The sequence below is a fragment of the Homalodisca vitripennis genome, chromosome X (genome assembly GCF_021130785.1).
Source record: "Homalodisca vitripennis isolate AUS2020 chromosome X, UT_GWSS_2.1, whole genome shotgun sequence".
NCBI lineage: Eukaryota > Metazoa > Arthropoda > Insecta > Hemiptera > Cicadellidae > Homalodisca > Homalodisca vitripennis.
Window position 1 is genome coordinate 9,879,428 of NC_060215.1, and position 540,510 is coordinate 10,419,937.

At 34.6% G+C, this 540,510-nt stretch overlaps 8 protein-coding genes across 25 annotated transcripts; 2 read left to right on the top strand and 6 right to left on the bottom strand.

Annotated features, from left to right (window-relative positions):
• Nucleotides 1-4,570: 4,570 nt before the first annotated feature.
• Nucleotides 4,571-129,115, bottom strand: LOC124368665 (neogenin). 4 transcript variants are annotated; one of them, XM_046825934.1, is made up of 27 exons: nt 128,809-129,115; nt 112,184-112,349; nt 93,344-93,471; nt 92,230-92,394; nt 91,063-91,336; nt 88,633-88,775; nt 86,876-87,035; nt 85,491-85,606; nt 83,824-83,989; nt 80,904-81,192; nt 79,361-79,570; nt 77,383-77,547; nt 73,768-73,897; nt 71,894-72,052; nt 68,266-68,471; nt 65,438-65,593; nt 63,690-63,852; nt 61,062-61,256; nt 56,200-56,241; nt 45,497-45,638; nt 42,989-43,200; nt 37,444-37,554; nt 31,124-31,255; nt 30,166-30,265; nt 19,800-19,921; nt 16,458-16,585; nt 4,571-14,218 (listed from the first exon to the last, which is right to left on the bottom strand). In XM_046825934.1, exons 1-27 carry the CDS (start codon nt 128,897-128,899, stop codon nt 14,120-14,122), a joined length of 4,170 nt encoding a protein of 1,389 aa, XP_046681890.1. In that variant the 5' UTR covers nt 128,900-129,115; the 3' UTR covers nt 4,571-14,119. The 4 variants fall into 4 exon arrangements, with proteins under 4 accessions (XP_046681890.1, XP_046681888.1, XP_046681887.1 ...); XM_046825932.1 differs by having other exon boundaries at nt 30,166-30,262; nt 83,824-84,061; XM_046825931.1 differs by having other exon boundaries at nt 83,824-84,061; nt 128,809-129,114.
• Nucleotides 129,116-135,377: 6,262 nt separating this feature from the next.
• On the bottom strand, nt 135,378-144,843 carry LOC124368668. The gene is made up of 3 exons (XM_046825939.1): nt 143,965-144,843; nt 139,028-139,219; nt 135,378-135,810 (listed from the first exon to the last, which is right to left on the bottom strand). The coding sequence occupies exons 1-3, from the start codon at nt 144,007-144,009 to the stop codon at nt 135,646-135,648; spliced, it is 402 nt and encodes a 133-aa protein (XP_046681895.1). The 5' UTR covers nt 144,010-144,843; the 3' UTR covers nt 135,378-135,645.
• A 957-nt stretch (nt 144,844-145,800) lies between these two features.
• LOC124368671 (dihydropyrimidine dehydrogenase [NADP(+)]) lies at nt 145,801-285,191 on the bottom strand. The gene is made up of 19 exons (XM_046825941.1): nt 285,042-285,191; nt 199,488-199,598; nt 194,879-195,049; nt 192,610-192,771; nt 190,239-190,420; nt 188,226-188,352; nt 184,739-184,889; nt 182,559-182,731; nt 181,859-182,069; nt 174,528-174,712; nt 173,055-173,276; nt 171,295-171,459; nt 168,838-168,990; nt 164,646-164,766; nt 162,346-162,608; nt 161,800-161,979; nt 159,814-160,044; nt 149,428-149,585; nt 145,801-148,062 (listed from the first exon to the last, which is right to left on the bottom strand). Exons 1-19 carry the CDS (start codon nt 285,174-285,176, stop codon nt 147,990-147,992), a joined length of 3,174 nt encoding a protein of 1,057 aa, XP_046681897.1. The 5' UTR covers nt 285,177-285,191; the 3' UTR covers nt 145,801-147,989.
• Nucleotides 176,176-179,820, bottom strand: LOC124368666. The gene is made up of 2 exons (XM_046825936.1): nt 179,499-179,820; nt 176,176-179,460 (listed from the first exon to the last, which is right to left on the bottom strand). Exons 1-2 carry the CDS (start codon nt 179,576-179,578, stop codon nt 178,155-178,157), a joined length of 1,386 nt encoding a protein of 461 aa, XP_046681892.1. The 5' UTR covers nt 179,579-179,820; the 3' UTR covers nt 176,176-178,154.
• LOC124368667 (TWiK family of potassium channels protein 12-like) lies at nt 250,755-257,266 on the top strand. 2 transcript variants are annotated; one of them, XM_046825937.1, is made up of 4 exons: nt 250,755-251,226; nt 253,832-254,078; nt 255,350-255,570; nt 257,151-257,266. In XM_046825937.1, the coding sequence occupies exons 1-4, from the start codon at nt 251,050-251,052 to the stop codon at nt 257,226-257,228; spliced, it is 723 nt and encodes a 240-aa protein (XP_046681893.1). In that variant the 5' UTR covers nt 250,755-251,049; the 3' UTR covers nt 257,229-257,266. The 2 variants fall into 2 exon arrangements, with proteins under 2 accessions (XP_046681893.1, XP_046681894.1); XM_046825938.1 differs by lacking the exon at nt 257,151-257,266 and adding an exon at nt 256,859-256,989.
• Nucleotides 285,192-286,081: 890 nt separating the features above from the next.
• On the bottom strand, nt 286,082-300,847 carry LOC124368669. Its single transcript, XM_046825940.1, has 3 exons — nt 300,667-300,847; nt 296,363-296,415; nt 286,082-286,308 (listed from the first exon to the last, which is right to left on the bottom strand). Exons 1-3 carry the CDS (start codon nt 300,820-300,822, stop codon nt 286,170-286,172), a joined length of 348 nt encoding a protein of 115 aa, XP_046681896.1. The 5' UTR covers nt 300,823-300,847; the 3' UTR covers nt 286,082-286,169.
• A 5,148-nt stretch (nt 300,848-305,995) lies between these two features.
• On the bottom strand, nt 305,996-458,806 carry LOC124368672 (inositol 1,4,5-trisphosphate receptor). Of its 11 annotated transcripts, none has more exons than XM_046825948.1 (52): nt 458,605-458,802; nt 436,965-437,101; nt 434,196-434,266; nt 433,519-433,634; nt 432,288-432,374; nt 429,627-429,890; nt 426,869-427,099; nt 426,396-426,537; nt 425,852-426,066; nt 425,468-425,628; nt 424,091-424,195; nt 422,994-423,201; nt 419,656-419,957; nt 418,212-418,314; nt 416,106-416,281; nt 415,212-415,367; nt 412,107-412,257; nt 407,286-407,433; nt 393,988-394,169; nt 392,738-392,901; nt 390,621-390,786; nt 388,403-388,690; nt 384,918-385,169; nt 382,294-382,494; nt 379,751-379,866; nt 374,890-375,025; nt 372,096-372,353; nt 370,700-370,820; nt 367,444-367,586; nt 363,430-363,617; nt 362,344-362,455; nt 360,673-360,732; nt 348,185-348,305; nt 345,375-345,607; nt 344,211-344,346; nt 343,274-343,378; nt 340,745-340,926; nt 338,806-339,006; nt 337,018-337,224; nt 333,293-333,394; nt 332,125-332,271; nt 329,898-330,090; nt 328,414-328,536; nt 327,997-328,169; nt 317,645-317,809; nt 313,070-313,250; nt 312,694-312,810; nt 312,070-312,218; nt 310,464-310,629; nt 309,901-310,061; nt 307,659-307,820; nt 305,996-306,557 (listed from the first exon to the last, which is right to left on the bottom strand). In XM_046825948.1, exons 2-52 carry the CDS (start codon nt 437,051-437,053, stop codon nt 306,483-306,485), a joined length of 8,211 nt encoding a protein of 2,736 aa, XP_046681904.1. In that variant the 5' UTR covers nt 437,054-437,101; nt 458,605-458,802; the 3' UTR covers nt 305,996-306,482. The 11 variants fall into 11 exon arrangements, with proteins under 11 accessions (XP_046681904.1, XP_046681898.1, XP_046681900.1 ...); XM_046825942.1 differs by having other exon boundaries at nt 412,107-412,263; XM_046825944.1 differs by lacking the exon at nt 343,274-343,378 and adding an exon at nt 343,135-343,238 and having other exon boundaries at nt 344,210-344,346; nt 412,107-412,263.
• A 4,384-nt stretch (nt 458,807-463,190) lies between these two features.
• LOC124368673 (sodium/bile acid cotransporter 7-B-like) lies at nt 463,191-490,344 on the top strand. Of its 4 annotated transcripts, none has more exons than XR_006922985.1 (9): nt 463,191-463,209; nt 463,785-463,912; nt 467,235-467,457; nt 472,363-472,513; nt 475,662-475,911; nt 479,459-479,668; nt 479,797-479,828; nt 482,149-482,290; nt 490,224-490,344. XR_006922985.1 is itself a non-coding variant. In XM_046825954.1 (8 exons), exons 2-8 carry the CDS (start codon nt 463,804-463,806, stop codon nt 490,237-490,239), a joined length of 1,011 nt encoding a protein of 336 aa, XP_046681910.1. In that variant the 5' UTR covers nt 463,218-463,676; nt 463,785-463,803; the 3' UTR covers nt 490,240-490,344. The 4 variants fall into 4 exon arrangements, 1 of the variants encoding a protein (XP_046681910.1); XR_006922984.1 differs by lacking the exon at nt 463,191-463,209 and adding an exon at nt 463,218-463,676 and having other exon boundaries at nt 479,459-479,684; nt 479,813-479,828; XR_006922983.1 differs by lacking the exon at nt 463,191-463,209 and adding an exon at nt 463,218-463,676.
• The last annotated feature ends 50,166 nt before the right edge of the window (nt 490,345-540,510 follow it).

Here is a 540,510-nt window from a genome sequence, read left to right on the forward strand (position 1 = left end):
ACCGGGGCAATAAGGTCCTGTCCAACTCTGACACCGAAGTCTGCACTAGGATACACTCCTCTGGGGCAGGAGGTGAAAAATGCAGTAATATTAAGTGCAATAAACCTCTTGAGTAGTAATGTGATACAGCTTACTTCCTTAGAACATGGCAATGATATAGGAATTTCCTGATGTAAAAGGGATAACTAGCGTGTTTGAGTGCAAGAAAAAGATATTCTCTTTTGATAAACCATACAGTGCATAGAAAGTAAAGATAAATGGAATACAAAGAAGGCCTATCCTAATAAGTTTTATACTAATGGCTCATGCCTAGACTCAAGGGTAGGGTTTGGTATATATGAGCCAGGAGGGACAAAAAGATGTACTAGGCTCTTCTCTACTTATAGACTAAGCAAATAGGGTGTATGACTAGTATTTAGAATGCTAACGGAACACGCCCCTCTTTCTCACTATCTGATGAAGGTGGGTTTTAGCCAGACTAATGAATGACTCGGTGGAGAGGCATAAGAATGAACGGAGCATATGGGTAAACTGTCCTGCTATTTAAAAAACTAAGTAAAAGTGCCTAGGAGCTTATTTATTAACCCCAAAGGATATTAGAGAACTGGAGCCCACAAATCTAATTGGTTTTTATAGAACACTCAGATTTGAGAGAAATATAGAGGGAAACAATGCATAAATTGTACCAGTGAATATTAGTATTATACATACAATTAGGGACAAACAACCCATTATATGGGGGAAATTTACTTAAATTCATTCATTCTGAGATGGTTTTGATGTGGTATTAAATCTATTTCTGCTTGTTGAAACAAAAATGCAAACCATAAAAAACTGCCTTTATGCTTGAAAAGAAAAGCATCCCTCGAGATAGTAACTATTACATTTAAGTCTAGAGGGACTGATCAATGATGACTGAGAAAGCTAGCAAATATTATAAACTCAACTAATTATTGTTTTGTAGAAAAAGCTGTAAGATTTCAATAATGAAATTAATTGGAGAATGAGTCACTCATTTTTTCGATGACAAAATAGAATCATTTACCATGGTGGCATCCTTTGTAACTGTTGCCCAAGTTTTATTGTTTGAGTTCTGTAAGTTATATTGAAAATGAAAGGATAGTAGGATTTTGGACGGTTACTATTGTTATATTTTCCAAACAATTTTATAAAATATTACGATGGAAAATGTCCGGAATCCCATTATCCTTTCGAAAAATCCATTGTCAATAACAAACTTTAAACAAAGAATATTTTAAATGGTGTAATAAAAAGTAACTGTATTGGTTTATATGAATACAACATATGTTCACAAACTGTTGCAGAGTAGCAGGCGTGGAGACTTGGATAGGAAGATATTTCAAAAACCGCAAATCACCGTCTCGGCAACCCAACCCTCCTTCATGTGGAAGCAGGAAAACTACATATAACCTTCATACATTGTTTTATTACAATTATAGTTTAAATTTTACCTGACTTATTCAATAAGGTGTTGAACACTATAATTGGATGGTCTGTTGTTTTGTAAATAGTTGTACTTTTAACAGTATTCAATTGTATTTAGTTTGTAAGTGATTAAGAAAGATCATTATTATATAAGGAAAGATTCCAGTAACAACATAGACCAGTAACAAAGTCCATAGCCCTACTTCTATATCCCAGTTCCGGCCAATATCAATTCTCCCAGTTCTGTCCAAAATATTGGAAAAAGTTGTTTCAGAGCAGTTGGTCTTATTTTTGAAATTTGAGGGGCTGTTACCGGAGTCTCAGTCAGGATTTCGGAAAGGTTTTAGTACATGCTCGGCACTCCTCAATCTAGTGGACGACATGCTTTCAGCTAAGGATGGATAGTTTCATGACTGCATTGGACTTCTCACAGGCCTTTGACTCGTTAAACTTTGAGTTGATGCTGGCAAAGCTGGCTTTCTATCGATTTGATGAAACTTCGGTTAGATGGTTCTCATCTTATTTATCTGGGCGAACGCAGAGCACAAAGGTTGACGGGAAATTGTCATCAGCAATTCCTAGATCTGTGAGAGTTCCTCAAGGCAGTTGCCTGGGACCCATTAATGCTCTTCCTCATATATACCGCAGATCTGAAGGATCAGTCGATATACTGCTCGCTAAGTTCTTATGCTGATGATTCTCAGCTCTTGTTGTCTTATCGAACCGGTGAGTTGGCTGAAGCTGCATGTAAAGTCAACAATGACTTGTATCCATGTAGACGGTATGCCTTTGACTTCATGTAATACTATGAAGGTTCTTGGCATCACTCTTGATTGCCAACTAGACTTTTCTTGCCTCCCAGTCACTTCTAAATTAGAAATTATAAGATTAACAATTTTTCCATTAATAACATATGCCCTTCCAACCTTTGCTTTTTGTTTAACACGGGAAAACGTGATGGTTCTCACCTGCTTACAGAATAGGGCATTAAGATTTGTTTACGGTTTGAGGAAGTTTGATCACATAAGCGAGTACCGATTAAGTGCTGGGGTGATGTCGGTGGAGGGTTGCTCCCATCTTCAAACCGTTAAGCTGATTTACAAGGTTCTTCAAACGGGAAGGCCAGAATATCTTAGGAGAAAGCTGGTTTCCAGGCACGAGGTGAGTCAGCGCTGTACTTGACAGGATGGTCTATTACACCTACCAAGGACAAGTTTAGAGACAGAGAAAAAGGCATTTAGACACTTTGGACCAAAAAAATATAATGCTCTGCCCACTGCAATAAAAAACCTCAGCCTCTTAAAATTTAAGAAAAGTGTTACAGGCATATTTAAGTGATAAATGTTACTCATAATTTTATTATTGTGTGATCTATGTATAATGCATTTTGTACAATTTGACAGGAGTTGTCATGAAAAGCAGAGTTTGTACTTTGATGAACGTTTGACCAATAAAGACATTTTTATTTATTTATTATTATAGTTATTGGCATTACCTTTATTTCTTCACTTCTGTTATTGATGTGTTAAGTATTATGTCAAAAACACATTTTAGAAATGTCCCGATTCAGCAGTCTGTGCTGCAATAAATACTGTAACTATAACCGATATACTTTGTACTTTGCCTGGTAAAATAAGACATCTTTACTTTATTTTTCTTTGTGTTTAATTACTGTTATAATGTATGTTTATAAGTTACTTATTGTGATAAACAAATTTAAATAAAATTTGATTTGTAGCAAATTGAGTACAAACTTTATAAAACATTTTCTACGGTTGACAATTTTACAGGAGAAATATGCTCCATCATTATGAGTTGGCTGCCTGGAACATTGTTCCGTAATAATAATATTAAACTTTGAACAATAACTCCCTCATCGTATGGTGTAGAATTGTGCAAGAGTTGCCTTGTTTTAAAGTATGAATTATATATAAAAATATTTTTCTTAAGTTGTGACATTCCTGTTATATCAGTATAGCTCTCGTCTATTCACCCTGAATATTCATGCAGCTTGTGGAATTGATCGTATTACTCCATTTGTTACCAGTGTATTCCTCTTGGGCTTTACTTGTATCCAACTTGGAGTAAATGTTATTTTTTGTATTACTCGGGTACGGAGCAGACATCAAGGAGTTGTACCACAACCAAGGCAGTCTGACAAACAAGCAAATACTGCTAATATCTTGTGTATTTGTTAGGCCTATTGTTTATTCCCTGAAGTTGGTATGAATTGTTTGATCATGAAAAACAGGAAGTAATACTTAAGTAGTTATACTACTTCTTGATAATAAGAATTAGAGTTTTTATTTATTAACATGTTCACATCAGCATTTTTCTGGGCTTTTTTATTTGCTGTTGAATCTTTCAATCGGTTTTTCATCAAACGTCTAAGAAACGAGAATTTTATGTAGGCTTCTCAATTTTGCAATTCTTTCATTATTTTTTATCAATTTTTCTTCATGTATTCCAAGGGTTACTTAAAAAAATTAATTTACCTTAAAAATTAAGCAATCGTGCACTTGACGGGTACACAATAGTCTGAGGTATTTGTTCAAGTCCGGGACAGGACGTATACACTATCGGGCGCACAACACGCTTTACAAAAGCCCGGTGTGTACCAGATTGGGTACACGACGACAGTTGTGAAAGATCGCGTGTACCCGATGGGGCAGTATGCAAAGATGAATAACAACAATGTTAAATCAGTTGTTATTCAGTGTGTGTGTAGCTTGTATTTACAAAACTGTCTTTTTAGTTTATATGTTATATGTTCTCACTGCTGTACTTAGTCCAATCAGCTTTACACATAAAAAAGTTACCATTTTATGATTAAAGCAGAAAAAAGAAACAAAGGTCATATTTACAAAATTTCTCACCAAAATAGCACTTGTTCCGTCAACGTTATCTGATATGTTTAAATTAAAATTCTAAAGGTAAACTTGCTCTATAAAATGAACAATTTCTACTGGAGATGATATGACGTAACAAAGTATTACGATGGTTACGTAACAACTAACAGACCCTACATTAGGGAAATATATATAATATAAACTAAACGTTGGGAACCTCTTATCAAAACAGACCTACACCAAAAATGATTGAAAGGGTTGGAAAAGAAACTCAATTAAAGTTTATAAAAAGTTTATATTTTATATCAATTGATCAGTGGGAAAAAGTGATGAAATAAATAGTTAGTGTTGTAAAAGTGACAAAATCAATAGCAACCCAAAGTTTAAGTAAAAAAATAAACACTCATTATTTGATAAATATAATAATCCGATAAGAGACCGACACAGAACTTACATGTAATTCGCTATTAAATGTTAAACTGAGTTCTTATATGTAAAATATCTGAAAACCAACATAAACTAATTATAAAATACTGTAATACAACAGCGTTGCTGTGGGGACATCAATGATTAGGCACGAAAATCAAAACTAGTCGATTACATATCATAAATATTAAAACTATACAGTTTGTACACTAAGTATTACATACAACATGACAAAAGCGCTGATAGTACAAAAGTTACATTACCGAGTTCAATTTTGATACAAATCATGCCAAATGGTTGAATGCAATTTAAATTCATTGAGAAATAATTAAAATATTATCATGTAGTTTGGAAAAATGTTTAATAATTGTTATTCAAGAAATTTTTTAAAATTTTTGCAAAAATTGGATTGATTTAATCTATTGCCAATAAAGAATATATTGATATGTTATTAAGTAGTTTTAGCAACAATTACATAAACAAGAAAATCATTCTTATATTTCTTTAGTAGTATTACTAAACTTATAAAACAATTATGTTTATCTAGCTACATTACAGGTTTTCTTAGTTTATTCCATGTAACATGAAATGGACCGAGCAGCCACAACCATTGCGATGATTCGAATCAAAATAAAACGACAATATCAGTCACATTTCTTAATCTCTGTTTAAACAATATACAGACAGAAGAGCGACAATCCCCGAGTATTGTCCTCGACTACAATAGTGTTGAGCATAGACTGACTTACTTGTACACTGTAATAAAGCGAAACACCGGTATAAAATGTAATATCAAAACTTTTAGGAATTAAATAAAGAAGTACAAACGTTCAACAGTTATAATAAATATCGATTGATATGATTGAAGTTAATGTTGCATGACGATGCTGAAGTTTCATTACAAAACGAGTGGGTTTCTATTACAAACGACAGAGTTTATAATTTAAAAGGCACCAACATATAAACAGCAATTTAGAAGATAATTGTCAACTTCGTGTTGATGAGCCAACAAAAATAAGTTTTACAAATCTATTTGGTTTCACGTACCTCAAGCTAGAGGCAATACCACATATTTTTTTACAAAGGTTTATGCTAAACTAGATTTTACAATTTATAATTTCGTTTACAAGGTAAAAAGAAAGAGACTATTCACTTTTTAGGACTTTTACTGATCATAATCTGCAATCACGAACTTAACTTGGAAATATTTACAATGTCAGAAAAGAGATCAGTCAATTTTCATACTAATAGAGCCTTTCACAAAGAATAGAACATTTGTAATATATATGAGTCACTTGTAGGGGCTCCTACCGTGTTTTAAAGAGAGATCTGTACTTTTTACTTCAGGACAGTACTGTGTATTTTCTACTGAACATCAACTCCCAACTTTTATTATTGTCACTTGTGTTATTGGTATGATAGGCAAATTAAGTGAGTTTCTACTGAAAATAGGAAGAATGAATATCTTTTAGTAAAATCGTGCACCATGTTTGATTATGGGATAACAAGTTAGTTGAAGGAAGCTTGGATAATCTAAACTTTACTTAAGAGGAATGACTAAAAAATCAAAAATGTTTATGAGATGAAAATTTGTCCTTCACGCCTACTGACATTTATATTTCCAAAAACAGTTAGTTTCTTATAAAATTTATCAAATTATTAAAAAAACGGTAAGAACAATGTACCTTGTTGTAGCTCAATAATACTGAAATGTTCTGCACTGTCTGAAAGACCTTAGGGCTACTATTATAACCTACAATTCTTAACGGATGAACTCTGTTGGCTGAAATTTAACAATTTGTCTACAAAGAGTTGTAATCCTCCAGCTGTTTCTGGTTTGCTCCCGTACTTGACAGCAATTCTTACAAGGTATACAACATACATAAACTTCAATTTTATCACATAATTGAGTTTGTACAAAAGTGTGACTTTTCAATCGCTACCAAGACAGAGTACAGTGCTTTAGTAACAGATGCAAACACGTCAGGCGTTATAGCTGCTATCGTTTTCGCTATCACTATCGCTATTCAGCATGTTGTGGACCACATCCACACTTATTTACACCGAGACTACTTAAAAGATATTTACAGTTTTACTGGAACTAAATATTAAAATCCTTCAAGCACACAACACACACAAATTGTATATTCAATCTGAAAAAGTAATTTACAGATAGAGTAATTAATACAAGATATTTGATGGCACTCTGACATTACAACAAAAAGGAAATATTTTCAAAAACGAGTAAAACATTTGCATTTTAACGTGTCCAAGGCCAGTCTTTACAACATTTAACCTTATCAACATTTTTTTAAAAATAAATCACCAGAACCAATAAGGAGTTACTGACTTAAAATTGTATTACTTTAGCAAAATTTAATAATTTTAAATATTTATTTACTTTTCAATAAAAAAATATCAGTAATATTAGCTGACAGGTAATACATTTTTCTAAGAAAACAATATAACATGACATAAACTAATTACAAATACTTAATGTTTATGGAACGTTTTGAAAATCAAATTACAATCTGGGATTTACTCATGTGGTGATCAAGTATATTACTACTGGCTATGGACTCGTGTCGCAGTCACAGTCACGCCTCTAGCACCCATAGTGATGCCACGTGACCGTGTTTCATGCAATCAAATTATAAATAACATTCTATATCGTTTACATTTATATAATACATATAACATGATGTCTTTTACATGACATAAGCAAAATGTATACATGAAAGAAATATAGTAATAAAAACTAATAAAAGTTAACAAAGATGACTGGATGCCAAATTAAAGTCACTTGTAAGGCATACCTAAGTAATCACTACATTTTGATTGATACAGTCAATAATACAGTTTATTATTGGAGTTTTTATATTTTTAACAGAACAAGTATGGTTTGAAACCAAGTTTCACATAAGTTCTGGAGAACAAGTACGGTAGACCAATGTTATAGGGTACCCATATTTAGATTTAAAAGAATTAACCATATGTTAGTTCTTCTAAATCTAAAATTCCAAATTCCCGAAACCTTGCAAGGCTTTGTGCCCAACCTTATTAAACATGGGAAATGTATCTCATAATTATTGTAAATTATACTAAGTTACTGTTATTATTCTGAATCCAAATGGCTCAATACTAACTTATTCAGTATTACAATGGGTAGCACAAATGGCTGCAATAATTACACTGTTATAAGTTGAAAGACTTGGAAAATTCATCTACTGTAGCACACAGAAGTTATCAGACTAAATATTATAGTAGGCCTATTGGATTTTATCTATAATGTTCAATAAATTTACACTGAATGGTTTAAAATATTGCTTTAAAGTATATACAAAAATTATGTGTAATGAAAAAATAGCTGACTTTTTAAATTTAAAGCTTATTGTGCTTATAACTAGAACCACAAAAACAATACCTTTTGTTTTATTTTCAGGGAATGAATAGAATTTTTTCTCTATGGAAATCTTCTACAATATTAGTTGCCAAATGGTCTTAATATTACCTGAAGAAACTATTTATAGTTTGGTTAGATATACTTCCTTGGCAAAAGCATTTGGAGGGTAAATTTTAAAATTTATAGTTTTAATAAAATAGGCTGAACCATAATTAAATATATTTCTAGTGACAAGATGTCCTTGAGAAACATGTTTTCAATACACATACATTACAACAATTGTGATATATTAGCAAACTTGATGACTCATTGAATAAAAAAAATATTAAATATACAATATCGGAAGTCAAATATTACCATGGAACTTTAAAGAGAACAAAATTCAACAAATCAACTCACATATGATCCAGAGCACAAGGTTAACATGTGTTAAACATTGTAACAGCTATTTTAAAAGTTAATCTCCTGAGTTCGAAGGTGGCAGTGATGTATTAAAAACAGATACACAGTTTGACACAGCTAAAACACACACATACACACACAGTCTACTTTGAATGACTGTGATACAAACAGTAGAAATAGTAGTTGGACTGATTCCATTCTTGATTCGTACCTGATGGGTAAGATCCCAGCTATTTTAATCTGATCATCAATAAAAGGATATTGCCGATAAATTATGTGAAGCTCCATTTCTATACAGAATGATTAAACGCACTCCATCTTAACTTTGATTAGACACAAGATTTCCTTAAAAGTATTTAAAATAGCATCACTTTGATGTTGATTGTTATTGATCTCAAAATTAAAATGACCTTATCCAAAATGAAGGAGTAAGACAACTAAAAAATTAACTCCTTGACGGCTTTTGCAAGGTTAATTCGTCACTGACTTGTGACTAAAAAAAAGCCGCTGACAAATTAATCCATCTTGCAACAATTATCCATTTTAATTGATCTGTGACGTGTGGAGATTCAACTAGAGGGAAAATGGCAAAATAAACTACAGTAAGTATGTAATTCACTGTTTTTCATAATTAAAAAAAGGTCCCATAGTGGAGCTTTGAGGCACTCCTAATTTATGAAAAAAACTCTATTCTAAAAGATAGGATCTGAGCCAGCAAAGAATACCAGGAAAAAATTTGGCCTGGAGGTTTTTAATTTGTTTTGTATCGTAAAGGGCTTTCTATTAAGGTTTTACAAAATAAGTAATTCTTACAAAAAGTGTTGGGTTACTTCCATATTCTTTCGTGGCCATTAAAACAGAAGTGTTTCATGATAGGGTAAAAAAAACTGGCTTCTTGTATAATGGGTTTAGTCTTAACAGTCCTTACTACACCAAAACTGATATTTATGTATTAAGTGTATTTTGGTTGCTGCTCTTCAATTAGCATTGGCACTCAGAGGGTTAATTTGTTAAGTTGTCACTTTATCAGGTCTTCTCTTCCATTTTGGGAAGGTGCAGTTTTTAAACCCATCAAAAACAATATCTAGTGGTGTTATAAATAGCTGATACGTTTATGGTACTTCAAAGTATTTAATATTTGAAAGTTAAGGTGGAGAGGCAGTCTTTTTATCTCACCTTGCATATAAAAATGCCTTTTTATTTTTCCAATAAGTAAATAGTAAGTTGCGAATTTTAATCAAGTCTAATCAGTATCAGTCCTTGATTCGAGTTGTGGACGAGTGTTTTACCTACAGACAGCAATAGCCTGAATGTACAAGTATTCAAGAGAAATAAGATTACAATTTTAAAATGTATTAGTTGTTTCTAAATGTAATTTAATAAAACACACACATGGTTGCACACGGAAATGAAATGACTTAGTAAAAAGTAAGAAGGCGGAGACAATATATGGTAGTGATTTTCCTGTACCATGAAAGCTTACAGAAGCAATACTGATCCATTGTGAGAATATAAGTTGGTTTCAGTAAAACAGCAGTAAAAAATATAGAAATAGAGCTTTGAAGGACAATCACAATACAATCTGTTTTAGTTTCTGTTGGAACTGAATCTTAATTACTATAATACCCAGAACCGTACTATGTAGCACAAGGGATAAATAAAAAATCGAGTTCATCAGTACTAGTAAAATTAAAATATTCCTGATCTATTCCTGAAAGAGGTTCGTATTTGTATTTGTAAGTGGAACACTACCACTTTAATAAAGTATAAGAAAAGTTATCACTATATTTATTTCATACCATGAGAATCTCTAGTTTAAATAAAATCACATTCAAACAAAGAATGGTGCCTACAAATATTCTTTGTATGTCTGAATTGAAAACTTTCTTTGTAACAAAACAAGTTGGAATCAGTCCAGTCAATAGCAACATAATAGGAATGTTACGATGTATTACATCTAGTTGATGTCCAGCTACATTACGTTTTAGTATTTATACACTTAAGACAAAAAAATCACATATAAATAAGTCTTTGTGTTCTGTTATAACATATAGTTCATATTTTTTAATACTCCATTGAATCAGTAATTGGCCAATAACATAATAAATGATACAGAAAGATAATAAACCACAAGAACAAAAACATCCTTTCAACGATTTATATGATCGCTTGATAAATAAAATAATGTGAGAAACAACATAAATACAAATGTATTTTTCAATTTTAAAACTTCAAAGATTAGAGGTTTCCAATAAGGAGCTCAGTTCAGAGAACAGGAGCCCTTAAATCTGATTGGTTTTTGCAAAAGCCTCGGTTTTTGAGGGCACAAATAAAAGTAAGGGAGGCGCAAAGGTCCTTTTAGGACTAAGTGTGGGGACAAAGTGTCCTCTTCCCTCAGAAGGGAAAAAAAAAAAAAAAAAAAAAAGGAGCTCACCATGTAGGTGTGGATATACCCAATACATACTAGCTTCAATACCTCCGTGAAGTTTGTCATTGCTAGATTATCCATATTATGAACTGATTTAATATTTATAGAACATGAAACATTAGTGAAAGCAATTGTTGGAGCATGTCAATATTAAATTTAATAATGAAAACATGTAATTAATATAAATTTATCACAGAGCTTCGCATGTATTGTTGTTTTTCAAAATTGTCAGAGAAGTAGAAAGTATCCCTTTGAAACACAATATTTTCTTTTATGTTTGTGTTTACAGCTTCGATAACAGATTTTTTCCTCATAGGTATTGTTTTACAAAAATCTCATCATTGTGTAAAGCTTCACTCAATAAAACAAAACATGGTCTTCGAGCAAACCGATGCATACTTTGTAAAAGTAATGAAAAATAGGCTTAACTTCCGATCTAAACTGGTACTGTAGAATATGATGCAGGGTAAAGTACGCAAGTTTCAACATAAAAATACTTTGTCACTTTTAATTGCAGATGACTACTCCCAAAAGTTCAATTTCTAAAAGTTTGGTTCTTACTGAGGATATACTTAAAATTATATAGTAAAAATAGCACGGGAAAGCTATAGGGAATGTCATACAGGAATGTGGAAAGCAAATAATAGAGAATTGTTGAAAAATAAAGCCTATAACGCTACTGATGAGTTTGAAAAAGACTTTGTCCAATTTATACTGTGATAATTATCAATAGGCCTATAAAATCTTTTATATGGACAGCTGCATTTCATATTTTGGCTACGTGAATTGCATTGTACTGTGTTTAATGACTCTAATATATTCCGATTCTATGCGAGAGAATATTAAATTTCATTTACAGAATTAAAAATAATGAGATTTCAGTCACCAAGATGTGACTGTATCTATTTCTTTCAAGATGTATTCATTAGTCAGCGGAATATTGAATATGTGGTATTTAAGGGCTGGATTTGAATAAAAGTTGCCCGACACAACATGTTATTGAAGTATTAATACTTTTTGTAAACTTTTACACCATAAAAACTAATTTATGAGAAATAAAAGAACTGAAGAGCATTCGGAGAAGTGCTGCAACATAACTTTCTAGTCCGAAAAATTGGAAAGAATATATGTGTTTATTAAAATAATGAGGTTTCAGTCACCAAGATGTGACTGTATCTATTTCTTTCAAGATGTATTCATTAGTCAGCGGAATATTGAATATGTGGTATTTAAGGGCTGGATTTGAATAAAAGTTGCCCGACACTACATGTTATTGAAGTATTAATACTTTTTGTAAACTTTTACACCATAAAAACTAATTTATGAGAAATAAAAGAACTGAAGAGCATTCGGAGAAGTGCTGCAACATAACTTTCTAGTCCGAAAAATTGGAAAGAATATATGTGTTTATTAAAATAATAATATTCGCATACAGTTCATGCACAACTGTTTACCTCAGTTTAAATTCCAAATCCGTTAAATTATTACATACCATGATTTAGGTAAATTACAATAGATATTGCTGAAATATTTTGGGTAACATATACTGAATTTTTCACAACATTGGTACTAGCTTGCTGCCCTGCTAGTAAAATAATATATATATATATATATATATCCTTTGACTTTAGAACGGCATATATCCTTTGATACATTCACAAAGGATAAATTGATACATTTAAATCTAATTAAGTGAATTGTTTTACAAAACATTACACTAATATTGTAAGTAGTAAACAGTATTTTTAAGAAGTTGTGTTTTAAATTAAAGGTTGTAGATAAATAAATTTTCAATGTCTGTACTATAAGTAGGTAAGAACATATAGATTGAATAAATATATTTTAAAATATCACCAAATACAAAGTATTAAAATAATGTAAAAACAGCAGAGGGCTGTAATTACAAGCAAGTTATTTGTTTCCTCGGTGGACTGACTTATTGTATGTAGTTATCCCTTTGCTAACTTATTTATAATAACCAAAGTTATCAAACTTTTTTTATTTAAACTACCAATTTATTGTACATTTCAGAAATTGTGCTTGCTTTTGTTTGCTTGGTAAATTATATGAATAAAGCGTTCTGTAATTTTGAGATCAATAATAAAAAACATAATACTTGGACTAGTAATAAAATATAATGATACAAAATATAGTTTAATATATTAAAACAATTCAATTTCAAATATATTTAAATACATTTCTTTTAAAATATGAGATTGTAACAAATATTTGTAAAATCATACAGTTTAGATACAATTTCAAGTAAATATCTAAAACGTTCTGTCCACAACATATACCATTGGCTGTAACCACTAGGCAATAATATGAATGCTGTCTACAAAACAGCTGTTTCCACAAAATTTGCTTCTTTGGACACATTGAATACTGATGATATTAAACTCACCAGGCCATTTAGATTATATTTAAAATATAATAATATTAGTGAGTATTCAACTGATTTTTACAAAATGCTTATTAATGTATGCAAAAACTAAATATATACATTGTTTTAGCAATCAAAATCACAATTTTGTTAATTTTCCTATTTTATTGCCCATATTGAAGTTCGTATTTTGTACATAACACAGGTAATTCAGAAAATTTCTGTATTGGATATAATTTGAATATACAAATTCAAGTTGAGCGATAGCAGCGTATAAAAATTTGTCCATTTGTAAATTTTTATTGTTTTCTTATTGTTTGTGCATCTTGAATTAAACTCATAGTATTGCACTACATTATTTTACAAATAATACTAAAATATTCACACACCCCACTACATTACATGAAATAATTTGAGGGATACATTAGCATTAATGTTTTATTTTAAGGGCAAAAGCCACCATTTAAAATTAAAAAATACTATTCGCTTGGATCAGGTTTCAAAATAAAATATTCTGTTTTGAAGGAAACATTTCTATAGGGGAGAGCCGAACTAAACGAAAGTTCAAGTGGATCTTAACTATAGGAACTATGAACAGAAATCAGCCCAGGTTGTCAAACGCACTAAGATATAAAATGTGATTATAAAAAATATCACCTTCCTAAAAATAAATTGCTATTGGTGTAGTTTTGTGAGGCATGTGGTGTAGTGAAATGCATAGACATTGATTACGAGTCTAAGGCAACAACACAATGGTCCATTCACAGTCACACGGCACTGCACTAGCACTCGAACTCTGAGGCGGTGATAGCGTTGAGATCCTTCATGAGTCCTTCGAGGTTGGCCATCTCCTGGTTCAGCTCCTCCGTGCTGTAAGATGGCTGGAACACACAAACTTATTGTTACAAAACTACACTATATTTTACAGTGGAGAAATCATACTATACATGTTACCGGGAGTCTATTCCTAGAATTCAATATTAGACTCAGTATCTACAATTCAGACCCAGGAGGGTTCACTTCCGGCTGGTTTATACCTTCCACTTGAACCTACATCGAGAACAGCAAAATCCGATGTGTTACTTAAATCTGGGTAACTCTATGGAAGCCCAGGATCGGCACATCACTAACTTAAAAAGAAAACTGTCAAAGACATTATATATTACATTACAGTTTCATGCTTCTATCGTTTTCAAAAATATTTGAAAGAATAGTCTATATTGAACTGCTCAACTACCTGGCATCAAATAATTTAGTGGGCAAGGAGCAGCATGGATTCAGGCCAATTAAATCAACTGTAACCGCAGGGGTTTTATTTATTCCAAACATTGTTGATGCAATAGACAGAGGAGATAAAGTAGTAGGCATTTTTCTTGATCTCTCCCATGCCTTTGACAGAGTATCTCACCCCATATTAACTGAAAAGGTAAACGTTATAGAATACAATCAAAAGAATTTACTTGGGTTTTCTCTTATTGAAATAATAAGCAGCAATATGTTTAAATTGAAAATGTAAATGATTCTTAGTATTGTAAACACTTAAGAAGATAAAATTGCAAATATCAAACTGTAAAGCAATAGAGTACCTCAGGGATCCATATCAGTTCCTTTACTATTTTTATGCTATCTAAGAGGTCTGCCAAAGAAAGTTAGTAGAATTCTATGTGTTTATATGCAGATGATACTAACCTAATTATTAAAGGAAAGTTAATGTCATAGAAACCGGCTAATATAGATTTTTTCAAATATAAAATCTTTCTTAAATGACAAAAATGTGCTACAAAACTTTAATTTTGTATATTTTTCAACTAAGCAAAACGAAAAAAAAAAGAACTACTTGGATACAAAAAGTGACCAGAACTCGTTAGCTAGAACAAATCAGACAACATTTTTAGGACTGACAACAATTGCTGGTAATTTAACTTGGACAAATCATGATGAGCATGTAATGAGTGCAATGTAATCCACATTATGGAAAGGTCAAAAATATGTGATTTGGCCACTTTAAAACCATTTATAAAAAGTAAAAAGTAAAGAATGTCTTATTTTACCAGGCGAAGTTAGGGCTAAGAAGCCCTCTCTAACACTTTATCATTCTTTTAATACATTCAAAATTATTATAGGGAGTATGTATATATGGAACCTCTTATAAATATAACTTAGATAAAATTCTTGGTAAACAAAAAAAGGCCATGAGAGTAATGCTTCATTAAAAAAAATATTCACAGTAAAACAATTATTTGCAAAGCTTAAAATCCTTATGGATTATAGTTTATACACCTTGGAAATAATAAAGTACCTATGTCAAAGAACATCACAATATTTCTATTTGACACAAATCACTGCTATAATACTCGGAACCAAGTGGTTTTGAATAGACATAATTTGGAGTTAAAAAAAAAAAAACTAGCTAGATGGGTAGAAAGCTTAGACGAAAGGGTGTGCCAGCCCCTGCCTGCTTTGGCTGGAAAGGCTGGTTCAGAGCTGGCTTTCCTTTCTTCCAAGGAGACGTTACTGAGAATAGTGCTTAAATTCCTTTTTCATAGATCTCAAAAGGATATGACCTCTAACTCTAACCTTACCTATTCTGAATATCCGGTCACCCCGGAAGCAGCGCAAGGTGCTTTTAGGACTAAGTGATATGAGAGGTTTGTCCCAAGAGGAAAATAAATCTACAATCCCGGTACACAGTGTATTTAATGTGGCGCACAACATTACGTAAAGTAAAAAAGTGGACAGACTTCAGATTGCCTAACATAGTCCAAGATAGATATCAGGCAATTCTAGAAGTCAGGACAAGACTACATTTACATATTACTAGGTTTAAAAAAAATACAAACCTCCAGAAGTTACACAAAAATGAGTATTTGTTCCCTCCCTTACCAACCGGTCAATATTTGTATGAAAGAACCTATTGGAACACTAAAAACTTTCCACAGTCAACTCAAGCAAACCCTACTATCTGCTTGCAACATCAACCGCCACTAACCGACCTATCTCGGCTGATACAACCCTAAAAGAAATAAAATCTCCAAACTATCATACAAGGAAATAGAAATTGTGCACAAAATAATTTAAGCTCATGGGGTTTTTAAAGATCGTGTTAAAAATAATACTTACTTGTAGTTTAGGTGAATCATCTAGAGTAGAAGGTCGTGTTTTTGTAGGGGCAGGTGACTGTGCCTGACCCTGCGTTGTATAGTGTCCAGCCTTCTTGTAGGGACTAGAACCTTGGGGCCGCACTGTCACTAAAACAGTAAACAACAAGAGTCAGAGATTTATGGATGAGTACGGGATAGAACCAGGAGTCTGTAACAGGTTCTGCATTGTGTGGTGTCAAGTTTTATCGAATGGACTGAATTGGAGCATCATAAATATTACAACGAGTAAAAAGTGTGAGAAAAGCTAATCTTAGTTATAAAGGTAATTATATTAAAGAATCCAAGAATAAAGTAAAAGTGGTTTGGGAGGTAACAGCAATGGAAACTCGAAAAGAAAAATGCAGAAACAAACTATATAAGATTGTTTTCAATTACCAAATTGTTAGTGATAAAAATGAAATGGCATCAATTTTAAATTCCTACTTCTGTGATATTAGTAATAGGTTAAATGTAGTTTCAGATGTTGATGAAGTCATAAGTTTTATGTTACATGCAACAAAAACAAGGACACATTGAACGGATTTCATTTCACACCTGAAAAAGAGGTGGTTGATATTATTAGATCCTTACAACAAAAAAAACAGCTGGCTGGGATGAGTAGTGGCAATATCGCAGATCTTTTGAAATTTTTAGTCGTAAGCCAGTTCCAAAACAGAAACACATACATACTGTTGATAATTACAGACCAATTTCTATTCAGTCAAGCTTTTCAAAGGTATTCAAGAAGATCACCTTCAAAAGACTCTGTGATTATCTTAAAAGCAACATCTTATTCCCTTTTCAGTTTCGCTTTCGAAGGCTCTGGATGGATCAAACTTTGCTGTTGGTGTTTTCTGTGACCTATTCAAAGCCTTTGATTATGTCGATTTCAAAGTAATGCTGGGTAAACAAACTCTGTGGCATTGGCATAGTTGCCCTGAGCTGGTTACAGTAATTTTTAATGAACTGTCAACAAAGGGTGGCTGTAAATGATGATGTTCAAAGCAGCTATAAAAAAGTCATGTCTGGTGTCCCTCAAGAGTAAATTCTTGGCCCACTCCTGTTTCTTTTCTATTGCAATGATCTCCCGGAACTTGTGTCCAAAGTACAAATTCTCATGTACTATGCTGATATAGTTTCCAAATATGATATAGTTTGATATACAATTCCATAGTTTCCTCAGCAAGTGACATAAATGTGCTTCATCACTCCTTAATTCAAAGTATCCAACAAATCAATTCCTGGTGCAATGCAAATAGCTTAAAACTAAGTCCTAGTAAATCAAATTTTATAAATCTTCATTTAAATCATTGCAAGACTCCTCAGGCTGATTCTTCATATATACAATCTGACGTCAACACTGTTACCTGTACTAAATTTCTTGGCTTGTTAATCGATGATTCTCTCACTTGGCCCCAGTATATTGGTTCCTTACTTCCTAAACTCAGCAAAGCTTTCTTCTCAATTGTAACTCTTTTTAAAGTTGTTGAATTTAATCTTAATCACTAGCATCTAACTCTCTGCCAAGTGTAGTTTGCTTATTCCTTACTATATTATATTATATGGTTTGATTTTCTGGGGCACCTCCATTGAGTCTTCTAGATAAAAAAGTCATCAGAGTTCTGACTGGCACTGGCTTCAAGACCCGTCCAGGAAAATGTTTAAAAATCTAAAAATTTTACCCCTTTCTTCCCTGTTTATATATCAATGTGGTTGTCAGAAGTAATTTCAACATATTTTTAAGTAGGAACCATACAAATTCCCATGTTACTTGAAATTCGTCTTTGATACACTACATAAAACCAACTTTTATGACAAATTTACATATTACACCTGCATCATTCTGGTTAATAATTTCTCAATTTACATAAAGGACACATCTTTTACAAATTTTGAGAGACAGATTCTGGCTTTTCTATCCTGCTACTGCTTTTATAGTGGTCAAGAATTTTTTGCTTTTACTTCAAGAGCAAATCTACAAATCTGTCCTTTAACAAGTGTTGGAATTTTGTTTTACTAGTTTATAAGCACAGTATTTATTTTATATGTAATTTATTTATTCTTTATGTCTTTTTGTACAGTATTTTAATGTATTGCCCTATAAAGTTTAAAAACCTAGCCAGTATATTTTATTATCTAGTTAGTCTCTTTGCTATATACTTCATTTATATTTATATTTTAGCATATATTCATTGACAATGCACCTGTTCTGTAGGAATGTATTTTAATATGCAATAAAGATGACATAACTTATGACTATTAATGGAAAGGTCCTAGGAACTTCAAACTTGGCATTTGGCATTCTCTTAGTTCAGGGAATAACTCCCTGATTTTGGGGTCAAGAAGTCAAATAGAAATCCGTTCGTCTGTGAGATAACTTATTAGTTATGTTCTGTCGGATTGGTACTCTGTATTGATTGTTACCTCTGTGTGATTCATGTAATATTTTGATAAGATTATTGTAATCTTATGTATATTGTAAATGAAACCACGGATGAACAATGTCACCCATCAAATTTAGTCCACACGCACGCACGCACGCACGCACGCACGCACGCACGCACGCACGCACGCACACACACACACACACACACACACAGTTCTCTGTAAAAATTATATTTTGTATGATCAGCATATTTATAAAAAAATATGTAGGAAAATAAAAATTCTATTAATATTTTGAATTGTTATTATTACAATACAAGGCGAAGTACGTATGTTGAACAGCATAGACTGAAGTTTTATGAAAAGAAAACTGGTTTAATTAGCCCAACATTTTTGTTTAATTTTCCTCTTAATATAATAAGTGAGCAAAATTAAGAAAAATTAAAATGATTACGCAAACAATTACCTATAAGGCACATCCTTGTATTCATTTCAAGATTTATTTTGTAAAATAAAATACTATAAAGTATTATTATGCATTTTTTCAATGTATATGATTGAGATATGCATACATGTATTATTGATGTAACTTACTGCAAAGAAGCCCACAGGGCCAATCTCCGTCAGTTATTGCCACAGTTTCTTTTGTTTTATAAATGTTAAGCAATATTGTATATACTCATGTAATGGGAATATATACATTTACCTTGATACTTGTAACCTATACATGTGTGAATAAAAAATCACCATACAAAATCTTGTAATTAAAAGTTTTTAGATTTTGAATGATTTTCAACCGTATTGTTAACCTTACCACAATTGTAGTTTGAAGATCTACTGATCTACCGAGCGTGTCCAAACGCACTCATATTCTACGCAGTCGTATGTTTCACCAAACTTTTATGTGGATATAGTTACATACAACAATATCACTTACCAACATGTTTCTGCTGTGGTGTGGAAGGGGCGGACTGGGGTGGGGGTGCTGGTACACTGAAACTCTTCAGTGGGTGGCCTTGAAGTCGCTTCCCCAAGCTGCCTGTACCCTCCCCTGTCACTCTGTACACATTGTGTAATATAAGTAAATATATCTATTTAATAAACACTGTGATATGTTATATAGTTAAAATATATATTTTTCATGTGTTATGAAATGATATTTCTATTAAATTTATAAGTAACAATAATAGCCAATATTATCTATACGAGGGGAGTACCCAAAAGAAACTGGAATAGCATTGCCGTGGGCGGAGCTTGTGTAGTACACATTTCTGCCACTAGGCATGAATAGTCCAACTCACAGCCAGTTCAGTGCCACCTTTATTGTCAATCTGGCTTGTTCCGTTCATCTGCAGTGATTGTAAAGACAAAGGCTAGCAAAGGCTAGTGCTGTTTTGATCTTGTTTTGTTTTTTATGATGGGAAGTTGAAGTGAATATGTGAAGCTGTGAACAAATTTGTTTTCTACTCGGTAAAAATGCAGCTGAAACTATTTTAATGTTGAAAACAGCATACCAAGATGACGCTAAGGGGGAAAAAAATCAGTGTACAAGTGGTTTGCTCAAATGATGAAATGTTAATTGTTGAAAAAAAAACTTGTTCTGGATGTCCATTAACTACCCGAATCAAAGAAAATATTTAAAAAATTCAACAGCTTGTGCTCACAGACCGTCGACAAACAATTGGTCAACAGTCAGAAATTAGTGGGTTATCTTGGAGCTCGGTTCAGCGAATTTTAACGGAAGATTTGGGAATGAAAAGGGTTGCTGCCAAGTTTGTACCTTGGTTTTTGACTGACAATCAAAAGGAACATCGAGTTGACCATTTTCTCTGTTAGACAGTTTTTGGCTAAAAATGGCATGGTTCCGCTGCCCCACGCACTTTACTCACCTGACCTGGCATTGTGTGACTTTTTATTATCTCCACGCATAAAAAGGCACATGAAAGGATACCGATTTGACAACATCGAAGAGGTCAAGAAAAAAATGAGGGACGAGTTGTTAGTCATTTCTAAAGATGAGTACAAAAAATGTTTCAAACAGTGGAAACATTGGTGGGACAAATGTATAAGTTGTAAAGAAGAGTACTTTGAAGGGTTACAGTATTTTAAGTAAAAAATTAAAAAATATATAGCTTTAACAAAATAATTTTGAGTATTTTTTGGGTACTGTAACAATTTTTTTTTGTGAACCTTAAATTTTATAACAGAGAGTAAGAGTTAGATTTTATTAACTTTGGCAGACAGGCCTGATCAACCTGGAAAATCCATATCAGCTGGCTATTAAACAGCTGCAGCTCCAGCTGGCCAAACAACAATTGACTCCTACTTCCTGTTGGACTTTGTTACTGACTGTTAGGCTTCACGAGGCTTACTCTCTCTCTCTCATGGCGATAGTTTGAAGATTGTTCAGTTGGAAATTGAGTCTCCACGAGGTTATTTATATTGTCTTTACCTACATTGCTCCCTTCCTGGCCCATTACTGGATTGTTGCCAAGGGATTTGTTCGGGAGCGGTTTGTGTGCCTCCACATAGGTCTGCGTACCACTACCTACCCAGTGCCCGTGCTATACCTGCTACTGTGCCTTCCTCCCTGACCGTGAGCCCTTACGGAGGCGTATGGTTGTGATCTACGTAGTTGAATAATTACTTATAAATATCTTTCTTTATTGGATAAATATTGATGTTTAATGTGCTTTGTGTAAATATGTGTCTAGTTTATGTAAGTATTGTTTGATTGATATCTATGGGTAAAATACCAGAAGTACTAGTGGCCGGCCAAGGTAATGTTGTTTAGTGTATAATTACTGGTGTTTAGGGTATATTGTATTGATAAATCTAAGGGTTACCTGTACCCTCAGTCGGTATAAACTTAATGATTACATTGAATGAGTTTAGCTTTCTTACATGTATTTCCTTTTCTTAAATTTACCTTGTATTTAACTCACTCTTACTTTGGTTGGTTATAAGGTCATTAATTTTACAACATCATTCAGTAACGGGTCTTTTCCTTGTTCTGACTCCGTTCTCCTACCACACTACTACTGGAAACAAGGTGGCGCCCTCGGATAGTACCGTTAACAGTTAACTCTACTACGCCGTTAACTTGTGAAAACCACACCTACCCTTCCCACCCCCTAGACTGAGCAAACTGGGACCGCTACATTTGGCGCTGTCAACGTGGGGCCTGGCTTGTGTGGGGACTATATCATATATTTGTGAATTTTTTTTTGTTCTGATGGTGATTGATATGGACATTATGGTTGGTTAACTTGTTGTATATTGCAACACTTTTGTCGGTACTCGTAATTATTAGTGGTTTTGTTTACTGACTGTTACACCTCTATTATCTTTTCTTTAATTGTGTGAGTGTTCGTTTTTCACTTTGGAATTTGGTTTCTGCTGTCACCATGAATGCATATTATTTACGTCGTCATGAAAATGAATATGAGTTGAAACTTAGAGGTTTAGCTACTACAGGAAATGCAAATCAATTGAGATCCAGGCTCTCTCAAGCTTTTCTTGATAATGTTGAGATTAAGGAAGACGTTATCAGTAATCTAAATGCTGAAACCGAACTTGAAGAATGTGAGGAAAAATTCAATGACCTGTCAGAGCTAGTTGAAGATTATGAAGGAAATACAAAAGACAATGAATATCGAAAACTTTCTGCCCGCCTTTGGCATCTTTACTTGCGAGTGGAGCGTATACCTGTGGATCTGGACTGGGATAAAGACACAGCGGAGAAGAAAGACGACTTATTACAGAGATCAAAACACATGCTAGATACCTTCCTTTCCCTCTCATCTAAGGTAACGGAGAAGCTGGACGGTGCTGAAGAAAAGAAGGCGAGTGAAGATACGTCAGTGAATACTGCGAAAGAAGGTGGCACTTCCCAAGGTACCAATACAGAAACTCCACCCTCTCAAGGAAATGTAAATCGGAAGAATATCGCACAAGAAAAGCACCTTCCCCTCTCTTGGACATGCTGGACAAGGAAAATCTACTATGGTTGGAAATAGGAAACTGAAACCTGATGAGTCATGTATAGAGGCAGAAACTGCAAAGCCTATACCAGTCTTCAAATGGGGTTTACAGTTTAGTAATGGTCCTGGCCAGAGCAGTGGTGCATTTTTGCAGCGGGTTGAGGAACTTCGTCATGCTCGCGGAGTTTCTGAAGCTCAACTTTTTAGGTCAGCAGTTGATTTATTTACCGGCAACGCTTTAATTTGGTATCGGTCGACCGTGGGCAGAGTCAATTCCTGGGAGCAATTGTGTACGGAGATGGGAACTTTGATCTTTTCATTGCTTCTATGGAGGGTCTTTATGGTCGTTTGTCAAATCCAATTCCGGAACCCATCAGGCTTCGTCAGATTCTTAAGAATCTAAATCATTATTTGCAGGACAAACTCTGTATGTTTGTGATCTCTTCTATTGATGAACTCCGACAAATGGGACGTAAGGCTGAGCTGGGAAGATTGAGAACTACAAATAGTAGGCCTCCTCCTAGGCCAGGCACCATCTTAGAACCTGATCTAGCTTACTCTCGCACTGATAATCGCAAGAATTCCTCAAATCATCAAGTTCATGCACTTAATAAACCTACGAGTTTTGCCCCAAGGAAGTCCAAATGTTGGAATTGTGGTGAGGAAGGCCACATGTACAGTAATTGTCCTAAAGAGAGGCAACTTTTCTGCTATGGCTGTGGGCATGCTGGTTATCGCAAAACAACCTGTCCTAAGTGTATTAAAAAAAAACGGGGTACGAAGGGAGCCTCCTCGGGCATCTTAGGAGTACCTCCCTTATCTCATTTACCGTCAACCAATAAGTTGTCCAATTGTGATTTGGCTTCATTGCCTAAAGGTATAAATTTTCTGATTGAAACTTCCGCTAATGATCCGCGACCTTATCTACCAATTCGAATTTTTGGATTTAGTTGCAAAGCATTGTTAGATTCTGGAGCTTCAAATACAGTGATCGGAAGAGACCTGATGTGGATTTTTGATAAGTTCCCGGCAAAAATTCGGCCATTGTCCAACCAATTTGTAGAAACTGCTGACCACCAGAAACATAAGATTATTGGAAGAGCCAACATTCCTATTACTCTCGCTCATAAAACAAAACATTTATCTGTCATTGTTGTACCTTCTCTATCTCAAACATTTATTTTGGGGATAGATTTTTGGAATGCTATGCATATTGTTATGGACGCCTATGAGAAGTCCTGGGAATTTTCTGAGAACCCACCAACACGAGGCCAGATATGTGCAATTGGTCTACAAGACTCTACCGTATTGACTACGTCACAAAGGGAAGACTTAAATAATCTTTTGGAGAAGTACTTTTGCAATCAAGGAGAGAAATTAGGAAGAACCCATTTAGTGCAGCATAAAATTGACACTGGAGATGCTTCTCCCATAAAGCAACGCTACTATCCCATGTCTCCCGCTAGATTGCAGCTTGTGTATGCCGAACTTGATAAAATGATTGAACAGGGTGTTGTAGAACCTTCAAGAAGTGCTTGGTCCTCCCCAATCATACTTGTGGACAAACCTGATGGTGGCCAAAGGTTTTGCGTCGATTTCCGGAAAGTCAACTCAGTCACTTGCAGAGATGCTTACCCCTTACCTCATGTCACTTCGATTTTGGATCGCTTAAGGGATGCCCAATACTTGTTTGCGTTGGATATCAAAAGCGCTTACTGGCAGATTCCCCTTGAAGCTTCAAGTAAAGAGAAAACTGCCTTTACAATCCAAGGAAGAGGTCTTTTCCACTTTAATGTTCTCCCATTTGGACTCCACAATGCACCAGCCACCTGGCAACGATTGGTTGATAATATATTAGGGATGGACTTGGAACCTTTTGTCTTTATCTACCTTGATGACGTAATAATAGTCACACAGACCTTTGAGAAACATCTTGAAATTCTGGAAGAAGTCTTCAAGCGGCTAGCAGCAGCTAATCTAACCTTAAATCAAGACAAGTGTCGATTTTGCCAACCTGAACTTCGATATTTGGGCTATATTGTCGATGCTAATGGCCTGAGAGTTGACCCTGAAAAGGTGAAAGCCATTTTGGAAATTCCTACCCCTCGCTCAGTGAAGGAAGTCCGTGCATTCTGCGGTACTGCAAGTTGGTATCGGAGGTTTATCCCAAATTTTGCCTCTCGTCTTTATCCTCTTACTTCAATGCTGAGGAAACATAACAACTTTAAGTGGACCATTGAAGCTCAGGATGCTTTTGAAGATATAAAGGGTAACCTTGTAAAATCTCCAATCCTTTCTTGCCCGGACTTTGGGAAGGAATTTACCATTTCTTGTGACGCTTCGGCTGTTGGTGTTGGAGCGGTACTCTCCCAGATGTCAGAGGAAGGAGAAAATGTGATTGCCTATGCAAGTCGGACGTTGAGCAAAACTGAGCAAAAGTTTTCTGCTACAGAGCGGGAGTGTTTGGCCGTCATTTGGTCAATTGAAAAGTTCCGCCCTTATGTAGAAGGAGTTCACTTTGTTGTTGTAACTGACCATCACAGTTTGTTATGGCTTCATAATTTAAAAGATCCTCAAGGAAGATTGGCACGGTGGGCATTACGTCTTCAACCTTTTAACTTCACTTTGCTGCATCGCAAAGGTAAAGAACACGTCGTTCCGGATCTTTTATCTAGGAACCCATTAGAATCTGTACCTGCAGAATTTATCGTTGATTCCCTCACTAACTGTTTTCCGATTGGGGACAAGTGGTATCTGAAGATGATCGACTCAGTAAAAGAAAAACCTGACCTTTACTCTTCATGGAAAGTTGTCGATAATCAGCTCTGGAAGTGTGTCCCTTCATCTACTTCGGTTGGTGATGAGCAAGAAGATTGGAAGCTAGTTGTACCCAAGGATCAGCGTGGGAAACTCTTCAAACAATTTCATGACGCTCCTACATCTGGACACTTGGGCACGTATAAAACCTACCACAGACTCTTACAGAAGTACTATTGGCCTAAGATGAGGAAGGACACCGCAACATATGTCTCTCGCTGTAGGGTGTGTCAGCAAGCTAAGTCGGCTACCTTAAAGCCAGCAGGACTTATGAGGTCTCAGAGAGTAGTGGACCGACCGTGGCAGACAATAAGTCTGGATCTGATGGGACCTTTTGTAAGATCATCAAGAGGTTACAAGTACCTGATGGTAGTGGTGGATTACTTCAGCAGGTATACCCTTCTGTTTCCATTAAGAGCAGCAACTGCAAGACTTGTTGCTAAACATTTGGAGGAAGATGTATTCTTGGTATATGGGGTTCCTAACATTGTGATTTGCGACAATGGATCTGAATTCATTGGTCAACCATTTCGAGATTTGCTCAAGGAATATAAAGTGAAGACTATCTACACTCCTAGTCATCATCCTCAAGCAAACCCAACGGAGCGGGTGAACCGAACTATAGGGAACATGTTGAGATCTTATGTTGGGGATAATCACCGCAATTGGGATATTAAGTTACCTCAGATTGGGTGTGCCCTATGAACGGCAGTACATGAGACCACTGGTCAATCTCCAGCCTTTCTAGTATTCGGACATGAGATCAACTTATCGGGTGAGGGATCTGGGAATCTTGGTGAAGAAGATTTGCCTCAGCTTTCCGATGCAGGTGATCACCTCCAGAAACTGACGTGCTTGAATGAAGTTTTTAAGGAGATCAAAGAAAGGATGAAGAGGGCACATGAGATTAATGCTAAACGATACAACCTGCGGAGGAGAGAGCAGCAGTTTAAAGAACGTCAACTTGTATGGAAGAGGAACTTCACCCAAGCGGATGCAGTCAACTACAAGTCATCCAAACTCTTTCAAAAATTTGTTGGGCCTTACCGAATTAAGAAGAAAATATCTCCAGTGACCTATCAGCTCCAATCAGAAGATGGGCAATTCATGGGCACCTGGCATACCTCGGACTTAAAACCTTATCTTCAGTAACGGATGAAAATTTGGGAAATTTTCTCATGAGAGAGGGGGTGGTGTAACAATTTTTTTTTTGTGAACCTTAAATTTTATAACAGAGAGTAAGAGTTAGATTTTATTAACTTTGGCAGACAGGCCTGATCAACCTGGAAAATCCATATCAGCTGCAGCTCCAGCTGGCCAAACAACAATTGACTCCTACTTCCTGTTGGACTTTGTTACTGACTGTTAGGCTTCACGAGGCTTACTCTCTCTCTCTCATGGCGATAGTTTGAAGATTGTTCAGTTGGAAATTGAGTCTCCACGAGGTTATTTATATTGTCTTTACCTACATTGCTCCCTTCCTGGCCCATTACTGGATTGTTGCCAAGGGATTTGTTCGGGAGCGGTTTGTGTGCCTCCACATAGGTCTGCGTACCACTACCTACCCAGTGCCCGTGCTATACCTGCTACTGTGCCTTCCTCCCTGACCGTGAGCCCTTACGGAGGCGTATGGTTGTGATCTACGTAGTTGAATAATTACTTATAAATATCTTTCTTTATTGGATAAATATTGATGTTTAATGTGCTTTGTGTAAATATGTGTCTAGTTTATGTAAGTATTGTTTGATTGATATCTATGGGTAAAATACCAGAAGTACTAGTGGCCGGCCAAGGTAATGTTGTTTAGTGTATAATTACTGGTGTTTAGGGTATATTGTATTGATAAATCTAAGGGTTACCTGTACCCTCAGTCGGTATAAACTTAATGATTACATTGAATGAGTTTAGCTTTCTTACATGTATTTCCTTTTCTTAAATTTACCTTGTATTTAACTCACTCTTACTTTGGTTGGTTATAAGGTCATTAATTTTACAACATCATTCAGTAACGGGTCTTTTCCTTGTTCTGACTCCGTTCTCCTACCACACTACTACTGGAAACAAGGTGGCGCCCTCGGATAGTACCGTTAACAGTTAACTCTACTACGCCGTTAACTTGTGAAAACCACACCTACCCTTCCCACCCCCTAGACTGAGCAAACTGGGACCGCTACATTTGGCGCTGTCAACGTGGGGCCTGGCTTGTGTGGGGACTATATCATATATTTGTGAATTTTTTTTTGTTCTGATGGTGATTGATATGGACATTATGGTTGGTTAACTTGTTGTATATTGCAACACTTTTGTCGGTACTCGTAATTATTAGTGGTTTTGTTTACTGACTGTTACACCTCTATTATCTTTTCTTTAATTGTGTGAGTGTTCGTTTTTCACTTTGGAATTTGGTTTCTGCTGTCACCATGAATGCATATTATTTACGTCGTCATGAAAATGAATATGAGTTGAAACTTAGAGGTTTAGCTACTACAGGAAATGCAAATCAATTGAGATCCAGGCTCTCTCAAGCTTTTCTTGATAATGTTGAGATTAAGGAAGACGTTATCAGTAATCTAAATGCTGAAACCGAACTTGAAGAATGTGAGGAAAAATTCAATGACCTGTCAGAGCTAGTTGAAGATTATGAAGGAAATACAAAAGACAATGAATATCGAAAACTTTCTGCCCGCCTTTGGCATCTTTACTTGCGAGTGGAGCGTATACCTGTGGATCTGGACTGGGATAAAGACACAGCGGAGAAGAAAGACGACTTATTACAGAGATCAAAACACATGCTAGATACCTTCCTTTCCCTCTCATCTAAGGTAACGGAGAAGCTGGACGGTGCTGAAGAAAAGAAGGCGAGTGAAGATACGTCAGTGAATACTGCGAAAGAAGGTGGCACTTCCCGCAAGGACCGCCACAGTACCCCCCCCCCCCCCGTAAAGTACTATATGAAAACATTATTCTGAGTTCTGACCATGCTGCAATAGTTGCAATCAGTTAGAAGGTGTTATGCTTAGTAAAGCTATAAAGTATTTTTTTAGGGACATGCCCGGATTATTTAACTAGCCGATAGAAATAAAACAATTTCTAGTGCCTGTATAAATATATATTTTACAATAACATTTTCTTTTATCTCTGTGTTTCAAATGACTGAAATTATGATATCCTTGACAGTAACAAACATAAATATAACATCGATAACAGATTGTCTGTAGTAAGGGTTTTAGAAAATGTATATGTACAATAGAGTGCCAAAATATGGCACATATTTTCTCCTTTACATACTTGACATTGCATTTCCCTGTTTCCACAATACAAAAGATTTCCCCAGGAGGTCAAGGTTGAGACACTGTTCATAGTTAGGTTCCTAGACAATGAATATATCAGACAAATGATGCCAATATAAAGCAAAAATGTTTTTTCTTTACATGCTAGACACTGCATTTCCCTGCTTTGTGGCTAGTTAGTGGGTTATATCTGATAAATTTTGATAAAAAACACAAATAACTTTAAAAAATCTATAGTCTTGACATTAAACAATTAATTTTTGCAGGTAAAAAAGATTTAATGAGGTTGAAAATGTAAAAGTAAAAAATGATGTTAAAAAGCTATCTCTAAATAATTTAATTACAGTCACACTATCATTACGGTCTTAATCTTAGTTTTATTTAAAAAATAAAATTCATTATTTTTATAGTTTCTAAAATAATTTGTAATTATATTTCACTTTTGGCTATTTGTGTTTAGTGTGTTATAAGTAATTAATATTTAACCCTTTAAGGAGTGAGTGTAAACTCCACATAATGAGTAAGGACGTCATATGACGTTTAGCCCCTGTATTTTTGTATTATCGTAAATGCATTGCTATAACTGATTGCCTTTAGGTAGATTACTCTGTAAAGTGGTTCCATCTATCGGCAACATACTTAACTTCCTTGTTTGTGCTCGCATTCACTTGTAATCTGATTTTACCACCAGATCGCGATAGCCACCCTGTAGAAGCCACTGACTCAAGGTTGCGTCGCGCATGCATCGCTTTGCTGTCAGAATATACCGCCACATTATACTAGGCATTCCTTGTATACTGCATACTGTGGCCATATTTATCTTGTGAGAGTGACATATTTGTTGAGCAACCATCTAGTTTGTTACTGTTGTCCAAATGGCATCAATATTGAACGAGTCTGTCGTAGTGAGGAAATAAGACATTTGATTTTGAAAAGTACTGAAATATTGACTTGTAGAACACGTAGTCCTTTTGTATTAAGCTTTAAAATGCAAATAAACATTTTTTAAGAGATTTTAAAGATTTGAATTTTTTACTCCTTTTGGTATTTTTTGGATTTCATCCATTACTCATTGTAGCCTATCAAAAGGAGACGTCATATGACGTCCATACTCCTTAAAGGGTTATGAACGGGAGAGAAAATAAATATCACATAGCAGATAACTCATGAAATTACCTTCTACATATAAGGAATAAATAAGTGTAATACTGACCCATAGGTGGAAGTCTGAGTGGGGGCAGGAACAGGGGCACCCGAACCTGCCACACTTTCATAGCCACCGCCACCACTCTGTATAATAGGACTCTCTGCTGCTGCAAAAGTCACATATCACTGTAAGTATACTTCAAAGGATCTATAACTTAAGAGTACAATCTTAAATTTTGTCCTTGCATTTTATACGTGGTTTGTGTAATAAATTGGGAACTTCGAATGATATTACAATCACAAATAACTGAAATAACTTGCTCCCATTTATAGCTATGCAATGCTACAAACAAATTATTTCTAGACAGTTTTGGAGTATTCCGATACATCGAAAAATAGTCCCTTTTCTCTTGCCCGTCTTGACACATTGTCAGGGGTGGTACACATTTGTATACTCTCCACCACATCATCAGTCCACCACCATAAAGTAGCGTTCCGAATCCAAGTATTTTTAAATATCCAAATGCCAGTATACTGCACTAATTTTCTAGTTTTACTTATCCCAACCTACCAGTGAATAAATTTAACGTAAAGAGGTTTTGGGATTGGGACTGATTTCTCTATATGAGTTCTATTCTTAACAATTATCTATTATCTCACTAAGATCCTTTTTTAAGAGAAATTATAAGAAAGAACTTAAGAAATGTAAGACTTCTTAAGTCATTAATGAAGGATACTTGAGCCTAAAAACCATTCACGATCTCAATCTCTTTAAACATTTAACTGTCCATTTAAAAACAAGCAATACCACTGACACACTCATTAAATTTAATTTAAAATTTCCAATGAATATTGGCCCTTTACTGGTATTTTATGCCAGTAAAAGTCCTTCCAATCTCAGCACGAATTGTGTCTGCTATTGAGATTTTAAGTGTTCAACCAGTGGTGGTTATCCATCAAACAGTTGCTCTCAACTCATGCAATGATTATGAGATTAGTGTTGAAGGATGTGTGAGCATATTAACCGGCAAGTGCAGGATCCAGGGTGACATGGGCTCGTGAGATGGAGTACTGAGTGCGAGGGTACAGAGGTCTGGCATCTGTCACGGTCAAGAGGCCGGCGGCAGGACCAATCGGAGTAGTAGCAGTTGCAGTGGCTGCAACAGTTGTCTTAAGTTACAATTCGATATCAGAATAATGTTTCATCGTGAAGCCTAACTCGGTGGAAAACAATTTATGAAACAAAAACGCTATGATTAGAGGATGTTTTCATCTCATTTAGCCTCAAAGCTTTATATCAGGTACTTCAGACTGGTACCAATTAAGAGTACAACATTCAATGCTCAACTTGAATTTCTCATAACTGCAAGATGCAAAAAATGTTAAGTATGATCTAAAATTTGCTCAATTTTTCCTTTTTCCTTTTAAATTCATTTTGTAACATTTCATCAAGAACTAGTGGAAATCTAAGATTAACTACAAAACCCCACCATTACAAAGACTGGTACCAGGTTTCTATATAATATCTTATTATTTTCACTACTTTATTTTTTTATGTACTTTCAATTCAATGTTATCAATTTTTATATTATAAAATTCAACTGAATACTATCCCAAATTATTTAAACTCATCATTTAGTATTGAATCGATTAGTATGTCTTGAAATTGAATAGTTTTATTTACTATTTAAATTCTATTTTTACTAAAAACTATTCAATTTCAAGACATACTAATCGATTCAATACTTAATTTCACTATTCACAAACCCGTAATTAAAATGTGCTTTATATATTTTACGATTTTGTGTTCCAGATTGTACAATATTTAAGCATTATGTGAGTATAAATTTCTGAAGAATCAAATCATAATTGATAAATAATCTTTTCATAATAGGACATATTATAATTTAATATAACTACTATAATGTACATTAGCATGCGATTAGATTAGATTAGATGTACATTAGATATTTACTGTACTTAATGATTTTTTCCCCATGATACTAGTCCGGTGGTAATCACATATTACTAGGGGCAGTTGACTCTGGTAATATACACTTCGATACCTTGATAGTTAGCGGTACTGATTTATCAACTATTCTTAATACCAATATTGTCAGAGTATTTTATTACAAAATAAAGAATAAAATTAAGAGAAGTGCTAAAAATACACTTGGAGTGTCATTATTTCACAATAGCATGACTAGTGGTGTATTGAAGTTGAATCTTAAATCCACCGAATATATAATTAAGTTTATATGTTGACAACAGCTAATTACGCAAATTACTGACGGTTAAAAATAAGTAACTGTAGCACTTTCTGTATGATGAAACATATTTAGATAACCAATTTACCATAGTGTTAAAAATAACGTTTTGATTACAGTTTGTATTTTCTATCCCTAACACATTCAAACATACATAATTGTACCATTCACTCACACACTCATTATTACTGGATCCAGATGTTATGCGGATTTCCAATGTGGAACACACCTGATGACACAAGGCGTTTTAGACAAGCTGTAGTTAACTGAAATTTTGAATGTTTTAAGCACCCCAGGAAGGCTTCTGATTAGTCTGACACAGAATTGTTGTGGGAGTTTATCAGAAGCTGTTGTTCTGTCATAGTCAATACTACTTGAGCAACAGGGAACAAGTAGTAGAACTTACTTACTTGGAGAAAAACACTGTGACGAAAGTAAAATCCAAGCCAATACCAGTAAGCAGAGGAGTACCTCAAGGCTCCGTGCTTGGACCCGTCTTGTACATTCTCCTAACAAATGACTTCCCAAATTATCTCCAAAACCACTGTGAAATCGTAATGTATGCTGACGACACAGCTTTGATTTTAGCAAATAAGAACAAATCTCAGCTAGATATAGACTCTTTTGTTGCATACAATGTGGCTAAGCAATACTGCCACCTCAATGATTTAGTCTTAAATGACTCAAAGACCCAACAGCTAGTCTTTACACCTAACCCAAACCAATATGACGGGCTCCCAGAAATAACTACAATTAAATCAGGAAAGTACCTTGGTCTAACTGTTGATCAAAACCTCTCATGGGAACCTCACATCAATCAACTCTGCCACAAACTTAATAGTAGCCTGTATGCAGTGAGAAGAATAAAACAAATCAGTAGCCCTCAAGTAGCTTTGACAGCATACCTTTCCCTATTTGAATGTCATCTCAGATATGGACTGATAGCCTGGGGAGGTACGACAATTGGAAATCTTAAAAGGGTGCTCGTTATACAAAAAAGGGCTGTCAGGACTCTAAGTGGATTAGGACCAATGGACTCATGCCGAGCAGCTTTCAGACATCTAGGAATACTGACGATCATAGGACTCTATATCCTAGAGACGATCTTATTTGCCACAAAAATAGGGCACGCAAGAACTGGCGACATCCACCCCTACAACACCAGACATAGAAACAACTTCCTCCTTGACCCTCATCATCTGACTCTGTTCGAGAAAAAACCATCGTATAAAGGAGCCATGTTCTTTAACAATCTACCTGACTACCTAAGAAAGCTTCCAGAGAAGAACTTCAAGGCCTCCTTAAGAAGCTGGCTGCTGGAGCATCCATACTACAGTGTCCAGGAGTACCTTCAGTGGAGGACAAGCGCTTTGTAATTTACATACACTGACTCATACACTGATTGTGACATAAACACTGACCTTTGTTCTATTCTCTAAGAATATGTTCAATAAAGATATATTCTATTCTATTCTATTCTAATAGTTGCTACTACCCTTCTCCCTTACTTGTGAACCCCTCACCAAAATACGATTTGAGAAGCAGTACAGAATTACCTCGAGAATATAAGGGCTGAGTAAAGTCAGCAGCCTGAGCTCCTGAAACCATTTCTATGCAGCTCTTTACAATTTAGACTTGCAATTATTCTAATGTCTTTATTTGAAGTTTAAACACTCTTAACAATTGTTGTTGGAGACAACTTCCCCAGAGGTGAGTTCCGTATGACAAGTGAGGATAATATATTATGACGCCAGTTCTGGTATTTAAAAAATCATTAACAAAGATACAAAATTTAAATATTTTATATACGTACTTCACTTTTGATTAATGAATTTTGTATGCAAAATTTCGCTTACCCAATTGTTGTAAAGAAGACAAATTATTTGTCTCTCACCAAATTTGCTCTGAAGTACAAGCATGTTTTTTGTTTAATTTAAATTTGTTTTTGTCATTACTGTGGTAATTAGTACAGTATGAGGTGCGAGTGGGGTGGAGACACTTGGCCAGTGGCAGTGGGTAGGACAAAGAGAGGAGTGGTGGAACGTAGGCGATAGCAAAATACATCAATTTGATTCCCAGTTGTTTCTATAAAGTGTATGAATTTAATGTATGATGGGATTATAAACAACACATATTCAGTGGGTATCAGAAAAACTCATTTCAAATCTAAATTCTAACTCAGTGCTCGTGGTTTATAACGCGAAATACCACAATGTTGAAGTTGCCAAAGCACCAACATCAACTCCAGAAAACAGGACACCATTAGTTGGCTTAAGGAGAAAAACATTCCCTTTGACCATTCTGTTAAAACTGTAGCTTTACAAAATCATCTGCTCAGAGTTCAGGAGCCAGCGATTGATGAAACTTCGTAAGTGCTGAAGATAAACCAGAATGACAGCACAGATGATTCCTCAGAAAACGTCTTTGATGACAACGGAAAAATGTCAGGGACCACAGAACTAGGCTGAAAGTGAAGGGATCATACTCGTAATTAGTGATGGGTCAAAACTGAATCCCGATTATCGAATCCACTGAATCTTGAACAAAGATTCGGATTTGACATTCGAATCTGCAGAGATCCGCGGTGTAATTAATTATCGGCTCATGGACAGTACACAAATTACCGATTGCTAGAAGATGTTTTTGCTATACTGTGAATGTTAAAAAACCATAATTATATTGTATAATTAAAAACTTACCTTACTTTTGAGAATAATATTTTGCTTGTAGTTAGTATTTTCTATATTTATGATCATGCAGCACCATGAGTCTGCTGCGTTTATTCATGAACAACAGCTGGACAGTGTTACGCATATAAACGATCGCTAAAATGTGTTTTTGCCGTAATTTTATTTTAAACTGTAAATAAATTGTCTAATTAAAAAATTATCTTTCTTTTGGAAATAATATTTTTATGTATTTAGTATTTTCTATATTTGTGTCCGCTTAGCATCGCCGTGAGTCTGCGTTTGTTCTTGGGCGATAGCTGATCAGCATTACACAAATTACCAATTGCAAAATGAGTTTTTATCTTACTTTGAGTTTGAATCGTAAATAGAAAACATAATTTAACAAATTGTTGTGCTTTTGTAAATAATATTTCATTTGCATTAATATTTATTTTTGTGCATCGACACGAGTCTGCTGCATGCATGCATGGATGTCAGCAGCTACACTTTACATTTGTAGTTGTATAAATATTCCCTTTATAAAATGTAGTCCTGTATGTTTATATTTTAATATTATCACGACTAGGGTTGATTTGAAGTTTTTCAAACATGTTAATTTTAAAATCATTTAATAAGTGATACAAATTTATCCCCATACTAAAATCTATCAAAATAAAGTAGAAGGTAGGGAATATGACTAAGATATACCTTAAGATATTCTTAATAAGATATACCCGTTTATCTTTTCAAGAATGACAGAAATGAGATTAGTGGTGATTTTGTTTAAATCATACTTAGGTTAATAAAATAGTCTATTAGGATTCAGAAATCGGGAATCGATTTTTAAGATTCTGAATCAGATTTAAGATTTGAACATTCAAGATTTGCCCATCATTACTGGTAATACTTTCTAAATTGGTTTATTAGTAATTTGAAATTAACAAATATAATTTTAGAGGAATTTAATTATACAGATCACAAGCATGAGGCACATAAAACCAATATGTTGATTTTTATGATAAGTTATGGGAATTGCGAAAGAAAAATAAATATCTGAACTTAAAATCGTTTTAAAAGTTTTAATCTATAATTTTAAATATTTTAACTATCAAATACTTCATAAAAAATAAATAAAAAGATAAGAAAATTATACATTCACTACAAGTAACATGTCTGTTACTCCAGTGTGAGTACTTCAGTAAAGTGTCTCCATTTGGGCTCCAACTAGAGCACCATATATTTATTACAATTTTATATTCTGCTATTTTTTAATTTGGTATTTTGCGACATTGTTTATGTGTTAGTAAATAAAGTATTATTTTGGTGAGGTGTATATTGATTTAATAATTTATAACTAATTACTAATAATTAGTACACTGTGTACAATGTGCAAAGTGCCGGATTGTGGCTTTGGCTTGTAAAAATTGGTTAAATTGTTTACCATATACCTTGTTTGAAAATTATTAACGAAAACAAAAATTACTATGGAATATTGTTACTTTTGGTTGCTGTAAAGTGTTTTTTGTTAATCTGTAAAAACACTACTTGGTGAAAGTGTTTGGTGATACAAAATTTGTTTAGAAAATAATTTTCTACCACCTTAAAAATAAAAAGGAGTTGTAAATATTGGCCATCATGACAAACAAGAAAAATATAAATTAAATTTTTAGCTATAACTTTCATTATTTTCAGAAATAACACATAAAAACAAATAAAGTAAAATGTTTTTTGCTTACTTTTGGTTGGTTATTAGATAATTTTACAATAATACATTCTCACGTATTATTTTGACTATCATACTTTTATTAGGTAAACAAACACTATACAAAATAATGATATTAATAAAAAAATACACATGTTTTGGGTAATTTGTACTAGTTTGGTAAGCTTGTTTAAAAAATCTATTCATATTTGAATTTGACAAAGCTAACTTGTATGAATTTACAATAAAGTAAGTAACTATGTAATTGATTACAATTTATACAAAAAATTGGTTTAATTGGCTGTAAGCAGATTTGTTTATATATCTTCGAGGGCTTTGCTGGTATGGGGTTTTGTACTAAACAGTCTGTAAAAGTATACTATTATAATAAATTTCGACATCAAAATAATAATTTCTAATAAATTTATTATTGCACAGTATTATAAATACCTTGAAAACATAGCTATTATGACATTACTTGTAAAAAAAGCAGATTTATGACAGTTATTGACTAGATTTCAAAAGCACTAAAAATGGTGTGTGGCATGTTGTAGTGGCCTATAGAGGGGTTAAATCACCTGTTATAACTACTAGTCGACTAACTAAAAGAAAACAACTGTAAACAATAATAGAATATGCTTCATTCAAAAACTAAATGATTGTGTAAAAGCGGAAGACAATAATAACGACATGCATTTAGCACTTACGCTCTCGTAGAGGTTGATTTTCTACAGGTAATGCTATTGGTTTGGGTTTAACAGCACGGCGAGCAGATGAGCACTTTTCTTCTGGCAGAAGAAGTGGTTGTGATGCATTCCCTGAAGAAATCATAAATTCAAGCAACAAAATAAGCATGCCATAAAAACATGATAAAGTTCGATGACAATAACGTAACACAATGAACATAATTCAACAGAAAACTGTTACAGTAAAAATATGTATACAAAAAGAATTAAAAAGCAAAAACATACAATTTTAATGTCATACATGTGCAAATCAATATTAAAACGTGTTATAGCAAACAATTTATCCCTGTAAGTGTGAACAACTGCATAAAATAATAACACACTATCCTTATCACAGTTAAAAAAATTCATGCTTTAATTGAGCCCATTGCAAACAATATTCATGATTAAATCGTGTATGGCCTCAAACTTTTTTACTTTTATATTTGTATGATCACAATACACAGAAGATTTAACACCTTGAGTTCCATGTTTTTAATCGTGCTGTAACAACTCGCTGCTGGTTTTATTTTCCACAAACATACAGAATTATTACTAATACTTTGAACTACAGAAGTGCACAATGTGTCTTCGAACTTTTAAAAAGAGCGATAAATTGGTTCCCCCATAATAGTGTGATCATTCAAAACACATTTCATTCATAAATTTTATTCAGACCTGTCATGCTGTGCAAAGCCTAATTTGAAACTGAGTAGATCTAAAAAACATAACGTTTCTTCATTATTATTTTTGCTAGTTTTGTCCATACCAATTGAAACTGTAAACAAAAACAGGCACACAAAACACCAACATGGAAACTAACTAAACACATTGCACAACATGGTGCATTGATTGTACAATATGAACACTTATATGCTTTGTTAATATTTTCATAGTCAGCCATTTGAGTGCAGTTGTAATCAAGCAGCTATCGGAAACAAGGTCATGGCCATTAAGCGAATAAGCAGGTTCATCTATATTAACACGACTGTGACAGTCGAAGAGTTGAATTTCAATGTTTCATAACCATTGAGCAAGGTGACTGCCAAGCGAGGCCGGCATGTTGGCGTTCCTACACCCTAATGGCAGACACTGAGCCTAGTGGCTTGCGTCGAGATTGTTCATGCAGTATTGTCAGATCAAAAGAAGTACTAGTGGAAAATCTGAGAAGAAAGCCTTATGCTTTTATAACATTGTGATGATATCATAACTTTTATTGAGGAAGTAGAAACAAACATATATAATCTCAGAGATAAATTGGAACTTAGAAGTTTTCTTGGATATATGTGTGCATAAGAGTGTACTGGCAATGTACAAGCAGTTTGTCTTGTAAAATTTGAGTCCGTAACATTTTCCACTATACAAAGTTAGGCAAGACCAGATTGAGTTGGTTAAATCAGATTTCAAGGTGACCAAAATAATAACCCCTCACGTAAAAAGTTAATGGGAAATTTTAAGAAAATATTATTCCACACATTTACTTTCATTACACACAATTTTTTGTTTGAAGTTTGCTATTGATGATGGAAGGATTGTGAAGGAAACAGGATTTTCCAGGCATTTGCCGTTGTTCAGTGATACAGTGTTACTGATTGTATTGTATCACTGAACAATGGCAAATTTCCAGAAAAATCCTGTTTCCATTACAAACAATTTTTTACTTCTGCCCATCTTGTCAAAAAGAATTGCAGACAAAAAAGGACCAAAGCAGAAGGGTATCTTTTTCTGGTACCTTGTAAAAAAGGATTATTTAGCAGGAACTTCATTATACAAGTTTTAACATGTTTATCATCTAATTTCTTAGGAAAATTATTCATTAACTTTCTTTAAATAGTGATATGTCCTAATTGAGAGCTGAATATAAGATTATTTATTCCTAAAGAGCTTAGGAAACTATCCTAGGTATATTTTAAACTTGAAATGTGAAAACACCAGTTTTAGTTTTTTCCATATCTAAGACCAGTTTATTAAAAGTCAACTAATTTTCAAAACGGTTTTGATTTTGTTTGCATCTGTAAATACATGGATACTGTCAACTTGGATATTTACACTGGTACTTTTTGCTACCATCGTGACATCTGCAGGTACGTTATATTAATACCATACATCATTAAAGAACATTAACCATTGTTACAAACTGCAAGGGACCTAAAATAGACCCCTGTGGAACACCATAAGTGAGAGGCATGAGATAAGAAAAATTCGTTATAACTTTGTAAATATTGGAGCCTGCTTTCTAAACATTACTGAAAAATATTTAAAGTCAGACTCTCAGGCCTATAACATTCCAGTTTTGAAAATATAAGTTCATGACACACGCACAATCAAAAGTTTTACTGATATCACACAGAAAGTGAGTGCAACAAATTCCTTTTTTTGTTTTAGACCTTCAAGATCTTTTAGACTAAATTTTAAAATACATGAGTGGCTGATAAACCATGTCTTAGCCAAATTGATTACCACAAATAAAATTATATACTTCAAAATGGAGCATTAATTGTTTACTTATAACTATATCTATGATCTTGGACAACACTGGAACTAAAGTGATTAATCTATCTTTTTCCCTTTCCTAACCCTTCCCATGCCATAGACGTATTTATTAGAATGGTAGACTATAATCAAAACGCCAAATACAGTTATATCTGATATTATAGATCATGTCTCTTAGTTCACAAAAGACCTAAGAAATGCCCGGTACACACTCTGTGTTTATCACTGTTGCCAAGGAAGTATTTACAAACTACCTTCACTCAGTGGCAGGGGGAGGTGAGCGCCCTTTGTCTAACTCCGACCACCTGCTCGTCAGTTCTGCGGCTCCTACAGAGTAATGACCAAATATATCTGTGGCATGTATTACTGCTTTCTCGGTTGTCACGAGCGTGCATGTCTATTACGTATCTCGTTATTATTCTTCAACGGGCTGTAGTGTTGTCATTAGTTTGAAATATTTTTGTTTTATAGTAAAATGTAATTAAACCTTTCAGTTTAGTTATATTTTAAAATGAAATTAAAATTTTATTTAAAATAAACAGTTCTTTTTTAAAGTTTGTATCAATAAATATGCTAATTTTAAGTAAAATGCCCTGTTTTATACTTGTTTTGCTTTTATCTTTTATAATTTAGTTATAATAAAGACTAGCTTGAACTAAAAGAAACATTATTTACTGGTCTTGGCGTTATAGGAAAGTTAATGGATTTATTAGTGGTGTGCGAAGGGTTAAATATAGGTTCAGCTTTACAAATGTTTAAACAATCAGGGAAAATTCTTTATTATAAACAAATATTCATCAATAAGATCAGAGGAGTCAAGATAAAATAATTTAATTTTTTAAATACAACGTTGGGTAAAATCATAATCATTAATATTTTTATTTGAAAAATGCTTATCTTCTTTAATTACATCCTTTTTAATGATAGCAACATAAACAATAAATATCTCTACCTCTATCTTTTTTGTTTTCCTAATTCAACAAACACAATTTTTAAATTTAAATCATGGATCACATTATGTCTATTTGGGCTGACACAAACATCACGGAATGTTGGCTTTAGATTACAACTAACATTAATAACAAATCTGTTACATTCATCAGATAAAATACTTTAAGCTTTAAATTTCAGCTAAACTTTTTGTTTTATTACTCTTATTCAACAATTTTCAAAGAATTTTTTATTTCTTTCTCAACATTTTTTATCATTGCAGTAATAAAGTGCTTTTAGCCAGCTCAATCTCCTGAAGTTGCAATTTTGTCTGCTTTACACATTTCATTGTATATTTCAAACTCTGTACCTATTGTATATTTTGACAACTCATAAAACAGGCTAAGCCTGTCTTTATTTACCATAAATTCATTAGTGTACTAATCAAAGTTGGTAAGCACTGTAAGAAATGTATTGATGACGTGTTTACGAACATTCACTGCAGTGCAGAAGCAATATCCACATGTATGTCAGACCATGTAGGAATTTCAATTAAAATATCCTTAAAAATTAATTAAAATTGGACCAAAAACAACTGAAGTGAGGTCTTAGCAATAAATCTATTTCTCAATTTAATAACAACCTCTCTCAAGTAAACAGAAAACAAGTGCATAATTGTACCAACATCAGAGAAAAATAAATAATATTTAGCAACTTTTGGATGTTTTAAACTTTTCTTGCCCAATGAAACATTTTAAAGCTAGAAATTTAAAATCCAATCAGTGGTTCACTTTTACACTTCAGACACAAAAAGGTCAATTAAAACAGTGTGATCAGTGTTTTAAAATTAGTAATGGAAAGAAGAGCTTACGGAAAAAATATAAGATACTTAAGAAGAAGTGTGACAAAACATTATGCTTGCAAAATCAGACATAACAATTACAAAAAATAGGATTTGGTCCAAATTTAAAAACAATATTTGGAATACCATCAACAGCCAAATTAAACATTCCAAACCACATCAGAACATAATGCTTAAAAAACCCTGTCAAAGAAACAAAGTACGCTGTCCAGGAAACCAAACAGTGTTTGAAAAACTACTTAGTCAATGTTGCAGTTTCAATAGTGATAATGACGTTCAAGATTATATGCAACAAACATAACTGGGATTATATGCATTCTTGACTGGGTGATACACCCAGGTCTCACAGAAAATAACTAGACATATATGTACTAAAATATGCCTTTCTCTCAATAGGTGTATTTCTGGTCAATGCAACTGGTCGTGAAGGTAGTGAGAAGGAACATTTTCAATAAGCAGAAAAATGTTATTAAGACAATCATGCTAACTCATTCATTAGCTTTAAAAAACTCTAACTACAAGGGTTGTCCAGAGAGTAATCACAAATAAAAACTGCTGATTGTTGATTTATCGTTGATTGTAGCAATTCTGGTATTATTGGGTTTACAATGTATGTGTTTAGTATAAAATGCTGCTGAAATTTATCATGATCTAAATGATGATGAAAATCTGGTTAGTATAGTATACTGATGACAAAACTTTACAACTGAAATTAAACCAAACCATGGCTGAAAACATGCAGACATGTTAAAGAATCAAACTGATGTCTACCATTTTCTGGGACCACCTGCCAGAATTGATATTTGATCTGTTTTACTGTGTGAATTTGTACACTGAGGTGAAACCATGTGGACGGGGATTCTCTCTGTCTGATCTTGACAAGAGTTTGATGTGCCATCCAGAACTACCGGTTTGTGATCTACGACAATGCAGGGTTGTACACTGAGGAAACAACACAGGAGTTTATTTGCAGTTTTGGGTGGGGGTTTTCCAACACCGTCCATACAATCATAATCTTGGACCCATTGATAATAATTCGACACAACAGTCAACATACGGTTGAAAGGCATGGTGGCAAACTTCTATGATAAGGGAATTAAAAATTTGTTAGCCACTGCAATTGGTGCCTCAATATGTATGGAAATGATCTACAAAAGTACTATTGTGTAAAATGAAATAGCTCTTACTTTCTGGACATTTTATGTGGAGTAGTCAACACAGACATACGAAATCTATAAATACCTATATAAGAAGTTCCATATGTGCGTTTGTCCAGAGAGTTCGTGGGCTGACGGGGTTGATCAATGTCCAGATCTCTTGCAGAAGAAGGTACGTCCAGAGACCCTTGTGAGGACTTTTCCATGTTCTTCAAATCCATCTGGTCATGATGAATCCAGAGGTCTGGAGGTTTTATATTGCTGGCACCCGGTTTGCCTGTGTTCCCTTTGGTGTATCTGTAACAAATACAAAGATCTCTTTGTTTATACATAAGAATTTAAAATGTTAACATGGACAGTTATCGATAAATAATAAAAAAATCAGACAAATTATCAGAGAAATTCCTGGTCTGATTAAAAAATTAATAGAAATAATTTTATATAGGAAAAGAAATTTGGTTGAACATTAATTTATGATATTACAATTGATTTGAAATGTTCAGTTTTTAACACTTAGAGTGCTAATCCCGTAATTTTATGGAACAGCGTAATTTCCGAAGAATGCTAATCCCGTAATTTTACGTAGTTGTCATTTCAATTGGTATTATATTACATTGTCCGTATTTAAACGGGTTTTGCCTACTCTACAATGTTATTTGGGTTTTTAGTAACACAATTCACCGCTAGAAAGCATCAGATGTATTGCATGAGCTTGATGACAAAGCAACTTCGGTCGCTTTGTTTACGTGCCGCTGACGTGACGTTCGTTGCAGCCGGCAGTCGATGTCGCAATCATGGCTTCTCGCAGCTTAAACAACGTTGCGATCAGTGATGTATTAGATGAAGATAGTTTTTTTGGTGTTGATAGTATTTTTGACGATTCTGACATCGATCCTGATTTCATGGAAGAAGATGAGACATATGTTTCAGGTAAGAATAAGTCTATTTATCACATAAACATCAGTCTAAAAGTTTGGTTATGTTATTGTTTTCGTGAATCAAACTATAATTTGTATTATAATAAATTAACTTTATTCAACCAATATTCTATTCATATGAATGAAATGAAAATATATTCATATTTTACATAGTTTATTATTATGTTATAGATGCTGAAAACAGTACTGACGGAGAAAGTGATGCCGACGCATCAATATGTTGGCATAGTTTTTTTGTCAAAACACTAAAAACATAAAAACATGATTTGTATTATTCAAAGGACAGTTTATATTTGTAAATAACCCATTGTAAATAATTGTATATATGCTTAGTTTAGTCTGTTAGATAAAAGAACTATCTCAAAAAATATGTTTTTCAAAAACATTTTTTATGTGTAGTTTTTGAAAAAAAAAAAAAAAAAAAAAAACACTAACAATCTCACGTTACAAGAAATACAAAAGTAAGCTGAATTAAGGCATGTAAGTATTTTTCTTATACCTTAAATACTTTTTTTTAAATAAATTTTTGAAAACCACCAAAAACGCCCAGCATTCTACAGAGTTACATGTTATTTAGGGCCAACACTCAAAGTGTTAAATACATTTTTAATCATTTTCAATCTTGCCTAACAGTTTAACAATTAAAAAGTGTACAACAAAAATCAATAATTACTGACAGAATACAAATTTAAATATGAATTTATTAGGTTAAATAAGACTGCTTGGGTTCATAACCTGCCCTACACCACACTAAACAGTAATGTACATATAAATAACACAAGAAACAGTAGCAAAATTGCTAGACATTTCACCAGGCTCTCTAAAGTACTAAATGCTCATGAGGTTGTAAGTATAAAGCTTTTTAACTGTTTGTCTCAGAGTGCTCAGCATGTTAGTTCTAAAAGATTTAAGAAAATAATGCATGCCTGGTTGATTGCAAATCCATTCTATAGGCTGTGTGAGTTTTATGAATGAAATGTTGCTGATGCAGACTTTGTGGAAATATCCTCTTTTTAGATATATTTGAATGCTTGTACAGTTTGACTTGTTTTGCATGCTATGAAATGCAATATTGTTTTATGTTGTTTATCTTTAGTATAGTTGTTTCATCTGTAGTATGACTGACAAGATCTGATGCATGTTTATGCCCTTGAAATCAATAAAGTTATTCTATTCTATTCATAAAAATAAAGATGAAATTCACAACATTTATGCCTCAAATCAAATGTCATTCTCTGATTGGGAAATTACATAGTGTGATTCTTGTGAATGCCAGTAGCTTCCTCCCAGCATTTTTTTAATACTCCCATGACAACTGGGCATGAATCCTTCCCCTTACACACAGAGTGATCTCAAGAAATATGGTCCTCTCCTTCATTGATGCTTTTAAAGTGTGCTAAGAGCAGATTACAATGAAGGATTAAAACAATTCTCTGACAGTCCATGATAGCCTTCTTTTATCTTTGAGTCCAGCAGACCAATCTCAAACCAGGATGAGTGAACATTTGTGTGAGTAAAACCCTAATAGCTGCCATAGTTCATTATAAATAGGTTGAAAAGCAATAGCTTAACATAAACCCATAGCTCATATATAAATATATATGGTGATAATTTAATCACATTCTTTGGTTATTGAAACATTTTTGGAATCTTACCCTTTCTTGCTGCGATCTTGTGAGACTGAAGCCTTCCGGCAGCACACAATAGCAATACCAATAGCCACACCTGCTATTAGCAGCACACAGCAAGCCAGCAGTATCAGCAGGAGAGTCATGTTACTGAGACCTCCCCGTCCATCTGTAACCGTCCCAAATTACAACACATTTGCATAAAAATACTTTATTTTAAAGAGTAAACACAATTAAAAAAAATATTAACTATAAAATAATTTAAAAATAGATGTTGTCTAGGAAAATATACCTAAATAGAATGTTCAGAATTTTATCAAAGTCAGACAATTCAAATGGTCTCTTATCACGGTTTGACCAGCATTAAAAAAAAAATAGCAAAAATCAAAATTTAATATTATAAACTAATAAAAAGTTTTTTGAGGGATGAAAACTGTGCCTTCTTGTTAAGCAACTAAACAACTATAAATAAAGATAAATGTATATTTTAAAAGATTTTTAAAAATAAGTTATTAGTTTCTTCTTAAGCAAACACTCTAAAACATAAAAACTTAAAGAAATTACCAGCTACATACAGTTAAATTGTAATACTCAAGCAAATACATTACATAATGAAGATAAAAAGATACATTATAATTGAAATACGAAGATGCGATTTAACAAAGCATTTAAGATCACAGTACAAACATGTAACGATGTGTAACAAATGATTGTGATAAATATAATCTAACATTATAGCCATTAAACATTAAAGAAAACTGTTAATTATTATCTTGTTGCCATGCCGTCCAGTACCTGAGGCTCGGTTAACTGGAGATAATAATTAACAGTTTTCTTTAATGTTTAATGGCTATAATGTTAGATTATATTTATAGATAATATTATAATATGTTAGCACCAGGTAAAATTGTTAAAAGTGTGTTACCTAACAAGATAATAATTAACAGTTTTCTTTAATGTTTAATGGCTATAATGTTAGATTATATTTATAGATAATATTATAATATGTTAGCACCAGGTAAAATTGTTAAAAGTGTGTTACATAACAAGATAATAATTAACAGTTTTCTTTAATGTTTAATGGCTATAATGTTAGATTATATTTATAGATAATATTATATAATATGTTAGCACCAGGTAAAATTGTTAAAAGTGTGTTACATAACAAGATAATAATTAACAGTTTTCTTTAATGTTTAATGGCTATAACGTTAGATTATATTTATAGATAATATTATATAATATGTTAGCACCAGGTAAAATTGTTAAAAGTGTGTTACATAACAAGATAATAATTAACAGTTTTCTTTAATGTTTAATGGCTATAATGTTAGATTATATTTATAGATAATATTATAATATGTTAGCACCAGGTAAAATTGTTAAAAGTGTGTTACATAACAAGATAATAATTAACAGTTTTCTTTAATGTTTAATGGCTATAATGTTAGATTATATTTATAGATAATATTATAATATGTTAGCACCAGGTAAAATTGTTAAAATGTGTGTTACATAACAAGATAATAATTAACAGTTTTCTTTAATGTTTAATGGCTATAATGTTAGATTATATTTATAGATAATATTATAATATGTTAGCACCAGGTAAAATTGTTAAAAGTGTGTTACATAACAAGATAATAATTAACAGTTTTCTTTAATGTTTAATGGCTATAACGTTAGATTATATTTATAGATAATATTATATAATATGTTAGCACCAGGTAAAATTGTTAAAAGTGTGTTACATAACAAGATAATAATTAACAGTTTTCTTTAATGTTTAATGGCTATAACGTTAGATTATATTTATAGATAATATTATATAATATGTTAGCACCAGGTAAAATTGTTAAAAGTGTGTTACATAACAAGATAATAATTAACAGTTTTCTTTAATGTTTAATGGCTATAATGTTAGATTATATTTATAGATAATATTATAATATGTTAGCACCAGGTAAAATTGTTAAATGTGTGTTACATAACAAGATAATAATTAACAGTTTTCTTTAATGTTTAATGGCTATAATGTTAGATTATATTTATAGATAATATTATAATATGTTAGCACCAGGTAAAATTGTTAAAAGTGTGTTACATAACAAGATAATAATTAACAGTTTTCTTTAATGTTTAATGGCTATAACGTTAGATTATATTTATAGATAATATTATATAATATGTTAGCACCAGGTAAAATTGTTAAAAGTGTGTTACATAACAAGATAATAATTAACAGTTTTCTTTAATGTTTAATGGAAAATGTTTAATATAATATATATATTATATAATATATATATATATTATATATTATATAATATGTTAGCACCAGGTAAAATTGTTAAAAGTGTGTTACATAACAAGATAATAATTAACTTACTTACTTACTTACTGCCGGGGCGTAACAAATCTCAGTCGATTCTTTGCCTCGTCTATGAGCCTCTTCCATGCCACCCTGTCTTCCGCCAGATCCACAGACCCTCCACACCGGGTCACATCTTCGACCACTTGATCGCACCATCTTATCTTTGGCCTACCCAAAGGGCGCCTTCCTGCCGGTCCGCCTGGTAGACCTCTTTTAACCTTGTGCCCTCCTGTCTCCGATGTACATGTCCTAGCCAGCTAATTCTCTTTGCCTTCACCAAAGCCACAATATCAGGATCTTGGTATACATTGCGTAATTCTCTATTTTTCCTTATTCGCCACACCCCTTCATCACATATTGGTCCAAATATTTTTCGGAGAACTTTATTCTCAAAAACAATAAATAAATAAAATAAATAAATAAATAAGGCCTTTATTCTTGAGCGGATTTCAGTTTACAATCTGTTTTACAAATCGACTCACGTCAAAACTAATCATAACAGTACAATTTGTATTTTAAAACTGTGACACCCAAATATTGCGAGCTGGTAATTTACATAGAAAATTCATCTTAAACAACAATACATCATTAAGGTACCTATACAGTTTTAACTTCCTTTTTGAAAGTTTTAACAGACAAAGTCTTTATAACTGGTGGTAAGGCATTGTACTCCTGGGGTCCAAAGTACGAGAAGGACCTTTTTGTAGCCTCCAACCGCACACGCGGCAGTTGCAGCTTGTCGTCCTGTCGAGTGTGCCGTTCTCTTAGAGTCGCTCGCGCCACTAGTTTCCGTCTCAGGTAAGAGGGTTCACCAGTTACCAAAACCTTATGCACCAATGTCACAGTTTGGAGCCTACAAATATCTTGAACAGAGTGTAAATTTGCTCTTTTGCGATAAGGTGAGATGTGGTCAAATTTTTTTAGATTATAAACAAACCTCAGCGCACTGTTCTGTATCCGTGCAAGGATGACATTTGCCTCTTGAGTTAAGCAGCTACCAAACACTGGAAGGGCGTAATATATTGATGGAAATACCAGAGAATTTACAATATGCAGCTTTGAAAGCATTGGAATTAACGCTCTGTATCTATTCAAAACTCTCAATTTACACATTGCACGTTGAGAAATCAATTCAACATGTTTAAGAAAGTTTAGCTGATTGTCAATTATAACTCCCAGGACTTTAACAAAAACACGATCCTCCAAACAAATACCCTCAACAGAAACAGAGAGAATACTCCTGTTCATGGTCTCTTTAATGGATGGTGAGCAAAAATGCACCACAGAACACTTATCTGCATTCAACTTTAGGCCATGTCCCTCCGACCACTCTTTAACCCTACGCAGATCAGCATTGAAACACTGCACCGCTTCATGGACACCTGGAGGGGGATATGTTAGAAGCATCTGAGAGTCATCCGCATAGGAGTAGAGTGAACACGAGGACAATGCAAGTTCAAGATCAGCAGTATATAAAATGAACATAACAGGCCCTAAACATGATCCTTGAGGAACCCCTGTATCCTTCGACAGCGAGGAAGAGCAGTTTTCTTTTACCTTCGTCACCTGACTCCGTCCGCTGAAATATGAGCCAAACCATTTTATAGCGATTTCATTAAACCTATAGAAATTTAATTTGGCAAGAAACAGTTCATAATTCACTGAGTCGAACGCTTCAGAGAAATCAAGCGTCGCCAAAATACTTCCAAAACCTTTATCTTTCGCTACATGCAGCTCATCCATAATGTTTATCAAGGCGGAGGTAGTGCTGAAAGACTTCCTAAAACCAGACTGATGTACAGGAAGAATATTTTCAGCCTCAATGAAAGCTGTCAACTGATTCACCACTACCTTCTCAAGGATTTTTGACATGGCCGGAAGGATCGATATCGGCCTAAATTGGGAAATCACACTTGGATTCTTTATTTTGGGTATGGGCGTGACAAGACTTTGCTTCCAGCATGATGGAAAACACCCAGAAGCAAGGGACAGGTTAACCAAATGCGTAATAGCTCCCAAGCAATATGGGCTCATGGCTTTCACTAGCCTGATAGATATTCCATCAGTCCCCACAGCCACTGACGTAATGTTATTCATTATGCATTTGATCTCACCCTCAGTAACTGGCACAAAATTGAAACCATGCGCTAGATCCTCACAAACATTGTTTTTTCTGTAGAAATTCAGTTTCTCGAGGCTAATCCCGCTTCCACCACCCATGCCTGCAAAGTACCTGTTGAGGTCATCAGCTGAGAATCTTATATCGTCACTATTACGGTCATTTTCCAGCACTCCACCGGACCGTAAAACATATTTTGTGCGTCAATCAACCGCCCCTCATTTTTCTTTGTTAATGTCCATGTTTCACTTCCATACATTAGGACTGGTTGAATTATTGTTTTATAAATTCTTATTTTGGAGCATTGTGACAACAATCTTGACGTAAAGAGTTTTGTACACGCCCCAAGACACCTATTTGCATTAGCTAATTTGCTTTGTATCTCCATATCCTCCACGTTTTTGCTGTTTATTGTTACACCCAAATATTTAAAAATTTCTACACAGCCAATCGAGTAGTTGTCAATGCTTAAGTTTGTTCTCACATTTCCAGCATGTCTTCCAAAATGAATAATTTTAGTTTTATCTTCATTTAGCTCTAAGCCTACTGTTTGACATTCTTTAATAGAACTTTTTGTTAGTGTGGAGAGGTCATCCAAACTTTCTGACAAGATCACTACATCATCCGCAAATGCCATTACGTTCAGGTCCACTCCTAATTTAACCCCTCTTTGTAGTCTTTTAACTTTTTGTAATGCCTCTTCCACAGCCAGGTTGAAGAGAGTGGGAGAAATCCCATCTCCCTGTCTTACTCCAGTGTTGATAAGGAAGTTTTCCGACATTTCTCCATCTATTCTTATTTTGGCCTTTGAGTCACTTATACACATTTTTGACAGTCTTATCAGTTTTTGCGGGATTCCATGTTTTTCCATCTTCTTGAATAGAGCATTCCTATCTATGCTGTCATAAGCTTTCTTGAAGTCTATAAAAATTCCGTAGAAGCCTTTGTTGAACTCATAATATTTTGAGATTGCCTGTTTAAGTAGGAAAATTTGATCTATTGTAGACCTGCCTTTCATAAATCCTGATTGCTGTTCATCAATTATTGCTTCAGTATAAGGACTTAATCTTGATAGTAATATTTTTGAAAATATCTTGTAGACGGTGTTCAAAAGAGATATTCCTCTATAATTAGAACATAATTGTTTATCCCCCTTTTTGTGCAGAGGAATTACCACTGCTTCTCTCCATACCTCCGGTATAATTTCCTCTTCCCATACTTTTGTAATAAGTTTATGTATTTCTTTTATCAGGAATTTTCCTCCACTTTTAATAATCTCACTTGTAATTCCGTCTTCACCAGGAGCCTTATTGCATTTAAGCTTCGCTACCGCGTCTTCTACTTCTTGCGTAGAGGGTGGCATCACCTCCGGTTGTACATGTTGGTAATTTAATTCATCGTCAACGCTTCTGTTTGTACAGTGGTCACAATTCAGGAGTTCTTCAAAGTAGTCTTTCCACACTTTAACCCCTGATTCTTTGTCCATCACTAACTGTCCATTTTTGTCTTTTATGCCATAGCTTTTTGCTGAGACGCCTTGTTTGAAAAAACGGATTGTTCTGTAAAAATCTCTTGCGTTATTTGCTGTTCTGTCATTCTCAGCCTTGGTAAGTTTTCCGTTTAGGAAGTCTCTTTTCGCTCGTCTAAGTACCACTCTGGTATTTCTGTTAGCTTCACAGTATTCTGTCCTAAGTCGTTCTGTCATTCTTCTGCCTTCTTCATCCACATTGTTCCTGCTTGCTAACCACCTGTGCTTTATTTCTCTTCTCTTGTTTACGGCTGTCCTGCATTCCTCTGTAAGCCAAGGATTCTTCTTCATATTTTCCTTTGTGCCACACACTTCCTTTACTGTTTCAGTGACTATAGTTTGTAAATTTTTCCATTGTTTTCCAATCTTGTCTGACTCAGTCATTCGTGTCTCTATGCTTTCATCTTCCAATATTTGGAATCTATTACTCAATTTAATTTTAAATTCCCTCTGCACTTCTGGTATTGTTATTTTGTCAGACGCTAATTGTTCTTTCCTAGGTGTTCTCTTTTTATTCACATTTATTCTTTGTCTTAAGCTAATTAAGACTAAATAGTGGTCTGTACCAAATTCTGCGCCTCTGACTGTGCGCACATTTGTAATGCTGCTATAATGTCTATTGTCTACTAATACATGATCAATTTGGTTGCTTGTTTTCCCATCTGGAGGAACCCATGTAGCTTTGTGAATTCTTTTCCTTGGGAACATTGTGCTACATAATTTCATATTTGTTGAACTAGCTAAAGTGAGCAGTCTCAACCCGTTTTCATTTGTTGAATCATGTAAACTCTCCTTTCCAGCTACTTCTGTCCAATAGTTTTCTTTGCCCACTTTTGCATTAGCATCACCCATCACCAACTTCACATCATATTGAGGCAGCTTATTTATCTCTTCCTCTAGCCTGCCATAGAATACATCTTTCTCCTCATCTTCAGCCTCCTCTATAGGAGCATATAAGTTTATTAACGAAAGATTCTTGAATTTCCCGCTTAACCTAATATTGCACAGTCTTTCACTAATTGGTGTAAAACCTATTACTGATTCAGTAATATTTTTCTTCACCGCATATCCTACCCCTCCATAATATCTGCCATCGTCCGTACCACTATAATAAATTGCATATTCTTTGGTATTAATTTTCCCAGTCAGTGGCCATCTGGTTTCCTGCAATGCAACTATGTCTAAATTATACCTACTTAATTCTTTGGCTAAAATATCACACCCACCAGGCACCGCTAGTGTTCTGATGTTCCATGTACCCAGTCTCAAATCCTTTGTACGTAGCTTGGTCTTTGCCTTCAGTTCCAGTCCAGTTTCCGAGGCTCCATTTAAACGTTTCGTAACATTTGTTTTTTCCAGAGTGGGTTGTTGGCCCAACGTCCAACCCCCAACCTGGAGGACCAGGAGTTTGTGTAGAGTCTTCTTCTCCTATGACAGTCGCTTTCACCACAGCTTCCTGACCCTGTCCTGGCCCTGGTTCTTTAACGGGGTACCTTCCCCTAGCCTTGCGGGAGCCAACCCTATCGTACAAGGCAGTACGGGCAGTGCTTATTTACTGGCGGCACTTTCTCGCCATGACACAACATTATCATTGGGATTTGTGGTTTTTGAAGAGTGTGACCCCGCCACGAGTCACCCTCGCCACTCCCTCGTAATGTTGCCGCCTCGGTCCGGGACTGCTTATTTGGGTTGCCCCTTATTCGCAGCTGCCCACCATATCTGATGGGACGTCCACCAGTGACCCGTCCAGTACCTGAGGCTCGGTTAACTGGAGATAATAATTAACAGTTTTATTTAATGTTTAATGGCTATAATGTTAGATTATATTTATAGATAATATTATAATATGTTAGCACCAGGTAAAATTGTTAAAAGTGTGTTACATAACAAGATAATAATTAACTTACTTACTTACTTACTGCCGGGGCGTAACAAATCTCAGTCGATTCTTTGCCTCGTCTATGAGCCTCTGGCATGGAAGTGGTCGAAGATGTGACCCGGTGTGGAGGGTCTGTGGATCTGGCGGAAGACAGGGTGGCATGGAAGAGGCTCATAGACGAGGCAAAGAATCGACTGAGATTTGTTACGCCCCGGCAGTAAGTAAGTAAGTAAGTTAATTATTATCTTGTTATGTAACACACTTTTAACAATTTTACCTGGTGCTAACATATTATATAATATTATCTATAAATATAATCTAACGTTATAGCCATTAAACATTAAAGAAAACTGTTAATTATTATCTTGTTATGTAACACACTTTTAACAATTTTACCTGGTGCTAACATATTATATAATATTATCTATAAATATAATCTAACATTATAGCCATTAAACATTAAAGAAAACTGTTAATTATTATCTTGTTATGTAACACACTTTTAACAATTTTACCGTGTGCTAACATATTATAATATTATCTATAAATATAATCTAACATTATAGCCATTAAACATTAAAGAAAACTGTTAATTATTATCTTGTTATGTAACACACTTTTAACAATTTTACCTGGTGCTAACATATTATATAATATTATCTATAAATATAATCTAACATTATAGCCATTAAACATTAAAGAAAACTGTTAATTATTATCTTGATATGTAACACACTTTTAACAATTTTACCTGGTGCTAACATATTATATAATATTATCTATAAATATAATCTAACATTATAGCCATTAAACATTAAAGAAAACTGTTAATTATTATCTTGTTATGTAACACACTTTTAACAATTTTACCGGGTGCTAACATATTATAATATTATCTATAAATATAATCTAACATTATAGCCATTAAACATTAAAGAAAACTGTTAATTATTATCTTGTTATGTAACACACTTTTAACAATTTTACCTGGTGCTAACATATTATAATATTATCTATAAATATAATCTAACGTTATAGCCATTAAACATTAAAGAAAACTGTTAATTATTATCTTGTTATGTAACACACTTTTAACAATTTTACCGGGTGCTAACATATTATAATATTATCTATAAATATAATCTAACGTTATAGCCATTAAACATTAAAGAAAACTGTTAATTATTATCTTGTTATGTAACACACTTTTAACAATTTTACCGGGTGCTAACATATTATAATATTATCTATAAATATAATCTAACGTTATAGCCATTAAACATTAAAGAAAACTGTTAATTATTATCTTGTTATGTAACACACTTTTAACAATTTTACCTGGTGCTAACATATTATAATATTATCTATAAATATAATCTAACATTATAGCCATTAAACATTAAAGAAAACTGTTAATTATTATCTTGTTATGTAACACACTTAACAATTTTACCTGGTGCTAACATATTATAATATTATCTATAAATATACTTATTTATAAAAAGCAACGACATTACAGTAAAAGGTTGTAACTTAAATTCCAAAAAAGACACCAATTATAAATAGTTATTCTTTAAATTGTGCAATATATTGAAATTTTAATAATAAAAAAAAACGTTTGGTTTTATTTCCATTTTCTCATTTTCCAAACAGCCTATCACAGGCTGTTATACACAAGTAAAGCAATTTAAGATAGGAAATTCAAGAAAAACAATTGCAATTCCTTCTTACATTTCCTGATTTTAAGTCTATTTTTAACTAGGTTTTAAACTGTTCATAACTATTTTAAATTATTAATACTGCATATGTATTACAATTATTACTATTATTAACCCATTGCGGATCACTGACGAGCTGGGCTCGTCACGCGGCGGCCGGGCCTAATGGCACGATGACGAGGTCAGGTCGCAAAAGCGGTCTGCTTTTAAATTTCCCTCCAACTAGTTCTTCTAATGTCTGATAGATCGGGCGATCGTCTCCACTTGTCTACTAAGAGTGATTAACAACGGTCTACGTTTAGAGTTTTCAAAAGTTTTATAAATATCCTACAGATCGCAGTTGTATGTCGAAGTTGAAAAATCATTCATATGAGTTTACTCCCTGCTTTTTAGCGCTTCTGATTGGGTGTTTTCCTAAGTTGTTATAATACTTTTGAGGTTAGTGATACAACTAAACGACGCAGACGTACATATTGGCGGGTTTAGTCTAGACAATGGCGCGGATGTTGTAATCGCTTCGACTGAGCCGCTTTATTTAGACTATGATTGAGACATCATCCCTGCCACCCCGGAACCTTACTCGCGTGTTATCGTTCCTACATCACGGATACCCCAGCAGGTCCTTGTTCCATCTGAACGAATACCTTCACAGCTGAATATTTTAGTATACAATAGCGAGCGATACGATGTGGCGCACCATTGCTGTTCGTGCGGCCGCTGACCGTAAATTAATTCGTGCCCGCTGGTGCCCACGCGCCAAAACAATACGATCCGCAATGGGTTAAAGCCAAACAACCACTGCTCCTGTACTTTATTACATATGTTAGTAATAATTCATTTCTATGAAATAAATGTCAATATTGTGTCATATTTTACTCATATATAATCTGCCTCTTCTCAATTAAGGGAATAAAGTTTAAAAAAATAATAGCAATAGAAAATCTCACATGTTTACTTCACTAAATTCTGAAAAAAATTCACACCCGTTTCGGTCTTGACTTCAAAGAAAGCACTCCTGACCTATTTACTGATTATTAAAATATTTCTCAATTATGCGTGTACAGCACTGAAATAAAAATACAATTATCTACAGTATTCAGAGATAAAGAACTCACCTTTAGTTGACTGTCCTGTTTCATAGGGCCGGTAACCAGAGCCTACCAGAAACAATCAAACATCAAGTCACAAGTAGCTGCATGCATAATGCACAAATAAGAGCTCAGCCATCAACATTACCAAACATTGTTCTCTTAATATAAATAATAAATAACTTAACACAAACAAATAAAATGTTCACAAGATGCTAGGACGTTCTACTTTAATGGAAAATAAATATAATACTTAAAGCTGTTTTATTAGCTCTTCAGATTTTTATTTCCATTCAGTTGTTATCGGGTAGACAATGTGTGGGAAACTCATAAACTTAAAGTTAATTTCAACTGTTGAAGTTATTAAATTTGAGAATGATTTTTAAATTAGTAAATATGCTTTAAAAATTCATTATATAATATTACTTTCAATTGCAATCAACTGATTCTCTGTCCACATAGAGAATGTATGCACAAAATGAAACTCATAGCATAATTCTTAAAAACACACTTTTACTCATAAATGGAATTACCAACCGGTAAGATAAACATTAGATGTGTGTATGCCGTGTTATAAAGGACAGGTGGCAGATATAGAATATTATTTTGGAATGGATTGACACACCATAGAGTTTGAAATACCTCCCAAAAAAGGCTACTATCCCTGAAACTGTAATTTTTGTGTTAACTGCAACTGTGTTAATGTGATAGTGACTGATTGAACACAACTGTATAAACAGTACCTGAAATAATAGCTTTAGGTGTATTGTGGCAAACACAAATCCAACACATTTTGATGTGTACATTCGGATTAAAAACGTTCAAATTATTTAATAACCTCTGAATTTTTCTGACACTAAGTCAAACAACAACCTACAATCAAATCACTAAACCAAAATAAAGGGCTGAAAGAAGAACTCATGAAGACGGAGCAGGGGGATAACCGAACCTGGCCATTACATTCTCAGCTTTACTGTGTTTATTGGGCCACTGTACTGTAATAAGCACTTATTTCTGAACTTTGCAATGTACAGTGTTTCTTACAAGTTCAGCCATTAAATTTTACAAATGACTCAGCCAAACTGTAAATCTTTTTAAGAATCTGTATGCTTGAAAACTACAAGGGATACACAGAAGTACAAGCATGAACTACTCATAACTTACAACATATAATTATACACATACAAATGTACGCTAATAAATCGTGCGTTATTATTAATCATAAAAATCTGTTACTTCAATAATATTAAATGGTGAAAAAGGTATTCAATAATCTTTATTATTTAACAGAACATTTCCTTCATCTAAATTCAACAGAGTCTAAAATTATTAATATAGAGTTTAAAATATCATTGTGTTTACCATTATTCATTAATTTACAATTCTAAATGACAGAGAAACATATTAATTTAGATTTAAGTTCGAAGTGGTAAGACTGTACACAAATCTTTGACTGGCCAGAACTTGCTAGAAAGGAAGATAAGATCTCTGTTGTGCAGTCTCTTGTTCGTGTAACTATACATTAACTAGGAGATATGTAAAAACCCTTACTTAAAAAAACATTTAATACATAGTGCACCCACTAATAGAACAAATCCAAATTTTTGATGGCTCTGACTATAAAAGAGCTTATTAAAAAAAGTTATACAACTAAACCGTTTCATTGTAATACACAGTTTCATTCTAATTCAAAAATACACTTCAGACCTTTTTTTACATGCCAGGTTGTTTCCAAAACCATTAATGTTTTACGTATATTCATTATTTGGCCAATTACAAATATTTTTAATGATGTAAAGGGAGATATCAATAGTTAAGAAGTACTTGCTTGAGTTAAATTTTTGTAAAAAATAGTAACATATTTAACCCGGGATCACTCGCGCCCTTCAAAATCACGTCATCACTCGCGCGTTAGATTTTTTTTAACAAATGATATTTGTGGGTTTTTTCAAATAAAACGCAGTATATTTGTTCTAAATCTGATATATATTGAAACAAACTATTTTGAAGCAATTAAATAGGCACTTTACTATTTAAAATTTTTTAAATATAATGCTTATTTAACTAATAAAAATACATATTCTTATACAATTTTAAATTATTCCTATTTTACATTGTTAAAGAATATATGTTCCCTATTCCATGTTGTCTTCCCTTTCCCTGCATTGCTGGCAAGTAAGTGTTGTCCTTGCAGTGTGCTCCTTGCAGATGGCAGACGTACAGACGTGACACTGGTGTTGGGTAAACCGGTTCTTCCGCAAGGGACAAAAGGCACAGCGCCGTTTAGTGTTGTCTTGGTTCTGTCTAGGTGGTGGCGGCGGCGGTGGAAATTGGCCCATTTGCTGGATCTTTTGCCTAAGTCCAATAGAAAGGTTGGTGAGGGAGACTCTCCTTTCAAGGTGTGGCATCGCTAGAGACCTGGCGAGCTGGGTCAGGTAGAAACGTCTTGTTAAGTTCTCCTGTGTATTTGCTTTGTATATAATTTGAGAGTTTATTCCTCCTATATTCAACAAAGCGAAGAATAGTGTCAACGGCCACCTGTTGCTTATTCGAGAGACATTGTACTCACTTTTGAGTCGATCCACAACATCAACGCCTCCTTTAGTGTAATTATAAAAGGTAATTACTTCAGGCTTGCTGCTGGTTTCATCAATTGTATCGTCTTTGTGCATTGTTGAAAGCATAAGCACATTTTTACCCTTTTTTGGCACATATGATGCCAGAAGGCATTTGTTGGGTGGTTTCCCAAATGCAAAAACCGAACTACCTATTGGACGCCCTTCAATGGATGTTAGCTCTGTTGGAAGTTGAGGTTTGTTTTTTCTTATAGTGCCGACTATGGTCAATCTATGATTCATAAACAAGTTGTTGGCTAACGGTACACTGGTAAAGAAATTATCCATAGTGACATTCCGCCCTGTTCTGTCAATGGGCTCTATAAGGCGCATTACAACACTATGAGCATCATTTGGTACAAAAAAACGGTCCATGAGGTTGCTTTGCCAAATAAACCTCTAGCTTTGCTGTGTAAAATGTTCTGGCATCACAAAGTGCGTACACTTTGATGCCATATTTAGCAGGTTTATTTGGTATATAAACCCTAAATTTGCAACTACCCCGAAAAGCCTCCAGCATCTCGTCTACCGTTGCATACTCGCTTATAGTGTATGCATCTGTACATTTTTGAACAAATGTCTCAAAAACTTTACGGATTGGGGCTAAATTGTCCTCTGCTTTTCGAGCAACCCTGGTAGTTTTGTCATCAAATCTTAAGGCTTGAACTATTATTTGGAACCGCCTTTTTGAAATTACGGCTGAAAAAAATTCTGGGGTGGTGCCATCATCTTTCCACAGCTCATCTATATTGATATGATTCCCTTTCTTCACTCCCGCCATGTAGAGAACGCCAAAAAATGCTTTCATCTCAATGATGTCTGTTTGGGAAATATCTCTCACACCACGGCTATATGACTGGCTCATAACTGTAAGATGTTGGTTTGTATAGAGCACTATTTCTTCAATCAAATTATCAGGGAAATAAAATCCCCAGCAATCTACAGCATTATTCAAGCCTTTGGCTACATTTTTCACTCCAGGCAACCTAGTTACAATGTTTTCTCTAGGTGTCTTAGTACTCATTGACACTGGTTTGTGTACATACCAAGTAGTAAATCTATCTTTACCAGTGTAAACACTAGCATTTAAATTTGGATTTCTTAGGGGTAGACCTACTTGTTGAACACGCTGGTCTTCAGGCAGCAACTCTTGGACTAGTTCTTCGCCCGACTGCTCAGAATTAGGGTGCAACTCTTGGGCTAGTTCTTCCCCTGAGTGCTCAGAATCAGTGCTCGGAGGTTGATATTCTGGCTCCAAATCTGTGTCCGATAACACCTCTGGTGGCAGTTCATCGTCCTGTTCACTTATGTCATTCTCTTCTTCCAGCCAAGCCAGAATTCGAAATTCACGTACACCTTCCATAATTTCAAAGTCCACAGAACTAAACTATCAATATAACAATAAGTGAACACTAAAAATCACCATAGTTCGAATACAACAATTGTGCAAACACTCGCGTCGTTAGAAAAAAATTTAACAACGGCAGTTACGCGCCCGCTCGCGTGTTAGATTCACACTGACAGGCGTGCACCCCCCACTTTCACTTCCTATTGTGACCCCCCCACCACCGCTTACCCTCACAGTGGTACCAACTCTTAATCGGAAAAGTCCCACAAAGGCAAAGAAGATTTTATAATGGTTTACATAGATATTTACCAATTTTGTACTTAAAAATGTTAAAACCGTTAGAATTTATCTAACGCGCGAGTGATCCCGGGTTAAAAAAGAAAAATCTGGGTACACAACGATTGACACTTAGGACACAGAGTACTTACAGATCAGAGCATCCACGAGAGTGCATGAAAAATCTGGGTACACAACGATTGACACTTAGGACACAGAGTACTTACAGATCAGAGCATCCACGAGAGTGCATGAAAAATCTGGGTACACAACGATTGACACTTAGGACACAGAGTACTTACAGATCAGAGCATCCACGAGAGTGCATGAAAAATCTGGGTACACAACGATTGACACTTAGGACACAGAGTACTTACAGATCAGAGCATCCACGAGAGTGCATGAAAAATCTGGGTACACAACGATTGACACTTAGGACACAGAGTACTTACAGATCAGAGCATCCACGAGAGTGCATGAAAAATCTGGGTACACAACGATTGACACTTAGGACACAGAGTACTTACAGATCAGAGCATCCACGAGAGTGCATGAAAAATCTGGGTACACAACGATTGACACTTAGGACACAGAGTACTTACAGATCAGAGCATCCACGAGAGTGCATGAAAAAAGAGAGCAAAACTGACCTGAATTGGTCGTCATGGAGACTATACCGGACATGGGTCCGTAGCCTTTGCTGTTGCGAGCTTGTATCTTGAAGTAGTAAGTTGTGCTGGCTGTAAGACCCTTGATACTAGTAGTCATCTTATCCCCGACCACACCCTCTACCACCCAGTCCCTGTCTCTGTTGAACATGTCTGTAGTGTACGAAACCACGTAACCTGTCAACAGTTAAAAGACGCATGAGGTGAATTTCACATTTCTGTTTTGCGCTAATAACACATTACAGTAAACCTATATAACTCAATCTAACTGAGTCGAACACTCAGCATGCAAACATGACCGTCTACTGTCAATATCGAAAATACTCTGTTTAACGTTTACTCTCAAAGACTTAGAGATGTACATGTACAATTTTTTATCAAATCAAATCAAAAATATCTTTATTACGTTATCGTCAAGATAAGTACAGTGTCATACAATATTACTGAGGAGCAAGTACAATTCTGAGTAATTTTTCAAAAGTCTGGTTGAGTTTGCCAGCTCATGAATTCTTCAATGCTGTAGAAGGGTCGATTGAGAAGCCAGGTCTTCAAGTGACGAGCGAATTGTTGTTGATCCACTTTTTTCAGCATCTCTGGCAAACAGTTCCACATTTTGGCGCCGATGTAACTTGGCTTATGTTCAGTGCTGCGGAGTCGGTGCACAGGAAGGCAGTAGTCAGTGGCCCGTCTGGTGTTGTAGTGATGGAATTGCTCACCCCTTTCTGCTTTACTTGAGTTGATTCAATTTAAATAGTTCATAATTGACTTTATTACCGTACAATAACTGTTTAAAATTCACATAGTGGTGATATAAGATTAAAACACGCATAATTCAAACTAGTGATGTGTCAAAGCCGAATCCCGAATCCTTTGACAAAGTCTCAAAAACCGAGAATCGATCTGGAGGATTCAAAAATTGAATCTCCGGAGATCTGTGCGGCATCGGTGATCGGCAGTACACAAATTACCGATCGCCAAAGCGTATTTTTTGTACATTATTTATGAAAAATGTATTCTAATTTATTTTTACTTTAGAAAAACGTGTGTGTTCAACATAAACAATGACAAAGCCTCCATAAATGGTTGCTGGTTGTCTTGTATTGTATGAAACAGTTTTGTTTTGTCACCATTAAAGCAGATCTGGCTAGCAGTGCCAATGAAGTGCAACAAATGTCAGTGGTAAATTCATAATTTGACTATCCAGCAGCCAGAACACTTTGCTTCCATCAAATAGTAGCTTCAAACATTATCTAACTGGAAAACTATGTTTCTATAAAGTATGACATCATTATAATTGGACCACAGAACTGAATACAATACTGGACCGCTCCAACAAACATTTTCAAAAAATATATATTTGTTAGTAAATTTATTCTGTAAAAGGATTTATAATTTTATATTACGAATATTAGTATTATAATTACTTACTGCTTGTAATCATTGATCGTAATTGGAACGCTAATTAATACCTTTCAAGAAAATAACTACTTATTTGTCTGGCTAAAGTTTTTAAGTTAACTCAATCTATAATTGTCTGATTTATATAATAACTCAATCACTATTAGAAATGTGAATAGTTCACTTTAAAAAGCGTATATTATAAAATATGGAGCGATGAAATATATTTTGCTTTTCACTTGTAGTAAGTATTGATTCCATGTATGGTACTGAGAAAAAGCAAAACTACTTATGCTCAAATGGAACACAATAATGTCTGCTCGGAGTATTCGTTATCTTAAATCTTTAATTATTCTTGAATGAAGCCAAATAAATAAAGTATAATACATTTCCAAGCGTATTTTAAGCATTTCTACTGATTTGATTCATTAATGAAATACTTTGAAAATATTGATTTTGGATTCATGCGAAAAGAGCCGTGCTATCAGGAATCCTAGTTAATGCTACGTGTACTCAGTATATAAGTACATTAAAACCTGTCATATCTGACATATCCGCTACCCAATCTGATGACAAAAGATACAACGCTTTGTACCTGTAAACTTTATGAACAAGGACTATCACACGGGGAAGCTCAATCATTTTCTTCCATACGTTGGTCCGCCTGAGGAGCAGGGGGCTTTATTTGCCCTTACGACAATCTAGCCTACTAAAATTTATTTTATACACCAGTTTTGATGGAATTGTGATATCAGATTAAAACTCTGTATTCGGACATGCTGTAGTGATGGGATGGTCACTTTTTACTTTTTCAATAAGTTAAGATTTGAATTTTATGTACTATAAAACTTACTGAATGTTTTATTTTCCTAACATAAATTTATATTTATACCCTTTAGATTGGTTTTATTTTATATTTTAATAACAAACTCTAAAAATATTCAGTGGATTAGTTTATTTTTAAGATTCCAAATAAAATAAACATTTACTACAATATTTAAGATAATAAAAGTTCATGAAAAAAGTTAAGCACAACAATGGTAGCGCATTTGATATAAATAATGGACATAAATTATTTTCTTTATATTTATAAGTAGAATGTGGTAAAAATTGAAAGTTTCATGAATGATTGATTATTTTAAGTAAAGCTTGCAGTAGAACAGCAGATTGCTCCTAGAGTTAAATAAAATAATTGGTGCAATAAATTGTTACCAGTGATCTGGCCGTTAGGTTGTTTAGGAGGCTGCCAGTTGAGGTTAACAATGGTGGGGTTGCCATCAACAGCTACCACAGTGAGGTCTCGTGGGGGAGAAGAAGGAGCATCCTCCATGGTAGTGTTCGAGACCACCATACTCCAGCGGCTCTCTCTCCTGCCCTGTAACACATGTGCCTGTCAGTCTCATCATAGGTAAGACAAGAAAATACAGAGAACGGAGCATCCTCCATGGTAGTGTTCGAGACCACCATACTCCAGCGGCTCTCTCTCCCTGCCCTGTAACACATGTGCCTGTCAGTCTCATCATAGGTAAGACAAGAAAATACAGAGAACGGAGCATCCTCCATGGTAGTGTTCGAGACCACCATACTCCAGCGGCTCTCTCCCCTGCCCTGTAACACATGTGCCTGTCAGTCTCATCATAGGTAAGACAAGAAAATACAGAGAACGGAGCATCCTCCATGGTAGTGTTCGAGACCACCATACTCCAGCGGCTCTCTCCCCTGCCCTGTAACACATGTGCCTGTCAGTCTCATCATAGGTAAGACAAGAAAATACAGAGAACGGAGCATCCTCCATGGTAGTGTTCGAGACCACCATACTCCAGCGGCTCTCTCCCCTGCCCTGTAACACATGTGCCTGTCAGTCTCATCATAGGTAAGACAAGAAAATACAGAGAACGGAGCATCCTCCATGGTAGTGTTCGAGACCACCATACTCCAGCGGCTCTCTCTCCTGCCCTGTAATACATGTGCCTGTCAGTCTCATCATAGGTAAGACAAGAAAATACAGAGAACGGAGCATCCTCCATGGTAGTGTTCGAGACCACCATACTCCAGCGGCTCTCTCTCCTGCCCTGTAACACATGTGCCTGTCAGTCTCATCATAGGTAAGACAAGAAAATACAGAGAACGGAGCATCCTCCATGGTAGTGTTCGAGACCACCATACTCCAGCGGCTCTCTCTCCTGCCCTGTAACACATGTGCCTGTCAGTCTCATCATAGGTAAGACAAGAAAATACAGAGAACGGAGCATCCTCCATGGTAGTGTTCGAGACCACCATACTCCAACGGCTCTCTCTCCTGCCCTGTAATACATGTGCCTGTCAGTCTCATCATAGGTAAGACAAGAAAATACAGAGAACGGAGCATCCTCCATGGTAGTGTTCGAGACCACCATACTCCAGCGGCTCTCTCTCCTGCCCTGTAATACATGTGCCTGTCAGTCTCATCATAGGTAAGACAAGAAAATACAGAGAACGGAGCATCCTCCATGGTAGTGTTCGAGACCACCATACTCCAGCGGCTCTCTCTCCTGCCCTGTAACACATGTGCCTGTCAGTCTCATCATAGGTAAGACAAGAAAATACAGAGAACGGAGCATCCTCCATGGTAGTGTTCGAGACCACCATACTCCAACGGCTCTCTCTCCTGCCCTGTAATACATGTGCCTGTCAGTCTCATCATAGGTAAGACAAGAAAATACAGAGAACGGAGCATCCTCCATGGTAGTGTTCGAGACCACCATACTCCAGCGGCTCTCTCTCTCCTGCCCTGTAACACATGTGCCTGTCAGTCTCACCATAGGTAAGACAAGGCATGAATACATATAAATCTATTAGAATAAATTAATAATATTTCAGTTGTCACAAAATCTACCTACATCTTCTGACTGAGCCGGAAGGACCCAATGTTGTACTTGACTTTGTCTATGCATGTACTAACTTGTTTGATTGTGTCTCACCTTGACCACCTTGACAGTGAATTCATACTGGGTGTTGGGTTTGAGGTCATCTATCATATAGTTGAGGTCAGTGGAGTTGTAGTACTTGTAGCGAGGGTTGCCTGAGTGGTGGCAGGAGGCGTAACGCACTGTGTAGTACCTATTGTCTGTCACCAGCTGAGGGCAAACAGATAGACAACAGTTATTTAACTGCTAAAATAAAGAATGATTTTGTAGCAGAATATTTTGTTCATTATAATTATGATAGAAAGCAGGTTTTCTGAGTTAAAAACTTATAAAGTTATGTTGGAATTATTTATTAAAACAAGATGTAAATTATGTAGTTTATAGGTTAAACAAGTGCAGTTAAATCAGTAGATGATTAGGAATGGAACTGGCTATATCTGTGAATTCAAGGGTAAGCACTGTTGCCATTCAATAATATGAAACATTGTCAAATGTAGGTCGTTTAGGAAACTCCTTGGGTAACTGGTGATCGGTCATATAAAGGTGTCATAACAATGTTACACCTTCATATGACATTTGTGTCACATTGGTAAAGAAGAATATACTCATGGTTTTATGGGATATTTATTACAAAACACAAATATTCATTTATCATTCTAGCACGATTTGCATTTATTATCTCAGACTTGTGTCTTTATACTCCTTTCAAAATTATAAGCTATGAAGTAGTTGATTGTTATACCTTTAATTTAACTCACCTTGTATAAAACTTTTCTTTTATTGCCTTATATTGAATTTTAACCTTATTTAAATGGAACAACAGGACTTACTCTCTATTTATTGCAAGAAAAGAAAATTCAACTCTGCACTAGTTCAATACAATGGAAAAATAATATAAGCTGAAATACTTATAACAAAAGTATAAGTTTGGAAATATGAAAATATTATTGTAGTAATACAAGAGTAAATTAACTAAAAAAAGATTGTTACAATTAGTAAGATTAACTAAGTAAACGGCGCAGTTATACAATGAACTAGTATTTTTATTAAAAGTTTTTTTTATCAAACAGAGAATTCTATTATTTTGCTCTATATTGTGCAATAAAAGTAACAAAATAAAACATACTCAAATTTTATTTTTGATTTCACTTTTTGTTTCAGAGAATTTTGGACTGTTGGTCGTTATGAGCACACATTCATTGCGTGAAAATCGTCACACACTCACTCACTTGTCACTTATTTCTTAATGCTCTCTTTTCCTACTGAACTTTAATTGTAATGTAACTACAAAACTTATACCATTATCAATCATGAGTGTGGCTGACCTGAGATGGTTTCACACCCACATACACGCAGACCTCACACACACAATAGCGGGGGAGTGAGAAGGGCCATATTTATACCCTATTAAACATCTACTGCACTTTCTCAACTAAGCCCAGATTATGTTATTTTTAATTTTATCCTAATGGTCAATACACAGATTGATGGTTACATATAGTGTACAATATACTGAAACTTAAGTATAAAAGAAACAACATTGGTCTACCCAGTGGAACTGATATTATCACGACAGAATCAGGCTGTTCCCAATTATAAGTATAGCGGTGCATGTGTGAAAAACTTTTCGATCTGGTCCTTCAACCGCACTCCCTAGTTGATGATCACACTGATAAATCATGTTTCACTTTATTTCAAAACTACGAAAGTAAATTTGAAGTTAGAATTAATAAAATGGTCAGAATACTGTATAAGAATGGTTTGACAAAGCGTAGGTAAGGAAGATTGCCATTTCTGATTAGCGAAGCTACGTCTTTGGCGCAGGAAAGACCAGCGCTGGAATGCGGGTAGTAGGAGAGCTGTAATGTGGATTTCAATTCTACTAACCGCTCCTCTCTTGTCCAGCAGGGATCACTTCTGGTTGGTTTATACTTTCCAGTTGAACCTACACTGGGCACAGCAAATACTGATGTGTCACTTCAATCTGGGCAACCTCATAGATGTCCAGGAGTGGCACATCACTAACTGCAAATCTCGAGATTATGGAGTGCAAGGGTAATTCAATAGGTCTAGTCTATTGCGGGAGATGACTGTTGGAGTTCGTGAGGTTCATTTCCTAAGAGTCAAAGGTTCTTGCTAGCCAAGACAAAAGGGTGTGCCACTCCCTGCCTGCTTTGACTGAAGAGGCCGGTTCAGAGCTGGCTTACCCTTCTTCCGAGGGGACATGACTTAAGATTAGTGCCCTAAATTCTTCCTCATGGATCTTGACAGGAAATCAAGAAATCAAGAATCTTTATTGTTGTCCCACTTAAAAGTATTAACAATGTCAAAGCTGGTATGAGTTAGGCCACATCAATTGTCACATTTCTTATAACTAATTAAAATTCCTTAAAACCAGTTTAAAATTCAACATTTACAACTAATTAAAATTCCTTAAAACTAGTTTAAAATTCAACATTCAATGTTATTAAAATCACTTAAACCGCTGGAGGTGACCCCTACCCCAGACCTTACCCATCCAGAATATCCTGTCACTCTGGAAGGAGTTCAAAGGTCCTTATAGGACTAAGTGCAATTTCTAAGCTTCTTGTCCTACGAGAACAAAAACCTCACCTCTTACAATATAACTTTTCCTGGACCTCTGCGAATCCCTTTTGATACAGAACGGTATTCTTGGATTACTTTTTGTGTTACAAAGTCGTCTATAGAGATTTTAGAATGCGATGATTTTATTTAAATCAAACTTAGACTAAAAATACCTATTATGATTCAAGGTTTAAAAAACAGGAATCAATAAATCAAAAAAAAATTTGAAATCAGACCACGAGTAAATAGAATGTTGGTGTATCCCTGCCTGGTGTGGATTATTATTACTGTCTCACCTGACTCTGTGAGAGAGTGCTGTCGGTCCAGTAGACGACGACTGTGCTAGACGAGAGAACAATGGCCTTGAGTCCGACCGGAGGGATAAGAGGAGTCATGGGCTCCGGAGGTGCCTCGTCTCTGGTGCGGACAGACTCGTACTTGGCCGGTCCGTCTCCCACATTGTTGCTGGCTCTTAAGCTGATTACATACTCGGAGTTTGGTTCTGGAACATATTTTTGGTTAATTGCACAAAACGTGGAACTGTAAGTAATAACACATTTTTGGTTGGTGCTCACAGCTTAACCCTTTGCATGCCAACGTACCGGTATTACGGCCGTCGGCTACTCAACTGAAAATCGCCAACGGCCATAATATAGGTACGTCACGTTTTTCGCCTGTAATTTTCTTATAGTTCATCTTATTGCCGCGAAATTTTGACTAATCGATAGTCGATTAGTTGCTTTGCAACCACAAAGTAGTTAATTTCTTTATGGGCTGTTTGTTTGGTCGTATTTGAGCTTCGCAGCTGTTGAATTGTTTGGTCGAGATTGAGGTTACGTTCGTGTTGCTATGCGTTGTTTACGTTTGTAATTCTCTCATTACTTTTGTTGTTAGGGCATTTTTACTATGCCCCTTTTATTAGATTCATTGGTACTTTGGGATTATACAGACCACACCCAGACATGAATCGTTATTTGACATTTAGCTTCAACTGATTAATAGATTAGCATAGAACAATATTTCGTCAGTATAAAACAGGAATTGTCTTATCGCAAACCCCTCCCCATCCTCAGACAGAGGTCAAAGTCGAGCGGTGTAGTAGATAACGTGATTGCAGAGTCTCGCCGCCCATTCGCTTTGTTGTACTTTCGTATTTTACCCCTACATTTCTCCAAACACAAAAATTCAACAAAAACGAAACATTACCAAACAAAAACTAAACTCTTTATTGAAAAAAAAAACACACAAAACTTGCTATTATTCTTGATCAAATTCCGCCACCCAAAATGCGAGTGCCTCCGGCCGAAGGTGCTTCCGAAGCTCGCGCTGATGTCAACGAAAGAAAAAACATCCCTCGAGATAGTATCTATCAGTAAATATAATTCTAGAGGGGCTGATCAGAAATATAAATTGAATTGTAATGGAAAGGCAATTATGTACCGTGCAAAAAACTTAAATAATCATGTGATGCCGCGCGGCCTGCCGTAATCGGGATTCTCGAGAAAGATAAGATAGCAGCGACCACAATACCGATCACAATACCTGGGAATGCTTGTTGATTGATGGAATGTTAGTTCTGTTACTCAAATACATCGTTTTATAACGTTCTAAGTTCATTGAAAAAAGTTGAAGCGAATCTGACCTCATTAACAATTGATAATCTTTGTAAGTTTGTAATTTTGTAATTAAAAAGTTGTTTTTTCGTTCTACAATGTTTGTTTATAATATATCTATAAATTTATATTTTTGTGTTCTTCATAGTGGTGTGGTTGGTATAATCCTAAAGTACCGATTTGTATAGTGTCAAATATTGATTTGTGAATATAGTGTAACATTACATACAACGTCCATGCAAATTACAAAAACTGTGCCCGTGTCACATTTAGTGAAAAAAATCATAACTGGACTTCTATATAAGGTAGGCTTTTGAAATGTTGTAATTAGGTTAAGGGTTAGATATAGTTTACTAGGATATAACAGGAAATCAGCATACATTTTTTTAAACCACTTATTTGTGTTAAAAAAAATGTTTTTTTGAAAATTTTAAAATTTTTTTTTCTTAATTTTTAACTTTTTTATAAGTTTAAATTACATTTATGCAACTAAAATTTACCAACAGAACAAGGGAATTTCATAAGCAAAATAATGGTAAAAAAATCATCAATATCTGTTAAAAAATAAGAAAGTTATGATACATTTAGTGAAAGCTTGCAAAACTGCTGAAAATGCCCTTGGCGTTTCTGGGTAGTACTTTTGGAAAATGGGCTGGCATGCAAAGGGTTAATAACAGTTCTGAGAAATAAAATAATACATGCCTATTTCAATTTTATCTAGACTGTAAAAAAATGTTGAGAAATTGTATCAGTCATTTAATTGTCTGGGATGTGTGAACTTCTAGTACCTGTGTGGACTAGTACCAACTCATTATGTACCATTTTGTAGAATTAGTAACATTTTGTTGTTACTATTATTGAGTAAATATGTGACAAGTTTATTTTAATGAAAGATAAAAAATTTGTCAATATTAAATTGTAACAGGCATATTATCACCGACTAAGAATGGGAAGAACTATTGCTAGCCTGTAGTGGATGATGTTGGGCCATCCCATGATGTGGAGCGAGGAAAGGGAGTGTGAGCATCTCGTCTTACAGACTCGAAAATTGATCAGGCTTCCCGGCATAGTAAAAATGACGGTAACAGGTGCATTAAATGTTTAGACTACTGAATCGTTGGCTATACGTACGTTTTACAACTTTCTCCTAAAATAATTTCTTCTAGTGCTGATACAAACACTTTGAAGCCTACGATTGCATACTGTGCAATAAATAAGGTAAATGTTTGCTCAAAAAATTTTCACTGATTTTGAACTCATTTTAATTTCAATTACTAATGAATATACAAATTGGAAATTAGCGAATTGAACAACAATTTGAAAAAGTCTCTATAAATGAAAAAAATATAAAAGAGTTGATTAATAACTTTTTCAAGTCTATTTGATTTACATTTTGTATGAATGAAAAAATTTACGTTACTTTTAAGAACTAAAAAGGATTTTAGATTGAAAATGTCATTGCCACATGTAAAATCAGCTGTGTTTTACATATAAAATCTAGTTAATAAGTAAGAAAGAAAAGCAGGTACTTTTGAACACTTATAGGAAAACATATTTATATGTTTTAAAATTGTTATAATGAGTAGAATCAAATGAATATGAATCTTTGGACTATTGAGCATGAACCAATATAACAAACAGTAATTAATTCAATAATATATCTTAACAAGGTTTAATCAAATATTATTAGATAATAAGTTTCATGAATGGATAGTACATAAACTATTATGGAACAAAACTTTTTTTAGAAGGTTAAGTTTGGCACTAGCCTACCTAAGTACAGTGCCGTGATTACTGGTTGTTGGTTAGTGGTGACTATATATCTCACTAAAATACAACTGAGATATTAAACCAACATTTTTATATAGGAAATTCAAAAGTTATCACAACAAACTTTAAAGTATAACATGAATGCTCCAGTCTCAAAGCTTTAATCTTATTGCTATTAACAATTTTTGCTGGCAAACTATTTGGAAAGAGTTAAAGATTAAAGTAGAAAATTCATCTCAAACTGAAATAATTATTTGTAAAGAACAGTACCAAAATCGACTACAGATTATTCAGTGAACATTGAACTCCCCAGAAGGGTCTACGTAGCCGAGTACCGGTACGGATATGGTCACAATCGACTGTGCCGTCCACTTACATTACGAGGTCACCGGCTCATGAGACAAGCCTCTATGAGGGAGTAGTCACATTGCTCGTTTAAAACAAAATATCATAAATTTAATTTTAAAGGTACCATATTGTTATATTAATGTAAGAGTTAGCCGTTCTGCAAGATAAGGAAACAATATAGTATTTCACTTACCCAATCCCTCAATGACATAGTACCGTTGCTTGCTGTCCAAAATCTTGTAGTACATGTCAGGTATTCCCTTGCCCCATCCTATGTAGTATCCTCGCACCAAAACCTCTGTACTGACAGGCGGTGTCCAGGAAACTGTGATGGAATCCGTGCTAGGCTTTACTGTAACACAAATTCATTTTGTAAGATTTGGCTGTGAAATATTAGGCTTGGCTAATGTGAGAGGATTTTCTTAGTAGGTTCGATCGGCAATACAACACACTCACATGAACTAACACATATTTTATTTTAATTTATATGTTATCTTCGAATTCTGGATGAGGACTGCCCCGCTGTTGCTTGCACCCTGTTTTTAGGAGTTCTCTCGCCATGTACACCCTGACCACGAATCTCCACGTAGTGAATGGTGACTTCGATATTTTTTTGGTATCGGCATGTTTGATGTGAATTCTTGTTTGTTTAGCAGCAGTGTCTGAACGGATGTGTATCGACTTACATCCAATGGATGTTTCTTTCACTTTTTTTGGTTATTCAAGACAATGAGAATGATTATAATATATAATGGGGCCTTTATTAAGATTCGGTGGTCATGGGGATACCAAATGTTCTTAACTAAGGGATTACAGACCTTTGCTCCAATGGGACTAAACATATATAATTTATCATTCATTTTATAAAGGTGTTTGGAACTTTTATGGAAGAAATATGAATGCTATTAATGTTTATGACAAAATTCAAATTGTGTCCTTACAAAATATCCTTACCTACATTCTTTATTCATGAATTTTTACTCATAATTATATATCCCTTACAACTCATATATCAAGTACATATAGGATCTACAAAAGAAAGATCCTAACTCTTAAAAGATTGCTTAACTCTTAAGAGCAGAACTGAAAGAGAACTTAAGAGCAGAAAGGCCAGCAGAACTGGTCACACCAAGGTTGCAGACAGCTATTGTTCGTTTAGCTGTAGTTTGTCCTCACAACTCATATAACCAGTACAGATGGCCACGCTACTTTCATTGACAGCTCGGCCACCATATTTGTTGTTTGCCTCCCCAGATCAAAATTATTTTTTCAATTTCCTCTGCATGATTTGTGTAGTAATTTCAGATGTTCAAAGAAGAAATTAAAAATTTATTTTTAATGTATCTTTTCAAAAATAAACATAATGGGGTGGTTTTTGTTTTTTTTTGGGGGGGGGGGGGGGGGGAATTAGGATACGACTTATAACATTTATTTGGATGATAAAATCTGTTGAAATTTTTAAATTAAAATTTAATAAAAAACTATTATTTTTAAATTTTGTTATGTGTTAATAAAAAACATTGTCATAGATTTGTATGCAATTTTTTCATTGTTCCCTATGTAAGTATCGGAGATACTGAGTATGACTTTTCTTAAATATTAGTGCAAAGTATTGAAAACCTGCACTTCCAAAAAAGTTGTCTCTCATATTTGGAAAATAGCTTTTAGCACCTGTAAAAAATAAAACCAAGATGGATAATCTCTATTTATTTTATTTATTATGTATAAAATGAGACTAAGTACAATGCCATATCTTAACATATAATAACAGAATAATGAATGCTCAAAAAGCCGACGTAGTCAGCCTTCTGCACTTTTCAAAAATACCCACTGGCCAATCACATTGGCTCTTGGCACTCAAAAGATTAAAAGATAACAAATACGACTCTGGAAGTATCTTAATCTCAATCCGTCTCTTCTCTTACCTTAAGAACACATTGTAGTACTGGATGAAGCCTATGTTCATTGTACACTTCCAATAATTAAAATGACAATAATCAAGAAAAATACAGGAATCTGTCTCTGACCTAACTTTGATCGAGTACATGCAGAGAACAAGGAAGTTACCTTTCATAGTGGATGGTACGTCTGGAACTATGCTCTCGTCTAGGTCGTTTTCATACGTCTCTACGTTGTACCAGTCTGTTGGTGGCCCCGTTCCGTTCACATTCACCGCAAACAATCGAACTTGGTACATCTAGCACACAATATAGCAATAAAGAGATGGTTTAGCTTCATAACATTTTATCTATACAAGCAAAATTCGGCAAATTGATATTGGAAATATAATTCAACTGTTTGATATAATGTACATCTGCAAATATTCTCTATAAATTATTGCGCAAGAAGTGTACAACATGTGACTACAAAGTTTGAATTAATAGGGCTGAAAGCCAGGGATTGTTACTAGTTGATAGAAAAATCAGCAGACCTAACCTTGAAAACTGTCTTCTAGGGTCCATTGATTGAAAGAACACTTAAAAGTACACAAAATCAGAAATTTTCGATTGCAGAAATTTTTCGCAACCTGTAGAGAACATTTCTTTTATGCGTCCTTTCAATCAGTGGACCCTAGAAGGTAGTTTTTAAGGTGAGTCTGCTGATTTTTCTATCAACTAGTAAAAAACAAGTGATTATACATTATATGTTATTTGTTTTAACATTATAAATAATGTTAATAATAGTAATAACTAAACTGGCGGCCACTTGAAACTGTGAATGTTAAAAATTGGTGAAAATTTGTAACAGCATTTTGTTCTTTATCATCCTTTATAAACAAACTGACATTAACATGAATTTGTTATTATAGAATGGCACAAGAAGAAAAATCTACACCACAGGTAAAAGACATCAACCCTAACTTTATCAAAATTGATATTACGAGCCTGGGCACACCATTCCTGCATTGTTCTCTCTCATTAATATCATCATAACAACTTCTCAGTTTTCAAAAGCTTTCAGAATTACCAATTCATAAATTTGAATCAATATCAATATTGTCAAATTATAGTCCCATCTCTTTTAACATTGCCTTTTAAAAACACCTTTAAAAGTCTACTAAATACAGGGTCATCGAAAAAGGTGGCCTCAATTTTGATTTTTAATAACTCAGAATGCAATAAAAATAATTTAATTATTTTTACACCAAAAGATAGAAAAAAATCGTAAGTGTTATATACATATTTAGTATGTTTCGATGTGAGCTCCGCCTGAGGCACGACACACATCAAAGCGATACTCCACCACCGTGCAGGTCCTCTTTATCGTGTCGGAAGTCACAGTTGTTATTGCATCAGTGATTTGGTCCTTTAGATGTTGCAGGCACTGGATATTTTGAGCGTAGACAATGTTTTTATGTAACCCCAAAGGAAAAAATTTAAACGAGTTAAGTCAGGGCTCCTTGGCGGCCACGCAAGAGGACCACCTCTACCAATCCACTGATTAGGGAATCTTCTGTTGAGAGCTTCACACACAATAAGACTGTAGTGAGGCGGTGCTCCATCTTGTTGAAAAGTAACTGTTATTCCTTTTTCCCTTTCAACATCATCAATTTGTGGAAAAACATAGTTCTAACATATCCAAGTAGTTAGTTCCACGGACTGTGTCTTCAGCAAAAAAGAATGGGCCAACAACAAGATCCTGCATGAGACCACACCACACGTTTACCTTGGGTGAATCATGGACGTACTCAAACACTTCATTGGGTTGTTGAAAACCCCAGATTCTAAAATTATGTCGGTTAACACTGCCATTAATGTTAATGTGATAAAGGTTGCCTCATCGCTAAAACAAATCCCGTTGTCATAATTTGGATCACTGTCAATGCGATTTAGCATCTCAGCAGCAAAGTCAACACGTTTAGGTTGGTCTGCAGTTTTAATTTGATGCCGTAATTTAATTTTGTCCGCATGTAGTCTCAGACGTTCATAAATCACATTTTGAATTTTAGTTTTTGGTATACCGAGTTCTAAACTGTGTCGAGCTATGGACTTCTTAGGGTTACACAAGCACGACTGCCTCAAACGTTCCTCATTTTCTTCAGATGTTCTAGGCCGGCCAGGCGATTTCTTTTTGTCTACACTTCCTGTGTCTTTGAACTGCCTTTAATAACGAAGAATAGTTTTATTAGTAGGTGGGCTTTATTTATACGTTTGACGAAAACGTCGTTGCATAAGAGTCACTGATTTCAATTCAGCACACCACAAAACACACTGAGCTTTTTGCTGCACACTCGCCATGACTGCGACACCTCTACTGACTGGAATGGTGGCTGTCGATGCGCGACAAGCCTGCACATGTGTAGAGCTCACTTCAAGGTCAGTCCAGTGGCGGAATTAAAACTCAAACAATTTGTCTGCATTATGACATTTGTTTCGCACACATCGCTTAACTATTTCTTTTACAATAAAGAATCAAAATTAAGGCCACCTCTTTCGATGACCCGGTATAAAAAATGTTACCTTGAACAAGAAAAAATGAAATGGCTTCCACCCCTATGCCCTACACCTTACAAAAACTTAATACTGCTATGTAATTGAATTTTTTGTAAGAAGTGGAAATGAAGAGTCAAATGCAGTAAAATTTTCAGATAGTAATTCTATTTACATTGAGTGTACATGGGTAAATATGTAAATATTATAGAACAAAATTAAAGAACGTTCAAGAAACTGAAAAAGATATTTTGTATGGGTGGTTACTGTACACATTATTCCTATATATTATTTCATTACAGTCGGGGCCACCAAATTAGGCAGGTAGGTGGAATTGCGCCATTGCCAGATTGTGCAAACATCGTGAAATAGAATAATCCCTGAATTGTATCCATTTTAGAGCATGATGTTGTTTGCTTTCTCCTGAGATTCTGATGACATCTTACAAGTTACAAAGATGAAAATCGTATTATTGGCTTCAGGAGAGACCACTGATGATAACGGTATATAATTTTTGTATTTATATACAAAAATGTAATTTTGAAATACTATATACCTACAAACCAATTTTAATTCATTAACATGGTGTATTAAACATTTCAGTAAGCGAGGAAGTTTTTTATTTTTTCTCAGTTTATTAACTTTGCTGGGAAATGCGTGCAAACCTAAATTATTGAAATCAAACACGCGATGCGTGCGCCGTGCACATACACACAATTTCTACTCAACTTTTTTAAAATGGCAATACTTTACTTTCTATTATTTTTATCATTACTCAACTATAGTACTATGTATTGTAACCATAGCAAAAATTAAATAAATATTTTAAGTTTAATAAAATTAACCATGCTTAAAACAATCTTTTGCCTTCCTTAGCAAAATTGTTTTAAATATAAACATTGTAAACACGTGTAGTAATAGAAATAATAAAGAAACATTTTTAAGTAATTATTATTAAACAAGTGACATTGTTAGTACATAATGGCAGGGTGGCGTGTGGAAGCTGCAGCGTCGGCGCGACGCTTGGACTAGGCAACAATGTGCACACAGCGTTGCCAATTTGTGCCTGAGAGCGACCGATTTTCGACCTTCCTCCGCTTCACCGGTCCCATACGTGGCAGCAGCGCAAATCCACCCTAACCGCCTTATTTGGTGGCCGTGACTGTAGTGATTATTTTCCATGCCTTATCTGGATGTCAATGTGTTTATTTTCAAAGATTAACTGACAATAGTAGTAGCAAATGAAGTTTACCGATTTCTTTTCCAGGTTTTGGATAAGAAACGCTCGCTGGTTGCCTGCCGTTGTGTGGGTGTCTCCTCTACCTCTGAGATCCTTCTTGCGATAGCGCACTTTGTAGCCTGTGATGACCCCATTCTGGCCATCCTTGGGAGGTGGTTCCCACCTCACATATACCATCTGTGAATATCATATACCAATACAATAAAACACGTACAACAAAACCCTTGGTTTTATAGAAACTACATTTCGAGGGGAAGAGAGATATATTCTCAGTTTTAAGAGGCCACTGGTTAACAAGTAATAATACTTGTGTCAAGAAGAGAGATGGACAGAGAGAACATAACCAATGAGTAAATAGCCATTTACAATGATATTCTTTGGTACTTTCTTAGGAATGCCACAGATCTCAACACCTAGGTGATACGAGAAGAGAGAGAAGGTTCTACCAAACAATGATTAGCAGCCTCTAGCACGATGTTCCTTATTGCTGTACTGGCAACTCGGAGAAGATCTCAAGTACTAGATTACATGACAAGAAACAAAGAAGTAATAATTGTATACAAGAACTTAGTGTAAAATACAGTAATGTTACTTTAATGGAGGTGAGCATGTCCAAATAACAGTTATTTTATTACCAGTTATTTTCACTATATATTTTACTGTACTCTAAATTCTAATGTAAATACATTTTTTAGTATATTAAAATATATATCTATTTAATAAAATAAAAAATATGTTACACCAGGACCAAGACTACACACTTTACTTTGACATTAAGGAGTATATTCAGTTTTAGGAATTCAATGTAATAAATAGATAGCATTGTAATAGTTCAATTAAATTACAAGGAATTAACTCTCTAAGCATTTTCAAATTTAATACATAAACTGTCACACTGGATAAATGTAGAGGTGTAGATCAAGCATTTGACGATTTTAATTTATTACTGAAAAATGTCTTCATTAAATGTTGTAGAATTTAGGAAACAAAAATTGTAAAAGGCCTAATATTACTTAAATTTAAGTAGTTGACACTTCTATTTCTTGTATGTTTAAGACATACTTGGTTTAAATGATATTTTATTTTTTATTTATGTTCCTTTTGATTTGTAGTATTGAATGGACTACATTGACAATTTATTCCATGTTTATGTTAGCTCTGCTAAAATAAATGTAAACACAATGTGAAACTTTTATTGAATAAATGAATATTCTTAGTTACCATTTATTATTAAAGAGAGCAAATTTTCAGGTTTTAACTTGATGGCTATTTAAATACGCTTACTTTTACCAGACCGGAAGGATATTCCTCTTCTTCTTTATTAACACTGTAAAAAGATAACACTCTGTGATGAAGAAGAAGAGGAATATCCTTCCGGTCTGGTAAAAGTAAGCCTGCTCTTCCTATCCTATCTAATTTTGTTTGTTGCCATTTAGTCGTTTGTTAACATTTAGTTATTATTCTTAGTTATAAAGAATTATTCCTACTGTTTATACAGTATAAGAATCAATATAAAATGCATAATCAACACCTAATTTTGCTATCCACCCACCCCTAAAAAAAATGGCTTTACAATTTTTTTAGGGTCGGGCTATATTCATATTTCTTAGTAACTACTAACACAGGAATAGAAATAGAGTTTGGAATAAAGAATCATGATTATAATTTTTGTTATCGGAATCAGAATCTATTTTTTTTTTTTTTTTTTTTTAATAGAATCATCCCTAGTATTGTTTGTATATTGCACTGCTCTTTAGTATGAATGTATATGGTATTACAATGAATATGGTTAAATACAGCTTCAATTGTAAATTATAGGCTAATGACTTAGTCGATCATACAAACTGGGTTTCCTACCCATAACATAGCTATGTTGGGAAGGGATGATTTAAACTGGGTTTATAAACAATAAAACATCCTTGATTCTTGAAGGTCTGAACTACTTACTGACATGAAAATAAGGAATAGAGAGAGAGGATGGTCTACATACCGACGAACTAGCAGCCTCCAGCGTGATGTTCTCTGGTGCTTTGCTGGGCACATCAGAGAATGTACGCACAGTTATCTCTTCTGAGGCCATTCCTGCACCATTCTCGTTGTGAGCCACTACCCAAACGTTGTACTCCTGGAACTTGTTCAGATTCTCTAGTGTATAGCCCAGTTCTGTCGTATTCCTGTGAAACTCTTCGGAGGCCTCTGCCTATTCAAATATAAAAAAGATGTTTTCAATCAAGAGCACAAATCAACAGTAAGATAATTATCAATTTAAATTTAACAACACAAATGTTTAAAGCATTTAATAAAACATTTGATACAATAATCATATAATACAAGGTGTGTTTCTTAAGTACTGTTTTACAATTCCACTGCTACAGCGCTGCGGTCAGTGTTCATGCATGCATACTATATGACTATACCTGTTAGCAAGCCACACATGCCATTATGGCAAAAATCAATTGAATTGTGTTTACATCTGTTCATGCATGCATACTATATGACTATACCTGTTAGCAAGCCACACATGCCATTATGGCAAAAATCAATTGAATTGTGTTTACATCTGTTCATGCATGCATACTATATGACTATACCTGTTAGCAAGCCACACATGCCATTATGGCAAAAATCAATTGAATTGTGTTTACATCTGTTCATGCATGCATACTATATGACTATACCTGTTAGCAAGCCACACATGCCATTATGGCAAAAATCAATTGAATTGTGTTTACATCTGTTCATGCATGCATACTATATGACTATACCTGTTAGCAAGCCACACATGCCATTATGGCAAAAATCAATTGAATTGTGTTTACATCTGTTCATGCATGCATACTATATGACTATACCTGTTAGCAAGCCACACATGCCATTATGGCAAAAATCAATTGAATTGTGTTTACATCTGTTCATGCGTTGTATGTAATATGTAATCCTGCCAACTGTTCATTTTTTTGTGCCAAATGTGAGGAAGCTCTTTAAATTCACTGTCGGATTTTTGAAATGTACAGAGAAACTATTATGAGTGATGGAATGGTATGAAAATGTTAAGAGCTTTTAAAAATGTTCGAAAGAATGTTATGACCAAGAACGGAGTGGTTGACCTACTCCAGATTTGGTGAACAGTGTGAACGAAAATTGGAAAATAAACAGATATTTCATGGTTCCTTTGCTATTCAAGTTTTCAAGAAGTGTTCTGTATGACATTGTTGTTCCTGAAAGTTTAAACTATCGAAAGAAGTGCATGACTATTGAACTACTAGTCTACTGGGCTAACTATTGTTTTGTTGCATGACAGACTCCACAGTTGGTGCAAGCTTTTTTTTTGGCTAACTAATATCTTTCATCAGTTACTGTGTAAACTTGATTAGGAATCCAAAAGAGAAACAAATTAGTACAAAAGTAATACTTGTAGGTATCAAATGTTTTCTTCTTCAGAACATTAAAATTTCTTTCAGATTACTAATTGTGATTTAGAATCAACTAATTCTGAGTCAGGGACTCAGGTGTGATAAAGAAGTGTTGTTTACTTCAAGGTAGTAGAGACTGTAGCCGTGGACCGGTGTGGTGATCGTGTCGGGGGCAGGAGGTTGCCAGTTGACTCTGATGGCGGTGGGGGAGAGGGGGCGGGCCGTTACATGGCGAGGGGGTCCCGGCACATGGACCTCTGCCTTTGTCCGCACGAGCACTGGCATAGACGTTGCCCCCAGGCTGTGGTTCATGTAAGCTCCCACACGCACCACATATGTGCGATCCGGCTGCAGGCCCTGGATATTCACCTCCTCCAGCCGAGAACGTGATGTGTTCACTATCCTCTCCCTGTAAAAATGTTTTATTATTATAATTTATTCTGAATCACTTTTGTAGTATGGGGTATCTTTTGGGGGCTGTCCAGCAAAATAAACTTTGAAAGAGTATTTCACACTATTGAACAGGTAGGTAAGATGCAGTCCTGGCTGGTATGTATGTACATGAGGAACAGTTCAGAACAGTTTATTACGAATGGTTCACACCATCACTATGACATGCAGGGAGGAACCACCACTGTCATTGGTCACCTTACCATCTCTGCATCTCGGTTTACAATACATGCTTCCCATATCTTTGTCAGGAATTTGAATTTGAATTGAATTTGAGGAAAGTAGGTTGTCCGTTTTTTAACAACATTGAAAGAGTTTTTCATAAATAAATGTTTAATTCTTTTATTTATTTCTTGAATACAATTTAAATAGTGTAATCTTATACATTATCTAATATTTAACCCACTCAAAGTTGTTTTAGCTTGTTAAAGATCGAATGAACCTCGGAGAGCCTAAAACCATAGTAGATTAAAAGAATTAAAAACAATTATATCACACACATGTAATATAAAAATGCTGGACTGTGTTGTTACTTTGAATTAAAAACGGACAACAAATTTACCACATTAAACATTATCAACACAACACAGTTATCTCCACCCTACTTTACTCACAGCACTTTCCTCCTTTCCCTTACCCTACACATTTCGAGCCTGACAGCATAGAACAGCAGCATTTGAACGCCTTCCTTCTCAAGCTGGGATCAAATTCATTAACAATCTCCCTGAAACACTAAATTTAAAACACTACCTGGTGTCTTGTGCTTTTTACTAAGTTGGCGAGTTCATGGAGCACACTTGGGATTGATATTCGCGGCGGTGTTGCAATCCTGGGGGTTGACCCCACAAATTATGAATTTTGTTTTTTTTTTGTATGTGTATGAATGTGTGCCTGCGTGCAACTGTATGGAAAGTCAAGTGAATGGATTTAGTTTTTAAGATAAATACCGTAAAAAATTGGTATTATTTATTACTTGTATTAGAAACAATAACAAATAAATGAATAAATATTTCTTACTTTTTGTTGTGCACACATAGTAATTTTTTAATACCAGGTGTCTTAAAATTTTCAACCCTTTTTTATGAATACAGATGGCGCAATATACTTTAAGAGGATGAAATGAAATGAAAAATGACTTTATTAGAGGCGAAGTTACAACTATAAAGTCCTCTCTACCAGGACTATAAAGTCCTCTCTACCACTTAACCACATACAAATTAAACTAACATAGATATGTATACATTTATAACTAAAACTTAGTCTATTTATTTACATTACGTATTAAATGAATCTTAAAATCAAAACAATCATCAATAATTAATGTAACTATATACAAATTTACAATAATATCGCAAGACACACACTTGCATTCATTCAACTTGCATGCAATTGCCCTAAGTACCGCACACCAAAGCCGCCAACCGCTATACCCCCTGAGCCCCCAGCATCAAGGCCCTGACCTCCGCCCCAAAGCGAGCGCGCTTATCAATGGCTCTGATGTTAACAGGTAAAGCATTCCACAATCGGCAGGTAGAAACTAAACGATTTGCTAAAAGTAGTTGTTCGATGAATTGGGATAGATAATAAGGATGTACCCCTCCTTGTACTTTGTTCACTTATTTCAGACATAAATCGAAAGTTGTTTGAAAGATAACTAGGACAATTTGTATTTAAAAGAGCGTGCAACAGAATGAGTGAGTGATAGTCTCGAAGGTCTTGTAATTTTAAGATAGATAATTACAAGATGTTTATACGATCAACTGAGGAGTTATTTTATGTTGGAAAACTTTTGTCTCCTCCCCAAAATGGGGTATTTTGGGGGTAAGTGAACAATTTTAAATAGGAACCCCTAGCAAGGGACACCTCATTTAAGGGTATTATAAAAATAAGAAGAAAGGCACAAACTAGATGTGTCTCTCTAATGTTACTCTATGAAATGTGGTGGCCAATTAAAGTTTGAATTGTTTTATAAAACCCCCACAGTTTAAGTTACATTTAAAGTTATTGTAAGGCAGATAAAACATTCACTCACTATTTATTTTGAGAACTTAAGACACCAAATCATAAAAAAGTGACTACACGGATCAACAAACAGCATTTATTGGGTATTGTTTTATCTGACAGAAGCCCATTAGGAAGTCCTGGGAATACCAATAGCTGGTTTTGCCATGTCATCTCTTATTGTTTACCAGTTAGCATGTGAGACACACTCAGTCCAGTTACTGTGTCAAAGTAGACTATATTTATAACTACTAAGTTTTCTCGTTCACACAAAATACAAAAATTGCTTACACAATTACGTTCTTGACATACAAGAGATGTTAAATTGAAACCTCTGTTGAATGAATGGCCCTCCACAGTATTTGGGTGAAATATTTCAAGAATGTAATCATGTAAGCAATGATTCGATACAGTGCGAATCAGAAAATTAAGATACTTGTCATGGGATCAGCCACACAATCCTAAAACTAAAATTTATTTATACTGTTAAATTCAGTGATGTGATTTTAATTTTTATATTTTATAAGAACAAACATCAATTGTTGGTTTTGGTTCTGGTTCTGAACCAGTGGAACCGACTAAAGCCTACCTGAAGGATCCCTCCTCCCTGTAGAAGACTGAGTAGCTGGAGATGTTGCCCTGGGGCTGGGGTGGAGGTCGCCAGCGCATGGTGACGAAGCGTGCTCCTACGATGGCTGCCTCTACGTCGCGTGGAGCGGTCTCCTGCTGCGGCACTTCCACCTCTCCTTCTAGAGCTGACAGACCAGGGGGGATGGAGGGGCGTTTCATGGGGGGATTTTTCGATAGATTCATTTGCATCTCATATTCTAGTCATTGTTATTATTATTATGTTCAATTTGAATGAAACCCAGTTTAGAAATTTTTATCATTATTTTTTTCATTTATTTAGTTAATTAGGTTAAGTAAAGAACATGCGATGAATGATGTTAATGCATTCATTGGTTTTTATGTATCGAAATTTGAAAAGAATTTTCCAAATAACAATGAAAGTAGAAACATACAAATAACATTAAAATATAGTTTTTAAAGTAAAAATTTGTTTAAATTAAATGTAATACGAGGAATTTATTTGGTAGCATGCATCAAAATATAATAATTTTATGTCATACATTATTAAAATTAAATTTTGGTATTACACATAGGAAAAGGAAATAAGGAAAGGACAATAAAATGAAGGGACAACAAAATAAAAACAAATTAAAAGATGAAAATTAAATCAGATAAAATAATAAAAATGATTTTTTAATTGACTGAACTCTGAATAACAAACAAAATATTAATCTTTGATAGCTATAAAATGTTCAAAATAAAAAATAAAAGGATTTTGCTTGAATGTTTGTTTATCAAATAAAATGAATACAGTTCATAACATAAAGGGACCACTTGAGTCTATAGAGGAAACATCATAAACAAATCTTGACTGAAAAGAAGATTTTCCTCACCTCTTATAAGAATACCCTATCCTATAAAGAACATTCCAAGATACTCAGCATATACAAATATTAAAAATGTATGCATATATCAAATACTGATTTAACAAGAACATATTCATAAAGAATGTTTTTTTTTCGGTGTTAGCACATAAAACAAGCTTTTACTGAATCGACTCCTATCCTCTTCGGAGTTTATTTCATCTATTTGAATTCTTTCACAATTCTGTATTTTGTACTCAAATTGATTTTATATTCTATATGTTTGAAGAAACAACCACAGTTATAGAATGCAATTATCACAACTTCAGTGTAATGTTTTAAGACCAAGCAGCAGTTTATTAGCTATAAAAATATAGGCTTTTATTTTTTATAGTACTGAAAAACAATACAGATTAAATGAGGCAATCTTTTTAGCATCCTGCTTGACACATGTTATTTTTGGCAAGGCATTATTTATGCAACCCAATAAGAATTCCTTTTAATGAAGTGGAAAAATCTAAAAAAAAACTAAATTGGAACTGTGAACCGTTCATGACTAAAGACTGAGAAATTAACCAAAACGTTGCGGACAGCAAGTATGTACAGTAATGCAGTTAGCAATGAACTTACTATTAACAGGTCGACAAGCGCTGCTGGATTTAAATCTATGTAACAAAATCGGTTCATTTTTGGCCAACTTAATTTAAATTTTATTTCAATTTATCAATCTAAATCCAGCAGCTCGAAAAACTCTTAAAAGAAGACGTATTTATTTGATGGACGAAACGATTGTATATTACTATAAACAATGATGGAATGTTACCTGAACTGACAACCGTCAGGTGAGCTGCGGCTTGAATGTTGCCTGCAGGGTTCGAGGCGACACACTGAAATATGCCTGTGTCCTGAGCCATCAGCCCCAGAATCCGCAGATTGTTCCTTTGACAACAGATATAATGTCAACCTTTCTTCACAAACAATTAATGCAAGACTCCTACAGTGAAATCATTGCACAAGCAATATTAGATACTGAGTACTACCGTGCAATTTTATTTAAGCATGTCCTTGTTGAGTTACTGTGTTGCGGATTTGACACTACAGAACAGAGAACCACTGCATTGTTATTTAACAGTTCCATTAAAAAAAAACTGTAACAGGAAATTCTCACCCTTGGTATTGAAAATTTTAGTAATTCAAACAAAACTTGGAACAGCATTATGCCATCTTCATAATGAACAACACAAATAATCCCTTTGACAAAATATGCAAATCACATATATTATATATATATGAACACAAATATATTATTTATTATTTTATATGTACATTGAATTAATATTGTTAGTGGAACACTTCCATTCTGATTAGTTTTCTATTTAATGTTTAAATTTTCTCAAAAACTGCATTTATCTTTTTCTGTAGTTAGAGTTATAGATATATAACCCTAAGATGTAAGGGTAACCAATTTAAAAGTTTTTCAATAATAAAAAATACAGTAAATAGAGAGAAACTACATAGACTGCATGAATTTTATAGAATTATTTATTTCTAATGTTTAATATAAAAGCATTAAAATTACAATAACATGAAATAAACAGTACAATGAGTGCTGAAAGTGTTCCCAGATTTTATACACATTCAGACACATCATTCAGTCATATAAGACATCAATAGTATTCACATTTGTAATATTTTAATTTATTACAGATCCAATGGGATGTGCTGAAAATAATCAATTTAAAAATAACCTTTATACAGACACACCCCAAACTGTGTACTTGCTATCTGACTGTCTGATGTTCTGTGGACCACCCAAGCCTATGTTCCAATGTGTGATACGTTTTGAAGATTACTAGACGTTTTGTTTTGTTTCTCATTTCAAAATGTTAACCATGTGAGTAATACAGACATCATATGACTCTTCGTTTGGCAGATCTGAAAATTGGAATGTGTCCAACCAAAACAAACTATAAAAAGTAAAAAAAATAAAAAGCATTAAAGTAATAAATTGTAGAAGTTTAAGTGTGTGTATGTGCACATGCGCATATGTAATTAAAATTATGAGGAGTGTATGTTTCTTCACTTTTTAACAATAGTAAATTACTTGAAGTTGTCAGTAAACACATACTATAAATGTGAGGATAGATATGCAAAGACGTAATTTTAAACCGGAAGAACGAAACTAATCAAATTAAAATAGACACCTACCCATTAACAACTTGGAGATACTCATTTTGTTTGATATGGTCCCCGTTCTTGAGCCAGCTGACCTTGGCATCTGGTCTGGCGTACACGGAGCATTCCAGCTCTACATCCTCCTTTTCCTTGGCAATTTTGTTCCTTGGACGCTTCAGAAACCTCGGTGCAACTGAAAAACACAATACCCATATGAGACCTAAAACTAGTTGGCAAAACTCCTACAGAGAACTAAACACCTGAACAAATCAGTTCGTGCATTACTGTTATCCAGATGGAACTGAAAAACTGATCTTACTTTTGATGTCTCCACATCGTGTATCATATTATGTGTTGTATTTTTATTTTCAGTGCTCTAATAATTTTTCATTCATTATGATCCTTACAGCTTTATCTTTTAGAACAAAACTTTCTGTAAGTCTAAAAGACCTCACACAATAGTGTGACACTAATCCAATATCATTCGTATAGTCTCAAAAAATTAAAAATAATACAATTCTTAAAACACTAATTTATTAGGCATATTACTGATTGTGGATGATCTTTTGTATAAATCTTTTCCAAGAGAAGTTAGAATCAATATTGATAATCCGGATGGGTGGATTCTGGCACTCGATAATTCCATACTTCACAGTATTGAGCATTCTCGATCCAACATTTTCTATTACAAAATAATTAATAAAATCAACAAAAGTGCTGAAAATATGCTTGCAAAATTGCAATTTCACAATATCAGGACCAGCGATGTGTCACAGACGAATCTTGTATCTACTGAATCTTCAAATACGTATATTCACGGACAACAGCTGATTGGTAGTACGTAAATTACAGATGCTAAAACGTGTAATGTCATACTTTATGGAAAAAGCTTTAGATAGATGAATAATCACTAAAGTTTTTAATAATACTTTGCTCACTGTTTGTATTTTAAATATTTATCATTGCACATCACCGTGAGTCCGCTGCGTCTATTCGCAGACAAGATATCATCAACAGTACGCAAAAATACTGATTGCTAAAACGTGTTTTTGTTTATTTTGTGTATGAAAACAAATAGAATTACAACCTAATTATTTCAAATTTGTAAATAATATTTAGCTAACAGTTCCTATTTCTTTTGTTTATTTATGTTCGCGCACCACCACACATACGCTGTGTCTATGTGCCGACATCTGCCACTTAATAGTAAACAAACAGGCATTCCATAATATTTGTTTATATTGTAATATGTGTAGTTTTATATATTCTCTATACAACAATCAGTATCAAATTCAGAATTCGTTCGATCAAATCAATTACCTAAAATCCTATTAAAGATAGATAAAAAGTTGTGTCAATCTTTATGTAAAACAGTCAGTTTCTTAATTAGAGTACTGGTTAATAGTGAGTATTCATTATTAGCAGTTTTACCAAGGAATATTACATTATCAATTAAAATTAAAATAATAATAATTAACAATTGTTTTGTTCTTTGTGGTCCCTTCAAGAAAAGAATTCATGCATGGTGTACAGAGTTTAATTTAATTAAATAAATATTATTTGGTTAAGAGTTAAGACTATAAAGTTCTCTCTACCATGTAACCTTGAACGTTAACTAATACATTTACACCAAATAACAAAGCACAATTCCATTCTTTAAAATTAAAACAATGAAATAAAAACATAATAAACCTTAGCTTAAAACAATCATTAAAAATTAATTTTAATACACACATACCGGATAAACTTGCTTTCATTAAACTTTTACTGTACTGGTTAGATGTAGTTACCATGGACTTGAAGCGTAGCTGTAGCATCCACTGAGTCTTCTCTATTTTCTGCCCGACACTGGTAGTTGCCCGCATCATCCTCCTCCACATCTCTCATCTGCAGACTGCCAGTACCCAGAAGTATACAGTTGGTATCCAGATCCCTGTAGCACATACTCTCAGTCAACATAAGAAAATAAAGGAGACGGTTTATGCCGAGCAGTTAAGTAGTAGAGAGGGGAACTGATTCAGAGTGCTGGAACATGTAGGAGGGGAATTTGGGGCAGGGAGATCCAATTATGCTGGAAACTGATAAAGATAAGACTTATGACCACATAATTATACCTTGCTTTCACTCAGTTTTGGTCATGAAGATACACATAAAGATAAATACAACTTTTTTCATATTGTGAATAAAAAAGTGGGTGAGATAGAGGGTTTAAGAGACATATCAGTCTAACCACTGCATTAGATTGTATCACTGATCTCATTCATTGCCAACAAAATAACAAAATCTTTTACAAGTAAATATAGGGTATTTGAAATATTTTATAAGGGTATATTTGAATGCCAATATAAAACAAGTGCTCAGAATTTAAAATTACAAAAAAATACCTGCATATTGGCAATAAAAGTTTAAAATTTATTTAGGATATAACAGAATTTTGGATATTCCTTACATTTATAGAACAGAACACTACGTTTTGAGGATTAGAATCTATCTTCTTCTTTAGATGTCACCTAACTTTAAACTAGGAAGCAAACACTACAGCAATATAAAGCAATAGACTTGCCAAAAAAAAGCAATATGACAAAAAAATTTGACAAGAGAACAAGTTGTATGTTAATTTTTGTGACAATTGAAAAAAATAAAATAGATTCCAATGCCAAAAGTTAGTGTTCTATTCTTGTAACATATAACAATGGCCAATGTCCAAGTACTGTGCACAGTCCTGATGAGTTACACATTGTTTGTTCATAAATTATACAGAAGTTAATAAAATTGAATTTACAGAGTACTTGATATTATTATTTTAATAGCTTTATTTATTATCAAACAAATAATTTTAGAACCAAGGTAAAGATACAACATTTATTAAATTGTTCATATGTATTATCTGGCAGTGATTAATGATCATATAATAAAATTTATCATAAAATAAAACACAATTTACTTGCAGTATAATATCTGGAACCTAGGACTTGCAGGTTAAATCCATTCTTAACGCTTGTTTTTAATTAAAAAAGGATAATTTTTGAACATAATTACTTTGGTTATACCAAATTCAGTTATACCAGAATCTAGCATATACAAGAGCTATCTATAATGTAGAATACGATTTGATATAAACAATAAACAAAACACAAGAAAAAAGTTGTATTATATAATTTGAAAGTTGCACTAAAATATTATTTTTTTAAATAGCCACCATACAAATGTAGGCACCATAGTGGTGAACTATTTTTGAAATTCCAGCATTATAAAATTCTACTGCCGCAATTCCTTGTCGTCATCAAAATGCCCCCACTCCATAGACTGTAATTTGGTTTTGCAATTTATGTTTTACCCAAGTGTTTATGAAGTGTTAATTCATGTGTATCCTATAATGATTCAATCGAGCAGCGAATTACCATCTTTTTTGTAAGTGCCCAAAAATGTCAATGAAGCAGCCATACACGGATTGTTATGGGTTTTTGTTTAAGAGTTTTGGTGCCCATCTTGCATAAAATGTATGGTATTCAAACTTCTGCCCAATAATTTTGTGTAACAAACTCCTTGAAATTTGAAGAAAACTAAGTGAGACTTCTGATATTGAAAATCGGCGGTCTTCTTTAATCTTCTCATTGACTTTAGAGACAATTTCATCAGTCACAATGCTTGACCGTCCACTTCATTCGTCTCCATACACATTAGTTCAGGCATTTTCAAACCTAATGCACCACTGACGCACTCCACCTTTAGTGATCACATCGTTCCCATAAACTCTCAGAGTTGACGATAAATCTCAATTGGTTTATTGTGCTTAGCCAACAAAAACACATTACAGACCGCACTTCACAACTTGCAGGATTTTAAATTGCGTCACACATTTTAAACTGCCATTGTAAAACTACAAGGAGCGACAGTAACCTCTCACTAGCATGGCTGTATAGCCACTGAATGGAGAAATGCCCTGACATTAAAATAGCGTACCAGTTATATAACAACCTTTGCCTGGAAGAAAGTACTTATTTCCTTTCAGTATCAACTGGATAATAATGTATTTTGTCCATATTTTACTCATTATTGGGTTTTAATAACAAATTCACTATAGCAAAATATGAAAATGTTAATCACAAAACATAAGGAGAAAGAAATCTTTTTCTTGTTATTTAACATAAATTAATATATGATCCAAAAATTATTTGATAGTTCTCACAGATCGTATGGTAACCGGTGGGAAAACTTACGCTAAATCGATGGGGACACCATCCTTGAGCCAGACAAGCCAAGGGTTTGGTGTCCCGTTGGCCGCACACTCCAATGTGACAGTGCTGCCCTCGGTGGCTACAGTGGAACGGGGCTTGGCGATGAAGGTAGGGGCCATAAGACTTGCGGCGGACTCCAAGTCCTGGTCCACCTGTAGGATGGCCCTGTCACTGAGACGGTGTTGGCCGTGCCCTGACACGTTGCAGCGATAATTGCCCCGGTCCGACACTTGCACTGACTCTATCTCCAGCGAACCTGCACAAACAAGTTCACAGTCACAGGATAGACATAAAAATATTACTGATGCCAAAGTCTCCATCATGGAAAAAAAGGCAACAATTTAATTTTGTTTCCAAAAGTATTGCTTATGATTGGTTTTAAAACAAATATAGTAATTTACCAAATTAACATAGACAAGAAATGTAAAAAAAGCTTGTACTTTACTAATTTTGTCTACAACACTTAGCAACCGATAAGCATGCAGTGTTTCAATCTACAATTAAAATTTGTATTTTTTTGCACTATATCAGTTCATGGTAAAAATGTATAAAAAAAAATTGTAAACAGAAAACATCAAGTACAATCCTAAAGCCTAGTACCAGTTGTTTCCAGCACTCTATAACCTTTTTAGAGAGAATCTTTTAAACTCTAAACCTTTAAATCACTGGGATTTAAATGCAGTTGTTGGAACAGATACCCTACAGTTGTTTTGAGGATTATTCGTTATGCATTTCATTAAACATTCTATATTGTAAAAATATTCATTTTTTTTTTTTTACCAATATATTCCACTATACATGATGATTCACCATTAAGTAGGTCTAGTCATATCGTTAGAATGCAGACTTATTTCCGTATACTAATATTTGTCCCTAACAAATGCCTTAGTATTTCTATAAAATTATAGTATTAGTGTACACTATAGTAGCTACAGTGAAAGTTAAACTCGATTAATAAAACAACTGCACACATTGTTCACTCTGGTATGTGCTGATTAAAGTGAAAAATCAATTTAGTTCCATTATTTTCCAGTCACGACTGGGTAAGAATTATAAATGTGAAGAATTTCAAAACTGCACGAAACAGTGAGAGAGATTCAGCCACAGCCACAGCCCACCAAGCTGACAGAGCACTGAGGGTCTGCGTACCTGAGGGCAAGATGATCATACGTGTTTCATCGAGTACCAATGGTCTGCCATCCTTGATCCACGTCACCAGAGGGGGAGGGTTGCCCTCTACCAGACAACTGAACAGAGCCGTCTGACCAGGAAACAGTCGCAGGTCTTGTGGTTGCCTCTCCAACGGTGGAAGATCTGCAACAATCCGAGACACATCATTCTACACAAGGGCCACGGAGATCTTACTAATCGTATCAGTTGCAAAAGGAAGAATTATTTTCAGGGAGGGGGGACATATGTATGGTGAAAGGAATTTCAGGAGGTGAGATGAGTATAGAATAGGATTTGATGGATGGGATACTCCAATATCCTTCTTCCTGGGTACCACTGATCACAATGTGGGACGATTCAGACTACTGAATCATACTATGTGAGACTTAGTGCAATAAGTTGACGTACAGATATTCAACAGAACTCAGTTACTTAATGGGTGAAAGAATAATGTATTACAATAAAATTTATAACTTCAAGAATGCTATGAATAAGTCAGTGATTACACGAATATCTTGCGATTGACACTGACAAATTTAACAGTTGAGTTATTTTTCTATATTTAAAGATAACATAAATCATCAAACTATTAATATGGAAAATTACTTTTAAGTGTTGCCTGTTGTTTATTAGCTCCAACCTATACACATGAACTGAACATTAGTACATATGGTCTGAGAAGGAACATTTCTTAACATACATTTTTTTATAATATTTGCCCACAAGTACTGTAAAGTTTTCAACATTCTCTGAAGCTAATGATAAATTGGGTGAAATAATTTTTGATAGTACATTATTATTATAGTTTCGAGTTACAAATATCAATCACAAAAACATAATATGTTTAAAAATAAATGTCTGTTGCTTTAACTTCTGTCCTGGGACAAGAGATGCTTTCCCGACACTTAGGCAGCAATGGCATTACAGTTACTTCCCGGACACGACTTGCTTCATAATTCATTGTAAATATCATTAGCTTTAAGAGATTTCCTCTACTTTTATTAATAGTTCAGTCAAGCTCATGAAAAAGCTTCTCATTCCATCTTACATAGTTAATTGATCAGAGTGAATCAGAGTTAGGGTAGTGACTTACGTGCCAATGTTACAGTAGCTGTCCGACTAACAATAGAGCCCACACTGTCCACTGTAGCCACACAGTGGTACTGCTCTTGGTTCTCCACCACTGACAAGATCAGCAGGGAATTGTTACTCAGCTGTCTTCTGCAACAACATTATAATTGGTTACTAACATTTCATCAGCTGCAGGAAAGTTCTCACAGTGGTACTGCTCTTGGTTCTCCAACACTGACAAGATCAGCAGGGAATTGTTACTCAGCTGTCTTCTGCAACAGCATTACAATTGGTTACTAACATTTCATCAGCTGCAGGAAAGTTCTCACAGTGGTACTGCTCTTGGTTCTCCACCACTGACAAGATCAGCAGGGAATTGTTACTCAGCTGTCTTCTGTAACAGCATTATAATTGGTTACTAACATTTCATCAGCTGCAGGAAAGTTCTCACAGTGGTATTGCTCTTGGTTCTCCACCACTGACAAGATCAGCAGGGAATTGTTACTCAGCTGTCTTCTGCAACAGCATTATAATTGGTTACTAACATTTCATCAGCTGCAGGAAAGTTCTCACAGTGGTACTGCTCTCTTGGTTCTACATCACTGACAAACCTAGCAACAACCTATGTCAACATAGGTAAAATAAACTATAGAGAACAACTAAAACAGTAAATAGTAATTTAAATTAAATTCTACAAATACAAAATCACTGATATTAATAAAATAATAATATGACGTACTGTATCATATACTCTTCAGGATTCAATGGAAAATCTTTAACATTGTATAGCTCTTAATACAAAAATAATGGTACAAAAAACCAAACTCTGAAAAAAACTTGCAGCCTTCTAAATTTTGGAACAGTAAAACTAGAAACATTATATAATTCTCTAGTTTCATGTCATTGTAAATGCTGGGACCAAAATAAGAGAAGCCTGTTCTTTCAACTTCCAGCCTTACTTTCGAAAAATGAAGCCCTCCATCTTGGTAGGTGCTTTGTTGAGAGATGTCCTCCCAATACAAGAGTTTCTTACTGAGGTACTGTGGTGCTCTAAATTTGAGAACTTTATAGAACATGCAACACGTCAGTAGCCTGTACACTGTCTCCATTGGGGACAACTTGACAGCATCCCGGAAAGGAGAGATGTGATCAACCTGTCTCAGGTTGAAAATGAACGTAATGGTTGAGTTCTGCAGCATTTGGATTCTGTCAACACCCTCTCTCGAAATGCTGTTCCCATAAGCAGGTAGACAGTAGTATAAGACTGACAGGAATAATACTTGTGTAAGCTGCAATTTAACAGTCTGGCAGTAATGTTCTGAATGTGCACAAACACCTCAATCTGCCAATTCCAAACTGGGTAACATGAAAAAGTGAGCCAATAGTCCACCAAAAACACACCTTCACTAAGAGCTTTTAAACATTTTGCAGAGCAATATTCTAGGACTGTGCATTTCCTTATATTGAGCCTGAGTTCATTTTGGATTGACCACGTTGACACGTGGTATAGGTCAGCATTGATCTGACTGATGGCCATTTCTATCATACCAGGCTCATAAGCAAAATGCAGCTGACAGTCATCTGTATACAAATGGATGGTGCTACTTTGCACACACATCAGGAAGTCGAATGTCCACAAGTTGAACAAAATTGGGCTGAGGCAGCTACCTTGAGGTACACCATGCAATTTGAATAGGGGTTAATACGTCTCAAAGCTTAATTTTATGATATGTTGTATTTCTTGCAGATATGATCTTATCCATGAAATCACATCCTCACCAAAGCCATAATAGTACATCTTGGCCAGAAGCATGGTTGATTGAATCAAAAGCTTGGGAATAATCTATTATTACAAGAGAGCTACCTTTATCTTTAGCTTCATATAAATCACTCAACATGGATTTTTGTGAGAGCAGTAAATGTGCTGTGATTTCTTCTAAATCCAGACTGTAATTTTGGCGAAATGTCTTGATTTTGGACATGAGTCATACACAATTTTTTATAATATCAAGATGGGCCTTAGCTCCTGCTTGGTTTTGAGGATTATAACTTTAAGTAGGGGCAGAACAACTCTTTTCTTACTTTATTTAGGGATTTAAAATACAAGCTTAGATCTTTTTTTCTTCCCTTTTTCACGTTGTAATATCACAAAATACTAGCTTCCGATCACTCATTTAACTCCTATGTAGTATGTTATACTGTGGGCATCTATGACCCCGGTCCTCTTGACCTCAACCGACTTGTCCACTATAATGTGGTCTATCAAAGTGGCTGAGGTTGCTGTCTCTCTCGTGGGTTCATTTACAATTTGCAAAGCATTTGGTTCCTTCAAGAGTTGGCGTAAATATTTTGAATCTTATTCTAAACTTAACAAATCAACGTTCCTGTCCTCCCAACTATACCTGAGATTACTTAAATCGCCAGGTCAACAAATAAGGCATGAAATAGAGCACCTAAGCATAAACCACACCTAGCCCCTTTTAACCTCAGGACAACACATAAGATACCTTCCCAGAGGTATAGAACAACACCTCCTCCAGATTCACTTTCCGTCACACCCACGTAGATCACAACGCAATAAATTGTACCTAGGTAACATGTAGCTGCCAGAGGGAGCATCAGGATGAAGCTAGGTCTCTGTCACTCCAAAGACATTGAAACCGAAATCGCCCGCTATTGAACACAACTCTTGAAAATTTATGTTCAGAGATCTCATATTCAGATTAGCGATATGGTGGACAACCCCATTACCTCCCCCTCCTGGTTAGTTTCCCGATGGGCAAGGTATGACCTTAATTACAGTCACCATGGTCAAAGCAACCGTTATCCCTGCCCCCAGGACCCCGTTCAGAAGTGGGAGCGGATCCTACTGCGCCAACTTCACCCCAGTTAAATCGAGGAGAAGCTAGCTCAGCAGCTGGAGACTGCAGAGCTGCAGAGAGGTTGTCTACAGTTAGCCTCACCAAGCTGTTATTGATTTTTTCCTCCAAATACTCCATTGTTATTGATATTGCATCAACAGTAATCATTTATACATTTTTTAGATGTTCTCGAGCTGACTCATCTTTTATCAGCCTCTCCATATAATTAACTATTAAAGTGATTTAGTTTACGTGTCAGTTACAATGTTGTAATAGGTATGATTATATTTTAATTTGTTTGTTTTGTTTGGAAGTTAAGTGGTAGAGAGGACTTTTAAGTCCTAACTTCGCCTCTGTAAATAAAGTCATTTTTCATTTCATTATCTAAATATATTTCTTGTGACATTTTAATATCTTCCAATATTTTCTTTCTAAGTTAGTCCATAAAGACACAAACTGTATTGAATGTACCAATGTGAATGAATGTATGCATAATATAAAGAATGTAAGGTCTAATATAAATAAATGAATAATGAATAAATGAATTTATTTCCCATATAGAAATTTCACAATACAATCATTTGAACCATTGAGAGAAAAAAAACTGGCCAATTTTACAAGTAGTATTTTACAAGAAAAACTGGCGCAATTTCTTTTATTATATTTTTCCAACAGACAAACGTTAATTTTGTCAAAGCCAGTGGATTTTTTGTTTTTTAGACTATGAACAACAGCTGTTACTTCATCCACGGTGGTAGGAGTTATAAAGAAGGAATTACGTATGACACGGGTAGGGAATGTTTCATTAGAGGGTGCTGAACCTTGTTGGACTGACTGTACTGAGATAAGATGCCTATTGATTACCTGGGCAATAGAGAACGGCTCCGTTATCACTGTCGCGTTATCAAGCTCTATCAAGCTCAATCCGGGTCAACGCATTTATCTTTGTTGCCTCCAGTTAAGCTATTGATTATTTTCCATTGTTGTGAAATGTCTCCTTTACAGTTTTCTAACATATTTGAATAATAATTATTTTTTACAAAATCAATTTCAGATTTTAAGTTTGTGGAGAATTTCTTAAAATAGTTAATAAATTCTGTATCATACGGTCTTCTTTTCGAGATTTTAAAAAGTTTTTTCGTTTTCCAATTTTTTAAAGTAGTTTTGATGTAATCCACGGACTCAGCAACTTGGCTTTCCTCAGTTTACAGTCTAAAGAAACTATCCTGTTACTATTAATTATAATATTATCTAGAACTTTATAAAACCTATCATAACATAAATTGACATCGTTTTCAACGTACACTTCACTCCAATCAATGTTTCTTAATTCAATCTTAACCTTATTATAGTCTATTTTATACTTAAATGCATTAACAACACTATTATCAATAGCCTCTATTGTCTGCTTACTAAATTTAAGTTCCAAAACACAGTGGTCGGTAATACCTAACTCAAATACATCACTATAGAATGTATTTATATATCTATTTCTAACAAAGATATGATCAATACTGTGAATTATCAGTAATTCTAGTAGGTTTATTTATCAAGGAAACAAAGAACAAGGAAACAATATCGCTTACAAAGAACATTTTTTTAAGGCAGGCAATTTGAAGTTTATTTTTATAATTATCTTATGTTTTCTAATTAAATTTGTTTCAGATTTATTTTAAATTACTGAATTTGTGCAAAGATAATGTTTGGTGCATATGTATTTTTGTTTTGATAGTTTTAAATATTGTTTTTCTGTATTGAATTTAAAATTAAAATTGGTGAACTACATCCCTTTATCTATAGAATCAATTACAAATTTCCACAAAGAAAGGAACATAGTCTAAAAGACTTGTTATTCATAGTAATGTTTTACCAAAACATTAGGTTTTAATAAGCTTTACAAAATTGCAAGAAAACTTATATTTCAATATAAACATTTTGAATTTCAAACTTTGACCTACTATGGGGCAATTTTTGTATTGAGGCTTAATTAAACTTCTATCTTTATTTTACTGTATTCAACGGTAACTATTTTTACTGTATTCCTTTTGTGCAATTTTGATTTATAAGCTATTTTAACTCCTACTTACTTCTTTGGTTGTAATCAATTTGAGAGAGCACATATGGTACAAAAAATGTGCCAGACTGTCAGACCCTACCTACTTACGATATAAGGAAAATAACAATGGCATATATAAATCATCTAAAAATCAATACAAAATAAATCTTATGATTACACCAATTAATGAAGATAATGTAATGCCACATCCATTAGTAATGATTATCTGATCTGCATTTTATTTTCTAAGATAATATATTTATTTTTGGAAATAAACAGATTTATTTGGTAAAAATAGAGCAACAGAATAAAAAAAGGACAAGAAGGTGTTTTTTGTGTTCACTTAATAAGCCAATGATCTGAAGTGATTGAAAAGCCAACCTTTTTATGTACAGTTTTATTTTAAAAACTGTATAAAAGCCATTTGACCAGATTTAACACAAATAGTCATTCATTAGTCATATCCTTTTTAGCAATGGTTACATAAATGCTTCTGACACTGAAATAGACAAACGAGAATGCACAGCTGATAGCCTACTGCTTGTTTTCCTAGTCTTATCACTGTCTTATCTAGATCAGTTTGTTGTAAGCCATCATTAAAATGTTTGGTGTGGCAGAACACAATTAAGCCCTTATGATTCATTCCCATATTTCTCACTCAAAATAATAATCCTTAAACCAATTGTTAAAACCCATGTTCTATTCTCCAAATTTGTGCCTGACCATGCTGTAACTCATCTGACATCATGAGGTTAATGTGCACAGACAGCCTAGAGCATTTAGAATATATGTATTGTTCTATTGTCGAAATGTGTCCCTAAACATGCTGCTGTAACTCATCTGACATCATGAGGTTAATGTGCACAGACAGCCTAGAGCATTTAGAATATATGTATTGTTCTATATCGAAATATGTCCCTAAACATGCTGCTGTAACTCATCTGACATCATGAGGTTAATGTGCACAGACAGCCTAGAGCATTTAGAATATATGTATTGTTCTATTGTCGAAATGTGTCCCTAAACATGCTGCTGTAACTCATCTGAAATCATGAGGTTAATGTACACAGACAGCCTAGAGCATTTAGAATATATGTATTGTTCTATTGTCGAAATGTGTCCCTAAACATGCTGCTGTAACTCATCTGACATTATGAGGTTAATGTGCACAGACAGCCTAAAGCATTTAGAATATATGTATTGTTCTATTGTCGAAATTTGAGCCTAAACAAGCTGCTGTAACTCATCTAACATTATGAGGTTAATGTGCACAGACAGCCTAGAGCATTTAGAATATATGTATTGTTCTATTGTCGAAATGTGTCCCTAAACAAGCTGCTGTAACTCATCTGACATCATGAGGTTAATATGCACAGACAGCCTAAAGCATTTAGAATATATGTATTGTTCAATTGTCGAAATGTGTCCCTAAACAAGCTGCTGTAACTCATCTGACATCATGAGGTTAATATGCACAGACAGCCTAAAGCATTTAGAATATATGTATTGTTCTATTGTCGAAATTTGAGCCTAAACAAGCTGCTGTAACTCATCTAACATTATGAGGTTAATGTGCACAGACAGCCTAGAGCATTTAGAATATATGTATTGTTCAATTGTCGAAATGTGTCCCTAAACAAGCTGCTGTAACTCATCTGACATCATGAGGTTAATATGCACAGACAGCCTAAAGCATTTAGAATATATGTATTGTTCTATTGTCAAAATTTGAGCCTAAACAAGCTGCTGTAACTCATCTAACATTATGAGGTTAATGTGCACAGACAGCCTAGAGCATTTAGAATATATGTATTGTTCTATTGTCGAAATTTGAGCCTAAACAAGCTGCTGCAACTCATCTAACATCATGAGGTTAATATGCACAGACAGCCTAAATCATTTAGAATCTATGTATTGTTCTATTGTTCAAATTTGTGCTTGAACATGCTGTAACTCATCTGGCAGCATGACGCCTATGTGCACAGGCACCCTGGAGTATTTAGCACGGCCAGAAATAGAGGGAAATAACATTTAAGTGCTGTCAAGAAGGAAGCTGCACATAAACACAGGAGATGGCAGCAGTGTAAATACAGCCAGTCATAAACAGCAGCTGTTAAGTGTAACATTGTATCCAGATATCAGCTGCTCAGTTGATGCTTGAGATGATACCAAATACTGCCATATTATTAAGTAATCAACAGTTCCTTCCTCTCTGTTGGTGGCAATGCAGAAACTATTCTTTAATAACCCAATAGTGTATATATAAGAAATGTGGGCATTCTGAGGGCTGGCACTCGGTTGCCAAAAGTTTTTATTTACTTAAATATACTTCCTAACTGATTACTTTCATATTTTATTTGTTAATATCATTTGTATTATTGTGAAGAAACGTGTAAAAACTAGTTTGCATGTTTAATACATTCTCAAAATCTTGTAAAATTTTGTCAATTCATTTCCTTGTATAAATTTAGATAGATGTGATTAAATGGAAGCAGTAAAAGTGAATCAACTCACTTATCCGACCTTAACACATTAAGTACTTTTTGCCTCACTCAGAAGTTAAGTTTTTTTTTTTCATTTAGTTTTGATATCAAATCTGGCATAGATGTTGTACAACGGCTGTTATTTTTAAACCATAATAACTTAATGAAGCAAAGATCAATGCAAAATGAAACAACTGTAGTGCTGTTTAACAGCCAGAACTACACGGGTGATGGATCCCAGGCATTACTGCCCTGAGACCTATTGTGCCCCCCCCCATTTTCAAATTGTGGCACAACTTTCCATTGAAAATTGTTTTTCTTTACTTCAGTTATACCTTTTGTTAAGTATGCACTTAATTTAGTGAAAAAAGTTACATTCACTGCAGTGTAGTGACTTGGCTCTAACCAAGAGGTCACTGGTTTGGTCCTGGACAGGTCAATAAAACTTCATTCACAAGCGAGATTCATTTGAGTGACAGTGCATTGGAGGTCATTTACGAGTGTGTTTCCATTCATTTTTGGGTTCATTCAATAAATTATGTCTAGTTTGTTAAGGTAAAAATATCAATTGCCTAATCAAGTTTAAATGCATCAATTTTATTGTATTAGATTTGAGGTTGCAATGTATTAATCTAAAGAAACTTTTCTTAGCGAAGTTAAATGATTTTGCTTCACTACTTGAATAAAAGACAATTTTTTAGCGATACCATGCTCAATTCTCAAAAAAATTAAAGTGATTAAATCTGTCTTCAGTTGTGGTTGACCTTAAACAATTCTTTTTATTAGTGACAGCTTACTAAATGCTCTCTTACAAGGTGCTAAAGTAGAATCCTAAAGGAGATACACTCTTAATACTTTTTTGAATAGTACATTGAGAATATCCATACCTGACTAAATATTACCACTTGAACAAAAGTTCAAGTCTTTGACAACTTTGAAAAGAGAAAGTTCCTCTTGCATCTCAGATCTAAAAAGAATAAGCAGATGCCAGCTCTTGAGCTTGTTTTCCTTTTTATTTTTCACTGAAACTGTGATCTGTAGAAGGTGTAGATCACCTTCTGAGTCTGAATGGTAATCTTTCTCTCCATCTTTGATAGGCGGTAGGATCAACGATAACGTTAACAGTTTTGAGCCATGGGATGTTCGTTCAGCTGTCATTTAGTTCAGTTAACAGGATATCAAGAACAGATATCTTTCTTTTGGCGTGAAAATGTATTCTGAGGATCTACTTTAAGTTGTGTACTACAACCTTTTTCGATTCTTCAAAAAGATGAACTCACACATTTTTCATTACTTAAATATCAAATACCAGCCCTTTAATTTGTTCAGTGACTTGGGGTAAGCAAACTTGGAATTTTGTAGCATCTTGTTTCTTAAATCAATACACTTCACAAGTTTGTTACTAAACAATGAATTCAAAGGAACTGATCAATTTAATCAATCTGTTAATTAATATAAGCTTGAACTTCGGCTGACAATACAGTCTTCAAATTCATTTAATGCTGACAATACAGTACATCGCTGGAGTTCTTTACTACGAAACAGATTGATTCTATTTTAGCTCCATCTTGTTACTGATGTTGAGTGTAGAGATTTTAAAACTGTTTTGGTGTATCTCCCACCTATGTACTCCATTCTGGTATTAAAAGTACCAGTAATGTAAACTGTGTAGATTTATCTCATAATTAAATTAATTTTGATTGCATAACTAATAAGAACTAAGTAGTAGTTTAATCAGATGCAAATAAGTTTTTAAGATCCAATTGACAAATTTATACATGTTCGGTACCATTAATCTTTGAACTTTAAAAATTAACAAAATATAAATAAATAAAATAATACTGTTCAATTTAAAGTGAAGTTGTTTAAGAATAGTTTTTATTTTAAAATTATGAACTTATAATCTATTACATCTTTGTGATACCTTGATATACTGCAGCAAATATCAAAATTTTAATTAATTCAAAACTTGCGTGCAATATTAATTAAACTCAGAGTTAAATTCTACTGAAAAAAAATCTCATAGCCAGTAACATAAGTAGTAATTTAGGTTAATTACTACTTTATTGCACGTCAACTTTGTCGCAACCATAATTCAAGCCATATCTCAAAAGAAACATAATATTGTTATATTTTACTATATTAAAAGTAATTTAATTTAAGTTTTACGTTCAATCTTAACTATTATATAAAGTTACTGTCACAAAAGTGAAATGATTGAACTATTTTCAAATGAAAGTTAAAAAATAGCAATAGGTTCATTGTTTGCGACAAAGGACATTGACAAATAATATTTTGACTCTTCAATTATTTAATTCAAATAAATTATTCAATATCGTTTAGAACTTGTGAAGGAGTTCATTCTCTAGTATAATGTAACAGTATTGGAATACATGTTTTACATGTGAGTGAAAAACAAGTGATTGAAAAAACAATCACGCAATGGTTTGCTTGTAATCACAATAGAAAAAGCTAAACTACAGAGGTGCTGCAGTAACTGCACTCACGCATACAAGACGAATCAGGGATGAAGTTATATGCACAACAAGTACCAAGTAACAGCATTCTTAATTTTTAATATACTAATACAAGCAAAACATAGTGAAAGTATTCAAATTAAAAAAAATGTTTTTAATATTTACTTAATTTTGATTTTTTGTGACCCAGAATAACTTACTCCCCCCCCCCCCCAATTTAAAATCAATTACATTTATTTATAAATTAAACACGAAAGCTATTTTATTAAAACAATTTTAAAGCCGGATTTGAAGACTTAACTTGATTTTTTCAACACATTCCATTCCTTTCCTAGTTATTAGATAGGAATTCCAGGCAACATTAAATCTACATTTTAGGTAGAATTGGAAATACAAATGTTTGACTCTGTTGTTTCTTAATGTTACTACTGAAAGAAATAAAATAGAGATGTTGAGTATAAAGGGAAAATAATAAGAGAAGAAACAGTGGATAGTAAAGGTGGACAGACAGGCGTGCCTCAGTGTGTTAATTAAACCTGAAACTCTAGAAGATGCTAATTGAGCTCTCCGGTATGACCTTGCTCAGCCTGTGTGCCAAGTCAACACGACTTGTGTTGTTTACCTCAACTATAAAATTATATCTCGCCAAATACACTATTCAGTTTCACAATTATGTTCTTGTTTCTTGTTCCAAATTTTTTTTACAATGATGTTTTATAACAAACATTGCAACCAATGTGCAAGCTGTATACAGGGCTTTCTGAGTTACAGTATTGACAACTTATTGCATTATTAAATTGCATTATTCCAAGGAAACATTCTTTACTAACACATCCATAACACGGTTCATTGAAAGAGGAGCCCTTCTTTGTTGAAAAAATATTGTAAGAAAAAAATTACACAGTAGTCTAATAATTTTAAATTTTTTTTCTCAGAGCATTTTTGACATTATCACAGGTATGAATCCAAACCATTTGTTATTGCTTGAATTCACACCTTGTATTGTCACCAAACAAAAAAATTCATTGTCAACAGAGTTATTGATAAAAATGATACAAAAGTGTACTTAATGCGATTTATAGGGAGGAAAAGTAATTTATGTTTCTCGACACAACCAAATAATCTATAACCATGAAAACTTTGGACAATAGAGTACTCGGTACTCGATGAGAAAGATCTTCCTCTACAAAACATCAGATATTTATAATATAAACATATAATATAATCATATAAGGAAATAATATCTGCTATCTATTGTATCCATGAGTGTAAACCACAATATCAGAAGACATTATAACTAATGAATATGAAGCTAAAAAAAAGCATTGTAGAATCAATTACCCGGACAGTAGTATTATTACAGGGCTTGGAGTGTTAGGGTGGTTTGCCTGAATCGGCAGGAACATGTATCCTCCTTTAGAGAGTAAGTCGGGTTGGCCCCAATGGAAGACGTATACAGGGTCTTGACAAACGGCATTACTCACGAAGTCCCATATCTTGGAGAGCCTCAGTATCTTGGACACAAACTGTCGTATCGGGAAGAGATCACTCAAAGGAGCACCCGCCAAGACCGAAAACTTCATTTTCTTCAAGTGCGGCTTGAGGTCGGGAGGAAAAGTTTCACCTACTTTGGCCCAACCTTGTATAATGACCTCCCTGACACCATAAAGTCTTATGCTGTTAGCATGTTTAAAAAGAAAATAAAAAAAAATTATACAACAATAGCAACTAAGATGTTAACAAGGGATTTGCATATTAAGTGGTGATTTTTTTATATTAGTTTTAGGTTTTAGGGCTTTGACATATTTTATTTACATAATTTTCTTTTCTGTATTTGATTTGCCTTAAAATATTTAAGTTATATTGTTTTAACTTTTTGTATTCTTTGTTATAGTAAGTGTGTTATTGTTATTTAGTTTTTAAGAAGTTATTAGGCATGTATCATTTGACACAAGTTATTCTGAAAAACATTTATGTACTGAAAAAAGGCAGTTTTAATTATTTATTCATCCAATCACAAATTTCCATTGCCACAGTTCTGGTTGTTACTGTTCATGAATATATAAGACTCCAGGGGCGAACTTAATGATGAATAGTAGTTGTTGCTAATGCTTAGATATAACTATGTTTAATAAATAAAAAGTGGTAACGACCCCTAGTTGTATCTTTTATCTTCGACAGGCTAGATACTACTTAACTTAAGGATGAAGGAGAGTATCTGACTAGATAAAGTGCATTGTAGTAACCAGGAAGGAGGGTTCTCATGAAAAGGAGTTAGCTGGATAAAGAAGCCAAGGACTGGGGATATGGGAAACGTTATACTGGAAATTGGAAATTATTTAGAAGGTAATTGAACATAACCAATAAATTGTGTGCAATTGTTAAAAATATGTACTACTTAAAGATGATTAAAATGTCCAACATTTGTAATAATCAGTTCTACAGATGGTTGAGTTTTCCAGTAATAATTCTGTTTTCTATAAGCTGAACTAAGACACAGTGAAATTGGAATCATTCAGATAAACAGATGTAAGATAAGATATCATATGAGGTTTAAACCATATAATGTTCTTTTAAAATTTGTTTCTGGGTCAGCTATAGTTTTAACTATAAATATGTTGTACTTTATTAAAACTTCTGATATTTAAACAACTTATGAAGGCTTTTGAAAAGTATTTGATGATGGATTATTTAGAAAGGTAACAGTACTATCACAGATACTTCCCATCTTTATGTGTTATAACAAAGGTGTATTACATTTTGAGGCCTGGAATCAGATCTCTTCATCACATGAAGATAATAGTATACAAAATTACAAAGTACAGTTGATAGACTTAAACAGAATTGGCTCTTTATATTTATTTTTCAGCTCAGAGGAACTATTTTGTCTTCTTTTATTTTTACTTTTATTTCACCTAGAAGAGACTACTGTGGTAGACAAAAAAATTTAAAGATTTGAAAATATATATGTAAAAGACCTCTCACGTTAAGAGAAGCCATTTTTAGAAAATGATCTGAAAATGTACATGTTTGTTTTACATAAATGTGACCATGACCAAATGCGAAACAAGTCAGTTCAAATTAAGGCATGTATGGATACACTTAAACATAACTAAATGATTATTTTTATATCTTTTTACAAAATCCATGTCTGTAGTAAAAAAAAGTAAAATGTTCAACTAAGACAGTTTCAACAGTTTTCATAACATTTTCGTTATTAATTGCCCATTGAATGCTTAGCAAAATTATACAAAATGCATTCCTCTATTACATTTCTGTTCAACTGTTTCAGGAGATACATTTATTTATAAATCTTCCAAGAAACCTTTTTCAATAAGGTTCAGGATAACATCCCTATGCTGAACACTACATTATAGGCAGGACAGAAACAGAAATACAAATACTGATAAATATGTCATACATATATTTTCAATAAGGTTCAGGATAACATCCCTATGCTGAACACTACGTTATAGGCAGGACAGAAACAGAAATACAAATACTGATAAATATGTCATACATATATTTTCAATAAGGTTCAGGATAACATCCCTATGCTGAACACACTACGTTATAGGCAGGACAGAAACAGAAATACAAATACTGATAAATATGTCATACATATATTTTCAATAAGGTTCAGGATAACATCCCTATGCTGAACACTACATTATAGGCAGGACAGAAACAGAAATACAAATACTGATAAATATGTCATACATATATTTTCAATAAGGTTCAGGATAACATCCCTATGCTGAACACTACGTTATAGGCAGAAATACAAATACTGATAAATATGTCATACATATATTTTCAATAAGGTTCAGGATAACATCCCTATGCTGAACACTACATTATAGGCAGGACAGAAACAGAAATACAAATACTGATAAATATGTCATACATATATTTTCAATAAGGTTCAGGATAACATCCCTATGCTGAACACTACATTATAGGCAGGACAGAAACAGAAATACAAATACTGATAAATATGTCATACATATATTTTCAACATCACATTACCTTGCATTCCTTTAAAACAAACATATTTGAAAAAAGAAAACAAGTGTACACATATTGTAGACCTAATTACTAAAAACAATATTGATAAAACTGTAATGGTTCCATGTAAAAATTATGACTTTAAAGGTCCGAATGGCAAAAAAAATCAAAGTTTGATAATCAATATTTATATCAATCAAAGATCGACAATCAAATTAGAAAGCGGGAAAATTAAATAAAGTTAGTCCACTAAAGACTTAATAGCAAGTTATTATGAATAAATACATTAAATCTATTTTTAATAAAATAAAATGGGTCTTATTTGCAACTAAAAACATTGTAAACTTGGATGATTTTGGAAACTTTTAAAAGTAATATTATTCTCATATCTCTGTATCATAGCTCTTGGAGTTTTTATATTTGAAGTCACAATAATATAAAACATTAAAGAAACGCTAATAATATACAAAAAGCAATTAGTGATATATTAAAATTAAACATTTAACATTAAACACTCATCATTATACACAAAAGTAGATTTTGTTTTCCTAGTATTGTATATGGTTGGGGTCCTAAAGTTTACAAGTCAGGAAGGCAAAATAATGTGAGCAATAGTAGTCAACGAGGATTCATTTTGGAGATGCAATTGAATTTTGGTTTGAAAATGTGCTTTTATTTTAAATTTAAGGTTCTTTAACCTGTTAAAGAGTAATTCAATTTACTGATTAAGTAGTGCGGCCGTTCGAGAACGGCCCCGGGTATTTGACGTCTAAGTGAGTGCGGCCGTTCTGGAACGTTTAGGCTGTCTGTTTCCCGCACGAAACCTGGCAAAGCGAGCATCTGCTCTGTGGTTGTTTCCCGCCTAAAAACAGCTAATACATGTTTTTTTCCTTGGCTACAGCTCTTACATTTTTTTCTTGCATAGAAACAGCTGTACAGTAAATGTCTAGTACTAGCATCCGCTGCGTCTCACTGCGCACCACTTCGCCCGGCCAACACAGACACCGGAAGGACAGACATGAAAGCTACAACGCACGTGCTTTGTGTGTGCTAACACCAAAACAAAACCGAAACAGAGAAAAAAACACGACATTTGAATGTAATGTTGGTCTTTGTGTATTCCTATGCTTTGAAACATTTCATACTAAACAAATTTTCTGAAATAGTCAATTTTCAAGTGTAAAGTCAATTTTAAAAGTTTATTTTGCTATATGTTTATTTAACATTACATTGTTGGTGATAAAAATCTTTTAAACAATTTTTTTTTTTACTCCCTGACATCGTTTTTGGGTTAAAATTCTTACTCTCCTGTATTAGGTTGAATAGGATGTTCCAGAATGACCGCACTCCTCAACAAGTTAAGCTAACTTCCCTGAAGATAGAAAAAGTGGACATAACTTTCTTTTAGTCACTCCTCGAGGAATTACAGGCATTTAAGTAGAAAATTTATGCAATTTTGTATTCAGGCCTAAATAAAACAGCTAATTGTGAAATTTTTAGAGTTTAGGGTACAAATACAGCACTTGCCACTTTTTAAGGATGTGTGTATCTATTAACATTCACTATATGTTTCAAACATTTAAATGTTTAAATGATCTAATCAAACCATGCTCCCCAAGTAATAGAATACATAGTTGTTCTATGACACAGTACCCTAAATTACATTTCAACATCAATGTTTTCAAATAATCAGATTACACGTGATAAGTTTTAACATATAAAAATAAAATTTTGTTCCTTATTAAAGTAAACCTTTAACTAAACATTGTCTTATTTTGTGGTTACTAATATCAATACATTGACAAATTTAAAATTGCCAAAACTATTATGTAATTACTGTATTAAACACAGGATATTTTCTAACATTATACATTTAGTTGTCATGTGTTCTGGTAATACTACAAAATCTCATGGAAATCATATCATGGTGCCATTTATCATTTCATTATCATCTATCTGGCAATTATTTCCAAGGTTTCATTCTTTGTTTGTGATTACACGCTATTTATTGCTATTAGTATAGAATGATTTATTCTTGTGAGCTAGAGCAGAATATCTATCATCTTCCAGTGTTTACAGCCAACTACTATCTCGGTGTCGGACTAGTGTATGTAGACAGTGTTCACAGAATATACACGGAGGAAACATGTAGGCCTAATGTCATCACACACAGAGGTAACATATTGCTGTTAACATTGTTAAATTTGTTTGTTACAATAAACATGAACATCTCAAACTTGAGAAATGACAGAGTTAATGCCAGAAAAAACGTTTACTCAACTGCAGAACTAAGTTTTTATTTACAGAAAAGAATAACAGATATCATTTAGTAAAAGTGAAATTCAGACCATTGTCTGAAATTTTGTAAAAAGTAAACATTATTACTAAACAAATTTCCAATCACAACAAATTACAATAGAGGAACATTTTTATCGCTTTAAACAAAGGTACATGACAGTCCATGTATTGTTTTAATTTTTCCCTACATACTATTACAATAAAAAAATTTTTTTAATATCATTACATAGAGAATTAAAAATATAGGAATGTAAAGAAATACCTCTTTTATTATTATTTACTTTTAAAAAAGGTTTTCCACAGTTAGTTATTACATATCCGCAAAATAGAATTATGCTTATTTGTTGATGGCACTAGTATTGTTAAGTAATTGTAATTGATCTAGTTCGAGATTAAATTTTTCTGGAATTTTGAATGAAATACATTCTTTTCTAAACAATCAACATTGTTAATTATTAGTACAAGTAATACCAATTTAATGTATTTTCATCTGATCACATTAAATTAATTTGTCAGCCCATAATATCAGTTAAAGACACATTTTAAAATTCAGTAGTCAATTAAATTTCTGAAATTGACTCTTGATCAAAATTTAACTTGCGATTTGCAAGTTGATTACGTTTTTCTTCTGTTGATTTTGTTCGTTACAAACTTATGATATATTGCTTATGTAGACACAATTAGATTAAGCATTTAGGGGCTACCTCAAAGTTTAATGCATATCGCTAATTACTTTTGAAAAAATGTACACCTATGATTCTGAATCTTTCCTAAAATGATACAGTTAATAAAAAATAACAGCAAGTTTAGAATGGATGTTATGACAGTCTATAGCCACTACAATGGTTTAACTCTTTTGTCGAGACACTCTCACAGAACTTATTTTCAAGCCTCACCCCTATGTCCCAAGTTAAATAATCGAAGGGTGTCATTCTATTTATTGCCAGATTATCAGTACGTTGCATGAGAAGAGTACTTTTCTTAATCAACAGGTACGTTACGTCAGTTCCTGTGATACACACATGCAAGGGAACCGCAACTTGTGACAACAATGAAACGAAGATAAGCATAAAAACATGCACTGTTCCCCAGAAACTAGCAACATTCAGAAACTAGTAACATTCAGAAACTAGTAACATCCAGAAACTAGCAACATCCAGAAACTAGTAACATTCAGAAACTAGTAACATTCAGAAACTAGTAACATTCAGAAACTAGTAACATTCAGAAACTAGTAACATCCAGAAACTAGTAACATTCAGAAACTAGTAACATTCAGAAACTAGTAACATCCAGAAACTAGTAACATTCAGAAACTAGTAACATCAGAAACTAGTAACATCCAGAAACTAGTAACATTCAGAAACTAGTAACATTCAGAAACTAGTAACATTCAGAAACTAGTAACATCCAGAAACTAGCAACATTCAGAAACTAGTAACATTCAGAAACAGCCACATTTGGGTGAAGGAAATCCCAAATACTGTATATACAAGTCCATAAATTTGAAGAAACATTCTCCAACATTTTTGAGCTGATATGGTTTATAATTTTCTGATAAGGCCATATATTCTTCCACTTTAACCAAAAGAGAGGAATCGCTGCAGATGCAGAAGACACTTGAGACAGCTCTGCGTGAACGTTTCCAACAGTGAGGGATAGTGAGGGACTCCATGAGTTGTAGGGCTCAACTATTGTCTATTTAACAAAACTTGAAGCAATTTAACCCTTTAATAACCTTTGCCTAGTTTTTCATTGCTGATTTAAGATTTAAAAAGAGTTACCAACGAGTACATCCGTTGTGCGTTTCTTTTTGATCTGTGATGGCTGGCAATTCGATTAGTGAGAAAATGGCAAAATAATTAACAGTACATAGTTCACTGTTTTCCTGCTACATGGTGCGGGCATACTGACTGGCTTACATCACAATGTGTAGTTTGCTCAAAGCATAACATGCACCAAGCATCACGTCACCAGTGCAATGAATACAATGTAGGTTTGTGCGCAAATCCTTGATAAAATGTTTAACATACCATTAAAACTAGTAAAACCAGCATTCACAAACGAGTGTAAATAAAGTATATAATATGTGAAACAACATACTACATCAATTTTCGCTCATTTAAAAGACGTAAAATTCAATAAAGAAACACTAAAAAAGGCGTTTTATTATAAATTTATAGTTTAAAAATAATTATTTTGTATTTCTGTATAATTAAGATTCACCACTAAATTAAAACATGTAATAAAAAACTATTTTATTCATTTTTAATAGTCCAAGCTGTAAGGCATTAAACACCTTTTGTAATACAATCGCTGCAATGTTGCATTTTGTTTGTTATTAATGCTGACAATTTAACGTTATTTTCAAGTTTATTATTTTATATATTTTATTTTGTGTCAATAATTTATTCAAGATCCTTGAGAAAAAGTGTACGAGCTGTAAACATGGATTTAATTGATTTTCCCATTACTTTGTATGATGAATTGAACGGCCCACTTTGGAGTCTCAAAACATTCTTTTCTCTCTAACGACGTTATAATACATTTATGTCACGTGGTTTCTTCCTCAAGAATGATGCTTGGTGTCTACCATTACACACTGCATAAGTACTCTACTTTTCTGGAGGTTAACATGCAATTAATTTGTATAATTAAGAAATGTAATACTGAACATACCTGTGAGGGTCACCTATGAAAGTGAGATCTTGTCCATCTGCTGTCCGCCATTTGAGTGTTGGAGGCTGAAGAGTGTCTGAGGAATGGGCAGCACAGTCCAAAACAACAGATCTGCCGGCCACCGTTACCACGTCCTGCGGCTCCAGTGTGAATTTGAGTTCTACTCCTACACACAAACACAAGATAGTCACCAGGGTGTTTACCGATACTACAAGTTTCTCACTTTTCCAGGATTTGAAAGGTGAAAACTTTTAAGATTTTCTAGATCACACCAAATTTCATCAACACACATTGGAACAAACAAATAAATATTATTTGTAAAATACTGTTTGTAGTTTTTTAAATAACCACAGTAGCACATATCAAATATTTTTTAATAAACTTAAGTTTTATTAAATATATGTAATAAAAAAAAACTAGACAGTACTAATATATACAAAATTTACTCTAATTTTTACTATAAAATGATAGTTCTTCATGTCTTTGGCTTGGTAGGCTTAAACATCTGGACTTATAGCTGACATATATTGCATATAAATAATGTGCTCAGAAGAGTGAGGTGGTTTTTAATAATCCTTTAACACTCGTTTTGACCTCTATGGAGTCTGAGGTCAAGCGTCAGCCACTAGCTGTGCTCTGCGAGCGTGACCCAAATCGCACATGATCCTATGTTCTAGATTTAAAGCACAATAGATGATCCACTAATTTACAAAAACTACTATAAGGTTCCTCCACAGCACTTCCTCAATGGCACTATTACTTGACCTGCTGCCCATCAGCATCTTTCTGCCAAACAGAGGTACAGAACGGAGTCAAGGTTCAATGGCAAACAGGTAAAAAAACACAGCTGATGTAAAAGTCCTGAAGAGGACACTAGATGCCTTGTGTTGGGTATATCATGCCTACAGAATATCCATTTCATAGCTCTTTCTCAATCCAAATTTTACTCCATAGAAAATTGAATAAAAATTAATAATTGTTATCAGTTCCAAACGAAATAGTGAGTTACCCTGATGATTCCATAATTTAAAAAATAAGGATTTGGTGTTTTCTGTTACAACCTTTCAGGCAGAGCTGTACGTAATTCTCACCTATGTCCAACTAGGAATAGAGAAGCACTATGCAGATAAGCGCATTGTAATTTTCTCAGATAGTCAAATCATGCTAGAAGGAGTTAGCTCCTGCCAGTCTTTTTTTTCTTTGGTAATGAGTTTAGCACAGTTAAAGGTTGCATCACATAACCTGCAACCCAGATAGTCCCAGACCATCAGGAGTCTTTGGAAATGACATGACAGATGCACTGCAAAAAACGCAGGCCACAACTTAACTGGACCAAAACCTGCGTCCGTTACATAATTTTTTGAGTGATGAGAACCAGTCAAATACACTATCCTGGCCAATGCTTTGGGAAAACTCTTCCCAAAGGTCTCGGTGTTCTTCTTTCTAGATCCCTTTCTCCTTTAAGCAGGAAGTGGCTCATGAGAGCAGTTGCACTAATAATCGGTCAAGGCCACCTACTTCCAGAAGCATTTGTAAAAAATATTAGACTGTGAGGCCCTGAGAGTATGGAGGGTAAAACTATGGTCCAATGTTGGCTACAACTAAATTAGTACTGGCAGGATAGTTCTTGAGTGGTTTATAATTCATATTCAAAATAGAGCTTCTTATGGTTAATCTATAACGGATATAAATTTTCTTTAATTAGTACTAACAGATAATCATATTTTTTTTGCAATTCATTAGCATTGAGATACTAAAATCTATGTTTATATAGTGAAGCATTTATGTATTTGACACAAATTCATATTTATAACACAGTTTTAAACTTTAGTCCAATGGTAGAAACAGAGCTTCAGATGCCCAGTTGGAAACTATTTAGCTTGCCCTTTTAACTGAACCTGTCTCTTCAAACTTCTTGCTTAATTGCTTGGTGACTAAGTGGTTGTGCTACAGGAATCTGTTGTTTAATTAATGCAATCAAATCAATTAAACCTCAGTTAAATTTCCACCACTTTTTTAAAACAATTACTTGTTGAGAGGAAGCTTGCGATTCGTGATTTCAAACACTAGTGTACACATAGTTATTGGTAAACACACACGTTCAAATTGATTAGGAAGCAAAATAAAATAAAGTTTTCCATCTTGTTATACATTAAAATTGTAAAATCAATTAGTCTTGTTTGGATGAACAATATAATACTAATTTTCTATAGAGACAAACAATCTTACATTTGTTCTTATCAAATATGATTCTCATCAACAATTTTCTTATTCATGTTAGGAAATTAGAATAATTATGGTTTTTGAGTATAAGGACCTAAAGTATAATATTTTATCAATATTGGAGCATTCTAGTGTACTTGAGTGAGCTGGGTTCACAGAAGCCCTACAATGCACTGACACTGACACCTGTCACTTGTACAACATCACCCTCTCACAGCTGGCACTTTATGCTCCTGAGCTGGAAAAACAGGCACCTCTGTAGGGTGTTCATTAACTACCAGAAGTTTGTTTGCAACTAAACTGTGATGTGAACACATACTGTAGGGCCTATATGGAATACAAGAAAGGAGATCCAACACAATTAACAATAAGTTGTTCATTCTGGTTCCACATTAAATACAAATAATTTAAGGCTTAAAATGTATAGAAAGGTTTACATATAATGCGCCACTCAACTGTTCTTTTAGATCCTTGGTTAGTTGATTATCGCAGTTTCGATTTTTTATTGGTTCATCATCAGATCTTATGACCTGTTTTTTTCCATCAAATGGGTACCATCGAATTTTTAAAAAGTAAAAATTACATAAAAAACACTGAACACGGAAACAGAAATTCAAAAACAGTTACTGTCCAATCCTGTATTGGACTAACCTCCACACGTCTCGCTGTTATCAAAGGCAAGTAGTAGCCTCGTAGTCCACTATTTTTATCCCATTATATTTTGCCCATTTTAACTGTATTTTATATTCTGAGTGTTTATTTATAAATTGCTTATTTCCCCACAGTATTAGGTGATTAGTTTTTGGGTAAGGATCTAGAATACTGTATTCAAATATTGTTTCTATCAAAATTATTATTGTAACTTATGAGGTATTCAGCAAAAGTAGATTTCTGGCAATCAAATTTTATAATATGACAAAATCCAATTATGAAAAAAAAACAGGACCCAAGAATTAAGAGATCTTTATTGTCTTTAAGCACTAATGACAATGCAATGGACGTCACTTTTTCTTATAATGAAATGGCCTACTCATAGCACACTTTCAATATCCCATAAAACAAGTGTAATGATTTAGACTTTTACAAAATTAGGTACGGTAAAGTAATTTTTATACATACATGGTTATGACAATAACACCACAATTTGATCATTAAAGAGAAAAAAAAGTAAAAATGATGTTAGCAGCATCTTGTTAAATATATATATATATAACACATTTAAAACATTATATATATATATATATATATATATATATATATATATATATATAGTATAAATTAAATAAATAGATAACAATACAACAAATAACAAAAATCTGACGATAAACCAACAGAGACTTGAAATTGACGTAATCCACTAATCAACAATAAAAAAGAACAGAAGATTTATATATAAAATTTAAACCAGATCCTTAATTTATTAATATTTTGTTCTGGAGGCTTACCACAAAATGAATAAATTTTATGCCCATCAAGCAAAATTAGCCTATGAATGCAGGGGACTAAACACAAAAGTATATTTTACCAACTAGAACATTAGACTGAATCAAAGATGCTCGGAACATGAGATAATACCGACTTACATAAAACAAGTAACAATAATAAATCCTTCGTTCCAAATACAGCTACTTACTTGGAAGTACTCTGGAGTTTGAACAGGACAATAAACTCAACTTTCTGATATTATTAATAAACAAACTACAGAAAACCTTAAATACAGTGTATAAACAGGAGAGACTATTCACTAAACCTCATACCACCAAACCGCGGCATGATCTACAGTCTACACTGTTAAATTTGTTACCATCGTCCCAATGATACAACTACAAAATTAATATAATTAAACAGCTGTTTTGAATCAGTACAAATCTATGATCGATAAATTAATTAAAATATAAATATTCCAGTCAGTAAGAACATCACTAATAAAGTAAAAAAAAGACTGGGCTTAAGAAAATAGTTAATGACAAAGTTTTAAGGACAGGGGTATAAATTATAAACTCAACTGCTTTAACTATCCAAAATTTTATATCAGTCAAGACAGACAGATCATTCCAAATAAAGGATGAAAGAACATTTACCGAAACCTGAACTTGATTGTATAAACTTGAAAGTTGCTTAAAAATAAGTGTACAATGTTCTAAAAAAGAAGACAATTTTAATGTGTGAATAATTCTTTTCTGCAATAATAAAATTCTGTCTATTTTATGGGCACTTCGCAAAAAAATTATACCATAGTTCATAACACTTTGAAAAATAGCGAAGTACACATTTTTAGACACTTCATGGGAATACAATCCCTCAGGAGCCTAATTACATACATTGATTTGGCTCTATATGATCGTTACAAGTCAATTTTGCGTCTAAGTAAATGCCCAATGGCTTAGTTTTGAGTATATTATTAACAATTTATTTTTTGTGAAAACTACTAAATTTGTATTTTGTTGGGATTTAATAAAAACTGGTTTACATTGTACCAGGCTGTTGCATCTTCTAGAGCTTTGCTTATCATTAACATTAAATTTTCCGTCAATTCATCAAAAAAGGTAACACATAAACATGAAAATATTTACAAGCAAATTAAGTACAAGTTTGCTTGTCATTACTAAGAATAAAATTGGTCCCAGGATCTATCTCTGTGGAACGCCTATCATGACTACAACTTCTGATGAAAAACCCCACTTAACGCACACATTTTGTCGCTAAGTAGAAAGGTAAAGTTTACAAAGAAATGTTGATGCCAATCACACAGTAAAACATTAAAACTTTTTCAAAAGGATGTTGTGGTCAAAACAGCCGAAGGTATTGCTCAAATCGCACATTATATTGTCACAGCACCATCCTCAAAACCCAAGACGATGTCTGACACAAGTTTCCCGACTGCATTATATATATATATATATATCGTATGGGGGACAAAGGCAGCTATCCATAAATAAATAAATTAAAAATTACAATTATTAAAAAGTACGTAAGAACAAAGTTCTTGAGTCATAAATTAAAAATAATATTAAAATCTCCCGTCACAAAGCTAAATCCAAATTACTGAGCCAGTTTAGAGACCCATCCTCTAAACCACTCAGACCAGCCAGACCACCAGAAAACAATCGCAAAGGGCAGTCGTTTACAATGTGCTCAATTGTCTGAGAGTTTGCGCCACAATCACACGTCTGGTCGTCAGTAATACCCCACTTGAATTTCCAGTGATTGCTTCTCCCAACCCCAGTTCGAAAACGATTCAATAAAACCCATTCCTTTCGAGGAATTTCCAAGCCACCCGCTGCTTTCGTAGGATCGGATATCAAGAACTTGTTCCGTCCATCGAATGATTCCCAGGATGACGCCCAGTTAGCATTAGGCGTAAAGTTCTCCTCTATCAACTGGGATGCTGTTCGTAGTGATGGCTTGCGTGATTTGAGCCGGCTATCTTGCTGAGGAAGGTCGCGCGTAATGGGCAATTCGGGATTGGACACGATCTTATTGAACTCTCTCAGAAGAGCCTCTTTGCGTCTAATCTCAGGTGGTGCTATATTGCTCAGCACTGGGAGCCAAGGTGTTGGTGTTGGCGACTGCATTAACTATAGACATCACAGACCTAAATAAAAACTATTGATAAATGAAAATATTATTATTATTGTCAAAAAATTGTCTGCACAGCAAGCAATCTTTAATATTTTCAATTGATTTGAGAACAATGGTGTGAAATTGAATATTACCAAACTTATAACAGAAATAATATGTATAATACAATATAATATTCCCAAACGGAGAAATTTGCAAAATTTAATATAGCACAAGATTTTTGAGAATGAATCTGGATAGTTTTTTTAGTTGGAATTCAAAACTTTTCAGCCATATCAAAACAATGGAGGTAAAACTAAGCAGTGCATTATTCCAATTAAAACTATATCTGAAATAACAGACTTACTAAAACTGTTAGTCTACCAAGGCCACTTTTTGTCCCTAATGACATACAGCATAAGTTTCCAGGGAAGTACAAATAAAATCAGTTCTATATTTATATTACAAAAAAATCAATAATGTTTATGTTTAAATTAAGCTATATAGAACTTCATACAAAGCATATTTTTAAAAAAACTGCAATATTTGAACAGTTCCTTCAATTTTTATTATATATGTTTATAAATTTATTTAAAATATCTTAACTTTTTTGCTAAGGCTAAAACGACTTTTGCAACATGAGAAGAAAAATGCAATATTAGTTCCCAGTTTACAGATTAACTACTTTTGAAAAAAGTCCTTTTAAAAGAGATTGTGTTTATTTAATGACTGCACAGTTATGTGACAACCCAAAGGTTGCGTAAAAGGTTGAGAACAACTGTTTTGCAAATTTCATTAAACAGGTTGAAAATATATTATTGACTAAGTTTTTATATGAAGTGGATGATTTTAAACTTAAATTATTTTAACAGTGATACAATTAGACTACCGTAAATATAAAATGTAAATTTTCATCTGTATGATTATTTACATGTTAATTTGAGACAAGTGGCTTAATGATGTAGTGATTTTTACTAATTTAGTTGCTAGACAATGTAAGCTAAGTTTTGTAGTTATTTTAATATATACAACCTAGTTTTTTTTAATATATTTATCTAACATTGTAACTTTTTATGACAAATAAAATGAATTTAATTGTATTGAATAGTAACATTTTCATTCTAGGTATCTTGCAAACCTATTGTTCAAAATATAAATGTCTGTAAATGTTAAATTGGTAATTGGAAATTATTAGTTTAATTCTTTTTAAGCTTTGAAGAAATAAAAAGGGTCTTTTGAAATTATATTTAAAAGATAATTAACCCTATCATCTTTATTCATTAAAAAAACACTGATATATTTCAATTATGGAACATGTTTTTGTAATTTTTTTAACTTTCACAAAGTTATGAAAGAGATATTTCAATACTCTTATCATAGACTATCCATGTTTGAAAACTGTCCAATTAATTTACGTATTAAAATTAATAATACATTACCAAAAACTTACAAAAATAGCCACTTTGAAAAAAAAATTAAATAACTGTTTTGAGGAAAGCTTATGACAAACATTTGATGTAAATTACATTTTATAGTATTCTATTCCTCATGCTTTAGATATTAACAACTTTTATATTATCTTAGCGACTTTGATCAAATTTATTTAATATTTAAACAAGATTATTTTTAACTTAAATTTACTGCTGCTCTTCTGCACCGATGCAATGTATTTGTGCAAAGAAAGATTCTGATTTTGAACTCTTTAACACAGAAATGTTTGGCTGCATTTGGCCTCTCTCAGACACATTGCTTGGGTAAATGTTACAGTTAATGTCAATTTCACTTGTCCACATTCTGTTCTAATTAATCAATCTAGTAGGTCACATTTTACTTTGATCTCCAAACTAAACTAAATCACTGGTTTATCTGCATGTGGATTGTTTTCTTCTAAAGAAAACAAAAAAAAAATTAGAAGAAAACAATCCACATGCAGATAAACCAGTGATTTAGTTTAGTTTGGAGATCAAAGTAAAATGTGACCTACTAGATTGATTAATTAGAACAGAATGTGGACAAGTGAAATTGACATTAACTGTAACATTTACCCAAGCAATGTGTCTGAGAGAGGCCAAATGCAGCTAAACATTTTTGAATACATATTGCTATTAAATTCAGATAATATACTCAAATAAATAAAAACATAATTCTGTCTTGATATGATGATGATATTTACCCCTTTTTACCCTTGATCTTTTTATGATGATATTTAGCCTTTGGTAATCCAAAGGCTAAATGGCATATGTTTTATATTCAATACAGCTTATTGATATTTGACAGAGTCTAATTTATTTAAATTTATATATGTTCTAAAACAAATAGGTTTATTTTAAACACTTTACCTCAAAGTATTTTATTGACAAATTCCATTGCCACTTTTACAAATCAAATTAATACTGTAGCCTACTGTATTAAAGTTGTATTTACTAATGAATGTTAAGTTATTCTAATAATGGCTTAGACTAAACAGTACAGTACTGATTGTATCTTGATAACCAAGCCAAGTAATAAATGTGGCAGCTTAAATTATGTGACAGCTAAACAATCTTGTGATGACAACCAATCGCCTACTCAGACAATGATTGTAACTCATGAATTTTGGCTATTGGTACAATTACATTGAAAACAAATTGGGATTTTTGTTTTCTTAAATTCGATTTTGTATAATTTATTGGACTGTTACATTTAGGCAAATACAAACAAGGTATGTTGATATAAGCTCAATTCTAATGTTAAATTTACATAATTTTGGCTTTTTTGTTTTGCCTTCATCTGTGAGTAAACATTTAACAGATCTTTCTGGGTTATTACAATCCACAAAATCGTAAAAGATATAAACATATCTTATATGTAAGACTGTTTGTTACTAAAAGATTAATTATTTAATTATATATTTTTATATTGCCTATAAACTCATGCTTGTTTATGTTTGAGTTATTTTATAATGTGTATAACTTAAACTTGTTTATTCACAAGAACAAAAACAAAAATCAGTAATAATTTATAAAACTACAAAATATTATCAATTAGTTGATAATAGTAAATAAAGTCTGAATAATAATATACCTTTTTATCACTTTACAACATGCAACTATTTAATTATTTTATGAAATTGGAGCTTTGTTTGAGCTTTTTTTTGCTTGTTTGTGTTAAAACTGATTAAACATACCATACTTAGAACATTAAAATATTGAATAATTATGTTAAGAATATTCAAAAAAATTAGCAAAGGGAGGCCTATAATAGTAAAGGAATAACTGTTTAACAAGTAATACTGATAAATTCCAATCAAAATACCACAAATATTTTAAATATTAAATTATATTTCAGAAACTGCCTCTCTGGTACACAATTAAAATTACCACTAATGTTTAGTGTTTGATAAGTGTAATTTATCAGGGAAAAAGTTACATGATAGGCCTATATTTTTATTTTGATGTAATGATCAACATGGGTTTATTTAATTCCCTCTTATAAAAACACCAACATTGTCACAATATGCACTCCCATCTATTACATTGAAATAAAAACATTCTTGTAGTTGACTCCATAAAAGGTTTTCTTATATTTGAGGGTGCAATTTTATTGATAGGTATGTTGATAACTATTGATAATCTATTGGTTTATCTATATTTTGAATTTATAGATTTTATGAGACCAATTTTTATGACATAATTAGGCTTAGCCAAGTAAAGTCGTAATACTGTTTTTTGCATATTCAAATCTTTTTGTTTTTTTAAACTTGGATTTTGCCATCTTGGGATGATGGGTCTATAAAGGTTTATCTCACTTGTACCAACCAAACGATACCAGAATTAGTGGAAGTATGTGTTTCTTTTAGTATTAATATTATTTTATTCTTTAAACATTTAACAAACTTGGTCCTTAATTTTTGGTATCTAGATTAATTGATACCAGATTAACTAAATTTCTGGTTTAACTGAACAAATTCTGGGCAAAAAAGAAAATTTCTTTATGTTTCGCTTATATAACCAATAGAGGCCTTATTTAATACAAACTAGTATTTTGCTTGTTTCATAATTATTAGTACTTCAGTGAACCCAAAAATAATTGTATTCTCAAATAAAGCAAATTTCAGTTATTTTTCATTATTGGTCACTTAAATTGTTTGTACTAGTTTTGTATACAAGCCTATTGTTTGTTGTATTCGCTTGGTATACTTTTGTAATTTTCTGTTTTATTAAGTTCTAATAATCTTTGCAATTCATTAAGCATGTTATATACACAATTTGTTTTTAGCAATTGATGGGTACAACTGATGATTACATAATAATTTTCACTTATTTATCTTATACTATATACAATATTTGCCTTTTTTGTATTTTATTACAAATAAAATCTTCTTCTTATTCATTATTTTTACTTGTTCAAAAATAATATATTGGCGTTTTTAGAATTAAAATGTGCATTCTTTGCTGGCCAACTAATATTTAGTTTTGGACCATGAAGGATTGCATAGGATAGTCAATAATCACATAATATAAGTTACTGAACATTTTCATGGAAATGATGACTTTTGCGGACGCCCTAATATACAGAATACTATTATGAGTAATCAGGATCACTCAGTAGAGAACACACAGTGAAAATTTTAACATTTAATAAAGTTAGAACGTTACTGTACAGTAGCTTAACATGTTGATTGTGCTTAGTGTACTGTCATAAGTAGTCTACGTCACTCAGTATACAACCACAGTGAGTGTTACTGTAATGTAATAGGAACATTAGGCATACATTAATTTGTAAAACATTAAATTATGTTGGAATGTAAATTATGTGTTTATGTTGATGATAAACTGCATTTCAAGTACAACAATAATTGGACTAACAGTATAGAAGCCCAGGAATAGTTAAATTTTTGGGATGAGATCTCATCCTTTGCTGAATACCAACAAGGAACGATAAGCCAATATGAACTAAAGAATGTTATGCTGTATTGGCTTGTTTTCTACCAACTACTCTCTAGTCAGTAGGTAGCGTAACTTAGCTAACGTTAACAACTGATAATTGGAAACCAAATTTCATGGCTTGGGTCATTCCATGCGAAATCAACCAATTCTACACTATGATTTGAACCTTGACCTCTCAGATTTGTATGATTTTTTTGTTTATGTGTTCTACCCACACGAAATAGTTAAAATCCAAAATTTCAAATTTTTTGGGCTTTTCGTTTTTGAGTTACAGGCATTTAAAAAGCCAAAAAAATACAGTTTTCAGTCAATTTACGATTATTTAAAAATGACCTAGTTCCAAAACTATAGCACCTAGAGAGCTAAAATTTGTAGCATTCTCTTCCTCTTGAAATTTCATTCAATTAGATGTATCACATGACTATGTTACATACATTTACAAATTTTCAAAAATATTCAAAAAACATTTTTTGAAATTCCTAAAATACGTTCCCTTGGATTTGATCAGGAAAAATATATGTATTGCTCATTATCATTGACTACATACATGCAAAGTTTCAGGATGGGGTGTAAATGGGTTCATATTTAAAACAATTTTTTACTACTGGAATACCTGCCGGTTATGTGTGCGTGAGCTGCTTCTGGGCTACACATACTATTCTCGGGACATATGAAACTGATATGAACCTAAATTATTTAAAAAGCATACCTTTTTAAGACTCTGTTTAGTTGAACTTTTTTAAAGTTATTTTGATAACTGCTATAATCATTCCTTTAAAAAAATATTTTTAAAGGGTTTTAAAACAAAAATAATAAAAAAATATATATAATGAAAATGTGTATATGCCTAACACCACTTACCTATTGTTTGTTTGTCTTCTTTTGCTCAAACATGAACCAATTTATTCTGTGACTGAAATACCTAGGTTATATCTTTTGCAGTTTTTTCTTTATTTAAAAATAACAATATAATAGTTATGTAGGCCACACATTCATGTTATTACTAACTCCTGTATTTTTTAGAATTTTAAATATTTATGTAATGAAAGTATTTACATAGTACACGGTTACACTCTTTATTACTGATATGGAACACTACTTTACATTAATTCTTCTTAATCTTGTGAGATAAATTTCCATAGCTTTAGAAGAGCTCTTCATTTCTTCAGGTGTCAAAGAATATGTTCTTCCGGATGCTGTCGTTGGGTCCACTGTTTGCAAGAGCGTATTTCCTGGCACATCAAATATATCTCTTGGCTGTGGATAAAAAAAAGAATGTGCTGGACCTTTTGGGTGCAAAAAATTAATTTTGTAAATGTCATTAGTTTTCTTTTCAATGCACCCAAGCCACCAAGAGTCATCATATGCCACAGTCACAAATCCGCCATGAATTTTTTCCAAATCAGTTGGGGTTATTAGCTTTACGGTTGTCACACATTCAAGGGATCCATCAAAGCTAAAATAGTAAGGCTTGACATTAATTTGATTTTCTGTATGGGGTTGAAACGAATGAAACTTTTGTGTGCCTGTGATTGCTTTTACTTCACTATATCGAGGCAGCAACAATTCTTCGGTCTCTTGGTAGTCCTCTATCGTGGAGTACTGAAATTCAATGCTTCTTATATTTGTCACAGCAAAATCATATAGTTGTTTAGGTGTGAGGATTTGTTGGTCATACGGTCTTTGTAAGCTGGCTTTAGCAGCTAGCCGCTTAACAGTTCCGCCAAGGCCGTCGCATGCACTCTTGCCATGGGATGTTGCGAAGAATTGCCACTCTGCCTCCACATTGAAATCTGCATTGTGTAAACACAAGTTGTAGAAGTTTTTCTTGTTCTTGTACTGTGCAGCGCTGCCGTCAGAAAAGTATGTGATCTTCTTGAGCGTAAAAGGCAATCTTTCTTTTAAGATTTCTAAGAGTTTTTTCTGAAAGACGTAGAAGGCTACTGTATTATGTTCTAAGCATTCTGAGATAAAAACATACTGTAAGTGTTTCAATTTTCCCTCCCATTTGTAATAAATGATAAAAGGGTGCAAGGTTGCTTGGGATGTGGTCCAATGGAAGGATTGTATTTCATCTTGTACAACAAACGAATAATTTTCAGCAAAATCACAATTTACTACCACGTGACCTTCAGTCAAATTTACCTTTATTTCACTGTAGTATTCTTTCTGTTGGTTGGCTATAAATGAATGAGTTTTGAGTTTCATAAGTTTTTCCAAAAAATCATCAATAAAATCATCCGTACTTTTGACTACAGTTTCCATCAAACACCTATCCACAGTTACCTACCTTTTAAAGGTGACTTCATCAATCATTTCATCATTAAATGTGGTAGTCAATAGTTCTTTTAATTTAATAATACCAGGGCAGTATTTACACACATCCATGTAACAATGCTGAGAAGGTGGATTGCACATAATCTTGGCCAGGCAGGAATGATACAATTTTAGAGTAGTTTCATCATCAAATTTCAAATCTTCCATTTTTGCTCCATTCATCATCAGCTTAATGTTTTGGTGCAAGGTACATACACATACAGTGTGTGTCCCACTTTTCCCAGCCAAAATGCAGTTTTTGGGCTTTAAGTCACAAAATTTTGAGAAACCAATTTTGTTTTCTGGGAATTTTTCCTTGAACAACTGGTATATTTCATGCAAATTGGCCAAAACCAATCTTTTTTGTATCTGGAGTTTTCCTTCTTTATTTCTGATTGTTACATAATCTTTTTTCCCTGGCATCAATCTGCTAACTTCATCAGAATTATAAAAATCTTTTACAGATTCAGCGGTAACTTCACTAAGAGTTCTTCCAGGTTTTGGGTTAGGGGTTGAAAGAATCCCCTTTTCTTGTACCAACTTTTTAGCTGTTCTAGCCATGTAGTTTGTAACTTCAAATTCTTCTTCAATTTTTTGACAACTCCAGCTTTTAGGTAAAATAGACAAAATTGTTATTTTTCACTTCTTTTATTTGTACTGGCAAATTTTTCTTTAAGCTGTTGCAACATCTCTATTTCTGACTCTTCAATAAGCTCAACAACTTCCTGTTGGCTTGACTCTGGCAATAAGTTCTTTTCTAAGCTAACTTTAATTTTATCCAATTTCTTTTTTGTGTAGCTAGGTACATTAAACTTTTTCTTCTTAAGGGGTGACTCGCCGATTAGTTCCTTTATTTAAATGATCTAAAGAGGATTGTGGATCAGTAAAAGATTCATCCAAATTTGAAGTTCCAGTAGTTTGCAAAACCTCTTCATCTGTCTTGTAAGATTCATAAATCTTTTTCCGACATGTATCACAAATTTTCATGCCACTAATAATTCCTAAATCTAAAGAACACATCCAATCTGTTACATTTCGTAGTGATTTTGCACACATTTTCTTATGTTTATCAGTTTTAAAAGGGTTACAACATTTTGTAGAAATAACTGCCCAGTTCTTTTGAGATGCCATTTTAGTTATAAAAAGTTCTTTTTTTTAAATGCAAGTTAATATTAATATATTTTTTTAACTAGAGAATTTTTAGTTTAAAAAATGTTTTGCTAAATGTGTTTATTTTGCTGTGTATGTATAATTATTTATAAATATTTGTAGAGGTAAGTACCTGCTTCACATTATTATTTGCAATTTTATTGGCACCAATAAAAAAACACACACCCAAATCACTTGTAACTATATACACTAAGATAAGTTTTAAAACAGTATTAATGTACACTTTTATAACTAAGACTGAACAAATAATAATATAAGATTAAAAATGTGCTGAGATGTTTACACAACCAAGACATTCAGGCAACTGCCTTGTCTGGTGCACTGAAAAGCAAGTTGTAACATGGAAAACTACTGACTGACTGGGCACAGCAAATCAAGTTGTGACATGAAAACCACTGACTGGGCACTGCAAAGCAAGTTGTCATTTCAGGTTGCCACATGTTTCTCTATGAATGCATTCTTGGCATGTGGCTGGTTTTATACACAAATTCATAATAATATATATTATTATAAACTATATATATATATATATATATATTTAAATATATATAAAATTACATGTACAAGCCTATATATTTTTCATTTTTGTACTTGCTATTTATTATATTTTACAATGTTGTTAAAAAGTTTGTTAAAGGAATTATTTTCAGAACCAAGTTCAACTAAACAGAGTCTTAAAAAGGTATGCTTTTTAAATAATTTAGGTTCATATCAGTTTCATATGTCCCGAGAATAGTATGTGTAGCCCAGAAGCAGCTCACGCACACATAACCGGCAGGTATTCCAGTAGGAAAAAATTGTTTTAAATATGAACCCATTTACACCCCATCCTGAAACTTTGCATGTATGTAGTCAATGATAATGGGCAATACATATATTTTTCCTGATCAAATCCAAGGGAACGTATTTTAGGAATTTCAAAAAATGTTTTTTGAAAATTTGTAAATGTATGTAACATAGTCATGTGATACATCTAATTGAAGGGAATTTCAAGAGGAAGAGAATGCTACAAATTTTAGCTCTTTAGGTGCTATAGTTTTGGAACTAGGTCATTTTTAAATAATCGTAAATTGACTGAAAACTGTATTTTTTTGGCTTTTTAAATGCCTGTAACTCAAAAACGAAAAGCCCAAAAAATTTGAAATTTTGGATTTTAACTATTTCTTGTGGGTAGAACACATAAACAAAAAATCATACAAATCTGAGAGGTCAAGGTTCAGACCATTGGTTGATTTGATATGGAATGACCCGCTTATCATTGTTGCCTTGATCTTTGATTCAACAAATTATATGATTTATTTATATTTTAAAAATTTATTGTTTTTGCTTGTTATAGTTCTAATTAATTATTTTAGTAGTTCATATAAAATTAGTTACTATTCTTATTCATTGGTCAATATAGAATAATTTAATTTAAATGTCACATTTCATATTGATAATAGTTGGACATTTTTTTAATGATTTATTTGTCTTTTGTACCTACAAACAATATTAGCTGCTTGTAAGCTAACCTTTTTAAATACCTTCCAACAAAGACCTTGAGATGTTAAGTCTCTTACTTGCTTCAATTTATTAATTTAAGTAAATGATTTCATGTACTTTAATCTCCTACACCAACTTTGCCAATACTACTTTCAACAGAATATTATACTATGAATACTATCACTTGTCAAGAATATATTCAGATTCCATTTTGCATAATTAGGCTTTTGTTTGAATCTTTAAAAAAACTTAAATAATAAACTAATATTGGCAGATATGCATATGCTCTGTTAAGAGTCTAAGCTTATTTTTGTGTTTGGTACAGTCATAAAAACAAAACAAAATATCTTAGGCTATAAATACTCTTATGTTCAGAAATTGCTGTGATTCATCACGCGTTTAATTCACACAAACTTTGTACCTTTTTTCTCTGTATTGCTCTAATATAGCCCACACTACTAGGCCTATTATTCGTAAAGTAGAACAACTATTTATATTATCCAATTTATTGTAGGCTACTACAAGTTATGCTATGTCATAAGCATTTCTATCTATAAAGCTATTGCTTGATATAAAAACTGTGCGACTGAAAATGCATGTAACTTAGTAATATAGCGGATTTAGATATAAACAAATTCCAATATAAACTAAGGGCATCTTACTAACATAGCCTGTTTTGTTATTAGGACTAAATCTTGTAAATTAAAGTAAAATTGAATCCTAATAATTTACAATTAATATTAATGTATATGCTAATTTATGGTTAGTTGACAAAGCGAATTAAACATGTTACTTGACATATTATATAGTTAGAACTAGGCTTTAGGTTCATACTAGGTACTAGATAAGGTATACTCTGATTGAAAGTTAGGTTAGCATAAAGTTAAACCACTAATAACTCAAAGACAATCCAATTATACGATAATCAAATGTTGAGTTTCTTACCTGCATCTCCAAAGGCTCTCACTATTGAAGCACGAAATGTCAAAGATACAAATAAACATATCCTCAAAATAAGCGAGGATAAAATTTCCATTATGAATGCTATAAAATCATTTTCTTTAGTTTTTCAAGTGAAGTCACTAAACGTTTAAACCAAATTTACTTTGAATAAGAGATTAAAATGAAAGTTTTAATTCATCATAACAAATATTTACGGCTACGACAACAAACACAGCCTCTTCTGACAGTCGCCATCTTTCACTATTATTTTTACACTGACTGAGTTGCCGACTCTGACTTGTCTCTTGTCTTAAATGCCCATTTATTTGCCTTTGCTCACCGCTGTTGCTGCTCTAGCGCTAGTGCACTAGGACGAGCCTTCGCTGCAATACTGTCCTCGTTCAATTTAGTATGATGATGTATACTAATATTTTTTGTGTTTCCTTGTTCTTAAAGGAATTTACCTGTTAGAAAACCTATTATGTTACTGGATTAAGTATATTAACAATAGAATAATTTATTCAATGCACTTTAGTTACTGTATTTTTGTTGTTATTTAGCATACCTATATTAATTAATGATCTCTGTGATCCCTGTTCAGTTAACCAATATATTGTATTACAATCTTCTAAATGTATTCTACTTTCAATGATTTCATCGAATGTTTCTACTGTTGTCTCACTGTAGGTAATTATTTTCTAGCATAAGTTGCTGCTCACTATGTTTACTGTAATTGTTTAGTTTTTATAGTCTATGTAACTTTTCTTCCTGTCTTGTGATTGTACACTGTTATTTATCTATCCTTTTGCATGTACAAACGGTTATCTTTAAAATGGAGTTTTCCGTAAATAAATGTTAAACATTCCAACAAAACTGGTAGCGTAAATTGGAGAACAAAATTGTTCTCTAGATTTCAGTGATTACATATGGAAATTTTCTTTTTTAAGCCTCATATTTTTAGCTATGTATGCTTCGAAGCCCACTGCATATAGTATATTACCATGTTGCGGCACATCCTAAGATTTCAATCTGTGCCATCTCAGCAAGACAACCGAGACTACATTCATCAGTCTATTAAGGAGGATTATACTGGGATCGTTTTCTTAGCATCGCAACAATAAAAATCGTACTCTTTAAAACTTATAGAACTTTTTGACAACAAATTCCGTACTCATTTAAAATTCAAATCATACATTCCTTTGGATGTTCAGTACGGTATTAAAACATCTCTTATAATCTTATTTGATGAAATTTACCTACTGGAGACTCAAGAACTACTGACAATGAAAGACAAATAAACCCGGAAGGTTTATTGTTGCCCCAGTCTATAAAAGGTGTGGAGCGATCAGTTGATGAGTATTTTGAGCTATCACCTGACCGTAGGGTGGTACCTGAAGAGTTACCGAGCCTTTACCTACTCCTAAACCTATCGGGTCAATTCCAACCTCCACTACCCATCGTGGTAAAAAGATGATGCCTGGTGAAGTGGAATCTAAGTGTGGATCGTGTAATGATTAGTGTATCCACGGAGTGAAGTCTTGCGTTCCTCTGGAAAGTGCGAAAAATTATCACATAAGCTGTGTAAATGTATGCTACTTTGACTAAAATTACAAGGCCTAAAGTCTCTCCAGGTCAGGAATTCACCGAATGTGTAGAAGGGCCGCAACGATAGCCACTGCTTCAGGTGAGGTTTCAGCCTAGGAGGGGGTAACATTTTGAGCTCGACTGAAAGGATGTTGAAGTATCTCGAACCGGCGTAGGATGGTTTCTTCTCGAAAAGTGTTCTTCTGTGGGATGGAAGGTTGAAGTTTTTGGCGAATCAGGTGTTGTGGTCGTGTATCTGGGCGTTTCGAGTGAGCCCCCTTGAGAAAGAAGAGATGATCACCTTGAGAATGTAAGCAGCCACCACTGTCATTATTCCCCATTCAACAAAAGCCCCTCTACAACTATCGCTCGCCCCCAGATCTGTCATTATTCTCACAGCTCTTTCCCTTGCGCCTAAGTGACCGGAGCTTTAAGTCACAAGCTTTCTTCAGGCCATTAGCTTTTGCCTTGTCTTCCAAGCTACCATTTACTAGGAACAAGTTGTTAGCTTGTATACATTTCTCCTTTAACGCGTTCGTTTCTTCATCGTACGGTATCATTCTTTTTTTACTTCTTCTTTTTCTTGTTTTTTTTTCAGGACATGCACGGTCAAGAGCGATAGTGACAGATTATAGCAAATTTTTAGGCCTGATCAATGTCGACGGTTTCCAACACGTTATCCCAGGATTCTAGAGATAAGTGCAATTTCAAGTCACTGAGGCTGAACGGCGTTAGGTTGAGATGGCGTCAAATTGAGACAGTTGGTTTGTCCAGAGTATTCGGAAGATTTAAACGACATAACTGTCCACTGTGATCGGAGATGCCCGTGTGAAAGGCATGCACTGAAATCTGACTTTCGTTTAAGGTGGTGCACACTGCGTCGATAGAGGTGGCAGAATGCGATGTAATTCTGGTGAGGGGCAAGGGAACTCTTTTGATACTGTGCGAGGTGATTAGTTCATTAAGAAAACTTTTGCTGATTGATGGAACTAGGTTATCAATGTTCAGATCTCCGATAATAATGGTAGAAGTCTTGGCTTTGGGGATACACTTTAGAAATTCAGCAATTAGTTCCATAACTAATTTCATATTATCCAAACAGTTTGAGGAAGGACGATATATTCCAAGTATGTACAAATGTTTACTGTTACTGAGACTTATCTTTACAGCCGCCATCTCACATACAAGGGGGATGCTATGAGTTTCAATTTCTAACTTCACTGTTTCGTTTGTGAATTTGTTGTTTTAAAGATAGCTACTCCACCCTTAATATGTTGTTCTCTAATATATACTATATCAAAGTGTAGTTAACGGGTCTCGTGTTTTGTATAGTGTCAGGTGTGTTGCCATGTTCTGTTAAGATCGCCAAGTCCGGTTCAAGTAAGTCAAGAAGGTGATTTATCCTTTCCAATTTGTTATTCATCCTATCTATATTCTGATGGAAAATGGTTATTATGTTGTTTTGGCCGGACGTTGATGTTGACCCTTCCAGTTGTGCTCTGCCGGTGGACTGCATTCTAAAAAACGATACTTAGATGATTCAGGTTTTGAGCAGCCAGGGGTTGAGGTTACAGTGATATTATTAGCCATGCCAGGCAAAGTGAGATCAAAGTTTCCCTGTGCTGAAGAGTGGTCAATCTCATAGATGCCAGCTGAGTGATCTCTTCTCATCGTTGTGGAGAGGTCAGAGTAGAATTGAATGTGCTTGTTATAAAATTCCTCCACAGTCTCGTTGGGGTGACGAATTCTTGAATTAGCTGGCGGGTTTCTAGCTTGGTTGGTTGTATCTGTAGAAATGGTCGTTACCGGGCCTGTGATACCGCTTCCACTGAGATATAGCTTCTGATTGATTTCTTGAGGAGAAGGTTTATTGAACGTTTTTAATTGGGATTCCAGAGTCACCGATCTACACTTGATTGAGGTTAATTCGACTTCAAGACTGTTCGCTGTAATTGGAGGTGTGTCGATGGATTTACCACTTACTCGGTGATCGTGAAAGTTTAGACTCAAGGATAAAAATTTTTTGTTCATATGATTCAATGATACGGAGTTGTACGTTGTCGTGTTCGTTGAAAATATCTTGATGTTTGAGTCTTAATGATTTCTCTTTATCCAGTTGCCTAAAAGAGGCGTCGAGTTTAGAAAGTATCTCTTCTTGATTGTTGACTAGTGTGTTGTACTTTATGATAAGATCTTCTAGTTTGGCTTCTTTAGATTTTAGTGCGAATTACAGCTTGTTATTTTCTTTTTTTAGTTCTTCATTTTCTGCCAGTAACTTAAAGCCGATCTCCGCAGACATGTGAAGGAGCTCTTCATTTGCGACGTCTCTGCCACCACTGTCATTATTCCTCATGCTGTAGTTCTTCCAGAGATTTCTCCTCTGAATTAATACACTCTAGGAGATCGTTAGTCATATTTTAGTTGTGGCCCTGAGTTTGTTCCATCAAATTGCAGATGGGGCAAAGCCAGGGTTCACTGGGGCACTTCGAAATATCATTATAGTGCTCATGTGACATTCCCATGCACTGTCTGTGGTACCAGGATGAGCATTTGCCATCGCAGAAAACAGCATCATCATCGTTATTTACCGAGTTGACGCAAAGAGGGCATTGCAATGTTTCATTAGGGAGTGTGTCATAGGTTCATTATGATTCATTTAAAATTGCTGCACATTTATTATTGGGACATGAACACTTGGATAGTAATAGGTGATTTAAGGGTGTATCAGTTGGTGAGTACTATCCTCCTAGAACAAATGGTACCTAACAGTATTGATGCTGTGATATGAGTATTCCTGGGTGGGTTTAAAAAAATCTGTAAACCTATCTGTAAAACACTGGCATAGTGAGGACATATCAGGTATTGGATTTTTAATTTTAACGCTTTTATATTTGAATATTCAACTACTACATGGTAAATGAATATAGCTGTTTATCGTTGCCCCTAAATAGCTGTTTAATGTATTAGAGGCTAGATTAGTTTAATTTTGTATTTCTCGGATGATGATATAGATTTGTATGTGCCTTGATTAAAAATGTATGACTTGAGTTATTTTAAAAAACAATGTAATGTTGAAAATCGCTTCAAACAAAGACGTTATTATTATTATTATTATAAATTTGGTATTCTCGATCTGCGACTTTGCAAAATCAATGTATCACTATTACAGGACGCCCATGTAAGTGCTTGTAATTTGGTTAATTATAAACTTACGTCATGGTACAATAGACAGTATCTCTTGCACGGAAGAACCTTGAGTTTTGCTCATATTAAACTGGAGTGTTCAAAAATTTATATTTCGTATTTTTGTAAGGAATACACTTTGAAGCTTAACTATACCTAATTCTAACTTGGTTCTCGTGGCTATTTCTCGGAAGGGGAATGTAATCTTTTTCCCAAAGCCTTGAAAGCTTGTTGGCATTCTTGACTAAGACATTGCCTGGACATAGACTGGCGTGCGATGATGATGTTAATTCCAAATTCAGTATCACCAATAGTAACAATTTAGTCTAGAAGTTGGAGAACCTACTGAGGGAATTAATTTGTTCTGCCACAACAGGGTAACTACTCGACTTAGTGCTTGTTTGGACAACGTTTTTTTAATGTGACTAATAATAACTTTCTTTCTATACGGAATTTTCTCCTTCTCAGATTCAATGTTATAGTACAGATTATGATTTGATACATTAGAACGTTTTGTGCCTGGTATATCAAGTAAATAAAAAAGGGTTTTTTATTTTTTTTAAATATATGGACTTTCAGGAATTGCATTGCTCTTGTTGACTGGAACACTGTTTTGGTGTTGGTACTGAAGTTGTATTAAACAGCTGTTTGATCAATTACTTTTCTATGTTTAATGTTTTTCTCAAACAATGTAAATAAAATTATGTAAATAAGACGTAAGGCCAAATATAGATTAAAAATACTTGGTATGATGATAATCATTAAAATATGAAATCCTTGGTAATGTAGGCTTATGATAATTCAAAATTATCTGGTAGAATTATGGACAAAAATTGCTGTTTGAATTTAAAGCATGCATACAGACGTGCAATCAGAGAAGCTAAACTTACCTTTAATGTAAAATGTATTGAAAATTTCTCTAACAAAGTTAAGGTTGCTTAATTAAACAGCTTGGTTACACTACTACAGGAAAAGTGGATCTAATTGTTCAATCTTTCCACAAAATCTTAACGATTTTATTAGTACTGTGATTGATATCCAAGCTCAAATTTCAAGATTAAATGTTATTCTTGATTATTGTACGGACATTACGTTGGCAAATGTATATATGTATGTAGCTTTGTGTTAATATCAAATGTTCTAACTATGATCGAGAGTATGAAAAACTCTGAGTAAATATTTTATGGGTTCTCCCAAATCCTAGTGTAGAAAGTCAAAGAGGTTATTGCTGCACCGCTCAGTATCTGTGCTAACCTATGGCTGGAACAGTTGATGTTCCAGCGTTTCTTGAAGAGCTCCAACGTTATTCCCGTTTTTATTATTAAAAATAGCTCAATTATAGATCCGGCGAATTTCCGTTAAATTTCTTTTTATCCCAGTTCTTGGATGGAGGCAATTAATTCTTTATGTTATAATCTTTCCCTTGCTACATGTTTTCTTACTTGAGCATGAATTCTCTATCTAAAGTTTCTATTTTTACTTTTTTTAATTCTATTTTTAATATTATTAGGATTTTCATTTGGATTTTATTTATAAATGTTCTTCTGTTTGTTTTGCAATTAAAACATTTTGCATACATTCTATATAATTCATTTTGAGTTTGAACAATTTTAGAACTTATGTTTTAGTTTTGTTTTTTAGATCTGTAATACTGTATATTCATATATAAATTAACATAAAAATAAACAGTATTTTCTGCTAAGAATTTAGTTGATATCCTAGAGTTCTCACTAAAACACACTCACAAATACGAGCTAAAACTCTTTCAACTTTCATTTCCCACTGGTATAAGCACAAGACATATGTAGGGCATTTTATTATTTTATTGACATTTAAAGTAGTCTTACATGTGGTGTCACCTTTATTTTAATTAACATTCCATGTTGTTAAGTGATTTAATCAACATTAATAGTCTATACATGCTTATAAACGATAAGCTGTTCATCTTATTCTATAAATACACATGTTTTAAAGTAACGAGCTGTTTGGGAAAGTGTTTTCCAGAAAGAAATACTCCCAAATCCATCATTTACAATAAAAACAGTTAACCTGTTTTAAAAATAGCAGTAAAAGTCAGTAGCAGCTGTAGGAGGACTCCATGATGAGTGGAAGGGAAGAAGAAGACATCTTGGTTTCAGGAGCCTCACAACCCATCCATGGCAGCCAGGACACCCAAGAAAACTCGCACATTCCGGGGTCGCTAAATAGGTACCTAGCTTGACCTGACTGATTTAGCTCCTATAAACACATTTACTCCAATTAAAATAATTTTAGACACAATATTACAAATAATCACCAGTGTACATCTGTGATGTCAGGGGTAGATTTAAAGGTCTGTCGCGCATGGGCTATTGTGGCATCGCCGCCTCCTCCCACAACAGATTAACTTAAAGTCAAATCTAACTAATTCTTCGCTATAATCGCGAGTTTCGTGTCTATTTATCTGTGGCGCGACATATACTGTACTATAATGTATAGCAGCAGCAAGAGGCTATTTATATTCCAGCAACTATACGATGGTAGAGCCTGCACATTCGGCACACACACACACACACACACACACACACACACACACACACACACACACACACACACACACACACACACACACACACACACACACACACAAATTTTCTTCCCCACAGTTTGCCGTCCGTAAAATCTGCTGCTCTATGCTAAATACTCTTTAAGCCCATGCCTAGATTTAATTCCGAGTTGTGTTTCTGTGAATATATTGTTTTGTTACATTCAAAACCATTTTAACTCTAAATATTAATATTTGTAAATTCGAGAGCACACAGTAATCCTGAGCTATCAGTCTGAGTTCCTGAAGCAAACTTTGATTGTGCAGGATTTATCTTTGTACTACACAATTCTTTCTTCGTTATTGACACGTATTGCGTAGAGTAACTACATAACTACATGTGTAATGTTTTATTAAGTGCATTTCTTTATATTTTACTAAGGTTAACCTTGATATCTAGGGAGTCCGAAAGGTTCCCTACCACAGGTGTAACTGTACAAAACTACGAAAGTAGAGTTCGCTCCATTTTACACTCCGATCAGTGCAACGTCTGAAATCATGCACACTGTCACAAACGAATCCTGGAATGTGGAGTCCTCATCTGTCTGAAGAGATAGCAAAAGTTGACTAAAAGACGTTCAAAACGCATTTTGATATTAGACACACATATAGCACAACTTTGAGCGTTGGACATGTTTTGGGATACTGTCCAAAACATTGTGGTGCACTTAATTGTGCAACTTATGAGTCAATAAATAACTCTTGTGCAAAGCTACCACAAAATGTCATGGTTACATGAAGAAACATTCGTTTGATTAAGATATGGAAACTTACAGGAGCAGCGGTAGTGTGTTTATTCAGTGAGGCAAAAGCGATACATGGAATAAGTGATTTAATAAAAAAAGCTGAATGGTCACCGATCGTTGTAAGGAAAGTTTTAAGAATTAATTACGGATAGCAAGTTTCTTTAATGAACTCTATTAAACAAATTCCTATCTCTTATAAGCATACACTATGAAAAACATCTTTAAAATATGTTTAAGTAGGATTGTGGTTAAGGTATCAACGTATAATTTTAAAATTTTGTAAGGCTGTAATTTTAAAACCTTAAGTGCCTATGTCAAAATTTGCAAGAACAAAATCCACCAATTCGTAATGAAATTCAAAAAGGTTCCAGTCCATCTCCAATCAGTCCCAACACCATAAATCGTACGCATGATTAAGTTATGTCTGAAAGGGTTAATACATTGTGAATAATAGAGTTTAGAAACACCTACCTTCCTCTTCTAGTGCAGCGTCTGCAAATCTGACACTGTCATAGAGCTGCACCAGAATCGGAAGGTGAATAGAGTTAAGCTCAATAATTCACATTGTATGAAACCTTCCATTATAGCTTTGTCGAAAACTCGGTTACTCTGCCCTGCTTGACTGCAGGGTAAACCAGAAAGAGCTCTTTTGTAGACCAGGCATCTCTCATTATGAAACGATACCACACTGAAACAAAAAAAAAAACAACTTAAAACTCATCGTCTGAGCTTGGCTCTCCGATGATTCCTCTAATCTATGCACTCAAACAGTAGCCGAAGTGCTCTTGTGTCACTGAGAATACATTTTTAACATCTTTGTCATCGACTAAGTGAGTTGGGTATTTAACTTTTGGTTGTCCCCTTATCTAAGTACCCTAGGGATGCTGGTGCTTTCAAGGATACTGAAATCATGGCAAGTATTAAGTAATATTGCCGAGGCTTTCTACTTTTTCGATATTACTGGACTTTTCAGATATACCTGAAAAAAGGAACTGATACACAGTCCTACAATATAAAAGCTGTACAAAATTGAACACTTCCCACCCATCGCCTGATCCTCTTTGAAAAAAACAACCAATGCTGCAGCAAAATGTCTCATTATCATAGCACAAGAGGTCAAAAACACTACAAGACAGCAGCAACTCAGAATAAAACTGGTCTCCTGCCTTCATCTCCAACCTTTGTACTCCATAGAGGATTTTTAGGATTGGACGAATCTACATCTCTTTAACCACACTGAACTGTCTCTTTTTGTTTATTTTTCGTTATTTGTATTTCAAATTAATGACACTATTCTAGTATTAAAGATTATGAATAAAGTATATAGTCTATTAACAAATTGATGTAGACTCCACATTCCAGGGGTCAGTCTATGACTGTCAGATTGCAGACATTGCACTAGAAGCGGATGATGAATGGAGCTAAACTCAAAGATTCGTCTTCTGGATTGTCCCCTAGTAGTAATCAGGGATTTCCATAATCATTGCACTTAGTTGATAGGGGTCACTGGGAAACCCCGGAGAATTCCGGAGTTACCTTTCAAAAGTGTCACATGAGCAGTTTTCATGGAAATTTCATTGCCATGGGAGGGTGCCATTTCACGGCATTATTACAGTCATCAAATAAATCACTTTTCCATTTAAATCACGAAATAATAACGAGAATAACATATAAGTTTTATAAAATATAGTTTCTTTACTATACGAGTAATTTACGGAACAAGGTGTGTCTATACTTTTTTTAATGTGGAACTTATGTATTTACGAGTAAAATGTTTAAAAAGTTACTTGATTTTTTCATTGTGATGGTTCAAGTGGCTTATAACAACAGTTCAAATAAAACGAGTCAAATAAATCGGTTAAAAACATCCAAAAGATGTCCTAAAATTCTACACGTCTACACGATTGAATTGGACTGCTAATTTAATCCTTGTGCTTGTACAAGTACAATGTTGTATGGATAAAAATTAATGGGGATTGCAAAGGTGGGTAAAGACCAAATGTGCTTTAGTAAAATATCTAATGTTGTCAGTTCACTGTCGGTGCGTTGATGTTTACTAATATCTAAATATTATAGAACAGAATGTTTCTGGTCACTAAACAGGGTTAATGATCAGATAACTTACCTTTGCCGAATATTCTAGAGCAGACCTGGTGACTGCAGCTTGCACTTCCTTTGTCTCCAGCAGCTCAGCCATTCGAACTTTTTCCAGTTTTGAATCTCCGTCCTGGGTTGAGGATACCACTTCAAATAACAGGGAGGTAGGGTAACCTTCTATATTCTTTTGTGCTAGGGCCATCCCTATGTCTTGTGCACTCTAGACAAACATGAACTCATTGTAAGAAAGAACACAGATGTGAAATACTACCGTCAATCATAATAGCCATGAAAAATTGAGCACATTTTCAAATAAGTTCATAACTGTCCTGTCGTTCACTGTTTATGATATGAAATCATTTATGTTTGAAGGAGAAAGTACTGAAAAATTGATTGTTCTGGTAAACTATACAAATTTTCCACGTTTTTAATTTAGAGTTTTAAAATACGAGACACTTGTAAACCTCGTAAATGCCTTATACACTTTTGTATGTTTTTCCCCGAAAGATCGCAATCTAAGTTCAACCAGTCATAATTTCATGCACATACTGTAAATTTCCATAAATGTCTTCAATAGTTTTTGTTTGAATGTAATTATAAGAAGTCCTCAAATTCTGTTCCTAATTCATATAGTTCCTCGTATAATAATCAAAAGGAATTGTGTTTCAATTTGTTTAGAAATGATATCTTAGCAATCTGTGACCCCATTTTTTTATTATAAAAAATAATTCCAAATGAAAACTGACTGCATCACCTTAACTTTTAATTTTTGTTACAATGTGCAGAGTATCGTGCACAAGTTTCCTACGTCACGTAATTTAATTGTATTATTTCATTATTCAATGCTACATTTCTACTTCTATCACATATCAAAATTATCAATTGTTATCTTAAATTCTCGATCTTCTACCTTAATGACGGAAATGTCTCATCGACTAAACTCATTCGTGATCTGCCATATACAATTTTCTACTAAGTAATATCACTCGAGAAAAAGACACAAATAAATATTTGTTCTTATAGTACAACAGTTTACCCTTAGAATCTCCTACATTTTATACATTTCTTCATTACTGTAGACACAGGTTTACAGTGCATGGAAAGCTTTATTTTCACAATAAACTGTCTTTCAATTTCACTCTTTCACACTATTGGCTACGTTATGTCGTAATATATTCTTTCACTTGCTTGCACTTGTCATCAGACCCAGGCTATCGTAGCTTTCCCAGCGACGTTCCGTCTACTCGCACATCGATAAACCCTATTCAGCAGTAATAGACGCATTTATTCCACTTGAAACCGGTTAAGGTCATATATTCGTATGCCGTCATAGCCTATTGATCATGTTGATGCCAAATTGTCGAAATACAGCTACATAAGGTGCTAATATATGTTACTAGACTGTAATTATCCCTGCCCCAAGTCTCATATTGGTGGATATCCCTACCTTACACCAAAGCGCAATTCAATGTACAGTACAGTATTACCTGAAGAGTACAGAACATTCCAATCTTCTTTACGGAATTAATTCTCGACTCACTAAAATTCACATTTGAAATTATTCTGACAGATTCCTAAAACTTCTAAAAACATTTTAAAGGGATCAAAATTTAAAGATAACGTACGGTAAACACTAGTAAAAATGTGAATTTTCTATTCCAACTATGATATAAACTATTACCACTTAAAATAAATTTGAAACTTATAATAAACTAACGTGTAATTAAACGAGGAAAACAGTGGTATGGTTGGATCTTTTCTAGGCCTATTGGATGAGCCATAAACGTTACTCAAGTTCGTGGGTAAATGATTTCTGTACTGACAATAGGGCCAGTCCTTTACCTAAAAAAACATGAACAGGTTATTGAACTAGTAAATTCAGAATGGAAAATTGATTCAATATGCTGACAATAACACCCTCTCTATCAGATCAAAATCAAACACAATTTTGAAGTGAAGTCATGAGTTTAATTTATGTACTGGGAATTGCTCTATAATCAGTTTGAAAACGAAAAGTTAAAAATTAAATATCATAAATTTTTGCTTACGCAGCAACAAGAGCAAGAACTTCAACCCGCGGTGATGGTGAACGACGTTCTTCTGGAAGAAGCAAATCTACTAAGTTCGTGGGAATGTACCTTGATCAAGGGCTGACATAGCAAAATTATATTATAAGTATTTGCTTTAAGGTTGCCTCGGGCATTTATCTCCTGCCAGAGACCAATAATACTCGCATAACTAATTGATCTCTGATCCTGCGCAACTTTGTAAACTTTTGTTCTATGGATGTATTAAGAATGGTCATCCCCCCAAGCGATATTACCAAATGATAGACTGAATGTAGACATAGTATGCCAGCTTTATCTCACTTGCATTAAGAACATCGCTCAGCTATCTGAAAGCAAGAATCAATCGACGTAAATTTTTAACTAAGTAATCTATATGATATGACCATGTCATCTTATGATCAAAAATAACTCCAAGATATTTGTAAGCTATTGTTTTATCTATGCTTTCACATGTACATGAATCATTCAGATAATTTCCACAGCTATGAATTGGCAAATTTTTCAAATGGTAGTAACAAATAGGGCGAAGAGATATTGGCAAAAATTTTGTTTTTAAAATATTAAGCGTTAATACGTTTTGATCAAACCATTTCTTTAACGTCATGAGATCACTCTGAGCTTTCCTTTGCACTTCTAACCAGTTATTACCGTTTACAAAAATTGAAGTGTCATCTGCAAATAAAAAAAGTTTACTGTTTAAATTTATTTTCTAAATGTTATTGATATAAATTAAGAATAAAACTGGTCCAAGAGTACTTCCTTGAACAATTCCACTGTTGGTTTTGTAAGATTTGTTAAATGTTTTTAAGCATAATTCTTGTAGCTTTTTTCTTTTGCATTGATTGTTATCCATGATATATTTTGTAGTGCCAATATATTATATGGTAGTGAATATAGGCAAAATTAATTTATCTCAATATGTGCAATCCACAATAGTCATTTTTTAATTCCGTTGATTCTATAACTGATCTTTGTTAACATCCTGTTTATAAGGAATAGATCCCAACTTTAATTTTTATCTATTCTGAGACACAGAAAACATGTATCCTTATTGCTTTCAATTACTTGGATTTTTTAATATTTTATATAGGCTTATTTTATATATTTCTAGGTTTTCATATATCTTTGTAATTAGTTTCTTAATGTTTTAATGTTAAGATAAATGAGTAATCATGTATAAGTATGATACATTTGATTATATAAATAATTTTATTGCTTTATCTTTACCTCACACAATTTGACATACATGACAGGTTATAAAATAGAGTGGAAAGAACATGTTAAATTTTATACAAAAATATTATTACAGTACCGGTACCACTTATTCAGCTATCATGGTACACTATCCAGCACAACCCTCACCCCAACCATGTGGGGTCAATTTGAAATTTACCAATTGTAGAATACTTATTCTAAAAATAATGAATTGCTTTGCTGGCTACATAAACAACAGACATTTCCCTCAGTTGTTAAACTGTTTTCAATTTCTTTATAGTTGATTTCAATCAAGTATAAATTGTGATAATTACAAAATGTATGTAGTAAAAATACTACATTTTTGACCCATTAAGTAACGATATTTACCAAAAACAACGCTACTTCTTGTTAAATATCATCAATAAATTAAGGTTTATAATATTTGATTTATAATAAAATCCGATACATTGAAATGAATAGTATAAAATGTCAACTAATAAGTAACAAATGACCTTGACTATAGCTACTTTGTCATATCTGACTGGTACTGTGGCTGAAATAGAATAAAACCACTTTGACTTAGCTATCTTATGACAGTTGAGAGTGAGAATTTGAAATGTGTAAATCTGTACCAGACATCTTGTGCCTTGATTCCTCTTTAGCTGAGAAGTCGGGATGTATTCTGTATTGAGATGCACCCCCTTGCAACTTATGTTAAATTTACGATAACATCACTGTGGCTACTCTAATCTACTTGATGTTTACATGGGTAGAATAACTATACCCTACAGAGTACTATCCTGCCTACTCTACCCAAATAAACCCGTCTTTTGGTTGTCTCTATTGTATTAAAAATTATGGTTTCGGTTTTGATGGTTAAAAATGATAAAAGCTAAATTCTGTTGAGTAAAACAGGACAACAATAATTACTCACTGCTTTACTAGTCTGTATAGTGTGGCAGTTAGGGTCTAAGTAAGCTTATTTCCTAAAAAAATATTTTAAAATTGAAACTCATAAGGTTTTATGTACATATTTTAGATACATTTACATGCCAAAATTAATTACAACCCGAAAATTTACTAATTCCTACTATGATTAGAATTTGGTTGCATCCGAAGTTAAAGTTCAATCTTTTGCAACTTTATAATTGAATCTTAAAAATTATACAGCTTATATAATTGTTTAGCATCTAATCAACTATAAATATGAACATTTCATGTAATATATGTTTTTCATTATGTAGATGGCCCCGAAATAAATATCTTTTGAAACTAAAGAACAATGACTTTTTATTATACTATATCTAGGAGAGAAATTAATAATAAACAGTCTTAACCACCCATAACAGTCAAGTGTGCCTACAATTCTCTAAACATGTCTTATTCAAGTTTCTATAAATTTCAATACACAGGTTGTGTGCCCATTATTTAAATTTATTTTTGATAAAATATATACATTTCAACTCACGGAAGTAACAACTGTTAATTTGTGTAACTAAAAGACTACAATCCATGATTTAATTTGTTCACTATTTAAATTATAAGAGTGGAAATTCTTAAATTCTTATTAATTATTGCAAATATATATATAATTTTAGTGAACATTTTCTGCAACCCTGTAGAGATGTATTGCAGTTTAGATTTAAAGAGGCTAGTAGGGAAATACAAGTATGGCGTACGATTAACCTATATTACTCACCACAAAGTAAACAGTCCAGAATAAGGCAAGTGCTTGACAAAACATGTTGTCTATTTGTCTGTGAGCTGTCAGGGCAGCTACCAATAAATAGAGCAACCTTGTTCTTAGATAGATATATCACTACGGGACTTCCTTCATGTGATAAGTAATTCATGAGCTATGATATGTTCTAGATAACCTTATTAACACCTGGTGTCTTGCCGGTATGTCATTTGAAAGTTATTATAGCGCACCAGACTCAACACCTTCAGTAAACTTGGAGAGGATTTATAATACTACTACAGCACTAAGTCGTGCAGTCACATTGTTAAATCCTCACAATATTTACTGGTCAACACTTTACAAAGAACTTTGAACTACGTGTTCTTTTAATTATTGGAGGCTTTAAACTGAATCGATTGCAATTGCTTTTTAATTTAAGAATTCCTTAAAATATTCGATTCAGCTATACCAATGGCATATTTCAAGTTTTGTCGCCCTGAGCCCTTATAGCCCTCCATAAAATACGCCACTGAGCTATACTAAATACCACTAAGGCCACCACACTTTATAGGCTAAGTTTGTAAATACTAGTAGTGAACAGCACAGTATAGGTAAAGTGAACATTATCAGCACAAAATCAGATTTTCAGCACTACAAGAGTGACAAGTACTGTTGAAATCTTGCTGTTCCACTTTTGTGGAGCAGTGTACCATGAAAGATATTTTAGCTTAGGCATGGCCTGGAGACCGATAATGAGGGCATCAGATCCTTTAATGATGAATACCCCATAAATAAAAATGCCTTTATTAACTGTTTTCAGAATAACTTGTATTAAATAGTATATGCCTAACACATTTTTAACAATTAAATAACAATAGCACACATAACAACACAGAAACTACAACAAAGATTACAAAAACAGTTAAAACTCTAACATTTAAAAATTTTTAAGGCAAGTAAAATATAGAAAATGATATAAAAATTATGTAAGTAAAATATATAAAACCTACAAAGTAATTAAACAATCCCTAATTAATATACAATTCCCTTAGTGAAATCTTAGTTGCTGATGTATAATTTTTTCATTTTTGTTTAGAATGTGGTAACAGCATAAGTCTTTATGGTGTCAGGGAGGTCATTATACAAGGTTGGGCCAAAGTGGGTGAAACTTTTCCTCCCGACCTCAAGCCACACTTTAGGAAGTTTTCGGTCTTGGCGGGTGCTCCTTTGAGTGATCTCTTCCCGATACGACAGTTTGTGTCCAAGATACCAAAGTTCTCCAAGACATAGGACTTTGTGAGTCATGCAGTTTGTCAGAACCTTGCATATGTCTTCCATTGGGGCCAAACCGACTTTCTAAAGGGGCTGTATGTTCCTGCCGATTCTGGCACAAAATTAACCTAACAGCAGAGTTTTGCAATTTTTGAATTCTAAAAGCATTACACACATAAAGTGTTATTCTTAACGCCATTAGTCATTGACCACAGGCTCACACTGAGTAAGTCAGAGTTGATTTGACCAATAGCCTCGCCCAACCTGTTTGGGTCGTATGACTCATATGACAAGTGCAATTGATAATCATCCGTGAATAAATGAGGAGGATCCATGTATTGCAGTAGAAGACAGTATTTAGTCACCTTTGTTTACAATCATCTTTTACACAATATTAACAGGTTGAGTTCCTTGAGTGAATTTTATTTGTTGTCAGTGTCATGGGTGTCACTGGTGATAAACCATTGTTTATCTAAATAAAACCTTTTTAATCACTTGGAACTGAATAAATTTGTTGTACTCAAGTGGGTTCCACCTATTACACTTATGAACTGTACACACTAGGTTTAAATTAAGAATGAATTCGATAAACTTTAGCTTTATTGAAGAACATCAAATAATTATTAACACACTACATTTCAAGTTTTGTTAAATATTTTACATAATTTGCATCATGTTGCACATGTTCAGTCGAAACATTATATATGTTCATCCCATTTACAGTTGTGTACCGGAAAAAATCAATGTTTTCAAAATGTCACAAATGGGTATCATGGCAGTTTGGGGGATAAGCATTGTAACAATGGTTTTGGTTTTCATGTTGTGTTTATTCAAGAGGTTTTCAATATTATATGAACATAACAATTACTAATTTATATTATTATAATATATACTGCTCAAAACTTCTCAAAAATAAATTTATAAAAATATAACTCTATGGTTTTTATGCCAATCAGGAACACAGGGAACATGATTGATTGATTGATTTAGTAAACTCTTTATTATGACAAGTGAAGTTAGGACCATTAGGTCCTTTCTTACACTTAACATGTGTCAATAAATACAAATACAGAACTATTTGTAACTAAAATACGATTGATAATAAACAGCATAAGGTAATAGTTACTTATTAAAAGTAATACATAAAGCCTCTAGGCATCAAGTCACGAAGTAAAAGCAAGCACATAAAGAGAAATTAACAAAATTAAAATAAGACAAAAAATTAAACCTATTAGAACTGCTTTAACAAAAGAATATATAGACATCAATTGCGCGCGCATGCGCGCGCACGTGTGTGTGTGTGTGTGTGTCTTTGTGTATGTGTGATTATTAAAACTAAAAGTAACAATTTCTTTGTAAATATAATAAGATTATATATGCTTACTTGCCTAAAAGTACCAACAATTCTATTTCTAATACATATAAAAATAACACAATATAAAAACAGTTATATACAAAAATTTTAAAAGTAATTTAAAAGAAATTGAAAAATCTTTAGAATTAGAGAATAAAAGACCTTATATTCGATCTTGTTCAGAATATTTGGGTAGCCACCGGTATCTCCTTTAGTGCTGGATATGTAGGGACTGATTGCAGAGGAGCCTGATTGCTTTCACCTATCCATTCAGCAACATCTTTTTCATTTTTTATAATGACCGAATCTGCAGAAGGAGGAACTTCATTGACTCACATTTTGTAGGTAGTGACAAAATTCTGCCACCTGAGTTTCCATACCAAATATCATTGCAGCTGCTATCCAGGAGAAGTTCATCATCTGTACCAATTCATGAGGGTATATATTAGACAACTTGTTAAATGTTACAAAAAAAGATTTTATGTTCTCAGCCTGCAATTTGGTTTGTTCCTAAGGTGGATTAATAATTACAGATAGATCACAAAGTAACTGAATCATGCAGAGTGCTGCGTCCAACTAGAGTAAGGAACCAACAACAACAAACAAGATATTTTTTCCTTAAAATACCATCAACTGTTATGAATGAGCTAAATTAACTTTTGTTGACTTGGCACTCAACTTGTATACCGTTGCTTCCTGACTTCGTGTATAACAGCACTTCGGTATGATTTGGTTACTTCATCTAATTGAAGATCTTCTCTTGGGTTCTTTAACCCAATCTGAGGAAAAAAATCACATTTCATTTGGATCTTAATATACATTATTTCTGTTTTTAATAGCATTTAACGATGTGGAATTTTTCCAACAACCGCAATACCTACCCGAATTCTTCATTTCCAAAAATAAACATATTGGATTAGTTGCTTATTTATTGGACAAACCTCTTACATTATTTACAAACCAGTGAAGTATTGTGTATATATAATGCATTGGTTACTGACATGTTAGAAAAACTAATATACAATATACAAATAATATAATATAAAGACAAGCATCGTACATAAATGACGTTTTGTGTAATGTGCCAGTTATAGGGCTGTGATGTTGAATTCAACTAATGTACTTATTTGTTAGTATCTTATAGTCAGTTTATTATAGCAACTTGTATGATGTTGGCTGGTCTACAAGGATGTTTTTCACTATTTTTCTAGCGTAAAAAATTTTTATATAAGTTTTAGTTCTATATTTTGTGAAGAAAGTCAAGGTTATCAATGAACAGAAAAAGCCAAAACCTCAACTACGGGAGCAGCTGGGTAGTTATTCTACCATTTAAGCTACATACGGATTAAATACACACGGACAAGAGCAACATTATTTTTGGTTGCTCCCTAAAATATATGTAACTTATGGAGCTGTCCTACTGGACTGCCACATGTTGGGATGCTGGAACTCCCCGCTTGATGATATGAGGAATCTGTTTGCGGACCATACTGGAACAAAGAAGCTTTCATTAATTTAGATACATATTTCCTTAAGCTACAAAATAACAACTTTTTATTTCTCAAAGAGTATGAGAAAATATTGTAGTCTGTGTGTGTAACTAAAATCGAAGTGTTCCAGTTCACACAGTGTCACAACATCGCTCACACAATTACACTCTTGAAATATTTTGGCCTCACTGTGGAGAGCCCTTCAACCGATGAATGTAAAACTGTAACTGCTAGAAATAAGCATTTGTCTGTACTGATGAGTTAAGAGGGGTGAAGCTTTATTATGATTGGCTGGAGCTCAACCGACCAACAACAGACCGTGATTGGTACGGCTTCTTCATCACAATCTGTCAGCTAGCAGTGATTGTACACTGAGATTGGACAATGATTATAGATATGATTGTCCTATACAAATTTTAATGAAACATGCATCCAATATTGTAAATTTAAAGCTAAATATTCTGATAGTAGACTTATTAAATGGAAGATTTAAAAGTCTTTTATTACATATTATGTTACTAAAAGCTACAGCTTTTCTTATAAACTTTATATTTCGGAATATTTTTTTATTTGCTACATGTATGAAAATGACAGACTCCCAATAATATTCAGTTAATGCTGGGAAAGCAAAATTTAAAAAGTGTTTTCTGATAAGTAAACAACATTTTAATGGACCAAATAAATCTCAGTTTAAATTGGATTTTGGTAATCATTTTTTATCTGAATTTCAATCTACATTTATGAAACCATAATAAAAAATGATGGAACTCAATATATTGTAGACAAAAACGTTTTAAATTAATCAATAATTTTGTTCCATTTTTATTTTCAAGAGGTAAAAAGTAAGAAAAACAATAAAGGACTTTAAAAAATAAAAATTCATTATTTAAAAGGATCAATTTGATGTTGAAAAAGTGATGTAATTTTAAATGGATTTATATTGACTTCAGTTTAAAAAAATTTGAAGCAGCTGGCAAGCTTTTCTCATTTTGGTCTAAGACTTTTTAAGCACTAATTTTCCTATTTATAAAAGAGTTAAAGATGATGAGATGCAGACTTGAAGATAAAGACCAGAAATGTTACTCTTGTTGATAATAAAATTAGAATTGAAAATTCACCAAACAACAGGTAAATTCAATTTATTAGTGATATTACTAAAGCTAAAAACATGTTGTTTAATTTCCTGAATTTGCAATGTATTTAGAAGAAAGGAGTGAATGTTTCAGCTGATTCTGTTGATAGTGAAGCACTCCACAGGCTTCAAACATCACATAGTCCAATGGGTTAAACTACATAGATGAACATCTAAGTGTTAGAGAAGTGTATTTTGTAGAGACAGCTTTAGTTAGAAAGCACACAAAGTACCTGATGCAGTCGATGATTGGACAAACAGAGACACACAGGTTACAACCAGTGCAGTCATCTGTCACGTGTGGGATGTGTGTCTCGGGGTCGAGTTGGATGGCTTGGTACCCAGAGTCGTTACACGTCATGTAACACTTGCCGCAGTTGATGCACATGTCCTTAACAAGGATACAATAATAACGCATACCATTCAGTGGATGATGAAAAATAAAACTAACAAAGTACAAAGGTCATCCGTAAAGTAAGGTCCAATTTTTTATAAATCTAGTTTTATTTGATTCCTGACATCTTTCTTTATTTTTAAACCTAATTTCTATTTTTGTTCAAACATTTGTCATAACAATCTATAAGCTTTTGAATGCCGATGACATACAAGTCTGCCACCTATGAGGTTAACCACTCTTTAACTGCTTCTTTCTTAGCAAAGCGGAGAGGCAGATGCACACATCAAACGGTATGCATCTCAATAGAACTGGTAAGAGATGGTTGGCGGAGAGAATATGTGAGGCAGCGGGGATAAGCAGCTGTCAACCCGAGCACACGTCAGGGACCAGACCGACACCGGCGGGAAACGACCAACCACCTACAGGGGACCTTCAGCCTTCGACACCACAACCAACACTGACAAACTCCTGAGTTTATTCCATCTAAATATACAGTCCATTAGAAATAAGTTGTTTTCTTTAGAATTAGCATTAGATAAATTAAATTGTAACATAATAACTATCAATGAGCACTGGTTGAATCAAGATGAAAGTTCACTGTATATTCCATCAGGGTATGTTTTAGCAGATATTTACTGTAGAAAACCTCCTCTTACTAGGGGTGGGTGTTGCATATTTGTCAAAGTGGGTATAAATTACAACGTAATTGATGTAAGTAGTTTCTGTCTTGAAGGAGTATTTGAGGTATCAGCAATTATTTTGAATGACATAAATAGCATTGTTATTACCATTTACCGTACACCTATTTCAGATGTATGTATGTTTATTTATTTATTAGAACTATTGATTAAGTTTGTAATTAAGAAGTACAATGGAGCATTGATTATAATATCAGGTGATTTTAATATTGACATAAAAAAGAACACACTTAAAACTGTATCCTTCCTAAACATGCTTAGATCTTACAACTTATATTGCTTAAATACTGAGAGTACAAGAAACAATGCATGCCTGGACAATGTCATAACTAATGACTTGAAAGAAAAAACTAACTGTAAAGTATTTGAACCTTGTTTGTCTGACCATGCAGGACTTTTTGTAACATTTAACAATACAAATTTAACGAGGGATAAAGAGAATAAATATTGTAGTGTAAGAAATCTGAAACCAGGAGCAATTTCTAACTTGAAAGCTCAACTAATACACGTAGATTGGTTGCCATTAAGAATGTATAGTGATGTAGATGAGGCTTTCAGTTCATTTATTGGTGTATTGTCAGGTATCTATAATAACTGCTGTAAGGTTAAGAAAACTAAAGTTAACTCTTTAAGAAACAAACCGAAAGTTAATTGGTTTACACCTGAACTGAAGAAAATGAGAGAATTTTTGCTAGTTTTGTACGATAGGTTAAAACATGGTGTAAATAATGAGGATAAAATTCAACTTAAGAATAAATATGCTTTGGCAAAAAAAAGATACAAGTGTAAAATTACTCAGGCAAAGATAGCTGCAAATAGTCATTACATTCAAAATGCAAATAACAAGTGTAAAGCTGCATGGAATGTAATAAAAGCAGAAAGTCAAAGTATAAAATTAAGTAAAGAACCAGAAGTGGATTCCAAACAATTGAATGAATATTTTGTTAATGCTGCTTCCCAGCTAAATCAAAGTAATGCCATCAGTCAAAACAATAATAGTAGCAAAGCTTTAGAATACCTGTCTAGTCATTCTAATTTAGATTTAAAGTTTAAGTGGCATCACATTACAGAATTTGATATTTTGAAATGTGTATCACAGTTAAGTTCATCTCAAAGTGAGGACATATATGGTTTTTCAAACAAGGTTGTAAAAGAAATTATTTATGTTATATTGGAGCCACTATTATATCTGTACAACATGATGCTTCAGCAAAACGTATTTCCAAATGTTATGAAAGTAATTAAAGTGATACCTATTTATAAGAAAGGAGATAAACTGAATCCAGCCAATTATCGCCCAATATCTTTGGTACCTATTTTTAGTAAGATTTTTGAACATTGTATAAAAGAGCAGCTGTATGGATATATATCACAGAATGGTCTTATCTGTGATGAGCAGTTTGGGTTTATACGTGGCCGTAATACTATCAAGGCTGTAGAATCAGTAGTCAGTAAAGTCTTAAATAGTTTTGAATGTAAAACCATATGTTCTGCTACACTAATAGATCTATCAAAAGCATTTGACTGCATTCCACATGACTTGCTGTTGAAAAAACTAAATCAATATGGTGTTAAGGATGGGGAACTGAGACTTTTTTCATCATACCTCACTGGTAGAAGGCAGACGGTGGTACAGGCTAATGACCAATCTGATTTCTGTAATGTAAAAATTGGTGTACCACAAGGATCAGTATTGGGACCTTTCTTGTTCATTATAGCGGTGAATGACCAGAATCAGAATCAGAATCAGAATCATTTTTATTGCCATTTTTCTTTACAGAATTGACAAAGTCAGTCATAAAAACAATACATATTACAATAATGTACAGTTAAAAAACAAAAAACAACACAGTAAAATATACTGGCCTACAAAAGTATGGACATTTCATATGATGGGATAAACGCTAAGCATTAATAGCTACCTCTGAATTCAGAAACTCGTTTACAGAGTAGAAGGCCTGAGTGATGAGCCATTTGGAAATTTTTGATTTAAAAGTTTGTAAATCTAACACCCTCAACATTTCGGGAAGCTTGTTAAAGAGCTTGATTTGCAAATATTTATGACTCTTGCTGTATTTGGTTAATCTCATTGTAGGCAAAACTAAGTCATTAGCATGTCGTGTGTGATAATTATGTATATTGTTAAAACTTGTAAAATCTTCTACGTTTTCTCGTACATGAATTAAATTTTGAAAAATAAAAATGCATGGAAGAGTCATTATATTATTGTTAATAAAATATGATTTACAGCTATCCCTATAACCTAGACAAAACATAATTCTTATAGCTCTTTTCTGCCACAGGAAAACTCTTTCTGCACCTACACTATTACCCCATAAAATGTTAGCATACAACAAATGAGAATGAAAAAAACTAAAGTAAGCAATTTTAAGTAACTTATTACTAACACAGCTCTTTAGTTTACGTAGTAAAAAACAAACTCTTGACAACTTTGAAATTACATTATTTGTATGCTCATGCCAGATAAGCTTAGAATCTAAAGTTATCCCTAAGAGCTTCACCGGTTTCAATATAGAGTCTTGCATTTCAATACTTCTTAGAGAGAATAGTATGTTTTCAGTTTTATTATCATTCATTTTTAAGAGATTAGAGTCAAACCACATAGAAGCTGTATTGATTACTCTATTAGTGTTACTAAGAACATCATGTACACAGTTGCCCTTTACTATTATAGATGTATCATCCGCGTACAATACGGTATTACAGTTCAAATTGATTGGTAAGTCATTGACATACAAAATAAATAAGAGGGGGCCAAGGACAGAGCCCTGAGGGACCCCAGCAAGGACCTCTTTTACAGACGAATCTTGACCACCAACACTGACCATATGTAGTCTACCACACAAATAAGTTCTGAAGAACTGTAAGGTATCATTACATATTCCATAATACTGCAATTTATTTAATAAAATATCATGAGAGATACTGTCGAAAGCCTTGCTGAGGTCCAACAGGGTCAATCCCAAGTACTCATGATCCTCAAAACTTGTCAATATCTGAGACACAACATTGTCTAATGCCTTAACTGTTGAGTAGCCCGGCCTAAACCCAAATTGGCTATTTGATAAGATTTGATTTACATCTAGGAAATCCATGAGCTGATTTTTAACACAAGTCTCTAATATTTTAGAAAAAACCGAAACAATCGTTATTGTTCTATAATTATCTACACAGGATCTATCGCCCTTTTTAAACAAGGGGATACTTTTTGAAAGTTTTAAACAATTTGGAAAACGTGAGGAAGACAAACTAAGATTAATTACATAAGTCAAGGGCTTGATTATAAGAGGAGCAATGAATTTCACTATTTTATTGGATAAGCCATATATATCCTCACACTTAGATGGCTTTAAAGATTTAACTATGGCACATATTTGTTTCTCGTCTATTTCTTTAAAAATAAAACTGACCTGTGAACTTTTAGCATTAGCAAGGTAAACACTGTGTCTTAAACTATTATTATTGTTGGTCTGATACTTACTAAGTATTTCCTTACCAATATTAATGTAGTGGTCGTTAAATTTATCTGGAGCTATCTGTGGCAGATTATCATCAGTACTAAAATGATTTCCTGCTTCCAATTTTATAACCTTCCAGGCAGCTAAGCACTTATTATTGGCTTCATTGATAAATGTATCATTACACCTTATTTTGGCTTCTTTAATTCTTTCTCTGTACATTTTCTTTTGCAAGTTATAGCAGTTCCTTAAAGCTACATTGTCCCTATAAGCTGGTATTTTCAACATATCCCCCAAGGTATTAACAATATTTCTCATGTTATGGAGAGACTCATCAAACCATTTGGAGTTACCAGTTTTCTTTTTATTTTGTAAATTAACAGACTTTTGAATCATTGGACAAAAGTAATTGTATAAACACATAAGATTATTTATAAAGTATTCAAAAGCAGCATTAGTGTCTGTAATTTCAAACAGACTATACCAATCAAACTGAGATAATTGTTCAGCAAATGAGTTTACATTATTTTCCTTTACTCTTCGAAAGGAGATCTGTTTCACCATAGGGGTTACAGATGGGACACAGAAATTAAACAGAATCATCTCATGGTCCGAAATCTGGTAATTCCACAGACAGCACCTAAAACAGTTTTTATCTAGATTTGTAACAATATTATCAATAATATTATTATACCTAGTTGGAGTGTCATTGACATGATATAAATTAAAAGATTTAAGTAAGTTAATGAGCATAACTGTATTAACATCATTAACTTTTGAAAAATCTATATTAAAATCTGCTCCCAGAACAATCTTACTCTTGGGTTTCCTATTACAAATAAAATGTAGTAAATATTCAAGATAAGTAAAAAATATGTTACTATTACTATCTGGTGTTCTATACAAGGAGATAAATATTACATTAAAAGTATTTACATATATACAAGCAACTTCCAGAAGTCTGGGGCAGGTTAGATGTGAGACGTCAATTATTTCAAATTTAATATAATCTTTAATTAAAATAGAGGCCCCTCCATAGGGCTCGCTTCTACAATACGCTGAAGCTAATTGGAAACCACTGGGCACATATAACTTTACTTCATCCTCAAGGAGCCAATGTTCATTAATTAGAACAACATCACAAGTGGCTTCATCCAAGACCACTGCTAATTCGTTTACTTTATTTCTTATGGATTGAACATTAAGATGTAGCACATTCACCCACATATCCTTACCAGACCTCTGGAAACCAAGATCTAAATCACCTCTACAAAATTTAACACTATTTGAATAGAGGCTCGTCTCTATGGTGGTGCAGCCAGATCTGATAGTGGACAGTTTTCCAAAGAGGCCCGCTCTTCCATTACCCCATCTATGAGAAGCTCAGAAGTCGAAGTGAAGGCTGTAGCACACGTATCACCATCAGCGTTGGAGTTAGTCATATCCTGTGGTGCTCTCTCACCAGTGTTGTTAGAACATGCTTCCTGTGATGAAGGCAACTGTGAAACAGTCCCCCGGATGCCGACTGTACCATAGATCTTAGACACTTCTATCTCCTTGGTCTCCTCCAGTGCCTCACAAATTAGTTTAGCAAGCCAGTACTTGCCTCTTGCATTTAAGTGCATGCCGTGGCGAGTATGTAAATATCTATCTGCTCCACTAGCCCTAACCAGAGAAACATTAGGAAACTCTTGACTAATAGTTTCTAGGTTTTTATTGAATTTTCTAATCTCTTTATTAACACATGACCAATTTTTTAAGTCATGCCTAGTGGGCAAATCTACTAAAACTATTCTAAAACCGCTGTATTTGTCCAATGTTTCACTAATTGCATCGATTGCCCTTTGAGCTTCATTGCGGAAAACGTCATTAGATCCACATGCAATGGCAAGCACATCATTAGGACCCAGTTCTTCACCATCAATGTTACCAAAATTCAAAATCTGCTCAGCCAAACCACCAGGCCTAACAAAACCAACAGCATCCAACGATTTAGAGTGTTTATTTAGGTGAAATGTTAAATCACGGCCATGGCTGTCAGCACATAATAGCAGTTTTTGTTTTGTTTGGCTACTTCTTCTTGTATTAATGTGGCATCTTTCCCCTTTTTGAGCAGACGAGTCTTTTCTATGGGTTTTTCTCCAGGTGTGAGTCTGTGAACCTACGTTTGAAGTATTGACAGTGTTAGGTATGATGATACAATCACTTACATCAGACTTGTCACCTTCGTAATCACTTTGGAGCACTTCAAAGGAATTTTTTGAAGTGAAATCTGGACTTGACAATGCCTGAATTGCTTTAAATGCTCGCTGTTGCCTCCAACCAGAGATTGTGTAAACTTCCTGCCATTCAGTATCAACAGAAGGTGGTTTTTGATTGTTATTATAGGTAAGAGGGGGAAAGCAATTAAAGCAGGCAAATTTTTTCGGACTTGAAGGATTCTGCTGTTTTTGTTGACTTGAACTTTTTTCTTGTAGGGTTTTAATTATACTCTCTAGGGTGCGTATTGTGTCAAGCATTTTTGTTGTTTCTTCCTTATAGATCACACAACGTCTACAATTCCCAGACTGAAAACAGCCCTCCTTTAAATTGCCCCTGGCCTCCTCTTCAGCATATATAATAAAGTTTTCATTTGCTTCTTTTTCGCTTTTTAGTTTCTGCTCCAAAGATTTTATTTCATTTAATAGTTGCTTTTCTCTCTCATGAAACAGATTTTTCATTGATTCAATGTTCTCTTCATAATCTTTTAACTTGTCTTCAAGTTCTAGTACATAAATAGAAGTTTTATTTTTTTCTTGATGGAGTTCTTGTTTTAATTCTTCATTCTCCTGTAAAATTGACTTATTTATCTCTTCGGCTAGTGAGGAACCATTTAACTGTTCAAAGTTTTCTTGGCTATTTTCAGAAGATAGTATATTTCTGCCTTCAGTAGAGTTCAAATTACATCTTGAACATGTCCACTGTCCCAACAAGTCTTCCTTTTCCATAATCTTTATATCAGGTAGAGTTAGCTCAGCACATTTAAAATGGACCCATTTATGGCAAGATCCTGTACATAAAATTCCAGCTGACCTTACATTGTTCTCGCATATTCCACAAGGATATTTGGCCATAGTATTATTTGTAACAATTTCCACAACTGATTACCAATTTTACAATGACTTAATTCATAAATAATAAACAGGTAACCAATTAATTAAGTACACAAATTACAAATAATCAGCCTTTAGAACATGCAATGTGTGTCTAGTTTTAATCAGTATATTAATTTCCAATGAAAGTCAATATGTGCCTGAAAAGTTCAAATGTAAACAAAACAATGTAAACAAAGCAGACACTGTCAGAGCAGAAGACACAGAGAGTAGAGATAAAGTCAGGTGGCCAACAGCTGACTTGACCTTGACCTGTTACTACAGGTTTGATGTGGCAATTGGTTTTTCAGGTTAACTTCTGCTTGATTGAGAATGACTGTCTGTTACTGTACTACAGGAGTCAAATGCAGTGTACAACCTCCTGTCAATATTAACATTCAGTTGATAAATTTTCTGTAAGTCTCTAACAAATCTTTATAAATAACAGACCCAGTTCATGTGTTGAGTGCTCCAATAACTTTTGAAGCCGTGAGTTCACTCAAACCTATCAAAATCACAGGTACACTTCCACTAAAAATAACATGTGCTTTCACCTCCTATAATAGTAAATGGCATATATATTAATTTAAATCTTAAAGTGGTTTATTAAATTTCAAACTGTATATCCCAGTTTGGTCTTTATATTTGAAGCAAACATTTTAATACACTGTATAATGTCAATTCACTGACTGTAAATATAAAATTATAAATAAAATTATAAATAAATGACTTTGCAAATAGCATGCCTTGCAATTCAGTTCTATATGCAGATGATGCAACACTACTGAGCAGGAACAAACAGCTAGACCTTCTTATGTTGGATCAGAGCAGAGCATTAGAAAGAGCATAAGAATGGTTCAAAGTCAACTCTCTTGTAGTAAATAATGACAAAACTGAACACATATGTTTCTCCTTAGATTTTAATGTAAGCAATAATTTTAAACCTGTTAAGCAGTTAGGTATATATTTAGATAGTAGGCTAAGCTGGGACTTTCATATTCAAACTATTTGTAAAAAATTAGCTAGAGTAATTTATTTATTACGTAAATTAAAAAGCTGTGTAAGTTCAGAGATGCTGTTGACAGCTTACTATGCATTCTTTCATCCTCATCTACTGTATGGAGTGGTGTTATGGGGTAATAGTAGTGCAGCCAAGCAAGTGTTTTTATGGCAAAAAAAGGCACTAAGAGTAGTTAAGGGTATACCAGAAAGAGAGTCTTGCTACCCAGTTTTTAAAGAATTACATATAATGACTCTGCCTTGTCTATTTATTTATGATTGTTTGTTAAGAGTTAAGGCAAACCTAAGTAAATATCAGCTAAGACAGGATGTACATAGTTACCCAACTCGATATAATGGAAAGTTAGATGTTTTAAGTGTTAGATTAGAGAAAACAAAGAAAAGTCATATATTTATTGAAATAGAATTGTTTAATAAACTACCAAGAATAGCTTGGTCAGTCAGCATGGTGAAATTTAAAAATGTACTGAGGACCTGGTTTAAAGAGAAAGCTTTTTATTCTATAGAACAATATTTGGCAAGTGATACTAGTGATATGAGATTTTAAATTAGGATAATACATTCATTACTGTTGATTTGTTGTAGTTTATTTTAAATTGTTGACTAATTTTACCAATTTTATCTCGATTATTTTAATTCACTAGTTATAGGCTTTTTGTTAGTGTTTTGTTATTCACTGTTAATCTTGTTAATATTTTCTGTTAATTCTTGTTGTTAGTTTCTTGTTACTCTATTTAAATTTGTTAATTAATTATTAAAAATTAAGAAATTGAAAGAAGCTTAAGGAAACTGAAATAAGAAGTTCTTAGTTTAAATATTTTTTAAGCCATTCATATTACTGACGATGTTTATTGCATGTAAATCATGTTTAACAACAAATAAAGATCTTGAATCTTTCAACTCTTCATCAGTGTTGAAGCGCTTATCGCTAAGATACTCCTTTAGGTAGTGAAACAAGTAAAAGTGGCTTGCCGCCAATTCTGGGCTGTACGGTGGGTGGTCAATCTGTTTCCAACTAAATGATCTGATGAGATGGGGTCTGATGTTTTCATGCAACAAGAACTCCAGATGTTGCTAGGCCACGTCGCTTATTCTGTATTGTACTTCGAAGTTTAGTCAGAGTATCGCAATGAGCGGCTGCAATTATTGTTCTTCCTCATTCCATAAAATCGACTAACAGTATTCCATCTCTATCCCAAAACACAGTCCTCCATAAACTCTTGTGTTAAGATTGTGTTTTTGGCCTTGGCTTTAACTTGCGAGGTCTGTAACACCATTCCATTGACTGGCTTTTCGTTTCTGGGATTATGTGAGAAACCCATGTCTCGTCACCTGTGTCAGTGATCTCTAAAAGTGTATTACCTTCACTATGATATCGAACCAAAAACTCAAGAGCACAACCCATTATTTCTTTTTCAGTGATGTGAATATATCTCCCAACCACTAATACACTTCAGCTTGGGAACCCAACATGATCACAATTTCCGAAATTTCAAATGTTCAGAGACAATGTCGTTTTACTTACGGCAGGAAATTCCAATTCTAATGATGAAATGCTAAATTACTGATCTTCACAAATCTTTTCATTAAAAACATTAACCAAATCTTCCATGACTATTGATAGCCGGCCAGATTGCAGTTCATCATAGACATTTTCCTGTCCATCTTTGAAAGCTCTCACCCACTTTCGCACTGTTGTCATTATATTGAAAAAGTTAAATAGTTAACCGCAGATAGTATATTTAAATTGTTTATTTAATTTTAACTATACAATGCTTAATTATTAACACTCTTATAGAATCAAGCTTAGGCATTACCAGCCTAACCACATCTCACACTGAGCTCTCCAGAAGCTGCACATTGATATTCTGAGCCCTTTAAAGTGTATACTCACATCATTGATAACAGCTACAACCTGTTGTTCTTTATCAAGTCCTTTGTAGTCCCCGATTCTGGGCAGTGCTGACCCGACCACATCTCGCACTGAGGGCACCGGTCGCTCTGGTAGGTTCCAGTGGTCAGGACTCTGCCTCTCAGGTTCTTGTCCACTCAGGGGATCCTGTAGCTTGGCTGCCAGCAACAGCTCCTCTCTCTTCTTCTTAAACTTTCCAAAATGAGGTAACACCTGGATAAATACCACTATTATTATTATTATTATTGTCCATCAACTGTTTCTAGCCACCCTAGGTTTAATGTACTAGTTGTTTTAGTAAAACATGTTATTCATATATTTTGTTCTTTTATGATAAATGTAAACAAGGAGTGTTTGTGTCAAGTTGCTTGAGCATTTTTGCAGGAACTTTTCAGATGTTACAAGAAGCTTTCAGAGATGAATATCTGAGTTGACTCGCTTTCATAAGTGGTATAAGGGATAAAAAAAGAACTTACATCACCAGAAAATGATTTTCGTTTAGGCACCAAACAAACATTATACAACAACAAACATATTATCAGAGTGAATGTTCTCCTAGAATGAAATTACCAATTGTTTGTGAAATGGCAGAGAAGGTAAACTGCGGATGTGTAGAGTCGCAGCAAAGTTCTCACTCTCAAGACTGTTCATAGAGGATAAAAAAGTATCACTGAGTTAAGTTAGGCACAAACGTCTGGGCATAGCAAATTATGTTATAAGACTGAAACTGTCACAACTGGGTATGAGACTGGGTATATGGGTATGGAAACAAGATCCAGTCATTACAATAGGCTTTTCAAGGTATTTGTCTACCATGGATTTCTTCCACAAGTAAGATAATTAACTAATCATTTTGTTATCTTAAAATACGGAGATGTTTGCATTAGGCTGTGGATCTGAGCTATGGCAACATGGGGAGTGTGAGCTGCACACGAAACTATTCTACATTTGCTCATTCACAACTATTGCACAAAAGCGTCATAACTGTCTTTCCCAGACCTTAGACTGGAACCTGATCTTTGTGGATGTCCAAATCTAGAGTCCCTTTAAAAATAGATTTTACTTCATTAATGAAAAAATAGGCATTGTAGGAACTGAACAGCATTGCAGGTTCTCCCCAGTATGGGAAACGGAGAGGGGAATTTAGCTTTCCAAGGGAAGTGTTTTAATCATTTTCTAGATTTTCTAAAGTATACTAAATTTTATTGTTGTAATTAGGATAACACTACTTATATATTTTTAAATAAAATTAGAACCTAAACTGTTGGAACATGAATTTTACTGTTGTTATATATCATGATTTAACGTTTATTGAACAAAAATTTACATTATTTGAATTTGAGTTCTGTCTAAACTATTGAAATAAAATTGTTCAAGTTATTAAGATTTAAGGACAAATATGAGCATAAATAATATATACATATATTCTGTAATTAAACACAAACAAACTTACATATACATGAATACTACACTAATTTGCAGTGATATATAGATATTGGATGAAGAAAGTTTACATAGACGTCTACATGCACAAAGCTGTGCTGTGCTGCATACTGTGATATGGTACTATCACCTCCTCTGCTTGTAAATGTAACATGTTTAGTAGTTTAGATTCATCTAGTACTATCATACCATTTACCACATAGTTACAAAAATGAAGGTGTGGAATTACTAGTGGTTAAATCAGAACCATATTAATATGCTGCTGTAAACTCGTTGAAACTATTTACTAGAGTGACTAGGTGTAAATAATATCTGTTATAGATATCAATAGCTTTGTCTCAGTTAAGATGGAGCTTGCAGGCAATTCGAGATTTTAAAATTATAAAAGTAAAATAGGTGACTGTGGTTGGCTTTGAAATCATGTAAAAAGTTCGTGCCACCATGGTTTTGATATTACATCTGAGTTATATTGACAGTTGGATAACGAGAATTGAAGATGAGAGTCAAAACTTAAATTTGTCCTACCTTTCCATTTTCATCTCGGATAGTTGCCAAAGGCTTCCCTTTCTGGTGGGTCGGTGTAGGAGGAGACTGGCCGGACCACCCTCTCAAACTGTCTATGCTCTTTAAGTACAGCAAAGTTTTCAATCCGACTTCGTAGTCTTCGATCAGTGTGAAGTCTTGATTTTGCACTGCACTTCCTATCTGTTAAGTAGTTTATAGGTTACCAAATATAGTAATACAACATTTGTCTAACTGTGTGGTCTTGCAGACTGTCTACAGTTGTGTTCTACTAGTGAGTGAGTAAGAAAATTATACAAAGATTTACTTCGCATAGCTAAATTATTTACATCTATCTATATAGATATCTGAACATATAATAATGTCACCACGATTTTGTCACTATCAGTTTTGGTCTGCTGGATTCTAGTGCTCTTTTGATAAAAGATTAGTATAATGTAGACACACTTGTAACAAGATACATTCTATAATCTGTTGGTTAAATAATGGAATTTTGTTAAAAGTAAGTTAAAATGTACTATTAAAACAAGTGTCTAGTTACTATCATACTTGCAGAACTGTAGCCCCACATTCGAGAAACTGCAGTGCCGTATCTGCCGAGTCTATGCCACCGATACCCATGATAGGGAATCCAGGGAGTGCCCGGGCGATGGCGGAAACTGCTTTCAGCGCAATGGGCCTCACTGCGTTCCCAGAGACTCCTCCGTAGGTGGTGAGCTTCTCCTGCCCTATTGCAGGGTACGGGACTCCCTCACAGTCCACACTCATGAGACCTTGCACCGTGTTGATGGCGGAGACACCACTAGCTCTCCCTGGACAAGGCATCAATCAGTTTTGGGAGGTCGTGAGTGTAAGGGTTTCAGTTAGCTATACTTTACACTTCAGGTCATAAAAATAATTAGATAAATTAACATAAACTCGAACCAAAATTATGAAAGAGTAACAAATATTTGGTCGAAAGGTTGAATTAGAGCGATTGCAATAACAAGTCCTATATAGTATCTGTAAAGAGTAAAAGGCAATAAATCACTTATCATTAGTATGGCCAATTTATCTTCTTGTTCCTACATTAAAGTCAGATTTGGGCAAGTAGTAGTGCAAAGATATTGTGAATAAAGCTGAACATGCAACCAATTAATCAACTTATCTCAAATCGAATATGATTTGGGTAGAGGTGAACTTATTGTCTTCTGGGTATTAATTCAGCTGTATGCACAAAAATGTGCCTGTAATTTGACAATAACACTGCCCAGCATGCATTTACCACTAATAAAATATTCGTTTATTTTTGGCAAATTGTATTATATTACTGATTTTTAAATTTAAATAATTCTATATTCGATACATCTATCTATTTTCTAATATCTGTCTGAAGATTTTGTGAAGAGTTGATCAAAACATATCCGCTGTAAAACCTAATTCTGGACCCTGATGTCAACTTCAGGAGAATTTTAAATAATTCATGCAAGTCATTGGAGATCAACAACTGACAATTAGAAATATTAATAAATTATTAGGAATACTGTAAAGCTTGATTTAAAAATGATTTTTTAAGGTTTGGTATGAGAAGATAATTCTAAAATATATTTCCTAAAATACAGGGGTGCTGAAAAGTCCTAAAATGTTCTAATATCTTCTGTACTTGTAAACCTACGAACATAAAACTTTGTACAGTCACATAGGGCATAAAATTAAAATTTTTGATGCAATCAGTAGCTCTTCACTATCTAAGGGAGATAGCCCGTATGGAGTCAGTGGAAAATCTTAAATTTAAGTATAGGTTGATGTGCATACCATTTTAAAGTTCTTAATTAGTAGAACATCATGCCGCAAATTAGACGTCAAAAGGTAAATCCTAAACAGCCTCTTCTACACTATGGTGTCTCAGCTGTAGCAAAACTTGTGGTTTGGTTTGGTTAACTTAATCATTCAAATAGCCCTCAAAAAGTAATCAAGAGGGGATAAATCCAGAGATCATGCCAGCCAACCTACCGCGCCTCTTCTGTCGATCCATTTACCTGGGAAAACTTGGTTTAAAAGCTGTCTTACGTCTCAACCAAATGACGTAATAAAAAGATTCCAATGACTCCTTACGAGCCATTCCCCTGAGGTGGTGAAGAGCTACCGGTTGCATCAAAAAATTCAATTTGATTCGCTATGTGACTGTACAAAGTTTTATGTTTGTAAGTTTACGAGTACAGAAGATATTAGACCGTTTTGAGACTTTTCAGCACCCCTGTATATACCTCATATTTTCCACTATGACAAAGAACAAAAAAAAAAAAAAAAAACAACAAGAACACAACTAAAGAAGAACACCAGTTTTCAATTAAACAAACCAACGTATGATGTATGTTTTTGTTTACATGTATTCATGGAATATTGAGCAGGATTCTCACCAGATGATCTGCATTGAAACAACTTGGAAGATGAATAAAATTAAACAACTGAAAACCCAAACCATTACATGTATGAAACAGGCCAGTCTAAACGAATTAAAAAAAAAAAAAACATAAGCAACATTATTTTTAGATTTATTATGTACTGACTCAATGTTCTCAAGAGACAACTGGATCTACCCAAACTGCTGAACTGGAAACACTTTGTGCATACACTTAAAAGAAATATGTTTTATATAAGCTCCACCCAATGCAACGTTACTCTTGACACTTTAGTGTACTCCGTCATACGAATATATGTCCTTAATGTCAACTCTTGAGTCATACCCTCCGTGCCCTGAGGTTAGATTGCCCTAATTAACTTTAATTTTAGATAATGTTTTCAATAAAGATGAATTAATAGTAATATTCTATTCTAATACTAAATGTTTTATAACCTTTTGAATTTACCTTCTTTAGCTGCTTTAGCTAAGGCCACAATATCTGTTATATTTGGAGTTAGCTTAACAAAAAATGGTATTTTAACAGCTGCTCGTACCCACAAGGAAATGTTCTTTACCAGCACTGGGTCCTGTAAAAATCGTACATTTAAAAATATAGTCTGTATTAATAAAACATATGATATTAACATTTAAAATCTATAGGTATAATCATTAAAATTAATAGGTTATATCTAGAAACTAACAGTTCCATAGTCAAAAATTATTTTGAAGAATAAAATGGACTGACTAAGAGCCAGGAATAAATTTATTGTTTAAATTCAGTGTAACTATATTTAGAAATAAATCTTCTTAAAAAGTTGTAAATCTGATTAACTACCACTGTGTGATTATTAATAGTTTTATTTAGTCTATAAAATCTATGTATACATTTTCTCCATTTCTAGTGTTATACTTACGTCTGGCATTATACGCCTTTAGAGGTTTAGAATGTTTAAGAATGTAGAGTATAACATAAAATATATAAGTTAAATATGGTTTAAATTTTCTTGGCAATAAAAATGGTTTATAATGTGCTACAATTCTAATGATTTTCTTTTGTAGAATAAAAATTTCTACTATCCTGCTACAGCTTCCTCATACAATTAGGCAATATCTGAGTAGCAAGAAAGCAAAATAGGCCGTTCTGAGATAATCAGTGTGCACACAACAAGTGGGACGTTTTAAGAGATAAACACTCCATAACTAAATATTATGTGCTGTGTCTTATTTTCATTCAATAAAAATCCATTCGGATGAAACCACAATGATCCTTCTTAAATGGACACAATTGAAATTTTTTTTTATTTATTCAGGTCATTACTACTATTTAAAATTGTTGTGTCGTCTGCAAATAATATTGCTTTGGATTTGAGTGAGAAAGGTAAGTCACTGATAGCTACTAGAAACAAAATTGGTCTGAGAACAGAGCCTTGAGGAATGCTATACTCAACCAAGAGCTCTCCTGACCATTCTCCCTCGACAAATACTTTCCCTGTTCTGGCGACCAGTGGCGTAGAGAAGGGGGGGGTCCAGGGGGTCCGGACCCCCCCCCCCGAAATTTTAAGACATTAAAAAATGAAGCATGGAGCAGGAGAAAAAAGGAGAGCTATCATTAATCTTGTCTACAAACATTAAATTGATTGATTTAATTGATGAAAGTGACCGTTGTTAAAAATATAATTGTCCTTTCGTTTAAATCATAAAGTATCAAACGATACTTTTGGGCTCGGCTTTTCGGATAGTGTAGTATAATCACGGTATTTCTATAGGGCGCGGTCGCGGGACGTGGCAAAGTAACCTGAACCGTAAAATGGCGAACAGTTTAAATTAGCGACCACTTCGTTCAAATTCGTCTTGGGGACATAAAATGACTGCTTAGAATTAAGTTACGATGTTGATTTAAGGTGTCATTAAACTGTAGACGTGTATATAATTATCGAAAAAAAAAAATCACTTTTGGTCGGAAAATACACTTGAAAAACTACTGATTAGAAGTTCGGCTGCTTTGGATTTCACTGATAGAGGTATTTATGAATGAGTTATAATGACGATTTTTTGTATCATTACACTGTAGACGAGTACATAATTATCGGAAAAAAATTCACTTTCGGTCGGAAATAAAATACACATGAAAAACTCTAATGATTAGAACTTCAACTAATTTGGACTTCAGTGATTGAGGTAAACGTGGTGTTTTCGGTTGAGTTAGGACGACGATTTTTGTTATCATTAAACTGTACACTGTACCTATATAATTATTGAGAAAAAATCACTTCCGGTCGGTAAATACCGAAGAAAAGCTCTCCACAGATTCAAGTTTTGATGATTTTGGATTTCACTGGTTGAGGTAAAAGTGGTACTTAGAATTATGTTAGGACATTGATTTTAGGTATTAATTCAACGCCGACTAATACATATATAATTATCGAGAAACAAAACAATAAAATCACTTCCGGACGGAAAATAACAAGGAAAAGCTCTCTACAGATTCAAGTTTTGACGATTTTGGATTTCACTGGTTGAGTCGTTGAGATAAAACTGGCACTTAGAATTATGTTAGAACATTGATTTTGGGTATAAATTGAACTCCGACTAATAACTACATAATTATCGAAGAAAATTTGAAAAAATCACTTCCGGTCGGACAATACACACCGGAAAAACTCTACTGATAAGAAGTTCCGACTACTTTGGATTTCACTGACAGAGGCATTATTTCATTTTCCTTAGTATATTCCGATCGGAAGTGATTATTTTTGATTTTCTTTCTTGATAATTATATATTTATTAGTCGGCGTTGAATTAATACCTACAATCAATGTCCTAACATAATTCTAAGTACTACTTTTACCTCAACCACTCAACCAGTGAAATCCTAAATCGTCAAAACTTGAATCTGAAGAGAGCTTTTCTTCGGTATTTACCGACCGGAAGTGATTTTTTTCTTATATATATAGTTAGTCGAGTACAGTTTAATGATAACAAAAAGTCGTCGCCATAACTCAATCAAAAATACCGCGTTTACCTCAATAACTGAAGTCCGAAGTAGTTAAAGTTCTAATCATTAGGGTTTTTAATGTGTATTTTATTTCCGACCGAAAGTGATTTTTTTCCGATAATTATGTACTCGTCTACAGTGTAATGATACAAAAAAATCGTCATTATAACTCATTCATAAATAACTCTATCAGTGAAATCCAAAGCAGCCGAATTTCTAATCAGTAGAGTTTGTCCGGTGCATTTTCCGACCGTTAGTTTGATCTGTACCCGAGCAACGCTAGAAAATTGCCCACCTTTTCTAAAGGGTTTTCGGCCGTCAGTGGCCCAATGTCCCCGAAGGGGTATTTTATTTTCTCCACAGAATATAGTTGTGTCAATTATACACTTGAGTGAAGCTCTATTTTGTTCTTCTTTCTTATCCAGTGAATGCAACATAACATTGGTGCCTTCTACTCGGCCAGAATCGAACTTCGTAAAGTTTTTGTAGCTATAAAAGAAAATTTGTGGTACTAGAGTTGCTGTGAGAGTTGAATTTGCCTATTACATCTTTCCACTTTCTATAAGGCATAGTTACTAAAGCTCCATATTTTTACCTTTTACCAGTGAACTCATTGGCAAATAACACACAAAACGTCCTCCGAATCCCCGGTTTCGGACCCCCCCCCCGAACGAAATTTCTGGCTACGCTACTGCTGGCGACTTTACCCAGCAGCCACCCAGAGTAATCCAAATGAAAATTTGTTCTCACTGTCTCTCCCTACTGTCTATTAATTTACAAGTTATAATTATATGCAATATAGTTGTAAAAAGTTATAAGGAGAAAAAATTACACAAAGTAAAATGTAGGCTACAGCGTTTTTACCCCTAGTGTGCAATATACATTAGTATTGTTAATACTATAGGCACCTGATTCAATTTTGAAATATTCAAACTTTAATACACTTGTCAACAAAAAGACGTCACCAGATGAAGGTTTGCTGTACAACCAACAGGCTGATCAATAATGCCACCAAACCATAAGGTACTAAATGTGATTCCTTATTGGAGGTGTATAAAGTTCAACAAAATTTGCAGTTGTGATAAATAATCTAATCATGACTAGGTTCCACAAACACCAAAAACAGGTCAGCGCAAGTGTTCTTCATCATGATTTGTTTCATAATTAAAAAAAAAATAGAAACCTAAATCACATTACTATTAACACCAGTTGTCTGCTAGAACATTTTAATATTTTTAACCCACACATTGTGGGATTTTTAATTTCATAGCACATTGTAACGCTCCAAAACGAATACAATGTGTATATTAGATTGCTGTGGGGTTATATTGAAAATATTTATTGAAGTAGGATAATGTTTACTTCACCGACAGCAGCAGTAATGTAAGTGACGACTCTGTGAGATGCATCAAAACTCTCTTCACTTTCTGGACGACCTATACTCATATTACCTGTTATTCCTCATTGCTAGTATCATGGTATAATAATTTAAAACTCCAATGCAATGTAACTTGCTTTATAAGCTTTGCACAAGGTTACTTGCCAAGTTGAGAATACCAAGATCAGATCTGTGCATACAACGTGCCACACACAATGTGTTGCTTCTTCCTGGGTCCTTCTGATAATTATAGAATGTTAACTACAGATGAGGTAGGTTACTGACCTGGCCACAGGCTAGGCCCATGCCCGACTCCCCCATGCCGTGAGGACAGGAGAGGTTCAACTCCAAGGCATCAGCTCCTGACAACTCTGCCATCTGTGCCAACTCTGTCCAGTCCCCAGCATTGTATGAACACATGATGCTTGCCATCACAATCTGGAAAGTGACAGTGTTTCTGTCATACAGATGGCAAGCTACTCTAATACACATACAATCATCAAATTATTTTTGAAAGGTTCAGTAATATTAGGAGATGTTTTGGCATCAAGTTTAACTAATATTTTGTTTTAAGAATAGGTATATTTTTCCACATTATTTAAATTAAAAAGTATTAGAATATTTCAGCCATAATATAACAAACAAGGAATATTTCTTAGGAATATTTATGTTCTAGTTTTAAAGACTACTTGACTTTTTATCATTATTGCAGGAAATAATAATTTATAATCTCTTTAAAATTGTACAAAATTGAGAGAAAAACATACCTAATCAAAGCGATAACGCAAATGAAAATTTAGTATCAATAGCTAACAAAAAACCTTTTTTATTCCACTACTAAAATATATACCAACGATGACAAGGTAACTAATATCAGGAGATGTTTAACATGTATCATCACAGAGAGCTGATGATGATTTCTATTTTTCTGTTTTAAATTAAAATGTTAAAGAAAGAGGAAAAATTTAAATCTTGACAACCTTAATGATTGATGAAAAAAATTAAAGGATTGTCTTGTAGAAATTATATTGTAAGTTTATTAACTGCTGCAGTAAATAACTATGGCTTTTATACCCGGAACAAAATATTTTTTAGTAAAAATAAAAACTAGAATCCAAAACACTATAATAACAGGCTCTTTGTTCTGAAAAATTACAACGACGGTTATATTATTGCATATAAAAATACTCATTTAATACCACTATGACTATTACCATTTGTATCTGTACATTCAATGGGCATATTAATTTTAATTGAGCTCCTACTCACTGAAGTACAGCCATACCCAGAATGTTACTTCCTGTGTTTACTTGTTTGAAGATCTCCGTTTGAGCAATTTTAATTCTTAATTGATGACATGATGACTGATGACTTTTAACACAAAACTTTTACTCACATTTCACATTACAACAAATAGACTATATTAATTGCAGTGAAATTGCAAAGTAAAAGTCAAAATATCTGTTTTTAATCGTGTTCTATCATAGGCAACCTACACACATGTGCACCTAGGCATCCTTGCATGTTCGGCTGAATGGGTTTAGGGAAAGGTTTATTCTTTAATTTGTGTATTATGTTCCATGTTGTCTTTGAGAATTGTTCTGATGGAACAACAAAGTTAGGTTGTGTAGGGATGACTTTATATGGATTGAACCGTTACACATAAAGCATTAAAACTTTACACATTAATTCTATACATGAATATCTTCTTTTTCAAGCAAATAATTTATTTTTTATCATACCAGGGGACGGGCCTCAAGGAGTCAGAAGAAGTGTTAATCGAGAGAATAAGTCAAGTAGTACATCAAATTAAAGGACTCTGTTAGGAGGAAACAATGTCACAAATCTGACCTCTAACGTTGCCTGAGGTACTAATTATTTCTGTAATATTAATTTTTGTACTAATCTTGGCAATTTATCAATCCCACCAAGGTTTTATTACTGAACATACACATGATACAAATAGTCACCTTGACAATAACGTCATTTGCTTTTTTATTTCGTTTGTGATTACCCATATAGCGGTTTTTAAACATGTCATTTTTCAAAACTTTAATAGATTATAGCTCTTAAACGAGTAACATTAAAAGAATATTTCCAAGGATAAAAACGATTTAAAATACTTGTTTATTTCTAAAACTATATAAAAATATATGGTGTTCTATAAGAACTTCTAAAGTTGGTCACCATATTGAATAATGGTGGTCATATTTTGAGATTTAAAAATCATATTTTTAATTTTAAAGGTGAAGTCCTACATTTAAACTCTTGTCAATTTAGATTTCGTTATAACAATGGTGCACAGATAAAATGGATACCCTGTATTACTATACAATCCATAAAATGGTATTTTTAAAAGATTCAACAGTGTAAATAATATTTTAACATTTTTCTTTATATTTTTGTGAACTTTGCAAAGAATTTTATCAAAATAGCATGCCTTTATACAAAAATTCTTTCAAACGTATGAAAAGTTTAAATTAAATCCAAAATGGAGGACTGTTTGTTTTTTTTTTAGGTCAGAGGGATACCTCTAATAAATTACCAAAGGGGATTTGCTTTCCATATATTTTTCCTTTTCTAAACCTAATTTCTGCTCTTGTTTATTAATTAATTATTATTGCAAAGTAAAAAATACAATAGTAATACTACAGCTCTAAAACTACAACAATGTTAAAAAAAAATAGTTTGGGGATGGAATCTATAATATACTGTATTAATTACATAACAAGAAAGACTTACCCTGTCAGGAAAATCCTTCTTGAGTTCTGTAATACTCTGGCACCAGTAACTCGCTGTTTTCTCTGAGATGAGCTCAATGTTGAGAAAAGAGCCCTGTTCCGGGCCATAATTATGCCGTGATGTCACCCCTCTGATTATTCTCGGAGACACATTTGACACTAGATCCTGTAAATAAAATAAACAAGAAAGGATTATTGTGTTGATTCTTTTTACACTGTTGGAACAGTCTAAGAAAATAACATTGTATGTGTCTGTCATCATATTTAAGATGCTTGGCATTCTTTTTCACAAAGCATAATGCAACACAAGCATGATGCAACACAGGAACTAGTATATGAACCCATATAGTGTGGTGGTCATCATACTTCCTCCCAAGTTCCAAGTCTGTCCCAGAAGCACGCAGCTTCCGATTCTTTCTTCTAAAATTTGCTTTCAGTGTGATCACAACTGGTAAACAGGTAACTAACTACCAGTGCAACCTATCAAGACCAGAAATCGACAAGGAGCACTGCTAGGAACATCGGTTGAAGCTGTTGTAGGGAGAGAAGTCATTAGAGATGTGGAAGAGATCGGATCACCGACAGGCTTCTTTTCTGTTACTATTATTTTCAGCTATTTTCCTCCAATCTATTACTATATCTGTGACACAAAAATCTTACTCCTCATACTAAATCTTAATTCTAGTCTGTTTCTCATCTTACTCTTTCCTTTTCATCTTTTCAAGCCAAGATTTTAACTGTACGCTGAGAGATACACGGTTAAGTCAGAAGTAAAAAATTATAAATTCTTCAATGGTAGGCTAACTCCCATCTCTTTAATGCTTGACTACCCCAAAGTTCCGGATCCTAACACAAGCTATCTCATTATCTGTATGCTAACTAGAAGATCAAGACTTGTAAAATACAAGGGCCCTACTAAGCTGTTCAAGAGGTCCATCACCTTAGCAGTTTACCAAATAAATTTGCATGATACTTATGCATCTGAAAACCTGATATACCAGCTTTATGCTGATTCTACCCTTCTCAGTACATACAACAACCATAACCATTACATACAACCATAATGCATCCACATGAATGGTCACCAATAAGATGTAAAAACCAATTACAAAGATAAACCTGTCACTTAACACTCAACCAAGAACAACATCTATTAAAACTAATAAAAGTCTCAACTGCTCAGAGAATAATCAAAACTGGAATGATGGGAGCTAGGGTGTTGTTGGATAACCAAATCCAAAAAGAAGGGGAATAACCTTCAAATTTTGTAAGGTAACCCTATTTTTTCCTAACATATCAAAACTCATGTTATAGTTATAATATTCAACAAACTATTTTGACAAAACGGAAGACAATACTCGATATTCTCCAGTGTCAGACACACCATGAGATATTCTGGTTTTCCTAATGCTACACTTAATGTGTTGATAAAGTTGTCTCATTTGTATCGTAAAATTCTAAACGAATAAGTATCTATTCTGTATACTTTTTACTTTATGATAACATTTTTTGTGATTTAAGTAATATTACGGACTTATGAATATTGAACTATGTGCCAAAATTGTGCAATAAAGAATCAGGACAGAATGAATGTTTTATTTCATTTTTATCTTTAGCAAATTTTAAAAATAACAGACACTTTTAGTAGTTCTTCAACAGGTAACATATAATCAGAAGTAACAATACAAATTTGCAGTAAATCAAGAATAAATAATCCATTATGCGTCACCAGCTAGTTTTAAATTTCTAGGTATTGCTCACTTTATCTAGTGAAAAAGTTTTGGTAACCGCAAAAGCCCAACCCTGGTGGAACGCTCTGCGGATCATGGCACTGGTGGTGGTAGGTGGGGCGGAAGCGAGGCCAAAGGGGCTGATAAACTTCATTCCACACATTTCCACACTCAGATCCACCTCATCTATCGGAGTGTTGAATCTTGGTAGGCTGGGTGGACCCAGGGGCCCTCTACTGCATATGTAACTTTTCTGCCAACATGGAAGGTCGGTTAGTATTTTAAACACTTGTACTGTATTAGAGGCAAACATAGCTTTAAATTTCAGTAAGGTCACATCGTTTGATGGTTAATGAAACCCTCAAATGATGACAGTTCAAGCAGCTGTTCCATGTTTCTTTAAAAATCAACTTTTAGATCTTTCTGTATTAAAATTCTTATTACGTTTGGAAAAATTAACAAATTAAAATAATAAGTTTATTAGTACAACAGATCGTGGGTATAGAGTTATCCTATTTACTTATAATAGAGGGGAGTATGGAACTAAAGGCACTACAATCAATTTGTAGAACATTTTTTGCTTACAATGGTATAATATTACCTTAATCATATTTACTACATTTACTTGATAATTGATATAAATATCTTTCTACAATTCTTTTGGCAGAGTAAAAACCTTGTAACCCGTGTCAATTACACAATCACACTGCAAGATTGTGGTCCTCACTAAATGTTTCCTTTCTGAAAGTCCTTTTTCAAGTTATCTTTATGAGATGTTTGAATAATTGGGCTGAAGGAAACACAAGTGACCTTGTGATCAACAACCTTTCAAAATAACAGTAGTGGAACTCAGGTTTCTTGACAGGTTCCTAAAAATTCATTTCAGTAAAAGGGTTTTGTTGAGACTTGCTAGTAAATAATACTGATGTAGAAAGAGAGAGTACAACAGAGACATGCAAAATGCCACAGAGAATTTTCTACTAGCTTTGGGACTTGAACTCTCTGGAGGGAAGCTGTAGCTAGCTATACTAAGCTATAACAATGTATAGCGTACTACTTAGGCTCAACTACAAGCCTCTGGATGATTCTAACACTAAAAAACTAACCTGCTTCTCTCTCAAGTAAATCTTTATAGATTGAAATGAAATGAAATATGCCTTTATTTAAGAGGCGGAGTTAGGGCTATTTACATGATTAGGGCTGTTTGGTAGATTGAACATGGTATGAAATACTGTCTGAAATCACATTCATTTTCTGCTGTGGTATTAGTATCGTTGTGTGGTTACAATAGTAAAAATAATTATTTTTGGGATTATAACTTTGTTTAGGATACTTTTTGGTTTCTACTCCCACAATCAAATGAACAAATAAAGAATAGAAATTTAAAAAAGGCAATACTCCCTAAAGGGTTCATTGGCATAAATCTTTAAAAGAACAAAGTATAAACACGTATACATAATCATGAAATGAACACACTACAACACATTTTAAAGTACTACTTTACCTGAATGTAAGAGTGCATATGCCAGGCAGCAGTCTTGCCATCATTAACAGCCTCTACTGTGGTTTCAGACAACCCAGCCAGATCTCCACCCACAAACACATCTGGCTCACTGGATCCCAGAGTCGCCATGTCCACCACTGGTAAGTTGTTCATATTCAGCTTCAGGGGCTGTAGTGCTTCTACAACTGTAACCATACCAATCACTGTCTCACTGCCTCTACAGTGATATCAGACAATCCAGCCAGATCTCCACCCACAAACACATCTGGCTCACTGGATCCCAGAGTCGCCATGTCCACCACTGGTAAGTTGTTCATATTTAGCTTCAGGGGCTGTAGTGCTTCTACAACTGTAACCATACCAATCACTGTCTCACTGCCTCTACAGTGATATCAGACAATCCAGCCAGATCTCCACCCACAAACACATCTGGCTCACTGGATCCCAGAGTCGCCATGTCCAACACTGATAAGTTGTTCATATTCAGCTTCAGGGGCTGTAGTGCTTCTACAACTGTTAGACATTAGACATTAGACATACTTTATTTGCACAAGACGTTTACAATATGTACATACACATAGAAAAACAGGTGCATCGTCAAACCTTATAAAAAATTAATAAGGTCAATTAGTATCAATTTACAATTACAGAGAAAATAAAATACTTATCCTAAAAACCAAGATACAAATCACTTTCAAAATATTCTTGTAATGAATAAAATGCTGTGTTCAATAGTTCATTTTTAAATTTTTCTTTGAACTCTTTTTGGTTCATTTCCTTATATGCCGCAGGTAAACCATTGTACAGCTTCAACCCCGCATATATAGGACTTTTTTGAAAAAGAGCTAAGCGATGGGATGGATATCTTAAAACGAGGCCATTTCTTGTATTATAATTATGCTGAAACCTGAGATGGTCTGGCAAAGCATTTCTTTCAAAGTGAATATAAGTTAAAATTTCATGGATGTACAATCCTATTACTGTTAAAATTTTTAAATTCACAAAATGAGTTCTACATGAACTACGTGGGTTGGAGTTTGTAACTATGCGAATTATTCTTTTTTGGATATTTAAAACATACTTGATATTTGAGGATTGGCCCCACAGAACTATACCGTATCTCAGGATTGACTCTACGTATGCATGATAAATAATTTTTATGGTATCAAGGGGGACACAGTCTCTCATATGCAAAAATACAAAAGATATTGACCTAATCTTTTTTACAACGTTTTCTAAATGTACTTTCCAACTAAGGATTTCGTCAAAAAATACTCCCAGAAATTTATGAGAAGGTACTAAATTTGGAACATTTAAAGTTTTCCTTAATGAGAATTTTATAATTTGGGTTTTATCAATGTTTAGTTTTTAAACCATTAGCACTAAACCAAGAATCCATAGCATTAGATACATCTGAAATTGAATCAGGGAGCTCAGTATTTAATCTGTTTTTAACTAATGCTGTTGTATCGTCGGCAAACAAGATTAAGTCTCTATCTATGGCTTTTGGTAGGTCATTAACATAAATTAAAAATAAAAGGGGACCCAAAATGGAACCTTGAGGGACACCTGTAGATATATCCTTCGAATTAGAAAAAAATTTTGAATTGTTATCCAATATAACAGTTCTTTGTTTTCGATTTGTGAGATAGGATTTCAACAGAGCTTAAAGCAATTTTCTTTTATACCGTAATCGTTTAATTTGAGTAACAATACTCCATGGTCCACGCAGTCAAAGGCCTTAGACAGGTCACATAAAACACCCGCTGTAGCCTGCGACCTGTCAAGTGCCACCATCACCTCATTTGTAAATTCTGTGAGAGCTGACCTTGTCCCAACATTTTTGCGAAAACCAAACTGTTTACTGTAAAATAAGTGATTATTTTCAAAATAATTTACAAGTCTTAAGTTAATTACTTTTTCAAATATTTTTGACAGATTACTTAAAACTGATATGGGGCGATAATTGCTTAAATCCTTTTTTGAGCCTTTCTTAAAAACTGGTGATATTTGTGAATATTTCAATTTTTCTGGGAAAACTCCTTCTCTCAGACATTGGTTGATAATTAATGTGAGGGGCCTTGATATTATATGAACAGTGGCTTTTATCAACTTGATAGGTATTTCATCCCATCCTAATGAGGTTTTATTTTTCATTGATAAGATTATTTTAGTAATTTCACCAATATTGCAAGGGTTTAAGCTAGACAATGAAACCCCAGCCTCACAACAAGTGAGCTTCATTGACATATGAACTCCATTAACGGTGGCTCTCTTTACATTGGTATTTAAAACTATATTTGAAAAATAATCATTAAAACTCTCAGCTACAACTTGAGGACTAGAAATGTCCTCTCCATCCTTGGACCCATTCAATACAATACCAGTTTTAGTTTTAATAACATTGTGGCCAAGTTCTGTATTTACAATTTTCCAGGCAGCTTTAGATTTATTTTCAGATTGAACTATGTAGGCGCTATTTGCCATTATTTTTGCTGCCTTTACTACTTTTTTGAATGTTTTTTTGTAAGACTTGACATAATTTAAAAACTCTGGATTTCTGTTTATTTTTGCTTCCCAATGAAGTTCCCTTTTCTTCTTACTAGATATTTCAATACCCAGAGTAACCCAATTCAAGACTACCGGTTTAGTCTTGGTGGTCCTCTTAAAAGTTTTATGAGGGAAGATATTATTCAATGTCATTATGAAGTTACTTAAAAAATTGTTGTAATTTTTATTAACATCAAGAGCTGGGTCAAAATCTGAGATACCACTTCTTTCCAAGCAGTGAACAAAACCATTAACATTAATATCTGAATATATTCTCTTTTTGATCACAACATTATTTTTGTTCGGATTTTGGATTTTTTTTGACCAGGTATATTTAAAAAGATAGCATTATGGTCAGACAACCCTAAATCCATATTGATTTTAATCTTTGCATTGTATTTTTTATTTGTTATAATGTTGTCCAAGCAGGATGATGAAGACTGGGTTATTCTAGTTGGTTCCTCAAATTGTAGAGAAAACCCGTAACACTCTATTAATTCTTTAAACTTGCTTGAAAATATACTATTTTCTAAAATATTTACATTAAAATCGCCTGTGACAAAAATTGATTTATTACTCATTCGCTGTTGCAAAAAGAAGAGAAGCTTTTCAAACTTTGCAAAAAATAATTTCTTTTCCTCATAATTAGGAATTGTATATACATATATGACAATAGAGTTTAAATCAATGAGTCCACAGCAGAACACTCAAATATTAAATCCTGATTCAAACCTAAGGAGATATTCTTCAAAACTTTATATTTACAACTAGCTTCTACCAATAAACATGAACCTCCTCTCAATGAATTTTTCCTAACATAAAAATCAGCTATTCTAAAATTATTTATGTTCTCTAATAACACAATGGAATAATTGTTAAGCCAGTGCTCGTTTATAGATATTACTTTAATTTTTGAATTTAGCTGAGATAAAAATAAACATAATTCAGAAATCTTATGGGGGTTAAAACCTTGAATGTTATAGTGCATTATCAAACTGGAGTGAATATTGAAAGAAGCTAGTTTTGGGTTATTTAAAGAATTACAGTTTGCAGATACATTATTTTTGTCACCTAAAGTCAGTTTAAATTAACATTTTCCACTAGTCCTGTACTATCAGTTATACTACTATTTATATTACTCTTGTTTATGGTACATTTTTGTGGAACTTGGTCAGACTCAACACCAGACACATTACTCTGCTTTTGCACATCACTCACTAGCGTAGACCTCACTACTTGGCTGTACTCTTGAGAGCCTGGCACCACCCTCGGGCTCACTGAACTCTGTGTGGTGTCTGCGTTGTCTCCAAGTTGAGTGGGTCTAAGTCTGATTGGGCTGACAGAGGGCGAGTTCACTGTAGTAGTTGTTTGGGATGCTGCTTTACTTCTCGAGTCATTCATTACTTGTCGCAGTTTCTCCATAAACTCGGTATGAGTGAGACCATGCCACAGCTTCCTTCTCGCAGATGGTTGGTCATAGGATGTTACACAGACTGTAGCACCTGTGGTTTGCTGAAGGCGGGTTATGTTTTCACATAAATTTTCCAGTCTTATCAGGTCACGTACACATCCCATAGGCGAACAATAGAGGGTTTTTAGCTGCTTTTTCTTGAAGTCCTTGATCAATTGTTCAAAAGCCTCATTATAACTTTGTTGGGTCGGTTTACCATTGTAATTTTCTTTAGTGACCAAACTGAACTCCGCTCCGCTCTTAAGTGTCTGACATGTTAATTTTGTATCCACAAAGTCAGAGGTTTGAGGCCTTCCGAAACTTTCTCTAAAAACTACAGCAACCCCAGCACTCATGTTTCTTTCATGGTCTAAATCGTTAGAGATAGCGTGCGCAAAGGCTATTGTAGGATCGTTTTGGTGTTGTCTTATTATTTTTTTCATGTCTGCCTCAATTATGTTGATAGAGTAGGGTTTTATGGTTGAAGATTGAGAAGGAAGTTCTATTTCAGTGCTTAGGTGTTTTTTTCCTTTGTGATATTTGAAGGTTTGTTCCAGGGAATCAATTATCATATAAGATAGTTTTTTTTTTCCTCGATAATTTAGGTGTAGGCCATGTCGAGTGAAATGATCTCTTCCAAGTTCGTCCAAGTCAATGATGTGCACATTATCCATTCTTACAGCAATTTCCTTGATATAATTATTTGCTATGTTTATATCGTGATGTGTTGGATCAATCGGGTTTGTATCATAGCGGTTAGGAATTGTTGTTACATGTACAGTTCTTTCTTTGGTTAAGCTCTGCAAATTCCTCTCTAAGTTAGAGTAGATTTCTTCAGTTGATTTTTTAAGAATGTTATTCGTCCCTGCAATAATGACCATGGGTCGATGAAGAGCTCCTTCAGCTTGTCTGTACACTTGGCAGACTGTAGCCCCGGGCATAACCAGACCACTCACTCTAATCCTACCCCCACTACAGGCACCGATTGTTTCAGGAAGACCCCTTCCATGGCTGTCTGCGTAAAATTCAACATCCATTGTTTTTCGACCATCTTTACTCTTCTTGCCTGTTGATATTGGTTTATTGATTGATGTTTTTTTTTTCTTTTTCCTGCTTTAAATAGTATTTTTCATTACCAAATTGTGCTACATCTCTTTCTTTTGAGTCGCATTCTGTGATGTTTAAAGTTTCAAACCTGCCACTTAAAGGAATAACAGTGAGATCTTGAGCCTTGTTGTTTAGTTTTTTTTTAATTTCCTTTCCTCTTTTTCACCTCATTCCATTTTCTTAGGTTGGTAGCATTTTTATCCATGTTATATCTACAATTTTTATTTATGTTTATGTTGTAATCAGCCGTACAGCTTACAGGAGTATGATCAATGGAGCCCTCCAGTGCTGAATATCCCAGAAGATCCTGTGTAGGGGTAGGAGTGGGCATCTGGTACATAACCATACCAAACTGTAACCATACCAATCACTGTCTCACTACCTCTACAGTGATATCAGACAACCCAGCCAGATCTCCACCCACAAACACATCTGGCTCACTGGATCCCAGAGTCGCCATGTCCACCACTGGTAAGTTGTTCATATTCAGCTTCAGGGGCTGTAGTGCTTCTACAACTGTAACCATACCAATCACTGTCTCACTACCTCTACAGTGATATCAGACAATCCAGCCAGATCTCCACCCACAAACACATCTGGCTCACTGGATCCCAGAGTCGCCATGTCCACCACTGGTAAGTTGTTCATATTCAGCTTCAGGGGCTGTAGTGCTTCTACAACTGTAACCATACCAATCACTGTTTTACTACCTCAATATTTTAAGAAGTTCATCTGGAATGAACCTATAATTAAAAAGGCCCAATCCCGTTTCCTATTTTGCCGCCATCTTGTTTCTACAATGACGATGTCCATTTACTATTGGCCTCAGATCATTATTTCTGAATGGTTGGTCTTTTATTGCAGACCTATCATGACCTGTCTTTAGTTTGGTTTTAGTAGTTAGTGTTTCGGTTTATTTTGTGTATTTTTTTAGCTAGTGTGCATAGAGTTATATTCATGGTAGTTGTGATTACTGACTTCTTTGTGTCACAATGCTCTGGTATGATTAGCTTATTTAACCTAGAATATAGCTATGTGTTAAGTTAGTTATGTATCTGAGGATGAGGTCATATTGCAGATCTTGAATCATAGTGTAGCTGATTTCTTGTATCACTGAACGATTCCAAATGTCCAGAAAAATCGTTTCCCTCACAATCCTTCTATCATAAAAAAACCAACTTTAAAGAAAGAGTTGACAGAAACTAGCTTCCTCTCATACATTCCTCGCCAGACTTCTCATGTCTCTCCCCTCCATGTTTATATGAGTAACGTGTGCATGTACCGGGATTGTTTGTATAGTGTACACAGAATAGTGTGTATTTTTATTACAATTTCTCTCGTGTCCTATGTTTTGTACGTAATATACTCATTATTATAAGTGACTTAAGTTATTGCAAGTTACTTACTGCCATATATTTATCCTCAGTTTTTGATTTAGTGAAACATTGCTTCGCTCTCCATTGTTTTCTAAGGAAGTTGCAATTATTTGAATACAATTTTCAGGAATGTTCACCAAAGTGCTATGAAAATTATGTGTCCAAAAATTGTCAAATTAAAATTAATCATCTTATTCTAAATAAAAAAATATTTAAACCATCTTTAAGTAAAACAAAATAAATTGAGAACTTCAGTATGCTACAAATTGTTAGTTGTGAATTTTGCACCGAAAGTGTGTGCACCAAAAGCACTGCACACACTCCACTCACATCTCTTGTTGAGGTCTCACTTTTTCAAAATTCACAGCTTACAATCATTTTATTTTTCCAAACTTTAAATATATCCCCACCATAAAATCTTCTTTACATTTTCTGAAAATTTCATTTAGAAATATACTACCAATGAATTTTCTACCTAAAAGTGTGTGATTCAAACTGTCACAACGACAAAGCTAACATGTCGAGGACCAAACATTTTGAAAGCTGGTTGTTAGTGTTACTTTAAAACAATTTAAGAGATTTTTCTAAAAAAAGATCAAATTACTGACCCCCTTTGAGATAAGTATTTTTGTACTTATGTGTGTACTCGCATAATGTTATCTAAAGTTGTGACAGAGTGTTAATCTCACCAAATAATACTATAAGTAGTACTGTGTTCTTGTATCACTACACGATTTCAAATGTCCTAAAAAATTGTGCTTCTTTTTCCTGGTTTAATTGCGTTGATATCTCATCCTATGTTTTAATTTATATTGTCAACAATATAAGGAATAGCAATTTATGCTCACCATCATTATTGTAGAGTCCAGATCCAAACGCAGATATCACAAAGTCAGCTTTGATCCTCATGGTCTGCTCAGGGTCCGTTATCCACTGTCCACTGTCAGTTTGTTCTGTCCTGTAGAACTCCATGGCAGTGATCTTACCGTTCTCCACGATAACTCTCTTGGGGGACAGGAAAGGCAGAAACTCACACTTTTCTTCTCGAGCTAGTTCTATCTGAAAGAATGTATTTTATTTTATTTTGTATTACAGTTGAATGATACCCAAGCTCTACGGTGTATGCTCAAAATTCTTTTAATGCGACTAAGTCGTAAAAAATTGTAAGAATTATAATCTATTCAAAATGTTCTGTTTTCTAAAAGCATTTAAACAAAATATGTTATGTACCTTCACAAGGGTAACATATTTCAACATCATTTGGTTTTATAATAAACCCATACAAAATGAGTGTTTTAAAGCACAAAATGTTGCTCTGCTCAGAAAATGAAGACATTTCTATCCACTTATCATCTATAAGTTTAATTACTCTGATGAATATCAATGTAAATATTTGAAACAACACTTCACTCCACAACACTATTGTATAAGCACCAGGTTAATGTAAATGGAAGGAGAAATGAAGGAAATATTTAGGATTAAATTGAATACTTTTCCTACTTTGAGTCTTATCATACTAAAATGAGCTATCACTACGTGTACATGTACCTCCTCTGGGACAGCTCTTATGTTTGTGAAACCCCTGCGGAATACCACAAAGACTCGGGTTGCACCACATCTAAGGGCGGAGGTAGCACAGTCGAACGCTGTGTCCCCAGCACCCAAAACAATAACTCTGCCATACAGCGATGGTAGCTGACAAGTGCACTGACCACACAAACCTGTACAATTAGAGAGTCTGCATCAGTGATAGGCGCAGGACTCATAAATACGAGGAGTAACGTGTTTTAAATCTAATATGTGTTTGTTTAAACTGTACTAGAAATTTGGCCACGGTATTACCGCTCGTTTTCGTTACTTTCTTTCGTTAACTAAGGTGTAAGGCACTCCTTCGTTGTTAATTTGAGATAAGAGCTTATGGTTGCTGTTTGTAATAATAAACACTTATGGTGTATTTACAGTCTAGGATACTAAGCAAAAGTTCTGTTAAATGTCTGAAATTAGAACATAGACTCAATAAGAGTCAGTGTGACACTAGTAGAGCAGAAGTTCAAGAATTGAATCTAAAGGTGGTACAATTACATTTCAACTGGAATAGATTTTTTTTTATTTTTAAAGAAAATTGTGTCCATTTGGCCTTTTGAAGACGGAAAAAAATAGAAAAATCATCATTCCATGAGGAGTGGTATGAATTTTTAGCAGAATTTTGGGACATCTTATTACCATCAGGCCCAAAGAAAAATATTTGAGTATAAGGATATAATACTTGTACAGTATGTACATGAAATATGACTTGATGAAGTGATATTTTTATCTACACAAAAATTAAATTTATTGTGAAAAACATTATTAAAAACTTGTAATTCTTTTCAATTATACTCAATTGAAAAATATGATTTTCTAATGAATAAAAAGCATGTCACTCTCTGTATAGTAATAAATTTTAATCAAAGGATAGCAATGTTTTGAATTTTTGCATATTCTTCTTGATGTTATTTTTAGAGTTTTGAAAAAGTAGACTGAAGTTTTCAGTGAAAGTAAGCATGTATGTTTTGTTTGTAACTATATTTTTTGAAATGATAACAAGATTTCAGACATTTTCCATCATTACATGTTACAAAAGGTTTAACACAATGTTTCGAGGATTCGACTTGTGCTTGGGAGTTGCATTCTGTGCAGTGACAACGCCTGGACTGGACTCCAAGCAGCTTTTGGGTATGCTTGTACCCTTTTATTTCCATTCTTTTCTCCTTTCTGTTCTTTATTTTTGTATGTATTAATATCTCCCCAACCTGACGAAGAGGATAGATTCTAATCCTCGAAAGGTTTTGTTATACCTTTTGTAACATACAATGATGGCAAATGTCCAAAATTCTGTTATCCTTTCAAACCTTCCATCGTCAATAACAAACTTTAAACGAAGTATATTGTTTTACTAAAATCTGCCAGTATTCCTAACCATTTTTTATTACTGGTTTCTATTACTGCAACTGACACTACTACCAGTATTATCATTCTGCATTCTGGGCAAGTGAAACACAGAAAAGAGTAATCTTTTCACATGGCAGATTCTGTTCTCTGATGGGGTATTTTTTCATTTATAAAATTGTACTTGGATTAATGTTATTTTATATTTTGTGTGTGTGTATATTATCCTACAAACAAACCAAAATTATTTCTTAATCACTAAAAACATAATGAAAATTTTGATTTCTGATTTTAATAAAATAGGTTTAAAAGCAGGATATTTTGTCACATGCAAAAGTTTGGCATTGTTTGTTTAGACAATTGGACCCTATAATCGCTAAATTCTAAGTGATTTCAATTATATGAAACATTTAATTTTTATAGGCTAATTTTAAGTGTGCTATCTTGAACAATTTGATAGAGTAAAACTTTAAGATATATTTATCGTTGATCAATCTGTTAGCCATGCAAAAAGGGGGAGGAGGAGAAATAAAATTTAAAATTATTCAAAATGTAACTTAAGCTCACATATAAGATTACTCAGTGAATTCTCGTTTTTCTCCTCCCTCAACTTCCTCCCACTGACAGAATAAAAGAGTGTCAGTTTATGTTCTATTTGATAGAGTTTCACTTTATATTTAATGTGTTAAACCATTTATAAATTATTGAACTATTCCAGAACATTTGTAATGTAGGATAAAACTACCAATATTATGTTATCTAACTAGGAGTTAAATGCTAGAAGAGTTAATTTTATTTACCTCTTTTACTCCCATTTGCAACTTCTGGTAAAAATGTTTTTGAAGTATAAAAACCCATTTCACTGGTAAGTCCATCAGTAAGACTGTCATGTTTGGCTTCAGGTAGTCCAATGCCTATAAAAATAGCTTTGTAGCCACTTTTACGAAGGTTCTAAAACACAAGAATAAACCATCATAAATAGTTATTAATTCATTCCATACTGATTAAGAACAATAAACACTAGATTTATATGACAATTACCTTTCATCAGATTGAATTTAGGGTTTATATACTTAATGCTTTGAGGACAAGGTATAACAATAGTTATCTAAAATATTCCTGCATTATTTAGTACACTGGATGAAAATAAGTGAAGACGAAAAAAGTGACCCACATAAAACAATTATGATCTCAAATGAACTTTTCACTAAATTAGCACAACAAATATTTACCACTAAAAAAATAATAGCAGACTTATTCAGCTCTCCAACATGACTACAGAGGAGATACAGGATATGATTAAGGGCTAAAGCCTTAGTAGGACTTGATGCATCATCAAAGTTACTTAAGCTCTGCAGCGATGCTCTCTCACCTTCCATTGTCAAGTCATGAGTTATGAGTCTTATAAGTTATAAGTGTTTCTACTAACATTTTTTACTAACATTCTAATTTGTATTGTCCATTGAACCTTTGTTGCATAAATGCACACTTTATCAAACTTTTAAACAAATTATGCAGTCATTGACAGACAGCCAACATGGGTTCGTTACTGGAAAATCAACCACAACTGCACTGATAGACCTTGCTGAGTATATAATTGAGAACATAGAAAATGGCAACACTATCACCAGCCTGTATCTTGACCTAAGCAAGGCTTTTGACTGCCTGGGACATAATCTTATTCTAGCTAAACTACAAAATTTAGGAATCCAACGAACAGCACTAAAATGGTTTGCAAGTTATTTAAAAGGATGAAGCCAAATGGTAGAACTAAAACACACAACAAGAGGATTTACAAGTACTGTCAGATCTGAATTGGTACCGACTAACAGAGGAGTTCCCCAGGGCTCTGTCCTAGGGCCAATTCTGTTTGTGCTGTTTATCAATGATTTTCCAGAACATCTAGAGGAATACAGTAAGATGGTCATGTATGCGGATGACACTGTGCTGCTTACTGCAAACAGAAATGTAGATCAACTAGAAGTGAACACTTTTATTGCCTTCAATGTGACACAAGACTATTGTGTGAAAAATGACTTAGTTCTCAATGAAAGTAAGACCAAGCAAATGTCATTTGGGAATAAAAAGTCTACAGTATCTGAAATGCCCAACCTGACAGCAGCTGACAAAATCATACATCTAGGTGTCATACTTGATGAAAATTTATCCTGGAATAATCAAGTGGACAACCTTTGCCTAAAACTCGGGTCAGCTCTCTATGCCATAAAACGAATCAAGGCAACTAGTACCACTGAGGCAACAAGGACTGCATACTATGCATTGTTTGAAAGCCATTTACGCTATGGTATTACTGTCTGGGGTGGATCCACTATGGGCAATCTCAACCGCGTCCTGGGTATGCAGAAAAGGGCAATCAGAGTAATAGCAGGCTTAAGTCCAAGACAAAGCTGTAGAGATGTTTTCAAGAACCTGAACATCCTGACGGTCACTTCAATCTACATCCTAGATACTGTCCTTTACTGTGTGACCAAAGACCCCCCTAAACAAAGTGACGTGCATGAATACAACACCAGATATGCAGGAAACTATGTGCTGCCAGGTCATAGAACAGCCATGTATGAAAGGAAACCATTGTATGCAGGAGTGAAGATGCTAAACAAGATACCAGACCACTTGAAAGCTGGAGGCCCTGTGCTTATGAAGAGGAAGCTACAGAGATGGCTGCTAGACAAGGATTTCTACACCCTAAATGAATTCTTTACTTGGGGAGACCCCACATAACACTGAAGAAGCTTTTTCATTTCACTTTGTACCTATTATACTAATTTGACTTAAATTTGACGCTGTAACATTTTTTGAAGAAATTGTAATAAAGGATATTGTCTATTGTCTATTGTCACGGAATGGCATCATAGGGTGGAGTCAGTATTATCTTCAGATTCGGCATCAGTGCTTAAAAAACAATGCCTTCACCAGGTGCATATGTCAGGTGCCAGTTAAAGGCAAATGGTCAATTTTTTACTATTTATATAAACTACATGAAAGATTATTTAAATGAATTTAAATGAATACGCTAAATTAAAGCTGAGGGAAAGAATAGTTGTTTAATGAAGAATTGCATGATATGAACTAGCAAGGCTATCCAGAAAGCAACCTTCATTTTCCTTAAAATGGCAAGCATTAAGGGAAGCTACACAGTCACTCTATTGATATACAGATCGATACACTGAGTACTTTGATTCTTCAAGATTCAGTGGTGGGAATTTCACGCTATTTGTCATTTGTTTACAACAGCAGATCAAAGTACAATACATTTTAAAAATCCCAATAAAAGTGAAGTCTATTCACAATTTTATTAGTGAAGAAAACTCCAAATCTGATGACACTCATCGGGAATGTGTGCTGCATAAATATTAATATGCTGAATTAAATATTATGAGTAGCAGTTATGTATCAGTGGTGTCTTTTCTTTAAGAATGTGTTAGAAATGTCCGTGGTGATTATGATAAACGTGGCCACCCACATATGATAAACAATTAACTGTTCCAGAAGATCAACATGAAGGTCTGTGAAAACTGGTATTTTTCAACATCTGTGGTCTCAGAAAGTTTTCCACAGATTTTTAAACTGTGTGACACTAGGTTATATAGTCTTTTAAGCTAGGCTTCCGTGAACTTTGTGCTTTTTGGATGGCCAAAATTCTTACTGAAAACTACAAAACACAATTGAACGCTTCTTTTGAATTTGTTTTTTACTTGTGACTTGGAAAGATTGCCAGTAAGATAGCAGAGCACAATTGTGACGAGTGATAAGAGCAGCAGCTTTGAGCTCTTCTTACGTCAATCGTGAATCATCATACAGCTTCACAAAATTAACTGTCAAACTCTATCATCATTGTCTAAACTAAAACAGTTCTGGAAAAGGCATAGGTCAATAGATCCCACTCTTATAATCAAGAACCGCAGTCTTTTGATGATCAGTTTAATACTTTCAGTGTGACGTGAATCATGTACCAACTTCAGGACCATCAGAATAGTAAAAGTTGCGTCCACTGCAGTCGATATGTTAAATGAGGTGTAACTATGTTCAAAAAGCAACAAGTGGTTTTGTCTACTTTTGCATACTTTTTTTACTTCAACTAGGAAATACAATATTCTGTCATCAGTGACTAAGATTTCAGGTGGCAGATTTTTTACTGAGACAATTTTTAAATTAGTTAAGAGAAATCTGCTGATCAAATTTTAAAATCTGTCTGGTGAAAATTTTTAAATATAAAAAAGAGGTTGCGATCTGGACAGACCTCGTATAAATGAATCCCTGTATTACCATAATAGTCAGGTCATTTTTTGATAGAGATCTCTGTGTATGAATTTTGACCCCTAAATTCTTGAGGAGTTCCACCTCGAAGTTGACGACACTCAGGGGTAATCGGTATTGTGGGATCTCTGACGAACTGAAACAAAATAATACAGTTATATAAGAAATTAATTTTATAATAAGAGTATAATCTATTTGAATTTCATAAACTACTTACAGTGCAGCGTTACTGCTAGTTTCTACTCACATAACATAGCTATGGTGGGAGGGTATGATTCAATGTGAATATTGAGTTTAGCTCCGTCTTGACTCCTGGAATCTGGAGTTCACATCCGCCTGAGGAGATCCAAAAAAAATCAGTGACGAAGAAGCTCAAACTGAACTCTTTGCATCATTTCTACATCGGAGACACATAGACTACAAAATCAACTCTAACCTAGATAAGGTGTTCTCATCGTCTCATCGTCTCATCAGGTGCACAATTGTGATCATCTCCATTGTGCTATGGGATCGTACCTAAAACATCATAGGACAGGGTAAACCAGACAATGTGTCTCTGATGTCATCGACTATTTGGATCTCAGACGAACATGATTCCAGATTCCAGTCATGTCTGTGACAGTGTCACATTTCAGACACTACACTAAGTGGAAGGTGAAGTGGAACTGAACTCAGTATTCACAGTTATTCTTTATTGAATGAGAGTAACTATTTTTTTAAGTCAACACTTCAAAGACAAGTGGACACATAGGGCAGCATACATATGAAACTTTGCCCCAATCACGTGTTCCAAATCCTCATCTGATATACAAGGATTTGTAAATTTCTTGTGTTTGTGTATACAAATTGTACAGAATGGTGGTAGATAAACATCACGTTCAACAATTACCATAATTTAACACCTCACAAAGCCTATAACACAAAAGGATTTTATTGTAGAAATGCCATTTTTATAGTGAAACATGCTGATGCTATCTACTAACAGTGACGTACAACCCTAAAAGAATATTGTTCGATTGTTGAGAAAAGGAGTGTAGTGTTTTGGAAGCACAATGCACATGTAATATCAGTCTTGAAAAGTAAGGATGATTCCATTATTAGTAGATCCGGGAACCAGGAGTTTTAAGCAAAGGTAGACAGACGTCTATAAGCTCTGTTTGCGTGTTGTTCCATGTCCAAATATAAATTATTAAATCTTGTGAATTGCATAAATGTATGTAAAAAGTGATAAATAACAAGTTAATTAAGATAGTTAAGTGAATTTGTAATAGTGTGGATATTAAATTATTAGGTTTTTGAAGTCAAACAACTTCACCATTTTTTAAATGATACCATTTTGTGTTGGTATCGAAGTTATAAGTACTCCCAGAAAAAGTACTAATGATAACTTGACATTAAATGGAAACAAAAACTACAGCATCCAGGAGTCTTTTAAAATTAAAAGGAACTTTTAATAAATGAGTATATTGAACATTTAAAATTTACTTACTTAAAATTCTCTTTTGTTCTAAAAACAGTGTTTTATTTTTAAATGGAATATTTAATTAATTAATTATTAATAAAATTAATATATATTATAATAAATTATTAATGAAATATCTTCCTGTCACATTAACTCATAAAGTGAGGTGGCAAGAAACATAAAACTTTATCATTTTACATTAGTGAAAAACACATGCAAAAATCACTTAAAATAATATTAATCGGAGTGTAAAAGTTCAAGTGTGGTATTAAATGTTTGAACAATTCACAGCTTTATATAAAACTGTGTTTAAACTAGTCCATTATCAAATTTAGTATTAGAGCCATAATAAATCACATCAACTTGGGGCAAATAACTTTCTAAAACAATTTTTTTTTTAAGTTTAGTATTGTATCTTCAGCGTATTGTGTAAGATACATTACATTAACTACATTTTATAAGGCTATGCAGGTTATATAGGATAGTGTTATTCTACATGTACATAGTCTATAATATGTTGCTTGAACCAGCAATTCGATAAGACAATGTCATTAACTTACCTGAGACCACCGACGTAGCTAAGTTTTTCAAATATGTCAATATTGTTATAGCCCATTCGTGCAAGGAATGTTGCACAAGAGATAGAAGCTGGTCCACAGCCAATCAATGCAATCTTAGACTCTGAAAACTTAACTTGGACACCAGAGGCACGTTTCTGTGGGATTCTCATTTGTTTGAAAACCTAGATAAACAACAAACAAATCAACGTTACATTTTATATAAAAATACAAATGGTAGTATTTGAGTGATTAAAATGCTTATTTTACTGCTATAAAAATTGTTATATGCTCTGACTATGTGCGTCTTATTTTATGGATGGTTAAGGGTATTTTTATTTTGAAGAATTAAAAATCCATGTTTAACTGACAAATTTAATTGTAATAAATATTAAACAATTAGATTTCCTAATATTTTCTGTTGTGATAAAATGTTAGTATTTAAGAAACTGAAAGCTCTTTGTTGGTAGATTGGAGGCCAGGTAGAAGGAGGGTGTGATGAGACAAACACGGACATGACTTTTTTCCACTTCAACAAATGTGTTCTTGAAATAAAAAAATTATTGAAGCTCCCACTCATCAACAACCAAGCTCTAAAACTCACCAATCCTCCTATTGGCTAATGAAATCCAACCATTAGAACTTTAGAAAAAAGTCCAAAAAAGCCATAGAGCCACTAGGCATGCAACACTTAAAAATGACTCACTACTTGAAGAATTATTTTTATTGCAAAATATCTCATTTTATTCAACCAGCTGGCCTATTACCAATCACCATCACTTACTTAGTAATTCAAGCGTTCTGTCAAATCTTAACTCAGTGTTTGTGGTAAGTGAACATAATTTATTTGCACCAGCATAGTTTTGAAGATGGCTTTGCTGAAAATGTTACAGTCTTGAGTATGACCTTGGCGAAATTTTCGTCCAAACTGTGTAAGCTTCACGTTGCTTCTTCAGATATTGGAAAGGCATTTGGCAGCAAGAGACTTTGCCATTGCTAATGTTTTACGGGTGCTAAATAGCTTTTGAGAATAAGTGTGGACTTAAGAGTTCAAGTCAGATTTGTAGATAGGTTGGTGCATTTGCTTGTATCTTGACTCAGCTTTTCTGAAGCTTCAGGAACCCTGAAAATTTATCTTTACATTCACTCCACCTTCCTCATCTTTATCACAGTTTTGCAATTTTGTAAAATATTGTCATGAAACTCAGGGGATTTTGCATCACTCTGTTCGTACTTCATACTGTGATTGCCCAAAGTTGTGTTTATAGTTAGTGATGTCGTAAATATTCCAATGTGAGAAAGAGAACAAGATGTTTATGATACAATAAAAAATTATTTGTTTTTAAGCAGTGTTTCTATAATTTCCTCATTGCCCAGAGCTTTGATATCGGATTTGGTTGAATTATGAGCCTGCTTTAATTTATTAAAATAAAGCATAGACATTTCTATTAATTTCATTGTATTACTTTTACATATTATCATGCATTTTTAAGTTTCAATTTTAATCAGTATTACAAAGGCTAACCCAAAATCTCTGAAAATCCAATTATTTTTATATGAGAAGTGTTTTGATTAACCTTTTGAAGACCAATGGACAATATGATGGCCAACCACGTTTCATCAAAAAAGCCCGCTGGAAGATATATCATCCATTGTGTGTATTTTTGTTAAAAACAAGCAGATTTGTACACACATTTATTTCATGGCATTGGAAACATGGTATTCGTTGTCTTATAATTGTTATCCAATAAATTATAATTTGGCATGTTTACCATTCTTTAAGAGTACTTTTTTTTTTAAATATGTCTTCCCATGATCAAATTTTTTTTGTTTTCACCCTACAAAGAAGCAAATTTAAGCAATTAAACAGGAATAATTTTGTTGTATATTCAATCCCTAATGAGGAAATAAAATCCAGCTATTGTAAAAAATTCTAAAAAACAGTTTTGTTAGAAACATTAGTAAGAAAATTATAAAGGTATACCTTTTATAACTCATGAATTATTTTGTAGGTTTTCGGAAATTCCTCATTTTGGACACAATCTTTTTTTGTTTCCACCCAATGCAACTTGATAACAAAGGATTCTAGTGACATTAAAAACACATTTGTCACGATTCTCTAAGGGCTCTAAGGGATGAAATCTTGCTTTCACCTCAGGAAAAAGAAGCTCACATCTTGGCTGTTCAAGATTTTATTAAGATTTCTAAAAATGATGACTTTTTGTTCCTCCACATTTCAGTTTCAGCTGAAAGGATGCAGATTTCAAGATGCAGCAGGTATGTACACTAGATACTCTTTGAATACGTCCTGTATACTTGTATATATTAGACTTTTATAACAAAGAAATAACAAAGAATATAACTCTGTACTGACCTCAGTAGCAAACTGCTGAAGACCTCCAATGTTAATGGGGCCCTCCTCTGAGGCTTGGAGGTTACAACCACCAACACAAAGGTCACTGGTAGGACACACCATGCCGCACGTCAGGCCCAGAGGGTTGTCCGAGAATATGGCCTTGGCCGCTCCATAGTAGTTCTGTAACAACATAAAATTGCCACTAAAACTGCTGACCCACATGTCGTTAATACCCCTGATTAATGAGAGAAATGTCAAACTGAAGAGACCAGTGCTACAAGCCAGTTTACCTCAGAGCATTATAACTTGGTGGGTATTATTTTAGTTTGACTATGTACCATTGTGCGATATTAGGGGAAATAATCAATAGTGATATAAACAAGTGAAACACAACAAGTTCATAATACTGGAACCATAAAATGTAAATAGGCTTTGAACAAAATAACAATTCATGTAACAAATATGGTACAGTTAAATAAATAAATAAATTTACAGGGTGTCACAAACTTCTGTGAGCGTTAATATTCATAATTTCAAGCAAAAAAATGTCCTATAAATATAGATTGAGAAATGTGGTGTTTTGCCGTTTGCCGCCATTTTGTATTTTTTATAAACAAATTAATAGACATCAGCTGTTTTATATGAGATAAGTTTTACAAGATACCAACTATAACAATTCCAACAGTACTTATTTTATTTCAACAAAATCTGTCAATGCATAAGCAAGCATGAACACTTTAAAGATACGCTTGCACAAGCCAGGAGCAACAAGCAACTGATAACTCTCTACTGTGGAATGTTTGGCACTCAAACAACAGACAAACAGAACAACAAGACAACACAAGTAATAACATTGGATCAATTAAATATAATATATTTATATACAGAATGTTCAAAAAAGGTGTCATAAACTTCTGTGCCTAATAGTACTCATAATATTAAAAAATCCTGTAAACATAGGTTGAGAAATATTTCGTTTAAACCGCTAGCCACCGTTTCGTATTTTTTTATTTAAAAATTATGATCTCTAGAACTAGTAAAGTTACAGACATCAAACTTTGCACATAGGTACATAGTGATACATAATGTTATTTACTTTAATGTTGACAAAATGGTGCCTGTTAAATTTTTAAAGTTAAATAACAAAAAGAAAAAGCCAGTATTGTTATACAAAAGTAACAAGATACCAACTATTTTACAATTTTTATTAAAATTCCAATGGTACTTTTTCACTGAAATCCGTCAAAGTGAGCATGAAGTATGCTTGCACAAGCTGGGAGCAAGAAACAAGACAAAACAGCAAATGTTTTTTAATTGACAAAATGTTTGTAGCCCCGGCTGTGGTTTTTAGAACACTGTGATTGGTCAGTAAGTGCAGACCTACTATTCTTAGTCCAGTTAGGAAATAGTGCATGTTTTAGAGTTAGTTAGCATCGAGTTGACACACAGCATGTGTGTGATTTATGACTTAGGTGTGTCCCAACACTCTAGTATGATTTGTTACTTTGACCTAGATTATGTGTCAGGTTAGAGGAAGAGATCAGATTGCAGATCTCGAAACGTAGTGTTGCTGATTGTTTGTATCACTAAACGATGGCAAATGTTAGAAAAATCTTGTTTCCTTCAGACTCCTTCCATTGTCAAAAACAAACTTCAAACAAAGAATAGACAACATTTTTTACAATATATATCAAATTGTTTATTGAATTTCAGTAAAAATACGTATTAAAGAAAACATCAGGCACCAAATTTATAAGTATAAAGGCTAGGTATTACAAATAAGTAATCATAAAGTGGATTCACTTTATGGACTGATCGCAATAGAACAGCCCGCATCAAAATAGTCCAATGGTGGCTATTGCATTTTAATCCCCCTTTACACCCCATGCCCAATACTGTTGCCAGTTTTACATATATAAACATTACTGATCCGGCTGATGCTCAGCTGGCTGCCATAGAATTGGCCAATATGTCATGATGGTAGCTAGTAATCATTCACCAGTAACTCTGACACGACACAGCTATATTTTTTAATGTAACGTGACTTCTCCTGAGGTGAATGTTAGTGTAACCCTGACTTTGTAGGTGTGCACTGCTAGCTCGATTAAAGGCAAATCTCTGTGCTACGACCAACTGCTGTATCTGCTCCCAATTCTGTTTGTAGTCACTATTTCGATTTTATAAACGAGATTAGATAGTCAGTGAAAACCAAATGATCGGTTCACTGGTTCTTAATATTATTGAATCTTTTTGAGAACGAGTGTTAGGCTTCAACTCGCTTGCCTACCTTGTTAGATATGCTGGTGATGAAGGCCTTGACATCGAGCTGAGTAGGGCAGGACTTCTGGCACGGAGCATCGGCACACTTCAAACACCTTGCTGCTTCCCTTAGGGCTGCTCTTTCACTCAAAGTTGTGTGCTTCACATCATCAAAATTGTTTTTTAACAAACAAGGTGACTGAAAATATAAAGAAATGTTCAACATAGATGTTATGTTAACACAAAGAACTCAACAATTTTAGTCACTAGCACTTTGATGGCTAATCTCCTCCAGTAGCTTCCGTTGGTAGTTGGGTAGTGGGTACCCTAATTAAGCCTCAAGAAAGCTCTGATGATAATTTTCAAGAATCTTGTCAACACCCGATCTTCCCATTCTACAAGATTTTCCCCATAGGTAAGCCAGTTGAGGTTTTGTAAGCCACTCCTAAAACCGTCTTCCCAGCTCTATGTAGTCTCTATTACTTTAATAACTTTACATAATATTTAACAAAGAAATTATTAACAACATATGCATGTTGGTGTTGGAAGGCTCCTGACAAGGTCAGCAATCACTTTAATACTGATTCTGGAAATTTCAACCACCAGAAATTGAAATGGGAACCAGTAAAGAGTCAAGCCTGTGATTGTAAAGCAGCATTTCAAACAGTGAGTGACACAGTTGATGAATGTGTTCCGTGAATATTCTCACATTTTAATCGGAGGTGGGAACCCATTGACATTACATAACGTGAATCTAGTTTTTGTGAAATTTACAGAGGAATTTCTTCAAAAGAAATGTTATTTTCAGTTGTGCTAGTTTTAATCAGTTATAATATCAGTTGAAACAAGGCGGTAACGACAGGGTTACAAATACCAGAGGATAATGTTTCTACCTCTACGTATTGTTTTAGCTTGTCACTTCAAACCACCAGTTGGACTCGTAAATAGCAGTTAAATTAGCGTCATCCATCAAGGTACACAGGTTGAAAACTTGATGTAAGGACATTTTCAGTCAAGACTCACAATTGGCAATCAATTTCTTTCTTAGAGAAAATCCCTCCATCAGCAAAATTAAGTTTTAGTTAAGAAGCCAGACAAACTGATCAGGCTATTTTATTAAATTGTTGTGTTGATTTTATACAGGATGAATAAAAAGTCAGGACCCCCTTCTATTTTTTTTATAAAGTGTATATATGGTGATATATTTGGGTAGTGGAGTTATGTGGAAAGAAAGTTTCATTTTATAATTTTGAAAATTGTTTTCTCTCCCCAAAATGTGGAATTTTGGGGGTAACTCAACACTTTCAAATTTTAACCCCATAATATGACCCCTTATTTTGAAGAACATAAACAAACTTAAATGAAGGTAATGAAGTCTTTACACTAACATTTACAAAACGCCATTAGAAAACGTTGAAGGTTTAAAAATCCAGATTGTTGAGGCTGCAACCAAATACCACTTCAGAATTTTCAAAATGCGAGAGAGGTACTCATCCTACACTTTTCTCACTGCCAAATAGTAGGAGGGCTTCAGTTTTAACATTTGATTTGACTTGGCAACATGGTGAGTTATTAAAAATATTGTTCTGGTAACTCTGGCTATTATTGGATGAGAAAGAGATAGCAATCTCTGGTTTTCACAATTCTTTAAGTTTGTTTATGTTCTTCAAAATGAGAGGTCACTTAAAATTTGAGAGGGGTTTATATTTGTAATTTTTGAGTTGCCCCCAAACTCCCGCATTTTGGGGGACACAAAACATTTTCAAAATAAAATGAAACCTCCTTTCCACATTGCACCATTACCTAAAGGAAATCTCCTTATATAAACTTTAGAAAAAAATATAGGAGGAGGGGTGGGGTCCTGACTTTTTATTCACTCTGTATATTATAATGTAAATAAATAAATACAAATAAAGTAGTAAAAAAAAGGACGAAATAAAAACTAATATATAATATAAACTTATTTTAACTTATACCACTATGAATACATTGATAAGAAGACATTAGTAATAGAGGGAAGGTTTATACTATTTAATTGGTATCACTTATTACTTATTTTCTAATAGATTATTAGGCTGGTAATTTAAATCCTGTACATTTCCGCACAGCGACAGAACACACGTGATGTTATTAATAACCCACACCACACTTCAGGATGTATGGGTACTGTAGGCGAGTCACAAAACGATCCCTAGTCTCTTTGTACACCAGCAAATTCAAGGCGTCAATTACCTCTCTTGAAACTATAATCGTGTGCAATAATGTTGCAGACGTTGAAGGAAACAGGATTTTTCCGGACATTTGCCATCGTTCAGTGAAACAAGAAAACAGTAACACTACGTTTCGAGATCTGCAATCTGATCTCTTCTTCAGGTAAAGAACTAACCTAATACATAATTACAAACTAAGTTAAAATAAACAAATCTTACTAAAGCGTTGTGGCACGCCTAAGTCAGGAATCACAACCTACATGTTGTTGTCAACTTCACTAACACTCTTCGGCCCATCATTAGTTCTCGTGATTCACCTTGCAGGGAATTGTCTAAAGTCCTCTTGGACATCTTAACGCCATTGGTAGGAAAAACTGACTCTTTCATCAAAAATTCCAGGGATTTTCGTAGAGAAGTCAAAATCCCTAAAGTTGACTGAAAACTGACAAACTGGTAAGTTTTGATGTCGAAAGTCTATTTACAAATGTACCAGTTCCAGAAACTCTCGGAATTATTAAATCACGTCTCAAAGAAGACCAAACATTAAAGGATAGAACTAAACTTCCCGTGCCAGTAATTATGGAACTGTTAGAACTATGCACTCAATGCAATTATTTTGAGTTAGAGGGTAAAATTTACCGTCAAGATGAGGGGATGGCAATGGGTTCTCCACTGTCTCCTATTTTCGCCAATATCTTTATGGAGGAATTCGAGCGAAAAGCTTTGGCTTCAGCTCAGTTCAAAACCCGAAGATTTGGTGGAGGTATGTGGATGATACCTTTGTTATTTTTTTCTCATGGAGACATTGAATTAAATAATTTTTTGAATCACATTAATAGTATTTCTCCTTCCATCCGCCTCACAATGGAAGTGGAAGTCAAAACAAGCTTCCCTTTTTGGATGTGTGGTTGTATTAAAGAGATAGGGATGTCCTTAAGACAACTGTTTTTCGAAAGATAACACACACAGGAAAATATTTAAATTATCAATCCAACCATCAAAAATCTGTCAAAGAAGGAGTAGCCTACTCGTTGTTTGATAGAGCAAAGAGCTTGTGCTCAGATAAAGATGGACTAAAAGAAGAATTTAAGAAATTGAATCGGATCTCAGAAGCAATGGATACCCTCAATTAGTAAATTAATAAGTGCAAACGAAACCAGAAGAATCATTCCTGAGTCAGAAAAAAACAGATTTGTGATAAATTTGCGTTTATGTCAATCCCTTATGTGCCGGGATTATCGGAGAAAATTAGAAGAGTAGGTGTAGAAAGTACAACATTAGAACCGCGTTTAAACACACAACACTCTTAGACAAAGTCTCGTAAAAACAAAACCAAAAAATGGCACACAGGATTCCAAAAACTGTGTTTACAGTATAAAATGTAGCTGCAATAGGGAATACATAGGCGAGACAAAAAAGACCACTAAACGTAAGGATAAAAGAACACAAAGAAAACACGAGAAAGGGTTTCACAGAAAAGTCAAAAATTGCACCACCATTGTATGGTCCGAAGACCATCATATGAATTGGGATGAAGCCCACATAATACATCGGGAACCACATTTCTTCAAAAGGAAATTAATTGAGGCAACATACATTAAATTGGCAGACCAACCAATCAGTCCAACCATCAGTCGAGATTAGGCCGCTTTGGTTGCCAATTCTAAAAAAATGAACTAAAGAGAAAACCAAAAGTATCAAACGGATCGGATATTTGTAATAAACCAATGCGGAGTCACAATATGGTTTAAGAAGTTCATCTCGCATGAACCAATAATAACGAAAGGGCCCATTCCTGTTCCCCTTCCCTTGTATTTCCGCCATCTTGTTTTAGCCAGCCGTCACGATTGCCATTGGCTAGTCCCTCTGGTCAGTCGTAGGTGGTCAGTAGACGAGTTGTGACCTGTTTCCGTAGTTTACTTTTAATGATTAGTGTTTTGTATAGTTTTTGTATTAAGTGCATGTCTTTAGTGTTAGTGAAGTTGACAACAACATGTAGGTTGTGATTCCTGACTTAGGCGTGCCACAACGCTTTAGTAAGATTTGTTTATTTTAACTTAGTTTGTAATTATGTATTAGGTTAGTTCTTTACACTGAAGAAGAGATCAGATTGCAGATCTCGAAACGTAGTGTTTACTGTTTTCTTGTTTCACTGAACGATGGCAAATGTCCGGAAAAATCCTGTTTCCTTCACAATCCTTCCATCGTCAAAAATAACCTTTAAACAAGGAGTTGCAGACGTGATTACTGACATAAGTGCCTGCAAAATAAAAGATACCACTACAATACACAGCTACACCGTGTAGTGGGCCAGGGGTCATCTCGTGATTCGCATACAGTAGGTCAAACATCCATTTAATTTTACAAATGTGCTGTTTATTGATTATATTAATAGTTAATTAGTAAACGATATTTTGAAAGTCTTACGCTGTTGTTTTTGTCCATGTTGCGTTTCCATTTCTGCTTGTTTTGCTTCGTAATTGAGGTAGGCAGGAGAGTTGCTTGTTTGACAACTCTCGGGTTCAATGCTAGTAAGTTCTGTAAAATAAAAATAAAATGTAATTTTCGTTAACTCAGAGGAAAAGAAAGAAATATAACTAGGTGCATGGTATTAAATAAGTTTATATATACTAAGAAAACTCTACGCCGTTTCTAGTAAAAGTTATGGGCAAATAACACAAAACAATAATAATCTGTAGGGATAATGCCAATGTCTTGCGCAACACAATATATGCATGATATTTTTTAGTAAGACTTTGAGGTGCCCAGCTTATCCCTTTACGTAGTACTAATGTTAATGGTGTGCGTAGTTTTGGTTCATTGGTTCTTGCATGGTTTGGTTTTGGTGTCTCTTTCTAGGTGGCATTACAATGTAATGGGTTATTTACCCATAATTTTTGGTAGGATCGTTGTAGCAATGTTTTATTCATACCATTGTGTTCCTATTAAATAGACCTTTAAAATCACATGTCACAAGATAGGGGTTGAAGTTTAAAAATTTAAAGTCTCCAACCTTGTTTTTAAAAAAGGGGAAATATTTTATCATTCAAAAAAATCCAAAAACGTATTTTAATAATTATGGTGAAGGTTATACATCGATATCTCAATCCGTTTGGAATATATCCAGACGTATCAATATTAATTTACACCCTGAAATGTAAGGGGTTATTTGCCCATAACTTTTGCCTGGAACGTCGTAGAGATGTTTTACGACTGTCATTGTGTTTCTATTAAATAGACCATTAAAATGATATGTTACAAGACAGGTGTTGCAATTTGAAAATTTAAAGTTACCCCCCCCCCCCCGAAGGTCTACTTTCCTTTGTAAAAGGGGAAACATTTCAGTATCATTCAAACAATCCAAAAAAGTATTTTTATAAGTATAATGAAGGTTATACATCGATATCTCAATCCGTTTGGAATATATCCAAATTATAATAGATTATACTAACTTGTGATGTAGGTAATTTAAATAAACTAAAGAACGTCAGAAGTTTTTACCGAAATTAACCACCATAATGACGGCGTTTTTGCCAGGCGTGAGGTGATGTGGCAACAGCGCCGACTCACTGCGTTACTGGGGTCAATAGGGTGGACCCCAACACTGGTCTTCTCTACTGCACTCGAGTATAGTTAACTGTCACGTGCGGCTGACTGGCAGCTTGAATAATTATGCATTACTGATAATTCGTTTGTAGGTTGTAATAATGCACTATACAGGGTGATTCACGAAGATATGCATAAACTGTGAGAGCTCATTGTACAAGTAAAAATAATGAAATAGTTTATATAAACACGGGTCGGAAATGCGAGTTACGGTTAGCGAAAGTTTTCGCCCGGATTTCGACTCACCATGTAAAACGAGGACGCAATACAACACGTCTCAGAACTGTAAGTTAAGTAGTTTATGAGAAAACCAGCGTCAAATGCAAAAAATGGAGTAAAAAGCGCAATATTCACCTTTGTTACGTATTTCACCAAGAAACAGGTCAAAATTTGTACAACATTTTTATTCTGAACAAAACTCTGTAAATAAAGTACAACAGAAAGCGAATAGATGTTTGGTTTAATCAGAAGACTAGTCAGGTGTTGTAAAACAGTGGTTTTGTTTATTACCTAGATTAATACAAAGAAGTTCAATACATAAATCCAAATAATCAACTTTTTACATCCAACCAATCAATTTGTACCTAAAAGCGATTACACCTAAGAGGAAAATAATTGCTCAGTAGCCAAAACATTCATGACAGCAGAAGAGCGAATAGATGTTTGGTTTAATCAGAAGACTAGTCAGGTGTTGTAAAACAGTGGTTTTGTTTATTACCTAGATTAATACAAAGAAGTTCAATACATAAATCCAAATAATCAACTTTTTACATCCAACCAATCAATTTGTACCTAAAAGCGATTACACCTAAGAGGAAAATAATTGCTCAGTAGCCAAAACATTCATGACAGCAGAAGAGCGAATAGATGTTTGGTTTAATCAGAAGACTAGTCAGGTGTTGTAAAACAGTGGTTTTGTTTATTACCTAGATTAATACAAAGAAGTTCAATACATAAATCCAAATAATCAACTTTTTACATCCAACCAATCAATTTGTACCTAAAAGCGATTACACCTAAGAGGAAAATAATTGCTCAGTAGCCAAAACATTCATGACAGCAGAAGAGCGAATAGATGTTTGGTTTAATCAGAAGACTAGTCAGGTGTTGTAAAACAGTGGTTTTGTTTATTACCTAGATTAATACAAAGAAGTTCAATACATAAATCCAAATAATCAACTTTTTACATCCAACCAATCAATTTGTACCTAAAAGCGATTACACCTAAGAGGAAAATAATTGCTCAGTAGCCAAAACATTCATGACAGCAGAAGAGCGAATAGATGTTTGGTTTAATCAGAAGACTAGTCAGGTGTTGTAAAACAGTGGTTTTGTTTATTACCTAGATTAATACAAAGAAGTTCAATACATAAATCCAAATAATCAACTTTTTACATCCAACCAATCAATTTGTACCTAAAAGCGATTACACCTAAGAGGAAAATAATTGCTCAGTAGCCAAAACATTCATGACAGCAGAAGAGCGAAATCGCAATATCTTTTACGACTCCTGTCTCTGCTGTGCAGTGTGCAGTATGATATCACAACGGTTAACGATCACCATGAACGAATCAGACAGATAGAAAACACAGCACTTCTTGGATCATCTGTTGCGGCATCTGAATCACGAATAGCAGAGAGTCTGAGACAAGTACGTGAGCCTATTTAGACATGTGTTTTATACGTTTACACTTTATAATGTTTTCTTACTTTACTTTTATGGAGTTCCAACTTTAGCACATGTTCGACTCGTATAGTGTTAGTATTGAATTTATACATCTTTGTTTGACAGTAACTTATCTTTTCATCTTCGAAGGATGCGACGTTTGGTGACTTTAAGCGACTTGTAAAACAGGTAGTAAGCTTCTTTGTTTGAATTTTATTTTTGACGATAGAAGATCGTGAAGGAAACAGGATTTTCCGGACATTTCCCATCGTTCAGTGATACAATACAATCAGTAACGCTACGTTTCGAGGTCTACAATCCGATCTTTTCTTCAGGTAAATGCCTAAACTAATGTTTGACTACATACGTTTTAACCTAGAATTTAGTCATGGATTAGTTTAGGTATTTACCTGAATAAGAGATCAGATTGCAGATCTCGAAACGTAGTGTTACTGACTGATATAGCTTATCAAGTAAACAATTTCTAGAGTTGTTTTGTTAAGAAACAAACAACTACAAGATACAAGATAACTTAAAAGAAATAAAATACAAACAAGAACAACTAACAAGAACGATTTAACTTACAAGAGTACAATCTAGCTTTAAATCACCAGTGAAATCATCAATCTTTTTTATCATAAGCTAGGAAATAAACTGAAATAGAATACAGGCTCATGCAATGGATAACGAAACGTATTTTTGAATGATTATCAAATAATTTATTATTTTATGAGAAATTTACAAAAAATTGATATTTTAAAATAGCTTAAAGCGTTAGGTGCTATTTTTTTAATAAGGAGTTTAACTCAATTTAATAATATAGAAAAAAAGATAAAAAATAAATTTTTGGTTTTTCAATAACAGTTGTTTCGGTTTTTGTTGTTGTTTATATGTTTATGTCATTTAACACAACACATATACCGGGCACCTAATAGGCAAATCTAATAGAAGGGCATTTGAAATGAAAGGTGTCACCGCCTGATGTGCATGGCCTACACAATATGGCTGCCACCTTGTCTCACTGTCGAGCGGCTTGTGTACGTGTGTTTGGTACTTTGCTCCATTGTGTACGTGTGTTTGGTACGCTCCATTGTATACGTGTGTTTGGTACTTTGCTCCATTGTGTACGTGTGTTTGGTACGCTACATTGTATACGTGTGTTTGGTACTTTGCTCCATTGTGTACGTGTGTTTGGTACGCTCCATTGTATACGTGTGTTTGGTACTCTGCTCCAATGAGTATGTGTGTTTGGTACTTTGCTCCATTTTGTACGTGTGTTTGGTACTCTGCTCCAATGTGTATGTCTGTTTGGTACTTTGCTCCATTTTGTACGTGTTTTGGTACTCTGCTCTATTTTGTACGTATGTTTGGTGCTCTGCTCCCATTACTGCTTCTATCTGCGCTACAACAACTGCAGTGTACGATAAAATTTGGTGTACTTAAATCTCAACCGTGCCACCAATAACACCCAAAATCGTGTACACAGTATACACTAATAACAATACAAAAACAATCAGTAATCATCACAAATCATTCTCGCTTTAATAACTTTTCTTACAGAAAAATGAAAAATTCGACAGTCTACCAACTTATCAAGGCGGACGCTTTTAAGATCGCAAGGGTACCGCAGTTTCATTATACAAGGTAAAATAAATCTAACTCCCGTCCTATATCACTATTACATGGTGTGTTTAGTGAAATTAAAAAAAACCGTATGTAAGGATCAACTTTTGTAGCAGACTGGGTTGGTTCAAACAGGTGTAATACACTAATAATACATTATTTTTACATTTAGGCACATGGGGGCGGGGGCGGGGGCGGGGGAGTTATAAGTGAGAATGATTTTTAAAGTGGCATACAATGGCATTTATACATAAAATACTATAATCGGGTATTTTAGCTTAGGGTGGTGTATATAAAGCCCTGTAGGCTCGTTAAAAATGAAACAAAAAGCTACATTGAAGGCTGCTCTATGATAATGTTTCCACTAATCGTCGGAGGCAGTGTTTGATGAAATGAAAGTTTTAACATTAGGCAACTTACATTAGATAGGCTACCAAACTAACATTTTACGTACAATTATCACAGCACACGTTTTTCCAGCTAAGAAATTGCACCTAGTCCTAAAAGAACCTTTGCACTGCTTCCGGAATGACAATATATTCTAGATGGGTAAGGTTGGGAGTAGGGGTCATGTCCTGTCGAGATCCATTAGAAAGAATTTAGAGTATTAATCTCAGTTATGTCCCCTCGGAAGAAGGTGAAGCCAGTTCTGAGCCTGCCTCTCCAGTCAGAGCAGGCAGGGGTTGCACAATCTTATGTCTACGCCTTGATTATGAACCCTTCTGAGATCCCTCACCTCCAACTCCAACAGTCATCCCCCGCAGTAGACTAGACCTATAGAACTACCCTTGTCCCTTGCACCCCAGAATCTTAACATTTGCGGTTAATAAATATCGATACAATATTTTCAAGACTTACTAACGATTAGTAACGAATGTATTAGTAACGATGAATCTTCTAAACTGCTCAATGATTACATAGACGTACTGGCCTACCCACTAACTAAGATAAAAATGTGGCATTTTTCTTCATGTTTGTAACTAGCTATTATTAAACCTATTTTTAAGAAGGAGAGTAGACACTGTTGGAATAATTATAGGCCTATTTAAATCTTTCTACATTTTCTAAAGTGTTTGAAGGAGTCGTGGCTGAGAGAATGATGTATTTTTTGTTGTTGTTTATAATCAGTTTGGTTCCTAAGAGCACAATGAATGCAAATCTTTCAGTTGTATATAAAATAGTCCATGATATCTACAGAAAAGATCACAACGTGGGGCTGTTCGTTGATTTGAGCAAGGCCTTTGATCTAGTTGATCATTCGCTTCTTCTGCACAAACTCCAAAATATGAGCATCAGAGGTCAGGATCACGAGTTAGTGGTTTTCATCGTACGTTCTTGGGTGCGCTCAAAGAGTTGATGTGGGTTTTGTCAATCACTCAGGTTGTTTGCGGAGGCAGTATTCCGATTAACTGCAGGTTGGTGTAGGTGTCCCTCAGGTTCAGTCTTGGGGCCAATACTGTTCTTAACTTTTGTCAATGATATAAACAACTGTATCGATAAGGCTGACCTTTGTATATCTGTTGACGATACCTCGCTCTTTGTAAATACCCCTAATATGTCAGACCTTGAAGTAAACATGTTTACTAAATCAAATGCTCTTTTTCAGTGGTTATCTGAGAACAGATTAGTTGTAAACACGAAAAACACAACTTTTACTATTTAAAGTAAATATAGCTTATGTGACGATCTACAATTTATGTTTGGTAAACCACTGGTTAAGTTGCTCCAAATCAGTAAGTTTTCTTGGGCTGAAACTTGATTCTCAATTTAAGTTTACCAGTCGTACTGGAAAGGAAACAGCTAAACTTAATTCTAGTTTTTTGCGCTGCGTAAGCTTGCTCAGTATTCTAACTCTGTTGTTCTTTTGGCTCTTTATTACATCCCTATTTGGTGTATGCTGTTTCTATTTGAGGCCATAGTAGTACCCAGACAAATTAAATCTTCCGTTTACAGAAGAAACCTCTTCAAACTGTTTTCGGACCGAATAGAAAACAGTCGTGTAAAGAAATATTCCGTGAACCTAAGATACTCACATTTCCCAGCATTTGTATTAATGAGTTTTTTTTTAAAGAATTGGGACCTTTCTCATTGTAACAAAGTTTCTTCTGTCTCCCCACTTCGCTTACGTCATAACATTGAAATTCCACCCCTCAAAACAGCATTCTTTAAAACAACATACCTTTTACAGCTGGATAACCAGACAAAAGGAGTTATGCTTAACTCTCTTCCTAACTGCTTCTTTATGTATTTATATGTATATAATATAGAGTATTTTTATTTAATGTCTAAATATCGACTCGTCGCCACGTAAAGGTTTGGTAATTCTTATGTAAGGATTATACTAGTATTATTTCAGACTTAGTTTGCAAGAACGTAGCCAGAATTGTTTTTGGGGGAGGGTTCCTAAAAAATTTCTTGACCCGTGTCAATGTTGAGAACGATCTTTCAGCAGTAAATGCCAGTAATACTGAATTATTTAAATAATAATAATAATCGTTTACTAAAAAGTAAATTAAACAATTGAAAATTTGGGGAGGGAGTCCGGACCCCTTGGACTCCCCGCTGGATACGTCCTTGTTCATTTGCATAGCTCATTTTAAGTAACTAATCTTGGGTATTAAATAACAATACATTATTTATGTAAATTTATTGATTCATACGTTTGAAAAATAATATGAAATCGCATATTTGTTTAAGTAAACCGATTTTACTTGAACTTATTTGTCACGTTTTGTAGATAGTCATGCAAACAACTACACTTCTACAACGATTTGAATCCTATAGACGTTAAATAGTATTGATGTCATCATCATAGACGAATAGTGAAATCATGTGAAATTTAAGAAATATATTTCAATTCTGAGTATGTTAAATAGCAGTTTATTTGTAGTGCCGGTGGAGTTGGTTTCACTTACAATTGTAATACATACCGATAACCTGTTATATCGGTCTCATATGTTCGTGACTTCTCCGTTAAATCTCCAATTATACAATCAGGAACGTGACTTTCTTGGCCGCGACAGCATTGAAACGATCGCTGCGGCTACGGGAACGCCTCGTATCATTGCTCATAATTACATCGACGCTGGGCTACGGGCACGAACTCAAAAGGAGCACTACATTCCTAAATAGCATACAGCTCATGTCGATGGCGCAACTCATGGGAGTGATGTACAAAATTGGTTTTTGCCAGAATAAGTTTCAGACCATGCTGAAACAAACTAAATTATTTGTGGTCACACTCGATTCATAATTCTTAGAGACATATTCCCGCAAAATCAGGAGAAATATTTTATTGAGACCTTTGAAATTTCTCCCTTAAACAAGTAAAAAATTCCTTAATATGAAATGTTTTTTGAAAAATATAAAGTACTGTTAGAAGATTATCTACATTCGAAATTCGAAGTTATCTGAAATGTATTATACCTTCTAGCGTAGATATACAGGATGTATCAGGCCACGTGGACCACCATTAACTGTATCGGTCAAACAGAGCGAAACAGAGCCTTTGTTCCCAATGTAATACCATATATTCGACATAAAAGAACCCAAAAGATTAATTTCAACTCTGGTACAAGCCCAGAAACATTTGGGGTGTTTAATTGTAAAAAAGGTCGTGATTCATTGTTTATTGTTATAAATTTCATAGAGTCACTAATTTTGAATATTATAAACTAAAGATACTGTATTCTTTCTTACAGTAATTAAATATTTTCCTATTTTACAACTTGTTAAAAATAAAAAAATATAAAAGCTTTAATTCAACATAGTTAAATAGAAACCCGTACCGTGTTTCACGTTGTGATAGGCTAAAATGCTGATAAATAATTAGTTAAAATAAAAAATTCCAAGTCTAAACCGGGATTCGAACCCAGTTCCCAGCTATGGTAACCAGTCATATACTTGTGACAGCACAATGTAATGCAAATAGAAACTCCGAAGTCGGTTAAATGTTTGAGGTTCCAGGGTGATAAACGTATAAGGTAACCAGTCATTTAGTTATGACAGCACAATGTATTGCAAATAGAGACTCCGAAGTCGGTTAAATGTTTGAGGTTCCAGGGTGATAAACGTATAAGGTAACCAGTCATTTAGTTATGACAGCACAATGTATTGCAATTACAGACTCAGAAGTCGGTTAAATGTTTGAGGTTCCAGGGTGATAAACGTATAAGGTAACCAGTCATTTAGTTGTGACAGCACAATGTAATGCAAATAGAGACTCCGAAGTCGGTTAAATGTTTGAGGTTCCAGGGTGATAAACGTATAAGGTAACCAGTCATTTACTTGTGACAGCACAATGTAATGCAAATAGAGACTCCGAAGTCGGTTAAATGTTTGAGGTTCCAGGGTGATAAACGTATAAGGTAACCAGTCATTTAGTTGTGACAGCACAATGTAATGCAAATAGAGACTCCGAAGTCGGTTAAATGTTTGAGGTTCCAGGGTGATAAACGTATAAGGTAACCAGTCATTTACTTGTGACAGCACAATGTATTGCAATTAGAGACTCCGAAGTCGGTTAAATGTTTGAGGTTCCAGGGTGATAAACGTATAAGGTAACCAGTCATTTAGTTGTGACAGCACAATGTATTGCAATTAGAGACTCCGAAGTTGGTTAGTTGTTGAGGTTGCAAGGTGATAAACATATATGGTAACCAGTCATTTACTTGTGACAGCACAATGTATTGCAAATAGAGACTCCGAAGTCGGTTAAATGTTTGAGGTTCCAGGGTGATAAACGTATAAGGTAACCAGTCATTTAGTTGTGACAGCACAATGTATTGCAATTAGAGACTCCGAAGTCGGTTAAATGTTTGAGGTTCCAGGGTGATAAACGTATAAGGTAACCAGTCATTTAGTTGTGACAGCACAATGTATTGCAATTAGAGACTCCGAAGTTGGTTAGTTGTTGAGGTTGCAAGGTGATAAACATATAAGGTAACCAGTCATTTACTTGTGACAGCACAATGTATTGCAAATAGAGACTCCCGATGTCGGTTAAATGTTTGAGGTTCCAGGGTGATAAACGTATAAGGTAACCAGTCATTTAGTTGTGACAGCACAATGTAATGCAAATAGAGACTCCGAAGTCGGTTAAATGTTTGAGGTTCCAGGGTGATAAACGTATAAGGTAACCAGTCATTTAGTTGTGACAGCACAATGTATTGCAATTAGAGACTCCGAAGTTGGTTAGTTGTTGAGGTTGCAAGGTGATAAACGTATAAGGTAACCAGTCATTTAGTTATGACAGCACAATGTATTGCAATTACAGACTCCGAAGTCGGTTAAATGTTTGAGGTTCCAGGGTGATAAACGTATAAGGTAACCAGTCATTTAGTTATGACAGCACAATGTATTGCAATTAGAGACTCCGAAGTTGGTTAGTTGTTGAGGTTGCAAGGTGATAAACATATATGGTAACCAGTCATTTACTTGTGACAGCACAATGTAATGCAAATAGAGACTCCGAAGTTGGTTAGTTGTTGAGGTTGCAAGGTGATAAACGTATAAGGTAACCAGTCATTTAGTTATGACAGCACAATGTATTGCAATTACAGACTCCGAAGTCGGTTAAATGTTTGAGGTTCCAGGGTGATAAACGTATAAGGTAACCAGTCATTTACTTGTGACAGCACAATGTATTGCAAATAGAGACTCCGAAGTTGGTTAGTTAGTTGTTGAGGTTGCAAGGTGATAAACATATATGGTAACCAGTCATTTAGTTGTGACAGCACAATGTATTGCAATTAGAGACTCCGAAGTTGGTTAGTTGTTGAGGTTGCAAGGTGATAAACGTATAAGGTAACCAGTCATTTAGTTATGACAGCACAATGTATTGCAATTACAGACTCCGAAGTCGGTTAAATGTTTGAGGTTCCAGGGTGATAAAACGTATAAGGTAACCAGTCATTTACTTGTGACAGCACAATGTATTGCAAATAGAGACTCCGAAGTTGGTTAGTTGTTGAGGTTGCAAGGTGATAAACATATATGGTAACCAGTCATTTAGTTGTGACAGCACAATGTATTGCAAATAGAGACTCCGAAGTTGGTTAGTTGTTGAGGTTGCAAGGTGATAAACATATAAGGTAACCAGTCATTTACTTGTGACAGCACAATGTAATGCAAATAGAGACTCCGAAGTCGGTTAAATGTTTGAGGTTCCAGGGTGATAAACGTATAAGGTAACCAGTCATTTAGTTATGACAGCACAATGTATTGCAATTACAGACTCAGAAGTCGGTTAAATGTTTGAGGTTCCAGGGTGATAAACGTATAAGGTAACCAGTCATTTAGTTATGACAGCACAATGTATTGCAATTACAGACTCAGAAGTCGGTTAAATGTTTGAGGTTCCAGGGTGATAAACGTATAAGGTAACCAGTCATTTAGTTATGACAGCACAATGTATTGCAATTACAGACTCAGAAGTCGGTTAAATGTTTGAGGTTCCAGGGTGATAAACGTATAAGGTAACCAGTCATTTAGTTATGACAGCACAATGTATTGCAATTACAGACTCCGAAGTCGGTTAAATGTTTGAGGTTCCAGGGTGATAAACGTATAAGGTAACCAGTCATTTACTTGTGACAGCACAATGTATTGCAAATAGAGACTCCGAAGTTGGTTAGTTGTTGAGGTTGCAAGGTGATAAACATATATGGTAACCAGTCATTTACTTGTGACAGCACAATGTAATGCAAATAGAGACTCCGAAGTTGGTTAGTTGTTGAGGTTGCAAGGTGATAAACATATATGGTAACCAGTCATTTAGTTGTGACAGCACAATGTATTGCAAATAGAGACTCCGAAGTTGGTTAGTTGTTGAGGTTGCAAGGTGATAAACATATAAGGTAACCAGTCATTTACTTGTGACAGCACAATGTAATGCAAATAGAGACTCCGAAGTCGGTTAAATGTTTGAGGTTCCAGGGTGATAAACGTATAAGGTAACCAGTCATTTAGTTATGACAGCACAATGTATTGCAATTACAGACTCAGAAGTCGGTTAAATGTTTGAGGTTCCAGGGTGATAAACGTATAAGGTAACCAGTCATTTAGTTATGACAGCACAATGTATTGCAATTACAGACTCAGAAGTCGGTTAAATGTTTGAGGTTCCAGGGTGATAAACGTATAAGGTAACCAGTCATTTAGTTATGACAGCACAATGTATTGCAATTACAGACTCAGAAGTCGGTTAAATGTTTGAGGTTCCAGGGTGATAAACGTATAAGGTAACCAGTCATTTAGTTATGACAGCACAATGTATTGCAATTACAGACTCAGAAGTCGGTTAAATGTTTGAGGTTCCAGGGTGATAAACGTATAAGGTAACCAGTCATTTAGTTATGACAGCACAATGTATTGCAATTACAGACTCCGAAGTCGGTTAAATGTTTGAGGTTCCAGGGTGATAAACGTATAAGGTAACCAGTCATTTAGTTGTGACAGCACAATGTATTGCAATTAGAGACTCCGAAGTTGGTTAGTTGTTGAGGTTGCAAGGTGATAAACATATATGGTAACCAGTCATTTACTTGTGACAGCACAATGTATTGCAAATAGAGACTCCGATGTCGGTTAAATGTTTGAGGTTCCAGGGTGATAAACGTATAAGGTAACCAGTCATTTAGTTATGACAGCACAATGTATTGCAATTACAGACTCAGAAGTCGGTTAAATGTTTGAGGTTCCAGGGTGATAAACGTATAAGGTAACCAGTCATTTAGTTATGACAGCACAATGTATTGCAATTACAGACTCCGAAGTCGGTTAAATGTTTGAGGTTGCAAGGTGATAAACGTATAAGGTAACCAGTCATTTAGTTATGACAGCACAATGTATTGCAATTACAGACTCCGAAGTCGGTTAAATGTTTGAGGTTGCAAGGTGATAAACGTATAAGGTAACCAGTCATTTAGTTGTGACAGCACAATGTATTGCAATTAGAGACTCCGAAGTTGGTTAGTTGTTGAGGTTGCAAGGTGATAAACATATATGGTAACCAGTCATTTACTTGTGACAGCACAATGTAATGCAAATAGAGACTCCGAAGTTGGTTAGTTGTTGAGGTTGCAAGGTGATAAACATATATGGTAACCAGTCATTTACTTGTGACAGCACAATGTATTGCAAATAGAGACTCCGAAGTTGGTTAGTTGTTGAGGTTGCAAGGTGATAAACATATAAGGTAACCAGTCATTTACTTGTGACAGCACAATGTATTGCAATTAGAGACTCCGAAGTCGGTTAAATGTTTGAGGTTCCAGGGTGATAAACGTATAAGGTAACCAGTCATTTAGTTGTGACAGCACAATGTATTGCAATTACAGACTCCGAAGTCGGTTAAATGTTTGAGGTTCCAGGGTGATAAACGTATATGGTAACCAGTCATTTACTTGTGACAGCACAATGTATTGCAAATAGAGACTCCGATGTCGGTTAAATGTTTGAGGTCCCGGGGTGATAACAAGATACGGTAACCAGTCATTTATTTGTGGCAGCACAATTTATATCGATTAGAGACTCCAAACTCCGTTAGAACTTTTTGGTCCCAGAATGATAACAAGATACGGTAACCAGTCATTTATTTGTGGCAGCACAATTTATATCGATTAGAGACTCCAAACTCCGTTAGAACTTTTTGGTCCCAGAATGATAACAAGATACGGTAACCAGTCATTTACTTGTGGCAGCACAATTTATATCTATTAGAGACTCCAAACTCTGGTCATTCCCGCCAGGACCTCCTTGTTCTCAAATGAAGTATGGTAAGTTCTTGGGTTGGACATCTGAGAAATGTTTGGGGTGTGGTACATTGTGGTAGCCAAATGGTACATTACGAGGAGTAGAATAGAAACGTCATCACAGACTTCGATCACACGGTGACGAATTTCCTCGCAGTCTACAGCTACAAACTCAACATAAGCCGTCTTAAATAATATATTAAGTCAAATATAAACAATATAATATCAAAAATCCCAAGTGGTCAAAGTTAACACACGTTTATGTCACTGTAGACAGGTGTTTATCATAATCACACAATGCGAGGTTATTTACACAGAATACTGCTCGTTTATACACAAGAATATCAGATATAAACAAGAATTACATAATTAAAAAATATCTGGTTTGTGCCGCACATACCACGTTGTCAGTTTCTTAACTTATCAATGCTGCCACACGATGTTAATTCGTACATGTGGCAGTGCCGATTAGTGTTAAGAACACTGCTCGTTTATACACAAGAATATCAGATATAAACAAGAATTACATAATTAAAAAAGTATCTGGTTTGTGCCGCACATACCACGTTGTCAGTTTCTTAACTTATCAATGCTGCCACACGATGTTACTTCGTACATGTGGCAGTGCCGATTAGTGTTAAGAACACTGCTCGTTTATACACAAGAATATCAGATATAAACAAGAATTACATAATTAAAAAAGTATCTGGTTTGTGCCGCACATACCACGTTGTCAGTTTCTTAACTTATCGATGCTGCCACACGATGTTACTTCGTACATGTGGCAGTGCCGATTAGTGTTAAGATGTAAATTGATGAAAATATTAAATCACTATAAAAGTTTAGAATTTTCGCTAATAGAAAACTGTGGAATTTTTAAGTGACAAAATTAATTTTTCAGAGTTGAGAAATTTGAAAACCAAACAAATGGTATCTGCTGAACAGTATTTTTATATCGCGTTAGCTAAAACAATAAACACATTTTTTTATAGGCGTCACAGAATGCGGTATTATAGAAGTAAAAGCTATTTTTAAAACAGTATGTATTTTCTAATTAAAATGCTTTGTTGTTTAATATGTGCTTCGTTATTAAAACAAAAAAGTAAGAGATGTAAGTCCGGCGATAAAGATGGTAATTTATTAAAAGAAAAAGATATGGTTGAAAGAAAATATTGCTTTATTTTTATGATATGTTTAAATTAAAAAAAAATGGATACATGTTTTTAAATATCGGTTATATCGAAATGAATTTTTACAAACTATAAAAAGGATTTGAATTTGCCGTTTGGTGATTAAATGAATGGAATCCAAAGTACTACTTGTAATAGTATTTAACAACAAAAAATGTATTTCAAAATTGATTTTAAATTACACTCAAAAATGCGATAGTAGAGTCGTATAGAACGTAAACAGCCTAATTGGTTTCTTTTAGAGACAAAGCTGAGCTGCGTAACTAAGAGTTTTATTGTCAGCTCAAGGTCCAAACAATACTTGTTGTATGTCAGGTGCAGGAGAGAATGCTTGGTGAAGAGCAGCCAGCACATACTGGGCCAGACTGAAGGGCACAGGTCAACTGATAACACGACTACAACTCAAACGTCTGGCCAGTATCACTCATGCAGTAATTCCTGTCCAGTATAAAATGCAACGAAATATTCTCACAAATTCTAGAATTTTGTCATGGTAGCAAGCAAAATCGACATCACTGTAAATCATGTACTGCGCAAAGGCCAATCTCATATCGTTATGGCATTTTTACGTTTAAAATCATCAATTTGGTTCTATTTCATTTCCTCTATCTTAATTCCTTCATACTTTGCATATCTAATATCTAACAGTAAATCAATCTGAACAATACTCTTTGGTAAAACTGCTCAAATTTCAATGTACTTTACATCTAACATTTTAATGTATCATACGTCTATCTAATACCTCACAGTAACATGATCTGTACAATATCATATTCTCTCTGGGAAAGTACTACGACTGTCATTCTACTTTTCATCTCCGATTTCAGTTTATCTGTATATCTACTATTAAATACTAACATGATCTGAACAATATCATATACTCTCTGGGAAAGTACTACGACTGTCATTCTACTTTTCATCTCCGATTTCAGTTTATCTGTATATCTACTATTAAATACTAACATGATCTGAACAATATCATATTCTCTCTGGGAAAGTACTACGACTGTCATTCTACTTTTCATCTCCGATTTCAGTTTATCTGTATATCTACTATTAAATACTAACATGATCTGAACAATATCATATACTCTCGGGGAAAGTACTACGACTGTCATTCTACTTTTCATCTCCGATTTCAGTTTATCTGTATATCTACTATTAAATACTAACATGATCTGAACAATATCATATTCTCTCTGGGAAAGTACTACGACTGTCATTCTACTTTTCATCTCCGATTTCAGTTTATCTGTATATCTACTATTAAATACTAACATGATCTGAACAATATCATATACTCTCGGGGAAAGTACTACGACTGTCATTCTACTTTTCATCTCCGATTTCAGTTTATCTGTATATCTACTATTAAATACTAACATGATCTGAACAATATCATATTCTCTCTGGGAAAGTACTACGACTGTAATTCTACTTTTCATCTCCGATTTCAGTTTATCTGTATATCTACTATTAAATACTAACATGATCTGAACAATATCATATCCTCTCTGGGAAAGTACTACGACTGTCATTCTACTTTTCATCTCCGATTTCAGTTTATCTGTATATCTACTATTAAATACTAACATGATCTGAACAATATCATATACTCTCGGGGAAAGTACTACGACTGTCATTCTACTTTTCATCTCCGATTTCAGTTTATCTGTATATCTACTATTAAATACTAACATGATCTGAACAATATCATATCCTCTCTGGGAAAGTACTACGACTTTCATTCTACTTTTCATCTCCGATTTCAGTTTATCTTTATATCTACTATTAAATAGTAACACGATCTGAAGAATATAATATACTCTCGAGGAAAATCCCACTCAGTGGGGAACCGTGAAAGTGAAGAAAAATGTTAAAATTTTGTATTTACTCAGTACATTAGAGTCTGACTCATATATAAAACTTTCATTCACTCAAATTCTCATTCATTCCGATTTTTTCACACTCTGTCACCCAATTTTGTCACACTCTGTTTCATTCCAAATGTCTGTCAGCCAGTCATGCGATCTCCTAAACGTGTATCATAAACTCGTATATGGTGTAAACTGTTTTTGAAATCAGTGCTGTTTTCAGACGAGGTTTAAATGCATTGGGCATTGCAGTATTTTCAATGGAATTTTGTAGTGTGTTGGCAAACTGAATTCCTGCCTGAGAAGGAAACGTCCAAAAGATACCGTTCTGTGTCTTCCATTTCGGCAGTTATCCCTGCCGAAGAATGTATGTCACTAGCTCTTATGGGATTGCTCTTTGATTCGAAAATAAGAGACTTCTCTAAAATACAGAAGAAGGAGAATGTGTATTATTGTTTTTAAGAATAAATATTTTGGAGAATAAAGATCAAGGTGTATTCCAAGGAATTTTGTCGAATAGACTTCTCAACTTGGCCGTTGGTCCAAAATGGCCGTTGGACTAGACTGAATGTGTCTGGCGCAGAAATAACTTTATTTAATTGGACTTTTTTTGGAGATTGAGCTCATTGAAACGCTGGATTGTTTTGTTGAGCTCAATAAATGTCACCATTTCTGTTCTATTAGAGTTGTGTCATCTTCATATTGAACTATTTGCCCGTGACATAGCGATGAGCCAACGTTTTGGCGTACTATAAGAAGAGTTGGCGGACAAAGAATAGAGCACTGAGGGACACCATGCCCCAACCCTCTCTCCCCCGACTGCACGTTTGAAATTTGGACAAACTGTTTTCTATCACTAAGATATGACTTGAGCCACGCAAGTGGCACTACTCGTAGCTCATGACTCCACAGTATGTTACTCAAAGTACTACGATAAACACAGTCGAATGCTTTTGATAAGTCAAGAAATACACTAAGTGCATCTCTTTTACATTCCATATTGTGTCTACTAACCGCACGACTGCATCAATAATTGTCAACTTCCACTTCGGGATCGAACTGGCTTGATGATAGTAGATTATTGTTTTCAAAAAAATTAACAATTTGATTGAGAAAAACATTTTTGAAAACTCTGCTAAATATGGGCAGAATTGAAATCGGTCGATAACTTTGAAAGAGTTTGGGGACGCCTTTTTAAAAACAAGTGGGTTACTTTAGCTGTTTTAGTGAGCAAGGAATGGCTGCAGATCGAAGAGATACATTTATCTAATATATAAGTGGTATTAAAAAATGCTTTGAGCATTCTTTAAAAAGCCACGTTTAAACGTTATTGAAGCCGTTCGTTTTGTTTGTTGGAGGACTCCTCATTACTCCAGAAATTTCCTCCTCTGTGGTCGGGGCCTGAGCCATGGATGCTGCTGAGTTCCGTATTGACAGGAAGTGGATGACGGTAACTAAGACTGAGCACCAGAAGCTACCGTGCTTCTGGTAACCTCGGTCAGACAGCACCAACCGAGGAAAAAATGTGTTTAACTTTTCAGCGACCCCTGTGGCATTATTTGTTCTTAATCACTATACGTAGAACAATTTTTTGTCAGGAAGTAAATTTGTGTTTTTGATTTTGACTATGGCCCAAACAGTTATCGATACGTTTTTTGTCGTGAGTAGTGATTTGATGATATCATAAGCTTTGACAACTCTGATCACCTTTCAATAAATTTGTTTGTAATTTTGAAAATAGTGTCTGAATTATTATTGAAACGTGTCTGAATTTAATAGTGTTGAGACGTATTAATTTCGGAAGAAATATTAACCCACCTCTCTCAAAACCAAGGTACCTTTGGTAAGCCATTTGCATTTTTATATTCCAGCATTTGGTTGTATTTTGATGATAGGACAGCACACGTTGAAGTGGAAATTGAAATGTCTTTCAAAACTTTTGAACTGTAATTCAACGGGATCTATAAAATTCTGAAATTTAGAAACTTATGTCTCTTTCGAATACAGAGAGCTTAGAAGTGCAATACTTGCGTTCCTCACGTTTCTAATTATTTGTTACCTTTTTTATTGGATTCAGTGTTGGCTCATGATCATCGATGATGTTGGTCATGGTTGGTCACTGACGTTAGATTTGGAATTACGTTGTCACGCTGAAGTCTCGGAGAAAACCCCCCCAAAATTTAATTGTACTTTACACCTGCCATCTCAATTTATCAGACGTAAATTTACTACCTGACAGTAACATAAAATCATAAGCTCTCTAGGAAAATCTCACTAATTTCATTCCACTTTACACCTCCCCAGTGGCGGATTAAGGGTCCATTGGGGGGGGGGGAGCTGTTGGGCATACCGGGGAAAGGGGCAATGGGTGTTCCCAAACAAAATTAGAAATGCACACACTAATGTGGAGGATGTAAGGGCTTAAAACTATGGTTGGAAAATTTATTAGTTATTTTTTTATATTTACATGTATATACTACACGCGCGCGCGCGCACGCACGCACGCACACACACACACACACACACACACACACACACACACACACACACACATATTTATTAATATATATATATATATATATATATATATTATATATATATTAATAAATGAAACACTTTCCTTAATTGACTACTTTTCCGAAATATCTTGTAGACGTTATCTAAGAGCAATAAACAAATTATAGAAAGAAAGCTTTCCAATAGTGTGGTAACAAAAGAAGAAGACATAATGGCAACACAACATGAAGTAACCTGGCTGCCTTATCAGTGGAAAGGTTTTCAGTGGAGGAAACCCGTCTCATAAATCAACAGAACCAGTGCTACTTTTCATACGCCTTGTAGGTGAAGACATCTTCAAATGTCTTATCAAGAAGATGTGGGAGTATAACATTTTATGAAGGAATTCGATTGTCACGGATGGCATATGTAGATGCAACCGTACTTTACAAAGCATAAGATTAGGCCTCTTGTGTCAAGTACATAAGCACAAACTTTTGTAAAATCTGATAGAGACTTGTATAGAGTAAGAAAGGTGCAGTAAAAATCTATCTATTCTAGTAGCCAATTAGATATTGAAAATCAACGAATGTTTGCGAAAGTAATAGTAGCAATAATAGTGTTAGTAGTACTGGATGAGACTACTTATTAAATGTCTTTATAAAACATTATTATGTAGGCCAAGGCTTACTAGCTTTTCCAAACACATACGACAGCCTAGCACTACTGGTACACATGAAAGGCGATAAATCCTTGAAACTAAACCATCAGTGAGATTTTTACAAGAATTTTACTGTTGATTGAATGTTACAGACGGGTTTCAAGTATATTGGTGTCACGAATTTAATTGTGTGCTGTGTGAATCGGGAAACGTGTATGTCAGTTATAAACAGGGCGTTCGTTGTAAACTGTCCACACTTTCTCTTCGATAAGTTTCTGAGAAAGACTTATTTTGTATGGTGTTGGACGATAATCGATGCTATAGGTAAATGTAGCTGTGCTCGTAAACGTATGTTTTAAAGTGTTTTCAAAATTCTTTTGTATAATTTATCTTATTTGTATTACAAGACGATTTTTAATAGTTTACAGTAACCAATGGTGTGGATCAGATCAACGTTCTTTTGTTTTGTACTTCTCGTTATCTAACCATCACAATCAATCACGTAAACAATTTCACATATCTACTAATTATTTTATATACTACGCTCACTGAATGTGTTAAAATGGTTTGAAATTTATAACAATTACTAAACTTTTGAATATTTTCACGTATGTGAATAGCGTATAAAACGCTTTGACAAGTAAGTTTTGTTATTTAGAACCTTATCTTATTTCACGATATTGAAGTGCTATGGTAAGATATAAAGTAAACAAATCCCTAACGATAAATAAACATAACAAAAAGCTCCTAAGTAAATAAGCATCTATTTCACGTATAACTACCTGTACAGTGTATTTGACACTAACCTCTATGTCGGAACATTCCTTGCTGAGAGATGTAGTGGTTGCAACGTTCATGTCTAGATGAGAGTTGATCTCAAACTGGCTGCCAAGACTCGGACGCATTCAGCGCTGATAACACATAACGGGGCCAAGGTCAATGCAGCGCCACCTCTTACTTCGTAAAACAAGCGCTCATAACAGCTGTATGCACTGTCCACCGTTACTGCGCAGTTTATTTCACGTTAGAGACTCTTCAGGAGAGACTAGATACTGTTTACGTAACCGAGTACTCGGCCTGCCTGTGGGGCGCGCGTCTAGAGATTTAAGCATTCCATTCATGCGTCGCGTCGCGCGGAGGGTCATGGGTCTCGATGACCTATTTAGCCTTACCTAACAGCGGTTTGCTGTCAGGTCACGTGATGTCCGTCTTGGCGCAGTGCACTGGGAGGAAGTGCGTATTAGATGAGTTGAAACAATTATTGTACTCAATTCTTCTTAAAAAAATAATATAATAAAAGATGCTATTAGGTTAATTTGATGAACTCTAACATGTTTTAACCAACAAACAAATAGTCACACTTAGTTTATTTCAGCAACAGAAGTACTTAACATACCAACACTACCACAACCTCTACAACACAAGAACAACGCCATTTTTTACAACACAATCTAATTACAGAGCTCGCAAGGGTGTATGAGACTGTTGATTACTGCTCAACACATGTCATAACTCTTGCTTTTCATCAGTATTATTTGACATCCAGAACATGCTTCTCAAAGATTTTACATGAGATGGGATCGTTACATGAATGTTGACGTACCACAGCGATACTACTGCTATTTTACGCTACACGGACGTATCTCAGCTCAATGTTATTCCACCGCACGTGGCAATATTAATATTTGTGTTCAATTATTGGGTCGTATCCATTGTTTTATCGAGGTACTGACGCAAAGACCTCGTCCCGTTGATATAGACTCGGCGTTATTTTGCGTAGTGTGGGGTTTAGTTGTAGCCCCAGATACGAGTACATTGTTTAAACCAGGAGCAAGTAGTCTACGCCATGTGGACTCTTAAACACAAACAAGACACTCTTATTCTACATTCGCGCTTGCAGACTTGAAAATTGTAGCCAATTTAACATGCACAAATCAAATCGTTTAATTTTTGTTAACAATAAAAATTGCATAACAAACATCAATTTTCATATCTAAAAATTGTTTTTATTCATCCCACATCAAAGCCACAATCAAAACTTTCAACATTCAAACATTCACTCCCCATTCATTCCATACCAATTACTTCCAATTTCGGCGCTGGAGTCAGTTTCCTCATCGCGTGGTCTCCCAGTTACATGCCAGAAACTCATCAACACTGTAGAAAGCGTTTGACGCCAGGCAGAGTTTGATACGAGTTTTTAACACCTTGGGCGTTGAAGCATTTTAATTGGGCTTGGCAACCTGTTTATAAAATGAACACCTGCCTGCGAAAGTAAATATTCATAAACCACTGTTCTGTACATTCCCGAACGATAGTTATCTCTGCCTCTTGTCTCATATTCGTGTATGTCTGGCCCTTTGCTTAAGGCACATTTAGACAAACAATATAAGGTTGTTTCTAAGATATAGAGACACGTCAAAGCGAACAGTTGCACATTTTTAAACGCTGTCCTGCACGACTCTCAAAAGTTCAAATTAGCGATAATGAGAATTGCTTTTTTTTGTAATTTGAAAACTCTCATAAAATGGTTGTTTACTCAGACTCCCCACAAAAAGATTCCATACGAAAGGTGAGGATAAATTAAGCCGTAGTACGCCGTAATCAGTATCTGACTCGGACAATATTTTGCCACAGATCTTAAGACATAAACTCCTGAGGATAATTTGGCACAAACATGATCAATGTTATGTCTCCACGTCAACCCTCGATCAAGGTGTATTCCAAGGAACTTCTCCAATGTATATAGACTTCATCCAATAACGTTTCTGCAACCATAACAGCAGGACCTCCTTCAATGTGTGTAGAGCGCATTGAAAAATTTAAGAAATTTCATTTTGATGAGTTTATTTGAAAATTGAGGCTATTGAATTGCTGGACACAATTGTTAAGGTCAACAAATGATAGTGTAACTTAGGTGAAGAGGTATTCTCATTCTCATAGATTCGACAATGTTTTAATTATGTATCTTTGTCAACACGTTTACTGCTCTAGAACTATTCTGTTTTACAAAGATTGTTTCTGATTTCTGCTACATTTAAAATAATGTGAATGTTCACCATCCTTTCAGTGCAGCGCTTGGAATCTGACGCTGTCACAGACTTCTGAAATCTGGAGTCATGTTCGTCTGAAGAGATAAAAAAATGGCCACGAAAAAGCTCAAAATGAACTCTTTGCATAGTTTCAACATCACAGTCATATAGACTACAAAATATAGGTTAATCTAGGTGAAGAGGTATTCTTAATCTCATAGATTCATTCTCGGTGGCCACCACATTTGTTTATGCGGAGCTTATTAGGCGGTGACAAATTTTGATTCATATGCCCTTATTAGAGTTATGTGTTTGATAACTGATAACTCTTCGGACCATGTCCATTTACACACTGAAATAAATACTTTAAATTCTTACTTACACTATAATAATATTAACATATAGTAAATATAGTATGCTCTAAATAATAAATAGTTCAGTAATATAAAATAAATTTGAAATACTAATCAATTAAAATATATATATATATATTAATATTAAACTACAAATATATTGATGCACGATGCCATGTTCCAGCGTATCCTAGTGTGATACGTTCCCTAAGAGTGTCGAGTCAACTGGCGTAAATAACGTCTCGACATGGCTTTGCATGCAATACTATATGCCTTTACTGAAACCACTAACAATGCTAATTAATGCATCTTTCCAATAAGGTATATTTCCCACGGCACTAAAAAGAGCTGTATTAACTCCATTGTTTATGAAACACAATCAATTGAGAGCAAATAACTATCGAGCCATCTCACTCCTACCAGTGCTAAGTAAGGTATTTGAAAAACCTTTCTTGAGTAGGATGCTAAACCTCTCTGAGAAAACGATTTATTATAAGTAAATCTGGTTTTAGGCAAGATAAATTCACAATCGATGCAATCACACACTTAGTTGAGACAAGAAACCAGTAGCACCCAGTATTTTCCTTGACATGACCAAGGCTTTCGATTGTACGGATCACAGTATTTTCCTTGACATGACCAAGGCTTTCGATTGTGCGGATCACAGTATTTTCCTTGACATGACCAAGGCTTTCGATTGTGCGGATCACAGTATTTTCCTTGACATGACCAAGGCTTTCGATTGTGCGGATCACAGTATTTTCCTTGACATGACCAAGGCTTTCGATTGTGCGGATCACAGTATTTTCCTTGACATGACCAAGGCTTTCGATTGTGCGGATCACAGTATTTTCCTTGACATGACCAAGGCTTTCGATTGTGCGGATCACAGTATTTTCCTTGACATGACCAAGGCTTTCGATTGTGCGGATCACAGTATTTTCCTTGACATGACCAAGGCTTTCGATTGTGCGGATCACAGTATTTTCCTTGACATGACCAAGGCTTTCGATTGTGCGGATCACAGTATTTTCCTTGACATGACCAAGGCTTTCGATTGTGCGGATCACAGTATTTTCCTTGACATGACCAAGGCTTTCGATTGTGCGGATCACAGTATTTTCCTTGACATGACCAAGGCTTTCGATTGTGCGGATCACAGTATTTTCCTTGACATGACCAAGGCTTTCGATTGTGCGGATCACAGTATTTTCCTCAACAAATTGCACAATTACGGCATTAGAGGGTTGCCGCTTTTTCACTTCATCATACCTCTCTGATAAAAAACTCTCAATGCAAAAGTCACTGCCACTTACAACCAGTCTTAGATATGGAGTCCCTCAGTGATCCATCCTCGTATTGGTTTTGTTCCTGTGTAAACAATTTGAATTCACAGATCCATAAAGGACACATGGCCCGGTATGCAAATGACACGAGTCTCTCTTTCACATGTAAATGAAAATCTCGAGTTGAAATTCAGGCATATGAACAGTTAAAAGTTTGCACTGAATACTTTGAAACATAAATTTAAAACTTAATCATCAGAAGACAAATTACATGGTTTTTGGCGGAAGCTCTGCACCATTTCAGTACAGACCTGCTGTGATAATGGACGAATGAAAATAATCCAGGTTGAGTGTACAACATGAAGTGAGTCAGCCCCACGTTGACTGCTGTAATTTGCTGAAAGCCCTTTACCTTGACTGCGTCAATTTGCTGTGAGCCCCAGGTTGCGGTGCCAATTTTGCTGTGTGTCGGTTCTTTAGTGTTGTTGACTCACCATGTAGTTGTACACCTTTTTGTCACCAGTGGCACGTTGTTGTACCATGTTGCTCATCATGGTATTGGTCGCCATCTTGCCCAATGCTAGCTGCATTCCCTTGGTACTGCTTAAAACTTGTTAAATTTGAATGTCTGTGGTGTTATCACCAACAACAAGTCTGTGTGTATCTCAGGTTTTAAAATATGTTAAGTAGTGATTAAAAAATTTAATATCACTCCATCACACTTTTTATAAAGGGGATATTCAAAGAAAAGTCAAACCAAGTGACCATGAGATTAATTTATTCCATGTCACTCTCTCAATACATATTATAATTTCACTCACCTTGCAATGCTTTGATAATTTAAAAGTCTAAAATAATATCCCATCCTTCATTAAAATTTCAATACACTATACAACAGATCACTACTATCCCAGGAGAATCAACACAACCTCCTTGCTTCAAGTCTGGCGAGAGAAGACCGAATCTCCGTAAAAAACTACGGATACCGACTCAAAACAATACTCATCCTCTCTCTCGTTCAAATCAGCGTCTTCACGAATAAATATAATTTGATTCTTTTCTTATAATTGTCGAAATTTATCACGTTTACTATAATTAATCAATTTAAGTCTTTCTATTTTCTTTTTATTATTTTTTCAAAGCTTTTTATTTAAATTTTTAGCAACATGTGCTTTATGACGTCATCAATATACAAGTCATTCATCCCACAATTGGCTTTTCTGCGTAATTCTATTTAGTGCTTTTGTAAAACACGAATTTTGGTTATGTTTACTTCATTTTAATTAATCAAATCTTTTCCCGTATAAAGTTCAATAAATTTCTTCTTTATTAGTTAAATAAATTTCAATTCCGACAACATGTGATTCACTGACGTCACAGTCTACCGATTCATTGACGTCACAGTCTGCCAATTCCCCGCGAATATTCAAATGTCGTAATTTGACCTGTTACAAACACTCCTGGCTATACACCTCGATAGAGGTGAAATCATGTGGATAGTGTCTGTGCAAGGCTATCAACTTATAGCTATCCCTTTAGAGGTATTGCCGAACACTGTGCAGATTAAATAATAAAGACAGCATATCACAGATTTATCAAAATCTGTCATACGGTATAATATTGGTGTGTGGTTTTTCAAATAGCGACTTCCAGCACAGAAGATAGATCAATAATTTTCTTCTCGAGCCGGCGTAAGGTTTCTAAATGGGCTCCCTGGAGAAATAAAATATAAAATTGATGTAAATAGGTTCAAAAATGCCTTGCAACACTTTTAAGTCTCATTCATTTTATACAGTTGATGAATTCATGGATCATCTAGTATTAATCAGATTGTGCGATAGTATAAAGGCGTTGACATCTAAATTTATCCTTTATGTAACTGTTACTGTCCGACAACTGTTTTATTGTTGACAAACAACGCTAAAACATGCTAATTTTTAATAATTAAAACGTTAGCATTAAAATACGAATGTAATTTTATTACCTTTATATAAAATAACGCATGCTATGCAATATTTACACTGTTTCTTGCAATAAAGGCACGCTGTACTGTACTTATTATATAAACAATAGCAATCATAAACCGTATATATTTATTTTCTTATTATAGAGGTATTCATGGTAATTACCCTTCATGATTTACCGTAAGTGACTACAGACCCGTGACAAAGTTGACATATCTTTCTTGGACGAGTTTGCAGAACGTTTTCTACAGAAAAAGATTTTTGGAGATATTTAAAAACATTCAACCCTGTTTTACAATCGCCACTTACAATAAGTTTTCATGCAAGTCTTGACGCCATAACTATCACAAAAATAAAAACTATACAAATATTTTAATCTATGAAATTATTGGTCATAAAGACAATAACTTGAACAATCATTATAGTTATAAACGTATAAAATCAGTGCCATGGTATTTCGCAATGTATGTTAAGTACTCGGAAAGAAGCGGCGAATACATTATATTAATTGTATTTCATTTTTATGGTTCATTATTTTAACTTTCAGTGCGAATTAATTTACATGATATATTGCCCTTACTAGAATCTAGCCACGAGGTTTCGTCGCTGTTTGGGCTTAAGTTATAAAATCTAGTTAACGCCTTCACACGGGATGACGCAACCTGCATGTTGAGTCTGTGCTGAGCAGGTCTGAGATTTTCACGATACATTGTATCGCAGGTGTCTCCCATAAGACCAATACTACACGGTAAACGTGGAATCGACTATAGCAAATATATATTAAGTTAAAAAACAGTATTATAAGTAAATCAGTTCTAAAAATCAAACACTTTAAATTTCTTTTGCGAGGTAATAAAAATAGATTGCACCATACAACCAACAACACCGACAAGCGCCTGTAAAAGCTTTTCCACCTCTAGTTACAGGTTGTCAGCTCCTCAGAAAACATTTCTCACATTTAATATTTTAACATAATTATAATTCCAAAATTGTCTGTCAATAAAAGAAAAATGACAACCATAACGATATTGAGGAATTCGTCTTGTTTATTTCCCATCACTTGCTTGTACAAGCCTTAGTTACTGATTTATTGTAACTGTTACAGTAGATTACATTTCATTATTGTAATATGAAAAGTGTTTATATTGAAACATTTATAATGGGTACCTATAAACTAGCATAATGCAAGCTACAGTTTACAATGCTGTGGACAGCATTCATTAACAACTTTAGAGTAAATGAATTAACATCAATTTAGGCGGTAGGAACATAAAATAAAATGTTTATCCTTTTTGTTGTGTGTCGCAATAATCGGTTCTGAAACAATGGTCTTCTCTCAAAGAGCGGAAGATTTTTTATGATTCTTGTACATATTTGTTTCAATTCTAGCAGTGCTAGAACCAGTGTTGAATACCTCCTAAGCGCCTTCAAAGTAAACACGCTACAAAAATATTGTTTTTGCCGCTTAAAATAAAAGGCAGTTCCCATGAAACATGTCTGTCAGTAAGCAGAGGCGGGTTTAATAAATAGCTATAGATAAAGGCACAACACCTTTCAATTATCTATGATGTCTAAGATAAAAAATATATCTTGCTTACTGCTTACTGCAGAGACGGGTTTATAAATAGCTATAGATAAAGGCACAACACCTTTCAATTATCTATGATGTCTAAGATAAAAAATATATCTTGCTTACTGCTTAGTGCAGAGACGGGTTTATAAATAGCTACAGATAAAGGGTCAACGCCTGTATATTATCTCTGATGTGTAAGATGTATTATTTAATAATTCTTTTTAGACAAATACAAAAAAAAAAATCAAATCAAATCAAATTTATTTCAAACTTTTTACAAACAAGCATGGTACAGTAATACGAATGAAACTAGTCCCACATGGGCCACAGAGGCTTGTGCGTGGTGACGAGTCTGTCACTAGATGCTGTGCACAGCGTTATGATAGTTATCATGTTAGTTAGTGTATTATGATAGTATCATTAATAATAATAATAACAAAGTATTTTATACATTTTTAAAAAACAATTTATATATCAAATCTAAAATAATCTGTGTAATTTGATCTGTGTAATATTAGGATAGTAATAAATTCAGTGTTACAGTAATACATTTTTGGGAACTGTTATGAAGTTATTGTCCTTTTTGTAAAGTTGCGAATTTATGATGTATAGTGTCTGCTTGTAGTTTTTGTATTACCTGCTTACTCCTTTATAGTCTTTGTAAACCCGTATATTTTTGACTGTAAGTCATGTATCTTGCAGTGTATGGCCTAGACTGGTGATTCGGTATTTTCTGGCTTTGTTTGTTGCGGGTCGAATAAATGATTGAATGGAATTTGTCATGGTTAAAAGTTGAATTATTCTATTTATGTTTCACTATTTATGTTTTTAGAGTTTGTACTTTAACACCCTTTTATATAATACTAACTGCATTTTTACAATGCAATGTTTTTATTATGTGAAGTATGTATATTTTATCTTCATTACGCTTGAAATGGTGGTTGTTTAATTTTTGTCTTGAGCATTACAAATCACTTTTGTACTTGGATTCGGTGACTCAGGTTGTTTGTAAGAAATAACTTAGTAATCCTAACTTCGATTGGTGAAATAAATAGTGAATTCGCTCATTCTAATCCGCGGCTCTGCAATAAAGGTTATCCGCCGTAAAAGTGACAAATGGCCTGGGCCAAATCTGTCCGGTCAGATTGGTAGTCATTTGTCTTTGGAGGAGATTTCCTTCGAGGATCCTTATATTTTATAAATCCTATTGAATTGAACAGAGACTTAGGAATACAAGATAGGTTCTCTTACCAGAAAGGCGTTTTTGCACCTTTTTGCAATGAGCATAACAGCGACTCCTACGCCTAGCAGCCATTCTTATTGCCCCATTTCTCCACAAAGTAAAAGGGCTTGACCTCTACTGCCTGATATCCGGCAGTCCACTTGAAGGTTTCCGAATACGAAGAATTTTAAAAACTGTTTTTCTTCTATTCTTGGTCAGTTTATACAAACTACGTACCTAATGTTGATGTGAGCTGATGCGAGAACATGTTCAACCAAGTGAGGTCCTCGACAACGTGCTTTGTTCCCGCTTTCTAGTCTGGGATGCGGCGTCTTTCAGAACTCCCGTACCAACTAGGTGTTTGATTATGGTGACTTCCATCTAATACAGCAGGTCCTGTCCTTACTCATCGCGCAGACCCTCCCATTCGTGTCTGAGAATGTCTGTACCCCCGAGCTACATTATTGCCTGGATCTTCTTAAGCAGGTCCACGTATATTCCGCCATTGGCTGGCCTAATGAGGACTCGCCTCAGGATATTTCGTTGGAGTATCTTTGGCGTGTTGACTGCAAGAAATTTAGGTTCGTCAGTGTTCAGACCTCAGAAGGTTTAAGTCAGATGTTGAAGGCATTTTAAATTTCTCCTGTGTAAAATTTGTGTAAATAAAAAAAATAATAATTATTGGATTTAAAATTTATTTTTCTAAATGGGAGTAAGACTATTTTAAATAGATTGGGAACTAAACAGTCCATAAAATAATTGTTTTTAATGAAAGGAAAAATTTTAAATTCACAAAATATTGTCTTAAAAGAACTATATAAATTTCGTCGAAATCTTAATTCCACTCAATATTCCACTTTATTGATCTTTTTTGTTTCCAGCTAATTGAAGGTAATAATGAAATTGGACGACAATTGTTTCACATGTAGATCTCTTATTGGGCTTTGCTGTTAGAACTATAAGGTGATTATTTCACGATTACGGAACTAAATTATTCTTCCACAAAGAATACAATGAACTTTTTCATTGATATCTGTGATAGGCGTTTTATAAAGGACTTACTTAACTTTTCCTATTGCACGGTTTTATAGAGAAGTAGTGGTTGTTAGTTCTTCGGGAGAAAATCGTTTAGAAGCGGAAGATGTTCAAGACAACATAAACTACTATAACACATAGAGAAGAACAATATATAGTGAAGAGTCGTCCACGCTGGAAACTTGTATGTTTTTCATTTGGTTCCACATTTCACTAATAAAAGTACACTAAATATTTAATTTTATCACAATAAGAATCCAGATTAAAAGTATTATATTGTTCAACAGCTAAAACTCTCACTTAAGGTGATTTTCCAAAGTTTGATTATTCATAAATTTGAGAAACGGGTCAGGAGAAAATATTTTTTAGGATAGAATTTGAAAATAGATCCGTCAGCATAATCAATAATATATTAGCAAAAACAAGTGGATCCTGAATGTGATAATGGAACAGCAGAATTGCTGAGAAAGCAACGCCTAGTTTTAACACTAACTTAGTTTAAACATTATAATTTCACTTATTAGAAGTGTATAAGTAGTAAACTTACTATACTCTCTAAACTTACCTGAATCGGTATATGTCATACACTACACATATCACTCTAAAGCTGATAACTCCGGAGAACAAAGTGACAATAGGTTGCGGTTCCCTAACTTGATGATCCGCCGAAAACACACAAACTAGAACTAGAATGTAGCACACAAAGTTTGTGTATCGTTAAATTCGTTATCCCAACCTTCACGATAAGCATTAACATCACCTAATATTTACACAGATTGTCCTCGGTAAGATATCCAGACTGTACAGCCATGCCGAGGAGGTGCGTATACAGAAAGTCCTTTTATTTGTTTGCTCTAAATAGATGCAATAACTATTTTTTGATTATCAGTTATTCATAAAGATCACAATCATAAAATTCCCATTACTAATCCATGGGGGATTAATTTAGGATTAGAAATTACTACACAACACTATATGCAGGGCCGTACTAAGCTTTGGCGGGCCCCGGTAAAATTGTCCAAAACAACCGGTCTGAATACGGGCCTGACCATATGAAGTATATGAATTACACGTAGTTGATGGGCATCTTGAGAGTCATGGCCAGTGCAACTCGTAATTCGCTCACCGCTATGTTTGCACTTACGATTTTTCAGTTTTATACTTATGCTAGACACCGCGTTTACAGTTTATTTATGTTTCATAAAATTCAACTATTTTGCAATGTACTAACATTGCATAATGAATTCTCTTTCTGATTTTGTGAGTAAAAATAGTCCATTGTAAAATTTTCAATTTCAATTCAATTCAAAAACCTTATTTATTTCCAAATAAATAAAGTACAATTACATAATAGATTAATTTCTAATATAATATTTTTTTAATATGATTAAAACATAAACATTTCTTAAAATATAGGAAAAAAGGACCCACATAGGCAAGCCTATGCGTGGGTACGACTTGTTGAAAAAAATAGGTCGACTTACATTGCTGATAAGTTTTAATCATGTATATGACTCAGATATATAACATACAAAAACACACATATACATAAATACATAAACCTTCTTCCCTGTACAGTAGTACTGAAAATACAGTAAAGTAACGGGCCTAGGTTGGTACAACAGACAAGGGCTTTAGGTAAAAAATAATTCTATCTGTAATTGGACGCAATAACGTTCTCTGTTGTCCCCCCCTTCCGTAAGCCAATTAACCAGTAGCTTCTTACACATTCCAATATTTGTATTATAAAAATCAGTTAAATGGTCTCGGAAATTTTATAATCAAAATTTGCATTATATCACGAGAATTAGTTAATGTAAAGCTTTGTGTTAATCTCTCTGATAGAATATTTACTGAAACCGAAATCCTAGTTCCGTACCTATGGTTAGCTCGTCTAAAAATTGTATTATTGTTTTTATACATAACATAAACAAAAATATAACTGTATTAGATTGTTGTCACTGCCGTTCCCAGGCACCTGGTACTAAGTTGGTTTTTGTTATATAACTTTGGTGCGAAAATTATACTGCTACTGAAGTAAATGAGTTATGTTACTCGGCTCGCCAGTGCCAGGCATTATTTACTTTGTTATATAACTTTGGTGCGAAAATTATACTGCTACTGAAGTAAATGAGTTATGTTATTCGGCTCGCCAGTGCCAGGCATTATTTACTTTGTTATATAACTTTGGTGCGAAAATTATACTGCTACTGAAGTAAATGAGTTATGTTATTCGGCTCGCCAGTGCCAGGCATTATTTACTTTGTTATATAACTTTGGTGCGAAAATTATACTGCTACTGAAGTAAATGAGTTATGTTACTCGGCTCGCCAGTGCCAGGCATTATTTACTTTGTTATATAACTTTGGTGCGAAAATTATACTGCTACTGAAGTAAATGAGTTATGTTACTCGGCTCGCCAGTGCCAGGCATTATTTACTTTGTTATATAACTTTGGTGCGAAAATTATACTGCTACTGAAGTAAATGAGTTATGTTATTCGGCTCGCCAGTGCCAGGCATTATTTACTTTGTTATATTTCTAATGTGTTGTTTCTCTTTAGTTTATTTCCTACTCACCACCACTTGACTGGTGTATAGCTCACTGTAAAATAGTGCTGTGGTTTGTAAGAGTTCTATGTTTAAAAACAATTGTCAGAACACTTCACAATTCATAATTTTGAGTACAATTTTCAAATATTTTCCGGGGGTGGGGTCGATCCCCCTTTTTGTAGGAATAACTCCCTCCCCCCAAACTCCCCGGTATGTCAGGCACCTCCAAATCACGAACCTTGTGCACGCCTATGATTGTTGTGAATTAGTTGAGTGGACGAAACGTATGTATATACCTGAACACGAGCAGAAACGGCTCTGGAACATTACTGGTAAAGAGACTGCTTGGCCAATCTTCCATCTTTCTCGTTTGATACTCTTCTCAAACGATTTGCATATTTACGTACACTTTTATATTCAGCGATGAACTTATATGTTGTGGTTTTTATAGCGACAGAAACTTCTGGAGTTTCTCTAAAAATGCTGGAAGTGATATGAAACATATAGCCTACCAATTATATTATGTTTTAGCGAGTCTGCCATGTCTTTTACAGGAAAGTAGTTGGGCTACATGTTTCAAAGTTACTGTTACTAGTATATAGTTTAAAATTTCTAATGTACCATCCATCCATAACTGTAACTTATAATACAGTTACAGTCAAGTTTAGACATTCATAACACAGCATTGGCAAGAACCATTTCGATCCCACCAAATACGATCCAAAACATAGTACTAAATGATTGTAATGACATTGCCATGTGCCTTGCGATGAAGTGTAAATCTACGTATCGACTGGAACACATTTTGTGTCCGACATTAAAAAACCGCAAGATATCCAGTGTCGAGTCTTCAAATCATTCCTGTAGTCTAGCAACTTCCTGTGGTAGCAGTGAAAGTTGGGCTGCGGATCGTGTGTTTGTAAATGTACGTGAGCTTATATCTATAAGATGTTCAACTTTTAGACACAATTACGAGTCATTCAAAAATGAGTGGATCATGCCTAAAATATGAAAGATAAACCTACTAAAGCAATCATAAAGTAAATCTCGACAGTATTTTACTGTTTAAAATTCCGTAAATACGGTACAATATCCAGAATGTAAATAAAACAAACACTACATTTCCTTTCTATGAAAACTTTGAAAAAGACAATAAGTATTATCGCAAATCTTGAAAAATAATGCAAATTCTTCAAATTTTTATTGAAACTCGCACAATTTAAAGAATGTGGTAGTGATCACGCCAGACAGTATTATTGCAGATTGTTTGGTTGAACGCAATGAACAAACCGATGCTACATTTATCCACACTGAAACGTAGCAGACTGTATTTTTCCAATAGACTACTTCTACATTGGCAAAAAAAAAAAAAAACAAAACAAAAAACAAAAAAAAAACGAACGTGTTTGGTTCATTGATACGGATAAAACTTCGTTTAAATTTGTTTGCCTGTAGGCCGTCATCACGTCTAAAGAGCCAAGTTGTGGACTGAAACCGATGACTTGCATGTTGACTCCGAGTTAAGAGGTCGATGACGTATACGGATATTCACTACATCACCGAACCCTCTTGAGGGTAACCCAGGATTCCGACTCACAGTCGACCTCAAGGCTGTTAACAACACCGTGTAAGGTCTGTAATGAAGTCACGGAAAATCAAGTCAGGTGTGTAAATCTCCTTTTGGGCCCAAACAACCGGGTGAGGCAACATTTATGACGGTCCGGCGGAAAGAGGTGGGCTAAAAACAGAAGCTGGCGCGCATGGAGGGGATCTGTGACTGGTCCACGCTCCACGCAGACTACGCCAGCCAGACACACCAGTGACAATGGAGGAGGAGGCCAGACCACACCGGTGCACCACCATCGTGTACTACGCGTGGAAGATCTTCACCTGTCTGTTCACTCACGTGATGCTGGTCACTGCGGTGGTGGCCTACTGTATCCTGGGAGCCTACACGTTCGAGAGGTTGGAGAGGAACAATGAGATCAAGGTACTCGCCCGAGCCTCCCCAACATGTTGCACAACCACCGAATAAATACATATTTCGAGGTTAAATAATCCAATAAAAAATATTGCTTTTCCGTTAAATGTTAAGATTTTGGCCAAATCTTTCATTACCTCAAACACAACTAAATTCCATTACCGAATTATCCCTAATCTACTGCTATGTACTACTGAGAACGTAACATATCTGTTGAGCATTTTCTCAGTTTTTCTTATTATATAGTTTTTCTTATCACTTAGCGCAATCTTAACCACCTCAATGGGTATTGCGTTAACACGATTTCGGACATTTGGCATTGTAAAAATAATATAACATTACATTTTGAGGATTGAGATTATCCTTCAGGTGTCAAAAAAATCTTAAGACAAATTGATCAAGTACAATAAATGAAAAATAAAGAAAGTGTAGTGATGAACTTGCCAAAGTATAGCCTACCTAGTAATAGAATAAGTGTCTGTGTGCAGTATGCGCCATTGTGTTCTCTTCTTACAGTTGACGTGCCGCAATACCACAGGAAGTGCCGATATTGATTGTCATCAGTCTCTCGCCACCTCTCATTTATGTGAGATGTGTGTATTAAGGGTTTCAAGTAATACACTGTTCATTATTTTTTGTTTACACCAATTCGTATCTTTTTTAATTTCAGCAATAAACCTCCGTAATTTTGACTAATGCAGCCTTCCAATTAGTTTTCCTCAACAATAGCGGAAGATAACTGTTAGAAAATTAATTTTTCTCAGTTATCCTTGGGTCTATGATAAACTATGGTACACCATTGAATATGCCTTGATATTGCCTATATATTTTGTATTCTGACATTTCTTATTAAACTGTGATTCACCTTGAAATTTTTAAAACACCGCCATTTTGAAACGGTTACCTGCAGAACTTTAACAACAAAAACATCAACAATAATTTATTGTGCATGATTGTGTAACTCAGTAAGATAAGGGTTTCCGTGTTTATACGAGTATTCTCTTTATCTACATTACTCTTAAATAGTAGATCTGGATTACTGATTGTTGACGGTTTAAGATTAAGATCCCAATTGTTTGGGAAAGTTTGTTTTCGAGAAGTGCTGTGATGGTTGAAGTTTTTTAATGCATTTACGTATAATGGGGGTTTTCTAACAATAATTTATTAAACTTTATGGTAGATTGAGGCAGGTTGTTTTGTGATATCCTGGATATTCGCAGGCATGTTATCTTGTGTATAGTTTTTCCTCAGTAATATGTTTTTATGATATCCTGGATGTTTGCGAGCATGTTATCTTGTGTATAGTTTTTCCTCAGTAATATTTTTTATGATATCCTGGATGTTTGCGAGCATGTTATCTTGTGTATAGTTTTTCCTCAGTAATATCTTTTTATGATATCCTGGATGTTTGCGAGCATGTTATCTTGTGTATAGTTTTTCCTCAGTAATATCTTTTTATGATATCCTGGATGTTTGCGAGCATGTTATCTTGTGTATAGTTTTTCCTCAGTAATATTTTTTTATGATATCCTGGATGTTTGCGAGCATGTTATCTTGTGTATAGTTTTTCCTCAGTAATATTTTTTTATGATATCCTGGATGTTTGCGAGCATGTTATCTTGTGTATAGTTTTTCCTCAGTAATATGTTTTTATGATATCCTGGATGTTTGCGAGCATGTTATCTTGCGTATAGTTTTTCCTCAGTAATATGTTTTTATGATATCCTGGATGTTTGCGAGCATGTTATCTTGTGTATAGTTTTTCCTCAGTAATATGTTTTTATGATATCCTGGATGTTTGCGAGCATGTTATCTTGTGTATAGTTTTTCCTCAGTAATATGTTTTTATGATATCCTGGATGTTTGCGAGCATGTTATCTTGTGTATAGTTTTTCCTCAGTAATATTTTTTTATGATATCCTGGATGTTTGCGAGCATGTTATCTTGTGTATAGTTTTTCCTCAGTAATATCTTTTTATGATATCCTGGATGTTTGCGAGCATGTTATCTTGTGTATAGTTTTTCCTCAGTAATATCTTTTTATGATATCCTGGATGTTTGCGAGCATGTTATCTTGTGTATAGTTTTTCCTCAGTAATATTTTTTTTATGATATCCTGGATGTTTGCGAGCATGTTATCTTGTGTATAGTTTTTCCTCAGTAATATTTTTTTATGATATCCTGGATGTTTGCGAGCATGTTATCTTGTGTATAGTTTTTCCTCAGTAATATGTTTTTATGATATCCTGGATGTTTGCGAGCATGTTATCTTGCGTATAGTTTTTCCTCAGTAATATGTTTTTATGATATCCTGGATGTTTGCGAGCATGTTATCTTGTGTATAGTTTTTCCTCAGTAATATGTTTTTATGATATCCTGGATGTTTGCGAGCATGTTATCTTGTGTATAGTTTTTCCTCAGTAATATGTTTTTATGATATCCTGGATGTTTGCGAGCATGTTATCTTGTGTATAGTTTTTCCTCAGTAATATTACACATCGTAATGGATAATTTGAAGTTTCAGTTTACAAAGCTTCTTAGGGTACTATTTTAGAGGTACTAAAGATATTCTCATTGATTGGTTTTGGACAATTTCTAATTTATGTAAAAATGCTTCATGGAATGACCAAATAAAAACTGCAATGATCAAGTTTTACATGTTATATACCAGTAATTCAACGTGAGCTCCTCTTCTACTACTGGTCAACAGTTTATGAAGTTTCATGTCTTTTTGAAATTAATCGCATACAATCTTTTTGACAAATAATGGATTGATATAATTTTGTTCTGCAAATTATATTTTGCTGTCATACTAACATCATATGTATGTTATGTCATACTTTCTATGTTATAATTTATACCAAGCAAATAGCCATGACTAGCTAATTATATTTCTTTATTGTTCCATTGGGCCTCGAAATCCGACAACAATGTTACATTTCATTTCCTTAAAGTAATTTCAAGTAGTAATTAAATTTAGATTAAATTCAATATCCTTGTGTTATAAAATTGTATTGTATTACAACATGGTTTTAAGTTATATATAGTATACAATGTGAGTTAAAAGTGTGGATACACTCTGTTTAGTTTTTTATGGAGGGCTGGAACTCGGGACACCTTTCTAGGAAATAAAAGTGAACTTTTTAGTCACTGTTAGAACTCTTCACATTTCCCCAAAATTGGATTTGGGGGAGGGGGGTGGAGCTCAAAATGCTTAAATGTTAAGACCCATAAAGGTCTTGATAAAAGAAGAACAGTGGAAACTATAGCTTTCCATCTCAACCCAGTAAAAAATGGCAGCTCATTTAAATTAATTAAATTAAAAGCATGGATGGATCCTGCTCAATTCAAATTGCTACTGGAAATAAGGTTTTATTTGTGTTAGTTACATGAATTTTGATGTTTTTGTCAATATCAGAATTTATGCCAGCGAGTAGATGATGTAATTGTTTTTATGTGATTTCCACTGTATAGTTTTTGAAGATTTCTCCAATTATTGCGGTTCCTTATGTTTTAAGTTTTAGTACATCTTCCTCACTCAAATTAATCTCTTTTCTTACCCCTGTGGTTATTTGTACGAATTCAAGAAATCAGTAACACCACGTTTCGAGATCTGCAATCTAATCTCTTCCTCAGGTGGATAACTAACCGAACACAAAAACCACCTGATTAGTGGTACTGATTTTTTCTATCACTGACAGATGGCACAAATTCTTGTTTCCTTCACAATCAAAAACAAAAATTAAAACTTATACGAATCCTGTGTGCCATTTTTAGGACACTGATTGGGAAGTTGCTATGAAGGTCTTTTACTGGTTAATAACAGTATAATTATACAGTTATACTCTCATTCTGACAAATTCACTAAAATTCAAATGTCACTTTGGTAAAATGTGTGTATGTCAAAATATCATACACTATGCACTAGGATATTAAAACAAAAAACGTATATGTATTATTTATAAATTATTTATTTAATATAATGTTGCATATTAATATTTAATTCCAATAAACAGTAGCTGTTACACAGTTTTGTTGTCAGATTAACTAAAAATATTGCATGTATTTTTCTGAATTACTATTTATAGTTATTTAATGTTTGAAAATTTATGTTTGTTACATTTTTCAAGTGATATTTGTGGTGTTATTATTATTTATATTCACGTTATATACCTTTATATTGTTTGTATTTATATTATTTATTGTGAAGAGTCTTTATATACTTACTTTATATTTTATTTACTCAGTGATCAATGTAATTTGTTGATCCAAGGACGTAGCTAACGACGGGGTTCAAGAGGTCCGGAATCCGCCCCCCAAATTAAACATTTTTTAAATTCCTTTTTTAGCAAAGGATTGTTGTTACTTAATTGGTAATATAATTCAGTATTACCGACATGTACTGCTGCTGAAAGATCGTTCTTAACATGAAACGGGTCAAGAACTTATTAAGGAACAAAATAAGGAATGAGCGGTTGACGCAACTTTCTTTATTTTCTGTTCACTACAGGAAATGTCAGTCGTCTCGACCCCCCCCCCCTCAAATTATTTCTTGGCTACGTTCTAGGAGACAGTGGCAGTTATTTATTTATTTCCACGGTAATGCTATTTTACGAGATTATATACGGTATAAATAATAAGATGCCTCCCAACAAATGGGATCTCGACAAGAGGCAGGTCTTTTCCCCGACCGTGCCCATCCTGTCACTCAGGAGCAGCGCAAATGTCCTTTAAGGATGAAATGTGTAGAGGAATTTACTCATATTCTTGTCCTAACCAACAAATGGGATCTCGACAAGAGGCAGGTCTTTTCCCCGACCGTGCCCATCCTGTCACTCAGGAGCAGCGCAAATGTCCTTTAAGGATGAAATGTGTAGAGGAATTTACTCATATTCTTGTCCTAACCAACAAATGGGATCTCGACAAGAGGCAGGTCTTTTCCCCGACCGTGCCCATCCTGTCACTCAGGAGCAGCGCAAATGTCCTTTAAGGATGAAATGTGTAGAGGAATTTACTCATATTCTTGTCCTAATCAACAAATGGGATCTCGACAAGAGGCAGGTCTTTTCCCCGACCGTGCCCATCCTGTCACTCAGGAGCAGCGCAAATGTCCTTTAAGGATGAAATGTGTAGAGGAATTTACTCATATTCTTGTCCTAACCAACAAATGGGATCTCGACAAGAGGCAGGTCTTTTCCCCGACCGTGCCCATCCTGTCACTCAGGAGCAGCGCAAATGTCCTTTAAGGATGAAATGTGTAGAGGAATTTACTCATATTCTTGTCCTAACCAACAAATGGGATCTCTACAAGAGGCAGGTCTTTTCCCCGACCGTGCCCATCCTGTCACTCAGGAGCAGCGCAAATGTCCTTTAAGGATGAAATGTGTAGAGGAATTTACTCATATTCTTGTCCTAACCAACAAATGGGATCTCGACAAGAGGCAGGTCTTTTCCCCGACCGTGCCCATCCTGTCACTCAGGAGCAGCGCAAATGTCCTTTAAGGATGAAATGTGTAGAGGAATTTACTCATATTCTTGTCCTAACCAACAAATGGGATCTCGACAAGAGGCAGGTCTTTTCCCCGACCGTGCCCATCATGTCACTCAGGAGCAGCGCAAATGTCCTTTAAGGATGAAATGTGTAGAGGAATTTACTCATATTCTTGTCCTAACCAACAAATGGGATCTCGACAAGAGGCAGGTCTTTTCCCCGACCGTGCCCATCCTGTCACTCAGGAGCAGCGCAAATGTCCTTTAAGGATGAAATGTGTAGAGGAATTTACTCATATTCTTGTCCTGAATGAACGAAGCATAACATACATCGTATTATAAGCTCAAATGAGCCTTAATACAATCTGACCAAATGACATCTAGTGGTTCTGAGGGAAAGGGTGTGGTATGAACTACTTATTCAGTTTCCTTTTTTGTTCTTTATTATTTTCTGTGGGGGAATAACAGGCATGTTTCGGTATAGAATGAAAAGTATGTTCTATTTCCATTTGATATACACGTATGAGAACGAATCTTCAGGCTCAGCCGCGATCTGACTTATTTACTGCCACATATGTGTAACAAAATTGTATACAACTCATACGGTGTTAAACACTTACTGCTATTTATTTAGTATCTAAACAACTAATCGTACAAGAATAGCATGTATGATCTCCCCAAATTACTAGAACCTGCGGTGTGTTTATTTTTGAATTAATCATTGCATGCTCCATTTTTAAATTAAATTTGACATAACACAAAGTATATGCGGTATAATAATAAGTGTTACCTTAACGACATCACTCTACTTTTCAGTTATATTTAAAATAACTTTAATTTTACAATAGTCTGGCTACCAAAATAAACAATGTTTTTGTTTTCTCAACCTACAGTGTAGTGATTAGTCTTCAATTTAGTGATAAACGCGACAGACGCGGATGGCATTGAAAGCATCTCGTTTGATAAGAAACATGTTTATTGAATAAGAACTTTTACTATTTTGTTTTTACTTTCGTTTGTAACCCTGGCCATACTATTTGTAAAAGTGGTCTGGTAATTCGAAAGTTAATTATTTGTAAATATTGTATATTATATTTTTTGGAATAAATTCGTTTATTCATTCAGTATGTCGTGGTAAAACTACGATTTGTGGTGAGACAATCCCTTTTGTAAAAATAAAAAGTAACGTTAATACAATTGTCTTAGAAAGCTAGCCTGAATACTTCTAACTGTTCTGACATTTATTGCAATGTGTTCCCAAAACCTACGAACGTGTTACATGGTTTAAACATATACATGTTTTGTTTGATCATCACTAATGGCCATACATGTATATTAATAAACATTCAACATGATATAAATTGTATGAGTCGTTCAGATTCGAAATTAAATGTGTTAGTTTTTATGTATTTCTCGCCGAAAACAAAGGAGTAAATAACAAAAATTATTTGTTGTAGCGTAAAAACACGTTTTATCTGCAAGCTCATATAGGATAGACACAAGATTCGATCTATCTGGTTTTGCAACAAAGCTTTTTGGTATTTCTGGCTTTATAATAAAGGTTTGTTACGTTTCTGGTTTTGCAACACGCTTTGTTATCTATACGTGTTTTCATAAAAACAGAATGAATCTCACTTTCAAATAATATTGGTTTTGTATATGTATGAGAAAAGGTTCTTTTGCATAAGTTATGTTATATAATATAGCACTAGTACTGAGCTAGTTATAGTTTGCTTGGGACAAGAAACTAACAAGTAAATTATAGTATTTTTTGTAATAGGGATTCAAACAAGTTATGCCTTTTATTCCAATTTTTAATTAATTTGTACTTACAATAAGTTTTTGTATCAAATTATTCGTTTTTCGCAAACAGTGCTTTAAGATTTTTTTTTCTAATTGTTGTTTTTCGTGATTATTGAATTATGGTTCTCTGTGAATTATTTACACCCAAGGTGTTACTGCTCAAATAACACTGAACATAATAACACTTGCAGCAATAACACCGAATTCTAAGATCTATCAGCTTTTGAAACATATATACCTATATCTGGGTTTGCAACCAATTCCTACTTTTTCCACAATTCAAATGATGGAAATAGACCAGATTTTAAATATTTTAGTGTTTAATCTTGTAGATCTTAAGCCAAATAGCAGAAAATATCATACCTTAAAATTGAGAACGTTACCTGTGTACTCGACTCATATATCACACCGTTGGAGTATAAGCTACTGGAACATTCATGGACTTGTGAGTCATTAGTACGGGGTTACAGCGAACTATAACAGTTATTATTCCACTGTTTTAAAGGTTATGCCAACAAAGAGAATGATTTGTTGAAGCTATTCGAATGCCGGTCTATTTGTGTGCGTTTGTACCGGCATATTCGCTTCTATTTCTGTTCATTCCGCTAATCCTACTGTGTTTAGTTCACGGCCGTGAAGCAGTTCCTGTCTTAGTGTCTTTGCTACCGACTTTCTGTTTCGTTTATCATGTAATCTAGGATCCTGTTTGTTTATCAGAAGCAGCAGCGCCTGATACTGACTATGCCTTTATCTATCTTTTATCAAGTGTTTTGCACCTAATTAATTAATTATTGGGACATTTTCATTTTGGAGCAACTGTTTAGTACTTTTATTCTATGTTTATTTTATTATTTTATCAGCATACTCGCTTCTTACTATTTTATAGGAAGAGTAGGATAGGGATTCCTGGTTTACCAAGGGTTTCATCGCGTTGTAATAAAACCACATGACGTTATGCTATTCAAAATCCTACTTATGTATGTAAATTGCGTGTATAAAGATACATTACTTTAGTTTATTTTAAAATGATTAGATTTTGTGGTAGTAACTTATTTATAACTTATAAATAGTTTACCTGTTAGTAACTTTTGAGTTTCAAGACTCGCAGTCTTCTTTCGTACAATGATTAGATGCTGGTCAACGCTTTAATTATTTCTATTACTATAGTTATTGAGACGAGTTAAAGTAACCTTCTCAGCCGGGAGAGCTGTCCGCAGGTGTTTATCCGAGAACGTATCCTGACCCTTCCCTCCATTTTTATCTACTCTGTATCAGTTAACACTTAATATTCAAGGTTTTCCTATCCCCACAATCATATATATATATTCTACCAGGAATAAAAACAGTTTGATTGTACCCCATCATAATAATAACATGTTCCGAAAATCAATAGAATATCTAGGACCAAAATGTTTGTAATAGATTGCCAGATTATTTAAAAACTAGCCCTTCCTTTTCAGCTTTTAAACATAAGCTTAAAGACTTCCTTATAAAAAAAATGTTTTTATTCTCTCTCTGAATTGCTTGCCCCACCAGTAAACATATCCATAGTAGTGACATTTTATTCTGTTACTTAGTTTTCAATTAGTCACTCAGATTTATTATGACACTAATAATATAAACACATTTTTAGAATACGTTTAGCATTTAGTTGCAATATGTACAGCGGTACTGGCTATACTTGATATATGTAAATGTCCATGAGAAATATATGATTTTGATTTCTAACGAGGTAATGTTTATTAAAAACTAGGGGCGAATACTTAACTATCTACTTAATTTATTAGTATAATTGACCTCTTACAACGAGGTGTGAGATTTATAATCCATAATATTCCAGCACTTGTTTCTATAACTTGATCTTTGTCAATGTTTTTAGTAAATCACACATGAAAGCTATTGTGTAAATTCTTTGTGGAGAGAAACATCGGCCACATTTGATACGGCTTTTTATAGTAGGCTACACAGCGCCAAGAGAATTTAGAATTTTTTAGGACTCTTTGATGCCCGAATTTAACGTCATCATATAAAATGCTGAGTTTGCCAACTTCCGCATTTTGTCTGATGTAAAAACATGTTTGGCTTTTGTTTAGACCAATTTGTGTTCGTAAAGTAGAGCCCATTGTTTATTTGTCATTTGGACATAACAAAGTATGGTACAAATATCAGGTTGGTCATGCGCTGTTATGAGACTTGCATTCGTCGTTAGTTTGTTCAAAGTAGTTTATTGTCAATGTGTGTTGAGTTGTGCTTTGTCTTATTACTACAAAAGTGTAGTTAACATTGTTTATTTATCATTTAGACATAACAAAGTATGGTACAAATATCAGGTTGGTCATGCGCTGTTATGAGACTTGCATTCGTCTTTAGTTTGTTCAAAGTAGTTTATTGTCAATGTGTGTTGAGTTGTGCTTTGTCTTATTACTACAAGAGTGTAGTTAACATTGTTTATTTATCATTTAGACATAACAAAGTATGGTACAAATATCAGGTTGGTCATGCGCTGTTATGAGACTTGCATTCGTCTTTAGTTTGTTCAAAGTAGTTTATTGTCAATGTGTGTTGAGTTGTGCTTTGTCTTATTACTACAAGAATGTAGTTAACATCGTTTATTTGTCATTTGGACATAACAAAGTATGGTACAAATATCAGGTTGGTCATGCGCTGTTATGAGACTTGCATTCGTCTTTAGTTTGTTCAAAGTAGTTTATTGTCAATGTGTGTTGAGTTGTGCTTTGTCTTATTACTACAAGAGTGTAGTTAACATTGTTTATTTATCATTTAGACATAACAAAGTATGGTACAAATATCAGGTTGGTCATGCGCTGTTATGAGACTTGCATTCGTCGTTAGTTTGTTCAAAGTAGTTTATTGTCAATGTGTGTTGAGTTGTGCTTTGTCTTATTACTACAAGAGTGTAGTTAACATTGTTTATTTATCATTTAGACATAACAAAGTATGGTACAAATATCAGGTTGGTCATGCGCTGTTATGAGACTTGCATTCGTCGTTAGTTTGTTCAAAGTAGTTTATTGTCAATGTGTGTTGAGTTGTGCTTTGTCTTATTACTACAAGAGTGTAGTTAACATTGTTTATTTGTCATTTGGACATAACAAAGTATGGTACAAATATCAGGTTGGTCATGCGCTGTTATGAGACTTGCATTCGTCTTTAGTTTGTTCAAAGTAGTTTATTGTCAATGTGTGTCGAGTTGTGCTTTGTCTTATTACTACAAGAGTGTAGTTAACATTGTTTATTTATCATTTAGACATAACAAAGTATGGTACAAATATCAGGTTGGTCATGCGCTGTTATGAGACTTGCATTCGTCTTTGGTTTGTTCAAAGTAGTTTATTGTCAATGTGTGTTGAGTTGTGCTTTGTCTTATTACTACAAGAGTGTAGTTAACATTGTTTATTTATCATTTAGACATAACAAAGTATGGTACAAATATCAGGTTGGTCATGCGCTGTTATGAGACTTGCATTCGTCTTTAGTTTGTTCAAAGTAGTTTATTGTCAATGTGTGTTGAGTTGTGCTTTGTCTTATTACTACAAGAGTGTAGTTAACATTGTTTATTTATCATTTAGACATAACAAAGTATGGTACAAATATCAGGTTGGTCATGCGCTGTTATGAGACTTGCATTCGTCTTTAGTTTGTTCAAAGTAGTTTATTGTCAATGTGTGTTGAGTTGTGCTTTGTCTTATTACTACAAGAGTGAAGTTAACATTGTTTATTTGTCATTTGGACATAACAAAGTATGGTACAAATATCAGGTTGGTCATGCGCTGTTATGAGACTTGCATTCGTCTTTAGTTTGTTCAAAGTAGTTTATTGTCAATGTGTGTTGAGTTGTGCTTTGTCTTATTACTACAAGAGTGTAGTTAACATTGTTTATTTATCATTTAGACATAACAAAGTATGGTACAAATATCAGGTTGGTCATGCGCTGTTATGAGACTTGCATTCGTCGTTAGTTTGTTCAAAGTAGTTTATTGTCAATGTGTGTTGAGTTGTGCTTTGTCTTATTACTACAAGAGTGTAGTTAACATTGTTTATTTATCATTTAGACATAACAAAGTATGGTACAAATATCAGGTTGGTCATGCGCTGTTATGAGACTTGCATTCGTCGTTAGTTTGTTCAAAGTAGTTTATTGTCAATGTGTGTTGAGTTGTGCTTTGTCTTATTACTACAAGAGTGTAGTTAACATTGTTTATTTATCATTTAGACATAACAAAGTATGGTACAAATATCAGGTTGGTCATGCGCTGTTATGAGACTTGCATTCGTCTTTAGTTTGTTCAAAGTAGTTTATTGTCAATGTGTGTTGAGTTGTGCTTTGTCTTATTACTACAAGAGTGTAGTTAACATTGTTTATTTATCATTTAGACATAACAAAGTATGGTACAAATATCAGGTTGGTCATGCGCTGTTATGAGACTTGCATTCGTCTTTAGTTTGTTCAAAGTAGTTTATTGTCAATGTGTGTTGAGTTGTGCTTTGTCTTATTACTACAAGAGTGTAGTTAACATTGTTTATTTATCATTTAGACATAACAAAGTATGGTACAAATATCAGGTTGGTCATGCGCTGTTATGAGACTTGCATTCGTCTTTAGTTTGTTCAAAGTAGTTTATTGTCAATGTGTGTTGAGTTGTGCTTTGTCTTATTACTACAAGAGTGTAGTTAACATTGTTTATTTATCATTTAGACATAACAAAGTATGGTACAAATATCAGGTTGGTCATGCGCTGTTGTGAGACTTGCATTCGTCTTTAGTTTGTTCAAAGTAGTTTATTGTCAATGTGTGTTGAGTTGTGCTTTGTCTTATTACTACAAGAGTGTAGTTAACATTGTTTATTTATCATTTAGACATAACAAAGTATGGTACAAATATCAGGTTGGTCATGCGCTGTTATGAGACTTGCATTCGTCTTTAGTTTGTTCAAAGTAGTTTATTGTCAATGTGTGTTGAGTTGTGCTTTATCTTATTACTACAAGAGTGTAGTTAACATTGTTTATTTATCATTTAGACATAACAAAGTATGGTACAAATATCAGGTTGGTCATGCGCTGTTATGAGACTTGCATTCGTCTTTAGTTTGTTCAAAGTAGTTTATTGTCAATGTGTGTTGAGTTGTGCTTTGTCTTATTACTACAAGAGTGTAGTTAACATTGTTTATTTATCATTTAGACATAACAAAGTATGGTACAAATATCAGGTTGGTCATGCGCTGTTATGAGACTTGCATTCGTCTTTAGTTTGTTTAAAGTAGTTTATTTATTTATTTATTTATTTATTCAAACAATTTTATATGACAGCTACAGAAACATGTTCCAAAACAGCTATCTTAACTAAGTTACAATATATAGACATAAATAGTAATGTACAAGTTATAATGAAAATAATATTCTGACAGTCACGTTAAAAAAAATAACCAAAATGCATATTTTTATCCTAAACTTAAAACTAATTCTATGAATAACTCTAAACTCAATTAGTTAAACTAAACAGGGAATATCAATATAACTAATCTAAATCAAAAAGGTTGCTACATTTCATTAAAAATACACTTAACTTATCATTAAAAACATCTAGATCGGAAGCATAACAATTTAATAAATCTCAATATTTTGTATAAAGGAAAGTTAAAATGTGACAGTGTTTTACACCTTGGTAAGGAAAACAAATTAAATGTTTCTTACACTTCGTCCAGGTACATATAAATGAAATGTTCTCTAATAAAAACCTGCTATCGATAGAACCATTTAAAAACTTTGTGTGTTAAGGATGCTAATGAAAGTTTTCTTCTCAGAGACAGTTTAGGGGCAGCAAAAAATGTTTCTCAAATCGGAAGTAGGAAAATCAAAGGGACATGAACGAGAAAATCTTTTGAAATATACAATATCTTAGAAATTTATTCTGGAGAATTTCTATTTTATCACAATCAGACTTGGTTATTGAATCCCACACTACCGCACAGCACAGTATTCCAATTTGCTTCTGATTAAAGTTTGGTACAACCTTATTATGGCTTCTGTATCTTGGAAAGACCTAGTATTTCTTTTAACAAACCCTAACAGCTTATAAGATTCAGCTATCACGCTATATACGTGATCATTAAAAGTAAGAGTGGAATCAAAGATTATGCCCAAGTCCTTTATTGTATTGACTGACTTTAACGGAGTACTCCCAATATGATATAAATTATTGATAGAAACATTTCTCCGAGAGTATGACATAGCAAAACATTTCTGGACATTGAGATATAATTTATTAAATAAACACCAGGAACTAAGTTGATCAATTGAGATTTGTAACAGTTGTGTATCTAATGTACTGTTTATTGGTTTGAATATTTTTAAAATCATCAGCAAACAACAAACACTTGCAGTCAGAGAAGCAGTCTGGTAGATCATTAATAAAAATTAAGAAAAGAAGAGGCCCCAAATTTGAGCCCTGGGGCACACCCGAAGAAACTGTGAAATATTGAAGATCTAGAACCAGAAATTGAGACATACTGAGGTCGATTTTTTAGATATGAAGCCCATCAAACTGCAAGCCTCATTGAGAACCCCAAATTTAATAATTTTATTTAACAGAATATCATGGTTAACTTTGTCAAATGCCTTAGAAAAATCTGTATATATTACATCCAGCCTACCCCCAACATCGAGTATCAGAAGAAATATTAAAAGAAAATTCCATTAGATTAGTCGCGGAAGACCGTTTAGGAAGAAAACCATGTTGCTCAGGGCGAATTTTACTCCTAACCGCATTGAAAATTTGTTTAAATAAAAGTAGTTCATAGACCTTAGCAAATGAATTTAATAAGAGATAGGCCTATAATTTTCTATTTTATCTTTATCGCCAGATTTAAAAATAGGAGTCACCTTTGCTTCCTTCCATCTGTGCGGAAATACACAGGACGAAAGCGATAAATTAAACAAAAAACATAAAGGTTCAGCTAATACTTCACCACAACCCTTTACAACATACGCTGGTATACCGTCAGGTCCCGATGACTTTTTTGATTTCATTTCTTTGATTGCAATACGTACTTCTGATGGAGTAAAAGGTGATATTTGAAAGTTATCCACAGATGAAGACTCACAACTTAACTGGTATTTGGAAGGAGAACTATCATACACAGAAGAAAAATAACCTGCAAATGCATTTGGAATTTCCTTATTATGATAGTATTACCCTCACACGTCATACTCTTAAGTGTACCAATATCAAAGCCACTTCTGCTATTTTATTGTCTTAAAATAATTCCAAAAATTTTTAACATTAGTTTTAATGCTATTTTCAACGTTACGTATATAATTTCTATGGGCAAGTCTAATATTTTCTTTAATTAACGTTTCCTTAATTGTTTTAAATAATCGTCATGATACTTTGAGTACTTTCTCTTTTTGGATAATTTATTTTTCATTTTTAAGTCATGTTTAATTTCAGACGTAAACCAAACTGGATATTTACTTTTTACTACAAAGCTTTTCTGGGGTACAGTACTATCGACACACAAGAGAAGAAAACTTTATAGAAAAAATCTAAACAGTCATCCACACAAGTAAGACAATACATTTCAAACCAATTAATTTCTCTCAGTCTACAATACAAGTCAAAAAAATTCGCATCTTTAAAAACATAATATTTCTTTGGCAGACAAACATTTGTAAACTTAAATTGGCTACAATCACTCATAAAAGATATAGATAGTGGAGGGTGATAAGCATCTGGTGCCAACAGGGGAGACTCACTTTTTCAACTTTAACATCCTTTAAGTTACTTAAAACTAAATCTAATGTAAAATTATCACAATTACGTATGTTATTAAAGGAGTTCAAATTATATTCACACATGAGTGTATTAATTACTCCAGCTGAGGATCTAGCAACAGAGAAGTCAAAAATTTGTACCGTTTATTCTAGGATATTAAAAACACCCAGAATTATGAAACCATCATATTTAATATTCAAATTATCATATGAATTACAATAGTTAGTGTAAAGATGAGCTGAGCGACCGGGAGGAATATACAGTAGGCTAACAAGAACCGTGCCTTGAGGCGGCGGCAGTGTCAGCCGAACCAAGAGCAAGTCAAGGTCATCCGCTATCAGTGGATGAGTCATCAACACAGCTGAGACGCGCCGGTGCACTGCCAACAATACTCCTCCTTCCTCGCCCTTTACCTGTCGCCATCTGATCCCTATCCTTACGAAAAACTTCATATCTTGCATCAAAGATTTCAGAACTACTTATACCGGGTTCGAGCCATGTTTTCAGTTAATGCTATTAAGTCAAAATCCTCACCTAGTATAGATTCATAAAAACTCAAAAAGTTTTCGTTCTCATGCCACGCACATTTTGATAGTAAATATTTAAACTATGCTGATTTACCATTTGTAATCAAATAAAACCAAATATGCCTTAATTACTATTAAATTAGAATAATAATCAATGACGAAAAAATTAAATAAACTCAAAGTACTGTTGTATAGTAGATCAAACCGTACAGACTTACGTACATTAACTTTAAATTTACAAACATATACATATATATATAAACTACAAACAAGTAACATTAACAAAGTGAAACCAATATATTTTGACAGAGTAAAATTCAGATTAACCCACAAACAAATCTAAGACCCCTTTGCCTCCCTACCAACCAGTCCAGCCAGCTCGTCCTCATTGTTTATCACAATCACCTTACTAGCCTTATCATCCGATTTTTCTGACTTTCACCCGACCAGCCCTATCCACCCAAACATATTTATAATTAAAGTCATTTTTTAACTTACGGGCCTTCGCAAATAGTACCCTTTTGCTGGTGCCAAGGACAGGTTGACGTACACCGGAGAGTCCTGCTGATAGCCAGACAGGTGTCTGGTGGAGAAGTCCCTCTTCACCTTCCTTCCTTATTGTCAATGTGTGTTGAGTTGTGCTTTGTCTTATTACTACAAGAGTGTAGTTAACATTGTTTAATTATCATTTAAACATAACAAAGTATGGTACAAATATCAGGTTGGTCATGCGCTGTTATGAGACTTGCATTCGTCTTTAGTTTGTTCAAAGTAGTTTATTGTCAATGTGTGTTGAGTTGTGCTTTGTCTTATTACTACAAGAGTGTAGTTAACATTGTTTATTTATCATTTAGACATAACAAAGTATGGTAAAAAAATCAGGTTGGTCATGCGCTGTTATGAGACTTGCATTCGTCTTTAGTTTGTTCAAAGTAGTTTATTGTCAATGTGTGTTGAGTTGTGCTTTGTCTTATTACTACAAGAGTGTAGTTAACATTGTTTATTTATCATTTAGACATAACAAAGTATGGTACAAATATCAGGTTGGTCATGCGCTGTTATGAGACTTGCATTCGTCTTTAGTTTGTTCAAAGTAGTTTATTGTCAATGTGTGTTGAGTTGTGCTTTGTCTTATTACTACAAGAGTGTAGTTAACATTGTTTATTTATCATTTAGACATAACAAAGTGTGGTACAAATATCAGGTTGGTCATGCGCTGTTATGAGACTTGCATTCGTCTTTAGTTTGTTCAAAGTAGTTTATTGTCAATGTGTGTTGAGTTGTGCTTTGTCTTATTACTACAAGAGTGTAGTTAACATTGTTTATTTATCATTTAGACATAACAAAGTATGGTATAAATATCAGGTTGGTCATGCGCTGTTATGAGACTTGCATTCGTCTTTAGTTTGTTCAAAGTAGTTTATTGTCAATGTGTGTTGAGTTGTGCTTTGTCTTATTACTACAAGAGTGTAGTTAACATTGTTTATTTATCATTTAGACATAACAAAGTATGGTACAAATATCAGGTTGGTCATGCGCTGTTATGAGACTTGCATTCGTCTTTAGTTTGTTCAAAGTAGTTTATTGTCAATGTGTGTTGAGTTGTGCTTTGTCTTATTACTACAAGAGTGTAGTTAACATTGTTTATTTATCATTTAGACATAACAAAGTATGGTACAAATATCAGGTTGGTCATGCGCTGTTATGAGACTTGCATTCGTCTTTAGTTTGTTCAAAGTAGTTTATTGTCAATGTGTGTTGAGTTGTGCTTTGTCTTATTACTACACTACGTACCTGCTTCACCTACCACGATCCACTGATGCTTCCTGACCCTGATGCGTGACCCTGCTGTGCTACTAACTGTGGGTCTCTGAAGAGCGACTGCACTGTTCTGTTACATCTATGAGCACTCAGTTTTATTATGTGCTGTAATGTAGGTGATAAGTGTTATTTAATGTTGAACTGACACCATACAGTTAAAATTGCGTTTTAAATACTTTACTACAATTTTACAACAATTCTTCATTTTCACTGAAGTTTGGTCGATTTCATCAAGCTTTGTATATGATTGCTTTGCCAATTAAAGAAAATTCAATTTACCTTGTAGCTTGTCAGAAGGAAAACCATGCGTCACTACGTGGGAGTTTTTCTTGATTGGGACATTAAATCTTTTTTCTGGAGATAAAATCCGATCCGTAAAACGTAAATAACAGCAAGGATAGACACAGCGTCACTCACTCTATTACTTGAGATCCCTCCAGTATCTTTAGCGTCTGTGGCGTCGTCAGTCCTCGCCTCGACCTCGCCACTAGTGTCACTGCTGTTGAGATCCTTCCAGTATCTGTAGCGTCTGTGGCGTCGTCAGTCCTCGCCTCGACCTCGCCACTAGTGTCACTGCTGTTGAGATCCTTCCAGTATCTGTAGCGTCTGTGGCGTCGTCAGTCCTCGCCTCGACCTCGCCACTAGTGTCACTGCTGTTGAGATCCTTCCAGTATCTGTAGCGTCTGTGGCGTCGTCAGTCCTCGCCTCGACCTCGCCACTAGTGTCACTGCTGTTGAGATCCTTCCAGTATCTGTAGCGTCTGTGGCGTCGTCAGTCCTCGCCTCGACCTCGCCACTAGTATCACTGCTGTTGAGATCCTTCCAGTATCTGTAGCGTCTGTGGCGTCGTCAGTCCTCGCCTCGACCTCGCCACTAGTGTCACTGCTGTTGAGATCCTTCCAGTATCTTTAGCGTCTGTGGCGTCGTCAGTCCTCGCCTCGACCTCGCCACTAGTGTCACTGCTGTTGAGATCCTTTCAGTATCTGTAGCGTCTGTGGCGTCGTCAGTCCTCGCCTCGACCTCGCCACTAGTGTCACTGCTGTTGAGTTCCTTCCAGTATCTGTAGCGTCGTCAGTCCTCGCCTCGACCTCGCCACTAGTGTCACTGCTGTTGAGATCCTTCCAGTATCTGTAGCGTCTATGGCGTCGTCAGTCCTCGCCTCGACCTCGCCACTAGTGTCACTGCTGTTGAGTTCCTTCCAGTATCTGTAGCGTCGTCAGTCCTCGCCTCGACCTCGCCACTAGTGTCACTGCTGTTGAGATCCTTCCAGTATCTTTAGCGTCTGTGGCGTCGTCAGTCCTCGCCTCGACCTCGCCACTAGTGTCACTGCTGTTGAGATCCTTCCAGTATCTTTAGCGTCTGTGGCGTCGTCAATCCTCGCCTCGACCTCGCCACTAGTGTCACTGCTGTTGAGATCCTTCCAGTATCTTTAGCGTCTGTGGCGTCGTCAGTCCTCGCCTCGACCTCGCCACTAGTGTCACTGCTGTTGAGATCCTTCCAGTATCTTTAGCGTCTGTGGCGTCGTCAGTCCTCGCCTCGACCTCGCCACTAGTGTCACTGCTGTTGAGATCCTTCCAGTATCTGTAGCGTCTGTGGCGTCGTCAGTCCTCGCCTCGACCTCGCCACTAGTGTCACTGCTGTTGAGATCCTTCCAGTATCTGTAGCGTCTGTGGCGTCGTCAGTCCTCGCCTCGACCTCGCCACTAGTGTCACTGCTGTTGAGATTCCTCCAGTATCTGTAGCGTCTGTGGCGTCGTATGTCCTCACGTGTACCTCGCCACTAGTCTAGTGTCACACCTGTTGGTGTTATGGTACAGACTAATGATGACCATCTAACGAGTAAAGATCATCTTACTCCTGGAATATCGAAGTTGACCATGAATCAATCCGCCATTGCTGACCGCATCCCACAGTCTTGTCTCTAGTACCGTACTGTCAACGTTAATCAGCAGTCAATGCACTTGTTCTGTGCTGAAAAGCAGTTTTTAGAGCAGCGTAATTCAATGTGTACACGGCTGTTTTGTTTAATTTCCTTTGGTTAGTCCTAACAAGTAAATTTTGATAAATATTAAAACTACAACAAATTATACTAAGTCATAAATGGATGAATCGTATATTCCATAATTGCTGGTACAATATAATAGAACTGAAAAAAGAATATTGTATCGGATACGTTATGTGAATTTTGTCGAGTTGTGATAGAAGTATTTCAAATATTTGTCGGTCCCAAGAAAAGAAAATGGAAAAGTTAACTCAGGCCGACCCTAACGTTATGACCTTTTAAATGAAATAAATCCTTGTTCTATGTAGACTCCAAACATCCCAACTGATATCCCGGAAACTTTGTGATATCGACCTACCACAATCTTCTCACGTACCTTCTGAAACTTGGCTCACAGTTTAGTATTAGTAAGGTAACAACATGTAATGTATTTATTTGAGCGTGTAAAGTTGACATTTCTCACATGAACAGGTTAAAAACAACATAACCTTCATCAGGAAGAACGTGACTGAAGACTTGTGGGTGATGACCCGTGACTCTCTGGTGCTACGCCAGGACAACTGGACGGGAACCGTCATCAACAGGTTGAGAGCCTTCGAGAGTGAACTCGTGGTGGCCATGCGACTCAAGGGTTGGGACGGTTCGGAGGACCTGAACTCCCTGCAGTGGACTTTCCACGGGGCACTGTTCTACTCGATCATCGTGATCACCACTATAGGTAATTCTGTTCACGGCAAGCATTGAGTATTCAACGCATTTTACATGTAAGAACACACAGAACATTTTTCAGGGTTACTAAAGAGTCTATGGGATAGACTAATCAATTTAATGAACTCGGTGAACTAACTATCCAGAATGTAAAAATAATTAAATATGCTGACGATAGGACTCTCTGCATCAGATCAAAATAAAAAAACGAACTTGAAGTGGGGTAATTCATTGAATTGAATTCGTGCATCCAATATTTCTCCAGAATCAATTTAAAAACAAACAGTTCAAAATCAAACTTCATAAATTTTTGCCACAAGAACCAGAGAGAGTACTTCGACCCGCGGTGATTGTGGATGGTTTTCTTCTGGAAGAGGCAGACTCCATTAAGTTCCTTGGAATTACCTTGATCGGGGGCTGGCATGGGACGATCACATTAAAAACGTTTGTTCTAAGGTTGCTTCGGGAATTTATGTCCTGCGAAATCTTGTAAAATTTTGTTCGGTGGATGTATTAAAACTGGCCTATTTCGATCTGATACATCCACATTTGACATATGGCTTGAGATTGTGGGAAAACTGTTACAGATACAGATTTGAAAGTTTTCAGATCTCAAAAGAAAGCCTAAAGAATTCTTTCAAAATTACACCTCAGAGAGTCGTGCAAAGATGCCTTTAGGGAGCTTGGATTGCTGACCCTGCCCTGTCTCTATATTCTCGAGGTGGCCCTGTACTGCCGACTTAAATGTGAGTTGGTACGGGGCAAGGATGTCCACCAATACGGGATCAGAGGCAGGGATAACTTTCGAGTCGAACAGCACAGAACGCCAACTTTCGAACACTAGCCATCTCAAGTTGGAGTCGGACTAATCAATAGGCTCCCTGTGGGCATGAAACAAATCAATTAAAAAAAAAAAAAAAATCAAAACGCGACTAAAACATTGTCTTATGTCAAAGGCATTTTACTCGACTGATGAGTACAAGGTAGGCCGGTGGGATGAACATTTTTGAAATTAACAACAGCCACGAAACCCCCGGTTCTGATATACACAAGAATTGTATTGCGTTGTATATATTTACCTTGACGAACATAATTTATCTGATGTAGTTATGCACTTTATAGTTACTTTGACGCATGATACGCAATATTGTAATTGTTCCACGCAATAAATAATAAATTATTATTATTATGTATCCTCTCTTCTCTTGCCTTACATCCAAAGTTGGTAAAATAATAATTTCCTTGATATCTAAAAGCTGTTTAGCTGTTTTGTGTGAACAGGTTACGGACATATTGCGCCAAAAACCGATCTCGGGAAGGTGACAACAATATTCTACGCCATTATGGGGATCCCGTTGATGCTCTTATGCCTCTCGAATATAGGAGACATAATGGCCAACTCCTTCCGTTTCCTCTACTGGCGCATCTGTTGCTACGCTTGCACTCAGCCTCCTAAGCGCAGCCACCCCTCACACCGCCGTGGACGCAGTTTCCGCTCCACTGTACGAACACATGGGTAAACCTACACTTAATTACGAAAAGTTATGTATTGGCAGAATTGTGAGCAGCAAATGTCTAAAATCTAAAAACAGCATAGCCTGTAGCAAAACGTATAGCAAAGTGTTTTTGTGTTAAGGAATTTTCTCCTCAAGGATTGCCTCATTACCAGTTTTCCATTCTCTTACTTCCCGCTAACCTAGAAATCCGAAATTCGTCATTAAGTTCCCAAAGTGTTAATTAGGAACTGTTTACAAATTCTCGCACTCAATCCACAGAAATCCACGAATAATCCCAGGTATTGTGACAAAAAGAAATTTGCCGATATCGATTTGTATCTGCAATAATCACAATCAACAACATTAAACATTTTAAATCACCCACCAGATTCTCCTTAGATTAAGTAAGTGGCAGCATCGATAAATCTACATGAAAATGTAAAATATTTTCATTTACCTGGGAAACAATGAGAAGTTTCGAATATCCTGTATATCTGTTGATACAGTATAAATATGTAGTTTCAATATTGCTAAAAATAATAACTTGAATTGCACTGATGTACGTAAGTTTTCATGTTTGTCAATGTATATACAGGGGTGCTGAAAAGTCTCAAAACAGTCTAATATCTTCTGTACTGGTAAACCTACAAACATTACACTTTGTACAGTGACATAGGGCATCAAATTTAACTTTTTGATGCAATCGGTAGCTCTCCCCAACACCTCAGGAGGACGGACCGTAAGGAGTCGGCGGAAAATCTTAAATGTAAGCATAGGTTGATGTGAATACCATTTTAAAGGTCTTAATTAGTAGAGCATCATGCCGCAAATTACACCTCGGGAGGTTATTCCTAAACAAAATGGCGGCGCTGGCAAGTTTGAATACTGATCTTATGTGCAAGTTCAAGAATGGCTCAATTTTATTATAAGGATATAAGATGGCGCTACATAACTTCACACATGATTACTATACACAAATACCTACTTTAAGATGTAGTCAGTGTCCTGATATTCTTCAATGGGAACGGTCCATGAGGAGTCAGTAGAACATTTCTAATGCAAGCATAGGTTAATATGCACACGATTTTAAAGGGCTAGTCAAGCAAAGAAGTATGCCGCAAACAAAACTTCAACAGTTTTATCCGTTACAAAATGGTGGCGGTTCAAATATTTCAAAGCTAAACTGTAAATTCAGCAGAACATTCAAAAAGTTGCTTTAATTAGTTTAATTTCATATAAAAAAATTTGGAACTCTAAGAGATAACATATCCTTACTGCAAGTTTGTGTTTACAGATCAGGGCGGACATCGGGGAGATCGCGCACTTCTTCTCTACGCAAACACGGTCCCCACGGCTCTCAGCGTTCAGCTGATAGCGCTCTGGCACTCTCGGAGATGACACACTCTTACTCTGACATTTAGTGCAAGTTTGTGTTTACAGATCAGGGCGGACATCCGGGAGATCGCACACTTCTTCTCTACGCAAACACGGTCCCCACGGCTCTCAGCGTTCAGCTGATAGCGCTCTGGCACTCTCGGAAATGACACACTCTTACTCTGACATTTAGTCCAAGTTTGTGTTTACAGATCAGGGCGGACATCCGGGAGATCGCGCACTTCTTCTCTACGCAAACACGGTCCCCACGGCTCTCAGCGTTCAGCTGATAGCGCTCTGGCACTCTCGGAGATGACACACTCTTACTCTGACATTTAGTCCAAGTTTGTGTTTACAGATCAGGGCGGACATCCGGGAGATCGCGCACTTCTTCTCTACGCAAACACGGTCCCCACGGCTCTCAGCGTTCAGCTGATAGCGCTCTGGCACTCTCGGAGATGACACACTCTTACTCTGACATTTAGTGCAAGTTTGTGTTTACAGATCAGGGCGGACATCCGGGAGATCGCACACTTCTTCTCTACGCAAACACGGTCCCCACGGCTCTCAGCGTTCAGCTGATAGCGCTCTGGCACTCTCGGAAATGACACACTCTTACTCTGACATTTAGTCCAAGTTTGTGTTTACAGATCAGGGCGGACATCCGGGAGATCGCGCACTTCTTCTCTACGCAAACACGGTCCCCACGGCTCTCAGCGTTCAGCTGATAGCGCTCTGGCACTCTCGGAGATGACACACTCTTACTCTGACATTTAGTCCAAGTTTGTGTTTACAGATCAGGGCGGACATCCGGGAGATCGCGCACTTCTTCTCTACGCAAACACGGTCCCCACGGCTCTCAGCGTTCAGCTGATAGCGCTCTGGCACTCTCGGAGATGACACACTCTTACTCTGACACAGAGTGCAGGTAGGTTTACTTAAGAGTTGTTATATCCGAATGATCTTTTGCTTTTTTTGTTTTCTAAATCCTGAAAACGCGTTCCTGAAAAATAGTTTTATATCCTCAAATATTTTGTAATTATTTAGAAATATTATATTTTTTACCCGGAGGTAAGCCTTTAACTAATTATTGAACTCGTCCATGCAGAGTAAAATCAACTTAAAGCAAACTAAATTATAGTTCCGTTCATTCATAAGACATAAATTATAATTATATGTTTAATATGTAATCTACATTTATACTATTACGGTTTAAAGATTCATGTTAGTGTTGATTTTCATAAACCGAAGAGATGGTCTCATTTTAAATCAATTTCGGAAGAAAAAATGTCTTTAGAGTGTATTATATGGGATTCTGGTAGAATTAATGGAATCATTGCTGTTGGCATACACTACAGATACTACGATGAGGGCGACGAGGGGATGCCTAGAGGACCAAGCAAGAAAAGAGGGCCAGGGCCACACCACCACTCTGTCCACGGGTCAGGGAGATACTCCGAGCCCCGAGGAGAGACCCTGCAGATCCCCACCAAGGGAGCCACCCAACCTGGTAATCAAATATTATATCAATGTCACCCCTGAACAGCGTGAACAGCGGTGTGTTGTAAATTGTGAGCCGATCGCATACATTCCTTAAGCACCTTAACGAAAAATGTTCTCAAATTCTACTCAAGAGGTTTGCATCGTATGTGATCTGTACTGGAATGACTTGTCTGTTGATATGAATTGAAAATGTTATACCAACAACTGAGACATAAAAAAATAAAAAAATCAGTAACGCTACGTTTCGAGATCTGCAATTTGATCTCTTCTTCAGGTAAATAACTAACCTAGTACGTAATTACAAACTAGGCTAAAATAAACAAATCATACCAGAGCGTTGTGACACGCCTAAGTCAGGAATCACAACCACCATGTTGTCAACCACCTAAGACTTGATCGACTAATGCAAACGTATTGTGACGTGCATTCTGTAGTTCAGTTTTAATAATTAGTGCTGTGTTTAGTTTTTTATTAAGTGCATGTTTTAGAGTTAGTGAAGTTGACACACACGATGGTGGTTGTTAGGCGTGACACAACGCTCTGGTATGATTGGTTTACTTTAGCCTAGTTTGTAATTATGTGCTAGGTTAGTAAATTACTCTAAGAAGAGATCAGATTGCAGATCTCGAAACGTAGTGTTACTGATTTTTTATTTCCATGAACGATGGCAAATGTTCGGAAAATCCTGTTTCCTTCACAATCCTTCCATCGTCAAAAATAAACTTCAAAGAAAGAACATAAAATTAATTTGAATTAGAAAAATTCTGTATTAAATTTAGCAAGTTATTTTTCAAAACGATCTCGGACATTGTTTTCATTCGTCACGATCTTATACGCGAAACAATTCTATGACCAATAGCATAATATTTCATACCGTACTGATTTAGTACACTCCTATTCTGTGTTGTAGATGCAATGTTTGCTATTGCTGTAATTATAACGTCAAATGTAATTTAAACTCAGAAAGTTCCGATTTTAATACCACTTTTCTGTTAATAAAATAAACAAGATGTCATATACCTCGTAGATATACATCGAGTGAGAAACAAGAAGTAAATCTGGCTAGATAAAAGCTGGGAGTTGATCGGTTTCTTTGGCGAGACCCCCTTTTCATAAAACGGTATGTACAATAAAGAATTACTGTGTCCATTTTATAACCGCAGCCGACAGTCACTTTCCTGCACGTCCACGACATCAGCAGCAACCGTTGCTACCAACAGTCACTTTACTGCACGTCCACTACATCAGCAGCAACCGTTGCTACCAACAGTCACTTTACTTCACGTCCACTACATCAGCAGCAACCGTTGCTACCAACAGTCACTTTACTTCACGTCCACTACATCAGCAGCAACCGTTGCTACCAACAGTCACTTTACTTCACGTCCACTACATCAGCAGCAACCGTTGCTACCAACAGTCACTTTACTTCACGTCCACTACATCAGCAGCAACCGTTGCTACCAACAGTCACTTTACTTCACGTCCACTACATCAGCAGCAACCGTTGCTACCAACAGTCACTTTACTTCACGTCCACTACATCAGCAGCAACCGTTGCTACCAACAGTCACTTTACTTCACGTCCACTACATCAGCAGCAACCGTTGCTACCAACAGTCACTTTACTTCACGTCCACTACATCAGCAGCAACCGTTGCTACCAACAGTCACTTTACTGCACGTCCACTACATCAGCAGCAACCGTTGCTACCAACAGTCACTTTCCTGCACGTCCACTGCATCAGCAGCAACCGTTGCTACCAACAGTCACTTTACTGCACGTCCACTACATCAGCAGCAACCGTTGCTACCAACAGTCACTTTACTTCACGTCCACTACATCAGCAGCAACCGTTGCTACCAACAGTCACTTTACTTCACGTCCACTACATCAGCAGCAACCGTTGCTACCAACAGTCACTTTACTTCACGTCCACTACATCAGCAGCAACCGTTGCTACCAACAGTCACTTTACTTCACGTCCACTACATCAGCAGCAAACCGTTGCTACCAACAGTCACTTTACTTCACGTCCACTACATCAGCAGCAACCGTCGCTACCAACAGTCACTTTACTGCACGTCCACTACATCAGCAGCAACCGTTGCTACCAACAGTCACTTTACTTCACGTCTACAGCGTCAGCAGTAACCGTAGTCTGTATTGAGTACTCTGGCAACCTGCAATTAAATGACCAGGACCTTTCACTATTAAAAAATGAATTTAAGCTGTATTGCCACTCACACAGTTGTATTTATGAATGTAAATGCTCACCTATTGGTATTGTAGACTATGTAAACTATTTGGGAATGGTTATTGACAATAGGCTAAAATGGGATCAGTATGTGAATAAGTTGAGTGGGAAGCTGAGATCGATTAATTACTCTTTATATCACATGATGAGCTATTTTGGAAGTAAATATTTAATAAGATCGTATTGCTCTTGGTTTGAGAGTACTCTGCGATACGGGATTATTCATTACGGCGGAACCTACCCAACAATACTTAAAAGTGTAATTGGTTGCCAACGAAAAGCACTCAGAATTATTTTTAACGTCAATAACAGGAGAGGTAGAATAAGTCATCTTTTTAAAGAAAACAAAATTCTAACTTTTGATCAAATTTATAAACAAAGCTGCTTAATGTAGGTTCAAAAACATTTTAATGAATTTCCCCTTAAAATTGCTGGCAGGGAAACTAGAGCATCACAATTTATACAGATACATGTTCCAAATTTTATTAAAGAAGCCAGCAGACACCAATTTTGTTACATTGGACCAAAAATATTTAACGAAACTGTAAAATGCCTTGGGAATGAAATTATTTTTGAAAAAAAAAAACCAAAATTTAAAATAAATTATATTTCAAATCAGATCTTAGCTTTTTAATACGATAGTCTGTATGGTATGTAAAAGCAATCTTCAGACAGCGATAAAGGGTTTTAGAGCTATAATGAAATTATGAGCACAGATTCATTAAAAAAGTGTTTAAAGAGAGCTCCACTAACAACAAGAAAGCTGTGCAAATGTAATTTAGGCGACGAAGTATTCTCATTCACAATGTTTTAATTGTGTATCTTTGTCAACACTTTTACTAGTCTAGAACTATTCAGTTTTACAAAGATAGTTTCTAATTTCTGTAACGTGTAAAATGTTGTGAACGTTGAGTTTAACTCTAGTTCACCTTTCTCGTAGTGTAGCTCCGGAAACCTGACGCTGTCACACATTTGACTCCTGGAATCTGGAGTCATGTTCGCCTGAAGAGATAAAAACAGTGGCCACGAAAAAGTTCAACACGAACTCTTTGCATAGTTTCAACATCAGAGTCATCTAGATTGCAAAATATAGTGCAATTTAGGCGATGAGGTATTCTCATTCTCATAGTTTCAACATCAGAGTCATCTAGATTGAAAAATATAGTGCAATTTAGGCGCTGAGGTATTCTCATTCTCATAGTTTCAACATCAGAGTCATGTAGATTGAAAAATATAGTGCAATTTAGGCGCTGAGGTATTCTCATTCTCATAGTTTCAACATCAGAGTCATCTAGATTGAAAAATATAGTGCAATTTAGGCGATGAGGTATTCTCATTCTCATAGTTTCAACATCAGAGTCATCTAGATTGAAAAATATAGTGCAATTTAGGCGCTGAGGTATTCTCATTCTCATAGTTTCAACATCAGAGTCATCTAGATTGCAAAATATAGTGCAATTTAGGCGCTGAGGTATTCTCATTCTCATAGTTTCAACATCAGAGTCATCTAGATTGAAAAATATAGTGCAATTTAGGCGCTGAGGTATTCTCATTCTCATAGTTTCAACATCAGAGTCATCTAGATTGAAAAATATAGTGCAATTTAGGCGATGAGGTATTCTCATTCTCATAGTTTCAACATCAGAGTCATCTAGATTGAAAAATATAGTGCAATTTAGGCGATGAGGTATTCTCATTCTCATAGTTTCAACATCAGAGTCATCTAGATTGAAAAATATAGTGCAATTTAGGCGATGAGGTATTCTCATTCTCATAGTTTCAACATCAGAGTCATCTAGATTGAAAAATATAGTGCAATTTAGGCGCTGAGGTATTCTCATTCTCATAGTTTCAACATCAGAGTCATCTAGATTGAAAAATATAGTGCAATTTAGGCGCTGAGGTATTCTCATTCTCATAGTTTCAACATCAGAGTCATCTAGATTGAAAAATATAGTGCAATTTAGGCGCTGAGGTATTCTCATTCTCATAGTTTCAACATCAGAGTCATCTAGATTGAAAAATATAGTGCAATTTAGGCGATGAGGTATTCTCATTCTCATAGTTTCAACATCAGAGTCATCTAGATTGAAAAATATAGTGCAATTTAGGCGCTGAGGTATTCTCATTCTCATAGTTTCAACATCAGAGTCATCTAGATTGCAAAATATAGTGCAATTTAGGCGCTGAGGTATTCTCATTCTCATAGTTTCAACATCAGAGTCATCTAGATTGAAAAATATAGTGCAATTTAGGCGCTGAGGTATTCTCATTCTCATAGTTTCAACATCAGAGTCATCTAGATTGAAAAATATAGTGCAATTTAGGCGATGAGGTATTCTCATTCTCATAGATTCAACAAATTTTCATTTATGTAAGTTATCTTTGTCAACTCTTTCCTGCTCTAGAATCATTCGGTGTTTCTGATTTTTGTAACATTTAAAATGTGAATTTTAAGTTAACTTTTTCTTAGTGCAGCATCTGGAATCTGATGCTGTCACGGACTTGAATTCTAGAAGCTGGAGTCATGTTCGACTGAAGATATATAAAAGAAAACCGGCGACGAAGGAGCTCAAAATTAACTCTTTACACCATTTCGACATCTGAGACACACAGACTACAAAATAAGTAGTGCAATCTAGGTGAAGAGGTATTCTCATTGTCTCATCAGGTGCACAACTGAATGCTCAAGTCTGCAACAGTCAGATATTCCAGATGCTGCACGTAAGAGGAAGGTGAACTAGAGCTAACTCAACATTCCCATTGAACAAGCTCTTCTTACCACAGCTGCGTTATGTGTAAAAAAGCTGTGCTATGCCTGTTGCTTTCGAGTATACTAACATTTTATTGTCTAGTCGTACTCAAAATGATTAGCTGTGTAAAACAGTTTTCAGGTCCAGCATAGTGTGTAAATGACCACAGTTAAAATACTCTTCCGAATCGTAAGGTAGTTGGCCATAATTTTTATTAAAATAGGTTTATCGTGTAACAAAATTGCTTTATTATATCTCACAAAGATTCATACTGAACGATAATAAAATGAAATAAAGATATAAAATTAAAAAAACTAGCAAGTTAGACGAGCTTTTTGTTACAGCTTACAGCTCGTATATGCCCGGTAACCCAACTTAATGCTTAAATGACTTTTGTGTTGTAGAAATTAGCCTTAATGTAATTTATTACGTATCTTGGTAAGACGTAGTCTTTAATTTATTGTTTTGTAAGTAATACACATTGTGATTGTTGAATTGATTTATTTATGTATAGTAATGTATGACAATATTTTTGCATCATTTGCATTTTACGAATAGGGATATTGTAATTTAATTTTATTGGGATGAAAGATTCAAATACAGATTATAAACTACAACTTGATTTATCCCTAACGCTTGATTCTTCGAGGCTTTGACGTGTCTTTGACAAAATGAACAACTATTACGTTAAAGGATAGACCGTAATGGGTCTAAAATATTTTCTGTAAATAAACTTAGGCCTAAGCCACAAATTATCAGAGGCTCAGGCTCTATTAATAGTTTTAAATGTAAAAAAAGAATAATAAAAAAAAATAAAACTTATGCAATTTCTGTTTAAAGAGATATTCCGATTCCTTTGAAATCCAAGGTAACGGAGGTTTTGGATGATATGCAGGACAAAAGGATCATCGTACCAGTTGCACACTCAAAAGATGATGTGAGCATGAAGAAAAACAGAGGTTGCGGATTTGTGTTGATCTGTGCAGACTGAACAAAAGAGCTGAAGGCCAGTTTCATCCAATCCTGAGTTATGTATGTCAGAGATAATTGAAACTTGGATTTCAGTAAAGTAGATGGAAATGGTGGATTTGGTAACTTGACCTTACAGAAGACTCCCAGGATTATACAAACTTCATAACTCCGTTTGGGAGATTTACGTTTAAAACTTTTTTGTAATGGTTTTTACTACACGGTTTTAATCATTTATCACCTGTACCCCAGAGGAACTGAAAAAAAGAATATCAAGAGCCCTAGTAGGAGCCAAGGATTGTATAATCCAGATGGACGACGTACTGGTCTGGGGTAAAACGGAATTGACAGATGAATAGTTAAATAAACACATTTGTCCGTGTACCGGCCTAGCAATCTGCTTTTGATAACTTAAAAACTCTTCTCATTTAAGCACCAAAATCCGATCCTAGTAAGAATACGTTTATATCCTGTGATGTATCAAGTCACGGATTAGGCGCTGTGTTACTGGTAGTAGACGGAAGTGAGAAAATCCTATATCCTACATTTATAGAGCTTTAACAGCGTCTGATCATAATGCTAACATTGAACGAGAAAGATTGCAGTGACTTGATCTGCTGTAAAACCTTTCGATTGGAAAACATTTATACGATTATACCTGTACACTATAAAACCAAGAATCTTCATGATTTATCACAAAGCTCCAGTGGCTTCGAATGCGGATAATTCGTTATGACTATGACATTGTCTATTCACCAGGGAACCCCCTTCTCGTCGAAGACACTTTATCTCGGAAGAAACCGATTCCATCCGAAGATAACACCAAGCGCGTCTGTTATATTGAGAATACAAACAACAAAAGAAAATGCTACAAGAGTTGCTAAAAAGGTAAAGACCCTATTTTCAAGCAATTAAAAGTAATAAGCAAAGGATTACCGAATAAATCCAAATTTTCGAGTTAAAAAGTTTCATTCAGTACGTAATGAACTGAGTGTTGCAGATGGAATTCATGAGTCAGCGCTCAGAGAAGACGGACCTTACTGATAAGAGAGCTGTGCACCGGTTATGCTAGTAGTTTAAACTCGCCTGTTTATGCCTGCGTATTCAAAGCAGTTATAGTTGTGGCAATCTAAGCTTGTTGTTTTTCTGTATTTTTGTACTCGAAAATCATTTAATATAATACGAAGATGGCTAGTTGTGGTGTATGTGTTAAAGTAATTAAATCCAATCAACTGAAGTTAGTGTGTAGTGATTGTGCCCGTGAGTTTCACGCGTCATGCTGCAAAATGACGAAAGCTGATGTGGATTGTGTCACTGCGGATGGACTGTCGTGGAGATGTAAACCCTGTCAAGATACAAGAAGAAAGAGTATGCAGTTCGAATCTGGCGTGGAGGAGGGTAAGATTACATTGGCTGATATCATGAAAAAAATAACCGAAATGTCTGAAGCCCAGAAAGTGCAGGACGCTAGCTTTAACAAAAGCTACGAGTCTCTCAGTGAAAAACTAGACGAAAACACGAAAGCTGTAACTGATCAAAACAGTTCTATAGAAAGATGTTTGAAAATTATTGATGATCTCACACAAAAAAACATACAACTTCAGAAAAAAGTTGATGAGCTTGAGAAAAGAGTAGACGACATGGAGCAATATTCTAGGCTCAATGCAGTGGAAATTCATGGAATCCCTGAGGAGAAAAATGAAGATGTTATCAGCATCGTTAAGGAAGTGGGGAAGGCGCTCGACATGACGATCTCCGACACCATGATTGACGCCTGTCACCGACTAGGGAGGAGAACCGACCCAAACAGACCACCCCCAGGAATCATCGTGAAATTCGTCAGACGCCTGGACAAGGAGGAACTTCTCAAGAAACGACGAGTCAAGAATAACCTCTCAACAAGACACATGAACATGGGGACCGACCAACCTGTCTACATAAATGAGGCGCTGTCACCGGCAAAGAGGAGGCTGTTTGCAGAGGCTCGGCAACTCAAAAAGGAGAAGATGTACAAGTTCCTGTGGGTTCGTGGAGGCAAGATTTTCATGCGCAAAGACGAAGAATCTACATCAATCCAGGTGACCTGCAAAGCTGATTTTGCAAGTTTGTAAATTTGAAATAGCATGTATCGAAAATAATTGTTTGGTTTTTGTTTTATCACTTAGATGCTTTCCGTGTGTAAAAGGCTACAAAATTTAAGTACAAAAGTAATGTAATGGCTAAAGAATTACATATAATTCATCAAAACATAAGGAGTCTCAGATCAAATTTTGATGCATTTTTGATTGAACTAGAAACAATTCAAATTAATCCTGATATCATTATATTGTCTGAGATCTGGATAGATACAGACGAAGTAAATTTCTATAAAATACCAGATTTTAATTTGTTTTTTAAATGTAATTCAGACCAGAGGAGTGGTGGAATTTGTGTTTTCGTCAAAAACACATTGAATAATGTTGAAAACAAAGGTTTGCAATTTGAAACCGCAGACGTACTTCATATATTTTTTGAAAAATTCGGACACAAATTTAGTTTATTGGCCTTATACAGGTTACATTCACACTCTGGTAATTTATTTAATAATGAAATAAGTAAATTATTTAAGGAAAGAGTTTTCGGGAATACACCAAATTTTCTTTTTATTGGAGACATAAATCTTAATATTTTAGATGGAAATAATACCACAATTGACGAGTATAAATCTTTAATGGCAAGCTATGGGTTGGAAAGTATGATTAACGAGCCAACTAGAATAACAGAGCAGTCTGAAACATGTATTGACCATGTGTTTGCTAGAGTAGCAAATAGAAGTTGCGTATCGGTAAATGCACATGTAAGGCATCTGGGTATAACGGATCATAGTCTTTGTCAAATCACAGTCGGTGTCGTGGAGCGTGTGGATTGGGGGAAGGGTGGGTGCCCTCCCCCTCCCACTCCGCGCTTCCGCACAGACTATACATTGTTGGAACAGCTGATAGATACGGCTGACTGGACAGCTGTTTATAGAAATAATGACGCGTCGTCTGCTTTCGACACTTTCTTTGAAATATTTTTAAACTTGATTGAACGGAGCAAGACATTGATCACTGAAAACGATTGCACATTCAAACATCTCAAACCTTGGATTAATGATTTTATATGTAAGAAAATTAAAAGAAGGAATAATTTATTTAAAACTGTAAAAAAACACCCAGCTAATATAAATTTAAGAAATTATTACAACTCATACAGAAATAAATTACAGAAAAGGATCGCTCAGTTAAAAGAAGACTATTACAAAAGAAGGTTTGAACAATGTAGTGGTAATTCAAGGACTATGTGGAAATTGATTAATGACTTAACAGGTCAGACTAGAGAAGTAGATAGTCAAGTCAAAATAGAGGTTAATAATACCATAATTTCTGATCATAAAGAAGTAGCCAATGAGCTAAATAACTTTTTCTTAGGTATAGTAAATAGTTTAAACTTAGGCAGTAATGTTACAAATCAGTTTTTAGAATTGCAGTATAAAACCAATTTTCCTGTAAAATTAGAAAGAAAATCAATTTTTCTTGAGCCAGTTTTATCTGAAGAACTTATTGCTGTAGTAAATAGTTTAAAGAGTAACACAGCCCCAGGCATTGATGGTATCAGTACGCAGTTAGTTAAAAGAGTTTATTTGAAAATAATTGGCGTCCTTCTTTACATTATTAATTTAAGTTTTAAAAGTGGAGTTTTTCCTGCAAAACTTAAGGTTGCTGTTGTAATACCTATTCATAAAAATGGATCCAAAAGCCTTTGCAATAACTATAGACCAATTTCTTTACTGTCATGTTTTTCGAAGGTTTTTGAAAAACTTATGAAACATAGGCTCCTTAAATTTTTACATAGCACAAACTTTTTTAGTGATAAACAATTTGGATTTCGATCTGGGATGAATACAGAAAATGCATTGATAAATTTCATGACTAATGTATTTGTTGGATTGAATGAAGGTAAATGTGTTGCGGGTCTGTTTCTCGATATCAAGAAAGCGTTTGATACCGTCAATCATAAAGTTTTACTAGATAAGTTGTATAGTTGTGGGATCAGAGGCAATGTATTTAAGTAGTTTCAAAGTTATTTAGTAGGAAGAAAGCAATGCGTTAAAATAGGCTCAGTTTTTAGTGAGGTGGGTGATATACAGAGTGGCGTGCCCCAGGGCTCGGTCTTGGGAGCCATTTTGTTTATCATATACATTAACGATTTGTGTAATGCTAGGCTTAAAGGAAAGTTAACTTCCTTTGCAGATGATACTGCTTTCTGCTATGATAAATCCAACTGGGACTTAGTGCAGTCAGATATGACAAACGACCTTCGGGCTTTGCAGTGGTGGTTTACCACAAACCATATGCTGCTGAGCGCAGAAAAAACTAAGTTCATTTTATTTAGTCTTAAGGGTAGTTTTAACGCTTTTGAACAAGTAAAATACTCATGTGCTGATTGCCTCGATCAACAAGGTGTTTGTGTGAATAATAAATGTACATACATAAGTAGAACCAATGAAATCAAGTACCTAGGGGTTTTTGTGGACAAGGAGGTTTCTTGGAAAATTCATTTGAATAAACTTAAGGGTAAAATCAATAATATTTTAAGGTACTTTTATTTCTTGAAACATTTAAGTAACAGTGATGTTTTACGAACTTTGTATTTTGCTTTGGTGCAAAGTAGGTTAGAGTACGGAATTATACTATGGGGTAACACATTTAACACATATCTAAACCCAATTTTAATTCAACAAAAACATATAGTAAGATTAATTTTGTACAAGTCTAAATTTGAACACACACAACCTTTGTTTGTATCCCTAAGAATATTGCCTCTTAGGTATTTGTTTGTATATAAAGTTCTTAAACTGTTTTATTTAAAAAGTCGGAACATGCCCCAAAACGACAATGCTTATAAACAAAAACTAAGAAATGTTGATACTTTCATAGTACCTAAACCTAGAAATGTCTTTTTTACTAAAACCTACAGTTTTCTTGCGCCTAGAATGTTCAATTTGCTACCTAAAAAAATTAAGGTTGCAAAAAACAAGTATTTTTTTCAGTTCAGATTAAAAAAATGGCTTATTAAATTAGAAGATATAAGTTTTCTATTTACAATTCAACAATAGGTTTGTCCTAGTTAGTTAATATTTTGGTCACAATTTATTTAATAAAACCAATTTAGCTCAAAGTTTTTCTTACACACAAATGCAACAGTTTGTTCAAGCTAAAGTTAGTTTAAGTAAAGAACACATATTATTGCCATATCTTTAGTAATTAGAGGCTTTTTTGAAAAACCGACAACATTGTAAACTATTGCTTTCTGAACGCTCAATTTTCAATGTTTAATGTGAGCAGAAGGAACCTCTAATCAGGCTCTGCCTTAGAGGCCCTATATTTTCTTGAGAAAAATTGCAGTGTTTTAAAAAAATACGTATTAGTAGTTTATAAGTATACATTGTTATTAGTGTGTAGTTAAATACTCAAATGTAACTAATTCTTGATCAGTGCTGTATTTTGTATTTGTTGTAAAAATGTGTTCTCAAGAAATAAATCATTCTTCTTCTTCTTCAATTTAAAAAAAAAAAAAAAACAAAAAAAAATTACTTAGAGGTACCTTTTCAAATTTTTGCTCAATTATGCTAGAAAAGTTACAAGATTAGAGGGATGGTGTACAACGGTTATCGCAAGATAGCCGAATCAAGCAACGTCAAGCGTGGCTGCTGCTTGAAATGAAATGAAAAATGTCTTTATTGAATACAACGTAAAACACTCAATTGGCGAGGTTAGGACTATTAAGTCCTCTCTTACACCTAACCATAAATTAATAAACTATACTATTACTGTAAAACAAGAGCCACAATATAGTTTACATTACTATTTTACATTCGAAAATTGTAATCTATATTTGTATAAAGTAATAGAATAAAATGAAGGTTCTCTATGAAACTATCAATAAATAAATAGAATAAAACTTACAAGGAAATTAACAGACATTCACCCATCACCATTCATACAAAGCCATCGTCCCATACCCTATGCCACGATATCGTCAACCCGACGAGGCCCGAAACAGATGGTCCCTTAGCACCCCCCGAAACCGCATGGACGGTGACCGCTGAGCGATCCTACGACTTACAACATCTACGAGTAGTCCACAGTGTCACCAGGCAAAGTGCTATTTACACAACTGAAGCAGCGGTGAAAGCAGCACACAATTTAATACTTAACCATAATTAAGAAGAACGCGACAAACACTGGCGTGGCACTTATCACCACACCACACGTAACACACATTTGAAGAGTAGATCCAGCTTCCTACTGAAGTTTTATATAACAGAACATTGTGGGAGACGATTTACCCTTTAGAGGATATTTAAAGGTCAGTCCTGATCTTTTCTTCCCTCTCGCTTTAAGGAAAGCTATGAAAAAGACACGGAGTGAAACCTTCATAGCGTCTTAAATATGATGAATTTGTATCGATCACTCTGGATCTAAAATTGGAAAGATTAAAAAAGTAGTAAACACAAGATCTTACAATGCGGAAACTGCAAAGAATGCATTAAACCGATTCCTTCTTACACAAGCTCCATATGCGAACCATATATCTGATGGCTTGATACCACAGCAGCGGAAAGTACAAGAACCTCGTCCTGGAACAATTGCAAGAATTGTATTGGAAATACAGCCAGCTTGCTGGGTATCAAATCTGTAAGCGTAGTTCGTAAAGATATTTAATCTTGTTTATTAATTTTGTAACTTGTATGGAATCAACAACAAACAAAACAGTATTAAAATGACAGTATCAAAATTTGGTTATTTACAATATACCTTCCAGATATGCAATATATTCAAGTTACACAAGTTTGGTACAATAAGGTGCAGTATTTAACTTGTGCATAACTTTGTCACGGGAACACACCGCAGCCGGCGCCTGCTCGTTTAAACGCAAAAACTACCAGGCTACTGAGGCAACATCGTACTGGCCAGTAAAAAGTAACAAAAATGTCTTTTACAGTATAATTTTTTTTTTATCCTGTCAAAATAACACAAGTTTCAGATGTTATACTTCGCTGTTCAAATTCATAGCGAGAAATTCTTGTCAGTATGGTAATTTTAATTGTTAAATATCAACCTGTTGTTGTTTCAATAAATTTAAAATATTTTATACAATTGCCAGATTTTCAATTGTGTATATCTTTACCTACTCAACATACTATACAGTAGTTAAGGAACAAAAATATTCATTAATCTAGATTAGCTGAATATCAACATTCAGGTAAGAATGACTGATTGCAGCTTCCAAAGTATTAGAACATTTTACAAGTGCAATGTAAGGATGGCGCACCATCAGACAGAAGGTCAAATGACAACTTTTCTGTCTTCAACTTGTGGAAAGACAAATTGTTCACTAAATTTTGGTTTCCCGAGGAGTGTCGAGGTGTTGTTGAAAGTTGACAAGAAACAGTGGAAGATTTCTTGCCCCGCACTTTGGGCAAGCAGGTTGTAGGAAACTAGAGTGGAGAATTAGTGACGATTTCTTATGTATAAAATATTTACGTTCAGTTAGTATCCGGCTTTAATAACTACTGAATATGTTATAAGCAATTTTTATTGACTTACCTTGGTATTATCCTTCAGCATTTCTATCAAGACCTTACAAACTTTAGCCACAAACAGTGAAATGGTTGATTTTGAGATGTTTCACAAATAACCGAGACTTGTGTACGAATCACCAGTAGCCAAAAACATAATTTAACTGCCAGCTTTTCGTAGACAGGTATTGCTCTTCTGTAGTTTGTGTCACGTGTTTTCTATCAAATACTCAAAGTCACTTCTGGTCATTCTCAGAAAGTTTTTGACACTCCCCTCACACCTCTGTTCACCACTCGACGGTTCGATGTGATCTTCTCGGAGATTAAGTCACTGGCAATGTACCTGTCACTAGCCTTCAATATCTTTGGGACCTCTTGTACAGTGACTGGCAATGTACCTGTCACTAGCCTTCAACGAGGGCCTCACCCAATATCTTGGGGACCTCTTGTACAGTGGCTGGCAATGTACCTGTCACTAGCCTTCAACGAGGGCCTCACCCAATATCTTTGGGACCTCTTGTACAGTGACTGGCAATGTACCTGTCACTAGCCTTCAACGAGGGCCTCACCCAATATCTTGGGGACCTCTTGTACAGTGGCTGGCAATGTACCTGTCACTAGCCTTCAACGAGGGCCTCACCCAATATCTTGGGGACCTCTTGTACAGTGGCTGGCAATGTACCTGTCACTAGCCTTCAACGAGGGCCTCACCCAATATCTTGGGGACCTCTTGTACAGTGGCTGGCAATGTACCTGTCACTAGCCTTCAACGAGGGCCTCACCCAAAATCTTGGGGACCTCTTGTACAGTGGCTGGCAATGGACCTGTCACTAGCCTTCAACGAGGGCCTCACCCAATATCTTGGGGACCTCTTGTACAGTGACTGGCAATGAACCTGTCACTAGCCTTCAACGAGGGCCTCACCCAAAATCTTGGGGACCTCTTGTACAGTGGCTGGCAATGGACCTGTCACTAGCCTTCAACGAGGGCCTCACCCAATATCTTGGGGACCTCTTGTACAGTGACTGGCAATGAACCTGTCACTAGCCTTCAACGAGGGCCTCACCCAATATCTTGGGGACCTCTTGTACAGTGACTGGCAATGTACCTGTCACTAGCCTTCAACGAGGGCCTCACCCAATATCTTGGGGACCTCTTATACAGTGGCTGGCAATGTACCTGTCACTAGCCTTCAACGAGGGCCTCACCCAATATCTTGGGGACCTCTTATACAGTGGCTGGCAATGATGACACAAGCAGCCGTGGCAATAATTGCGTCTTTCTCATTCGACATCCTTGATATTACTACGCGCCAATTCTTTCCCCACTTGTTGCTCTAAATTTGAGAAGAGCAACTTATAGTTTTCTACCAACACTCGTTAGTCACCTTATAGTTGTCAACTTTGTTGTAAATGCGCCTTAATATGACAACTTTCTAGTTGCAGGACACGAAGATGGGCAAAATGCAATACCGGTTCTCTTCAACAAGTATGCACTGGACAGAGAGGAGTCTTGCAGAGGTGAGATGAATACAAATAATCAACAGAAAATAACATTTATTATAATAACAGCTAACTGTCAGAGCATTTTAGAAACACTGATTTGTTTAGGTGAATATCAGGTGTTGTGTAGACATGGAATTTTTAGGAAAGTCTTAAACGAATGAAAGATTATCCGAATTTTAATTACTGTTAGAGTATACTGGACGTATGTTTGCTAGGACAAGGATCAATTGTTTTTCTTAGTAAGTGTCTCTCAAACTATCCATTAATTAGATTTTAAATTCGATATTCATTTCTCTTTCAAGGAAAGCCCCAATCCGAATAACTGAATACATAGTATATAATACAATCTAAAATATCAAAACTAAAATCTAATTATTGGGTTGTTTGATTTTTTAATTAATTAAGACTAAATTCAATAAGCATGAAGCGTTCCCAATGTCTCCCTCACAGTGTAATCACTACCACAGATACCTGTCTCATCACGTTTACATACTCTATCAGAGTGCAATCACTGCCAGAGGTACCTGTCTCATCACGTCTACATCGTCTAACAGAGTGCAATCACTGCCACAGGTACCTGTTTCATCACGTTGACATCGTTTATCTGAGTGCAATCATTGCCATAGGCACCTGTTTCATCAAGTTCACATCGTCTATCTGAGTGCAATCATTGCCATAGGCACCAGTTTCATCACGTTTATATACTCTATCAGAGTGCAATCACTGCCAGAGGTACCTGTCTCATCACGTCTACATAGTCTATCTGAGTACAATCATTGCCATAGGCACCTGTCTCATCACGTTTACATACTCTATCAGAGTGCAATCACTGCCAGAGGTACCTGTCTCATCACGTCTACATCGTCTATCTGAGTGCAATCATTGCCATAGGCACCTGTTCATCAAGTTCACATCGTCTATCAGAGTGCAATCATTGTCATAGGTACCTGTCTCATCACGTCTAAATCGTCTATCTGAGTGCAATCATTGCCATAGGCACCTGTTTCATCACGTCTACATCGTCTATCAGAGTTCAATCACTGCCACAGGTACCTGTCTCATCACGTTTACATAGCTTATCAGAGTGCAATCATTGCCATAGGTACCTGAATCATCTACATTGTCTACACTCAGTAGACACTGTGTATTGTCTACGAAACTTGACTCAGAAATGTCTTCTGTCATTGAATTTCTAACCATCTTGTCTTACAATAACATTTTATTTTTGAATGTACATAATTCCCCTGTACTTTTATTATCAAGTTCAATATAATTATTTGTATGGTATTCATATCAACCCTCTTAACCTTTATTGTAACTACCACATTGGCGCGGTATATTCCATACTACACTTAGTGAAGTTGACGCACATCATTTTGGTGTACTTTTAGCCTAGTTTGTAATCATGTGTCAGGTTAGTTATTTACCTGAAGAAGAGATCAGATTTCAGATCTCGAAACGTAGTTTTACTGATTTTTCTTGTTTCACTGAACGATGGCAAATGTCCGGAAAAATCATGTTTCCTTCACAATCCTTCCATCGTCAAAAATAAACTTCAAAACGTTAGATAAGGTTATTGTAAGGCGTATGTTCTAGACGATGACTATGAATTTAATAATTTATAAAGACTTACGGTAAAATGACAATCTGATATGACAGTACACCCCAAGAACGGACAGCCCCACCGGGTAGTCCAGAGAGGACTGAGAGCCCAGACTGCAGAGCCTTGTACTCGCTCGGACATGGAGGAGTTGCGTGATCCCCGCCAACTCCTCTCCGTGGAGTCTCCACCTGTGCGTAGCTCCTCTCTACGCCAAACTTACCCAGGTAGACCGCTAGCTAATAAACACTAATTATTCAACCGGTTGTAGTGAACTGGGCTTGAGTTTCATTCATAAGGGCGATGATAAATTTTTGTTCTCATTTTTGATTGCAGGATTATGGAAGACATCTCATCTTAAGAGAAGTCTTGGAAGAATTGTATACTTTTAAAATATTTAAACAATGTAAGACAAGTACAAAAATATTTTAGACTTTTTTGAAATAATCAATAATAATATCATAAAACCGTAAATGCTATTGAATGCGTACTGACCATATTTTTAAAATGGGATACCTCGCATAATTGTACGACTAAGGCTGCGACAGTATTTGGAGTTTAACATTGTTCTGATATCAAGAAAGCCGTTAGCAAAGCCGGTTCCTAATTCACGAATTTCTCTGTAGGTCTCAAGGAGAAACGTTAAGGCAGATGTTAATTGTAGATGTTAAGGTCTGTAGATTGTAACATTCCTAAAACTTGATGAGAGTGAGATTTACCACTAAAAAGTCCTACCAAAGTAAAGAATGCATGGATAATCAATCATGTACGTATCTGCACTGCATGGGGACTGATTACTATGTAGGAACTAATTACTAATATGGATGAGAAATCCTACACTATTAACCCAGTGTCTATCTAATCTTGCTTGTTGTAGGAAGGCGCTCGGGTACATCTGGTGGAGGGGACTACAGTCGAGAGAGAAGCTACAGCCATCATCGCTCCAATGATTATGACTATGATTGTCACTACTACATTGACCCTAATGTGGATAAGAAATCCTACATTATTAACCCAGTGTCTATCTGATCTTGTTTGTTGTAGGAAGGCGCTCGGGTACATCTGGTGGAGGGGACTACAGTCGAGAGAGAAGCTATAGCCATCATCGCTCCAATGATTATGACTATGATTGTCACTACTACATTGACCCTAATGTGGATAAGAAATCCTACATTATTAACCCAGTGTCTATCTGATCTTGTTTGTTGTAGGAAGGCGCTCGGGTACATCTGGTGGAGGGGACTACAGTCGAGAGAGAAGCTATAGCCATCATCGCTCCAATGATTATGACTATGATTGTCACTACTACATTGACCCTAATATGGATAAGAAATCCTACATTATTAACCCAGTGTCTATCTGATCTTGTTTGTTGTAGGAAGGCGCTCGGGTACATCTGGTGGAGGGGACTACAGTCGAGAGAGAAGCTACAGCCATCATCGCTCCAATGACTATGACTATGATTGTCACTACTACATTGACCCTAATGTGGATAAGAAATCCTACATTATTAACCCAGTGTCTATCTGATCTTGTTTGTTGTAGGAAGGCGCTCGGGTACATCTGGTGGAGGGGACTACAGTCGAGAGAGAAGCTATAGCCATCATCGCTCCAATGATTATGACTATGATTGTCACTACTACATTGACCCTAATATGGATAAGAAATCCTACATTATTAACCCAGTGTCTATCTGATCTTGTTTGTTGTAGGAAGGCGCTCGGGTACATCTGGTGGAGGGGACTACAGTCGAGAGAGAAGCTACAGCCATCATCGCTCCAATGACTATGACTATGATTGTCACTACTACATTGACCCTAATGTGGATGAGAAATCCTACATTATTAACCCAGTGTCTATCTGATCTTGTTTGTTGTAGGAAGGCGCTCGGGTACATCTGGTGGAGGGGACTACAGTCGAGAGAGAAGCTATAGCCATAATCGCCCCAATGACTAAGACTATGATTGTCACTACTACATTGACCCTAATGTGGATGAGAAATCCTACATTATTAACCCAGTGTCTATCTGATCTTGTTTGTTGTAGGAAGGCGCTCGGGTACATCTGGTGGAGGGGACTACAGTCGAGAGAGAAGCTATAGCCATAATCGCCCCAATGACTAAGACTATGATTGTCACTACTACATTGACCCTAATGTGGATGAGAAATCCTACATTATTAACCCAGTGTCTATCTGATCTTGTTTGTTGTAGGAAGGCGCTCGGGTACATCTGGTGGAGGGGACTACGGTCGAGAGAGAAGCTACAGCCATCATCGCTCCCATGATTACGACTATGATTATGACTACTATATGGACAATTACGTGGAAGAAAATACCAACGTCATCAAGCCAGTGCCTATCTGGTTGTGTGTGTTTCTCGTCATAAGTTACATCATCGGCGGGGCTTTCCTGTTTGCGGGTTGGGAAAACTGGAATTTGGCGGACTCCGCTTACTTCTGCTTCATTACACTTACCACCATCGGGTTCGGGGACTTCGTGCCTGCACAGCGAGTCAATAAAAAGTCCAACGCAGAAATCAGTATTGCGCTATGCTCTCTGTACTTGCTGTTCGGTATCGCTTTGTTGGCTATGAGCTTCAACTTGGTCCAAGAGGAGGTCATTAGCAACGTCAAGTCAGTAGCAAGAAATCTTGGGATCATAAAAGACGAGTCTGATGATGATGACTATTAATAAAAAGATAAAATACATAATGTTAAAGTAGTTTTATATCTATTGTACTCTATATGCTGAATGCCATTAAATGTTAATTTTTACTATACTATTATTGATTTATGAAGATTATCTGTCCCTTTAAATATCACCATATGTGTCATTAAGTATATTATTCAAGTTTAAGGGTGTCTAATTAAGAATGAGTATTTCCAATTACGTAATGTTCTGGTTCGAGGTTGGCCGAGGAGCAACAAATGAAATAACAATTTTGGAAATAACAAGGCAAAAAGTAACATTGCATACGAATATTTAGTTTAGCTCCATTTCACCTTCCGCTTAGCGTTTGAAATCCGACGTTCGCACTGAACGAACCTTTCCCACCGTGGCTATGCCATTGCATGTTAACGAATAGTAACGTCTGCAAAATTATTCAATTGCGTGATTTTTCGGGATTTTTCCAATGACAAGCATTGTATTAGTATTGGTATTGGTAATAGTACATGAAATTTTTTTAATACATTTTATTATAATACAAGAACAAGTAACATCTTATAATCATTGAACTAAAATGCTTATATCCTTACTTGGCGTTACTGAATAAAAAATCGAATACTCGTACTGTAATAAGTAGAAGACTTTAAATCAGTATTTTTGTATTGGTAACGTTTTAAATACTAGAGACTAAATCAGTATTTGTATTGTTTTAAATATTAGGAGACTTTAAACCAGTATTTCCGTACTTGTTTAAAATACTGAGTATTTCCTAGTAAACATACAGTTTTGTCAATGCTTTTATGTAATTAATATTATTCAAAAGTACAACGCATTTATTTAAAAAAAAAGTATAAACATAATTTATGTTATCTATAAAACAAATTTATACTATTTGAGATGTAGTTAATGAATTGTACGATAAATTGAACCTTTACGAAAAATGAAATAAGCTCTCATTTGAATAAACTAAAATAAAATATCTAAAACGTTGTGAAGTAGCAATATTTTCCAGTTGGAGCAGTAGCGTAGCCAGAAATTTCGTTCGGGGGGGTCCGAAACCGGGGGATCCGGTGGACGTTTTGTGTGTTATTTGCCAATGAATTCACTGGTAAAAGGTAAATACCAAAAATATGGAGCTTTAGTAACTACGCCTTATAGAAAGTGGAAAGATGTAATAGGCAAATTAAACTCTCACAGCAACTCTAGTACCACAAATTTTCTTGTATAGCTACATAAACTTTACGAAGTTCGATTCTGGCCGAGTAGAAGGCACCAAAGTGATGTTGGATTCACTGGATAAGAAAGAAAAAGAACAAAACAGAGCTTCACTCAAGCGTATAATTGACTCAAATATATTTTGTGAAGAAAATGAAATACCCCTTCGGGGATATTGGGCCACTGACGGCCGAAAACCCTTTAGAAAAGAAGGGCGATTTTCGAGCGTTGCTCGGATACAGATCAAACTAACGGTCGGAAAATGCACCGGAAAAACTCTACTGATTAGAAGTTCGGGCACTTTGGATTTCATTGATTGAGGTATTTATGAACGATTTATAATGACGATTTTTTGTATCATTACACTGTAGACGAGCATATAATTATCGGAAAAATCACTTTCGGTTGGAAATAAAATACACCTGAAAACCTCTAATGATTAGAACTTCAACTACTTCGGACTTCGGTTATGGAGGTAAACGTGGTATTTTTGATTGAGTTAGGACGACGATTTTTTGTTATCATTAAACTGTACTCGACTACCTATATAATTATCGAGAAAAAATCACTTCCGGTCGGTAAATACCGAAGAAAAGCTCTCTACTGATTCGTTTTGACGATTTTGGATGTCAGTGGTTGAGGTAAAAGTAGTACTTATAATTATGTTAGGACATTGATTTTAGAGATTAATTCAACGCCGACTAATAAATATATAATTATCGAGAAAAAAATCACTTCCGATCGGAATATACTAAGGAAAATGAAATAATACCTCAGTCAGTGAAATCCAAAGTAGTCGGAACTTCTTATCAGTAGAGTTTTTCCGGTGTATTAGCGATTTTTTAAATTTTTCTTTGATAATTATATAGGTATTAGTCGGCGTTCAATTGATACCTAAAATCAATGTTCTAACATAATTCTAAGTACCACTTTTATCTCAACGACTCAACCAGTGAAATCCAAAATCGTCAAAATCTAAATCAGTAGAGCTTTTCCTCGGTATATTCCGACCGGAGGTAATAATAATACTTTTTATTGTGTCAACAATTATAAAAATTGCATACAATCGTCAAATTAAATTATTTAGAAATATGTATATCTATTTTAAATTGCCCCCATTCATACCCGTTCATACACAGTCCACACTCATTCCTAAGACTCATACATACTTACAGCCATACGTTTAAAACTCTTCTAAAATTTACCACCAGAAATAGAGGATGATCGAATTACTTTAAATTTCATCCCAGCGGCTCATCATAAACTCTTCCACCGAATAAAACACCCTCAACACCAAAAAGTATCTCAATCGAGCTTTAAATTTTGTTGGTTCATTCAAATTTTTGATTTTATCAGGGAGTTTGTTGATCAACTTAACACCAACCTCGAATGGCAAACGTTTGAATGCGGCTGTTCTGTGCGGATGTAACCGAAGGTTGTCCCTGCCTCTTGTCCCGTATTGATGAACGTCCCTGCCCCGGACCAACTCGCACTTAAATCGGCAGTACAGGGCGACATCGAGGATGTAGAGACAGGGCAAAGTTAGCAATCCCAGCTCCCTAAAGGCATCTCTGCATGAATTTCGGGATTTCAATTTTGAAATGATGCGGACAGCTTTCTTTTGACTTCTAAATACTCGCTCAAATTTGTATTTAGAACAGCTGCCCCATAGCCTCAACTCGTACGTTAGATGGGGGTGTACAAGGCCGAAGTAGGCCATTTTTATACATCCCGGGAGCAAAATTTTGAAAGGTTCCGTATAGCATAAATGCCTCAAGAAACCTTTGAGCAGGTACTTTCAATGTGATTGTCTCAAGTCAGACTTCGATCAAGGTACATTCCGAGGAACTAGGTGGAATCAGTTTCCTCTATGAGGACATCGTCCGCCATCACAGCAGCGCGATCCTCAATCTCTCTTTACCGCAAACAGAAATTTAGTGCTTTCGATTTGGAGTTATTGGTCCTCAGATTTAATAAAAAAAAAAAAAACTGAATACATGAATTCAGTTCTAAAAAGAAAATGATTTCTAATTCATGTTTTGTTGGAGCTTTAATGCAGCGTCAACATACTGGACCATTTTCCCTCTCACGAGCGATGAGTTCAGCCTGCTGACGTACACAAGGAACAAGACTGGTCCAAGTATAGATCCCTGTGGGACTCCATAGGAAAAAAGTCGCTAATTTAAAGTAATTTAATTGTTTTTTTTTCTCGATAATTATATATGTATTAGTCGGCGTTGAATTAATACCTAAAATCACCGTCCTAACATAATCCTAAGTACCACTTTTACCTTAACCACTCAACCAATGAAATCCAAAATCGTCAAAATTTGAATCTGTAGAGAGCTTTTCTTCGGTATTTACCGACCGGAAGTGATTTTTTTTCTCGATAATTATATAGGTACCGTGTACAGTTTAATGATAACAAAAATCGTCGTCCTAACTCAATCGAAAACCCCACGTTTACCTCAATCATTGAAGTCCAAATTAGTTGAAGTTCTAATCAGTAGAGTTTTTCAAGTGTATTATCCGACCGAAGGTGATTTTTTTCGATAATTATATACACGTTTACAGTTTAATGACACCTAAAATCAACGTCGTAACTTAATTCTAAGCAGTCACTTTACGTCCCCACGACGAATTTGAACGAAGTGGTCGCTAATTTAAACTGTTCGCCATGTTACGGTTCAGGTTACTTTGCGACGTCACGTGACCGCGCCCTATAGAAATACCGTGATTACACTACACTATTCGAAAGGCCGAGCCCAAAAGTATCGTTTGATACTTTATGATTTAAACGAAAGGACAATAATATTTTTAACAACGGTCACTTCAATCAGTGAAATTAATCAATTTAATGTTTGTAGACAAGAGTAATGATAACTGTCCTTTTTTTCCTGCCCCATGCTTTATTTTTTAATATGTTTTAAAATTTCGGGGGGGGGTCCGGACCCCCTGGACCCCCCCCCTTCGCTACGCCACTGAGTTGGAGCGTTACGATCGCGGAATTTCTTTTGAATTTGTCAGGCTCAAATCAGTATTCCAGTATTTGGTATCAGTGAGGAGATAAGAGTAATTCAGGATTAGTACGAGAAAATATCAATATGTAACCATATCTAGTACTAGATACAAAGTATCTGTCATCAGTATTTTTGGTTCTCAGTATTCGATATAGATACTGGAGAAAAGTTACGTTACAAAGTACTGATTAGTGAAGTCACCTCCAGTAGCAGGTACAACTGCTACTACTACTTTTAAATGACTGCGATTTTATCTGCCACTCCGAGATTTCGCGATTTGACTTTTTATATCTATCATAAGGTATTGAAGTGAAAAATTAATTGATTCTTGCTTCTGCGCACGTGCACGCGCACACACATAAATAAATTATTTATGTGACTTCAGAACTTAACTTATAAGCCTTAAAAATAGACGTTCGACTGCTTTAGAGTAAATTACTGAATATCATACAGAAACTTAATTTATTATTTTGTGAGTATTCATCATAAAAATACTTGTTCTGCGTGTTTTATCAAGAAAAAGTTCCTCTAGATATCTAGAAATGTCAAAAATTATTCTTTAAATTTTGTGAATGTCTCATGTCATATAGCTGTTGTATTTTGGTCTAAATTTGATATTTTAAAATGCCTACAGCATAGTAAATATCCAATCTGGGACACAGTTTACTGCATCAACCTATATGGTATGATTGAATCGAATTGTGTAATCTCAGAATCGTTATTACAAATAACGAATCTCCTCTCAATTTTGTATGTTCATCAATGTAATACTAGGACTATAATTTATAATGTGATTAATAAAAACTGTACATATCACAAACAAAGACCCACTAAAGTGAAATCCATATTCTGAAATATACACAAAACTGTCTTAAACCAGAATCAAAACATTTTTGAACAGGCCTATTTTTAGTCAGAAAGAGCTAGTAATAAAAAAACTTGGCACCACCTTCACAATTTGGAAGAACATGTGGGCTAATGTTTTAATGTTTACATTGATTTTAATTCGTGAATTTTCTTTCAAACATAGTTTATTATTGTTTCAACTATCGGTAGTTGAATTTTGAGTTTAGCTCCAGCTCGCCTTCCTTTTTATTGCAGCGTCTGGTATCTGACGATGTCTCAGACTTGACTCCTGGAATCTGGAGGCATGATGGTCTGAAGAGGTCCAAAGAAAGTCGACGACGAAGAAGCTCAAAACGAATTGTGTACCTGATGAGACAATGAGATTACCACTTCACCTTTTTATAGGTGTCTCTGATTTCGAAACAATGTAAATGCCAGACGCTGCAATAAAAGGAAGGTGAACTGGAGCTAAACTCAAAATTCAATTAAATCAACCCTTCATACAATAGCTACGTTACGTGTTATGTGTATCGGTGGTTATAACATGTGTACTTCATAATGAAATAAAATAAATAAAAAATATACAATCTACACGTTGAGGTTGTGCGTACACCGCGGATTTTCTGGATTCTAGACAAAAGAAAACTGTGCCTGTCTTAGGTCCTTACATTTATTCCCAGATACTCTAGCTTATGAATACTACAAAATGACATTGTTATTGAATATTGAATACTCATGTTGGTGTGATGAAGAGACCCTCTGTGTTGGTGTAGTTGAAGTGTCAGGTGTAGACCAATTGTAGCATAAGTCGACACCAATCTCCACAAAAGACACGCACAAGAGCTGTCCACAACACTGGTAGCTGTTCTTGCACTGCAAATACCACCAAATATAGCTTAAGTTGATGCCAATCTCCACAACAGGCATACACAAGAGCTGTGCACAACACTGGTAGCTGTTCCTGACAGAGACTGACTCCAAGCTTCCAGCTTTCTTTACCAAACAATAAGTAACACTCAGATTCCAGCTTCCCTTCGTAACCACTATGTACCTCTCAGCTATCTATCAGCTATCAGCTATCACTAGGACTGAATCCTAGTGTGCTGCCTCATTTTCCCAATAAATTCATTACGCTCAGATGTTTTCCCTCAATAAATATGTGACTAATTCCTTTCCCAATTAATAACTATCTCCTAGCCTGTTTTTTATGCAAGCAATACAAGACCCACAGCTCCCTGCTTACTTTTCTTAATTAATAAATTATTACTAGCTCCTTGCCTATTTTACCCAATCAATATATCACTCCTAGCTTACTTTTCTTCAATCAATACGTGCCACAGCAGCCTACTCAGAGCTTTATTTTCTCAGTCACTACACAACTCCAATATATGACTTCTTCATCACTTCATAGAAGTATATATCTTAATAACTAATGGATTCATGCAATAGCTTCCCATGTCCTTTAGTACAAAGGGATGAGAGGGTGTGTACCTTGAGCTCATCCAAAGGTTTATTATCATATTTAAAATTTTTGCAATGATACATTTATATTGTTTTACTTACATTCATCTCTATGTTTACTGTTGTTTTGTGTAAAAATATAAAAACAGAAAAGCGCCCAACTGGGAATTCATTATGTTCATTATCTCTATCTCATTAATCCACCTCTGTTTTGAAGAAGGCACTATAATAAAAAAATTTAATTTTAAGAGTATATTTTTTGATTGTAGTTTAGAGCCGGTTATACTTCTAATAAATTATGAATTACCTTTCGGAGTGCCGATGGCCAAGCGGTCCAAGTCGATGGACTTTGGGTATAAGTTAGAGATAAAAAAATATATATATATATATATAAGTTAGAGATAACGCAGGTTCAAATTCTGTCTGTGACCGTTGTACTTTCTATCAGAACCATCGACCTCGTACTGTATCGACTCTCCCTCTTATTCTGTTTGATAAGATCCTCGCACAGGCCAGTGACCCATGAGGACGGATAGAATAAGGATTAAAAGGGGATCAGCCACTCCTTTAAATAAATCTTGCTTTTTGTAATAAAATATTTTCTATTTTGCTTTATAACAGGAATTTAAAACAACCCATGTTGTAAATAATAATTGCAGTATAAAATATGTATGAAACTTATACAAATGTACAGTGATGTACCTCTGTAAACTCTTGGTAGCACTTCCCTTCAGGTAGCTGATGTGGCTCAAGCACGAATCCGAGATATGGCAGCAGAATTGTCAGACAATAACAGCACAGTATGACAGCCAAGACAAGTCTTGATAAAGATATCATCTTGATCTCTTATCATAAAAGTGTAGAGTTGACAGATCGGTTTAAGTGATAAGCTTACAGCAACAACTAATGATTGTATTGTCTCAATGAGGGTGAAAGCATTACAAGCTATTTTCAGTCCGACATGATGCCTCATAGGATTTGTGGAAGTGCACAGCTTGTGAGAACCAAGACAAATTGTATATTCCACTATACTTCATCAAAAGCTGAATATGCTTTATAAAATCTAACTTATCAACTTTAAAATTTTTAATTAGGTTGGGAATCTTTAATTTACTAACCTAATTTAAAAATCTTACCGTGAGATTTTCTACCAATATGCGTTTTGTATTTCGCTAACGTACAATAATACACTTCATATACTCTCAACTCAAAATTGCATAAAATTGAAGAATTTACTTACAACAATATCGGAACAAATCTTACATAAAATAAAATTGTTTAATACTGTGAACAATAATATAACAATGTTTAATAGCCTTCGAATAAGAAAGTATATTACAAGGAGAATATGGTACTCAGATGTGCATTACTATGCCAGAAAACAAGTACGCTCGTAATAAGAGTACAATTGTTGGTGGCTGCACACTTCTTAGACAGATAAAATGTCCACATTAAAACTATTGTCTTTTCATTGTTTCCGACTACTCAGAATTGGGTTTAATCACACCATAGGGTAGAAGTATAGACCCTACGTCTCAGAGGCCAGTGATAAAATTTACTTGTGGGAAAAAATTACTCTCCAGGGGTTCAGTGATCCATTCACCCATTCCATGTGTCCCAATGTTAAATAATTTTTAAAATATTTTAGCATAGAGAATATTAGTTACCTTTTCATTCCAATTTCAATGTTTTGGCCATTTATTTTTGTCCATGTTGCTGGTTGTGTAAAAAAGAAAGTTAAATTAAATGTATAATAATTTATTAATACACTACAATAATAAAACAGCACAATATTTGAAATTAATGACATTATTTTAAAGTAGTAGATGTTTATGTAGAACGACAGTACTTGACAAAGTTGTTAAAGGCTTCTACGCTATTCTTGATCTTTTCTCCTATTTTAGAGAAGTAAGGACGCAGTTTAGAATTATTTTCTTCCTCCAGGCAGAGTCCAAACAATCCTGTTTCTCTGTATACACAAATACAATGCAAAATGAAACCATGGGAATATACAGTAGTCACACCATTATGGTACCAGTGATAGTTTTAAAAATGTAGTGATTCATACATACTTAATCTAAAACTATGTTATGACAGAGAAGACTGTAAAGTGATCAATTATTTTAAAATGTTTTAGAGATGTCCATACTATCCAAAATGAATAAAACAAGAAAATTGATGCTGGCATATAATATTCCTTCATACCAGTCACAGTGAAGCATTTATACACATGTGAATGTGCAAACACAGTAGTGACTTACTGTAGTTTGCTGCTGTTTCACTGAATGTTTACTCTAGCGAGAAAATGTTTAGAATCTGTTTACATAAGTTTCCGGATTTTTGGCTTTAGAAATGTTCATCTCCATGCCATTTGGTAATTTGCACCATTTTCATCAAATACTACCCCTCTCAGTTAGACTTCTCGTTTATTTCTAGACAAGAAGTATCACGACGAGAGAAATAGTGAGTGATATGGATAAAGGAGTGACAGGTATATAAATAATTCTGTATCTTTGCCACAAGAAATTATACAAGTATTATAAATACTATCTTGAAGTATACTTTCTGTATGTCAACAGACAACAAGCTGGAACCTCTGAAGACTTAAACCTAAAACGTTTTCATCTCTGATTCTGGAGTGACAGGTATATAAATAATTCTGTATCTTTGCCACAAGAAATTATACAAGTATTATAAATACTATCTTGAAGTTTACTTTCTGTATGTCAACAGACAACAAGCTGGAACCTCTGAAGACTTAAACCTAAAACGTTTTCATCTCTGATTCTGGAGTGACAGGTATATAAATAATTCTGTATCTTTGCCACAAGAAATTATACAAGTATTATAAATACTGTCTTGAAGTTTACTTTCTGTATGTCAACAGACAACAAGCTGGAACCTCTGAAGACTTAAACCTAAAACGTTTTCATCTCTGATTCTGGAGTGACAGGTATATAAATAATTCTGTATCTTTGCCACAAGAAATTATACAAGTATTATAAATACTATCTTGAAGTTTACTTTCTGTATGTCAACAGACAACAAGCTGGAACCTCTGAAGACTTAAACCTAAAACGTTTTCATCTCTGATTCTGGAGTGACAGGTATATAAATAATTCTGTATCTTTGCCACAAGAAATTATACAAGTATTATAAATACTATCTTGAAGTTTACTTTCTGTATGTCAACAGACAACAAGCTGGAACCTCTGAAGACTTAAACCTAAAACGTTTTCATCTCTGATTCTGGAGTGACAGGTATATAAATAATTCTGTATCTTTGCCACAAGAAATTATACAAGTATTATAAATACTGTCTTGAAGTTTACTTTCTGTATGTCAACAGACAACAAGCTGGAACCTCTGAAGACTTAAACCTAAAACGTTTTCATCTCTGATTCTGGAGTGACAGGTATATAAATAATTCTGTATCTTTGCCACAAGAAATTATACAAGTATTATAAATACTATCTTGAAGTTTACTTTCTGTATGTCAACAGACAACAAGCTGGAACCTCTGAAGACTTAAACCTAAAACGTTTTCATCTCTGATTCTGGAGTGACAGGTATATAAATAATTCTGTATCTTTGCCACAAGAAATTATACAAGTATTATAAATACTATCTTGAAGTTTACTTTCTGTATGTCAACAGACAACAAGCTGGAACCTCTGAAGACTTAAACCTAAAACGTTTTCATCTCTGATTCTGGAGTGACAGGTATATAAATAATTCTGTATCTTTGCCACAAGAAATTATACAAGTATTATAAATACTGTCTTGAAGTTTACTTTCTGTATGTCAACAGACAACAAGCTGGAACCTCTGAAGACTTAAACCTAAAACGTTTTCATCTCTGATTCTGGAGTGACAGGTATATAAATAATTCTGTATCTTTGCCACAAGAAATTATACAAGTATTATAAATACTATCTTGAAGTTTACTTTCTGTATGTCAACAGACAACAAGCTGGAACCTCTGAAGACTTAAACCTAAAACGTTTTCATCTCTGATTCTGGAGTGACAGGTATATAAATAATTCTGTATCTTTGCCACAAGAAATTATACAAGTATTATAAATACTATCTTGAAGTTTACTTTCTGTATGTCAACAGACAACAAGCTGGAACCTCTGAAGACTTAAACCTAAAACGTTTTCATCTCTGATTCTGGAGTGACAGGTATATAAATAATTCTGTATCTTTGCCACAAGAAATTATACAAGTATTATAAATACTGTCTTGAAGTTTACTTTCTGTATGTCAACAGACAACAAGCTGGAACCTCTGAAGACTTAAACCTAAAACGTTTTCATCTCTGATTCTGGAGTGACAGGTATATAAATAATTCTGTATCTTTGCCACAAGAAATTATACAAGTATTATAAATACTATCTTGAAGTTTACTTTCTGTATGTCAACAGACAACAAGCTGGAACCTCTGAAGACTTAAACCTAAAACGTTTTCATCTCTGATTCTGGAATGACAGAATATTTCAGTTTTGTAAAGAGGGGAATTGGAGTCGCTTTCTGTCGGAACGGAATCCATGGGGTTGTCTCAGCCATCCCCACCAGAGTGTGGCATGGAGGCCTTATCAGGAAACAACATCATCAGACTATCTAAATGCCATCAGGCATCTAACACTGCTTTGTAACATTGATGGGATTTAGGCTTGAGTACTATTACTAGGACGTACCAGTTAAACAGCTGGAACAAGAGATGCTCAAGCTTCAACCTTTAGAACATCAAAGAGATTTGGAAGTAGCTCTCTTCCTTTTCAAGTTTATTCACGGATTACTGGACTGCTCCAAAGTTCTAAATTTAATTGACTTTAGACTACCTGGAACTACTACATTTGAGGAATAGCTTCTCACTCATTTGATGTGCATTGGAAACTCTATTTCTGATTCAGTAGACTTTAATCATAACAATCTCCATGTTTTCCGTCTTAAGATTAAACTTCTTACACCTTCGCTATCTGAGCCTATCATTATCCTGCTCTTGACTTCTTGTCTGGACCCAAGTAAAATATTTCGATTGGAATTTATTTTTATTGCCCTATTTGATTTTTATTGTTGATGTTATGATAACCACCTATTTATTTTGTTATCGCTGTTTAATTTATTGTTAGAATTGTATTATTTTGATCTAAGTTTAAATTATTATTATTATTGTTACAGTCACATTTATTTGTTATTATGCTATTTATTATTATTTATCCATAGTTTATTTAGTGGTTGTTTCTTGTCAGACTCTTGTTTCTGATGTTATCTCAGATGAGTTGTCTAGTTTCAAAATTAAATAGACAATTTTAGCACATTTAACCCAAACAATTCAATGTTTGTTGTAGCATAAAAATACTTTTTTTCTACAACCTCACATAGGATAGACATGACATTACGCAAAGTTTCAACTCTTTATGTAACACTTTTAAAGAAAATGCAATTTTTATTTTTGATGTATCTGGTTTTGCAACAAAACCTTGTGAATCATCTGATTTTGCATCAGAACCTTGTGGTCTTTTCTGGTTTCGAACAGGACCTTGTAATTGTACTGGTTTGTGACTAGCCTTGTTATCTCTCAACTATGTTTTCATTAAAGCCAAATGCATCTCACATTCAAAATAATTGTGTTTTTTTTATAGAAATAAAAATGAAGTTTTAGAAAAATGTTTGCTGAGTTAGTACTAGTAATGAATGAATTCAATTTTACTAGGAACTTTACTAATTAAATAATCGTATTTATTGTAATGGGAATTCAAACAAATTATACCATTGGTTCAATTTATGAACTATTTACAATAGGTTACACAATTACAGTACCTTAATAATAAAAACATGTTTTTTTAGAACATAGAGTGCTTTCAGACTTCTTTCTAATAATTGTAGTTCTTTCCTGGTAACGGAATAAGGTTCCATATCTATTACCGACACTTAAAGCCAGGCCCTACTCAGAGTGTTTTTTTTTTTATAATTTTACCAGGGCTCGGGAACTCAGGGGGCCTGCCACACTTGTACGGAGGCAGGTGGCGGAACATGAAGTGGCTTGGTTGGCAGACTGTGGAACCATACTTTGATTACTGCAAAAACCATTGATGTTTTTGTAGTGCAGAATTGTTTTTCATTCGGTTTCTTACCGTTGCTTATAAATGGTGACTAGGGTTTATTAAATAAAGATAGTTTTCTGGACATTCAAGAACATTAATTTCATTATTGTTAAAAATTCCCTTACACTTTGTTAAAAGTCAGTGAGTGAGTGACAGTAAACAGTGAATGTGACAGTTTATTCAAATTTTATGTTTATAATAAGTTTTTTAATTATTCAAAGTGGATTAAAAGTTTGATATAAGTATAAAATCTCTACTTATAAATCAAGTTCTAATTTATCATAAACTATATAATAAATTTAATTGGAAATATATTACTTACAATTCTAGAAGATAAAACCACATGGTTGTAAACAGTATTTTAATAGTGATTTATAATATTTTGGGAGAGTCCACAGTTTGGAATTGAATTGGAACACTCATCATTTAAATGAAATTTATCATTTACAAACTAATTTGAGAAAAAGATAAAATAATAATTAATAAACTGAATTAAAATTGACAGGAAGTGGACTACTAATATGACACCAGTAGTAACAGGCAGTTTGTAATATCTGCCATTAAGCAAAGGGTTAACTTGAGTTGTCAGTCAGCTGTAGCTGTTTACCTGGTCTGTCTACATGTAGATAACTGGCAGACTATACTAGCTCAAGGTCAGCTACAATTGCTTGTCACTACCTTCAATCATGGAACCTGTCTTAATTTATGGGTTACTGATCTATTGATACAGCTATATTGGAAAGGTACTTATATATATATATATATATATATATATATATATATATATATATATATATTTCTTTTTATCAATTTTAAGCAGATATACTGTTCTATTCATTTATTTATTATTTATTTATAAAAAAAAAGCCACCATGTATACTGTTGGTGAAATTGTCTTTGCTAGGGTGAAAGGATATTGCCATTGGCCAGCAGTGATTGAGAAAATCTTAATCAAGGATCCCCAAAAATCAGTATATTACGAGTATAATGTTATATTTTTTATATGCCAATGTAAAGGAAAATGACATTTACCCATACTGGGAAAATCTAGAAGCCTACGGTAAGTTTAAGGCAGATAATCATAAAAATAAAAAATTTAACGCCGCCTTGAAAGAGGCTGAATTAGCCTACAATGACAAATCAAACAACTGCCCCAAACATAAATCAGCTGAAAGTGATACCGCATACCAAAAAAGACAGCTGTCGGCCCTAGAAGTGGCAGAGTCTAAAATACAGGAACATGAAATGCTGAATGATCATGACTTAGAGACTTCGCTTAGTCTTGCGGCAGAAGTTGGAAACGCTCTCCTTTCAGAAAATAGTAAGTTAAAGGAAGACCTCTACATAATGACAATTAAAAACTCCCAACTGGCAAGAAGAATTTCGGACTCTGGTATTTCTGGCTTAAATATACACCAAGCAGAAATTGAAAAACTTAAAGAGGAAAAAGAAGTCCTAATAAATAGAAATTCTGTACTAGTGGATACAATAAATCAAATTGAAGCCCAACTTGCCAAGGAAAAGGAGCTCCGTTCAAAACTTGAATGTATATTCGAAGAACATGATAAAGAAAAAGAACATATAATATCTAGTAATAATATGTAAATTGCTAGACTACAAGAAGTAATAAAACAAATTAAAACACCAAATGAAAATACAATAAGTGATAGGAACTCAAGTCCAACAGCGGAATGTGCGACAAATGATGCAGAAACACAAACCAACATGGACTCCTTACCTTCACAGGGATCACTTCTGCTTCAGTTGGTGGAATTGAGAGTTCGTCTGGACGAGATGAAAAGAAAAACAACTGAACCTGTTCAAAATTGCACATCTGTCACCCTACACCTGGATAATCTAAACAAGCGTCAAGACCACGTAGAGCAGCAGTTAAGGATAATCCAAGACTGCCTATACAACCGAGGAAACTCTGAACCTACTGGACCTCTAATCGAGACATCAAACGGAATACCACTGCCATCCTCCAAACCTCACCCCCCATCTACGAAGAAAAGAGGAAAAAAAGAACAGAAATCTTTTTTCAGTGTATCACTACAGGTAGCAAAGCAAAAAGAGCTTCTGGGTGAAAAACTTAAAAATATAAAATTAAATCTGACCCGCCCCCACCCCAGAACAGAAGAAGCCACTGTCAATGTACCGGATGTTGACAACAATGCTGGCAACATGAACACTGTCCCACGCCATTTGAGACTTGGAGATTCTCTTTCACCTGCATCTACGGACACAACTCGAGAGAATTTTACCCTTGAGACAGAGACGAGTCTATCTATTCCTCGACCTACAGTCCGGCGCAGAAGGCCTCCAATGCTTGCTGTAATACGGGACCAAGGAGAGAGCATGGAAGATTTTCTCTCCAGATACATAAACAACCCCACAGAGCAGGACAATGACATTCAGAACAAAAGCAACCCATCCATAGACTCAACCACTGATGCAGATAATGCCATTTCTCAAGGTTTCTTTACATCAGAATACTCATCTCAGAGGAAGCAAGGCAACAAACGTTTTTTAGCATTAGGCCCCCCTTACAAAGACAGGTGGAAGCAAGAAACAAAGGGAAGAATAATAATCAACTCATCTCTGAAAAGACAACTATACTTCACCAGAATGTAGACCGCATTGGAAACAAGATAGAACGCTTGAACTGTCTGCTTGATAGTCATAAACCTGACATTCTCGTTATCACAGAACATGGGCTAGACTGCGAATCCATCTCAAATGTTCATCTTATAAGCTATAAGCTAATAGTAGCTTTCAGCAGGACCAATCACAAAAAGGGCGGCGTCGCCATTTACAGCCACGACTCAATTGTTAACCCCTTGGAGAGTCTACACATTGAACAGTCTAGCAGAGAACTCCTTTTGGAGTTGTCAGGCATAAATATCTCCCTAACTAATGGAGGAAATCTTCTCATTTTGGGTGTCTATCGACCACCAGATGCCCCCCTCGAAGATGCACTGGCGCTACTGTCGGATGTGCTTGAGACACTACCTTGTAACAACAGTGGGATCTGCATAGTGGGAGACTTAAATGTTGATCACCTGAGAGATTCAAGAGATAAATCATCCTTAAATGAGCTTTTAGCTTCCTTTGGTATACATAGGTTACCTCTCCCCGCCACTAGAATAACAAGTACGTCACAGTCTTCCATCGACCTAGTGTGCTCAAGTCTCGACCAAGATCTGGTAAAAGTGGATATAGTTGATGAACACCTGTCCGACCATACTGGTCAAATATGTACTATAAATGTACCATCGTTGAAAAGTACATCGACTGTCTCTACTCGACACCAGTTCAACTGCAATACAATGTTCACCTTTAAAGATACGATCACTTATCAGTCCTGGGATGGAGTGCTTACGGAGGAGAATGCAGACATTGCTTACTCCAAATTCATCACTCTGATGGTCTCCAATTTGGATTTTGCTTGTCCATACAAGACATATCGCAATAAATCTGTAAAACATAAAATAATTGCCTATGACAGAGAGGTGAGCGAAAAGAAGAACGCCTATATTGCAGCACGTGACAGATTTATTCTGAATGGAAGACCGGAAGACAAAGCAGATGCGGCTCATAAGAAAAAACTTTACGACCTCAAGCTTAGATCATTGAGGCAGTCAGCCAGCGAGAAATTCATCTCTGAATCTGCAAACAAGAATAAAGCCATCTGGACAATAATAGATGCTGAAAGAAAAACATTAAAAAACTTAACTGACTCAATATCTTCACTAAAAATAGCCAATGGAACTACTTGCAATTTACACACCATTTCTGAACATTTAAACAACTACTTCATCAATGTCGCCGAAGAAACCCTGATAAAAAATAATCCCCCAAAAAGGTATACACCTATTGATAATACTTTTACTGTTGACGATCATCTCAGGGTCTTCGCTCCAACTACGATGAACGAAATCCGGACAATCATCAGAGCAACTAAATCATCTTCTTCAGCTGGTGTGGATGATATGTCTTCAAGGCTCATGAAATCTTGCGGGGAGGAACTGCTGGTTCCTTTGACTGACGTAATAAATAAGTCTCTGGCACAAGGTGTGTTTCCATCTAAAATGAAGACCTCAAAAGTATATCCCCTCCATAAAAAAGGGCGAAAAGATGAAATCAAGAATTACAGGCCTATCTCGTTGGTTTCCACCTTCTCAAAAGTCCTGGAGAGAGTTGTCTTAAGTAGACTCAGAGCTCATCTTCAGCGGAACAACATGAACCTTGAAGGACAGCATGGCTTCATTCCAGGCCGCTCGACAGCAACAGCTCTTGGAGATATCATTGAATGTATGATTAACGATTTGGATGCTGGGAAAACAATTATTAGTACATCACTTGACTTAAGCAAAGCATTCGACTGCCTTGACCACAAGATGATTCTAGGCAAACTCGAACATCTTGGAGTTGTCGGAATAGCACACTCTTGGTTTAAAAGCTACCTAAGCAGTCGAATGCAGCTTGTGGAGCTGAAAGGAATCGCCAATGGTATTACAACTTTGATCAGATCAAAGCCACTGAATGTTAAGAGAGGAGTCCCCCAGGGCTCGGTCTTGGGTCCAGTGCTGTTTGCCTTGTTCACAGCCGATCTTCCAAACCATGTCAGCCGGTATAGCAAGGCCATCATGTTTGCCGATGACACCATGCTCCTGACTAGCGACAAGGCGGCAGAAGCACTGGAAGTGAACAACTTCATTGCTGTGAGCTCAGCACAAGACTACTGCATCAACAACGATCTGGTCTTCAATGAAGAAAAAACTACACAGTTGATTATGGGAAAGCTCAAAAATAAGGTCACTGGTCCTCCTAACATTCAAACCCTAACTTCAACAAAACACTTAGGTATAGTTCTTGATGATGAGCTGTCTTGGAACTACCATGTTGACTCTCTTTGCATGAAGCTGAGCTCTTCAATTTTCGCCTTGAAGCGTATTCGAGCCATCAGCACGGCTGAAGCAACAAGAACATCTATCATGCCCTCTTCGAGTCTCACCTCAGATATGGTATAATATTCTGGGGTGGGGCAAAGCAAGAAAACTTGAAACGAGTGCTGGTGCTCCAGAAACGAGCTCTTCGATCCATGGCGGGTCTTCAGCCAAGAGAAAGCTGCAGGAACTCCTTTCAAAGCCTTGGAATTTTAACTGCAGTCTCATTATACATCCTAGAGACAGTTGATTTCGCTCTAAAATCACCTCTTCCAAGAAACAGAAATTTTCACAACTACAACACAAGGCACAATAGCAACTTTAATCTTCCCATCCACAGAACTTCTATTTTCTCAAAGAAACCCTCATACGCTGGAGCAAAACTGTACAATATGCTTCCACAGTCAATAAAAGAAGGCACACCCTCCACGTTGAAGAAGAGGCTCCGGCAATGGCTTGCAGACATCCCACTATACAGCATGGAGGAGTTCATCGCTCGCGTAAGACCTGACGTCAGCAGTGCTACTTGACACTACACTACAAAAAATAAATAAATAAATTATAATTATATAAATTTTGACACCATTCTGTGCTTGAAGCTCATGAATAAAGTTATCTGTATCTGTATCTGTATCTGTATCTGTTGGTATATTGAATATCTTTCCGGGGTCCACCAAAGCCGTGTACAGCCCTGCTTGCAGTGTTGCAATCAACACACTGCCCAATCAACAACTTTGCAGCAAAACGCTGAATATTACAATCTATCAGTTTTTTAAACTGATATCTTTACCTATCAGGGTTTGCGACCTACCCCTACTTTTTCCACAATTTAAATGAAGGAAACATATCAGGTTTTAGATGTTTCAGTATTTAATTATGTAAATATTAATGCCATGAAGCAGAATAAAAGATTCCTATCCGGTTTTGGAACTAGAAGACTCAGATATGTATCTGTAAAACTTACCCTGAGATGTTACAATAGGCAGGCCAACAGCAGGTCACCTGGACGCTGTCACACTGTTCAACAGCCAACCACATGTTTCAGTCTTGGTTTCAGCTTATTGGCTGGCAGTGCTTAACTATAATAACAAGACTATCAAACTACAGAAATGTCCATAACAGAAAATGAAGGGTATTCAATGTTAGCTTTCTTTGTCACCCTTCACTTACCATTATTGAGATTGGATGATTTTGTTATTAAATGTTGTAATACATTTCAATAAATACGAATATTTCAATATCATATATCAGATATAGGCTAAGGCACAGGGATATCAAATTTGATAGTGACCAGTGAAACGAACTTAATAGATCACTGGAAATGTCACATTTTAACACTATAAATAAACAATGGAAATTCACCATTACAAATGGATTCTTTAGAGCAGGAGAGAAAAGAACATTTACAATAAAAGGTAGGTTATGTAGTGTTGATTAGCTTTCGTACAGTTACACAAGAAATTTCATCTTTTATGACAACTATTGCACTATAAAACTCAACCTGGTAGGGCGGGTAAGGTTTTATTTCTGACATTGGGGTATGTAGGATTGCAGACTTTGATGACCTAGTAATGGGCATATACCTTTCTTCTGTGCTGAGAAGTGTTTTAGGAGTAAGATGGAACTGGCTATTTTGGCATTTTAGTATATATTTTTAAACATAGCAATCCTTAGCTTTACGTTTCAGTGTGCAAAAGTTGGCATAATATATATTATCAGTTACGTTTGATCTCACTTGTTTAATTTATGGTTTAAACCCGGGAGCCAACCAACAACTGATGTTATATATAACAGCTGGGCATAATAAGACCTTAGATACTGAAATTTAGATCCTGACATGTGTAATTTCTTTTGATAAAATATTATTTTAAGGATGCCCCTAATCCTAATACACATACATATGATGCATATTAGGGTTAGATATGATGTGGCAGCCTCAGTCACGATTGAGGTTCTTGAGGTGAACTCATGAAGGTGACAACATGATGTTAATGCGGAAAGAAGAGCTTGGCATCAGAGTGGACTGTGGTCAGCAACAAATGCCTTCCTTGTGCTTAGAGGAACGGGTGTAAGCTTTTAAGTGGTGGAGTTAAGAAAGTTGCCAAAGCTTCTAAACATGCAGTTTAATCTAAATAAAGAGTGACACAAAAGAATAGGAGTCATGGCACTTTATTTTTTAATTGGCCTAAAAAGTAAACAGTCAGTTTATCAGAGCTTAAGCGAAACACATATACCATTTTCTTCCATCATCCATGGTTTAGGATGAGCTGGATGGTGACCCAGAGAATGCTGTTTAAGAGAGTATACCAGCTGGTGGCAAAACTGCTAAATTTGAAATCAGACAAACAACCACCACCACCTGGCAGCACCAACGATGTTGCAGCTAGCCAGCAGGTCAAATATACCGACATCTAGAGCGAAGCATCACCAGCAAGTTGGGGTCTGCCAGTTCTGTCGTGATTACTCTGTCCCACCGACATTACCTATAAGCCATCCTATCAGCCTGGAAATTGCCTAGTCAATTCATTGGTGATGGACAAGAAAGAACGGAACCGCTGAGTGCCAGTAACTGCTCTGTTCTCGAGAACTAGCAGTTCTTGTACAACTGTCTCATGTATGCTCAGCATTAAGGATATAACTGTGCCATGTAGGCTATGTTAAGGTTTGTGTATGTGTTTGTATTTGTATATTATATATGTTTTAGAGACATATTTTAAACTCTATGACTTTGTCAATGCATTGTTGTGTGGGATGGCAATAAAAATATTCTTGATTCAGTTCCAAGTAAAATAACCAAACCATTACAGCCCAACTGGCAACTATTACAATTCACAATGTGTCCGCTGCACGTTCCAGCAGCACTGTATAGTAACTAGTTCTTTTCTTTCTTCTAGTCTTCTAACGGTTCTGCACAGTTCTCAACTCAACTCAACAGTTTCAACCATGCCGTGGCGTTACTGTCGTTTTGTTCATTGTACATACTTTCGCTACTTATCATCATATCATAAATGTTTTGAAAATGGTTTTTAAGTCATTTGCTATAATATTGAAATTTTAACTTGTTGTAAAATGTTGCAATTCTTTAGCACCGTATAATAGAACGGTCCTTGCTGTATAACCGCCTCGTCTGGATCCCCCAACTCTACAATTCACAAATCGTGGAGGTTTGTGTGAGTTGCCGTAAAATTAAAATATTTTATTTCAACCTCATTGACAAATAGGCATTCATACCGCATTGGCAGACATCTGCTGGCCGAACTCTGTTAGGAGGCTAGACCACAGTGATTGACCTGCCACCCACCTACGAGTCAATGCCTGTCCGGCAGACATCTGCTGGCCGAACTCTGTTAGGAGGCTAGACCACAGTGATTGACCTGCCACCCACCTACGAGTCAATGCCTGTCCGGCAGACATCTGCTGGCCGAACTCTGTTAGGAGGCTAGACCACAGTGATTGACCTGCCACCCACCTACGAGTCAATGCCTGTCCGGCAGACATCTGCTGGCCGAACTCTGTTAGGAGGCTAGACCACAGTGATTGACCTGCCACCCACCTACGAGTCAATGCCTGTCCGGCAGGCATCGGCTGGCCGAACTCTGTTAGGAGGCTAGACCACAGTGACTGACCTGCCACCCACCTACGAGTCAATGCCTGTCCGGCAGACATCTGCTGGCCGAACTCTGTTAGGAGGCTAGACCACAGTGATTGACCTGCCACCCACCTACGAGTCAATGCCTGTCCGGCAGGCATCGGCTGGCCGAACTCTGTTAGGAGGCTAGACCACAGTGATTGACCTGCCACCCACCTACGAGTCAATGCCTGTCCGGCAGACATCTGCTGGCCGAACTCTGTTAGGAGGCTAGACCACAGTGATTGACCTGCCACCCACCTACGAGTCAATGCCTGTCCGGCAGACATCTGCTGGCCGAACTCTGTTAGGAGGCTAGACCACAGTGATTGACCTGCCACCCACCTACGAGTCAATGCCTGTCCGGCAGACATCTGCTGGCCGAACTCTGTTAGGAGGCTAGACCACAGTGATTGACCTGCCACCCACCTACGAGTCAATGCCTGTCCGGCAGACATCTGCTGGCCGAACTCTGTTAGGAGGCTAGACCACAGTGATTGACCTGCCACCCACCTACGAGTCAATGCCTGTCCGGCAGACATCTGCTGGCCGAACTCTGTTAGGAGGCTAGACCACAGTGATTGACCTGCCACCCACCTACGAGTCAATGCCTGTCCGGCAGACATCTGCTGGCCGAACTCTGTTAGGAGGCTAGACCACAGTGATTGACCTGCCACCCACCTACGAGTCAATGCCTGTCCGGCAGACATCTGCTGGCCGAACTCTGTTAGGAGGCTAGACCACAGTGATTGACCTGCCACCCACCTACGAGTCAATGCCTGTCCGGCAGACATCTGCTGGCCGAACTCTGTTAGGAGGCTAGACCACAGTGATTGACCTGCCACCCACCTACGAGTCAATGCCTGTCCGGCAGACATCTGCTGATGATCGCACTTCAACAACTCTGACTGTGCTCGACATTCTAACCTGTGATAATTTTATTGATGCTATAAAAGCTCACCAGACAGTCAAATACAGCAGTCACTTCACTGTATATTAGAAGAAAATGTAAAACATATGGTAGAGGCACCAGAACTGGAGTATTAAAATTTGTGTAATAAAGCAGTGTTGTTTCTTTTGTCCATTGGTAAGGTTGAGTTTTATGTGAGTACTTCAAACAACTGGGAAACAGTCGAATTGAAGTTAAGAGCTTTTATTGATTTATGGGCTATGGAAAGGTTTGGCTTTTTGGTAAAACAGCAGCTTCTGTTTCACTTAACTATGAATATTAAATGTTTTGAAATTGTTTGTCATTTTTTTTGTTACTGGAAAGGTAACTTTTAGAGGTTGGATTTCTTAGAGTTTGGTGGAGTATTTTCATCTGATACCGAAACTATTATATATCTATTTTGGATTCATTAACAGCCAGATTAGTGAGTTCCATGTTGAATAAAAGACTAAAAGGAGGTGATCCTAGTATAATAAATCCATTAGATAAAGCTGTAATGGAAAACAATATTTTGTATTCGAAACATAAAGACAGTAAAAAACTAGACTTATTGCAAATACAATTTTAAAGATAAAAAGCCCTTCTTTATATAGCCAAAAGTAATTAAAGTAAAAAATATTAGTAGATATAATATTTAGTAGCCACGATACTTAACTTCTGCATTGACTGAATATAAAAAAATGTAAATTACCGGTTGGCCTACAGTGTTGCAAACTGGACCTTCTTCTTGCATTTGTCGACTGCCCTGCATCAGGTACACCCACGTGAATTGGGCCAGGGTGAACAACACAATACCCAACGCCCTGCCAGTGACCGGCGCCTCAACCGTTGGTTTCTCTATCTCCATATCTGTTACATCTTGGCAGATAGTGTTATCTGCTACTCACATTAACTGTTCATGTCATTACACAATTTAATTGCTTCATAGTATAAGCATGTTTTTAAAATTTTAAGTTAATGGAAAAAGTATGTAATTAGGCCTAATTGTTAACGATACCTGAATATTCCATTATAAAATTAATAATCCGTAAAACTATTACTTATGACAGTATGAGTAATTTTTGCTTCCTTTATTATTGAAAGATTTAAGAGAGTACAAATACAATATTAAACTATTTACTATAATGAACAGAATCAAGAGCCAACTAGTTTTAATCTGTATTCTGATCACAGCAATTAAATAAAAAAAATAAAAAACATGAAAAATAATGGCCGCAAAAATGTGACAGTGATTTTACAAGAATTTTTTGTTTATTGAGGGATGGGATTTTTAAGTAAAGTTTATAAAATCTTGTTTTTTGCACTTGCAAAGAATGTTTTTGTATCAGATTCAGAGATCATTATCACATTTATTTACATACATTTAGCAGAGAAACTATAAACATACTTGTAACAATATTTATGAAAATAGAGTTACAATATTAATAAAAATGTAATTGATATTATTATAGATATGTTTTTTTTTTCATGTAATAAGTTCTTCAATTGAGTAGTATGTTCTTTATAATACCCAAGTCTTCTAAGCATTCCTATTTTTTTGTTTTTGTTTTCTCTGTGTTTCTACAAGTCATCCACTAGAAGATTGGACAATTTGATTATCATGCAGCTGTTTTTTCTCTAAACGTGTCATGTGTGCGGGTTCTCCCAGATAGTCTGGCTTATAACATCTATGAAGTAGAGTTTTTCACTGACAGAGGTACAGAAGTGTATATGTTGTTCTTTAAAAGTGTACCTTTGGTCTTGGAACCTCTTGTTCCCGTCCAAATAAACTGCTGAATTTAGCATTAGACCATATTGCTTTACGATATTCAGGGTTATGAAAGGATTAATCTCAAAGGAATTTAGATTCTTATTGGCTATAATCAGGAATGTATCATCAGTAGAAAGCATGGTCTACGCTAATATTGGTGGAAACTGGAAATGAACTGGTCCTAAAACTAATCCTTGGGGTACGCCTCTTGTTAAGTGTGCTTGATCTAACTTATTATATCCACCAAGTTATCTTCCAAAATGTATTACTTCTTATCATTGGAAAAATAATTGAATACTATTACTAATAGAAGAAGCAAAGCTATAAGTATATCCTATATAATAATTCTCTGTTTGAAGAACAAGAGTATGAAAACTGTTAAATCTATAATTGAAACAGTTACTGCATTTCAAAAAGAGAGTGATAATATCTGCCGCTCTAATTGATCTGGCATTACACCTCTTAATAAATTATGATATTCATGATGAGAGTAGGCTTTTTCTCTTTTGTATCTATCTGATATACAGCAAGTTGTGGTACAAGAAGATACATGAGGTTTCAAACATACGAGTTAGTGATCGGCAGGACTTAATACTGAGCCCGTTTTATTCTTTATACAGCAAGTTGTGGTACAAGAAGATACATGAGGTTTCAAACATACGAGTTAGTGATCGGCAGGACTTAATACTGAGCCCGTTTTATTCTTTATACAGCAAGTTGTGGTACAAGAAGATACATGAGGTTTCAAACATACGAGTTAGTGATCGGCAGGACTTAATACTGAGCCCGTTTTATTCTTTATACAGCAAGTTGTGGTACAAGAAGATACATGAGGTTTCAAAAATACGAGTTAGTGATCGGCAGGACTTAATACTGAGCCCGTTTATTCTTTATACAGCAAGTTGTGGTACAAGAAGATACATGAGGTTTCAAACATACGAGTTAGTGATCGGCAGGACTTAATACTGAGCCCGTTTTATTCTTTATACAACAAGTTGTGGTACAAGAAGATACATGAGGTTTCAAAAATACGAGTTACTGATCGGCAGGACTTAATACTGAGCCCATTTTATTCTTTATACAGCAAGTTGTGGTACAAGAAGATACATGAGGTTTCAAACATACGAGTTAGTGATCGGCAGGACTTAATACTGAGCCCATTTTATTCTTTATACAGCAAGTTGTGGTACAAGCAGATACATGAGGTTTCAAACATACGAGTTAGTGATCGGCAGGACTTAATACTGAGCCCGTTTTATTCTTTATACAGCAAGTTGTGATACAAGAAGATACATGAGGTTTCAAACATACGAGTTAGTGATCGGCAGGACTTAATACTGAGCCCGTTTTATTCTTTATACAGCAAGTTGTGGTACAAGAAGATACATGAGGTTTCAAACATACGAGTTAGTGATCGGCAGGACTTAATACTGAGCCCGTTTTATTCTTTATACAGCAAGTTGTGGTACAAGAAGATACATGAGGTTTCAAACATACGAGTTAGTGATCGGCAGGACTTAATACTGAGCCTGTTTATTCTTTATACAACAAGTTGTGGTACAAGAAGATACATGAGGTTTCAAACATACGAGTTAGTGATCGGCAGGACTTAATACTGAGCCCGTTTTATTCTTTATACAGCAAGTTGTGATACAAGAAGATACATGAGGTTTCAAACATACGAGTTAGTGATCGGCAGGACTTAATACTGAGCCCGTTTTATTCTTTATACAGCAAGTTGTGGTACAAGAAGATACATGAGGTTTCAAACATACGAGTTAGTGATCGGCAGGACTTAATACTGAGCCTGTTTATTCTTTATACAGCAAGTTGTGGTACAAGAAGATACATGAGGTTTCAAACATACGAGTTAGTGATCGGCAGGACTTAATACTGAGCCTGTTTATTCTTTATACAGCAAGTTGTGGTACAAGAAGATACATGAGGTTTCAAACATACGAGTTAGTGATCGGCAGGACTTAATACTGAGCCTGTTTTATTCTTTATACAGCAAGTTGTGGTACAAGAAGATACATGAGGTTTCAAACATACGAGTTAGTGATCGGCAGGACTTAATACTGAGCCCGTTTTATTCTTTATACAGCAAGTTGTGGTACAAGAAGATACATGAGGTTTCAAACATACGAGTTAGTGATCGGCAGGACTTAATACTGAGCCCGTTTTATTCTTTATACAGCAAGTTGTGGTACAAGAAGATACATGAGGTTTCAAACATACGAGTTAGTGATCGGCAGGACTTAATACTGAGCCTGTTTATTCTTTATACAGCAAGTTGTGGTACAAGAAGATACATGAGGTTTCAAACATACGAGTTAGTGATCGGCAGGACTTAATACTGAGCCTGTTTATTCTTTATACAGCAAGTTGTGGTACAAGAAGATACATGAGGTTTCAAACATACGAGTTAGTGATCGGCAGGACTTAATACTGAGCCTGTTTTATTCTTTATACAGCAAGTTGTGGTACAAGAAGATACATGAGGTTTCAAACATACGAGTTAGTGATCGGCAGGACTTAATACTGAGCCCGTTTTATTCTTTATACAGCAAGTTGTGGTACAAGAAGATACATGAGGTTTCAAACATACGAGTTAGTGATCGGCAGGACTTAATACTGAGCCCGTTTTATTCTTTATACAGCAAGTTGTGGTACAAGAAGATACATGAGGTTTCAAACATACGAGTTAGTGATCGGCAGGACTTAATACTGAGCCTGTTTTATTCTTTATAGTTATAAAAAAAGATTTTTATTTAAATATACTGTATAAAATTGTTTTATATGCAACACACTCTAGAATTAAAATGAGCATGTTCAAAAGTTGCTATCAGTCAAGGATAATTTGATTAAAAAAGAAGCAAAATAGTTAGATGTAAATTACCTAATGGTGTATAATAATAGGACAGAAAATGAACATTAGTATTTAAATGAGCTTATGAGTTATTCAGTGACGTGTCGAAATATAAATTATTGTACCATGAGTAATTAAAAACGTATCTGTTGTTATCCTTTATATAAACACTTTTTTTGTTACAGTCTAATGCTAAAAGATAGCGAGAATATATTAAACTGCAGTCATGAGATCAGGAAAGTATTGAATAGCTATAAAAGAGGTAATGTTAGGCAATATGGGATATTATAAACTGTAAAGATTAGAATCTGTATTTCTACGTAATACACTGATTTTAATTGCAAAAATATTAACAGTTTTGTGCATGTCTTTTGAACTATATATATAATTATATATATGGTGTTCAATTCAAGGTAGGTCTCAGAAAGTATTACTTTTACAGGAATTTTCCAAATTGGGAACCTTACCTTATTTTTATGCTTCTTAAAATTTTACAATTCGCATAACATAGCTATAGTGGGAGGGGTTGATTCAATGAGAATGTTGAGTTTAGCTCCATTACACCTTCCTCTTAGAGCAGCGTCTGGAATCCGATGTTGACACAGACTTGAAACCTGGAAACCAGACACTGCGTGTCATGATCGTCTGAAGAGATCCAAAAATCCAATGAGACATTGAGCACCTGATGAGACTACGTGAATTCCTCTTCACTTAGATTACGCTATATTTTGTAGTCCAGGTGTCTCTGATGTCAAGAGTTTGTTTTGAGTTTCTTCGTTACTGACTTTTTTTGGATCTCTTCAAATGATCATGATTCCAGGTTCCACGAGTAAAGTCTGTGACAGAATCAGGTTTCAGACGCTGCACTCAGAGGAAGATGAACTGGAGCTCAACTCAACATTTACATTGAATCAACCCTTCCCACTATAGCTACGATATGCGTTAAAAGATAGGTATACTTCGGTGGAAGAAATGTTCAACAAAGCGATGGCCATTTTGCATAAAATTCGCTTTAACACATTAGTACGAGCTGTATAAAGTCTGCACAGTAGGGAGCAAGCATGTATTTACGAAGATGGAGAGCACATAGAAAACCTGCTTAAAGTCATCATAAATAATTACTTTTAACAGTAATATAAGTAGTTATAATACTTCTGTATACATAAATTGGCCTGTATATATTAATTCTATTTTGTTGCAAAAGTAATACTGTTTAATCAATGAACGCAGCATGCTGACACAAGAGGCATTATGGTCTTGCCCATGCACTTTTGACGTACGCACCATTGTAAACTGCTCTTGCTTCTACACGTTTGTTTTAGAAATATTGATGTCGGGGTAATCGCAGTGGGCTTATTTCTAATAAGTGGATTTTACAGGTAAATGAAAGTAAATCATTGATAATGCAGTTTTATGTTGAACGCTCTGTTCTTGTAATTTGATTTAACATCTAAAGTTAAAAATATACTTTATAAAAAAGATCAACAACATTAATTATACTTCTTATATCACAAGATTAAATTCCCATTATTGTAACAAGACACAATAAAACCTCACTAATGTTAACAGAAATGTGAGGAAATACATTTGTTATCTACATAACATTTAAATCCCATCGTACATGTCAACAGTGCAATTCGATGTGATGCCTAACAACTAAATTCCCTAGAAAAGTATAAATCTGAAGAAAATAAAAACTTTAAAAATTATCGTAAAACTATGACACGATATTTACAGTAGATTTGCTTATCAAATACTGAATGTACATACAGCCTATATTGTAAAGATCTATAGTTTACATTATTACACAGACAACAAGATAAAAACAAGACTAAAATTAGATGGGGTTCGCTGTACTAGTTTAGTTCTAGTTGTTGGAGTCAGTCAGTCAGAGGTTGTGCAAGTAAGCAGAAGTGGAGTTCAGGAGGCCAATTCGTTGCTTCTGCTTCCTTTGCTCAGTCATCTACAACAACACAATCATTTCCTTTTCAATAACATCTAACAGCTATTGCAGTACAGGTGTCAGATTTTGGAAGCAAGTGTTTCGTTAACTTAAGATAGGGTAGTGACTGTTAAAATTAACATTTATTTAACAGAACGAATCAAGGCCGTTAATAGCTTGTTATTTGTAATCACAAAATATTTACAAGTAAAATTGTTCACGCTATTAAAATATACTGAATTATACTTTTCACATGAGAGTAGCTTGTGCATGAAGTTACTATCTTGTGCATGAAGTTACTATCTTGTGCATGAAGTTACTATCTTGTGCATGAAGTTACTATCTTGTGCATGAAGTTACTATCTTGTGCATGAAGTTACTATCTTGTGCATGAAGTTACTATCTTGTGCATAAAGTTACTATCTTTTTCAGATCCTTACAAAAAAATAAAATCTTCAGTAAAGGCAGAACAAAAGGAATACGTTTTAATTTATCTTCTTCAATGTCAAAATTTTTTTCTTAAAAAAATTCACAAGCATACAAATTCATATTCCTTTTTTACTGCCCTATTTAAACTGCTGGTAGATACTTTGCACTTTTATACATGAACTATTGTTATAATCGAAAATCAGTCTGTAAGGGTGTGATTTGTGTCACAACGTTAAGGCCAGTAGTTCCGCAGGATTTTTATATGTCACTATATATTTCCTGTATTGTTTCATGACTTATAATTATTCCCCTCAACAAATATACAATTTCTTCTCTGCTAGATAGCGGAGAATCATAGTCAATTTCAAATAGTTTCAGTTGCGCTTAATTAGAGTTTAGTGGCTAATTTTCCCTGTTTCATAATTAGAACAAAACAAGAGCATTTAGAGAGTGACAACAGGAGGATTACCTTAACCAACTGAAAGTTGTTCTTCTTTTTTTACATAAATATTGTATATTTCATATCCAGTGAAAACAAAATATCTAATTTGTGTTCAACCTAATGTATTTATGTCTAGCAGAAGAGGTATGCCTGCATTTTTAATGTGGCCCTGTAAAAACTCTTATTCAAATCTGGCTGTTCACCATAATCAATCACTCAACGAAGTCAGAAACCTATAATTTGTAATATACCTGATCTTTCAGTTCAGAGAGTTGTTGAGACAAAGTGGTGACCAGAAGTTGAGTACTCTCCAACTGAGCTTGCAAGCTACGGAGTTCTATCTGTTCCCCCTCTCCCTCATCTGCTGCTAGTGACATGGCTCGCAGTCTGGGGAACCAGTCCAAGTTACGATCCTGCAAAAAGTATACAGCTGAGATTGCAAGCTACGGAGTTCTATCTGTTCCCCCTCTCCCTCATCTGCTGCTAGTGACATGGCTCGCAGTCTGGGGAACCAGTCCAGGTTACGATCCTGCAAAAAGTATACAGCTGAGATTGCAAGCTACGGAGTTCTATCTGTTCCCCCTCTCCCTCATCTGCTGCTAGTGACATGGCTCGCAGTCTGGGGAACCAGTCCAGGTTACTATCCTGCAAAAAGTATACAGCTGAGATTGCAAGCTACGGAGTTCTATCTGTTCCCCCTCTCCCTCATCTGCTGCTAGTGACATGGCTCGCAGTCTGGGGAACCAGTCCAGGTTACTATCCTGCAAAAAGTATACAGCTGAGATTGCAAGCTACGGAGTTCTATCTGTTCCCACTCTCCCTCATCTGCTGCTAGTGACATGGCTCGCAGTCTGGGCAACCAGTCCAGGTTACTATCCTGCAGGTGACTCAGAAGACCTGAAGGATGCTTACCTACAGACATCAATGTGTCGCTGTTGAGAGTGTAAAGGAATAAATATCTAGAAGTCATTTTTGAAAGCAGATTTACTTGGATATTTAAACAATTATAACTTTTATTTATTTAATTTATATTAAAATCTTGGTTAATAAATACTATTGTGTCCACGACCTTGATTACGCTTTATTATTTAAAATCAATAAACTTTCTTTTGTGGACATGTTCACACACTGGAATTGTTTGTAGCCATAATCTACCAAAATTTATTTCAAGTAAATTTTTTATTTTACAATATTTAAAATAAGAACAAAAAATTATATCTGTTTAACTTTTAGTACACTCTGAATATATAAAAACTGCACATGTTTAATTGTTACTTTATCTTGTTATCAATTATTGTACCTGTATAACTATTTTAATTTTACTTTGCATCTTTTAGATTGTTAAAAACAATTTTATTCTAGTTTTGTGTCATAAATCAAAGAGATCGTTTCCCCTTCCCCTAACCAAGCACTTGTGGAAATCGCAGATCACTGTTTCTGTAGTACTTGAGATTTTCGGATATTACCACATTCCAAATTGAATTATAGAAAAATGTAGGTAGACCTTTTAGAAAAAGACCGTGGGTAAATACCCCTCTGACGTTGTGATGCTACCCTCTCCCAGTATCCCCACCACTGCTCAGCATTCGCTCTATCAGATCATCTGATTGATTCAGCTCAGTCAGTCTCGTTCACTGCTGCCATTCGTTCAGTTGAACCTGTCAGTACAGAGTTACTGAGCCTTCCCGCTAGAGCGTGTTATACCGTCATCGTGTTGACCGAACAAAATAAACGACTGAAAATAATGACAGAGTGAACGAAAGGATCCGCTTGTAAAAAAGTGTTCGAATAGAGGAAGAAACAGCATATTGTACAGTGAATGGATAGATATATAACAATAAATGTATTGTTTCAGGAATCTATTAAATGTAAATAGATCTATTAAAATTGATAAAAATGTAATTGTAAGTTATCAGATACATTACTAAATATGTTAAATGTTAATACATACAATCAATGGACTTGGTTTATTGATATGACTTTGATTTATCATAAGTAAGGTTATTCCCTTACAAATGTTTTAAATAGATTACTAAAAATAAAACAAACACATTGCTCGTTTGAAAACTTATCTTTTATAAATAACAAGATATTTTATATCCAACCGATTAACTTCCCACCACTTTTCCTGATACCCAGACTCCCTACTCCCACTGTTGAGTTATACGATTATGGTTTTATTCTTAATCGGTTAGCAGTGAACAAAAGGAACAACTGCACAATTTTGGGGACCTAGTGTAACCTAACGCATAAAAACTTTATAGTTTTAGGTTTCAGTTACTTCCATACGATGTTAAGCTATTTTTCATGGATAAGGGTTTTAAAATAACCTTGTAATTATAATATTGTAAGTTTTAAAGATCATTAAAAATAATATATCAGCAGAATTAGCACTTCTGCGCAGGTTTCTCTGTGAGCGAGGCAACACAAGGGGTCTGAATGGTTTATTTATTTTATGTAACCGGTGATACTGGGAGTGCATTATGACATTACCTTGACCATGGCGTAGACGTAACTCTCCGGCCCCGTGAACTCCGTGGGGTCCTTCACCTTGACCAGAACAATGAAGTATAGGTAGTGCCACATATTGTGCTCACACTTGATATGTTCCTCGAAGCTGACAGTCTTGTTGTCAAATGCAGATCTGTTTAGTCCTGGGCAAAAATAAACAATTCTTCTTACCAGAGTCATTTTTTATGCTACTTTTTATGATATTTCTCAAAAGACTGTTTGAAATTATTTATTTATTGGGTGATGACAAAAATTCGAAGGTCGAAGAAACCTTTGTTATAATCAGAAATTTGTTTCATGGTGGTAACAAATAAAATTACGGTATTATTAAGCGTACTTTAAAAAAAAAAGAATAAATATTAATAATCTTTTATTTGTTGTTACTATGTAACATTAAAAAAAAGACCATGTAGTGCATAAGAGCACCTTTAACTATACCCTTTTCAGTAAAATAGACCAGAAATGTTTTTTTTTTAACTAAACTTAATACTTATTTCATCAGACTGAAACAATATTACAGTATATTTTTATATTAAAGTACTTACCACAAACAAAACATGTGTTTTTAAGAATGAGCTCTTTATGCTGCTTTTCACTTCTCAAATCGGCGAAAGTGTCGATGATAACACCAAAAATAAGGTTGAGAACTATAATGATGACAATAAAGAAGAAGAGTAGGTCGTACACCACCCTGGCCACAAACAAGGGCTCCTGCAAACACAGTTAACTTTAGTCTGAGCACTTGGTACTCAATGTGTTATGGCTAGACAGAACATGCTTTATGTTACACTTTTTCAATGATAAGCCTCAATACAACAAATAGGAGGTGTCCTCTTGATCGTTTTGAGGTTGAAACATGAATTTCTACGTGATAAAATTAACTCCTTTAAAATCAACTTTAATGAAAAATTTAACTGATCATTTATAATTTTAAAAAATGATGGAAAAGTGTAATTTATATCTAAGACTTGTTTCATAATTTAATTACACTAACATATATGTTAATTTATAACAATCTGGTTAATATATAACACTAAACTGAATAAAAAATTGAATTCATTGTTCAACAATTTTTAATAAGTCCTTTACTGTTCAAGCTTGTCGCCTTTGGAACGCTCTCCCCGATATCAGATGTATTGAAGACCGTGCTCTTTTCGGGGCGAGGGTTAGGGGCTTGCTGCTGGGGGGCCTGTGGGGGTGACAGGTGGTGCTGCTTGTTATGGTCATGTGATCAATCAATGTCCTAGAGTGATTGAATGTTTCTTGCTTCTTGCTCTTCATTTTGAATTATCTTGTATTTATCATAAAATTTTTTAAAGTTTATGTTTTATATTTTAAGTATTCATTTAAATATATAGATTTTTACTTTAATACAGTTTAATTTTGTATAGGTTAAGCATTTTTTTTCTATTTAAAGAATAAGTTAATAATTTACCACAATTAATTGTATTAAACTATTGTAAATTTATTGTATACAATATGAGGTTGAGTGGTAGAGAGGGCTTAATAGCCCTAACTCCGCCTCTTTAATAAAGGCATTTTTCATTTCATAACAACTTTGAAATGAAATACTATCCACGAGACCAGAGAAGTGTCCTGGACCTTGGTCTGAATCCCGATTGAAGGCACTCAACGTACTCAAAAATCTGTTCCAAAGTAGGACCACTGCTTGCTTAACTGTAACCACACTACTTGTGTTTCTGCTATTAAGCAAATGGTCAATACGAAAAAAATGTCATCATTGACTAATAAGGTATGCATAAACCAAAATGGTATTAAATGGTGCAGTTCACACAAGAGTGTTACAGAACAGACATCAGTGATGAATTAATATGTAGTAGCTAGAACTATAGCGTAGTCTTGCCGCTCGTGTATCTTGAGTCGAGCTTGTGCACTGAGCTCTTCTCACACACGAAAGTGAACTATCCAAGCTTCTGTAAACTGATGTACGTTCATTGTCTATGTCACATTCTGGGCATGAAAGACGTTGCCAAGGTATTCGTATGCCGAAGAAGTATTAATACCTCAGATACGTTTGTTATGAAGAGGCCTTAAGGAAAAATGCCTGCCAAACTCAAAATACAACATAAATGCTTAGATGTAGAGATGTCTGCGGACAGTATAAATAGTTAGTAGGGCTGAAGATGTTACCTGACTGCTGGGGGCCCTGAGTATATCTCCGATACCCCCTCCATTGCGCAGTCCCTGGTTGAGGGTAGTGACAATACACATGACTAGAGAATCACAGGCCCTCTCCTTCAGATCTCCATCCACACTCACCATCACGGGCGGCTGGTTTACTGGACAAAAATCATTAGAAAACACAAAATCCTATGAAAAATGTATAAATACATTGACTACCACTCATACCCTACACTATTTTGCATGTATTGGGAGCAGTTGGTAACAGTTGTTAGCTGTGACAAATGTAAGCAAACAGCACTCAGTGTCTAACACTACCAACAGACATTTACAATGATATCAAAACAATATAATTTACACAACGCTCAACCTACAGGATTCTTTAAGAATTATTATCGAAACAAAATTTTATTCCTTGCTAAGAGCATCCAAATGCAATTGAGCACCATTTTCAAGAGATGCAACAATTTGTAGTAACTAAGAAATTATGATACAGCTTGTGTATATCTCTCCACAAGGGATTAACAATGTGTAAAGTGATAATTTCCTAAGAGCAAGCCAGTTTTGTCAAGCCAAGGGGGCAAGGATGGCTCCAAGTAACTAACTAATTAAATGTAACTATTGTTTCCTTACGTTCTTGTGAATATTTAACCGCTGAAGCCTGTACGTCGTATTCACAGGTCTTGTCTGTGGCGCAAGTCCCATTGACTGCGGTGTCATTCTGTTCTTGAACAGTCGGTGGGACCACACCTGCGGGAACACAGGTATTATCGTCACAGAGTAGTGTGTTGTCACATGTGTAACTACTGACGATATAATATGATTTGGTCCGAACAAAAGCTGATCTCTGATTCAGCAATGAAATTTCTGGGACTGAATTTTGCCGGCTTTATTCTCTTAATATTAAAAAAAAAATTAAATATAAAGCACCCAATTTGAAATACTTGTATTTCAAGTGTTCTACTTAAAGCTCCATGTATTGAATGAAATGATTTGATGAACCACTTACGCACGACTTCTTCGTCGACATCCACCAGGAAGTCATCCTTGAAAAACATATACCCTATGATTGAGAACATGTAGACAAGGATGAGGGCTAGAACTGCAGTCAAGATGATGGAGCGACCGTTGCGAGTCACAGACCGAATCACGTTCAACAGGGTTTCCTCTCGGTACACAACATCCAACAACTAAAACAAAAGCACACTGGGTTTCAATTTTGGGAAACTTCTGTTTTATATCAATTTAACTGGCTCCTGTCTGTTTGATTTTGCTGTAAAAATTGTCTCTCAGCTGAAAATAAAAAGTAATAATAAATAATAATACATAAGCTAAAACAAAATTATCATAGGGATATAAAACTTGCACTATGCAGGAGAAAATACCAGTTCTCTATTACTGTGGGACTAAACAAGAAAATATCTCATACAACATACTTTCCTGCTTCAATGTGCAATTTAAAAGACAATTATTCAATTTAATCCTAAATTTATAGCTAGGGAGTATAATCATGTCTTGAATAACAGAGATTGGTATAGAGGTGTGCCAAGTAGCTCCGAGAGCGGAGAAAGCCAAACTAGCTCCGGCTCCGTTTGCGGAGCTAGCTCTTTTAAACAGGCTCCAGCTCCGGCAACCGCTCCGGCGCGATGTGCGGCATCTGTCTGCTCCCTTGTAGATTGGAGCTTATTGCTTGGTATGTTATAAACAGCAAATACTACTGTAAACAAATATGCTAAGGTGCTGACAGTTTTAATTACTACTTACTTTTTTATAATACGTATTATGAAAATCTAATTTTTGGGTAAGAAGACTACACGTACATTTTATTTATATTTATTTTCACACTGTAGTAATAAAACATAAAAAATAGTACGGTAACAGAAAATATAAAATAATATACAAATTATTTTACACAAGTATTCATGATTTGCATTTAGATACACAAGTTGAGTCACTTTCATGGATTTGATACGTGATCTTCGGTCACTTATTATTATTCCCGTTCGGGAAAAAATTCTTTCACAACGGTACTGACGTACCCACAAACCCCATGTTTATTTTAACGAGTCTGCTGAGATTTGGGTAGACTGCCTCGTGAATCCTCCACCAGGACAGAGGATCGCCTTCTCTGGGAAGTGGTGGATTCAGCGATTGTACCTGTCGATTTCGGCGGTAGCACAATCGTTGGGAGTTCCGGGAGTCTGCCTTTGTACAGATTTTATTACAGAATCAAACATAGAAAATACTGAACATTCTTCTTCTTCAAATTGTGATGGACCAGATTGGTTGGTCAAAGTCAAAGATTGGGTGTACCAGGAGGGGATTGTTCCATTGCTGGGTGGCAGAAGTGGCGGAAATCATAGCTGCAACGACCGTAATCACATGATTCTTAGCAAACTGTTGACATTTGTCGTCAGAAAAATGCATACAATTTGAACCTTGGGTCCAAAAAGGTATTAAGTACTACTAACTTGTTGTACTCAATGTCATGGTATCTGGCTGATAACCCCATGAGCAGGTTCTGTACTACCTGTATTGCATCAGGGTGCAAATTTAGTGTACATAGTTTGCTGCAAAACATTTTGCAGCCAAGCGTCAAAACAATTATTTGACTTCCAGTGAAGTAGGATTCCCCACTCATCTTTGCTGTGACCTCTTCAAATGGTTTTAGGACTTTGCAAAGGTCACTGCAAAGTTTCCATTCATTAGAAATTAAAGATGGCAAGTCTTTGTCCAGCAATGCCAAAGTGCTTATTACAGCCTCTTTTAACTGAACAAATCTACAAAGCATGTAATATGTGCTGTTCCATCTCGTACTTACATCTTGAAGTAAGCGTTTTAGGGTCTTTAACGCCATTGTTGATTTGGTATTTTAATAGTTTTTTCAGTGGCTGCGTTGCTTCTCTTAAAAAATGAGACAATCTTTTGCATTTGGTGATTACTGTATCTACCTTTGATATGGCATCTTGAACCACTAGGTTAAGAGTATGTGCATAGCACGGCCAATGACTCCACATTAAAACATTTTTTATGGCTCCAACGACATTGGAGGCATTGTCTGTTACAACAACTAAGATTTTGTCTGAGATTTTATAGAAATTCGTTATTTTCTTGATTTCTTCGGCTAAATGGCTAGAAGTATGTGAGCCCTCCATTAAAATACAGTCTAAGAGAACTGATTTCAACACAAAATCATTGGTAATGAAATGCCCTGTAACAGCTATATACGATTCATTGATCGTAGATGTCCATGCATCTGTCGTTTAAACAGATGTTTTCCACATTTTTCATTAACTCAGCTACTTGAAGCTTACATTTGTCGTACGTGGTGGGTATTAGGTTTTTTGAAACCACTTTCCTTGATGGAATTTCAAAAGAAGGGTTTAAAGCTGTAACGAATTCCCGAAAACCAGAGTCCTCCACAATAGAAAACGGTTGGAAATCTTTGTAAAATAGCTTTAGAAACGCAGCTTCTACCTTTTTTCTTTTGGTTGTTATTCATTTTTTTTTGTATAAAACTCGATAGAGTGGTTTTGTTTAGCACTTCCCTTTGGCTTTATCTAATTGATTAGAAGGCAACTCACCAGGTTGAGGTTCATTTTCAGTTGCAAAGTTACTAAATGAAGCGGCTGAATCGGTAGGTCAGTGTTGGTTGTAACATTCACATCACGATCACTTACACTTGTTGATTTTGAACTTATAACCACTCAAAGTAATTCCGACATGTTTTCTCTCAATATGCCTCTTCAAATTGTACGTTGATGTACGGTAGCACATAACCAAGCCACAATGTTCACATCTACAGTTTTTAAGGTTAGCATCAATAACTGTAAAATGAGACCAAATTGAAACTTGTCTTAGATTTCTGTACTTTTGATGCCATGTTAATTACTGCACCAAAAACCAATCAATACTAGTCATACTCGTAGTAAACCGCACAAAAATATCACTTTTCACTGTATGTCTACGTTAGAACTCCTACTGAAACTGAAACTGGTTTGTTTTGGTTTGTCAACAAGTTGTAGGCCACAGCTGATAGCTCCACAGACGCTCCGAGAGAGTAATTATATGAATATATAAGGTTAGAGCTGGAGCTGTTTCGAGAGTCACGGAGCGCTGCTCCGCTCCGCTCCAGCAGCGGAGCGCTGATTTGAAACAGCTCCAGCTCCAAAGGCACACCTCTAGATTGGTAGTTCTCAGCTTGGGTTCAAAAGTATTACTTGGGAAAAGTATTTCAACATCAAAACCAGGACAATAATTGGTTAATATATTAACAAGGTTGCTCAATGAAAATGATAGTTATCATTTCCATTTGTCAAATCAATATTTAAAAAAATTAATACAAGGTGGTATCAGAAAGTTCCCGGATTATTCTCACCATTTTTTTTTTTTATGCAACTTTACAAGCCAGCGCGCCAGTGGCCTCTGGTGCAATAGGCACTGAGTCATTGTGGTGTTTCGTTATTGTGAGTGTTTAGGTTATGTTTACAAGTTGTGCTTTGTTGTTGTGTGTTTTACGTAGCGATTTTTGTAGCGGATCAATCAAGTTTTGCTCTATCTATAAGAAATCACTAATGTAAACTTTTGCAATGCTCCAAGAAGCTTTTGAAGAACATTCACTAAACAGAACACAGGTTTTCTGAGTGGTACGCTCATTTCAAGGCTGGCAGAACTTCAATTGAAGATGATCATCGTTCAGGACGGCCTTCCACAAGCAAAACAGATGACATTGTAGAAAACATTCGGCACCTCATTCATAAAGACCATCATCAGACAATAAATGACTTATGTATTAGTGTCGGTATTAGCTATGGAAGCACTCAAGAAGTTTTAATCGAAAATCTAGGCCTTCATCAAGTTGCAGCAAAATTTGTGCCTCGGCTTTTGACTGTCAATCAGATACAATGTGTTCATGTGTACAGTGAACTCAAAGAGACATCTGAAAGTGATCCCACATTCAAATCCAGGATCATAACTGGTGAAGAAAGTTAGATTTACGGTTATGATTCAGAAACAAAACATTGTGTTGCTTGAATTTATAAGCCATCACAAAACTTGCTATGTAATGATAACACACAACAACAAAACACAACTTGTACAAATAACCTAACCACTCACAACTAAACTCAGCACAATGACCCAGTGCCTATTGTGGCCGAGGCCACTGGCACGCTGGCTTGTACAGTCGCACCAAAAAAAGTGAGCACAGTCCAGGAACTTTCTGATACCACATTGTATACATTATACAATATTCTTAACCAGAAAGTTACTTTTTCCAACTAAAGGGGAGAAAAGTGCTAATCCACTCTATAGATTTAATACATGAAGTACTTATGACACCAACACTGGAATATCTTCCAGAAGTAAAAGATTCAAAGAAGATGCTTTTATCTTATTCATCTTTGTTTGATGAAGTAATTAATGTGTACGAGCTAAGTATTTCAATGTGTATTTATAAAAATATTAATTCCCCTGTCAAATGAAAGCTACATTTTAATTTTTATTCTATTAATACCAAAATCTAGTATTATGCCTTTGACTATTTGAAAACTGAAAGATCAATAATTGTTTAAAGAAAACTTACCAACACACAATAGAAGAAGGGATGCATGCATAGTCCCAGCACACAGAACATGACGTACAGCAGATGGTACAGTATCTCCGCATCTGTCATTATTTGGCTGATTTTCTTAGTAAAGGTTCCCTGATTTCCCATGATGCTGATTAAATGAATTCCTTTCAGAAGTACCTGCACATTGTTGAATATTTAATCAGGAAACTGACACTTTAATTTAAACATATAGTTCATGTGCAATGAAACATGTGAAGTTTGTTTTTAACAATGGAACTATTGTGAAGAAAACAGGATTTTTCTGGACATTTGCCATCGTTCAGTGAAACATAAAATCAGTAAAACTACGTTTCGAGATCTGCAATCTGATCTCTTCTTCAGATAAATAACTAACCTATAACATAATTACAAACTAGGTTGAAATAAACAAATCATACCAGAGCGTTTTGACACACGTAAGTCAGGAATCACAACCACCATGTTGTGTGTCAACTTCACTAACTCTAAAACATGCATTTAATAAAAAACTAAACACAACACTAATTATTAAAACTGAACTACAGAATACAGGTCACAGTAGGTCTGCATTCATCTACCAACCACCTACGACAGACCAGAGGCCAATAGCAAATGGCAATCGTCACGTCAAGATGACGGCAAAAAAGGAAGGGAACAGGATTGGGCCTTTTTTTATTATTGGTTCATGCTAGATGATTTTCTTAAAACCATACTGTGACTCCGCATTGATTTATTACAAATATCTAATCTGTTTGATACTTTTGGTTTTCTTTTTAGTTTATTTTTCAGAATTGGCAACCAAAGCGGCCTAATCTCGACCAATGGTTGACTGAATGGTTGGTCTGCCAATTTAATGTATATAGCCTCGATTAATTTCCTTTTAAAGAAATGAGGTTCCCGATGTATTATGTTGGCTTCATTCCAATTCATATGATGGTCTTCACGCCAACAATGGTGTGCAATTTTTGACCTTTCTGTGAGACCCTTTCTTGTGTTTTCTTATCCTTACATTTAATGGTCTTTTTGTCTTGCCTATGTATTTCTTGTTGCAATAGGGAATAACCTCCTCAATTGATTCACCACCTTCGATTAATTTCAGTATTCAGCCCAGTATTCAACCCAACTGTTCAACTGTGCATGTGCTTGGTACTTAAAGTTGTAGTATAAATTAATTGCAAGTTTTTTAACATAGCAACTGTGATCTATGTGATAGTTAAAAGTGACTATTTTTTAATTAAATAATAGGTTTCATTTGAATTTAGTGTTTATTAACAAAAATCTTAATACTAAGATGAGCCTTCATGTTAACCTTAAACTTGATAGTGGAAGTGATTAAAGTGAAGTTTTAACTTTTTTACTGTGAAAATAAATTCTATTTGAGCAAAACTATAAACATTGCTTTAAAAGGCTACATCTAAAAACAATCAAATATTTGAAACTTTTAAAAGTCCTACTGTCAGTAATTTGACTGTCAGTTTTCCTGTTCAAGATTGTAGGAGGATAACTTGTTTTGAACTGCTTGCTGGTGTGTAGTTTGGTATTAGTGTCTGAACTTGTCATTCTCCAGTATCATTCAGTTGTAGCTCAGTGGTCCAAGTGCTGACCTAGAAAGTCGAGGATCCACGGTTCAAATCCAACAATTTGCATTCATATTTTTGCTGGTTGATTTTATTATATATATTTCAGGATTGAACTGCAAACAAATTATTTTACATTTTCCAACATTAATAATACAAAATAATAATAATTAAAAAATATATATTTATTTTATACAACATGAAAAATAAAACAAACAAGTATCCTTGTGGTAAATGTCTTGCTAATGTAAGTAAGTGTAGCAAGGCAGTGCTATGCAAAGGCAGCTGCAATCAATGGTTGCATTTAAAATGCACTGATTTAAGTAAAGAGGACTATGAAAGAATTAAAAAATCAATTATTAAAAAATGGTTATGCTCAAACTGTGAGTTGGCAGACATTGATGAAGAAATTGAAGTGGAGGATAGGGTTTTGTATGTGGAACTAAAAGAAGAACTTGAATCCCAGGAACTTATTATTAAAAATCTGTCAGAGGACCTTGCTAAAGCTAATGATGAGATAAAAAATTTAAGTACTTATACCTTAAATCTTGAAACTCTAGTCCTTAAAAAAGAGGAAAGTATTGAGTTACTGGAAAGGAAAGTTAAGGAAATTTCTGAAAATAAGTCTGAATGCAAGTGCCTGAATAAATACAAGGCAACTGGTCCAAGAAGGAGTCTTCCTGCAAAACTATCGACCCCTGTCAGCAGTATTATGAATAAAAATAATCGTTTGGACTCAGAAAAAAATAAAGAACTTCCATATACAGTTGTAAAAAATAGAAAACAAAAACATGCAACAAATATCATTTTTCAGAATAAAGATTTAAATTTTATTTCCAAAAATCAATATGAGGTGCTGTCGGTGGAGGAAGAAGAAGAAGAAAATGGGCCAAAGGAACAGCCAGTACAAACATCTTCAAGAGAGAAGAAGAAGCTCCTCATTTGTGCCGATAGTCATGGAAGAGACCTAGCTTGGAATCTAAACCAAACTCAACACACATATGAAGCTGTGGGTTTTGTTCGACCAGGTGGTCGTACAGGTCAAGTTTTGGACAACCACAACATCGAGGAGGAAAAATTGGGAGAAGAGGATGGACTAGTGATTCTTTGTGGGACCAATGACGTGGCAATAAATAATGCTCAAGATGCAATAAAAAACATTGAGTTGGTGCTAAATAAAATAACAAGTACTGTTTCCAAAATCGTTGTAGTAGATATACCAAGGAGGTATGACTTGGTGGAATGGTCCTGTGTTAATCAAGAGGTGAAAAAGACTAACTGTGCCCTTAAAGAAATGTGTAATAAATTCAGAGACGTGAGTTTGGTGGAGGTTAGTAGAGCTGAAAGACACTTGCACACCCGTCATGGTATGCATCTCAACAGAAGAGGGAAGATGTGGCTAGCACATCAGATAGCCAGAGTCCTGGACAGCAAACAGGAGCAAGAGACTTATAATGTTTCACCAACTCTTAGGACCGGCTCAGAGGAATCAGTAGCTGACGCCATGATGACGACGGAGATCAGCACTCCAACTACCAAGGACAGTACAACGTCATCGGGAAACTCTCCGCTCCAGACACCAACCCACAACCGGTAGGCCTACCCCAGTATTGCTCCAGGGACTTAAGTGTATACCATTTGAATGTGCAATCTATTAGAAATAAATTAGAGGCTCTAGAATTATGGTTAGACAAATATTGTTTTGATATTTTGACAATTAATGAACATTGGCTGGATAAAGAAGAATCAACACTGTATATACCAACTGGTTATACCTTAGCCAGCATTTTTTGTAGAAACCCACCATTAAAAAGAGGTGGAAGCTCAATTTTTGTAAAGAATTGTATTGACTTTAAATTGTTAGATATTGACAAGTTTTGTGTTGATTACTCCTTTGAGGCAGCTGCTATAATCTTGTCAAAGATTAATGTCATTGTTGTAACTGTTTACCGTACTCCAAATTCTGATACCAACCAATTTTTCCATAGTTTAGAGTTTATCGTAGAATTTTTAAATGAAAAATTTGCAAATTTAAAACTTATTTTAACTGGTGACTTTAATATAAATATTAACAATAAATCTAATGAATGTAATTGTTTTCTGAACATACTTCGCTCTTTGAATTTATACTGTTTAAATGAGCAAAACACTAGACAAGAAGCCTGCTTGGATAATATAATAACAAACCTTAATGAGTCAAACATAGTACAGTGTCAAGTGTTAGATCCTAATTTGTCTGACCATGCTGGTGTATCTGCAGTGTTTTTTGACTTGATCATAGTTGACAACAATAGTGAAAAAGTTTCATTTTTGTTAAAAAGAATGCTTTCTGCTAATTCAGTCTTAAAGTTTAAGGAACAACTGTCACAATTTAACTGGTCACAACTTACGAAGTGCACCAATGTTAACCAAGCTTTTGACTACTTCTTATTTATTTTGACAACTTCTCTTGAAGAATGCTGTAAAACTAAAAAAATAAAAAAAGTAAATTTAAAAGGCCAAAAATCACATGGTTCACACCAGAGTTAAAAAAAATTAGAGATTTTATTGTTACCTTATATGATAGATATAAGTTATCGGTAGGGGGAGAAAGTGAACAACTGCATAAAAACGTTTATAATGAAGCAAAAAAATTATATAAGGCTAAAATTTTAGAAGGCAAAATATCTGCGAATGACGAATATATAAAGAATTCTAAGAATAAATGTAAAGCTGCTTGGAATATTATAAAGCTTGAGACCAACCGTTCTAAAGTTAGTCAAGAAGTACCTGTTAATACTAATGATTTTAATGACTATTTTATAAGCTCTGTTTCACTTACACCAACAAATAATGTTTTAGCAATTGAGTTTGTTGATGATTATATTTTAAGTTGTAACGGTGGGGTCAGTTGTTTTAAGTGGTAAAGCATTGATAACACTAAGGTGTTAAAGTGTGTCTCAAAGTTAAGTTCGTCCCAAAGTGAAGATTATTATGGGTTCTCTAACAAACTTTTAAAAGAAATAATCGATGTACTTGTAGACCCATTAACTTTTTTGTTCAATATGATGTTGGAATATGGTGTCTTTCCTGAAGCATTAAAAGTGACCAAAGTCATTCCAATTTATAAAAAGGGTGAGAAATCACACCCTTCCAGTTATCGGCCAATCTCTTTGGTACCTATATTTAGTAAGGTTTTTGAAAGTTGTGTAAAGGACCAACTAAGTTTATATTTTTACAATAATAATTTATTATGTAAAGATCAATTTGGGTTTCTTCCAAACTTAAACACAACCAAAGCCATAGAAGCAATAGTAGAAAACGTTTTAGAGAATTTTGAAAATAAATTTTTGTCGTCTGCAACTTTAATAGATCTCACAAAAGCATTTGACTCCATCTCTCATGAACTGATTGTAAGTAAATTCAATAGCTATGGAGTTAGAGATTCTGAACTACAGTTAATTTCCTCTTACTTAAGTAATAGAAAACAAATGGTTGTAACAGGCTTGGAACTATCTGATTTTAAAACAATTCAAGTTGGGGTACCGCAAGGATCTGTTCTGGGTCCTTTTCTATTTATAGTTGCTGTGAATGATTTTTCATTCAATGTGCCATGTAAAGCAGTACTATATGCCGATGACACCACTCTTCTGAATCAAAGTAAAGATTTGAATGGGTTATTGTTAGAAGAAAATAATTCAATGATAGCAGCTCAGGAATGGTTCAAAGTCAACGGGCTACTTGTAAACAGTAGTAAAACTGAAAATATTGTTTTCTCATTGAATAAACTTATAAATGAAGGTACTAAACCCGTTAAACTATTAGGATTATATCTAGATAGTAGGCTTAGCTGGGAATGTCAAATAAATCAATTGTGTATAAAACTATCTAGAGTTACTTATTTATTAAGAAAACTAAAAAATTGTGTTAGTTTCCCAATGTTAGTTGCTGCTTACTATGCCTTCTTTAATTCCCATTTATTATATGGAATAACACTTTGGGGCAACAGCTCACAATCACTAAAAGTATTCAAATGGCAAAAAAAGCTATTAGGATAATGGCAAATATCTCAGGTAGAGAATCATGTGTTCCATATTTTAAAGAATTCCAGATAATGACTCTTCCATGTATGTACATATATTTTAGCTTAGTTAGTGTTAAGGAAAACTTAAATAATTATAATTTTAGAAATGAAGTTCACACCTATAATACTAGACAAAATTACTTACTTGACTGTATTTCTATAAAACTAGAAAAATCAAAAGAAAGCCATGTGTTTATGAAAATAAAATTATTTAATAAGTTACCAAAAGAAGCATGGTCTGTAAACCTTAGCAGATTTAAATTTATTCTGTCAAAATGGTTGAAAGAAATTGCCTTTTACTCTGTTAGTGATTTTTTGGCCTGTGATATTAGTACTTTAAGATTTTAACTGTATTTTTAAATGTCATCTTGTTTTTTAATTTATTTTGTAATTTTAATGTCTATGTGTTATCTATTTATTTATATAGATATATATTTATGTCTATGTTTATTAAACAGTCAAGATATTTACTCTTTAGGAAGATGCTTAAATATATAATAAATTTCTAGACCTTATGTAAAATATAAATAATGTTTATTAACTGTTTATTTATTTTGCACATGTATATATTTTTTTTTTTTTTTTTTAGAAATTGTATTAGATGAAACTGTATTTTATTTGACTTTGTCTATTGCCATGTGCTTAACGACAATAAAATTCTTGATTCTTGATTCACACATTTGAAGTATGAATATTTAAGAGGACATCCAATATTTAATATATTTAAAGAATACTGTATTTTTTATGTGGAAAGGAGTGTTAAGGAATTAGGAAAATGTGTCTTATATAATTTTCCTAATTAATTCATTTCTTCATTAATTCATTCATTCATTTATATCATTGAAGGTAAAGAGTTAAAATGGTTCCAGTCATACTAACAAGACCGCTATCAGTATGTTGAAATAAAACATCAACACACAAACTACATTGAAAGCTATAGGTCATCGCTAAACAAAATTATGTGTGGCGTCCCACAAGGTTCCATTTTGGGTCCTCTACTGTTTGTGTGTTATTTGACGGGTCTCCCTTCTATATGTGAGGAAAATGCCATTGGTATGATTCTCTATGCAGATGATGCTAATATTACCTTTTAAGGAAGAAATAAACAGGAAATTGAACACAAAGCAGAAACGGAAATGTCAAAAATAAAACAATTTTTAAATTCAGCTCATTATTATTAAATACCAGTAAAACCAACTTTATTTCTTTTCACACCAAACAAAATAGACAAACAATAAATCCATTGATAACAATAGGAGATTATTCAGTAGAACAATTGACTAGTACAAAGTTTCTTGGCTTAGTTATAGATAATAATTTAAGTTGGGATGATCATGTAAGCTTTGTGTCAAAAAAGTTATCATGTAGTATTTATGCATTAGGCAGAATGAAACAATACTGTAACCTCACTTCACTTAAAACTATATATTTTTCTTTGTTTGATTCCCATATGTCTTATAGAATAGCAATCTATTGCGGAACTTCAAAAAAGAATTTGGATTACTTATTAATATTACAGAAAAAAGCAATTAGAATAATGTTAGGCTTGGCTGGTAAAGAGTCAGTAAAAATGCATTTCCGAGAACTAGGAATTTTAACGGTATTTGATAGGTATATTTTAGAAACAGTTAAATATTGTAAACAAATTAATATTCCCACTATATCACAAAGTCACACATATAATACAAGGCATCATTTTATTAGTGATAGACATAATTTGGAACTCTATAAAAAAAACAACTTTTGCAGGACTAAAATTTATGAAGTACTTACCTCAAAACATTACCAATGAACAGAATATGACAATATTTATCAGAAAACTAAAGACATTTCTTACCACCATATCTTGCTACTCTTTAGAAGAGTTTTATAATCATAGAAATAGTTAGTATTTGGGTCAAAAAATTTATAAAATATCTACTGAAAAAGTGTATGTTAGTTAATCTTGATTAGGTCTAAGTTAGTTATCAAGGGTGATTGGCGTACTTTTATATCAATATTTTCATTGGCACAATAATATAAGTATTTATAATATTTACATAATAATTTGACACTATTCTGTACAACATGTGTATACAAATGAATAAAGAATATTTTGAATTTGAATTTGAATCATACGGCCAAATATGGACATATAAAACAAGAAGGGAGAAAAATTACTGCAATTTTAGGCAATGTACGGGATTTGGTGTCAACAGATCTGATAAGACCATGATCTACGATCGGGAAAGTACTGATTGGAGATGCTTCTGGCCATCAGTGCGGGCTCCGGTGGCTCGTAAGGTGCCACCCCGCCACTGCTGGAAAAAAAGGAAAAACATCTCTCGAGGTAGTACCCTAATTCATGCTCAGATATCAAGTAAGCACTTGTAAAAGTTATTTTTAACTCTGGTGCTATTAGTAGCATATTTACGATAACCTGATTTAAACCTACCTACTTATATTGCATAGTAACATAGCATAGTAATATTTCCATTGCTAATATATGCCTCATTGCTTGCAACGAAATGACCTGGAGTGTTACTGGCTACTGAGAAACCCAAAACCAAAAAATTCTTATAAGAACAAATCATTCAGCCCAGCTGTTACTGAAACAACAGTATCCCAGTAATAGGTTACCACTGAATTACCTGTTACTGGCTCTAATACTGCAGATATCTAATAACAGCAAGTGCAGTAGTTATGCACATGTTTTATTTGTTTCAGACAAGTTTATCCTTAAAATAGTAAAAAGTAAGACAATTATATACTGTGTGTTTGGGTTTTCTTTTTTATATTTTATAAATGCATATCCTACATTGCTTTTTATTCACTATAACATTATTATTTTTTATACTGTAATTTGAGATACAACATAATTAAAATATAACGTAATTTGGTGTAAGTAGTTGTAGCGAGGATTCTTTACTCTTGAATATTGATACGATATTATCGATCACTCAAGTGTTGGACGCTTATTATACTGAAGCCCTTCAAAGGATTAAAAATGGTAGAAATTGGTGTCATGATGTTGTATTTAAATCAAACTTTGGCCAAAAAAGCTATCATGATTAAACATTCGAAAGTTGAGAATCAATTGTTTGAGATTTTGAACCAGATTAAAAATTTTAAAATTCTAGATTTGACCATCACTACGTTCATTAGTGCCCCGAGCAGCCAGACCGTAGGCTCTAGGCCTGAGTAGAAATCATATACAGAATCTTGGAGGCTACCCCAATCTCTGGAATTAATTATCACAGTGACTGCTTACCGTTAATGTTCCCAGCAGCCAGACCGTAGGCTCTAGGCCTGAGTAGAAATCATATACAGAATCTTGGAGGCTACCCCAATCTCTGGAATTAATTATCACAGTGACTGCTTACCGTTAATGTTCCCAGCAGCCAGACCGTAGGCTCTAGGCCTGAGTAGAAATCATATACAGAATCTTGGAGGCTACCCCAATCTCTGGAATTAATTATCACAGTGACTGCTTACCGTTAATGTTCCCAGCAGCCAGACCGTAGGCTCTAGGCCTGAGTAGAAATCATATACAGAATATTGGAGGCTACCCCAATCTCTGGAATTAATTATCACAGTGACTGCTTACCGTTAATGTTCCCAGCAGCCAGACCGTAGGCTCTAGGCCTGAGTAGAAATCATATACAGAATCTTGGAGGCTACCCCAATCTCTGGAATTAATTATCACAGTGACTGCTTACCGTTAATGTTCCCAGCAGCCAGACCGTAGGCTCTAGGCCTGAGTAGAAATCATATACAGAATATTGGAGGCTACCCCAATCTCTGGAATTAATTATCACAGTGACTGCTTACCGTTAATGTTCCCAGCAGCCAGACCGTAGGCTCTAGGCCTGAGTAGAAATCATATACAGAATCTTGGAGGCTACCCCAATCTCTGGAATTAATTATCACAGTGACTGCTTACCGTTAATGTTCCCAGCAGCCAGACCGTAGGCTCTAGGCCTGAGTAGAAATCATATACAGAATCTTGGAGGCTACCCCAATCTCTGGAATTAATTATCACAGTGACTGCTTACCGTTAATGTTCCCAGCAGCCAGACCGTAGGCTCTAGGCCTGAGTAGAAATCATATACAGAATCTTGGAGACTACCCCAATCTCTGGAATTAATTATCACAGTGACTGCTTACCGTTAATGTTCCCAGCAGCCAGACCGTAGGCTCTAGGCCTGAGTAGAAATCATATACAGAATCTTGGAGGCTACCCCAATCTCTGGAATTAATTATCACAGTGACTGCTTACCGTTAATGTTCCCAGCAGCCAGACCGTAGGCTCTAGGCCTGAGTAGAAATCATATACAGAATCTTGGAGACTACCCCAATCTCTGGAATTAATTATCACAGTGACTGCTTACCGTTAATGTTCCCAGCAGCCAGACCGTAGGCTCTAGGCCTGAGTAGAAATCATATACAGAATCTTGGAGGCTACCCCAATCTCTGGAATTAATTATCACAGTGACTGCTTACCGTTAATGTTCCCAGCAGCCAGACCGTAGGCTCTAGGCCTGAGTAGAAATCATATACAGAATCTTGGAGACTACCCCAATCTCTGGAATTAATTATCACAGTGACTGCTTACCGTTAATGTTCCCAGCAGCCAGACCGTAGGCTCTAGGCCTGAGTAGAAATCATATACAGAATCTTGGAGACTACCCCAATCTCTGGAATTAATTATCACAGTGACTGCTTACCGTTAATGTTCCCAGCAGCCAGAGAGTTGGTTCTGGGCCTGCAGAAAAGATCATGCGCAGTATGGTGGAAGCTACCAAGGTGCGGATACCCGATTCTCTGGGAAGAGTGATTACAATGGCTGCCGACACCAACATTACAGCCCAGATCAGGCCGGAGAGGTGGGGTCCCAACTCTACAACACAATTAGTCAATGCATAGTAATTCTCTAATTGGCATTATTAAGGAAAGAAATACTGAAATTAAATATAAAGATCATTGTACACATTTTGTAAGGCATTCATCAAATGGTTAGAGCATCGAAGAAACATCGTCAGAAAATTTATAATAGAAAGCAATTTAATAATAATTTCTATCTATTTAGATACAATAATAAATTTTAAGTTATACAATGTAATCTGTTATGTAATGGTAATTACTTGGCACTTGGTCGACAAAAGGGTAGAAGAATGCTACTATAAGGTTAATGAGAACTGCACAGTTGAAGAGTACGTTGCTCCACATGGACATGTAACTGCTCACCCAGAAGAGAGCTGGCTGTCCTGTAACAATAAAAATAAATCTGTTACAAGATGTTTTTGAATCCAACCTGTTTTGCTATGCACATTTAAACAGATCTAAAAAATTAGACTTTGTATATGTGAATGAGTTGTTACAGCACAAATCCACTTGTAACTGAGATTGCCTATGATAAAGCAATCTGTCTGCGTTTTACTGCAACTAAAGCTGTACTCTGTAAAAAGAAATTGGGAAGTACCTAAAATCTGTATAAAATACCTGGGAACGCTAACATAAGGGAATATTTTATATGATGCATGATTAGAAAAATGGAAAACGTGTCTAAATCAATGAACCCGTTTGACCCCTAGACTAGACAGAGAAGTTTCACATACATAATATGTGAATTTGGTCTCAAAATATTCTGAAGTAATACAAAAAGTATATGAAATTCTTACGGTAATTGGCAGAAAGCAGGTTAAGACACTACTTTTTACCTGGACGTAGGCTATGTGTGGAGGGACAGTTAGAAAATAGACTCAGGAATGGACAGACAGTTCTCTGACTCTTATAACACTGTCATAGTGGGGGAAACAATATTTGAGTGATTTTAATATAATTGGAATAAGATTATACATAATAACTATTCAACAAATAAAACTTTATTTTCTTAATATTTTCAACTTATTTTGTTATAGAGGAAAATGTACAAGATAAAATGTGTGAACTGTTTTTTGAACTGCTTCATAAACCAATACTCGGTACAATACTAGTGCTTATTCTGAGTGTACTAGTATCGCTTTAATATACTGGTGTCACACAATCTTACACCATGATGGTTATTTACTTACTTTTCATGAAATAAAAAACACATGAGATAGAGTAAAACAAATAATAAGGACGAGGGATCAATGTCATCAAGAGAGGAGTGTGATGTGTCACAGTTTTAATAAGGTCACTCTCTAAATAGAAATTGAAGACTGACGACACTTATCATTTGGTAAAATGATTTATAAAACTTTTGAATACAAGCAAAACCGTTTGAATTTGTAATATAAATACATTGAACAAGTAAGTGAGAATCTGGAATCTAATCAGCATTTTTTGGAAGTTTCACTATGACGTTTTAAAAGTTTATCCACACTCATAAACAGGATTGGCTGAGCTGTTATATTTTTGAGAGTGGTTATGAGAGTTTTGTACACTTCCTACACAACGGGAGAAAATCAAGTAGATGATGAATATGTACATAAAATGGGTTATGGCTAAGGTCGTGGAACATCAAAACAAACTTAAAAGTTGTTCAGTTTGTTCTTTCGGTTGATAGAAGATCAAGGTTATGTTATATCAATTATTCACTCACTAATTCTACTGACATGAATACTGATGACAGCAAAGATCTCACCTCTCAACTTCTTCTGCCACCTCATCTCGTTGAACATGTCTTCCGTTCTCTCAAAAAAATCAGACACCTTGGAACCCTGGTCATCACGTTCCGCTGTGTGGAATATCTTCACCTTCGTGTCGTGTGTCAGGTACTCACAGATTTCTGGGATGGGGAAAACTATTTGCTCCAAAGTACGATCATGTCTCACAATCTGCAAATAAAAACTGAACGGTCAGGCACCATAATAAACTAATGGCAACTATGTCCACTACAGAATGAATATAGTTCTCCTCCAGCTCAGAGTATCCTCATTATAGAAAATAAAGTATATTGCCATTGTTCAAAAATAATCTCATGAAATATCTTATAAAATAAAAACATAAAATTCAAGTTCTAGGGCCAATATATAGTGAGCAGAAGGAATCCTATAAACAGATGACAGCATTTATTTTGATTCAAGGTTTCATTGTATTATTTCATATATTTCTGTTGGACATAAAAATTTGGTAGAGGGGAGTACATGAAACCAGAACCACAATCCCTTAAATGGGCAAATGCCGTAATACAGTGTTGTAGGCAAGTAATTTACTGGTGAGTTTATTACAGTTTATGTATCACTACTGAATGAAAGCACAACCACCCAGACTGCTTGCATAATCTTAGTTTTACCAAGAGTTCCATGTAAATCCCAGTCATTTACAGGATCAAAGATCAAACACTATAATTTACATAGGAGTCAGAATAAGGTAGATGGTTATACCATCGCAGAGTGAACATGCTGAACCCAGCCGGCCACTATGTGTGGACTAGTGAGCTGATAGGTCAGTAAAGATCACACTTAGTGGCCTTACAAACAAGTAAAAGGTTATTTTTGGCTCAGTGTATTTTTGTTCAACTAAATTGTCATAAATTAATCCACACACTGCTTAAGATAAAAATAATTAATTAATTAATATATTCAACTTGTGTCTATGGACAGGCCATTTAGGCCCATGTAGGCTTTTCCCCTTCAATATTTGTTTTCCTACATTATTTAGGTAGTAAATTAAATCACAAATAAATACTTATTATATTTATTTTAATCGTCTTTCTAATATGGTCGTTGTTATATGAAATTATTGTTTTTTGTACTACAAGATTTTTGTTATTAATTATCAATTTCTTTCATTTTTGACTGCTCAGAGATTTGATGTAATCCATCTGTTTTCAAATACTCCATATTTCATTTCTTTAATACTTTACTCCTATGTATGTACAATTATATGTGACAATGTGATTCTTTGTTTTGATCTCCTGCTAGTAAAAACGTTATACGGTTGAAGACAATGTACATCCAGAGGGGAATGTTTTTGCCTGGTCACCATTACCCATCACAGTCCCACACATCCACAGCATTAACTTTACTTATTATTATGAGAGAGTTGACACCATTGTTAGTTAACTTCTTGTTGTTTCACACCATAGTGTTTGTTTGTAATGGCCAAGTTAATTGTAAATCCTGGTCCGTAACTGGTTTTTTGAGTGTGAAGAATAAACCAATAGAAATTCATTAACAGATTTGTCCGGTGGGTGGACAATAGTGGATGTGGAATGCTCACCAACACTCTCATGCTCTCATCCACTCTCCTCGCTATGAATGTGACACTATGACGCTATGAATGTGACGATGTTGCTGGCTAGAGATTCACGATGACCACACCATGTTGTTGTTACAAGTGGCAACCTTTTATGATGAAGGAACATAAAAGCTTGTACCACACTATGACAGGTGCTTACACACTGGTGGACTTATATAGAAAAATAGTTAGAGTAAAGGGATTCTTCAAAACTAAATTGTTTTTCTTAATACTATTTATTTTGTTTCACAAGTACAACAGAACTGAATTTCTGGATATACCTCATACGTTGAATATAGTGGGCACTTTTTTGGTAGTTTAAAGATTATTCAAATTATTAAACATATTTTAGACAGATGTTCATGAAACTAAATATAATAGTGAGGTATAACAAAAATGTTATCACATTGTACACTTTGTGCTTAAACCAATATTAGCCACAAACAACCTTATGCAACAAAAGTAGAGGTTTGAGTAGTCCTGTGCTTCAGATTAAGAACGAATGGTGTCATCTTTTGGTGTTAACTGTGAGTGTGGAGCGCTTGTACAAAACTCAGCAGTTGTGCTATGTGTACGGGAGAAAGTAAATATAGTTTAGGACAGGACAGAGGAGCACATGACATACTAACTTCTATCTGTGCTGTGTGAGAGGCATAGTAATCCAGAGCTTGGTTCATCTTAGGGTCTACGTTGATCTCAGAGGGCTTGAGGAGAGCAGCTAGCTCCTTGTTGTGTTGTGCCAGCTGGTGGCACAGGATGTAGATGTTGTGACCCACCTGACACAACAATCAGACAAATAATCCTGCTTCACTAATGTTAACTTTCAAATAGTATATTTCTTTACTTTCGATATTATTATTTGCCTTATTTAGAAGTACTAATAAAACAAACCGATGCAATACATTTTAAACATTAGTACGATTATAACCTTACTATATCTGCTTCAAGTACTGTCATTTCATTGCCACTTACACAAATGTAATGAATATATCACATATACATCACTTTTTAATGCTGACACGTGTTTCAGCGATCATACCATGATCACAGTAACATAACCTCACAACAAAAAGCTATAAACAAATAACAATCGTAGCACATGTGGGGATAGTATGTAATGCGTTATAAATCTTCATTAGCAAAGTCTACTCTCAGCACTACTATCTTAATTTTAATATTTGTTCAAATATTGAATTTTTTGTATTGACTTACATTGTATTCAACATATCAATTGAATTTCTTGTATAATAAAAAAAAATAAGTAGTTCTTCTTTATAATATAATTTTTCTCTCTTTTCCTTAAATTTAATAATTTCCATGTTTTTTTCATACTTTAATACTTTAATTTTTCATACTTTAACTGACCAGTTTGTAAAAGATGTTCTGCAAAAATATATTTCACACTGCCATTGTTTCATTTTAAGGCTTGTATATGTTCCGCAAATCGTAATTTGAAATTCTTACTTCTCTGTAAAATGTAACAATTTTGACAATGTTATTGGTTTTAAAAATATATTGGTTATGACACAAATACAGCGCCTTATATAGTGAATTTCAAATTTCATTGTAAATTTGAATTTAGGAACTGCACAATACAGTGAACCAGAGAAGTAGTGACTGAATGAGATTAACTGGAAGTGAGATGACATTACTGGACAAATAGCTGGAGCATTGAGATATGACCTGACAGACCGGACGTGATGATAATTCTTCAGTCTGATAAAAAGAGCTGAAATGGTTGAGCTCATAGTACAATCATACACAAAACACTGAGCACTAAGTGTTAAGACAATTTACCTCCTTTGGGGAAACACCGTCTTCACCTTCAGTGGATGAATCATCAGTGTCGACGCCATCGTCCAAAGGCTCCTGATGGAAGGCTCGGCAAGCCACATCCACCTGCACATCACAAAACGCACATCAGAGTCATTGAGCGTTTATATGTTCGGCTATGGGTTGCATTCATGATAAAATATCCATAGAACTCTTTGTAACCAAAATAATGAAATTTCATCACCTTACTGGAGCTTCTGTGGACATCATATTGTACAACCAGTGGTCCTCCAGAGTATTATGGAATGGCTTAACACATGATGAATTTATCACTGATTTAAAATACAATATTTTGTCAAAGTATCCGCAAGCTACACCATCATCGTTTGTTGTTGATCACATGCAGCCTGAGACCTCTTCACTTCAACCACTGTCATCAACCATAACTACAAACCTAGGACCACAAGGAGACAAGGAGATGGCCCTACATCAGGATCATCTTGATTTCCAATCCAAACAACACTTGGAAACAGTGTCTGGTGAAAGTGAGGTGAATCATGGGCAATATGGTGTCAGTGATTTTTGTTCATCTTTTTCAGATTTAAACTAAACTTTTATGACAATGAAAACTGTTCTGCATATAGATATAATAGTTTGAATGTTATTGATCTGGCTCATAATAATGCACTCTTAAGTTCAAGTAACAATAATCATTTTAAACTATCAGGGATGAAAAACTACCAACATTTAAAATATACTGAAACCAATATCAAATTAAATTCCAAAAATAAACAAAATTTTGACAACATTCAACTTCAGCCATTTAAAATATTACATCAACATGTTCAACACTTATCATCACGTATTAATATATTAAAAATTAATTTAGAAGAAATCCAACCAGATGTAGTAGCAATATCTGAACATAAAATGACTGAAGCAGAAATCCTGTATCTAAATATTCCAAATTATAAAATATGTTCAGTTTTTACAAGGTCTATCTCACTTGGTGGTGGTGTATTAATCTTAGCTAGAAGTAACATTAAAAGTAAAAAATTATTAATACCTGAAGTCCAAGATCTTACAGCCAAAAAAGAATTTGAATGATGCTTATCAGAGATTACTGTAAATACATTTTCATTTATTTTAGTATGTATTTATAGATCCCCACAGCAAGGGCTACTTGAATCTTTTCTAGGTAGACTTGATTTGTTGTGTAATACATTAAATGATAAATTCAAGAATATTATCATAGCAGGAGATTTTAACATCAATGTGTTGAACAAAGACAGTGCATATAGGAATTTTGTTAGTATTTTAAATTCTTATAACTTAGTTTATAAAGTAAATTTTCCTACTAGAGTTACCTCCGAGTCAGAAAACAGCATAGACAACTTCCTCACTAATATTACAACTAAGAAATTAAAAACATCTGGCCTTATAACATGTATATCAGACCATGATGGGCAATTGTTTGAAATTCTTGGTGTACAAAATACTCTTCATTATGTGAATAAAAGGTACTGTAGAAAGTTTTCAAAAACTAACATAGATTTATTTTTAAGGCTATTGGCTAGTGAAAATTGGTTAGAAGTTTACCAGGCTAGCGTAGAAACTAAGTATGATGTTTTTTACTCAATATTTGTTCATGTTTTTGAAATTAGCTTTCCTAAATTATTATCTGTGGAAAAAGAGAAAAACCTAAATAGTTGGATTTCAGATGATGTAAAGATTAAAAAGGACAAAATTGCGCAATTGGAGAAAACATATAGGGTTTGGAAAACTAATGATTGAAAACAATTAATTAAGCAACTGAAAATTGAAAATAAAATTCAAATAAACAACGACAAAAAAAGGTTTTTTGACAGTAAAATTAAGAAATCTACAAATAAGTCAAAATCAACTTGGAAAATTATCAAATCTGAAATCAACAATGGCACCAAGATCACTAATACAGTAGAACTCCGATTATCCGAATTAATTGGGGATCAGGCCGATTCGGATATGCAAAAATTCGGATAGTTGGATTTAGCATGGAAATTATGCAAAAAAGGAGTATTTTACATTAAATAAACAAAAGTCCTTTGAAAACGTTGTTATTTTAATACTATAGAGTACAGTAATAAACATGAGCACACATCAACGCAACTCTCAAGGTACAACGCAATTCGACTGCTAAATACACACGCGAACGGAACTGGCATACGGCTCAAGCGCACTGACCGGCGGGCGGCGAGACTGCAGTCGATGTGCAGGTGGAAGGGCGGGGTGTTCTAAATATAGCATGCGGGAGTCACGTTACCACGGTAACGGCACATACGCCTGGCGCACGGGCTCCTGCCCCTGTCTACGTCATGGCACGTTTCGTCGGGCGGGCGCCGTCACTGTTATTTGACGACTTTCAAATTTTACATAATTTCACCGAATCGTGATTCGGATAATTGGGGATTCGGATAATAGGGGTTCGGATAATCGGAGTTCTACTGTAACATACAATTAGTCCGGGATGGCACATCCATATCAGAGCCAATTCTTGTTGGTAATATATTTAATGATTTTTTATAAATGTTGTTGATAGATTTGTGCTTCCAAATATTCAGAAAGATTTTGTTAATCAATCGTGTCATGAAAAACCACCTCAAGCCTCAATTTTCTTCAAATTTAAAGAGGTTGATGAAAGAATTTTAAAAACGATTGTAATGGCTTTTGAAAACAAATTCTCAACAGGAATTGATAATATACCAATCACCCTCATTAAACAGTCTTTTCCGCTAATCTCCAAACCATTAACCCACATAATCAATTCATCATTAATATCTGGCCTTTTCCCATCCAAATTAAAAATTGCTAAAGTTGTTCCACTCTATAAAAAGGGGGATTTAAATAGTCCAACAAGTTACAGACCTATATCTTTATTACCTGTGTTTTCTAAAATTTTTGAAAAAGTAGTATGTCAATCAACTTTTGGATTACCTGGAAAGTAATCACATATTGGATGATCAGCAACATGGTTTCCGACCACAAAAATCTACGATAACTGCAGGTGTACGATAACTACAACAACAAAAAATATAGACCGAATTCTTCACCAACAAAAAAAAGCTATTAGAATAATGTTAAATTTGGAACGCAATGAATCTGTCAAACAGCATTTTTCTAAATTAAGAATCCTTACCGTATATGGTTTATATATTTTTCAAACTATCATGCTTGTGAAATCAAATGAAGATAGTATACCTAAATTAGGAGCAAATCATGATTATAACAATCGCCATAGAAATTATCCATCAATCCCAAAACATAACTTAGAACTTTTTAATAAAAAACCCACAGCAATAGGATCCAAATTCTTGTTATTTCTTCCAAAAATGTTTCTAAAAATTTCACAAATTTGCATATTTAAAACAAAGTTAAAATCATTTTTAATAGAAAAATCAGTATACTCATTTAAACAATATTTTCAGGTAACTTAGTTCATCCAACAATTTAGTAGTTAATATGACATATTATAAATAGTAGCAAAATTGTAAAATCAGTGTTGTCATTTGCATGACATTTTGTGGCAAACTTATTTATTTAATGATTTATGTAGTCACTAAATGGATATTGTAATGTAATGGTTGACGCTATTCTGTATTTGTACTTTATGTGTGCATTGTATGAGTCTTGAATAAAGTTAATATGAATTGAATTGAATTGAGCAGGTTGTTTGTACAGCAGGTAAGGTGAATGTGAGCTTTAGTACTGACCAGCTGTTTTGGGTTCATATTGTAGAGAATCCGCTCGGCATTCTCACTGTCTCCTCGACTCTCCATGATGGCCAGTAGCAGCTTGCTGGCATTGTTTTTGAGCTCCAGCACCAAGTCCATGCGGCTCTTACCCAGAGGGTTGATGTCGTTGAGGATCAGGGCAGTTATTATATCCAACCCGTTTGATTCATGTGTTGCGATACAGTTCTGTAAATCCATCAAACTGTTTGTCAACAAACATCATACAATATTTATGGATAAAATTAATTTTGATAAAAGATATTGGTTATATTTACAGGTGTAATCATTACAATTACAACTATTATACAACAAATATTATTTAAAATTTGCTATATCTTTATATAACAGCAGACTTCAAGTAATTTAAAAATGCCATGCAATGCAATTTTATATACCATCTTCATAAACCATTCTGAAACTATGATGTATATAATGCAGCAGGTGTAGGCAATGTATTATAATTTCCTGATCTGTTAGAATTCCACGCCAATTGCACAGTGGAGTAGGTGTAAGGCTTTGGGTACAGGTACAAGTGACAGTGTCACATGGCATTTCTTGGAATGAAGGTCAATACTGCAAGAGGTATTACCCAATTATTCTACCAAATAACAGATTTCTCATGTTACTTATTGCTCATGGAATCTTCAGAAAATTTCCACTCACAACAAACCCGAGGCACAATCTACAAACCCTTTGACATTATTATCAAATACATAAAAAGTATATGAAAAAGCTATACAAACCACATATCCCTGCAACTGGCTTTTAAGCGATTAACGAAGCATTTACTATGTTTTGAAATGGCACTAAGCTATTTTTGACGCATTAACTATGTTGTAATTTGATCCCTCATGGCAAGTCTATTTTTATTTTGTTTGAACTAAAACACATAAATTTAAAGATAAAGATCCAAGGTTTCATATCATACTGTAAAATACTCTATAGTTACATTATATTTTTAATTTGAAAACGTTAAGACGTTCACATTTCCGGTTGGGATTTATTCTTTTATTTTCCAACACAAAAAAAATTACCGAATGTTTGTCAAAATTCCTTGTCGAGAGTTTACGTTCTACACAATCGTGAGTGACGTTATTGAAAAGAATGTATTCTTGGCTTCCAGAAACATAGTTTCAATTCCCTGTAAGCAAATAAATATTTAAACAATAGTACCTAAAACCTAAAAATGCCTAATGTGTCAAAAATAGCTTCATTAAACTGTGTTCTAATTGTTTACTTTATCGTTGTCTGGAAATAGTGAAAATAATACCAAAACAAAGAAGAACTGCTCTAAGCAAGACAATGAACTACTATTTAATTTTTGTTGTGTTGCAGAATCACCATATCACCCATTAGATAAGAATTATACATCTTCTGGTTGCCGTGGTGAGTTCTCACTTGTTATTACACTATTGTCAATACTAGCATATTGCATATTGTTTGTTATTTATTTGGACCTTTCAGAGTTATCATTGTTTAGAAATGATACACTAAACAAAACAGAAACACATATCATCCAAATACTTTTATTCACCATTCTGCGATAACTCAAAAAACCAACACAAATTTTTGGGATTGATTATCAATGAAAATCTTGGCTAGGACAAACATGCTGCCCATGTCATACAAAAATTACCTCAGGAATTCATGCTATGTGAATAAATTCTTAATATAATTGTACACATACAATTTATGAATGAAGTTGTTTTGAATTTGAATAACTAAAGTCACACAACCTTAAAAAATAGTTTTGTTTATAAATATGACCTGGTTATCGTGGCAGGGCCCCTGGCAATACTCGGTGAGGGTCTCCAGAGTCTGGTTGATGAGTGAGACGTTGTACTCATTGATGTAGAGGCCTAACAACCCCAGTCCACCCGTTGTTGAGCCACAGATACAGTCCAGGAGCATCAGAGTCTCAGAAACCAGGTTGTAGTTTGATTTATTGTTTTGGTTCCGCAAAGTGTTCTACCACACAACACATCACATATTACATAATGCTCATACAGGAAGACTTAAAACGTTTCATTTACTTTACTTCTATCTTTTTAATATGTTCTGTTTTCAAATGAACTAGTTTACAAACTTTTAGACCTAAAAACCGATCAGGTAATACATCAATCCCATTGATTGATCACTGTGTGTCAGTTACTCGATAAATGCTGTTTGTTCCATTTTACTGACAACAATCAATTTATATAAATACTAGGCAAGCAGATAAATACTAAAAGAAAGTCACTGCAAATAATTCCATAATTTCTTTTCAGTTCTGAACTAGTTCCAGTTCCTGTGATTTTTCAATAACTTGAAATGAGGCAAATTTGGCTTTGACCAAAAATTGCCAATGACTAGTTGGCATTGTATCAACCTTAATGAGATATGAAACTATTGAATTTTAGACAATTTCTCCAGTTAAAATCATTGTAGAACTTCTAATTATTACTTCTATGTTATTATTTTTTTATGATAGGATTAATTTTGTTCTTAAATTGTATGGAGTTATTCCCACAAATTATTAAATAGGTATAGGACGATTCCAATCCTCGACGATTAACTTACTGATTCTTAGTGCTACTGACAATACCATGGTTCTATTCAAACGATGATGATACCAATATTGTAAAAGTACTTTATTATAAAATAATGAATAAATTTAACAGAAGTGCTTAAAATAAACTTGGAAAGTCACGCTTTCACAATATGTGCAGAGAATCTTCAAGTACGTCTATTCGCGAATGACAGCTGATCGGTATTACGCAACTTATAGATACCTAAGACATGTTATTGGTGTAATTTATGTATTAAAAATGTATACGGATAAAATAATTAGGGTTTGTAATTAGAGTCTGCTGTGACTATTCAAGGACAACATATGATTGGCAGTACATACTTAATTAACTGTTAAAACATGGTTTTCCCATATTTCATGTCAAAAATACATAGATAGACAACCAAAATAACAAATTGTCGTATATTTGTAAATAATTTTTAGACTGCACTTCCTATATCCTTATCCGTGAAATGCTGCATGTCTGAAAGAGACCACTGAACGGTAAACAAGCAGACGCCATATTTGTTAATCTCGTAATTTGTTTAGTTGTATATGTACTCTATAAAAACCAATGTATGTTTATATCTTAAACTGTTAATCATTACTAATGATGGTTTGAAATTTGTGGCTGGTTGCTCCTACTGGCCAGATTTGTTTTAACAGTCACAAAGAAATAGTTTTCAAGGTAGTTAGTGACTCTTAACATCCAATCCAATGGAGGACAAGGAGTTTGACAAAAACATTAAATGATTGAGCTATGATTACATTATTTTAAACGGGTTGTTTAGCAGAGATGAATTATAAAGCGAAAAACCTGGTAGCAGTTTTTACAATAGAAAGTTTTCATTTTTAGGTTGGCCTTGGTCCCAACATATGGTTTTGGTCTCATTTAAGATTTCCTTCTGACTCCTTGCGGGCCATCCCCCTGACATGACAAAAACGTGGTAGGTACTTCAATAGTATATTTATAGTAATGATGCACAATGCTTTATTGTTTTACCTAATCGTTTGGGAATTATCAAGCCCATGTGGGACTTTATTAACACCCTGTATAAAAAAAATCATGAATAAAACATTTCAACTGAATATCTAATTTGATCTCCTATAATCAGTGCTATTCTGTTATTGTCTATGTGAAATGAATGAGACACTCACCTGTAGATTCTGGTTATGGTTCTCACACAACAGTTGCAGGAATCGAAGGATGGGTTGCATCACCAAGACCTTGGGTGAGAGTTTGTTCTGGTCATCATGGTCTCGATGTCTCTCCAGCTTCTCTGCCAACATGTCCTCCAATGCTGACCCGGGACCAACCACCACGTTGTTTGACTCCTCTCCTGCAAAGTACCACTCCCTCCTTTTACCAACACCACAATGAGGATACACATTGAGTTCTACTTAAGGTGTGCTGATTGATAGCCCCTTCTATAACAGTCATTAGTTCCAAAGCATAGGCCACTCAAGTGTTTCTTTAGTAACGGAACAGGTGGTAATTACTTGGGGCTAAATCTGGACTGTAGTTTACAATATAATACAGGACAACATCACACTCATATTAAACAAATTGTTGAATACACCTTACAGACATATGGAATTATAACAATACTCCTGATCAGTGTGAAGAAGTAAAAGACATGAATGACAGCTGAGGAGATTATATGTTTTGGTTAATACATAAAAAATTGGTGTCAAAATTATCTTGTTTGTATCAACTTGACTCGCCTTCGGCTCGCTGGGGGCTACGCCCCCAGGCCCCCAAAGTAAACGCTTGCAAATTCGGGGATAAGCGGAATTCGGTGACTGGTTAAGTCCGGACATTAAGTAAATGACAAGGGATTTAAAAATTGACCTTTTTCATAGATTTTTTTTTTTCCGGATTCGTAAAAACTTTTGACTTTGAGGGCATTTTGCGGTTAAACCGTTAGAGATACGACAAAAAGTGACTGGACCTTTCTTGTTGGAAATTTAATTTTGTCTTTCGATTGTGCCCTCAGATCTGATCTACGACCTATGGTTTAGCCAGAAATGAGCTCGGGAGAAAAGTCTGCACGGGTCAGCTATCTTGAATTGTTTAGTATAAACATAATAAAAACCGACCTCAAGGCAGTATTTTAAGTCGAACAGGGGGTTTAATATCACCAGGAGACTATCTAGTCAAGGCGAGAAATTCCCTGGGTGGGTGATTAATGTTAAGGAGGTTAAGACAAGAGGGGGTTTAATTTCGTCAGGATATTGTCTGGTCATATGAACAAATTCCCAGGGGGGGTTAACGTTACCGGGGGATAAGTCTCCAGGGGGTTATCTGGTCATACCAGGATCTTCCCAGGGGGGGGGTTAAGAGATTTGGTGACTGGTAAAATTCGGACATGAGGTCATGGCAGGAAATTCCCTGGGGGTGTTTAATGTTACCAGGGGGGTTTAACACATCAGGGGGTTGAATGTACAGGAGGTTATCAGGTCATACCAGGAAATCCCCGGGGGGGGGTTAATATTACCGGGGGTTAATGACACACTTGGGCCTTTTTTAGAGGGTATTGTGTCTGTGAACATAATAAATATTCCTCTGTCCCTATCTACTATTGACGCTTAGCTAACGCTCAGCCAACTCCCGAAGTCACTGAACCTTTTCTGTAGTTCACGTGATTTCCTAAATCCCGTTTAAAATTTGTTTTGAGTTACGACCAACCGTTTAGCCGCTATCAAGCCCGGAATGTAAATTTTTAGGCGAAAATGTCCAATATTTTCACTTAATCGCGTTTTGCGGTCAAACTAAGGGAAATATAGTAAAAAGTCACTGGACCTTTTTTGTAGGTCATCTTATTTCCTAAATAAAACGTTAGTCTTATTTTGACCTCCGACCAATGGTTTCGCCGCTATCGACCCCAAAAACAAAAGTTTCGCGTAAAAGTTACAACAAAATTGTACATAATCACGTTTTTTCGGCCAAACCAATCGAGATAGGGCAAAAGATTACTGGACCTTTTCTGTAGATCGCGCAATTTGCTAATTTGATGGGTCAATCAGATTTGAGCTACGACCAACGGTTCGGCCGCTATCGGGCTTGAAACATTATTTTTATCGAAAAAATCTCTGGAATTTCAAATGTTCGAGCGTTTTTGTCGCTTAACCATGGAAGATAGAGCAAAAAGTCACTGGACCTTTTTTGTAGTTCACCTCATTCCTGATTATGAATTTTTCGTCAGATCCGAGCTAGCTCCAACGGTTCGCCCGCTATCGGGCTTACAAAAAATGTCTGCAGGGGTGAAGAATGCGCGATTTTTTGGGAATTTTTTTGAGGGGTTGAAAATGAAAAATTCTCACTTTTCGGGATTTTCCTGGTGGTTACACGTGGAAAGCTATCTGTGTACCAAATTTCAAGTCTCTAACTCATCTGGAAGTAGGTTAGAATTAGTATATACGTGAGTCAGTCAGTCAGTTACACATGCGGTTGTATATATATTAGATACAATGCAACCAGCTAAGAGTTAATGACACAAAACAATTGACTTGGTTAAGTATAACCGAACACAGTGATTGTAACTCACCTGGTGTTATGTTCCGAACAGTTGAGTATGCCTGAGAAGTGGCAGCAGCAGCTTGGTTCAGCTCTTCTCTCATCTCGTCAGTTATAACCATACCATTTGACTTGGTTAAACATAACCGAACACAGTGATTGTAACTCACCTGGTGTTATGTTCCGAACAGTTGAGTATGCCTGAGAAGTGGCAGCAGCAGCTTGGTTCAGCTCTTCTCTCATCTCATCAGTTATAACCATACCATTTGACTTGCCTGGAAAGAACAATGTTTTGCATTATTGCTTTTTATCTTGATTAAGTTGTTCGTTCTTAACGTATGGCATGACATAGACTGGTACATAATGCCTTTAAAACATATGAAGTATTCTATTTTGATATAAGGATTAGAAAGCAAGTCTAGCAAATCAAAGTCTAAGTTTTTGATTAGATAATGTTTTCTATGGCTTTTTTTAAACACAAAGTACGTCAAAAACTCATTTTCGTGGTCGGTAATTTGTATAATGTCAATTTGCTGGTGTCCACGATTTGACGCAGCAGGCTTGAGGTGATGTATGAACATAAACATATATTAACTGCAAGAGAACTATTATTTACAAAACTACAATACTTGTTAATTATTTTATTTATCTACGGTTTTTAAAGCACAAAGTATGAAAAGAAACACGTTTGAGTGTTGAGTCAGTTAAGTCCCATCAAAATGGAATTTCTTGAAGACTCAGTGAATTCATGATTCAGCTTTGACACCAGATAAAATGTACAAGATATACAAAATGATTTATGTTAAAAATAGAAAATATGTTACAGTGAAAATAATGAACATACCAAAATAAATGTTTTTTAAATCTTTACTATCTGAATATGCATCATAGCTCTATTACGCTAGAATTACCTTTTTTAATCCATAACATATGGAATAAAGAATTTTAAATTTTACCGTTCAATTTTATGATAATCATAATAAAATTTCACACAACCAAAAATTTCTGTTAAACACTTACACTTATTTTGAGTAAAAAATTATATTTGCATATAAAAATTGCATGAGAAACAAAAAATAGAAATTATTAGTTTTAATACAAAATTACCTTTCTTCTTGTTCATTTTATCTAGTTCTTTTCCTGACTCCTTATCTTCATGTGCTTTTGCTGCTATATCAGATGTGTTGACCGTCACTGTGGACTTGATTTCTTGTTGTGCGTCTCTCATTTTGTCATAGAACACCTAATCACATACAATAAGTTACTTCAAGTATACAGTATATGTATTGCACAGGTCAACAACAATAATGGTTTTGTCCATTAGTAATGTACTAATCTGCATTTACGTTAGATAAAGTAGTTTAGAAATGCAAACATAACTTGGTCGTGAACAACCTTACAAATTTCAAAAACTAAATACTTTAAAACTTAGTATTTTTAACTTGAAAGTGCAAGATTTCCCTGGGTACATACTAAGGCAATAATTACCAAATATGACACAGAATTTGTAGTTAAACTTCCAAGTTCAGGCCAGGTCAGACCTTTACTTGTTTTCAGCTTTGTACCAAATATGGGTCGGACTGAGAATGATTTAGTGAATACAATTAAAGGTAATCATCTACATAGCTTAACCCATAGTTTCCCAAACTGTGAGCTGCGGGTACCAAGGACACTGCGATGTGTCACAAAGAGTGTCGCGGAAAAAAGAAAAATTAAGTTATAAATGATCAAACCATATCTTGTTACGATTACCATCCAATGTTTAGTGTATTGAATAATGATTTTTTTTAAAATGAATTATACTCCTGATAATTTTTTGTAAATTACTGTAAGTATTAAAATTTAGAGATAAAGTAAAAAGACATTACAGCGGAGACAACAACATTTGGTCTAAATAAAAGGACAAGGCCGGCTCCCGAGACCCATGTGAGTGCAGGTTAGAGCCCAGTTTTTTTTTCTAACCTATGAATGTTCTATTTTTATGGAATGATGTAGCTCATACATAATTACAATTAAAATTAGACACCATGTTTTATAGTGTATTATAGCATATAGTGACGATACTGTTTTAGTTTGTATTCAGGGTGCCACCAGTAATAATATGTATATTAATAGAGCCAGAGGTCTGAAGAGTTTGGAAACCCCTGGCTTAACCCGATAAAACAACACAATACAGAAGTCCATCTTAGTAGAGTTTTAGTAACAAGTTTTTTTACTTCTTCTAAAAACATTGATGTTAGTATATCTCGCCCTTAAGAGGAAGAAGCTTACCTTAAAGAAAGCCTGGCTCAGATCACCCCCGAGCAACTTGCTGAACATACTCTTTTGTATGATGGGGTTCCCTCCCTCCAGAAGAGCGATACCCAGCTCCACAGCCTCCACAAAAATGGAGGGAGAGTGAACGGACCGAATAACCAGCTCCACCACCAGGTCCGAGGCACCCTCTCTATCCAAGTGGCTCTGGACCTCATGAAGGGACCGACCGGCCCGACTGAGCAGCTTTGCTATAACGGACAGTCAACTGTAGCACCATCACAGAGTCCAACAAATTTACAAAGTAAGAGTACATACAATTTAACAGATTAAAAATTGATTGAATCAAATCGTTCACATTCAAAATATCTGTTGCTGTATTTCTGAGAAACACTTAGAGATCATTTGTGTACACACAACATCTGTAATATGTTTTTTTTTGTCTAGACTGACACTAAAGAAATAAGACGAACATTAATGTTCCAGAACGTTGTACAGACCACATTGGGGCACTACAACAATGAAGACTAGTATTACCAGTTTTCTCCTACCACCATCTAAAAACACTGTTCTGGGCACCAGAGTAGTAAGTTTTTATAAGGAATGTGAACGGACCATTAAATAAACATTTTAAGTGGCTAACAGTTTTTCTTTTCTGTTATAATTTCATTTTGTATAATAAAGCAATCTACAAACAAGATCTAGAATCAAGAGAGGAGAAAAAATAAAGAAAACAAATCTGAAAGTCTAAAAAAACCTTTTTAGAAACAAGTTTTCTCCAATTCCAGAAGAGTTCAGTTCTTACTGGTTTATACCTGTTCAGTTAAAACCTAAACTGTGTACTACCGAAACTGATGGTATCACTTACATCTGGGCAACCTAATGGATATCCAGGAGTGAAATGACATGCATTGAGATACTAGGTTAAAGTGATAATAGGCCTAGTTCACTGTGAATGTTTCTATTCTATGGAAAACGGTGTAAGGGTTAAATTTTTACCTCCAAAAAATTTTAAATGAATAGTTGTTTTATTTGAATGAGAGTATTATTTTGAATTTTTTTATTAGTTATTGATAAAGTCATTCAACAAACCAAGGTATTATATCTAGTTTATTTTCATCAGTCGTCATAGTTATTCCACAAGTTTAGTTTGAGGTTAGGTAACCTCTCTACTCGGGACAATGCAATTAGTCGGAGCTCCGATGTGGCCGCTGCCTACCCAACAAACAACTGAAGAAAACGTGTTTCTATGCATGACCAGATGGCAGGTCAAGTACGTTTTACGACTACACCGCTCTCGGTAAATCGTACTTCTTACTGAGTAACCTACAATATTTTGATGGTGGATAGTGGCAAATCTATTAGATTTAGATAAAGGTTTAGATTCTACAAACCTTTCATTGCCTATCCTAATTTAAAAACATATCATTTGCATCCTATAAGCTTCCTCTTGTATGTTCAAAATCATAGTTCGAAAGGTTAGGATAGAAATTACAGACATTTTATCCTGCTTAGTAAGAACAACAAATGTATTTTACATGGGCCTCAAAGGACTAAAGTAGAAAGGGATACTTGCATTTAATAACCACTGGCTAGCAACCCCCAACTCTACAGTATCACGCTTCATTGAGTATCACAGAGCACATTAAAACTGTGAACAGTGTTATTCTACTAACTCCAGGTCCATGGCTGACAAGAGACCGCTGGCTAGCAACCCCCAACTCTACAGTATCACGCTTCATTGAGTATCACAGAGTACATTAAAACTGTGAGCAGTGTTATTCTACTGACCTCCAGGTCCATGGGTGACAAGAGACCGCTGGCTAGCAACCCCCAACTCTACAGTATCACGCTTCATTGAGTATCACAGAGCACATTAAAACTGTGAGCAGTGTTATTCTACTAACTCCAGGTCCATGGCTGACAAGAGACCGCTGGCTAGCAACCCCCAACTCTACAGTATCACGCTTCATTGAGTATCACAGAGCACATTAAAACTGTGAGCAGTGTTATTCTACTAACTCCAGGTCCATGGCTGACAAGAGACCGCTGGCTAGCAACCCCCAACTCTACAGTATCACGCTTCATTGAGTATCACAGAGCACATTAAAACTGTGAGCAGTGTTATTCTACTAACTCCAGGTCCATGGCTGACAAGAGACCGCTGGCTAGCAACCCCCAACTCTACAGTATCACGCTTCATTGAGTATCACAGAGCACATTAAAACTGTGAGCAGTGTTATTCTACTAACTCCAGGTCCATGGCTGACAAGAGACCGCTGGCTAGCAACCCCCAACTCTACAGTATCACGCTTCATTGAGTATCACAGAGTACATTAAAACTGTGAGCAGTGTTATTCTACTGACCTCCAGGTCCATGGGTGACAAGAGACCGCTGGCTAGCAACCCCCAACTCTACAGTATCACGCTTCATTGAGTATCACAGAGCACATTAAAACTGTGAGCAGTGTTATTCTACTAACTCCAGGTCCATGGCTGACAAGAGACCGCTGGCTAGCAACCCCCAACTCTACAGTATCACGCTTCATTGAGTATCACAGAGCACATTAAAACTGTGAGCAGTGTTATTCTACTAACTCCAGGTCCATGGCTGACAAGAGACCGCTGGCTAGCAACCCCCAACTCTACAGTATCACGCTTCATTGAGTATCACAGAGCACATTAAAACTGTGAGCAGTGTTATTCTACTAACTCCAGGTCCATGGCTGACAAGAGACCGCTGGCTAGCAACCCCCAACTCTACAGTATCACGCTTCATTGAGTATCACAGAGTACATTAAAACTGTGAGCAGTGTTATTCTACTGACCTCCAGGTCCATGGGTGACAAGAGACCGCTGGCTAGCAACCCCCAACTCTACATTGTCACGTTTCTGAATGAATGACTTGCCGAAGTATCTTGTCAGCAGGCTGTTCCTCAGCACATCACCCTATAAACATGATCCATTTTAACATTTTTAATTTATGGAAAAATATGTTTGCCTTAGATTATTGTCACTGCTCCATTTTACATACATATACAAGAATACATAACAGTCAAATACATGGTTTATAAAACAAATGCATAGAATAAATTCTGTTAAGTGAACGAAGAAAAACTTGTCAATTTTAAGTTTTATTTTTACAATGATATGTTAGGCATGTTTCTTTCTGACTAATTGTTGCTTGTATAAGTTTTGAGTTGAACAAATTATAGAGTTAAGTAAAAAAATATCTATACCTTTTTATTGTTTTAAGGCCTGGGTATAGGATTTGTATTTGTAGTCTACAGTAAACGTGTTAAAGTGAGTGATGGTTTGTGAGAATATATTCGTTATCGGTCAGCCGATGCTGAAGGTCGTGCAGATAAGCCGCTCCGTGCACGTGTAGCCGAGTATCCCGCCGCCTACCTGTCCGCGCCGGTTTACTGAACTCATTTTATTAATTTGATAACTTTTTATTTTTCTTATCTTTATTTTTTAAAACCACTGCTTTGCGGCACGTGTTGTATAAAAGTTCAAATAGAATTAAAGTACAATATTTGTTATATTAATTATTGTGGAATATAATAAATTGGACTGATTTAGTCGGTGCGCTCTGAAAATTGTCTCATCATGTTGTGAGCAAAGTGCAAATCCGGGTTTTCCAAACCAGAAGAAATGGTCCAGTGCGTTGAATGTAGGTCCGCATTTCATGCGGCTTGCTGCCGACTCCGGACCGCGAAGAAGTTGCAGAGAATGCGGAATAATGACTCTTCTAGGTGGCGTTGTGATGAGTGTTCTGAAGACTCATCGTCCCTCCAGGGTCGTTCCGATAGTGAAGACTCCAACATACTGAAGGTTTTAAAAAATATACAGGACGACATGGCACAATCTCGCAAAGAAAACTCCAAGAGCTTCGCGACTCTGGAAGCCACCATGACTTCCGTCAAAGAATCACTGGATGACGTGAGAAACAAGCTGTCAGCGGTGGAAGCCGAGAATGCTGTATTAAAGGCGGACTGTGAAGTCTTGAAGGCCGAAAATAGGAATCTTTCGAAAAAGGTGTTTGATATACAATGTGAGGTACACGAATTGCAACAGTATTCGCGGAATAGAAACATAGAAATAAGAGGTGTTCCACCGACAGCAGGTGAGAATGTTTATGCCGTTCTAGAGACATTATTCGTAATATTGGAGGAGCCAACCCACTTGAACACTGCAAACCTCTTTTTGTACAATTTCAAATTTCCACAATAGTAAATCTTTATATTTTTCAAGTTTTATTGTATACAAAATCTAATTTGAATCTTTTTCATACAAGACAGGAGATCCATCAATACAACACTAGGGGAAGGAATAAGATTGATATATTGCCTCACAGACTAGCTAAAACTAAAAGCTCGTTTAAATTAAATTTTATAAATTTTTTTAATAAGCTGCCTGATGATGCGAGACTTGTTTCCTTTAAAATATTAAAAAAAAGTTATATGATTGGCTAGTGAAAAATCCTTTTTACAGCATTGAGGAATTCATGAATTGCCATATTAATGTTAGGTTTTAGTTTATAACTAACTATAATTACTTTTATTTATTGCTACTTTACTTAAATTTCATGTGAACTTTTTACAACACTTTTGTGTTAATGTAATTTTTAGCTCTAACAATGTATGTAATTTTAAAATGACGTCCTATTTCTGTAAACAGATCAATGGAATAAATGATTCTTATTCTTATTCTTATTAGCTAAAGTTATTGGTGTTTCCTATAGTAAACAGGACTTTAGTATAGCGCACAGGTTGCCAGGGCGTAGCAATTCCATTGTAGCAAAGTTTATTTCGAGATCTCGGCGAGCAGAATGGCTGGCAGCGGCGAAACAGAAGAGGGCGAACACAACAGATCTGTCACGGTCACTTCCGCCCGGCCCTGTTTTTATAAATGAGCATTTAACTCCCCAAAACAAGTCGGTGTTATGGATGGCAAGGTCTCTGGTGAAGGAAGGAAAATTGGCCTACGCCTGGATTAAAGACAGCAAGATACTTGTGAGGAAGACTCTGAGTTCCAAAGCAGTCCAGGTGTGGTTTGACCGGGACGTCACGAAAGCCGCCTTTCCCCCGAGACTGCCGGACGAGAGTCAGGCCGAAGACAGCCAACTATCAGCGACGAACAACAACAGCAGCATCAGCCCCCCAAAAGGACAAGTAAATTAGTAAGATACCTTGGGAACTTAATTAATAAAAATGTTAGTTGCATGTAGGATGAGTGAGAAACTTGAGTGAACACTTCAAACGTGTAATAGCTGCTCAGGGTTTATTATTTTTTATATTCTTGTTTAGTTAAAAAATACTTTTTTTTAAATTTCGTATGTATTTAACGAGTGTGCGTTTACTTTGGTTGATTAGATAAGTATCTTTTATGGTATTGGACAGACACAGTCTACCATTGTATATGTTGCACACAACTTTGTTAAACTAACTGTATAAAACCTGAATGTTTAGTTCTCAACAAAATGTTTTAGAGAAAGCTTATGTTATTCATGGAGATTTTGTTTGCACTTATAAAGTACATGATAAAACTTAATTATTTATCTATTTTTAATAGTTTATTATTTGTTTCTTAGTTTTTAAATAAGATTATTTTTCCTTACAAATGCAACATAGTTTCATTCATTAAATGGAAAGAAGTGGGTTTTATATTTATTTATTGTTAAAGCAATGATACAATAATATTTATTTACCTTATATGTATCACTAGTTTTGTTTTTAAATATGAAAGATATATTTTATTTGTTTATTTTGAATGAGAAATATTTTAAAGTTTATTTTTCTAACAAGTTACTTAAACACTTAAATGAAATTGTAATGTTTTTGTTTTTTATTAAATCTATGGATAAGGAACATATACACACAATTGTAAGGATGATGATGATTGTAAATAATTCCCCTTATATATGTGTATATGTATGTATATGTGTATGTATGGACTTGTATTTGTGTGTGTATATTATAATTATATTGACATTGTTATGTCACAAATCTGATATAATTTTTTATGTTTTTTCATGTCAGAGGATTTAATATCCTCTCATCGTTAATATTATCTTATTAAATTCAAATTAAGTTATGTTATAGTCAGATACCGTTATATTACCCCAGAATAGACAAAAGTATGCAGTAACCAGATATTTATATTTGAACCAGTTATACATTTAGTGTATACTAACTTTGATTAACATAATTAATACTGAATAGAAATGTAAGATTTGATTTAATTTATGTAGTTAGTTTTTTTTTATAGGATTAATAGAGTATGTTTGTTGTAAGGTGTCCTCTAGCATGCTAGTGTGTATATTTTGTTAGTGTTATATTAGGGCTCAGTGTGTGCTTGGGAATGAGAGAGATTGCATGACAGTACGTTGTGTGTGTTAGGGAGGGAGGGTGCATCATCTGCACTTTTTAATGATATGGGAGTTTTGGGGGTCAGACAGCTATATGTAAAAACATTGGTTTTGTATATGTATAAAAACAATAACACAATTTTTAGACGAACTAACCATAGGTACGGAACTAGGATTTCGGTTTCAGTAAATATTTTAACAGATAGATTAACTAAAAGCTTTACATTGTATATTTGTTAGTGTTATATTAGGGCTCAGTGTGTGCTTGGGAATGAGAGAGATTGCATGACAGTACGTTGTGTGTGTTAGGGAGGGAGGGAGGGAGGGAGGGTGCATCATCTGCACTTTTTAATGATATGGGAGTTTTGGGGGTCAGACAGCTATATGTAAAAACATTGGTTTTGTATATGTATAAAAACAATAACACAATTTTTAGACGAACTAACCATAGGTACGGAACTAGGATTTCGGTTTCAGTAAATATTTTAACAGATAGATTAACTAAAAGCTTTACATTAACTAATTCTCATTATATAATGCAAATTTTGATTAGAAATTTACCAAGACCATTAACTGAGTTTTATAATATAAAAATTGGAATATTTAAGAAGCTACTGGTTAATTGGCTTACGGATTTGGGAGGGGAGGCAACGGAGAACGTTATTGCATCCAATTACAGATAGGATTTTCTTTTTCTTTTACTTCAAGCTCATGTCTGTTACTAGCCTATGCCCGTTACTTTACTTACTTTTTTTTAGCTCTATTGTAATGGGAGCTAGGTTTATGTATTTATGTATGTACGTGAGTGTGTTAAGTGTGCTACATATCTGAGTTGTATATGATTAAAACTTATCGGCAATGTGGGTCGACCTATCTTTTCAACGACTCATGCCCACGCACAGGCTTGCCTATGTGGGTACTTTTCTCCTATATTTTAAGTAATGTTAATGTTTTAATCATACTTGAAAATTACTATAGTATATATTACTCTATTATGGAATTGTAATTTCTTTATTTGGAAATAAATAAGGTTTTGAATTGAAAAATTGAATTGAATATTATAAATAGATTAGGGACTTTCCAAAAACAACTTTACCATGAAATATTACTCAGTGTAACTGGCTGTAAAATGAAATCAAAAGGGTCAATCAAGTTTATAAAATCGTTAGATTACATGAATAAGTCAATTGTGACTAAGTTGAGTTAGATGTAAAAAACCACGTAGATCAGGTTATGTCAAAATGTGAGATCACCCAGGTCGGATAAAAATGTGAGAGTGCAAGGAATTTGAACTGATTTAGCCTATATAACAGTGGCCTGAACTAACCCAGACGGTCTCACACTGGCTAGATCCTATCCAGACAATCTCGTACTTGAGCTAGGTGATCTCACACTCCGACTGACTATGAGATCCTGTAGATTGTTAGACCACATTTCATAAGTCAAAGGTGTGACATAAAAGAGTAAGATCTTCCTGAGTAGGTAAATGTGAATAAGGACAACTAAAAATTAAGTTCTCTTAATGTAAGAATCAGGTAATGTGTGACAAGACACTTGACATTGTGGATCATAATGTGAGATCTGTTGGCCAAACCCAAACCGTAGAAAACAGTATCATTCTCATTAAGACCTGAGTATTACAAAAGAACAATTGAATAGGATTCTACAATACATTGATTTAAATACATTACCTCCCATCAAATTTGAACTTTTCCATCTGCATTTCTAAAATGTTAGTGAAATATTATTATAAGAATGGAAAATCAGCATGAACAATACACCCATAAATCTAAAATAGTTTGCTCCCCTACAGGGTCATTTTACTGAAGCCAAATGCTTTATGTGAAATCTAATGTAACTTATATGTGCATTTTATTGTTGTTGATTACAAGTTCAACATCATAACCATGCCTCATCTGACCACAATGCAGACCAAGCTTGTGACATTTGTGCATGTGTTGTACAAGACTTGAAAAATGTTGAAGACCTTATTAACCCTTTGCACTGGTATGTGATTGTCTTCCCAGCTCGCCGGGCCACTCTAATAGCCTGTTCAGCTCGTCACTCTACTACGTATGGCCGACTGAACTGTACAGTTATAATACTCAATCCTCATCCAGGGGTCGCTGGACTGTCCTGCAGTGACCCATTGGCCAAATAAGCAACTAAAATAATATTTCACTATCTGCAGTAAATATCGTACCAAATATAATTTAGAGTTGTATTTATCTAACTGTCAGTGGCACAGTAGCTGCTATAGCGTACCTACAAATTATTGAAGCCCTGTCGCATTGTGAATTGCTAGAGCCAATCATCAAAATATGTAAATTAGTTTATATTCTGTTGACCTTAGAGACCTACTTGAGACTGATTGTATTTTTATATTGCAAATAAAAATACTTTTTAATTAAGTGAAACGAGAACTTAAATTAAATACCATTAGGTAAATTTCCAAAAAAAGAATTATTAACTAGTAAAAAGGTTTTTGTACTTAAAGATAGTAAACATTGTAAGTGTTCAAGAATAGTGCTCAAATTTCAGTAAATAAAAGGCTCACCACTTACATACTGCCCTTTAAATATGGGTAATGTACATGGTTACGCAGTCACCAGTGGTGTGAAGCCGAACCCAGCCGGCCACTAGCTAAGAGGACAACTACCTGAGATTTTGTTTGAGCTGAGCAAGAGATCAGTATGGGCCACATATAGTGGCCTTACGAGTGCAATGGGTTAAACTAAACAAATAAACAAAAACATGTGCATAACAATCAATTTAAATTTATTTACAGAAAAAATTAATGTGTACTACTTTATTTCTTTATTATAATCATAAGATTTTAGTTTTTTATGGATATACCTTTCCCAATTACTACACATGATTAACTCAAGAACTGGACTAATTTTTTCCTAAATTAGTCACTTTTTAGTGGATATGTGAGGGTTTTTTAAAAATCACTGCAAATCTATCGTTTAAAGCTACAGACATTTTAGACATGTCTGTGTCTAGAAATGGATGTAATATACAAATTTAAACATTGAAGAGTTTGAAAGTGTACAATTAAAAAATCTGAAACAAAGAAATAATTAAGAATAAGTTTTCCTTCAGACCAATGTATAGCACGATCGAAGGCAAATTAACCCTTTTAACCCCGGCCATTAAATCAAGTGATGTGCCAGAAATCCCAAGCCATTTTTAGACAAAATGTAAGGGTTTTGTAAAAAATTCATAACTCAGTTATTTTTTAAGATATTTAGGTAATTCTTTTTTTGTTTTACTTCTTTATACATGTAGCTTACAGACATATACAAATAAAATTATTATTTTGAATGTAATTTTTTGTACATACATATATATATATATATATAAAATAAATAAAAATGAAAAAATTTCAAGTTTGATCATGGAAACCATATATATAAAAAAATATTTGACACAAAAATACCCATTTACTTTATGATATATTTAATCCTTAATAAAAGAAAACAAAAATTATAGGCCTACCTTATTTACAAGTGGAGTAACATCAATTTTTGTAAAGCTGTGTAAATTTTTCTTTTTGCCATTTCTGGTCAAGGCAATGTAACAAGACCTTTGAAATTCACAGTACTTAAAATAAGCATAAAACCAAAGTTATTTCTGACAAAATAACTAAAACTGTTCATAATCTAAATTTTAAAAAAGTTTTAAAACAATATTTACATCACTACAAAATGTTTTAGCACTTGTGGTCACCAAAACAATTGGGTGCACATCCACACCATTTGCAACTAGGTTACTAATTAGTGTATTTTCACTTACGGGAGACTATTAATATATACATAGAGATATTAATATATACGGGAGATAATTAATAAACTCAATTTTAACTGCCGTACTTTACACTGCTTTAACCTAAAACTGTGAAGAAAACGGAATATTTACAACCACGTGATATACAGCTGTCTGCAACAAGCGTGAGCAGTCAGTCGAGACGAACTGCAATTGCTCAGTCACAGACTGCCAAAATACGAAGTAAAACCATTACAAACTAATATATTTCGATGCAAAATATCTTTGTGCACAAGTCTGTGAAATTTCAAAGGATTTGGTGAAATAGGTGGCCAGTAAAGTAATAAAAAGTGCACGTCCGCACTATACGGACGTCGGGAGTTGACGCCATTTTTACGACGTCCGTATAGTACGGACGTCGGGGTTAAAAGGGTTAAAAAAGAAATGTTTCAGTAAAAAAAGACTACTGGTACTTAAATAATTTATCTATAAAAACAAAAATATTAGCAAACATTTCATTTCATACATTTTCTATGCATTTATAAAATTTTGTTTTCTATTGGATGAACTTATTTTTTTTATCTAAATAAATGTATAGGCAAATATACCATTACTATAGGGGTTTATGTGATGTTTTTCTATGGCAAAAGATTTAAACACGCAATTGGCATAGAAATAAAACAATAAAATACCAGTACCTTCACAGAATTAGATAAAACTGTTTTTTATCAAATAAACATAAATATGTAGTAAATAATTAAGTTTACACAAACTGTGTTCATAACATCCAGAAGAAGTCAAATATAAAATAAAACTTAATTAATCTACATTTTATGAGTTAGACATTTTGCTATTTTATAAAACATCAAATTTTTAAACAATTATTGCATAAATAATAATTAGTTAAGGCTTCTGAGAAAATTACTCTGAAAACCAAGAGCACAGTCTTTCCAATTATGTAGAAAATAAACTCTTTAACGGGAATTTCGTTAAACACAAGTTAAATTTTGGATGTTAGGTAATTACACAAAAAAAACAAAACAAAAATCGGAAATATAAACGTTAAAGTAAAATATAATGTAACTCTACAATATCTTATGTTATAATATAAAACTTTGGATCTTTCAAGTGATATAACTTGTACTCCGAATAAAGTAAAAACAGAGTAACCGTGACAGTTCATATTACAATATACTTAATGAGTCAAAAACCACTTAAAGCCAGTTGTAGGATTAAAATAGAATTGTCAATTAACAAGAGCTGGTCAGATGTTGTGCGGAGTAAGGTGCAGTGCGGAGTTAGGTGTGGTGAAGTGTCAGGTGTGGTGAGGGGTTAGATGTGGTGATGAGTCAGATGTGGGTGTGGGGTCAGGTGTGATGAGGGGTTCGGTGTGATGAGGAGTCAATTGTGATGAGGGGTTCGGTGTGATGAGGAGTCAATTGTGATGATTGGTAGGGTGTGATGAGGAGTCAATTGTGATGAGAGGTGAAGTGTGATGAGGAGTCAATTGTGATGAGGGGTTCGGTGTGATGAGGAGTCAATTGTGATGAGGGGTTCGGTGTGATGAGGAGTCAATTGTGATGAGGGGTTCGGTGTGATGAGGAGTCAATTGTGATGATTGGTAGGGTGTGATGAGGAGTCAATTGTGATGAGAGATGAAGTGTGATGAGGAGTCAAGTACACAGCCAATATGTTCATGCAAGTGGTGGGTTGTCCAAGTCTTTGCACATAACTTTACTGATCTTAACACCCATATAATACACAAGCTATGCAGTAGAAATAAAGTTTAGACATGGAACAGCTAAAATACTACCAATTAGAGTTCTTTAAATAAAACAGTTTGTGTTTATTTAAAAATTATACACAGAGCACTCTAAATTTAAATACTTTTTCAAGATGATGTGTGCCTAGGTCTTAGGTTCTTTAGCCCCTTTTACTCTCCACACTCAATTGAATACCACATCCAATCATTGTTGAGTATAACAACATAATACAACCTTTGGTAATATCAACTAAATAACAACACTGAACTGACTAACAACACTGATAAGATTGTAGTAAGGTTGTTTGATAAGAGAGATGAGTAATTAGTATGATATCTCTTGGACGGCGAAGTTCACTATGCTATGGGTCAGGACCTTTTTGCGAAGAACAACATTGCTGTCCTGGAAAACCCCTACAAATTGTCATATTTAGCACTTTGTGATATTTTTGTTAGCTGTAGTGAAGCCAGCCTGGAAATGAATAAGATTAGTGTCTATTTAAGTGGTGAAAGCAAAAGAGAGAAGTGGTGGAATTGCAAATAATAATTAGTACAATGTTATAGGCTGTGGGTTATAAATAAGGTTAATAAAAATTGCCACTTTTCCCTAGTGACTTTTCAGCACTGTCAGATATAAAAAGAAAACTTGAGGAATACTTCTACATCAATAGAACTCACTTACTGACACATTCGAAGCGATAAGGGTATACTCATGATGGTGTGTCCCAATGTACATTTTTCAAACAGCAACCACTATTACACCATTGGAAAGAGAACTAAAACTTTTGTCACAAGCCATATGTATGTATATTTATTTATGTACTACATTATTTATTTATAATAGCTATCTTCACATTTAGAAAGATATAAACTTAGAGTGAAAATGTTCAGGTTTGCAAGCACAATTGTTCTTGTGCATTGGAAAAGATAAGACTTCCGGCTTATGACTGAATTCTTAGTTTTTCATTTTCCAATGAAGTACCACAAAGTGGGAGGGGAGGCTTTATCATTTGAACATTAGGAATTGGGTGCACACCATCTTATGGGAGGCATCTCTCGAAGTATTGATTGTGCAAAAAAGTAGGTTCTGTTGATTTAAAAAAGGCCTACTTGCTATTTTCTGTCTGTGATTGTTCAAAAACTAGAAGGGAAAGAACCTATTGATAACCCTGTAAAGTTGTTTTTAAGAGGTACAACAGAAAGCAACACTGAGTCCTTTTTTGTTACAGAATACATTAATCAACCAGCCCTGACAATACGTTTGTGCAATATACTTCAACAGGATAAGTAACAGATGTTTAGACTGGGAAGCTATAATAATTGATAAATGGCAACATTTCTCTGCTATAAACACTTGTGTCATTACACCAATCCTGTTTTATAGCTAAATAACCAGCAGGTTTTGTGACAAGGCCTTTATAAATAGATCTTACATCTCTTCTTTAAAAATATATACCTGTATAAAAAATCAAAGTTGAGTAAAAATAAAACATTACAGAAATCAGAAAACAGTAACACTACTAAAATTTAGTTTTATTAGAATCAAGGATTGTAATCTGTACATATCTCTAATAAATGTACATTAAATCAATAAAATGTAAATATTAAACCCCATACGTATCCGTGGTAACATTGCATCCTTTGTCTGAGTAACTAGAAATATAATATACAACCCTATCTCGTAAGTAACATCAGCGTTTAATGTTAATAATAAGTACCAAGCACACTCGTACGTACATTGAACTAAAAGCAGAGGATGCATCATAAAATTTCAAAACATTTTAATTTACACATATACATCATAAACAATATCTGGTCAAGAAACAACAGAACAATTATCACATAAATGCACTAAATGAAAATTTGTTAACATACACATCGAGGAACATGACAAATATTCGTGAGTGCTACAACAGTTAGGTTGAAATATTTAAAGACGGAGAGATTGTCGCCCGTCTGCAATCAGAAACAGAGATTGGCATTCGTCTGCAATTAGAAAGAGAAAGAGAGTAAGAAGTTGAGTCTTGTAAATTTGGGGTATGCAAGCTATGGGCTTCTTCGGACCATCATATGACCAACGTTTATTTACCTAAATGATTAGTTGAAATCAAGTTATTACTCAATTTATTTTAAATGTTTTCTTTCATTTAGATAACATCCAAACAATCTGTTACTATTTAACTGTACTTTTTATAAAGTTTATGCAATCTTAAAACAGTAATAATGCATAATTTTTAAAAGAGAGGATGTGTTAAGGAAGCCTTGGTCACTCCGCTCTGACCACTCCAAGGTGGTGTAGCACAATATATGCAGTATAATTTAGTCACAGCACACTACAGCTAGGAAAGTAACTGCCACTAGGTGCCAAAGCCAGTTGCCAAAAAAGGAGCATCAGAACATTTCTGAGGGTCATATATCACAAGGTGTCACGTATCTATGAAACCTATACCGATGTTATGTGTGTTTCATAACTTTTTACAGATTAAAAATAAGATTTTCAGGTAAGAGGCATATATATTCTAAAAGCCCACATATTTAATCTATCACATTAAAGTAGAAGGTAGGATTTGAATAGTTCTTAAAATATACCCATTTCTCTGAACCTCTGCAAATTCCTTGAAGTAGAATAGTATTCTTGGATTACTTTTTATGTTATCAGGTGGTCTCTAAAGTTTAAAAATAGCAGAAATAAATTTGTTGATGATTTCAATTGAATCAAATTTTGGCTTAAATGCTATTAGGATTCAAAATTTGAACATCAAGGATTAATTTAATTAAAGATTCAAAATCCGATTTCACACTGAAATCAGGATAGCTTAATTGAGGGTAATCTTAAGCACCAGTGGACACACAGTGGAAACTTTTCTAAAAGAACAATCAAGTTTAATGACTGTTGCAGATGAAGTCACACTTTCAAATTTTTCCACCCACTTCTTTGTCTAATATTATCAAGAGTCCAGACAAAAAATGGCCAAATGTAGTCTCCAGGGTTGGTAAATTCAGTGTGAATACCCCTCAACTCCTCACTTACTTAAGTAGGTTTCAATCAGTCAGAGAACCAAAAACATATATCAGTCAATAATGATTTCGCTACCAAAACGAATAGTGAGCCACATAACTCAGTGCTCCTGGTACAACTGGCCTTGCTCCCACCTTTGGCTTTCTTAAAACGTATCCTTAGTCTACTTTTACTTCATGACTCAATTTAATCTCAAAACGTAATAATAAAGATGAACTAGACATTGTAGGTAACTAAGCAAAACAATGACAACTAAATTTCGTGACACTAAATTAAAAATACTTGTATTTTGGTCTCGACCGAGGAAGCCCTGAACACAGAATAGGTGAGGGAAAGACAGAGATAGAAGAGTGAAGAGTGAGAGCAGAACAGGCATTAGGTAAGAAGGAGTTACCGTCATGATTTGTGACTCTTCCTGAGGGCTGGTCTCCTCAGAGGGAGAGCTGGGTTCTGCCTGTCCAGCACGCATTGGATAAACAATATACGAGTACTTCAGTTCACTAACACTAACTCTAGTTTTATACTACACTGTTCCATCACTGTACCAGTATTATTAATATTTATGTCTTCTTCTTCTCAAATACTTTGATTTTAAATTTTGGGAACCTTTAGCAAAATACTTCCTTATACATGTGCCTAATTTGTACAGTTCAGGCTCGGTGAGATAGGAGCAGAAACAATAGACAACCGAATAGACAAAGGCCTACCCTACGCTACTATTGTATTTAATACAATAAAAGGTCAAATTACAATGTTACGGTATTGAACTTTGACTATAATATTACTTTAAGCATAAATTTAAACACAGTGATTATATACACTGTAATTGAAGTGTCTGTAAATGTATACTATTTTGTAATTATTTTCGAATCATGAACTATAATTACAAAAAGTACTCACAAGTTCATTAATTACAGTAAATAATAAACATCAGTAAACACATACAACCACACACCTCTACAACTGATGCATAATTATTCATATACATTATTGATAGTCCTCAGAGTCTGTCCCTAAAGTAACCTCCGCTTTTGACAATTAGGTTAAGCCTAACACACACAACCGTGTATGACACCTGCGGCACTAAATTTTGCACTTGTTCTGTAAAACAATATTTAATCCAGTAAGATATACTTTTACAACAGACTAAAGTGTGATGTTTTAAGACATAACTTGTAACTAAATATGATGAAATACAAGGTAAAAATGAAATGAATGATAATGAACAACAGCAGGCATCACATTCAGGAATGTTGGAGTGATCAGCTGATTTGATTCATCTGTTTTGAATTTAATAAAAAAAATTCTAAATAAAAACAATACTGAGTACAATTCTAAATATATAATGAAATAGCTACTGGCCAGTGAGAAACTCTAGTACTTGAAATAGTTTAAGTTGTAAGTTGCACAAACATAGTTTCTACTGAACCATGACTCTTACTGTGGTACCTACAGTATCATGCTGATTTCATTTACTGTCCTATTATTTATAATGAAACAGAAACTTTTTATGGACAACTTGAAACTATTATATTTGAAGTAGGTAAATAACAGAAAACAGTTTTAGAGCCAATGGTTATAGAAAATATGCACTGGCACAACAAATCCACAAAATCCATGGAGGAGATTCCACATTTCAGATAAAGAATTTATGGTGTTTAAGCTAGCATGTATATTACTTTATTTGAAACAGTTGATAATGAGACAATAACAATACATGCTCGTTGCCCACCACATGGGCCACTTGTTAGAATCAAGGACATGATACTTTACACGTTGCAGAAAAAATGTTAAGTTAATACTTAATTGTGAGAATTTAATCAATACTAAACCTCACTGGAATCCAAATTTTCAAGCTCACTCCCTCCCAAATATATCAGAAGATAATGTTAAAAAATTCAATACTTTATAGTTCTATTGATAGACCCATTTAATTTTCCTGACTCAGTTACAAAATTATACAACATACTAACCAAATGTGTGCTATATAAATGCTTGAATAAAAAAGAAGATAAGTAAAAAACAATTTACAGATAAATCTAAGTAAAAAATAAAAGTTACTCACTTTTTCACCATATTCTAGATCTATTGCCATCATCTCTCGTAGGGTTCTCAGTACTTTCACACAGAGCTTCTCTTCTTTCTCTTCTAAAAGTTTCTCTGTGTGCTTTATCAACCTACAAACAAATAGGATTAAATTGAAATGTGTTTAACCCATTATCAGTTTATAAATGTTACCTATACGGTATCAACCCCCTGTACTGTGAATGCACAGGGTAATGAGGTGTTAAAGCCGAAAGTTGAAACTCACACACAATTCTTTCTGGATTCAACATCTGAATTTGCCAAGATTAGGTGTGTCACTAAGCATTGCATACACTGATTGGCATTATGCAATTCACCGATCACTAAATTGTATTTTTGTTGCATATAATGAGGTTTGAACAAAGCAATTCAATACATACAACACAAACAATTGCAGTTTCAAAAAACACTAATTAATGGTTGGTTTATAAATAATCACTTTTATAAATTTTGTTTGTTTACTTCAGAACATACAATCACAGTAAAAGGCACTAAAATCACCAAAAAATGTAAATGGCTGTACTGACATTTTCTGTTGGTTCCCAGTTCCAATTTTTCTTAAGAGAAATTGTAGTAATGAGTGTTTGGAAACAAATAAAAATCAGGAATCCAAAAGAATATATATCCAAACAAATATGTTATCTAATTACCTTGTTAATAGTAAAAATGAATCAGAATGTAATTTAGAATTGGGTATAACATTTTAATTTCAAAATCAGAAACAACATTTTTAGAATTTTCCATCCCTAGAATCCGGTAACACGATTCAAATGCAAATAGTTGCAGTTTAGGTTGTCAAGAATGATTGAGTGAAGGTGGTTTTCAAACAACTTGTTTGAAACAGAAGTAACAGAATAAGAAATATTTTAACCATAAATCTAAGCTATAGGATATCAAAATAAGAAATGGTTTTATTTTTTAATATACTAATTACATATAATTATTAATATAGTGGGAAATAATATTGAGTAGCAAATAAAAACAAACAATCAGAGGGTTCAAAACAATGCGCGAGTGGTTCTTACTTATTACACAATATTAGTTTACTTTTAAACTATTATCTTACTTGCGAATGAAGCCTCCACTCTCACAACGTTTACGGGCCTCAGTGCCAAGAGGGAAGAGCAGTTCTGGTCGGTAGAGGATGTCCACCAGCAACGATAGTTCAGACTGAACTAGAGGCTTCAACTGATCCTCCAACAGCAAGACTATGTCCTGCAAGCCCTCGATGATGCTTCGATCCAAGCGCATCAGCTAAACAACCGAACAGTTATGTAGTCTCTTCTGTTACAAGTATTACTTTTAAGTTATTTGAGAAATAATTGTCATAATGGAGTTTTACACTACACCGAACATTATACACCACGTATCTCACCGGCAATTCACATAAGTTGCAAGTTAATTGTTGCTACTCACAGCAAAACGTTAAAGCCATACAAACCAGATTTAAAGAAATGTTTGACAGGATTTGGTATAGTATTCACTTGATGAGGTTTACTGTGACCTCCTGGGATCTGGGAATATGGAACATCTACCAAGAGAAAGGAACATCTCCAGGCCGTCCTCCAGAAAATTTTGACTATAAGGTCTAAAAAAGTGTTTTTATTCATTCCTGCATTTCATATTTGCAGTGTAAAGCTTCCCGTGCACAAAAGTTATTTTTTCAAAGAGAGGTACCAGAACACTGTTCCAGTGTGTTCCGCTTCAAATTGAGCACTGCATAAATCTATAGTCTTGTATCAATCAGTCAATCTCTCTATTGCCAAAAACACAGTACATATACCAGCAAACTTTAGTTTTTTTTGCTATAAATACTTACTCTTTTTTGAACCTCCAAATAATGAATAGTGATAATTTTAACAATGTTTCCCAATAAATAGTTCATAACAGCTTAAACTGCTTTTTGGTGATCTTACTTTTATTATAATTACTCTTTCTACATAATCCACCAATATCAAAACATTGTAGCTACCATATGTCCCCTACCGCACTTGTTTTTGAATGTGGTGGATTCATGAGATAAAATTATTGGTCTTTATTTTTTCACCTACTTCTATATTTGGTCTTAACTCTTACTTTTTCTTCTTTTTTGTTAACATATTCACAACGACAGTTTACTTCCAGAATTTTTCAATAATAATGGAAAAAAATCATGTTTTTATGTTAAACGTCTAAGTATAACAAGAAATGTATGTAGGTTTTGTAATTTTGCAAAAAAATTACTTCAATTTATTTACCATTTATATGTTATTTCAATGTTTCTCCATTTACCCCAAGGAGTACCTAAAAACATTAATTAACCTTAAAAATTAAGCAATTGTGCACCCGATCAGGTACATGACAATAGTTGGGAAAGATCGCGTATACCTGATGGGGTACATGTTGTCATGAACATGTTGATTTTTTTTTAGTGACGGTCCAATGCTGTATATTCTATCATTCATGTAATAATTGACTTCTAACCTGATGTACAGAATAGATTTCAATCCTCGAAATATACATCTTTTCAAACCTTCCATCACCAAAAACAAACTTTAAACCAAGAATATTATAGTCTTGCAATATTATTAGCTGTATGCTTAGTTAAATAATATAGATCACATATTTTTCATTACAACTAATTCTGCTGTAAACCAATATATATACAATATGGTAAAAAAGTCCCGGAACAGTTTAATATATTTTTTACCAATATAGATAAAGTAATGAGACTTGGTATATCAATAATAGCCATAAATGTCTAGTTTTTTAAGGTATTAAAACTTTTTTTATCCCTTATGGGGGACGGCCCACGAGGAGTTAGACAAAATTCTTAAATAGCAGCATAGATCGAGTTTTATATCAAATTAAAGGTCTTAGTTAGTAGAACACATTGCCGCAAACCGAACCTCAAAAGGTTCACTCTAACTGAAATGGCGGCTTTTTAAAGTTATTCGTCATTTATCTGTGATGCGATGAATTAGTTCATCTGTGATGCGATGAATTAGTTCTTCTGTGTTGGCAACATTCATTGCAACAATGGGATTTCCGGGATAGTGTATTGGTCTTGAAAACTCATTAGTGTTTACATCCTTTTTATTCAGTGAAAGTTGTTTTTGACATTCCTGTTGAAAGTCCAACTGCAGGGTCCTTAACTGTGTATCTTATCATTCTGAGGGTAGAATGCGTTTAGACAGGAAACTTAATTTTCCTCATGAGCTGTTACAAAGTCGATCTTAAGTTAAGATTTGTAAAGTGTAGATTGGGTTTAATTTAATTGTTAACAGTGACTAGTTGTGAATCTTGTGATAGGGATGTCTCTGACAGACTGAGAGAATAAACCTGCTTATGATGAGGGGGTATGGTGACCGTGTACGATCATATGACGAAGTTGTGCATTTATTTAATGACACATTTCCGGACCGGCCACCAATATCAAAGTCTACCGTCTGTAGAACAGTCCAACGATTTCTAGATACCGGCAATGTTAAAGACCGTCCAAGAAGTGGTAGACCTTTATCTGCTACTGACGAAAATACATCCATAGAAGTATTATGAAGTTTCATCGAAGAGCCACACACATCAACAAGAACTGCAGCAACTAATCACGGAATAAGCCATGTTTCAGTGTTAAACGTTTTAAAACAAAACCACTATTATCCGTATAAGGTCAGATTGGTCCAGGAGCTTTCGGAAGACGATTTTGACAGAAGAGTGGAATTTTGTGAGACAATGATGAATAGATATGTACAAGATCGAAATTTCTTAGCAAAAGTTGTATTTTCAGACGAAGCTACCTTTACACTTCATGGCGATGTGTAGATCACCTGATCTAAATCCTCTTGATTTCTTTTTATGGGGTTATTTAAAACAAAAGGGTTTTTTAACTAAGCCTGCCAACACAGAAGAACTAATTCACCGCATAACAGAGGAAACTCATCAAATACCTCCTGAGATGATTCAAAAAGTTATTGAAGGCTTCTACCACAGATTGGGCTATTGCCAAGAGAAACTTGGACAACATTTTGAACACTTTTTATAACTGTAAGTACTAAATTTTCAATTCTAATTATTAAATTAATGTTATCTTAATGTAAGAGAATGACTTATTTGGATAAATGACGAATAGCTTTAAAACGCCGCCATTTCAGTTAGAGTGAACCTTTTGAGGTTCGGTTTGCGGCAATGTGTTCTACTAACTAAGACCTTTAATTTGATATAAAACTCGATCTATGCTGCTATTTAAGAATTTTGTCTGACTCCTCGTGGGCCGTCCCCCATAAGGGATAAAAAAGTTTTAATACCTTAAAAAACTAGACATTTATGGCTATTATTGATATACCAAGTCTCATTACTTTATCTATATTGGTAAAAAATATATTAAACCGTTCCGGGACTTTTTTACCATACTGTATATATTATATATATTTTTTCCATTGATATTAATTTTTCAAAGGATTATCTATGTCAATAAAAGATAAGAACTTATCAAGGAAACACCTCACCTTATCATTAGTAGGGTCTTGGTTATACATTTTAAATGAATTATTATTTGTCAACTATCAACTTTCAACTTTTCAACCTATCAAAACGGATAAGAAATTGCTTCTTAATTTATACTGGCCTACATGAATATTTTTATCAATAGATTTCAGGCACATCAAGCTCTAGCGACAGCAGTAACGCAAAGTAGTGGGATACATGTTCTAAATAAAATAATCAAAGGTTTTAAAACTGTAGAAATTTTTATCTAACCGTGGTATAAAGTAATCAATGCAACTTCCACCCTTTAAAGATGGTTTTAAAATTTCATCTGTAACCGAAGATAACCCATAGACAGAGTTTGAATCCAGAAATATTGACTTTTAAAAAGGTTATATTATAACCTACTCAAAGAATCAAATGAAGATTTAAATGATAACATATATTAAATACTTCCTGAAGCTTGATAAGAGGACAGAGACATCACTATCAGAAGTATGATATAGAGATACAGTAACAAAGCCTATACTGTCAGATCATTAATGATGGATGCTGCACATATTTCTACAAGGTAGTGAAATCTATCCATAAATACTAAATGAACCCTATAAGTGAATACCTGCGACTGCGAACGCTCCATTTTTGGAACCTTGGCGGCCTGCAGCCACTTGCTTGTCTGGCGAGACAACTTGGAGGACTTGTTGAACATGGACGCCACCTGGCCCTCCAGGTCCGAGGGGATGGCTATGGAGCGGTTCTTAGCTACAAGCACATAACTTAATAGAGTTTTAGTTTCATTTCATTTCAAAACTTCAGTACTATCAAAATTTGTTAACAACTCTTACTAACTTTATTTCTATGCTGTGTACAAGTCGGTCAACAATTCACTTGGCAACTACTCGAGGTGGTTAAAATAAACATCAGTTACAAAAGAATTAAGGAACTGTTTAAAAATGTACGTCTAAAATACTAAACTTAAGAGGTTTCCTTGTCACCACAGTTTTATATAGTACAATGTATTACTGACTTTCAGCTTGACTTCATTAACATTATCAAAACTCATATGAAAAATGTTTTAAATGATTGTAAAAAGGCTTTAAACAATAAAAAATCTCACATAAAAAGTGTTTGTGTTACAGCTGATTCCGAACAGCAACACTATAGTTAATTTTGGAAAGATCTAATACTATTCAGTCTTTAGTACAGTACATTTAACTTGAAATTAGACAAAACTTAACTGAAACAAAATAGTATCAAAGGACACGACAAACAGGAACGGAAATTATCACACTGATGGAGGGACTGCTCTTTTAGTTTTAGATCTCAAAATCAGAGTTCTTTCTTGGACCAAGAGAAACGTACGTAATGAGTTTCAAGTTTCTAGGACTTTTCAATCAAGAATTATCGCACTGACAGATGGCTGCCCGAAAACTGATTCCAACATCTACAGGTTTCTTTCGTGGACTAAGAGAAACCTGCGTAATGAGTTTCAAGTTTCTAGGACTTTTCAATCAAGAATTATCGCAGACAGACAGGCTGCCCGAAAACTGATTCCAACATCTACAGGTTTCTTTCCTGGACTAAGAGAAACCTACATAATGAGTTTCATGTTTCTAGGACTTTTCAATCAAGAATTATCGCACTGACAGATGGCTGCCCGAAAACTGATTCCAACATCTACAGGTTTCTTTCGTGGACTAAGAGAAACCTGCGTAATGAGTTTCAAGTTTCTAGGACTTTTCAATCAAGAATTATCGCAGACAGACAGGCTGCCCGAAAACTGATTCCAACATCTACAGGTTTCTTTCCTGGACTAAGAGAAACCTACATAATGAGTTTCAAGTTTCTAGGACTTTTCAATCAAGAATTATCGCACAGATAGACAGGCTGCCCGAAAACTGATTCCAACATCTACAGGTTTCTTTCGTGGACTAAGAGAAACCTACATAATGAGTTTCAAGTTTCTAGGACTTTTCAATCAAGAATTATCGCAGACAGACAGGCTGCCCGAAAACTGATTCCAACATCTACAGGTTTCTTTCCTGGACTAAGAGAAACCTACATAATGAGTTTCAAGTTTCTAGGACTTTTCAATCAAGAATTATCGCACAGATAGACAGGCTGCCCGAAAACTGATTCCAACATCTACAGGTTTCTTTCCTGAACTAAGAGAAACCTACATAATGAGTTTCAAGTTTCTAGGACTTTTCAATCAAGAATTATCGCACAGACAGGCTGCCCGAAAACTGATTCCAACATCTACAGGTTTCTTTCCTGAACTAAGAGAAACCTACGTAATGAGTTTCAAGTTTCTAGGACTTTTCAATCAAGAATTATCGCACAGACAGGCTGCCCGAAAACTGATTCCAACATCTACAGGTTTCTTTCCTGAACTAAGAGAAACCTACGTAATGAGTTTCAAGTTTCTAGGACTTTTCAATCAAGAATTATCGCACAGACAGACAGGCTGCCCGAAAACTGATTCCAACATCTACAGGTTTCTTTCCTGGACTAAGAGGACGTAATGTACCAAATTTCAAGGCTCTAGGAAGTTTCTGTAAAGAGTTAATGCATAGACGGACAAACAAATGGAAACCAACACAATTTAAGAAAGCCCTGTCAGACCCTTAATCATTTGAAGTATTTTCTTTTACTACAGTATATAGATTTTAACCCATCCAATGCGGCTAACGCCTATAGCTTTACTTATGAAATGGCGAAGAATTAGTTGTTAAAACTTCCGTAAGAGAGCAGGTCGATGTTCCTTTCGACTGTCAGGACTAGACAAAACGCTTTGTTACCGTTGGTGGACTTTGTAACGGTATCTACTCGGGTTGAAAGCAATCGCCGCCATTTTATGTATGGCCTGTGACGCGGCATACGCCTACAGACGTGTTCGTTTCATTCAGCTGTTTAACTACGTGTGTGTTGGTCGTATGTTGGTTATATTGTTAAACAAAGTGTTTTGAATCAGTCCGTTGTTATTCTTATAGTGTTTTAGTTTGTTTTTACTAACATTTAGTATAATTTTTTGTTATAATGGCTAATCCAGATAATCCAAGTTTTGACAAATGAGCGCATTTTTGGTATATTATGTGTAATATTTTTTTCAATTATTTGTTTTGTATTTTATACCAGTTTCACCATACAAGTCCAGTTTATTTATCCTAAATAAATAAGGTTTATAAGTACAATATTTGTTTCATTTCCCTTGTAGGCTATCGTACGAATAAGTTTATGTTGAATTTCATATTATTACATTTCAAAATCTTATACTGAACTTATTTATTTTTATGTACTAATTATACAGAAATTTCAGTTACAATTTACTCATTATAAATAACCTGTATAAATGTAATGCAATCTGTCAAATAGTGTTCCTATGTACATTATCCTGCAATGCAGTTTATTCAAAATTCAAATGTTTTCATGCGTACAAAATTTAAAAAAATATGTAATACTACATGTTTATTATTTTTTCTTATTAAGGTAATACCAAGGAATATGAAACAAAAATTAGCATTGAGAAATTTAAAAAAAAATATTTTTTAATGTCTTAGCGTTTGACAGTAATTTAGATTAGCGCTTTAAGGGTTAAGAAACTTGAAAACCCTAGGTAACAGCTAACACACTTGGCATGTTACTGTCCTATGTAATAATCACAATAAAAAATACAAATATTTTAAAATACAATAACAAGAACAATTATCTTTTACAAAGGGTTCTTAAAATATGAAAATACTAATTCCACTTCTATTTATTGAAAATGGCCATACTCCAGTCAAAATGTACAACAGCAAAGTCAAATTATAGCTGGTGCATGCTTTGATCAGAGATACAGCCAGTGACTACTGAACTGAATAAATTCTACTTACCGACTTCTGACAGAGTTCTGATACAGTTTTCTACATTAAACTGTTGGGAAGCGTTGAGCCAACTGCACTGAGACACCCTGAAAGCAGCTTGCAGAAGTTGAACGAAGATGGGCTGACGCGTCTGGAACCAACAATGCAACAACACTACTTATAATACTTTGTAACCATTAAATTCTTTGTTCATTATTGACAATTAATGATATGACAGAAAAACAGGACTTGTAAATTGTGATGGGAAAATCCAGAATTTTCAAATCTTGAATCCAATTCCAAATATTATAACCCCCTGCCTTCTACTTTAGTTTTGTAGATTATAATATATGGTTTCCGAAATATTCCTATAATCGGCAAAAAAATATGGACATACAGGTATATTAGTATTACTGTATCTAGCCAAGAGAAAAATACAGACAAGTTCTTTCTTGTCAAGCAGCTGATTTCCACGCATATACATTGCAGATCCAAACCATTTCACAAACATAAACACAGAAAATATGAACTGCTAGAAAAATATTATTTACAAAACCATAATTTTTTGAATAGGTTATGTGTATTTACAGTTCAAACACAAAGTGATATAAAAACACGTTTTTGAGATTGGTAATTTGTGTACTGCCGATTAATTTGAAATTTGAGAATCGTAAATACTTTTTTTTAAATGCTGAACCAAATTAAAAATTCACAAATTCTGGATTTTTCACAAAAAAATTTTTTAATGTGTAAAGTTCATTTTTATTTTTACTTTCTATAATTATGGTAAGTATAAAAAAGTAAAAATTTTAAAATTATCTTGTACGTACATATATTTATGGGACATTAAATTGTAGATATAAATAAAGTCAAAATAAAAGGCACACAAAATTTTATTAGCTAAACTATAAACATTACCAGACAATTATATAAATATAATTAAAATAAATTATATTTATAATAAATTTTATATAATAAAATTAAAAATAAATAAAAACCATATAAACAGAAAACACGACGAAGGAAACCGACTCAGCGATGGTTAGACACTCACTACCTGAAGCCAAACTGCAAACAAAAGCGCGCGCGCTGTACGGCGTCTGTGCTGTGTGGCGGGTAGAGTGTCTAGACACTGCGTCTATTGTTTCAAACAATGTAACGCGACAGCTATATTTTGACGCTTGACATAGGTCAATAACCCACACACACATGGTTGACGCATACCGTTAGTGACATTGATCGGATTTAAAAGGAACTTAAATTTGCTATAGACGCAGTTTTGTGTCGATGCGCCGTACCGCGTCTTTGCCGTTTGGACATAGTTTGTCTATGCGCCATACAGCGTCTGTGATGTTATAAGGGCTAATATGAGTGTAAAACCTTTACTTTTAATTAATTTGTGATAAACATGAATTGAAGGTTTTACCTGCACCGTGGTGCTCTGGTCTGAGAATGGACTGTTGAAGAAAGTATTGATGATGGCCATGACGCTGTTGGTGACGTAACTCTCCATGGCTAGGTCAGCGTGTTGGCGATCATGTGTCACATTAGCCACCATTCCCATGTCCACCAGAAAACTCTTTTCGAACAGACTCCACATATGGTTAGACGTGTAGATCTCCTTCATCTCAACTTCTGTGTCAATGTAGCAGTGGTTTAGGAAATTTGTGTAAGCCTCTTTTACCTGAAATCATTTTATCTATTATAAAAGACATCACATTTTAGATGCCATAGACCAGGGTGACCATGCTGTCTGTGGGTAGCTTTATAAACCTCAGTAAGACGTTTGACAGGGGCTGTCATAGTACGCTTACTAGAACATTAGAAAATCTAAGAATTATACGAGTTTCATTGAACTGGTTTAAATCATACCGGAACAGTGAATCCGGGGTGAGGTTAAGGAGCGTTCTATATACCAACACAACATGCTTCAGTTTCCTAGGATTCGTCTCGAAATTGGCAAGAGAGGGTTCAATTACTTTGGACCTACTTTGTACAATGACCTCCCATGTACCCAAAAAAGTTTAGGTGTACTTTAAAGGGAAATTACAGTCGTTAGGTAAATTTATTTTTATGCCAATATTTATTGTTATTTATACTGTATAAGTATTTTGTTTTGCATTTTATAATTAATTATTAATCTATTTTTGCTTGTAACTTTTAGTTTTTATTATAATAGTAAATGGTTCTGAATTATGTTATGCAATTATTCAGTCTATAGTATTATAGGCAATTATTTTTATTTTATTTTTATAATATTAGTTTAAGGATTTAACTTCTAAAGACTACAGTACTTTTGTAAAGCAGTGTAAATTGAAAAGTTTTCGACAATGCTTTTATTATTATTATTACTTGACTGATTCTACTAGACTCCTACTGACTCGCTGTATTGGCAACAAGGTTGTAACAGTTCTCTCAAACTAACCTCAAGTGCTCCACAGTTAAATCGGCTCCTTGTTAAGCACCCATTAATGTTCATGCAACACAGTTCCAGTAATGCAGTCAAGGTGTTAACTGACTGATTCTACTAGACTCCTACTGACTCGCTGTATTGGCAACAAGGTTGTAACAGTTCTCTCAAACTAACCTCAAGTGCTCCACAGTTAAATCGGCTCCTTGTTAAGCACCCATTAATGTTCATGCAACACAGTTCCAGTAATGCAGTCAAGGTGTTAACTGACTGATTCTACTAGACTCCTACTGACTCGCTGTATTGGCAACAAGGTTGTAACAGTTTCTCTCAAACTAACCTCAAGTGCTCCACAGTTAAATCGGCTCCTTGTTAAGCACCCATTAATGTTCATGCAACACAGTTCCAGTAATGCAGTCAAGGTGTTAACTGACTGATTCTACTAGACTCCTACTGACTCGCTGTATTGGCAACAAGGTTGTAACAGTTTCCTCAAACTAACCTCAAGTGCTCCACAGTTAAATCGGCTCCTTGTTAAGCACCCATTAATGTTCATGCAACACAGTTCCAGTAATGCAGTCAAGGTGTTAACTGACTGATTCTACTAGACTCCTACTGACTCGCTGTATTGGCAACAAGGTTGTAACAGTTTCCTCAAACTAACCTCAAGTGCTCCACAGTTAAATCGGCTCCTTGTTAAGCACCCATTAATGTTCATGCAACACAGTTCCAGTAATGCAGTCAAGGTGTTAACTGACTGATTCTACTAGACTCCTACTGACTCGCTGTATTGGCAACAAGGTTGTAACAGTTCTCTCAAACTAACCTCAAGTGCTCCACAGTTAAATCGGCTCCTTGTTAAGCACCCATTAATGTTCATGCAACACAGTTCCAGTAATGCAGTCAAGGTGTTAACTGACTGATTCTACTAGACTCCTACTGACTCGCTGTATTGGCAACAAGGTTGTAACAGTTTCCTCAAACTAACCTCAAGTGCTCCACAGTTAAATCGGCTCCTTGTTAAGCACCCATTAATGTTCATGCAACACAGTTCCAGTAATGCAGTCAAGGTGTTAACTGACTGATTCTACTAGACTCCTACTGACTCGCTGTATTGGCAACAAGGTTGTAACAGTTCTCTCAAACTAACCTCAAGTGCTCCACAGTTAAATCGGCTCCTTGTTAAGCACCCATTAATGTTCATGCAACACAGTTCCAGTAATGCAGTCAAGGTGTTAACTGACTGATTCTACTAGACTCCTACTGACTCGCTGTATTGGCAACAAGGTTGTAACAGTTCTCTCAAACTAACCTCAAGTGCTCCACAGTTAAATCGGCTCCTTGTTAAGCACCCATTAATGTTCATGCAACACAGTTCCAGTAATGCAGTCAAGGTGTTAACTGACTGATTCTACTAGACTCCTACTGACTCGCTGTATTGGCAACAAGGTTGTAACAGTTTCCTCAAACTAACCTCAAGTGCTCCACAGTTAAATCGGCTCCTTGTTAAGCACCCATTAATGTTCATGCAACACAGTTCCAGTAATGCAGTCAAGGTGTTAACTGACTGATTCTACTAGACTCCTACTGACTCGCTGTATTGGCAACAAGGTTGTAACAGTTTCCTCAAACTAACCTCAAGTGCTCCACAGTTAAATCGGCTCCTTGTTAAGCACCCATTAATGTTCATGCAACACAGTTCCAGTAATGCAGTCAAGGTGTTAACTGACTGATTTCATAAAAAAACCTTGTAAGATCCTAATATAAATATTTTTGTGTGAGAATCAAGAATAAGATAGGCTAGATATACCTCCGGGATACAGTCTGGGTGGGACACCATGACCACGATGTCATCCAATGGAAGGAGACTATGACATTTGATCTCTGTGTAGACATTTTTACCCATGGTACAGCAGGCTAGCAGTTTCACCAGTTCAATGTGGTACCTGAGAACAACGATATCATGTAACACTGCTGTTTATTATGAAAACTAAAGCTGTAGCAGGTGTTTGCAGTACAGCTCACTGAACAATTGAACAGTAAAAGCTTTTATAGTCACAATTACAAGATGTACATTCAATTTGCATTTCCAATGGGAGGAAATTATATTTTGCATTAATATAATGTCACATTACATTTCTTACAGTATAAACCAAGACGTTAACACTACAAATTACACAAAGCACTTCTTGACAAGCCAGAAACTTGAAATGTTGCTCAAACAACAAGGAAAATTCAAACTTTGCCCATTAAAAAAAATTTAGATGCCACTTTGTGGGGCAAACAATATTAATTTTAAATTGTAATGATGGAAAAGCTACAAAAAACTTTGTATATACCTACCTCCAGCATCAAGCCATGTATTAGGGCATTGTACACTCAGTCCTTACAAACTAACAAATTAAAAGACAGTAATTTTTTTATTTGGAATTTTATTTAAAATGTTAAGTGCTATGCAATATAAGGGATTTTTTGAGCTGTAGTAAATACTAGTATATTTCAGGAAAATGCCATCATAAAACTTTGGTTTTAACATGAAAATTTACTTGTAAGTTATATATTACTACAACTTAACACAAAAATCTAATATCGTATAACTTATTTCTCAGCATAATAGCGATAACACAGTAACTTACACAACACGTTTCACATGCTTACAGAGCTCAGTTAAATGTGTAAATGTGAAGGGATTCACAACTAAACATAAACATAAGTTTAAATCACCATCTCAGCTATAAACTGAAGTAGCAGATCAAATTTACAAGTTTTTAAGAACATTATAAAACAAATTTTTTTCATGAATTAAAAAAAAACATTCTACATTAATGACCAAATCGGGCTGAACAATAACACAATACAATTCTTGGAGAAAACACACAACTGTTTAAATCTAGAATTCAAATTTAACACTGTGAACTTACACTTTGTTTTGATGATTTTTTAAAACAAACGGACATTCAAATATTTGAATTAAGTTTAATTATTACTTAAACAAATACGTAGGGTTTCCTATATTTAAAACAGTGCTTAGGGCTTTCAGTACCAGTAAGCACCCTACATTGAAATATATATTCACTTTTTACACTAGAACTGTTTAATATTGCAAATCAACATACAATATAATATACTAGAGCATAAATATAGCTTTTAGAATAGTTTTGGTTAAATTTTACATATCTGTACTGAATACTACATATTTTATGTACCCACACAGTTCTCTTGTATATTGAAAAATAAAACATAATACACTTTTATATATGTTATTGTTGTAATATTTTTGTAATTAAAACGTCAATAACATCACAGAAATTACTTCTTAAGTCATAAAACTTCAACTTGTTAAAGCGACCAATAATGTTCACTTAAAATGAACAATATTCCAGCTGTATGAGTATTAACGGAATGAGCACAAGCAAACATTCCTATGACGTTAACAAGGCATTGTTTGGGCTCAAAATATGATTTAAAAAAGAAAAATTTTATTAGGAATGGCAACTAAACTAAACTTCATCCTACTTTTATTACATTATTTCAATATTTATTAATGCACTTAGCGTAGAGATCTAAAAGTTTTTAATGTCAACTTTATGACTACTACTTGGTCCTAAACAAGTATAATATTACAATACAAAAAACTGTTGATTTACATTATAAAACCTCTGCTCTACAAAAAATTTATTAAAACATCATAATATAAGAAAATATTGTAGAGAAAGTTAAAAAAAACAAACTGTAAGCAGTTTTTATCTCTCATGAACCGATATAGAAAAGCCAAGTCATATCAAAAAGGAAGTAAAGGAACAATAGTAAATCTTATGATTGAGTTTCTAATTTTTAACAAAAAAGTAATCCCAAACATTTAACTAAAGTGAAGTCCAATCTTGATAATCCAACATTTGCCAGTGCGACACGTTTGGTAGTCCGATACGCTCGAAAAAGGCTATCGGCAGTCGGCGCTGGCACTCAGGCAGGCTACTGTAGTAGTGTACAAGTGTACAGAATCTTTAAGTAAGAAGGAGCAAAAATCTGTTTTTGATTTTTTAAAGGGTAAAGATGGTATTTTGAGAGTTTTCACTTATGTATTATGTAGGCACAGTTTGTTCATTCTACTACAATAAGGTACGTAGAATAAAAATATTTGTTCTTACAGTAGAGTGTTTGCTTATTTTCACATTTCTTATTGATTGTAGATAATTTAAGCATTGTGTAAATGGCACCCTTGGTAATCCGACAGTGTGCTAGTCCCATATCTGTCGGATTATCAAGATTGGACTGTAACGTAACAGATTTTTGCCACTATTATACGTCACAAAAATAGAACACTACATTCTCAAGATTGGAATCCATTCTCTTCCTCAGGTGTCAAAAAGACTTAAGACATAAAGTTAAGCATACTAAAAAAAAATTAAAATTAAACACTGTGTGGTGAAAAAACTTTCCAAAGTCTAAACAAAATCTTTGATTAAGAATCCTTCTGAGAAGATATATCATCCCTACAGGACGGGTACAGCCAGTGTACGCGGTTTTACGTGGTTCTCGTACCCGCTACCAGAGTCACAACCATCGCTTCACCCAGTAGTCCCTCCCTCCTCCTAACCCCTCACCTACCCGCAAACGTTCTGGGCTTCTTGGTGGTGCTTTAGAGCCATTGCTTGTTTTAGGCCTCTGAAACAATATTCTAAACTGTGGGTGCTGCACTAGTTCTACGACACTTCACTAATGGTGTGTTCCTAGCGTTAGCCGCTCTGTGGCACATACGTCGAGGGATTTCAAACGGAAACAATTTATAGCATTAAAAAGTTTATCTTATCAGAAGGATTCATAATCAAGGCATGAACTGAGAAGATTGTAACATTAGAATCGCTTGAGGAACACAAAATACTCTTGAGTGTTTTATAAGAACCAAATATAAAAATGGTACCCAAGATTAAAAAAACTGTATTTACAGTATAACACATTCTTGTGATATATTAGGGAACAAAAAGACCAATAAATATGAGAGTTAAAGAAAAAAAAAACAATATGAATAAAGGACAAGTAGAAAAGTCTACAACTGCTTACCGTTGCTGGTTTTAAAATCATATCCTGAGGGATGAAAGGAGAACTTTTCAAATGTAAACTAATTGGAGCTTCAATCATAAAATTATGAGATCGGTCAACCACTTTGAGATCGGTCAATAAAAAAATTAGAATGAACTGGAAAACCTAAAATATTGTAAAAAATCAAACAAACTTCAGCGAATAATTTCAAATACAGACCATGATTTTGATGTCCAGTGCAAAAACAAATGACGCAATACCACATGAAGTGCCAAAATTTATTTTCCCCAGTCCCTCACATGTTGTGTCATGCACCTGGCTCTGTGCAGTGTCATAGTTTAGGTTTATACAAATCCGTCTGGGCTTACAGATGTGTGTGACACATGTTGTGTCATGCACCTGGCTCTGTGCAGTGTCATAGTTTAGGTTTATACAAATCCGTCTGGGCTTACAGATGTGTGTGACACATGTTGTGTCATGCACCTGGCTCTGTGCAGTGTCATAGTTTAGGTTTATACAAATCCGTCTGGGCTTACAGATGTGTGTGACACATGTTGTGTCATGCACCTGGCTCTGTGCAGTGTCATAGTTTAGGTTTATACAAATCCGTCTGGGCTTACAGATGTGTGTGACACATGTTGTGTCATGCACCTGGCTCTGTGCAGTGTCATAGTTTAGGTCTATACAAATCCGTATGGGCTTACAGATGTGTGTGACACATGTTGTGTCATGCACCTGGCTCTGTGCAGTGTCATAGTTTAGGTCTATACAAATCCGTCTGGGCTTACAGATCTGTGTTGGTTTTATTATGTACAACTTGTTCTATTGTCAAGTTACACTTTGGCAAGTTCCTTGCACATTATCGTTTAGTTTTAATATATTTTAAAGTCTTTTTGACATTTGAACAAGACAATAGATTCCAATTGTGGAGTGTTTATAACGTTATAATTTTTAAGATATAATGATGATATATATATAAGATATAAAATGTTCTTAGTAATGTTATTCTTCCAAATCATCCGACCACCGGTTGTTGATTGTTGGTTATAAATAATAACCTTTTAACAAAGTTTTTTGTCCAGTGCACCGTATATTGTTTGTTTGCCGATGGACAATGAGACACTCAACAAACAATTAATAAGTATAAAAATTAAACTTCTATTATGATTTTACTTTAATCTGAAGACTATATCAGTTTTCATTCTGGAAATATAAAAACATCAAAATTGGTCCCACAGTGCCTAGTTAACTGTACAGGGCTTGAACTGGAAACAGGAGGCAAGTCGACTGATGAGACATTGTTGTAATAGACAATAATAAGCATTTAACGTTCAATCTCCTACTTCGATTTATAAACAAAACCTTTTGAATTGGCTCTGTGATGAGGCAATAAAATCTTTGCTGCCTTCAAGCGAGATGACAGCTTAATACTATTTACCCAAACATAAAACTGTTAAAATTCCTTTATTTAAGTTTTAAGTTATTGATTGTACTAAACCAACCATGTAATGGCAAATATTTCTCAAACTGATGGCGCTTCTTTTTTCATACCCTATTTTAAATCAAAATTTGTTGTACAAAGTAGTATCAAAATTGGCTGGTTCTGAAAAGAACTGTATTACAGTGCCTACCTTAAAGCACTACTCTCGTCCATTCGATGTCGTTCGGCTCTCATCATTGACACAAAATGCGAGAATGAGGACTTATCATTGTAGAAAACCAAGACATCTTCACCAGCATTCACTAGCTAAGTTTAAACAAACACACTCAGGTTAGGGCACACGTCATACAGCTTACCTCCTTTCCTAAATTGAAGGTGATACTTGATTAGATAAGTGCAGACATTACAAAATACGCAATTGTTAGAAGTGCAGCTTCAAACTGTCAATAATCGTTAGCCAAAAAACTAAAATGTTTCACCGATAAATAGAGCCAGCCATGAATTACTTCACTGGAACTGGAGTTATGTGAGGAGGGGTTAACATGAAAATGATATCACTTTTAAACATAGATTAAAAAAGAAATTACACTTTATAACGTTATACACAATACACTGGAAAATAGGAATTTTCAATTAGTACCACTATTATAATACTTAATTCCAGAGATAAATATGAACAGTTTAATAACAATTTCTTATCTTGTTTCATAACTTGCGTAGCTTTTTGAGGACTAAGTGATTAGAGTATTTAGAGTAAAAATGTCTAATTCTTCAATAAATACAGATCCTTCCCTTTACGGTGTTCCTTATGTACTCCCACCTGTGTGACAATTTGGTAATTTTGGCTTGATTCAGTATTATGTATACGATAACTTAGTGCTAGGATATGGTATCATTTATTTTATGTTGTGTATTACGTCTGATATTTAAAGTTTCCCATTTTTACACATAAAAACACACACAAAATACTTTACGGTGTTCCTTATGTACTCCCACCTGTGTGACAATTTGGTAATTTTGGCTTGATTCAGTATTATGTATACGATAACTTAGTGCTAGGATATGGTATCATTTATTTTATGTTGTGTATTACGTCTGATATTTAAAGTTTCCCCATTTTTACACATAAAAACACACACAAAATACTTTACGGTGTTCCTTATGTACTCCCACCTGTGTGACAATTTGGTAATTTTGGCTTGATTCAGTATTATGTATACGATAACTTAGTGCTAGGATATGGTATCATTTATTTTATGTTGTGTATTACGTCTGATATTTAAAGTTTCCCATTTTTACACATAAAAACACACACAAAATACTTTACGGTGTTCCTTATGTACTCCCACCTGTGTGACAATTTGGTAATTTTGGCTTCATTCGGTATTATGTATACGATAACTTAGTGCTAGGATATGGTATCATTTATTTTATGTTGTGTATTACGTCTGATATTTAAAGTTTCCCATTTTTACACATAAAAACACACACAAAATACTTTACGGTGTTCCTTATGTACTCCCACCTGTGTGACAATTTGGTAATTTTGGCTTCATTCGGTATTATGTATACGATAACTTAGTGCTAGGATATGGTATCATTTATTTTATGTTGTGTATTACGTCTGATATTTAAAGTTTCCCATTTTTACACATAAAAACACACACAAAATACTTTTTTGACACTTATATAACTAAAAGTTCTTGCCACCGTCATAATCTTTCATGTCATTGTAGTACACATTTAGAATATTCATATATTGTGGTGATCTTATCTCATCAAATACATTTCATGTCTTGGATAGTGGCCTATAAAAATCCCTGTAGTAAACCAACTGTCACAATTGCCTGCTGACCTTTACTTCTCAAGTTGAGACAAGTCAGTTAAACGCATATTAATTAATCTCACTTAACACTATTCAACACATATTTGGCGTATGCAGGTGACAATAACTTGTTTGTTCAACACTATTACAAAGAAATCAAGACATAGAAAACACACCAGTTTGAAAAGTAAGTACTAGTAGATATTATAATTTACTTTGTTCTTATTTTTATACGTACATCTTTAATCAGTCCAGTGGTGATAAAATTTAATCTGGTGATATAAATAATACTATCCCAACATATTATTCCACAATTTGTTAAAAACTGATATCATTCTTAAAGGGAGAGGGGAGTTGAGTTATGATGGTAAGATAATTGCAATGATGGGAAGGGGGTCAACAAGAACTGATGAAGTAATTTATGGAAAACCCTACAACTCTACTTTTATTCTGATGTTTCTAAAAGTATTTGTTAAAACTGTACATTTGATTCAAACAAAGTAAAAATATTTAATGTTACAGTTAAAATTAATTTTGGGCAGAGCTTATATGATAACAAATTTTAATACATCAGTAACTGTAATTGAAAAAACTGTCTTTACTTTTGAGTTTATTTACCATTGTTAACATTTACAACTTGTGTTACTTTTAAAGTTTTAATTAATATCCATGTATTTGTTAATATTTCTTTTTCAAAGATTTAGTAATTATGTTGAATATCACTGTACATTCAAGTAAAGTTTTAGTGTGTCAAATTCACCTAAAAGTCAGTTTATAACTACATCACACAAAAACTCTAAAGATTACACAATTTACAACGTTTATAACATTTACAAGGGAGATTAAAAGTAAAAACAAAACTGTTAAATATTTGTCACTCGTTTTTTATATATACAAATTATACTCACCTCCTGCATGACCATGTCCTGGCACTTTCGGATGAACTGGCCTTCAGCTTTAACTATGGTTTGGAAAAATTTGAGGTACTGCACGTGGCGTCCATGTGTCTCGATACAATGAATGAAATGCTGAATGACTTTCTCGTTCACTTCATTGCAAAGGGTAGAATTGTCTTGGAAAATACTGCAGACAGTTTGTGCCTCTCTTATCTGAAAAACAGCCCAAATTTTTTTGCTCATTCATATGATAACATAGTCACTTAATTGTGTGCAGTGTTTATATAAAACCATACATAATTTGTGATAAAATATAACAGTTTTTTTCCTAATAATTGGCCATTTTTAGACAAAATTGTACGCTGATTAAGTTTTACAATAAGTGAAGAAAAATATTGGTATAAATGAGAAAATCAATTGACCAAGTTATCACATTAGATATAAAAATACAAGTGACAGTGAACCAAGTGATCGTTACAACAAACAGGTTGCGTAGTTGCGAATGTGTTGTGTCAAGGCTAGTTCATAGTTCATTAATTACATGCCTCGTTATCATACAGTGGAGCCTCAATATAACAAATTTCCAGGGTCCAAGAAAAACTTTGCTACATTATAAAATTATTAAAAGTGAGGTTTATTTACTTGGTATTAAAACAACGAATATTCACTAAAAAGGAATTCTTAAAGCTGAAGACATACTTCTACAAAACAAATGTCTTAGAGCTTAAACCTAGAACTATGCTGTCAGCTGATGAACTTCTTCTTCTTCAAGTGCGCAACCTACTGTTAAGCACTGAAGCCTAAAGGGATCTTTTGCGCACCATGGAAATCTACTATGAACTCTACCAACAATTAAAAAAAAAATGTTAGGATATCTTCCTGGGGAAATTCACCACCCTAGTCCAAAATGCTAAAGATGTCACAGCATTCCCTTACTAACACAAGACAGTCAAAGAGTAGGTTCTCAGCAGTTTCTTTCTGCTCACAACATAATATACACAGCAGGTCATCTCTAAAAATGTCAACTCTGTGAAGATGTTTCCTCAGATGGCCAAGCACCCTTAGTCAGATACACAATCTGAAAAGACAACAATCTGTTTAAGGAGAGAAACCCTGCTATCCTGTGGGAAAGTGACTGTAGAACCAGCCTACTCATCCTTAACCCGGCTGCAACCTCAATCTCTCACATGTTCAGTGTGACCCACCTCGAAACACCACAGAAGATTCACACATGAATACCACACCTTGTTATTGTGGAATACCACAAGATAGTCTGACATGTTTGACGCCAAGCCCAAGTTTGTCAAAGCATCAGTCCTTTAGTTCATCGAGATCCACTCATGCCCGGGAAGCTAACCAACAGTGTCATTGTTGATTCTTCGCAGGGAAGAACAGACCTGATAATTGACCCAGACAAGTTTGGAGTTGAATGCTTTCAAAGCTACCAGACTATCAGTTACACACTAACCTGTTCCTGTACCACAAACAAAGATTTTCACCAGCACATTTCATAATGACGTGTCTTTTGTCTGAAAATCTGAGGGAGCAGACCCATAGAGATCACCAGTTCTCTGCATGGCCGTACCCCTGCAATTTCAGCATCTGTACCACTTTCTGCCTTATAATCATCAGTAAACGATTCCAGGTCACCTTGGTGTAAGGGGTCTCTTTCCATCAGACCAAGCCTTCCGGCAAGCTTTTTGTCAAAGGAAAAGTTTTGAGGCTTGTGATCAAAAATGTTTTTTTCCTGATTGTAATTTTCCAGGTGCAACCTGGATTACAATGTCCAATGGATAACCCATTGGATACTTGCCAGGCTGGCCACCAACCCTTGACCTCCACTATTGGCCACCAGACAACAGCTCTAAACGTTAGTGCAGGATTGATCATGGAGACTGTAAAAAGGGATGACTGCAATTGACACCTCCCTATGAAGTGACAGCAGCGACCTTGGCCAGACTAACACTGAGACCAACCCCATCACACCTGTTTCCTACTATGTCCAAAGCTTAGTTAACTCTGTGACTGTGAACCAAGCAGCTCATCCACAACTAAGCTCCACAGGATGGGAGAAAGAACACCAACCTGAGGGCAATTCCTAGGACATTTTTTAAACTGTATACAACTATATGTTTGCTAAGACTAGAACAAATTTATAATGTTTCACTTATAATGTTTGCAGGTGTTTGCTTTCATGTTGAGATGTGCTTTTGAGTACAAACAATCACACAGATATTTTTAACTAATGCATTAAAAACGGGGTTGGATGGATGGGACATTTGTTATTTGGAGGTTACAGTTGTTGTAAATGAATTTTTCAACTGAGTTTTGTTCTATCATCAAATTATAAAATATTTGCCAAATCGAAGTTGCAAAACAAAATAATTTGTAGTAGAAAAATATTAACAAACAAATCAACATTTAATAACTAGAGTGTTATGCACATATAACAGAGATTTAATAGTTTGTTATATTGGGGAATTAGTTATATTAAATTCCATTATTTGGAGATTCCACTTTAAATCCTTTACTTTTGTCAAATAGCACCACGGCGAACATGCAGAGCAGATCGAACCATACTAGAGATTTCAAACATCCCTTCCCCCTGCCCTCACTGGTGTCCCTAGAACACTTACACCGGGATTCAGGAAAAGGTCGAGCTGTTTGTGAAGAAGCACTTGGTTCTGTTGGTTGCCGAGGCAGAAGTTTTGCAAGAATTCATGAGCCAGGGCCATGAGACGGTTCATGCGGACGTCCTCCTTGATATCGTACGGCACCTGCAGCAGGTCCAGCACCACCGTATGTACCCCCACATTGCGTAGTAGGCGCTGCTCGTGCTTGCGTGGTTTGGATCCCACCACGCACAGCTTGTTCATCCGGATCAGGATCTACACCAATGGAATCACATTTAAAATAAATTAACCATAGTTAATATATTATTCACTGTAAACAGATCTACATCATGTCAATGCAGTTATATTTTCAAGGCAATGGTGTATATTGATAACCAGGTACTGACACTCCATTATTACAAATGATCATTTGCAGAGTATTTTTGAACTCTTGACAGATTTTTAGGGTATTGTTCCTCGCATTCAAATACAACGTAAACATATTCCTAGAACACTCGTTTTCCACATATCTCTCTGGATACTTATGCATTATACTGCCAACACGTAATTTCTTCACGTTTTCGTTACAAGACTTTAAGAAACATATATTGGACAAGGATAAACATCTCTTTATAATAGGAGTACATTTGCCATTGTTATAAGTTACAAAATGTATAACACTAAGTTTCGAAAATTGAAATATACCCTCTTCCTCAGGTGTTAGAAACTTAATATATAAACATGTACTTAAAAACCTACAACGTGCGACAATTGTATGTAACTAAAAAAATGAAAAGGCGAAAGTGGAACACTAACAAGAAAATCAATGTCATGCAAGTGTGAGGTGTGTTTTTGCTCTTGACCTCTGTGAAGTGACAAAGCGAAAGTGGAACACTAACAAGAAAATCAATGTCATGCAAGTGTGAAATGTGTTTTTGCTCATGACCTCTGTGAAGTGACAAGGCGAAAGTGGAACACTATCAAAAAAATCAATGTCATGCAAGTGTGAGGTGTGTTTTTGCTCTTGACCTCTGTGAAGTGACAAAGCGAAAGTGGAACACTAACAAGAAAATCAATGTCATGCAAGTGTGAAATGTGTTTTTGCTCATGACCTCTGTGAAGTGACAAGGCGAAAGTGGAACACTATCAAGAAAATCAATGTCATGCAAGTGTGAAATGTGTTTTTGCTCATGACCTCTGTGAAGTGATAAGGCGAAAGTGGAACACTATCAAGAAAATCAATGTCATGCAAGTGTGAGGTGTGTTTTTGCTCATTACCTCTGTGAAGTGGACAAGGCGAAAATGGAACACTAACAAGAAAATCAATGTCATGCAAGTGTGAGGTGTGTTTTTGCTCATTACCTCTGTGAAGTGACAAGGCGAAAGTGGAACACTAACAAGAAAATCAATGTCATGCAAGTGTGAGGTGTGTTTTTGCTCATGACCTCTGTGAAGTGGCAAGGCGAAAGTGGAACACTAATAAGAAAATCAATGTCATGCAAGTGTGAGGTCGGTTTTTTCCTCTTGACCTCTGTGAAGTGACAAGGCGAAAGTGGAACACTATCAAGAAAATCAATGTCACGCAAGTGTGAGGTGTGTTTTTGCTCATGACCTCTGTGAAGTAACAAGGCGAAAGTGGAACACTAACAAGAAAATCAATGTCATGCAAGTGTGAGGTGTGTTTTTGCTCATTACCTCTGTGAAGATACAAGGCGAAAGTGGAACACTAACAAGAAAATCAATGTCTTGCAAGTGTGAGGTATGTTTTTGCTCTTGACCTCTGTGAAGTGACAAGGCGAAAGTGGAAACACTAACAAGAAAATCAATGTCATGCAAGTGTGAGGTGTGTTTTTGCTCTTGACCTCTGTGAAGAGACAACTGGGTTAATTTTCTCTTGTCTGGTATGATTCCATTGTTTAAGTGGCCGCCCATTGCGGTACATTGTTGGTTGTAAGTAAATGATTATGTATTAAGTTTCTTACACCTAAGAAGAGGGTAGATTCATAAACATAAGTGTTATAAATGTTGTAACTTATAACAATGGCAAATATCCAAAATTCTGTTATCCTTTCAAACCCTCCATCGTCAATAACAAATTTTAAACAGAGAATTACCTTGTTTTAATATTTTTGTCTCAATTATCTTTTCTTAAGGGGCAAAGGTTAGTGTGACTAGCTTATTGGTGATCCTGGTCCTTGTAGAATCCTGGTAGAGCGGTTTTGCTCTAGATTACGGTGGTTGGCTCCAAGATACAGTAGATTGGAGCACCAATGTAACATTACATTAGTATATTTTTTTTCGAAACTAATAAATTTGTCCTGAGTAGGATATGTCTAAGATACAAATATTACAAGCTAAGTTATGGGTTGGATAAGTTAAAAATGGGTAGCGGAACAGCTATCACTAAGTAAGTATTTATTTATGTAACCAAAAAGACACAAATAGTAAATTTAGTTGGAATAATGCATACATACCTCTCTCTGTATGTGTAACTTCATATCTTTGCATGGCTATTTATCTTAAGATTAAAGTGTTACTTAAATCTATAATAACTATTTTTCTTTGTTTAAAAAAACAGTAGCCCCTTGACTTTTTATTTTAAAACTGACGTAACCCCACATAAGTTTTAAAAACATTAAAATATAAATGTATGATATCAATTTCTGAAAAATAAATGAAAAGTTCACATTACTAGTATGTGCATGTTAAGCATTTTTAAAACAATACACGCTTGTATTTGTATATAAACAAGCAGTTTTTGTTAATTAAAAACATAAAATTTGTTACTTCTAGCTACCTAGCTATATTCATAATTAAAATTATAATTATGATTGTGTTACTAACCAATCAAAACTCATTACAGTATAACACGTAAATAAAAAATCCACAAAATACATGGTGCTATGTGTATTAAGCTCAGCTACAAAGAAACAAGATCAGAACAAAAGAGGTAGCTAAAATTTTAATTAAGTACAGTTAAAATATGAAAATGTTCAAAGATATAACTAAACATAATAAGAGACTGTAACGACCAGCATATGAAATATATAATTTAAATCTGTCAATATTCATGCTTCCAACATGAAAATGAAAGTGAAAATACAAACGTGGCTCTCCTGAAAAGTTATAAAAATGAGAACACCCTCTTTTGTCTTCCAATAATAGAATTATTTGAGGTATTATTAGTAACATAAAGGTAATATTGATCCTGAAAAGTAAGACTTAAGAGTGATAAATGATGTTCACTCTAAAAAACATTGCTAGTAATAATTGCACAGCAAAAATATCTGCTGTGGTCAACCTTAATATGCTTGTATTTAAATATGTACATAAAAACAAAAACACTTCATATCACTTACAAAGCTACATATATTACTATAACTATTATACAACATAAGTACTTACTGGTATTTATGGACATATTGATTAGTAACATAGTTATTTCATTAATAGTTTATGACCTTACAAACAATACTATTACTATAAATGCTTCAGGGAAGGTCACTGACCTGCTGTATTTTCTTATACTCTTCAGCTTGGTCACTGTGCAAGGGTGGCCCGACGTCAAGGTCAACTGCAGAATTTTGTTTGCCAGTCTGTGCCAGACTGGGTGTGGCTTTCACCTCCCCACCACCATCATCATCGTCCTCCTTAGATATCTTCTTGCCTGTGTCTTCACTACTGCGCGACTTGTACACCCACAGCTCACTTTTCTCCACGGACTGTCTCAGCACATCCAGGTCTGCCTTGATCTGCTTGTACGACTCCACATCACTGTCAGATACCAGCAGCTGGACCTGCACAACAACACACAGACACTGTACTATTATATACTCCTTTACTGTGTGATTGTACACAGCTCACTTTTCTCCACGGACTGTCTCAGCACATCCAGGTCTGCCTAGATCTGCTTGTACGACTCCACATCACTGTCAGATACCAGCAGCTGGACCTGCACAACAACACACAGACACTGTACTATTATATACTCCTTTACTGTGTGATTGTACACAGCTCACTTTTCTCCACGGACTGTCTCAGCACATCCAGGTCTGCCTTGATCTGCTTGTATGACTCCACATCATTGTCAGATACCAGCAGCTGGACCTGCACAACAACACACAGACACTGTACTATTATATACTCCTTTACTGTGTGATTGTACACAGCTCACTTTTCTCCACGGACTGTCTCAGCACATCCAGGTCTGCCTTGACTTCTTTATACGAATTCTCATTCTCATTCTCATCTTCAAGGAGACGCACTTCATGAGCAAAGCCAGCAAATCTTAGCAAATTACAATCATGTGCACAGTGTTTTGGGGCTGACATGATCTCTTCTACTAAACCTTTTACCGAGATGGTTAAAATATAACAGATTATATGGATTTAAGTTGTTTTTCTGATTGGTTTTCTTTCACCAGTAAAACTACTTCACCTTATGGACGTAACTCACATATGCTCCTTTTCTTTGAGTTTATAGCTCATGACTTGCAAACTGTAGAAATGGCATGATGCACATTACCTGTTTTTAATAAATATTATTTAAAGAAATTTAATATTCAACAGTAAGAATAAATTCATGCAACAAGTTTTCAAGGTTTAAAGTATATAATTTTTGAAGAAATATAGTATAGATACAGTTTTAACTTTTAACTAAATCAGGAAGTTGTACACGTACAAGAAGAAATTTTCAAACTAAGTTTTAGATTTAACTTTTATTTAGTTACGCTTATAAGAGAAAATAAGTTGATTTATTTGAGTTTTATAAGAAAGTTTAATATTAGTATGACATTTAATTTTTAATTCAAGAAGGATTTAATTTTAATTTGTTTTGTTAATGACCTTTCTTGAGAAAGCTTTTGGAAGACAAATGGTCCTGTAACCAATTGGTGATTAAATGTAAATATTTGGAATATTGGATCAAGATTATTTCATTGAATGCCAAATGAAATGTTGTTTAATAAACAATTGTTTAAATCATTTGAGAAAGTATTCTCCAATCGATCTTCACCAATAGTCAATATTAAATCATTTTAAAACTAGTAACAGAAGGGCAGATAAACTAATAAAAAAACTTTGGGCAGAGATGTTTGTTGGTTGGATTTCTGATTTACTGTAGTCAGTTATACTTAAGTAATATCAACATCTGGAACTATTTATTTGAATTAAAATTATCTGAATGTAAGTTTGACGAGATAATACAAAATAATTAAGCATACCACAACTTGGTAATCTCTAGTTACTGGTTTCACAGTGTTCATTATTTTTTAAATATTTCATGATTAATAACAAATTTAACTATATTTAATTTAATTACAATTTACTTTTTATGCTCTGTATCACTGGCCATCAGTAAAGATTAATAGAAGTTAAATTAACTTGAATGTTAAAACTTAGGCTAGCGGTCCAAATTTTAATACTTTTGAGTAAAATAATAATTAAAATACGAAGCATTGCACATACATTGTGATAGAAAAGATAAAATTATATTTAAAACTAATGTTATTTTTAATATTTATTGTATTAGTTTAAAGCATTATACTACGCTTAATTATACTACATAAAAATGCACTAAAACAATTGTAATTAATGATCTGAAAGGAATGAAAAATCTTTCCACTGGAAAGATATCCAATGAAGAACAATTTATCAAATGACTTTCCGTTTTGTAGTTATTATTTATTTTAAAATTGTCCTAATTCTGATTAACTTGTAATAACTTTACCTGTTTAAAAGCTTGAAGAACTTCTTGGCGTTGACTGAAATGTCTGAACAGGAGGTGTAAGGCTCCAGATACCAATGGAGGATAGTCATGCATGGTGAGATGCAGCAATACCCTCAGAAACGTTCGACCCCCATGACCGTCTAGATCCAGGGCAGCACACTCGTCACTGTAACACATCCACTATTATTGTATTGCAACAATGATTTATTTTTACCCATCATTTTTTGTCATTAGATACATATTTATTCATTTATCACTAAAAACTAACATTCACCTTTTCAGCACCCAGAATATTTGGGGGTTAGTTACTTAAAAGTGCCAAGGCATATTTCACTCTAACTGTAAGGTTTCACTTAAATTATAAGCAAAGTAAATGTTTTATGAAAAGTTATTGGAATTATTGGAAATTAATACATTTTATAACGATTAAAATATAAAGATATTTCAATATTTTATAGTTAAAAAACTGTAAAAGATTTTAAAATGTTTTGTATGTAATTCAAAATGTGCAAGGAAAAATAAAGTAAAAAGTAAGCCCCTTCAAATAACCTTACTTTTTTATGAGGTTGTTTTCTCATTCAAAGTTTTCGGGTTTTACTTAAAAACGTATATGATATATTGTACCTATTGTGCTACTGTAATACCATGTTTTGCATGATAACACTGTACATAGATTGTTTTCAATTAAGAGTATTAGTTTTTGGTTTGGCTGTTGCCAATTGATATGGAGTTTTGTATGACTGTTGATTACATTTCACATGTTTAATACCATTTAGTGAATTTATTTCTTGAATTATTTATAGAAATTTATGAAAAAAATATTGCCAATGACAGGATTAATTTTTTATAAGTATTAGATGACAATCTGTTTGACATCTAAAAAAATTGTAGGTTGGGTAGTACTGGAGGCAACCTGCCATTTATTACTATGATGTGTTTGTTTTTACATCTCAAAAACTTATATTTTATATGAATTTTAATTACATTTGTATGGTCTCTTACATGTGTAGTATAATTATAAAAACAACAAAGATAGTGCTTTTGTTCAGTTGAATATGTTGTTTCTTTGTTGAGTTAAAACCAAATTTAATATAAAATATGTATTTTATTCTACAAACTATTCTCAACAAAATATGAGAAAAATATAAAAATCAATTGAATGGTAATTTTATTTGACAATAACATTTTCCCCAAATTTTGAAGTAAAATATTACTTTCATTAGTGTTACTATCATCTAAGCGTTTCAAGCAAACCTTTTTGCACAAAATTAGATTTGTAATAACTGCAATATGACATTATTCAACTGTATACGATGTATACTTCATGAATAAAACAATGTATTGAATTTGAAATTTGAACTGCTTTCTGAGACAATAAGGGTGTGATTCTGGTTGATATCCCTGAACAAGGACAACAAGCAATGCAGAAAGATATTGTGAGACATTACAAAAAAACTATGGCGGGCGATACCACCAGACAAGCTTAGGGGAAAACTAAGCTCAAATATTTTGTTTCTTCACGACACGTATGTCTACACACAGCCAGTCGTACCCGACAGCTTTTGAATGATTTTGGATGGGAATTGATCGATACAGCCCAGATCCAGCATCACATAACTACAATATCAGTACAGTGATGATGATCTGGCTCCCAACAGAGTGCTTTGATAGCTGTGCTGATCTTACACCAGAGTTAACTATTCTGAGTTAAGATCTGGGGTGGCAGATTTCATCAAAGTTGAAATAAAAAATCTTCATGCTATGATAAGTGCCTTAATTTGAACAGGCATTACATTGACAAACAGTCTTAGAATGTAGCTTTCAAACATATAAAATACAGTTTTTTTCTTCTAATTTGTTAATTTTTTTTATTTCTAAACAACTGTTACTTTCTCAACAGCCCTCATACTATCGAAAATTCGGTCAAAGAGACTTTGATTAAATCTTAACATTTAGGATATGTTCAACTCACTTAAAAAAAAAAAAAACAATATTTCGAAGTGTTTTATAAAACAAACATTTCCAAGGATCTTTATGATTTCAGGAAGGTTTGAGCCCACATGCGGAGAACACAACGTTCATTGTTAATTTATTAAATGAAATAGTAACATCCACACCTGTTTCCAAAGATACCCTCAGCTTGAGTGCCTATCAGCTCAAGATCTATTGCCTTCTGTCCCATATTGACATCTCCAGTAGATTTGTCTGAACCGTCGAACTCACGTTTGAAGATAGACAGCAAGCAGCTAATGCGGTAGTCTAACCGAACATCCAAAATAAACTGAAATCAAGACAAAACTCTATAAACACAATAATTAGTTGCCAGGACCACTGATAATAGGCTGTGTGAGGTTTTCGACTCATCACTGGTCTATGACAGAGGAAAATATACATGGGAAAATTCAGAATCAAGCATAATAATCACCACTTTATAAAACTCCTTACTGTAAAAATGTTGAATGTTAAAAGAAATAATTTTAAAATAAATGATTTTTCAACTTTGCAGTTGGCTAAGAGTCTAATAGACATCACTTGCTACATTATACAGAGTGAACCAGACAGGGTGGGGGGTAGTTCTTGGGAATTTTCGAAATGTGGAGGAGGAGCGTGTGGTACTCTTTAACACAAATCATTAAAAAAAGTTTTCAATTTATCTTGCTGTAAATATACAGGGTGTTAAAATCCCCCCCCCCCCAAAAAAAAACATATTTAACAGGTTTTTTATTAGAACTCCAAATGTTACCCAAAATAGTTGAGAATCTACCCTTTCCAAAAAAATAACTAAGGAAAGTTCAGTTCCGAAAAAAATTGTTGACATTAAAAATTATTTACAAATTGAAAATTTTAACATATTTATAACTAAAAAAATATTGAATACAACTGTATGGTTTGCATTACACCAAATTGAAGGTATTAAAACACCAAATTTTTTGTATTTAAATTATGGCTTTATCTGAAGTGGTTTCGGTTCTGTAGGCAAAAATAAGTTTCAAATGATTTAGTAGAGCATTTTAGCCATGCAATAAATTGTAATATGACAGTTGAACACTACTAATACCATGAAAAGTCCTCCATCAAGCTCATCAACACCTTACAGGTGCTCAAATTGTTGCCCATTGTTGCCAATGCAACGCTCCACTTACCCCTGAAGCTGCCTAGTGAATGTTGCATTTCTTATTAATTCCACCATAACCCTCTAGTAGATGGCTTCGTAGCATAAACCATACACTTCAACCTTCCCCAAAGGTAGTCCATGTGAGTGTGTTTAGTATTGGATACTTTGTGAACAAATGTTTACAAAACTGACTTTGATGAACAAGTGGAACACAAATTAAAACCTATTTTCCTAATATTAAAATTTATTTACCTGCAAAATCTCTATAATCTTGAGCTTTGTGTCCATTACAAGAGGAAATTCTTTCTTCAGCTGACTTGAATTCTTCTGTACACTGGTGGGAATTGCGGAACGATCAATGCACGTAGTGCGCAGAGTGAGACCAGTTACAACAGCTCCCATGTCTCCGATACTACGTAGCACTCCTCCCTCCGCTGTAACCAGAAGTACACAGAGTGAGACAAGTCACTACAACTCCCATGTCTCCGATACTACGTAGCACTCCTCCCTCCGCTGTAACCAGAAGTACACAGAGTGAGACCAGTTACAACAGCTCCCATGTCTCCGATACTATGTAGCACTCCTCCCTCCGCTGTAACCAGAAGTACACAGAGTGAGACAAGTCACTACAACTCCCATGTCTCCGATACTACGTAGCACTCCTCCCTCCGCTGTAACCAGAAGTACACAGAGTGAGACCAGTTACAACAGCTCCCATGTCTCCGATACTACGTAGCACTCCGCCCTCCGCTGTAACCAGAAGTACACAGAGTGAGACAAGTCACTACAACTCCCATGTCTCCGATACTACGTAGCACTCCGCCCTCCGCTGTAACCAGAAGTACACAGAGTGAGACAAGTCACTACAACTCCCATGTCTCCGATACTACGTAGCACTCCTCCCTCCGCTGTAACCAGAAGTACACAGAGTGAGACCAGTTACAACAGCTCCCATGTCTCCGATACTACGTAGCACTCCTCCCTCCCCTGTAACCAGAAGTACACAGAGTGAGACCAGTTACAACAGCTCCCATGTCTCCGATACTACGTAGCACTCCTCCCTCCGCTGTAACCAGAAGTACACAGAGTGAGACCAGTTACAACAGCTCCCATGTCTCCGATACTACGTAGCACTCCTCCCTCCGCTGTAACCAGAAGTACACAGAGTGAGACCAGTTACAACAGCTCCCATGTCTCCGATACTACGTAGCACTCCTCCCTCCGCTGTAACCAGAAGTACACAGAGTGAGACCAGTTACAACAGCTCCCATGTCTCCGATACTACGTAGCACTCCTCCCTCCGCTGTAACCAGAAGTACACAGAGTGAGACAAGTCACTACAACTCCCATGTCTCCGATACTACGTAGCACTCCTCCCTCCGCTGTAACCAGAAGTACACAGAGTGAGACCAGTTACAACAGCTCCCATGTCTCCGATACTACGTAGCACTCCTCCCTCCGCTGTAACCAGAAGTACACAGAGTGAGACAAGTCACTACAACTCCCATGTCTCCGATACTACGTAGCACTCCTCCCTCCGCTGTAACCAGAAGTACACAGAGTGAGACCAGTTACAACAGCTCCCATGTCTCCGATACTACGTAGCACTCCTCCCTCCGCTGTAACCAGAAGTACACAGAGTGAGACCAGTTACAACAGCTCCCATGTCTCCGATACTACGTAGCACTCCTCCCTCCGCTGTAACCAGAAGTACACAGAGTGAGACAAGTCACTACAACTCCCATGTCTCCGATACTACGTAGCACTCCTCCCTCCGCTGTAACCAGAAGTACACAGAGTGAGACCAGTTACAACAGCTCCCATGTCTCTGATACTACGTAGCACTCCTCCCTCCGCTGTAACCAGAAGTACACAGAGTGAGACAAGTCACTACAACTCCCATATCCTTGATCCTGCACGACACTCTTGGCTTCACTGCAACCAGAAATCACAAATCTTTAATACCTATGACAGGTTAATGCACACATAACGGACATGACTGTAGTATGATATGTGTTGGTATGTTTAATCTTATCCTCATTTATCTTTAAGTGTGAATCTTATATGTTATTCAAATATGGTTTTATTTATTCACATTACCTTGCTTGTAATTTGATGTATTATATTATTAATATGTCTGAGAAAGAGATAATATTTCACTTCTCAAATTTTGCTGTTTCTATTGTTTAGGGAAATTATAGATGGGTTTCAAATAGAGCCAAGATTACAATTTTTGTAGTGTAAATTCTATTGTAACCACAACACTGATTAGGTAAGCTTGCACAAGTGTGAGCCACCAGGTTACTTGCCCAAGCGTTCTTCTAATGTATAAACGTCCTTATTTAGATCCAGCTAAATTGCCATTGACAAATATCCTGCTTTCAAGTTGTTAGTTTCAGTAAACTTGATCATTGTGTAGTTGTTGACTTTTCAGTGGTGAAGCCGTGCTGGATATCATTCAGCAGGTTATTTTTGGCACAATTATTAGCACTCTCTTTAGAATAATTTTTCATAGACATTAGAAAAATTTGAAATAGTGTGGTAGGTCTGTAATTGTTGACATTGATTTTTTCACCACTTTTAAACATAGAGTATACTTTTGATACATTCAGTCCTAGAGCTCTTTTCTAAAAATGATAATCTATATGGATTGGATAACAACACAAATATGCACATCTAGTATAATAAAAAATGTTTATCTAAAATTTATCACATCTGTATTTTTTGTTAAAACATTCGCCCAATAATTTGCATTTTCATACAATATGTATATATGTAGTGTTATGTATATATGTAGTGTTATGTATATATTACATTTAAAATTGAAGACCAACATTAAGTATTCTAAATATGAATAACATAAATTGTGATGTAAAATTTACTCTAAATGTGGACTGTCTGAAATCTCTACTTTTATTTCCTGTGGGTACTCCAAATATGTTGCTTTTGCAGAAAGGAATATTACATTGTCAAGGGAGTAATGAACTAATCGTTTCTATGAACTAAACATTATTTCTAGGTACCAAAACAATGCAAAAAATATTCAGTGAACAAAGGCAACGTAACTGTACATAAATTAATCCATAACAAGTTCAAAAACTGCTGTATGATGATAATATGAGGTGATTGTTTGGAAAGGGTTGTATCATTACTGCTTTTTACTGGTTTAATTTCCAAAAAGTGTCATAGTTTATTTCTTTTAAACAATATATTATGCACCATTTTGTCAAATCAATTTATGATACCGTTTCTTAAATTTTTTATAAAAACCTCTGTTATTTTTAATTAATCATTCAATTTTACTAATTGCAATGGTACAGAAAATGTGAATTAACTTAATTATCTTATAAATTAAGGTGCAAGTGTATGGTAGTAAACATTAAGCGGAGACAACAAATGAGATAACAAAAAACATTTTAGTATTATACCACTTAAGCCATGCAACATAGTATAAAAAGATTATGTTATAAATACAACATGCGTATAGAAAAAGAAGATTTCACAACACAACATTGGGCCAATTTATGTACTGAAATTACTCTATACAAAGTTGGTACAATCTGCTTATTTGGTACATTAGATTGGACTACACAATCGGCACATAAATACAGCAGATTACTTGCAATGTTGGCATAATTTGTGCATTAGTAAAGTAGACTACAATGGCAGAGTACACACAAAGTACAACATACTGGACTTGTCTTTATTGACACAATATTTATGTGCAGTAAGCTGCACAATCAATAATTGTGGCACAATATGCACAAAAACACAGCAGACTATACTCGACAAAGTTGTCATAACTTGCTGATAGGTACAGTGGACTGAGGTACACAAAGCTGTTACAATGTACTCATAGGTGCAATAGATATGGAAGTAGATACAATAGACTGAGCACTGTAACAGTATTTTAAACTGTGCATTAATAGAGTATACAATGTAACACAACAACGGTAACATTGTAAAGTAGACCGCAATGTTTTCACAATCTCAAGAATGGAATTGAATACCAAATTGACATGACATTTATAAACAATCATTTTACTTTAAAATAAAAAAAATAAATTAACTTTTTTTTAATCAACACACTAAATAAATACTCTCCCGAAAGCGTTGCTATATCAACTTTTTGTTATTCTATAATATATAATCGAGTGTAATTTTAGTGTTAAGTACATAAGCTACATCGACAATCAAGTTTTTTTACACCTGACTATATATATTTGTTTTTTAGAAGATGGCCCATAGTAAGGTATAGTATGTAAAATGTTTTACATCCAGCAAGTTTTGGACATTTTAAATTTTAGCTCTTAATATAAAAGACAAGAAACAAAAGAAATACACAGATGGGCAGGGCATAAAAATCTTACAAGATATTTATTAATAAAGGCCATATTTCTTACACAAATATTTTTTGATGTGACATAATATTCTCATCTTCCTGCCATGTTTATTTATGCACTTGTCATACTTCAAAACTAAGATTTGAAATCCCTCTTTGGAGAATTTTACCACCAGCTCAGATAGCAAAAACTTCACAGCAGTTTTCACTTCATCATCATTGAAGTGCTTTCCACTAAGATGAAATGCCAAAGCCAAATCTTGAATCCACCAAATCTTTAAAAATATCCGACATTCGACAATTGGATCTTGAATCTGCCTAAATTACCACACACTAACTATTGGACAGAAATCATGTCACTATTTCCAGTTCCCCAACATAGCGGCAGGTGAAATCTTGCTTATGCAAAACTAATCTTGCGTATTTCTTCGTCTTCATGTTGTGATGGTCGATCGATACTGGAGTAGTAGTAATGGAAACAGAAGTGACCGAACTAAAACTAGTTCTTTATTGTATGAGCATTACCATCGTCAGGTTAGTAGCTGTCGACCCAAAATCCAAGCTTCTTTTTCGGACATTAGCAATTTTTCACTGTACCAAAAATCAGTAATACTACAGTACTTATTCTATCTATGCAGGTGTTTAAACACACAAAGTAAAAAATAGCACTTTTGTAGCCATCGGTAATTTCCTTATTGCCGATCAACTGTTGTCCGCAAATAATCGCAGCAAACTTGTGCAATCTTAACCCTTTGCGGTCGGTCGTCGACTATAGGTCGACCGCGGCAGTTTTGCTGAACGCTCGCATGTCGACAATAGGTCGACCGGATAATGTCACTGCTTGTTTGTCCATTTCTAACCTATTGCTGTTCGGTATTTGAGTTATTCGATACTTTGGACTTCTATTTTGGTTACGTGAATGCTACGTCGATCTTTATTCACGATATAGGAGGCATTGGAAGTGAAAATAGAAGACCAATACAACTGACGACTGCACTTGCGCCGTGTTTACAAATATGGCTGGTCCAAGTACAAGTTTTACTGACGATGACGAAATATTAGATGAATTAGATGATTGTGATAGTATTTTCAGTGAAATCAAATCAAAATCAAATCAAAACATCCTTTAATAAACATGTTCATTGAGAACAGAAATGGTGTGTCAATTATACATAGTCATAATTCAAAATCACATAGAGATACAAATTATACATTTGTAAATGAGTCAGTGAAATGTTTTAACAGATAAAGCGTTCTTTGGAAATCGTTTTAGTCATGTTGAAGGAACTCGTTGATGGGAGTAAAAATGGACGTTCGGCCAACCAGGCTGTGAAGTCTTGATTTCAGCTTGCTTATTCCACTTCCTGTTCTTATGTCCCTTGGTAGACGGTTGAAGAATTTAGCACCTTCTATATGTGGTTTTTTTCTCATATTGAGTGAGGCGATGTGCTGGGAGGTTGTAGAGGTTGGCATTACGTGTGCAGTAGGTGTGTAGATCCGATCCTCTCAAGAGATCTTCTCCATCCACGTACATCACAACTTCTTTGATGTAGAGTCCAACAATCGTTAAGATATTTAATGATTTAAATGCTTCCCTGCAACTGTCAAGTCGTTGCAGTCCGGCTAAAGTTCTGACTGCCTTTTTTTGAATGACCAGGATTTTCTCGATGTTTTCTGCAGAAGCTGCACCCCAGACGGCAAGGCCATACCTTAAGTGTGTTTCGAAGAGTGCAAAAATATGCAGTTCTTGCTGTTGCTAGGTCACTAATGGCCTTAATTTGTTTAATTGCATAGACACTAGTGTTTAATTTTTTACAAAGATTTTCTATGTGTGGGGTCCAGCATAACATGTTGTCTAGAGTTATGCCTAGAAATTTCACTTGGCTTTCCAAGGTGACGCCTGGTATCTGTGGTACATCTTCGTTTCGGTGCCCAAATCCAACTTGGTTTAGTTTTTGTAGGGTTGACGACCAGGTCATTGTTATGGCAGTACTGATAGGCCATGTTAAGAGCTATGTATGCGGTAACGGCTAATTTATCAGTTGTTTTGTCATTTAGTAGCAGTGTGTATCATCCGCATACATGATGGTAAAACAGTGGTCCTGAAGAAGTTGGGGCATGTCATTAGTGAATAAACGAAGAGGACTGGGCCCAGCACAGAGCCTTGAGGTACGCCACGGGTTTACTGGCAATGTATTTGATTGCACATGTTTGGTAATGCCATTTTCTGTGTGCTTGAGCTCCACCAGTTGGTGTCGTCCAGTTAGGTAGCTTTTGAACCAGTCTTTGGCTTTCCCTGATATGCCTAAGGCTTCCAGTTTTGTTATAATGAGGGTCATGGCTCAAGCAGTCGAATGCCTTTGAAAAAATCTAAAAAAGTGCAGTAGAAAGTTTTCGCTGTTCGAGGTCGTCAATAACAGATTCTATGAGTTTAATCATGGCTGTTGTTGTTGACTTGCCCTTAATAAAGCCATGCTGTGCGTTTGTGAGGAGACAGTTTTCGTTTGCAGTATGTCAGGAGTCTTTTAAGGACTATTCTTTCACATAGCTTTGAAAATGTTGATATTAGGGAGATCGGTCGATAGTTGCTAGCAGTGGCTGGGCAACCCTTTTTGTGTTTTGGATACACCTTGGAGATTTTCATTCCTGATGGAAAAAGTCCTTGATCAAACGATTTATTGAATATAACTACCAGTGGTGTGCTAAGTTCATTGATACAGTGCTTTAAAAGTTTTGGTGATATTTCATCATTGCCGGAAAGAACTTTTTGGTTTGAGATGTTTTACTATTTCTTTAATTTCTTTGTCAGTAGTGTGAGGCAGGGTTGAGAATGTGTGATTTAATGTTTTTTGTGAATGGGCTATTGCATTTGATCTCTTTTTATTACTTTTTAAGGTTTCCTCCGCGATGCTGGTGAAGAATTTGTTTAGGTGGTCTGCAATTTTTCCTGGCATCTCGGACTATTTCACCTTCTTATTTGGAAATTTATTTCATGTGACTGTTTTTTCTTGACTCTTACATTGTTTATAACATCCCAAACAGCCTTGGACTTGTTGTCAGAATCATTAATGTAATTTTTAGATGCCCTCCTTTCTTAATGACTTAAGCCCTCAAGTCATATGTTTTTTTCACTTCAGCGGCTTGTCTCTTGTCGTTAGGGTCTCCTGTTACTTTCATAATGATGTTTAGAGCTTTTAGGTAACTGTTTTTTAGTTTTAAAAGCATCTGCATCTGCAAAGTGTTTTGGGTTTAAGTCTGTGTTTTTGCCTTTTCTTTATTTTAGGGCAGTGCCGTGTTGAAGGATAGGGACAGTTTAGCGCTAAAAATATTATATGCTTCTTCTGCTGTCGGGGCATAGATGACAGGTTGCCAGTCCTCTTCTTGAAGTAAAGCTTTCAACGTGTCAAGATTTCGTCGTTTTAGGCATCGGTTAAAGTATTTGTGGTCTTTGTGGTTTTGGTTTCTTCCGGGTAAGTTATATTGCACATTTGGGCTGTGTGGTCTGAGAGGCCAGCATTTATTACACTTGCATCAACATCTGTCGAGTCAAGGTTAGTACAATACAGTCTATGGATGTTTCAGAGTGAGCTGTTATTCTAGTAGGAGGTAAGTCCAACCCTTGTCAAATTATGGAGAGCTAAAACTTCATTCAGTTTAATTGTCTTTATGTCAGGGTTGATGCTGTCAATGTTGATGTCACCCATAAGGACTAATGGTAAGTTCTCAGTTTTTGTTTCCTCAATTACTTGTGAGAGTATGTTTAACCCATCATCCAAGTTCCCGCTGGTGATCTGTAACACTCCCATTACATGAATAATTTCTTCTGTCTACCTTGATCTTTATCAGCGCAAGTTCACATGCGATTTCTTCACAGTACTGGTGTATGTCAATGGATTCTGAATATTCTTGTAAGGTTTGATTAACATAGATAGCTACACCACCTTGTTTGTGTGTTTTTCCTGCTGAAATGAGCCTTTAAACTGTAGTTGGGAATGTGGCAACATCCTTCGATTTGTTCTTGCTTAAGGCCATGTTTCTGTCAAGATTATAATTTCAGGATTGGTATCTTCTATTAGATGGAGGAGTCTGTCTATTTTATTAGAGACACCCTGGATATTTTGGTGAAGGATACTTAATCTGGTTTGTTTTGAGGCTGGCTTGTCTCTAAAAAATAGGTGGATGTGCTGGGATAGTTGACATTGTGTCCAGTAGACATGAAGTCTTTATTGGTATTGGAATGCAGGCTAGTTGGTTTATTAAAAGAGTGGTTTATTTTTGTGTAGAAATCAATGTGTTTCCTGAAAAAATCCTCCAGGTCTTCGTCAACGGGTCGTATTCGTGCAGTTATTGGGGGTTCTTTCCCGGTTCTTGAAGGACATGTTGACACGTATGGTTCTTTTATTTTTATTGGGGGGGGAGTTGTGATTGTCTTGGGGGGTTTGGCCTTTCAGTAAGGTTTTCTGCATGGGAAAGTGGCGGCTTTCATCTTTTGCACTTGAAGGGGAGACACTGAATTTGTTCTCTTCTTTCTTATTGACAACTGGTTTTTCTTGCATTATTGTGGTACCTTTTATGTTTGTGTGAGGGGGTTTTTGAACAATACGTGCATTCCTCTGCATTTTTCGTAAGTGTTAGGTTCTTTATTATTGCTTCCAGACCTTTTAAACTTTTCTTCCATGGCATTATGGCTGTTTTTTTAAGAGTCCGATTTCCAAGAGAACTGAGGGGAAGGTATTATTTGTTTGATAGTCAGGGGCCAATGTTTGAGTTCCTGTAGTCCTGAGCCTCCTGTCAGTTTTTTCAGGTGTATGTTGCTGCAGTGTCATAATTTTTACTCTCTAGTTCTTCAATCTTATTTTTCATAGTCTTTAATAAGTTCGATCTGTTTTCCGTCATGGTCCTCAAAAATAGTTTGTGCTTCAACCACATACAGTTTTTCCTTGGTCAACTGTGCTTCGAGCTCGGATATCTTTTCTTGGAGCCTTTCCATATGTGCGACATACTTTCTTTCGCAGTTTTCTAACTCCTCTACTTTGGCTTCTAGACTATTCAGTTTGTCTTGGAGTCTATGATTTTCATTTTTTAAGTAGTTGTTTTCCTGGAGTAAAGCGGATCCGATTTTGGCGGCTACTATCAAGCTTTCCTCGCTACTCTGTGTGTCACATTCTGTCAGACTTTTTTTCGAGTTCTTGGAGTGAGTTGCTTAAAGGGGTTTAAGTTCAGAGTTGTTTGTTTATATGGGGTTTAGTTTGAGGGAGGTCCTGTGAGACAGATTCCGCCATTACTAGGGCTTCATTAAATTTTTTGTTTTTAAAATTGTTGGTTTTTTTGTTTCCCATGTATGTGCTTGTATTCTGTGTATAGGCATATGTCATTTTGTCTGATAATGGCGGTGGTGTCTTCCCCAAAAAAATGTAACTGTGTATTTCATAGTTTTTGTTGTTTTCTGTAATTTCTTTTATTTGTGCTGGCCAGTAGGGGTAACCTTTAATTTGGCAAAGACTAAAAGTGCCAACTTGATATAGAGAATTATTGTTTGTTGCCATCTTGATTAGAGGTGGGGCAGATTGATTAAATTCCAATAAATAAAGGTATTAAGGTCCTTCAGTAATTGGTGTGCTACTAGCAGTGAGCACATGTGCTGTTGTTGCGTGCGTCCACAACTTCAAGGCACTGCTTGATTCCAGTTCAAATACAGTTTTTATGCCAGTATTGTTTGATTCCTATTTCAATTTGTAGAGTTTAAATACAGTTTATTAAGCCTTTTTTAGCCTTAATTTATATAGATTGAAATACAGTTTTTTAGGCCAGGTTTGTCTGCTTCCTATTGTTAATTTTTAAACTTGAAATCATTAGCAACTACTCAATTCATCACCATGATACCAAGTTAAACCCTACCAATAAAACTACTAAACATGTCTGTCAAGTAATAATAATAATTATGCTATTAACTTTCACAAAACCGTAGGATTAAAAGAAAAATTAGATTAATGTCACAATGGAAAACTGTTTTTTATAACGAGGTTTGACAGATTCCTCGTGGTTAATGTTTTTAAATGTCAAAATGGAAAACTGTTTTTTTATAACGAGGTTTGACAGACTCGTGGTTTAATGTTTTTAGATGTCAAAATGGAAAACTGTTTTTTATAACGAGGTTTGACAGACTCCTCGTGGTTAATGTTTTTTCATGCGTCAGGTTGTAAGAGAATCAAGGTCAGGTGGGAAGCAGGTCTGTTGAATGTTGTCAGCTGTATAAGCTGCTGTCAGTAGGTCAGGTGTGGAATGTTGACGCTGTCAGCACAGTCAGCACTGTTTCCAGTTGTCACCATATGGCTTGAGTTTATTCAGTGGTTTTAGGTAAAGTATTCTAGACTGTGTAAATACAATTTTTTGACTTGTAGTGTTTTATAAGCTTGTTATTATGGTTTCATTGGTGATAAAGTTCTTTTATTGAAAAAAATGCTTGAGATTAGATTGCAGTTTAGTTCTTTAGTTCTTCTTGTGTTACAGTTAGTTTCTTATTGTTATCTTGAATTCTTGAGTAGATTAATTTTCTTCAAGTTTTTATGGTGAAAATGGACTTACAGTAGTTCCAGGTAAATATCTGCACACGTGAGTAAATATTTGTTGTTGAAATACACACTTAAGTACACTTTTAACTGGGAGCCACTTCACTTTGACTGTAGTCAGTCAGCCATGTTGGTTTTTTTTTTTTTTTAATTAGTATCCAAAATGAAAAACAGATTATTAAAGAAGACCGTGATAGTGATTGTAAGTTGAATCATAGTGAAAATTCTTCTGAAAACATTGTGGTAAATGACGGTAACCTAGTCGCCGGTAACCTAGACGACGAAAGTGATGTGTTTAGATTGGAAACTTTAGGTAATGATGGGGAAGAATTTGATCAATTCGTGGATAATGTGATAGAAGTAGGACAAGGAGATGCAAATAATACAGTTAGGCCTAGGCTACAAACTAGTAGACTAAGAGGAAGAGCTAGACATGTTACCCAAAGTAGGTCTAGGGCTGGACTAAGGCAAAATTATAATATATATAATGTATTATATAATGAATAACATGTATCTGATGAGATCCTAGTGCCTTTTCACCTGTATTCATGTAATTTTGGTTTATTACATATGTATAAGAAAATAAAAATTATGTTTTTATAATTTTATACTTCTTTTATATATTTTTAAATGTTACTTAAAGTTATAAAAAATACTATAAAATAATTTAAACATTCTTTTTAAGTTATTTATATTGATATATAAAGAGAAAAAAATAAAAAAGTTGCAGAAAAAGGGATTTAAAACTTGCATTTGTGTATTGTCAAAGAACTGTAAACTAACAGAAATTAAATACGACCTGAGGACAGTCGAAGCAATTTTTATTGAGACCTCAAAGGGTTAATTATATCAAATAAGAAATATGATCAAAATATTATTACGAATACTATTGTAATTATTTTACCTACCTACTTTCTTTAAAATAGAAACACATTTAGAAGATCAGTAATTTGCATACTACAGATCAGCTGTCGCACACAAATAAACTTGTTTTAAGATTCGGTGGATTCGAGATTCAGCTTCAACACATCACTGGTCTTTACATTGTGAAATTGTTATTTTCTAAGTGTATTTTAAGCACTTCCGTTGATTTTATTCATTAATTTATTGGAAAATATTGATATGGAGTGAAAAGAAAAACTATCAAGAATCATCAATTTCCTGTCCATTTTTAATCCCTCCAGATGGAACACAATATTTTAATGTAATACATTCCAGATGAGGGCGCCTTTCCTCAAGTGATCCAATATAACTTTAGTACCATAGCTCCCAGACAGTACAAAATTATACTGACCTCAAAGAATGCAGTATGATTTTTTAATATATATTCAATATAATGACAAGTAAAGTTGATCAGCTCTGGCCCACTCAATAATTTATAAAGCCTTCTGGTTTCTAAATATTATGGAGGAAAACATTTGAAAATTAGAAACAACAACCTGTTGCAGTCACTATGCATACACAACAAACAGAAGTACAAAGTTACATAGAGACGAGAAAACAAAAAATAAACAAAATGTTTTCCATGCACATCAACATGTTTTACCATTGTCATCTTCAACCTCTAACTCCATGGTAGCTAAAACAGAACATTGTAAAAGTATTGCTAATGAAATTATTCCATTAATTATCCACCATTTAGTTTTCACATGTAAAAATAAGAAGAAATTGTGTATTTGAACCTTTACTCTACACCATGTTCAATTACAAAACACTATGACTAATGACATTTTTTAATAGAAATCCTTTTTTGTACAACACTGTAGTTGATGGATTTAAGTCAAATTCACTTATACATTAAAACACTTTAAATTAAGCTTTTAATTTGCTTAGTTCATCTTCTGACATTATCCATTAAAATAAGAAGTATTGAGAATATTTTGAAAGTTTTTTTAATATAAAAACATAATGCCTTCCACAGTAGCAAACATCAACATCGCTGCTGAAATCAGAATACAAATCATAAAGTGAAAAATCATTGATACCTAAACCTAAGAAATTAGTACAAATGGCACAGATAAATCAAATGGAGGAAATATTAATGTTGGAGCTCAAGCTCTTTGCATCAAACAAAAATTTTGCTGTTGCTAACTTTCGTCTAACGTGTATGAAATAGTTTTTTTTTTAATTTGTAAAGCTATTATAGAAGTATCATCAGCATATATGAGAATTTGAACTTGGATAGAAGTTCTGGGAGATCATTAAAGTACATGGTACAAAGAACACCAGGACTAGACTTTACTATAATTACTTTGCACATTATCAATGATTCTCTTGATGATTTGTCAAGAAGGTAAACAATTCAGGACAACTTATTTGATGTAAAACCAAAGTTTCCCACCACCATATTGTCACTGACAGTCCAATAAACTTTGAAAGGTCAGAGAAAGTTCCACTGAATAGTTTAATTTTTGGATTAAACAAAGAAGATTGTCTACTGAGTGTAGTATTTTATTTCAAAAGGTGCCACAATGATTGAAAATTCCGCTTTTGAATAGAGTATGTTGATTAGATGATCTGCAAATAGCTTAAAAAAAGGAAGTGAAATTAATTTATACATTACATAAATAAATAAATAATTTTTTCAATTAGGAATAAAGGATAGTTAAAATTTAAAACTGAAATACTAGAAAGCTTACAATGAATCTCCCCGGTGGGTATTTTCCCTTTCACAAAGTCATTCTCTGACACGCAGTCCAAGATACTTAGTAGAGTTTTTGTCAGTCTCAAAAGGTCGCTGAAGCTGTAGAAACCGAAGTATATCAGATCTCTTGCCAGCTTCACAACCTGCCACACACATTTCATAATTAGAAAGCTTCTGGATCCCTCTATGATTCTGATGATACAGTAATCAGATCTCTTGCCAGCTTCACAACCTGCCACACACATTTCATAATTAGAAAGCTTCTGGATCCCTCTATGATTCTGACGATACAGTAATCAGATCTCTTGCCAGCATCACAACCTGCCACACACATTTCATAATTAGAAAGCTTCTGGATCCCTCTATGATTCTGATGATACAGTAATCAGATCTCTTGCCAGCTTCACAACCTGCCACACACATTTCATAATTAGAAAGCTTCTGGATCCCTCTATGATTCTGATGATACAGTAATCAGATCTCTTGCCAGCTTCACAACCTGCCACACACATTTCATAATTAGAAAGCTTCTGGATCCCTCTATGATTCTGACGATACAGTAATCAGATCTCTTGCCAGCTTCACAACCTGCCACACACATTTCATAATTAGAAAGCTTCTAGATCCCTCTATGATTCTGACGATACAGTAATCAGATCTCTTGCCAGCTTCACAACCTGCCACACACATTTCATAATTAGAAAGCTTCTGGATCCCTCTATGATTCTGACGATACAGTAATCAGATCTCTTGCCAGCTTCACAACCTGCCACACACATTTCATAATTAGAAAGCTTCTGGATCCCTCTATGATTCTGATGATACAGTAATCAGATCTCTTGCCAGCTTCACAACCTGCCACACACATTTCATAATTAGAAAGCTTCTGGATCCCTCTATGATTCTGACGATACAGTAATCAGATCTCTTGCCAGCTTCACAACCTGCCACACACATTTCATAATTAGAAAGCTTCTAGATCCCTCTATGATTCTGACGATACAGTAATCAGATCTCTTGCCAGCTTCACAACCTGCCACACACATTTCATAATTAGAAAGCTTCTGGATCCCTCTATGATTCTGATGATACAGTAATCAGATCTCTTGCCAGCTTCACAACCTGCCACACACATTTCATAATTAGAAAGCTTCTGGATCCCTCTATGATTCTGACGATACAGTAATCAGATCTCTTGCCAGCTTCACAACCTGCCACACACATTTCATAATTAGAAAGCTTCTAGATCCCTCTATGATTCTGACGATACAGTAATCAGATCTCTTGCCAGCTTCACAACCTGCCACACACATTTCATAATTAGAAAGCTTCTGGATCCCTCTATGATTCTGACGATACAGTAATCAGATCTCTTGCCAGCTTCACAACCTGCCACACACATTTCATAATTAGAAAGCTTCTGGATCCCTCTATGATTCTGATGATACAGTAATCAGATCTCTTGCCAGCTTCACAACCTGCCACACACATTTCATAATTAGAAAGCTTCTGGATCCCTCTATGATTCTGACGATACAGTAATCAGATCTCTTGCCAGCTTCACAACCTGCCACACACATTTCATAATTAGAAAGCTTCTAGATCCCTCTATGATTCTGACGATACAGTAATCAGATCTCTTGCCAGCTTCACAACCTGCCACACACATTTCATAATTAGAAAGCTTCTGGATCCCTCTATGATTCTGATGATACAGTAATCAGATCTCTTGCCAGCTTCACAACCTGCCACACACATTTCATAATTAGAAAGCTTCTGGATCCCTCTATGATTCTGACGATACAGTACATAATTAATATTAATGTTAACATTTCCTCTCAATATCAATATGGATTCCAGAAGAAAAGTATGTTGGCATAATATAATATTTGGACATTTAGTTTCAAAATATTCCTGCTGGCACAGTCTGAAGAAAGTATATTTCAGAGTGGATGTTGTGTTGAAATACCAGAATGAACATAAATTAATAATATGGAATGTTAACTCATAGGTAACTGATATTAAAGATTAAAATTAAATCTATCTAAAAAGAAACAAAATTATTCTGGGAAATCATTAGTGAGCTGAAGAGTTGACAATATGGTTTCATTTCTCATTCATAAATGTCTCTGACATAAATAATGAATAAAGAAATTTAAAGATAAGTTGCTAATGATTTGAATGATTGTTTTTGGATGTTGGAAAAATTTTGCCAAAACGAATTGATGCCAGAGCGGACTCAGTAGTTAGAGACTCTGACTATGTATGAATCTGCCCTGTGGCTGAACTTGACATTATAAGACAGATTACTGAGCGGAGGGGAGATACTTGCGCTGGGACCTTAAGAGATTTCATATAACGTTCTCTAGTCAAATATTCAGATACTTTCACAGCCATGAACACATTGGATTAATCTAAGTATCTCAACTCGTGTATTCCCAGATAACTTTAAGATAGCCAAAACTTTTTCTCTGAATAAATTTAATGAATTTATTGACAAAATAACTTCTGTCCAATGTTATTGTTACGTGTTTTCTCTGAAATATCAGAAAGAATAGTAAAAGATTAGCTAGTGTAATATCTGTTGAAAAACAATATTGCAATTGTTTTTCAGTACAATTTTATGCTTAAAGTAAACATTTTCTTTTGTGAATTGGACTTTTTCAGGAAGCTGACACCATAATTGTAGCTGAATATGGTAAGACACGAACAAATCAGTTTCTTAGCCTTTTTTCTTAGCCACCCGCAGTGTCATTAGGCCTGTAAATAATTTTGAAATTATTTGCTACCATTTTTCTATTACCATATATTTAATATTTTTCTTTGAAATTAAATAAAGTTTCATTTTTAAATTTGGCTGATCATGTGTCTAGCTTATGCACATGCACATGTACATTAATTTCTGTAATGTAATTTAATAAATCCAATACGAAATTTGTAATAACAATAAGTTGGATGGTTTTAGGTAAGATTTTCTTTTTGAGAATAAATCTTTTTAATTTCATGCAAAATTGCTGCTGTGACAACCTGATTTGTGCATCGTCAATCCCAACTTCCTCAAAACATCATCACTAGAACTAGACAAATTAATGGTTAAAACAAAGGCAAAGTCTCACAATTTGCAGAGATATTTAAAATAATATACGAGGGTCTTCCAGAAAGTAAAGAACGTTTTGTTATAAGTCAATAAAAACAAAAGATAAGAGCATGAAAATTTATTTATAAATACTTATAAACTTACTCTATTTTTCTACAAAATCGCCGGAACTGTCAAGGCACTTGTTGTAGCGTGGCACCAGTTTTTCTATACCGACGTTATACTGTTCTGCCGCCAAGGAATGAAGCCACGTTTTTACTCCTTCTTTGAGGTCTTTGTCACCCAAAAAGTTTTTTCCGCCTAAAAACACTTTCAACTTTGGAAACAAGTGATAGTCACTCGGAGCCAGATCTGGACTATACGGAGGGTGTCCGAAGATTTGCCATTTGAAAGAATTGAGTTCTGCTTTGGTTCGTGCATTGCAATGAGGCCGAGCATTGTCGTGGATCAGCACCACTTTCGACGACAGCATTCCGCGTCGTTTGTTCTGAATAGCGCGGCGAAGCCGATGCAAGGTCTCGATGTAGGCCTCTGAGTTGATTGTTTCGCCTCTCGGCATGAACTCCACATAGATTAGGCCTTTTCGGTCCCAAAAAACTGTTGCCATCAATTTCCTGGTGTTCAAATTTGGTTTTTCTTTCCTGTTTTTTGTTGGTGAATTCGAGTGATGCCATTCCATTGACTGGAGCTTTGTTTCCGGGGTTCGATAGGAAACCCAAGTTTCGTCACCCGTTACGATGCGGTCAAGAAACGCATCACCTTCTTCGTCATACTGAGTCAAAAACTCAAGAGCTGCTCCCATCCGTTTAGTCTTGTGGACATCAGTAAGAATCTTAGGCACCCAACGAGCACACATTTTCTGATAACCAAGACGTTCAGTCACTATTTCGTGCAAAAGCGACCTTGAAATTTGTGGAAAAAATTCCACTAGACCACTCAAAGTGAAACGACGGTTTTGTTGAATTTTTCCATCAACTTTCGCTGCCAACTCGTCAGTAACAAGTGACGGCCTTCCACTTCGTTCCTCGTCGTGCACATTAGTTCGACCTTCCTTAAATTGAATGCACCATTTTCTCACTGATGACTCGTTCATCGCATTGTCACCGTAAACTGCCTTAATTTGCCTATAAATTTCAATAGGTCGAACATTCTGTGCATTCAGAAACCGTATCACACTACGCAGTTCACACTTGGCGGGATTTTCAATCAACGCCGCCATTTTAAACTTTCACAGGAGACGCAAACGTGACCTCACGGTACCGCTACTCAGCTCACACTGAGGCAGAAGGTGTGGCTAACGAACAAGCTATCTACCGCGGTGGTGGTGGAACTGCGCCGCCCGTGATGCGCAATCGTTCTTTACTTTCTGGAAGACCCTCGTAAGAACCAATAACTTCAACATTATCATTAATATCTCTCATAACTCAGAATGCTGAAGGTTGGATTTCTGAAGCTCTAGACTGACACCAATACCACTACAATACTTGAACGCTTACAGGGACCTAATCCTCCCCATGAATGTCGTGGACAGAGTAGCCATTTAAGTAGAGAGAGTGTTCTATACCATTTACTTATCACTGGTCGATTGTAGAGAAATAACAATCAGTATTTGTACATTTCAGTCAATAGTAAACTACTTTAAGGGGTAATACCGAATTACTTTAACACCTCAACTCTTAGATATTTATTGACCGAAGTGAAGTGTGTAGAATATCATACCTCAAATGTGAGTTTGTTCTGGTACTGGTCGGCAAAAGTCCACATCTTAGCTACGACGTTGCACAAATAGTCTTCTACAAACAGGATGGTTGAGCTGAACTTGGCTCTCACAGCTTCCTTGTTGGGGTCCGGTGTTCTGTTGTTGTCATAGCTGAAACCAAAGTTGGAAAATATACAGGCAAACAATGTATCACACTTGACCATGACTTCCTGTACCTATTGCACAACAGGTGGACTCGCACTTTAGTTCTCTCTGTATTGTAATTACTATTGTTAGATAGATGTGAAATTTGGGTTTTGAAGGAGGATTCTATTTGACTGTGTTCCAGATAAGTGGAGAGGCCACCTAAGAGTGGAAACCAAATACCCTAAGTGGTTGTCTAGATCAAACAACCTCTATCTTGTAACACACCAAACGAAAGGGTAAAACAAACCAGTATCCAATCCAGCTAAGGAATATTTTATTTGTCCCAACAAAGTGGTTTTTGATAAAACAAATTTTAATCTCTTTTTGTATTTTAAAAGTAACCAGCACCTGAATTTAAATGTTGACATGTATTAACACAATAATAAAAAATTAAAATGGCAGTGATCACCTCCAGAAATAGAAACATTTTATTTCAATACCAACAAATTTAGGTTTAGCAACAACAGGTATTTTTATTTTTTTTAACTAAAAGATGAAATTTCAAATTTTAAACATTGTCCACTTTTATGTAGAGGAGATATGAAAATCCTTTGTAAACATTGGAGTTGCATCTCACTTCTAAGGTTTTTTTCCAACCCAGCAGGGATCACTTCTGGCTGGTTTATACCTTCCAGTTCAACCTACCACTGGGCACAGCAAAAACCGATGTGTCACTTTAATCTGGGCAATCTTGTGGATGTCCAGGAGCGGCACATCACTAACCTCAAATGTAGAGATTCTGGGGTTCATGGACAATTCGATAGGTCTAGTCTACTGCGGGAGATGACTGTTGGAGTTGGTGGGGTTTGTTCCCTAACCTCAGAGGTTCTTCTTAACCTCCAAAAGGGTGTGCCACCTCCTGCCTACTTTGACTGGAGAGGCTGGTTCAGAGCTGGCCTCCCCTTCTTCCGGGGAGACATGACTTTGAGATGTACCCAATGTGCCCTAATTTTTCCTCATAGATCTCGATAGGAGGCAGCCCCTACTCCCTAACCTTACCCATCCTGAATATCCTGTCACTCCTCGAAGCAGTGTAAAGGTTCTTACAGGACTAAGTGCAATTTATAAGGTTCTTGTCCTAAGAGAACAAAAAAAGGTTTTTTATTTTAGAGGTCAGAAGATAGGAGTTCCCTGAGTTGAAAATGTTGGATTATCGTTCATCTTTTCTTTGAATAATTGGGAAAATTTATTACGTTTTTCAAAACAAATTTTAAGCATTATGAAAAATATCTGCCACAGGTATTTATTTGATATTTATTAAGAATCTTACCTTTCAATAGATATCAAAAATATTTGTTTAAAATATCACCATCTTTTTACATAACATTTAAAAAATATTTCTTATACAGGGTGACCACTTAAACCTCTTTTTAAATTCTCCAGTTTTCCCGGTCGAAAATTTCCGATTCTCTAGTCCATTTTTAAACCAAATAAACAACTGTAATACTGTCTTTAACCCTTACGCCGAGTGGATAGGTGAATGTTTATCATCACCAGCTGTATTTGCAGGAAATAACACAAAGCTTGTGGTGCTCTAGCAAATTTCATTGCTACCACCTATTTTAAGCTCCTTAGTTTTTATCTGTGTCTTTCAATGTCTCAACATAACATTGTATATACCAAATAACTTTCCTTTCTGTGATGTTTTTAAAATATATGTATCCAATTTGGAAAAATATAGAGAACTATCTATTACCAACACAGAGCTAATGTGGGGCATACTGCAGTACAGCACTGCATGTCACTTTTGGTACGAAACAACAATATTGCCGGTGCACAAGTTCGGTTTGGTACAACCAACAAATAAACTAAATACTTTCATATGAACTCTATTTTTAACTTTGACCCAATACCGTCGAGCAGCTAACGTCCATGCATAAAACAAACAGACACGTTGGTGTTGACAAATAAAGACATAGAATACATGAACTTCAATTAAAATGTTAATTATACATCATGTTATTTTGTTACGGGGGAGACCCAATTCAGTGACTGAATAAAACCAAAAACACAGTTTTTATCACGGCCACTACCGCTTTGCCGCACAGCTAACACTCGTATAGTGCCCGAGGCCTGGGACGATTGGTAGGCCGACTTTATTTCTCCAATAGATTCTTACATGTTTGGGGGCTTGCCGCGACACAGGGGTAGAACTAACCAAGATAAACTGTGCTATACTAGTGGACACAATCGGCATCAGATACACGTCTCATAAACATAATATCAATCTTCATTTATAACTTCACAGACTACGTTGCTTAAATACAGGTCCTGATTTAAGGAGGTTTTAAATTATTTCTTGATTTCATAAGTTCTTAGAAACGGAAAAATAGTTTTTTACATTTTCTCAGTTCTACAAAAGATTCCTGGCTTATTCATAATATTCCAGTTTTCTTGGTTGGGTGGCCATCGTGTTATAAAATATATAAATAATCAAAATTCTACTGGCATTATAGTAGAATAATCCCACAAAAATATTATTTGTAATCCTGATAGTGGACTACCATAACCATTTTCTGCAATAAAGCAATACAATATATATAATGTATTAATACTGCATGTTTTATTCAAATTATAGCTCAATTTATTGAGAAAATTAAAAAACAAACATTGTGACATAAAACATTAACTTATAGTTGTTTAACCGAACCCTGGATTCCCAGACACATTAAGATCAGATAAAAGTCACAAATGTACTATTAATGAAAGTGAGAAAAGTTAATACTGCTTATCATCCTGAAATAGATAAACAGTAATCTTCCTACACTTACAGGCATTAAATCACTGGTTTTGAAAGTAGCATTGATATTATTACATAATGGGCCTCAGTTTACTGTGAATTAGAAAAACTCAATGACATTAAGCAAAGATTTATGACGACAAGTCGCACAATAAACCTTTTTTTATTGCATACTTACTCATTTATTGACATTTTCGATGGTATCTCAGACCACAATCGAGCATACTTGACTGGAGTGACAGGCTCCTGGGGGTCTCTGTCCACATGTAGATGTAACATCAGGCGACAGAAAGAGGCTCTCAGCTCGTATGACACATTCTCGTCAGCCATACACCTGCACAAGTACCAAATTTTCATATTTTTGGTATCTCAGACCACGATCAGAGCATATTTACTCATACTGCTCTTAGGATGCAGTTTGTATTATACTACTCGTATATATTTCATTGGGATAGTTTTCATGGGATAAATTTAGCTAATTCTGGTTAATCCCAGATTTTTTAAAGAGTCTGTTACTTGAATAGCTCTTGACTTTAGCATGATATCAAACTACATACAGTTCCAATATTTTAATGTTTATTGGTCTAAACCAGCACTAACTATTGACTGAGATAATCTGCAGATAACACCACTCGTTAATGAAAGCTGAACTAAAATACATATTAAAGTTAGCAATCTGTTATATGCCACCCAAATATAAAACAAAGTAGTTATTCTACAGGTATATTTTCTTTAACAATAAATAAAGCGTTATTTCATCATAATATTATAACATTTCTTCTAGGGATGGACCGATATCAACAAAATTCAATTCTGATACCAGAACCAAAAATGAATTCTTCTCTATCAGTCCTTGCTTCTTAATTCTGAATTCGATACCAATTCTTGTGTTATTTTTATTTAATAATTTTGGCTAATAATTACATATGTTTGAAAAAATTGATATTTATAAGACCTTGGAGTAATTGAATATGATCCTAAAAGCAGCTCGGCTGTACATATAATTATTTTCACAATCTCTATATCATTACTATTTTTGAAGGATTAATACAAACTAATGATGGCTACCTACTTGAGGATGAGATCGATGTCGAGGTGGGGCGACAGATTGTTGAGTGCCAAGTACTGCCTGTTCAGACACATGTTGGAGAACAGGTCCAGCTGGTGCCTGTAGTAGTCCAGCAATGCCTGATCACTAACACTGCCGAGGTGGGCATCTCGGGACAGTTGCACTAATGCTCGGGATTTCTACAACAGGTTTAATTGGATTCAATATAACATACATCCTCCCCCCTCCACCTCCCGTACAACTTGTTAAATAATGCAAATAGTAGAGGTATGTGAATGGAAGAATGGAATTTCTTCCATTATAGTAAACTACTCTGAAACTGCTTAAATTTTGTGCTGAGTCAAATTAAACAGTAAAACATGGTATCAAATTAAACTAAATAGGTTCAGAAAACTTATAACATAAAAAATCTGTTCATTGTAACTGGAGGAATTAGAAAAAACATTGAAACTAAAACAATTGTAGAATATATTAAATGTAATTAATTTGTTGTACCTTTTATTACTTTTCTCATATTATAAATACAATTGTAATATTTATTTCCATGAAGTTGAAGGAAAGGTAGACTTCATGTGTGGTTTTATCTTGAAATACCAAATTTAAAAATATTACTATTTTTAAATGTTAATTTATACAACATTGATGCAACTGTTGATCTTTAAAATGTTTAAATGTAACTTGTTATACGTGGAACACAATGGGGGCCCTAATTCTGCCTGTTAGGGCATGCCTGTTGAAATAAAGAATTATTAATTTTTGCAATTACATGGAAATTAGCTTTTTTAAATGTATTAACTTTTATTGCTTTAATGTTATGTTTCTCAAAAATTTGAATGTCTAAAATTTAGTAAAATATCAAAAGCTTTGTTAGTATAAAAGTTGCTAAAATTACTTAAACCCTAATACTGTAATCATGCTAAATCTCTAGATGGACTCCGGTTTTGTGTATGTTGCAAGCCTTTTTTTAAACAATCCGTAAAAAATACTAAACCTGTTTAATTTATACATATATAAAACTGTTATAAAAGTTACTATAATTTATAAATGTTATGTTTTACTATATGTTGTCTAGAAAAGAATGAGAATGGGTAAAAATCTGTTTACCAAAATTTTAACCGAGAATCTGGAATCTGGGATCTATCGAATCACATAACAGCCACTCGCCTACATCTTCTTCACCGCACTCAAAACATCCAGGAATGTTTATAATGATATCTCTGATTTCTTCAACCATAACTTTGTTATTTTCCTCCTCTCTCTCTTCATCTTCTTTGTCCAACTGTTTGATAATTTTATTTTATCTGTCAACGATAACACTACATGTTTCCCCTTAGAACTCATCATAGTGCTGCACACGATAATAAAAAAAACACTAAAGAACACAAAAGAGTCAACATATCAATTCACCCTACTGCAGGTTGAAGAAGCACTGGCCGACTGACTAATAGACTGTAGTGAGTGACAGGAGCAGGGTGGCGAGGTAGTGTGAGTCATCACTCACCCTCCCTCCCCCTATCACCAGACTATGTTCACAGTTAGAAGGGTAACTACTGCGCTATTCCTGCATATTCATTGCTCACAGGACTATGTGTCTTTAAAACCCCGGATTCCGGATTTTAAAAATTCTACTATATTGTGTTTTTTGTAAACAAGCCCAAAAAGGTATAGCTTATTTTTATTGCTGCAATTTTTGTTGCATAAAACATTCTGAATAAGTTATTTTGAAGTTAAAAATGTCAGTTTCTAGTCACTGCTGCCAAGTAATAAGAAAAACTTTGTTGGAACATTGTTTTTATGGTGTTTACTGTAGCTATAGCAATAGGATATGTTTTGCAATTCTACAGTGGGTAGTTTAATTGTAATTAAAAATTTTTCTAGTGATTAGTAAACTATTGAAATATGGTGTAAAAAGTACTCTTGGAACTTGATAACCTTTCATCCTATATTACATTTCCTATATTACAAGTTTGTTTTTATTGCAGAAACATATTACTGATTTTCATTAGAATTGAATGGCCTCATAAGTATAAGGGGTATGAAAAATTTTACATACATAACAAAACTTGATTCGTACACAACATTTTATGTAACCTAAGGAAAGCCTCGTACCTGTCGGTTTGCCCAAAGTAAAAGAACTTCCTCTTCTTCCTCAGGAGCTTCACTGTCCGAACCTTCACCGTCATGCTCCAATTCTAGGTGGGTCTTCATCATCCTGTATCATCATTCATTCATTCATTCATTATCTTTCTACATTTGTATCAACAATGTTTACAATTTAAATAAGGGACAAATTTCATTTTAACACCAGCAACACTAACTTTTTATTTAATATGTTAAATTACTATTGAAACTGTCTATTTGATTCTTTCCAAATTTTGTTAGTTTCCTTATTTAATTCAAGGTTATCTTCTAAAGTTGCAATAAAAGTAACGCTATAGTGGTTTATTATTTTGTATTTATTTATTTATTTATTTTTTGTTCTCTTAGGACAAGAAGCTTATAAATTGCACTTAGTCCTATAAGAACCTTAGCGCTCCTTCCGGAGTAACAGGATATTCAGCTAGCTCTGAACCAGCCTCTCCAGTCAAAGTAGGCAGGGGGTGGCACACCCTTGTTGAGGCTAGCAAGGACCTCTGAGGTCAGGGAACAAACCCAACCAATTCAAACAGTCATCTCCCGCAGTACACTAGACATATCGATTTCACCTTGAACCCCACAATCTCGACACTGCGGTTAGTGATGTGCCGCTCCTGGACATCTATAAGGTTGCCCAGATTTAAGTGATACATCGGGTTTTGCTATGTCCAGTGGTAGATTCAACCGGAAGGTATAAACCAGCAAGAAGTGATCTCTGCTGGGTTTGCTATAGTGTTTGCCTTGATCTTTTTAGTTGTACAACAAATTTCACAAATCCATTTTGATGTGATTTCTAGTTTAAGTTCATGATGCCACGTGTTCATAGTATGAAATAAATAAAACAGTCATTGTAATGTTTTTGTGTTATTCCACATGGACAACCATGACTTTTCATACATATCAACCTCAACCTCTTGGGGTTACTAACTGTAACGACCAGCACTTTATGCATTCATCAGATGGGAATGACACATCTTAAATATGAAACCCCAACACTCAGTAGTGATGCTTCAGAAATCCGATCGGTATACATGCCAATTTGCACCTCAACCAAGCATATCTCGGGTTAACTGACACAATGGGAACATTTCCCATACAGTATGCTCCAACAACCATTTAGACAGGAAGTTCTGCGCATCCACCTCAACGCACGTCCTTGCAATTACATAACAGAATTTGGTCGGTAAGTGCTTTTATGGTAACAATGAAGTAGATACAGAAGTAGTGAAGTAGTAAAATTAAGAAGTCATCAGCAACTTTGCTGATTGGGATAGCAAAATATTTATTAAACAATGGAATTCTAAAACTTGTCCTCAGGTATATAAAATGTATTCAGTTTGAGAACTATGTAAGAAACCAGAATATAGGAAACAATAAAACCTAACACATGTGTAGTATATAAGTGAAGTACTCCCACCTTGTCTCGATCAGAATATCTGAGTTCTTGGTGCTAAGGACACTCTTGCAGATCAACTCTTGTGTGATGGCTATAGCTTTCTTGTTGGAGATACAGAGGTCAGATAGGTAGTCCAGAAAACGGGACTCCCAACTTAGCATGTTTTTACGTACTAGCCCCACAAACGTCTCGATCTCGGCAGCAGTTATGTGCTTCTCCAGGAGCTTGCGATTGTTGTGGAGTAAAGCAGTGATGGTGTCCTCTGCCAGAATATCATATCCAATCTGTTTCTGCATGAATCCAAAATGTTTGGCAATGTATTCCTGAAAATGAAAGAATAAATAAACTTCTATTTCAAAGTAAAAAGAAGATGCATTATAACTCAATGTGACTTTTTGACATTTCTTTAAATATCTATGTTTACTGGTTTTTTAATACATCAAAATCAAAGTTTCCCTCTACTACTATTTTATAAAATTTTTGTCACATTTTTGCTAACATGTTCTATTAACATACTAAGCCTATCAAGGAAAATATTAACATCTGAGTTCGGGCATCTGTAAACTCCAACTATTAGAAGTTTAATTTTAGAGTCAACATAGCTACATAGAGTACACTCAACTCGCATCTCCTCAAGTAAGTTTTCTGACTGCATACAGAACACAAGCTCTGGAAGATGTCTTCCCATGCTATCAGCACAATCTTGACCAGTGGTTTATCATTAAAAAGTTCATGACAACGGCTTGTTTACAGACTTTTTTATTTACTGTAAAATTTTTCAATAACAATGGTAAAAAACCATAATTTTTTACGTTAAACGTCTGAGTATAACGAGACAGTATGTAGGCTTCACAATCAAAATTATTTAAATATGTTTTTTCAATGTTTCTCTGTGTATCCTTAAAAATTAAACAATCATGTGTCCGAACACACATGATTCTGTACAGTAGTCTGAGGTGTTTATTAAAGCATGGGAACAAATTTAACTTTTATAATGAAGTCAACTTGTAATATATTGAAACACTAAATTGAAGTTAGATGTGCACTGCACTATCACTTTTATGCGATCACTGATTGATTTGTAAAAGGAATATTTAAGTTTCAAAACATAGTACTTATACGAGGGCTGTTTTTTAAGTAAGGGCCGTTCTCCCTTACACGGTAGTAGTTCGCGTTCCTGCCGTAACGAGCGTGCGCCCCGCCTCCTGGCATTCCTAGCGAACAACTTCATGTCAGTTGCAGCTCTGTAGCTAACCTGTATGCATTACTGTGGATCTTTAAAATGTTTAAGATTATCGAATCACCCGCCGCGTGTGAGATTCGGTCAGTGATACGATTTTTGACTGCAAGAAACATGTCGGCTGCTGACATTCACCGTCAGCTTTGTGAGGTGTATGGTGTCAAGGCAATGAGTGAAGGTAAAGTGTGGAAATGGGTCAGAGAATTTAAAGATGGCCGCGAAAATGTCCACAATGAAGATCGCTCAGGCCGGCCATCTGTGATCACGGGAGATTTGGTTACTGCAGTTGACGCAAAAATTCATGAGGACCGACGGTTCACAATAACCACTCTCTCTATGGAATTTCCTCAAGTGTCCAGGTCAGTACTGTACAAAATTGTGTCAGAAAACCTAAACTTTAAAAAAAATTGTGCTCAAGATGGGTACCCAAACTCCTCACTGAGGATCACAAAAAAAAGAGATTAAGCAGTTCTTTGACTTTCTTGACCCGCTACGACGAGGAAGGAGACGACATGTTGAGTCGAATTGTCACAGGAGATGAAACATGGGTATCCCATATCACTCCTGAATCAAAGCAACAGTCCATGGAATGGCGGCACACAACATCTCCAGTCAAAATCAAAGCCAAGCAAACGCTGTCGCGGCGCAAAGTTATGGCAACTGTGTTCTGGGACAGACACGGTGTTTTGCTAGTGGACTTTATGCCGCGAGGAATGACGATTAACTCAGAAGCCTACTGCGCAACCCTGGCCAGTCTCTGATGCGCCATTCAGAACAAAAGACGCGGCATGCTGACAAAGGGAATTCTGCTCCTCCACGACAATGCAAGGCCTCACACCGCTGCTCGGACACAGGAAATGATCGACTCTTTTGGCTGGGAAGTTTTGAATCATCCGCCGTACAGCCCCGACCTTGCTCCGAGCGATTTCCACCTTTTTCAGTACTTGAAAAATCATCTTGGCGGGAAGCGCTACAATGACGACGAAGAAGTCAAGACGGCTGTGAACTCCTGGTTGTCAGAGCAGGCAGCAAATTTCTTTGAAGAGGGATTTAAAAACTTAGTTTTAAGATATGATAAGTGCCTTAACAAACAAGGCAACTATGTAGAAAAATAAAAAAAAGTATGTAGATTCTGAAAATAAATGTATTTTGAAAAAAATAATTGTTGTTTATTTAAAAAAAAAAACGGCCCTTACTTAAAAAACAGCCCTCGTATGTTTACATGATACATCTTGTGCAATATTTAGAGTATATCGCACACAATTTCAATTTTTTTACATATTTTAAACTAACAAAAATATTAGTAAACAAACTCAATATAGACTAAACACACTATCCACAAAGTTATTCGTAGAGTACCTTATAATCAAATTAAAAAAAAAAACCATTGAAACTTTCTAAGTTTGTGTGAAATACAACTTAGATTTTAGTATTAAAATCATAAATATACTGTTGTAAAAGTTGGAATATGATCTTTTTTATGAAATCTCAAAAATTATCTTTTTAATCTGGGTTTTTAAATACACTTGTCTGAAAAAAACTTGAAATTTTCAACAAAAAAACTAACTAATTGATCTGCAAAGGGTTTAATTAAATATGTCATTCAGTTTGGAGTACTCTTAATCAACTAAAAAATTCTAGGGCTTGAATACGGTATCAATTATAATAATGTATGGATTTTGTATGAAGTGGCAGAAATTGTTACATATTCGTACTAACAGTTCACATGAGAAACTCCACACAATCTCAGCACATGTAAGTTCTGTCACTAGTTCAAAACTCATAGATCACAATTATAAATATATTCAAGTTTTTCTTCTTAAATGTACTTTAAAATTATTAACGTATTTCACTTTGAGTATGAAAATTAGTTTTAGTGTGATTTGTTTTTGAATATGAAGTGTTAAATATTTCGTACAAAGTTAGAAAATTGTAAATATTTTTTGCTACTATGTATAATTGTGTGGGCATTTCCTAAAATAATTTAACACCTTTAAAAGTGTGAATAAAATAATTTCTGTGAAATTGAAACCTACAATCTTTTTGAATTAAAAAATGTTTCAGATTCTTTCCACATGTGAACTTGGTAATCGCTCAGATAGAGGATATGGCAACAAACCTGGTTTTTGCGGTAATCCTGCTGACTGAGCCGGAGTATCCTGTAACACAGCCTGAACATATACTTGTAGGGAGCATGTCTCGGGTCACTGAGCTCCTCTATCCTCAGGAACGGCCCTTCCCCCTCTGTTGACTCCAGGAACGGAGCTTGCAGAATTTTGAACAGTTGTTTCAGTATGTATTGTTCTCTCAACAGCTTTTGCCGATCTCTAAAATATGCAATAATTCATCAACAAATTAATATTATTATTATTAATGTTCGATAGTGGCTTGACAACCGCTTCGCAGGACGTTGGTTAGGTTGTCGAGGACTACATTACAATGCCTTACAAATACAAAATTACAAGGTCTGCTCGTAGTCTGGATCTCGGATCTCATGCCTTATGAGTTTTTCCTCTGGAGTTAAACAAAGTATGAAGTCTATTTATTGCACTAAACCTAGGAATTTTGATAAAGTGGAAGAAAGGATTCAGCAAGTGCTTACAAATGTACCTCAACAATTCCCGAAAAAGTCCATAGCAAATATTCCAAGACGTATGCAAAAACTGGTAGAAAATACGGGTGCTTACACTGAATTTTGAGGTTCCATATTTAATTTTGATTGAATACCTCGTTTGACTGAAACATCCCTTACATTCTTACCTTTCATTTAATACCTAGTTTGACTGAAACATCCCTTACATTCTTACCTTTAATTTAATACCTAGTTTGACTGAAACATCCCTTACATTTAATACCTAGTTTGGCTAATAAATTTAAAAAATAAAATACTTATGGCCAACTAATAAAATGATTTCTTTTCAAATCTAAGAATGAAAATTGGGCCTTAAATGTTTGTAATATTTGTTGTCATTTTGGACCTGCGAAGAATTTTTCCGAATTCAATGTGATAGACAGAGTTCAGTATGTTACTAAAGAAAGTTATTTCATTTTAAATCTGGAACCTTGCTATAGATACAATAAACATAATGATCACTCCCAACTCTATCTTTCTAAAATACAAATAGTATAAATTATGGTAAAAACTAACTTTAAATAACAAGTGAAAATCCGCATTTTTTTGTAAATAAAACACAAATAATTTTAGTGATAGTGTACCTGTTAGGGTTGGTTACACTCAGCTCCAGAGCTTCTGACTTGTTCTGCTCATTCTCCAGCCCGGCGATGAAGTAAACTATGTCTTGGAGGAGACTGGTTACCGCCCTGGAACCCGTGAAAATTACATCAAACTTGCTCTGCCTTGGCGGTGATGATGTTATCCATTCAAGGCATTTGACAGTTTAAATCATGATTATTTGTTGCACAAACTTCACTATATAATTTTGTCATGTCTTGGTTGGATTCACTTTTATAAAAAAAAGAACAGTCATAGAACAAATTAAACAAAAATTACATTTTAGTTCAGAAAAATAGTACGGTTTTGCTTGAGAATAAATGTTTGCCACTTTGATGTTTTTAATGTAACTGAATGACATGGTCATAAATACATCAACCAAACTTATATTGTATGCTGATGACACCACAGCATTATTTACATCACAAAGTGTACAAACATACAAATTTGTCCTTGAGCATTAATTGAAAGGTCTTGAGTTTCATCAGAAATAAATTAAAAAAATTAAGATCAAAAGTTATAATGAAAATTGCAAGAAAATATACACTTGTATTAATTAACCCTCCTTGAATTTCCAAACAATGAATCTGGCTTGTCAGGCGGAAGTGATACAGACTCAAGAAGAGCCAGAGAGCCAATCACGCAGGCTGGACACTGGCCAGGCGTATTGTAACTGTATCAATTGTTACATGCACAAAGTTTAACCCATTTAAATTACAGGAAGAGATTGAAATTTTGCAACAGCTCAAAAAGGGCCCAGAATCTCTTCTTGTCTATTATTATTGTTAATGACATATTATTGAAAGGATAACCAAATTTAAGATGTTTTCTATTACAAAAATAGAACACGTTACAATGATTAGTCTTTCCTCTTCTCCAGGAGTACAGAGAAACTTAATACATAAAGTTAGCAAGCACAAATAAATATATGGTGATGAACTTTCCAAAATCAAAATTGACAACAGAATAAATGTATAGCACAAGTGAATGCCTGCAAAATAAACGTGCACTACACGGAACATGTGTGAACACCAGAGAAGGTGAGAGACAGGCACCCGTTTTTTTCTTCCACCAGAAGAAGAGAATAAGTTCCAATTCTCGAAAGATAGTATTCTATTTTTGTAATATATAACAATGGTAAATGTCTCAAATCCTATTATTTAAAATCCCAATGGACAACACATTTCATTATCTTGAAATAAAAAATCAGACAACCTACTTATATAAATGTACCTTTTTCTTGAATAACCTACTAGCTGCATTCCATTTCCTGAATAACCTACTAGCTGCATTCCATTTCCTGAATAACCTACTAGCTGCATTCCATTTCCTGAATAACCTACTAGCTGTATTCCATTTACCTCCTTTCGTTGTGTGATATAGTTCCCTTCTCCAACTTGGAAGAGTTTGCTGCGAGAACTTTGCAGGCATCATTAGCAAAATCTAAATCTCTCACTTCTGTTGGTGAAACGGAGATCAGAGCAAAAGCTTCTTTGTCCTCCTTGATGGGAGCACAGCCCACCTGTACAGTAAACCTCATTTGGTAAATTGTAACAATATCATTATAATATAATTGAAGATAATTAAGTCCTATCATTTATTATTAATCTCCAATGTCATTTATGTAAAAGTCCTGCATTTGTAAACATATTCACAAGAACAATAATTAACATTTAAACTTTTGTCAAATATATTCATTACAATAAAATAGCCTAGTAAAGAATAGTGCGGAACGGACATGGCACCTTAGACATGACAGGCTTCTCCTCATCTTTGTCAATCGGTATGGATGTGCTGTGAACCCAAGTGTTAGTGCAGAGGTGGTGTAGACGGACGTAGGACGACTGTGGCACCAGGGAGTCTCCTCTAGTCAGAGTGGTTGGATCCAACTCGAACAAGGACGAGATCTCATTGGAGTGAGGAACAGACACCAGGTGGTATACTGGCCCCCCTTGCACATCTGTGGGTAGATAAAGACTAAATATGCACCAAAGACCACAGAGAATTACGGTATCTATAAAGGTATGGGAAGCAAACGTGATTACTGTGGGAAAATAAGTATATCAGCTTGTATTTTTAATCAAGACACTCATTAAATTATAGCGTATTTTAAATATTTAGTATTTACTATAAAAATTAATTTATTATAATGCAACATTTATAAGGAGTTCTTGTACAATCAAACTATACAAAATTCACATCTTTAAATGAGTTTGTAAAACCTAGCCATAAGATTACTTGAAACATTTATACAATACGGCTAGAAGGTACAGATGGGTTTAATCATACCTCTAAGCTTTGAGCGCATCTGGTCAATAGTGTTGTCATCATCGACCTCTGCTGCCAAGTAGTGTCCTGTAGCCAGATGCTTGAAGCGGAACAGGCAGTTCCAGTGTCCTGCTCCACCTCTACAGGGATCGTGCTGCACTACCTAAACATCACACAACAAATCTAATCAATTGTGTGCTCCTAAGTAGTATCGATTTTCAACAAACAGGCAGTTCCACTTGAAATAGCTTGAACAATTGTTATTTAGTACAGATGTCATGTAGCACAGCCTGAACGTCACACACAATACTGTACATATAACTTGTGAAAAAACAAATGTCACTTTCTAAATAAACTGTTTTTAAAAGTAAAAAGATTTTAAATTTGTATGTGAATTGTTGGAAGAACATTATGAAAATCATAGAACACTTAAAAAATCAAATTTAATACAGATTTTAATAGATTTTAATTACTCTTTACTCTTCATGACTCACTTCCACTTCCCAGAGGGCTTTGCTGCTAGTGGCAGAAGTGGCGGAGGTGCGGCCTGTTGTGCGCAAGAACACATGTTGCTTCTTCCTGTGTTCATCCATGGTTAGAAACTTTTCTTGTTCTGCATGAAATAGTCTCACCACATCCCCACCTTTCAGAATCTCCTCTGAATTCTCTTTGTGCTCCAGGAACAGTGTCACTTTCCATGGTGTGCTGGTGTTCACCACATTCACCTGAAAATAAAATTACTTCTGTTCAACACAAAGGTCAAAATAAATTCTCGTTTGTACCCTTAAACCATAAACTATCTACATCTTCAAATACATCATAAAACATGTGGGTAAAGACACAAATTCCTTCCTGATTCATAAATCTTTAAATTCTAAAATCATCAAAAGACTAAAGTTATTTAGCCAAGAACTTGAAAAAACAGGAGTAATTTGTATTTTATTTGATTACATCAAATCTTGTGTTTTATAAGCAATCCATACTTAAATTATCAAAATTTTACAGTTGGACTTGGTTTTCAGTTGAAATTATAAAATGTATACTCCTAATTGTACATTCTTTTCCCCATAACAAACAAATTAATTAATTTCAATTGCTTAATATAAATATTGTAATTATGTTATCTGGAGAGGTGCAAGGCACAGATGAGGCACCTCCACGCCTCATCTCTGTGGGTGAGGAACGAGCATCACGCCAAACAACTGCCGTCTCAGCAGCAAAATCTTCCCTTTGAATTTCTGGGAATGCTGACCAATATGGAGACACTTGTGATATTATAAACCAAACAGAAACAAGGACATACTGATACCACTTACGAGACAAACAAAAATTAACAAACAACTGTTTGTGTACCGCCAAACAGCATACACACGATAATGCACGAACTTGGATATAAATACGAATTTCTAGTAAAATATACTTTACACAACTAAGATAATTTGTAAACTGGAATATTCTATGCTTTGTTGGCGTATGACACAGGAAGACTACCTCTACCAGATACGAGTGATATAGAATAGCCAGACCTCGATTGACTTCATCTGTACTAACGTACGTGAAAATTATATCAGCTTTCAACTCTTGACAATGGGTCTGTCAGATCATACAGCACAATTCTGCAGCATCAACATGACAACGAGAGCGTTGGCTCTCACACAACCCCTCTTCAAAACAACATTGCTTTCACACTTTAGAATAACTAAGAATACTATTATCAGACCAAGACTGGACATAAGTTATACAAAAAGTAAACGTTGATGATTCATTTTATATTTTTCAGAGTATCCTCCAGTAATGTATGAACACTCCATGCCCGTACTCAGTAGTTACACAGAAAAGACACTCCGCAAAGCCCTAGCAGGATACTTTACCACTGAAAATAAAGAGCTCAAGAAAGCTTACTTAGCTACTTTGAACAGAGGACTACTCAAAGGCCATGAGATGAACAAACAGGACACAGCAGCTAAGAAAAAGGTTTACAATCTCAAGCTTAAGCAGTCCATAGACATCAAAATTCAATATTCATTACACATTTACACATCACTACCCTCCAGCGTATCCCAAGCAGGTGACAGTCCTTAAAATGCCTACAACAGTAATATGAAGGGCAAAAATATTAATTTGCTTATATGTTGGCACGAGTCATATTGGTTGGAAATCTTATAAAGTGGTTTTTCTGCAGCATTTATTTGTTATAACAATTCAGTTTATATGAAACTGGCTTGTGGATTGAGAATAACTAACTGCCCGAGCACCACACATGTTCTAGTACAGCTACAACTACAACAAATACTATCATAAGATTTACATAAGAACTTTGGGTACAACATGAGGCATTAGTTTTGTAATGTACATTAAAACTTGTTAACATAACAAAATTGTTTTATGCAGTTCTCATGATTCTGTCAATCTTTGCCTTGTGAATAAATTAGCTTTATTTTTGCACCATTATATTTTTAATATTATTGTATTTTTAATTTATCGATTTATGACAGTTAACCTGCAACACGGTTGACCTAGCCCAGAATCATTAAGAGCTAACTGTTTCACATTTAGTATAACGATAGGCAAGCAATTAACATTTTCATTATAATTTTATTGAAAATGGCAGCAATGATGGATAACATGGAGAGGAATTAATTTCTAGCAGAAAACAAAAAGCGTTTGGGAAAATTGAATGTTCAAAATGTTTCAAAGCATTTTTCACAGATATCACGTCTAATGTTTGAAATTTTGACTGAGAAACTTGGATATCGTAAATGTTGTGCCCAATATGACCCCAACTCTTGACTGATAAACTCAAAACAAAGAGAATGGAACCAGTTCTAAAGTTTCTAATCCGGTACCATGAAGAAGGTTAGCATTTCCTAACCACGTGATGAAATATGGGTGTCTTATATCAATTTCAAACAAAAAGGACAATCAATGGAGTGGGCCACACCCCATCGGCGCCATAAAACCACTGTGATCGGTTACGTGCACAGGCGACAGAACTTTATTTAATAGTTATTTAAAAGCTTCTACCTAGATATAACAAGTGCTTAAATGTAAATGGTAACTATGAAGAATAGTTTAAGAGTTGTTCTTTCAAATGTATAAAAATTCCAAACAACCCACGTCAATTTTAACCTTACTTTTAGCCTAATACCACATAACCTCTGTACGGTACGAGTTTTTCCGTATCCAAGTCCCGGTCCCAATTACCTTGCATTATCATGAGTTTACTGTATAAAAACACAAGAAAATCATTACCTCCTTGCACCCGATGTTGTCTAGCAGCTCATGGTTAGCTGCCACGTGCAGCACCTGTTGCCCAGCATTCACAGGATTCATGATGACCTTGTCCCCCACTACCACGTTGTCACCAGTAGACCGCAGCTTGTAATATGGTAGGATGTAGAACCATGACCCTTCGTTGCCATTGGCATCCAGATACACTCGCATTGCATTCTTTTCTAGTAGAGCCGGCAACCGTTTGTTCACTGTCAAGTACTTGTTGGACTTGAGATGAAGAAGCTGCAATATATTCAATATGATTCAAGTAATTATCCAGTTTAGTTTCACTTGAAATAAACTAATTCAGTTTAAAACGACTCTAATCAATAGTCAAACTAAGCAATGATATGTGCCTACTGCAATAATTAATGTAAATATACCTCTGACCGGCAAAGATTTTTGAAATAGTAATATTTCTCCTGAATCAAAACTGGACACTGTAAGAGTGACCAAATAGAAATGATGCTTCCTAAGTTTGTTTGAAATATATGTTTAAGGAGTGTACCTAACCCTTTGTATGAGAAATGCTATATAGAATGAGTGGAGCTGCCATGTGACTAGTTATTATCTAAAGTCGTCTTATTCTATTATAGATATATAACAATGCCTGTATAAATTACAAAAGAATTATTGACAATAATACGTAAAAATAGATTCCTTCAGCTATTTTTTACATATACTACTATTATAACAAATTTGCACTGAATTTCACAGAAATTTTTACACAAAACATTTAACTCTGCATCTGGTAAGCGACTAATTATTAGTCGATTAAAGGATCACAGTAATATACCAAGAGACTATTTAAAGAGCTCACGGTCAAAATTAATTTTTTACTTATAAAGATTATTCAAACAAAATCATTACATGAGTGAAGTAGACATTCCGTCATTCAATTTTCATCTAGTGAATTTAAGATGAAAAACAGTTCCATAAATACCTGTACCACTTTACTGTTTGGGTATGACAAATTTTCTGTTTTATCAGAAATTCTCTAAAAAGTTCAACCATATTTAACCCTCGAGCTGGCAGTTGAAATGTCCTCAAGTGGCAGGCCATTTTGAGGTGTTTTGCAGTAGTATCGGTTTTTAATTTTTTTTAAAATATAATTTGATTATAAACCTATATGTATTATATATCATTGTTTTCACAAGAAAATGTACTTTTTATTTATGCAAATAAAAACCCCAAAATATAAAAAATTTTTCACTCTTTTACTAAGTTTATTTTCAAAAAATAAAAAAATGTATGTAAAAGTGGTGGGGGTGCACCTATAAAAGACATATTGTGTGAAAAAAAAATATTTCCAAAATACCCAAAATGTTGAAAATTTTTTATAGTTTTAGAAAATGTATAGTTTACTAAATTTTTTTATTAAAACAATTATGAAATACTCTAAACTGAAGAAAGTACAATACGGCTAAATTCGTTACTATGGATATGACTGTGTTATAAAATTCATCAAAACTTTATTTATTACTCGAAAAATTCATAAAATACACTAAAAGTAAGCCTATAAAAATAAATAAAGAAGCTTTATATCATGATCATTGCAAATGAAAATGATCCTAAAGCTAACTAAAACTATCACAACACTGCACATAGCCTAGATTACAAAAGCTCACTAATATATTTTTCACATATATTTCTTCATAACATCACAAAATAAATTGATAAAACACAATCTACGAGTATTTATAAACACACTTATTACATAAAAACACTTATTTCATGTAATAAACTTACGTTTTAGATGGACAAGAATAACGCGACCAGGTACCAATACAACAACAATGGCCGACTGTTTACAAACAATTCTCGTTTTCAATATGTCATACTTAAATTATGGCATACAAAACAAAACAAAATACATTGATCAAATCAGCAACTATTTCTGATTCCAGTGGTATATGAATCATTGCAGTTTAGTTTGTGTATTGATTATAACAGATGTCAAACGGGCACGTGTCAAATCGACTGATTTTCAGGCGACTGCCACTACAGAAACATTAATTTCAACTGATAATCAGGCGACTGCCAGTTGTAGAGTTAAGTCTTTCTCCTCACTTCTAATAATTTCAGCATCGTTCCCAATCCTCCTGATATTCAAGGCTTCTGGACACCCTCATGTAAACTCTAAGCTAGACCGGTGCCGACACAGCTCTACAAGTCAAATGTGACAGAAGACATCCATCCTGGTAGTGCAAACTACACAGTGCACTGTGTACTTATTAATTGCAGCAAATGAGTCTCAGTAAGTGAGAGTGCACACCAATACAGCCCCACTCATTCTTTTTAAAATTCAGTGTTGGGCTGTAGAGACCCATGCCCCACCATTATCTCGGCTCGGCATGGCACATTTGAGCTCCCGGCTTCTTTTGATTTGTATGTTGAGTTTAAACCGCCATATTTGCGTTAGGCTTATCAAATGCCTATCATCCTACACGATTTTGGAATGGCTTTAATGCTTTTTATGAAAAAAAATCATTGTTATGGTTTTTTTACATATATAGTTCAAAATACATACAAGATCGTCACGAACGTGTTATGGAAAAGGTAGCATGATTCCACTTGATAATGGCAATTATTAAAATAAATATTCAAGTTAATTATCAAAATACTTAGATGCATTCAAACCTGGACAACACTCCCATATTGGACAACCATGCCAAGAAGTTTCTTGTTTTCCGATTCATTCTGTTTCTTCTCTATTTCTGCAGCATGCTGTAAAAAATTGGTTGTATGAGTAATAAATTTCATGATATATAATATAATGTATTAAATAAAATGAAAAATATTTGGTGTTAACTATACAAAAATATATTACACATAAATCTTATTTGGATATTCTTGGATTCTTATGTGGTATAATTTTTTTAATGTAAGAAATTGTAAAGTCTATAAATCGTTACTGCCAGTCAAAGCATATGTTAACCATGATTTCAGAATTTATATAATATATTGTTATCGGTCACATAATTATTCCATTTTATAAATAACCAATTTTTTAATATACCAATAGTTTTTACCAATAGTTAATCTGACCCATCACCAACCAAGTAATTTAAGGTTTTGAGCCCAGAAACTGGAATCTAATATTATTACAATAGAAATAGTACAAAGTTATAGAGCTGGAATTGTGCAGCTAGCCTCGTGCACTGCTGATGCAATTTGCTGACCCCAGGGCTAGCTAGCCTCTCACACAGGCCCTAGTCCTTTTTGATTGACCACGACCACTGAGGCGATGACCGCCGCTTGACCTGCTGAGCCGGTAATCGTCAGTCGCGTTCAAAATTATAAGTAGGTAACATCTTAGACCGTGCCCTCTCTCTCTCCCATTAGTTAATGTAACGTTAAAATCATCTTCCAAATTTAGTTTGTTTCTAAATTATTCTATATTATAATATTGAATACCATTAATTTAAAATCCAATTGTATAGTTGAGTAAAGATTCAGAATTAAACTTATTATTCAGTCGCCACGTGAGTACTTCATTTACCTGCGTCAAAACCATAAGAAATTCTGATAAATCAGTTAGCCAGGATTGGTGGAGTTACAAAATGTACTGTGAATACCATACCAAATATTTAATTCAAGCTTGAAATCTTAAAATCATGAACATTTTATGTAATACTTTTTTAATTGTATATTATTCACACAAAAATGTATTCTATTCTTCAATTTATAAAAAATGAGGTGGATACTTAGTTCATTTATAATCACTTCATTTCCCATAATGCACTTATAATGTAACTCTATTTGGAAAAAGGCCAACATTTTGTACGCATCATTTTTGAAAATGGCTACAGCATTCATAGAGTTTATAGTATTACGGTTAAAATATAAATTTCTTGAATAGAATACTTACATGTAACCTTTTAAGGAGAACTGCATCAGTTGTAGAGCTTGCATTCTGTTTGGCAGCTTTCCAGAACTGTTTCTGGGCAGAATATCTGTTCATGGGACATATTTTAAACAGGCAATCTGAAACAAAAATCCAAGTCATACACACAAATAATAAAGTATTCAAACTTTAAAATTTTCTACGGTGTGAACCCAGAATGGTTAAGATTAGAAACAGAGGTAAGTGAATCTAGCATGCAAGAAAAGATTATCAGTGAATGTTAGAAAGTGAGGGAAATAAATTCCAGGATTGTACCTGCAACTAGTTGTCCAAAATCATCTAAACCCAAATGCTGTCCTTACAATGTCCCGACCATCGCCCTTATCATTAACAAACAAAGAAATATTTAAGGACTGATCAGATTCAATTATCGCTCACAGGTTGGCGATCATTTCAAGTCCTTAAGCTATGTTAACAATACAGTTTTACGGTTTACACAACTGGTATCACAATTAACATCTAAGTTTTCCGTTTTACACCACATTGAAAAATTACTTGCACAATTAAATTCTTGAAATATTATGACATCACTGTGGAGAGCCAGCTTCAATACAGTGAGTATATTCAATACAGCTTCAATACAGTGAGTATATTCAATATACTGAGTAAGTGTTAAATATTTGGATTATGGATAACATTACCTCTAAATTTCTTTGGAGGATTGTTCAGGTCTCCCGCCTCAGGACATACCACAGTCCGGTCATCAACAAGGCTAAAACAAAAAACTTACTTAGTCTCCAGCATACTAGTGAGTAATAACATGAACAAATCATACCAACTTTTAAATAGTAAGGACTAATGGGTTATTCATCCATTTTTGCTAACTAATGATCTCAAGCTGCCACTCACACAAAAAGGAGCATTAATTAATCTTTCATTTTAACAGAATTTTAAGTAATATCAATCTTATACAGGAAAAAATTATAAAACTTTGAATCCAAGCACTACACAAGTTTAAAGAATTATATCAAACCAGAATGGTCTTTTTGGTCAACATTTGGTAGCATTTACTGGTCAAAAGGCCTAACGTAAAATATGTTTTTAATTCATGCAAGACCTCCACATATAACTCTACATTCAATCTTTTATTAAATATTTGATATGGACCAGTGTAAAGATCATGGAGGTGAATATATTAAAGGAAATAATGTTAAAGTTAAGAAGAAGTAAAAATAAGCTATCAGGTTTCGTATATAGACCTCCTAAAACACTCAATAGTGTAGAAACATCTACATACAACATTTAGTACGTAAAGAGACAAAGTGAGTAAGTATCTTGGCACCGTTTAATTTATAACTGATTCTTGATTCTCTGCAAAGAGAGAGAGAGATATAATGTCTTCAGAGTGCAGGAAACTAGCTATCTCACTCATAGTTTATCAACTCTAAAGTAAGACAATAATGTATACAAACCCTAGAGTGCTGAGGAAGCCACAGACGTTACCCTCTGCGAAGAGAGAGATAATGTCTCCAGAGTGCAGGAAACTAGCTATCTCACTCATGGTTTATCAACTCTAAAGTAAGACAATAATGTATACAAACCCTAGAGTGCTGAGGAAGCCACAGACGTTACCCTCTGCGAAGAGAGAGACAATGTCTCCCAAGTGCAGGAAACTAGCTATCTCACTCATGGTTTATCAACTCTAAAGTAAGACAATAATGTATACAAACCCTAGAGTGCTGAGGAAGCCACAGACGTTACCCTCTGCGAAGAGAGAGATAATGTCTCCAGAGTGCAGGAAACTAGCTATCTCACTCATGGTTTATCAACTCTAAAGTAAGACAATAATGTATACAAACCCTAGAGTGCTGAGGAAGCCACAGACGTTACCCTCTGCGAAGAGAGAGACAATGTCTCCCAAGTGCAGGAAACTAGCTATCTCACTCATGGTTTATCAACTCTAAAGTAAGACAATAATGTATACAAACCCTAGAGTGCTGAGGAAGCCACAGACGTTACCCTCTGCGAAGAGAGAGACAATGTCTCCCAAGTGCAGGAAACTAGCTATCTCACTCATGGTTTATCAACTCTAAAGTAAGACAATAATGTATACAAACCCTAGAGTGCTGAGGAAGCCACAGACGTTACCCTCTGCGAAGAGAGAGACAATGTCTCCCAAGTGCAGGAAACTAGCTATCTCACTCATGGTTTATCAACTCTAAAGTAAGACAATAATGTATACAAACCCTAGAGTGCTGAGGAAGCCACAGACGTTACCCTCTGCGAAGAGAGAGACAATGTCTCCCAAGTGCAGGAAACTAGCTATCTCACTCATGGTTTATCAACTCTAAAGTAAGACAATAATGTATACAAACCCTAGAGTGCTGAGGAAGCCACAGACGTTACCCTCTGCGAAGAGAGAGACAATGTCTCCCAAGTGCAGGAAACTAGCTATCTCACTCATGGTTTATCAACTCTAAAGTAAGACAATAATGTATACAAACCCTAGAGTGCTGAGGAAGCCACAGACGTTACCCTCTGCGAAGAGAGAGATAATGTCTCCAGAGTGCAGGAAACTAGCTATCTCACTCATGGTTTATCAACTCTAAAGTAAGACAATAATGTATACAAACCCTAGAGTGCTGAGGAAGCCACAGACGTTACCCTCTGCGAAGAGAGAGACAATGTCTCCCAAGTGCAGGAAACTAGCTATCTCACTCATGGTTTATCAACTCTAAAGTAAGACAATAATGTATACAAACCCTAGAGTGCTGAGGAAGCCACAGACGTTACCAATGTCTCCCAAGTGCAGGAAACTAGAAGAGTAAGACAATAATGTATACAAACCCTAGAGTGCTGAGGAAGCCACAGACGTTACCCTCTGCGAAGAGAGAGACAATGTCTCCCAAGTGCAGGAAACTAGCATGGTTTATCAACTCTAAAGTAAGACAATAATGTATACAAACCCTAGAGTGCTGACGTTACCCTCTGCGAAGAGAGAGACAATGTCTCCCAAGTGCAGGAAACTAGCTATCTCACTCATGGTTTATCAACTCTAAAGTAAGACAATAATGTATACAAACCCTAGAGTGCTGAGGAAGCCACAGACGTTACCCTCTGCGAAGAGAGAGACAATGTCTCCCAAGTGCAGGAAACTAGCTATCTCACTCATGGTTTATCAACTCTAAAGTAAGACAATAATGTATACAAACCCTAGAGTGCTGAGGAAGCCACAGACGTTACCCTCTGCGAAGAGAGAGATAATGTCTCCAGAGTGCAGGAAACTAGCTATCTCACTCATGGTTTATCAACTCTAAAGTAAGACAATAATGTATACAAACCCTAGAGTGCTGAGGAAGCCACAGACGTTACCCTCTGCGAAGAGAGAGACAATGTCTCCCAAGTGCAGGAAACTAGCTATCTCACTCATGGTTTATCAACTCTAAAGTAAGACAATAATGTATACAAACCCTAGAGTGCTGAGGAAGCCACAGACGTTACCCTCTGCGAAGAGAGAGACAATGTCTCCCAAGTGCAGGAAACTAGCTATCTCACTCATGGTTTATCAATTCATCGCTGCACAAGATCTAACAATGCTTGTTCAAGTCTGAAATCAAAAGAAAAATTTTAAGAGATATAATTACAACAGGTAATGTATTAAAAACCTTTCTTGTATTTTTTTTTATTAGAATGTTCATTAAAATATTAAAAAATGTGTATTGAAGTTTAAAAAACAGACAACTTTGAACAATTTTCAACATTAACTTATTACAGGGATATCAAACTGAAAGTATTTACTTCCAGAATGTGACAGCGATTTCACATGATTAAAAAGGTAAGAGGGTTAAGTTAATAGGTCTTAAAAATGTAAAATACTCCATTTGCTCACACACACACACACACACACACACATATATATATATATATATATATATATATATATATATATATGTGGACATAAATCTAATTATGTCCAGGAGGCAATACGAAAATTATCCACGTTACTTCTATAATTTCATATATTATGCAAATGAGCAGGCACAAATAGTAACTATGGTTTTTAAACTTTCACAACACAGCAAAAGCAATAAAGTAAACCCTAGTTTTGTAGTGGCTTTGTACGAATGTTTGTAAATAATAAATTATGTATTTCAACAAAACATAATACAATCGCTTTTTAAAACTGCTGTACATCACTAAAAATGGTTAAAAAATGACATTATATAATTGTCAAGGCATTTATATGAATAATAATTTAGTTCATTTGGTTTTTCATAATTTAAAAAAACAGAACCTTTTGAAAGTATCTTAACCTTTTTTTTAAGTTTCTAACTTCATATCATATGTAGGCCTAATATGAGAATAGATTATTCTCAATAAATACAAGAGCGAATACAGAGAATGATCAATTGTTTAAAAATTATAAAACCATAACACTATAATAACAAATTACAGTCACACACCATTTTATAAAATTTGGCATACCAAATTTATATAAATTTCAGAAGTTGCAGAATTCTGTATAAACTAAAGAAATATTTAACTGGAATGCTATATTTTAGATAAAACCTTTTTTGAGAAATCTTCTAATCCTGAAATGTTTTGCTGAAATTAACAACACTGAGTCTTTGTTTGAAGTTTATTTTTGATGATGGAAGGATTGTGAAGGAAATAGGATTTTTTCGGACTTTTTCCATTGTTCAGTGAAACAAAAAAATCAGTAACACTACGTTTCAAGATCTGCAATCTGATCACTTCTTCAGGTAAATAACTAACCTACACATAATTACAAACTAGGTTAAAATAAACAAATCTTGTCTTCACTAACTCTAAAACATGTACTTAATAAAAAAACTAAACACAGCACTAATTATTAAAACTGAACTGCAGAATACAGGTCACAATACGACATTCAACGACCAACCACCTACGCCTGACCAGAGGCCTCTGACACACAACGCTCTGGTATGATTTGTTCATTTTAACCTAGTCTGTAATTATGTGTTAGGTTAGTTATTTACCTGAAGAAGAGATCAGATCTTAATGTAGTGTTACTGATTTTTCGTTTCACTGAACGATGCCAAATGTCCGAAAAAATCCTGTTTCCTTCACAACACTGAGTCATACTGTACTTGTTCTATCAACATACAAAACAGCATATATTATCTGGAATTAACTAAATTTAAATAATTAAAAACTATCTTGATATATTGTCTTTGTATCAATACCTTAATGAATCAAGTATTGCAATCCCACTACTCTATTTTTTAACCCCTATGTTGCTGCACACTTATATATACATTTTCACATACTTCTGCACACGTAATTAAATACAGAGCTCACTATCTGCTCTTTATTTGAGTAAATTTGCATAACTAAGGCCCTGCCATCTAGCACTGGTGCTGCTCCCAAACTAACACAAGACTACACGCAATTCTATTCCGCAAAGTATTTGTAGCATGTCTGGTTTTACTGTATTTTCTGAATAGCTTATGCACTTTTGTAGGTCTTTGTACTCACGGTGTGAAATGTAACCTTTTATTATTATTACTAGCCGGTATTTTTTTTGTTATTACTAGAATTATTTATCCGATACTCCCAATCACACTACCAATGCACTGTGAGCAGCGTCAGACTAATTTTAAAGCCGCACCTAATGTTGGTCCAAGAATGACCAGACACTGATTGAAGATGTGTACACAGTTTAAATCTAAACAAATATTAAAGAAATATAAAATTAATTTTCAATGTGAGTGAATTTTATTATTAGTGATCAGATTGATTATATCTTAAACACGATTAAAAAACTGAACAGACCACATTGTACTTTGATATGTAATAGGAATACAATAATCATAAAAACCAGACACACAGAGATGTCTGAAACTACAGAGTAAAGAAACATCTGATGGAATACTGTGTCAAACTGCTTTAAAACATAAATTCTTTGTTAATAAGAAACGGAATATAAATACCACACTCTCCAACAACAATATAAATAAATAATATTCTATTCTATATATTTTGTTCTCAAATTGCAAATTTTACTATGCTGTTCCTTCACATATATTCTATTTTAAGATAAACTTGTTCAAGGTCTCTATTTGTAGTGTGATAATGGCCTCACTCAGTTAAGGTGAATACACAAATAAGGTATCAGGTGTACAGTACTAGTCTGGGAGTAGAAATAGCTTATAACTGCAATACAGGTTTACACAAGAAAATAGTCTAGAAACTTTGCCAAGTCTTTTGGCTTCAATGAAACAAACAGTTAAATACTACATTCTTAGCCCAGCTAAAAACTGTATATATAAATGTTACTGAATTTCATGATTACACATTTAATAAGACCCAATGAAGTTTTCCTAATTGTTGAGTGTAGGAGTTGAGTGTATCTAATTGAATTACTTTTTTTTAATTGATTATTTAGAACCCTCTGAAGACATCATAAGCATTAATACAACAAGAGAAGAAGAAATGGCTGTAAATAGTGTTGTGGAATCAATGTAAATGTTTGAAGTAAAGAAGTAGAACCCATATCCTATGAAAATTTCTGTGTTAAAACTACAAATCAGTATGATTTACATTTTACCAATAGCTACTGCCTCAGGCAGTTATGTGTTCAAACATGAACTAAATCAAATTTGCTATGAGTTACAAATAAAATAAAAGTAATATCATATAAGTGTAAATATACCAAAACGTGTATCATTTACGAATAATACTGGAAATTTTAAAGACAAAACACCACATATTTTAGCACTAACCAAACCTAATAACATGAATTTCAATTTTTACTATTATTATTGATAATTTTCTTTTGATTATAGAACTGTACTTATAGGAGAAGGTGCCATTAACATGACAGAAAAAAAAAAAATGCCTGCTATACAAACAAGGATTTAGTGCATAAAACTAATAGAAAACAGGGAGCTGGTAGTTGATTCCCATACCATGTTTTTCAATGATTTTATTATATTAATGTTATTAATCAAAAGGTCGTACCCAACTCTCAAGGTCATGATAACAAATCTGGAAATAAATTTGGTTAAATTTCTGAAGAAGAGCTATACATTGTTTTACTAGATTTGTATACTAGAAGCAAAAATTGTTTGGGTTATAAAATGATAACGTTGTTATTAAAATCAACTACACTGATAAGGCATTGTTGCAGATTTTCTCCTCCCCTAGCTCCTAACATGTATTAAAACGATGACTGTATTGGATAATGTTTCTGTTCTAAAGAAAAACTGATTTGGTTAGTTGGTGTGGTTTTCATTGGTTGTTATAGCAAGTTGTTATAACATTATTGTAACCTATATTCTGATTTTTAATTCAGTTCCTAATTGTTAATGTTTTTATTAACAGTTTTATTGACTCACAATATGTTTGTTGTGATTTATAACTTATGGTTATCGTAACACGTAGGGATAAAATCTTTTCACTTTAACTTTGTTGTAATCTATGTGTTATGTTAGTTATGAACCTGAGGAAATCATGTTGCAGATCTCGAAACTTAGTCTTACGGTTTTTTTCACTTAGTGATGACAAATGTCAACAAAATCCTATCTCAAGTATCAATGGCTAATACAATGGCTAGACCTCTCTTTACCTGTACTTTACCACAACATTTTTCAGATAATTCCACTCAGCAGCTACGTTTATTGATACAATCGAACTTATTAGTCGTTTTCCGTAAGACAACAATTATGTGTACTACAGGATTAACTATACTATACTACAAACATATACCACAATTGTTTGTATTTGCAGCTACATTTATTGATACAATCGAACTTATTAGTCGTTTTCCGTAAGACAACAATTATGTGTACTACAGGATTAACTATACTATACTACAAACATATACCACAATTGTTTGTATTTGCAGCTACATTTATTGATACAATCGAACTTATTAGTCGTTTTCCGTAAGACAACAATTATGTGTACAAGAGGATTAACTATACTATACTACAAACATATACCACAATTGTTTGTATTTGCAACTATATTTATTAAGGTTTTTAACAAATTCTGCTAATTGTAGACATTATCCCAAAATATAAAACTTTGTACTATAAGGAAATGTTGATAAATAATTAGTCAGGATTATATAGCTTTGTGTACAATCTACAAGTACAAATACACAATAGAAACAGACAACAACGCAGTAACACATACGAGTCACAGTACAATCATTAAAATCATTGTTGATTGTAGGAATAAAGTATAACAAATGTTGTTGACTTCAATCACTATAAGTTAACGGCATACACTGGCCCACTAACAGCAACCCAACATACATACGAGGGTCGTTTGATAAGTCCATACAAAAATAAAAACTGCTTAAATTTGTTATATAAAATTTTTTAATTTTTCAACGTAGTGTCCTTGTAAGCTAACATTTTGTCCAATGCTGTTCTAACTTGTTGATCCCTTCCAAATAATAGGATTAGTCCATTTCTGCAAAATAGTGTACGTAGTTTATACATTTTGTCCAATGCTGTTCTAACTTGTTGATCCCTTCCAAATAATAGGATTAGTCCATTTCTGCAAAATAGTGTACGTAGTTTATACATTTTGTCCAATGCTGTTCTAACTTGTTGATCCCTTCCAAATAATAGGATTAGTCCATTTCTGCAAAATAGTGTACGTAGTTTATACATTTTGTCCAATGCTGTTCTAACTTGTTGATCCCTTCCAAATAATAGGATTAGTCCATTTCTGCAAAATAGTGTACGTAGTTTATACATTTTGTCCAATGCTGTTCTAACTTGTTGATCCCTTCCAAATAATAGGATTAGTCCATTTCTGCAAAATAGTGTACGTAGTTTATACATTTTGTCCAATGCTGTTCTAACTTGTTGATCCCTTCCAAAATAATAGGATTAGTCCATTTCTGCAAAATAGTGTGTACGTAGTTTATACATTTTGTCCAATGCTGTTCTAAACTTGTTGATCCCTTCCAAATAATAGGATTAGTCCATTCTGCAAAATTAGTGTACGTAGTTTATACATTTTGTCCAATGCTGTTCTAACTTGTTGATCCCTTCCAAATAATAGGATTAGTCCATTTCTGCAAAATAGTGTACGTGAGTTTATACATTTTGTCCAATGCTGTTCTAACTTGTTGATCCCTTCCAAATAATAGGATTAGTCCATTTCTGCAAAATAGTGTACGTTAGTTTATACATTTTGTCCAATGCTGTTCTAACTTGTTGATCCCTTCCAAATAATAGGATTAGTCCATTTCTGCAAAATAGTGTACGTAGTTTATACATTTTGTCCAATGCTGTTCTAACTTGTTGATCCCTTCCACAAATAATAGGATTAGTCCATTTCTGCAAAATAGTGTACGTAGTTTATACATTTTGTCCAATGCTGTTCTAACTTGTTGATCCCTTCCAAATAATAGGATTAGTCCATTTCTGCAAAATAGTGTACGTAGTTTATACATTTTGTCCAATGCTGTTCTAACTTGTTGATCCCTTCCAAATAATAGGATTAGTCCATTTCTGCAAAATAGTGTACGTAGTTTATACATTTTGTCCAATGCTGTTCTAACTTGTTGATCCCTTCCAAATAATAGGATTAGTCCATTTCTGCAAAATAGTGTACGTATAGTTTATACATTTTGTCCAATGCTGTTCTAACTTGTTGATCCCTTCCAAATAATAGGATTAAGTCCATTTCTGCAAAATAGTGTACGTAGTTTATACATTTTGTCCAATGCTGTTCTAACTTGTTGATCCCTTCCAAATAATAGGATTAGTCCATTTCTGCAAAAATAGTGTACGTAGTTTATACATTTTGTCCAATGCTGTTCTAACTTGTTGATCCCTTCCAAATAATAGGATTAGTCCATTTCTGCAAAATAGTGTACGTAGTTTATACATTTTGTCCAATGCTGTTCTAACTTGTTGATCCCTTCCAAATAATAGGATTAGTCCATTTCTGCAAAATAGTGTACGTAGTTTATACATTTTGTCCAATGCTGTTCTAACTTGTTGATCCCTTCCAAATAATAGGATTAGTCCATTTCTGCAAAATAGTGTACGTTAGTTTATACATTTTTGTCCAATGCTGTTCTAACTTGTTGATCCCTTCCAAATAATAGGATTAGTCCATTTCTGCAAAATAGTGTACGTAGTTTATACATTTTGTCCAATGCTGTTCTAACTTGTTGATCCCTTTCCAAATAATAGGATTAGTCCATTTCTGCAAAATAGTGTACGTAGTTTATACATTTTGTCCAATGCTGTTCTAACTTGTTGATCCCTTCCAAATAATAGGATTAGTCCATTTCTGCAAAATTAGTGTACGTAGTTTATACATTTTGTCCAATGCTGTTCTAACTTGTTGATCCCTTCCAAATAATAGGATTAGTCCATTTCTGCAAAATAGTGTACGTAGTTTATACATTTTGTCCAATGCTGTTCTAACTTGTTGATCCCTTCCAAATAATAGGATTAGTCCATTTCTGCAAAATAGTGTACGTAGTTTATACATTTTGTCCAATGCTGTTCTAACTTGTTGATCCCTTCCAAATAATAGGATTAGTCCATTTCTGCAAAAATAGTGTACGTAGTTTATACATTTTGTCCAAATGCTGTTCTAACTTGTTGATCCCTTCCAAATAATAGGATTAGTCCATTTCTGCAAAATAGTGTACGTAGTTTATACATTTTGTCCAATGCTGTTTCTAACTTGTTGATCCCTTCCAAATAATAGGATTAGTCCATTTCTGCAAAATAGTGTACGTAGTTTTATACATTTTGTCCAATGCTGTTCTAACTTGTTGATCCCTTCCAAATAATAGGATTAGTCCATTTTCTGCAAAAATAGTGTACGTAGTTTATACATTTTGTCCAATGCTGTTCTAACTTGTTGATCCCTTCCAAATAATAGGATTAGTCCATTTCTGCAAAATAGTGTACGTAGTTTATACATTTTGTCCAATGCTGTTCTAACTTGTTGATCCCTTCCAAATAATAGGATTAGTCCATTTCTGCAAAAATAGTGTACGTTAGTTTATACATTTTGTCCAATGCTGTTCTAACTTGTTGATCCCTTCCAAATAATAGGGATTAGTCCATTTCTGCAAAATAGTGTACGTAGTTTATACATTTTGTCCAATGCTGTTCTAACTTGTTGATCCCTTCCAAATAATAGGATTAGTCCATTTCTGCAAAATAGTGTACGTAGTTTATACATTTTGTCCAATGCTGTTCTAACTTGTTGATCCCTTCCAAATATAGGATTAGTCCATTTCTGCAAAATAGTGTACGTAGTTTTATACATTTTGTCCAATGCTGTTCTAACTTGTTGATCCCTTCCAAATAATAGGATTAGTCCATTTCTGCAAAATAGTGTACGTAGTTTTATACATTTTGTCCAATGCTGTTCTAACTTGTTGATCCCTTCCAAATAATAGGATTAGTCCATTTCTGCAAAATAGTGTACGTAGTTTATACATTTTGTCCAATGCTGTTTCTAACTTGTTGATCCCTTCCAAATAATAGGATTGTCCATTTCTGCAAAATAGTGTACGTAGTTTATACATTTTGTCCAATGCTGTTCTAACTTGTTGATCCCTTCCAAATAATAGGATTAGTCCATTTCTGCAAAATAGTGTACGTAGTTTATACATTTTGTCCAATGCTGTTCTAACTTGTTGATCCCTTCCAAAATAATAGGATTAGTCCATTTCTGCAAAATAGTGTACGTAGTTTATACATTTTGTCCAATGCTGTTCTAAACTTGTTGATCCCTTCCAAATAATAGGATTAGTCCATTTCTGCAAAATAGTGTACGTAGTTTATACATTTTGTCCAATGCTGTTCTAACTTGTTGATCCCTTCCAAATAATAGGATTAGTCACATTTCTGCAAAATAGTGTACGTAGTTTTATACATTTTGTCCAATGCTGTTCTAAACTTGTTGATCCCTTCCAAATAATAGGATTAGTCCATTTCTGCAAAATAGTGTACGTAGTTTATACATTTTGTCCAATGCTGTTCTAACTTGTTGATCCCTTCCAAATAATAGGATTAGTCCATTTCTGCAAAATAGTGTACGTAGTTTATACATTTTGTCCAATGCTGTTCTAACTTGTGTTGATCCCTTCCAAATAATAGGATTAGTCCATTTCTGCAAAATAGTGTACGTAGTTTATACATTTTGTCCAATGCTGTTCTAACTTGTTGATCCCTTCCAAATAATAGGATTAGTCCATTTCTGCAAAATAGTGTACGTAGTTTATACATTTTGTCCAATGCTGTTCTAACTTGTTGATCCTTCCAAATAATAGGATTTAGTCCATTTCTGCAAAATAGTGTTACGTAGTTTATACATTTTGTCCAATGCTGTTCTAACTTGTTGATCCCTTCCAAATAATAGGATTAGTCCATTTCTGCAAAATAGTGTACGTAGTTTATACATTTTGTCCAATGCTGTTCTAACTTGTTGATTCCCTTCCAAATAATAGGATTAGGTCCATTTCTGCAAAATAGTGTACGTAGTTTATACATTTTGTCCAATGCTGTTCTAACTTGTTGATCCCTTCCAAAATAATAGGATTAGTCCATTTCTGCAAAATAGTGTACGTAGTTTTATACATTTTGTCCAATGCTGTTCTAACTTGTTGATCCCTTCCAAATAATAGGATTAGTCCATTTCTGCAAATGTAGGTACGTAGTTTATACATTTTGTCCAATGCTGTTCTAACTTGTTGATCCCTTCCAAATAATAGGATTAGTCCATTTCTGCAAAATAGTGTACGTAGTTTATACATTTTGTCCAATGCTGTTCTAACTTGTTGATCCCTTCCAAATAATAGGATTAGTCCATTTCTGCAAAATAGTGTACGTAGTTTATACATTTTGTCCAATGCTGTTCTAACTTGTTGATCCCTTCCAAATAATAGGATTAGTCCATTTCTGCAAAATAGTGTACGTAGTTTATACAGATTGTTCCATGCACATCCCAAAAGACAGTTGCCATAACCTTCCTGGCCGAAGGTATGGCTTTTGCTTTTCTTGGTGTATTTTCCGTCTTGGTAACCATTGTTTAGATCACTCCTTGGTCCCAGAGGTATAGTGGTGTATCCATGTTTCATCAACAGTGATGAAACAACACTTAAAGTCCTCTGGGTTGTGCTGGAACAGCTGCAAACTGTGCTTACAACACTTCACACTATTTTGTTTTTGGTAATTCGTGAACAATGGCGGCACTCATCTTGCAGGCAGTTTTCTCATGTCCAAATATTGGTGCAAAATATTATGTACCTGGTCACTCAAGATACACACAGCACTAGCGATTTCACGCACCTTCCATCACCATATCATGGATTTTTTCAATGATTTCTGGAGTTGTGACCTCAACAGGGTGTCCAGAACATTCAGTGCCTTTTGTACTCAAATGGCCAGTCCGAAAATGTTAAAACCACTTATAAACTGTTCTTATCAAAGGTGAACAGTCAACATAATGTTTATCAAGCTTCTGTTTAGTCTCCTGAGACATTTACCTTTTATCAAATAATGTTTAACCAACACACAGAATTCTTCTTCGTCCAGTTAAAAAAAAATCACAACTTTCTCAATTCTAACAAATGTCAAACACAAAGAAATAGACCGATCAGGCTGAAACTTGGTGTGCATTCTTCCAAGAGATGCTACCAACTGAAAATAACCTCAGTAAGCACCAGCAGTGTTATCTCTTGGACTTTCCACAGACTTATCTATCAAACTTGAAAATTATTATGTTTTTATAAATTAAGGGAAACGTTTGGCTCAAGACAACCTTGAAAAACTTAGTACTAAATCCTTAATCTGAATTCATATACAATATTATAAGTTGTAGTTTTGCCCTTGTCTCATAATATACATGCCCAAAACTATGGAATGTTTTGTAAATCTTCAAGGTTAAGGAATGAAAAAGTATTAAATCACTGAGTTATACTAGACCTCATAAGTAATATGCATAGGTCAAAGCACTAAAACCGCTCCCAAAGTTTAACCCAAGCATTGAAATCTTTGATAACTGTTGTTTAATCCAAGCATTTAAATCCCACCCCAAAATCATTCTCAAACCCAAACATTACTATTCCTTCCAACACCTATTCCTCCCCAAAAATTGTTGAGATGTCATCCAATAGCTGAACAGACATCTCAGTGGTGAATACCAACCCACAAAATCCTCCCCAAACAAATATTCCTTGAGCATCAAAAGCATTTAAATTCCTCCAACTACTCTTAAATGCAACAACTCTTCAAACAATAATCACTCAACACAAACATCAAAATCCAATCCAACAACTATGCTCCCGACCAACCACTAAAATCTCTCTCCCAACTGATACATACAGCCAAGCTCTAAATTTTTTTCCAAATAACTTCCTCACCCAAATGTTTTCTCCTTCGAAAAATGAACTATTCTTCAATCCAAGTATTAAGACACCTCCTAAATACTCAACCCGCATATTCCCTCCAAAAAAAAGAAATATTCTTCAACCTACATAATACCTCCCAACAATCTTCCTCAACCCAATCATCAAAATTCCTTCTAACAATCACAACCATGCCCAAGCATTGAAGTCTCTCCCAACAAATATCGAACAACCCACGCAATCCCTCATGACAAACTACTACTCACTTCACACAATTTCTCCCAACAATTATTCCTCAACTCAAGCATCTAAATCCCTCATGACAAGTATACCTCAACACAGGAATTGAAATGCCTTCCAAAAACTATGTTATGCTTTCCTTTTTTGATAGAGCACATCTTATGCTGTGTCCTTAAAATGAGAATAAATAGTAATTGCAATCCATCTAAAAACTGGAAAATTGATACTGATTTTTTAAATGAGACATCATTTGAATAACTCAATTCCAAAGCATCTTATTTGAATCTCATTCAGATGACAATCTCAGAGTATGACAATTAAACAAGTAGTAAATACCTTCCATTCTGCATTTTTTTTAGACACAACAGAGAGGATAACCACACTAATCAGGTCACAGACAACAATAACACCAGATTGAAAACTGCATGCTATTGTACTGAATACAAAAGAACACAAAAGTCCATTGTATCAATACACAGGATAAACAATCAAAGTGTAATTAACTGATTTACATGCACAATATGCCTCTTAACTTAAAATTATACACAATATATAAGGTACGATCAATCCCTTCCCATTATGTTTTGTAATAATGGAAATGACATTCAGCTCTTTACTCTTCAAACTGGTTGTGTTTGCTCCTACACTAACAATTTTCATTCAACCATTTTTGAGCGTTTTGTAACACAGTTGTTATGTTGAACTGAGAGTTTAACCAATGTACAATTTATTGTGTTCTGGTGTGTGTGAGTGCACCTGCGCTTATGTGTGTGTGTATATTGTTTTCATACGTTTCAAGGAATAATACAATATTAACAAAAATGTTTCTATATTATATAAGAAAATGTGTTTTTAAATAAAGGAATTTTTCCAGAACAAGATATTTTATTTTGTATTTGTGTTTTAAAGAATTTAGGCTATATGAATTCCAAAATATACAAAACAGATTTCTTTACTGATAAAAACAGAAGTTGTGAAAAGTTACATGATTATATTTGAAGTATATGCTTCCCCACCTTTGTTACGATAAAATCTAATTTTGTTTACATGGAGAATGTCCAGATCTGAAGCCAAACGATTAATTGGAAAAAGCTTAATGCTACTTTATTTCCTTTTCATATACATTGATAATATCGTGCTAGTTCAAAACCTTGATGCCTTTTGAACAAGTATAACACGTGTCCAAATTTGAATGTTCAATACAGATCCATTTCAACTTCCACTTAGTGCAGCATCTAAAACCTACACTAAGCGGAACGAGCTGAACTCACATTTGAATTGAATCAACCCTTCACACAATAGTTAACATTACGTGTATAAAACTTTATTGCACCGCCGTGCTTTGAGATCGTACATTCAGTTGAGCACCTGATGAGATAATGAGAATTCCTATTCATCTGGATTACACTTAATTTTGTAGTCTAGGTGTCTCTGATGTCGAAACGATTCTGAGTTAATTTTGAACTTCTTCGTCGCTGACTTTTTTGGTTCTCTTCAGGCCAGATTTCAGGAGTCAAGTCTGAGACAGAGTCAGACGCTGCACTAAGCAGAAGGTGAAATGGAGCTAAACTCAACATTCACATTGAATTAACCCTTCCTACCATAGCTACTTGTCCGAAGATATCTACTTCACTCAGTAAACTCTGCCGTAATTCCTTTTGGTAACTGTAATGGTCTAATTTTGTTTACCTTAATGTTTATCTTTTTAAAATGTATTACATTTAAAAAATACTTATATATTGTTATTCAAACTTTTGCTTAGTTGTAAACGTAAGTGGTCAATAGTCTTTCTATCCTTTAATTCTTTTCCAGATAGATACTAACTCACAAACTCTCCCCCATTTCACTGTGTGACATGTTTCTCAATCTGTTTGTCATGATTATGTTCATTTGTTTCTCTTAAATTTTTAAATTTACATATAATGCATTTTTTTTAATTTGAAGTTGAATTGCAGTTGAAGACATTTGAAACACACAAATTTGTTACAAATCGACAAAAAGAAATATAATAAAACATATGTAGGGTTATTGGTTCCCGTAAAATTCATCATCCTACTGACATTCTTTGTACTTTTAATCCTCAAACTGCCCATTATTTCACTATAGAACACCACTAGATTTTTTGTGATTTTTGTGATTTTTTTTAAGTTTTTATTATAAAATTCATAAAGGTCATAAAAATAAAGCAAGGTATAACACAAAACAAGTTTTATTCCTACAATTTAGGAAAAATGGAGGTAGCCAACATAAAAATTTAGTTACATTATGAACTATTGTAGCAGTAAAGTACAATGATATGTAATACAATACATTTTGAAGCAATTAAATACTATATAGTGACTGCCAACAGAATGGATTCTGGTCTCAATCAGCATCAGTTCGGGAAGTGTAAAAAGTGACCGAAATCCGGTTCAAAGCAGCAAGTGGGTTAAACTATTCTTTCCATTTGACTATTATTCTCAGTTTTTCAAAATAAATTATTAATAAAACAGATACATAATCAATAGCATTGTATAAGAGTAAATATTGAGAAACAAAACTTAAAATATTGAATTGTTGTCTCATATTTAAAAAAATGTGTATTAAAAGTTAAAACATTTTTAAAGTTAAAGGACTTATAGGATCAAAACATTTTCTCAAGTTTTTATTATTTTTAATTTAAATACGCTCAACGTACTATTTTATTATGCGTGTTTTTTAAACCGAAAAACTTTTTCTTGAAAATCTGTCACTATCAAGAATTTAATATCTAGTAGTATAACATGATAATAATAAACCATAATACAATGTTATCTTGTTATTTATGCTTAGATAAATAGTGAAGATAACATTTTGATTATCTATTATTTACATTGAACTGTTGTCACTGAACAAAATTTCTTTTACAAAAAGAATCTATGATTTACCCACTATTTTTATGATGAAGCACTTATTATACCTAACAAAATATAATAAACATATACCAATATGAATTAGATAAAGAAACATTTAAAGCATGAAATCAACTAAATACAATTTCTATTTTTTTTTAATTGTGTGAATTTATTAAATCTACGGTGAGATGCTTTCAAAAAGGCCCATAAAACTTGGTCACGTGACGGTCGCCAGTGACTTATTCCTGGCACAAATATTACAACCTGGACCAGATGAACAAGTTGTAATAGCACTGAACAACTGGACCTGAACCGAGTGAAACCTGGACCAAATGATTTGTTATTTTTATTTAACTTGTTTAGATGACCTGATCTTCATAAAATCTTAACTAAAATGAAACAGCTGTTAATTAAATGTCAGCTTATTTAGAAAAATAAGAATCCTGGACTAAACAAAGCCATCTCTCGTTAACACACTGATTAATTTCTATCAGTACAATATATTTCTTATTGTAAAATAGTAATGTACAGTAATCAGCTTAAATTCTTGAAAATAATTATTCATAATAAAAGATTGCAGGGCTTTAAAATAAATCAAATTTAAAATGTATAAAAATTTAATTTTCCTTAGTATTACTTGAAAACAAAATATTATTACAACACAAACTTGTGTACATACCGTTACACTATGTGTTCCACTCTGTAATGTGTTTCACAGTAAAGTTTTACAAGTAAAAGTCTGTGCAGAAAGAGCTTTTAGGCAGGAGATAACGGAAGCATCTCTCTCTTCTGAGCCCTCATTTAACGAACGTTGTGCTGCTATTGATCTCATACTAGAGCTGAACTTTGGGTCTCATTACGCTTTCTTATCAGCTCTAAGATCGAGACAAGACTAATTTCGGGACAAAAGAGGTAACAATTTTATAAACAAAAGAATATCCAAAGAAAAATAAAATCTAGCAGTTACTGAAAAAAAAAACTGTTTGAAAAAACAAAACTTAACCAGTTTCATTCTATGTAAGTTAATCCAGGTCATGCTACCCTTCACTTCAAATTTGGAGATACTTGGATGATTCATCACAAAAGATTATAATAAAACCAGCTTTTTATGTTTTAGGATTCCCATGATAACTTACATGGCTAACAATAAAAAACTATAAAACTAATGTTTACCAACCAAAAGGATTTGAAACATTCTGGTTTTGTCAAGAAAATTGCACTTACTTCAGGAAAAACAATTTTGTCTTGTTTAAATAGACCAAAACCAGGCAAACGTAAAAAAAATGTAATGTTACAAAAGAAGATGTGTATTGTTTCATAAAACAGTAAATATAAGTCAAAATCTTTTTGTTAACCAAACAAAAGGTTTTATGCAATAATCCTGATAACAGTTTCTACTACAAGATATCATTGAAACTGATGACATTAATTATCTGCTTTACATGTTAAACCTTTGTTTATTAGATATATTTTTCGAACACTAATCCGTACCATACAAACAAGATTCTAAATCAAATCTTCTCAGAAATCATTAACATTTTTAAGGACATAACTTTAAGTATAATATTAAGATAAAACAATATTTATTAAGTATTTGTTTACTTATATGAGTTTTTGAATTATGACCTTTCAAAGATTTGCCTAATAAAATTCCTGGAGGGTCTAGTTGAGTCCCGTTTAAATTTCACCTGACTCCTCATAGTAAAACTTTTTGTGCAAGGTCAAAGGTTGAATCTGCCCATTCCAATGTTAACAAGCAGAGATCCCAAAGCTTTTATTTTGTCTGAAAGATGTGTTGAAGAATTGCCAGGAGACATTCAAAGTAAGGTAGGTAACATATACAGACTAATTGGTACTCTATTTAAATTAAATTATATATTTCTTCCTTTCTTTTTAACCCTGTTTTAATAAATCAAGAAAAATGTAACTGAATTGATATATATATAGAACCACCACCGTACCAGTATTCCTAATATTTTATCAAACAAGGCCGCATCATGAATCAATTTGACAATCAGGTGTATATAAAATAATATGTTCAGCTTGACTGTGCTGCAATGTAGGCTAAACTGATCTTTAAGAAAATAATACAATGAACAAAAATCTGACATAATGAAAAGTTAGCAAAGATCCACTGTTGCTCAACACTGCTTTGATATCTATCACTCAGTGAATACAATTGAACAAGATCTGACATAATGAAAAGTTAGCAAAGATCCACTGTTGCTCAACACTGCTTTGATATCTATCACTCAGTGAATACAATTGAACAAGATCTGACATAATGAAAAGTTAGCAAAGATCCACTGTTGCTCAACACTGCTTTGATATCTATCACTCAGTGAATACAATTGAACAAGATCTGACATAATGAAAAGTTAGCAAAGATCCACTGTTGCTCAACACTGCTTTGATATCTATCACTCAGTGAATACAATTGAACAAGATCTGACATAATGAAAAGTTAGCAAAGATCCACTGTTGCTCAACACTGCTTTGATATCTATCACTCAGTGAATACAATTGAACAAGATCTGACATAATGAAAAGTTAGCAAAGATCCACTGTTGCTCAACACTGCTTTGATATCTATCACTCAGTGAATACAATTGAACAAGATCTGACATAATGAAAAGTTAGCAAAGATCCACTGTTGCTCAACACTGCTTTGATATCTATCACTCAGTGAATACAATTGAACAAGATCTGGTAGTTCTACATGTATGCCACAAGAGATGATAATTAAGCACATTGAAGAAATATGAAATTTACAAATTACATAAGAATGAAGACCAAACCACTGTGTTCAATTATAAACTGCAGTTCAAGACGCACCATATCCTTAACACCATCCTTAAAGGGAATGAAGTTGCACAAATAATAGATCACTGCCTAGCTGATAACACAGTTAATATTAGCAACAGCAGTAACGTAACATGATCCTGTAGTCTTTTATGTGCACCTGATATGCACAGACCAAGTAGGCCTACCAATTTTTTTATGTTTGTGTGTTATATAACTGACTAATATTTTTGAGTTATGTATTGTTTTTATATTCTCTGTTGATGGTATCTGCTTACCAAAACATGTAAGCAGTTTTTAATACTGGATTATAGAGCAAGGAAGGTTTTATCTTACAACATTTTTATTATAAATGTTTATTAACCAGAAGTGTGCGTTGTCAGAGACTATTCAGCATGTGATGGTTTATTCATATTTCATAGTGGAGGCATAAATTACTGGATTACGTTTAAGATTATTGTAATTTAAAAGCTAAGTTAAAATTACATTGGAAAAAGAGCACATTTTTGTGCTATAATATTTGTGTAGTATATGGGCAGGATGAAAGTACATGTTGATAAATATAACTTTCTCAAATTAAAGAGCTATGCCACCGTTATACATAAATTAAATTTAACAAGTTACATATTGGAAGTGGAAATGCCTTAAAATGAACAATAAAACTTTGAATTAATGGCTAAATAAACGTAAAATATGAAATAATTTTACACAAGTTTACTATCCCATAAAATGTTACTTCCTGTCACTTAGTGAAATAAAACGTAGATTTTGGGATTCAATATTGTTTAGGCTAGATTGGCAAACTAGCTGAACATGTTTGATGTACTTAACACTGGATCTGGGAAACCTTGGTAATTCCATGGCTACATTTACTGTATCAACTTCAATTTTTTACTATTGAAATATTTTACAGAGTGAACATTTTTAACTACATTACAGATGATAAATACAAATAAACTAAAAATAACAATTCATAAACATTGAGTGAATCTAACACATTAATCTTTTGTCCTTACCTTCTATTTGTTATTAAGTGATACACGTAGATAGATACGTATTATAGATAGAAAGTTGAATTTTGCCTTTATGAGCGCTTATGTGACCTGAGCTTGAATTTATATACTACTTTCGATGAATTTTTCCTTTTCCAATTTCACCTTTTCAGGTATTATTCATTTCAACTACATGGTGGAGCCACCAAAGCCCACAGAGGCATTTGTGATTGGTACCTTCCTGTGCCAAATCGTTCAGTTATCTAGTCAGGAAAATGCTAATCAAAAATGCCCATGGCCATCAGCTGAGGTTATAGTAATGCCCTTCGAATAGTAAAAAAATTGAAGTTGGTATAGTCATGTAGAGAATTGCCCAGAGGACTATATATACTTAAATAATATTTGCTTTAGTGATTTATTATTTAAAGATTTTCTATCAAACAGGCCTATAAAGCAGAACTTGTTTACTAAAACATTATTATTACTAAGCCTTCATAATAATATTTCAATATTATATTATATTAATAATAATGCTAGAAAATTACTACATTTGACTTGACTTTGAAATTTTAAAATTGCATATTAACCTGACACTAATACAGCTAACTACTTAGTGGCTCCAGGTTATAATTTATTGGGTTGTAATAGATTGCAAATCTAAAGTACCTCGTATCAAAATATTAGGCATATCTTTTCATGTCTAAATTGGTATACAAATATTCAGATACAAATAACTCTGTAAATGTGCATTTTACAAAACCATTCTCCAAAAGACTGGAAATGAGCATTTGCTGCCAGGGAACACATTAACCTCCTCTGTTACTGGGAGATTGTCTACGTGATACATGAGACATTCAGACATTTTAAATACAATTTTAAGTATTACACATAATTAAGTTTTTGTTTTCTACATGCAGTGAAAAGTGTTTTATCCTGCAGATTCTATTCATATGAAGAAAAATTAATTTCAGTGTAATATACTGTATATAAATTCTTATTAAAATGGGATTATGATGGGACTCATGAAAGTGCTGAGTATCCTAAGTAAGGTAAATGTTATTTTTCTCTGTAACTTAGGCTATGTGCTTAACATTTAATTTAACAGTTTTGTTTCTTATTGTATTTCCTGAAAAGTTTTCCACTGAAAAATATATTTTATTGTTTTAAAAATAAAGTCAAATATCACAGCTTCATATCAATAATAAATAGTGGAATTAATTTTATATTTTTACATTATTCAAAGGAAGTTGTTTAGGAATATCATTACCAGTTTAAGTATTAGTATACCTAAATGCTCTTGATAAAGAAATGGAACTTAAGTGTAAAAACAATATCTCAAGAAGAAAACGAGTCTTAATTACTTCAAGACAAAGCATCCATTTTATGTTAATGGAGTATTATTGTAAGATAAGGCCCTAATATGATTTTAGGAAAGTATTGCAATATGACCGAAAAAATAACGTTTTTACTGGTATAATTTTCTAGGTCTGTGATGCTTACAAGATATTTTAAATTCTTGAGTTTCACTTTCTAGGGAATTGTCCTGAAGGACTTACATAGTAAACTTGGTTAAAGTGACAATTTCTCATAGGCATGACAACTGAAATGAACAGGTTTAAACCATAGTTGCCTCTCCTGTTAGACCACACTATAGATGAGCCCCTTTGAAAGTGACCTGTTAAGTGAACAGTGAGAGACAGAGAGAGTGATGTTGAGAGGGAGAAGCACGGACTCACTTCTCCCTCCAAATTCCTTACAAACCACTCCTCAGTTACCACTTTATCACATGTTATGTAACAATAAACATTTTTTTTACTTCTTAATTATACTAATATAATAAATAGACACAATGGACTATTCTTAACATAAATAATGATATTTAATAATAATATTTGTTACCGGTATTCCATAACAACGAGAATAACAAAGATTAGCGTGATGCCCCAAAACACCAACGATGGGAAGAAAAGCACCCGGTTCCCACGTGTGTCTTGTTAAGAAAATAGATGGAGCAGTGAAAGAGGGGGTGGCGGTAGGCATGGTCGAGCTCCTGCTCCTTCCTCCCCACATGTGTAAGAAATATTTGCGCATGTCGTTTTCAAAGCAGCTCACTATACATTTACTAATACAACATTCACAATCGGTAATTCTAAGCTATATTACTGAATATATTTCAATTTTATTTATACTTTTACAAGCTTTCCAACAGGCCTACCACAAGACAAGGAAATTAAATTAAACTAGACATCACAAACATGAATAATTGCAAAGTTCAAAGTCCGCATGCCACTATAGAGTATTGTGGTTCAGTGTTAACTTACCTACAAGTCGGCTTAGTAGAATTCAACTGTAGCTTCAACTGATTGTTAAAAGATTCCGAGTTATCAGGACAAGCTATATATTTTTAATTACAGCTATAATTTTCAAGTTGTATTTTCAATTTCAAAGTGTCTCGAGTGATATTAGCACCTGGGTGACTCAAAAACTTATAAAAAGGCAATGAACAGAGCATATCATTTTGAAATAAAAAAATAACTCAAGCATATACCGCCAAATGCCCTGAACACTTGGACACCGTAACATAATGAATAATTACCTGGCGGTGAGGGGAGACTATAATAAGCGGCCTACACTCATTATTCAGTTGTTTTTATCGAACAATTCGATGTGTATAAATCGTACATAATAAATTGCTGTAACAAGAAGAATCTTGTACATTACAATTTTAAAAACGTAAATTTAACACTAACGTTACAAAACAACAAAACCAGCTATGGCCTGAACTGAGATATCATAGAAACTTTACAATATTTATTACTTGCCCAGCTTCATATTAATTAGTAACCGCTTTTGTGAAATGGAGGAAAGAATTCTTCCTACGGGTTACCAGGAGCCAAACCCACATAATGAAGCCACTTAAACAAATCTCATCACTTGTGAGAAATATCTCACATATTCATCACCACTTTCGGTCTTAAAATATTAGTTATTTCTTACTGTTTACTCTTTACATTAAAATTACTGTAACTAATAAGTTGAAATCACATGCTAAGTTAAATAAATTGTAATATCAAATTATTACTTCAGATAAAAACAGAATTGTTCGAATATAAACAACTGAATAACGAGTGTAGGCCGCTTATTAAAGTCTACCCGGCGGTGATAAGAAGTGACATGTAAACCTCGCTTGCTGTAGCATCGGTTTCTGATTGCAGCTTCGATTTTATTTCCTTATCTTTATGTATTAGAAAGCTGTTGTTAGAGTATAGATCAAATTGAAGTTGATTCAGTAATAGCTCAGAAATACCTTACAATCTATAACCTCCAAGTGATTCCACAATGATGGCGAGAATGTCTCCCATAGGAGGCAACTTTAATAATAGGCTAGGTTAAATGACTCAAAATGGGTCTTTTAGCAGTTCAATAGTTAGCATACTATTTGCATGGTTGGTGTGCTATTTGAATAAATTAACTCAATAATACCATTTGACAGGTTGGAATATGAGGTTATGAGGAATTTCATCTTCTTGTTATAATCAGCCTCTATATTCTTGATTGGGAAGTTAAAATAGAGTTTTATCAATTCTCTATCTTAATTACTACTATACTGAATTACTTAAATTCAATTGGAAATTACTTCTAATCTTTATTGGTGAACTTTGCTAACTGCTTCTTGTATTATAAGTGTATCAGCCATTAGCCTACATGTATCTACTTGCTGAACAATTACAATCATAGACACGTATGAATTTAATTTATTAATTGTAGTTACTTGTAAGAAAAATTGTGAAAATATGTTAACTGAAAGTAATACCTGAAAGTATTCCTATTTCAGGCTAATCACAACCAAACTACACCATCACTGGACCACAGGTTTCAACATCCCTTCACCAACTATAAAATTATCAAAACACAACTGAACTAAGACATCACCAAGATTAAGCGAACCGAACACTCCGTTTGATGCACTAGGCAAGGCAAAATCTTGAAAGTTAAACCTCGACCTGTGTCTTCTACTTTTTTTTATTCCCAATACTCCAAATAGAGCATGGTAGGCTAAATAATACCACAGCCCTTGACTAAAATAAAGACCAATCTGCATATGAGTTGAGGATTGCGATCTGTCGACTGGTGGAAAAAACTTCGGTCTAAGTTTATCGAGAGGTAGTACTGTTCGGACATCACAGATGATAAGTACTATCGTCGCGTCGCGCGCACTTTGTTCACTGCCAGATGGCAAAACTAATGTTGGCACTAGCATTTTTCCATTATATACTTCTATTTCCCGAGTTTCATTTAAATATAATGTATATAACTTGTTATTTATTGAAAGATTTTTATCCAGTGCAACACTACTATCTGGAGTCTTTACGGAACGTGATAAAGCCCGACTAGTGCGACTAAGTTTCGCCCTCACTTTCTTCATCCCTCCTCAGATTGAGATCATTGTCACACGTCACTCACGAATGCCTTCTGCAAAGTCTATGATCATTGTTACGTTATGCTATCCTTCACCATTTCACTATCAATGAGGATGTCTTTTACTTCGTCTCTCGTATATGTCTGGCATGTTCACAACAATTCGCTAGCTCTTCTTCGAAAATTTCATCAGTTTTATTTTATTCTAGTTCAATTTGCAGTTGCTGAAGGTAATGCCTACTTTTGACTTTTAGCAATAGTTCAGAAGCCGAGAACATTAACTTAGCTAATTTTAGACTACTTTGTATTAGTTTTGACAAAGTATTATGCTTGACCATGATAGTTGTTAAAAATGTGGTAAATGCAACGAGACTACTAGATGACGAGAAATCTAATTCGATTGCATGTGACATACGTTGTATGTGACATCATACTGCAAAATCATGTAGTGATCTTTAAAAAAATCATTTTGTTAATATTAAGGTTAATTATAAATAGGCTTTTCCACTGTGTATTGAATGTGACCAGTGTACGACCGGTAGCTTTAAGGGGTGTGACTGATGTGGTCCTGAGGAATTGCTTACGTTGGTAGCCAATAGCAGAGGCTATGGGGTCAGCTTGAGAGGGTCGAATGTGACGGGAAATATTGCAATCAAAGAGTATAAAACACCGGGTGTTTAGTTGGAAAGCAACCACCGATTAGAGGATATGCCTGACTTGATACAGTGATGAATGTGTGAGACTACAATGGTGCTGTAGTGTATCTAATGGTTACAGACCATCAGGTTGTGGTAACAGAGGTGAAGCCCAAATTGGTGATTGCTAGGCCTAATTATTCCACTTGGAATTATTGTTACGTATTTATTCATAGAAAAATAAACAAAGAAGGTTTACCTATATTAAGGACTGTTCTAATTGACTTGGACTGAGGATGCTTGGATTACTCTGTGCAGGATAGGCGTCCTAATATGGCATTTTCGCTTTTTATAAATAAATTTAGAGATATTTGATTATCTATTTCCAGAAAAGCTTTACTAAAAAAATGGGCAAAAATATTTATAAAAGGAAAGGTCAGACTCCGGTGGAATAAGTCATGGTAGAATTGATAATCGCCGTGGACTAAAAGCCTATGTGGTATTTTTAAATGATCTTGCGGCCATTGCTCATGTAGAACGTGTCAGAAAGCAACTGTTTGAGAATTACCTTAAGGCAAATAGGGTGTATAAAAAGAAAGTCAACGCGGCTAAGAAGAGGTATAATGTAAATAAAATTGAAGCAGCGCGTAACCCTCAGAAGGCTGCTTGGGATTTCAAAAATAGATACAGGAAGGTGAATATGTGCCCGAAGGTAAAAGCCAGTCCATATGATTTAAATCCTTTTTGTTAACAAAATGAAAATGGGTTATCTGAGCTTATAAATAGTTTGGAGTGGAGTTAGAATTACTAATACTACATATTGGCTTAGGGCTCGAACTTTGGACAGAAGTTATCCCGGGCAAGGTAGTCAAAATTGTGAAAGGCTATGCTACGACATTTCGCCCTGATGTGAATGGTGTTTCAGGATTTGTCCTTAGGTCAATTTTTGAAAGAATCGCATATCCAACATTGAAGCTAACAAATGGCAGCCTTGCTCAAGATAAAATTCCAAATGACCTCAAAGTCCCAAGAATAGTGCCTATTAAAACAAACGAATCTTGTATTACTCAACAACTACATGCCTATATCTATTCTCCCTGTCTTTGGTAACATAATGGAATCTGTGATGAAGGAACAACTACCTGCGTACATAGAAAACGACCTTTTTCCGCAAGGAAAATATGGGTTTCGGCGGAAAACATCTACGAATTCAGCAGTCATGACACTAACCGATGTTGCTCTGAACGCATTTGGCATTGGGGACTGACCCTCTGCGAACTCAACAAAGCGTTCGACTGTATTTGGCACAGTCGGCTATTAACAAAGCTGGAATGCTGCGGCATTACATGCACTGCCCTAGACACAATGACATCTTACTTGTGAGACAGGAAGTAGGTGGTAGAAGGAGCTCGCTCTGCAAGGCGGATCTCCAGTATGGAGTGCCTTAAGGTTCCGTGCTGGGCCTTCAGCTTCTTCTTGATACTTTTAAATGATCTAAATCTTGATGGTCACTCGTTCCTATTTACTGACGACACTATGCTCCTAACTGGGGTAGAGAACGTAACCTCATAATCGAAGAAGAGGAACGAGCCAAAAGCTGGTTTAAAGTGAACGGTCTACAAATGAACGAAGAAAATACACAGAATCTGATCAGTAAATTAAGGAGGCAAGACATACTTAACCTGCGAGAGTGCTCTGATTTAAAGTTGTTTGGATTCTTGGTGGACTCAAATTAACATATGAGAAACACGTAACCTGTATATGCTACAAGCTATCAATAGTGCTTTTCCTTCCTAGGAAACTCCAAACATCAGTGACCGAGCAGTACCATATAACATCCTTCAATGCTTTATTGTGAGTCAGTACAATGTCATAACCAATATTCAGTCAACACAATTATATGCAAGCGTGGGTTATCACTCAGATAAATTATAATTTCGTTAAAATAGCTTCGAATAGTACAGTGAAATAATTTTAAGCTGTCACTGCACTCATGTTCAATAAAAATTACTTAATTGTTGTACACTAGACATTTTTTACTGAAACAGTCATCTTTGTCCCCATTCATGAGCTGGATCGCCACAGATAAGTAAAATAATTAACAATACATTAAAATGGTAAATATTTAGAAAATTGGTAAGATCTATAAATTAATTTGGTAATATAGTAGTGTAGCTTTAAATAGCACAGAATTACTGTAATAAAGATTGAAACGTTGGACTAAAATCTTGAATGTCAAATGTTTACATATGATACCAAATCTATTCAGATAGGTATAAGTTTAATACTAAAATGATTCCACAACGCTACGAGAATATTAGTGATTTACTTTACTTGACTAAGACTCTCTCAAAGTTAAAATAAATATTACAGATAATTAGATTTTATGATTATGTTGTTTGAAATAAGCAATAGAAATTAATAAAGACGTGTACATTATGACAGAATAATGCTAACTTATTTAACGAATTTGTCAAGGTCAGCAGGAGAAGTGGCTCATTCTCAGTATATTCCGCTACCTTGACAGAAACTTCCTGCCAAATAACCCGGTGAACAAATCTTCCCACATTTCTGAAATCGTCTCTTCGTCTATCTTCCCAAGAATTGTCTTGTTATTCATAGTTAAGCGTTCATCGATGAATATTGTACTGGTGACCAGCGCTAGATCGATGCAAGTAACATTCAGATTCCTGATCCTTTTCTCATATGTCAACCATTCTTCTTACTTTCCTAGATATAAAATTCGCGATCGATGGATGGACGTGCAATTCTGAGTGCAGACGCAGTAGTATACTCTCTTGAAGGGGACATTGATGGAATGGGTGATTTTTGAGGCAATAATATAGATCGTGTGTTCCTGACAGTCCCACGATCTTGACGTTGGCCGAACGAGAGCGCTGCTGGGTGTTTTGTAGCTGAAGGTGTAAATCTAAAACTGTAAATATAAAACCTCCTAATAGTGTTGAGTTTACTTATGAAACAGATTTCGTGTGTTTTTTACATCGTGATGAACTTTCGTTCAATACTTGTCTCATGTTTATTGCGGAGCTCGATATCATTTTCCACGTTCGGCTTCGCTTTCCATGTGGATGAAATCATTCTCCACAATAAATCACTTTCGAGACTAGTAATAAAATGTAATAATATTCCAATTCGAGTTTCGAATTGAGACATAATATGAGTGTAATAAAATATACACACCTTTAAAACTAAAAAATATGGTAGTGTACATATATTTATACATAAAATAAGTGTATTGCCGTTAAAATTCACAGTACGCTTTGTAACAGCTGTTGTGTTGTGTGATACTCTCAGCAATTGCAGACAACACTCACAACATTGATTCATTACCATCAACTTGACATGTATGTAAACACAAAGTTTTTACTTGAATGCTTAGTTAAAGGGTTAAGTCTTCGAAAGTTAAAAGCTTTCCAAGTGTCTTCGTAATATAAATAAATCCTGCGATGGCCGTAGGCCTATAGACATTTCATACAATAGGAACAGATTAACAGAACTTACTATAATTTAGCTAGTTTTAGCTGTCAAAGTGTAGCTTGTCTGACAATAGAAGTTGGTTGAGTTTACAGCGTTTAACCAATTCCAATTACAGAAATCAACTGTAAATGAGAGACAAGACTGAAGAGAATACTTAACATTAATGCTCACAGATTCGCCGGGTTAGGTTATTTTGCCATGTACCATAAAATCAATTATTGAAATTTGGAAAGCATGACAAATTAAATTTGCCGAAGGTTGTTATCTGACAAGACAAAATGCACAAAAGCCTTTAATCTAGCAGTGAATTTCCTTCTTGACCCAGGACGAAATTGTGAGTCAGTTTAGAACCAATGTATAAGTTGGTAACCTAACCTCTGAGTTATGTTACATGTTTGTAATTAAATCAAAGGCGATTGCTAATATGTATTTTTTGTTTCAGTTTTCATATTCATAAAACGATGGCCAAACCCAATTTAACTGCTCTGTTGAAGAAATACTGGTTTTTATTTGGTTTATTATTTTGTATTATTTTGGCAGATATATTTCCATCCTTGGGTGCAACTGGAGGTAATAATTAATTTTTAATCTATTATATCAAAATGTATGATAGGATCATTTTACTCCTTTAATACCAGGGCAACAAGATTTTACTTGCGGAGAAGTGCCAACATAGTTTTCAATTAACATGTGAAAAGTGCCAGAGGTTATTGGGTAAAAATGGTTTTAGGAGAAAATTAATAAGAATCATATTTTAAAAGTAGCATATCAACCCTAGATCTGGTAGCATAGTGAAAGATCAAATGGGCACATTAACTTATTTTCAGATTTTACAAGCTTAATTTTTAATTACATATTTAGTCGTACACAGTCTCTAATTCTATGAGCCGAAAAAGTTCATATTACTATTGTAAAAGAGTTATCAGCCAGCACTAGGCTAATTTCGTTTTGTTTAGCTGATTTTTGAGAACTGCTCTCTCACCATAACTGTTAATAGTGTTTAAATGAATCATTAGATGAACAATGGACAGATTGTTTGTATTCTGGGCTTTTTTTGTTATATTATCTTAACATCAAATCAATTTTGTTGTTGTTAATAATGAACAAATTATACAATAATTATTATTGTGGTAGTATGGTAATCTTATTTTAAGATTTATAACAAAATTATGTGGCCTTAATTTTAAAAACATTACTTTAATCATTTTAGGACCAACCGTCTTTTTTATAGCCGGTAAAATAGAACAATGTTCAGGATCAAACAGTGATATACTAACAACATGTACTTTTCTGCTCTGGATTGGATGTCATCATATTGTCGGTTTGGTATTTGTTGGTTTTCAGTAACAATTTCGGGAATATATCACTGAAAACTGAATGGTAGCCTAATCATATTCACCATTAATAACAACTACACAAATGCTGTTTTATCTTTGTTTGCATTCAATATATTTATAAACATATGCCAAAAAAACATAGCAATTATGCGGGCAATTACATAGTGTATACTTTTGTACATAATGTAGGGCAGTTCTGCAGTTTTGTCAACTTTTTCCATATTTCACTTTTTAAACTGTGTTTATTGATCAAGTCAGAGGTAAAGTCATTTAAAAACATAATCTCACAATTGTAAAGAATCTCCTTCAGAAATCAGAATCTCTTTATTTACAAAATCACAAGGAAATGTAATGGCGTTAATTTTACAAAGTTTATGATCTTGAGGTTTCTTGCTTTACAGATCAAATCAAATCAAAAAATTCTTGAGTTGTATATATTGGTTGCTCTATCAGCCAGCTTTGTAGTTGTCTGTGAAGATCTTTCCCTCTTAGGCGTTTCAAGAAATCTGGCAGCGAGTTGTAGAATCTCTGCCCCTCATAAGATGGCTTTTTTGTGTACTGGGTGGTATGGTGCAAGGGAAGGTGGTAGTCCAAAGCTCTTCTTGTATTGTAGGAGTGTATATCCTTACCCCTAGGGAGTCCCAGTTGGTCCCCATGCACAACCACTGCATGTATGTACATGGCTGTGACCGTTAGGATCTTCAACGATTTATAGGCTTCTCTGCAGCTCTCTGTTGGGCTTAAGTCAGCTAGTGCCCTTACTGCTTTTTTCTGGAGGACAAGAATTCTGTTTAGATTCTGTTCAGATGTCCCTCCCCACAGAGTTATCCCATAGCAGATGTGGGATTCTACTAGAGCGTGGTATGCTGCTTTAGCTGCCGCAAAACCTCCTATCCACTTCACTCTTCTAATAACATAGATTCCTGAGCTTAGCTTTTTACTCAGTAAATCCACATGACCAGTCTATGAGAGATCTGCATCTATTGTTAATCCTAGCAGTCTTGCTTGTTGGTCAGTAGAGATGTTAGGAATGTTGGGTATGTCATCTTGTCTGCGACTAAAATTTATATGTATCGTCTTTTTAGGGTTGATAGCTAAATCGTTCTGGAGGCAATATTGAAGTGCTTTGTCAGTAGTTGAGGTAATGTTTGTGATCAGGTCTTGTGAATTGTTACTTTTGATTAATGATTAAGACTGTTATAAAACATTGTATTGGTGTTTATCACTATTTTAAGCAGAAACTTGAACATAATCATGTACGTCAATTAATGAAAACAAACATCTGTTTATAAAACAAATATCCTGCTCTAAGGTTTCATCATACTTGTAGGAGCGTTTGTGTACTAATAGTCCAATTCACTCTCTACTTTTTTTAGCGTCTAATAAATGACACTGAACAAGCAGAGAGTTAACTGGAGTACACAACACACTTGTTGCTAACCTCTCCCACCAATGCTTATACTAAAGACATTTTACAGAATTCGCAAACCACCTTTATAAAACTGTAATACAGTATTTCTAGAGTAAAAAAATTGCTGACTTAAGTACATCATTATTGCGGACTGTAATTATTAATAGAATATAATTTAATTATCACCATAAACTAAAAGTAATTATTAGCAGTCCAGTTTTTAAAAACAATTAACAAATTAATGAATATTAATAGCCGGTGTAATAATTCATTACAGTGTACCATCAATTTCCTTACCACTCTTCATAATTAAACACAAGAATCAAGTAACACATATTATAAATCTCAAACTATCAGACAAATCATGAATTTTGATGCTATCGATTATTATTATCACATAAATGTAATAACTTACTTTTTGACACTATCTCTGTACTTGATGTATATGAATAAAGAAACTTTTGACTTTGACTTTGACTTTGACTTTGACTTTGTAACACAAAACATTAAGCACGAACTGCCGATGCCCAAACATCTGAGGATACCTGTATTCATACACAAGCATTCCAGGCTGCTGTGCTAATCTCTTCTATTAAGATTTTTTTTAACCAGAAATGTGAGAAAAAAGTGTACAAATCAAAGACAAAAATGAGTGTGTTATCAACAAATGTTTCACTGACAAAACTTACTTGACCATAAACTAAAATTTTTGCAACCAATTAACTTTACCAATCATGAATTCAAGTGTATTAAGTTTAAACTTTATTTATATTTTATTTCAATACATCATATATTGCACTTAGTATCAACAATATTTTGAGTCATTATTCGTGAATATGATTGAAAAAGGATCCTAGCAAATTTCTCCTGTTTGGAGTGTAACTCTACACAACCTGCGACAACTCCAACAGTGCAGGTTAAATGAGCGGATTCCATGTTCAATGATTAGTCATTTATCAAAGGTTTCATGCACATTAAAAAAAATTCTTTGTAAATATTTACACCGCACATATACAACATTTTTATTATTAGGTATTATGTAACAATGTTATCGAAACATAATGTGATACAATTAAGATTTAAGGTATCGAGAGCTTTTTCATGAATGATTTATACTATGTAGTCAGTGTTATGTCTGTTGCAGGGCCTTTGAAGCCTGAATGGACTGTGAAGTATGGGGCAGTTGCTTTAATATTTTTTATCAGTGGCATGACTCTCAGTTTCAATGATTTCTTTTATGCCGCTACCAAAGTGAGGGTACATCTCTTTGTGCTCACGTTTACTTTTGTATTTATACCGACAATAGTACTATTCATTAATGCTATTCTTAGAGGATTATTTGGTATCAATGAGTGGATTTTAAAGGGGTGAGTAAGATATTTTTATGTTTATGCTATTACTTGTAATTTTATATAGATTAATTAAAAATATCTTAATAAACATAACAAACTAATTTTTTGAGCAATTTTCACAATTTAAATAGCATCTATTTCACGATAAGCTAGATAGATTCGTGTCATCTGCATTTATAAATCGTTACTTTCAATATGGAGGTCAAGTACATCCAGATTTTTTGAGCATCGGTTTTCACTGCAATCTTGCTAATATTATTGAGTTTTTCTTTCACATTATCTTAAAACAAAATCTACATAAACCTTAATTTTTCATCATGTAGGCCTACTTTTCATTTCATTCAGTGTACAGGCTGAACAAGGTTGAACAACATTTGAAACGGTTTATAATATTTTATTGACCTGGAGATGCCAGATTTGTGTAGAATGAGTGATGCACTCTGTGTAGTCTTTTTACAATCCCAGGTCTACTTATCTTTAGAAAGTATAATTAATTAATAGCCCAATAACCAGGGAAACCACTGTATGTACGGTACATCATGGGTTCTGTACCACTCAGGTATTGTTCAGATTATATTGACTGATTGACAAGGCCAACTTCCTACATGATAAGTTTCTATGTACACTGGCCTTGTCATACATGTACATAGGGCTATGTTAACACTTACTTCCTCTTGTTCAGTAGATATATTCCATACCATACAGAAAAAAACATGAATGTGAAATTCTAAGTTCATAATTGATGAAATTACAGTTCAGGGTAAATAGGATCAGGAGTTAATTAACTCTGTCAGTGTGCACAATTTCTTGAACACAATCAAAATCTGTTCAAGGATGCAAGGACAAGCGAGGTTACTTATTAATTTTATTATCTTTGTTTCGCTGGTTCACAAGCCTGGATCTTATTAAACATAAAAGGGGGAAGAGCTGTCCCAGTATGAAGTCAAATGTCTAAATAGAAGTGCTAACATCATAGATAGGATTTGAATCTGTGCTATCTCTTAACTCATACTTGAAATCTTGTGTGCTTGAAACCATGCAGTCAACGGCTCTCCTACTCTTCTACAAGTATCATGGGCGTTGATATAGGTAGATAGGTACATACATATTATAGATTGGAAAACGTTAAATTTAACCTTTACAAGTGTTTACGGGATATGAGCTTGAATTTAGGTACTATTATAGGGATGCTTTTCTTTCCCCGCCAGAATTGCAGGGGCGCCTCCAAAGCCCACATTGATTTCCAGGGACATTTGTGATCGGTACTTTCCCGTGCCAGATCGCCCAACATAATCATTGGTCAAAAAAACAATGTTATTAAAACATATTATAAATCTTGTGAAAGTATTTTTGTTTAGTTTAAAACGGTTGATTACTGAAACACACATGTTGATCAGCAGTTTTTCTTAATCCACTTACCAACAATATTAGCTGGTTGCTTATAACGTGTATTTATAAATATACCAATTGGAAACACAAGATCCGCCCTTAACTTACTATCAGACACACTGGAATTTCAAGACGTGCACAAGAAAACATTATTAATCGTTGGTGATATAAATATCGATAGGCTTGTCCAGGATTTTAAAAACACCAAGTTGTAAGAAGATCTAAGTACACAAAATATCTGGAGATATCCTTTAGGGGCCACCAGAATAACCCATGACACAGCTACTTCAATAGACTGCATTTGCTCAAATATACCATACGCAGATATTACTGGATATGTTGTGCACAGTGGTCTATCTGACCATACTGCACAGCTGTGCCTGCTGAAAACACACCAAGAAGATATTCCACAAAATTTCATAATAAAAAGAAACCTAAACAATACTAACCTTAACAAACTGAAGGATTACCTCCATCTACAAAACTGGGAGCACGTCCATTCCTCAGCCAATCTTGAAACTTCTTACAAAGCATTTCATAGTATCCTTCAAATTGCATTTGATTCTACATGCCCTCTAAAGAAAACTAAAATCAGCACTAATAAAAAACAGATTAAGTACTATGATCCTGAAGCAGGAACTCTTAAAGAAAACTTTCTGAAGGCTTTAAACAAATTTGAACTAACAAAAAAAAAAAAAAAAAAAAAAAAAAAAAAATGAAGACAAAGAAGAAATGATTAACAGAAAAAGGATATATGACATGAAATTAAGGATCCTACAATTGTCCTCCACAGCAAATTTCATACAAGCTGACAAATCAAAGGCTTTTTGGCAAGTCATAAACAAAGATAGGAAGGGAAAATGTGAAGAAAAGCTCCTCACAGAACTAGAAATAAATGGTAAACTCAGTAAGAGCACAAAAGAAATGGCTGAGTATTTCAACACATACTTCTCAAAGATAACTGAAAATACCCTTGATCAAAACAGAGAAATTGCAATAGACCCAGGTACGACGCTGAGCGGAGAGGACCTTAACTTCAACATCCTACAAAGAAGTTAAAACAACAATAAACTAAAACATCAAGTGGAGTAGATTAGTTTTCTTCAAAGATAATAAAGCATTGCTCTCAAGAACTTATCTCACCTCTAGTTAGTCTTATAAATAATTCATTCAAAGAAGGAAAATTCCCGTCCACCATAAAAATTAATAAGGTATACCCTAAACACAAAAAAGGACCAACTAAAAATGCCAAAAACTACAGACCCATCTCTCTCATTCCACTTTCTCCAAAATCCTGGAAAAAATCGTTTTAGCAAGATTAATGGCACACCTTATTAATCACAAACTCTTAAATGACCAACATGGCTTTCGGAAGAATAAGTCAACGTGTACAGCTTTAATAGCACTAATTGAGTTTGTCTTAGACCAGATAGAAAATGAAAAATACACTTCTGCCATTTTCCTAGACTATAGCAAGGCTTTTGACTGCCTGGGCCATGACTTGATATGCAGTGAACTTGAAAGACTAGGTATAAGAAACTCAGCTCTAAAATGGTTCAGAAGCTATCTAACAGGACGCTCCCAAATTGTGGAACTGAAAAACGTATCAAATGAAGCTACAAAAACTGCAGATCTTCAAAAATCAAACTGATAAGAGGAGTCCCACAAGACTCGGTATTAGGTCCGATTCTTTTCATCTTGTTTACGAATGACTTCCCCAAGCAAATCGCAAGTGAAAATGCCACTGCAATCATGTACGCAGATGACACAACAGTTTTACTCAACTACAACACAGCTGGCCTTTACCTTAACTCAAAATCAGTCTTAAGCAAAGCAATCATTTACTCAAAGAACAATAACCTCACAATTAACCCTTCCAAAACTACATCTCTAAATTTCAGCACGAAAAAAGACATAGTCCCTCAAATAGATGATGTAACAACAGAAACCCATACAAAATTTCTCGGTGTTATACTTGACAACAAATTAACATGGACAGAGCACATAGATCACCTGTGCAAAAAAATCAGTGCTGGAATATATGTCGTCCGAAGAAATAAATACATTGGTGGACTCTCTGCAGCCAAGACAGCTTACTTCGCCCTGATGGAATCACATCTTATATATGGCTTGACAGCGTGGGGAGGAACTTCAGCACACAACATGAACCGAATCCTTGTTCTTCAGAAGAAAGCTATAAGGATTCTTACTAATCTTTACCCTCTACAGACTTGCAGACCAGCTTTCACCAACCTAGGAATCCTCACAGTGGTGGCTCCACGGTGAACCCATAAAGCATGTAGATGAAATAAACCCTATAAGAAACCATGATCTACACCACTATAACACTCGTCATGGCTCCAAGCTGGTCCTTCCAGTACATCGAACTACTCTCTGGGAGAAAAAACCTTCTTATGCGGGCTGTAAACTGAGGAACCACCTACCGGACTGCCTGAGAGACCTGACTGGCAGTAAGCTGCACCAGGAACTAAAGAAGTGGCTGATCAAAAGACCGGTCTACTCATTAAAGGAATTTTTTGAAAATACTGAAAAATAACATGTACTTTTATGTATTTATGACACAAAACACCATAGTAATTCTTAACGAATGTGCAATAAAGAAAACTGTATTGTATTGTACTGTATTTGTCTGATTTACAGTAGTACAGACCTCAGACCAAAGAAAGAAACAGACTGGGCATTCTCATATAAGGACGCTTTTGGAGAATTTGGAGCTAAACAACATTCCCACTGAATCAATGTCCAAAACTAGCACTCAGTTTTACAACACTATGTTAATTAACAATAGCATCGTAAAGTATAGTTACAGTTGCAACAAAATTATGAAAACTTATACTTGTGTATAGAAGTAAATTGGCATGTTGACAAGCATTTTAGAAAGTTTAGTGTGTTTTTTATTGTTAGTAGAATAAATCATAAAAAATAATAAAAAATATATTGTAATTACAAAACATATAGTAATAATAAATCTCTCTATTGCTATAAAAACAATTCACATATTGTATAGCATCTGTCACTTTCATCTTAATTCTAAGCTAATTGTCTAGAGCAAAAAAGTTAATTTAATATTACATTTAACAGGTATTTATTTAAAACATGATATATGTAATTGAAATACAAGTATACACAATCAGTATATTAATATAAGGAGTTGATTGATTCTTATATTGAAAATCAGTTTTGTTTAGCTAAATCATATTTAGCATACATTAATAAAACAAATACTGTTTTGGCTTTGGTTTAGATTATTATTTTAAACAAGTATTCATAGAGATGGATGCTGAGCAAAGCGAGACAGAAGAAGAATTCTGTATTATAAGAATGTTTTGTTTATTTAGTTATAAACCAAATTTGAAGTGAAAAGCCTACTGACTGGATATTCTTATTATTTATACATTCACATGTCACAGCTTGTAAGTAGATACATTATGTAGGATAAGCAGCACCTATAAGAATGACTTTGATGCTTGTTATATACCAGTTGGTTGTCAATAGTGTAACATGTTGTAGACTGGCTACAGTCAGCTGTATGCCCCCTCCAGTATCCTCAGCTGTTATTCTGACGAAAGCAGTTGGCGGCAGTGAAGCAGCAGCCATATTCAATTCGGTTGTTGGAAGCTTCTTGGGTATATTTATCACACCTACAATTCTGTTGTTTCTTGTAAGTTGAACTCAGCGCAGAGAAGTATTCATATTTTAAAACGAATGCATGTGTATTTGTGTTTATGTGTATAAACAAGACCTTAAAATATCCGACAAGTTTAACCCATATTTTATTAACCAAATCTTTGTTTGATGAGGTTCTCAATAAAGATAATAACTGTTTTACTTGATTTTTATAAGTCTGTTATTTTGTTTTTAACATAAATATGTTTTCGTTAGTGGAAACTCTCTGTTATACATCATTTATATACACCACAAATGCTGAGCTTCAAACTTGTACATATACTTGAGTTGTAGTCGTGATTACCTTACGTATTATGTGTCAAAATGTTCACATATTATTGTGTTACTAACGTGTTACAATTTTAGAGACATATAAATTAATTTTAATTAACAAGATTTGCAATTACCTACAAAATCATTTCACAATGCACAAATTACTTAAATTATCCCTAAATTGAAGATTTTGGACTGGAGTCGTTAAAGTCTCTTTTCCTGTTTCCAGGCTTACTTGAGGAACCTACTAGCCATCATCAGCAGCTTTCCTCGTCTTAGTTAAGGCATGGTCTGTGAGGAGTGAAATCCACCACATGCCTCTAATTATTTTGGTTCAGTTTACCGCAAATGTACCGATGACTGATTAACAATCTTTTTTCATCGACTTAGCATATCTGTTGGGGAAATCTGTGAATCACAGAACTTGTAATGTGTGTTTTGGCATTGTTTAAAAATCTTCATAATCAATTCAATTGTTACTTGTGTACTAATATTTGATCAAATTCAGTAATTGAATTGAAATAAAAACAATTTTATCCCTAAATAACTCATATGTTAGTAATCCTTTTCCAGACAGAATCCAACATAGGGTTTATGTCCACATCAAGTTTAACATGATAGTTTATATAGAGCTTTACATATGAAATTGGTTCATTTTTTGTCACATTTGTGTGTTCTAGCAGATTGGAAGTATCCACACCTAACGTTTTGTTTCATGTTAAAAAACCTTTTTTTCTGATGGTGTAGCCATGAGCCTTTTTACCCGCTTATTTTAAAGAATTTGTTTGGGTCAGGTCTAGCTTTCTTATAACTACCTATAAGTTTTGTCTGAAAAGAATCTGATCTCCCTTTGCTGGCAGATCGTTAAGCGACCGACTGTCTCAGACCGGTTATGGGTGTGAAGGGTTATCTGAGATCGCCGCTAGGCATTCTCTGCACTGAATCCCAACATGTCTATTTCATATGCTACTACATAAATGCTTCTGTTGCATTTCCCTATGAGAAATCTTGAGTCTTGAGTAAATAGTTGGCATTAAATTTTGGTCATTCTACTTCAGAGACAATCTTTATAATACTAAAAGCTTTTGGTGACAAGTTTATTGGTAATATTACAATATAAAAAGTGGTTTAAGCAATTCAAAGATGATCGCGTTTCAGTGGAGAGTAACCCATGATCTGGCAGGTCTGCAACAAACAGTGGAGTGGTTAACAAATACCGTCAATTAACTGTACAGAATTAGAAGATCTTGGCATCTAAAAATCTGCAGTTTGTAACATTTTTCCTGAAGATTTGAAAATAATTTTTTTGCAAAATTTGTTCTCGTGCTGTTGACAGATAGATAAAGGACTAGTTGTATAGAAATCGCACAGGACAATGTAGATTCCTTAAACAACATAGATATGTTCAAAAGAGTTATTACTGGTAATGAGATATGGATTTATGGCAAGGCCCTGAAACAAAAGCTTAGGTCATAGGTTTTTTTTATCAGGATGGTGTTGTTTATCGTGAACATGCAGTGTGAAGGAAACAGTCAGAACCATGGCCAGGTCTTGAAGTCCTGCATCACAACGCATCGGCTCTTTTCTCAAATCTTAATCAACACTTTTTAGAAAATCACAATATCAGTTTCATCTCCTTCCCTACAGTCCTGACATCAATCCATATGATTTCTAACCATATGTTCCCAAAATTTTAGATGCTGCATTAAGCGGAAAGTGAAATGGTGCTAAATTTAACATGTACATTGAATCAATCCTTCGCACCCTATCTATGTTATTCTCAAATTGATTTTCACTAAGAAATTTCCTAAACATCACAAGTCATATGTAGGACATCATCTGACATCGTGATGTGTTGGTTATCCGTTAGACAATGTTCAACCTATCAATCACGTATTAAAAAAAAATGAAAAGTTTATTTCCAGATCGTTTACAATTTTTCTGTAAGTGCTACAATTTCATGGTTATCTTAGGAACTAATAGTTGATAGCTGAACAACTGTTTTCACCTGGTGTTGTTTTTTGTTAGTCTGACTCGCTTTTGGATGTCATTTCGATGATTCAATAATAGTAGCATCCTTCTTAACCCTTTCAATGATGTAAGCGTTAAGTAATACTGTGTACGTCTGTTCTTTTGCATGTCATTTCGATGATTCAATAATAGTAGCATCCTTCTTAACCCTTTCAATGATGTAAGCGTTAAGTAATACTGTGTACGTCTGTTCTTTTGGATGTCATTTCGATGATTCAATAATAGTAGCATCCTTCTTAACCCTTTCAATGATGTAAGCGTTAAGTAATACTGTGTACGTCTGTTCTTTTGGATGTCATTTCGATGATTCAATAATAGTAGCATCCTTCTTAACCCTTTCAATGATGTAAGCGTTAAGTAATACTGTGTACGTCATTCCTAAATTATTGCAGACTTGGGGAATAATATGTATAATGATGAATCTAACAATGAGAAAAATAAACAAAGTGAAAGCCATCTAGAGTTAGGCTGATATATTTGTACTGATTCAGAAAATAAACTTGTAACAAACTAAAAAGGTAACAAATTTCATGTAAACATGTTAAAAAAGTTAAAAATAACTCATAACAGCTAAAAACCATGGTACGCTATATTTTGTATTAGATTAAAATAACTGGAAGTGAATATTTGCTGTTTTACTGTATTTATCTAAATAATTTGCACTAGATTAGTGTTCTGTTTAAATTTGTTTGCTATCGAGAACATTTACCTTGGAATATAATATGGACTTTGAAAGTAAAGGCTTAATACTTGGTGATAAAAAATCTGCCCTCCCTGTGACTAAAAAATAAAACTGGAGATATGTCAGTACTTCGCTCATAGTGTATTGTTGTCGACAGTTGGGATCTACAGCAGTGGTGTCTCTGCTCAACTCAGTCCTGGTGTTGTACCAGACTGTACTGTTGCCGCTGTGCCTGGGACAGCTGTCTCGCCGCTACAAGCTCATCACCGCTTTCGTACCTCGGTTACCTCTCTCCACAATCGGGGAGCTGGCCCTCCTCTTCATTATCTTCACCACTTTCTGCGATGCGTTGAAGACCCACGATATCGGCATGAATGCATCTGACATATTAATTACAGTTGCTTTAGGTAAAAGTTCTTAATTCAAAGTGCAAGTAAAATTTACTTTTTATTATATTACAGGATGATACCCAGTGGTATTTTTAGTAGAATTTATGTTCTCTCTCTCTCATTTCTCTCAAATTTCTAATACAAGGTGTGTTCGAAATGTATATGAAATTACTTTCTATTATATTACAGGACGATACCCAGAGGCATTGCAAATAGATTTTTAAACTTTAAACCCTGTACAAAATCCTTGTCACATTTTTGTTTTGTGCATTATTATGGAATGCGTGGAACAGTGATTTTTCATTAGACTGTGAAAAGTGGTGATTCCAAAGTTGAAACCATTTAAAAAATTCAAGATGTCTTCAGAGAAGATGCTTTGATTTAATACAGGCACATAAAGCAACAGGATTAATGAGGTTAATGACTAATCTTTAAAGATTTCCAGATTTCAATGTATAGTGGTCCTCATTTTGGATGACTAGAGACAAGTCAAACTTATCGATCAATGTCAAGATTTTGCCATGTGCAAAGTTGCAGAAAATTTGTTCCAAAGAACTCGTAAACAGAACAAAAGCCATTACTTACTTACTGCCGGGGCATAACAAATCTCAGTCGATTCTTTGCCTCGTCTATGAGCCTCTTCCACGCCACCCTGTCTTCCGCCAGATCCACAGACCCTCCACACCGGGTCACATCTTCGACCACTTGATCGCACCATCTTATCTTTGGCCTACCCAAAGGGCGCCTTCCTGTCGGTACCGCCTGGTAGACCTCTTTTAACCTTGTGCCCTCCTGTCTCCGATGTACATGTCCTAGCCAGCTAATTCTCTTTGCCTTCACCAAAGCCACAATATCAGGATCTTGGTATACATTGCGTAATTCTCTATTTTTTCTTATTCGCCACACCCCTTCATCACATATTGGTCCAAATATTTTTCGGAGAACTTTATTCTCAAAAACAATCAACCGCCCCTCATTTTTCTTCGTTAATGTCCATGTTTCACTTCCATACATTAGGACTGGTTGAATGATTGTTTTATAAATTCTTATTTTGGAGCATTGTGACAACAATCTTGACGTAAAGAGTCTTGTACACGCCCCAAGACACCTATTTGCATTAGCTAATTTGCTTTGTATCTCTATATCCTCCACGTTTTTGCTGTTTATTGTTACACCCAAATATTTAAAACTTTCTACACAGTCAATCGAGTAGTTGTCAATGCTTAAGTTTGTTCTCACATTTCCAGCATGTCTTCCAAAATGAATAATTTTAGTTTTATCTTCATTTAGCTCTAAGCCTACTGTTTGACATTCTTTAATAAAACTTTTTGTTAGTGTGGAGAGGTCATCCAAACTTTCTGACAAGATCACTACATCATCCGCAAATGCCATTATGTTCAGGTCCACTCCTAATTTAACCCCTCTTTGTAGTCTTTTAACTTTTTGTAATGCCTCTTCCACAGCCAGGTTGAAGAGAGTGGGAGAAATCCCATCTCCCTGTCTTACTCCAGTGTTGATAAGGAAGTTTTCCGACATTTCTCCATCTATTCTTATTTTGGCCTTTGAGTCACTTATACACATTTTTGACAGTCTTATCAGTTTTTGCGGGATTCCATGTTTTTCCATCTTCTTGAATAGAGCATCCCTATCTATGCTGTCATAAGCTTTCTTGAAGTCTATAAAAATTCCATAGAAGCCTTTGTTGAACTCATAATATTTTGAGATTGCCTGTTTAAGTAGGAAAATTTGATCTATTGTGGACCTGCCTTTCATAAATCCTGATTGCTGTTCATCAATTATTGCTTCAGTATAAGGACTTAATCTTGATAGTAATATTTTTGAAAATATCTTGTAGACGGTGTTCAAAAGAGATATTCCTCTATAATTAGAACATAATTGTTTATCCCCCTTTTTGTGCAGAGGAATTACCACTGCTTCTCTCCATACCTCCGGTATAATTTCCTCTTCCCATACTTTTGTAATAAGTTTATGTATTTCTTTTATCAGGAATTTTCCTCCACTTTTAATAATCTCACTTGTAATTCCGTCTTCACCAGGAGCCTTATTGCATTTAAGCTTCGCTACCCGCGTCTTCTACTTCTTGCGTAGAGGGTGGCATCACCTCCGGTTGTACATGTTGGTAATTTAATTCATCGTCAACGCTTCTGTTTGTACAGTGGTCACAATTCAGGAGTTCTTCAAAGTAGTCTTTCCACACTTTAACCCCTGATTCTTTGTCCATCACTAACTGTCCATTTTTGTCTTTTATGCCATAGCTTTTTGCTGAGACGCCTTGTTTGAAAAAACGGATTGTTCTGTAAAAATCTCTTGCGTTATTTGCTGTTCTGTCATTCTCAGCCTTGGTAAGTTTTCCGTTTAGGAAGTCTCTTTTCGCTCGTCTAAGTACCACTCTGGTATTTCTGTTAGCTTCACAGTATTCTGTCCTAAGTCGTTCTGTCATTCTTCTGCCTTCTTCATCCACATTGTTCCTGCTTGCTAACCACCTGTGCTTTATTTCTCTTCTCTTGTTTACGGCTGTCCTGCATTCCTCTGTAAGCCAAGGATTCTTCTTCATATTTTCCTTTGTGCCACACACTTCCTTTACTGTTTCAGTGACTATAGTTTGTAAATTTTTCCATTGTTTTCCAATCTTGTCTGACTCAGTCATTTGTGTCTCTATGCTTTCATCTTCCAATATTTGGAATCTATTACTCAATTTAATTTTAAATTCCCTCTGCACTTCTGGTATTGTTATTTTGTCAGACGCTAATTGTTCTTTCCTAGGTGTTCTCTTTTTATTCACATTTATTCTTTGTCTTAAGCTAATTAAGACTAAATAGTGGTCTGTACCAAATTCTGCGCCTCTGACTGTGCGCACATTTGTAATGCTGCTATAATGTCTATTGTCTACTAATACATGATCAATTTGGTTGCTTGTTTTCCCATCTGGAGAAACCCATGTAGCTTAGAACAAAAGCCATTGCAGCTTGAAATTGCTCAGGGCATGCTGGAATGCATATATAATGACTCCACATTTAAACTTTATTCTGACCATTCAGGAACTGTTCATCTCTATATTTTATGCTGCTATTTTGTGTTTTATAAATTCTTGCTCATATAAACTAGTTTATATACGTACTAATATACTGGAAACCCAGCAGGGATTACTTCTGGCTGGTTTATACCTTCCAGTTGAACCTCGATAGGAGGTGGCCCCTACCCCCTAACCTTACCCATCCTGAATATCCTGTCACTCCGGAACCCTAAGGTTCTTATAGAACTAAGTGCAATTTATAAGCTTCATGTCCTAAGAGAGAGAGAGAGAGAGAGAAAAATATATACTGGAAATCTTAGAAGGCTCTACACATTTTCTGGAAAGCAAGATATTATGTCAAATAATTTAAAGTTACATATGTGCAAATGTTAACTTACAAACAGTTAATTTTTAGTTTAGAAGGTGTGTTAAAACTATGCCTCTAGCTATCACTTCATACCTTACCTAAATAAGTAGTGTACTTAACATAGATATAATTGTAGCCCCCCAAATTACTGTCCTATGTTTCAGTGTTACTCCTGCAGATCTCTCTGCTCTACATCAGTTTCCATGTGGCAGAGTTGTTCTACAGCCCTGCCGATGTCATCACCGTCACATTCTGTGCCACACACATACATTACTGCCCTATGTTTCAGTGTTACTCCTGCAGATCTCTCTGCTCTACATCAGTTTCCATGTGGCAGAGTTGTTCTACAGCCCTGCCGATGTCATCACCGTCACATTCTGTGCCACACACATACATTACTGCCCTATGTTTCAGTGTTACTCCTGCAGATCTCTCTGCTCTACATCAGTTTCCATGTGGCAGAGTTGTTCTACAGCCCTGCCGATGTCATCATCACCGTCACATTCTGTGCCACTCACAAGTCTCTCACACTTGGTATGGGACTGTAATGTACTTATTCTTGTATCATAACTTTGTGTTAAATAAAAATATTTGATACTTATCAGTTACAATTTTTGGTTCTTGGGATTAAAAATAAGTTTGCTGAAAACTTTTAATTAATATTTAATGCTGTGGCCCAATTGGTAGCATATTAAATAAATTCACTCGAAGCCCAGATTTTTCATTACTTAAAAATATTATATAATTTTAAATTTTTATCCACACATCTCCAATATATATATAAATTGTGTATACATTTGGCAAAGGAAAATATGGTTTATGATTGAACATTAAACTTTGTAGGAAAATGTAAAAGTAAATAAATAAATATAAAAGTTCCAATATTTACGAGGTATAATTACAAGGGCTATCCAGAAAGTAAATTAAGTTTCGCTCTGTAGAAGCTACGGGCATTCAGTGGCTATACAGTTGTGCTAGTGAGAGTTTACGGTTGCTCCTTGTTGTTTTACAATGGCAGTTTACAATGAATGATGTAATTGAAAATCCTGCGAGTTGTAAAGTGTGGTTGGTAATAAGATTTTTGTTGGCTGAGCACAATAAACCAATAAGATTTATCGCCAAATGTGTGAAGTTTATAGGAATGATGTGATTACTGAAGGTGGAGTGCGTCAGTGGTGCATTAGGCTTAAAAATGTGCATGATGAATTTATGTGCATGATGAGGAATGAAGTGGACGGCCAAGCATTGTGACCGCTTAAATTGTCTAAGTCGATGGGAAGACTGCCAACTCACAATACAGAAGTCTCACTTAGTTTTCCTCAAATTTAAAGGAGTTTGTTACACAAAATTGTTTTGCAGAAGTTAAGTTAACCATACATTTTATGCAAAATGGGTACCAAAAATCTTAACAGAAACCCATAGAAATCTGTGTATGGACATTTTTGGATACTTATAAAAAATATGGTGACTCGCTGTTCGATTGAACCATTACATCAGACAAGACTTGGGTAAAACAAGTGAATTGCAAACCCAAATTACAGTCTATGGAGTGAGGGCACTTTGATGACGACGTGGAACTGCAGGCGGGTGTGACTACCTGGTAAAGCCTGAGGCAGCTGAATTTTAATAACGCTGGAATTAAAAAACTAGTTCACTGCTATGATAAGTGCCTAAATTTTTATGCTGACTATGTTGGAAAATAGTGTCACTTTCAAATATATATATTACAATTTTGTTCTTGTGCTTTGTAGTTGTTTTTTTCTTTTTCAAAACATTATCTACTTCTAGATAGTCCCATTATATAAGCAGACTATAAAGCAAAACTATTGATGCACTTACAAGAGCAACAATTGTTTAATTTAAACTTAATTCCTGAAATGTTCATACTGCTGAAAAGTTAGGGTTTTTGCACTAACAAATCAATATTTGTGTGTTAACCTAATTTTTAATGCTGCAACTAAATAACATAACTTTTTCAGATCAGCTGATAGTGCAACACACGTGCCCATACAAAGCATATTATGCTATTGATAAAAAGCTGATCTATAAATATGAAGTTTAAAAGAAAATTGTGCAAAGTATTCTTGAGATTGTGAATTCTATTTAAATAGAATAAATCAGGGTTTTTTCCTAAACACAACAGTTAATAATGTATAAAGAACAGGAAGTGGCAAGATTTTGAATTTTTGGATAAATGTGAAAGGCTGCTCATGAATATGTAAAGTTGCCAGTGCTTATAAAAAGCTTTGCTTTGATCATGACTTTATTGTCTTTATAAAGCTGCCTGAAAAGTTCTGGGAAAGCAATTTTTATTGTTTACATCAATTTTTTCTTCCCTCTTTACAAAATTTAACTGCAGATTCTTCAGATATAGTGTTCACACTAAAACTATAGTACATATAATTTATTAAAAGGTATATGGTACTCCAGGTTTGAAAGTGTTTGTGCTGAAATTAGATACATGATGAACTTTTTTACTTTTGATTTTCCAGTATTCACTTAGGCACAACATATTAAGCTGTAACGAATGAGCATGTGTTTCAATTAATCACTTTTTGTTATTTTAAGAGTAAACATTGTGTACTAAATATGTAATAGTTAATTGATTTTAACAAATAAAATTAAATTTAGCTGAGCTGTAGGCATAAACTAGTTCTGCTTCCACATTTAAACATTCTTTAAACGTTTGGCATTTTAAAGAAAATATAATTGAATCTAACTAAATTGAATCTCAGTGTAGTTAATTTTGTAGAATATAAGAACAGTATATTTGTAGGAAAAGTAAATTTGTTTCAGAGTTAGGAAAAAATTAAAGTTTGTTGATTAAACTTTTCAAGTACAAGTTTGTTGACAGGTGTGCCGATACTGCGGATACTGTTTGCCGGCTACGCTCATTTCTCCCAGATCACGCTGCCACTTCTGGTGTACCACCCCACACAGATAATTCTGGGTGGCCTCCTGGTTCCCATTTTCAAGAGATGGCTTAACAGGCACGGGTACGCTCCTTCTATTTCTTATCTCAAAGCAATAAACCTTTTATCCTGTATTTTAAAGAAATTTGCTATTCTACTGTTAGTCAATAAGTTTCTACACCTGACCATTAATAACAATTTTCAAGAGATGGCTTAACAGGCACGGGTACGCTCCTTCCATTTCTTATCTCAAAGCAATAAACCTTTTATCCAGTATTTTAAAGAAATTTGCTATTCTACTGTTAGTCAATAAGTTTCTACACCTGACCACTAATAACAATTTTCAAGAGATGGCTTAACAGGCACGGGTACGCTCCTTCCATTTCTTATCTCAAAGCAATAAACCTTTTATCCTGTATTTTAAAGAAATTTGCTATTCTACTGTTAGTCAATAAGTTTCTACACCTGACCACTAATAACAATTTTCAAGAGATGGCTTAACAGGCACGGGTACGCTCCTTCTATTTCTTATCTCAAAGCAATAAACCTTTTATCCTGTATTTTAAAGAAATTTGCTATTCTACTGTTAGTCAATAAGTTTCTACACCTGACCACTAATAACAATTTTCAAGAGATGGCTTAACAGGCACGGGTACGCTCCTTCTATTTCTTATCTCAAAGCAATAAACCTTTTATCCTGTATTTTAAAGAAATTTGCTATTCTACTGTTAGTCAATAAGTTTCTACACCTGACCACTAATAACAATTTTCAAGAGATGGCTTAACAGGCACGGGTACGCTCCTTCCATTTCTTATCTCAAAGCAATAAACCTTTTATCCTGTATTTTAAAGAAATTTGCTATTCTACTGTTAGTCAATAAGTTTCTACACCTGACCACTAATAACAATTTTCAAGAGATGGCTTAACAGGCACGGGTACGCTCCTTCTATTTCTTATCTCAAAGCAATAAACCTTTTATCCTGTATTTTAAAGAAATTTGCTATTCTACTGTTAGTCAATAAGTTTCTACACCTGACCACTAATAACAATTTTCCAGAGATAGCTTAACAATTAATAAATGGTTTAATTTACACGTCATTATGACAATCAGTTCTTGTTTTATGCCTCCAAAATGAAGCAATGTCAGAGAGAAGCCCAATCTGTTTCTATCTACTATTTGTTATTAGCTGTATAGGTTGGTAAATACATACGTATTATAACTATAAAAACCTAATGAGCGCTCACATGATCTGAGCTTGAATTTAGGTTCTATCTCAAGGGATGTTTTTCTTTTTCGCCAGAAGTGCGGGTTGGCGCTGAAGCTTGCACTGATGACCAGGGGTAATTCTGATTGGTACTTTCCTGACCTCAGATCACGTGTGAGATCATTCAACGTGATCTGACGTTGGGAAAGTACCGATAGGAAATGTCTGTGGTCATCAGTGTGGGCTGCGGTGGCACCTCCAGCACCATCCCGCACTTCTGGCGAAAAAGAAAAACATCCCTCGAGATAGTATCCAGATTCAAGCTCAGATCACTTGAACGCTTGTAAAGATTATCTTTAATTTTTGTAACACTAATAACATATTTATGATAACCCAATCCAAACCTACTTCTATGTTCAAATAACAAATAGTAGATAGAGACAGAGTTGGGAGGCAGAAAACAAGAGCCAATCAGCATAATGACCAAAGTACCTAACTTTCTATTGTTGAAACAGCTGTTTTGGTAGTGACGTACCATAGCTATAAATTCTACAGTAATTTAATATATAAATGAATATATTAGACCTTTGAACCCCAGGCGACGAAATATAGTCCCCGAGAAAATATGTGAAGATCCCTGTGGCGACGATGTATCGTCGCCAATGAAGACGCGAGAATCCCCAGGCGACGTAATATTGTCGTCATGGTATATGCGTTTAATACATATTTATGAATATTTTAGTAAAATACTAATTTTTTTGTTAGTAATATGGTGTATTTAAAAAAACATTTATGCTCAAAAAAATATATTACTCTTTGTTGCTACGTAGCTGTTGCCATCACGCCATTTCTACTCCACAGCTGTATTTGTTTACAAAGCGGTCTAATGTTACGTATATTGTCTTTGTGCGTGTGAATTGAGTTAAATGTTGTAATTGAGGACTGTTTTTAGTCACTTTTTCTTTAGTTTTAATCTTAGAGTAATAATCAGTTCTGTGAACAATGAGTGACAACATTGTAAATCACCCGAGTGAATTGGACAGACAACTGGATGTTGACCTTTCAGATGACGATTGGTCTGACGTCTCATCATTTTTCAGTGATGACACTGATGTTGATCCTACCTATAGGCCAACTATCTCGGACTCAGATGACGAAGAAATGCCATTTAGTCAGCTATGTACTTCTCGCGGTAACGCTGCCGCTAGGCCTACTCCGGACAATGACCAACCGGCCTCAGTGAGATCGCGGTTGCAAAATCTTTATCTTTAGAGATATCAATGTAATTGGTTTTGTACATATATAAAACTAAATTTAGAAAAATAAAATGTGGGTGCCCATGGTAAAAATTGTTCTTATTTTTGAATTAAAAAATCTTAAAATCTATTTTTTACCTAAAAATCTATATACATATATTTTAAAGTTGAATTGAATTGAATTGAATTGAATTGAATTGAAAATAACTTTATTCATAAAGTATACAGTGGTATACATTGAATGGCGTCATTAGAAAAAACTTAAAAGCTAAAAAAAAAAAAACATATATATACAGTATTGATAAAATATATGATAAAAGAACTAAGTTAATTATAGTTCAGCTAACCCATACAATGGTTTCTCTGTTAAGTACAATTTTAGCTCTTTTTAAAATTCTTTAAAGTTGTCAATGCCTCTCAATTCCACAGGAAGCCTCGATAAAAATTTTGCACCTGCGCTTGATGTTTTTTTGTTGAAAAATTCAAGCCTATGGGAGTCAATGGCAATTTCGTTTCTATGTCTGGTAAAATATGTATGTCTGTCACCTAGTCTAGGAATTAAACTATTATTACATAATTGTTTTACATGTAGTGTGGTATGAAACACATAAAGGCTGTAGACAGTCATAATGCCCAAGTGAGAAAAATGTTCGCGAACTGAAACGTCAAAATTTAAATTCAACATGGTTCGTACAGCTCTTTTCTGAAGAAGAAGAATTCTGTCTAAGTTCTGCTTTGATGTACCACCATAAATAGCAATACCAAAAGCGACAGATGATTCGACCAGTGCATAATAGAGTGCCTTTAATGTATTAATTGAACAAAATTTGGACATTTGGTAAATAGCATATATTCCCGAACTAACTTTACTCACTACATGGTCAATGTGGAGATTCCATGTCAAGTTTTCGTCTACAATTAGACCTACAAATTTTGTGGAAGTTACTTTTTTCAAAACTTTATTATTGATATTTATAACTGGATCAATGGGTTGTTTACTTTTCCCTGTTGAGAACATGATAAAATTGGTTTTACTTGCATTTAATAATAAATTATGGTTACTTAAATAATTGTTCATACCTGTTAGACTTAATATTGAATTATTTTCTAAATTATTTAATGATTTTTCACTAATCTTTAAACTAGCATCATCTGCGTAGAGGCACAAATTTTTTGATGGACCACCAGGAAATGAAAGTGGTAGACCTTTTAAATAACAGATGAACAATAGTGGGCCAAGAATTGAGCCCTGTGGAACGCCGTGATGAATCTGAGCAAGAGGAGAGTGGCTGCAAATAATACGATTTTTTTCCGTAGTTTTTATTTCAACAAATTGTTTACGATCAATTAAGTAAGAATTTAGCCAATTCAAAGAATTGCCACAAATTCCCAGGCTTTCAATTTTGTTTAAAAGAAGTTTATGAGATACACTGTCAAATGCTCTGCTTAGGTCCAAAAAAATTCCCACTGTTTTCTCTCCTTTATCCACAGAGTTGATAACTGAATTAATAAATTCAATGCCAGCCGTTACAACAGATCGGTTGGGTCTGAAACCATGTTGTTCTTCATCATGTAAACACTGAGTCTCAAGATAATGTACTAATTGGTTGTAAGCTGCTCTTTCATAAATTTTGGAAAAGGTGGGCAGTAGTGATAACGGTCTATAGTTGGAGGGATCCTTTGAATCACCCTTTTTGAATAATGGAACTACTTTTGCGATTTTAAGATTTGATGGGAAATTGCCACTGATAAAAGAGGAATTTACCAAGTGTACCAAAGGTTTAATGAGTTGTTTGCTGGCATATTTTATCACTGTCATAGGAATTTCATCCCATCCGGTTGAGAATTTGTTTTGAAAAGAGCTTAAGATTTTTGAAATTTCATTTTCTGTTACTGACCTGAATTTAAAAGTAAGCTTTACAAAGTTGTTGAGCCAAGGCAGAGCATTGTTGTCATATTTGCTTGTTGGTGCTAACTGTGGAATGATTGACAAATCAACATAATTAGTAAAAACCTCATTAAACAGACTACTGATTGCCTGAGGATCAACCAAAAGGCTACCACCAGCTGCAATTTCAATGTTGTTACAGATTTTCTTTTTGTTACTGATTTCTGAATTCAGAATTTTCCAGGTTGTTTTACATACATTGTTGGATTTGTCAATTTTATTTTGAAAATAACTTTTCTTTCTATCAACTAAACTTTTCTTATAATTTTTGTTTAACATTTTGACTTGGTTGAATAAATTATGATCATTAGTAGCTCTAGCACAATTACTTAACTGTATGATTCTCAATTTATCTAGTTTTAGATCTTGTGTCATCCAACTTTTGTTACTGTTTCGTAAACGTTTTTTTATTTTGGGAAAACATATATTGAAATAATACATGAAAATTTCATGAAATACATCAAATTTGCAATTTACATCAGTATTATATACATTCAACCAAGTTTCATTTTCTAAAAACTTAACAAACAAAACCAAATTTCTCTCATTAAAATCCCTAATTTCTTTAATCACAAACTTGTTTTCTTGTTTATTAGTATTTACATTATTGCTGCAAATATTTACAACCACCAACAAACCATCATGGTCAGATATTTGAGTATTTAAACCCTCTACTTTTATACAGAAATCATTACAATTAGTCAAAACATTATCTAAAGCTGATTCAGTGTTGCATGTGATTCGAGTAGGAAAATTAACTAGATACCTCATTTTGTACAAATTTAACACATCATTCAACTTTTTACTGTCATTACTATCTAAAACATTTACATTAATATCTCCGACAACAATTATGTTTTTAAATTTCTTAACTATAATACTTAGGGAAAAACTTAGTTTTTCTAAAAAATTAGACATGTTTGAGCTGGGAGATCTATATAATGCAACCAAAACGAAATTAAAACCATTGAATTTGTAATCCACAATACAACACTCAAATTCTTTTTCAGATATAACACTCTGAATACATTGCAAATTAACATTTTTATACTTAATTTTTTCTTTACCTAGAACCATAACCCCTCCTCCAGATGTAAGAACCCTCGAAAAAGAAGCATGCACCTGATAACCCCCCAAATTAAACCTAGCTATTTCAGTATCCAACATTTTATGCTCATTTAAAACAATAATATCAGGATTTAATTCGTTTACAGTTATTTCAAGAGATTCTATTCTTGAAGGTAAATGTTGAATATTAATGTGAAATAACTGTAATTTATTATTTACAATGGAAGATTTGAAAACATCTGGAATATCATGACAAGAATTTTTTAAATTTAAGTTATTTTTGTTGGCTCTGAGATAAAGTTTTTTACTTCATCAGAGTTCGATGGTAAATTTAGATTAGGATTTTGTGATTGGTCATGTAAACTATTAATTAAATCTAATGGACATTGTGGTTTTGTTACAATTGGTGTTGTGAAACCTTGCACTTCAGAGTCTGAAATCAAACAGTTGAGAAGAGAGGAGACCGGAGTCCCTGTTGGGGAGTGTAGTTGGTCGTCCATACTGGTTGTGGGACCTTCGAGTGTTGTCTCAATGTCAGAGCAGCAAAGATTCGTAGTGGACCCTTGATGTGAAGTTTTGTCGGAACTGAAGTTTTCCGTTGAATCTTTCCTCACCATTATCTCAAGCTGTGATCGTAGGCCCTTCACAAAGTCCAAATAAGTAAGGCCATTACGGAGAACTCTTGTGGAATGTTCATCACTGACAACTACCATGATTTTAACACTCGTGTTGAGGTGTAGTTGGTATAGTTTGGTGATAAAAAGTTCAAGGGGAATGTTGTCCCTAACACATCCCATTGGTGAACAGACCAATAAGCTCAATTCTCTTTGCTTAATGTGTTGTGTTAAATTTTTAAAAGCAGTGTCATAATCCTGTACAGTAGGTTTTGAATTATAGGTAGGTTTAGTAACCAACCCATAAACTGATGTCCCATTAAGTAATTGGTATGTTAACCTTTCACTCACAAAGTCTGAAGCCAGAGGTGTATTAAAATGTTTTTTAAATGTGGTTGCCACACCCGCACTCATGTGCCTATTACTATGAAAGTCAGCAGAGATGCAGTGGGCAAAAGCAATTTTGTTTTGGTCTCTGAGTTTATGTATTACTGTATTCATGTCCTCTTCAACAATAATGACAGGATACTCTGGTGAGGGTTGGCTGATCTTCTTCTTTGTGATTGCAGCGTGGTTAAAACAGCAGTCGCGTAACAATCTCAATACTTCCTCGCCAATTTTCCTTTTTCCCTTTCGGTTGAAATGCATGCCTTGTCGAGTGTAGAGATCACGGGGCAATAAATGAAGTTCTAGAAGTCTAATGTTGGTGGCTGTGCTTTTAATTCTGTTAATTAGCTGCTCATTAATTAAGCTTATTTTATCGTCTAAATTTGGCTTATCATGTCTCATAGGCAGAGAAGCAACTATAAGATTGGTGTTTTTTGTCATCTCCAGTAATGTGTCAAAGTCATTCAAAACATCTTTAACACTGGTGCCTTCTACGTTGTTGGTGCCACCTATGACAAGGACAAAGTCGTTTTGATTATAGCCAAGTGTTAGTTCATTCACCTCTCTGAAAACACCACTTAACATCGCACCTGATCTCACAACAGCTGTTACGTTAATATTTGTTTTTTGTTGTATAATATTACTTAAGTTTTTCCCGTGGCTATCCGACATAATTAACAGTCTAGGCTTAGTATAGCACTGTTTGTTGCTTTCTAATACATCTCTCTTCACGGATTTGACATTTTTTGGCATATTATCAGAAGTCTTAGTAAAAATATTTTCCTTTGGGTAAGTATTCATTGAAGCATTTTCATTTTCATGTTTATCATCTGAAACATCGTCTGCAGAGAGAACCATAAATTTATTTTGACAATACACTGAAACTGCAGTCTTCTCTTTATTGATTTTAGATGTATATTTAGGATTTTGCCATTCCATTGACTTAGTAGCATGTTTAATCTTGTTCATAACAGGAAAACAGTTAGAACATTTTAAATCGTATTGTTTTGATGTGTTTGATTGGTTCTCTTTCAATAGAGCATCATTTTCATTCTGCAAATCACAAATCACAGCTTCCAATGATCTAATTGAGTCTATCATATTTTTAGTTTCTTGCTTGTAAACTTCACATTTATTACACATCACATTACTAATTTTCTTCAGTAAATTTTAATGTTGTTAAACAATTTTTTATACTTCAGACTAAAATTTTTCTGTGTATACAATTTCATTCTGGACATTTTGGTGTGTAATACAAGACAATAGCATAAAAAATAGCAAAAGTATTAATTTTTTACGAACAGTATGCAATCCAGCTGTTTCTGCTCCGGGGATTCTCTGTAGTTCTTAGGTCAAATGGTTTTGGTACGTTTTTCTCACCATCAATATTTTGGTCTGGGGTTCAAAGGTTAATAATTACTAAATACAATATAAACTTTGCCGTACAGTTTTCAAAATATTAGGGTTTTTAAAGTAAGTTTATTAAGTGATATTTGACTTACATTTTTATTATAATCTAGGTTTCTGATTTTTTTCAGGGAACTGCTACCATAAGTTCAAGCACAAGCAACAAGCAACATTCTGTGATTTTAGTATTATTACCAAGACTTGTAAAATATAACATGTATTTATTTTAAATTAAAACTTGTGTTTCTAAAATTTCCAAGTCTTTTTCATTAAAACAGGTTACCAATATGTGTATAACATTTACAATTATGTTTTATTATAATAAAAATTAGTTTTATTACTTAGAACGTGTTATTATGGCATTCATCTGCCGGTGCAAAATAATCAATTAACTGACTTGTTCTTTGATCCCTGACACTAGATCGGGTGATCGTCTCCTATTGGCCGATTGACATTGTCAACGGATAGTGTGGGCTGGACACGGACTCCAGCAGTGTATTGCAGTAGGAATTGCCTGTGTTATGACCTAGCATAACCTGAAGCCAGACGTATCGCCCCGTATGCCTGGCAGTAGTGATAATGCTGTCGGTGAGTTAGCATTGTCCCTTATCAGAAATCAGAAATTCTTTATTGTCAGACAGTATAGCACTGCAAAATAGCGTCAACAATAATATGTAATAGTTAATTACATTAAGTTATTTTCAGAATAGCCTAATAAAATTAAATATAAAAACGTCAGATTAATTAAAATAGCATTAAAGTTTTTGTCAATGCTAAAATAAAATAAACTAAAGCTTACATATGTGGCTAGTCTTAACATAAAGCTTAATATAAGCTAGTCTGACCAGAGCACTCAACAAAGTCCCTGACACTGTAGTAAGCCCGCTGTACCAAATGCCGCTTGACCTCCCTCTCAAAAGAAGTTGTTTTTGTTTTCATAGAGTCTGTGAGTGCATTATATAGTTTAATGCCGCTGGTTAATAAATGTCTTTCAAAAAAACTTGTTCTATGGACAGGAATGGTAATCATATTGGAGTGACGTAGATTGTGACGATGTAGGGGATTTTGAGATTTGAAAAGGTGGAGGTTTTTGTGAACAAATGTCACGCAGTACAAAATATAAATCGATGGGAATGTTAGAACCTTTGCCTCCCTAAAAAGCGACCTACAAGAAGTCCTGGAAGTGGCTTCCCAAAAACCGCTCTCAACGCCCTTTTCTGGAGTTTAAAAACGAATTTTGTACGTACACTTTCACATCCCCAAATGACTACAGCATATGTGAGAAAGGGGTAGATAAGCCCATAGTAAGCAGCCAAGGTCACTCTGGTATCAGCAAACTTTGATAGGTTTCTTATAACAAAAATCCCCAAACTTAGTTTCCTACAAACGAGCTCAATATGATCGTGGAAGCTTAATTTATTGTCAATCTGAACGCCTAGAAACTTTAGCGACTTACGAGATGAAATCTCTTCATCCCCCAAACGGAATGTAATTTGCTCCAAATTCTGCGGACTTCTGATATAAAATTGATCATTTGAGTTTTCTTGTTATTTACTACGAGCTGGTTACGCTGAAACCACTGGGATATTTTTTGTGTTTCTTCAGAAGCCAGAGTCATGAGGTCCAAGTGGTTTGGGGCTTTCACTGTGAGGGATGTATCGTCTGCAAAAAGACAAATTTTGGCATTGGGACCAGAATGCAATTTGGGAGGTCATTCACAAACAAGAGGAACAGGATTGGTCCCAGTACTGAACCCTGCGGGACTCCTCTTATTACCTCACATGGTTTTGACGAGGCTGTTCTTTGACAGCTATAGCTGTCCAAAAAAGGAAGCTGAACTGATTGCGTCCTCCCACGCAGGTAAGATGAAATCCAACAGTACGATACACCTCTAATGCCAAGTAAGTGAAGTTTTTTTAGCAAAATTTTGTGATTAACCATATCAAAGGCCTTGGTCAAGTCGAAAAACAATCCCATAGCTGAATTGCCCGAGTCCAGAGCCTGTGTCAAAAATGAAATAACAGAGTTAACTGCGTCAGTGGTTGATTTTCCTTTACTGAAACCAAACTGACTTGCAGAGAGAACTCCGTTTCTCGCCAGAAAAGACAACAATCTATCCAGAAATATTCTCTCAAATATCTTAGAAAAGGTTGTAACCAGCGAAATAGGTCTGAAGTTACTACAAACGTTCCTAGCTCCTCTCTTGTACAGAGGGTGGACTATAGCGTGTTTTTGTGAATTAGGAAATTCACCCACTGAAAAAGATAAATTAATTAAATAAGCAAGTGGGGAAGAAATTAAATCATGGATCTGCCTGAAAAGCTTAGACGATAGTCCATCATTTCCACAAGATGGCTTAGGTTTTAAAGCAAGTATCACACGCGATACTTCTTGCTCTGTGGTGGGGGACAAGAACAACGACTTGGTTACAGATTGTGGTGTAGTAGTTTGTGTTGACTCGCTTAGGCCATAAATAATATTTCCACTGGTGTCATGGTATTGACCAGTAGTCGAGAAGAAGTTGTTAAACATGTTGGCAACCCTGACAGGATCCCTAACTTCATTGTCATCAGAATCAAGCAAAGTGGGGAAAACAGTATTATTTTTTCTGGAAGGCTTGCTGTCATTAATGAGAGTCCAAATGGTTTTTGTCTTATTTGCTGATTCAGAGATCCTACTCAGGAGTTGATCCGACTTAGACTTCCTTATTGCACTTTTATAGGAACGCCTTAATTTTCTGTATGCCAATCTGGAGGGATGTGAGGATTCTAGGTCCTTCATAAAGGAATACCAAAACTGTAGCTGATCCTTGAGTCTTAGAATTTCGGGACTCTTCGTGACGATCCTGTTAGAAGAATTAATAGGGTGTATTCTTGTCTTTGTCAGAGGAAAAGTTGCTTCAAAGTAATAAGAAATTAGATTTGTAAATTCATTAAATCTATCATTGAAGTCCCCTGATTTAAACACACTACTTCATGTTTCATTTTTTAGAAAATGCCTGAATGTTTGGATATTGCGGGACGTTGCACTAAGTTCCTGCAATGTAGCCAGTTCAAGTGGTGTTTATTTTAGTGCTTAAACAATGTTAATTTTAAAGCAGTTATACTAAATTATCAGTGATGAATTTTACTATATTTACTGAGTGAAGTGTACTTTACCTGGAGCACAGTTAAATATAACTTATTTTACTGCAGACTACATAATATTTTGATTATTTAAACACTCATTATTTTCTCTACTATAGCACATGTTTTTCAACCACTCATAAATAGCCTTTTTTAAGTGTAAATAGCACATAACAAATCACTTTCATGATATAACAGTTATTTTATATATGTGGGATTTAAGACTTTGATAGTTTGGAATTTATAGAACAAAAGAAAAATTAATTAAAATTGTAAATAACTGGTGCATTTGTCTGACTGGAGCAGTTATTTCCTGTTCAGTACTGCCAACCCCCCACCATTTACCTGCACTACTCAGCTGTACTCTGCCAGCTGCTTGTCCACTTATCAGTTGCCTAATTGATAGCAGCAGTTTGTTTACATTATCAGCTGTCAAGTCCATCTGCTGTACAACTTGTCTGCTTACAGTGTAAACAGTTGATGGTTAAACTCCCACAACTGACATAATATCTTTTTGCATGAATTAATAATTTGTGAACAATTATACAATGACTTATTAATTGAATTTTATATTTTTTGACAATCCAATATAAATTCTAATTTTACACATACACAAAGTATTTATCTCTCATTTATTCTAGTGTAATCTTAATGTGATTTATCTTAAGAATGATTTCTCTTGAAATGGCACTGGCTTCTGAGGAAGTTGAACACTTAGCAATTGAGCTTTATGGAGAATTTAACAAGATTACAGAGGAATGCGATCCACTCATGTTCAACAATGTATTTAAATTATTGACAAATATGCTTCAAAGCTTTGACAAAAGCGTTATTGAAAATAAATCACTTCAAGAAACACTGTCATTATTGGATTTAGAAAAGGAAGACATTCTTTCAAGTTTAAATGAAACCAAGAAAAATTGCAGCAAAAAAGATGAAAAAATTTGGAAATTACAGGAAGAAGTTGACATATTAAGGCTGGACTCTAAAGAGAAAATTTGGAAGAACGAAATAGAACGGATATCTAAACAAAGAGAAAATGCAGAAGAACAACTTATACAAGAAAAGAAGAAACTTGAAAATATATTAGAAGAAAATAAATTAAAAAATAAATTAAAAGAAATGAAATGCCAAAATCTTGAACACCTTTATTCAGAATTAATGCTAGATCATAGGAATCTAATTGAAGTAACCAAACTACTTGAAGAGGACTTAAAATCCCTCTCTAATACCCATAAAGAAAATCATCTGGACGAATCAGGGAAAACATTCTGTGAAGTAATCAGAAAAGGTAAACATATTAATACAAAGTCTTTGAATGAGTGGCCAACCCTCCCAAATACTTCTATCACACTTTCAAACAAGTATGACATTTTATCAGGGCTGATAACAGATGAACCTTTGCAAAACCAGACTGAAATCAACACACTAAACAGTGACTACAAGAATGAAAGTAAATTAAAGCAGAAAAGGCCTATTATTAAATCTAAAACATACACAAAACAAGAAACAATTAAAAACAGTTTTATACCCAAAAAAATCCAAATTTTTGCTGACAGTCATGGTAAAAATCTGTATGACGCAGTGCAACCACTACTACCAGATTCTGAGGTTTTTGTCAATGCCTGTCCTGGAGCCCCAATAACCCACATACTGCAGAACACTAACGCAATGTGTACAGACCTCACAGACCAGGACGTGGTTGTAATAATCGGAGGGGCTAATGATATGAGCCGTGTTACCTACAGAAACCGTCGAGCTGCGCAAGTAATTCCAGGTCAAATACATCGGTTTTGTCAGCAAAATAACCATACCAACTTTATTTTTGTACCATTGTTTCAAAGACACGACCTGGAGAAAAAACATTTCATTAACAAAGAAATTGCAATTTTAAACGGTAAACTGGAGGAAATGGAGAGCTTCAATGTTATTGATGGGACTGAACTGAGAGGACAGCATTTTACTCGCCATGGAATGCATCTGAACAAGATGGGAAAAAAATTGCTTGGCAGGAAGATAGTTCAGGCTATTGGTAGAACTTCAGCGACATCAAAGTCTGATCCTGACCTCTGCGGAGAAATACCTACTCAAGAGCAAACCACCAGCCCATCTGTGATAGAGGTCAGCCCAAGGATAAGCTTGGAGTCAACTCTGGAGGAGCAGTCCATCTCAGCAGTATTTCAACAGACATCACCAGTGAAGCTGACTACTGACCCTACCGTGACTGAGTCCCTACAGACACCACCACCTGGACACTCCACCAGCCCTCACCTGTCGGGAGACAATGGGACTTGTCTACAGTCTCCAACTCTAGTGAAGCATAGCTCTTTTTCTATTTCTTCACCTTTTCAGGGTTTTGAAACGCCCAAAACAGACAAAAGAGTGGTGTCTCAACAATTAGTGGATGAATGTAAAAGAAATATTACAGTAGAACCCCAAGGTAGAAACAGTTATTTTTTAAGAAAAAAAGTACAAAATGTAAAAAAACCTTAGTTGAAAATAATGGAAAAACCCCTTGTCTGTTTCAAAATTTAACAACCTTTAACAATGAATCTAGTTCACTCATTGAATCAAACTTGCACATCGGTCTTAACATTTTACAAATTAATATCCAATGTCTCCGTAATAAATTATTAGAATTAGAACACTTGTCTAAACTTAAGCATATAGATATTATAAGCATTTGTGAGCACTGGTTACTAGAAGAGCAGATATCTTTATTTACACCTCAGGGCTACAAAGCTGCAAGTATGGTGTGTCGCAAAGCCTCAAAAAATGGGGGTGCTGGTATTTTTATAAGAGATTCGCTTGAATATAGTGAACTAGACCTAAGCAAATTTAATCTAGAGCAAAATTTAGAAATTTCAGGAATAAAATTGGCCAATTTAGAAGTAGCAATAGTTTCTCTGTATAGATCACCTTGTGGTAATATGGACTTATTTTTTGATAACTTTGAACAAGCTATTAAAAAGGTTTTGCAACATACCTCCAAGTTAGTCATTGGAGGTGACTTCAACATACCATTCCATAAAACCACTGACACAGTGACAACCACCTTTGTAAACATCTTACGCTCTCTTAACTTGGTAGCTATAAATAAGGCTCCTACAAGAAATGATTCGTGTCTCGATAACATCCTCGTAAATTTTTCAAGGGATTGTTATGAATTAAAAGTTTTGAATGACTGCATTTCCGATCATAATCCTCTTCTATTAAATCTAAAACTTGATAGATCATGTAGACCAAATGAGACAGTCACATCCTCAAAAAAATGTATGCGTAAGCAAAATGAGACACAAATTAAATTGTTTGCAGAAAGTTTGGAGAGTGAAAGGTGGGAAATAATTGATACCTATAAAAGAAAAGAGATTGACATTGAAACTTTATTTAACAGTTTTCTAAAAACATATAACAATATTTGGTATCTATCATCTCCATTAGTTAAAATTGGTGTTAAAAGCAAGCAGACAAAGAAACTTTTGTGGTACAATGAAGATTTAAAAAGAGGTAGAGAAATAATGCTAGGTTATTTTGATGTTTTTAAGAATCTTAGAAAAACTGGGTCTCAGCATATGGAAGCCGCATATAACCTTTATAAATTCTTCAAAAAAGAGTATAGAAAAAAGCTCAACCTAGCAAAAAGGGCTTGTTTTGAAAATCATATAGAGGGAGCTAGTAATAAATGTAAGGCTGCCTGGGAGGTAATTTCCTCAGAAACACAAAACAACACAGGTGTGACACCAACAACACTTGATCCACACCTAACTAACCAGTATTTCATACAGTCGGTGGCAGACATTCAAACTAACATTGATAACACTGACATATTGGCAACCAACCTACTGGCTAACACTTTAACTAACTGTGTACCTCAATTTACTTGGTCATTAATCACCCCAACTGATGTAACTAAGGTAGCTGCTAAATTGTCAAACTCTAAAACTTCCGACTTTTATGGTATATCTAATTATATTGTCAAGAACACAATAAAACACATCAGTTCACCATTAGCTTTCATCTTCAATCAATGCTTATTACATGGATATTTTCCTGATCTTCTAAAAATTTCCAAGGTATTGCCAGTCTACAAAAAAGGGGACAGATCTCTGCCCCAAAGCTATCGCCCAATTTCTATAGTCCCCATCTTATCAAAAGTTTTTGAATCTATAATGTATCATCAACTTAATCAACATTTTGAGTCCAATAATATAATCAGTAATAACCAACATGGCTTTCGTACCAATAAATCTACAACTTCTGCCGTTACAGAAATAGTCGTTAAAGCACTTCATGCTTTTGAACAAAAGGAGTCAGTTGCTTTAACACTCATTGATTTAAGTAAGGCGTTCGATTGCGTGAATCATGGCATCCTCCTCGACAAACTTAAGATCTATGGTATATCAGAAAATTCCATTAATATATTGCAGTCATATCTATCGAATAGAGTACAATATGTTTCTGTTCAAGCTCAGCAGTCTACCACTCTTTCTGTGGCCACAGGTGTACCACAGGGTTCAGTTTTAGGACCATTCTTATTCATCATTTTTATAAATGATCTGCCCTCTAATGTGTTGTCTAACATTGTTATTTATGCTGATGACACCACTCTTTTTTCATCTAATAAGCAGTTGAATACTCTGAAAGAAAACATGGATGCATCTCACAGCTTGGCTTTAAATTGGTTCACTTCTAATAGACTGATATGTAATCAGGAGAAAACGCAAAATCTGCTTCTCAGCTTATCTGAAAATTATGAAGATCAATCTGTAAAATTGTTGGGTTTTCATCTTGACAGCAAGCTTAATTGGAAATCACACATTGACCATGTATGTAGAAAAATATCTAGAGTCTTGTATCTAATGTGGAAACTGAGGGATTTTGTTAGCTGTGAATATTTGAGAGTGGCATATTTTGCCTTTTTTCAATCACACATTTCCTATGGCATTGTTTTGTGGGGTCACTCCAATGCTGTGAATGATATTCTTCTCATTCAAAAAAAAGTAGTTAGAACCATCAGTAGAAGCAGCTCTCTAGAACATTGCAAACCACTTTTTATCAATCTCAAATTCATGACAGTTATTAACCTTTACATTTTTCATATACTAGTCTATACAAAATTACAAATTACAGATTTCAATACCAGACAAGATTTTCATCAACACAATACCAGGGGTAAAAACAAATTAGATCTCCCTCAGCACAGGCTAGTCAAAACCGGCAACTCTTTTAAATTCAATTGCATAACTTTTTATAATAAGCTGCCTGCATCTGCTACAATGACTCCTTTCAATATTTTTAAACTAAAGATAAGTAACTGGCTCATATGCAATCCATTCTACTCTTTAAAAGAATTTTTAGATTCTGACATAAATATCATTTTTTGATTAGTTTGATTTGTAGATTTCTGATTTTTCTATACTGTATTAGCTATAACGTAATTAACAAACCATGTGCACACTCTTCATAGATTATATTAAACCTGTTACTTGGTCATAAAATTAGTATAATTATAGTACAATATTGTAATAACTAATTTTGTTGTTGTAAATATCAGTGCTGTATATTTTGACGATGCCTATTTCATATTGTTGTGACCAATGGCTAATAAACTTCTTGATTCTTGATTCTTGTTATCCTTCGCGACATTCTAAACTTAGGCAAAGGTATGGTCTTAGCTGGGAGGACGATAACAGCTTCCTGGCCATGATGATCTGATAACGCAGTTATCACCACATTGCTATTTATCAAGCTAGGATCAATGTTAGTAAAGATATTGTCAATTGCAGTTTTTGAACCCTTAAACTCCCTGGTGTAAGAGGTTATGGTATGTCTTAGACCAAATGTTTTCATGATATGAATGAAATGTCTGCTGGATGCCTGATTACTCAATAGATCTATGTTGAAGTCTCCAATAACAACAGGTCTATGACTCCGCCGAACAACTCTAGCAAGACAGTCACCAAACAAACGGAAGAATTCTTCACAGTTATATCCAGGAATTCTGTAGACAGCAATAATTATAATACTCTCACCGTTCCAAAGCTGAACTTTTGCAGCAGATAATTGACAAGAACTCTCTGAACAAAACTGGGATACATCAACACGTTCACAAACCACATTACTATTTGCCAGGATACATACTCCACCCTTTTGCCGAGATTGGCAACAAAAGGCTGACACATTGTTGCATAAAACATTGCATTTCCTTATAATAACATTTTCTTTTACTGCTGTGGTTGACCTTCCCAAAAGATGTCTGTCTTGATTTTTAATAATTGCATAACACATCTTTCATTGGTCCTTCGAGCCAGATTTAGTTCTCATGTCCGTTCTAATAACGTTGTCTGTTAAAGTCATTTACTAAAGTTGTCATTTGTTGTAACTCTGAAATTTGCTCATTATTTTTGTCTTTGTAATCTGTTTTGAAAATTGTATAACTCTGTTTGGTAGATTCTTTTGTAAAATATTGTGTCTATAATATATTTTATATGCTCTGAAACTTTACAGCCCCTCCACCTCCTCGCCTACTAGCTTTCAGGGGGTCATGTTATATTATTACTAGGTCACATTCCTCTGAAGGCCTGATTCGTCGTTGCATGTGCCTCTTTACAATTCAGTCCAGTTTAATTGCACCACCAGAAAATCAATACAGTGTTACTTTGTGATTTGAAAATGCTACTCTTGAGAATGGTTTCCTAAATTTGGTATTCTAACAAAACTAATTCAAAACTTTATTGTGAACCAGTAATTGCCAATTAATTATGGTTTTTTTAAATTCTATTGTACTTTAAGTATTGATTTTTTATTGTTTATAAAATGTAACAATTTAACTCTGTTTATCTCTTAGCATTTCCAAAGTAAACCAATTCAATTAAATATTTATCTGTATTGTTCACAATAGATTTAAGTTCAGTTTTAAATTTACAGCTGAGAAACTTCATGTCTAAAAAGTTAATTTTATATCATGCTTCTTGTTGGTGTCAAATATCTTCAAACTATATCAAATCTCTTTGTTTAAATTAGACATCATACAAATAGACACTTGTTTATTTTAGCTGTACTATTTTTATCTGAATATTCAATACAAAATAGTTTGTTCCTTTGTACTCTGAAATAATGAAACCTACTTAATCAGATCATAGTCATTGATAATTTTTCTTCTTCTAAGGATGGCTTATTGCCATGCTCTTAAGCCTCAAGGGCCTTGTGCACACCCCGAAAGTGCCATGAGGCCAACCAGTTTATGGTTTCAGCAGTTCTATAAATCTCTGAAAACAACCGACCGGGTCCTCCTGGGGAAATTCACCACCCTTGCTAGCACTGTTGCTATTGCAGGATAGTCAAAGTACAAGTATTTAGTAGTTTCCTCCTGTTCGTCCCACATTCTACAGAGCGGATCCTCCTGAAGAATGCTGACTTTGTGAAGATGTCCCGTAATCAGATCCACAACTCGAGAAGACACAGAACTACTTAAGGAAAGAAGATAAGACACCAGCCTAGGGGAAAGAGACTGTAGGACCATTCTGCTCATTCTCAGACCCGGATGCAGCTACCACCTGCTCTCATATTCAACATGAACCCACTTGGAGACAGCCCAAAAGGGCAACAAATTCACCACACCTATAAATACCACAGAACGGTTGGGATCCCGTCATGTTAGACACTGAGCCCAAGTTGGTCAGGGCATCAGCTCTTTCATTCCCAAAGATCCCCTTATGATCAGGAACCCAACAGTCACATTGTTGATTCTGCCAAGGGAAGGAATGACTTGATATCAATCCCAGACAAGTTGGAGTTGAACACACAAGAGTGCAACGCCTTCAATGCTGCCTGGCTGTCTATGAAAATCCTAATCGTCTTAACCCTATACTGCAGATGTAGATTCTCATGAGTAGATTTTATAATGGCTGTAACTGCCTGAGCACCCGTGGTATAAGGACTCATAGGGACCACCAGCTCATTGCATGGTTTCACTCACACAATTCCAGCGTCTGTGTCACTTTTTGTTTTAGAGCCATTCATAAACCATTCAAGCTCTGCTGGTGGAAGCATTCATAGTTAAACTTGTTATTAGCTTATTACAGGCTTAGCCACTATACTTGTAACAGTCATTTCATATTGCCTACTACTTAGGATAATTAACACTTTGTTTGATTTTGCTTAACTAATTACAGTATACTGAACTCATTTTTGAAGTAATTTCAACTCTTTATTTATTAGCCTACTAATTAGGCATATATTTCTCTTTTGTGCATTTCTTGGAATTTTTCTCCTTTTATGATTTTTTTGAATAGAAGTAATTAGAATTTAATTATTGTTTGTAGATATTCCAATGAAACTGAAAAAGTCAATTGTTGTGGCCATTCATATGAAAGGCTTGAAAGACCTGATTCAACATTCCAGACCTATTGCTATTTTATCTGTAATATCCAAGATTATAGAGAAATGCATGAAAGACAGATTGATTTATTTTTTAAACAATAAACAGTTCTTTAGCCATAATCAGTATGGTTTTATCAAAGGGAAAGACACAGAAGGAGCTATATCAACATTTGTAGAACAAATATACACTAATTTCAATAACAATTATAAAGCAACTGGATTTTTTATTGATTTTTGTAAGGCCTTAGACCTGGTTAATCATAAGATTTTATTGAAAAAATTAGAACTCTTAGGAGTGAGAGGTAACGCATTGAACTGGTTTGCAACCTACCTTGAAAATCAAGAACAGAAAGTTAAAATATCAAATGCATTCAGTGACACAAAGATTTTTAATATAGGAGTCCCCCGAGGCTCGGTTCTTGGTCTAACGTTGTTTCTAGTTTTCATAAATGACTTGCTGAGATTACCATTAAATGGAAAAATCATAGGGTTTGCTGATGATATTGCGATTAGATATTCTGAAAAACAATGGGAAAACATCTGGAATCATATTATAGACGATTTGATAAAAGTCAGGAAATGGTGTGAAAATAATAGAATGGTTTTGAATGCCTTTAAGACAAAGTTTATACATTTTGTCTTAAAAGGATACCATTTCAATAATGTGCTAAAATTTCATAGATTAGATTGTCAAGCCATTTCAAACTGCAATTGTGAAATTATCGATCAAGTTGAACAAATTAAGTATTTAGAAATAAACATTGATGAAAAACGTGGCTGGAAACCGCATATAAACAGCATTCAAGTACTGTAGGTTTGAGACGAAGTATCAGAAGTTTTTATTTTTTAAGGAAGTTTATTGATGATCAGTTAATGAAAACACTTTATTTTGCACTAATTCATTCTAAATTGAATTATGGTATAGAAACTTGGGGAGCTGCTGACAATATAACCATACAACCGTTGAATGTAACACAAAACTACTACATAAGAATAATTGCAAAAAGCAAAAGATATGAATCTGCATTACCTATTTATAAATATCTAAGAATATTACCATAAAAATATTTATTTTTATTCAAAGGATTAAACATTTTCTATGAGAAAAGTGGAAACAGGAAGACAGAGTTTACCAAAGAACAAGAGGTGACTTACTGGGGCTCTTCATAAGACCGAAGGTAAATAAGTCAATTTTCAAAAAAAGCTTTCCTTTTTTTGGATTGAAATTTTTTTTATCTTCTGCCTTTTCAAATAAAAAATTGTAAAAATAAAAACAAATTTAAGAATAAATTGAAAAATTTGTTTTTAAATTTTGTTAATATTGATAACTTTTTTCAAATTTTAGTTTAGGAATTTGTACAGTTAAAAAGTTTTTAATTTGTAAATTTATAAAAAAATGTTATGTTTAAAATAACTGTTAATTGTGGGGTGTGCACACTGCGGATTAACCGCTTGATTTAGTTGTTAAGATTCGACTGAACACTATACAATTAAGTACAACTTTCAGTAGAGCTAGCCACGCTTAGTAATTCCTACCAGTACTGATGTCAATTTTTGTTAATCTATATTTTCTGGAATAAAGTATATTCTACATTACCATTGTTTATGATAGGTATACCGGCCCGTCTTGTATAGTGTATCCATTAATTTGTTTGATTGAATTTGATTATACAAAACACCAGTCAACATGCTTCATGAACTTAAACTCGAATCTCACCAAAAGTTGACTGACTCTGTTAAGGGATGACTTACTAAAATTAGCGAGCTTGTATCAAAGATTGAAGCTTCGCCCCCTTCCCTTACTTAAGTTTAACTTTGTACTCTCTAAACTAATGCTCTTCTCCATTCAACGCCTCATGAAAACAAAGATTTCTATTCTAGGGCTGAACCACTCTCACCCTGAAAGGTCTAATTTTTTCCTAAAGATTTGACTATGCTTGCTACTTCCGCTCACGTAGTTCTCGATAGATGGAAGCTCTTGGTAACGCCTCCTGCTTTGTCTGTAAGCAACACTAGCTACACACGTTATATCTCAATGTAAATCTAAGGCCTCTTGTGCCACATGTCAGAGAAGACATCACACTTAACTTCACTTTACACGTAATGACCCTCAAGGTCAATGTCTCTCTCCCATGTATCTAGGTCTACCACTGCACAGCCCGACCCCATGGCGTTCACCTCTCAAAGTAAAAACACTCTTTATTGCTCTAAAAGTATCCACCATATACCACTGTGATCTTGGGTTCTGCGCTCGTTACGATCACCGCCTTTAACGGAAACACTCAGGTTTTCTGCATTCTCCTTGATCCTGGCAGCATATCAGACTTCATCAGTAAGCGTGCTGCCAGCTGTTAGGAGCAAGAGTTTATTTATGCTCCTGTAAAGATGAATTGAAAGAGGAAATTAAGAAAGTCAAATTGGATCTTAGACTCAATGAATACCCTTAGCAATAAACAGGTTCAAATTAAATGGAAGAATCATCCCGGAATAAGAGAATGAAAATAGAAAATAGAGAAACATTTGTGTATATGTCAATCCCTTACATGGCAGGATCATTAGAAAATTAAGTAGAAAGTAAAACATCAAAACCATGTTCATAAAACCTAGCACTCTTACAGAAGTCTTGTAAAAACAAAACCAAAACATTACAAAATGTAATAACAGGGAATATATAGGTGAGATATAACTATTTAACCATTTAAAATAAAAGGACACAAAAACACAAGAAACACAGAAAAGTAAAATATTGCTCATCATTGTTGGTGTGAAGATCATTGTATCAATTGCAATAAAGTGTAATAACCTTGTTGCTTATACCTTCATAAATCCTTTATAACATTACAAGTATGGCAATTAAATTGAATGGTAAAAATAGTTGTAGTGTTCATGGGTGGATTCTACTCTTCTATTTTGAATTAGTTCTTAGATTTTGTTCTTGGTTCTGATATGTGTAATAAAAAGTTTTCAATAAATAAATACAAATTTGGTTTACGGTAATTTGGACCAATGATAATGATAATGTCTTATGGTGTGTTAATTTTTTGTTAATCTACATTTTAGTCAATCAGATTGCAGAGTAATACTGTTGTAGAATGATGGTCTCAATAACTTTGACATTGATTAAGCCAGTGTTTAAAAACCTGCTCACAATAGCGTTGACGAAGTATCTAGTTTATCTTGGCAAAAACTTCTTGTGAAGATTTGATGTAATAAATTGTTGGATTTGGTGTGAATCACACAAACTTCGTGTCTCTAATTTGACTAATTTTTTTCTGAGGCTTGTTCTTCTTTTGGAGCAATCTCCAGTCAATCCCACAGGTGGGTTCACTTCTGGCTGGCTTATACCTTGCAGTTGAACCCACACTGGGCACAGCAAAAACCAATGTGTCACTTAAATCTGGGCATCATAATGGATGTCCAGGAGCGGCACATCACTAACCGAAAATGTCTATACCCTTGCAAATCCTGGGGTACAAGGGTAATTTGATAGGTCTAGTCTACTGCGGGAAATGACTGCTGGAGCTGGTGGGATTCGTTCCCTAAGAGTCAGACTTTTGCTAGTCTAGACATAAGGGTGTGGCAACCCCTGCCTGCTTTGACTAGAGAGGCTGATTCAGAGCTGGCTTCCCCTTCTTCCAAGGGAACATGACTACCCCCTACCCCTGACCTTATCCATCCAGAATATCCTGTCACTGCGGAAGTAGTGCGAAGGTCCTTATAGGTGTAATTTTATAAGATTCTTGTCCTAAGAGAACAACAAAATTCCTCCAGTCAAGGGGCAAGAACTTTATTAGTAACTACCCAATGTCGCTGAGGTCATATAACAATGCACAGTCTGAACCAAATTATACATTGACAATAAATCTCGTTCCAGCTTAACATATTTTTAAAGCCATGTTACCTATTCTTTGTTTGAAGGTTATTTTTGATGATGGAAGGATTGTGAAGGAAACAGGATTTTTCCGGACATTTGCCATCGTTCAGTGAAACAAGAAAACAGTAACACTACGTTTCGAGATCTGCAATCTGATCTCTTCTTCAGGTAAAGAACTAACCTAATACATAATTACAAACTAGGTTAAAATAAACAAATCTTACTAAAGCGTTGTGGCACGCCTAAGTCAGGAATCACAACCTACATGTTGTTTGTCAACTTCACTAACACTAAAGAAATGCACTTAATACAAAACTATACAAAACACTAATCATTAACTAAACTACAGAATACAGGTCACAATACGTCTTCACTCGTCTACTAACCACCTACGACTGACCAGAAGGACTAGCCAATGGTAATCGTGACGGCTGGCTAAAACAAGATGGCGGAAATACAAGGGAAGGGGAACAGGAATGGGCCCTTTCGTTATTATTGGTTCATGCGAGATGAACTTCTTAAAACCATATTGTGACTCCGCATTGGTTTATTACAAATATCCGATCCGTTTGATACTTTTGGTTTTCTCTTTAGTTCATTTTTTAGAATTGGCAACCAAAGCGGCCTAATCTCGACTGATGGTTGACTGATTGGTTGGTCTGCCAATTTAATGTATGTTGCCTCAATTAATTTCCTTTTGAAGAAATGTGGTTCCCGATGTATTATGTGGGCTTCATCCCAATTCATATGATGGTCTTCGGACCAACAATGGTGTGCAATTTTTGACTTTTCTGTGAGACCCTTTCTCGTGTTTTCTTTGTGTTCTTTTATCCTTACGTTTAGTGGTATTTTTGTCTTCCCTATTGCAGCTACATTTTATACTGTAAACACAGTTTTTGGAATCCTGTGTGCCATTTTTTGGTTTTGTTTTTACGAGACTTTGTCTAAGAGTGTTGTGTGTTTTAAACGCGGTTCTAATGTTGTACTTTCTACCTACTCTTCTAATTTTCTCCGATAATCCCGGCACATAAGGGATTGACATAAACGCAAATTTATCACAATTCTGTTTTTCTGACTCAGGAATGATTCTTCTGGTTTGTTTGCACTTATTAATTACTAATTGAGGGTATCCATTGCTTCTGAGATTCGATTCAATTTTCTTAAATTCTTCTTTTAGTCCATTTTTATCTGAGCAAAAGCTCTTTGCTCTATCAAACAACGAGTAGGCTACTCCTTCTTTGACAGATTTTTGATGGTTGGATTGATAATTTAAATATTTTCCTGTGTGTGTTATCTTTCGAAAAACAGTTGTCTTAAGGACATCCCTATCTCTTAATACACACACATCCAAAAAGGGAAGCTTGTTTTGGACTTCCACTTCCATTGTGAGGCAGATGGAAGGAGAAATACTATTAATGTGATTCAAAAAATTATTTAATTCAATGTCTCCATGAGAAAAAATAACAAAGGTATCATCCACATACCTCCACCAAATCTTCGGTTTGAACAGAGCTGAAGCCAAAGCTTTTCGCTCGAATTCCTCCATAAAGATATTGGCGAAAATAGGAGACAGTGGAGAACCCATTGCCATCCCCTCATCTTGACGGTAAATTTTACCCTCTAACTCAAAATAATTGGTTGCCAATTCTAAAAAATGAACTAAAGAGAAAACCAAAAGTATCAAACGGATCGGATATTTGTAATAAACCAATGCGGAGTCACAATATGGTTTTAAGAAGTTCATCTCGCATGAACCAATAATAACGAAAGGGCCCATTCCTGTTCCCCTTCCCTTGTATTTCCGCCATCTTGTTTTAGCCAGCCGTCACGATTACCATTGGCTAGTCCTTCTGGTCAGTCGTAGGTGGTTAGTAGACGAGTGAAGACGTATTGTGACCTGTATTCTGTAGTTTAGTTAATGATTAGTGTTTTGTATAGTTTTGTATTAAGTGCATTTCTTTAGTGTTAGTGAAGTTGACAAACAACATGTAGGTTGTGATTCCTGACTTAGGCGTGCCACAACGCTTTAGTAAGATTTGTTTATTTTAACCTAGTTTGTAATTATGTATTAGGTTAGTTCTTTACCTGAAGAAGAGATCAGATTGCAGATCTCGAAATGTAGTGTTACTGTTTTCTTGTTTCACTGAACGATGGCAAATGTCCGGAAAAATCATGTTACCTAGTTACTAAAAATGTTTAAGATATTTAGTCATGCAATTCCTTAAGTGACATTCAAATTTTATTTTATTTATTTGTATCAACGGTTACACCATTTCCATTCAATGACAAATTATAGACTCAAGAATACTTGACTACTTACTTATTAATTATATTAAATTTAGTAACAATGCATACATTTTATATTTTAATTTACTATGTCAAACTTTTTTCTGGCCTCTTCCAATAATGATTGTCTTTTAGTATAATATTTGTGTGTGAAGGAAAGTTCTAAACATTGTTAGCCCAATAATCACTAATAAAATTATCAGTTAGTATAATCATAAGTTATCAGTACAACATGTGACATCAGATATAGTGCTTTTTTTTAAATATTCCTCATTTAAAGGATATTTTTTGTATTAGAATCCTAGTAATTTAAGGAAGAAACAGGCCATAAGGTATAGAAAGCTACTGTACACATGAGTCCACAGAGTAAGGAGACAGATCTAAGCAGAGATAAGTTAAGTGAATTAATGCAGTGTGGATAATAAACACTGAAGAGACAAGAACAATGCTCATGAGCGGAACAGGGTCGGAGTCTCCAGAGCGAGAAATGTGGATCACTAGATCACAGCCACAGGGCTCAGTGATAAGCCAGTTCAACCCAGCTTCTTGTGACATGTACTCTGTACTTTATTACTTTAGCTTCACACTGGTCTACAAGTGCATGAGATTTTCAGTTTTATTTCTTAACATATCATTTTTGGTACGATAGTTATCCACATTCCTATTGATATCCAGTATTAAACAGGTAAATTTTAGATTAGCTATTTTAGTTTCAGATTTATTTTGCACAATGTATTTATTTAGGTGATTCAGTTCTGAAAAAAAAAAAACATAATAAATATATCATCAGAGTTTTTACCATTTTGCAAAATGACTTTTTCTAGTTACATAATAGTGAAATAATTCAAATTTACTATATGAACTTCTCATACATTGTATACATGTATAAAGCATGTTCAGTTTTTTATTTGATATATCTAAAAATTTATAAAGTGTTTAAATACTATGAAGTATAACTTAATTGAGTTTATAATTGAATTTTTAGGCAATTTCTGAAAAGTTGTGTTTTTATATCATCACCCTGTATAGTTAGTTGCTTAATGCAAACATTTTAATAACTAATTTGTTTATGAAAGTTAAACTTTATTTTCTTTTTTTCTAAATTTATATATATCTAATACAAAATAATTTTCTGGATATGAAAAAATAATTAGCTGAAATAAAAATAATACATATGAATTTGTGGTTTATATTTTGATGTAAGATAGCAATAGTTTCAAAAATAGCTATGGACATACATGTTTTAAATGTTAAAATAAATACATACATATATATATATATATATATATATATATATATATATATATATATATATATATATATATATACTTAACAAGTTGTTAGCTCAGAAGTAAAACAAAAAAAAAACAGAAAAAAACTTTAAAGAAATAAATAATTGTTTTGCATGTTAGCAAAAAAATAATAACAAAACCTTTTAAATGTCTCACAATTACTGAATAATTATTCTTTAAATATGGTAGAGAATCATGTAATTCTACAAATTGATAAGAAACATATGTAAATGAAACCAACGATAACAATAATCCAATACAAATACTTCACTATAAACTGATATGTGAAACTATGTGAAACCCAATTGGTGGAGATAGTTAATGCAATAAAACCCAAGTGGTCTTTGGACCACAAACATTTTGTTTTTGTAATAAAAAAATGACAATAAAAGTAATATGTGAAGCTAAGCTCACTCTATAACTGAATAGAAAATGTAGCTGACACATAAAAGTTTATTATAATACATTAAGCCTAAGAGTAAAAAAACTTAACAAAATAATTAAAAACCTGTAATCCTCAACAATTAAAAAATTGTGAAGGGTGTATGAAAATTAAATCCACATAACTCTGTTGTCAGATATAATTTTTAAAACAAGTAAATTTTATCAGCTATTAACCCCGTAAATATTGCAGAGCTATCTCTATCGCATTATAGCTCAGATTCCGCACAGAACATACAGAGCCGAAAATGTTTTACTTAGTCAGTAGAAAATAGAGAACTCACCAATCATTATTCTTAAATATATAATAAAATCTTAATTATTTTTAGTAAATTACTGTACAAATAAAAAAAATGTTTTTAAAACATTGGCACTATATTTCAGTGAAAACCGTCTTCAGGTGCATAAATTGTATAAAATATAAAAGAAAACAGTACAAACGAAAGTAAATAAACAGTGAATAAATAATCTGAATATATATATATATATATATATATATATATATATATATTGTTCTTTTTGAAATGTAACATTGTTTTGGTCCCTGTATAGTTTTTAAGTTAGGAATTGCAAAACCAAGTATAGTTTGGTTAGATTTTCTGTAGTATATTTTTAAAGGTAAGTAAAAAAATATCCTTACCGTTTTCTCTTAAGAAATAAATTAAAATCCTTTAAAAAAAATACCATTAGCCTGAAAAAATTTGAATATTTCTAATATTTAGAGGCCAAAGCCAACCTATGTTCCAAATTTCACGTTTATAAATAAGAATGTTAGGTCTTAGATTTATAGGGTATGACAATCATTTAGGTTTTCTAGTTCAAACTGTATAGAAAAATTACAATCACAATAAAAATCTCTAAATATTTTAACCTTGTTGTAGACAACAATCTTTAGTCAATAGATATTAAACTTTAACTGGCAGGGCCAGTAATTCAAATTGCAGGTCATTGAAGGGGGTGGGGCTTTATAGTGATTGACTGAAGTTGAACCAAGCACCAATCAATCTGAAAAAATTAGTGATCAATCATATGGCTCCCTTGTCACCGATTACCAGTTAATCAATTATATGGTGCTATCTTCTTTGTTTGAGTTATCTTCGTTCTTGGTTATTTCTAAGATTTTTCTTAACATCCTTAGATAATATTATTTAATTTTTACAACTAATTTTGTTTAGTCATACTCATTTGCATGTCTGGTTTTGTAACTGTGTACATCTGATTGTTTTGATCGGTCAAATTGATGAATAGTTGGTTAAGCTTCAACCAATCGTGATACAGCTCTGTTCTACAACGTGCATTCCTCATCCTGCCAGTTTTGGTTAAACATCTGTTGATTGAAGGTGGCTCTTCATAATGAGGCTGAAATATTTCAAGACTTTAATTGTATTAGAAGGCTTTTGATGCAGTATGAACTCGAAAATCTGTATGATATTCATAAACGAGAAGTGCCTCATACTTTGTGCCAATAAATAAGTGAGTGAGTCATGTAGACTGTTTAACTTTATTTTAGAGAAATAAGGGAAATTTAAAATGAGAATAAACTAATGGTAAGAATTGTCCCTAGACAGTTGGCTGCCAGGCACAGATGATGGCTCATGAGATTCTGCCTCTGGTGTGTTCTGTGATACTCCTCGGTCCTGCGCTTGGAATTGACCAGATGTGGACCCACAAGGTGGATGTCATTAGAATACAGAACAACGGATCACAAATTCGGACAATATTTTTACCAAAGCTTTCTTCCACATCAAATATGGATATTGTTGGTGGTTCGGGACTCAACAGTTCAAATTTGGTCTTTGACAGTAATTGGTTTACTGACAAACCCAAAAACCATTCAGCATCATACATTGACAATGAAGTAAGAACTGTTGCAAAACAGAATGTTTTGGGCAAGCGTGGAAAAAACTTTTATACCAAATTCACAAAGCCATTTAAAAAAATGCAGGACGGTAATTTCTCAACATATAGCATTTTACACAGTCAGAAACAACATTCTTCTGGCAACAGATCTTTTACGCCTGCAATCCAGTTCAATGTTGGTGCCAACAAAATTGCCAAATGTAAGTATTTTCAAATTTAAACAAACACAAATAAATAAAGTTGCACTATAAATATTAAAAGGTTATCTCATAGGTAATTAAATCTAAGTAAGCGTAACAAAAATTGCTGTTGTTGTACACAAATTCTATAAGAAAATGGCGCCCATTTGAAATGATAACATGTTTTATTAGGCATAAGTTTGGAAACACAAACCAAAATTCTACCATACGATCAATTGAAAATATCCTCAGACAATTATTGAACCAAATGGATTTTGTGTGATTTGAAACTGTTCTTCTGTAAAAGTCTTAGTACTAATCTTTAAGATATACCAGTATTTCAAGAGATTTAATGTTTTTATTTCAATGGTCTAGAACAGTTATTTTTACTGTCCGTTTTCTTAAAACATTGAATTGTTTTCTATACTGCAGATTTCGATGTTGGATTGCAACCTAGGAAAGTGTTATTAAATAGATTTTTAACCCATAATTGTAAGACCATAATTCGGTCTCCGAAACCTTGCACCATTAATAAAGTAATGTACACTCTTTCACTAAGCTACATTTTCACAATAACCAAAGGAAACAATTTTTGACTTGAGGAGTGCTTACATGAACTGATTAGGCCAGCCAGTTATCTAACCAACTGATAAGTTTTGAAAAAGGAATAAGGTACAGACCTCTAATTTAGTCTTCACTATTTATATTCTTGTACCACAAACTCTGAAATGAGATGGGGATTTTCATGAGAAATATTGGGATTAACTCCCAAATATCCCGTTTTGAAAAAAGTGGTGAGTCACCCCCCAAGAGTCACTAAAACTTACATTTTATACCCTGATGCAGTAAGATGAGGAACTGAATGAGAATTTAATTGAGATGTAGGTGATTATATTATCCGGTTGTTGCAGTACTGAACCTGTTCACAATTGTGAACTTTACCAACACTGATTGCTACTCTGCAGATGGCCTGGTGGGCACGTGTTACCATGCCGTGGAGTGCGATGCTATTGAAGGTCGGCCCTTGGGTCCCTGTGCCCAGGGCTACGGGGTCTGCTGTTACGGTAAGTTTATTTTATATGCTAGTGATAGAAGCAAAACAAATATGAAATCATTAAAAAAAGAACACCTTAAGAAAATGATATGTCAGAAAAAATACATAAAAAACTTGCAGTGGTGGGATGAAGCAAGCGAAAGAGTGCTTCAGTAAATTGAAAAGTTAGGTGCGTATTTACTTATAAATACATGGTATACGTCAAATAAATAACTTTAGTCATTTATAATAAGGAATATTTCACCCACAAAACATATAGAACATGAGAGAAATGTGCCACTATTCGCATATGTAGGCTACGCTTTAAATAATCCTGGCATGTATGTAGTGAAGTGGTTTGGAAGTTGCGTGCATACAGTATTCATGACGCAAGGTTGAGGGCTGAGATAGGATGAATTAGTAAACAGTCATATTGAATTAATTTAATCAATTCAAAATGTCTGTGACTTGTCAATAACCCAAGGTTGCCAGATAGCTAGTCGACCTGGGATAGAATTTTCTGAGTTAAAGAATTTAATTCAAGAGCCAAATGTTGTAGTGACCATCTTGATAAATGTAAACCGTAAAATAAAAAAACCGTCATCTGAAGAGTAGGAATGACAGATAAATCTGTGACCATCTGTCTACCGCGTACAAATGGTCACGGACGAGATGTTGCTGGTCTGGTGCAGCAGCTGCTGGTGACTCCTGGGACTTGGGTGAGTAGAGTCTGCAGGCGGGGGGTTGGCCTCCTTGCTCGTCTGCACTGACAACAGCTGTTTGATCTCAGCCGGTACCTACAACGTTGTGGACAGACAACACTGCACCTTGAGCAGCGTGTCACAGCCCAACTCGCTTCCATCTGCAGGTCTGTCGGCAGTACTTCACGAGTCACTGCTTACATCTGCGTCGGTGGAGAGTCTTTTGGCCGGGCTGGTGTTGGAGATTGTACTCTGCCCCAGGGAGGTGGTGCCTGAGGAGCCGATAGAGAGTTGCATGAATATGAAACTAGAGGCAGGGACAATTACCGTACTGGGAGACACAGGACGTACTGTAAGCGTTTATGAGCACCTGCCGCAGGTAGGAGTTAATTTCATTAACAGTTTGCTTGGTTCCATAAAAATGCTCAAAGTGTTCAAAGCTCTGCTGAAATGCTTTTTAGCATCCCATACATTTTATACTGCTGACGAGTTTTTGGCATTTAAGTGGGAAACCACTGAATTGGAAACAGCAGGATTACTGGAGTGTGAACCATTTGGATAATGAATGAGGATGGATGAATGGTTGTTTCATTATAAGTTTGAGTGCAATATTATAAACGAATGGCTAAATTTTAACTTAACTTGATGGTGGCCGTGCATTACATTATGTTTACTGGCAATAAAGAACTTGACAATTGATTGATTGTAGATAACGCCATGAGAACAATGTTAACTTCAAACACTTTTACGCCCTTATTTTAATCATGGAATCTTAGGGATGTCTCATTTTATAGGTATAATGAATATTTACATTGCGTTTTAATTTTTTCTAAAATTTGTCATTGGTTGTATAGAAATAATACCAAACGTGTATTTAATCATTTAAATACTGAAAAGATATACACTTCAATACAAAAACCAAACATTTGGATTCGTATTCAACATACATTTAAAATGAGACATCTCCCTTAATACTACAATCAAAAATAAGGGTGTAAAAGAGTGTGAGGTTTAAAATTGTTCTTATGGGGATAACGTATTCTTATTTAGGACAGGTGAATTTAAAGCAATTTTCACTTCCAGGGGTAATCTTTTCTGTTTAGGCTGACCTGTATTGTCAGTTTTTATTTGTTTATTTTTAAATGTTTTGTATGAGGACTCCAATTTGTCTGGGTGGTACAGGCCCTTGGAGAGTGTAATATTTCCATCCCCTTGTACTTAAATTTATTGGTCATGTCTTGTGTAATCATACATTGCATTAATCTTTTATACTGTACTTCACTACTCATTTTATTTTTTTGATATTGTCTACATGTATGTAATATTGACAAATGACAATAAAGAGATTCTGATTGTTAATCCCTGTAAATCATACAAAATTTAATAAACTGAAACATGTGGAAAACGTCACTATTTCGTACACAGGTAGTTAAGGTGATATCATTAATTTCTTGTAAAACCATAAACAGAACTCAGCATGACAACACACTGTTTATTAGATTTACAATATAAGGGATTTAATTCTTAGGCTTGTTGAGATATTTTACATACTACTCACAGGTTGCAAGTTAGTTAAAATAAATATTGTCTATGATATTCTTAACAAAACTTTAAAATGCAGTAGTAGAAGTTAAGCTCAACCATGTTGAAAGAAAATTCAAATTAAAAAAGTAAGTTTTTTATTATTCCTCCATACAGAAAAGTTTGTTTATGTACCAAAAGTATTCAACTATAAAATTAATACTGAACAATATTTTTACCTTATACATTTTATCATACTTATGTCAAAACCCCTTAAATGTATCCCTGATGAAAGAAATATTACTGCACCAGCAACAAATTATCAACTGCTACACAAATATGGTTCCACAAGTCATTTAACAGATCACTATTTACTGATAAACGTTTATATGAGCAACTGCTCCTCTGTGAACAAACCGGTTTTGGGTTATTTTTTTGTTAACAGATCATTTCAGGGAATGTGTTTCGTGATATGGTTATTCCTTTGCCAACCTCTATCAGTGTTGGATAGAATTTCAAACTGTAGAATTGTACAATGAAATCACATTAGATTGTGGATATAACACACTGTACACATGGTGAGGTAGAGCTCTGTAAATGAACAGATTCAGCTAACCATAATTATTGATTGCAATATTCATTCTGGTATTTGAATGGAGGAAAATTTGTTTTAAACTGTTCATATATAACCAACACATTGAGTAGGAACACAATATGATCACATGGGGTTTCTTTATATCTTCTTCCTTGGCTACCATTTTAATTGTTTCTCTTCCTCACCTCAAATTACTTGAAAAAGTAGTTTGTGACTGAAAACATGTTACAGTAGAGAAGTCTTGTGGTGAGAGCTCCAGATTCAACAACACACACATGACTGTGGCAGGGATAGATCGAGAGCCGCAGACTGGAGTATACATCTGCACTGTCACCATCTATAAGATTTCACCCCACGTTCGTCAGCTACGCATCACATTCGAACACTTTCAGGTTGGTTTTATCTTCTTAACAGTAGGTTTGTGGTCAGGTTATTTGTTTAGTTTCTAATATACAGCTTTTTAAGATAACTTTTCTGAACACAAGGAAGTCAAAGCAAAGTTTTTGATCTCTTCTGAAAAATTTATAGGCATTTAAATTTTGGACATTTTAATAACAAGATCAAAGAGAAAATGGCTGAAAATGCGGTATGCAGGAGTTAACTGCAAGAGCAAATACATAAATGAAAAGAAAAGTGATTAATTGTTTTTTCTAGACAATGAAGTTAGGTTAAACATTTAGAAATTAAAGCTACATTGGAATAATAATGCAGTGTAGAAAGGTAGAGAATTCTATTGAACATAATTCATATAAAATTCAATTCAGTTATTATTTTTTTAAATAAATGGTGGATACAAATTACTGTTGTTTAACTCTTTAAAAATCTATTAATGATGATAGATAATTTTAAAGGATAATAGTATTTCAAACATTTGCCACCGTTATCTGTTATAAAAATAGAACATTATATTTCGAGGATTCTTACAGGTGTTTCAATTTCATGTTACAGAAGAACTTACAGTTCATACTTACTTTATTCAATTTTGTCAGGCATGTCTGAGAAGGATTATTCTCAATATTGAAATGTTTGGAGTAAATTGAGGGAAAATAATCTTAGAATTGCTCAGATTTATTTAATATTCAATATTTCATTATTGGTAAATATTTTTGAACATGTTCGATCGATTTGTTTGAATATATTTGAAAATTATAAATATAAGACAAAACTGTCACAGGTTACTTACGATTTCTCGTGTTTGTGTATTTAAAATGATTGGTGTAAGTTACTTTTATGAAACACTAGACCTGAGTTCAAGATAAGAATATTCTGATCTCTAGTTAATAAACAAGTGCTCGACTCGTGGAGCAGCTGTTAAATGGCTGGAGAAATATCAGTACAATAATTAAGATTGCTTATTTTAGACATAGCTTGATTCCTTCTTTGGGCAATTACAGCAATAATAATCTTATTTTATGTGTTTTTATTTACATACCTAAGAGATTTTTATTGGGGTGCTTTCTCACATGTCCGTTAGAGTTTTCACTGTTTCGTGTGTTTAGACGTACATGTTTTTATGTGAAAAGTGAGAGGAAAACTACATGTCTGTAAAAATCAGTGCCTTCCATAGCTCAAACACCTTGTTCACTTGAAATGTGAAGAAGTATGACCCCAGGCTTACTTGATCTTTATCGAGAAATTGCTTTAAAAAGTTAAAGCAACAAAGCGTTGTTCACTGTATTTTCTAAGCAATAGCTTCAATTCAAAACATATTGAGAAGTAGCACAGCAAACAAAGTGCTAGCTGTTTATTCACTTAAAATAAAATAATTGCTTGAAAATAGCCAAGTAGGAGCAATAGCTTTGTTTTATCCAAACTACCCAATGTGGATTTCTAGCATCATTTTGTTCCTGCTACAAAACAATCAAATATTAAGGTTTTTATTTTTAGCCTGACTGCAATTTTGAAACAATGTAATTTTTAATTTTTAACCCTATGGCCAAAAAGAATTAGATGTAACAAAAAAGTTAACTACAAACTCTGACATGTGTGAACTGTGGATGTTCTTGGAAAATATCAAACAAACAAAATAACAATTTAATAACAATGGTATAATATAGTATGATAGTAAAAATGATATAAAGGAATAATAAGGTTCAATATTACTACTTATGATAATAAACATTGATCCATTCTGTAATTTCTTAAAAGTTACATGTTTTCCAGAAACCATGGTAAACTATTACAAAAATAGAGTGCAGGTATTAAACAAACGCTATATTTTAAGTGTAAGCATTACTACATTCATTTGGTCTTAATGTCACAGAGATTACATATTTCAGAGTGTTACAATTTAAATCTCATTTGACATTAAAACTGTTGAAATCAACAAAACTTATACCAGTGAGGCAATTCAAGTAAAAGTAATGCTAATTTTTTTTATAACCAATTTACAATGAACTATGTAAAATAAAGATTTATAAAAGCATGAATACATTACCAGCAATGGATACAAATAATACAGGACATACAGACAATTGAAATAATACAGGACATACAGACAATTGAAATAATACAGGACATACAGACAATTGAAATAATACAGGACATACAGACAATTGAAATAATAACCTCGGGAATGCATTTCCCACCTCAGTATGCATTGGAATTTGAAAATAGGTTCCCATTGTGTCCAGATCTTCATAGGTTTCTGGACCTGGGGGAGACGATCGGAAGATTTGTGTTGACGAGAACGTCTATAAGTGGTAATCATTGAAGGATGCTTGGGACAATTGGTTTCCATTGTGTTAAGATCTCCATAGCTTTCAGGGCCTGGGGGAGCTAAGCAAAAGGTTTGCGTTGGCTAAAACGAGGTCGGCTATCAGTGGTAATCATTGAAGGATGCTTGGGACAGTTATATGTTTAAAAAATATCGTCTTAAAATATAGGGCTTATTATTTGTGATTAGATGAATGAAGAGAGGTTTTCAAACAGCCAAAATTGAGGCTATTAATATAAATTTACTATGCTATGATGAATGCCATATTAATTAAAAGGAAACAATAGTTTCTCTAATTACTTGTTAACCGAGTTAATCACCATGCCTAAGCGGAAACCTTCCACTATTTTATTATTATTCATAATAAATTATGATATTTCCTTTAGTGTAATTTAATAACAGGCACATGTTATTGCTCTGTGCACTTTTTTACGTTTGAAGTGGAATCTAACCGTATGAACCACATTACAGCTGGCTGGACCAGTCAACGGGAACTGTGTCATAGACCGCTTCGTAGTCACAGGCCAGAACAGAAATGACATCATACCACCTATTTGCGGCTTCAACACTGGAAAACACAGTGAGTTTGATATAATACTCATATATTGGCTAGATTAACTTTACATGATTGTAAGCTTTTATGATCAAATTTGAAACTGAAGAATAGAGACCTCATTAATCAGGTTCAGTTTCCATTTGGCTCTGAGGTACAAGGACAACGGGTTATCACAAGGTTGGATATACCTGTTTATAGAGCAGTTTAGATACAAATTTATGATAGGAGCTTTTTTGAGAAATTGAAATTTAGTATCGTTACTTAGTTAGTTTCCCCAAATCCAATAATGGCAAGTGCCTGTTGTTTTCAACATCTATATGATTTTGGGAATCTGTTGCATTGGGTTTCGTAACGTTTAGCACGTGTCAAAAACATATGTGAATTTGAAATTTATTGAATGCAAATTTAAGCATTTGAACCATGTATGAATATCATACGTATACAATCAACAATGTGTTAACTATAAGTCATGCAAGATGTCAATACTGCATATAAATTATAATGAGTTGTGAATTTTGAAATAAAAAAAGATATAAAGTGTTTTTTTTATACCTGTTTTACAGTACATTATGTCATTCATCTCTAGAAACAATCCTTTAAAATATCAGACAAGATATATCTCAAAATACTATAGAATATCTAAAAAAAAAGACATGAAAGTATATTTTTGCTTTTAAGAACCTTAGGGATAGTCCTGCTGCTCAAGAAATGAAAATGGTTACTTACGCATACATCCTATCTCTTTTTGCGTTTGGGATCATTTCTTAGGGGGCAGCTTAGAAAAAAATTTTGATACTCTGTTCACAGTTTAGAAATCTATTTGTTAAGTAGCTTTTAAAATAAGTCAGATATACAACTTCCATTTTATTTCAAGAAACTAAAACTTTAACAACCGCCTTTGCAATACAAGTAACTAACTCTTTTTCAAATACCAACTCTCTCTTACTACCTAGCTCATGTACTTTTTATAAATATCGGTAAATAGTTTCCAAATTTAAATTTTTTAATGAAATTTCTACATTGGTTAAAAAGTTAACCAGTGATTGTTTCCATTGTCTATTGAGAATGCAGATGCAGAGTCATCTATGACTACAGACAGGCAATCTGACCTGTGTACGACAACCTCTCCCTTCCTTCATCATTTGTTATCACTATGACTAGTCCATTTTAATCTGCTCAACCCTGTTATCCTTGTTGCTTATATATATTATTGTAAACTAATTTTAAACTAATAATGTTTCATGCTTTAACACTTTCAAATTAATTTCACAAAATTTTTACCTCTTTCGTTACATTTTTAATTTATAAATGTTGAACATTTAGTCTGTTATTCATTTTAGCAAGAGCAACTTGAGTCTGTGAGCAGGCAACATAGCCCATGCAGGCTTATTTCCCAATGACAACTCTTTTCCTAAAGGTGTTTTTTTGATTAAGCTACTTTCAGTAATTATAAAAATTGCTTTCAATTATAAATTTTATTTTTTTAATTGCAATATTGTTCATTTATTTGAGAAATATAAAAATTAATACACTAGTCTGTGTTCTATCTAATTCCAAAGTTCAAAATCAAAATCTTTGTCTTTTTACTTTCTCCCAATCTTGTCCACTTTCCTTTGTATTTTATGATTACCTTTATCCATACACCTTTTGGTATTTCCTTGGCGTTCTTTATTATATTCTTATTTTGGTTGTTTGTCGTAATCGATAAAACAGTCCTTTAATTCCAAACAGATTTGATTTTCCATAGCCAATGACTATTTATTGTGTTTTGGGTGTGATTTCAGTTCATTTAGATGTGGATGAGACAACGGGTCCAGTATCTCTGACTTTGTTGTCCTCTGGAGCTTACGGTATTCCCAAGAACTTCAAAGTCCGTGTGACTCAGTTGAAGAATGACAGTCCTCTCCTGGCCCCCAACAACTGTCTCCAGTTCTACACAGAACCTCAAGGCAGTGTCGAGTCTTTCAACTACTCGCCCTTTAACAGTACTACAAGCATTGCTCCAGGATACTTTGTAATATCATCATTTATTTATATTTTTAACCATAGGAATAGTTTTAGCTCTCTTTATCGGCAGTCGATGGACATTGTTCATTTCATGACACTTTGTGACATTTATAATATATTTGTAGTATTTACAATGTTTTGAAAAGTGTTAACAAATTTCATATTATTTCTTTCTTTTTCCCAGCCTCTTTTCAACAGGACTCTATCGATATACATTCTATATGCATTAAAATATGTACTACAACCTTCTCAATATAAATTACACCATCACCACTAAACAAAAAAACTACATTTTATTGTTTACATAATTATCATTCAACGTCTCTAACAAAATGCACTGTTGGAGGACATTAAATTTAAAAATAAAATTCTTTTGGGGAGAAAGTTAAAAAGCTCCTTTCATGTGGGGCCATTATAGTGTAGGAGAATTTTTGTCATACTTTGCAGATTGATAAATTATTAAGACACCTGTATTCGTATGAATATGACCGCATGCATTTATTTATGTAGAAAAATACTCTTTCATAAATTATACTATTAAAAATAAATTATACTCTTTCATTAATTATATTTATACTATTGAGCAATATTTTATTTGTGTAGTTAAACAAAAATATTTCTGAGTTCTGAAAACTGGTCCAACAGAAAAAGTCAAATCTGAGAAAGAATGACACTGGAACGACAAAGCTGCAGCCATAATTCTTAACCTTACGCTGATAGTGTCATGACGAGCATATATATGTCTGGTTCATACTTTATCAAAATATTGTTAACACAGTTATATTTTTTTAATATTACGGCGGGCACTGTCCATACAAGAAAAATGTTCAAATCAGTTGTAAGTAGGTGTTACATTCAAATTACTGATACAAATAACATTATACAAATCGCAATATTAATTTAAATAATCTACTGGAATAGGAACATGAATTTGGTTTACGCAAAATTGTAATCATCAATGGAATTCTTGTCTCTCTTCCTCAATGGAACTAACTAGACAATAGTGACTGTGTTGTTAACTCCGCCATTGTTGACAAGCTACAAGCTGTCAATTGTTTTCAACTTTGGCCTTTTAGACAAAATCAAGAATCCGAATTACATTTTTTGTAATTATTATCTAATGTTTTTCTGTGTGACTATTTTATTTTAAGTATACATGTATATATACATATTTTCATAGTATATATTTACAGTGAAATTATATATGTATATATATTATATATAATCTCCTACATGATACTCTCGAGATATCCCTATGGTGGCGTCTTCATCTGCAAGTAAGACTGGAATACTTATGGGCACCGCCGTTCAGCTCATCCTTATTTTACATAGATCGTTATCCTTATAGTACTTTTGGTTGTTATTAATCTACATTTGGTGTAAAATTTGTGTGAGTTTTCACATTTGTATAGGCCTGGCCAATGATGCACAACCTTCAGGATTGTAAGATAAGTAATCAAATTAATAATGTGGAAGTACTAAGTAAAGTAATTAAATTAGCACACTACCAATGTCATTAAAAATGAAACTATTAGTTGATAAATTATTGTTGCAAATGTTGTTCCTTTTTCTTTTTGATCTTGTCAGCATATACAATTGCAAAAATGTCCAATACTTCAGTTTCTGACATTTAAAATCAATATATCAATACCAGTTTACTGGAAAAAAACAAAATTAAGTAAGAAAGTTGGTAACTGAAGACACAGGTTTGGTGGCACTGATAAATCATCTTCTACTTTTTTCTTAAAACGCTTAAAATGCATCTTAGTTAATCTACAACAAAAAAGTTAAACTTTGTATTTTCATAAGCTGTGTTAGTACAAAACTTCAGGATCTGCCACCTATCTGCATTGCAGCGTCATCCGTACATGTGAGTTGGAGAGACGCAAGCCAGGTCACCAAATCTAAAGTTGGCACTGTGGTGACATCATATAAAACCAATTCATTTTTGTCATTTCATGAGCTTTTGATGTCACCAGGTGAATATAGGCGAAGCACAAATATCATGCAAAAACAAAAATTGAATTTTAAAAGAAAACGCTTTTATGGTTATTCTATCCATGAATCAAGGAGAAGAATTGTAGTTCAGGAATTTGTGATATCTGTGGATCAGAAGAGTGCTGGGGATATAAAAATACAAACATGAAAAAATTGTCTTAAATGCTTTTGAGGAAACAATAGTAGATTCAATACAATTATTCTTTAATATAAAGATATGTTGCATACAGATAAATTACTAGAATAAAAAAAATTAAGTTAATACTAAAGAAATATGATATAACATTTATCATCCTGAAAATAAAGAAAATTAAGTATTATAGAATGATAAAAACAGATCAAGTTCTATTTGTGTTTAAAATACCATGACCTTTATATTTACTACGATATTCAGAAAAGTAATAAAAATGTAGTAATATAGTTTGTTTACAGTAAAAATGAAATCAATATTAAAGAAAACATTTTTAAAAACACGTTAATACTAGTTTTTTAACATATACCACTGAAAATTAATAACAAAACAAATTTAACATTAATAACAATATTACAATTTATAATAAATGGAATATTTTAAAACAAAACAAATTGACCTTGAGAAATGTTTGAAACATCCATTACAAATCATATAACAATATAAATAAAGAAATATAAACTTAAAAAAGATAAAATTATAAAATAAATATATTGTTTGTATTTATTCTTTGTACATGGAACCTTAAAGTAAATGTTCAATATGTATAACATTCTAAGATTTAACAGAATATCATAGAAATAATAACTATGAACAATTATTTATACATTTTGTTTAAACTGTAGTCAGAAATGTGAACAATAAAACATATGCAAAATATCTTTAAAAGAGAAAAAACTTTCTCTTTGTTATGAAATCTAGGTTATCTTTGAATTTTATGATCGGCTTTAGAATATAGTTAAAACGAGCGTATTGTACAAAAATATCTATTGAGAAAGGTATTACAAAGAAACTCATTGTAGTAGCTGAAGAATTATTTAATCTATGTTAAATATTTTACTCATAAAACCATTAAACATACAAGTTATCATAATGAAATAGTTAAACTTTTTAAAATAGCACTTGCATAATAAGTTTATGATTTGTTATATTGCTATTTTATTGACATTTGATTGACTTTGTCACTTTTCATTTACACAAAAATGTTGTAACTGTCTTATTTTTCAGAACAATCTCAATTATGCCATTTGCTTCAAGAAGACGGATAACTTCTGTGGAATTGTGTACTCCAATGTAGCTGCTGGTGGGATGGAGTTTGACTTTGAAATAGTCAACAAAGAAGCTGGTAAGATTACACAATTTTATAACCAAACTTCAGCGGATGATAACTTCTGTAGAATTGTGTACTCCAATGTAGCTGCTGGTGGGATGGAGTTTGACTTTGAAATAGTCAACAAAGAAGCTGGTAAGATTACACAATTTTATAACCAAACTTCAGCGGATGATAACTTCTGTGGAATTGTGTACTCCAATGTAGCTGCTGGTGGGATGGAGTTTGACTTTGAAATAGTCAACAAAGAAGCTGGTAAGATTACACAATTTTATAACCAAACTTCAGCGGATGATAACTTCTGTAGAATTGTGTACTCCAATGTAGCTGCTGGTGGGATGGAGTTTGACTTTGAAATAGTCAACAAAGAAGCTGGTAAGATTACACAATTTTATAACCAAACTTCAGCGGATGATAACTTCTGTGGAATTGTGTACTCCAATGTAGCTGCTGGTGGGATGGAGTTTGACTTTGAAATAGTCAACAAAGAAGCTGGTAAGATTACACAATTTTATAACCAAACTTCAGCGGATGGAACTTTGGGTATTTTTCAGAGGAGACAGTAGTTTAATAAACAAATGACTAGAAAATTAATAACTTCATTTTTCAAGTATAACACAAATTTTATAACACCCTAAAATTTGATTTATTGAGAATCAGTGTGACACATAGTGAATTTCCATGTCTTTTTGAATTCAGTAAACTTCCGTTAGTCCGGCACGGTCAGGACTTGAGGCATGCCTAATTATCAAATTTACCGGATTATTGGATATATATCAGAGAAATAAGGCATAATAAATGAACAAAGAATCGCAGCAAAACACTTTTTTATTACTCAAATATAACCTCCAGGTAGTCCTCGTTATATGGATCTATAAGAACTACTTTTTTAATGGTCTATTTAGAGTGTGTAGTCTACGCATCACAATAATTTGGTGGAACACGCTCAATGTCGAGTGTGCGTTCATCCCGGTTCATCACAGCCCCATACCACTGCCAGACTCTCTAGACACTGCTTGTCTATCTCAGAAAACAGTGGTGATATGTCAGTCGTTTATAGTCGTCCTTCCATCAGAAACCTGAGCTGAGGACATTTGCTGTGAAATTGACCTACCATTACTAGACTCAATTTAAATTGATACGAAAATACAACTGGATACACAGGCTGACAGCCGATGGCCATGGTCAGTCACGTTACTCGAGTCTAATCGAAAATACAACTGGATACACAGGGTGACAGCCGATGGCCATGGTCAGTCACGTGACTCGAGTCTAATCGAAAATACAACTGGATACACAGGCTGACAGCCGATGGCCATGGTCAGTCACGTTACTCGAGTCTAATCGAAAATACAACTGGATACACAGGGTGACAGCCGATGGCCATGGTCAGTCACGTTACTCGAGTCTAATCGAAAATACAACTGGATACACAGGCTGACAGCCGATGGCCATGGTCAGTCACGTTACTCGAGTCTAATCGAAAATACAACTGGATACACAGGCTGACAGCCGATGGCCATGGTCAGTCACGTTACTCGAGTCTAATCGAAAATACAACTGGATACACAGGGTGACAGCCGATGGCCATGGTCAGTCACGTTACTCGAGTCTAATCGAAAATACAACTGGATACACAGGCTGACAGCCGATGGCCATGGTCAGTCACGTTACTCGAGTCTAATCGAAAATACAACTGGATACACAGGCTGACAGCCGATGGCCATGGTCAGTCACGTTACTCGAGTCTAATCGAAAACACCCGAAGTCAGGCGAATATGACACCCTGAATTTCTCCATGCCTGCATAAATGCTGTGTCCACCATGAAGAGAAAAAAACCATTGTTACGTTTTAAATTATTAATGTTTTGAGTTGTTTAAGAAAATATGATTTTTTCTAAAAGTGCCGAATTACCGAGTGTGCCGAACTATAGTATGCCGGTTTAAATGAATTTTACTGTAATATAGAGTAGTTGCAACTTTGATAATGACAACACAGAAATTGACCGTATGGAATCTTGTAAATGTAATCTAAACATAATCAATGATCTCATCCACATAGCACATTCTTGTTATCTCTCTCCCATAGAGGTTAGCCGCAAACTCTTATCTATGTCTGTATTACTGTTAGAAGGCACAACCACCTGAAAGTCAGATAGATGCTGAATATTTAAATTCTCTAGTCTATCATACTCCCATCTCTGTGAGCACAAGTACATATATTTCCTAAGTTTTGATAAGTTCAGTAATGGCTCAGTTCTTGTCGAACTCTTAAGGATGTCAGTCTCACTGTTTTAGATGGAACAGACACTGTACCTGAGGGTCAAGCAGGAGCTGAGAGGTTCGACTGTCCTGACGATTATATTGTCATCTCTGGAACTCGCCTTTGTGGCTACAAGTTCAACGATGGCTCAATTCTTGTCGACTTTTCCAAGAATTATCCTGTCACTGGTTAGTAAACCAATTTCCATCGCTTTTAAAATAAATTCCGTAGTATAAGTGAAAAAGATATTCTTACTTATTTAAATGAACACTTAGCAGTACCTGTCTAGTTAATTATTGGGTACCAATGTTCTTGGATATACTTTAATTACTCCTAGACCTTCCCAGAGGCCTTTAAGAAAAGTGGTGTGTCATTGTAGTTATGAGGTTATTTTGCATAGTTATTGATTTATAGTAGGCTGATTGTAATACCACTAAAATATAGATTAAGGGATTAAAATAAATGCTTATTAACTATTTTTGAGTTCAACATTTTTTTTATTACATTCCAACGGCAAACAAGCCAAAGTACAAGCGGGTAGTATATATATATATAAATATTTAAATATCAACTAAAAGAAAGAAACAATGAGTTAAATAACAATAAAGTTGACAGTGATAACAATCTAACAAAAACAACAACATAATATAACAATTAATAGTACAAGTAAATAGTAACAACAAACAGCATAATACATAACAACAGAGCAGTAAACTATTCAGGAACACAACAATCAATATGAGGGGTAACAAGCATAACAATGAAATAAATTACCATACAACATGTGAAGATTAGAAATTGTGTATCTACACAGGACCGCAGAGGGATGCCAGCACTCTTCCCCGGATGGTCGAAGCACTGTTGTGAAAAAGATCGACAAGGTGGCAGAAGTTATTTCCCAGTCTCATCATTCAGGCGAGGGGACCATGAAAGTCATAATCACGCCGAGAGTGACGCCTGCCGAACAGATCACGCGACCGAGTCGCTGAAGGAATGCGGATATCCACTTGTGCGAGGAGAAAAGGACAATCAAGCAGACCATTCAGCAATTTGGCAAGGAACAGGATATCTGCAGCCTTTCGTCCGGCTAGGAGATCTGATAGCAGTAGCTCGCTCTGCAGATCCGCGAGAGGAACTTCCCTGAATTGATGTCCCTGCCTCGTTCCCACCAGCCTTAAGAACCTCCTCTGGACAGCCTCGAGTTTCCAGATGAGAGTCAAGTGGTAGGGTGACCAAACGGGGCTAGCATATTCCAGTAGTTGCCGCACAAAGGAAGAATAAAGCGTTTTTAAAACAACAGGGCTCGTCATGCCACGAGTCGACCTTGAGATGAACCCCAACATCCTGTGTGCCCGTCTGCACAGATCATCCACGTGAGCGTTAAAGGAGAAATCAGCAGAGAAGGTAACACCCAAGTCCCTCACCGTGAACACCCTATCCAGAGCTCGACCATCCAAGGTGTACTGGAAATAGCGTGGATCGCGCAACCGGCCAAAGGTCATCACAGAGCACTTGGAAGAGTTCAACTTCATGTTGTTTGTATTGCACCAATCAAGGACACAATTAAGGCTAGTCTGCAACCTTGGAAAATCCTCTGGGTGAGAGATTACTGTGAAGATCTTGACATCATCTGCGAAGAGAAGGGCCTCTACTAGCAGGATGGACGTAAGATCGTTGATGAATGCAGTGAATAAGTAAGGGCCGAGCAAGGAGCCTTGTGGTACACCCAAGGTTTGAGGAAATTCTCTGGATATAGAGCCCGGCAGTTTCACCCTCAAGCGTCGGTCCCGCAGGTAATCATGGAGCCATGAGAGCAGTGGGCCATGGATCCCATAAGCTTTCAGCTTACATATGAGGATAGAGTGATCGACTTTGTCAAACGCCTTGGCGAAATCAACGAAGGCCACATCCAACTGCGTCCCTTCCCTCATTGCTGATAATATGGCATCCTCAAATACCAGTAAATTGGTTACTGTAGATCTAGAGGAGGTGAATCCATGCTGGTTAGGGCAAGTCAGAGACTTCACAAATGGTTTGAGACGAGAGAGAATAAGCATTTCAAACACCTTCCCAAGTGCAGAGAGATATGTAATTGGTCTATAGTTCTCCACTTTCGAGGGGCTGCTACCCTTTAATATTGGGACAATATGCCCCACTTTAAAAGTATCTGGGAATTTACCTAGCAAAATAGATGAGTTAAATAGGAAGGTCAAAGGGTGGGCCAAGAGGTTGCTGCAGTGTTGTAGGAGGGACGGTGTGATGCTATCGGGGCCGGCACCCTTCCTCACGTCGAGCCTCCTGAGGACCTCCAAGACTTCCGAGGCCTAGAAGGAGATACTCGCCAAGGAAGAAGTGGAATTAAAATCAAAGGGAGGACATGCAGTTGCAGGCTGTGAGAAAACATATGAAAAGAATTCGGAGAACATATCAACCCTTTCCTGCGGATCGAGTGAGGAACGATCGCCAAGAGTTACAATAGATGGTATACCAGATGTTTCTCCAGAGGAACGAGTAAAACTCCAGAAACTGTTTGGATTATGCGGGATTGAGTTCTCTATGTGGTTCAAGTAATTTCTGTAACAAGTCCGGCTGAGTATCTTGCAAGCATGACGTAATGCACAGAAGCGTGAGTAGGTTGATGGTTGAAATGATTGCTTATAACGCTTATGTGCAATCTTCTTCTGTATCACCAGATTAATTAACTCCCCGGAAAACCACCTCGGGAAGGGTGAAGTCCCAATTCGTTTTAGTGGACTGCATTTAATACAAATGTTGCCAAGAATTGCAGCCATTTTATTGAAATTCTCCTGGATGTTAGGTTGCTCATAAATGAAGGAAAGATCCACTTCAGAAAGCATATTTGAAGCCGCTTGAGGGTTGCATTTACGAAGATTTGGGAAAGTGACGTATCTAGCAGGAAGAGTCCCTCTCATGACAGGCAGAGAAAAAGATAACGGAGGGTGATGAGGGTCAGCTTCAACCAATGGGTCATCAGCATTGTAGACGGATACAGGTTTGATGCTACTAAAGACCAGATCCAAAGTCACTTGCCTAAAGTTCCTTACGTGGTTAATTTGGTCTAAAGAGTGCAACTCTGAGAGATTTTCAAGAAGCTCCCTCTTCGGTCGGTCGCCTGAGGGCTGTTCGAAGGAACCGGTGTCATAAGTAGCGATGTTGAAGTCACCCGCCAATACCAGTGAAGATGACGGAGAAGAGGAGACAACTTCATCGACTGATTCACCGACTGATTCGAATTTTATTTTTATACCTGCTAATTACCAGGAAATAAAGTTAATTCACAAATAAGTTTTTACATCGACAAAACATATATGCCTGATAGTCTCTGTATTTTGTTAGATTAAAAGTCTAAAAATATGTATTGCTCTGTAAATTTTAGTTTTTAATCTTTTCTTTACTATTTGTGTGATTTAAAAATTAAATTTACAAATGCGTAATGAAAAATTTTCCCAAAAACATTTAGAAACTATAGGCATAATATTAGCAAATTATTTTTCTCTATAATTGACTTTTGAGAAAAGCGCTAAAAAGCGTTGTGTTAAATTTTTAATGTTCAAGGACCCCTCCTTTCACCAATGATAAGGGCTCATCATCTAAAATCTCATCTTTTTCAACATTACCATATGGCACCCTATCTGTAACGGAACTCTCCCAGATTTACCACATACTGTACAGCGATCAGATGTGATCTATTTCACTCTGCCCCAGACTGTTTACATTCTCTGACCTAGATCTGTTTATTTACATTACATATTGTTGTTGTGCATTATTTACTCTTGAAGCTCTATTTTTGTTCGTATTGCAAACTTTAATTGTTTAACTGTTTAGATTATTCATGTTCTTTGATTGTATTGATTTATTTAAAAAAATTGTTTTCAATGGTATTGTAATACAATAAAATAATGTTGATCTCTCACACAAACTAATTTGGAGACTTGACTACTTTATTTAGCTGAAGCACTTAAAATTACACCATATATATGACTGCTATAAACTAACAAAAAATCTTAGCTTAGCTTAGAGTCTTTATTTAGAATATAGGCTATACAGGCTCTTGCTCTATTAAATCCAAATTATTTTTATTTTCTTTGAAAAAATAATCAAAATTTTTCACTTACATTTTCATAATTAAAATTTTATTTGAAGTTGCTTAATTTTTTAAATGATTGAATTTGTTATCTTTGATTGAGGTTTTATTTTTAATGTTTATATTACAGTGTTGTATAAGGCGATTTAAATCTTCTATACTATTTTTTATACAATTGTTAAGAAAATTTTAGAACATTTCAAGAAATTTCATAATTCAAGACAGTGTTTTTAATCATTGCTAACAGAATTCAAATTAATTTACATTAAAATTTTACAAATCTTTGGACAGATTTTACATTCCTATTTTATCAATAACGTTTTTGGCTTCACCTAAGTAGAGCAAATCCGAAAAGTGAGATTTTATATTCCATTGACATAGATTTATTTATGGTGTTTACACAGAGATTTTACATTGATTTTCTATTGACTCACAAAGTACTTGGAATTACTATACTATTATTACTCACACAATAATATACTGTATATTCCATACGGGTTTTCTAGAAATTAATATGACACATTGAATAATGTATTCAGGAATCTCCTTAGTAAGACAGCTAGTGGACATGTTAGTTTTTACTTTAGATACAAAAACATATTGATGCAGTTCCACACAAATATCAATGATATCGGAAGGATTCCACCTAAACTACTAACTGATTGTGTTAGTAAATTGTAGTAGTGAGATGTGTGATGGATATGATTTTTACAGATAACATGAACAGACGATCCTGCAGTTACACACAAACAGCAATTATATCGAAAGGATTCCACCTAAACTACTAACTGATTGTGTTAGTAAATTGTAGTAGTGAGATGTGTGATGGATATGATTTTTACAGATAACATGAACAGACGATCCTGCAGTTACACACAAACAGCAATTATATCGGAAGGATTCCACCTGAACTACTAACTGATTGTGTTAGTAAATTGTAGTAGTGATATGTGTGATGGATATGATTTTTACAGATAACATGAACAGACGATCCTGCAGTTACACACAAACAGCAATTATATCGGAAGGATTCCACCTGAACTACTAACTGATTGTGTTAGTAAATTGTAGTAGTGAGATGTGTGATGGATATGATTTTTACAGATAACATGAACAGACGATCCTGCAGTTACACACAAACAGCAATTATATCGGAAGGTTTCCACCTGAACTACTAACTGATTGTGTTAGTAAATTGTAGTAGTGAGATGTGTGATGGATATGATTTTTACAGATAACATGAACAGACGATCCTGCAGTTACACACAAACAGCAATTATATTGGAAGGTTTCCACCTGAACTACTAACTGATTGTGTTAGTAAATTGTAGTAGTGAGATGTGTGATGGATATGATTTTTACAGATAACATGAACAGACGATCCTGCAGTTACACACAAACAGCAATTATATTGGAAGGTTTCCACCTGAACTACTAACTGATTGTGTTAGTAAATTGTAGTAGTGAGATGTGTGATGGATGTGATTTTTACAGATAACATGAACAGACGATCCTGCAGTTACACACAAACAGCAATTATATTGGAAGGTTTCCACCTGAACTACTAACTCATTGAGTGTTAGTGAATGCTACTAGTGAGATATATGATGGATGTTATTTTTACAGATAACACAAATGGACCTCTGATCCTGCAGTTCCATACAAACAACAACTACACTGGAAGAGGATTCCACCTTGAGTATCAATTGAGTAAGTGTTCCTTGCCTCCTCCTCCATCACCACCGGCAACAACGACACTACCACCCACGGGCCTGCCTTCACCTGCTGCTACCCGCAAGATCTATGTGCCAGTGGACCTAATTGACAGTTGACCACACTGTCGTGATGCAGCTGTGGTCTAGTAGCACTCCAAGAGAGAGTGAACGTTTAGTAAAAGATACTTACAGACGATAAAAAACAAGTTAAGTGCCACAAAAAAAATTTGATCTTAACATTGAAGTGTGTGCTGTGCGCCTACTTTGTAGTATGCAAAGGAGTAATGGCTAACTAGCAAGAATCAGCAAACAGGTTCATATTGTAAATTTTAAATAAAGAAAGGCTACTTGGCACAGTTAACCTACAAATAAGGCGAGTACGAGGTATGATAAATATCAGCTCATCCCGTGTAGTGTAAACACAACACCTGAACAAGAACAGAATGGCCAAGATTGTCGGAAGGGAGAAGGGCTAGATGCTTTCAGTATTTTATCTCAAAATTATCGTGTGTTCAAATTTGATTGGTTGATGTGTTTTTGATTTTACAAATCGTTTAGTTTTCTTAGTTTATTCTTTCTTTGAAGTTAGTAACCAATGTGGAGTGACTTCAATGGAAGGTTCATTTGTTAGTTGATATTCTAATTTTATATATGTTAAATCTCAATTATTTTTCTGTTGATAAAGGTCTCTTCACTTGTCAGTTGCCTTAATCCCATTCATGTAATTATTTGTACACTAAGAATGTTGAACAGTTTTAGGCTCCTCCACTAGCTTGTTTCTTGAAAGGTTTTACGTTCTTTCACTCTCAAATTTAGCGGTATTTTACATCACCTATGTATTCCATATCACAAGAAAATTTTATACTGTAAACACAGTTTTTTTGAGTCCTGGATGCCACTTTTTGTTTTGATTTCACAAAATTTTGTCTCGTTATGTTTTGTATTCCAAAAGAGTTTTTTGTGTTTAGCCTACTCTTCTGACTTTCTCCGACAATTTTAACAAATAAGAGTACACAAAATATTCTCATTCTATATTTTCTCATGAAGAGGTCAGAAATTCTCCAAAGGTAGTGTTAAATTTTGGTAATATGTATTGTTGAAAATGTTCGAAATCGTATCATCCCTTTAACTAACGTTGTTAAAGGTGGGTAACTTTCCTTTACATCTCTTCAGAGATTGTGTCTGTTTGTTAACAAGGCAGTAACCATTATTTTGTATTGCAAATTTTTACTATTTACTAAGGATGAAAATAAAAGGATTTAAGGACAAATTGCTTTTATTGTTTTTCAAAATATTCTCCATGAAGATTGATACACTTGTGCGTATATCGGAACCAATTTTAAAAGCATTTTTGCACTCCAATTCATGTACTTCTAAAACAATGCAACAATTGCTTCTTCAGGTGTAGGAAACCATTGCCCATATAGTTGTTTATTGATGATCGGGAATAAAAGTCATTAGGTGCCAAGTCAGGGCTGTACGGTGGATGACCCATCAATTCAATGTTTTGCCCTGTAAAAACTCCATTGTTTCAGTTGACCTGTGGCAGCTCGTATTGTCATGATGAAGAATGATGCGTCTTTTCTTTGACTTTTCCCAAAGTTTCTCAAATAGTTGTGTACCATTCTAAATTGACTGCCCTATGTTGCTCTAATGGCACAGTTACCACATGACCAGTAATGCCGAAGAAACAGGTAACCATTTGCTTTGATGTGCTTCTTCCACGAACAACTTTGGCTCATCTTGAAAGACCCATATGGTGGATTGCTGTTTTGTTTCAGAATCAACTGAGTAGATCCAGGCCCGTACTCAGACCGGGTTTTTCAGACATTTTTACTGAAGCCCGGGCCAGCCCCGTCACACTTATACGGAGGCGGGTGGTGAAAAATGATGGACCTGGCCGAATATCTTTTCCGGGGCCCACCAAAGCTGCGAACAGCCTTGAGGTTATCCATAATTCGTCACCTGTGCTGATTTATAAACTGCTTTTGATGCACTTGAATGCATGTCTAACATATTCTTGCACCAATTAACACAAGCCTCCTTTTTAACGTTTGTTAGGTTATGCAGTATCCAACGTGAACAAACCTTTTTCACATAAAAAATCTTATTGATGCTTGTCATACTAATGACTAAAGATGCCTCAATCTCATGGTATTTCATATAACAATCATGCCTTATCAGCTCATGCACAGCATCGATGTTGGACGACCTTCACGGGGTTCATCCTGGAGTGATCATCGGCCAAGATTGAATTTGTTATACCAGTTTTTTACGGTGCTGTAGGAAGGTGCTTCATTACCATATAAGGGATTAAGTGCATCTATGCATTCTTGTCATGTCAGGCCACGTCGAGAGTTATGGAAAATTATTGCACGAAAATATTCACAATTTAATTCCATTTTCATCTAAGATCAAATTTTCAACCTGGTATTTAACAAAAATAAAATAACAAAATGTTTTGGTTAAGGTTATGTTTAACAATGTGAACTTTGCGTGGAAACGTCAGCTGATGCCTAGCAACAATCAGAGTTACCAAGGCCAGAAACATAAGTGTTATGTGTATGTTTTCTAGGTAGAAGTAACATTGCATAGACTGTTCATCTAAATAGCATTTTGTTGGTATAAGAAATGTTATATATTTTTGTAATGTTCAAAACATTAAAGTAAATTAAAACCCCATAATACAAATTAAAGAAGGGTGATATTCTTAGTGTTACTATAGTAGTGTTATTATAATATTTAAATTTTTAATCAGGTACTATTGTTTTAAATTTGTTCAATGAAATAAAGTACTAAATTTGTTAAATAACGTATACATTTTATTTGCACTTAATGTGTAACTTTTAGCCTTTCTATCAATCTTTAATTGTCTATTAACATATAGAATTGTTCAAACTTCATTACATCTTAGAGAAAGTTTGGACATTCGCTAAATAAGCACAGTGTAGAGATGTATTTAACATGTACAAGTCCAAAACACAAACCTAACAAGTATGGCTACCATATTACCATATTACACTATTACACTATTACCATACTAGTACTTCACCCACTTGGTTATCTCACTGCATATTCAGTTACAAGCATATCTCAGTTTTTATATTATTTTTATCGGCTAACGTATTATATGTTTAAATAAGACGATGAAATTATTTTATTTACACCAGTATATACAATTTCACTTTGTTTACTTTATTATCACTATTTAATTTTGTATTTTTACTATATTTGTTGTATTATATTTTTATGATTTACCTAGTTAGTATTTAATTCCTGTAATATCAATGTACATAGCTCCACCTTGGTAATAAAGGCATTTTCATTGTTTCATTCATTTAACTACAAAAAAGTATGCATTATATGGAGTAAAATAAAGTAATATTTGTACTTACTAAATTTTAAGTTGATTTAGTAAAAGTTTTCTTAATCTTTCACTGAAATAATTAATTAAAAACTAAGCCTCTTGAGGTGTCTATATTTAAAAGTATGCACACAGTAATTATAGCTACGTCCAGTGCTTATAATTTTTATTATGTGTGAACACAAGATAATGAGATTTTTATGGAAAATAAACATCTATTTAAATGTAAAACACCCTAAATATTGGAAGTGATTGCTTGAATTTTTTTTTATTGAACTGAATTTGATTCAAGTAAGACATTTTTCTTTATAACATAATAACTCCATGACTGTTATGTACGAGTATAGAGAGTATAGTACCGATAATACTTTGTTCATCATACTTAATTCTAGAAACTCGGGAATCAGTCATTGTCATATAATCTGCATTTTGTGACACAAGTAACAGGAAATGAGTCTTATGTTGATTGGAAAAAACTCAAATAATACTCTAATTCTTTTACATTAAATAAAACTTGATTTTATTTATACATTCTAGATGCATTACTTTCCATATTATTTATTAAAACCTGATTATTCTGGTATTAATTTATAGAATGAACATTTAATTAATTTATATACTTATTATTTATTTTTGTGTTTGATTATTTATTGTTATAATTTGTAACGAGTATAATAATAAAGAAGTTAATTTAATAATAGGAGTAATTTATTTTTCTGCTCACTCTCTACATGATCAAAAATTATCATAACCCCATTGTTGTGTAGAAAAACACAGTTTCTATACACATCAAATAATATTTCTATGTCAAAGATTTGGCATGACATAACTGGCACAAACATTTTTGAGCTACAACGGAACGTTCTTAGCTCAACAAGTCAGGTTTGTGCCAATATATTTATTCTACTCTTGGCAGCCACAAAACATTATCAGATAACCATCACCTTTACCTAAAAGTCTCTGCCATCTTTAAGACAACAATAAGAGTACAACTGTTTAATCAGTCTCACAGCAGGATTAATATACATACATAGCTGAACTGTCGCTTCTGAACAAGTATATAATTTTCTCAGACTCCACACATCATAGGATCTGTCAACAGTTGAATGAAGGTTTCTACCAGAATGTAGTGATTACACACATTTTGCTTCCTTTTTACTCATAGTTTTAGATTTTTTCACACATCTAACGTAAGCCGTTTGCCTTCAATTTCCGACCTGTTTATAAAGAAGGTTTGTACTTGACACTTGTGTCTTTGTTTATTTCTTTATATAGGTACGTATTAGTGATAACAAATTCCAAAAGTATGGCAAATTTTTTTATTGTCAATTTAAATCTATTCTACAATACTGTATAAGTTTTAAGTCTGGCAACTGTTTGCAAATAGCAAGTCGTGTACGTAACAACAAGGAAGAAGAAGATATGGCCGTATGCACATGAGATCGTGTTCCACCAGACAATGCAGAATATGTTTGAGGGATACTACAAGGAGCAGGTTGTCAGCGAGTCATGCATGACACAACAAGCCCAGGAAATAGATACAGCTGTACCCATGTACGCAGGTGAGATCCTGTAGCACCAGACAATGCAGAATATGTTTGATGGATACTACAAGGAGCAGGTTGTTAGCGAGTCATGCATGACACAACAAGCCCAGGAAATAGATACAGCTGTACCCATGTACGTAGGTGAGATCCTGTAGCACCAGACATTGCAGAATATGTTTGATGGATACTACAAGGAGCAGGTTGTTAGCGAGTCATGCATGACACAACAAGCCCAGGAAATAGATACAGCTGTACCCATGTACGTAGGTGAGATCCTGTAGCACCAGACATTGCAGAATATGTTTGATGGATACTACAAGGAGCAGGTTGTCAGCGAGTCATGCATGACACAACAAGCCCAGGAAATAGATACAGCTGTACCCATGTACATAGGTGAGATCGTGTTCCACCAGACATTGCAGAATATGTTTGATGGATACTACAGGGAGCAGGTTGTCAGCGAGTCATGCATGACACAACAAGCCCAGGAAAAAGATACAGCTGTACCCATGTACGCAGGTGAGATCCTGTACCACCAGACAATGCAGAATATGTTTGATGGATACTACAAGGAGCAGGTTGTCAGCGAGTCATGCATGACACAACAAGCCCAGGAAATAGATACAGCTGTACCCATGTACGTAGGTGAGATCGTGTTCCACCAGACATTGCAGAATATGTTTGATGGATACTACAAGGAGCAGGTTGTCAGCGAGTCATGCATGACACAACAAGCCCAGGAAAAAGATACAGCTGTACCCATGTACGCAGGTGAGATCCTGTACCACCAGACATTGCAGAATATGTTTGATGGATACTACAAGGAGCAGGTTGTCAGCGAGTCATGCATGACACAACAAGCCCAGGAAAAAGATACAGCTGTACCCATGTACGCAGGTGAGATCCTGTACCACCAGACATTGCAGAATATGTTTGATGGATACTACAAGGAGCAGGTTGTCAGCGAGTCATGCATGACACAACAAGCCCAGGAAATAGATACAGCTGTACCCATGTACGTAGGTGAGATCGTGTTCCACCAGACAATGCAGAATATGGTTGATGGATACTACAAGGAGCAGGTTGTCAGCGAGTCATGCATGACACAACAAGCCCAGGAAAAAGATACAGCTGTACCCATGTACGCAGGTGAGATCCTGTACCACCAGACAATGCAGAATATGTTTGATGGATACTACAAGGAGCAGGTTGTCAGCGAGTCATGCATGACACAACAAGCCCAGGAAAAAGATACAGCTGTACCCATGTACGCAGGTGAGATCCTGTACCACCAGACAATGCAGAATATGTTTGATGGATACTACAAGGAGCAGGTTGTCAGCGAGTCATGCATGACACAACAAGCCCAGGAAAAAGATACAGCTGTACCCATGTACGCAGGTGAGATCCTGTACCACCAGACAATGCAGAATATGTTTGATGGATACTACAAGGAGCAGGTTGTCAGCGAGTCATGCATGACACAACAAGCCCAGGAAAAAGATACAGCTGTACCCATGTACGCAGGTGAGATCCTGTACCACCAGACAATGCAGAATATGTTTGATGGATACTACAAGGAGCAGGTTGTCAGCGAGTCATGCATGACACAACAAGCCCAGGAAAAAGATACAGCTGTACCCATGTACGCAGGTGAGATCCTGTACCACCAGACAATGCAGAATATGTTTGATGGATACTACAAGGAGCAGGTTGTCAGCGAGTCATGCATGACACAACAAGCCCAGGAAAAAGATACAGCTGTACCCATGTACGCAGGTGAGATCCTGTACCACCAGACATTGCAGAACGTGTGGGGATACTACAAGGTGTCTCATCCATTTATTCAAATATCATTTGAAATTGGCATATAAGTTTTTTTCTTAATCGTACCTGTAATTTAAATTTTGACTCTGTAGATAAGTAATTTTACTACGACTAATAATTTCATAAATTAAATTTAATAAATTTAATTATTATTATTTATTTAATTATTTAATTTAATTTTTTAGTTTAATTTTATTTAGTTTATTAGTTAACCATAAATTTAAAAGCTTTCATATACAGGGTGTTCATTCGAAAACTTCAAACTCGTTTTTAAAGACTTATAGCCCAAATATCAAAACTCTATAAACGGGATTGTATAGTACTAATTGGGGGACCAAAAATAATTATTTTCAAAATGGGGGTGCTCACACCAATGCCCCCCGTACCCAAAGCCAACATTTTGAAATAGCAACTAATACCTTGTGACTCCTCAAGTTGAAGCTCATAAAAAATGCTGTATTTTGGTACAAAACAATTGAAATCGACCAAGCCGTTTGGTATCAGCAGCCAATAATGTAATTTCTTACATAACAATTATTAGTCTACAAACTACTGTACTACTGCTAATAACAACAAAATTACTCACTGAATACTGTTGTAAATCCTTTGTAAACTTTAAATCAAATGTTCAAATTGGTAGCCATTGTTTTTCAAGCAAAAAATAACCTATTTTAAAATTCTTGCCTAACCTTTCTAAAAGTTTCTCTGGTTAAGCCTCTGCACTCAGCAGAGATACTGTTTTTCCAGTCTTGGACACCAGTAGGATGTGTTTTAAAAACTACTGATTTCAAGTGACCCCACAAAAAAAGTCTAAGGGTGTTAAGTGTGGAGACCTTGCCGGCCACTCAATTGATCCTCTTCTACCGATCCAGTGATCTGGATAGTGTGCATCTAGCCATTGTCACACAGGAAAAGCATAATGTGGTGGAGCTCCGTCTTGTTGAAAATAAAACATATCCGTATCTAAATATAACTGGCCTACTTCATTTACCTGGTTTTCAAGTGTTTCCACAATAAGAGGGTCAATAGTGTTTTCTAGCAAATCTAAGTATGATTCTCCATTTAAGTTTCCTTCAATAAATACAGGTTCAACAATAGTGTTACCAAGTATTCCTGCTCAACCATTAATTTTTTCAGGCCATTGGGTTTATCCTTCAACGAATACATGTGGGTTTTGGTCTGACCAAAATCGGCAATTGTGTTTATTAACAAAACCGTTAACATAAATTGTACATTCATCACTAAAGCAAATGTTTTTCACAATATTTTCATTGTCAGTAATGATTGAACTCATTTGTCCACGGAATCCAATCCGACGGTAATAATCATCTTCATTAAGTTCATAACAAACTTTGACTTTGTAAGGATGAAATCTGTTAATTTTCAACACTTGATGAACGGAACCAACAGATAATCCAGTTTCAACAGCAAGTTTATGAATGTGTATTAGGGGTTTCAAAAATATTATGAATCACTTCAATTTGAAATAATTCGTCAACAACTCTGTTACCAGACCTTTTCTTGTTATTAACTGAACCACTTTCAGTAAATTTTGTAACTAAATCTATGATGTACCTAGGTGACATAATCCTTCCAAGTAGTTTTTTAGTAATTTTAACCTAGTTTTAGTACTTTTATGTAACAATGACGAAACCTATTGTAATACGAGATATTATTTAACGGTGAATCTGATAGTGTGTGAATGCGTTAGCAGTTCTATTCGCACACTT

What these genes read in the sequence shown, in the direction of transcription:
- LOC124368665 (XM_046825931.1), bottom strand. Translation starts at nt 128,899, where the DNA reads ATGGAAATTTTATCCTCGCTTATTTTGAGGATATGTTTATTTGTATCT. An exon ending in ACAGTCTCTACTACCTTGAA is followed by an intron (nt 79,571 to 80,903) that starts GTAAACAACACT and finishes ATATTTGAATAG; the next exon opens with GCAGAGGCCTCCGAAGAGTT. An exon ending in CCTGGATCCTGCACTTGCCG is followed by an intron (nt 30,266 to 31,123) that starts GTTAATATGCTC and finishes TGACTTTTGCAG; the next exon opens with CAGCAGAGAGTCCTATTATA.
- LOC124368667 (XM_046825937.1), top strand. Translation starts at nt 251,050, where the DNA reads ATGGTACAAATATCAGGTTGGTCATGCGCTGTTATGAGACTTGCATTC. An exon ending in AAGTATGGTACAAATATCAG is followed by an intron (nt 251,227 to 253,831) that starts GTTGGTCATGCG and finishes TCACATGAACAG; the next exon opens with GTTAAAAACAACATAACCTT. An exon ending in CATCGTGATCACCACTATAG is followed by an intron (nt 254,079 to 255,349) that starts GTAATTCTGTTC and finishes TTGTGTGAACAG; the next exon opens with GTTACGGACATATTGCGCCA.
- LOC124368673 (XM_046825954.1), top strand. Translation starts at nt 463,804, where the DNA reads ATGGCCAAACCCAATTTAACTGCTCTGTTGAAGAAATACTGGTTTTTA. An exon ending in CTACAATTCTGTTGTTTCTT is followed by an intron (nt 472,514 to 475,661) that starts GTAAGTTGAACT and finishes TGTTGTCGACAG; the next exon opens with TTGGGATCTACAGCAGTGGT. An exon ending in ATTAATTACAGTTGCTTTAG is followed by an intron (nt 475,912 to 479,708) that starts GTAAAAGTTCTT and finishes CCTATGTTTCAG; the next exon opens with TGTTACTCCTGCAGATCTCT.
- LOC124368666 (XM_046825936.1), bottom strand. Translation starts at nt 179,578, where the DNA reads ATGGTCGAAAAACAATGGATGTTGAATTTTACGCAGACAGCCATGGAA. An exon ending in AAACAATCGGTGCCTGTAGT is followed by an intron (nt 179,461 to 179,498) that starts GGGGGTAGGATT and finishes GGTTATGCCCGG; the next exon opens with GGCTACAGTCTGCCAAGTGT.
- LOC124368672 (XM_046825942.1), bottom strand. Translation starts at nt 437,053, where the DNA reads ATGAGTGAGATAGCTAGTTTCCTGCACTTGGGAGACATTGTCTCTCTC. An exon ending in TTCTTCAAGCTTTTAAACAG is followed by an intron (nt 388,691 to 390,620) that starts GTAAAGTTATTA and finishes GTTGTTGTGCAG; the next exon opens with GTCCAGCTGCTGGTATCTGA. An exon ending in GACGAGAGTAGTGCTTTAAG is followed by an intron (nt 375,026 to 379,750) that starts GTAGGCACTGTA and finishes CGTTGTTCTCAG; the next exon opens with GTACCACATTGAACTGGTGA.
- LOC124368669 (XM_046825940.1), bottom strand. Translation starts at nt 300,822, where the DNA reads ATGGAGATAGAGAAACCAACGGTTGAGGCGCCGGTCACTGGCAGGGCG. An exon ending in GCAACACTGTAGGCCAACCG is followed by an intron (nt 296,416 to 300,666) that starts GTAATTTACATT and finishes GCTGTTGAACAG; the next exon opens with TGTGACAGCGTCCAGGTGAC. An exon ending in GCCTATTGTAACATCTCAGG is followed by an intron (nt 286,309 to 296,362) that starts GTAAGTTTTACA and finishes TTGTGTATACAG; the next exon opens with AGAAACAGGATTGTTTGGAC.
- LOC124368671 (XM_046825941.1), bottom strand. Translation starts at nt 285,176, where the DNA reads ATGATATCTTTATCAAGACTTGTCTTGGCTGTCATACTGTGCTGTTAT. An exon ending in TGGACTCTACAATAATGATG is followed by an intron (nt 174,713 to 181,858) that starts GTGAGCATAAAT and finishes GTATGGTTACAG; the next exon opens with TTGTAGAAGCACTACAGCCC. An exon ending in AGCTAAAGCAGCTAAAGAAG is followed by an intron (nt 162,609 to 164,645) that starts GTAAATTCAAAA and finishes TGCCTTGTCCAG; the next exon opens with GGAGAGCTAGTGGTGTCTCC.
- LOC124368668 (XM_046825939.1), bottom strand. Translation starts at nt 144,009, where the DNA reads ATGTTTTGTCAAGCACTTGCCTTATTCTGGACTGTTTACTTTGTG. An exon ending in TCTGGACTGTTTACTTTGTG is followed by an intron (nt 139,220 to 143,964) that starts GTGAGTAATATA and finishes ATGTTTGTCTAG; the next exon opens with AGTGCACAAGACATAGGGAT. An exon ending in CTCTAGAATATTCGGCAAAG is followed by an intron (nt 135,811 to 139,027) that starts GTAAGTTATCTG and finishes ATGTGTTTATAG; the next exon opens with GAGCTAAATCAGTCAGGTCA.